This window comes from Choloepus didactylus, chromosome 1 (genome assembly GCF_015220235.1).
Source record: "Choloepus didactylus isolate mChoDid1 chromosome 1, mChoDid1.pri, whole genome shotgun sequence".
NCBI lineage: Eukaryota > Metazoa > Chordata > Mammalia > Pilosa > Megalonychidae > Choloepus > Choloepus didactylus.
Genome location: NC_051307.1, coordinates 105,738,707 through 106,315,422, shown reverse-complemented (window position 1 = coordinate 106,315,422; position 576,716 = coordinate 105,738,707). Strand labels below are relative to the sequence as shown.

At 41.1% G+C, this 576,716-nt stretch overlaps 5 protein-coding genes and 1 pseudogene across 6 annotated transcripts; 2 read left to right on the top strand and 4 right to left on the bottom strand.

Annotated features, from left to right (window-relative positions):
- Positions 1 to 65,916: 65,916 nt before the first annotated feature.
- Positions 65,917 to 87,937, bottom strand: TRA2B (transformer 2 beta homolog). The gene is made up of 9 exons (XM_037838904.1): positions 87,733 to 87,937; positions 76,138 to 76,271; positions 74,902 to 75,064; positions 73,436 to 73,624; positions 71,584 to 71,699; positions 69,405 to 69,488; positions 68,235 to 68,294; positions 67,405 to 67,478; positions 65,917 to 66,903 (listed from the first exon to the last, which is right to left on the bottom strand). The coding sequence occupies exons 1-9, from the start codon at positions 87,766 to 87,768 to the stop codon at positions 66,893 to 66,895; spliced, it is 867 nt and encodes a 288-aa protein (XP_037694832.1). The 5' UTR covers positions 87,769 to 87,937; the 3' UTR covers positions 65,917 to 66,892.
- A 30,012-nt stretch (positions 87,938 to 117,949) lies between these two features.
- LOC119543594 lies at positions 117,950 to 118,853 on the bottom strand (annotated as a pseudogene).
- Positions 118,854 to 125,771: 6,918 nt separating this feature from the next.
- LOC119543438 (nmrA-like family domain-containing protein 1) lies at positions 125,772 to 143,484 on the top strand. The gene is given in 6 exon segments (XM_037848299.1): positions 125,772 to 125,811; positions 126,045 to 126,283; positions 137,070 to 137,175; positions 137,178 to 137,318; positions 139,111 to 139,301; positions 143,305 to 143,484. Coding segments are annotated over 6 exon segments (897 nt in total).
- An 83,201-nt stretch (positions 143,485 to 226,685) lies between these two features.
- Positions 226,686 to 284,159, bottom strand: ETV5 (ETS variant transcription factor 5). 2 transcript variants are annotated; one of them, XM_037838893.1, is made up of 13 exons: positions 284,015 to 284,159; positions 280,770 to 280,887; positions 280,546 to 280,633; positions 280,353 to 280,400; positions 280,199 to 280,249; positions 258,897 to 259,026; positions 257,676 to 257,966; positions 246,132 to 246,391; positions 244,149 to 244,208; positions 237,501 to 237,569; positions 237,191 to 237,360; positions 232,696 to 232,797; positions 226,686 to 229,191 (listed from the first exon to the last, which is right to left on the bottom strand). In XM_037838893.1, the coding sequence occupies exons 2-13, from the start codon at positions 280,812 to 280,814 to the stop codon at positions 228,970 to 228,972; spliced, it is 1,536 nt and encodes a 511-aa protein (XP_037694821.1). In that variant the 5' UTR covers positions 280,815 to 280,887; positions 284,015 to 284,159; the 3' UTR covers positions 226,686 to 228,969. The 2 variants fall into 2 exon arrangements, with proteins under 2 accessions (XP_037694821.1, XP_037694813.1); XM_037838885.1 differs by lacking the exon at positions 244,149 to 244,208 and having other exon boundaries at positions 284,015 to 284,147.
- A 20,819-nt stretch (positions 284,160 to 304,978) lies between these two features.
- Positions 304,979 to 509,005, bottom strand: DGKG (diacylglycerol kinase gamma). Its single transcript, XM_037838860.1, has 27 exons — positions 508,865 to 509,005; positions 479,674 to 479,989; positions 464,160 to 464,236; positions 455,794 to 455,959; positions 455,139 to 455,201; positions 442,526 to 442,696; positions 438,596 to 438,645; positions 434,977 to 435,051; positions 434,282 to 434,404; positions 429,927 to 430,044; positions 428,266 to 428,354; positions 425,376 to 425,492; positions 424,247 to 424,339; positions 422,682 to 422,741; positions 420,376 to 420,455; positions 419,203 to 419,277; positions 416,621 to 416,706; positions 412,001 to 412,090; positions 409,754 to 409,914; positions 396,044 to 396,108; positions 369,786 to 369,876; positions 348,732 to 348,909; positions 329,386 to 329,506; positions 327,057 to 327,117; positions 316,016 to 318,150; positions 306,063 to 306,214; positions 304,979 to 305,964 (listed from the first exon to the last, which is right to left on the bottom strand). The coding sequence occupies exons 2-25, from the start codon at positions 479,738 to 479,740 to the stop codon at positions 318,052 to 318,054; spliced, it is 2,376 nt and encodes a 791-aa protein (XP_037694788.1). The 5' UTR covers positions 479,741 to 479,989; positions 508,865 to 509,005; the 3' UTR covers positions 304,979 to 305,964; positions 306,063 to 306,214; positions 316,016 to 318,051.
- Positions 461,497 to 461,941, top strand: LOC119536172 (40S ribosomal protein S27-like). Its single transcript, XM_037838875.1, has one exon. It carries the CDS (start codon positions 461,522 to 461,524, stop codon positions 461,774 to 461,776), a length of 255 nt encoding a protein of 84 aa, XP_037694803.1. The 5' UTR covers positions 461,497 to 461,521; the 3' UTR covers positions 461,777 to 461,941.
- Positions 509,006 to 576,716: the final 67,711 nt, after the last annotated feature.

Below are 576,716 nucleotides of genomic sequence, written 5' to 3'. Positions count from 1 at the left end.
AGACTGTCTTCCAGAGTGGCTGTACCATTATACCATCTCACCAACAATGAATAAGAGTTCCAATATCTCCATATCCTCTCCAGCATTTGTAGATTCCTGTTTGTTTAATGGTAGCCAATCTAAGTGGTGTGAGATGGTATCTCCACGTGCTCTTAATTTCCATCTCCCTAATAGCTAGTGAAGATAAACATTTTTTAAATGTGTTTTTTTGCCATTTGTATTTCCTCTTCAGAGAATTGTCTTTTCATATCTTTTGCCCATTTTATAATTGGGCTGTCTGTACTATTGTTGTTGAGTTGTAGGATTTCTTTATATAAGCAAGATATCAGTCTTTTGTCAGATACCTGGTTTCCAAATATTTTTTCCCATTGAGCTGGCTGCCTCTTCAACTTTTTGACAGATTCCTTTGAGGTACAGAAACTTTTAAGTCTGAGGAGTTTCCATTTATCTATTTTTTCTTTTGTTGCTTGTGCTTTGGGAGTAAGGTCTGAGAAGTGACCTCGTAACTTGAAGATGTTTCCCTACATTATCTACTATGAGTTTTATGGTACTGTCTCCTATATTGGGGTCTTTAATGAATTTGAGTTAATTTTTGTGTAGGGTGTCAGGTATGGGTCCTCTTTCATTCTTCTGGATATGGATATCCTGCTCTCCTAGCCCCATTTGTTGACTAGACTGTTGTGTCCCAGTTCACTGGTTTTGGGGGCCTTATCAAAGATCAGTCGACTGTAGATCTGGGGATATCTCTGAAATCTCTGTTTGATTCCATTGATCAAAATGTCTATAATTTTTGACTACATAAAGGTGGGGGAATGGAGCATAGGGACATAGTTTATGTGTCCTATTGAAGTTAAGTTGGTATCAAAGAAAACAAGATTGTTATAGACTTAAGATGTTAAATTTAAGCCCCATGGTAAACACAAAGAAAGTATCAGAGAATATGATCATAAAGATGAAAAGTAGAGTATGGGTTATGAGAAGTGGGGGAAGGGACAATGGGGAGTTAATAAGAAATGAGTGTAGGGTTTCTGTTTGGGGTGAAGGGAAATTTGTAGTAATGGATGGTGGGAAGGTGATGGCAATGCAACATTGTGAATGTGATTAATCCCACTAAATGGAGTGTTTGGGAGGGGTTGGAATAGGAAGATCTATGCTGTAGATATGTTTCCACAATTGAAAAAAAAGAAAGTCTAAACAGATAATGACAATTAAATGCCACAGATGATCCTGGACAAGATAGAGGAGAAAAGGCTCAAAAGGACACAATTGGGACATAAGGAAAAAAATGAAATATAGAATGTAAGCTTTGTATCAATGTTAAATTTCTTGAACTTCTTAACTACACTTAATATGATTACATAAATGAATATTCTTGTTCATAGGAAATGTGTATGTGAATTATATTATTTGTTCAAGGATAGGTGCGACTTGCTCTCATATGTACAGAAGACAGAGCAATATATGATGGATGATAGGGAAGGAGAGAAAGAAAGAAATGGTAAAGTGACAAAATACTAAAGTTGGTAGATCAGGGTATCGGTGGAGGGGGGTTGGGGTAAGCTGGAGTTCTGTGTATGGGTTTGTATTATTTTTGCAACTGTTCCTGTAAGTTTGAATTTATTTCAAAACTAAAAAAAAAAATGCATGAAAAAAATGTCTATTGTTGTGCCAGTACCACACTGTTTTGACTACTGTGGCTTTATAATAAGCTTCAAAGTCAGGGAGTGTAAGTCCTCCCACTTCGTTTTTCTTTCTTAGAACGTTTTTAGCAATTTGAGGCATCTTTCCCTTCCAAATAAATTTGATAACTAGCTTTTCCAAGTCTGCAAGTTAGGTTGTTGGAATTTTGATTGGAATTGCGTTGAATTTGTAGATGAGTTGGGGTAGAATTGACATCTTAATGACATTTAGCCTTCCTATCCATGAACATGGAATATTTTTCCATCTTTTTAGGTCCCCTTCTATTTCTTTTAGTAAAGTCATATAGTTTTCTATGTATCATTCTTTCACATCCTTGGTTTAGTTTATTCCAAGGTACCTGATTTTTGTAGTTGCTATTGAGAATGGAATATTTTTCTTGAGTGTCTCTTCAGTTAGATCATTTCTGGTGTATAGGAACATTACTGACTTATGTGCATTAATCCTGTATCCCGCTACTTTGCTAAATTTGTTTATTAGCTCAAGTAGCTATGTTGTCAATTTCTCAGGTTTCTCCAGATATAAAATCATGTCTTCTGCAAATAATGACAGTTTTACTTCTTCTTTTCCAATTTGGAGCCTTTTATTTCTTTGTCTTGCCAGATTGCCCTGGCTAGGACTTCCAGCACAATGTTGAATAACAGTGGTGACAGCGGGCATCTTGGTCTCATTCCTGATCTTAGAGGGAAAGCTTTCAGTCTCTCACCATTGAGTACTATGCTGGCTGTGGGTTTTTCATATATGCCCTTTATCATATTGAGGAAATTTCCTTCAATTCCTACCTTTTGAAGTGTTTTTGTTTTTGTTTTTTTTTTATCAAAAAAGGATGTTGAATTTTGTCAAATGCATTTTCAGCATCTATTAAGATGATCATTTGATTTTTCCCTTTTGATTTGTTAATGTGTTGTATTACATTGATTTTCTTCTGGTGTAACATCCTTGCATGCCTGGAATGAACCCCACTTGGTCATGGTGTGTGATTTTTTTGAATGTGTCTTCAGATTTGATTTGCAAGTATTTTTTTTGAGAATTTTTGCATCTATATTCATGAGGGAGATTGGCCTGTCATTTTCCTTTCCTGTAGAATCTTTACCTGGTTTTGGTATTAGAGTGATGTTAGCTTCATAAAATGAGTTAGATAGTGTTCCATTTTCTTCATGTTTTGAAAGAGTTTAAGTAAGATTGATGTCAGTTCTTTTTGGAAAGTTTGGTAGAATTCCCCTGTGAAGCCATCTGGCCCTTGGCATTTATTTGTGGGAAGCTTTTTGATGACTGATTGGATCTCTTTGCTTGTGATTGGTTTGTTGAGGTCTTCTGTTTCTTCTCTGGTCAGTCTAGGCTGTTCATGTGTTTCCAGGAAATTGCCCATTTCCTCTACTTTATCTAGTTTGTTGGTGTATAGTTGTCCATAGTATCCATTTATAATTTTTTTAATTTCTTCAGGATCTGCAGCAATGCCCCCTCTCTCATTTATTGTTTTATTTGGATCTTCTCTCTTTTTGATTTTTTTTAGTCTATCTAAGGGCTTGTCAATCTTGTTGATCTTCTCAAAGAATCAGCTTTTGGTTTTATTCATTCTCTCTATTGTTTTTTTTTTGTTGTTGTTCTCTATGTCATTTATTTCTGCTTTAATCCTTGTTATTTCTTTTCTTCAACTTGGTTTAGGATTAGTTTGCTGTCCATTTTCTAGCTTCTTCAGTTGTTCCATCAGTTATCTGATTTTAGCTCTTTCTTCCTTTTTAATGTATGCATTTAGAGCTATAAATTTCCCTCTTGTCTTAGGGTAGGGTAGGAACATGTTGGAAGCAATGTAGTTATTTTAGGTCATTTGTTTTTTTCTTATTCCTTTGTTTTGGTTTTGTTTGAAATGTTTTTTTTTTTCTTTTTATTGTTTGTTTTTTAATTTTTTGATAAAGTTAAAAAAACAGCGAATGAGTGTGGAAAAAAGTAAATGAACAATGGGGAGAGGAAGGGAATGGAATGTTTTGGATGTTCTTTTTAATTATAATTTTTAATTTTTTTTTTGAGTAATGAAAATGTTCAGAGATTGTAGTGATCAATGCACAACTATGAACAACTGATTGTGCACTTTGAAGGATTATATGTTGTGTGACTATATCTCAATAAAATTGCATTAAAAATTTCCCCTCAATACCACCTTCACTTCATCCCATAAGTTTTGATATGTTGTGCTCTCATTTTCATTCATCTCTATATATTTAGAAATTTCTCTTCCTCCCTTCTTTAACCCACTAATTGTTTAGGAGTGTGTTGTTTAACCTCCAGATACTTGTGAGTATTCTAAATCTTTGATGGTTACTGACTTCTAATTGTATTCCATTGTGATCAGAGAATGTGTTTTGAATAATTTCAATTTTTTTTAATTTATTGATGCTTGTTTTATGGCCTAGCATCTGATCTATTCTGGAGAAAGTTCTGTGAGCACTAGAGAAGAACGTGTATCCTGGTGACTTGGGAAGTAATGTTCTATATATGTCTTTTAAGTCAAATTCATTTATAACATTGTTTAGGTTTTCAATTTCCTTATTGGTCCTCTGTCTTGTTGATCTATCTGTAAGAGAGAATGATGTATTCAACTCCTCCACAATTATTGTGGAAACATCTATTGCTTCCTTCAGTTTTGTCAATGTTTGTCTCATGTACTTTGGTGCACCTTGATTGGGTGCAGAGATTTATGCTTGTTATTTCTTCTTGTTGAATTGTCCCTTTAATTAGTATATGGTGACCTTTTTTGTCTCATAAGATCTTTGCATTTAAAGTCTGTTTTATCTGAGATTAATATTGCTACTCCTGCTTTCTTTTGGCTGTAGCTTGCATGGAATATTTTTTTCCATCCTTTCACTTTCAATTTCTTTGTGCCTCTGTGTCTAAGATGAGTCTCTTGTAAGCAACATATTGATGGTTTATATTTTTTAGTCCATTCTGCCAATCTATAATTTTTAATTGGGGAGTTTAATCCATTCACATTCAATGTTATTACTGTGAAGGCATTTCTTGAATCATCCATCATATCCTTTGGTTTTTATTTGTTAGATATATTTTCCCTCTATTTCCTTTAATGTGTCCTTACTAAAACTCTTTAGTTCTGAGCCCTTCTCTACACCTCTCTCTCCTTTCTTTTTCTGTCTGCTGGTAGGTCTTCCTTTAGTATCTCTTGTAGGGCATGTCACTTTTTACCAAATTCTCTCAGCATTTGTTTGTCCATGAAGATTTTAAGCTCTCCCTCAAATCTGAAGGAGAGCTTTGCTGGATAAAGAACTCTTATTTGGCAGTTTCTCTCTTTCTGCATTTTAAATATGTCATACCACTGCCTTCTTGCCTCCATGGTGGCCTCTGAGTAGTCACTGCTTAGTCTTATGTTGTTTTCCTTGAATGTGGTGAATTGCTTCTCTCTTGCTGCTTTCAGAACTTGCTCCTTCTCCAGCATTTGACTATCTGATCAGAATATGTCTTGGAGTGGGTTTATTTGGATTTATTCTGTTTGGAGTTCATTGGGTGTCTATGATTTGTGTATTTATGTCATTTAGAAGGGTTGGGAAGTTTTCCCCAGCAATGTCTTTGAATACTCTTCCTAGTCCTTTACTCTTCTCTTCCCCTTCTGGAACACCAGTTATTCTTATATTTGTGTGCTTCATGTTTCCCATCATATCTCTGAGATCCATTTCAAATTTTCTGACTTTTTTTCTCCATTTGTTCTTTTATACTTTCACTCTCCAAAACATTTTCTTCCAGTTTGCTTACTTTTTCTTCAAGTTCATCTAATCTGCTGCTATGAGTTTCCAGGATCTTTTTTATTTGATTAGCAGTTTCTTTTATTTCCATAAACTCATCTTTTTTTTTTTTTTTTAATTTACTCTTGTAAATTCTTCCTTATGCTCTTCTAGGGTCTTCTTGATGTCCTTTATATCCTGAGCCATGATCTTGCTGTTTATGATTACTTCTTTGATTAATTTCTCCAGGTTCTGTGTCTTCTCTGGTTTTTTAATTTGGGTGTTTGGGTTATCTATATCTTCTGGTTTCTTCATATGCTTTAAAATTTTCTGTTGTTTTTGGCCTCTTGGCATTTGCTTATCTTGATAGGGTTTTTTTAGGATATGCAGACTTATTTGAACAGTTGTCTATAATTTGACAGCTACAGCTTGGTGGATGCACTTTCCCTGGCCTATCAGCAGATGGTGCTCCCTGGCCACCTATTACCCTCAAGCCAGTTCTCCCCAGCTTCATCTATACAGCAAGTGGGGATCCAAAACTATGGAGGTCCATTCAGTGCACCAATTTTCCATCTGCAGTTGGAATCGCTGGCTCTGAGTGTGGGGGATGTACCCTGTGCAATTAGACAGGGAAGATGGCTTTAAGACCCAGAATTCCCAGCTGTTCCTGGGGCTGTGACTGTAATACCCTGGGGCTGTTGCATGAGTCCAACACTTCAGCTCAGATTCCCTGTAGTCCCTCTCTGCTGTGGACCCGCAAGTTCCTGGGATTGGTGTAGGACTCTTTGCACTCTCATGTGGGACCCCGCCTCTAAGATGTGCACTCTGTGGGTCTCCATGGAGGAATTCTGCACAATGTCACAGGTGAGTGGAATCCCCAAGGGGAGCTTTCAGTCATGGTGCTGCAAAGGGGTATCTCCTAGCCCGCTGAAAGGATGGCTGAACTGGATATGGTAACTTCCCACTTCCGCGGTCCTCCCTCTGCTACACTGGCCCATTCCTGGCTCCAGGACAATTAGCTGTGGGTGTGCGAAAGGCTATCACCCATGCCAGATACTAAGACGGGTGCCCAGGGCATGGAAGGCACTCCTCACTGCACTTGGCTATGTGGCTCTCACTGCCAGATCTGCAGCCATCCTCCGGGTTTTCAAACTAACCCACCTCCAAACACCAACCACAGGTTTCTACCCACCATGGTCGCCAAGTGCCATCTCCCCAGCAGCTCAAACACTCACTTAATTCTGAGTGCAGTCTTTCAATTTCACCAAGTGCACAGTCACTGTGGATGTAGTGGACACTGTCCAGCCAGTAGAACTCTGAAACTGCTATTCTGGAGCACTTTCTGTTTTTTATCTAGTGTTTTTTATTCCATCCCTCCTAATCCACCATCTTGGATATCCCCTCCCCATCTCATTTCTGATTCTGTTTATTTGGGTCTTCTTTCTTTTTTACTTTGTCAGTCTGGCTGAGTGTCTGTCAATCTTGTTGATCTCAAAGAACCAACTTTTGGTTTTATTTATTCTATTGTTTTTGTTGTTGTTGTTCTCCAGCTCATTTATTTTTGCTTTAATCTTTGTTATTTCTTTTCATCTACTTTCTCTAGGGTTAGTTTGCTAATCATTCTCTAGCCTCTTCAGTTGTTCAGTTAGGTCTTTAGTTTTAGCTCTTTCTTTCTTTTTGATATGCATTTAGAGCTATAAATTTCCCTCTCAGCACTGTCTTTGCTGCATCCCATAGGTTTTAATATGTTGTGTTCTTATTTTCATTTGTCTCTAGATATTTACCAATTTCTCTTGCAATTTCCTCTTTGACCCACTGGTTGTTTAGGAGTGTATTGTTTAACCTCCATATATTTATGAAAGATCTGGTTCTTTGGTGGTTGTTGATTTCTAGTTGCAATCCATTGTGGTCATAGAATATGCCTTGAATAATTTCAATCTTTTTAAATTTATTAAGACTTGTTTTGTGCCCCAGCATATGATCTATCCTGGAAAATGTTCCATGGGCACTAGAGAAGAATGTATATCCTGATACTTTGGGATGTAATGATCTGTATATGTCTGTTAAGTCTAATTCATCTATCATATTGTTTAGGTTCTCAATTTCCTTATTGTTCCTCTGTCTAGTTCTATCTATAGAAAAGAGTGATGTATTGAAGTCTCCCACTATAATTGTAGACATGTCAATTGCTCCATTCAATTTATGCAATGTTTGTCTTATGTATTTTGGAGCTCCTTGATTGGGTGCCTAAACATTCATTTTTGTTATTTCTTCTTGGTGAATTATTCTTTTTATTAATATATAATGTTCTTCTTTATCTCTTATGACATCTTTGCATTTAAAGTCTATTTTGTCCAATATTAGTATAACTACTTCAGCTTTCTTTTGATTGCAATTTGTGTGGAATTTTCTTTTCCATCTTTCACTTTCAGTTTCTTTGTTTCACAGGCTCTAAGAAGAGTCTCTTGTAACCAACATATCACTGGGTCATATTTTTTAGTTCATTCTACCAGTTTGTATCTTTTAATTGGAGAGTTTAATCCATTCACAATCAAAGTTATTACTGTGAAGTGAGTTTTTGAACCAGCCATCTTATCCTTTGGTTTTTAGCTATTATATCTATTTTCTTCCCCATCTCTTTTTTTCCTTCAAGTTACCCTTACTAATAAGTCTTCATTTCTGTGCTCTTCTCCATACTTGTCTCTCCTTTCTTTTTTTCTCAGCTCATAGATCTCCCTTTAGCATTTCTTGCAGGGCAGGTCTCTTGTTAACAAATTCTCTGTTTGTCTGTGAAAATTTTAACTCTCCTTCAATTTTGAAGTAGAGCTTTGCTGGATAAAGAATTCTTGGCTAGCAATTTTTCTCTTTCAGAATCTGAAATATGTCATATCACTGCCTTCTTTCCTCCGTGGTGACCACTGAGTAGTCAGTACTTAGTCTTATGTTGTTTCCCTTGAATGTAGTAAATTGCTTTTCTCTTGCTGCTTTAAGAAGTCCTTCTTCTCTTTTGCATTTGACAATGTAATCAGTATATGTCTCAGAGTAGGTTTATTCGAATTTATTCTCTTTGGAGTTCATTGGGCAGCTTTAATTTGGATATTTATGTCATTTAGAAGGGTTGGGAAGTCTTCCCCAACAATTTTTTTGCATGCTCTTCCCAGGCCTTTTCTCTTCCCCTCCTGGAACACCAATGATTCTTATATTTGTGCACTTCATGTTGTCCATCATATCCCTGAGATCCATTTAAAATTTTTTTATTTTTCACCATTCATTCTTTTGTGCTTTCACTTTCCATCACCTTATCTTTGAAGTTGCTAATTTGTTGCTCTACGTCTTCAAACCTGGTGTAATGTGTCTCAAGAATATTTTTAATTTGATCAACAGTATTTTTATTTCTATAAGATACGCTATTTTTAAATTTACTCTTGCAAGTTCTTCTTTATGCTCTTCTAAGATCTTCTTCATGTCCTTTATATCCTGAGCCATAATATTGATGTTTGTGTGTACCTCTTTGATTAATTGCTCCAAATTTTCTGTCTCTTGTGGCTTTTTAATTTGTTTGTTTGGCTTGTCCATGTCTTCTATATCCGTTAAGTGCTTTGTAATTTTCTGCTGGCTTTGGGGCATTTGGTTGTCATGATAGGTTTATTTGGGGAAGTGCAGAATTAATTGAGCATTTATATATAATTTGGTTTGTTGGTGTGCAGTTTCCCAATTCTACCAGTAGGTGGTGCTCCCGAGGTACAGTTTGCTGGTGTGCAGTTTCCCTAACTTACCAGCAGGTGGAGTTCTCAAGTAGGTCTTCCCTGAACTCCTCCTGTGGGGTGGGCGAAGTCCAAACTGGATGGGGAACCAATCAGTGTATGGGATTGCTGTGTATTCTGGGGAATACTGGTCCTGGGGCTGCAATGTGGGCCTCAAGCAGGTAGACATGGAGCATTATCAAGGGCACCCCACAGGCAGGACATGGGCCCTGCTTGCTGGTTTTCTGCCTGCCTTGTGCCCCAAGTCTCTGGGATGTGGGAGGGGCTCTGGATCACTGGTATGATGCCTCTCCCTTCCCCCACTTCTCACCACTGCAACCCCCTGGACTTCCATGGGGGAAGAGCAATTGCAGCCTGCTGGGGTCCCTCACAGGAGCTCCCTGCTATCTGGCTGTGGAGGATCACCCTCCTCCTCCCAGCAAACTGAATGTAGGTGGATGGGATTGGAGAGCCACTACTCACTCCATTGTGGGGGGTTGGTTTTGCAGCTGCCAGCCTGGGGGTTGTCTGTCCAGGGAACACAGTCACCGTGTCCCTCCAGCCACTGTCTCTCCTCCATTTTTGTTGAGTGTCCCCTCCACATACTGTGGGGGACCCTCTATGGCTGGTCACACCCCAAACCATGGTCCTGGGTATCCTCTGGCCCCTTTCTAGTTACTCTGATGGAGGAGAAGCCCATCCACCTCACCGACTCTTCTGTTTTCCCAGGAGTCTCCTCTGGGTTTTCTTTTTAATGGAAATATATTTTCATTATGAATTGAATTTCTTTAATAATGGCTTTTAAAGAATTGATCCATTTTATCTAGTTAGTGAAATTTCTTGGCACAAAGTTGTTCAAAATATTCCTTTATCACACTTTTAATGTCTGGTGGCTCTGTAGTGATTTATCTTCATTTATTACTTGTATTATGTGTTTTCTCTTTTTTCTTGGTCAGTTTAGATAAGTTTTAACAAATGTTCTCAAATAAAACAAACTGAGTTTAATTTATTTTCTAACCTGATTTTTGTTTCACTGATTTTTCTGCTTTTGAATTTTTCCTTTCTTCTACTTACTTTTTGGTTTTAAATGTTACTTTTTAAAATAAGCATTTAGAATTATAAATTTCCCATTAAGCACTGTTTTAAATGAATTCCACAAATTTTGATATGTGTCTTCAATATCATTCACTTAGAAATATTTTCTAATTTCCCTTGCAAAATTTCTATTTGATCCATGGGTTATTTTAAAATACTGTTTAATTTCCAAGTACTCAGAGAATTTCATGACATCTTTGTATCATTTAATTCTATTTCAATTAAGTTTTGGTCAGAGAATATGCTATATATTATTTCAATCCTTTTAAATGTATTGAGACTTTCTCTTTAGGGCAGTCTTTTTTTTTAAATTTTATTTCAAAATAACTTCAAAGTTACAGGCAAAAACAAAACAAACCCCATACACAGAACTCCAACATACCCTGACCCCCCTGCCCCTGATACCCCGATCCACCAACTTTAACATGCTGTCACACTGCCATTTCTCTTTCCCTCCCTCCCTCCCTCCCTATCATCCTTCATCTATTTCTCTGTCTTCTGAACATATGAGAGAAAGCTGCACACATCCTTGAACAAACACTATAATTCACATTTACAATTTCCATGAACAAGAACATTCTTTTATGCAATCCCATTAAGCGCAGCTAAGAAGTTCAAGAAATTCAACATTGATACAAAGCTTACACTCTATATTTCCTTTTTTTTTTTCCTTATGTCTCAACTATGTCCCTTTGAGCCTCCTGTCCTCCATCCTCAGATCCCATTGAGGATCATCCTTGGCATTCAATTGTCATTTAGACTGTCTTTTTTATTTCAATTGTGGAAACATATTACAGCCTAAATCTTCCCATTCCGCCCCTTCCCATTCCACCCCTTCCCTAGCATTCCATCACTAGGATTAATCACATTTAGAATGTTGTAATGCTATCACCTTCCCACCACCCATTACTAGAAATTTCCCTTCACCTCAAACAGCAACCCTACACTCATTTCTTAACTCCCCATTACCCCTTCCCCCACTTCTCTTAACCCACACTCTACTTTTCATCTCTATGGTCATATTCTCTGATAATTTCCTTGTGTTTACTGTGGGGATTAAAACTCAACCTTTTAAATCCTTAATAATCTTGTTTTTCTTTGATACCAACTTAACTTCAATATGACACATAAACTATGTTCCTATACTCCTCCATTCCCCCACCTTTATACAGTTCTTTTCAAAAATTACATATTTTACATTGAGTCCAAAACCACCAATTTGTCATTAGAGTTTGTGTATTTTATAACATGTAGGAAGTAAATAGTGGAGTTACAAATCAAAAATTATTGACTTCTAGTTGTATTCCATTGTGATCAGAAAATGTGCTTTGAATATATTCAATTTTTTTTTAAATTTATTGAGGCTTGTTTTATGTCCCAGCATGTGGTCTATTCTGGAGAAAGATCCATGATCACTAGAGAAAAATGTGTGTCCTGGTGATTTGGGATGTAAGGTTCTATATATGTCTGTTAAAATTCTCTATATCTCTCTCTCCTTTGTTTCTCTGTCAGTAGAGCTTCCTTTAGTATCTGAAGTAGGGCAGGTCTTTTATTGGCAAAATCTCTCAGCATTTGTTTGTCTGTGAAAAATTTAAGCTCTCCTTCAAATTTGAAGGAGAGTTTTGCTGGATAAAGTATTCTTGGTTGGAAATTTTTCTCTCTCAGAATTTTAAATATGTCATGCCACTGCCTTCTTGCCTCCATGGTGGCCACTGAGTAGTCACTACTTAGTCTTATGTTGTTTCCTTTGTGTGTGGTGAATTGATTTTCTCTTGCTGCTTTCAGAACTTGCTCCTTCTCTTCAGTATTTGACAGTCTGATCAGAATATGTCTCGGAGTGGGTTTATTTGTATTTATTCTATTTGGAGTTCTCTGGGCATTTATGCTTTGTGTATTTATATTGTATAGAAGGTTTGGGAAGTTTTTGCCAACAATTTCTTTGAATACTCTTTCTAGACCTTTACCCTTCTCTTCCCCTTCTGGGACACCAATGAGTCTTAACTTTGGGCATTTTTTTTTTTTTTTATCTATCATATCCCTGAGATCCATTTCGATTTTTTCAATTTTCTTCTCCATTCTTTCTTTTGTTCTTTCATTTTCTGTTCTGTGGTCCTCTAGGACACTGAGTCATTGTTCAACTTCCTCTAATCTTGTATTATGAGTATCCAGAGTCTTTTTTATTTGGCCAACAGTTTCTTTTATTTCCATAAGATCTTCTATTTTTTAATTTACTCTTGCAATTTCTTCTTTATGCTCTTCTAGGGTCTTCTTTATGTCCTTTATATCCTGTGCCATGTTCTTCTTCATGTCCTTTATATCCTGTGCCATGCTCTCATTCTTTGATTGTAGTCCTTTGACTAATTGTGCCAAGTACCGTGTCTCTTCTGAAATTTTGATTTGGGTGTTTGGGATTGGGTTCTCCAAATCGTCTGGTTTTAGCATATGCTTTATGATTTTCTGTTGTTTTTGGCCTCTTGGCATTTGCTTTGCTTGATAGGGTTCTTTCAAGTTGTAAAAAATACCAATCTAATTTTTCAGATCTACAACTTGGTGGCGTACACTTTCTCTGACTAACCAGCAGATGGCGTTTGCGAGTCACCTATTCCCCTCAAGTCAGTTCTCCTCAACTTTGTCTTTGTGGTGTGTGGGGAAATGATTCTTGTGGGGTTCAATTGGTGAACTCAGTTTGGGTGTGTTTTTGGTGCTGTCCACCTTGAATGTGGGGCATGTGTCTGGGTGGTTAGGGAGGCAGGGCAGCTTTAATAATCAAACCTCCAAGGTGTTCCCAGAGATTCAAGGCTGTTGCAAGAGTCTAAGCCTTCATTTCAGTTTTGCCCCAGATTTTCTCTGTCGCTGACCCAAAAGTCCCCAGCATTGACTTAGTGACCCTGGGTTTTCCGAGCGGGCCCCCCTTCTCAGCTGTGATCTTCCAGGACCTCTGCTGGAGGAAGGCTGTGCTACGTCACAAGTGCATGCCATCCATCAAGGGAAGTCCCCGGCCGCTGGGCTGTGCAGGGGTGCTCCCAGCCTGATGCAAAGATGACTGAATGGGTTGTCTCAACCCCCCGCTTTTTGCACAGCTCCGCCTTCCCAGCTCCGGGACAACTAGCTGTGGTTGCACCCAAGGCCACCATCCATAGCTGATATTGTGGCATGTGCATGGTGCCATGGGATATAGTCTCCATCACACTGGGTTTCCTGGCATGGCTCTGGGCTGTGGGTACAGCCCCGGACAGGAGTGTCTCCAGCCCACCAGGGAGCCAGCTGCAAGCAGTGCAGTTTCTTTCTCCTTTCGGCTCTCCTGTCTAACCCCTGGCCCTGAGGGAATCAGCAGCGGTCTATCCTCCATGCCCGACACCGAGAGCTTGGCACAGCCCACTCCTGCTGTGCTTCACTGCGTGGTTCTCACCATCATAACTGCAGCCTCTCCTGGGTTTTTGGTTTTTTTTAAGGAACTAGTCCGTCTCCAAATGCCAACCCCCAGTTTCCCCACACCATCGCGTGGCTGCGGGACTTTCAGCTGGCTTACTCACTTGTTTCAGAATGCAGATTCCTGGTTTCACCAAGTGCATGGTCCTTGTGGTTTTAGCATACCTTGTCCAGCTGGTGCATCGTTGAAACTGGTGTTCTGGGTCACTTTCTGCTTTTTGTCTAGTGTTTTTCACAGAGGTGTTTTTTTGCCCTGTCTCACCTAGCTGCCATCTTAGGTTCCTCACTCTAGGGCATTCTTGATGAATGTTCCATATGCACTTGAAAAGAAAATGTATTCTGCATTTTTCAATGTATTGTTCTATAAATGTTATTAGATTGAATTTATTGATAGTATTGTTCAATTCTTCTGTATTCTACTGGTTTTCTCTCTAGTTTTTCTGTAAGTTATTGAGAGAAAAATTTTGAAATCTCCAACTATAATTGTGGATTTCTATTTCTCTTTTCATTTCTGTCAGTTTTACTTTGTGTATATTGATTTCTCTGTTATTAGGTACATACAAATTTAAGATTATGTGTATTCTTGATGAACTATTTCATCATCATAAAATGTGCTTCTTTATCTATGGTAATGTCCTTGTCCTGAAGTATGTTGTCTGATATTAAGATAGACACTTCAACTTTGCTTATGATGAGTGTTGGCATGGTGTATCTTTTTCCTTCCTTATACCATTAACTTATCTATGTCCTTTATTTAATGGGCATCTCTTTAACTGCTTATATCTAGGTCTTGTTTTCTTAAAATGCAGTTTGAGGATTGGTCCTAAGATGGTGGCACAGAGAAGAGTGGAAGCTCGTTAGTCCCCCTGGAACAACTAATAAACAACCAGGAACAACTAGCAAATACTCTGGAATAACTGTGGGGGGACAAACGTGACTGTCCACTCATCATACACCAACCTGAATTGGGAGGAATGCCCGAGATCGCAGCATAAAATCTGTAAGTAAAAACTGTGGATTCAAGCCAGGATCCCCCTCCCCCCATGACCCGAGCTGCAAAGCCTCATGATGCTAGAGAGCAGCTCTCTCAGAGCAAGTGAATACAGCTCAGCTGAGCTCCACCTTGGGTTTTAATTAACAAAAGTGGACTGCTCAGTACAAGCTACGAATCTCTAGCAAGCAGACAGAGGCTTTGGGTGACAACTGACCTTGGAGAGCTGGAGGGTGGCTGTGGACTGGCCCTGAAGGGGGCTTTCTGTCCCTGTTTTGGCTCAGTGGAGAAAGCCTCAACCATTTTCAGTTCCCAGCACTCTGACCCAGGCAAGGGTGGAGATAGCACAGGCATAGAGAGACCACTGAAATGCTAATGACCTCTCCCTAGGGGATCTATCTTCCCTAAGAGGAAAGAGGTGAGGCCCAGCTCTACTACCTGTTTTCCATTCAGAACCAGACCTCAGAGCCTGGGGGAAAACAGCCATGGGCCACACCTCCTTACACCAGCCTGGAGTTACAGGCTGACAGGTGCCACCTGCTAGGCAGAAAAAGACAGTGACCTGAGGCCTCACAGGGTGTACAAATTTTCTAAGACACACCCTCAGGGAAACCAGATACTGAATACTTCATCCGTCTGGGACCAGAGCCCATTTTGGTCTGGAAAGACCTGACTGGGGTAACGAAGGAAACCATGCCTAGACAACAGGACTCTACAACCTACACTAAGGAAAATGAAGTTATGGCCCAGTCAAAGGAACAAACTTGCACTTCAAATGAGATACAGGAATTTAAACAACTAATACTAAATCAATTAAAAAAGTTTAGAAAAGATATGGCAAAAGAGATGAATAATTTAATGAAAACACTGGGCATACATAAGGTAGAAACTGAAAGTTCAGAAAACCAACTGGGAGAATCTATGGAAATGAAAGGCACAACATGAGATGAAAGACACAATGGAAACATACAACAGCAGATCTCAAGAGGCAGAAGAAAACACTCAGGAAAACTGGAGAACAAGGCACCTGAAAGCCTACCCACAAGAGAACAGAAAGAGAAAAGAGTGAAAAAATATAAGCAATGTCTCTGGAAAATTAAGGACAAAACAAAAAGCAGGATTGTACATGTCATTGGTGTCCCAGAAGGAGAAGAGAAGGGAACAGGGGCAGACGCAATAATAAAATTGGTTGATGAAGAAATCTTGAGGGCACTATATTGAATGCAATAAGACAGACACATAAAGACAAATATTTCAGGGTCTCACTGATATGAACTAACTATAATATGTAAACTCATAGACATGAAATATAAGTTACCAGGATATAGAATGAGGCTAAAGAATGAGGAGCAGTTGCTTATTATGAGCAGAATGTTCAACTAGGGTGAACTTAAACATTTGGAAATGGACAGGGGTGATGGTAGCACATTGTGAGAATAACTAACAATGCTGAAATGTGTGTGAAGGTGGTAGAAAGGGGAAGCTCAGAGTCATGTATGTCGCCAGAAGGAAAGTTGGAGATTACAAGATGGGAATGTACAAAACAGTGAATCTCGTGGTTGACAATGTCCATGATTAACTGTACAAATATTAGAACTCTCTCTCATGAACTAGAACAAATGTATGGCACTATAACTAGAAGTTAATAATAGAGAGGCATATAGGAAAATATATATATACCTATTGTAAACTATATACTACATTAGTAGTATTTTAGCATTTTTTCATCAACAGTAACAAATGTGCTATAACAAAACTATAAATCAGTAATGGAGGGGGTGGTTAGGGGTACGGGAGGATTTAAGTTTCCTTTTTTTGTCTTCATTTCTTTTCTGGAGTAATATGTACTAAATTTGAAAAAAAAATTAATTGTAGTGATGGGTGCACAGCTGTATGATGGTACCATAGGCAACTGATTGTATACTTTGGATCTTTGGATAGTTGTATGGTATGTGAACAATCTCAATTAAAAAAAAAATCCAGTTTGACCCCTTCTGGCTTTTATTTAGAATGTATAATCAATTGACACTTAATGTAATGTTTGATATAGTTAGTTTGAAGCATACCATCTTGCTATTTGTTTTCTATTTCTTCCATAGGTTCTTTGTTCTTTACCTCCTCCTCCTCCATTTGGATTATTTGAGTTTCTCACTACTCCACTTTATCTTCACTATTGGCTTATTAGTTGTACCACTTTGTTGTATTTTTATTAGTGGTTGCCTATGGTTTACAATATTCATATTTAACTTTTCACACTCCAACTTCAAATAATACAAATTCACAGGTATTTAAGAACCTTATTATTGTGTATTTTCATGTCCCACTCCTGTTCTTTGTTTTATTGTACTTTAGTTCTACATTCATTATAAACCCTGTGATACATTGTTAGTTTTTCCTTAGTTTTCTAAAGAAGATAAAAAGAGGAAAATAGGCTTTTATATTTTCTTCCAAATTTACCATTTCTAGTTATTTTTATTCCTTATTCCTTCATTTATTCATTCATGTTTCCATCTTTCAGTCAGACAGAAGAACTTTCTTTAATATTTCTTAAAGTGCATATTTGCTGGCAACAAACAAAGCCCTGAAAGAAATGGCTTCTCTTTACCTCTCTAAGTCATATGCCTCACTACTCTTACAGAACCAAACCCTGTAAGGAAAATGTTCAAAAATAGATTGGGGTGATGAATGCACAAATATAATGGTACTGTGAACAGTTGATTGTACACCATGGATGATTGTATGGTATGTGACTATATCTCAATAAAGTTGAATTTAATTTAAAAAAAGTATCCTCAAGATATTTTTACTTGTTCTATTTTTTAAAATGAAGATTAAAAAATTCTCTTTTCTATCTACTCTTCTATCTACTGTTTCATTACCTACTTTTCAAGAATTTCATGGAGGCATATTTTCTAAATATGATAAAAGGAAGTTAATCCTTAATTGTCAGCATGTTAGCTGAATGTTACTTTAATTAAATTACTAAATTAAATTCAGAAGTGTCTTTAAGATAATAAATTTTTCCTCGTGAAAACTTCAACAACCCTATCCCTGTATCTCATTTATGCACCACTTAAACTCTACATCAAGCCACACAAACTATTTCCTAGTTACCTGAATACAAGGTGCCCTCTCTTCTCTGGCCTTAGTACAAGCTCCCGCTGCCTGGATTACTTTGCCCATCCCCTCTTTTCTCCCCCTCTCCCCCACTCAGCTGTTTAATTCCTTGTCCATTATATGTCAGTTTTTTTTATGTCATCTTCTGAAGAAAGTCTCCTTTACACCTTTTATCAAGTCTAGAACTAGGTTTTCTTTGATGTGTTCCCACAGTATTCCTGAATTTCCCCCCATCCGACCATGTATTGTAGTGTATTACAAGAATGTAAGTATCCTACGGGTAAGGGCAATGCCTGTCTTGTCCCTTATTGTACCCCTAGTACCTAGCATAAAGGCTGCCACGTACCAAATAGCTAATGTTTATTAAATAAATTGATGTTCCAAATGTGAAGACAGTTTTAAAAAATAAGGTTATCCTCTTATAAGAAGTGTTACATAATATTAGAAGCAGAAAATAAAATTTGCAAATTTGTACATTTTTAGAATAGGATAATATTTCCAAATGAAAGGAAATAAGCAAGAAAACGACTTGATAAATAACTATCCCACAGTCTTCCTTACTTGGAAAATCATGTTTGACATAAAAATAGAGGTTAAATAAAATAATATTTTATTTCTCCAGTTGATAGTAACAGGAGACACCAATGGTAGCAAGGCACAGACTCTGAAAAAGTGAAAGATGGCAAAAGTAAATGATCATAAAATCAGATGCAATTTAAAAAAAGAGTTTTACTGAAAATAAGTCAGAAAGCAGTATTATACACACTATCAAACACTTAAAAAATCTAATTATGCATACTAAGCATATCTTGGTTTCTAAGTATTGAACACATAATTGTTCAATATCAATCCCCTTATAGCTTTACAACATACAAAGCAGTCAAGTATTAATGGGTGTTCTGAACAAAAACATTTAGAAAAACAATTCTTTCACTTAATTACTAAATTTGTGTCCTTAAGTTAGTCCCTATAACTATAAGCTTTCAAGTAACAAACTAGAAGCTTAACCACAACTATGAAGTCCTAGAGAAAAGAAGGGTTCTTTTGTTCTCAAGGCTATGTAAATGAACTATAGTTAAAAATCTTAAAATACAGAAGTCTTTACATTAATATTGACTTAATGAACTGAACAGAAAAGCCAGGTGATAGGTGTTTTGTAGATGAGAAGAATATCTTACCTGGAACACTACCCTTTGAGATGATAGCTGTATCCAAATTGTAGGTGTCCTGAAGATGCAACAGAGCTTTAGCTGCCCCAACCTGATCATTAGGGTAGAACTGTCTCTGAATAGTTAAGTTAGAGATGAAGCTATCCGACATGTCCTTAAGGACCAGATTCTCCAACTCACCCCATTCAGAGTTCAGCTGTTTCATTAACTTGAATGCATTTACAGGGTGTCCAACAAATTCCTCTGGATCTTTTTGTCGCTGTGCTGGTTAGCTGATCTAACTTCTTAGCCCATTATTTTTATTTGTTCTAGCTTTCCTCTTCTGCCTTAATATAGCCTTTCAAAGAAGTCACCAGATCTTACTCAATGTGGATCAAATCAGTCATCTGACCAATTGAGGTTAAAAAGCCTAGATAGGCCAAAGACCAGGGAAGTAGAATCCCTACAATTGAAGTACACCAGATCATCTTGGAAGACATAAATTTACAGGTTCACACACCTGGGAAGTGGGACAATGAGGTGGCACATTCTCCAATATCCTATTGCCTGTATTTAGGCCAGGTACCCACTTCCTTCCCTTAGCCTGCTGGTGGTACAACTGACCAACCCCTATATCTTATGTTTGGTGTTTTAAATTTTTTTTCATTATCAAGGAAATATGAAAATATGTAACAATATATAGCTTGCATTGTACAATTAATTGCTGTTTGGACTTACATGTAGACACTTTTTTTGACACAAAAATGTAAAGCTTTTCCTTTGACACTATGCTCACTATTTTTATGGTGGGAAAAGACTGTGCCTGGTACATAGTAAGTGCTCAATAAATATTTGAATGTATTAATGAATTGATGAACAAAAAAATCTAATCCTGGTTGATAATTACATCATTTCCATCATTTGGGGGTGTGTTTCTATTAACTAAGTTTTCACATGGTTATGGATCATATTTTCCTGTTTTGTTATATATCTAGTAATTTTTATTACTTGCTGGACATTATGGATATGTCATTGTCGACTGTATACATTAAAAAAAAAATTTCCTCAGTCGAATTTTGGGTTTTATACTAAGAAGCAGTTAACTTATTCTGAGACTTGTTTTTAAGCTTCATTAGAGTAGATCTAGTAAAGCATTTACTCTAAGCTGGATTAGAGTTTTACCTAAGATGGGGTGCTTCTGAGGTCTCTACTGAATGCCTCATAGTTTTTGTTAGTTATTTCCACTCTGGTTGAAACTTGAACATTTCTCAGCCCAGCATGGGATTCAGTATTTCTTTCTCTCACAGTCAACTGATAGTCGTTCTTTCCCTGATAATTGTTCTTTGTTCAGCATCATGGAATCCTGTCCTGTGCATATAAAGTTTAATATTTGGCCAAAGACTCAGGGCAGTTATCTGTTCATATTTCTGGAGCTCCTTCTTGGCATTGCTCCTTTCTATTTGGTACTCTACTTCAAAAATGCCAGGCCTTAAGTAGCCCTGAACTCTGATTTATGTCTTCTTAAGTTAGTGAGGAAGCTATGTGCTCTTTGGGCTACTTCTCTATACACCACATTCCAGAAATTGACTCCAGGTAGACAGCTGGGGAATGTAGGGCTCACCTCATTTGTTTCCATTCTCTCAGGGATCACAGTCTTATGTTGCCCATTGTCCAACATCTGAAAACAATTATTTCATGTATCTTAAACAGTTTTATATTTGTTTACAGTGTGAGGGCTGCTTGAGTATCAGTTTCTCCATCATAGCTAGAAGCACAAATCCTTTCTTCAGCTGATTTTATATTTTTAATTTTGAGGGGGCAATGGAACTGTTCTATAACATGATTTTAGTGGTGGTTACATGTCTGTACATTTGTCAAATGCAAAGAAAAATATACTTTAGGCATGCAAGTAAATGTAGAGAATAGTATGCAAAACATCTGTATGGTTATAACTCAGATTACAAAATAAAACAATACAAATACAACCATAAGCTCCCTGTGTATCCCCTTTATGCCCTGCAGAAGTCACCACTTGTGGTGGTTTGAAACTGTATGTACCCCCAAAAAGCATGTTCTTAAACTTAATCCATTCCTATGGGTTTTGGCCCATTGTAAGTAGGACCTTTTGATGAGGCTATTTCAGTTAAGGTATAATCCACCTCATTCAGAATGGGCCTAAATCCTATTACTGGAATCCTTTATAATAGAATGAAATTCAGACAAAGAGAGAGAAATCCATGGAAGCAAGATGCTGAAAGCAAGGAAACCTGGAAGGGAAGGGAGAGACCAGCAGATGCTGCCATGTGCCTTGCCATGTGGCAGGGGAGTCAAGGATCACCAGCAGCTGATCTTCAGAAACAAAGTCTCGCCTTGATGATGCTTTGATTTGGACATTTTCTCAGCCTCAAATTGTAAGCTAATAAATTCCCATTGCTTTAAGCCAACCTATTTCACAGGATCTGCTTTAAGCAGCCTAGGAAACTAAAACACCACTATCTTGAACTTTGTGTTTATTATTCCTGTGCTTGTTTTTATCATCTTACATCCCATGTATATATCTCAAAAATATATGGTATTGTTTTTCCTGTTTTAAAACTTTACATAAATATTTTCATCCATTCAGCTGTTTCTAAGACATGTGACTTATAGGCAAACCCATAACATAATTATATTTATATCACTCCTACCCTTGGGCCTGTATAGAAATGCACAAAGCTTACCAGACTCTACATTTTGAACCAACTGTTCTTCTCTCAGGAGGGAAAGCCAAGGAAATCATTGTCATTTATTCCTCTGCTTGGGGGGAGAAAAACAGTGTACACTCGCTCTTGGCAAGTAGCATGAAAGGCAATTTGCAAGCCTGGCTTTACATCAACAGCTGCAGCAAAGACTCCTGCACTGAGGGGTGACAAGGATTTGGATGCTCCCATTGCTGAGTCAGCATGCCTAGTGATGCCTGGTGTCAGCAGTTTCCGGTTAGAGAGTGACTTGCTGGACACTCTCCTTTCTGCTGGATGGAAGTGAGTGTCTCAAGAAAATTGATTTCCTCCCCCAGCTCCAGGTTGGACCATTAACCCTGTAAATCTTGTTGATACCTCAGTGAGAGTTGGAATCATCTGCAATTCCTTTCCCATGTGACTTCATTTTATGAGGTCCAGACCAAATGCCTTACCAGTCCTCCAGCGCACAACTCAAATGGCGTCTGTGTCCTGACACCAGCCCTGATTTCCACCCAGCTCAAAATGATGGCTGCCTCTTCTGGCTTTTATGTGTGCCTCTTTTACCATTTTCTGCAGTGTGCTATTTTTATTTCAGGACTTGTCCTGTTTGCTCTAAAAGAAAGGAAAAATGCCTTGAAATCATGGGCCTGCACATGCCAATTTCTCTTTGTATCATCCTATTCTCATCTTTTATCCCTCACTTTCAGCACCAAGTAAAATGTCTAACACATAATGGGTGCTTAATAACTGTTTATTGAATAAATGAATGAGTGACTTTAAAAGACATTTTTTGCTTAACTTTATCACATCAAATTTATAACAATGGACAGACTTTGCTCATAAAACTATTCTGTGTACAGCATAAAATTTGTATTCTCTAGTTTGGTCTACAGTTCCACACTTCAGGTCTGCAACTTTTGGTTAATGTAAATCCTTAAGAACAAGCCAATCATGGCAAACACTAGCAAGACCACAGCACATAAAACTTATGGATCCTTCAGAATGAGTATTATTTTCTTATATCCTTTGCTCATTCCAAATTATATCCTTTGCTCATTCATTTATTTCCCACTGTTTTTTTTGGGGGGGAGGGGCTGTAGCAATGCCCCTCCTCTGTCCACTTCTTGATTTCTCAACAGGTCAGTTTTCTTCACCAGTAGGGTGGTTACGTTTCCTGAAATACCACAAAGCTGGGCAAAAGACACCTTAAGTTCTCATAGAGACATGAGGGACATCAAACAGAAGAGACTGTTTTCAAAGTTCCCAGACCACATGAAATTCAGAAGCAATAACTAACCACTTTGAGGGTTAAAGAAAAATTCACTACAGAAAAAAGTGGTAAAAAGCATGCCAACATTCGTGTATATATGTGTGCAAAGGCACATGCACACGTGCTTTTTTGCACATTTATCTTTCTTTTTACTTGTTTTTTTTCTGCCTGCCTCCCCAAGAACTTAGGCTCCATAAGGGTAGACACATGTCTGTCTTGACATTGTTGAACTCTCAATTCCTGCTATGGCATCTGGTGCATAGTAGGTGCTCAGTAAATGGTTTATTAAATTACTGAAAAAACAAATGACAATCTTAAGAATGATCCCTGATTGTGAGAAGAGAGCAGAGTAGGAAGCTTCAGGAACCAGTCCCTACACCAGAACAACTATTAAACAGGTAGGAACAGTCTGAATCAACTATTTCAAAACTCTGGAGTCCATAAAACACTGTACAGCATCCAGGGAGGAGTGGGAGGAAGAAGCTGATAAATTATGGTAAATACTAGCAAATTGCTCTCTCTGCATGGTGGTTACTGGTGCCCATCCACCATTCTCATGGCAGGCAGCAGTGGGGTCCAACTGCTGGCATAGCTTGCTGGTGCCAGAGAGGGACATAAAACTCCACTTCTCTAAGATGGTGGGCATGGGTCAATTGCTGATAACAAATTTTGATTATCTGAGGGCAGCCACTGCTCCAACATGCCCTGGACAAAGGTGGTGGGAGAGACTTAAAGACAGTTGCTTCTTCAGAGCTGCGGACACAGTTAAAGGGCTGCATTTTCTGGGAGTGCAAGAAAGAGCAGCTTTGGGGAGCCATGGAAGAAGCTCCTACTGCCCCACTTGAACCTCTCTATAAGGAAAGCAGGGTAAGAAACAGTTGAAGCAGATAGTCTGGGACAAAGCTTATCTGCTTTAAGTCTGGAGTAGAGTAACTGGTAGAGGAAAAATTCTCTCCTTTGAGTAGAGGGGCATTCAAACTACTGTAAACTGGGGAACTCTAAGCCACTAGCAGGTACAACCTTGAGGCAAGATACAGGCCCAGAAATACAGGAAGGACTCTGCAATCTGCACTTGCCTTGGGCAGACCTTCCTGAATGTAGGACTGACACTCAAAAAAACCCCTGCGTATAACCAGCTGGTTACATGGTCAAGATACAGACATCTTAGGGAATAAATCTCAGAGAAAACATCTTAAAGTATTAAAATGTTCAGTGTGCAACAAAAGATTATATGGCAAACAAAAACGAGGAAATGATGGCCCTTCCAAAGCAAGAGGATAAAAATCCAGAAACATCAGTGAAGAAGAGCAGACTGTAGACATACAGGATAAAGACTTTGAAATAAATGATCTCCAATATGCTCAAAGAGATAAAGGAACATACAGAGAAAGAGCTAAAGGATATCAGGAAAACAATGAATGAACAATATGAAAATCTAAGTAAAGAGACAGAAATTTTAAAAAGAATCCAAACAGAACTACTGGATTTGAAGACCACAATAACAGAAATAAAAAATTCTCAGGAATGTCTCGGCTGTCAGCATTACCCCAAACAGCAAATGTTAAAGAAGCTGAAAAAGAGATGAGACTTCAATTAGAGATATGAACAACATGGAATTGATTAGGACTAAGATAAATCAGACTAAAGAGTGAAGGATGATATTGACTGTGTTTTAAAACTTCAAATTCTGTGTGAGACCAAAGGAAAAGATGTTTAGTTGGTGGAAAATCTATGTTTTCTGTAGCACGCTATATATGTTAACTTACATGATCAGATTATTCAACCACCATAACTACATGGAAACTTGAATAGCAAGTGAGATCTGGTTGGTTTGTACAGGTTTGTGTGAAGCCCCAGTACATCCCAGAGTAATTTGGGCAGAGAATAGAAAAGTATTTACATAGCCCCCTTGATGGACTGGGGAAAAAATGTGGAAATATTAAACTTACCCACCTGGGAATTCCTTATATTCTCACAAGCATTGGGGACTACCAATTTAGTAGGCCAAGTCCTCGATCTTGGGGCTTCTCCTTATGAAGCTTGTTGCTGCAAAGGAGAAGCTAAGCCTACTTATTGTTGTGCCTGAGAGTCACCCCCAGAGAACCTCTTTTGTTGCTCAGCTGTGGCCTCTCTCTCTAAGCTATCTCAGCAGGCAAACTCACTGCCCTCTTCCCTATGAGGGACATGACTCCCAAGGGTGTAAATCTCCCTGACAACACAGGATATGACTCCCAGGGATCAATCTGGACCCAGCATCATGGGATTGAGAAAGCCTTCTTGACCAAAAAGGGGAAGAGTAATGAAACAAAATAAAGTTTCAGTGGCTGAGAGATTTCAAATGGAGTCGAGAGGTCATTCTGGAGGTTATTCTTACGCATTATATAAATATCTCTTTCTAGTCTTTAGTGTATTAGAATAGTTAGAAGGAAATACCTGAAACTGTTGAACAGCAATCCAGTAGCCTTCATTCATGAAGATGATTGTATAACTATATAGCTTATATGGTGTGACTGTGTGATTGTGAAAAACTTGTGGCTCATACTCCCTTTATTCAATGAATGGATAGATATGTAGAAAAATGGGGACAAAAAGTAAATGAATAATAGGAGGGGATGGGGGGTATGGGATGTTTGGGGTGTTATTTTTACTTTATTTTTGTTCTCTTTTTTTCTTTGGAGTAATGAATGTGTTCAAGGCCTGATTGTGGTTTTGAATGCACAACTATATGATGATACTGTGAACAATTGATTGCACACTGTGGATGATTGTATGGTATGTGAATATAGCTCAATAAAATTGCAGGGAAAAACAAAACAAAACAAAATTCCCAGGAGGGTTTCAGTAGCAAATAGGAGCTGGCAGAAGAAAAAATCAGTGAATTTGAAGACAGAACAATTGAAATGAGTCAGATTGAGAACCAGAAAAGAAAATAATTATAAAAAGTGAAAATAGCCTAAAAGACCTCAGGGACACCATCAAGCATATTAATATATGCATTATGGGAGTCCCAGAAGGAGAAAAAAGAAAGGAGCAGAAGGAATATTCAAGGAAATAATGACAGAAGACTTCCCAAACTTAGCAAAAGGCATAAATATGCATATCCAAGAAGGCTGGAGAACACCAAACAGGATACCTCTAGAGAAAAACATGCCCCACTACATATGGATCAAACTGACAAATGCAAAATACAAGGAGAGAGAGTTTTGAAAGCTGTAAGAGAAAAGCAACACCTTACGTATAAGGAATTACCAGTTAGATTAAGTGCTGATTTCTCATCAGAAACCATGGAGGCAAGAGGGTTGTGGGATGAAATATTTAAAGTGCTGAAAGAAAATAATTGCCAACCAAGAATCTTATATCCAGTGAGACTTCCTTTCCAAAATGAGGGAGAGAATGGAAGAGAATAAGGCATTCCCAGATAAACAAAAGCTGAAGGAGTTCATCATACTAGACTTCCCATACAAGCAATGCTAAAGAAGTTCTTCAGATTGAAAGGAAAGGACATTAGACAGTGGTTCAAAGTGGCATAAAGAAATAAAGTCCTGTGGTAAAGGTAACCATTTAGGAAACTACAAATGCCAGTACTACTGTATTGTGTTTTTTTGGTATGTAACACCACTTATTACTTCCTACAGGTGCTAAAATGCACAAGCATAAAGAGGAATGCTAAATCTATGTTTTGGACATACAATGCACACAGATAACTTGTAACAAGTACAAAAATGGTGGGGGACAGAGGGCGAAGCAAGATGGCAGAGTGGTGAAGTGTGGGTTTTAGTTACTCCTCCGGGGCATTAGGTAGAAAGCAAGGAACTGCGTGGACTGGACACCGCAGGGCAATTTGACTTTGGGCATACTTCATACAACACTCATGAACACGTGGAACTGCTGAGATCAGTGAAATCTGTAAGTTTTTGCAGCCAGGGGCCCACGCCCCTCCCTACCAGGCTCAGTCCCATAGGAGGAGGGGCTGTCAGCACTCGGAAGGAGAAGGGAGAACTGCAGTGGTGGCTCTTATTGGAAACTCAGACTGCTGATCAAAAACATCAAACATAGATAGAGACCAGACACCAGAGAATCTGGGAACAGTCAGCCTGGCAGAGAGAAGATAGGGTTAGCAAAAACAGCAAAAAATAAAAAATAAAAAAAAATAAAAACAGAGACTTTTTAGAGTTCATAAAATGGAGAAGGGCAGGGCTCAAACAGAATCAGGTGCACAAGCAATTCCAGAGGGCGAGGACCCTTGTCTGCTTCCTTGATTGTTCCTTAATGGCCCTAAACTCCTTGTCTCTTAGCATTTCAATAGCCCATTAGATCTGCAAGTAGGGCCCTTCTTTTTCTTTTACTTTTTTTTTTCTATCTTTTTCTAAAACAATTACCCTAATAAGCCCATTACAGAAAATCTCAAAGACTTGCAATTTGGGCCTAGGCAAGAGCAGAGCTAAGATAGCTCTGAGGGACAAAGCAATAAGTCTAGTGGCTGAGAAAATTCACTAAACACCATAATTTCCTGTTCCAGTTTGCTAACATTGCCAGAATGCAAAACACTAGAAATGGATCAGCTTTTATAAAGGGAGTTTATTTGGTTACAAAGTTACAGTCTTAAGTCCATAAAGTGTCCAAGGTAAGTCATCAACAATCAGGTACCTTCACGGAGGATGGCCAATGGTGTCTGGAAAACCTCTCTTAGCTGGGAAGGCATGTGGTTGGCATCTGCTCCAGAGTTCTGGTTTCAAAATGGCTTTCTCCCAGGACATTACTCTCTAGGCTGCAGTTCCTCAAAAATGTCACTTTTAGTTGCTCTTGGGACATTTGTCCTCTCTTAGCTTCTCTGGAGCAAGAGTCTGCTTTCAATGGCCATTTTCAAACTGTCTCTCATCTGCAGCTACTCTCTCAACTTCTGTGCATTCTTCAAAGTGTCCCTCTTGACTGTAGCTCCTCTTCAAAATGTCACTCTCAGCTGCACTGTGTTCCTTCTGTTTGTCAGCTCATTTATATGGCTCCAGTGATTTAATGTAGACCCACCCTGAATGGGTGGCATAACACCTCCATGGAAATTATCTAATCAGAGTCATCATCCACAGTTGGGTGGGATGCATCTACACAGAAACACTCAAAGAATTACAATCTAATCAACACTGATACATCTACCCACACAAGATTACATCAAAGATCATGGCATTTTGGGAGACAATACATTCAAACTGGCACACTCCCCAACAAAAGTGGGGCATCCCCTTATCGCCATCTTCCCAATGGACTGGGAATGCTCCTGCCTGGTGCCAGTGCCACAGCCCAGAGCTGCCCCAAACAACCTAGTGTGGCAGGAAGTGTTTCTAGCAACACACGCACATGCCACAATATCTGGCATGGAAAATAGCCTTTCACCCACCCACAGCTAATTGTCCCAGAGTTGGGAAGGTGGAGCTGTGTGAATAGGAGGAAATTGACATGCCCCATTCAGCCATCCTTTCAGCAGGCTGGGAACACCCCTACACGGCCCTGTGGCCCAAAACTTCCCTTGGGGGATAGCACTCACCTGCGACATAGCACAGTCTTCCCTCAGCAGAGGCCTTAGGAGGGCATGGCTTGGAAGAGGGATCCACTCACAAGTCCCAGGGACCATATGCCAATACCAAGGTCAGCGGCAGAGACAAACCATGGTGACACTTAAATGAAGGATTAGACTACTGCAACAGCTCTAAATCTCCAGAAACACCTGGGAGATTTGATTATTAAAGACACCCTCCCTCCCTAACCACTCAGACACACACCCCACATTCAGGGCAGGCAGCACCAATGACACAGGTAAACTTGGTGCACCAATCAGACCCCCACAAGACTCAGAGCCCCACTCACCACAAAGACAAAGTTGGGAAAATTGGCTTGAGGGGAATAGCTGGCTCGCAGAAGCCACCTGCTGGTTAGTTAGAAAAAGTGTATTCCACCAAGTTGTAGATCTGACAAATTAGAGATAAGTGTTTGAATCAGCCTACATATCCTAAAAGAACCCTATCAAGTTAAACAAATGCCAAGAGGCCAAAAACAACAGAAAATTTTAAAGCATATGAAAAAAACAGATGATATGGATAATTCAAACTGAAACACCCAAATCAAAACAGAGAAGATACAGCACGTGGAGCAATTAATCAAAGAAATAAAGACAAACAATGAGAGCATGGTACAGGATATAAAGGACATGAAGACCCTAGAAGAGCATAAAGAAGAAATTGCAAGAGTAAATTAAAAAAAAAAAAAAAGACAATCTTATGGAAATAAAAATAACTGTCCAAATTTAAAAGATTCTGGATACTCATAGTACAACACTAGAGGAAACTGAACAGCAAATCAATGACCTTGAGGATCAGAGAATGGAAAATGAAAGAACAAAAGAAAGAATAAGGAAAAAATTTTTAAAAAATCAAAATGGACTTCAGGGATATGATAGATAATATAAAACATCCAAATATAAGAGTCATTGGTGTTCCAGAAGGGGAAGAGAAGGGTAAAGGTCTAGGAATGGTACTCAAAGAAATTTTGGGAGAAAACTTCCCAAAGCTCTAAACAACATAAATACAAAAATCATAAATGCCCAGTGAACTCAAAATACAATAAAACCAAATTAACACACTCTGAGACATATTCTGATCAGATTGTCAAATACTGAAGAGAAGGAGCAAGTTCCAAAAGCAGCAAGAGAAAAGCAATTCACCACTTTCAATGGAACCAGCATAAGACTAATTAGTGACTACTCAGTGGCCACTATGGAAGTGAGAAGGCACTGGCATGACATATTTAAAATTCTGAGAGAGAAAAATGGCCAACCAAGAATTCTTTATCCAGCAAAGCTCTCCTTCAAATTTGAGGGAGAGCTTAAATTTTTCACAGACAGGCAAATGCTGAGAGAATTTGCTAACAAGAGACCTGCCCTACTTGAGATACTAAAGGGAGCCCTACTGACAGAGAAACAAAGAAAGGAGAGAGGGGTATGGAGAAAGGTTCAGTACTAAAGAGATTCAGTATGAGTATGTTTAAGGACATTGAGAGACAGAGAGAAAAAATATATCTGACAAACATAAACCAAAGGATAGGATGCCTGATTCAAGAAATGCCTTCACAGAATTAACATTGAAAGTAAATGGATTAAACTCCCCAATTAAAAGATATAGATTGCCAGAATGGATAAAAAATATGAACCATCAATATGTTGCATACAAGAGACTCATCTGAGACACAGGGACACAAAGAAATTGAAAGTGAAAGGAAGGAAAAAATATTTCATGCAAACTACAGTCAAAAGAAAGCAGGAGTAGCAATATTAATCTCAGATAAAATAAGACTTACAATGCAAGGATGTTTTGAGAGACAAAGAAGGCCACTACATACTAATAAAAGGGGCAATTCAACAAGAAGAAATAACAATCATAAATGTCTATGCACCCAATCAAGGTGCCACAAAATACATGAGAGAAACACTGGCAAAACTAAAGCAAGCAATTGATGTTTCCACAATAATTGTGGGAGACTTCAACACATCACTCTCTCCTATAGATAGATCAACCAGACAGAAGACCAATAAGGAAATCGAAAACCTAAACAATCTGATAAATGAATTGCATTTAACAAACATATACAGGACATTACATCCCAAATCACCAGGATACACATTCTTTTCTAGTGCTCACAGAACTTTCTCCAGAATAGATCATATGCTGGGACATAAAACAAGCCTCAATAAATTTAAAAAGATTGAAATTATTCAAAGCACATTCTCTGACCACAATGGAATACAATTAGAAGTCAATAACCATCAGAGACTTAGAAAATTCACAAATACCTGGAGGTTAAACAACACACTCCTAAACAATCAGTGGGTTAAAGAAGAAATAGCAAGAGAAATTGCTAAATATATAGAGACGAATGAAAATGAGAACACAACATAGCAAAACCTATGGGATGCAGCAAAAGCAGTGCTGAGGGGGAAATTTATAGCACTAAACGCATATATTAAAAAGGAAGAAAGAGCCAAAACCAAAGAACTAATGGATCAACTGAAGAAGCTAGAAAATGAACAGCAAACCAATCCTAAACCAAGTAGAAGAAAAGAAATAACAAGGATTAAAGCAGAAATAAATGACATAGAGAACAAAAAAACAATAGAGAGGATAAATATCACCAAAAGTTGGTTCTTTGAGAAGATCAACAAGATCGACAAGCCCCTAGCTAGACTGACAAAATCAAAAAGAGAGAAGACCCATATAAACAAAATAATGAATGAAAAAGGTGACATAACTGCAGATCCTGAAGAAATTAAAAAAATTATCAGAGGATACTATGAACAACTGTATGGCAACAAACTGGATAATGTAGAGGAAATAGACAATTTCCTGGAAACATATGAACAACCTAGACTGACCAGAGAAGAAAGAGAAGACCTCAATCAACCCATCACAAGCAAAGAGATCCAATCAGTCATCAAAAAGCTTCCCACAAATAAATGCCCAGGGCCGGATGGCTTCACAGGGGAATTCTACCAAACTTTCCAGAAAGAACTGACACCAATCTTACTCAAACTCTTTCAAAACACTGAAGAAAATGGAACACTACCTAACTCATTTGATGAAGCTAACATCAATCTAATACCAAAACCAGGCAAAGATGCTACAAAAAAGGAAAACTACCGGCCAATCTCCCTAATGAATATAGATGCAAAAATCCTCAACAAAATACTTGCAAATTGAATCCAAAGACACATTAAAAAACTCATACACCATGACAAAGTGGGGTTCATTCCAGGCATGCAAGGATGGTTCAACATAAGAAAATCAATCAATGTATTACAACACATTAAAAATTCAAAAGGGAAAAATCAATTGATCATCTCAATAGATGCTGAAAAAGCATTTGACAAAATCCAACATCCCTTTTTGATAAAAACACTTCAAAAGGTAGGAATTGAAGGAAACTTCCTCAACATGATAAAGAGCATATATGAAAAACCCACAGCCAGCATAGTACTCAATGGTGAGAGACTGAAAGCCTTCCCTCTAAGATCAGGAACAAGACAAGGATGCCCGCTGTCACCACTGTTATTCAACATTGTGCTGGAAGTGCTAGCCAGGGCAATCTGGCAAGACAAAGAAATAAAAGGCATCCAAATTGGAAAAGAAGAAGTAAAACTGTCATTGTTTGCAGATGATATGATCTTATATCTAGAAAACCCTGAGAAATCGACGCTACAGCTACTAGAGCTAATAAACAAATTTAGCAAAGTAGCGGGATACAAGATTAATGCACATAAGTCAGTAATGTTTCTATATGCTAGAAATGAACAAACTGAAGAGACACTCAAGTAAAAGATACCATTTTCAATAGCAACTAAAAAAATCAAGTACCTAGGAATAAACTTAACCAAAGATGTAAAAGACCTATACAAAGAAAACTACATAACTCTACTAAAAGAAATAGAAGGGGACTTTAAAAGATGGAAAAATATTCCATGTTCATTGATAGGAAGACTAAATGTCATTACGATGTCAATTCTACCCAAACTCATCTACAGATTCAATGCAATCCCAATCAAAATTCCAACAACCTACTTTGCAGACTTGGAAAAGCTAGTTATCAAATTTATTTGGAAAGGGAAGATGCCTCGAATTGCTAAAGACACTCTAAAAAAGAAAAACGAAGTGGGAGGACTTACACTGCCTGACTTTGAAGCTTATTATAAAGCCACAGTTGCCAAAACAGCATGGTACTGGCACAAAGATAGACATATAGATCAATGGAATCGAATTGAGAATTCGGAGATAGACCCTCAGATCTATGGCCGACTGATCTCTGATAAGGCCCCCAAAGTCACTGAACTGAGTCATAATGGTCTTTTCAACAAATGGGGCTGGGAGAGTTGGATATCCATATCCAAAAGAATGAAAGAGGACCCCTACCTCACCCCCTGCACAAAAATTAACTCAAAATGGACCAAAGATCTCAATATAAAAGAAAGTACCATAAAACTCCTAGAAGATAATGTAGGAAAACATCTTCAAGACCTTGTATTAGGCGGCCACTTCCTAGACTTTACACCCAAAGCACAAGCAACAAAAGAGAAAATAGATAAATGGGAACTCCTCAAGCTTAGAAGTTTCTGCACCTCAAAGGAATTTCTCAAAAAGGTAAAGAGGCAGCCAACTCAATGGGAAAAAATTTTTGGAAACCATGTATCTGACAAAAGACTGATATCTTGCATATATAAAGAAATCCTACAACTCAATGACAATAGTACAGTCGGCCCAATTATAAAATGGGCAAAAGATATGAAAAGACAGTTCTCTGAAGAGGAAATACAAATGGCCAAGAAACACATGAAAAAATGTTCAGCTTCACTAGCTATTAGAGAGATGCAAATTAAGACCACAATGAGATACCATCTAACACCGGTTAGAATGGCTGCCATTAAACAAACAGGAAACTACAAATGCTGGAGGGGATGTGGAGAAATTGGAACTCTTATTCACTGTGGGTGGGACTGTATAATGGTTCAGCCACTCTGGAAGTCAGTCTGGCAGTTCCTTAGAAAACTAGATATAGAGTTACCATTCGATCCAGCGATTGCACTTCTCGGTATATACCCGGAAGATCGGAAAGCAGTGACACGAACAGATATCTGCACGCCAATGTTCATAGCAGCATTATTCACAATTGCCAATAGATGGAAACAACCCAAATGTCCTTCAACAGATGAGTGGATAAATAAAATGTGGTATATACACACGATGGAGTACTACGCGGCAGTAAGAAGGAACGATCTCGTGAAACATATGACAACATGGATGAACCTTGAAGACATAATGCTGAGCGAAATAAGCCAGGCACAAAAAGAGAAATATTATATGCTACCACTAATGTGAACTTTGAAAAATGTAAAACCAATGGCTTATAATGTAGAATGTAGGGGAACTAGCAATAGAGAGCAATTAAGGAAGGGGGAACAATAATCCAAGAAGAACAGATAAGCTATTTAACGTTCTGGGGATGCCCAGGAATGACTATGGTCTGTTAATTTCTGATGGATATAGTAGGAGCACGTTCACAGAAATGTTGCTATATTAGGTAACTTTCTTGGGGTAAAGTAGGAACATGTTGGAAGTTTAGCAGTTATCTTAGGTTAGTTGTCTTTTTCTTACTCCCTTGTTATGGTCTCTTTGAAATGTTCTTTTATTGTATGTTTGTTTTCTTTTTAACTTTTTTTTCATACAGTTGATTTAAAAAAGAAGGGAAAGTTAAAAAAAAAAGAAGAAATAGCAAGAGAAATTGCTAAATATATAGAGATGAATGAAAATGAGAACACAACATATCAAAACCTATGCAATGCAGCAAAAGCGGTACTGAGGGGGAAATTTATAGCACTAAATGCATACATCAAAAAGGAAGAAAGAGCTAAAATCAAAGAACTAATGGATCAACTGAAGAAGCTAGAAAATGAACAGCAAACCAATCCTAAACCAAATAGAAGAAAAGAAATTACAAGGATTAAAGCAGAAATAAATGACAAAGAGAACAACAACAACAAAACAATAGAGAGACTAAATAACACCAAAAATTGGTTCTTTGAGAAGATCAACAAGATTGACAAGCCCCTATCTAGACTGAGAAAATAAAAAAAGAGAGGACCCTTGTAAACAAAATAAGGAATGAGAAAGGTGACATGACTGTGGATCCTGAAGAAAGTAAAAAAAACTATGAACAACTGTATGCCAACAAACTGGATAATGTAGATGAAATGGACAATTTCCTGGAAACATATGAACAACCTAGACTGAGTAGAGAAGAAATAGAAGACCTCAACCAACCAATCACAAGCAAAGAGATCCAATCAGTCATCAAAAAGCTTCCCACAAATAAATGCTCAGGGCCAGATGGCTTCACAGCAGAATTCTACCAAATTTTCCAAAAAAGAACTGACACCAATCTTAATTAAACTCTTTCAAAACATCGAAGAGAATGGAATACTACTTAACACATTTTATGAAGCTAACATCAATATAATACCAAAACCAGGCAAAGATGCTACAAAAAAGGAAAATTACAGGCCAATCTCCCTAATGAATATAGATGCAAAAATTCTTAACAAAATGCTTGCAAATTGAATCCAAACACACATAAAAAAAATCATACACCATGACCAAGTGGGGTTCATTCCAGGCACGCAAGGATGGTTCAACATAAGAAAAGCAATCAATGTATTACAAAACATTAACAAATCAAAAGAGAAAAATCAAATGATGATCTCAATAGATGCTGAAAAAGCATTTGACAAAATCCAACATCCTTTTTGATAAAAACACTTCAAAAGGTAGGAATTAAAGGAAACTTCCTCAATATGATAAAGAGCATATATGAAAAACCCACAGCCAGCATAGTACCCAATGGTAAGAGACTGAAAGCCTTCCCCCTAAGATAAGGAATGAGACAAGGATGCCTGCTTTCACCACTGTTATTCAACATTGTGCTAGAAGTGCTAGCCAGGGCAATCCAGCAAGACAAAGAAATAAAGGGAATCCAAATTGGAAAGAAAGAAGTAAAACTGTCATTATTTGCCGATGATATGATCTTTTTTTTTTATTTTGAAATAAATTCAAAGTTATAGGAGCAGTTGCAAAAACAATACAAACCCCATACACAGAACTCCAGCATACCCTGACCCCCCTCCCCCAATACCCCGATCCACCAACTTTAACATGCTGTCAAACCATCATTTCTCTTTCCCTCCCTCCCTCCCTCCCTATCATACATCATCTATTGCTCTGTCTTCTGAACATATGAGAGCAAGCTGCACACATCCTTGAACAAACACTATAATTCATATACAATTCCCATGAACAAGAACATTCTTTTATGCATTCCCATTAAGCACAGCTAAGATGTTCAAGAAATTCAACATTGATACAAAGCTTACATTTTATATTTCCTTTCTTTTTTTTTTTTCTTATGTCCCAACTGTGTCTCTTTGAGTCTCCTGTCCTCCATCCTCAGATTCCATCCAAGATCATCCTTGGCATTTAATTGTCATTGTCTATTTAGACTGTCTTTTTTTTTTCACTTGTGGAAACACATATACAGCCTAAATCTTCCCATTCCACCCCCTCCCTAGCATTCCATTACTGGGATTAATCACATTTAGAATGCTGTAATGCAATCACCTTCCCACCTTCCATTACTAGAAATTTCCCTTCACCTCAAACAGAAACCCTACACTCATTTCTTAACCCCCCATTGCCCCTTTCCCTGCTTCTCATAACCCATACTCTACTTTTCATCTCTATGGTCACATTCTCTGACAATTTCTTTGTGTTTACTGTGGAGCTTAAAATTAACCTCTTAAATCCATAACAATCTTGTTTTTCTTTGATACCAGCTTAACTTCAATAGGACATGTAAACTATTTTCCTATACTCCTCCATTCCCCCACCTTTATATAGTTCTTTTCAAAAATTACATATTTTACATTGAGTCCAGAACCACTGATTTGTCTTTAGAGTTTGTATATTTTATTTCATGTAGGAAGTAAATAGTGGAGTTACAAATAAAAAATTATTGACTTCTAGTTGTATTCCATTGTGGTCAGAGAATGTGCTTTGAATATATTCATTTTTTTTTTTAATTTATTGAGGCTTGTTTTATGTCCCAGCATATGGTCTATTCTGGAGAAAGATCCATGATCACTAGAGAAAAATGTGTGTCCTGGTGATTTGGGATGTAAGGTTCTATATATGTCCATTAAAATTCTCTCTATCTCTCTCTCCTTTCTTTGTTTCTCTGTCGGTAGGGCTCCCTTTAGTATCTGAAGTAGGGCAGGTCTTTTATTGGCAAACTCTCTCAGCATTTGTCTGTCTGTGAAAAATTTAGACTCTCCCTCATATCTGAAGGAGAGTTTTTCTGGATAAAGTATTCTTGGTTGGAAATTTTTCTCTCTCAGAATTTTAAATATGTCATGCCACTGCCTTCTTGCCTCCATGGTGGCCGCTGAGTAGTCACTACTTAGTCTTATGTTGTTTCCTTTGTATGTGGTGAATTGTTTTTCTCTTGTTGCTTTTGGAACTTACTCCTTCTCTTCAGTATTTGACAGTCTGATCAGAATATGTCTCGGAGTGAGTTTATTTGGATTTATTCTATTTGGAGTTATCTGGGCATTTATGCTTTGTGTATTTATATTGTGTAGAAGGTTTGGGAAGTTTTCCCCAACAATTTCTTTGACTATTCTTTCTAGACCTTTACCCTTTTCTTCCCCTTCTGGGACACCAATGAGTCTTAACTTTGGACATTTTGTTTTATCTATCGTATCCCTGAGATCCATTTCGATTTTTTCAATTTTCTTCTCCATTCTTTCTTTTGTTCTTTCATTTTCTGTTCTGTGGTCCTCTAGGACACTGAGTCATTGTTCAACTTCTTCTAATCTTGTATTATGAGTATCCAGAGTCTTTTTTATTTGGCCAACAGTTTCTTTTATTTCCATAAGATCTTCTCTTTTTTAATTTACTCTTGCAATTTCTTCTTTATGCTCTTCTAAGGTCTTATTTATGTCCTTTATATTCTGTGCCATGTTCTTCTTCATGTCCTTTATATCCTGTGCCATGCTCTCATTCTTTGATTGTAGTCCTTTGATTAATTGGGCCAAGTACTGTGTCTCTTCTGATATTTTGATTTGGGTGTTTGGGATTGGGTTCTCCATATTGTCTGGCTTTATCATATGCTTTATGATTTTCTGTTGTTTTTGGCCTCTTGGCATTTGCTTTGCTTGATATAGTTCTTTCAAGTTATAAAAAATACCAATCTAATTTTTCAGATCTACAACTTGGTGGCATACAGTTTCTCTAACTAACCAGCAGATGGCGTCTGCAAGTCACCTATTCCCCTCAAGTCAGTTCTCCTCAACTTTTGTGATGTGTGGGGAAATGATTCTTGTGGGGTTCAATTGGTGAACTCAGTTTGGGTGTGTTGTTGGTGCCATCCGCCTTGAATGTGGGGCATGTGTCTGGGTGGTTAGGGAGGCCAGGGCAGCTTTAATAATCAAACCTCCCAGGTGTTCCCAGAGATTCAAGGCTGTTGCAAGAGTCTAAGCCTTCATTTCAGTTTTGCCCCAGATTTTCTCTGCCACTGACCCACAAGTCCCCGACATTGACGTAACGTCCCTGAGTTTTCCGAGTGGGTCCCCTTTCTCAGCTGTGATCCTCCAGGACCGCTGCTGAGGGAAGGCTGTGCTACATCACAAGTGTGTCCCATCCCTCAAGGGAAGCCCCGGGCCACTGGGCCCTGCAGGGGTACTTCCAGCCTGATGCAAAGATGGCTGAATGGGGCATCTTAACTCCCCCCCCCCTCCTTTTCGCACAGCTCTGCCTTCCCAGCTCCAGGACAACTAGCTGTGTATGCACCCAAAGCCACTGTCCACAGCCAATATTGTGGTGTGTGCATGGTGCTGTGGGATACACTCCCCGTCACACTGGGTTTCCTGGCGTGGCTCTGAGCTGTGGGTCTGGCCCCAGGCAGGAGTGTCTCCAGCCCGCTGGGGAGCAGGCTGCAAGCAGTGCAGTTTCTTTCTCCTTTTGGCTCTCCCCTGTGCCCACCTGACCCTGAGGGAATCAGCAGTGGTCTCTCCTCCATGCCAGACACAGAGAGGTTGGCACAGCCCGCTCCTGCCGTGCTTCACTGTGAGGTTCTCACCATCGTAACTGCAGCTGCTCCTGCGTTTTTTTTTTTTTTTTTAAGAACTATTCTGTCTCCACATGCCAATCCCTGCTTTCCCCACACTGCAGCATGGCCACAGGACTTTCAGCTGGCTTACTCACTCGTTTCAGAATGCAAACTCCTGGTTTCACCAAGTGCACGGTCCCTGTGGTTTTAGCTGACCTTGTCGAGCTGGTGCATCACTGAAACTGCTGTTCTGGGTCACTTTCTGGTTTTTAATCTAGTATTTTTCATGGAGGTGTTTTTTTGCCCTGTCTCATCTAGTGGCCATCTTAGGTTCTCCCCCGACGATATGATCTTATATCTGGAAAACCCTGAGAAATTGACGATACAGCTACTACAGCTGATAAACAAATTTAGCAAAGTAGAGGGATACAAGAATAATGCATGTAAGTCAGTAATGTTTCTATATGCTAGAAATGGACAAAGTGAGAGACACTCAAGAAAAAGATACCGTTTTCAATAGCAACTAAAAAAATTAAGGAATAAACTTAACCAAAGATGTAAAAGACCTATACAAAGAAAACTACATAACTCTACTAAAATAAATAGAAAAGGACCTTAAAAGATGGAAAAATATTCCATGTTCATGGATAGGAAGGCTAAATGTCATTAAGATGTCAATTCTACCCAAACTCATCTACAGATTCAATGCAATCCCAATCAAAATTCCAACAACCTACTTTGCAGACTTGGAAAAGCTAGTTATCAAATTTATTTGGAAAGGGAAGATGCCTTGAATTGCTAAAGACACTCTAAAAAAGAAAATAAAGTGGGAGGACTTACACTCCCTGACTTTGAAGTTTATTATAAAGCCACAGTAGTCAAAACAGCATGGTACTGGCACACAGATAGACATATCGATCAATGGAATCGAATTGAGAATTCAGAGATAGACCCCCCATATCTACAGCCAACTGATCTTTGATAAAGCCTCCAAAGCCACTGAACTGGGACATAACAGTCTTTTCAACAAATAGGGCTGGGAGAGTTGGATATCCATATCCAAAAGAATGAAAGAGGACCCCTACCTCACATCCTACACAAAAATTAACTCAAAGTGCATCAAAGACCTCAATATAAAAGACAGTGCCATAAAACTCCTAGAAGATAATGTAGGAAAACATCTTCAAGACCTTGTATTAGGCGGCCACTTCCTAGACTTTACACCCAAAGCACAAGCAACAAAAGAAAAAATAGATAAATGGGAACTCCTCAAGCTTAGAAGTTTCTGTACCTCAAAGGAATTTGTCCAAAAGGTGAAGAGGCAGCCAACTCAATGGGAAAAAATTTTTGGAAACCATGTATCTGACAAAAGACTGATATCTTGTATATATAAAGAAATCCTACAACTCAATGACAATAGTACAGACAGCCCAATTATAAAATTGGCAAAAGATATGAAAAGACAGTTCTCTGAAGAGGAAATACAAATGGCCAAGAAACACATGAAAAAATTTTCATCTTCACTAGCTATTAGGGAAATGCAAATTAAGACCACAATGAGATACCATCTCACACCAATAGGAATGGCTACCATTAAACAAACAGGAAACTTCAAATACTGGAGAGGATGTGGAGAAATTGGAACTCTTATTCATTGTTGGTGGGACTGTATAATGGCCCAGCCACTCTGGAAGTCAGTGTGGCAGTTCCTTAGAAAACTAGATATAGAGTTACCCTTCAATCAAGCAATTGCACTTCTCGGCACATACTCGGAAGATCGGAAGGCAGTGACGTGAACAGATAGCTGCATGCTAATGTTCATAGCAGCATTATTCACAATTGCCAAGAGATGGAAACAACCCAAATGTCGTTCAGCAGATGAGTGGATAAATAAAGTGTGGTATATACACATGATGGAATACTATGCGGCAGTAAGAAGGAACGAGGTCGTGAAACATATGACAACATGGATGAACCTTGAAGATATAATGCTGAGCAAAATAAGCCAGGCATAAAAAGAAATATTATATGCTACCACTAATGTAAACATTGAAAAATGTAAAAAGTTTATGATGTAGAATGTAGGGGAGCTACTGATAGCAATTAATGAAGGGGGAATGATAACCCAATAAGAACAGATAAGCAATTGTGGGTAATCTTAAATTCTGGGAATGCCCAGGAATGACTATGGTTTGTTAACTTCTGGTGGGTATGGTAGGAACAAGTTCACAGAAATGTTGCTGTATTAGGTTATTTTCTTGGCGTAGAGTAGGAACATGTTGGAAGTAAAGTAGTTATTTTAGGTTAGTTGTCTTTTTCTTACTCCCTTGTTATAGTTTGTTTGAAATCTTTTTTTATTGTATGTATTTTATATATCTATATCTATATCTATATCTATATATTTGATGTAGTTAATAGTTAATTTTTAAAAAGAGAGTTAATTAAAAAAAAGTGAAAAAAATATGCAGAACCCCCTGAGGAGCTGGTGGAGAATGCAGGGGTGTTGGGCTTCCCCACCTCGATGATTGCTGATGTGCTCACAGACAAAAGGAACTGGGGGTTTGATGGGCTGAGTCCTCTACCATGGGACTTGCCCTTGAGAAGACTGTTGCTGCAAAGGAGAGGCTAGGCCTGCCTATAATTCTCCTCCTGAATGCCTCTTTGTTGCTCAGATGTGGCCCTCTCTCTCTAGCTAAGCCAACTTGGCAGGTGAAATCACTGCCCTCCCCCCTACATGGGATCTGACACCCAGGGGAGTGAATCTCCCTGGCAATGTGGAATATGACTCCTGGGGAGGAATCTAGACCCAGCATCGTGGAATGGAGAACGTCTTCTTGACCAAAAGGGGGATGTGAAAGGAAATGAAATAAGCTTCAGTGGCAGAGAGATTCCAAAAGGAGCCAAGATGCTACTCTGGTGGGCACTCTTACGCACAATACAGACAACCCTTTTTAGGTTCTAATGATTTGGAATAGCCAGCAGTAAATACCTGAAACTATCAAACTACAACCCAGAACAATTGAAGACGATTGTATAAAAATGTAGCTTATGAGGGGTGACAATGTGATTGGGAAAACCATATGGACCATACTCCCCTTCCCTTTGTCCAGTGTATGGATGGATGAGTAGAAAAATGGGGGTGGGGGGGAGGCACCCAGTGTACTTTTTTACTTTAATTGTTCTTTTTCACTTTAATTTTTATTCTTATTATTTTTGTGTGTGTGGTAATGAAAATGTTCAAAAATTAATTTTGGTGATGAATGTACAACTATATAATGGTACTATGAACAACAGAATGTACACTTTGTATGACTGCATAGTATGTGAATATATCTCAATAAAATTGAATTTTAAAAAAATGGTGGGGGATGGAGGGATTTAGGAACAGTGTATGTGTATGCAATTGAAGTCAAGTTGGTATCAAATCAAATCAGATTGATATATATTTAGGATTTAAAATTTTAACTTCATGCTAACTACAAGGAAAATATATGAAAAATATATCAAGATAGAAATAAGAAGGGATTCAATATGGTTCAATTTAAAAAAATCAAATAATTATGAAAACAGGCATTAATGGAAGATTAGAGGCACCAAAAGTATGACTTCCAACACTAAAAGGCAAAATGGCCAAAGAAAATCCCACATTATAGGAGGTGGCTTTAAATGCAAATGGATTAAACGCTCCAGTCTAAAAGGCAGCAATTGGCAGAATGGATAAAAAAGCATGACCAGACTATCTGCTGTCTACAAGAGAGTCATCTTATATTCAAAACACAAGAGGGTTGAAAGTGAAAGGATGGTAACATACATACCATGTAAGTAGTAACCAGAAGAGAGCTGGCATAGCTATAGCAATATCAGGTAAAATAGGCCTTAGGTCAAAAACAGTATGAGAGACAAAGACAATCATATACTGATAAATGGGGTCAATTCAACAAGATGATGTAACAATTATAAATATATAATTTGTATGTATGTGTATAGATATGTATATGTATATATATATACACACACACACATACATACACACACATCTAACTGCAGAGTTGTTAAACATATGAAGCAAATAGTGACAGATTTGGAGGGGGAAATTGATGGTTCTACATTAATAGTAGGACACTTTCATAAACACTTTCAATAATGGATAAAGCATCTAGACAAAAGATCAACAAGGAAACACAAGACTTGAACAATACTCTAAACCAACTAGACCTAGCAGACATAAATGGACCATTCACCCAGAAACAACAGAATACACATTATTCTCCAGGGTAGACCTTATCATAGGTCACAAAACAAGTCTCAAATACAAAAATATTGAAATAATACAATGTATACTCTCCAGCCACAATGGAATGATGCTAGAAATCAATAACAGAGGGAGAACTGGAAAATTCACAAACATGCAAATTAAACAACACACACTTAACAATGATCAAAGGAAAAATCAAAAGGGGAATTAGGAAATACCTTGAAGCAAATGAGAATGAAAATACAACTGGTCAAAACTTATTGGATGCAGCAAAGGCAGTGCTGGGAGGGAAATTTACAGCTCTAAATGCTTACCTTAGAAAAGAACAAAGACTTCAAATCAGACACACAACCTCAAAAATGGAAGAACCAGAAAAATGAAGAGCAAACTAAACCCAAAACTAGCAGAAGGAAGGAAAGAACAAAGATTAGAGCAGAGATAAATGAAATATAGTATTTAAAAAAAAAAAAAAACCACTAGAGAGAATCAACAAAACCAAAGGTTGGTTTTTTGAAAACATTAATAAAATTGACAAACCTTTATCTAAACAGAAAAAAAAAGGACAGAAATGACTGAATAAGAAATGAAAACAGGTACATTACCACCAACCCCACTGAAATAAAAAGTTCTACAAGAGGGTACTATGAACAACTTTACAAATTAGACAACATAGAAGAAATGGACAAAGTCCTAGAAAAACAAAAATGACCCACGTTGACTCAAGAAGAAATAGGAGGGCTCAACAAACCAATAACTCATAAAGAGACTGAATCAGTAATCAAAAACCTCCAAACACCACCACCAACAACAAAAACAAACAAAAAACTCCAAAGAAAAGCTGAGGAGTAAATGATGTTATAGGGGAATTCTACCAGTCATTCAAAGAAGAATTAATACCAGTTCTGCTTAAACTCTTCCAAAATGTTGAAGGGGAGGGAACACTACCTAACTCATCCTATGAAGCCAATATCATATTTATAACAAAGCCACGTAAAAATACTACAAGAAAAGAAAATCATAGGCCAATTTCTGTAAGGAATATAGATGCAGAAATTCTTAACAAAATCCTTGTAAAATGAATGCAACAGCACATTAAAAGAATGATACACCATGATCAAGTGGGTTTTATCCCAAGTATGCAAGGGTGACTTAACACAAGAACATCAGTTAATGTAACACACTGCATTAACAAATCAAAGGGGGAAAACCACATGATCATCTTGAGTGATGCAGAAAAGGCATTCAACAAAATCCAGCATCCTTTCTTGATAAAAACATATCAAAAGATAGGAATAGAAGGGAACTTCCTCAACATGATAGAAGACATATATGAAAAACACATGGTTAACATTATACTCAATGGTGAAATACTGAAAACTTTCCCTCTAAGATCTGGAACAACACAAGAATGACCACTGTCACCACTGCTATTTGACAATATGCTAGACGTTCTAGCTAGAGCAGTAGGCAAGAAAAAAAACAGTATCCAAATTAGAAAGGAAGAAGTAAAACTTTCACTTTTTGCACATGGCATGAACCTATATTTAGAAAATCCTGAAAATCTACAACAAAGCTACTAGAGCTAATAAATGAGTTCAGCAAACCGGTGGGATACAAGATCAACAGGCAAAATCAGTAGTGTTTCTGTACACTAGTACTGGGAAATATGAGGAGGAAATAAAAAAAAATTCCATTTACAATACTAACAAAGAATCTAATATCTAGAAATAAATTCCTTTTTACAGCTGAATAATATTCCATTTTATGTACATACCACATTTTATCCATTCATCAGTTGATGGACACTTGGATTGCTTCAATCTTTTGGCAGTTGTGAAAGAACATCTGTGTACAAATATCTGAGTCCCTGCTTTCAATTTTACATTCCCACCAACAGTGAATGAGTGTTCCTATTTCTCCATGTCCTCTTCAACATTTATAGTTTTTTAATAGTGGCCACTCTAGTGGATGTCAAATAATATCTCATTATGGTTTTGATTTGCATTTCCCTAACAGCAAGTGATGTTGAGCATCTTTTCAGGTGCTTTTCAGCTATTTGTATGTCCCCTTTGGAGAAATGTTTATTCAATTCTTTGCCCGTTTTAAAATTGGGTTGTCTTTTTATTAATGAGGTGTATGATTTCTTTATATGTTCTGGCTATTAAACCCTTATCAGATATGTGGTTTCCAAATAATTTCTCCCATTGAGTAGGTTGCCTTTTCACTTTCATGACAAAGTCCTTTTGATGCCCGAAAGTAACTTTGAAGAGGTACCATTTAACTTTTCTTTCATTGCTTGTACTTTGTGTGTAAAGAAGAAACCATTGCCTAACACAAATCCTGAGAATCCTTCCCTAAATTTTCTTTTAGGAGTTTTATAGTCTTGGCTTTTATATATTGATCCATTTGGAGTTATTTTTTTTTAATAAGGGGTGAGATAGCGGTCCTCTTTTATTCTTTTGCATATGGATATCCAGTTCTCCCAGGACCATTTGTTGAAGAGCCTATTCTTTCCCAAATTGAGTGGTCGTGGAAGCCTTGTCGAAACTATTGGTCACAGGCTTGAGTCTATTTCTGAAATCTCAATTCAATTCATTGGTTGATATATCTATCCTTGTGCCAATACCTTGCTGTTTTGACAACTGTAGCTCTGTAATATGCTTTCAAGTCAGGAATTGTGAGCCCTCCAACTTTGTTCTTCTTTTTCTAGATGTTTTTGGCTGTACTGGGTCCCTTAGCCTTCCATATAAATTTGAAAATTGGTTTTTCCATTTCTGCAAAGTAGGCTGTTGGAATTTTGATTTGGATTACATTGAATCTGTAAATCATTTTGAGTAAAATTGACATCTTAATGGTATTTAGTCATCCAATCCCTGAACATGGAATGCCCTTTCGTTTATTTAAGTCTTCTTTGATTTCTTTTAGCAATGTTTTGTAGTTTTCTGTGTACAAGTCCTTTACATCTTTGGTTAGATTTATTCCTAGATATTTGATTCTTTCAATTGCTATTGTGAATGGATTTTTTTTCTTGATTTCTTTAACTGATTGTTCATTGCTTTGTATAGAAACCCTACAGATTTTAGGGTTTTGATCCTGTGTCTTGCTGAATTTTACTGAATTATTAGGTCTAGAAGCTTGGTTGTGGGTTAAGGATTTTCTATATATAGGATCATAACTTCTGGAAATATTCTACCTTTCCTATTTGGATGCATTTTATTTCTTTTTCTTGCCTAAATGCTCTGGCAAGAATTTCCAGTACAGTGTTGAATTACAGTGGTGACAGTGGGCACCTTGTCTTGTTCCTGATCTTAGAGGGAAAGCTTTGAGTCTTTCACCACTAAGCAGGATGTCAGCTTGTGCACTTTTCACATATGCCCTTAACATGTTGAGGAAGTTTCCTTCTATTCCTAGTGCTCTGAGTGTTTTTATTAAGAAAGGGTGCTTTATTTTGTCAAACATCTTTTCTGTATCAATTGAGATCATCCAGTATTTTTTCCTTCATTCTCTGTGGTATATTATTTGAGTTGATTTTCTCATGTTGAAACAACTTTGCATACCAACATCAATCCCACTTGATCATAGCATTTATTTTTTTAAATATGTTGTTGGGTTTGGTTTCCTAGTATTGTGCTGAGGATTTTTGCATCTATATCCATAACAGATATTGGTCTGTAACTTCCTTTTCTTGTGGTATTTTTATCTGGCCTTGGTATGATGGTGATAGAATGAGTAGGGAGTGTTTCCACCTGTTTTAGTTTGCTAAAACCAATGGAATGCAATATACCAGAAATGGGTTGGCTGTTACAATGGGGATTTATTAACTTAATAGTTTACGGTTCTGAGGCCATGGAAATATCCAAATCAAGGCATCAACAGGATGATACCTTTTTCCTGAAGCAAGTTTGCTGGCAATCTAGGACTCCTCTGTCACATGGGAAGGCACATGGCAGCATCTGCTGGTCTTTCTCTCCTGGGTTTCATTGCTTTCAGCTTCTGGCTGCTCTCTAAGCTTCTCTGGCTTTTCTCTATCAGCTTCTCTGTGACTCTTTTTATGTCTGTTTTCTGTCTGTCCTTTTCTCTCTACCTCTCTCTTGATATTCATCTCATTTATAAAAGACATCTTAAGATCCTATTTACCCTAAGATCCTAATTAAAATGGGCCCAAACCCATGGGGATGGATTAGCTTTAAGAACATGATCTTTTCTGGGGTACATACAGCTTCAAAGCATCACACCACTTCTTCAATTTTTTGGAAGATTTTGAGCAGAATTGGAGCTAAGTCTTTTTGGAATGTTTGGCAGAATTCCACTGTGAATTCATCTGGTCTTGAGCCTTTCTTTGTTGGGAGGTTTTTAATTATTGATTCATTCTATTTACTAGTAATTACTTTGTTAAAATCTTCTATTCTTGAGTTAATGTCAGTGGTGCTTCTAAGAATTTGTCCATTTCATTTAGGTTATCTAATTTATTGACATACAGTTGTTCATAGTATCCTTTTTTAGTCCTTTTTATTTCAGCAGGTTCAGTAGTAATGTCCCCCTTTTCATTTCTGATTTTAGTTATTTGTATACTCTCTTTATTCTTTGCCAGTCTAGCTAAAGCTTTGTCAATTTTATTACTCTTTTCAAAGAACCAATTTTTGGTTTTGTTGAGTCTCTCCATTGTTTTTTATTTTCTATTTCATTTACATTTTGGGGGGGGGCAGTGCTGCAGTTTTGTGTTTTTTTTTTCATTTTTATTGAGATTGTTCAGATACCATACAATTATCCAAAGATCCAAAGTGTACAATCACTTGCCCCTGGGTACCCTCATACAGCTGTGCATCCATCACACTTAATTTTTATTCAATTTTTAGAAACTTCATTACTCCAGACAAGAAATAAAGTGAAAGATGAAAAAAAAAAAAAAAAAAAAAAGACAAGGAAACTCTAATCCTCCCCTATCCCTAACCAACCCCCCTCAATTGTTGACTTGTAGTATTGATATAGTACATTTGTTACTGTTTATGAAAAAATGTTGAAATACTACTAACTGTAGCACAGTTACTAACTGTAGCATATAGTTTGTAACAGGTATATAGTTCTTCCCTATATATGAACCATCAATATGTTGCATACAAGAGACTCATCTTAGACACAGGGACACAAAGAAACTGAAAGTGAAAGGATGGAAAAAAATATTTCATGCAAGCCACAGCCAAAAGAAAGCAGGTGTAGCAATATTAATCTCAGATAAAATAGACTTCAAATGCAGGGATGTTTTGAGAGACAAAGAAGGCCACTACATACTAATAAAAGGAGCAATTCAGTAAGAAGAAATAACAATCGTAAATGTCTATGCACCCAATCAAGGTGCCACAAAATACATGAGAGAAACACTGGCAAAACTAAAGGAAGCAATTGATGTTTCCACAATAATTGTGGGAGACTTCAACACATCACTCTCTCCTATAGATAGATCAACCAGACAGAAGACCAATAAGGAAATTGAAAACCTAAACAATCTGATAAATGAATTAGATTTAACAGACATATACAGGACATTACATCCCAAATCACCAGGATACACATACTTTTCTAGTGCTCACGGAACTTTCTCCAGAATAGATCATATGCTGGGACATAAAACAAGCCTCAATAAATTTAAAAAGATTGAAATTATTCAAAGTACATTCTCTGACCACAATGGAATACAATTAGAAGTCAATAACCATCAGAGACTTAGAAAATTCACAAATACCTGGAGGTTAAACAACACACTCCTAAACAATCAATGGGTTAAAGAAGAAATAGCAAGAGAAATTGCTAAATATATAGAGACGAATGAAAATGAGAACACAACATACCAAAACCTATGGGATGCAGCAAAAGCAGTGCTGAGGGGGAAATTTATAGCACTAAACGCATATATTAAAAAGGAAGAAAGAGCCAAAATCAAAGAACTAATGGATCAACTGAAGAAGCTAGAAAATGAACAGCAAACCAATCCCAAACCAAGTAGAAGAAAAGAAATAACAAGGATTAAAGCAGAAATAAATGACATAGAGAACAAAAAAACAATAGAGAGGATAAATATCACCAAAAGTTGGTTCTTTGAGAAGATCAACAAGATTGACAAGCCCCTAGCTAGACTGACAAAATCAAAAAGAGAGAAGACCCATATAAACAAAATAATGAATGAAAAAGGTGACATAACTGCAGATCCTGAAGAAATTAAAAAAATTATAAGAGGATATTATGAACAACTGTATGGCAACAAACTGGATAACGTAGAAGAAATGGACAATTTCCTGGAAACATATGAACAACCTAGACTGACCAGAGAAGAAATAGAAGACCTCAATCAACCCATCACAAGCAAAGAGATCCAATCAGTCATCAAAAATCTTCCCACAAATAAATGCCCAGGGCCAGATGGCTTCACAGGGGAATTCTACCAAACTTTCCAGAAAGAACTGACACCAATCTTACTCACACTCTTTCAAAACATTGAAAAAAATGGAACACTACCTAACTCATTTTATGAAGCTAACATCAATCTAATACCAAAACCAGGCAAAGATGCTACAAAAAAGGAAAACTACCGGCCAATCTCCCTAATGAATATAGATGCAAAAATCCTCAACAAAATACTTGCAAATCGAATCCAAAGACACATTAAAAAAATCATACACCATGACCAAGTGGGGTTCATTCCAGGCATGCAAGGATGGTTCAACATAAGAAAAACAATCAATGTATTACAACACATTAACAAGTCAAAAGGGAAAAATCAATTGATCATCTCAATAGATGCTGAAAAAGCATTTGACAAAATCCAACATCCCTTTTTGATAAAAACACTTCAAAAGGTAGGAATTGAAGGAAACTTCCTCAACATGATAAAGAGCATATATGAAAAACCCACAGCCAGCATAGTACTCAATGGTGAGAGACTGAAAGCCTTCCCTCTAAGATCAGGAACAAGACAAGGATGCCCGCTGTCACCACTGTTATTCAACATTGTGCTGGAAGTGCTAGCCAGGGCAATCCGGCAAGACGAAGAAATAAAAGGCATCCAAATTGGAAAAGAAGAAGTAAAACTGTCATTGTTTGCAGATGATATGATGTTATATCTAGAAAACCCTGAGAAATCGACGATACACCTACTAGAGCTAATAAACAAATTTAGCAAAGTAGCGGGATACAAGATTAATACACATAAGTCAGTAATGTTTCTATATGCTAGAAATGAACAAACTGAAGTGACACTCAAGAGAAAGATACCATTTTCAATAGCAACTAAAAAAATCAAGTACCTAGGAATAAACTTAACCAAAGATGTAAAAGACCTATACAAAGAAAACTACATAACTCTACTAAAAGAAATAGAAGGGGACCTTAAAAGATGGAAAAATATTCCATGTTCATGGATAGGAAGGCTAAATGTCATTAAGATGTCAATTCTACCCAAACTCATCTACAGATTCAATGCAATCCCAATCAAAATTCCAACAACCTACTTTGCAGACTTGGAAAAGCTAGTTATCAAATTTATTTGGAAAGGGAAGATGCCTCGAATTGCTAAAGACACTCTAAAAAAGAAAAACGAAGTGGGAGGACTTACACTCCCTGACTTTGAAGCTTATTATAAAGCCACAGTTGCCAAAACAGCATGGTACTGGCACAAAGATAGACATATAGATCAATGGAATCGAATTGAGAATTCAGAGATAGACCCTCAGATCTATGGCCGACTGATCTTTGATAAGGCCCCCAAAGTCACCGAACTGAGCCATAATGGTCTTTTCAACAAATGGGGCTGGGAGAGTTGGATATCCATATCCAAAAGAATGAAAGAGGACCCCTACCACACCCCCTACACAAAAATTAACTCAAAATGGACCAAAGATCTCAATATAAAAGAAAGTACCATAAAACTCCTAGAAGATAATGTAGGAAAACATCTTCAAGACCTTGTATTAGGAGGCCACTTCCTAGACTTTACACCCAAAACACAAGCAACAAAAGAGAAAATAGATAAATGGGAACTCCTCAAGCTTAGAAGTTTCTGCACCTCAAAGGAATTTCTCAAAAAGGTAAAGAGGCAGCCAACTCAAAGGGAAAAAATTTTTGGAAACCATGTATCTGACAAAAGACTGATATCTTGCATATACAAAGAAATCCTACAACTCAATGACAATAGTACAGACAGCCCAATTATAAAATGGGCAAAAGATATGAAAAGACAGTTCTCTGAAGAGGAAATACAAATGGCCAAGAAACACATGAAAAAATGTTCAGCTTCACTAGCTATTAGAGAGATGCAAATTAAGACCACAATGAGATACCATCTAACACCGGTTAGAATGGCTGCCATTAAACAAACAGGAAACTACAAATGCTGGAGGGGATGTGGAGAAATTGGAACACTTATTCATTGTTGGTGGGACTGTATAATGGTTCAGCCACTCTGGAAGTCAGTCTGGCAGTTCCTTAGAAAACTAGATATAGAGCTACCATTCGATCCAGCGATTGCAATTCTCGGTATATACCCGGAAGATCGGAAAGCAGTGACACGAACAGATATCTGCACGCCAATGTTCATAGCAGCATTATTCACAATTGCCAAGAGATGGAAACAACCCAAATGTCCTTCAACAGATGAGTGGATAAATAAAATGTGGTATATACACACGATGGAATACTACGCGGCAGTAAGAAGGAACGATCTGGTGAAACATATGACAACATGGATGAACCTTGAAGACATAATGCTGAGCGAAATAAGCCAGGCACAAAAAGAGAAATATTATATGCTACCACTAATGTGAACTTTGAAAAATGTAAAACAAATGGTTTATAATGTAGAATGTAGGGGAACTAGCAGTAGAGAGCAATTAAGGAAGGGGGAACAATAATCCAAGAAGAACAGATAAGCTATTTAACGTTCTGGGGATGCCCAGAAATGACTATGGTCTGTTAATTTCTGATGGATGTAGCAGGAACAAGTTCACTGAAATGTTGCTATATTATGTAACTTTCTTGGGGTAAAGTAGGAACATGTTGGAAGTTAAGCAGTTATCTTAGGTTAGTTGTCTTTTTCTTACTCCCTTGTTATGGTCTCTTTGAAATGTTCTTTTATTGTATGTTTGTTTTCTTTTTAACTTTTTTTTTCATACAGTTGATTTAAAAAAGAAGGGAAAGTTAAAAAAAAAAAGAAAAAAGGAAAAAGACAAACAAGGAAAAAAAAAAAAAAAGATGTAGTGCCCCCTTGAGGAGCCTGTGGAGAATGCAGGGGTATTCGCCTACCCCACCTCCATGGTTGCTAACATGACCACAGACATAGGGGACTGGTGGTTTGATGGGTTGAGCCCTCTACCATAAGTTTTACCCTTGGGAAGACGGTTGCTGCAAAGGAGAGGCTAGGCCTCCCTGTATTTGTGCCTAAGAGTCTCCTCCTGAATGCCTCTTTGTTGCTCAGATGTGGCCCTCTCTCTCTGGCTAAGCCAACTTGAAAGGTGAAATCACTGCCCTCCCCCCTACGTGGGACCAGACACCCAGGGGAGTGAATCTCCCTGGCAACGTGGAATATGACTCCCGGAGAGGAATGTAGACCCGGCATCGTGGGATGGAGAACATCTTCTTGACCAAAAGGGGGATGTGAAAGGAAATGAAATAAGCTTCAGTGGCAGAGAGATTCCAAAACGAGCCGAGAGATCACTCTGGTGGGCACTCTTATGCACACTTTAGACAACCTTTTTTAGGTTCTAAAGAATTGGGGTAGCTGGTGGTGGATACCTGAAACTATCAAACTACAACCCAGAACCCATGAATCTCGAAGACAGTTGTATAAAAATGTAGCTTATGAGGGGTGACAATGGGATTGGCAATGCCATAAGGACCAAACTCCACTTTGTCTAGTTTATGGATGGATGTGTAGAAAAGTAGGGGAAGGAAACAAACAGACAAAGGTACCCAGTGTTCTTTTTTACTTCAATTGCTCTTTTTCACTCTAATTATTATTCTTGTTATTTTTGTGTGTGTGCTAATGAAGGTGTAAGGGATTGATTTAGGTGATGAATGTACAACTATGTAATGGTACTGTAAACAATCGAAAGTACAATTTGTTTTGTATGAGTGCGTGGTATGTGAATATATCTCAATAAAATGATGATTAAAAAAAAACATAAAAAAAAAAAAAGAGTACGTTGTTTAACTTCCACATATTTGTGAGTTTTCCCTTTCTCCATCTGTTATTGATTTTTAGCTTCATTCTGTTTTGGTTGGAGAAGATACATTGTATAATTTCAATATTTTTTCATTTATTGAGACTTATTTTGAGACCCAACATATGTTCTATCCTGGAGAAAGATCCATGTGCACTTGAGAAGAATGTGTATTCTGTTTTTGTTGGGTGAAGTGTTCTATATATGTCTGTTAGGTCTATTTGGCTTAGAGTATCATTCAAGTCTTGTTTTTTCATTTTGATCTTCTGGCTAGATTTTCTATCCATCACTGAGAGTGGCATATTAACATCTCCTACTATTAATGTAGAAGTATCAATTTCTGCCTTCAAATCTGTCAGTGTTTGCTTCATATATTTTGAGGCTCTTTTGTTATGTGCACATATATTTATAATTGTTACATCCTCCTGTTGAATGGCCCCCTTTATCAGTGTATAATGACCATCTTTGTCCCTCATAACTGTTTTTTGACAAAGTCTATTTTATTTGATATTACTGTAGCCACTCTAGTTCTCTTTTGATTGCTACCAATGGTATGTATATATATACATACATATATTATATATATATAGTATACATATAAAATATATACACACACACATAAACATATATACATATATATATACACATATATTCCATATTTTCACCGTCAAACTATTTGTGTCTTTGAATTTACAGTGAATCTTTTGCAGATAACATATAGTATATGGTTTGGTCATGCTTATTTTTTAAACCTATTCCACCAGTCTCTGACTTCTGACTGGAAAGTTTAATCCATTAACATTTAAAGTCATTACTGATAATGCAGGTATTTCTTCTGCCATTTTGCTACTTATCCTTTGTAAGTCTTATACCATTTTTGTCCCTCACTTCTGCTAATGTCTACTTTTATATTCATTTGATTTTTTGTGTGGTATCATAATAAGTGCCTTCTCATATCTATCTGGATATATCTTTCACCTATTTTCCTTGGAGTCACTATGCAGTTAATTTTTACATCCAAAATATATAATAGATACATTTGGTTTGATACCAACTTATTTTCAATAACATGCACATTTATTTTTCTTATAGCCCTTTGTCCCCACCACCACCATTTTTTGTACTTGTTACCACTTATATCTTTGTACATTGTATGTCCAAAAACAGATTTATCATTACTTTTTTTTTTGCATTTGCATTTTAGCCCCTGTAGGAAGAAGTATATTTACATACCAAACAATACCTTACAATAATATTGGATATTTACAATTACCCAAATGTTTACCTTTACCACAGTTTTTATTTCTGTTTCCTTTGAGCCATTATCTGGTGTTCTTTCCTTTCCGTCTGAAGATCTCTCTTTAGCATTGCTTCTAGTGCAGATCTTGTAGTGATGAACTCCCTCACCTTTTGCTTACCTGAGAATGTCTTAATCTCTCCCTCATTTTTGAGAATCTCACTGGATATAAAATTCTTGTTTGGCAGTTGTTTTCTTTCAGCACTTTAAGTATTTCAACCTACTTCCTTCTTGTATCCATGGTTTCTGATGAGAAATAGGCACTCAATCTAATTGGGATTCCCTTGTACATAACTTGTTGTTTTGATCTTGCAGCTTTCAGAACTCTCTCCTTGTCCTTTGCATTCAATAGTGTGATCAGTACATGACAGGGTGTATTTTTCATAATGTTTATCCTGTTTGGTGTTCTTTAGGCTTCTTGGATGTACATATTTATGTCTTTTGCTAAATTTGTGAAGTTCTCTGTCATTATTTCTCTGAATATTCCTTCTGCTCCTTTTTCTCTTTCTTCTCCTTCTTGGACTCTGTGCCAGTTTAGATGTATTATATATACATCCCCCCAAATGCTATTATCTTTGATGCAATCTTGTGGGGGCATATGTGTTGGTGTTGATTAGATTGGAATTCTTTGATTGTTTCCATGGAGATGTGACTCAATCAACTGTGGGCAAGACCTTTCACTGGGTTATTTCCATAGAGGTGTGGTCCCATCCATTCAGGGTGGGTCTTAATTGGATCACTGGAATACACATGCTTGCTGCAGATGAGCAACAGCTTGAAGACAGCCGTTGAAAGCAGACTTTTGCTCCAGAGAAGCTAAGAGAGGAACATCCTTGGAGAAAGCCATTTTGAAACCAGAATTCTGGAGCAGACACCAGCCATGTGCCTTCCCAGCTAACAGAGGTTTTCTGGACACCATTGGCCATTCTCCAATGAAAGTACCCAATTGTTGATGACTTATCTTGGACAGTTTATGGCCTTAAGGCTGTAGCTTTGTAACCAAATAAACCCCCTCTATAAAAGCTGATCCATTTCTGGTGTTTTGCATCCCAGCAGCATTAGCAAACTGAAACAGACTCCGTTAATGCATATATTGGTTTGCTTGATGGTGTCCCAGATCTCTCAGGGTATTTTTGCTTTTGTGCTTTTTTCTTTCTGCTCCTCAACCTGACTCATTTTAAGTGTCTTCAGGTTTACTTATTCTTTCTTCTGCCAGCTCCATTCTGCTCTTGAAATCCTCCTGGGCAGTTTTCATTTCAGTTATTGTGGTCTTCAACTCTGAACTACTTATCTCTTTAGTAAGATTCTCATATTGCTCATTCATTGTTTTCCTGATATCCTTTATTTCTTTCTCTGTATTTTCTTTCTTCTCCTTGAGCATTTTTAAGATCATTTTTTTAAAACGCCTTGTTCAGTATATCCACATTTGCATCTTCTTCATTAGTGCTCACTGGGCTTTTATCCTCTGCCTTTGGATGGGCCATAATTTCGTTTGTTTGTTTGTTTTGTACTCTTGTTGCACACTGTTCACCTTAGTATTTTAAAATGTTAACCTTTGGGATTTATTCTCAGAGATGTCCATTTCTTAGTTTTGTAATCAGCTGGTGATAATACAGATTTTCTTGAGGTTTAGCCCTCCAGTCAGGAAGGTCAACCCATGGCAAATGAAGTGTGCAGGGATTTCCCTGTCTTTCTGTGCCACCCTCTTGTCCTGGGCTTTTGCTTTTATGTTTTGGAGCTCCCCTCTTTTGCAGGAGTTTGGTTGTCCCTACTATTTCCTAGGAGAGAGTGCCCCTCTCCCTTTGTCCTAGACTGTCTGCCTTTATAGTTTTTTTTACATTCTCTTCGTTGTCTCAAGCTGCTTTTGCTTGGAGGGCAAATTCTGGGAGGAGGGCACACTATAGAGGGCTTTCCAAGTCAGTCTTTGTCAGCCCAAACAGGGACCAGGACACACAAAGGGGGGCAACAGACTGGCTCCAAAGTGCACTGGGGACCAGTTCAGGAAGTGCACCAAGAGCTCTGACAGCTCCCCAAAGCTGATCCTTCCTGGCCAGCCCAGTAAATGTAGCCCTTCACTGTCTCCTGCAGCCCTGGAAGCATGATGTCTTTTGGTCTCCACTGCCTCTGCCCCCTCTTCTCTCTGGAGCAGGTTGAAACAAAGCTGCCACTGACTTTGTCTATAGTGGATTGAAACAATAGCTGCCCTCAGAGTCAGGCCGTGATCAGTGATCAGCCATGTCCACCCTTGTTCTTGGGGAAGAGGATTTTTATGTCCCTTTCTGTCACCAGCAAGTTAATCAGGGGCTGGACCTCAAGGTGTCCTGTGGCGAGAGTGGGGGATGGGGGCCAGCAGCCTCCACACAGAGCAATTTACTGTTCTTTATTCTAATTTATCAGCCTCTTCCTCCCACTCTTCCCTGGATGCTGTACAGTGTTCTTCTGGCCTCCAGAATTTAAAAATAGTTGTTTCAGACAGTTTCTCCTTGTTTAATAGTTATTTTGATGGAAGGACTGAGTCCTGGAGCTCCCCAACCCACCATCTTCCCACAATCCTTTCCACATTCATTCTTTTGTATGTGGATTTCTGGTTGTCCTAGCATTTGTTGATGGGACTAGTCTTTCCCCACTGAATGGACTTAGCAACCCTGTCAAAAATAAGTGGCCACCAACTTGAAAGGTGAAATCACTGCCCTCTCCCCAACGTGGGATCAGACACCCAGGGGAGTGAATCTCCCTGGCAACGTGGAATATGACTCCCGGGGAGAAATGTAGACCTGGCATCGTGGGACGGAGAACATCTTCTTGACCAAAAGGGGGATGAGAAAGGAAATGAAATAAGCTTCAGTGGCAGAGAGAATCCAAAAGGAGCCAAGAGGTCACTCTGGTGGGCACTCTTACGCACCCTTTAGACAACCCTTTTTAGGTTCTAAAGAATTGGGGTAGCTGGTGGTGGATACCTGAAACTATCAAACTACAACCCAGAACCCATGAATCTCGAAGACAGTTGTATAAAAATGTAGCTTATGAGGGGTGACAAGGAGATTGGGAAAGCCATAAGGACCACACTCCACTTTGTCTAGTTTATGGATGGATGAGTAGAAAAATAGGGGAAGGAAACAAACAGACAAAGGTACCCAGTGTTCTTTTTTACTTCAATTGCTCTTTTTCACTCTAATTATTATTCTTGTTATTCTTGTGTGTGTGCTAATGAAGGTGTCAGGGATTGATTTGGGTGATGAATGTACCACTATGTAATGGTACTGTGAACAATCGAAAGTACGATTTGTTTTGTATGACTGCATGGTATATGAATATATCTCAATAAAATGAAGATTTAAAAAAAAAAAAAATGTAAGGGACCTAGAGATAGGTAGCAACTAGTGAAGGGGAATGATAATCTAATAAGAACAGATAAGCTATTGAGGGCAATCTCAATGATACAGGAATTCTCAGGAATGATTATGGTTTTCAAATTTTCTTGGATTTGGTAGGAACATATTGGGAGCAATGTAGTTATCTTAGGTTATTTGTTTTTCTTATTCCTTTGTTTGGTTATGGTATGTTAATTTTCTTGGGGTATGGTGGGAACATGTTGGAAGTAATGTAGTTGTTTAAAGTTATTTGTTTTTCTTAATCTTTTGCTTTGTTTTGTTTGAAATGTTGGGGTTCTTTTGTTGTCTGTTTTTCAATTTTTCAATAAAGTTAAAAAATAAATAAAAAAAAAAAGTGGCCACATACATGTAGATTTAACTCTGTACTCTCAATTCTATTCCATTTGTCTGTATGTCTACCCTTATGCCATACCACACTCGTTCCATTACTGTATCTTTGTAGTAAATCAGGAAGTGTGAGTCCTCCAATCTTGTTCTTTTTCAAAATTGTTTTGGCTATTCAGGGCCCCTTGCAATTCTGTATGAATTTGAGGATCAGTTTTTCCATTTCTGCAATAAATAAATAAATAAATAAATAAATAAATAAGGCTGGTTAAATATTGATAAGGGTTGCATTGAATTTGTAGATAGCTTTAGGCAGTATGACATCTTAACAATATTGTTTTTCCAATACATGAAAACAAGATGTTTTTCCTTTTATTGAGGCTTATATTTCTTTCAGTAGTTTTGTAATTTTTCAGTACTCAAGTCTTTAACATTGTTGGTTAAATTTATTCCTCTGTTTGTTCCTTTAGATGTTATTACAAATGGAATTTTAAAAAAAATTCCTTTTCAGATTGTTCACTGTTGGTGTATAGAATGCAGACTGACTTCTGAGTGTTTATCTTGTATCCTGCACCTTTGTTGAATTCATTTACTAGTTCTAAATAACTTTCTTATGGATTCTTTTGGATTTTTTATATATAGGATTATGTCATCTGCAAATAGGGATAATTTGACTTCTTCCTTTCCGATTTGGATGCCTTTTATTTCTTACCTGATTGCTCTGGCTAGAACTCTCAGTACAGTGTTTGATAATAGTGATGACAGTGGGCATCTCTTACTCCTGATCTTAGGGAAAGATTTCAGACTTTTACCATCTAGTATGTCTCTTGTGGATTTTTCATAAATGCCTTTTTATCATTTTGAGAATGTTTCCTTCTATTCCTAATTTTTAGTTTTTTTTTCATCATGAGATGTTGGATTTTGTCAAATGCCTTTTTTGTATCAATTGACATGATCATGTGTTTTTTTCCCCTTCATTCTATTAATGTGATTACATTGTTTGATATTCTTATGTTGTACCATTCTTGCATTCCTGGAATAGATCTCACTTGGTCATGGTGTATAACCCTTTTAATACACTGTTGGAGTCAAGTTTGCCAGCATTTTGTTAAGGAGCTATTTATTCGACAGATACAAAAACACCTGTCCACCAAAAGATCTGTATAAGACTGTTCATAGCAGCTTTAGTCATCATACCTAAAAACTAGAAACAGCCTAGGTGTCTATCAACAGGAGAATGGATAAAAACATGATGATGTATTCATACAATGAATTGTTACTTGGCAATTAAAAGCAACAAACCACTAATGTATACAAACTGTCACGAAAAATATCATGCCGAGTAAAAGAAGCCAGATTCAAGTGTACACACTGGAGGATTTTTTAGATAAAGATTTACAACAGACAAAACTAATTATGATAAAATCTGTGGTTCTTCTAGGGATAGGAACTGACTGGAAAGGACATAAGGGTATTTTCTGAGGTAATGGAAATGTTCTAGGTCTTGTTATGGTTTTGGGCTACATGGGCGTATCCATTTTTCAAAACTGATCAAATTGTATACAAATTTTCTGCGGTTCATCATAATATATTTCAATAAACATGCGAAAAAAGTGCTTGCAAACACTTAAGGAAGCGCAAATCTATCTAGATGGATGTTTACTGTAAGATGCCAATGGTTTGAGTGGCACCATTTCTTTGAGAACTTTTTCATTCATGTTAACACATTTAACACTGAGGCAGTGTGATCAGAATATACAAATACAGTTGTAATTTTCTATACTGCCTAGAGACAATTATTTTTGGGGACAGGGAAAAAGAAAAATAGTATTTGTCCTATGAGTGTGGTAAACTTTTTAATTTAATAAAAATTATATTGAGAAAATAAGTCAATTTAAACATAACGTAATCAAGACTATAAGCCTTACTAAATTCAAGAAATCAAATTTTTAACTCAGGTTGCCTACATTTTTTAAAAAATTCAGTTTTATTGAGATATATTTACATACCATACAGTCATCCATGGTGTACAATCAACTGTTCACAGTACCATCATACAGCTGTGCATTCATCACCCCAATCTATTTTTGAACATTTTCCTTACACTAGAATCAGACTCAGAATAAAAAATAAAAATAAAAATAAAAATAAAAATGAACACCCAAATCACCCCACCCCACCCTATTTTTCATTTAGGTTTTGTCCCCATTTTTCTACTCAACCATTCATACACTGGATAAAGGGAGTGAGATCCACAAGGTTTTCACAATCATACTGTCACCCCTTGTAAGCTACATTGTTTTACAATCGTCAAGAGTCAAGGCTACGGGGTTGGAGTTGGATAGTTTCAGTATTTACTTCTAGCTATTACAACATATTAAAACCTAAAGTGTTATTTATATGTAAGAATGTCCACCAGAGTGATGTATCGACTCCATTTGAAATCTCTTAGCCACTGGAGCATTATTTCATTTTGCATCCCTCTTTTGGTCAAGAAAATGTTCTCAATTCCATGATGCTGGGTCCAGATACATCCCCCAGTCATATCCTGGCTTGCCTACATTTTAAAGACTATTTTAAAAAGTCAAGCATGAAGTAAGTAAAATAAGGATTAGGAAATTGGTCCCAAGCCTGAAAAACAGCCCAGTGAAGCACCTGATTCCAAGTTCTCTATTTCCACCTTGCCTCTTTTCTCTCGTTCTCTTCCCCAAGTGGCTTCTTGCTGGAGCTCGTACTCCCAGTAATTAAAGTCAAGGACGCTCCTGCTTCCAGTAGTCAAAAGGAAATGCAAGGCAAAGTTGGAGGGGATGTGGGGGGCTAGAACAAGAAGGTTCTTGGAGTCCACCAAAAAGCTTGAATCTAAGTGCGCTGAAGGATTTGAAAACAGAAGTGATATAATCTGATTTACCTTTTCTGACATTCACTTTCACAGCTAAGCGTAGAATGGATTGGGAACATGAATGGAAACTGGAGAGATGGCTTATGGTTGATTAGTATTCTTATCATTAGAATTCTTGATAGTGAACAAAAAAACCAATGCCAGCTTATTTAAGCAGAAAAGGAATTTATTAGAGTATTGGGTAGTTCACAGACAGCAAAAAGAGGGAGAGAACCAAGCTTAGAAAACAGCCTTGTAACAAAGTTTAACAGCCAGTCACACCAGTTTGTTAAGTAAGGTCACTGCCGCTGCCAAACCCTGGACACAACTTGCCCCACCAATGCCACCAGCACTGGACAAGGAACTGGCTACTGAAGCTGGAATCATCACCCCTCCCCCACGATTTTGCTGCCATCTCTGAGGCACCCCTACCATCCCCATCCCACCACTCGAATAGGTCTTCCACTATCCTTACTTCATGGGTCACTGGTTACTGCTTTAAAGTTTGGACACATCTGACTGACCAAGGGTAAGGTCACATGCATATGCTCTGGATACAACGGCAAATGAACTAAAAAGAATCTGGATCTTCAGTATCTATGGTGGGAGGTAGGCTGTGCCACAAAGACCCATTCAATGGGGAATTTCCTGGAGACAATTCTGAATGCTGGGCAGTTGAAAAAGTATCAGCTCAGGAAACTTACTGTGGTACATTGAATTACTGATCCTTCTCTGCACCTCTGTTTGCCATGTAACACTGCTATCTCACCCACTAAAAGTAGTATATTTCCTCATCCCTTGACTCCTACCTCGCCCATGTTACTTTTTTCCCTATGGGAATTTATTATACATAATACAAACATAGGCTTGAAATACATTTGTGTGGCTGGACAAGGTCTTGAGCTTTTGCCATAATCATGAGAGGAACATGAGATGGCTTGAGCTGGCAAGGATGATGAAAGAATGTGAAGCAAAGCTCTTAGGCACTGCAGCCTTTTATCAGCCAACCCCTAGCTGTACTGCAGGTGAGAGCCTGACTTGAGAGCAGCAGAACCATTCTAGCTGATCTGTCTCATGAGTTAAATAAATAATTACCATTGTATGCCTGAAATATTAGTTATTATACAGCAATAGCTGATCACATATATGTGGAGTACTTTGAAGAGGTCTAAGATGATAAAAAGGGCTGGCAAATAAAACCTGTTAGAAAGCATTAAATATGGGAACAAGGACTTTTTACAGAGTGTGGATGGTAACTAAGGGGACTTCTCTGTCTCAGATTCTGAGAATGCAGGGATGGTCGTCAAAATTCTTATTTATTTGCAGTTCTACAGCTTACAAAGCACTTTTGCAAACATGATTTCAAACCTAGTGGTTCTGCTGTCTTCTCCAAAAAGCCTTGCCCATGTTGCATCCTGCGGGGTCTCTCACAGCACCCCCACGACTACTCTTGCAACAGATTTCACTGTGTGAGAATGAAATCACATCTCGATATAGCCATCTTTCCCACTATATTGAGAGCTCATCCTTGTATTCATAACACATTGTCATTCAATAGTTGACCTTTCTGTAATTCAGATCATGCCACTTTGCCCCAAATCCCTAATTGTTCCCCCCACATCACAAATAAAAGCCAGTCATTTCCTTACATTTGCACCATCAGATCACACTAGCCATCTGACCTTTTTCCTACTTCTTTTCACTGACACTGGCCTCCCTGGTGTGCCTTAAATTTGAAGAGGTGAAAGAACTCACCGTTCCCTTTGTTTTCAAATTTTCCTTCCCTAGATATCCATATGGCTCATGCGTTCACCCGTCTATTCAAGTGTCATATTAAATATGGCCTTCCCTGACCATATTATTTAAACCATTTTTTATTTTTCTCCATGGAACTTGGCAATATCTGACATGCTTTGTGTTTTCTGTGTATCGTCTTTCTCATCGACAAAAGGAAAGCCCCTTGAGGAAAAGGATTTTTGTCTTGTACATCCATTGCTGTAACCCTAGAACCTAAAACAGTGCAAGTAACATAGCTCATAAATGCTTAATGTGTGCACAAAAGATCGGATGCATGTTGACTTGATGTAGTTACACTTTCATTCCAATCAAGAATTTTCCCATGAATGTCAGTCACCTGAGGGTCCCCAAAAGCTTTTCATGGGTACCACACATGGGTACAGCACAATAGACTAAAAATTTCTCTATCCCAAAATATGAAATTTTCCTATTACTTTTCAGTCCAACTCACCTAAGTTCCAAATTTCCCTCAACATGTTGCCTGTAACACTCTTGACAGCAACTTCCGGAATTTGCCAAGTCTTCCAAATCCAAGCATCAGAAAATGCAATAACAGCTTTATTGGCAGGATGATGCATCATTCGCAGAAGTGAAGAGCTAACGAGGATTATGTCAGTGGTTATTAATAGCTAAGTCACACACCATTATTCAGTTATCTTCTAACCACTTTCTGTCCCAGAATCTCTATGCAATAAAATCAAATTTCTGGGACAAAAATTTGAGTGGGGGTATTAATTAGCAGTTAAGTTCCTTAAAGGAGAGGGATGTTGGTCACCACAAACTGTAGTATTGATGGGGAAATTACTCAGCTTATGACCACTAAATCTGTAAGCCACTTCACCCAACTCGGTCATTTCTTAATATTCCATCTATGGTGAAATTCACATTCACTGCATACCTTTGCATTCTGGGTGAAAAGGTACATGTCACCCTTAATCCTTGTACTTCCAGATTAAACCTATTAGAGAGAAAAACCAAAATTGTCCTTATTGTAGAATCCTGCCATTCACTGAGAATTCGACTAGAAGAACCATGTAAAACTGGGAATACTGCTTACAAAACTCATTTCATGCCCCTGTATCCCCAACACCTAAAAATTGTCTGACATACAGTCCATATTTAATAAATGTTGATAAATTCAGATATGGATGTGGTTTGCATAAGCAACTTAACTCCTTGCAACTGGGTACTACGTCTGCCTAGTTTATGTCCACTTCCATTTACACTTATAAACCAGTACCAAGTATCTATCAGAATCATCACAAGAGGCCTAAAAACCTCATCTGACAAGAAAGTTTGTTGTATGTTCACAGGTAAATTTTATCCAAAAACAAAGGATAAGTTCTTCAAGAGTAGGGAGTGATACTGGCAAAAGCAGCTTATCATACTATTTAAGAACTCAACCTACCGGGTAAGTGTCAATCCTCAGATTTTGTAGAAATTAGATGAAATAAGATCTATAAAGCATTTACCTTAAACACAGTGCCTAGGAAAACAGCTCAAATGTAGTCACTATTATTGCCTGTCCTATTTAGATTTATGAAACTCCAAGGGACATACAGAACCAGGATTTTGGAAAATATAGGGGTGAAAATGAAGTCTGAGAAATGCAACAGCCTAAGTGGGATCTGCAACTTACTGGAACGGTTCCAACACCTTTCAAGGATACATAATTAGGCATGGTTCCTTTCCAAAGGTGCTCCAGACCCTGGTCTTCTGTTAGGACAGCAATGACACTGCACTAGATGCTGACTTGCTCCCACCCCCAATGCCTTGGTGCTGGCCTAGCTGTTTTCTCTAGTAAGAACTATAGTTCCCCAATACACACTTATCATTACACAAACTAGGCTTTCTAAACCTTTACTGTCCCTCTATAATCCAACCTCTTCTTGATCACATCCTAAAACTCTACTGGTACAAAAATTTCAGTTGTCTCTTATTCCAAAACTGGCCAAGAATGGATATGAAATAATCTATCAGGAACTGAGTAAAGAAGTGAGCTCTAGATGCTCAATGGAAAAACAAAATTCCATGCCTCACAGTCATCAAAAGGTCTGAGGCCAGCATTAGAAACACCTTGCCCAGTAGTTACAGATTAAGATCTAATACTGTCTATACTCCATTATCAATTGCCATGACTTGGAGTTATATAACCAAGAAAATCAAGTTCTTTATTTTAATCCATTCCCGGGGGTGACCCATTGTAAACAGAATCTTTTGATGAGGTTACTTCAGTTAGAGTGTGGCCCAACTGAATCAGAATGGATCTTAATCCTATTACTGGAGGCCTTATAGAAAGAGAAGCCACAAGCTGGAAGTCAATAGAACCTAGAAGAGAAAGAAGATGCTGCCTTGTGCACTGCCAACTTGATGGAAAAGCTAAGGAACCCCAAAGATTGCTGGCCAGTCAGAAGATACCAACCAACCCCAGGAGGAAGCCTCTTAACCCATGAGCCAGCAAATTCCTATTAAGCCAACCCATTGCACGGTGTTTTAGCAGCTAGGAAATTAAAACCCCAAAATTTATTGGTTTCTGGTTACTAAAATTAGGGGCACTGTACCACCATGATTCAGAATTAAAGTGTACAGACTCTACACTGAGACTGCCTAGGTTCAAATACTAGCATTGCCACTTTATAGCTGTTCAATCTAATGTGAGATACTCTAAACCAAAGGATTGTTGAACACTAAATGAATCAATGTAAGGTTTTTACAAAGTATCTGGAGCATACTAAGTGGTATCTAAGCACCATAAAGAGCAGTAGACTAATCTGAAAGGAGCAATTTCCCTAGAATTGGCTGTGAAAATAACCTGAATTCAAAATGATACTGAGAACATGGATTTCAACAAACAAGTGTTCTCACAGCATGTTTGGAGCCCAGAGAATTATTTAATATAATCCTACCCTGAAAAGGAGATGGTGACTCCAAAATCTAGTTATCCATTCAATGTATTTTCCAGTAATATAATTTACCTATTTAAAAACAAAACAATACATCTCAGTCCAATGTACACTGTATTAGAGACTAAACTACAAAAGGATCTCAATGAGATGAAATTAAATGCAATGTAACCAAGTTTAAAAACAAAACAAAGGAAAACTTATTTGTAAATGGAGAGCTGCACCAAGAATTTTTCTCTTTTCATTTGAGTTTATTTAAACACAGTTCTCAAAACATTTGAGTGAAATAGGGCCTCCTTTGGTAAGCAAAGGACCTGAAAATACTATTTAAAAAATGAACAGGCAAATTCTTCAGTTCATCCATGACACAGGTGTAGTGTTCCCTTCTTATCCTGTACTTTGAAACACCCAGTTTTTTCATATAGCCTAAAAGCTAGAAGAACAAGAGTACATTTGTGGTGGAATGTATTGTCACTTGCTGATAATTAATAGTTGTTACCTTTGTAACAAGCTTTAGCCTTTTGTAGGCACCGTGTAACTCTTTTCTTTACTTTTACTCTCTGCTATATATAATACAGAATACACAAAGGCTGACAAATCCACATTTAGATAAGCATTAAGCATTTGCTGTATTGAAATCTTTAGTTCTAATACTAGCAGTACAGAGTTACAGAGCGTAATTTTAACACTTATTTGCAGATATATTTAAGTATGGTATTTTTCATGGACTAGAGGAAAAAGGGCATTTTTGTCTTTAAATTTACTATCGACAACTTAGAACAGTTCTGCTAAGCATTGGTATGTTAGAAAGAAAAGTAGAAATCAAAGTGTTTATTGTTGCTTTTTGCCATTTGGTAGCATTTTACACACAGGCTTCGATCTTCAGAATACCCTGGATTCAGTAGAAAAACCTTTTAAATGAAGTTTGTACAATAGAAACTTCTCAGCAGTCAAAATTTAGACTGTAAAAAAATACATGCAAAACATACTTTTCTGAAAACACTTAACTTTGAACAAAGCACCAAACTACACAAATGCAGAATGAAAACAGCATTTCAACTCCACCAAAAGTAGTCATCATAAAAGGTGTAAAGTCACCTAACTTCACTAGGCACTGTTCACTTTTTAAACAGGAGACAATAAAAAATATTGTCCACAAACATCCCAACTCTAGGGCCGGTTTCAGAAAGTCTTCAACTTCATGCTTTAATAGCGCCCTGAGGAAGAAAAGGAGGAATAAATATGCTTTAATACTGACAAAACTGATTACCTAGTAAACCTCGATGCTGAGAATGCTAGACTATTCTGTCACCAGGAAATCCTTATGCCCCCGATTCCCTTGGTGAAAACAGAGGAAGGCTGTCAGCTAAGGGTTATACTAGAAGCAAGATACATTACTGTTAAACAGGTGGGAAGTTTAAGTCAGAGAGCTAAGTAAGGTTTTAAGCCACTCAGATGTTTAAGTTGGCCAAAAATTGCAAGGACTCCTAAACCAAAAAAGCTACTAATGACAATATACTATAAATTTACTATTTCAATTAAGAAAAAGAATAGGATTTCAAGGTTTGTTTTTTTTTTAAATACTCCCCTGAACCCTAACCCTACCAAACATTTGAGGGATGTGGGTAGATGTAAATAATTGCTGTGGTTTTAGCAAAGTTGGGGCAAGCCATATTATTACAATATACTGACAAAGTCCAATCAAAATAATAACTTACGAGGTGAGTATGAGCGAGATCTGGAACGTGATCTGTATCCTCCACGACTGTAGTAAGGAGAAGGTGACCGCCTTCTGTAAACAAATGCCAAGAATGTCTATCTCCAAAGATCACAACTGAACTAAATGACATACAAAGATTATACACGATCCCTATTCTCTAAACCCTCACTAATTTTCTATTAGCCATGGGGCTTGGCTTCAAGATCTGTTTTAAGTCATGAGAATGAAGCACATTTTCAGGCCTAGTACCAAATAATCATCCTCTTAAAACTATCAGGTCAAATACTCCTTGCTGTATTTGATCCATCAAAAATCCGCAGACCTGAATTTTGAGAAGAATACATCAGAAAAGGAAAGGAAAAAAACTTATGATCAATTCCACAGACTAACATCCAAAACAAATTTCACTAAGTGTTTCAAAGTAGGTTTAGTTTTGTGTAAGAAAAACTGGAATATTCCTGTTTATTTCTCAGGGAAATGCTTATAAAAAGCAAACCACAAAAATTTAAGAATACAACACGGCAATCATGTAGTAAATAAATTCTGTCTAAAAATGTATTATCAGAGTTCTTAAACCAATGCTTAAAATTATACCTGACCATATCAAGATATAAAATCTCTAGTATGAGCCCAATTATTTTTGCAATCCCACATTAAGCCTTTTAAATTGTTACTTGGCTTCGAGTTAGACATTTTTATGAAATTCATGCAATTAAATTTTGGGTGATCCTCCTTATAAATAATTTTACTACCAAAATATTAATAGGTAAACATTTTTGTGTGAATCTTTCCACCACTGCCCAGATTTTAAATCCTCTCCTGGCATACCTGTAAATCTGATCCCTGTCTTGAGCAGCTCTCCATCCTCCACCTCCTCCGCCTCCTCCTCTGTGAAGGCAGAAAAACAACATATATTCAGTTTTGTAAGGTTTTGAAAGAATATGCATACAATATATATTTTTCAATTCATGCAACCAAACAATAAAAGCTCCCACATTGTGTAAGTGAAGGCTAGTTTCTTGAAGGTAAACAGATTAAAGAGCCATTTTTGACACCCTTTTTAGAAACTGGCAAAGGGCTCTCTGGTGGCTAAAATGAGCGTAATTCAGAACACCAAACATTTCTAACAATTTTTTACACCCCAAGTTTAGAAAATGGGTTACCTCTTCATTAAGGTACCCAAAGTTATCATTAAAGTTCCTCCAATTGTATAATACTGAACAGAAATCCAAATAAATACCCAAGTTAAATTAAAAAAAAAAACTGATAACCTTAAAACCTGGTTTAACAAAAGGGGGATGTGAAAGGAAATGAAATAAGCTACAGTGGCAGAGAGATTCCAAAAGGAGCCAACAGGTCACTCTGGTGGGCACTCTTACGCACAATATAGACAACCCTTTTTAGGTTCTAGTGAACTGGAGTAGCTAGCAGTAAATACCTGCAACTATCAAACTACAACCCAGAACCCATCAAGACTGTATAAAAATGTACCTTATGAAGGGTGACAATGTGATTGGGAAAGCCATATGGACCACACTCCCCTTTGTCTAGTTTATGGATGGATGAGTAGGAAAATGGGGGAAGGAAAACAAACAAACAAAGGCACCCAGTGTTTTTTTACTTTAATTGCTCTTTCTCAATTTTTTATTCTTGTTATTTTTGTGTGTGTGGTAATGAAGGTGTCAGGGATTGATTTTGCTGATGAATGCACAACTATGTAATGGTACCGTGAACAAGTGAATGTACGCTTTGTTTTGTATGACTGCATGGTATGTGAATATATCTCAATAAAGTGAATTAAAAAAAACAGAAGAAAAACCTGGTTTAAACCTAAGCTTTGCATTTCTTAGCAAATTAAATATAAGTAACGCTTTTATTAAAGGCTTAAAACTTAGGAATAACAACAATGATGCCTCAAATTAAACTAGAACTCAGATTTAAGGGAAGAGATGAAACATCCTTCATGTTTCTGACAACTTGAACCTCAGATTATCTTACCTGTATGATCTGCTATAGTAGTCCCGATCATCATAGCCTCTATCATATCCTCTGTCATAGTAATCCCGGCGGCGAGAGCTGCCACTACAAATAACAATATGTCTTTTGTAAATATCAAGCAGTCTTTCCTGGACTTGACTTCCACTGTTAAAAACTGTTTCAGAAGCTCTTTACTGCAAAGGAGAGGCTGAACTTGCATATAATTGTGCCTAAGAGTCTCCCCGAATACCTCTGTTACTCAGATGTGGCCCCCTCTCTCTCTAACTGAGCCATCTCGACAGGTGAACTCGCTGCCCTCCCCCCTACATGGGACCCGACTCCCAGGGTTGTAAATCTCCCTGGCAATGCAGAATATGACTCCCGGGGATGAATGTGGACCGGCATCGTGGACTGAAAGTATCTTCTTGACCAAAAGGGGGATGCAAAATGAGACGAAATAGTTTCAGTGGCTGAGAGATTTCAAATGGAGTCGAGAGGTCACTCTGGTGGACTTTCTTATGCACTATATAGATAACATGTCTTAGGTTTTAACGCACTGGAATAGCTCGAAGTAAATACCTGAAACTACCAAACTCCAACCCAGCAGTCTGGACTCCTGAAGACAATCATATAATAATGCAGATTACAAGGTGTGACAGTGTGATTGTGAAGACCTTGTGGATCACACCCCGTTTATCTAGTGTATGGATGAGTAGAAAAAATGGGGATAAAAACTAAAGGACAAATGGGGTGGGATGGGGGGGATGATTGGGTGTTCTTTTTTCACCTTTATTTTTTTATTCTTGTTCTGGTTCTTTCTGATGTAAGGAAAATGTTCAGAGATACACTGTGGTGATGAATGCATAACTATGTTATCATACTGTGGACAATGGATTGTATACCATGGATGATTGTATGGTGTGTGAATGTATTTCAATAAAACTGAATTTAATAAAAAAAAAAATAATGGCTGCTTCTAGAAGGTGATAAAGCAGAACTCAGCTTTGGCACTTTAGATAAACACAGTTCACTGACATTATTTGGAAATTATTTTTAAATGTATAACTTCTTTCGGTTTTGTAGTTACTGGATTTCAGTGCCCCAAATATTAAATATAATGATAATAGTAATAACAATTGGTTTTTTGAGTGCTTAAAATGTGCAAGGTTCTGATGAGGTGTTTTGCAAATAAAATCTCTAATAACCTTTAAAAAAAAAAACAAAAAAAAAACTGTTTCAGATATTTATCCGTATCAGCAGCAACAGCAAAAATCCACAGCATGTCTCACTTGGGTCTTGGGGGTACTACCATACAATCCCATAGCCATGCTCTATGGAAATGTCTGGATAACTGTTTCAAATGTAGTTGCATTTTATTCTCTTTGCCAGGGCAAAAATGGGGATATCTACTCTAATCACGAGTTTATAGAACGGGTTTTCCTGAGGGATAACGTTAACTAGCAAATATTTCTCTTAGGATAATTCTCACAGGTATTAGATAAGTAGTGTCTTTTCTCTTTACTTTTTACAATTACATACAACAAAAAAAATCTTTTGGTTAAGGAGGCACAAAAATCCTATCGGTTTGCTTTCAACTGTGAGTCACTGAACTTGTGAATCCCTTACTTTTCCCTAGAGTAAGGGAAAAGGTTCAGCAATAGTCCTGAAGAGAACATGACAATTAATTACATTTCTCTGCTCTATCTGTAAGAGCATACTTAAATTCAAAAACAAAATCAATTTGTATCTTTTTGTTAGTAAGATAACACACTGAAAAGAGTGACATCAGAATACAGAAATATTCTACCACAGTTGGGATACAGTAAATGAAGTCAGTGTTTTTCACTCTGTTTAAGGAAGCAAAAGCTAAAAAATGCATTTTACTAAAATTATTGATTATGGGAAGAACGCTCTTTGTCAGGAAATTTAATTCCCTAACAAAATCAAATATATGGCATTTCTTTCCTATGATGAAGGATGTGATCTATTGAAGGCATCAATTCAAAATCTGTAACACAAAACAGAATGTTTCCATTGAATATATCCTACTGACTGTATTTTTAGTCAGTTAAAAAAATTTATAGGATAAATGACTTAAATTGTGTCATAATTAGATGAAGTACCAAAGATTTTTCCCAGTATATGTGATCCTTGGAGACAGCTGAACTGAACCATAAATCAATTTTTTACTTTCACTTACTAGGTAGGTCTCCCCATGTAAATTCCTGGTGTTGGGGTATGCGGTCTTTTAGTTATAGAGAAATCAACTCTGATCCTACGACCATCAAGCTCCATTCCATTGGCACGCTCTTTAGCCTACAAAAAATAAACAAATTGTTAATACACATCCTGAATGAAGCCATTATTTTAATGTTGGCCAGAAGAGGGTCTACAACTTACAAGTTGTTCCCCTACTAAATAATCATTTGTAAAAGCTAGGCATAAAAACTTTGTTTTACCAAAAAGCCCACAAAAGGTCAATCTAACCCATCAAATACTTGAATCATTGTATCCAACTACAAATTTGAGTGCTTCCAGAAGCTCTAAAGGAAAAACGGATAAACTATGGCCTGTAGGCCAAATCTGGCCAGCTGCCCATATTTGTATGGCCCAAGAGCTAAGAATTTAAATGGTTTTTTGGGGTGCAGTGGGGATGGTTAGCATTCAGATGTGAAAATTAGATGAAATTAAAATTTCAGTGTTCATAAATAAAGTTTTATTGGAACACAACCACACTTATTTACATAGTGTCTATGGTGCCCTTTCATTACATCAGCAGAGTTGAGTAGTTGTGACAGAGACTGAACTGGGCTCACAAAGCCCAAATTCATTATATCTAGCTCCCTACAGAAGTTTGTAAACGCCTGCTATGGAAACCAAGAAACAAAAACAAAAACAAAAAAAAAAACCTGGGATAAAGAGAAGAAATAAAGAGGGCCTGAGTTACATATACAGTTCAGTCATCAGGAGCATACAAATACCTGCAACAGTATGTAGTTAAAAATACACATATATCTTATTCCAAAGACTTAGAAGTTTGTTCTCAATTTATTGGTGTAAACACCCCTCCACCTAAAAATAAATTTGAAGTTTCCAATTACACTGTTATGTAGCTTTTAGTTCAGATGTTCAAGTTTGTGTGTGTGTGTGTGTGTGTGTGTGTGTGTGTCTTTCAGACAGTGACCTTGGACAAACCCCACTTACAGCTTTCAACATTTCAACTTTTTTATTTCTAAAAGGAAGTCAATGACAAAATCCCACAAATCATCCATTAGTAATTAACTGCATTCAGTTTTAACTCAAGTCGATCAAGTTATTCCTTTTGAAAATTAGTTTGATTTTCAAAAATTAGCATAACTTTCATAAAAAAGGATTTTACCTAGAGCTGAATACCTAATCTCAACATTCACCTCAATACCATAAGATGGACTGTCTTTAAACTTTCCCAGAGCCTTTTCTCTTCCATCTATTTCCTTTAGACATGACTGAAGTCTAAATTTCCTAAGTGGGGACCACATTCATGTTCAGGAACCAACTTTTTAAACTTTATGTTCCGCTTCAAGTCAAATTAATATCCAAATGTGAAATCACCTGTTTGCCAACATATACTCAAAATCAGTTCCCTTTTCCTCCCAAACCATGTTATCACTTTCTTGTTATCTTCTCTTCTAGAAAAGCCCAGTACAAACACTGACTAGATATCTTAAGGAATTACTAATATTCTTACCATTTAGATACAGATACACACACACACACACACACACTGAAATAGTCATGTATGAAGTGTTATGTCAGGATTTGCTCCAATATAATGTACTTGGAGGGGTAGCCAGTTTGGGTAAAGCTGGCCACAAATTAATGATTAGTGAAGCAAAGTGACCTGTATATTTGCCCCAAGCCATGCTTCCTGTCATTCTATACCTGTTTCAATAGTGTATCCTATTTACACCATAAAAAGAAAAATTGTCCTTATTCAAGCACCTGGTCATTAGTATTTGGGAGGTAACAACAGAACTGATGTTTTACAAAGGTACACATAGACTTTTACTTACTTCCTTGGCATCATCTACATTTTCAAAATATACAAAGGCAAATCCTCTTGAACGTCTAGACTGCTGGTCATATACAATAGACACATCAGCAATGGGGCCATATTTAGAGAACACTTCTCTTAAATCTCTTTCTGTGGTGTACAAGCTCAACCCAAATACTCCAAGACAACAGTTGGGATCAGGATTCGCCTAGAAATAGATAAATGGGTTTTAAACTTTGAAAACAAACTTTTAAAAAGAACATAAATGGGCCCAAAATTTCATTAATAAAATCAGATTAACGATTAAACCAAACACTACTGAAAAATTACAAATTTGTTACAGCAGGCACTGCAGGCCAAGTTTAAGAATGGGCAGAAAAGACTGCAAAAGAATAATTTCAAACTCAAAAGTAACGGGATAACAAGAGCTTCTACTGTTAAAGAACTGACATCTTTCTGGAGGGCAATTTGGCTAAGGGATTTCTCTTTTAGGAATTTAATCTAAAGAAATATTCACACATCTGCACTATGCAGACATAAAGATAACTAGAATAACACTGTTTCTACCAGCCAAAGAAACTGCCAACTTAAAATGTTGAATTAAAATATACCATCCATACAATGAAATGCTCTGAATTGACAAAGATATAGAAGAGCCTCTATAGTTTGTTTGCATTTTTGTGAAAGTGTTCATATATGCCCACTAAACGAAGCCCATGGAAATATACCCATTTTAAAGTTATTAGCATTTGCGATCATTACCACAAAGAAAAAAACAGAATGAACCACATACTGTTGATATTCCTGTTGCCATAATTAATTTACCCAAATGTTCCACTTATTTCATATATTAAGAATTTACTAAGGAGAATTTCCAACTCATTATCAACCACTAACCACCTCTTCCCCACAAAACCACTTAGATTAAGACGATGTCACTATATTAAATACACTAAATGCCACTTCATTTGGAACCACTCATGGAATCTAAGAAAAGCCTTAATAAAAACTTAAAGAAACAAGGTTAGAACTAAGGAGAACATCTTAGAAGAAGTATATGAAATAAACTCAGAAACCCGAACATAAGCGTGAACTATGTATATTGTAACATCTAATGTACCAATATTGTAATAGCAAAGCAGAATGGATTTCTCTCCCCACCATGGGCTGAGTTACAACAGCCTGTCAATATTTTGCTTAAATCCAGAGCATTAAGCAGGAAATACTATTTTAAAAAGGAGGATTTTTTTCTATGATAGTGATCATTAAGGCTGAATTTCCCAGCCCCTTCCTTAATTCTAAAGTTGTAATTACTTAAATATTTAGGGTCTTCTTAAAGAATTATATCAACACCAAAAGGCCTCTACAGACAACTCACGCCTTCACTGCTAATGCTCTGCAGTCAGTTCTAATTAAAAACGAGTGTGTTACAAAGTGGTTTTAGGCAGTCCACTGCTTCGAAAACACAGCAGACCTTCATCTTACCCGATTTCCAACATGACGCCTTCGAGTAGACATGGGAGAATGACTGTGGCTATGCCGTCTGCGATAATCTCGGCTGTAAGACCTGCTACGGGATCGTCTATGAGAGCGGGATCGAGACCGTGACCTTGTATAATGCCTCCGAGAACTTCTTCTGGATCTAGACCTGCAAGACAAAGGCTTCAAGGTTATGACAAAACTAACAGATAGGCTTTCAACTGTTACATCACTATCTAGAGTAAATTCCAAAAGAAGGAACACATTCCAGGAATATGGCGACATGGTACCCATTAACTGGGATCAATACTTAATTTACTTCCCTATTAGCTAGTCATTTCAACTTTGCTAGTTAAGAGTCCCAAAGCCAAAAGCTCTCCTCCAACATTTCTTGAAATTATGAAAAGATGAAGAGAGAATAAAATTAACACTCAATAGCTCCTGGAAAATCCTAAAACATGCAGCCCTTTCCTACCTTGATTTGTGCCCATCTTTCCCCTTCAAAATACCACTCTTTTTCTGCTTCTTCCATTATGCACACCATTCACTACACAAGATATTAAATCACCATCCTAGGTATTTTTCTCCGAGTTATAAAAACAAACCAACAACAAAAAAAACAAACACTAAGTGGCTCTTTAGTCTAGAGTGACCACATCATTTGTCATCTAAACCAGGACACAGTCTAGGAGCGTAAAGGGGTACTATTAATTATGCCTGACAACAGGCATAGACTGGGACTGTCCTGGGCAAACCAGGATGTTATACCTTACTCCTGAACAACATTTGGAAAAGAAAAAAGTGCACTGTTATTTTTTCTTTACAACTGTATGCAATATAGTAGACTACACCTATCATGAATTGCAGTTACTAAAAGCCACTATTTTGCAGTTTGCCATACTAATAAGCACTTTACTTACACTCATAGTGAATCCTTACAACAACTCTGACTGGTACTATTACTAACTCTCCTTTTACAGAGAAGGAAACTAAGGTTGAAAAAGGTTAAGTAATTTGTCCAAGCCAACAAAAATAGTTAAGATTTGAACCCTGACTCCAAAGCCCAGGCTGAGAAGCACTTAAGTCTTCTGCCTCCCAGAACTTACAATTAAGTTCATTGCTAATACCAATATTACATAGGCCAACAAATGATCTAATCCTCTCTACCTTCCTGGTTTACAAGCGCACACCAATTTCAGAGCTAAGAGTAACAGGAGAAAATCCCAAGACAGTCTTTCTTACCTAGATTCAGATCTGGACCTGGACTTTGATCTGGAACGCCTGGAATCTTCCTTGGAGCGAGACCTTGCAGGGGTATGCCTTGCAGATTTCCCAGATCCATGAGCACTTCCACTTCTGGAAGCAGAACGGGATTCCTACACGTAGATTTCAAAAGTTTAATTTGTATACTTTCTGGGCAACTTTAAAAACAAATAAGCTGGTGTGAGATAAATGGTGAGGGAAAGCAATCCCCTTCCAAGATAAGAAATCATAGGTAAGGGCAGGAACTGAGTATACCTGTTGTAATAGTTTCATTACTCCAACTGACATAAGTCAGCCTGTCCTTTCTTCCACCTTTTTAGAGCAGGGTAAGAGTTATCTGACCCCACTCGCCTTTCAGAAAGGGGTGCCAAAGTCAACAGGTAAGGAACCTGTCAAAGGACTGCTTTGGGAATGTTATTCCATAAAGACTAGGGTGAGAAAGAACCTTATTAACTATGACATCTATGCTTCATACCTAATTTGCAGTCAAGTTACAATCAATAAAACAGACCCTACAAAATTCGTAAAATTTAATTTAAAATTCTTTGATTTTTTCATAAGATCTGAACTTTTCAAGTTATATATTTATAGTTGAGTGGGAAAAGAGACAAGGACCATCTCAGTTTTAGTCCCTAGAGGAAGACAGTAACCTACTGGAAAAAACCAGCTCAAGGACACTAGACTCCATAGATCCTCTTCCATTTTAACCATGGTGAGAGGTTTAAGAATCTCAAATCAGCCAGATGGAAATAGAATAGAAAGGTAGTGAACTGGACAGAGATAAGAACAGAGAGGATGCTTAGAGATCCATAGCTTCCTCAGCCAAATGCAGATGAGTCGGGGCCAACTTAAAGGGAACTGGGAGTAAGCAAGCTAGTAAAGTCACATGAAGGACACACTGAAACCATGGACAGCTTAGATCAGGGGATTCTCATCTATAGGGCCCAGGACGGGAGGGAGTTTTAGGTTCTGTATGCAAAAACCAAAGCCTGAGCATATACTATATATTCATAGCTTTCCCAATCAAAACTTGAACCAGAAGCCAAGGTAAAGGGCACAAAAAGGAATATCTCTAAACAAGAGAGAAAAGGAATGACTAAACAAGATAACCAGTTCATCAACAAGCCAAAGGCATATGGTTAATCAATAAGCAGAAAAGCACATATATACACTAAGTAATGGAGCCAGGATAAAAATTCTGCCAATGCATCAAAACTGAAAACAATGATGAAGAGGAGGAAGGGACAGAATCTGTCTTCATTTTGACACTCCACACTAAGATATCCTGTACCAATGCAAGAAAGCCTTTCTTTCAAGTCATCAAACTTAAGCAAGTTAAAAGACATACAAAGTCTCTAGTGAGTCTTTCCACCCAAGATAGAGAGCAGAAACAGCCAGATTCAAAAGGAAGCAGCAACACAGTAGAAGTTACAATGAGACCTCCCTATGTAGTATATCTTCAGTATATTCTGGGCACTGGAGAAAAAATTTACATACAACAGAGACAAATTAAAATTCAAAGTGTAAAACAGAAAAGAGTAACTCAGCCAGTAGTCTCTAGGAACCCAGCAATTCTAGAACTTTCAATTGAGATCTCAGAGTCAATAAAAACATGGTGCAAAGTGACATGAAACACGATAGTCCAACCCTGCAATGAGTGACCATAGAGAGATTCAAAGAAAAGAAAAAGATAATACCCTACTATTAGTGAGAACAGCTGCCTTTGAACACTAGTAGAATGGTTAAGAGATGTACCACTACTCTGAGGACCCCCATTAACAAGCACCTGACTTCTCTAACACATATTCTGAGCACTGAGACATTTAGAAGAACAATTCACATTCCTTCTCTTCTTGGACAAAGAATAATACCTCAAAAATAGGGATCTAGCTCCTGCCACCTTCATCACAGACAAAAGTTAATCTAGAACAGAAAATCTAAACAGGAGACCCAAGTTACTAAATATCCTTTGTTTATCCAATGCTAGAAAGATTACTTCACCAAAATGATTATAACCTTTAATGGAAACGAAAGAAAATAAATTTGCTCAGAAAAGCAAAAAAGAATTTGGAAGCTCCACAATGAGTTAAAAGAAACCAAGAAAGTAACTGTAGTTAACGTAACACCATTTAGCCTAGGGATCTTAGTATAAAGGAAGAGTGGGTAAAAAGTCAAGATCCCCCTTAAGCCTCTGGTTTAACAGAAATGCCTTAACCCACACTGAGATGGCTTCACCAGACAGTCCATCCATTACTAAGAAGGAAGAAACAAATACTCCTGCTCCTGCCTAGAACTGAAGCCTTAATGAGATTTCCTCATGAAATTCTAGCAGATCAAAAGCCAAAGACATCGCAACATCTGTAGAATAATCATAAGAATTTTCATGCAGCCTCCAAAACGAACTGGCCATGCAGATATATTTTGGGAACAACCATTTCTTAGACCAAGAATACAGAAGCATCAGAATGTAGATCATCCTTTCTGTACTGATCTTGGTTAAGGCTAACCCTTAAACAATGCCTGCTGCTGGCCTTTGTTAAAGTCCTCTGCAGTTTTGTTGGCCATTACCTGGTTGGGAAAACATATGCAAGGAAATGTAGCTTGTGCAGGAAGAAACGAGATCTACAACTACTAGCTAAATCTAGAAGCATAAAGGAAAGTTAGCTTTAAACCTTAACCCATGGGCAAATCTAGAAAACCAGGTGGGAAGGCCTCTACACATAAGAAAACTCAAACTCCACTCTCAGGGCCGACAAAGCTACACAAGTGTCAACACTTTAAAATCCTACTGCAATTAAGTACTATTGGGGACACATCATACCTCAAAGAAAAGGATCATGGACCTCAAGTTAGCATCAATAAAATAGACAAGAAGTCCCTTAAAAATGTCCAGAAGTACTTATAAACTAGATTTTAATCCTCTACTAATATACAACCTGCAGGAAAACACATTAGGAAAAAACAAAATCAGCCTAACAAGATAATCTGCATCTCTGTAGTCCAGGAATGATAATATCTTAGAAAAACTTGAACAATCACCCAAACCCTAGATTTCTCCTGTTATCTTCCAAATTGGGTGCAGTATATTAGACTTAGAGCAGTGACTCTTAAACAGGAATGCTGTACAGCATTTAGAAGTAGAGGGTCCTAACCTGGAGTGTGTTTTTAGTAGGTCTTGAGTTGGGTGCCTACATTTCTTAAATGCACCAAACGCCAAATCCATCTCTGATGCTGGCTAACAGTCCTACCCACTTAGTGAATTATGTTAAGCGTTTCCTACCTATCTGACTTTTTTTCTTGGCAAAAACATCTTCTTGGCACCTTGTCTGTTATTTCTTTATCTGCCCCTGGCATTAATTGGCCCTCCTGGGATGTGCGTGCCACTGTTTGTATGTCCACAGGCTTGCCTGCTTCACCCTTCCCCCACTGACCCCAGGTAGAATCCCTCAGACCCAAAGATGCTTTAGCCAAGGGGGGGAGGGGTGGGGGAAAGGATCAGATGGTCCACAAGCACAAATGCAATTTTCATCTAAAATCTATCCAGCTTGGGCCATAAGGTCAGATTCCAAGCCGCTTTCTTTCCCTCAGGGGGGTAAATAGGTAGGTTTTGTTTGTTTTTTTTTTTTTTTGATCTCAAGGACTGTCGGAACACCTAACAAAAGAACCCATGGGCTTGAATACAAATACCATAACTATTAACATCATTTCTACTTCAGCTATTTGCCTGCCCTTTAAGTAATTCAGAATGCAGATTAACATTATGTCAAACTGGATTCTGTGGACAAACGATTACGTTAAAATACTGCACAGACACAGCAGGCCAAAGGTACATAGGTAATCCTTAAAAGAATGATTGATTGCATCCTGGGAATAAATAACTTACCCCATATCTGTATTCAATTTGAAAACCTGGTTTCACCTTTGAGCTAGTTAAAAACAAAGTCAACCTGGATACTCAACTGTCAGGTGTATGACAGTAGCCTCACATATATTTTCCAAAGCAGTAATTAAGGCAAAGCAAATGCAGAAAATTATCTTCTATAAACATGGATAATTTTCTCATTGCAAGATAAATAATAAAAAGCACAAGTTTCATACTGCAACAATAGGCTCTAAAGCCTCAGAAATGGATCCTTTAAGAATTGCCATGTAAGTCACTTTTCCCAACAGCTTTAGGACTTTAACTCTCAGAGAAAGTTTTAAGTTGTCTTCATTTCAGGAAGGAGAAGAGTATTAAGATGATACCCTTGACCTTTCCCAATAAGGTAGTAGAGAGCTGCTGGTTGGCTACTACTGGGTATTATTTTAGTATGTGTGAATAACCCATTTAACTAATGCTAACACCATTTCACCAATCATTTATCTGACTTTTAGTCAGCTAAAACAAACTACAGGATTTCAGAACTTTTTTTCTTACTGGGGTCACTTTCCCCAGTAACAGACTTGATGGTGGGGAGAGTGTGGAACTAGAACAAAACTACTTCATAATCTGTATTCATCACATCATTATAATAGTTAAGTGTTGATAACCAGATAAGGGAGTAAAGCCGATTTCTGAATACAACACCTGCTACTATTGCCTCTTTAAATTAGATATTCTCTTTACCTGTGTGACCTACTTCCTTCTAAGAGAAGCTATAATATTTTAGAGTCATTTTACTCAGTTGGGACAGGCATTATAAACAGCAGCATAATTTTAAGAATCTTCCTTTTAATTTAGCACAACATGCACCTTAAACTGGGGCCTGAACAGTCATAGCTCCCCAGTGAGAGCACTTGAAAAGAAAATAATGCCTTCATAAATGCCCAAAGGAACTATACCCTGTTCAATACTTTGTTAGGATTTTGGAATTTGGGTCCATAACTATCCTGAGTGAGGTTCTTTTGAAAAACTGACAAGTTCAGAAAGCATTATTTTACTATACATTGTTCAGTACTGAAAAAGGGGTCAGTGCAGTTAATAGTCCAAGGTAAGTGTGGTGGGGGCACAAGACCACTAGCTCCCACTCTGGAGGTACTTACTCAGGCCCCAGGATAGTGTTCGACAAAAAATCCAAAGGGAAGAACATGAAACCAACTGTCACCCATGCTCTTGGAGAGCCCATTCCTGCCTGGTGTTTGACTACAAAGGATTATTTTTGTTTTAAAATTGCATTTCAATCATTTTATGACTAAGCAGTTAAAATTAGAATTACCTAATTTAAACGTTTCCCCTGGAAGGCACTTCTTTACCCTGTATATATTTTCTTCTATTAAACAAATAATGCATGCATGTTTAGCAAAATATACAGGGACACATAAACAGACTAGTAATTACTTAGCGTAGTGCTTTCTGATTCCAGATTACTTCTTATCTTAACTTCATTTTTATTTCTTTTCTTCATTCTTCCGTTTCAAATTCTGACTTCTTTCATCTTCCCCACTTCACACAAATTGCTCAATATTCTACAAGTGGGACTTCTGGTCTGATAATTAGCATGCATTCTTTCTTTTATTTTTTCAAATTTCAGCTTCACTTATTCCTGAGCTTCAAATACTCATTTATAAAACTTGTCAAATGACGACTTCCGCATTTTCCTTCTTCAACATTAACCTTAATAGAAAAAGAACAGGATGAAGAATATTTTAAAACTCCAGGATAAAATCCAGTGCCAAAACTGAAACTAGAAAAAAAAATCCCTTTTGTTGTTTTGGATTTTTAAAAAACCTAGAATATGCAGCTCAAAAAACAGAAACTACATAGTTTTCTGTTGGTTCTAGAATATATATGGTAATCAATCTCATCTGTCTACTCCAAATAATTTATCATGCTTAAGTTAAAAGTGAAGTGCGCAACTGAACATTTACTGTTCATTTAACATTTTAAAAACTTAATTACAATCCACACTTCTTACGTATTATATTCTTCGCTAGAAAATATTTAAGTGTCAAAAGCATATCTCTCTAGTCAAAATGACACATTAATACAAAAGTGCAAGAAAGGAAAGCACGGACAATTCATTTGTGTAATAATGACAAACGCTCAGGCTGAAGAGGTTTACGTTATGACCTGTCTAGATAGGGTCAAGGAATGTATTTAATGTCAGACATTTTTGCACTGCATATTTAAAAGAGCTCTGCAGAAAGACACTGTCAGGGAATCTGAAAATTTGGAGCTTTAGTTTTCAACCCACCCCTAGAGAAAGCTATTCTAGAGAATTTATAGTATGATCTGTCTAGCTACTAAATTTAGAACTAAAAACATAAAAGAAAAAATTAAGTATCAAGTCAACCAATTATTTTATGTGACTAGCAAGGAAGGAAAGCAAAACAAACTTTAATCCAACAGTGGAGTATTTTAAAGGAATTCTTTAAAAATTTTTTCCCCTCATTGAATAAAATATTAAAGGCTTAAAATGTCCCTTAGAGAAAATCTGTTTTAAAGGGTGGTGATTTTGTAAGAAAATTATAGCTCACCTCTTGAAATAATTATTCAAAGTCTCAGCGCCAATTTAGTTTAACAGTGTATACTGAACACTAAACAAAACATTGCCTTCATAAGGTATCCTAGTTGTCCTTGTTAGCCTGTGTTTCTCTATATGAGCTTTCACCTGCCTGTCAATGATTTCCTCACCTAATTTTATTTCTGAAGAAATAAAGTCTTTTCTTAAAAGACCAACCTTTATACTCATCTGGGCACAAAGACAATTATGGCTCTATCATGGAAGCATCATGATGTCTTTTCTAACAAAGTAAACATAAATTTTCTATATGTCTTTAAAGATAGATAATTATTGTTTAACTTTATTTAATCCAGGAAGTTTTTTAAATGGACTTTTATTTAAGGGAGTAATTGGTTCTCTTTTAATATCCATCACTCAAGTGTAATGGGAACTGTTTGCTGGCAACACAAATGTAATCGTGGAATCAGAATGCCCAAGCAGATTTCCTTAGAGCCTCCTAACGATTATGTACAGATATACAGGGCTTAGATGTACAAGACATAAAATACTGGAATGGAGGCCAAAGCTCGAGATATCACAACTGTTTTTAATATGGACAACTCCCCAACCGTTATTTCATTATCCCTTCCAAACTTCTTCCATATTCGAAGAAAACACACTACTGCATAATGTAAACATCAGGTTTATTTCGACTCAGCTAGTTCAAGTGGCCACTTTATAAAACCAAGACCAACCATGAAGGCTAAAGTTATTATGCACATTTAGTTCAGAGACCCTACTTAGAAATAAACAGAAACTTGTCCCATCAACAAATTTTTGATGATTCTAGGGGCGAGACCTGGAATCCATTTAGCATTAAGCACACTCAAATTCAATATGGTGATTGAAGAATATTTTAAAAATTGAGAAGTGCGAAGAAAACCTCATCCATCCTCATATAGGTTAATGCTCACAAACATTAAAAGAACTTTTTTCCCTTCAACTACAACTGTCCACCAGAAGGTTGGACAGAAAGCACTTCATGATTGAGCAGAATATTCTCTGAAAAAAACAAAACCTGATGTGCCTAACCTGTTCTAAGTCTGTGCAAAAACAGAGACCCTTAAATGAACATTTACAATCATAAAACATGCAGCACTTTCCAGCAAAATCAAGTATTTTTTTTTCATTTTTTCAGATGTTTACCTAATTTTTGACTTATCTAAGCACAAAAATCAAAAGGGCTGTCATTACACCATAAACAAGCTATAATGATCTCACAATAACCTCCAAAACCCAATCCAAAACAAAGAATGTTGGGAATCTCAAGACTAATTTCCTTAACATGTTTTTCTGGCTTAAGGCTTAAGAACAAGAGCAAACAATGACAATACATAATTCTATGTGACCTATAATCCAAAAAAACTAATCTGGATAAAAACATGTGAATTTCCTGAACAGCAGTCACCATACCATCACTATGTAATTATATATAAAAATAGATCAACAGAAAACATAATGCTAAGGTTGAAAAGATAACACACAATTGTAGCTCTGTCCTTGGTCTTAGGAAAAATGTGAACTCGACTATGAAAGCATTAATGTTTATCACCCAGGTTTGGGTTTTTTCCCCAGGAGTAAGGGTAAAAGGGTTGTAACACATCTCTTCATCTGAATTCTTTAATCTTTTGACAAAACTGGTAGTACTTACCTTATAATCACTTGTAATTTCGTTTTGAATGTCACTTAGTTCCAGACAACGTCCACGAGATTAAAGCATTCTTAATTAAAATCAAGTAAACATGTTTCAAACTGGCTTCTTCAAGGAACTATAGACTACTCACAGCTAACCCAATACAAAACAACGCACAGTATTTTCTCCCACGTAACACTAATTCAATCCTTTATTAAAGGAATTTGATGAGATGGCTACATTCTTTAAAATAATTTCAGAGAAGCTTTCAATATTGAAAATGAGAATTTAGAGTTCAGGGCTAAAACCAAGGAACACAAAAAGAACTAAAGAGTAAGCAGAAGAGGAAAACTGCAGAATTTGAAAGGCAGTTTGATGGGATGTGTAACCAGATGCTACTCAACTCTACTGAGACTATGACTAGGGACAATGTATCTAAATTGCAAGTGTACTGCTTTTACAAAAACAGCCAACATTCTGTTAGATTTGCTGGGTCAAAATAGATGTCTGAAATGGCTTGCTACTGCAATTTTCATAGTTCAACAGAAATCAAAACTACCTGGTCCGTACAATAGTGTTCTTCCTTAGTTTCTGGATTCTTTGGGTAAAATTCATTTGTAGAAACTAAAGAAATTACTCTTTAGAAGGGCAGAAAATTAAACTGAATACAAGACCAGGTAACAAGTAAACCTTACATGCCCTATTACCCTATATTGTGACCATAACTCATCCTTAAAAATTTTATTACAAATATTACACTCCCAATATTACCTTGCAACCTCTAGACTTGCTGCCAAGTTTATTCTTCCAAAATGACAGAAACTAAGTGCTAAGAGTGCTTCTTTTGTTCAAAGAAAAGTAGTCAATCAATCCCCTTACAAAATGATTGCCAAGAAACCTTTGGAAAGTAATGAATATTTAAGTTTTAAGATGAAAATGATTTACTTTGTATTTGATTAGGCTATAACAGAGAAGCCTACTCTGACTAGATCCTCAGAAACAGATTTTAACTTAAATATATCACCTTTGAGATGCAAAACCAAACCAAGGACCAAAAACCAAAAACCATCGTATCCCACAGGTAAAAAGACTGCCACGACTAAAGTGTGACACAAACCACAAAAATTCAAGAACACATCGTAGCTGTGCATTTCAAACAACGGACACACTGAACCACAACTCCAAGAGTCAATTTAAGGATACTTGATTTCACACCCAACCTTAGTCTCGAGTTAAATGAAACTCATTTTTCCGGCTCCAGAGAAGCTATTTACAGTAGGCATGTCAGTAATTATCGCCTCGAACACATCTTTTTCATTAACATATTTTCCAATGTTTTTAGGCACTCTTAAAAGGGAGTTTAACCAATCGACTTATTTTTTATAGTATTTCAACCTCTTCCAACAAGCTTTATCGATGTGCCAATAATTTTTAGGACTTCAAAGATTTGTTTTTGTTTTAGTTCTATTCTAATCACTTCGTATATCAATACTTCAACTGGAAAACAAACATAAACCACCAAGCAAAACAATGTGGAAATATTCCACAACTTCCAGGTTTAGAAATTTCTCCCCAAAATTCACTACCATGTAAGAAAAATAAGCAACTTCTGACACTTTAACTTTTCTCTTCTTCCATATACCAATTTTATATAACAGGGTTGTAAAAACACAAGAGTTTGGTTTCTACTAACAAAGAAAATAGAACCAATTCGAAAACTTCTGATTAGTCTAAGGACAATAATGTCTCTTCAGCTGTGTACCAAACCAAGACCTCATGTAAAACACACTGGTTTAAGTATTCTTTGGCCAAGTTTCCCCAATTTTTCATCTTCACAAACACATCCTCATATGTAACTTTGTTCGCTTTTATCAAATAGGGAACTTCCTAGGTACAAACCAGTCATTTTGCCACTTCTTAAATAGTCCAAAAGTACCAAATAATTGATGTTTAAAAACTAACAACTTAAAAATCACTTGCTTTCCCTTTCAAGCCTGATGACTTGTTTCAACAGTATATTCAACAGGAACCAGAAGCCTCAGCCTTAACAACTTGTGGCTCAATCCAAACTTAAGAAAGCCAAGACCTTAAATAATCACACACACTGGTGACCCTAAAGTTAAATCTGTTTAGGGTGGAAAAAAAAACCCCAAACCAACCCAATCAATACACATCTGAAATCTGAAGGCAGGCCTGATTAGTTCGAACTAAACCCAATTTGGCTCCTCCCCAGTAAATTTAGTCAAGTACCAGGAACTTAGGGAAGTTTCTTCCTAAAAATACCCTTTCTAATGAAATATCCAACACTGAGTGGACTTCTCTACCTGACAGAAGGCATTCAAATCTAAAGTAACAGTAGGGGGGGACGCTTAACAGGTAACATTGTAAAAACCATACAACTATATGCCAGTCTCCTAAATCAAGTTCAAGAAATATATTACCCTTTAACAAATTCTAACCTCCCAAACTAGAAATTTTTGCATCTTCACGAGACGCTTTCCGAATCTAATATCCTCGGCCTCACAGTCACACTTTACAATATCGTTTTAAGCCTCAGAACTGTTTCCTGCATTTAATCTCAACTCACTGAACTTGTCCACAGGCGATAACTTGGGTGGGGGGACAGGTAAAGCGCGTGTGCCAACACAAAATATGATTCTCAATAAAACCCCTCAAAACAAAGGAAGTAACGGCGCCATTATTGTTGCCCAATTTTCTCCTACAGAATTCCGTGGGGTGGGGGGAACCCACGACTCCATTAAATAAGAGCCTTGATTTCGTAGTCTGCTCTACTCTTCCCTTCAAAGTTCTCTCGGTATCAGAGAAAAGCACCCCATCTAGGCCAACAGCAAAGCCAGTGCGCAATCCCGTCAAACTAATGGGCCCCAAATTTAACTCTACCTCAGATTATTTCCTAAGAGGCCCCGAGGACACCCTAGATTCTGCCCTTTTCGAGGCCGGTAAGAATGCCGTTCGTTAACCTAGACACCAAGCGAAAAAGCCCAAAAAACGTTATCTTTTTTCTTAAAACCCACCACGCTGCCCCGTGAGGCGCCGACCCGCGTCGCCGCGCGGCTCCTCCGCCATTTTGTGCCTCTGGCTGCGCGCCCAGTTATTCAGCCCAAGATGGCTGCGGCGAGGATTCGCAGGAGAGCAACGGCGAAATACGATGCCGCTCCCCTCCCCCAACACCGATGGGACGCAGCAGCCATTTTAAATCTCTCCCCCTCCCCTTATAACGGAAAAAAACCGCCGTCTCGGGTATGTGGCCACATAAAGCCCTTGGTGATCTCCTTCAAGACTAAAGACACTATCCACAGGTCTCTTTAACCCTTTCTCCCATCCCTCCGGGATCCAGATTTTGGAGACCAAATCGGCCCTGACTTTACGGTCAGAGACCGACGGGCCTCCAAAGAAATGTGGGACCACACAGCCGCCCCCTGCACCGCCTCTACGTACCCGCTCGCCGTAGTTCTGCTCGCCGCTGTCGCTCATGACTCCCGGCTGCTGTCGTCGCTCGATGTGCTTAACAGAAGCTACCAACCTCTGGCGCCTTCTTTATCGAGGCTCCGCCGCAGCCTCTCAGAAAACACTGGCTTTACAACCGCTCAGAGCCTAAACGCTCCGCACCGCCTCCGCACGGACTCTAACTATAGCGGATGTGACGCGATGCTCCTTAAACCCTCTCCTCCCCCGCCCAGAACGCGCGTTTTCTTGGTCCCGCCCCGCTCGGCTTTCCCTCTCTTGCAGTGGTATGGCCAAAGCGGAAGTGACGTAAGCCCCGCCTCTCGCGTGGGCCCACCCCCTCCTCTTCCCGGCCTCTCTGAGGCGGGAAAAGTCTGCGCGTCGGGTGGTCTCTGTGGTGGTCGCCACGGGATGCGGTGATGTCACCGGCCGCGCCTGAATCCTTTCTGGAATTTTCCAGAGCAGCCGTCGGGGGTGAGGGGAAGGAAAAGATGCCCTCCGTTTCTCCCATCCCTTATTCCTTCCGCATTTTGAGTTTCGGCCTCTTCTTGTGCCTTCCCATGGCTGGGGGTGGCAGAAATCCATATACTGCGTTCCTACTTTATTTTGCATTTATTTAGCCTCAGCTACATTTCTTTCCTTCCTGAATAAACCTTCGCTTGAGCGTCTTCTGAATGTTTTTAGCAGACCTTGATAGACATGACTCAGACACAATCTCTATTCTCAAGAAGCCCATAAGTCTAATAAGGGAGAGCCATCAAAAGCTATTAATTGTAAACTATGATTTTTAAGTAATAGAAGCATATAAAATGACAGTAGTGTCACAGAAAGAATGATTAATTCTGCCACTACCCAACAGCATGGTTTAGGGGAAAGAGCTAAAACTCGGAAGTCAGGAGATTTTACAACTCTGCACCTCTGTTTCCCCATCCGTAAAAAGGGGGTGGTACCGCTATTGCGGTATTTTGATACCTTTAAAGGGCAATTTGATTATTTTTAACAGGTTTATTGAGATATAATTCACATTCTATGTAATTCTTCCACTTAGAAGGTACAATTGAAATGGTTTTTAGTATATTCACAGAGTTGTGCAACTATCACCACAATCAATTTTAGAACAATTTCATCACCCCAAAAGAAACCCCACACCCATTAGCAGCCATTTTGAATCTGCATCCTACCCCCCAACTCTCCAAGCTCTAGACAACCACAAATCTACTTTCTGTTTATAGATCCGCCTATTGTGGACATTTCATATAAATGGAATGATACAATATATAGTCCTCTGTGACTGGCTTCTTTTGTATAGCATATTTTCAAGAAAATCCATATTGTAGCATTTATCAGTACTTCATTCTTTTTTAAGGACAAATATTCTACTGAATGGATGTATATCACAGTTTGTTTTTCCATTCATCAATTAGATACTTGGGGGGTTAATGCTTTTTAGCTATTATGAATAATACTGCTATGAACGTATGTATTCAATTGTATGAACATATGTTTTGAATTCTTGGGGGGTGGGTGTGTATACCTAGGTGTGGAATTGCTGGGTTAAATCTATGGAGCAAGTTGGCACAACAGTGTGTCATGGTGATACTGGTTCAGGGCACAACAGAAACTTTCAGCAAAGATCTCTTTATTACCTGCACAATATAAAGAGTCCAAAAAGGGCAAATAATTTCTTTGTTACTTATACAGTACAAAGAATCCAAAAGAGCAGGCAGAGAAGTCCCATTATGGCTGGTCTCCCAGGGTGGCCAAAACTGCTCTGGGTCGGGGTTGACAGATGGCAGCAAAATGTTAATTGTAGGATCTATGTGAAAGGTATATGGGTATTAGTTGTATAATTCTTTCCACTATGTTTGAAAATTTTCATAATAAAATGTTGGGAGAAAGAAACAAAAGTCAGGTCACAGTACCGCTTGCTCTGAAACCGTCAATGGCTCCCTAAAACTTTCAGGGCAAAGTCCAAAAACCTTAATATGGCTGGCAAGCCTCTGCATGTTCTGTTCCTTAACTGACACTCTCCCCTTTGTCCACTATGCTCTAAGCATACAGTTCCTCAAACTCCATATAGCTTCAACCCTGGGCCTTTTCATGAACCATTGCCTGGGCCTGGGTCACTCACCAACTACCCCTTCCTCCAAAACATACCTAAACCTGGATTAGCCCTACAAAATCAGATTTTAGACCTTGCCTTGCTTCCTAGTTTAGATTAGATTACACTTATATAAGCATCCCTCAATACTCATAAATTTCATAACGATTGTGATTAAACAATAGTAGTTATATAATTATTTCTGTGATTAGGTCTTTTATGCCTGTCTTTCCTAGTTACTGGTTCTGGTGTGTTGGCTCCACAGGTTCCTGTAACATATGAGGCTTCTCCAGTGACCGGCTCAGGTCTCTCCAGCATAGGCTTTGCAGTGTGCTGGCTGCTTCTCCAGTTCCCAGCTCTTTCAAGCAGCTAGCAGCTTCCCCCGGCACCTTGCCTCTATCCCCAAGACCCCTTCATTGGTTCATCCTACGCATTCTTCACCCTTTAGCTTCAATGACGCTGCCTCAATGAAGCCTTTTCTGACCACCCTCCTCTCTGCCTCCAGCTAAAAATTTAATATATAACATTCTAGAACTTCAATAGATAGAAAGAGACATAGAGAGATAGGTAGAATTCAAATTTTTTTGAAACAAACATATGGAATCATGCTATACGTATTTTTTTCTTTATCATTTATTATTTTTATTTGGACAACATGTATACATATGTACAAAGTACCTGCTATACATATTATTTTAACATGCTTTTCTTCAAATTGCTTTTTTCACTTAGCAAAATAAAATACATGGAATATCTTTCCACATCAGTACATATAGATTTATCTTATATTTAAAATAGCTGCCTGGTATTCCATTGTAAATATGTGCCATGGTATATTTTACCATTCAGCTATATATGAAGACCTAGAAGATGAAATGAAGTCAGCTATTTAAAAAGAAGGGAAAACATTGTTCCTGTTGTTAAATAGGCAGTCAGATACACGAGGTTGGATGTGCATTAAAATCTTATTATCCACCTGGAATTTATAAAATATAAAAAATTCTAAAGGTGGAATCATATTTGTTTTTGTTTGTGAATTGTCATTCAGCAATAAATCTATTGCATAAATCTATCTCTGAGTTTTAATTTTTTCGCTTAGATTAGAGTCCTAGGAAAAGAAATACTTTGTCAACAAGTATGATCCTTGTTAGGACTTTTGAAACATATTGTTAACTTACTTTACATAATAGTTGTATTAATTTTTAATTTACACTGCTGGTAGTAATCCATCAATGTTCACCATACCAGCGATATCATAATTTAAAGCTTCATTAACCTAGCAGGTGAAAAACGACTAGGAGTTGTAATTTGGATTTCTTTGACAACCGATGACAAAGTTTATCTCTGCTAATCTCCAGTTGCTTTTACAACTGACTGATTGCTGTTGTCCTGCTTGCAATCCTGCCGCTATCCCCACGACCCCTTCATTGGTTCATCCTAGGCATTCTTCACCCTTCATCTCCAGTGACATCGCCTCAATGAAGCCTTTCCTGACCACCCTCCTCTCTGCCTCCAGTATAGATCTGGTTTCTTTGATACATGTTTTTATAGACTAATGTTCTTCTCCTTCAGAGTATTTATTTCTAATTATATATATATTAGTGGGTATTTTGGTTTGCTAAAGCTGATGACATGCAATATACCAGAAATCGACTGACTTTTAGCAATGGGGATTTATTAGCTTACAAATTTACAGTTCTAAGCTATGAAAATGTCCAAATTAAGGCATCAACAGGATGATACCTTCTCCCTGAAGACTGGTTACTAGTGAGCTTAGGCTCCTCTGTCAGATAGCAAGGCACATGGTGATGTCTGCTGGTCCTTTTCTCCCAGATTTTGTTGCTTCCAGTTTCTGGCTTCGGTGGCTTCCTCTGTTTTCTGTGGGTCCTCTCTCAGCTTCTCTGTTTTTTAGCCTCTTATAAGGTACTCCAGTAAGAGGATTAAGACCCACTTTAATGAGATGAAATGAGATGCTGTATTTATAATGTTCTGTTTCTTAAATTAGCTTAAAAACACAGTATTTGGTATATGTTCTTTCTACTGTATGTCTGAAATAATAAGAAAATATTTTTGAAAGATTGGACAAAACAAAGTGTGTAGTACACTTTTCTCACATTGCAGCCCTTTGCTCCATTCTCTGCCTATTGACCTATCCGGCAGGGCATGGTATGAAGACCTCCTCATGTAGCAATGTTTTTCACCACCAGCTTCATCTGTTTTTAGCCTCTTATTTAGCACCACTTTCCATGCTGCTTGTGACAGTGTCTCCTTCTTCTTTCTTTGGAGTTTCCTAGTAGAGGCTGCCCTGAGGGAGAAGGGAGGGAAGACAAATGACATACTAGGGATCCCATTTAGAATCATCTTTAGAACTTTTCCAAATAACACATATCCCTACCCCATCCCCCACCCCTTCCTGGTCATTCCCTCCTCTAGGGTGAGGATTGGAGGAGACATGCCAGCCCTGACTTAGGTATTATGCTCTGTTTTTATGATAATAAAAACAGAGATAGGTGTGTACTTGCTACCCAGAATAACTATTTTGGGGAACTTCGTGTGTAGAAGGTCAGCTACTGCTCAGTTCATGGCCTATTTTCACCATTGGTCTATGTAAGGTCCTTCTAGTTATATTTATTTATTCCACCACTCCCTCCCCAACTATTCAATTGTGTTTAATGTGTTTCTTTTTGTTTCTATGTTGTTCTTGTATTTTAAGCTCATGTGAATTCTATTGTGCTAAATATCTCATTCTGTTTCTTACTTTTTTCACTCAACGCCATATTTTAAGGTTCATCCATGCTGCTCCATGTTGTTTCTAGCTATTCCACACTATTCTGTGGTGTACAATCTAAATTACCTCCAACTCCCCACCACCCTAAACAATGCTGTGATGAAGATCTTCATGCATGTTGCCTTATGAACATGTGTGAAAATTTGATTTGATGAGTCAATGGGTATTTACTTTGACTAAGGACTGTCAGATGGCTTGTCTCTTATCTCTTCAGAGTTGCTGTTCATTACTCTTGCACCAGCAAAGTGAGAGGTGTCCTACAGTGTCATATCCCTCTAAATCTTGGCATTATCCAGCTTCCTATTCTTGCCAGTCTAATGTCTTATTGCTGTTTTATTTCAACTTCTCTTATTATTATGAATTTGAGTATCTGTTTTCTACTTTTAGATTTAGATTTTAGATTTCCTCCTCTATAAATCACCTGTTCATAACCTTTGTTTTATTTTGGTTGGGTTCCTGCCTTTTTCTTGTTGATTTTCATGAGTTCCTTGTATATTCTAGCTATTATCCCTTGTCAGTTTTAGACACAACAAAATATCTTTTCGTGTTCTATCATCTATTAATTTTGTCTGTAGTCTTTCATTAAATAAAATTATTTAAATTTGCTGTAAAGTTTTGTTGTATGGTTTCTGCAAGAAATTTTGTTTACGAAGTCTTTCCTTGCCCCTAAGTTACAGAGATATTCTATACTTTCTTCTATTTATTGTTTTTATCCATCACATTTAGGTTAAATTCCATTTAGAGTCCACTTTTGTGTGTGATGTGAGATAGGGATCATTTTATTTTTCTCTATTGACATCACCAGTTCTCATAACACTATACATTAACTAATCTTACCTTTCCTTTGTTGTGCCACTTGTATTGTATATTAGGTTCCCATATATACACAGGTCTATTTCCAAACTATCTATTCATTTCATGGGTCTCTCTGACTGTGCTTACAACAATACATTTTTTATTACTAAGTCTTTATAGAACCATCTTATAACTGGTAGGACAGGTACCCCTTGTGATATATGTATATCTTTACTTGTCATCTTGGGTAGGTTACAGTTCCCAGTTATTCAATCAAAACTAAGCTAGGGAGAGGCGGGGCAAGATTGCAGAATAGGAAGGTGTGGAATTTAGTTAGTCCCCTAGAGAAACTAGTAAATAGCCAGGAACAACTAGAAAATAGTCTGGAACAACTGATGGGGGGACATCTGTGATCAGACAACATCATACACCAGTCAGAAATGGGTGGAACAGCTGACATCACAGCCTAAAACTGTAAGCAAAGCTCCCAAACTGCAGAGCTGTCCCCCTTCCCCACCAGCATGGTATGCTGAGTTGGAAAACTTCACTGTGGGGAAAAAAAAGCAGTCCCTGCAAGGAACAAGGGAATGTAGCTCAACCAAACTCCAGTTGCAGTTTTAATTAACAAATTTGGACTTCTGACTATAGTCTGTGAGCACAGATAAACCCAGAATAAGCAGGAAAGGAACCCAGGGGTTTACCCTAACAGAGAGGAGGCAGGGCTGATGGGAAAAAAATACTTAAATAAATAAAAGCAGAGGCTTTTGGAGTCTGCTGAGCTCAGAACACTGGAAAAGGGCTGTGTCCCAAGAAAAGGGGCACACAGAACCAGGTACCAACTCTTGTCTGTTGATCTGAAGAGCCAGGGATTAGCTTTGAAAAGGGGACTTCTTGCTTTTTCCCTGTTTTTTTTTTTTCTCTCATTCTAAGTAACTCATTAGAGAAAGCTTTAGGCTGTTTCAATCATCAGCACTGACCCAAGCAAGGGTGGAGTTAAGATAGTTGGAGAGTCAAAGGAAAAACTCAAATGTAGGAGACAATTCCCTAAAGGGCTTATCTTCCCTGAGAAAGGAGAGGAGGGGCAGGAACCAGCTCAAGTGGTGATCTTCCCTCACAAAAGTCAGACCCCAGGGACTGGGGGAAAAAAAAACAACAACAAACAAACAGAAACAGCCTAAGTTGGGCTTCTGACACCCTCGGTCCCTGGCCTGGACAGGGTCCACTGAGAATGAAATATACCACACCTCTTTACACCAGTGGGCAGCTGCAGGCTGACAAGTACCACCTGCTTGGCAGGATAGGAAAAACACAGTATCTAGAGGCCTCAGAGGAAAGTCTGACAAGCATCTGGGTCTAACCCTCAGGGAAACCTGAAACTGAATACAGCCTCCTCCTGAGACCTGGGCCCATCTGGTCTGAGAAAATCTGATTGGGGTTGTATTAGTTAGGGTTCTCTAGGGAAACAGAATCAATGAGAGACGTCTATAGATATAAGATTTATAAAAGTGTCTCACACAACTGTGGGTATGCATGAGTCCAAATTCCTTAGGGCAGGCAGCAAGCTGGCAACTCCAATGAAAATGTTCAATGAACTCCTCAGGAAACAAACTGGCAACTTTGACAAGCTACTCAGGAAACACTTTGCTGGTCAGCTGAAGAAGTGAAGGTCCTCTATCTGTCTCATTTAAAAGTCTTCAACTGATTTAATTAAATCCAGCTGACTGCATTCCCTCATTATGGAAGATACACCCTATGTTGACATCATCAGTCATAGCTGCAGCCAATTGACTGATGATTTAATAAACCAGCTTGTTGGTTTATTAAGCAGCCACGAACATCCTTGCAGCAACAGTTAGGCCAGTGCTTGCTTGACCAGACAGCTGGGTACCATCACCTTGCCAAATTGTCACATGAACCTAACCATCATGGGGTGATCAGGGAAACCAGATGCCTAAGCAACAAACAATTACAAATCACACTAGGAAAAATGAAGATATGGCCCAGTCAAAGGAACAAACTGTGAAAGAAGGGAGCCCACTCCGTCCTCTGTGTTCCTGCAAAAGAAAGTTTTATTCTGCTCATTTCTACAGGTTTTTATAGCATATAAGGTAGTCTCCTACGTGACTGTTTTCAGATATTTTAGGGAGGGTACATTTTTTTCTAAAGCCATAAGGTGTGTTCACATGTCTTTAATCTCAAGGGACAATTTCTTTGGGGCTAGACGGGAAACAGCAGGAGCAGGAGACAGGAGCATGGAAGGACCCCAGCAAGGAGCCCTTATCTAAATCGCTGCTTTAGCCTTTTCCCAGCATGGTGCCCACCTTCAGGCATCTGGACCTTGGGAGCGGCCTCCCTGTATAAGTTATCCAGCCAGGGAACTTTCTGTGTCTCCACATCTCCCCCCTTTTTATTATGATTACAATTTGATGTAGTGACATAAAACTCATTCATAGGGATATCATGGGGTTTCTGGGAATGGGTGCCATGTTTTCCTAGGCTGGTCCATCTGCACTGGAGCTAGCTTTGGGAGGTATCTTCTTTGTACAGTTGTCATAGCACAGCATCACTGGTTCTCTGGGAAACAGGACGGTGGGCTCCAGGGTTCCATTGGGCTGTTTTGTGACAGATAACCTTTAAAAAGTAACTGAGATTATAATAAGCAGTATTACATTGTTGTTTGATGTTATGCACATTAGTAACCAAAAGAAGGCTAGATGTTTTTAATTTTTATAGCATTGTCTAAATATTTTTCTGCAACTTATAACATATTACATGAATTTAATCATTTTTAGAAGTTTATTTATTTATTTATTTGTAATTAAAGTTAAGGAAAAGACTTAGCTTTTTTCAAAGTGAGAAGACAATATTTTTAAACAACTAAGGACATGATAAACTTAACATATGTTGAGTGCAAGAAGTTATTTTGATAAAAGAGACTTTTTGCATTCTACACTGATTATTCAGAAAAACACTTTTACAACCTTTTAACAAGAAATAATACCTCAATAATTTAAGGAAACCTTTCCTTAATAAAAACAGCAGGAGACCTTAATGTGAGGAGCTTGCAGTATGGTGAGGAATGTTTTATATTTTGTGAATTATTAGGCATATACTTACAACATTGAATATTAATTACTGCTTTGGGTGGTGGTTAAAATATTTAATGCTATTTTGTTTTATAAAACCACCTTTTTTCTTTAAGTTGTGAGGTTCTATTGTTAAGCAGTGTTATTACTAGTTTTTACCATTTTTTTTAACTTTGACCACAGAAATAATTGTTTTCACAAACTTTCTACAGCTTTTTGTATTTATCTAGGCTTCATCCCACATTTCTTATCTATCCAGGCTTCATTCCACATTTCTCAGTTATTTGGGACAAAGCTACTTTCCTTTTCTCCTTAATTAGAAAACATTCTTTATACCTTCTATACAACATGCTATTACCACCAGAATTAAACTTGTTAGAATGATGCTAAATATTTAAAACAAAACATTCTTTACAGAGAGAGGGAGTCAAAGTTCTCATTATTAGATTCCTTAGTAGAGATATTATTTTATGGCACTGGTTTTTTACACAAATGCAAACTGTGCAAACTGCACAAAATTTAAAAGGAGAACTGCAAATTTGGGGTTACTGTTAGTGGGGCTTAAATCCACTGAGTTTGCATGCATGAACCTTGGATCAACTTAATTAGCTTTACTACACAATAGACTAATTGAAACAAAAGAAAGCAAAGTGAAGACCATAAACAAAAAATTATACACTTACTCAGCACAGGGAAAGTTTGAATTGCAAAGCTACCTTAACTCAGATGCCTTTGGTGTTTGTCTGTGGCAGGCACTTTTATCTGGACTTCCCAGTCCTGGTACTCTAGGAAAAATTTCTGGGCAACTGGTTAAGCACAATGGGGCAAACAAAATCTCCGGCTAATGCTGCCTTGTGAAGACAGCGTTGCAAAACTGGTGCGGCACCTTTAGGGAGGGAAGGCAGCGGTGGTGGCAATAAAGGAGGAAAGGGAGGGAGTGAGGCTATAGTCATTTCCCCACCACCTTTATCGGCTGGCGGTATGGGCGCCAAGGGTTTGGGGGGTGGGAGGCATTCATCAGAGAAAGCAGCGGTTTCTTTTTTAGGGAACTCAGTTTCAGAACTCTCAGTCTCGGCAATATGAAGAGGGGCCAGGGCAGTACGAACAAGAGCCCACATAGTAAATGTTTTAGAGGAAACTTTTTGTCCTCGCTCAAAGTGGCACTTTAAATTTTCTCCAATGCGCTCCCACACATCTAAGGCTAACGTGCCTTCCTCAGGAAACCAAGTGTTATGCTGAACCACATCATGCAGTAAAGAATACAAATTATCTTCTGAAACAGAAGCTCCAGTAGCCTGCAGCAGCCGTTGTAAAATTAACACATACCAGCGCTGGGGAACACTGAGAGACTGACCCATATCATTGAGTGGCTGAAACTTCTGACCCACGTGAGACAACTTGCTTGTACTTACGGCACAACTTCCAAACGTTGTGGTCAGGATTGGTGAGCCCCATGTTGGGCGCCAATTGTGAAAGAAGGGAGCCCACTCCATCCACTGTGTTAAAAAGAAAGTTTTATTCTACTCATTTCTACAGGTTTTTATAGCATATAAGGTAGTCTCCTACATGACTGTTTTCAGGTATTTTAGGGAGGGTACATTTTTTCTAAAGCCATAAGGTGTGTTTACATGTCTTTAATCTCAAGGGACAATTTTTGGGGGGCTAGATGGGAAACAGCAGGAGCAGGAGACAGGAGCATGGAAGGAGCCCAGCAAGGAGCCCTTACCTAAATCGCTGCCTGCCTTCAGGCAGGCAATGCTTTGGCCTTTTCCTAGCATGGTGCCCACCTTCGGGCATCCGGACCTTGGGAGCAGCCTCCCTGTATAAGTTATTCAGCCAGGGAACTTTCCGTGTCTCCACAGCAAACTTACACTTCAACTGAGATACAGAATTGAAACAACTAATTATTAATCAAACAAATTTCCTAAATTAATTCAAAAATCAAATCAATGAGTTGAGGAAAGATATGGCAAAAGAGATGAAAGACATAAAGAAAAATTGGGCAAACATAAGGAAAAACTTGAAAGTTTGAAAAAAAATTGGCAGAATTTAGGGAATGAAAGGCTTAATACAGGAGATGAAAAACACAATGGAGGGATACAACAGGAGATTTGAAGAGGCAGAAGAAAGGATTCATGAATTGGGGGACAGAACAGCTGAAATCCTACACACAAAAGAGCAGATAGGGAAAAGAATGGAAAAATGTGAGCAGAGTCTCAGGGAACTGAATGACAACATCATGCACATGAATATATGTGTAATGGATATCTCAGAAGGAGAAGAGAAAAGTGGCAGAAACAATAATGGAGGAAATAGTCACTGAAAATTCCCATCTGCTATGAAAGACATAAAATTACAGATCCAAAAAGTGCAGCATACCCCAAACAGAATACATCCAAGTGGACTGACTCAAGACACTTAATAATCAGATTATCAAATGTCAAAGACAAAGAGAGAATCCTGAAAGCAGCAAGAGAAAAGCAATCCACCACATACAAAGGAAACTTGATAAGACTATGTGCAGATTTCTCAGCAGAAACCACAGAGGCAAGAAGACAATGGTATGGTATATTCAAGATACTGAAAGAGAAAAACTGCCAACCAAGAATTCTATATCCAGCAAAACTGTCCTTCAAAAATGAGGGAGAGTTTAAAATATGTTCAGGCAAGCAGACAACGAGAAAGTTTGTGAACAAGATACCTGCTCTACAAGAAATACTAAAGGGAGCACTACAGACAGATAGGAAAAGACAGGAGAGAGAGGTTTGGAGAAGAGTGTAGAAGTGAAGACTACCAGTAAGGGTAAAAAGAGAGAGAGAGGAAAAAATTAAAATAAGATAAGACATGACATAAAATCCAAAAGACAAAATGGTAGACAGTCGATTCACATTGAGTGAAATTAGCCAGAAACAAAAGGACAGAAACTGTATGGTCCCACTAATATGGACTAACATAGATGAGCAAAATTTGAGAGTTGAGAACACAGGTTATGGTTGAAGATCAGGCATTTGATGCTGAAGGAGTACAGAAAGTTCAACAGGATTGATTGTATAGATCCAGGAATGGAATGGATAGCATAATAGTGTGTGATGGTAACACAATATTGTATGTACTCTGAAAAAAGATGAGTGTGAGTATGGTTGAAAGAGGAAGGCTAAGGGCCTGTATGAAACCAGAAGGAAATATAGAAGATAAACACTGGGATTGTATAACTTAGACAAACCTAGAGTGGTCGGTGATGATGATTAAATGTACAAATATAAGAATGTTTTTCAATGAGGGGAACAAATAATGTCAACATTGCAAAGCATTGAAAATTGGCTGGTATGGGGTAAAAATATAATCAATGCGAACTAGAGTCTATAGTTAACGGTAAAATTGTAAGATGCTTCCATTAATTGTAACAAAGGCAATATACCAAAGCACAATGTCTATAAGAGGGGAATATAAGGGAGTGACATGAGATTCTTGACGGTGATGATGTTGTCTGACTTTTTCATTGTATTTTATTTTTATTTTTATTCTATCTTTGTAGTTTCATTTTTCTCCTCCTTTTCCTCTTTCTTTGGGAAAGAGATGGAAATGTCCTCATATAGATTGTGGTGGTGAATGCATAATTATATGATTATACTGGGAATCATTGATTGTTTACTTAGGGTGGTGTGATGGTTGGGTTCATGTGTCAACTTGGCCAGGTGATAGTACCTAGGTGTCTGGTCAAGCAAGCACTGGCCTAGCCATTACTGCAAGGAAATTTGTGGCTGGTTAATAAACCAGAAGGCTGGTTTATTAAATCATCAGTCAATTGACTGTACCTGTGACTGATGACATCAACGAAGGGCATGTCATCTGCAATAAGAGAATTCAATCAGCTTGATTTAATCCAATCAGTTGAAGACTTTTATGGGAAAAGAGAGAGAACCTTCACTTCTTTGTCTAGCCAGTGTCTCCTGGGGAGTTCATCAAACACCTTCATCAGAGCTCCCAGTTTGCTGCCTGCCCTACAGAATTTGGACTTGTGCATCTCCACAGTTTTGTGGGACACTTATAAAACCTCATATTTACAGCTATCTCCTGTTGGTTCTGTTTCCCTAGAGAACCCTGATACAGATGATATTGACTATTTTAAAATCTCAACTTCTGTGTGTGACCAAAGGAAGAGATGTTTATTTGGTGCAAAATCTGTACTTTCTGTAGCACACTATATAAGTTAATTTGTATGGTCAGTTTATTCAAACACCATAATTACATGCAACCTTGAATAGGGGGTGGGATCTGTTCGGTTTGTACAGGTTAGCATGAAGTTCTGATACAGCCCAGGGTAATTTGGGCAGAGATTAAAAAGTATTTGCAAAGCCCCCTTGAGGGCCTGGGGAAAAAATGTGGAAACATTAAACTTCCCTACCTGGGGAATTCCTGATACTCTCACAAGCAGTGGGGACTACCATTGTGGTAGGCCAAGTCCTTGATCTTGGGGCTTGCCCTTATGAAGCTTGTTACTGAAAAGGAGAGGCTAAGCCTATTTATAATGGTACCTGAGTCACACCCAGAGAACCTCTTTTGTTGCTCAGATGTGGCTTGTCTCTCTCTAAAGCCCACTTGACTGGTAAACTTACTGCCTTCCTCGCTACATGGGACATGACTCCCGGGGGTTTAAATCTCCCTGGCAATATGAGACATGACTTCCAGGGATGAGCCTTGACCCAGCATCATGGGATTGAGAAAGCCTTCCTGACCAAAAGGGGGAAGAGAAATTACACAAAATAAAGTTTCAGTGGCTGAGAGATCTCAAATGGAGTTGAGAGGTCATTCTGGAGGTTTTTCTTATGCATTATACAGATATCCCTTTTTAGTTTTTAGTGTACTAGAATAGCTAGAAGGAAATATCTGAAACTGTTGAACTGCAATGTAGTATCCTTGATTCTTGAAGACAATCATGTAGCTATATAGCTTACATGGTGTGACTGTGTAATTGCGAAAACCTTTTGACTCACACTCCCTTTTTCAAGTGTATGGACAAACAAGTGAAAAAAGGGGGACAAAAAGTAAATGAATAATAGGGGGAAAAAGGAGTATGAGATGTTTTGGGTGTTATTTTTTACTTCATTTTTATTTTTATTCTTATGCTTATTTTTTGGAGTAATGAATATGTTCAAAAAATTGATTGTGGTGATGAGTGCACAACTATGTGATGATACTGTGAACAATTGATTGTACACTTCGGATGATTGTATGTTATATGAATATATCCCAATAAAATTGCATTATATATCTCAATAACATTGACTTATTTAAAAAATTGCATTAAAAAAACTAAGCTAGGTGTGAAGTTATTTCATAGATGTGATTAAAGTCCATAATCAAATGATTTTTAAGTAAGAGTGATTATCCTATATAATCCGGGTGGGCCTGTTTCAGTTGCAAAGCTTTGAGAGCAGAGCTGAGGCTTCCCTGGAAAAGAAATTTGCCTGTAAACAGTAACTTCAGCCTTGCCTGAGATTTCCTGCCTGCCCTTCCTGTTGGCCTGCTCCCAAAGTTTGGACATACTCAATCAGACCCCACAATCACAGAAAACAATTCCTTGCAATAAATCTCTTTAATGTATATTTTCAACTGATTCTCTTTCTTTTCTTGAACCCTGATATACTACTCTTTATGCTTTTTTAAAGGATTGGCTTACTTATTTCTGAACATTTATTCTTCTAAACAAATTATAGAGATCTTTATTAAGTTCCTCAAAAACTCCATGTGAAATTTTTATTTTTTATTGCATTGAACTTATTAGTTAACTTGGAGAGAACTGGCATCTTTATAATATTAAGTCATTCCATGCAAGAGAATGACTGTCTCTGCATGTATTCAGATCACGTTCTATGTCCTTCATAAGAGTTTTAAGGTATTTTTTCCTGTGACATCTTATGTATTCTTCTTCAATTCCTGTATACTTTCTATTTTGTTGATATTGTGAATAGTATTTTATTTTAATTATATTTTCTAGTTGGTTATTGATGGTGTGAGAAATGCTATTGGTTTTTGTAGGTTGATCTTACAAGTAGCAAACTTGCTGTACTTTCTATTAGCTCTAATTGTTTGTTTGTAGATTCCACTGCTTTTTCTAGGTTGATGATAATTTCAACCTCAAATAATGATAGTTTTATCTTTTACTATTCCATCCTTACACCTCTTGTTTCTTGACTTTATTTGATATAAGACAGGAGGAGGAATGTAAAGATTTAAGGCAATGGGAATATTGCAGTGGATTTCTCTTATGCAATCTACTCACCCACCCTCCAGCTATATAATAGAAGAACCCAGAAAATACTTCTCCCATGAAAGCACTGAGATACTTTCATGAAGTGAGTATCAACTTCTTTGAATAGTGTTACAATGAGTGTTCTCTGTAAGTAGAGGGCTTCTGTAGATAATCTGAGGGCAAGAATGATCCAATATTTTTAGTTTCGACCAATAAAACAAGTGCTAACTTGTTAAGATTTTCCTAGAGTCATTGTAGCTGTTCTGGAAGTTCCAGCTATCAGCTGGTGTCAGAATCACCCCACTCAATGCTTAAGGCAAAATAGATTATCTCCACTAGGTGGTGCCAAACCTCAACCAGAACTCATAGGATTGAAAAGGAAATCTGGATAGTTGCAACTAAGCCACCTCCTTGTGAAGGTTTAGCCCAATCATTTCATTAACCCTCAATAAACATGTCCCTGTATTTTTGGCAAATGACCATTTTGGACCCCACTTACCGCTTTTTTGTTGGAGTTTTGCCATCAGAATTTTACCATCTTTAGCAAGTGGCATAATACCCATATTGGCTTTTTCACTATAGAGTAAGAGTTATTATTATTATGGTAGGAAGGACCAAGTGGAAGTCCCTGAAACTCTCTCTTCCTACTAAAATAGTGAAATTGTGACACAGAAATTAGTGTCAATTATCATAGGATAATATCTCTACTAAGGAATCTGATAATGAGAATGCTGACTCCTTCTCTCTATGCTGCTCTCATATACCACTTGATGTTTTCTGTTCTGATAGTGAAGAACCAGTTATTCCTTCTGATGTAGAAGCATATTTAACAGAACTTTTACCAAAAAAACACTCAAGTACAATTTCCAAATAGTAAAAAGTGGAAAGGCCTTACTATAATAACTGGCACAGATGATTCATATCCTTCAAGTCCTATATTAGAAAATTATACTGAAGGAAAAGCTAGACAGTTAAAAAGAACTCAATATTTTCAAGAAAGCAGAAAGGCCTCTCAGCCTTCTTAGAAATAGATAACACGTTGCCTAGTCTTCTGTGAAAATAGGATGGGGCTACAGCTGTTACTTTAACCATAAATGAGTCATAAATAATGTAGCAAGGTTGAATACAGTCCTAATCAAATGTATGTTTAGCAATATGATGTAATGGCTAAATTAATCATAGAACAAAATGAAAAAACTTTATTAACAAGTTAGAGACAAGTAATAATAATCTCTTTTCTGATTTTTAGACTCTGTATAAGTGGAAGTATGTTATATTGCTCTTACAGAAATCATAGTTTAATTAGTTAAAAATTCCTAGTAGAGTTTTACAGGCATTTAAGGCTAAGTCTTAGATAACGCTGTGGATACCCTTCTTTGATCTTGAACCACTCATATTCATGATGCATCATTTACACTCATGGTTTAAATGTAAAAATAGAATATGATTTAATTGAATATAAATCAAGATACTATAAGTTCTATGTAATGCCAACAAAAGGAGCTCTCTGATCTCATGTCCAGCTGCGTCTGAAGAAGTGGGGCTCCCCGGCTTGGTAATGTATCAATTAATTTTCACATTGTAAAATTGTTCCTTTTACCTTAAGTGCTCCTTTAGTAAAAATGTGTTAAAGGTGAATTCTTGTCTTGAGTGCTCTTTACTTTTAAACTATTATCTGTTCCTATACTCTCAATTGAGTGAGAGTTTACTTAATGAAGCCTAAACTCATCGAATCACAACTTGATTAGGCTCAGGCCTTTTCTAACCGAGATGACAGGTTTGAGGTGTGAAGAGACTAACCTGTAACACAATCTAAAAACCTTCTAAGATGCAAAGGTGGTGATGCCTACCACAGACTCATTTGATTCAACAGCTGGTCAGTGCAAAAGGCAGATGAGTCTTAGAGGATGACAAGTGGCCTTCCTTAAACTTAGGTAATGACTCCAGTTGCGTTTGCTACTCCAGACGGGGTTTCCTTTTTTGGTGAAATCAGCGCAAGTCCTGGTCACTGACATGTAGCTATTGATCTAAAAATTATATTTGTTCTTGATTCCAATAAACAGAGTATACATTTCTATTGGCAGGCACAGCAACACACCTTTATTGTCTTCCATCAAGCTGTGTTAATTCTCTGGCTCTGTTTCAGGAACCTTTTTTGTTTCATCAATCCACAGGCTATCACACACTAGTCCATTACATTGTTGCCATTATGCTGGACCTAGAGAACTGGAAGCGGTTACCCTAGATGCCTTAGTTAAAAAACAGATATGCCAGGGGGCAGGAGAATCCCATGAAATTAAAAGGACATGCTATCTCAGTGAATATTCTGGTTTGCTAATGCTTCTGTTATGCAAAATACCAGAGATGGATTGGCTTTTATAAAGGGAGTTTATTTGGCTACAAATTTACAGTTCTACAGCCATAAAAGTGTCCAAACTAAGGCATCAACAAGATGATACCTTCACTGAAGAATGGCTGATGGCATCCAGAACACCTCTGTCAGCTGGAAAGGCACGTGGCTGTTGTCTGCTTGTCCTTTTTTCCCGGATTGTGTTTCAGCTCCTCTCTCTCAGCTCCTGTGCATCCTTGCTTCTCTCTCCCAGGGCATTTCTCTCTAAGCCTCTGGGGGTCCTCTCTAGATTCTCTGAGGCAAACTCTGGGCTTCATCTCTCAGCATAGCATCTCCAAGCATCCCTAAACACTAGCAAGCATCTGGGTCTGTGTTGGCTCTTAGCTTCTCTCTTAAATACTCCAGTGAACTAATCAAGACCCACCCTTAGTGGGCAGGGTCCACACCTCCATGGAAATAATTCAGGCAGAGGTTCCACCATAGGCAACAGACTATTTAGTCTGTCCCTACCTACAAAATTGCATTAAAGAATTTGGCTTTTCTGGGGGGCATAATAGATCCAAACCAGTACAGTGACGTTTCTGGGGCCTGTTAGTTTCTCTCCAAAAGCAAGGACTAATTGTCGCATTTTCTTCCTACCACTAACAAAGAGGCATAATTCTTGGTAGGGTGAAAGTTCATGGAAGACTCCAGTAACCCTACATAGGCATGACCACAAAGAATTCAAATCCTTTGGCAATAAGGATTTGGTCAGCTAAGATGCTGGCCACAGACAAAAATAGCAATGGGTAATTGGGAAGTGAAATTATAAATTCTTGGATTCAGTTACAGAAAATGAGAACTTTAGCATCTACTGGCATTCCATGAAGAAAAGTATAAGTTTTAAACTAATATACCTCTTTGTACACCCTGTCCCCTGGTATTTTATATAGTAAAGATGCTTGTTGATCTTATAATTTAAAGAATAGTTTATACATTTTCAAGACAGAATCTAAGAGAACTAGAGGAGGAATGGGCATCATCCAGAGATCCTGGATCCTGGGTGCAACAATTTATGAGATTTTTGAGTTAACCACTTTTAGTAGAGATTAAGGATATGGATATTTGGTAAGGTCAGGATCTTAGATGTTATTTTTTTTTTTTTTTTTTTTTTTTTTTTTTTTTTTCTTTTACCTTTACTTTATTTTTTATTTTTTTTATTTTTTTTTACAAAACAAATTGTACTTTCGATTGTTTACAGTACCATTACATAGTTGTACATTCATCACCTAAATCAATCCCTGACACCTTCATTAGCACACACACAAAAATAACAAGAATAATAATTAGAGTGAAAAAGAGCAATTGAAGTAAAAAAGAACACTGGGTACCTTTGTCTGTCTGTTTCCCTCCCCTACTTTTCTACACATCCATCCATAAACTAGACAAAGTGGTGTTTGGTCCTTATGGCTTTCCCAATCCCATTGTCACCCCTCATAAGCTACATTTTTATACAACTGTCTTCGAGATTCATGGGTTCTGGGTTGTAGTTTGATAGTTTCAGGTATCCACCACCAGCTACCCCAATTCTTTAGAACCTAAAAAGGGTTGTCTAAAGTGTGCATAAGAGTGCCCACCAGAGTGACCTCTCGGCTCCTTTTGGAATCTCTCTGCCACTGAAGCTTATTTCATTTCCTTTCACATCCCCCTTTTGGTCAAGAAGATGTTCTCCGTCCCACGGTGCCAGGTCTACATTCCTCCCTGGGAGTCATATTCCACGTTGCCAGGGAGATTCACTTCCCTGGGTGTCTGATCCCACGTAGGGGGGAGGGCAGTGATTTCACCTTTCAAGTTGGCTTAGCCAGAGAGAGAGGGCCACATCTGAGCAACAAAGAGGCATTCAGGAGGAGACTCTTAGGCACAAATACAGGGAGGCCTAGCCTCTCCTTTGCAGCAACCGTCTTCCCAAGGGTAAAACTTATGGTAGAGGGCTCAACCCATCAAACCACCAGTCCCCTATGTCTGTGGTCATGTTAGCAACCATGGAGGTGGGGTAGGCGAATACCCCTGCATTCTCCACAGGCTCCTCAAGGGGGCACTACACCCTTTTTTTTTTTTTTTTTTTCCCCTTGTTTTTCTTTTTTCTCTTTTTTTTTTTTTTTTTTTTAACTTTCCCTTCTTTTTTCAAATCACCTGTATGAAAAAAAAAGTTAAAAAGAAAACAATCATACAATAAAAGAGCATTTCAAAGAGACCATAGCAAGGGAGTAAGAAAAAGACAACTAAACTAAGATAACTGCTTAACTTCCAACATGTTCCTACTTTACCCCAAGAAAGTTACATAATATAGCAACATTTCAGTGAACTTGTTCCTACTACAACCATCAGAAATTAACAGACCATAGTCATTTCTGGGCATCCCCAGAACGTTAAATAGCTTATCTGTTCTTCCTGGATTATTGTTCCCCCTTCCTTAATTGCTCTCTACTGCTAGTTCCCCTACATTCTACATTATAAACCATTTGTTTTACATTTTTCAAAGTTCACATTAGTGGTAGCATATAATATTTCTCTTTTTGTGCCTGGCTTATTTCGCTCAGCATTATGTCTTCAAGGTTCATCCATGTTGTCATATGTTTCACCAGATCGTTCCTTCTTACTGCCGCGTAGTATTCCATCGTGTGTATATACCACATTTTATTTATCCACTCATCTGTTGAAGGACATTGGGTTGTTTCCATCTCTTGGCAATTGTGAATAATGCTGCTATGAACATTGGCGTGCAGATATCTGTTCGTGTCACTGCTTTCCGATCTTCCGGGTATATACCGAGGAGTGCAATCGCTGGATCGAATGGTAGCTCTATATCTAGTTTTCTAAGGAACTGCCAGACTGACTTCCAGAGTGGCTGAACCATTATACAGTCCCACCAACAATGAATAAGAGTTCCAATTTCTCCACATCCCCTCCAGCATTTGTAGTTTCCTGTTTGTTTAATGGCAGCCATTCTAACCGGTGTTAGATGGTATCTCATTGTGGTCTTAATTTGCATCTCTCTAATAGCTAGTGAAGCTGAACATTTTTTCATGTGTTTCTTGGTCATTTGTATTTCCTCTTCAGAGAACTGTCTTTTCATATCTTTTGCCCATTTTATAATTGGGCTGTCTGTACTATTGTCATTGAGTTGTAGGATTTCTTTGTATATGCAAGATATCAGTCTTTTGTCAGATACATGGTTTCCAAAAATTTTTTCCCATTGAGTTGGCTGCCTCTTTACCTTTTTGAGAAATTCCTTTGAGGTGCAGAAACTTCTAAGCTTGAGGAGTTCCCATTTATCTATTTTCTCTTTTGTTGCTTGTGCTTTGGGTGTAAAGTCTAGGAAGTGGCCTCCTAATACAAGGTCTTGAAGATGTTTTCCTACATTATCTTCTAGGAGTTTTATGGTACTTTCTTTTATATTGAGATCTTTGGTCCATTTTGAGTTAATTTTTGTGTAGGGGGTGAGGTAGGGGTCCTCTTTCATTCTTTTGGATATGGATATCCAACTCTCCCAGCCCCATTTGTTGAAAAGACCATTATGGCTCAGTTCGGTGACTTTGGGGGCCTTATCAAAGATCAGTCGGCCATAGATCTGAGGGTCTATCTCTGAATTCTCAATTCGATTCCATTGATCTATATGTCTATCTTTGTGCCAGTACCATGCTGTCTTGGCAACTGTGGCTTTATAATAAGCTTCAAAGTCAGGGAGTGTAAGTCCTCCCACTTCGTTTTTCTTTTTTAGAGTGTCTTTAGCAATTCGAGGCATCTTCCCTTTCCAAATAAATTTGATAACTAGCTTTTCCAAGTCTGCAAAGTAGGTTGTTGGAATTTTGATTGGGATTGCATTGAATCTGTAGATGAGTTTGGGTAGAATTGACATCTTAATGACATTTAGCCTTCCTATCCATGAACATGGAATATTTTTCCATCTTTTAAGGTCCCCTTCTATTTCTTTTAGTAGAGTTATGTAGTTTTCTTTGTATAGGTCTTTTACATCTTTGGTTAAGTTGATTCCTAGGTACTTGATTTTTTTAGTTGCTATTGAAAATGGTATCTTTTTCTTGAGTGTCTCTTCAGTTTGTTCATTTCTAGCATATAGAAACATTACTGACTTATGTGCATTAATCTTGTATCCCGCTACTTTGCTAAATTTGTTTATTAGCTCTAGTAGGTGTATCGTTGATTTCTCAGGGTTTTCTAGATATAAGATCATATCATCTGCAAACAATGACAGTTTTACTTCTTCTTTTCCAATTTGGATGCCTTTTATTTCTTTGTCTTGCCGGATTGCCCTGGCTAGCACTTCCAGCACAATGTTGAATAACAGTGGTGACAGCGGGCATCCTTGTCTTGTTCCTGATCTTAGAGGGAAGGCTTTCAGTCTCTCACCATTGAGTACTATGCTGGCTGTGGGTTTTTCATATATGCTCTTTATCATGTTGAGGAAGTTTCCTTCAATTCCTACCTTTGAAGTGTTTTATCAAAAAGGGATGTTGGATTTTGTCAAATGCTTTTTCAGCATCTATTGAGATGATCAATTGATTTTTCCCTTTCGAGTTTTTAATGTGTTGTAATACATTGATTGTTTTTCTGATGTTGAACCATCCTTGCATGCCTGGAATGAACCCCACTTGGTCATGGTGTATGATTTTTTTAATGTGTCTTTGGATTCGATTTGCAAGTATTTTGTTGAGGATTTTTGCATCTATATTCATTAGGGAGATTGGCCGGTAGTTTTCCTTTTTTGTAGCATCTTTGCCTGGTTTTGGTATTAGATTGATGTTAGCTTCATAAAATGAGTTAGGTAGTGTTCCATTTTTTTCAATGTTTTGAAAGAGTTTGAATAAGATTGGTGTCAGTTCTTTCTGGAAAGTTTGGTAGAATTCCCCTGTGAAGCCATCTGGCCCTGGGCATTTATTTGTGGGAAGATTTTTGATGACTGATTGGATCTCTTTGCTTGTGATGGGTTGGTTGAGGTCTTCTATTTCTTCTCTGGTCAGTCTAGGTTGTTCATATGTTTCCAGGAAATTGTCCATTTCTTCTACATTATCCAGTTTGTTGCCATACAGTTGTTCATAATATCCTCTTATAATTTTTTTAATTTCTTCAGGATCTGCAGTTATGTCACCTTTTTCATTCATTATTTTGTTTATATGGGTCTTCTCTCTTTTTGATTTTGTCAGTCTAGCTAGGGGCTTGTCAATCTTGTTGATCTTCTCAAAGAACCAACTTTTGGTGATATTTATCCTTTCTATTGTTTTTTTGTTCTCTATGTCATTTATTTCTGCTTTAATCCTTGTTATTTCTTTTCTTGTACTTGGTTTAGGATTGGTTTGCTGTTCATTTTCTAGCTTCTTCAGTTGATCCATTAGTTCTTTGATTTTGGCTCTTTCTTCCTTTTTAATATATGCGTTTAGTGCTATAAATTTCCCCCTTAGCACTGCTTTTGCTGCATCCCATAGGTTTTGGTATGTTGTGTTCTCATTTTCATTCGTCTCTATATATTTAGCAATTTCTCTTGCTATTTCTTCTTTAACCCACTGATTGTTTAGGAGTGTGTTGTTTAACCTCCAGGTATTTGTGAATTTTCTAAGTCTCTGATGGTTATTGACTTCTAATTGTATTCCATTGTGGTCAGAGAATGTGCTTTGAATGATTTCAATCTTTTTAAATTTATTGAGGCTTGTTTTATGTCCCAGCATATGATCTATTCTGGAGAAAGTTCCGTGAGCACTAGAAAAGTATGTGTATCCTGGTGATTTGGGATGTAATGTCCTGTAGATGTCTGTTAAATCTAATTCATTTATCAGATTGTTTAGGTTTTCAATTTCCTTATTGGTCTTCTGTCTGGTTGATCTATCTATAGGAGAGAGTGATGTGTTGAAGTCTCCCACAATTATTGTGGAAACATCAATTGCTTCCTTTAGTTTTGCCAATGTTTCTCTCATGTATTTTGTGGCACCTTGATTGGGTGCATAGACATTTACGATTGTTATTTCTTCTTGCTGAATTGCCCCTTTTATTAGTATGTAGTGGCCTTCTTTGTCTCTCAAAACATCCCTGCATTTGAAGTCTATTTTATCTGAGATTAATATTGCTACACCTGCTTTCTTTTGGCTGTAGCTTGCATGAAATATTTTTTTCCATCCTTTCACTTTCAATTTCTTTGTGTCCCTGTGTCTAAGATGAGTCTCTTGTATGCAACATATTGATGGTTCATTTTTTTTGATCCATTCTGCGAATCTATATCTTTTAATTGGGGAGTTTAATCCATTTACATTCAACGTTAAAACCGTGAAGGCATTTCTTGAATCGGCCATCTTATCCTTTGGATTATGTTTGCCATATTTTTCCCTCTCTCTATTAATATCCTTTATTGTACCCATACCGAATCTCTTTAGTACTGAACCTTTCTCCAAGTCTCTCTGTCCTGTCTTTGTTTCTCTGTCTGTAGGGCTCCCTTTAGTATCTCCAGTAGGGCAGGTCTCTTGTTAGCAAATTCTCTCAGCATTTCTTTGTCTGTGAAAAATTTAAGCTCTCCTTCAAATTTGAAGGAGAGCTTTGCTGGATAAAGTATTCTTGGCTGGAAATTCCTCTCTCTCAGAATTTTAAATATATCGTGCCATTGCCTTCTCGCCTCCATGGTGGCTGCTGAGTAGTCACTACTTAGTCTTATGCTGTTTCCTTTGTATGTGGTGAATTGCTTTTCTCTTGCTGCTTTCAGAACTTGCTCCTTCTCTTCTATGTTTGACAGTGTGATCAGTATATGTCTCGGAGTGGGTTTTTTTGGATTCATTCTATTTGGAGTTCGCTGAGCATTTATGATTTGTGTATTTATGTTGTTTAGAAGATTTGGGAAGTTTTCCCCAACAATTTCTTTGAATACTCTTCCTAGACCTTTACCCTTTTCTTCCCCTTCTGGGACACCAATGAGTCTTATATTTGGACGCTTCATATTATCTATCATATCCCTGAGGTCCATTTCGAGTTTTTCAATTTTTTTCCCCATTCTTTCTTTTATGCTTTCATTTTCCATTCTGTCATCTTCCAGGTCACTGATTCGTTGTTCAACTTCCTCTAGTCTTGTACTATGAGTGTCCAGAATCTTTTTAATTTGGTCAACAGTTTCTTTAATTTCCATAAGATCATCCATTTTTTTATTTAGTCTTGCAATGTCTTCTTTATGCTCTTCTAGGGTCTTCTTGATTTCCTTCATATCCCGTACTAGGGTCTCATTGTTCATCTTTAGTTCTTTGAGTAGCTGCTCTAGGTGTGTCTCTTCTGGTCTTTTGATTTGGGTGCTTGGGCTTGGGTTATCCATATCGTCTGGTTTTTTCATATGCTTTATAATTTTCTGTTGTTTTTGGCCTCGTGGCATTTGCTGTCCTTGATAGGGTTCTTTTAGGGTTTGCAGACCAGTTGAAGTCCTTATCTCTAATTTATCAGATCTACAGCTTCGTGGAGTACACTTTCTCTAACTAACCAGCAGGTGGCGTCCACGAGCCACCTGTTCTCCACAAGCCAGATCTCCCCTGCTTAGCCTTTTTGGTGAGTGGGGGAGTGAGTCTTGTGGGGCCCAATTGGTGTCCCAAGCTTGCGTGTGTAGTTGGTGTTGCCTGCCCTGTATGTGGGGCGTGTTTCTGGGCAGTCGGGGAGAGGGGGTGGCCCTAACAATCAAATCTCCCTGATGATCCTAGAGTTTTAAAGCTATTGCAATAGTCTAATCCTTCAGTTCAGTCCTGCCACAGTTTGTCTCTGCCACTGACCCACAAGTCTTTGGTATTGGCGTATGGCTCCTGAGACTTGCAAGTGGGCCCCTCTTCCAGGCTGTGCACCCCGGGTCCTCTGTTGAGGGATGACTGTGCTATGTCACAGGTGAGTGCCGTCCCCCCAGGGCAGTTCTGGGCTGCTGGGCTGTGTTGGGAGGCTCCCAGTCTGCTCAAATGATGGCTGAATGGGGCTCTGTTAATTCACACTGCTCCCCCTTCCCAGCTCTGGGACATTCAGCTGAGGTTGCAGGGAAGGCTAATGTCCACGCCCAGTTTTGTGGTGTGTGCCTGTTATTTGAAGCACTTCCGTCACACTGGGTTGTCTGGGGCAGCTCTGGGCTATGGGGCTGGCGATGGGCAGGAGTGTTTCCTGTCCACCAGGATGGTGGCTGTGAGCGGACACCCCCCTTTTCCCGGGAAGTTGTGTTGTTTAGTGAATTTTCTCAGCCACTGGATCATTGCCTTTTGTCTCAGAGCTCTCTTATTTCTGCTCTTGACTCGACGTGCCCAAATTTCAACTCTTCGAAGCTTTCTGTATTGAGCTTCTTAGAGTAATTGTTTTAGAAAAAGCAAAAAGGATTTAAAAAAAAAAAAAAAAAAAAAAAAGAAAAAAAAAACGGCCCTCCTCAGAGATCTAATGGGTTATTGAAATGCTAATAGACAAAGCAACCAGGGCCATTAAGGAAAGGTGCCCTGGGCAGAGAGATCAGCCTTGCTTCGGGATTTGCATATGCGCCTCAAGGCCTGATCTCCGCCCTTCCCCTTTCTGTGTTCACCAGAACTCCAAAAATCCTCTGCTTTTACTTTGGAGCTTCTCGTGTTGTTTTCCTTCTATGCCCGTCTCCTCTCTGCTGGGCTGGCTGCTTTCAGAGTCTCTGGTGTCTGGCCTCAGTCTATCTATGGTTGGAGTCTGAATCAGTAGAATGAGTTTCCGATGAGAGCAGCCACTGCAATTCTCCCTTCTCCTTCCTGGAGCTGACAGCCCCTCCTCCCCCGGGACTGAGCCTGGCAGGGAGGGGCGCGGGTCCCCTGGCCGCAAAAACTTACAGATTTCGGTGATCTCAGCAGTTCCACGTTTTCATGAGTGTTGTATGAAGTATGCCCAAAGACAGATTGCTCTGTGGTGTCCAGTCCACGCAGTTCCTGGCTTTTTACCTACTTTCCTGGAGGAGTAACTAAAACATACAGCTCACCAGTCTGCCATCTTCTAGAATCGACCTTAGATGTTATTTTATCTAAAAACATGCAAATGTGGTAAGAGGAGTGTATGTTGATGTCAAGAAGCCAAAGAAATAGACTGTGTTAGACATTTGTCTCTCTTCATAGTCACTTATCATCTGAATTCCTTCCCGGTATTTGCGGGAATCTCTGCTTTATGCATCAGGGCCTGCCTCCCATTATAAAAACTACCCCAGATACTTGCTCCCCCCCCGCACCTTTCCCTGTAGCTAGGTACCACTCTAGTCTTTGAAGCAGAAATTGGTGATGTAAAGAAACAGAGATTCCACAGAATACAGTTTGGACATGGATAGTGGTGGCAACAGCAGCTACATGCGGTTACCAGAGGGAACAGGGTAGCAGTTTTAGCTATAGGAGTCCAGTATCCAGGGTCAGTGATATTGGCAGTTATAAGCTATGATGGTTGGTCTCAGTGGCAGCAACAGTGGTATCTTTGCAAGACCAATTCTATGGTGTGGTTTTGAGTTATGTCCTGGTTGCTCAGCCTCTAAATTTTGTTTGCAGCATTTCTGAAGATTCTAAAAATGACCCAATATCTTTTGAATAATTTCCATAGTAAATGTCTGTTGCTTAGAGATAAGAATCCTAAATAGTAAAAGCTTGAACATACTAATATGTTTTATTATCAGTTTTATTCATCTTTATTTTACTCCTCAATAGATACCAAATTGTATGTAGAGAATTATCACCAGGATGCAAGGAAAACAATGCATAGAAATCATGGGATAAAATATGATGTGTGGTTCCTTCAGGGTGGTGAAATATTATGCAAAAAAAGTTCATAATTCTTTCCACTTACCAGAACTTTCCAAATTTTCTTCACTGGAATGCATTATTTGATCAATAAGAAAAATCAATTAAAATCTGAGAAGCAAAAAAACAAAAGCAAAGAACTTCATCTAAACTCTTTTATGTTTAAAGCAGCCAGTGGCTTGTAAAGCTTTTTCCTTTGCCAGAAGTATCTTTCTTATCCTCTCTCCAATCTCAACTTCTATATAAGCTAGAATACCAAGACTTTTATAAACACTTCCCTCGATTTTGTCCCTTCCCTCAGCTTCTTCAAGTGATATGTGGTTTTTCATTTTCAGAACACCAACAATTTAGCTTAAATCTATTATAATACTATTGAGATATTATTGAACAGCTGCTATATATCTCAGACAAAGAGAAGGCAGTGTGCTTATCAGAAAGAGCATGGGGTTTTGTAGCTAGATAGAAAGAACTAGATTCTAATCCTAGCTCTGCCGCTTACTACCTGAGTGGATTTAAATAAATCCACTTGCTCTCTCTGTAACTCAATTTCCTCATCTGAAAATTGAAGGTGATGATACCTAAATTACAGGGTTTTGGTAAGAGTTAGACATTTTGTTAAGCCCCTAATGTACAGGCATACATAATTTATTGTGCTTTGTTGTATTGTGCTGGGCAGAAATTGTGTTTTCTACAAATGGAAGGTTTGTGGCAACCCTGCTTTGGTGGTTTGGAGCTGTGTATACCCAAGAAAAACATGTTCTTAAACTTAATCCATTCCTGTGGGTGTGAACCCATTGTAAGTGGGACCTTTTGATGAGGTTAAGGTGTGGCCTACTTCTGTTAGGATGGGTCTTAATCCTATTGCTGGAGACCTTTATAAGCAGAATGAAATTCAGACAGTGAGAAAAAACCATGGTGGGATGTACCTCAGAAAATATTATATTCTTTTAATCCATTCTTGTGGGGGCAGACCTATTGTGGTTAGGCTATTTCAATTGAGATGTGACCCAGCCCATTCAAGGTGGGTCTTAATCCCCTTGCAGGAGTCCCTTATGAGAGGATAAAAGACAGATGACCCTCAGAGAGCTCAGCGAAGCTAACAGAGAAATGTCCAGAGACATTTGAAGACAGCCACTGAAACCAGAAGCTAAACCCGGGAAAGAAGGATCAGCAGACAACAGCCCGGTGCCTTCCATGTGACAGTGGAACCCCAGATGCTGTTAGCTTTTCTTCAGAGAAGGTGTCTGGAAAAAAAAAAAAGAGGGAGAGAAAGAGAACAGAGAGATACTAACGCATCCTGTTGATGCCTTAATTGGGACATTTTCACAGCCTTAGAATTGTAACTTGTAACTTAATAAATCCCATTGTTAAAAGCCAACCCATTTCTGGAATATTGCATTCTGGCAGCCACAAATTTGCTAAACTGAAACATATGGGAAACAAGAAGCTGAAGATCAATGGAATGCAGAAGAGAAGGAAGAGGTCAGGAGAGGGCACCACTTGCTTCAGAGATTAAGTGGTTTTATTTTCATTTAATCTTGGCTACACCTATATAAGAAAGATACTATTATTATCCCCCATTTTATAGATGAGGAAATTGAAGATTAGAGAAATTTTAAAACTTGCCAAAGTTTACACAGGTAGCGAATGGTTAACCTGATTGTTCTACTCCAACGTTTATTACATTATACAGCCTTCCAGTTGAGAGTGGACTAAGTTGAGTTAATTACACTTGGAAGTAAGAGGGCAGCTAATGAACAAAACAGTGCACAGATGAATGTTAGGAACTGAGAATCCTGCCCACTCTCTTCATTGGATGGACTAAAAAATCAGACTCCTTTCATCAACGGGACCCTAAACAAATGATTTGATATCAGCTCAAGATACCTTCAAGCTTAAAAAAAAATAAAAAGTCATTATTGTTCTCCTTGAGCACATTCCTTGAGTCTTAATGGGTTGCTACTTGTCCTGACATACATTAGCCTAGTTAAAAAGCTTTTTGTCTCCACCAAATGTAAATATTTACAGGCTGCTACCTGCCCATTTTAGCTTTTACTTATCAGTCACTTATACTTCTTGTTTTTCCTTAAAGATTATTTTTTAAAAATATTTAGTGAATTTACTCAAATGAAGGAAGCTTAAATGATACAGAATTGAAAATATTAGAAATCTATATACAATAAAAAGTGACCATAAATTAGCCAACTTCATGGAAATTTCCAGTTAAGCATTCATACAAATATGTATTCACCTTTTAAAATTTTATATAGGCATAACACATACATACACAACATGATGATTCTAACAACAACAACAAAAAAAAGAGATACTAAAAATGTTTTTAAGTTTAAAAAGTGGCATGGAATAGGTTTCAAACATCAACATTCTATGTGAATGTAAACCCCTGATTTAATCCCATGATTTTATCATGCCAGAAACATGGTTGGTATAAAATCTTTTAACAGGTATTGGTATCACAACACATGGGCTTATTAATAATTAAGGCATTTTGCAAACATAGTATCTCAGCATGGACAAAATTATTTAATATTGATTATATGCTATGTTTTAATCTTTCAGTCTTTTCAACATAAGAAAACAGCTGCACACATCTAAGCGTTTTCTCATAAAACATAATCTTAAAAAATTAATGATGATTGGTCTTTTTGGTTCCTAGTGATAAGTCCTGTCATTTTTTTTCACATAGTATAAATTATTCTTATGCAATATGCAGGACTGAATTAAGACCCAGTAGTTCTTAAACAATGTTACCGAATATATGGTTATTTAAATCCCAAATGCAGCAAAGGCAAACAATCTTCTTACTGCACTTTCACCTCATTGAAGTTGAAGCTGCTCCTTTTGGATATTTTCCACTTCAATGCAAAGTAGATTGTTACATTTCATTAGTGGTTTGATTATGAGGCTTCTTAAAACAAAAAAAAATGGTTTTGATTTCTTTCACAATTCATAGTTCTCAGAGGAGACATTATTTTTTGGAAACCAGATAGTCCAGGGATATTCTGAATAACCAAGCACTCTTCAGTAGATGAAACCTGTCAATACAATTGTAATAAATAAGCATTTACATCCTTAGCTATAGTGCCAGTATATCCTGGAACCGAAGTGAGATGGTTTCCTGTTCCCACAATCCACTTAATTGTTCTTTTAAAATTTGAATATTTCCATCATTTGTAACTTCTGTTTTGGATGATAATTCTGACCACCACCTTTTTATGACTGCTTGAAGCCAGTTAAACCAACTATTACATATTCTTCAAATTTGCTTTTAAGTAGTGATTTTACTAGAGGCAACAAGTCTACACAGCAGCCAAGTGAGATGTATTGTTTTTCTTCCTGTGAACTATTGGTGAGCACAGGAAGGCAATCCACCACAATGCCAAGATCTTCAATCCTCAGCAAACAGGCTCCAAGTTCACTTATACTTCTCTTCCTCCAGAAAGTGAAGCTACATTCAATCTTAAATTCTGGCTGAACAAAACTTGTGCCATTGTTTCACAGTCCTGAGAAAGCTCAGAAAAAAATCCACTATATTTTGATGATGATCTTTCCCTCTGCGAAGAACCAGAATCACTGGAGTTAACCAAATATGTTCAACTATCAAGGCGTAATGTTTCAGGCAGGTGGCGGGTACAAACCACTTCATTTTCTTTATTTGCCATGTCACATCTCCCACTTCTCAGGGACTGTTTTTTCTATAACAAGGATTTGGAAAAGGTGAACTTTCTTTCTGAGGTAGATAACCTTATATAGTTTATCTGGGCTTTTCACAGCTTGTCCAATTCTATTTACGTAAGCAGGCAACTGTTTTGGAGATTTCTCAACCTCCTTCATGTTCTTATTAGTGAAATTAGAGATCCTTTTTCTAGGAAGATCAACGGAATGATCCTCAATATTATTACACAAGTTCCGTTTTTTAATATTGTTGGTTTCAGATGCCATAATCTCTTAAACACCGGCGCCCCGTCGTACCGCGGCGCCTCACTTCAGCCCTCGTGCTGATGATGAACCGCGCCTGGTAGCCTAAAGCGTCCCAGGGATACCCGGCCCGGCCTCACTTAGAGCCGTTCAAACGCGGCCCCACGTGTAGAGGGTGCCTCCTAAAGATTATTTTTAAAGTTAACTTTTAATTGAAATATAAGATGCATATGGAAAATTATGCAACTCTTAACTGTACAGCTTGATAAATTTTCACAAATTGAACTTGTCCATGCAATCAACACTCAGATCAAGAAATAGATTACCAGCTCCTCAGAAACTCTCCTTAGGCTCCTTCCAAACACTACTTCCAAAATTAATGATTCTTCTGTCTTCTGTTATGATAGATGATTTCTTTCTGCCTTTGAATTTATAAAAATATATCATAAGCTAGGTATTCCTTTTTACTTTTCCTCAACATTGTTTATGAGACACTTTCAGCTTGTTGCATGTTGCAATAGTCCATTCATTCTCATTGCTGTACAGTACACCACTGTATGAATATGCCACACTGTATTTATTCTTTTACCCTTGATGGATATCTGGGTTCTTTCCAATTTTTTGGTCATGTTAGACTTAAATATTTTTTTGATTAGACACTTTCAAATGTACTTTTCATAGTACTAAACTGTAATCAAAACGCAAGAGTAATAATACCATGTCATGCTCAATCCTCGTCTCTACCACCAATGTATTTCATAAAATCAGTCTGATGAGTCTCTATTTCCTATAAATTTTATGTATACATAATTTTTTTTTTTTTTTTTTTTACAATTTTTGATAACACTCTGAAAAGAAATAAAACAAAATGGAGCTACTATGGCTAAGAGATTTAAAATGGTGTTGAAGGGTCATTCAGGAAGTGACTCTTAAGCAAATCTCAGCCAGTTATCACAAATGGCCAAAGTATGCAAAGCCTCAAGCAGTAATGCTCCTCAAAACCCTAAGGACATCTAGACACTAAAAACAAACTGCCAGATAAGAAATCAGTACACTGTCTAAACAAGATAAAGCAATCAGTAAACTATCTAAACTGAAGGACATTTGGAGCACCCAGAATATCCACCAATTGCAAACAATTTATGGAATCTTCTTTTTCTTTAAAATCCTTTACCTAGAAGTGCCAAGATGGGACAAAATTCAGCTTGCTACCTGTGTTGGTTTGGAGCAGTTATGCACCCCAGAAAAGATCGTGTTCTTTTAATCCATTCCTGTGAGTGTAGACCTATCGTGGGTGGGACCTTCAGATTAGGTTATTTCAGTTGGAATGTTACCCACCTCATTCAAAAGAGCCTTAATGCTTTTACTGGAGTCCTTTATAAGAGGATAAAGGACACAAGGAAAAAGCTCCAGAGAAGCTCAGAGAAGCCCCAGAGAAGTTGAAAGAAAAATCCACTGATGGAGAAGCCAGAAGCTGAAGCAATGAAACCCAGGAGAGAAGGACAAGCAGATGCCAGCAATGTGCCTTCCCATGTGACAAAGGAGTCCAAATACCATCTGATGATGCCTTGATTTGACATTTTTCACGGCCCTTGAACTGTAAGCTTATAAGTCAATACAACCCTATTGTAAAAGTGAAACCATTTCTGGTATATATTGCATTCCGTCAGCTTTAGCAAACCCAAATACTACCTGAATCTGTGCTCTCCAAATTGAAATTTTAAGACCCCAAATAAAATACTTTGTTGCCTTGCAGCTCAGTTTGTTATTTCTTGGTTGACATTAGATGGTGTCAGAAACGGGATCTGAAGGGACCACCGACCTGACTCTGGAGCTGCTGTTGGATTCGAGCATGTAACTGCAAGAGCCCCTTGCACTCTGTCATCTCCCTGACAGTCCCAGATTCCTGTTGGTGAGTCCTCCTGGTTCCAAAACACCCACTTTTTGGTTGAGGCTCTGGCCTTTCCTTGGGTGTCTTCTGGTAAAGGGCATTTGAACTTTTGTTCTTGTTTGGGCTGGTGTCAGCAGTCCTTTTGTTGGCCCTTTTTGTCATACAAGGAAACTTTCCTTGTCTGGTGATACTCAAGTGGGACTTTAAATTAGACTCCCACTTTGGTATTGACCTCTTTTCAGTGGAGGAACACCTCCTTAACCATCAATATGACCTATGTTCTGATTGTGAGAAATTAAATATTGCTTTAGTGGGCACAGGATGGGCACTTAAATGCCATTAGCACACCTGCCACCATTTGAAGAGAAGACTCAGCTTCCAAAGACCGAAAATCCCATGAAAGGATAAGGTGGTCACAGATGGGCTATATGGACACAAGTTTGCCCACCACCCTCAAGACAATTCTGTACAACTAGGGACCCCTGGTCAAGGGGTCAGACAACAAGAACACAGGCTGTATACTAGGTAAAACAAGAATCTCATGAAAGGCACATTGTAAAATATCACACTTGCCCAAAACCCAGACAATTTCTCTTAGGTTTAGGACTTAGAATTGTTCACCATTAGGACTAACTGGAAAAGAACAGGTTCCAACGCATCTAAGAACTCTAATGGTTCACCACCACCTGGCACACCAGCTGGTTTTATGTACAAAAATTATGGTCTTGCATCATGTAAAATCTTATCCTGCTGGACCTGGTGCACTAGAGAAAATCTCAAATTATAATGACCACAGTGGATCTTTTGATAGGCCTAAATTGGTATATTTGTGAGCGCAACTGGAAAATAGAGGCTCTAAAACTAAGCAAGCCTAATGGGATACTTATTTTAATTGGAACTTGGAAACTTCTAAACATATAACTAATTCTAAAATTGCCTCTCTTCAAAGAACCATATACTAAATTAAGAAAGACTTATCTAGGTGTATTACCAAGCTTGAAAAATTATCCGGAACTCCTGACTCTGACTATTCTAACCCTCCTTTAAACCTCTTCTGTCCTCTTCCTCTATGTCCTAGCTTAGCCCAACTCCCCTTCTATAGTGATATCTTCCTGAATCCTACTGAAGACCCAGTTGATTTTTCATAAGAATTTAATCTTATCATTCAGCTTTGTGGACTGGATACTCAGACCTTTACCAGTTAATTCACATAACTCCTGGAGAAGGTCATGTCAAAATCTGGATAGACAAAGCTAATTGGAAAGATCCCTTAAATGACTTTTCAAAACTGAAGAGCTACTGAAAACTGAAGCATTAAGCTAGCTAAGGAACTTCATAAGGTCATACCTGAAGTTTTTCCCCAAATTACTGATAGGATAAAAATCCAACAATGTACCCAGAAACCTGAAAAGCCCATGTAAGAATATTATAACAGGCTTGATAAAACCTTTAAACAATTCTCAGGTCTTTACCATAGTGACTATGAAACCTCTACCCTGTTTAATTCTACTTTTGTTAACAGCCTTTCAGAGAATTAAGCACTATCCTAAAGTGTAAACAACTAAATTGGACCACAATGGAATCTAATGATTTAGTAAATCTTACAGATCAATTAGACCTTAACTTTAAAAAGGCTGGGGAAAAAAATCCTCCCAAGCTAAGACAGTGCAAATATGATTAGCACAAACCTTGAGTTTCCAATTATAGCAGCTAAATACACCTTCAAGTAAAATCTTTAGGCATCAGGGTTCAGGGCATGGGTATTTATAATTATTGTAAACACTCTGGAAATTGGAAAAGAAACTGCCCCAAACTAAAAAATCCAAATAAAAAAAAACAGCAGAAACCCCATGAATGTTTTCTTTGCCCTCTAAGAAAGCAACCCTTGTTAGTTGCTTTAATGCAACTACTAGGGCTGCTCTGGGGACACAGGAGAAGTTTTTCCAACTGTCCATATCATGTCTTTAGGCAAAATAGATCTGATAATCAGAAATGAGGATTTTGGGTTCTAATAGGTATTAAGGCCATCTTCTCTGTCTTAAATCCAATGCCCTCATTAACCCTTCTCCCTGGAGTACAGAAACAATTCAAATGGTAGGACTCTCCAACAAACCCATGATCATCTTTAATTCTCCCCAATTCCCTTTCAGGTAGGACATTTACAAGGCATCCATCAATTTTTATTAGTCCCTGTGGTGGTTTGAAACTGGGAAAAGCATGTTTTTTTAAGTTAATCCCTTCCTGAGGGTGCGTTTGCATTGTAAGTAGGATCTTGTAATGAGGGTACTTTAGTTAAGGTGTGACCCACCTCATTCAGGCTGGGTCTTAATCCTTTTACTGGAGTCCTTTATAAATGTGATGAATACAGAGAGAAAAAGCCATGGAAGCAAGAAGCTGAAAGCAATGAAACCTGGAAGAGAATGGAGAAACCAGCAGACACCACTAGTTGTCTTACCATGTGGCAGAGGACTCAAGGGTCACTGGTAGCCAGTCTTCGGACAGCAAGCATCACCTTGATTTGGACATTTTTCTCAGACTTAAAACTGTAAGCTAATAAATTCCTATTGTTAAGCCAACCCGTTTCATGGTATATTGCTTTAAGCAGCCTAGGAAGCTAAAGTAATCCCCTCTACCCCAATTTACCTTCTTGGAAGGGATTTCCTTGGATCATCCCAAACACAATATGTTTCTCCCAATGGGGGGAAATTTATTTGGAACCCTCAGAAGGAGATTCAACAGATCTGGATAAGGAATTATGTCCCATACATATTCCTGCCCTTTGAAATACATAAAATTTAAACACCATCCCGCTTATGGTCCACTGATATTGGCCACATTTTCTCTGCCCCACTTATCTCTGGCCCCAAGGCCTCCTCCACCAAACGTTGATTGAGAGGATTTTTGTCCTTGCAGGATGTCCTAATTTTTCTTTGATGGCTCAACCTTTATATGCCTTGATTAAAGCTGAACAAATTGAGCCCCTTATTAGGGATGAAACTAGTCAAAATTTCTTTAAGGGAATAAAGCATAGTTTGCTCAGTACGCCCACTCTGGGACACCCTAATTATAAATTACCCCTTTTCCTCTGTCCACGAACAAGAAGGGAACATCTTAGGTGGCCTTACTCAAAAGCATAGAGACCAACGTAGACCTCTAGGATATTATATCCAGCAATTGGATGCCATAGCCAAGGGACGTATGTTCACCTTGCATTCACTTTGCTGTGACTACAAAACTTTTAGAATCAATTGAAGAACTAATTATGGAATCTCCCTTAACTATTTATGTCCCTCATTCTGTTGAAGTCCTTTCTACCAATAGATTAACTTCTTATGAAATTCTCTTACCTTCCTCTCCCAATGTCTCCTTTGTCTGTCGTCACAACCTTGTTTGGCTCAGCTGCCGCACTTCTATTCTCAAGAAATGGACAGATGTGCAAGACCAGTTCTTCCAATCTTTACAAATCTACAGAGTTTACTTCTCCATTTCATTGTGTGTTACATTTTGGAGTGGGACAATTAGGACAATTAGGAGAGGGGAGTGAAAGGAAAGAGGCAGAGGTACTGCAGATCCACGATCCGTCCCCTCTTTTGTATCCATCTGAATAGCTAATTGGCAGAGGGACTCAGGTGTTACTTTGGTAGCTGCTGTTTTCAGCACCTCTCCATCTGTGCTGCAGAGTCCGTGCCCTCCAGCCTTCACAAGAACCTAACTCCATCAATTATGCATTGATTCATTCAACAAATATTTACTGTGTACCTACTATGTACCAGCTACAGCTATAGACACTGAAAATATACGTAAATGACTAAAACAAAGCCCCTGCTCTCATGGAGCACACAACCTAGTTGGGGGTGGTGGTGCAGCAAGTAAACATATGAGCAGGTAAACATGCACTTAACATGTCAGGTCGTAAGTGTTACGAAGAAAAATAAAGCAGAGTATGGGGGATGAAGGAAGCCACCTTTAACCTACAAAGGTGGTCAAGTCTTTCCTATGAAAAATGTTTCATTTTCTCTTGTAACCACAGTTCACTCTCACTTTCGTCAGAGCAAGTTTCCTTAAAGAGACTACACTTGCTTTCTTCACGTTCTCACCTCCCAATCACTCATCAACAAGCTGCAGCCTCAAATCCAACTGGTCCAACTCTGAGCCCCTGTGAGCCCCACTTTCGTTCCTCAATTCCCTGCTCAGTATGTGGAGTCATTTTTTCAATCCTTTCTCTTCCTCGCTCTCCCTTCGTCCACAACCAATTAATCACAAAGTCCTCAGTTTACCCCCTAAATACCTTTCAATTCACCTTCATTGTCACCGTCTCTGTTCAAGCCTTCGTTATTTCTCATCTGTATTTCTTCAGCCTCCATAGGAGTATCCTGCTTCCAGTCTTGTCTTTTTTCAACCAGCCTCTACTCTGTCACTGGAGGATCACATAAAACCTTTTGTCCCTGTCAGGATGACTCCAAGTTCCTTGCCATGTCTACAAGGCCCTTCATGGCCTGGCTTCTGCCTTCCTTCCCAGTATTACTTCCCGCCTCTCACATAGCATTGCTACAGCCATCAGGCACCACGCGTCACGATGGCCCTGCCTTTGAACTTGGCTACATGTATTCCTCCACCTGGAGTGGACTCTCCCCCTACTCTCCCATCCCTCTGATTGAATAATTCATATATAGTCCTTGGGCCAGCTCTAAGACCCAGGGCCCTCAGCTTCCCTCTACCACTCCTTCATACCATGCTTTTTACTTACTAGTTTATCTCCCTTATAAGATCCATATCACCAGAGCCTTTAGTCCCATGCCTGGTGTAATAAAGGCATGCAATACACATTTGCTGTACAGTGAGTGAGTGAATCCTAATTTCAAAAATTGCAGTGTCAGAGTGAGTAGGCTGGCTGGTAACGATTCAGAATTTACAAGTAGGGGCAGGATAAGGGGTGTGATAATCAGATTTGCTTTATAATTCATGCTTGAGGAAAGAGACTGCATTTCAGCTGCTATCACTGCTCTGAAGAAAGTTCTGCAACTCCACCAACTCTTTCTTTGTCCTGTAACATGACCAGCAAGAAAATAATTGTAGTATTTGGAGCAACAGGTAAAAAATACTTCTTTATTTTGAAGTGCATGCTGACTTTGCTTGCTGTCCTTTCTTCCCGTTTTTAACTTCAGGTCATGTAACTGTGTTTGAAAGTCACTGTTGTAATCAATGGGGATACCTCCTGGAGTAGTTACTACAGCAGTTCTCTGAATAATGGAACTTCCTGACCTAATCTCTCAGTGAACATCTTCCCGATCCTTCCTGTGTTTCTTCTTCCCCCAAACTTGCAGGAGCTCAGGGTGGCTCTGTGGCCAGGGCCATTTTGAAGAGCAAAAATTTTGCTGTGAGAACAGTGACCAGGGATGTGACTCGACCAAATGCCCTGGTGCTCCGGAACCTTGGTGCTGAACTGGTAAAAGGCGATCTGAATGATGAAGCCTCGGTGGAGCCCATCTTAAAAGGTGCCTATGGGGCCGTCGTGGTGACCAACTTCTGGGACCATCTCAGCAAAGAGAAGGAAGTGTATCAGGTGGAAACCAAATCTTTTCCCTTTGAGCCCTTTCCTCTTACCCTCCCTGGTTGCTTCTCTCCTCCCTGGAAGGGAATCAGCCTTCAATCTGGTCAAAAATATAAGCCTCAGTCCACCACATCTTTCTGGTATTCATGAAATGCATGTACTTTAAATACTTACTGGAGGTGTCTTTGACTTTAAAATGAGTGTTATGCAGCACTCATCCACATCTCAAGACCTTGGATATTCAAGAGTGATTGTTTAATGGACCCAGTCATTAGATGCTCCAATTCTCACTGTTTTGTTTGTAGATGGCATTTGGGGGAGGCACCAAAGATCTGGATACCCCTCAAATTAAGGTTGCTCTGAGGGTGAAATGGGGAGAATAAACATGTAATGGCATATGTATACTTCTGGCAGAGAATTTAGTGATGGATTAATGATAAGTACATAGACTAAAAAGTAAGCAGATAAGCAAACTCAAAATTCTTAACTCCAGCAAAATGAAACTTTGTACAAAAAGTAAATATAACCATAGAACATCACATCACTTAGCTGAAAATTGACCTAGCCCAAAATTATGATATTGGGAGGATGAGAAAAAGAGAATTCTATCTATGTGTGATGGTGAGGGGTGGTGGTGGGCTCTGTGTGTGTGTGTGTGTGTGTGTGTATGAGAGAAAGAGAAAAAGAGAGAGAATGTGCTGTATCTTTATCTTTTATGGTAGGAACTTAGTGGGTGATATCTCAAGCTGAAAAATCAAGAATTTGCAGTGTAAACATGTTATTTAGAAATAAAGAAACAGCTAAAAGATGAAAGTGGTTCGTTCTGGAGAACAGTAATCAGTAGGGGGAGGGGGACAGGGAACTTCTTCATTATCGGGTCTACTTTTTTTCCCTATGACAGTACTATTTGAAAATTTAAACTATGCATAGGTATACATTTGGAAAGAAAATGAAAGTTAAATTTAAAAAACGTAATGGGTGAGAACAACTACTTGCAGAAATGGCAGAATTCAAAAAGTTAAGAATGGAAATGAACTATTTCAGGAATACCCAGAATCCAGACAGAGTGACTTGGCTGTAATTCCTAGAACAACAGAGATAATAATGGTATGTGGTTAAATAAACCCTCTTTGTTAATCCAAGGCATGACTGAATAGCACTTATAAAAGGGGAGAGAGCAAGAAAGGCCCTTCTATCTCAGTGGTATTTTATTTTTATCTTAATTGCTAAGATTATTCCATTTACTAGCAGTGTGACCACATTGCCTAAATTACCCAAACCTCAGTTTCTCATGTACAAAATATGGATAATACCTGGACTTACCTCTTAATGTTATTGGGAAGTGCCTATCCTAGTCCCTGGCATACAAAGTGATGTTAAAAAATGACTGTGACGCAGGATTGCTCAGTTTCTTGATTTGACATCCCAAGATGGTCCCACATCTCTAGGTTCTTCCCGGCCTTCCATATTACTTTTTTTCTGTCTGATGCAAGCACTATTTTGCTGCTAGGAGGACTGAGGTCAGCTATTCTTGGCTTCCGTGCCTTGGCTTATGTTGGCCTCAACTCATGCTATGCTCTTGGTCCCCTTTGCCTAATAAGTGGTGTCACCTCCTCCAGGGAGCCCAACCTGACTTCTCTTTCCTCCTTCACCTGGGTTATAGTTCCTCCTCATTTTTACTTCTATAATAACCCATATATACATTCTCATATGGTTTTGAAATAATCTGTTTATAAATCTGCCTTCTCAGGAGGCGGGGCAAGATGGCAGACTGGTGAGCTGTATGTTTTAGTTACTCCTCCAGGAAAGTAGGTAGAAAGCCAGGAACTTCGTGGACTGGACACCACAGAGCAATCTGACTTTGGGCATACTTCATACAACACTCATGAAAACGTGGAACTGCTGAGATCAGCGAAATCTGTAAGTTTTTGTGGCCAGGGGACCCGCGCCCCTCCCTGCCAGGCTCAGTCCTGTGGGAGGAGGGGCTGTCAGCTCCGGGAAGGAGAAGGGAGAACTGCAGTGGCAGCCCTTATCGGAAACTCATTCTGCTGATCCAAACTCCAACCATAGATAGACGGAGACCAGACACCAGAGAATCTGAGAGCAGCCAGCCCAGCAGAGAGGAGACAGGCATAGAAAAAAAACAACATGAAAAACTCCAAAATAAAAGCGGAGGATTTTTGGAGTTCTGGTGAACATAGAAAGGGGAAGGGCAGAGCTCAGGCCCAAGCTCAGGCCCTGAGGCACATATGCAAATCATGAAGAAAAGCTGATCTCTCTGCCCTGTGGACCTTTCCTTAATGGCCCTGGTTGCTTTGTCTCTTAGCATTTCAATAACCCATTAGATCTCTGAGGAGGGCCCTTTTTTTTTTTTTTTTTTTTTTTTTTAATCCTTTTTTCTTTTTCTAAAACAATTACTCTAAGAAGCCCAATATAGAAAGCGTCAAAGACTTGCAATTTGGGCAGGTCAAGTCAAGAGCAGAACTAGGAGAGCTCTGAGACAAAACGCAATAATCCAGTGGCTGAGAAAATTCACTAAACACCACAACTTCCCAAGAAAAGGGGGGTGTCCACTCACAGCCATCATCCTGGTGGACAGGAAACACTCTTGCCCATCGCCAGCCCCATAGCCCAGAACTGCCCCAGACAACCCAGTGTGACGGAAGTGCTTCAAATAACAGGCACACACCACAAAACTGGGCGTGGACATTAGCCTTCCCTGCAACCTCAGCTGATTGTCCCAGAGTTGGGAAGGTAGAGCAGTGTGAATTAACAAAGCCCCATTCAGCCATCATTTCAGCAGACTGGGAGCCTCCCTACACAGCCCAGCAGCCCAGAACTGCCCTGGGGGGACAGCACTCACCTGTGACATAGCACAGTCATCACTCAACAGAGGACCCGGGGTGCACAGCCTGGAAGAGGGGCCCACTTGCAAGTCTCAGGAGCCATACGCCAATACCAAGGACTTGTGGGTCAGTGGCAGAGACAAACTATGGCAGGACTGAACTGAAGGATTAGACTATTGCAGCAGCTTTAAAACTCTAGGATCACCAGGGAGATTTGATTGTTAGAGCCACCCGCCCCCCTCCCTGACTGCCCAGAAACACGCCCCATATACAGGGCAGGCAACACCAACTACACACGCAAGCTTGGTACACCAATTGGACCCCACAAGACTCACTCCCCCACTCACCAAAAAGGCTAAGCAGGGGAGAACTGGCTTGTGGAGAACAGGTGGCTCGTGGACGCCACCTGCTGGTTAGTTAGAGAAAGTGTACTCCACGAAGCTGTAGATCTGATAAATTAGAGATAAGGACTTCAATTGGTCTACAAATCCTAAAAGAACCCTATCAAGTTCAGCAAATGCCACGAGGCCAAAAACAACAGAAAATTATAAAGCATATGAAAAAACCAGACGATATGGATAACCCAAGCCCAAGCACCCAAATCAAAAGACCAGAAGAGACACAGCACCTAGAGCAGCTACTCAAAGAACTAAAGATGAACAATGAGACCATAGTACGGGAGACAAAGGAAATCAAGAAGACCCTAGAAGAGCATAAAGAAGACATTGCAAGACTAAATAAAAAAATGGATGATCTTATGGAAATTAAAGAAACTGTTGACCAAATTAAAAAGATTCTGGACACTCATAGTACAAGACTAGAGGAAGTTGAACAACGAATCAGTGACCTCGAAGATGACAGAATGGAAAATGAAAGCATAAAAGAAAGAATGGGGAAAAAATTGAAAAAATCGAAATGGACCTCAGGGATATGATAGATAATATGAAACGTCCAAATATAAGACTCATTGGTGTCACAGAAGGGGAAGAAAAGGGTAAAGGTCTAGGAAGAGTATTCAAAGAAATTGTTGGGGAAAACTTCCCAAATCTTCTAAACAACATAAATACACAAATCATAAATGCTCAGCGAACCCCAAATAGAATAAATCCAAATAAACCCACTCCGAGACATATACTGATCACACTGTCAAACACAGAAGAGAAGGAGCAAGTTCTGAAAGCAGCAAGAGAAAAGCAATTCACCACATACAAAGGAAACAGCATAAGACTAAGTAGTGACTACTCAGCAGCCACCATGGAGGCAAGAAGGCAGTGGCACGATATATTTAAAATTCTGAGTGAGAAAAATTTCCAGCTAAGAATACTTTATCCAGCAAAGCTCTCCTTCAAATTTGAGGGAGAGCTTAAATTTTTCACAGACAAAGAAATGCTGAGAGAATTTGCTAACAAGAGACCTGCCCTACTGGAGATACTCAAGGGAGCCCTACAGACAGAGAAACAAAGAAAGGACAGAGAGACTTGGAGAAAGGTTCAATACTAAAGAGATTCGGTATGGGTACAATAAAGGATATTAATAGACAGAGGGGAAAAATATGACAAACATAAACCAAAGGATAAGACGGCTGATTCAAGAAATGCCTTCACGGTTATAACGTTGAATGTAAATGGATTAAACTCCCCAATTAAAAGATATAGATTCGCAGAATGGATCAAAAAAAATGAACCATCAATATGTTGCATACAAGAGACTCATCTTAGACACAGGGACACAAAGAAACTGAAAGTGAAAGGATGGAAAAAAATATTTCATGCAAGCTACAGCCAAAAGAAAGCAGGTGTAGCAATATTAATCTCAGATAAAATAGACTTCAAATGCAGGGATGTTTTGAGAGAGAAAGAAGGCCACTACATACTAATAAAAGGGGCAATTCAGCAAGAAGAAATAACAATCGTAAATGTCTATGCACCCAATCAAGGTGCCACAAAATACATGAGAGAAACACTGGCAAAACTAAAGGAAGCAATTGATGTTTCCACAATAATTGTGGGAGACTTCAACACATCACTCTCTCCTATAGATAGATCAACCAGACAGAAGACCAATAAGGAAATTGAAAACCTAAACAATCTGATAAATGAATTAGATTTAACAGACATATACAGGACATTACATCCCAAATCACCAGGATACACATACTTTTCTAGTGCTCAGGGAACTTTCTCCAGAATAGATCATATGCTGGGACATAAAACAAGCCTCAATAAATTTAAAAAGATTGAAATTATTCAAAGCACATTCTCTGACCACAATGGAATACAATTAGAAGTCAATAACCATCAGAGACTTAGAAAATTCACAAATACCTGGAGGTTAAACAACACACTCCTAAACAATCAGTGGGTTAAAGAAGAAATAGCAAGAGAAATTGCTAAATATATAGAGACGAATGAAAATGAGAACACAACATACCAAAACCTATGGGATGCAGCAAAAGCAGTGCTAAGGGGGAAATTTATAGCACTAAACGCTTATATTAAAAAGGAAGAAAGAGCCAAAATCAAAGAACTAATGGATCAACTGAAGAAGCTAGAAAATGAACAGCAAACCGATCCTAAACCAAGTAGAAGAAAAGAAATAACAAGGATTAAAGCAGAAATAAATGACATAGAGAACAAAAAAACAATAGAGAGGATAAATATCACCAAAAGTTGGTTGTTTGAGAAGATCAACAAGATTGACAAGCCCCTAGCTAGACTGACAAAATCAAAAAGAGAGAAGACCCATGTAAACAAAATAATGAATGAAAAAGGTGACATAACTGCAGATCCTGAAGAAATTAAAAAAATTATAAGAGGATACTATGAACAACTGTATGGCAACAAACTGGATAATGTAGAGGAAATGGACAATTTCCTGGAAACATATGAACAACCTAGACTGACCAGAGAAGAAATAGAAGACCTCAACCAACCCATCACAAGCAAAGAGATCCAATCAGTCATCAAAAATCTTCCCACAAATAAATGCCCAGGGCCAGATGGCTTCACAGGGGAATTCTACCAAACTTTTCAGAAAGAACTGACACCAATCTTACTCAAACTCTTTCAAAACATTGAAGAAAATGGAACACTACCTAACTCATTTTATGAAGCTAACATCAATCTAATACCAAAACCAGGCAAAGATGCTACAAAAAAGGAAAACTACCGGCCAATCTCCCTAATGAATATAGATGCAAAAATCCTCAACAAAATACTTGCAAATCGAATCCAAAGACACATTAAAAAAATCATACACCATGACCAAGTGGGGTTTATTCCAGGCATGCAAGGATGGTTCAACATAAGAAAATCAATCAATGTATTACAACACATTAACAAGTCAAAAGGGAAAAATCAATTGATCATCTCAATAGATGCTGAAAAAGCATTTGACAAAATCCAACATCCGTTTTTGATAAAAACACTTCAAAAGGTAGGAATTGAAGGAAACTTCCTCAACATGATAAAGAGCATATATGAAAAACCCACAGCCAGCATAGTACTCAATGGTGAGAGACTGAAAGCCTTCCCTCTAAGATCAGGAACAAGACAAGGATGCCCGCTGTCACCACTGTGATTCAACATTGTGCTGGAAGTGCTAGCCAGGGCAATCCGGCAAGACAAAGAAATAAAAGGCATCCAAATTGGAAAAGAAGAAGTAAAACTGTCATTGTTTGCAGATGATATGTTCTTATATCTAGAAAACCCTGAGAAATCGACGCTATAGCTACTAGAGCTAATAAACAAATTTAGCAAAGTAGCGGGATACAAGATTAATGCACATAAGTCAGTAATGTTTCTATATGCTAGAAATGAACAAACTGAAGAGACACTCAAGAAAAAGATACCATTTTCAATAGCAACTAAAAAAATCAAGTACCTAGCAATAAACTTAACCAAAGATGTAAAAGACCTATACAAAGAAAACTACATAACTCTATTAAAAGAAATAGAAGGGGACCTTAAAAGATGGAAAAATATTCCATGTTCATGGATAGGAAGACTAAATGTCATTAAGATGTCAATTCTACCCAAACTCATCTACAGATTCAATGCAATCCCAATCAAAATTCCAACAACCTACTTTGCAGACTTGAAAAAGCTAGTTATCAAATTTATTTGGAAAGGGAAGATGCCTCGAATTGCTAAAGACACTCTAAAAAAGAAAAACGAAGTGGGAGGACTTACACTCCCTGACTTTGAAGCTTATTATAAAGCCACAGTTGCCAAAACAGCATGGTACTGGCACAAAGATAGACATATAGATCAATGGAATCAAATTGAGAATTCAGAGATAGCCCCTCAGATCTATGGCCGACTGACCTTTGATAAGGCCCCCAAAGTCACTGAACTGAGTCATAATGGTCTTTTCAACAAATGGGGCTGGGAGAGTTGGATATCCATATCCAAAAGAATGAAAGAGGACCCCTACCTCACCCCCTACACAAAAATTAACTCAAAATGGACCAAAGATCTCAATATAAAAGAAAGTACCATAAAACTCCTAGAAGATAATGTAGGAAAACATCTTCAAGACCTTGTATTAGGCGGCCACTTCCTAGACTTTACACCCAAAGCACAAGCAACAAAAGAGAAAATAGATAAATGGGAACTCCTCAAGCTTAGAAGTTTCTGCACCTCAAAGGAATTTCTCAAAAAGGTAAAGAGGCAGCCAACTCAATGGGAAAAAATTTTTGGAAACCATGTATCTGACAAAAGACTGATATCTTGCATATATAAAGAAATCCTACAACTCAATGACAATAGTACAGTCAGCCCAATTATAAAATGGGCAAAAGATATGAAAAGACAGTTCTCTGAAGAGGAAATACAAATGGCCAAGAAACACATGAAAAAATGTTCAGCTTCACTAGCTATTAGAGAGATGCAAATTAAGACCACAATGAGATACTATCTAACACTGGTTAGAATGGCTGCCATTAAACAAACAGGAAACTACAAATGCTGGAGGGGATGTGGAGAAATTGGAACGTTTATTCATTGTTGGTGGGACTGTATAATGGTTCAGCCACTCTGGAAGTCAGTCTGGCAGTTCCTTAAAAAACTAGAAATAGAGTTACCATTCGATCCAGCGATTGCACTTCTCGGTATATACCCGGAAGATCGGAAAGCAGTGACACGAACAGATATCTGCACGCCAATGTTCATAGCAGCATTATTCACAATTGCCAAGAGATGGAAACAACCCAAATGTCCTTCAACAGATGAGTGGATAAATAAAATGTGGTATATACACACGATGGAATACTACGCGGCAGTAAGAAGGAACGATCTCGTGAAACATATGACAACATGGATGAACCTTGAAGACATAATGCTGAGCGAAATAAGCCAGGCACAGAAAGAGAAATATTATATGCTACCACTAATGTGAACTTTGAAAAATGTAAAAGAAATGGTTTATAATGTAGAATGTAGGGGAACTAGCAATAGAGAGCAATTAAGGAAGGGGGAACAATAATCCAAGAAGAACAGATAAGCTATTTAACGTTCTGGGGATGCCCAGGAATGACTATGGTCTGTTAATTTCTGATGGATATAGTAGGAGCAAGTTCACAGAAATGTTGCTATATTAGGTAACTTTCTTGGGGTAAAGTAGGAACATGTTGGAAGTTTAGCAGTTATCTTAGGTTAGTTGTCTTTTTCTTACTCCCTTGTTATGGTCTCTTTGAAATGTTCTTTTATTGTATGTTTGTTTTCTTTTTAACTTTTTTTTCATACAGTTGATTTAAAAAAGAAGGGAAAGTTAAAAAAAAAAAAAAAAAGAAAAACAAGTTAAAAAAAAAGATGTAGTGCCCCTTGAGGAGCCTGTGGAGAATGCAGGGGTATTCGCCTACCCCACCTCCATGATTGCTAACATGACCACAGACATAGGGGACTGGTGGTTTGATGGGTTGAGCCCTCTACCACAGGTTTTACCCTTGGGAAGACAGTTGCTGCAAAGGAGGCTAGGCCTCCCTATGGTTGTGCCTAAGAGCCTCCTCCCGAATGCCTCTTTGTTGCTCAGATGTGGCCCTGTCTCTCTAGCTAAGCCAACTTGAAAGGTGAAATCACTGCCCTCCCCCCTACGTGGGATCAGACACCCAGGGGAGTGAATCTCCCTGGCAACGTGGAATATGACTCCCGGGGAGGAATGTAGACCTGGCATCGTGGGACGGAGAACATCTTCTTGACCAAAAGGGGGATGTGAAAGGAAATGAAATAAGCTTCAGTGGCAGAGAGATTCCAAAAGGAGCCAAGAGGTCACTCTGGTGGACACTCTTATGCACACTTTAGACAACCCTTTTTAGGTTCTAAAGAATTGGGGTAGATGGTGGTGGATACCTGAAACTATCAAACTACAACCCAGAACCCATGAATCTCGAAGACAGTTGTATAAAAATGTAGCTTATGAGGGGTGACAATGGGATTGGGAAAGACATAAGGACCACACTCCACTTTGTCTAGTTTATGGATGGATGAGCAGAAAAATAGGGGAAGGAAACAAACAGACAAAGGTACCCAGTGTTCTTTTTTACTTCAATTGCTCTTTTTCACTCTAATTATTATTCTTGTTATTTTTGTGTGTGTGCTAATGAAGGTGTCAGGGATTCATTTGGGTGATGAATGTACCACTATGTAATGGTACTGTAAACAATCGAAAGTACGATTTGTTTTGTATGACTGCATGGTATGTGAATATATCTCAATAAAATGAAGATTAAAAAAAAAATCTGCCTTCTCTTGAGAGCAGCAACTATATCTACTACATTTCTGTGTCTATACAACCTTGAACAGACTGTCTGGTCAATAGGGCTCCATAAATGACTCTTGAATTAATTATACTATTTAGAGCCTGTCTTTTGGCCATTAACTCTGGAAAGGTTTATTTTAGGAGGTGGGTTCTAATCTGATGTTCACTCACTATGGAGCCTAGGGATACAGGTACCTCCTGATTCACTTTCTCCATCTGTTAAGCCAGACTAATTATGTCTCCCTCTCCTGCAGCATGGGGTTTTGAAAGGAAAAGAAAGAAAGAAAGAAAACAGTGAGAAGGAAGAAGAAAAGGAAAGAAAAAAAGAAAGAAAGGAAGAAAGAGAAAGGAGGGAGGAAGGGATGGGTGGAGGGAAAGAAAGAAGGAAGAAAGGAAGGGACATGAGGATGCTTTGGAAAATTTAGAAACTAAAAACACCAAAAAAAGAGAATATGTGTGTGTGCACCCAAACATAAACATACACACACATATGTGAGTAGGATTTATGTCAGGGAGAGGTAGAGTGGTTGGAGGATAGCTCAGATGGAATAATTGGTGAGATTGGAAAACGTAAACATGTTTAGGAATCAGCAAATAATTCAGTTTGGCTGTAAGTATAAGGTAAAGGAATAATAGGGGGTGATTTAGAGGCTGAGTTATGGAGGATCATGAACACTTGACAGCCATAGCTATTAATGGTTTTGGGACAGGGAAGTGATGTGAATTTAGCTCATCTCAAAGGACGTAGCAAAATGTAATCACTACTTCAGATTCACACATCCTAGGTTAATATAAATAGCTCAAACATTTGACCCTACCCCAACTGGATCTCCCCTTTCATTTGAAAGAAATGAATTCATTGTGTTAATCTTTTAATGTTAGAATATTTCTGTGTCTCTCTGCTCCCTCTCTGTCATAGCCCATAATTTTGAACAGGAATATTATCATACTTTCAGATATTTTATGTTCTTCTTAATACTTAAAAATCTTTACATTAGAAAAAGAGAGGAGCTGGGTGGCCTCTCATAACATAACTTGAATATATTTTGATGCTGGAAGACCCCCTCTCTATAAGGGATAAGGACAATAAAGAAAAGGAGGGGGTGGCAGGGACACAGCACCTGCCCTCTAATATGTATGCAAATACATATGCATACATGCAAATTCTCTATAAAGAATTTGTTCTTGGCCTTTAGGGAAAGATAGTGGCAGATGCGGCCAAGCGCCTGGGTCTGAAGCACGTGGTGTACAGCGGCTTGGAGAACGTGAAGCGGCTGACTGGCGGCAAGCTGGAGGTGCCGCACTTGATGGGAAGGGAGAGGTGGAGGAGTACTTCTGGTCCACGGGTGTTCCCACGACCAGCGTCCGCCTGGCAGCTTACTTCGGAAACCTTCTCACGACGTGGAAACCCATGAAAGCCCCTGATGGAGATTACTACACCTTGGGTAAATGGAGGGTTGTAAGTGCAAGTTAACCAGACACCTCCCTATCCTACCGTCCCTATCCCCTTCCCTCCCTCCCTCCCTTCAGGACACCTTTATTATTTGAATGACTACTACGAGCTTAGCTTCGTGGGAGGCTGAGAGGGACATCAAACTGTCCTAGATTTTCCAGGGGCAGTTACATTATAGAGGGCTGGGAACTGGATCTTAGACAAAAACACGAGGGATTACACTTCCAATCTTAACATACTAGCTCTCGTTTTGTAAGTACTTAGCTATGTGCCCTCGAATCTCAGTTTCCTCACCTATAATGGGGAAGTTGGACAAGATGACTTCAAAGGTCCCTTCTAGCTCATCCATTTGAACTTCTGTGGCAACAGGGGAGGGATCTGGGTCCCCTGGTCAGAATTAGAGGTCTAGGTTTGCAGGTCAAACAGCTAGAGGTAGGATTGAAACCAGCCACCTAATTGGTGACAGAAGAGTTCGTTTGTTGAGGCCAAGTGGGCCACTTAAAATGGAAAGTAAGTTCAAAACTGTGCATACGAGTGCTGTAAACAGCTGTGACACCCCCTCCCCACTCCCATCCCGTTTCTCTATCCTTCTTACCCCAACTCAGCTGCTTTTAGGAGAGAAGCCTCCCTGCTGCTCAGCCCACCTTGCAGACTGTCTTCCTCCACACTGCCCTGCATGTCCTCAGCTCCCAGCTGAGGAGATGTTTGTCTCTTGACAGCTGCTGTTGTGCCTGTGTTGATTTTTGTTTTTGTTTGGTTTCTTTAAAAAAAGCATCTAATGGAGTTTGGGTAAAACTTGGAGGGAGGAGAGGAGAAAAATTAAAGTAACCTTGTGAGTGAGGCTTGGCTGAGTCATCGTATATACTGTTACAAAAAATGTGCAATTGCAGTTGAAATGTGTTGCCTGTTTGAATTGTGAATGTTCATAAAGTTCTACCATAAATTAAAAAAAAAAAAAATTAGAGTTCAGAGGAACTCTGATCCACTGGGAGATGGGTTCCCAGGCCCTCCCTGATTCCACAGGTCTGGTTTGGTGCCTGGGAGCCTGTAGTTTTAACAATGACTCCCAGATCATTCCAATGCTGCCAGTCCACTGGCTGGCATTTCCCTGCCCTTTGGGGACATTTCCTTTGGCCATAGTCACAGGAGGCCTCTGTGGAGTGGAGGGAATATGGGAGTATCAATGGCAGTAACTCAGTCTTTCTTCCTTGACATGTAATTAAGACTCGTCAGGGGCACAACTGGTGGTGGTCAGAGTAGACCCCATCTAGAGCCAGGTGCGTCTGTCATACAACACAGGCTATTTGGATGGTATTTCAACAGCTGACTAAATAAATGAACAAATGTGATGCATCTCTTCATGACACCCACCCCCTTCCTTGTTCCTATCAGCTTTCGGAAGCCAGCTCACTGACATTTCATAAGTTCTGAACTAGGGGATTTGGAATGTTGAGTTTAAACACGTCTTTTAAACATTCAGGTAAGGATGTTGAGTAGGAAATTGGACATATGAGCCTGGAATTCAGCAGAGATGTCTGAGATGGAGATACAGTTGATCACATCTTGCACACAGCACTTGCTTAGTAAATGGCTACTCTTTTTATCAAGTACCAGCACTATGGTATTTTCTCAAATGAAACCTTATACTTGTGCATAGATTGTGGCCACTTGGAGTTTCAGGGCTTTTCCACAACTTTTGTTTCAACAGTTGATTAATTTGGGTTGACAGGACCTGTCAAGGACATGAAGTAATTAGCTCTTTTTATCTTTCTCTTTTAAACTAGCCGTGCCCATGGGGGACATACCAATGGATGGCATCTCTGTTGCTGATGTTGGCGCAGTTGTCTCTAGCATTTTTAATTCTCCGGAGGAGTTTTTAGGCAAGGCTGTGGGTCTCAGTGCAGAAGCTCCAACCATACAGCAATATGCTGATGTTTTGTCCAAGAGTTTGGGGAAAGAAGTCCGAGATGCAAAGGTGAGTTCTTTGGAGACATGAATGCTGTCAAAAGAGGCTGCCTCAGATTTGAGCAGGGCTGAACTTGGGAAATCAGAAGAAATTGAGGAGGATTCCAGAACTATCTTCACCTGTTGGTGCCGCCCTTATGGCTTTATTTCTTTGGTGTAAGGTTGATTGGCTTGTTAAGGTAAAATTACTTTTGAATGGAAAGAACTTAGACTCTGAAGACTGAGGTACAACTTCTTCAGATACACTGTACCAACTCCTCCCACAAGCTGATCACTTCAGTCTTCCAGAGCTAGCTGTCGTGGGCCAAGGCATGTAGCCTCTCTGAGCCTCACTTCCTCCTCTGTAAAGTGGGAATGCTAGAATCTACTTTGGGGTGGTACTGTGAAAATTAGAGAGAATATATTTGAAGGGCCTAGCTTAGTGTTTGGAACATAAGATGTATGCGTCCAGTACCCATTATGTACCTGGTGCTATCTTTAAGGAGTTTACAGTGGCATCAAGGTGAAATTGTTGATGCACATGAAGCCACAGAATCAGTACAAGACATAATACTATAGGAACTTAATACCTATATGTACTATAGGTGATCAGACAAGGGCCAGAGAAGGAAGTGGGCTTGAGGGAGGCACAAGACTATATATAGATGGAAGGGATGGATGGGGCTTCACAATAATCATGAATGAACCAGAGGCAAATCCTGGCTCGGTACTTATCTATATGTGGAATCTTGGAAAATTACTTAACCTCTCTTACTCTCAGTTTCTTCGTATGTTAAAAAGAGAAGTTATTATTCTTTCCTACAGGACTATTGTGACGATGAAATGAGATATGTATGGCAAGTACTTGGCACTTTGTCCGGCATTTAGTGAGCCTCAGTAATTGGTCATGCCACAAATCAGGCAGGAATGATCCAGACTAGAGGATGGCTAGGACAGTCTTTTTACTGAAAAGTGAGAGGAATTGGTGATATTGAGCATTATCAACCATTTTCCCCAAGCAGGTGTTGATAAGAGGAAGGCATAAGAGTACACATTTCTGAGAAGGTGTGTGTTTGTATGTGCCTCCTTTAGGCACAGTCAGAGCTTAAAGGAGGACCCATACATTCTCTCAAGGTGACAGGGCATTAACTAAGATGGCTCTTTGCCTTTCTTGACTGCAGTCCTCCCATCTATGAAGTTAGTGTTGTTTGGATGATTTCTAAAGTCCTGTCTAGCACAAACATCTCTCTAAAGGATGGGTCTGCAAGCTATGGCTTACCGCCTGTTTTTTTTTTTTTTTTTTTTTTTTTTTTTAATCATCATTTTATTGAGATATATTCACATACCACGCAGTCATACAAAACAAATTGTACTTTCGATTGTTTACAGTACCATTACATAGTTGTACATTCATCACCTAAATCAATCCCTGACACCTTCATTAGCACACACACAAAAATAACAAGAATAATAATTAGAGTGAAAAAGAGCAATTGAAGTAAAAAAGAACACTGGGTACCTTTGTCTACCGCCTGTTTTTGTAAATAAAGGTTTATTGGAACACAGCTATTCCATCATTTATGCATTGTCCACGAGTGCTTTCCCCAGCAATGGCAGAGTGGAGTTGTGGTGATAGAGACTATATGGACCGCAAAGCCTAAAATACTTATCATATAGCCCTTTAAGAAAAAGTTTATTGGCCCCTGCTCTAAAGTGTTTCCTAGAGTTAGGGATAGAAGGTTGGTTTGTGTTTTCATCTGCAACCTTGGTCCAGTGAGTCCTGAGGGGGTTTCTAGAATTCCCAATTCAGTCTTAGGTATAGGCGTTGTGAGGCCATAACTAGAAAGCTACTGTAGGTGCCAACCCAGCCCCCAAACCATGAATCCAATGGAGATTCATTAAATCCAGTGGGGATTCATTGAAATCACATAAAATTTCACAAGGAAAATAAATATCCCAACCTCAAGAAAGCAGCCATCCACTCAAAGCTGGGCTCACAAGATAATCTTCAAGGTCCCTTGTACCCAGTTGCAAATTCACTTCTCAGTGACCCCTCTCACAGATGCACTTGCATTTTGGGTCTTATATTCATTGTCTTGTAGGATGTAAATTCTGTGTAAGGAAGAATGGGGGAAAGAGAATATGTATGTGTATTCATTCCCAGAGGATGAGGCAGACATTGTTTTAGAACTTCTCAGCATCTCTCAATCAAATACCTGGTCCCTGACTATTTTTGGTATATAAAGTTGTTTCATAATGCAGCTTAAACTTCTCTGGCACCAAAAGTTCTAGAGCGTTAGAGGCTGGAGGTTCTACAGAATGGTTAACGCTATTCTTAGTAGCTAGTCTAACTTGAAGACGCTGCTCACCAGTATAGAGTGGGAGGGCTAAAGCCTGATGCTGCTCTGGAGATGGATGAATCTGATCACAAGGTGGCGCTCCAGCCTCCATAGTTTAACTTTCACTAGTCTCTGGACCTGAGACTGGTTTGCTTAACTGCTTCAGTGAATGGATTACCCAGAACCAACTCCCATCATGTACTCTAGTCTAGCTGAAGCTGTCTATCCCTCAAAGGAGCATGGTTCTCTCAGAAAGTGAGACACACAGAGCAAATCTCTTTCCTTCAAAAATCTGCAGAAAGGAATCCCTTATTTTACTAAGGGATATTAGTCATTTTGTCAAAGTAACAGGATGAGAGAGTGACTCAAGTAGACAGACATTTTAGAAGTCATCTTCCATGCTTCTCATACAGAGCCTTCTATTTCTAAACTCACTTAAAAATTTAATTTCTGATTTCAAAAAAATAACTATTGCTTATTGTAGAAAACTACAGAAAGTGAAAAAAGGAAATAAAAAATAACATGTACTCCAGTCTCTCAGAGATAGCTACTGTTAGATTTGATATATTTTCTTCCAGTCTTTTTCCAGTAAATATAAATATATATTTTAAAACTAAAACTAAAATAATATATATGGCATTTTGTATATGGCTTTTTCATTTAACATTATGTTGTGAGCCTTCTATTTTATTAAATTTTTTTCAAAACAGTACTTTAACAGCATAATTTTTTTAGAATGGATGTACCACCATTTACTGTATGATTTTTCTATTGTTGAGTACATAGGTTGTTGATTTTTCTTTTTTATAAATGGCATTGTGACAATCGTTGTTTTACATAAGTCACTTGTGTCTATGACATTTTTCTAAAGCCAAGTGGAATCGCTAGGTCCAGAGTTTATCTCTGGCAGCTAAAGACAGATTACATTGGACCAGATGGATAGAAATGATCTTTGCTAATTCACTAGGGGGAGCTATTGATCTAGTTAGCAACAGAATTGATTCAAGTTGTGGATTTTGTAGATGACAGAAGGTGGCTCAAGAGGTACAGTATAGGCTGCATTTCTGTTTGGGCCTGACCTTGCCAGAGGCTGGGGTGGTTGAAGACAAAATGCTCCTTTCTAACCATGGAGAGAAGTATGCTAGAAAGAACATCAGCCATGTGGGAAGGATAGAAAGCCTAGTGCCAGGCTTGGTGGGCCTTGATGCTGCATGGAGGGCCTGATGGATACTTTTCTGAGGGCTGCTGGGAGAATACCATGAGCAAATGTATATGAAAACACTATGAAGTGCTAAACAGGATCCACAGTACCCCATCCAAAACCCTTGGGGTCTGAATCAATTCAGATTTCAGAATCTTACAGCTTTTTTGGTAGGTTATGGTAGGTTATATATTACACAACAAGACTGACGGGGTTGGACAAGAACCTCTAATCAAACGCATCAGTATCGCTACAAAAAATATATGAATATTTGTACTAAGTCGGATAATTAAAGACTACGAATAGAGTCACATCAGTTCAGGTCGGGTTTAGCCACCAAATTAATCCAGTAAGTCAGAGTTTGCTCCCAAATGAATTTTGGAGTTGAGCTAAAGAATTGTAGACCTGTCTCATCGTTAAGGTGAATGGTTTCTTTTCAAACTGTTTTAAATGTGGGCTATAACATTTCCTGCCTTTTTATTTGTTCTTAAAAGATCACCCTGGACGCTTATAAGAAGCTGGGATTCTCTGCAGCAGAGGAAATAGCCAACGTGTGTTGTTTCTATCATGTGAGGCCAGACCGTGATGTCAAGCTCACCCACCGACTAAACCCCAAAGTCAGAAGCTTCAGCCAGTTTATCTCAGAGAACCAAGGAGCCTTTAAGGGTCTGTAAAAACTCGGCCATTAAGTTCAGCCCATCACCACACAACCTCCTTTCTCCCTGATCCTGCTCCTCTTTACAGCATAATATCTACATTTACAGAACCGACATGTTCCAATGCAGTTATTTGCAAGAGTAAATGTTTCTCTGCAGTCCATTTTTCAGTAGGAAATACTCCATTGGTGGTTTGACACAATAATTTGCTTAACATGTAACTTTCCAGCAAGTGATAAGGGAGGTACCCCTATTTGGTTATATAAGAAGCCCCAAACTTACATCACCTTTTGTAGATCTCTGTCTCCAACAGCCAACTCACCTCAAAAGGGTCTGGCCTGAGCAACTGGGGAGCTTCCTTCCTAACATGAACTGGGGGGCCACTCAGCTTCCACTTAGGCAAGTCATTTTGAACTTGGACTCTGAAACTCCTCTAGGTGATCCCAGTTTTCTCAAGTGCATTAAATTCTGAGCGAACTTCTAAGTAAGTTTAATTCGTTAAATAAAAATGTTTCAAGAACTTTCTGAGGAACTTGGTCTTTAAAAAACAAGCATGGGAGTTGGAAACTGAAATTCAGTTTTGCTTTAAGAGTTGCAACTTCATTTCTAATTCATGTATCAAATCATCTATTAGTCCATCATTCAGTTATTCATCTATGCATATCATTCATTCATCTATCCTTCATTTATCTAGTCCACAAACTTTTTTTTAGCACCAGCACTTGTGGTACATTTGTGGACTTCCCCTCTGCTCCTCTACGTGTTTTCTTACTGGAGTTGTTCACTCTTCAGAGGCCATGTACTCTTTTCTAGGGCTGCCATAATAAATTACCACTAACTTGGTGGCTTAAAAAACAGAAATTAATTCTCTCATAGTACTGGAGGTCAGAAATCAAGGTTTTGGCAAGCCACGCCCCCTCTGAAGGTTCTGGGGAAGGATCCTTCCTTGCTTCCTCTAGCTTCCGATGGCACCCAGCAGTCCTTGGTGTTCCTTGGTTTACAGCTGCATCACTCCAGGCCTGCTTCTCTCCTCTTCTTATAAGGATACCAGTCATTGGCTTTAGGGTCTACCCTAGTCCAGTATGGCTTTATATTAACTACATCTGGAAAAACTCCAAATAAGGTCACATTCTGAGGTTCTGGGTGGACATGAATTTTAGGGGTACACTGTGTTCTGGTTTGCTAATTCTGATGTTATGCAAAATACCAGAAATGGATTGGCTTTTATAAAGGGGGTTTATTAGGTTACAAATTTACAGTTCCAAGGCCATAAAAGTGTCCAAGCTAAGGCATCAACAAGAGGATACCTTCACTGAAGGATGGCCAATGCGTCCGGAAAACCTCTGCTGTTGGGAAGGCATGTGGCTGGTGTCTGCTGATCCCAGGTTGTGTTTCAGCTCCTCTCTCAGCTTCTGTGCATCCTTTGTTCTTTCTTCCAGGATGTTTCTCTCTAAGCACCTGGGGGTCCTTTTGTAGCATAGCCTGGGGAAAATTCTGGGCTTCATCTCTTAGTTTAACGTCTCCAAATGGCCTTCTGTGTGCATCTCCAAGCATCCTCAAGTGTCAGCCTCAGCAATGTCTGGGCCTGTGTGGCTGTTTTTAAAGGGCTCAAGTGAACTAATCAAGACACACGCTGTATGGGCGGGGCCACACCTCCACGGAAATAATTCAATCAGAGTTACCATCTACAATTGGGTGAATCACATCTCCAAGGAAACAACCTAATCCAAATATCCCACAAGATTGGATTAAAGATCATGGCTTTTTTGGGGGGACATTGTATATCCAAACTGGCACACACTATTTGACCCATACTTGCTGTCATGGCTACTATTTCAGTTTGTGGTTGGATTTGTGTTATTCCAGGGGAGGGGAGTCCATCCAACCATTTAGCCACAGGTTTAACCAGGAGGATCTGAAGTGGGTGAAGGCCAGGAAGCTTGAGACAAGGGCTGGGGAAGTATAGGGAGGTGGAAGGAAGGGCCCCACAAGCATCCTTTTTACATCTCTGGCTTACCATTTTCTATACTGTCCTAGTTTGCTAATGCCGCAGAATGCAAAACACCAGAGATGGACAGGCTTTTATAAAACGGGGGTTTATTTCACTACACAGTTACAGTCTTAAGGCCACAAAGCATCCAAGGTAACACCTCAGCAATCGGGTACCTTCACCGGCGGATGGCCAATGGCGTCCGGAAAACCTCTGCTAGCTTGGAAGGCAGCTGGCATCTGCTCCAAAGCTCCGGCCTCAAAACGGCTTTCTCCCAGGACGTTCCTTTCTAGCAAGCTTGCTTCTCTTCAAAACATCACTCCCAGCTGCACTCAGTTTTCTCCCCCCAAGTCAGCTCATTTATATAGCTCCACCGATCAAGGCCCACCCCAAATGTGCGGGGCCACGCCTCCATGGGAACATCTCATCAGAATCATCTCCCACAGCTGGGTGGGGCACATTCCAAGCAAATCCAACCATCACCAAAACGCCTGCCCCACACAAGACCACAAAGATAATGGCATTTGGGGGACACAATACACTCAAACCGGCACATATACCATACTGTAATTGTCTTATTTAGTAGTCTTCCTCCTGTCTATGAGTGATTTGAACTCTCCTTATAACAGTGCCTGGCACATAATTTGTTATCAATAGTGTTGAATAACTAAATGAGTGAATAAAGTTAATTGATCACATGAATATAACAAAAGGGAAATAAGCATGCACATGGGCTGGGAAGTTTTAAGAAATGTAAACTGATATTTTAAGGGTGAGAAGTTGCCCACTTCTGGGAGAGGACATGAACTCCATTACCCCGAGGCAGGCAGGGTGTGAACAAGGAGGATGATGGGGTGGTGGTGCCTGGTGATGCTAAACATCAGCGATTTTTGTCTTTTATGGCATAGAGTAAGTATGTGTTGAATGAATGATGTCGAAGTTATTGCAGACAAATTTTGATTCTTGGGAGTTTGTGACAGTCCAAAGTGCATTTGAGGACTATTCTCTTCAAAGTGCAAAGCTCTTTAGCAATAGGCTTCATGCAACTTAAGCTCTCAACACTGAGAAATGGGTCTGGATAAATTTCTAAAAGCGGAAAAGAAAAACAAAACCTTGAACTAAAAATAAGTGGTTTACTACTCATTTGGGTAGACCAGGCAGGAAGAAGGGCTGCTGCTCCGTAAATTAACCTCAGGGTTCCCTCAAGGGAGAGCAGCCAGGGCTCTTGGGCCCTCTGGTTGTGTTGATTGTTTGCTGGGGTAGCAGATTGGTTTCTTTAGTCTCTGGGACAAAGCTGGAGTAGTCCTGGGCCAGACAGGGCCATTGTTTCTGGCACCCATGAGAAGCCCTTTCTGGGTTCAGAAGCAGACTACGGTGGCCTTTTAGGAGCCTAGTTCATCTTTCCAGTTCAAACAGCCAATAGTGAAAAGAGCTTTGAAGGTTAGTCTAAAACATCTTAATATTTTTTGACAGTGCACAAAGGACATCTGCCTCACCACTTTCTCCATCCAGGGCAAGGGAGAGAACAGCTTCCCTTTGGAATTGCTTTGGATAGAGACTTGAAGACCCAGGAGAAGCATAGAAGGTGAAAATGGGGCTGTGCATTGCAGTGAATAAACCTACCCTCTGTGGTCCAGGGAATGGGTGGGATGAGGGGTGGGGAGATAGGGTGGAAGGAGCAAAAGGGATGCAGAAGATTTCTCTCTGTGATTCTAGAAAGGTTTCTAGAAACTCAAGCTATGAAGTCAGATAGTCCCGGATTTGATTCCTGCCTCTGCCACTGACTAGTTGTGTAAATTTGGGCAAGTTACTTGACTTCTCTGAGCTTTGGTTTTTCTCATCTGCATAAAGGGCTGATCGAAAGTGCGAAAGCACTTAGTGAGGTCTTTGGCAGATAGTAAGTGCTAAATAAACAGTAGCTGTAATAATTGTTGAGAGTAATTCCTTCCTTGCCTCTGCATTGCACCCAAATTCCTGCGTGCCCACCTCCAGGTCTCCCCCATCTAGACCTGTCCATCCAGCCAGACAGTGGGTTCGTCATGCCTTGTCACCCCTTTCCATTTTCCTTCACCTGCCACTAGAGGGCAGGACGAGTCCAGCATGAGAAATGTCCCAAAGGATCATTGTGTTTTTCCAACCTCTTCCCAATCTTCAGGGGCTTGCATTGGGGATGAGGCCAAAGGGGACAGTTATAGGGCGAATATTACAGCCCTTCGGTCTTTCAGTCTCTCTCAGTCACCCTCCATGGTCATTTCAATAAATGTGTGCTAGTCATCTTCTCTGTGCCTGCTAAATATACAGCATTAAAAGAATGAATAATTATTGGAAAGTTTGAAAATTCCTTTATTTTTTTAATTTCAATTTTTTTATTAGAGCAATTAAGAGTTTTACAGAAAAATCAAGCAGAAAATACAGAGTTTCTGTATACTCTGCTTCACTCACATGGTTTCTCTATTATTAACAATTTGCATTAGTGTGTTACCTTTGTTAAATTAGTGAAAAAGTATTATTGTAGTTATGCTATTAATTATAGTCCATGGTTTACATTACGGTTCACTGTTTGTGGTGTGCAGTCCTATGGTTTTCTTAAATTTTTACCTTAGTGACATTTACAACCTAAAATTTTCCCTTTTAACCACATTCAAATATATAATTCAGTGGTGTTAATTACATGCACAATGTTTTGCTGCTATCACCACTATCCATTACCAAAATTTTTCCATCACCTGAAACAGAAACTCTGTATCAATTAGCATTAACTCCCTGTTCCCTACTGACACCTTGGCCCCTGGTAACCTGTATTCTAGTTTCTTTCTTTTTTTTTTTTTTAAGAGAAGTTGTAGGTTTACAGAAAAATATGCAGAAAATATAGAATTCCCATATGTATTCTAGTTTCTGGCTCTATGAATGTGCTTATTTGAATTATTTCATATCAATGAGATCATACAATATTTGTACTATTGTGTCTGTCTCATTACAATCAACATAATGTCCACAAAGTTCATCTATATTGTTGCATGTATCAGAACTTAATTCCTTTTTATGACTAAATAATATTACCTTGTATGTAGACAACACATTTTGTTTATCCATTCATCTGCTGATGGACAGTTGGGTTACTTTCATCTTTTGGAAGTTGTGAATAATGCTGCTATGAACATCAGTGTGCCGGTTTGGATGTATTATGTCCCCCCAAATGCCATGTTCTTTGATGCGTTCTTGTGGGGCCAGTCATATTAGTGTTGATTAGGTTGGAACCTTTGAATTAGGTTGTTTCCATGGAGATGTGACCCACCCAACTGTAGGTGATGACTCTGATTAGATAATTTCCATGGAGGTGTAGCCCTGCCCATTCAGTGTGGGCTTTGATTAGTTTACTAGAGCACTCTATAAGAGCTCAGACAGAAGGAGCTTGCTGCTGCAGCTGAGACAGACATTTTGAAGACGGCTGTTGGAAGCTGATGCAGACATTTTGGAGAAACATCATTTTGAAACACAACCTGGGAGCAAGCAGATGCCAGCCACATGCCTTCCCAGCTAATAGATTTTCTGGATGCCAATGGCTTTTCTCCAGTGAAGGTACCCTATTGTTGATGCCTTACCTTGGACACTTTACGGCCTTAAGACTGTAACTTTGTAACCAAATAAACCCCGTTCATAAAAGCCAATCCATTTCTGGTGTTTGGCAAAATGGCAGCATTAGCAAACCAGAACAATCAGCATGCAGATATCTGCTCAAGTCCATGCTTTCAATTCTTTTGGGTATATACCTAGAAGTAGGATTGCCAAGTCATATGATAATTCTGTACTTAACTGTCTTCTACAGTGACTGCACTGGTGTGGAATGTTTGTTACGATTGTTCATAGCACTTTTTTTAATGCAATTTTATTGAGATATATTCACATACCAGATAATCATCCAAGGTATACAATCAATGGTTCATGGTATTATCCTATAGTTGTGCATTCATCACCACAATTGCTTTTTGAACATTTTCATTACTCCAAAAATAAGAATAAGAATAAAAATAAAAATAAAAATAAAAGAGAACACCCCAAACATCTCATTTTCCTTATCCCCTCATAGCATTTTTAAATAATTTTAGTATTTTTTAACAGTAGTTACATTTGTTACAATTGATGAAAGATTTAAAAAAATAGTATTAATTGTCATCCACAGTTTACATTAGGTTTATTTTTTCCCATATACCTCCCTGTTACTAATACCTTGTATTACTGTTGTATGTTTGTTATAATTCATGAAAGAACAGTCTTATACTGTACTAATAACTATAGTCTTTCATCTATAATACAGTTCACTGTATTGTATAGTCCTATGTTTTATCCTTCCATTTTTAATCTAGTAACATATACATCCTCAAGTTTCCCATTTTAACTACATTCACCTATACAGTTCAGTGCTGTTGACTATATTCACAATAATATGCTACCATCAACACCATCCATTTCCAAACCTTTACTATCAGCCTATATAGAGAATCTGTACAAGCTATGCATCAACTCCCCATTCCCTAACCCCAATCTATCTACTGTATTCTAAATTCTAATTCCTTGAATTTGCCAGTTATAATTAGTTCATAACAGTGAAACTATACAATATTTGTCCTTTTTTGTTTGGCTTATTTTACTCAACATACTTTCCTCAAGGCTCATCCATGTTATCACACGGATCAGGACTTCATTCCTTTAAATGGCTGAATAATGTTCCGTTGCATGTATATACCATTTTGTTTATCCATTCATTGGTTGATGGACACTTGGCTGCTTCTATTGTTTGGAAATTGTGAATAATGCTTCTATGAACGTTAGTGTGCAAATACTGTTTCAGTCTCTGCTTTCAGTTTTTCTGGGTATATACCTATAGTGAGATAGCCAAATCATATGGTGATTCTATACTTGGCTTCCTAAGGAGCTTACAATCTGTCTTCCATAGCGGCTGCACCATTTTACATTCCCACCAGCAGTGAATGAGTGTTCCTGTTACTCCAACACTTTTAGTTTTCTTTTTTTTTAAAAAAGTGTCCATTTTTTTCTTATTTCCTCCTCAGATTGCTCCTTACTAGTGTATAGAAACACTACTGATTTCTGCATGTTGATCTTGTATCCTGCTACTTTGCTGAACTAGTTCTTCAGTTGTAGTAGCTTTGCTGTAGATTTCTCAGCACTTTCTATTTATAGGATCATGTAATTTGCAAGTAGTGAAAGTTTGACTTTTTTCTTTCCAATTCAGATGCTTTTTATTTCTTTTTCTTGCCCAACTGTTCTGGTTAGAACCTCTAGCATAATGTTGAATAACCATGGTGTCAGTGGGCATTCTTCTCTTGTTCTGGATCCTAGAATAAAGCTTTCAGTATTTCACCATTGCATTTGATGTTAGCTGCAGGTTTTTAATATATGTCCTTTATCATGCTGAGGAAGTTTCCTTCTATTCCTATCTTTTGAGGTGTTTTTATCAAGAAGGGATGCTGGATTTTGTCAAATTTCTTTTTGGCATCAATCGAGATGATCATGTGGTTTTCCCCCCATGATTTGTTAAAGCGGTGTATTACAGTAGTTGATTTTCTTGTGTTGAACCACCTTGCCAGTTTTAATGTATTTTGTCCCCCCAAACACCATTATCTTTGATGTAATCTTGTATGGGAAGACATATTTTTGTTGATTAGATTGTAATTCTTTGATTGAGTGTTTCTGTGGAGATGCGACCCACCCAACTGTGGGCGATAACTCTGACTGGATAATTTCCATGGAGGCGTGGCCCCAGCCATCCAGTATGGGCCTTGATTAGTTCACTGGAGCCCTATAAAAGCTCAGACAGAAGGAGTGAGCTTGCTACAGCCAAGAGGGACACTTCAAAGAATGCACAGGAACTGAGAGAGGAGCTGCAAATGAGAGACAGTTTGAAGACAGCCGTTGAAAGGCGACTTTTGCTCTGGAGAAGCTAAGAGAGGACAAACACCCCAAGAACAAGTGAGAGTGACATTTTGGAGGAGCTGCAGCTTACAGACACATTTTGGAGAGAACAACCCAGGAGCAAGCAGACGCCTAGAGAGGAACGTCATGGGAGAAAGCCATTTTGAAACCAGAAATCCAGAGCAGACTCTGGCCACATGCCTTCCCAGCTAACAGAGGTTGTCCGGACGCTATTGGCCATCCTCCAGTGAGGGTGCCCTATTGATTATTGATGCCTTACCTTGGACACTTTATGGCCTTAAGACTGTAGCTGTGTAACCAAATAAACCCCCTGTATAAAAGCCAATCCATTTCTGGTATTTTGCAAAAAGGCAGCATTAACAAACTAGAATACCACCCTTGCATACCTGGGATAAAACCCACTTGAACATGGTGTATACTTCTTTTAGTATGCTGTTGGATTTGACATGAAAGTATTTTGTTGAGGATTTTTGCATCTATGTTCGTTAGAGAAATTTGTAATTTTGTTTTCCTGTAGTATCTTTATCTGGCTTTGCAATTAGTGTGATGTTGGCCTCATAGAATGAGTTAATTAGCATTCCTTTCTCTTTGATTTTTTGGAAGAATTAGAGTAGAATTGGTTTGAATTCTTGGAATGTTTGGTAGAATTCACCTGTGAAGATATCTGGTTCTGGGCTTTTCTTTTTTGAGAGGTTTTTTGATGAATAAGTCAATCTCTTTACTTGTGGTTGGTCTGTTGAGGTCTTTTATTTCTTCTAGAGTCAGTGTAAGCTGTTCATGTGTTTCTAGGAATTTGTTCATTTCATTTAAGTTGTCAAATTTGTCACCACACATTCAATTATAATATCTTCTTATAATCTTTATTTCTGTGGGGTCAGTAGTAATGTCCCCCCTCTTGTTTCTGATTTTGTTTGCGTCTTCTCTCTTTTTTTCTTTGTCAGTCTAGCTCAGGGTTTGTCAATTATAGTGATTCTCTCAAAGAACCAACTTTTTGTTTTGTTAATTCTCACTATTGTTTTTTTATTCTCAATTTCATTTATTTCTGTTCTAATCTTAGTTATTTCTTTCTTTCTGCTTGCTTTCAGATTGTTCTTTTTCTAGTTCCTCCAGGTGTGGAAGAGCTTTGATTTTAGATCTTTCTTCTTTTTTAATGTAGGTGTTTAGGGCTATAAAGTTCCGTCTCAGCATCGCCTTTGCTTTAATCTATAACTTTCGATATGCTGTGTTCTTGTTTTCATTCATCTCGAGATATTAACTGATTTCTCTTGCAATTTCTTCTTTGACCCATTGATTGTTTAAGTATGTGTTGTTTAACTTCCATATATTTGTGAATTTTCCAGTTCTTCGCCTGTTGTTGATTTCCAGTTTTATTCCATTATAGTCAGAGAAAGTGCTTTGCATAATTTCAATTGATTTAAATTTATTGAGATTTGTTTGTGACCTAACATGTTCTAACCTGGAGATTGATCCTTGAGCACTTGAGAAGGATGTATATCCTGCTGGTTTTTTGTGGTGTATATGTCTGTTAGGTCTAGTTTAGTTATTGTATTATTCAAGTTCTCTGTTTTGTTATTGAACCTCTGTCTACATGTTCTATCTGTTGATGAGAGTGATGTATTGAAGTCTCCAACTATTACTGTAGAGACGTCTATTTCTCCCTTCAGTTTTGCCAGTGTTTGCCTCATGTATTTTGGGACACCATGGTTAGGTGCAAAAATATTTGTGATTGTTATTTCTTTTTGGTAGATTGCTCATTTTATTATCATATAGTGTCCTTCTTTTTTCCTCATAACAGTTTTGCATTTAAAGTCTATTCTTTTTTTTTTTTTTTCATTTTTATTGAGATTGTTCAGATATCATACAATTATCCAAAGATCCAAAGTGTACAATCACTTGCCCCTGGGTACCCTCATACAGCTGTGCATCCATCACACTTAATTTTGTTCAATTTTTCGAAACTTTTCATTACTCCAGACAAGAAATAAAGTGAAAGATGAAAAAAGAAAAAAAGAAAAGGAAACTCTAATCTTCCACTATCCCTGACCAACCCCCCTCAATTGTTGACTTGTAGTATTGATATAGTACATTTGTTACTGTTTATGAAAAAATGTTAAAATACTACTAACTGTAGTATATAGTTTGTAATAGGTATATAGTTCTTCCCTATATGCCCCTCTATTATTAACTTCTAATTGTATTGTCATACATTTGTTCTGGTTCATGGAAGTGGTTTCTAGTATTTGTACAGTTGATCATGGACATTGCCCACCGTAGGATTCAGTTTTATACATTCCCATCTTTTGACCTCCAACTTTCCTTCTGGTGACATATGACTCTGAGCTTCCCCTTTCCTCCTCATTCACACACCGTTCGGCACTGTTAGTTATTCTCACATCTTGCTACCAACACCCCTGTTCATTTCCAAACATTTGAGTTCATCCTAATTCAACATTCTCCTCATATTAAGCAACCACTCCCCATTCTTAAGCCTTGTCCTTTATCTTGGTACCTTATATTTCATGTCTATGAGTTTACATATTATAATTAGTTCCTGTCAGTGAGACCCTGTAATAATTGTCCTAATGTGTCTGGCTTATTTCACTCAGTATATTGCCCTCGAGGTTTTGTCATCAACCCATTTTTTTTTTTAATATGGTTTTGTTCACTCACCATGCATTCCATCCCAAGTAAATAATCGATGGTTTTCTGCATGGTCATACATTTATGTGTTCACCACCTTCACCACTATCTATATAAGAGCATCTGCATTTCTTCCACAAGGCAGGAGGGAGAGTCAAAGAAGGTAGAGAGGCAAAAGAAAGAGGAAAAAAAAATGACAGCTAGGAAGCAGCAAAAGGAAAAATAACTTTAAATCAAAGTAGAATAAAGAATCAGACAATACCACCAATGTCAAGTGTCTAACATGTCTCCCCTATCCCCCCCTCTTATCTGCATTCACCTTGGTATATCACCTTTGTTACATTAAAGGAAGCATAATACAATGATTCTATTAGTTACAGTCTCTAGTTTATGCTGATTGCATCCCTCCCCCAATGCCTCCCCATTTTTAACACTTTGCAAGGTTGACATTTGCTTGTTCTCCCTCGTAAAAGAACATATTTGTACATTTTATCACAATTCTTGAATACTCTAGATTTCACCAAGTTACACACTCCCAGTCTTTATCTTTCCTCCTTTCTTGTGGTGTCTCACATGCTCCCTACCTTCCTCTCTCAACCGTATTCATAGTTACCTTTGTTCAGTGTACTTACATTGTTGTGCTACCATCTCCCAAAATTGTGTTCCAAACCACGCACTCTTGTCTTCTATCACCCTGTAGTGCTCCCTTTAGTATTTCCTGTAGGACAGGTGTCTTGTTCACAAAGTCTCTCATTGTCTGTTTGTCAGAAAATATTTTGAGATCTCCCTCATATTTGAAGTACAGCTTTGCTGGATACAGGATTCTTGGTTGGCAGTTTTTCTCTTTCAGTATCTTAAATATATCACACCACTTCCTTCTTGCCTCCATGGTTTCTGCTGAGAGATCTGCACATAGTCTTATGAAGCTTCCTTTGTATGTAATGGATCGCTTTTCTCTTGCTGCTTTCAGGATTCTCTCTTTGTCTTTGACATTTGATAGTCTGATTATTAAGTGTCTTGGCGTAGGCCTATTCATATCTCTTCTGTTTGGAGTACGCTGCGCTTCTTGGATCTGTAATTTTATGTCTTTCATAAGAGATGGGAAATTTTCATGAATTATTTCCTCTATTATTGCTTCTGCCCCCTTTCCCTTCTCTTCTCCTTCTGGGACACCAATGATACGTACATTATTGTACTTTGTTTCATCCTTGAGTTCCCGGAGATGTTGCTCATATTTTTTCATTCTTTTCTCCATCTGCTCCTTTGCGTGTAGGCTTTCAGGTGGTTTGTTCTCCAGTTCCTGGGTGTTTTCTTCTGCCTCTTGAGATCTGCTGTTGCATGTTTCCATTGTGTCTTTCATCTCTTGTGTTGTGCCTTTCATTTCCATAGATTCTTCTAGTTGTTTTTTTGAACTTTTGATTTCTGCCGTATACATGCCCAGTGCTTCCTTTACAGCCTCTATCTCTTTTGCAAATATCTTCTCTAAACTTTTTGAATTGATTTAGCATTAGTTGTTTAAATTCCTGTATCTCAGTTGAAGTGTACGTTTGTTCCTTTGACTGGGCCATAACTTTGTTTTTCTTAGTGTAGGTTGTAATTTTCTGTTGTCTAGGCATGGTTTCCTTGGTTATCCAAATCAGGTTTTCCCAGACCAGAACAGGCTCAGGTCCCAGAGGGAAGAAATATTCAGTATCTGGTTTCCCTGCGGGTGTGTCTTAGAAAATTGTTCCACCCTTTGATGCCTTGGGTCACTGTGCTTTTCTGCCCAGCAGGTGGCGCCTGTCAGCCTATAATTCTTGACTGGTGTGAGGCGGTATGGCCATGTTCCCCCAGGCTCTGTGGTCTGGTTCTGAATGGAAAGGGCCCCACCCCTTTCCTCCTAGAGAAGATAGACCCCCCAGGTGGAGGTCATTAGCATTTCAATGGTCTTGCTCTCTGCTTGTGCTGTGTCCGCCCTTCCTCAAGTCACAGCCCTGGAAACTGAAAATGACTGGGGTTTTCTCCACTGAGCCAAAAAAGAAACAGTCCCCTTCAGACCCAGTCCAAGGTGACCCTCCGGCTCTCCCAGGTCAGTCGTCACCCAAAGCCTCTGTCTGTTTTTGGGGATGCGTTCCTGTAGTGAGCAGTTCACACTCGCTACTTAAAACCCCAGTTGGAGCTCAGCTGAGCTATATTCGCTTGCTGGGAGAGAGCTTCTCTCTGGCACCACGAGGCTTTGCGGCTCGGGCTATGGGGGAGCTGGTCTCACGACTTGGTTCCGCAGGTTTTACTTACAGATTTTATGCTGTGTTCTCGGGCATTCCTCCCAATTCAGGTTGGTGTATGATGAGTGGATGGTCTCGTTTGTCCTTCCACAGTTATTCTGGATTATTTACTAGTTGTTTCTGGTTTTTTGTAGTTGTTCCAGGGGGACTACTTAGCTTCCACTCCTCTCTATGCCACCATCTTGCCCGAGTCTAAAGTCTATTCTTTTTGATATTAGTAAAGCCACCCCAGCTCTTTATTGTTACTGTTTTTGGGAATATCTTTTTCCAGTCTTTCACTTTCTACCCATTTGTGTGTTTGGGTCTAAGGTGAGTCTCTTAGAAAGAGAACATAGTTGGATCATACATTTTATGTATTCTGCCAATCTATGTCTTTTGATTGGCAAGTTTAATCCATTAACATTTGTTCTAGTTTGCTAATGCTGCCTCCTCGCAAAACACAAGAAATGGATCGGCTTTTATAAAGGGGGTTTATTTGGTTATACAGTTACAGTCTTAAGACCATAAAGTGTCCAAGGTAATGCATCAACAATTGGGTACTTTCACTGGAGGGGGCCAATAGTGTCTGGGAAACCTCTGTTAACTGGGAAGGCATGTGGCTGGTGTCTGCTCCGGAGTTCTGGTTTTGGAATGGCTTTCTCCCAGGACATTCCTCTCTAGGCTGCAGTTCCTCAAAAATGTCACTCTTAGTTGCTCTTGGAGCATTTTTCCTCTCTTATCTTCTCCAGAGCAAAAGTCTGCTTTCAACAGCCGTCTTTAAACTATCTCATCTGCAGCTACTCTCTCCGCTTCTGTGTGTTCTTCAAAGTGTCCCTCTTGGCTGTAGCAAGTTTGCTTCTTCTGTCCGAGCTCATATAATGCGCTAGTAAACTAATCAAAGCCCATGCTGAATGGGTGGGGCCACACATCCATGGGAATTATCCAATCAGAGTTATCACCTACAGTTGGGTGGGTCGCATCTCCATGGAAATGCTCAATCAAAGAATCAGAATCTAATCAACACAAAATACCTCTACCCACACAAGATTACATCAAAGATAATGGCATTTTGGGGGACATAATACATTCAAACTGGCACAACATTCAATGCTATTATTGTAAAGACAGTATTTGCTTCAGCCATTTTATCCTTTTTATGTCATATCTTTTATTTTTTTCAGTCTCTCTTTTTACCCTTTTAGTGACTGTTACTGATAATCTTCATTTCTGCCTTCTACTAAAAGCCTCTCTCTCCTGACTTTTCCTCTCAGCCTGCAGAACACCCTTCAGTATTTCTTGTAGGGCAGATCTCTTGTTGACAAACTCTCTCAGTTTCTGTTTATCTGTGAATATTTTAAACTCTCCCACATTTTTTAAGGACAGTTTTGCCAGATAAAGAATTCTAGGCTGGCATTTATGATATACATGTTAAGTATGTCATATCACTGCCTTCTTGCCCCCATGGTTTCTGATGAGAAATTGGCACTTAGTCTTATTGCAGTTCCCTTATATGTGATGAATTGCGTTTCTCTTGGTGCTTTTGGGATTCTCTCCTTATCTTTGGCATTTGCTGTTTTGATTAGTATGTGTCTCAGAGTAGGTCTGTTAGGGTTAATTCTCTGTGGAGTATGTTGCCCTGCTTGGACATGTATATTTGTCTTCCATAAGAGTTGGTAAAATTTTGGCCATTATTTCCTCAAATATTCTTTCTGCCCCTTTTCCCTTCTCTTCTCCTTCTGGGACACCCATGACACATCTGTTTGTGCACTTTGTGCTGTCATTCAAATCCCTGAGACCCTGTGCAATTTTCCCCATTCTATTCTCTATCTGTTATTCTGTCTGGAAGATTTCAATTGTCCTATCTTCTAGTTCACTGATTCTTTTTTATGCCTGTTTAGATTTGCTGTTGTATGCCTCCAGTGTATTTTTAATCTCTTCTATTGTGCCTTCTCTTTATCTCTCTAGCCATATTTTATATCACCTCCTTGAACTGATTTAGGAGATTTATTTAAACATCTTTGATTAGTTCTAAATTCTGTGTCTCTTCCGATGTTTTGATTTTTTTCCTTTGGGCCATATCTTCTTGTTTCTTAGTCTGGCTTGTAATTTTTTGCTTATGTCTATTCATCTGATTAGTTTGATGAGTTTATTCTGGAGGTCAGTTTCTCCCGCTTACCTAGGGTTTTATTGTTGGTTGGCTTTGTGTTAAGACTCTTCTTTGACACTTGGTTCAACTTATTCTAGACCTTTAGAATAGCCTGTGTTTAGCTATTCAATTTTTTTTTCAGCTGTTCTTCATCTGATTCTTGCCTTGGGTGTACAGTACAATTTTTGAGATTGCACTATTTCTGCAATTGTTTCACCCCCTCAGGGAGAAAGCTTCCTTTCCTCTCTTCCCTTTTTAGGAATGTTGGTCTTTTCTGTTTGTGTTTTATTTGACTCTATAACGTTTAACACTACTTTTGATGTCTCTGGAGGGCAAATTCTGGGAGGAGTGTTACCCCAGAGAGGACTTTCCCAAGTCAGTATTTCTCAGACAAAACAGGGCCAGGGACCCACAAATGGGTAGTAGACAGGTCCCAAAATGCCCTAAGGAGGAATTCAGGAAGGATGACAAACTTCTCTTTGATGGCTCCCTGAATCTATGTTTCCCTGGATTGCCCAGAAGATGGCACTATTCTCTGCAGTCCTAAGGAGTTACTGTGCTTTTAAGTCTCCACCAACTCTGCCCCCATTGGGGATGGGTTGAAATAGCAGCTGCCAGCTGCTTTTGTCCATGGTGGGTTGAAACAATAGCTTCACTCAGAGCTAGGACCCAGTTATCCAAGTTTGCTATTCAAAAGCTGTGATCAGTGCTTGGTCATGCCCTCCCCCTATTCTCAGCAAAGAGGACTTTTAGTCCCTTTCTGACAGCAGTAGCCAGCCAGGGACTGGGTCCCAAGCAGCCTGCCATAAGAGTGGGGGAAAAGCAACAGCTGCTTCCACTTGGAGAGAGCTACCCATGATTCTTCACTGCTGTTCATTGGTCTCTTCCTCCCACTTTTTCTGGATGCTGTATAGTGTTCTTCTGGCCTTTGGGTACCCAGAACAATTGTTTCAGACAGTTCCTGTCCATTTACTAACTGCCCTGGAGAACAAACTTAGTCCTGGAGCTCCTTACTCTGCCATCTTTCCTGGAAGTGCTCCTCTCCCTCGTTTTTAAAAGAAAGTTTTTTGGATATAAAATTCCTGGTTGGCAGTTGTTCTCTGCCAGTACCACTGCCTTATTGGTTTCTGATGAGAAATCAACACTTAATCTTATTAGGACTCCCTTGTACATAGCATATTGCTTTTTTCTTGTAGCTTTCAGAACTCTCTTTTTGTCTTTGGCATTCAAAAGTTTGTCTATTGTGTGTCTGGGTATGATTTCCTATTTAGGTGCATTGGGCTTCTTGAGTGAGCATATTCATGTCTTTTGTTAAATTTGGGAGGTTTTCTGTAATTATTTCTTTAAATATTCCTTCCGCTACTTTCTCTCTTCTCCTTCTGGGATCTCCATAATGTGTATATTGGTATGCTTGATGGTGTCTGTGCCAGTTTGAATGTATTATGTCCCCCAAAACACCATTATCTTTGATGCAATCTTGTGTGAGCAGATGTACTAGTGTTGATTAGATTGTAGTTCTTTCATTGAGTGTTTCCATGGAGATGTGACCCACCCAACTGTAGGTGATGACTCTGATTAGATAATTTCCATGGGGACATGGCCCCATCCATTCAGCTTGGGCCTTGATTAGTTCACTGGAGCCCTATAAAAGGTCAGACAGAAGGAGCAAACTTTCTACAGCCAAGAGGGACACTTTGAAGAACACACAGGAGCTGAGAGAGGAACTGCAGATAAGAGACAGTTTGAAGATGGCCGTTGAAAGCAGACTTTTGCTCCAGAGAAGAGAGGACAAATGCTCCAAGAGCAACTGAGAGTGACATTTTGAAGAGGAGCTGTGGCTTAGAGAGGAATGTCCTGAGAGAAAGCCATTTTGAAATCAGAACTTGGAGCAGATGCCAGCCACGTGCCTTCCAAGCTAACAGAGGTTTTCTGGATGCCATTGGCCATCCTTTGGTGAAGGTACCTGATTGTTGATGCATTACCTTGGAAATTTTATGGCCTTAAGACTGTAACTATGTAACCAAATAACCCCCCTTTATAAAAGTCAGTCCATTTCTGGTGTTTTGCATCATGGCAGCATTAGCAAACTGGAACAGTGTCCTATGGGTCTCTTAGACCCTGTTTACTCTTTTTCCTTCTTGCTCCTCAGCCAGAATCATTTCAATTGTTTTTCCTTTGTGCTCACTAATTCTTTCTTCTGATAGCTCCAATCTGCTGTTGAAAGCCCATGGGGAATTTTCATGTCAGTTATTGTGGTCTTCAACTTTAGCATTTCTGTTTGGTTCCTTTTTAGAATTTCTGTGTGCTCTTTATTGAGATTTTCATATTGGTCATTCATTGCTTTCCTGATATCCTGTAGTTCTTTCTCTGTGTTTTCCTTTATCTCCTCAAGCATATCAAGGATCATTTTTTTAAAGTGTTTGTCCAGTATGTCCAATGTCTGATCTTCTTTGTTGATGTTCTCAGGATTTTTATCTTCTTTCTTTGGATGGGTCATCATTTCCTGTTTTTGTAGCTGTCTTGTAACCTCTTTTTTGCATACTTTACATTTTAATAGTTTAAAGTATTAACTCTGTGGTTTAGTCCCTGAGCAGTCAGTTCCTTAAGTTTGTATTCAGCTAGTGGTAGGACAGAGATTTCCTTGAGTGCCAGGAGCTAACAAAAACAAACAAACCAATGCAGAAAACTCCTTTCACAATCTTTGCAAATTGTCTCTGCATTGGCTGGTGCTGTCTTTCAGAGTTAACTCTTCTATTAAGACGATCAGCCCAAGGCAAATGTGGATTGTCTTTTCTTAGCCTGTGTCTTGTCCTGGGCTTGTGCTTGCTCCTGGCCTCAGAAATTCCCGTTTAGGGAATATGAGTGCTCCCTGTACTACCTATGTAATAGATTTTTTTCTCCTCCATTGATGTTCTATTGTGTGACTTAAAGCCAGTAATCCCTTGCCCCAGGCCACTTTGACTTAACTGTTTCTTACTCTGCTTTAGCTGTTACAAACAGCTTCTGTCCGTAGGGCAAGTTCTTAGTGGGCAGGCCAGAGAAGAGTGACCTGGCTCAATCTTCAGGCTGATGCTGGATTGATTAGCACAAACATATAGGCCCCCCAGTATGGTATAGAGTTACTCTTCTCCCTCTGGTACAGATCCAGGAACCCACATTGGGAGTGTAGGCTGGTTCCGTACCATGCCGGGAAGGAAAAAGAGGGAGGCCAGCAAGAACTCCATGAACTTTTCCAACCACTTTTAAAACTGTTTTCTTGATTTGGCACTCATACACTAATCACAACCCTTTAACTGTTTTCCAGAGTTTTGAGGAAGATGGCTTTGCCACTTGTTGCCTGTTGTTCAAATATTCTGTGTGGGGATGATACGTTGGAGCATCTTACTCTGTCATCTTGGTTGACTCCTTTAAATGTCAAATTCTTTAAAACTAACATTTGTAAAGCATTTTTTACCAAAGAGAAAAAACATATTCTAGGTGAAAAATGCTGGATGTAAAACAATATTATATCTAGCATAATTCCAATTGTGCAAATTATGCATGTATGTAGTAATGAGAGGAAAAACACTGAAATGTTAATAGTGGTTTTCGTTGAGAAGGGAGATTTTGGATGAATTTTATTTTATTCTTTTAAGTTTCCCCTTCCCAGTTTTCCACAATGAACATATTTTACTTTTTGTTGAATTTTTTGTTAAAAAAGAGTTATTTTTAAAAATTTTGTAAATATCACAGACTGCCCTAATTCTTCCTTAAGGTAAATATAGTAATTGTTATTTATGAGTGTTTGCCATGTACCAGTCACCATAATAGAAACTGCATATAGAAATACTTTCATTAAATCTTTGTACCAATACTCTAAGCAAGACTATTTCCCCATAACATAAACATAATTCAGAGAGTTTAGGTAACTTACGCAAAGTCACACAGCTAGTTGTTGGCAAAGGCAGGATTTAAATCTAAGACTGTCTGTGTCTAATGACCATGAACTTTCCACCACATCAGAGCCCTGATCAAGGCAACTCTCAGATTACGAAAGGATTGGGTCACAAATTCATTCACAGTTCAATCATTTGGAATTTGGGACATGTTTTCTCTTAGAAACACAGTTTAAATACTAATCTGCAGCACTGCTTAAAGGCCAAAACTCCAAAATCTCTTTAAGCCACATTTACTCAAACACTGTGAAACCACAACTTTCATAATGTAATGCTTGCTAACTCTCTCTCCCAGCTTCTCATACAAGAGAATAACAAAACTAATGTTGGGTGAGGACAAGTCAGTACTTGGGGGAGTTTATGGGGAGTCACAAAAGCCATGTATGCATACGAAAAAAGAAAGGAGAGCCAAGGTGTGCATGAGTGTGGGCAAAAGTCATGAAGTATATGACTGGCAGCCTGGGACAGTGTCCAAGATTAGGGTTGCAGGGTTGAGCGTGGAACCCTATGAGGAAACCTAGGGAGCCCCCAGGAAGTCTTGAGGGTCCTGACCCAAATGTTTCCAAGAGCCAGGCAGGTAAATGAATGAAGCAGGACAGGTATAAGACAATAGGAGTGGTGGAGACTATGGCAATGGAAGACTGCATGACTCACCTAAAATATTAAAAATAAATTTTAACAAAAATGCAGTGATGGTGAAATATATCTTGTCTTAGCTTTTCTTAAAATGGTAGTTCTCTGATCCTAGGGTCTAAATATCTGAACCTACTGATATTGTGGAAGGCAAGGAACCTGGGGAAGCTGTACAGATTGTGGGTAGAGGGCTTGATCATGAGGGGGAAGAGCAAGAATGAACCTCCAGTGTCCCCTGCTTTGGTGATGGGGAAACTGCTAGGCAAGGACTCTGGCGGTTGAGGAGCTTGTCGGCAGCAGCTGCCCCTATTTGTGGGCATTAAAAATGAAGCATTACTTCATCGCTTCTAGCAAAAGTTTTGCCATGGGCGGGGAGGGGGAGAGAGACAAAAGAAAGGAACCACATTTGTTGAAAACTGCACTGTTTTAAAGTCACCAGTTCATTTAAGCTTTACACTCTCCTCGAAAAGTTGACGCATGTGGCAAAGACTAGCTAGATGTTTACTAAACGTGTTTCCTTGGCTTCTTTGGCACACAGCTGCACCTCATTTCCCAGTTTTTCTTGCAATTAATTGAAGCCACATGATGGTGTCCCAGACAGTAGCATGTGAGTACAAGTGATGTGTGCTACCTCTTGGCCTGGCAGACTCTTCCACTAGCCACAGTCCTCCATCATCCTCCCCCTACCTTTGGATTGATTCCTACAAGCCTCATGACCTTGAAAGCCATGTTTGGAAAATGATGGCACCAGACAAAGAAAGGAGCTCAGGTGCCTAATCCCCTCTTGGAGGAGAGCAGCCTACAGATTAATTAGGAACACTTGTTTTGGACTTCGTGCGGATAAGAAATCAACTCCCACATTGGAGCCAATTTACGTATTTTTGTGTTTATTTATTGTAGCAGCTACCACTGCCTTAACCGATACTGTATGTATTTTAGTGCCTATTTTATATAGGAGGAAACTGAGACTCAGAGACATCAAGTAATTTGCTGAAGGTCACACAGCTGAAAAATAATTCATTTGAACCCAGGTTTATCCAGCTTGCAAGCCCAGGCTCTTTCCACAGCAACATACTACTAAGGTAACCAAGAAATATGATAGTGCCTAATTTGTGAGTTTTCATCCTATTGTAACTGCCCTCTACCCCAATCTGGTGGAAGCCTCCAAAAATGCAAGGGAGAGAGAGAGCTGGAGAAATCACTCTGATATCAAGTTGTGTGAGTGTGGGTGCAAAGGATGCTGGGCAGGCAGCTCCGGGTCCCTTTCCTGAGAGCCAGGTGCGACTGCTGGCAGAACAGAATAGGGCTGTCAGCGCCCAGCCTGCCAGCAGGGGTCTGAAAACCCTGGGGATGTTTTTCTATTCCCAGTGGCACCCTCGATGGTCCCCTTGTTCATTAACATCTGCGTTCCTCCAATCTGGGCTCTGGCTTGAACTCTGTGAACTGCTCAGAGGGGCTCTTGCTACCTCTTTGTTCAGGCAGACAATGGCTGCAGTAACAAAGAGGAAAATCAGATGCAGGTGAAAATTTATTTTTAACGTTTCCAAGGCCAAATGGGGATTGAATATGAAAATCAGAGCCCTCACTTCCGCCTGCTCTGTCCAAAAGTGGGTAGGGTGCTTTCGGCTGGTCAGGACTATTTCCCCAACACACTTGGACCCCTTCCAAGCAAGTGTATCACTTGATGAGGTAGACAGTTCAAAGTCTTTCTGGGGCCTTCTTTTGGCAAGAAATAGTCCTTTTGTTTGGGGATGGGGTGACACGTGGGCCCACAGAATGTGCCCAGCTTAGGAAGCCCATGCTGCTCTGGCACCCCAAATAGTTTCTTTACATTTCAATCAGACAAGGCTGAAGCCTGGACAAATGTGGAATAAAGTGAAAATTCTTTGAAATCATTTGGCTGAAAACTCTTTTGGGGCCGGGCCCCTGGCACCCCCTCCTCTGCAGCTCTCCACAGAGGCCAGCAGATAGCAGAGGCAAAGACCACCAGGAACTGTTATTTATGGAGTGTCTGCATGTGCAATGTACTTTACCACCTTTATCTCATCTCATTATGACAACTGTGTCCTGAGGTAAGTTTTCATCAGCTGTGTCTTAGTGAGGCAACCGGCTCAGAAAAGGAATGTCTCAGCCCCTTAGTCGCAGAACACACCCAAGATTGTCTGACTCCAAAAGCCAATTTTCTTTCCATTATACCACAGTGTAGATGAACATTAGCTTTCTTTTCCATGATTTTCCCCCTACCAGGGGAGGCAGAAACATGCAGAGATGGCTCTGTGTTTTCTCTATCTTGAGAACCCCAGAAGCTGCCCAGTTTACTCCTATAGAAACCAAGAAATGAGAAGTTATAGGTTTGCAGTAGCTACCGTGGTAAGAGAATATTTCAAGAAAATAAAACAAAAACGTTAAGTGATTTACTCTTCTTTTTGTGCTAAACTTTAAGCTAATTGGAGCTCGGATATTAAACGCCTGTCCTTTCAGTTTCACTTCTTCCATTGGCAGGTATTGGGCAGGGAAAAGGGATGGGGAGAAAGTTGTTCCAAGAGCTGCCACTCTTCTTTTATGACACCTTATGAACATGCCCTCTTCTTGTATTTTATTATATTATTAGAGAAAAGTGGGGTATCACTGAAGGGAAAGGAAGAGCATGGAAAGGCAGGGTGAGGAGATAGAGTCAAAGAAGATGTCTGAGCAGGGCCAAGAGTTGACTTTAAAGCCAGCTCTGCCAAATGGGATGGGCTGACTGCGGCAAAACAGCCAGGAGCAATATGATGGTCTTACTATTCCATCCAAGTCCCCTTCTTGCCCATCTACCTGCTTCCTCTCTGTTCCAAGGCTACTCCCTGGGTCCTCTGACTGGTCCTCTGGCTGCTTGCCCCTTTCCCAGAAGAAGAATCACCCATTGAAGTTTACTGAATTGGTTCTTCCCAAATACCCTTTGCCGGCCAGGACCTCTCACTCCATCCTGCCCTGCATTCCCCCATTTTCATCACCAGCTACTTCTATCAAGCTCAACAAAGGCAAAGTCAAGGCCATATCTTCTCTCTCAAACCAACGTTTCCTTTCTTCCTGTTTGTTCAACAGAGCCATTGCCAATGTCCAGGAGCCCAGGCTTGGAATCAACATTGACTCTTGCTTCCCCATGAACTCCTGTATTCTGTCATTCACAAAGTCCTCTTTGTAGTTTGTTCCAAATCTATTGCATTTCTTACTTCCCTCCTGCTCCCTCTGCTCCCACCCTAGCATAGGGCCTTGCATCTGACTCTTGGCTGGTCTCCCTATGGACTGTTTCACTCCATTTACTTATTCATCAGGAAAATATCAACTGAGCACCCACTAGGTACTAGATACCAAACTAGATATTAGATGCACTAGTGAGTGACAGACGTGGTCCAGTTTGGGAGTCCAGTAATTAACAGGCAATTACAGTGCTGCAGGATGAGTGTGCTAATGTAGGAAGAGTGGGCTGTGAGGGGAGCCCTCGAGTGTGGCCCTGATTCAGATGTGGGGCAAGATGCGAGGAGAGGCCTGCCTATTCCTGCCAGATTCAGCCTCATAAAGTCACACTTCTTTCCTGTTTCAACCAAAATTGGCCTCATTACTTTCCCTCCTTCCAGTTCAAACTTTACCACCTGGGATTCCAAGCCCTCCCTCCTCATCCCCAGGACTCTCCTGTATAGTAAAATTAGAAGTAGTACTAGAAATAATAATGCTGCTAGTAACAATAGTAGCAAAACTTCATTAAGATTATGTATGCCCAGGTCCTCTTCTAAGTGATTTTCTTGTATTAACTCCTCACAACATTCTCTGTGGAGGAGGTACAATTGGTATCACCATTTACAAATGAGGAACCTGAGGCACAGGTGAGCTAAATGGCAGATGCTGGGTTCAAACCCAGGCGGCCTGGCCTGGCCCCAGGCCTGGCACACGTGACCACAACCCATTGTGCCTCTGTGTAACCAGTCCTGTGGATCTCAGTTTCCACCATTCACTCTAAATTCTCCCTGTGGGCCTTTCCTCCTGGTCCTCTCTCTCCTGGGAATGCCATTCTTGTTCTTATCAAACCCTACCTCTTTTACAGAGCTTTCTCTGTGGAAAAGGAGCTGGGTCTGGACTCATTTATAAGCTAAAGTCCCAGTTCCCAGCTGACAAGTCCCTTCTTTTCCCTGACTCTCAGTTTCCCCATCTCTAAGTGGGAATATTACCACCCTCCTCACAGGGCCAGCCTGAAAACAATGTGAGATAACGTATGTGAACCCTGCTTTGCAAACTCTAGAGTCCTAAGGGAGTCATCATCATTTACTCCCTCAGTTTCCCCAAATAAGACTATTTCTATACAGTCTGTACTTCATTCTGGAGAAGTTTGCTTACACATTCCCTTGGACTCATGACTTCATCTTTCCTTATCTGTGAAATGGGGATGATACATCTACCTTACAGGATGACTGTCGGGATTAAATGGAATGATGTCTTTAAAGGATTAGACACATGACAGACACTCAAGGTTGCTGCCCACCCCTCCCAACCTTGACTTTTCTTTAGCTGCTGGAGAGAAATAATTTTTGTCTCTCATTAGAAGAGGGCAGTTCAGAATCATGTCATTTTCTCTTCCTCCATTCTTTTAATGAATGCATGGCATCTGTCTTCTTGAGCTTCTGATTTAATTCAGTATCAACACTGGAATATTTGTTTACCAAAGAAAAATATTTTCCGTACTCCTTTTGACCATGTCATCCCAGTGCACTGCCACCAGCAGCCCAAAGCTGGTTCTATAGCAGTAGAATGTTTTGCAAGCGCAGCACTACTCTGTGACCCTTGGAGTGCTTGTTCAGCTGAAATTACTTGTGTCTGGCACAGACCTCCTCTTTTGACTTTGGCAGAACTTCAGGGAGTGAAAAAGCTGGGTTAGTGTTAGGGCTGGGATAGAATTTGGGACTCAACAGATCATACTGTTAACACTTCTCCTCTTTGCTAACTTTATGAAGTTCAAGAAAAGCTTTCTGGGGAATGGCACTGTTTTATTTGCCAAAAGTTGAGATGGGCCAAGGAAGATGTAGTCAGCATTTGGAAATGCTTTGCCTTAGAATTTAACAGCCAAGGAAGAAGGATATGCTAGAGAGCTGGGGAGTGAGGGCGGGGGGGGCGGGCAGGTGTGTAAAAAAGATCTGGAAGGATTCAGGAGGCTGAACAGGCTTGGCTTTTTCTGATTCCACCCCCACAGCATCTCTCAAGCCATTCCTTCCTCAACTTCTCTAGCCCAGCACCCTGTTCTGGCCCTCAGCATCTTTACCAACTATAGTGATACTTTCTGGTAACTCTTCTTGCCTCTCTTGTTCATCCCAAGCACTGCTGCTAGTTTTTATTCCTCTGCTTAAAAACTTGCAGGCTCCCCAGTGCTTATCCCCACCTTTTAGTACAGGGTTCAAGGCCCCCTGGAAGCAGGCCCCAAGCTTCCCCTCTCTCCCCATCTCATCCTTCGCCCGCCACAAAGCCCCTAACACCAGTCAGCTAGATATATGCCATCCCAGACATGCCGTATACATTCCAGGCTGTGAACCTTTGCCCAGGCTGGTACCTCTGCCTGGGTGCTCTCCCCCAGTCCCCATCTTTGCTGCTAAATTCCTCTTCATGCTCCAGGGCCTCATTCAGATATTACTCATCTTGTGAGGCCTTTCTCAACTCCTCCAGACCAAGCTGATGCCACCTCCTTTCTACTCCAAGGGACTTGTATCCTGCACTAGTTTGTGTGTTCTGCTAGGTGACCTTGGGGACAAGACTATGTCTTATTTATAATGAAGCACCTGCCACCTTATACCCACTGCCTTGTGCAGCATATATTTATTTGTCATTGAAAGCTTATGGAACAAACTCCCCTGGTACCAGGGAGGAGTCAAAACCATAGACTGAGTTATCGGCTCGGTCATGTTCACTGATCTGCTTTCCCTACTCTCCAGGAAAGTGTAGTGTACTAGGTACTGGGCCATGGGTAGTTGCCTCCTTGTTTACCATGGGTAACTACTCCCTGCTTACATGTCTGTATCCAAGAAAGTGTCCCAAGTGGCAGGAGCTTCAGCCTAACTGAGCTTCCCAACAGTTATCCTCACTATGTGGCCAACCCTGTGTTGGATTCTGGGTACATAGACAAGACTGTGACATTGTCCCTGACCTTTGTGGAGGAGACTTGCATACACATATGACCTCAAGGCAAGGCGTGGAGCTGGAAGGGATGCTCAGCCGAGCATGAGAGCATCAGAGCAGGCTTCTTGGAGGAGGTAATACCTGAGCTGAACATTAAAGGATGTCCAGGCGTCAGGCAGTACAACTTAATACAGCCTCAAGCTACCACAAGGATTCAGAGCTAAAAGATTATTGGTGAGATGAGGGGTAGGGGATTGTGGTGAGATGAAGAAAGATAGAGATAGTGATAGAGAAGATGGTGGCATTTGAGCTGGGCTTTGAAGGATAGAAGGATTTTGGATAGATAGAGGTAGAAATAGGATATGGGTTGAAGAACAATCCAGGCAGAGAAATAGTGTAAGCAGAGGCATGGGGAATGATGCAGCTGGTTACAAGTGATCAACCCCAAGAAGTTTGTCACTGGACTAAGAGTTGGGAGATGAGAGATGGGGATGGAGAGAGGCAAGGGCCCCGATCCTGGAGGGCCTGAATGCCATGCTGAGGTGTTTGGGCTTTATCAACAGGTATATGGGGAGTTACATGGTGAGATTCATGTTTTGGCTGGATTATGATAATCCCCTACTACCAATGGGGTCTGCAGAATCGGGAGACAGGGAGCTGGTGGTCACCTTTGATATCTATTAACAAAATTTCAGCAGGCTAATCACTTCTTTCATCTTCTCGGTTCCCACATTGGTATGATCAAGCTGACCCACCCTCTAGCAGCAGAGGTAGGAATGAAGCAGCCCAGGGCCCCATAGTGCTGAGATGCTGTCCAGAGACAAAGCAGGCACCTCTCTCTCTGGAAAAACAATTGCCTAAACCTCCCTCCCATGAAAGAACAGCTAGAGCACTCTCTTCTAGGCTATTGTGTTCTTAGAAAGGTATGTTCTCCAGGTGTTGGATGTTTCAAATGGCTTAGGGACGTGTTGGAAATTGAGAGGTCCCTAGCTTCCTGCAAACAGGCTGGAGGAGTCTTAGGTCAGAGTCAAAAGAAGTGGGCTATGCAATTGTTTATCAGCCTCCATGAGAGCTCAAGCTTGTTGCACTTTGCTCTTAGCCCCAGGCTCTGCCACAAATGTCTCTGTTGGAACATGGCAATTCTGACAGGTTCTGAGGAATAATGGGAGTCTGGCTAAATGGAAAAACCTTCTTTCTCTACATGTAGAGCAGCCAGAGATCTGGCATCCTTGACCTTGGGTTTATTATTGGGCTCCTATGCAAAATATATAAGAAGGGTCTCCTGCTTAGGTGGAAAATAAAGAGCTCTCCTTGACTCTTTTGCTATATTTCAGGGTCTATTTTGGGTGGAGTGGGCAATGAGATGGGTGAATCTGGCCTCCATAGTTCCATCTGGAACCTTCCAGTTGGCCACTCAATCATAACCCACCCCGCAGCTTCTCTTGTGACCAAAACCTGTGGATCTCTGCTGATTACCTAGGATGTCCTGCATCAGTAACTGCCTGGAGAAGAGATAAAGGCTCTCCTAGCTACCCAGGCCTGGGACCCAATTAGAAATGTTTTGTAGAGGCAACCTCAAGCCCATCCAGGAAATACAGCTTCAGCACCTACTGTGTGCCAGGTACCATCAACACAACTGCAGTTGCAGTAGAAGGGGCGGGGAATAAGACACATCAGTTAGGGCCCTTTGGTTTGTAAATGTTGCTTCCATCCAACTTAAGCAAAGGAAGAGAATAGGCACAGCAGGGGCCCTCAGGACCCTGTTTTTCTCTTTCTGAGTCAACTCCATCCTCAGTGATGCTCTTCCCTTGTGGTTGCAAGATGGTTCCCAGCAGCTAATGGGGCTATCCATTTGGCTTATGTATAATGGGAAGTAGGGAAAATTTCTTTCCCAGAATCTCTGGCAAAATCTTCATCATGTATCACTTACTCTTAACAGGTTACATGCCCATTTCCGAACAATGATTATAGTGTGGAGGGCAGAGGGAGATGATGTATGATAAACCTAGGCCTAGGATACCTACTACATCTCTGAATCAGGGGTTGGACCTCACCTGAAGCACATAGGCTGAAGGCTGGGGAGGGAAATAGGATAGTGGTTACCTGAAGGGTTAATGGAAATGGGTCACAAAAAATTAGGTACTCCAAGGTAGATAAGGTAAATAGGGTTCTTATAGCAGTGAATGGCAACTCAAAGCAAGTAAAGCAAAAAAGAAAAAACAAAAACAACTTATTGAAAGGACATTGGGTAGGGTGACAGGATCAAATGAAGAGTTGAGCAACCAATTTTCCAGAAGGGCAGAAACTAGGGCAGCTCCTGGATTCTGCCGAGATCTTTGTGAATGACTCCCTAACATCTGTTCTGTTCCAGTGCTTCGACTAAGCCAGTCATGGTATGCAAGAAGTAAGAGCAGAGTGATGGAAAAAACCTGGGTCTTTATTGACATTGTTGCTCTACTTTATCAGTCAACCCTGGAGCCCACCTTATCTCAAGTTATGAGACAATTAATTTAAAAACTTTTTTTATTTTCATTTTGTTCATGGCTTGAGTTCAGTGTCTGCTACTTTCACCTAAAAGCATTGAAATTAGTATAGTCAAACACCTTCATCACTCTTAATATTAGGGTTTCTCTCTAAACACTGGCTTCATTCTACTGCAGCAAGGCTCCTCTACATGGCAGGCTCTGCACATATATCCTAATGGCTGTGTGTGTGAAAGCTTGTGGGGAAGGACTATGACTGATCTGGCATGGATCCTGATTGCCCTTTCATGTCCCCAGGGGCATGATATATTCTGATTGACACAGCTTGGTTAATTCTCTGTACTCTTGGATTAGTCAGTCATGGACAAGTGTTGAGGGAGGAATTGTTACAAATGCAAATTCTTGGACTCCACCCCAGCAATCACTTCCTGGTGTTCTGATGCATACTAAAGTTCAAGAACCCTTGAATCATGATCATAAAACCAAATGCTTTGGTGGTTCAAAGAAGACACAATAATATTTGGTCAGAAGATGATGAAAGCCCTATAGAAAGAAGAGGTCTTTGAGATGGGTTTTGAAGATTGGGTAGATTACTTGAAATGAATATGATTTCATGAATAATATTGGAATGATAATAAAGGAACTTTTAAAAATCCTCCACCCTAACAAATTGTTTCCTTTTACCTATGGTCTTTTCCATTCTTGGTCTAGGAGTAATCATATATATTTATCTGTAAATAACATACATTAAATTTTCCATTTTACTTTTTTCACAGGTTTCTTTGTAATATGTTTGTGTTTTATATGAGCATTTTTTAAATTAAATTCAGTTTTATTGAGATATATTCACATACCTTACAATCATCCATGGTGTACAATCAACTGTTCACAGTACCATCATATAGTTGTGCCTTCATCATCCCAATCTATTTTTGAACATTTTCCTTACATCAGAAAGAATTAGAATAAGAATAAAAAATAAAAGTAAAAAAGAACACCCAAATCATTCCCCCCCCATCCTATTTTTCTCCTCATCCATCCGTACACTGGATAAAGGGAATGTGATCCACAAGGTTTTCACAATCGTACCGTTCACCCCTTGTAAGCTACATTGTTATACAATCGTCTTCAAGAGTCAAGGCTACTGGGTTGCAGTTTGATAGTTTCAGGTATTTAACTTCTAACTATTCTAATGCATTAAAACCTAAAAAGTGTTATCTATATAGTGAGTAAGAATGTCTACCAGAGTGACCTCTCGACTCCATTTGAAATCTCTCAGCCACTGAAGCTTTATTTCATTTCATTTCACATCCCCCTTTTGGTCAAGAATACATTCTCAATCCCATGATGCCAGGTCCAGATTCATCCCTGGGAGTCATATCTTGCATTGCCAGGGAGATTTACCCTTGGGAGTCAGGTCCCACATAGCGGAGAGGGCAGTGAGTTCACCTGCCGGGTTGGCTTAGCTAGAGAGAGAGGGTCACATCTGAGCAACAGAGAGATACTCAGGGGGAGACTCTTAGGCACAATTATAAGCAGGTTTAGTGTCTACTTTGCAGTAACGAGCCTCACAAGGGCAAGCCCCAAGATAGAGGGCTCGGCATACCAAACCATCAGTCTTCAATGTTTGTGAGAATATCAGCAACAATCCAGGTGAGGAAGTCCAACACTTTCTCATTTCCCCCTAGCTCCTCAGGGGGGCCCTGCATATATATTTTTATTCTCTGCCTAAATTACTTTGGGATATGTCACTATTTCACTCCAACCCATACCAATCTACCATATCTCACTTCCTATTCAAAGTTCCATGTAATTGTGGTGTTTGAACCAACTGACTGTAGAAATTATATTGTTTAGGAAATATAGATCCTGCATCAAATAAACATGGTCTCACATGGAAGTTGAAGTTTTAAAACACAGTTTCAACCTTTACCCTTTGGCCCGAGTTGTTCTGGTCTTAACCAGATCTGCTTCACTCATGTCTCCGGTTGAAATCTGGACTCTTTTTCAGCCTTTTTTTTTTTTTTTTAACAGTTGCTGTATGCACTAATATTGACATTCATATCTGCCAAGCACTAGCTCTGAGTTTCAGGTGTCACACACGTACCCAATGTTCCAGAGACCAACCAGGTTATACACAAAGGGATCAGCATTACAATTCAGGAATAGATTTGACTGCTGTAAGAGCTTACAATCTAGAGACCATTACACTAATCGTTCCCCTGAAAGGTTGTGCTCTTAGATTCAATTTTGAGTTTACACATTGTAGTTAGTCCACATTGGTGAGGCATTATAGTGTTTGCCTTTGTCTGGTGTACTTCACTAAAAATGCTGTCTACAGGATCCATTCACCTTGTTGCGTGTCTCACAGCTTCACTCCTTCTTGTTGTTGCTCAATATTCCATTGAGTGCATACACCACAGTTCACCATTCTGTTCCTCAGTCGATGTGCCCTTCGGCCACCTGCACCCATTTGCAAATCATGAATACTGCCTCCATAAACACCAGTGTGCAAATGTCCATTCATGTCTCTGCTCTCAGATCTTCCACATACGTACCCCATAATGAGGTTGCAGGACCTTATGGCCCCCACATACTTAGCTTCTTGTGGAACCACCACACTGACCTCTAGAAAGGCTACACCCTTCTGCCTCCTCATTAACAGTAAATAGGTACATCCCTCTCTCCATGTTTTCTCCAGCACTTTTATCCCCATTTTTATTTTTCCTACAATTTTATAGAGATATATTCACATACTATATATACAGTTATCCATAGTGTACAATCAGTTGTTCACGGTATCATTATGTAGTTGTACATTAATCACCCTGGTCGGCACTTGAACATATTGATTAGCATGAGAAAAAGTTTTTTTAGTACATAATAAAAAAGATAACAAAAAGAAAAATAAAATGTCATATAATACAACATAATAGTAAGGACAGATAACAACACCACTACCATGAATCCCGTATCCCTCCCTTATATCCCACTCTCATACACATTTAGCTTTGGTATATTGCCTTTGTTACATTTAATGGAAGGATATTACAATGTTACTGTTGACCATAGACTCTAGTTTGCTTTGATTACGTTTTTTCCCCAGTACCATCCCTTTTTCAACACTCTGCATGGTTGACATTCATTTGTTCTCCCATGTGTAAAAACATTTTTATATTTGTACATTTAGTAAAAGTCATTGGCCACTCCAGTTTTGCTAAGTTATACAGTCCCAGTCTTTATCATCTACTTTCCTTCTGGTGTCATACATTCTACTATCCCACCTCTTTCAGCTTTACTCACAGATATCTTTGTTCAGTGTACTTACCATATTGTGCTACTATCACAAAGTATTATGCTCTCTATCCCTGGATCTATACAATCAATCATATCTTATTTTTTCCTCTCTCTCCTTTTACCCTTCCTGATAATCTTCATTTCTATACTCTTCTCCAAACCTCTCTCTCCTGTCTTTTCCTAACAGCCTGTAGCACTCCCTTTAGTATTTCTTGTAGTGCTGGTCTCTTATTCACAAACTCAGTGTCTGTTTGTCTGAAAATATTTTAATCTCTCTCTCAGTTTTGAAGGATAGTTTTGCCAGATATAGAATTCTTGGTTGGCAGTTTTTGTCTTTCAGTATCTTAAATATATCATACCACTGTCTTCTCGCCTCCATGGTTTCTGCAGAGAAATCTGTACATAGTCTTATCAAGCTTCTCTTGTATGATGGATTGCTTTTCTCTTGCTGCTTTCAGAATTCTCTCTTTGTCTTTGACATCGGGCAATCTGATCAGTAAGTGTCTTGGAGTAGGTCTGCTGGAATCTAGTCTGTTTGAGGTATGCTGTACTTCTTGAATCTGTAATTTTCTGTCTTTCATAAGAGTTGGGAAATTTTCAGTGAATATTCTTCTGTTATTCTTTCTTCCCCTTTTCCTCTCTTTCCTTCTTCTGGGATACCTATAACATGTATATTCATGTGCTTCATATTGTCACTTAGCTCCCTAAGACCATACTAGTATTTTTCCATTCTTTTCAACATCTGTTCTTTTGTGTGTATGAATTCAAATGTATTGTCTTCCAGTTCACTGATCCTTTCTTCTGCTGGTTCAAATCTACTGTTGTATCCCTCCATTGTGTTTTTTATCTCCTCCATTGTGCCCATTATTCCCATAAGTTCTGCCATTTGTTTTTTCAAGTTGACGAATTCTTTTTTATGGTCATCCAGTGTCTCCTTTATATCCTTCATCTCTTTTTCCATATCTTCCCTCAGCTCACTGGATTGATTTAGCATTAGTTACCTCAACTCCTGTATCTTGGTTGAACTGTTAGTTTGTTCCTTTGGCTGGTCCTTATTTTCATGTTTCCTAGGATGGCTCATTATCTTAAGTTGTCTAGGCATCTGGTTTCCTCGATTAATTTATTCTGGAGCTTGTTTTCACTCTTTTACCTAGAGGTTTCTTGTTGGTTGGCTTTGTTCTCTAAACTTTGGTGTTCAGTTCAACTTATTCTAGACCTCTAACTTAAGTTCTATTTAGTTGATCAGAATTTTTCACCTCTTGTTTTTCTGTTTCTTGCCCTGCCTCTATGTAGCCTTTTTGTGAGAGGGTCTCCTCAGATATGGTCAATCTAAGTCAGGTTTTCCCGGTCTAGAGAGGCCCAAGTCTCAGGAGGAGGATTTGGAGTTTCCCTGAGAATGAGACCTCCTGTGAGGCCTCTAGACTCAGAGCTTTTCCTATCCTATCCAGCAGGTGGCGCTTGCCAGTCCGCAGCTCCCCCACCAGGGTAAGGAGGCATGGAGCCTTTAGTTCTCCTGGTGACTCTGATCCTGTCCGGGGCATGGCTGACTGAAGCCAGAATCTGAATTCCAGCCCCTGGGGTCTGAGTTCCCAGAAGGAGGACTGCCAGTTGAGCTGGACCTCCCTCCACTCTCCCAATCCTAGGAACTCCAGCTGTCTCCTAGGAGCACGATTCCTTTCTCCCCTCTCCTCTTTGGGGCAACTCCAGCTTAATTCCTTGGTCAGCCTGAGTTATGAATTAAAGACTGGGGTGGAGACTTTCTTCAGAAGTGAATCTGGAATTCAAAGAAGTTCTGGGGTATTCCATCTCCCCCCAAGACTAGCCTAGACCTTCAACTTGGGCTGTCTGATAGAAAATGACCACATATGTTACTTTAAATTTTTGAGCCACATATGTTACTTTTAAATAAAAAAAAAAAAGGAAAAAAAGAAAAAAAAGAAAAAAAAAAAGAGAAGACCCTTTTTAAAGCCTTTCCCCAGCCTGGAAGTTTTGTCAGCGTCAAAATACAGTATCTAAAGATGTGCTTTGGCTATTATCTGGTTAATTACTCTCTAAAAGCTTTAATTCTGCCCTTGTGTGTGTAGGGGGGGGGGTTGGGGGTTGGGGGGTAGCAGGTGGGGGGAGCCTATTGAAGTGAAAAAAGATAAGGATTCAGTGAGAAAGGAGAAGGGACAAAATGTAGGAAAAAACAAACAAACAAGGATTTTTGGAGCCAAGGAAAGGGTGCCTGCTTTTATGTGCCCCCCTTCCTGGAGCCCAGCCCTTCTCTAGCACCCCCAGCTCCAAAAGTTAATTAATTAGTTTGTTAATTAATTCTGCAGTTGAGGCTGGGTTGAACCCCTCTTCTTGCTGCCAGCAGATTGTTGCTTTTTTTCCTTTCAAAGTGCCGGCTGCAAGATCGTCTGTGGGGTCTGGGTGGGGAGGGGCACCTGACCCTGGTCAGGGGAACTTACAGATTTCGCTGCGATCTCAGCTTTTCTGCCCATTCCAAACTTGTGTACGATGTGTGACTGGTCACTGGACACCCCAAAAACACTGTTTCATACAGTTCCTGGGTAATTACCAGCTGCCCTAGAGGAGAGACTAACTTCCACGCCTTACCACTCCACCATCTTGCCCCCTATATGAGCATTTTAATCATTTATAATACATTTGAGAAAATTCATGGAAGAAAATTTTAGAAGTTACCCTATGGATAGTTATTTTCATTTCCTTCTAGTCTTTTTTTGGTGTGGAAGTTATTTACATAATTGAGATAATAGTAGATGTGTATTATACATATATTATAACATTATAACACAGGCATTCCTCTTCATTACTGCAAAGTTTTCATAGCAATAATTTGCATGACTGCACAAGAGACCAGAAAATACACCTATCATGATTTAGTTAGCCAATCTCCTATTATTGAATCTTTGGGTTGTTTCCAATTTCTGCGGTGATAAGCATTTTTGTGTATGAAGTGATTTTTCTCACATTTAAAATTATTTCTTTTGAGTGGATTTCCAGAAGTGGAAAAACAGGGCCACAGGATATGAACTTTTCTGTGGTTCTTGATACATTTTGCCAGACTTCTTCCAAAATGTTTGTACCAATTTACACTGCCACCAGCAATGTGTGAGAGTGCCAGTTTTCCCACATTCTTGGCAGTTTGGGATATTTTAATGAAAAAAAAATTTTTTTTGTCAATTTAATAGGGGAAGAACTTTACCTCATTTTAATTTTCATTTTTATTACTTTACCTAATTTTACTTAATAAATGTTTTCCCATGTCACTTCAAAGTCTTCTTAATAAGCCCTGTTATGGTTGCAAAGCCCTTTTATGGTTGAACTTTCATGAATGAAGATAAAGGTAGGGCAATCCAGTTTAGAGAGCACTGTGAGTGACAGCACAGGGTCAGGGTCAGGAAAGTTCAAACTTAGTCTACCCAGAACCGAACTCATTGTTTTCAGTGTCCTCCTCCCCCTGGGTTCCCTTAGTAAATGGAAATGTCAGCCAGCTAGTCATTCGAGCCCAAAACTGGGTGTCTTGGTTGACACCTCCCTGCCCTTCAACACCTATATTCAATCAATAATCAAGTGCCTAAATTGCTCTTGAAACCTTTTCTCCATCCCTACCAATACTACCTGAGCCCATTATCATCTCTTCCTGAAACGACTGCAAAAGCTTTCTAAAGAGGTTTGTTCCCCTTCATACCATGCTCCACCTTGCAGGCAGAGCTATCTTTCTTAGACCCAAACATGATTCAAGTCTTTCAGCAATTTCTCATTGCTCTCAGGAGGAAGTCCCAAAATTCCTTGGTCCTCCATAATCTGAACTCTGCCTTACTCTTTTCCAAGTGGTACAATCAGGAGAGTGTGTTCTCTTTTCCCATGAGCCATATAGAGACCCAGGTCTTTGGGGACGACAATTATATTTTCAAAATGGTTGTCTAGGGCTGGGATTTAAGGATGGGAAACATTGCCTGGTTCTAATGAGCAGAATACTTGCCCTATATCCAGACTGACCAACTGGATGGTGCTTTACCGCAGGGCTCCTCAAAGCAATTCCAGGCTTGCTCCATGAAATTTTTGTTACTGGTTCACGAAGAAAATGAGTACCAGAAATAGAGTAGGCATTTAGAAACTGCTATAACAATTTGAGAGAGTAGTTTTATATTTAGAGTCTAATAATAAAAAATTACTGTATTTTGAGTGTCTTTTTCATTTCCTTTTCCTAGTAAATTGATTTTATATCATTTTACAAAAGCATTGGCCTGCAATACCTTGGGATTTTTTTTTTTTTTTTTTTTTTTTTTTTTTGTCTTTTAAAGAAGCTCTTTGACCATAGATAGTTTGACTTGAATTGTCCTCAATTTGAGGCAAACAACCTTCTCATGAAGTTTGTAAATGCACTTTCTGGAGTAAAGAGATGTTTGAATACCAAGCTGAGAGTGTGTGTTTCAAAGATTGAAGAAAATCACAAAGAGAAAGAGAGCACAACTTTATATCTAACTGCTCAGTTTTCATGAAGAAGCTGGTTAAAATAGAAAGTTCTGGTTTCTGATCATCAAGTCCAGATGTAACAGCATTCGATATATTGAACAGGACTGTAACTTGGAACACTTAAGAGGGTAATTGGTTTCATACACTCCGTGTGTTCTTGGTCTGTAAAATGAGGGGGTGGGATAAAACAACAACAACAGTAACTTTCTATGTTTCTTTCAGCTCTAAAACCATGTAGGTTTCATAATTCTATGCTTCACTAGTTAGTTAAAAACTTTTTCTAATAAAGGTATCTGCTGGTATATGACATGGAAAAACGAGAGTGCTTGAAAAAAGAAGTAGATGGATAATGATTATTCTTATTTATTTATTTTTACTTTCTACAAATTCATCAATTCTTTTAATGGAAGAAACTGCCAAACACAATTTTTCAGAGCCCTAGGTTCTCCACTGCTGACTAACTGTGTGAGTGAGGACAGGTGACTTCATTTGTTTGTGCTATTTCATAATTAGGAGATTGGACTGTGTTACCAGCATCCCTAGGAGTGTCAAGGGGTCCCACAGGGGTCGCAGGGGAGAGGGAAGGGGAGTAGAAGGAGCCAAACAGCTTGGGCAGCTACTCTTTTGTGTTTCGAGATCAGGCCTTTGTGTAGGAATTTATTAGAAGTTCTTTACTGCTACAGAAAGATTGGGAAAACCATCAGGTGATGTGATTGCCAATGTCCCTTCTAGATCTATGCCTTCCTATTGGCATTGGATCATTTAGTGGAAGATGCCTGAATTGCAGGAATAATATCTAGAGTGGAAGTGAAGATCGAAAACCCAATTTTATGGAAGACAAGCAAGCTATAGCCCTTCAGACTCATCATGCCTCACAATGAAAAAATGTGTGTGTCCAACACTATTGAACATGTGGACGTGCTTGCTCTGGGTATGTCTTAAAGTCAGACCTATTCCAGTGATAATAAAACCACATAGTCACACTTGGACAGGTTTCTTGTCTGGGGCTTTGACTTAAGGAGAGATCTTTCTCACTCACATGATTATTGTAGCTTTAAAAGAAGTTCTCATGTCTATAGAAACAGTCCCCCTTCCTTATTCTTTTTAGAAAATGTCTTGACTGTCTTTCAAGTTTATAAATTTATTTTTACAGATATAGCTATTTACTAATATGGGATGCAAAGACCCAGAGCCTGATAGCAGATACCACAGTGAAATCCTGTCCGGCAATTGGCTTTACCTTAAACAAACGAACATAAAAGGAAATTTAAAAATATGTATATTCTTAATGCCACAAGCCTAACAAAACTTTGTTATTTCTCCGCATTCCCTCTCATACATATTTTTATTCTGTCAAATTAAACAAATCATGACATTGTGAAACTTGTTAGAGGCTGCTAACGTGGTTACAAATAGTTACAAAAATGAGTAGGACATAGTTTCTCCCTTCATAGGAGGGATACAGAGAGGTAAATAAGATTATTAAAATGGAACGAATACAGCAGAGAATGACAAGTGTGAAGGAGGGGAGGTTGGTAGCAGGTGGTGGCTAGGAAGGAGGAAAAGGGGGATGGCTGATTAACTCTGGGTTTGGAATTATCTAGCCTAGTGGTTCCATATTGGGCTACTATGAAATCTGTTCTAGCTGACATTCTGATGCAGGATTCCTAAGTGGGTCTGGGAGCTAGAGTTATATTTAATATGTGTGTACGATTATGAGTTTTCCTTTTAAAAATGTTTATAGTAAGAAGTAAACCTTTTCTTCTGTTGCTACGGAGCCTTTATGATTATTTTGTAATCTACTGAAACATTCTTCTTTTATTAGGTATGTATATTATATTTTGTTTTTCACTAATACAAATAACACTGTGCAAACATCTTTATACACATATTTTTTTCCTCCTTCATTTCAGTTATTTCCTCAGGATAAATTCTGTGGAATTGAGAATGTTGGGTTTAAAGATTTAATTATTATTTTGACTTGTGTCATATTGCCCAGTTGTCTTCCTAGAGATTTGAACAAATATCCAGTGCTACCAGAAATTAAGTGGAGTTTCAAGTCTTGGGGCAATTTCCCATAATTGGATTTTATAAATTTTTGTTTGTAGTGTTTTAATTTTTGTGTCTCTGAAGACTAAGATAGAAGATCTTTTAAAACTGCTTGTTCATTCTTTTTATTTTTTCTTGTGTTAATTGCCCATTTGTGTCTTTTGCCATTTGCCTAATGGGGTTGAGGTGGTCTGCACATATATGTATCCTTATATGGTATAAAAAATAACTCTTTGACACTTTATTTTTTTTTACAAATAGTTATACTGGTCAGCTGTTCCTTTTTTTAAACCTTAGTTTAATTAAATTTGTGCTAAATAAACTATGGGCTCCCAAGTACTTCCTTCATATCTCAATTTGGTGCACATGTTATCTTGTACATTTTGGTTTGTCTCTCTCCTACTGAACTATGAGCTCCTTTCTATGTCCCTAACACCTTGCATAGAATCTGGGACATAATATTTACTCAAAATTGCTTGGGTTTTTGAAAAAAATTGTTTTTGAGTGAAAGAATGAGATGAAGGAATGTGTTATAGCAACACCACCATTTTGAATTTTTACAACTACGGCAAGACCTGAATTTTCTTCCTTCAGTCAGGAAAACAGAGGGAAACCTCTGGCTGACCCACGAGGAGGATTAGTGGTTGGAGAGCAGGCCTTCCTCTCTCCCCTGGGGCCTCACTCAGGACTCTGAGGTGCTGCTGGGACAGCCCTGGGGGTCCGGGTGGGCAGCTGCTTTCCTTTGGCGCCACTTTCTGGGCAAAAGATTCCAGTGTTTGGTTTTATTAGCCAATAAAATTAAGGGGAAAATGCTGGAAAATAACTCACAGCGCACTGTTGTTACTCTTATGAATGAATAATACAACTTGCAACTAGATGATTAATGTCTAAATGGATTTTCTGTTCTCGAAGCCAAAACACATTTCATAAAGTTACACAGAGATGGAAGATATCCCAGTTAATAAAAACAGTTGTGGGTGAAGGCTGCTGTGGTCTAACAGGAGGGAGCTGATTGATGCAAGGTTGCTGCGATTGTTGCATTTCACTGATTTTATTTTTAAATAAAAATATAAATTTTATTACATAGATGACTTAAACTTCATCACCAAACCCTAAATGTAAAAAGTATATTTATTGAGCAAGCTTTTGGAGATACACAGAGGTAAATGGAATTTTGGAGAATCTTGGAACATTTTCAACACTGTATTATCAATCACAGTTTAATGCGATCTGTATGGCCCCAGTCTTAGGTAGGGATGTTTCTTTTTAAATTACATTTAATTTATTTGTTGGAGTAATACTACTTCCAGAATTGATGTACAACATTTAAAAAAAACAAAATGAAACTCTCCAGATTCAGATAGTGGTAGGTAACTTAGCTCAAAGAATCATTTCCATGATCACCTTCCCTCACAATGTATTGTTATGATAATATACTTCAGAGTTTAACTTCTTTAGAGCCATGATACTGAGCCAAAGAAGAAAAGAAAGAACGCAAGAAAAGAAAGAAGTACTGAAAGCCTGAAAGAGCCAGGCCTTTTTTTTTTTTAAATCTGATAAAGGTAACTTTTCATTCTATTCTTAGAGTCTTCCCTATTCCAATAGATTTCTTTAGTGAGGATCAGTGGCTGGTGGCTGGATATTACTTGAAATTGCAAGTAATACCTCCTCTTCCAACAAGGCTATTTGTAACAACTGCCAGGCAAATCCATGAGCTGGGACACAGACTGCCTAAACAAAGTAGTTAAAATCCTACATATAATTCATATAGTTTTTCTTTTATCATTCCAATAACAAAGGCATAATGTAGAAAAATGCTAAAAGACAAAAAATAAAGTCAATGAATATATGGAAATGTGCCAAATATGAACAGTGGGTAACTTCTGGGTAGTGGATTAGGAGTGATTTATATTTACACTTACTTATTTATTGCTTTTTTTTTTTTTTTTTCTGCAATAAGCATGCACTCCTTGTGTTAGTTAAGAAGAAGCCACTTTTCCTTAAAATACGTACATATTTTTTATGTTGGAAATTTTTAAGCAAACCTAAGAATAGCAAGACTAGACTAATGCACTCCCGTATATTCATCACCTAATCTTGCATGTGTGCTACAGTGTTGATATATTATGTACATTATAAAATACACACAAAAATAAATATTGAAAAAATGTATAAAGACGAAATAACCAATATTTTAAAAATAATCCTATCATGTTTATTTATGGTCTCCAAAAGAGTTTGAGAGCAATGATATTGAAAATACCATTTTAAAATAATCACTTTACATTTACAGAAAAGCTTCAGAGATAGTGTAGAGAGTTCTTCAGAACCGTTCCTGGTTGGGGGAGTGGGGACGGTAGATGGTCTCCCGGATCAACAGGCCACTGTGGTCCAGAGGAGAGAGATGCTGGACTTAGAGCAGTGTTTTAGAGCCCAGCTCTGCCACCCCCAGCTGCAGGAACTGGACATCTCTTCATCTTCCTACCTTAGTCTCCTCATATGAAAACAGGGGTAGTAACACCTACCTGCTAAAGTCATGGAGAGAAAGTAAATCCTAGCGCTGTCCCATATTAGCTAAATGACCCTGGAGAAGACATTCAATTTTTTAAGGCATAGTTTCTTCCATAGAGAGGGGAGAGTAATACCTTCTCTACAAGGTTATAAGGAAGGGAAAGTGTCCAACTTCAGGCCATCAGATCATCTATCTGTTCTTCTCTTTTTTTAAGCTCTCAGACATGTTTTCCAGGCTTCTCCCTAAGCTGAGCTCAAACAAGTGTTTGTAAAAATGCCAAAGAGCAGAGCAAATATCCACATTTTGTGTTCAGACACACCACAAAAACTAGCTCTGAAACATACAACTCGTGGCACTAACAGAAGTTCAGCGCATGCACATGCGTGAGCTTGGGTGTGTGTGTGCATGTGTGTGAGAAAGAGATGATAGATAGATAGATAGACAGATAGATGATAAATAGATGATAGACAGATAGATATTGGTGACCCTTATGGTCCTTCCAGTCTTGAGATTCTGTGAATCAATATAAGGAGAATCTAGGCTTGATGCTTTTATGCTGGGATTAGTCCTCATCTCTGTCTGGAAAATTCCAGGAGCAGGCTTCTTTGGTACATATGTCTGAGAAGAGCTGATTTGTTCTAAAACGAGCAAGTGTGTGGGCTGCAGGCACCACTGCTCTGCAGCACCCTCCCCTCGCCCCCACTTCTGCAAATGCCAGCCTTGCCTTTGGCTGAGGAACCTCTGCCGCCACTGCTCCTTCCTCTCCAGGCTCCCTCAGGGAAGGGACACTCCCCAGGGTCCTTAGCCCCTTTCTCCTCCTTTTCCATGATGTCAAGGATCACAGAACACCCACTGTAGAACACAGAATCATCTAGTCCAGTGTTTTGCAATCCTGGCCACACTTTAGAATCATTTGGAGAGCTTGCAAACCAGTTCCTGGGCTCCACCCTCAGAGATTCTGGTTTAATTGGCCTGGGGAGGCCCAGGCATTGGTCTTTAAAAAAATTCTCCAGATGATTCTAAAGCCTGACCAGGACTGAGAATCCCTGCCGGGGTCCAGGGTTTCCAAGGCCATCTCTTAAAGGAAGCAGAGACTTTGTCTGGCTTGGTCGCCACTGTAATCCCCAGCTATTGGCACCACATATGTTTGTTGAATGAATGATCAAGTTTACTCCCCTGAGCCCTGGGGAGTCCCTTGGGTGCCACGGAGGGTTGCGGAGGGGAGGGCCAATTTGCTAGGGCTCCAGGCCCTCATCCCCAATTCAACTGGAGCAGCTTGCTTTTATCTGTTTCATTTTAAAAATGCTTCCAGGTAAGATATGCACAACAGTCATTGATCTAGTCAAAACCCCTCATTTACTAATAAGGACATTTGGGGTCAAATAGATTGAGGTCCAGGGCACAAGAGCAACCCCTAGTTAGAATAACCCCTAACCCGGACTTCAAGTCCAGGTTCTAGACACTGTGTGACTTTCCTCCCAAACACCATCTCTTCCACTCCCCAGGCTGTCTGCAGCTGGCATCCAAATCTACATTTTCAGCCTTGTCCTCTCTCCTGAGATTAGACTCCAAAATTCTAACTCTCATTGGGTATTTCTATGTGAATGTTGCACCTCAATTTCAACCTGTTTAAAATCAAATCCATCCTCTTCTCCCCTAAACTAGTGTTTTACACCCACTTTCTGTCTCCTCATTAGTGGCAGAATGATGCTAATACTCCCCCAGGCTCTGAGTCAAAGCTGCCTTTTCCCTTCCAGACAAAATCAGGTGCCAAGTCCTATTGATTTCTTCTTTCATACCCATCTTTAATAATGTTCTTTTCTTTCCAATCCTCTGTAATAATCCTACATGATATTATTACTACTTGTGATCTAAGCTATTACAACAACCTCCTAGCCCATCAGATCATTTCAGTTTAATTAACAAATACATTTTAAGGCCTATTTTGTGCCAGGCACTGTGCTTTGCTTTGGGGATACAAGATAAACATGACTGTTAATGGTGTCTCCCTTCAAAGAGCCTGTGATGTGGTGGAGGAAGACAGAAAGTTGAACATGGAGTTGGAGCCCCACGTGATAAGTGCTGTGCTTGGTTTGTTATCCAAAGCCCTCCATATTATCTGGATTAGAAGTATAGACTTAATCCTGAGAGAAATGGGGACTCCAAAAAGTTCTAAGCAGGATCAAGACATGATCAGAACTGTCTTTTCAAAAGGTCATTCTGGCTGTAGAGCATTGGCCAGGAAAAGACAGGACAGGAAGTGAGACAATTAGAAGTTTCCTCCAAGAGCCCAGTCCAGAGAGATGGGAGCAGAGATGGGAGAATGGAGAGATGGTTGTGAGAGGTATTTCAGGTCTTGGCAATCAGCTAGTGTGTTCCTGGAGACCACGTGAATTGTATGGGATTCCAGAGATAATGCAGTCCAACTACCTCTTGCACCATTTTCTATGGGACGAAAGGGAAATGAATTACCCATGGTCATTCAGTGAGTTAGTGGCTCTGTCAGCCTTAGGATCTGGGAGTCCTGGCTCTTCATCCAAACTGTCATTCCATTGCACCTGCCTCTGGGGGCAGGCTCCTGACTGCCTGTGTGGGCTCTGCTGCCGGGTATGTGCTCAGACGTTGTCAGAGGGCGGGTGTACCGGGAAGCTAATGAGGTGGAAACTGCAGAACCTCTCACTTGCCCAGGCCCCTTCCTAGCCCCTGGATGACCCTTAGTCATATAGTCCCGTGGCCAAATGTTTTTTTTTTTTTTTTTTTTAAAGTAGGTGATTTCAACTGCAACTGGCTACGGCCACTGTCTTCTTCCAGTCCACCTTCTTTCTATCATACACTTCCTTTTGTGTAGAGCATTGGTGTAGGAGTGGCTGTGGGCATTTTGACATAATGTAAGTGAATCAGTCTTTTGCATGTATAGTGGAGCTATTGCTAGTTGGAATGTCTTTGAGAAATACTTCTGTCACCCGCTGGCTCATCAAGAAGCTCCAGGTCTAGAGACCATATTGTAAGAAGAGTGTGTCCTATGGTGCCTGGTTCCAGAAGTATGAAGATAGTGGAGAAGAAACAGGGTTGGAGATAGATAGAGCCAGAAACTGACCTATGGAAAATCTTCCGTTCCTTTGAGTATAAAATAGTAAGCAGAGGTTTCGGTTCTAATCTATGCCTAGTCAAGATCACACAGCTGGTTGTGGCTGAGCCAGAACTCATCCACCAGCCTCTGATCTCCAAGGGCCAGAGATAATCTTAGGGTGCAAAAGACAGAAACAAACAAACAAAATACAAAACCCAGCCATGTTAGTATTCTAGGGCTTTTTCATGACATCACAGCCTTTGAAAATGATACCGTGGAAGAATATTTTATGATATGCAAAGATGTTCATAAAAATTTCTTAAGTGAAAAAAAAGCAAGCTATAAAAATACGATCACATTTTTGTGAAAACTAAGATGTTTGCAGAAGCACCAAAAAATCTGAAATAGGATATATTATCATGTGCAAAAATCTAGATGTAGGAACAGTTTATATGGTACACAATCTTTTGTAGTAAGAAAGATGGGAAATAAGAATATGTGTTTGTGCTTGTATTTTCATTAAGAAATGTTTGAAAGATACACAAATAACTAGTAAAGCGTTCACCTATTAGTGATGGAGGGAGTGGGAGTGGGGGTGTGTGTGATGGATGGTGCTGGGGATGGGGCAACTTCCCAAGGGACATCTTTTTAACACCACTTGGATTTTGAACAATTCAAAATGCTAAAATTAAATTTTAAAAAATCTGGAAGATATACCAAAATGCTTATTTTTGGGAGGTGGGAAAACAGGTAACATTTATTTTTTTCTTTTGGCTCATCTGTATTTTCTCAATGCTTTACATATGTAAAAAAAGGAGATATTTTGAAATTTTTTCTCTAACTTATTAAAAATCTTTCTTCCCATGGTTGAAAAGAAGAATTGAATGAGTTTTCTAAAGAGTATCAGAAAACACGGTATTCTGTGGGGTGCTATAAACATGAATCCTCTTTTCACCTAAAACTGTTTATGATTCCAACCTGCAGGAATGTATCTGCAAAGACCCATTCTGAACCTGGATTCAATGTTAAGAAAAGCATTCATCTCCAGAATTCCCTCTGGAATTGCCTCCAGGATACTTCTCTGGCTACAAGATGAAATGCAGATTTCCCACTGCAAGGACAGTCTTCTCCCCGCTAAATGTTGATTCAGATAGCTTAAAAAAGATTGCCACACCACCTACTTTCAGGGAAATGGAAGAAGCCTAGTCCAAAGATACTCTCTGGGCCTTTAGCATTTTTTGATTGATTGTGAATTCAATGTATTTTTAACTCAATTCAAGTGCTTCTCTCTCAAGAGACTGGCCGCGCCTCTCTGTTTCTCTCTGCGTTGCCTGGGTTGTAGTCAGTGGAGAATGGCTGGGTGTTTGTTGACACATTTTCTGGGCAAGGCTATTTGAGAAGTACTGACATTTCCCCTAACTTCCTCTCTAGGCATCAACCCAATTTGTCTCTCCCTCCCTGTTGGGTCTCCAGTCTCTTGGAATAAAAGAATCTGCTTTAGTCTTCACAAGCACTTCCAGATTTTCTTCTCTTAATTTCCTTCTTCAGACTTGTCTCTATTTCATAGCCTGGGCCTCTGCCCAGCCTGCTTCCAAGCCATGATTTCTCCCTAAGTGAGTCCTCTTCTCTCAAATTTAGAAGGCATCTTAGAGACCTTTTTGGTTCTCAAATCAGGAATTTCCTCTACCACACCTTTGCCAGATGGTCACCCAATGTCTTCTTAAACACTCTAGTGACAGAGAGTTCACTGCCTTTCAAATTAGTTGGCCTTCCATTGTCGGTGGTGGCTAGTGGATAGAAAGTTGATCTGAGAGCAATCTGTGAGGTGTCCTTACTTGCTCTTTAGATAGTTTCTGATCCAAGTGTAAAGAGTGGCCTGAGAGAAGGAGAATGGGGAAGAGAGGGGATCACTGCCCCGCCCAGATCAAAGGGAGCAGATCCAAGCCTGACATTTGCGCTGAGGGCAATGGGGTGGGCTGGAAAGAAAGTCCTGCATTTGGCCTTAGAATACAGAGCTTCATCTCTGCTCCATCTTTCAATTACTGGCCCAGTATTCTTTACTGAAACACCCCAGGAGAACCAAGCAGAGAGCTGAGAGAAGCTAAGAGAGACAGAAGCCCGGAGACATTTTGGAGAAAGCCATTTTGAAACACAACTGGGGAGCAAAGAACCAGCAGATGCCGCCAGCCATGTGCCTTCAGCCCAGCCGATAGAGGTGATCCAGATGGCATCGGCCACTCTTCAGAGAAGGTATCCTCTTATTGATGCCTTAGTTTGGACACTTTTATGGCCTTAGAACTGTGAATTTGTAATCTACTAAATTCCCTTCATAAAAGCCAATCCATTTCTGGTATTTTGCATCACGGCAGCTCTAGCAAATGGAAACACCATTTAAAGTAACATATTCATGGATTTTAGAGATTAATGTGTGAATCTTTGGGAAGGCCATTATTTTGCCTACCACATCCCCCGCTTTAAAAATAAGATTGGCCAAATTTTTATCTATTTATTATTTGTCCTTAATTTATTCATTATGTTTTGATTTATTCATCATTTCTACCATTTTTCCCTATTTTCTGACATTAATTTATGCTTTTAAAAAAATCTTTCTACTTTATTTTATTGCTTTTTCTAATTGTGGAGTCAGGTGCTTAATTTGTTTTTCTACCTTTTTCTTTATTGATACAAGTAATTTAAGCTCTGGAATTTCCTCTGAACACTGTTTTAGCTCTGTTCCACAGGTTCTGATAGGCTGTTTTTATTATCATTGTTTCTAGATGGTCTATAACATTGTCATTTTCCCTTAAACCCAAAAGTTGTTTAAGACAATTTTAACATTTTCAGGTGGAAGGGTCTTTTATTTTCTGATTTTCTTATTATAACTGGTTTTATTTTTATATTGGTCTGAGAATATTTTCTTATGGCCTAAGAGTTGGTCAAGTTTCATGAATGTTTCACAGGCCCTTGGGGGAAAAGTATATTCTTTATTTTTGGGGTACAGTGTTCAAATTCTATGTATCAGTACTTCCTTATTGATAATTTTATATATGCGGTCTTGTATGTAATTGCTTATTTGTTTGTCCCTACCTGTCATAGACTAAGAAGTAAATTAAAGCCTTCTACTAATGTGTTTCTATTTCTTCTTGTATCTGGTATAGTTTATGCAATGTGATAGTTATATTGTTATATTACTCGGTATATGGATTTTTATAAGATTATATCTGCATTGTGGATCTTTATTATCTCAAGATGGTATTTTTGATGTACAAAATGTTTAAGGTTCATGTGGTCAAATTTTATCGATATTATCCTTTATGGTTTCTGTGTTTCGTGTCATGCTTTAAGAGGCTTTCTGTAATCCAAGATTTTAAAATTATTCAGTCATGCTTTTCTTCAGTACTCTGTGACTTTATTTTTAACACATAAATTTTAATTCAACTGGGATTAATTTTGATGTAAAAAGTGAGTAGTTGCCTAGCTTCACTCCCACTTCTCAATCCTGGTTTTCTCAAATGGCTTCTGATAAAGATGTCTACACATCTTTCTTGAGTAATCAGTCATCATAGACATCTGTTGTTTTTGCCTCTTGCCCAGCTTTCTTTGCCTCTTCTTTTAATAACAACCTCTCTGTTTTCCTTGGGGAGCCATCATCTCTCAGTCCATATAGTTTGTTTGAAACTGACACTAGCTCCTGCTCAAGAGTTGGGTATGTAAATCAACCTTGGCCACGTCTTCCTGGCCACAGTGATCGGTTCAGCAATGGCACAAGACCCAAGCCAAGCCAGAGTCAAGGAGACTCAACTCTAGCACTTCTACTGGTATCTATTCAGAAGAGACAGTCTTCTTCTGTTGGACTTGAAGCTATAAAATCCTAGGCTTTCTGGGACCATGACCATGTAGCCCAAGGATGAAACCCAAAAAGACTAGGAACTAGTGAAATCATTTGAACCTCTGGATTCAACTATACTGTACTCCTGGACTTTTCAGTTATGTGAGTTATATGAGTCTGTACCTATACACATATATATTTTTTCTGGGGGTTGGGAGTGGGGGTTGGGGTTGTCACATGTTATCAAAAGAGCCCTGACTAAAATATCTACTGATGTGAAGTAATGCTTTTATCCTGTGAGATTCTGCTATGAATTGTCCTTCAAATCTGACCCATTTATCTATTGCAAGGGTCCTAAACAAGAGAAACTTGGTGTTCAGGTGTCTTTTGTTTAAAAACACTTTGAATTTGAATGCTGCTGTGAGTTGTAAGTGTTGGCTGATAGTTCTCATCTGCCCCTTCTTGAGAGAACTGCTCTTGGTCAAAGAGGAGTCCTCCCACTGGGGCTGGTATGCCCCGTGGCTACCTCCAGACTCTGCTAATGACTGACTGGCATGGGGTTGAAAGGACAACCCTCTTGCCTCAAGGTGGGACTTTCTGTTCCAGAGCATTTTTGCTGAGTTTTCCCTCCTTGCCCTATCCTGTTACCTTTACGTTGTTCCCGATATATCACTTGAGCAAGAATCCTGATCAGAGGCTCTACCTCTAGGGAAAATGACCTAAGAGAGTGTCACAGCCCAAGAGGACTTTTGTAGCCAAAGTACTAATTTATATTGATAGATTGCCACTTGTAGATAATAGCATCTCAGGGAGCAAGTAGTTTCAGATATAGATTACATTTAGCACCTGATTTTACAAGGAGTATAGGTCAAACCGTAACTGACCTAGGTCACACAAGCTGCTGTGTGCAGTCTTCAAGGCCCTTGGGGAATGCTCTGGGCCAGGGGCTCCCACATTCCACCCCCATGCAGCAATTTGTGTTGACCATAGGACAGACATTGCATCCATAACCCACAACAATACAGTGAACAGCAGAGTACAAGGAAACCAGTACATATGGACAGTAATCCTATTAACAAGTGGCACCATGGCCAAGTTAAAGAATTAAACCATTTGGACAAAGGATTATCAGATATATGTTCAATATTTTGTTTATGATCTTGCATGTGATGAAGAACTTGTATTACATTTTGTGAGTTATCGGGTACATATATACAACATTGAATATTAATTAAAGCACAGGTACACCTGGGGCTAAAATAGCTAAAGGATAAAACTACCAGGCAGTTTGCTTTATTTTATTTTAGTTTTTGCCATTTCCTAAATTTGATCACAAAAATAAATTTCCCTTTCCACAAACTTTCTGAAACTTTTTATATCCATACAGATGTGGTCCTACATCTTCTCTCTCTCTTTTTTTTATTCTGAAATTATCAGTCATGTAGGACAAAACTTCTTTCCTTTTCCTTTTAATACAGAGCATCCGAAGAGGATCTAAGATGGCAGCATAGAGAGGAATGGAAGCTAAGTAGTCCCCCTGGAACAACTAAAAAAAAGCCAGAAACAACTAGTAAATAATCCGGAATAACTGCAGGGGGACAGATGTGACCGTCCACTTATCATACACCAACCTGAATTGGGAGGAATGCCCGAGATCACAGCATAAAATCTGTAAGTAAGAACTGTGGATCCAAATCGGGAGACCCCTCCCCCACAGCCCGAGCTACAAAGCCTCATGGTGTCAGAGAGAAGCTTTCTCCCAGCAAGCGAATATAGCTCAGCTGAGCTCCAGCTGGGGTTTTAATTAGTGAGTGTGAACTGCTCACTATGAGGTATGAATCCCCAACAAGTAGACAGAGGCTTTGGGTGACAACTGACCTTGGAGAGCTGGAGGGTCACCTGGGACTAGCTCTGTTCCTTTTTTGACTCAGTGGAGAAAGCCTCAGCCATTTTCAGTTCCTAGTTCTGTGACCCAGACAGGGGTGTGGCACAGGCAGAGAGAGACCATTGAAATGTTAATGATCTCCCTCTAGGGCGTCTATCTTCTCTAAGAGGAAAGGGGTGGGGCCCAGCTCTGCTACCTGCCTTTCATTCAGAACTTACACCAGTTGAGAATTATAGGCTAATCTTTGCATCAGGCAGAGAGTGCCCCTGCACGGCCCGGAGGCTCAGGGCTTCCCTTGAGGGATGATGTGCACTAGTGACGTAGCACAGCCTTCCCTCAGCAGAGGTCCTGGAAGATCACAGCTGAGAAGGGGGGGCCCGCTTGGAAAACCCAGGGACACTATGTCAATGCTGGTGTTTTGTGGGTCAGCGACAGAGAAAAGCTGGGGCAAAACTGAAATGAAGGCTTAGACTCCTGCAACAGCCTTGAATCTCCAGGAACACCTGGGAGGTTTGAATATTAAAGTGGCCCTGCCTTCCTGACCACCCAGACACACACACTACATTCAGGGTGGACAGCTCCAACAACAAACCCAAACTGAGTTCACCAACTGAACCCCACAAAAATCATTTCCTCACACATCACAGAGACAGAGTTGGGGACAACTGACTTGAGGGATATAGGTGACTCACAGACACCATCTGCTGGTTAGTTAGAGAAAGTGTATGCCACCAACTTGTATTTCTGAAAAATTAGATTGGTATTTTTTTTTTTTTTACAACTTCAAAGAACCCTATCAAGCAAAGCAAATGCCAAGAGGCCAAAAACAACAGAAAATCTTACTGCATATGATAAAACCAGATGATATGGAGAACCAGATCCCAAACACCCAAATCAAAATATCAGAAGAGACACAGTACTTGGCACAATTAATCAAACAATCACAATCAAGGAATGAAAACATGGCACAGGATAAAAGACATGAAGAAGACCATGGAACAGGATAAAAGGGACATAAAGAAGATCCTAGAAGAGCATAAAGAAGAAATTGTAAAAAAAAGAAGATATCATGGAAAAAAAAGAAATTGTTGGCCAAATTAAAAAGACTCTGGATACTCACAATACAAGATTAGAGGAAGGTGAACAATGACTCAGTGTCCTAGAGGTCCACAGAATAGGAAGTGAAAGAACAAAAGAAAGAATGGAGAAAAAACTTGAAAAAATCAAAAAGGATCTCAGAGATACAATAGATAAAATAAAACGTCCAAATTTAAGACTCATTGGTGTCCCAGAAGGGGAAGAGAAAGGTAAAGGTCTAGAAAGAGTATTCAAAGAAATTGTTGGGGAAAAACTTCTCAAACCTTCTACACAATATAAATACACAAAGCATAAATGCCCAGTGAACCCCAAATAGAATAAAGCCAAATAAACCCACTCTGAGACATATTCTGATCAGACTGTCAAATACTGAAGAGAAGGAGCAAGTTCTGAAAGCATCAAGAGAAAAGCAATTCACCACATACAAAGGAAACAACATAAGACTAAGTTGTGACTGCTCAGTGGCCACCATGGAGGTGAGAAGGCAGTGGCATGACATATTTAAAATTCTGAGAGAGAAAAATTTCCAACCAAGAATACTTTATCCATTAAAACTCTCCTTCAAATTTGAAGGAGAGCTTAAATTTTTCAGACAAACAAATGCTGAGACATTTTGCCAGTAAAAGACCTGCCCTACTTCAGATACTAAAGGGAGCCCTACCGACAGAGAAACAAAGAAAGGAGAGAGAGATACAGAGAATTTTGACAGACATATATAGAACATTACATCCCAAATCACCAGGACACCCATTTTTCTCTAGTAATCATGGATCTTTCTCCAGAATGGACCATATGCTAGGACATAAAACAAGCCTCAATAAATTAAAAAACAAACAAACAAACAAACAATTGAACATATTCAAAGCACAATCTCTGACCACAATGGAATACAAATAGAAGTCAATAATTTTTGAATTGTAACTCCACTATTTACTTCCTACATGATATAAAATACACAAACTCTAATGTCAAATTGGTGGTTTTGAACTCAATGTAAAATATGTAATTTTTGACAACAACTATATAAAGGTGGGGGAATGGAGGAGTGTAGGTACATAGTTTATGTGTCCTATTGAAATTAAGTTGGTATCAAAGAAAAACAAGATTGTTATGGATTTAAGAGTTTAATTTTAAGCCCCACAGTAAACACAAAGAAATTATCAGAGAATATGACCATAGAGATGAAAAGTAGAGTATGGGTTAAGAGAAATGGGGGAAGGGGCAATGGGGAGTTAAGAAATGAGTGTAGGGTTTCTGTTTGAGGTGAAGGGAAATTTCTAGTAATGGATGGTGGGAAGGTGATAGCATTACAACATTCTAAATGTGATTAATCCAACTAATGGAATGCTAGGGAGGGGGTGGAATGGGAAGATTTAGGCTGTATATATGTTTCCACAATTGAGGAAAAAGAAAGAAAAAAAAGACAGTCTAAATAGATGACAATTGAATGCCAAGGATGGTCCTGGATGGGATCTGAGGATGGAGGACAGGAGGCTCAAAGGGAAACAGTTGAGACATAAGGAAAAGGAAATATAGAATGTAAGCTTTGTATCATTGTTGAATCTCTTGTACTTCTTAGCTGTGCTTAATGGGATTGCATAAAAGAATGTTCTTGTTCATGGGAATTGTATATGTGAATTATAGTGTTTGTTCAAGGATGTGTACAGCTAGCTCTCATATGTTCAGAAGACAGAGCAATAGATGATGGATGATAGATAGGGAGAGAGGGAAGGAGGGAAAGAAATAGTGGTGTGACAACATGTTAAAGTTAGTGGATCAGGGTATCGGGGGGGGTCAGGGAACGCTGGAGTTCTGTGTATGGGGTTTGTATTGTTTTTGCAACTGTTCCTATAACTTTGAATTTATTTCAAAATAAAATGTAAAAAAAAAAAAAATACAAAGCATCCTTTATACCTCTTATAGTTAAGTTACCAAAATAATTTTGGAAACCATTTTCAAGCAAACATTCTACAGCGTACAATCACCATTAAAATTAAAACTTGTTAAAATAATGCTAAATATTTAAAACACTTTAGTTAATTCATTATTGAAACAGTAATATGCAATTAGAATTAATAGCACAATGTAGGAACAATATATAAGCTGAGTTTTCATTAGCAGATAGGACAGTTCCAGGTGAGGGGGTTTTTAAATGCCATATTTTCTTCCCCTGTGGGAGCCCTTCAGGGTCAGATCTACAGTTAGTTTGGGGTTGCAAAGTTGCTCATACAGTTTCCAGGGGGATGGGGGTCCCAAATGGGAAATACAAATAACTTTTGGCAAAATACCCCATGGGCTGAAGATTCTCAACCAGTGTGGCTGCATAGGCCAGAACCAGAGCCAGTTGACCTTATTTTCCCCAATTTCTAGTGTTTGTGGCACAGGCAAGAGCAGATTATTATCGCTGCCTCGCTGCAGCTTGAAGGCAGGGTCCTCCTTATTTGAATTCGTAAGGCCTGCATGGGCCCCGCGGTTACCAATTCCACAGGCTCGGGAGCCGCTGCTTTGGGTCTGGAGTTAATGCTGGTACAGTCATCAAATCTGTTGCTGTAAGGAGTTTCTATTATCCTTTAGGTGTTCCTTTAAAAGGCCATTCATTCTTTCAATTAACCCAGCTGCTTTGGGATTATAGGGCAAGCAAATGTCCAAAGGACATTATGTTCTATAGCCCAGGCCTGGGTTAATTGCCTGGTGAAGAGGATCCCCCTATCACTGTCCACGTGTGTGTCGACCCCGAAAAAGGCACTTAATTTTTCTAAGCTATGTATGGTAGCTCGTTAGTTGGCCTTGCCCACTGGGAAAGCCAAGAGCAGTCTTGTAGCCATATCTATGATGGTGAAGGTATATTTTGCCCCTTTGGACAGAGGAAGGGGCCCAATATAGTCTACTTGCCACCAGGTGAAAGGAATCTGGTCTCAGCCAATGGGTCCAAGTTGGTGAGGAAGCATTCTGGGCTGTCACAGCAAGCAGGAGGGGCTAGCGTCCTCTACTCCTTTTAACTCTTGTTGGGTGATAGGCAGCTGAGACTGCTATGCCAGCTTCCACAGGGTCTGGTACCCTTGGTGCCCAGTTTTCTGATGCAGCCATTCAGTCACCTTATGCATCGTTGGTGTTAGGCTGCAGAATTTTGCTAGGGCATTCGCTTCTACATTACTGGGCAGTGAGTTAATTTTATGGGCAGAAATATGGAAAGCAGTTACCTTACATTTCTGGCAGGCTGTCCAGATGTCTTCCCACACAGTTCCCTCCCCCATAGGGGGTGGTTGACCATCATCCATTCCTCCTGCTTCCACTTGGCCATCCATACTGTTAGGCCTTGATATATAGCCCAATTATCTGTGCAGACAGTCAAGGTGTCTCCTGGTTCATGGACAATGACCATCCATACAGCCCGCAGCTCAGCCCACTGGAAAATTTCATGCCATCTCTGCATTCAAAGAGCTGTTGTCAAAAATGCTGCACTGTAGGAGGTAGGATTTCCATTTTGTTAGTGTGCTCACATAAGCACTCCCCATATGGGGCTTGTTTACAGTGTTCTGTATCCATACCTGTATGGGGATGGTCACTGGGCAACTTTGAGTTAAACCTTCCGCTTGTAACAGCATAAGCTGTGCACAATTGCTTTTCCAAAGGGCTATATCTGAGTTCTGTGCCCTTCCAAAGTTGGGACCAGAATTGAATAGTTACACATTTAGCCTGTTGCCTTTTCCACAAACCCCACTCAAAGCCAATATTGGCACTGGCTACATCCAATTCACAGGGTATATCGGGGTCCACCCCCCTTAAAGCCTGTGCTTGAACAATAGTTGGCTTAGCTTTTATAAACACAGCCTGCTGTGGAAAATCATGTTCCCATGCTTTTCCTTTTCTAATTAGGGTATACAAAGGTTTTTAAATCTTTAAATAGAGTATAAACAGTTTCCAATAACCTAATAAACCAAGAAAAGCTATTAATTGTTTAGGAGTTAGTAGTGTAGGATAACTTTGTACTTTAACAACAAAAGCTAAAGGAATAGCTTTAGTTTTACCCAACCAGACAGTACCCAAGAACTTGATAGAATGTCCAGGTACTTGTAATTTGCTTTGATTTATCGCCCATCCTCACCTTGCAAGGTGGGACACCACTGTGCTAGTGGCAATTTCTAGTTCTGGAAAAGAATTACTGGTTAGCATGATTATCATCATTATAGTGAAACATAGGGCTGTCCTTTCCTTAAATCTTTTGCTACCAATCCGTGGCAGATGGTGGAACTGTGGAGGTATCCTTGTGGAAGCACAGAAAATGTCCATTGTTGGTTTTCCCACATGAAGGTGGACACAGTCTGACTGGAGGGATCTAAAATACTAAAATAAGCTTTAGCAAGGTGTTCTAGTTTGCTAATGCTGCTGGAATGGAAAACACCAGAAATGGACTGGTTTTTATAAAGGGGATTTATTTGGTTACAAAGTTACAATCTTAAGGCCATAAAGTGTCCAAGGTAATGCATCAACAATCGGGTACCTTTACTGGAGGATGGCCAATGGTGTCTGGAAACCTCTGTTAGCTGGGAAAGCACATGGCTGGCGTCTGCTCCAAAGTTCTGGTTTCAAAATGGCTTTCTCCCAGGATGTTCCTTTCTAGGCTGCAGTTCCTCAAAAATGTCACTCTTAGTTGTTTTTCCTCTCTTAGCTTCTCTGGAGCAAAACTCTGCTTTCAATGGCCATCTTCAAACTGTCTCTCATTTGCAGCTCCTCTCTCAGCTCCTGTGCATTCTTCAAAGTGTCCCTCTTGGCTGTAGCTAGCTCGCTTCTTCTGTCTGAGCTTATATAGTGCTCTAGTAAACTAATCAAGGCCCATGCTGAATGGGTGGCGCCACATCTCCACTGAAACTATCCAATCAGAGTTATCACCCACAGTTGGGTGGGTTGCATCTCCATGGAAAAACTCAAAGAATTGCAATCTAATCAACACTAATACATCTGCCCACACAAGATTGCATCAAAGATAATGGCATTTTGGGGTACATAATACATTCAAACCGGCACACAAGGTTTAACACAAAATGAAAATTGGCTTAATTGAGTACTCATATCCTACAACAAGGTAGCTGCTTTTGACACAGCTTCAAACAAAGGAGTTACTAAATTAAGTTCAATATACTTAATAGTTTTTTGCCAGGAACTATTAGTTTTTCTCATTGGCCAGACAGGGCAATGAAATGACCCCAGTAATTTATATTGATATATTGCCATAGTACATCTGTGGGAAGGTAACTTTTGTTGGACCAGAGGACGTGCATGCTTACTTTCCTCAGTTTTAATTTCCCAGACAGGGGCTCATAATCTTTTGATGAGGTATCAATAGGGTATCACACTTTAGGGTCCCAGTCAGAGGAAGCTAGGGTATGCCTAACTTGCCCTTTGGGCAGCTTATGCCTTCTTACTCTAGTGTACTGGCATTCCAGTATTTCTCAACTTTTATCCAGAGAGTCTTTCAATTCTGCTTGGGTCAATTGCATATCCCTTTCTAACTTCAATTCTTCTTCTAAGCAGCAGACAGCTATATTGGCCTTTAAGGCCTTTTCTGTAGCTGCACACACAGCATCCAAGAATGGCCAGGCTACTGCTGCAGCAGCCTAGCAGGTTTCCTTTTTCTCATGAAATCCTACTAGTCCTGCAGCCTGTTGCAGGAGGACTATTAATCCAGCTGGGGAGTTATATGCATCTCCATACTCACTCAGTGGACCCCATTTATCTAGGAGGATAACCACCCCTCCCCACATAGATGTTGCAGGCCATCCCAGTATCCCACCCAGGGACTTCCCCTATGCCTTCCCCAAGTTCATGTCATCAGTGATTGGGATTTCTTTAGTCTTCAGGCTGGCACAGCAACTATCATGCCCCAAGAGGGCTTTCATAGTGAAAGGACTAAAGAAAGCACAGGACACATTCTGAGACATGAGCTTTTGTTATGGGGCTTACTACAGCGTGGGAAGTTGAGTCATGTTGCCCTGAATTCAGGAGCCTCTCTGAATGGATTCAGGAGCTGCTCTGAATGGCAGTGGTTTCAGAGCTCAGTGTGAAGATACTCTGCCCTTTGTGGGGGGCTGAATAAGCTGGTTATAAGGGCTTGGCATTCCAATGGATATGAGAGCAGAAGGTGGGAGTGGGGGGTGGGTCTTGCAACATGGGGAAGGATTGATTGTAATCAACAGGGAGGAGGGGAGGATTATAGATTATCTTATAGATAACAGTATCTCAGGGAGTCTCAGGGAGGAGGTAGTTTTGGGTATAGATTACAGTTAGCACCTGATTTTACAAGGAGAATAGGTCAAACCTTAACTGACCTAGGTCATGCAAGCTGCTGTGTGCAGTCTTCAAGGCCCTTGAATGCCCTGGGCCTGTGGTTCCCACAGGGAGAAAGTAATTCTTTTCAGCTATTCCCAATATCCATGTCTAGGTGCTGACACTAACGGGAAGGAGTAGACCCTATAACAATGGAAGGAATGGCAGATTAGGGATGTTGATTCTTTTAAATGTATTTTCAAAGTTTTCTGGATCTACCAAAGTGTCAAGATACATCAGATAATTAACATTGGGCAATCAGAAATGTTAATGTGATTCAGGCAAGATCTCTAGAGGATGATAAAACCATTGGGTGAAAATTAGTTGGGGAACAGATTACTTTTTAATTACAAGGAGGAAAAGGTACTTTCCTAATGTAAAGAACTGACATCACCATCTAACCAAGTGATCAAACTCAGCATCACTGATAAGTGGGCAAAGTAACATCACGTGCCTCCTGAAGTGATGTGATAGGAAGTATACAATAACATATACACAGTACTCCTGCTGAAAATGTTTAATCTAATTCCAATCATGAAAAATTATCAGACAAATCCAGCTTGTGGGACATTCTGGTACACAATGACCCAGAGAATGTTCTTGCACTTAGGAGCTGAAGTTCATTAAAACATGTTCAGACAGAAAGATAGAGGACAATAAGTAAAGTGTTTACATGTGTTTGTTACACTGTTTTTTCAATTTTTGATAGATTTGAAAATTTTTAAAATAACAAATTTGAAAAACAAGTGTCCTTCAGATAAACACATGAACTATATGCTATATAAAAAATCTCATGTGCTTTCAAGTTTGGTGTGTATCATTCAATGAAATTGTTATCTATTTTAGCAAATCATATTGTGACGTGTATTACAATAGTCGATACTCATCTTATTTCATCTTATAATCATCTTATAATAAGATTTCCTAACTCTTATTAACAAAAAATAAAATGATATGCTAGCTGCTGGACCAATTCATTTTAGCAGTATATATCTTTCTTTTTCATTAAATACATAGGAAATTTAATCATAATACCTAATGAAGTTAATGGAGCTATTTTGGACTTTTTATTGCATTATGCCCAAAAGTTGTCCACCAGGGTCTAATACCCACATGGACACACATGTACCTTCCCTTCAGTCATACTCATCACATCAATAATAATTGATAACTTCAGCCGCATGTCAAATTGGATAATTATAAAATAATGAGGAATATCATTAACATACTGTTTGGTAACTTGGATATGATTAATTATATTAGATATTCATTAGTTTAATCTTGACCTGACTGCTTTTCGTAATCTTTCTTACAATGTATAACAAAATATGTTACTCCAAGTTTCTATATTATTCGTTAAAATGTGTATTAACACACTTATTTGACTTGAAAAATTGATGTATACATCAGATTCCTTCTGACAGAAAGTAAGTCTAATTTGGCTGATTGGTGTGACAAATAAGGTCTGGCTTTGCCAGAAAGTTTTTAATAAACATTTTCCAGAATGTTTATTATTGAATGATCTAAATTGAGCCTCTGAGTTTTTTGACAAAATATATTTTAAGCATGTGATAAGATGTAGGCTTTTGAACAAAATATATTGGATGAGGTGGCCCCATGATCCACAGCTGCAGGTAATCTTACCTGTGTGTAATCCCCACCCCTTGAGTGTGGGTAGGCCCCATGACTTGCTTCTAACCGATAGAATACAGCAAAGATGATGGGATGCATGTGATTATGTGTACATGATTATGTTACATAAACATTAATACCCTTGTCAGGAGAGACTTTCCTTTGCTGGCTGTGCTGGTTTGAATGTATTATGTCCCCCAGAAAAAGCCATATTCTTTGATGCAATCTTGTGGGGCAGACATATTAATGGGGATTAAGTTGGAACATTTGAATTAGGTTGTTTGCATGGAAATGTGCCCCACCCAACTGTAGGTGATAACTCTGATGAGATAATTTCCATGGAGGCATGGCCCCACCCATTCAGGGTGGGCCTTAATCAGTGGAGCCATATAAATGAGCTGGAAAACAGAAGGTACCCAGAGCAGCTGTGAGTGACATTTTGAAGAGGAGCTACAGCCAAGAGGGACACTGAAGAAAGCACAGGAGCTGCAGATGAGAAGCAGTTTGAAGACAGCCATTGAAAGCAGAGTCTTGCTCCAGAGAAGCTGAGAGAGGACAAATATCCCAAGTGCAACTAAGGGTGACATTTTTGAGGATCTGCAGCCTAGAGAGGAACATCCTGGGAGAAAGCCATTTTGAAACCAGAACTTTGGGGCAGACACCAGCCACGTGCCTTCCCAGCTAACAGAGGTTTTCCGGACACCATTGGCCATCCTCCAATGAAGGTACCCGATTGCTGATGTGTTACCTTGGACACTTTATGGCCTTAAGACTGTAACTGTGTAACCAAATAAACCCCTTTTATAAAAGCCAATCCATCTCTGGTGTTTTGCATTCTTCAGCATTAACAAACTAGAACACTGGCTTTGATAAAGCGAGTGGCCCGTTTGATAAATAGCTGAGGTTGGCCTCTGGCTGATAGCTACCGAGGAACTGAAGGCTGCTAACATCCACATGAGCTTACAGGTGGATCTCCCCTAGTCATGCCTCAGACGAGACCACTGTCCTGGCTGAACTCTGGATTGTGGCCTTGTGAGACCTTGAAGCAGAGGCCCCAGCAAAGTTATACCTGGACTCCTGACCCACAGAAACTGTCAGAGAACACACGTGTTGTTTTAAATCTCAAGTTTGTGGTAATATTGTTAGGCAGCAATAGTTCACTAATACAAATGCCAAAGGTAGGTTGAAATTAATATTTCAATTTTTGAATACTTTTGCAATTGATCAGATTCAATAAAGCTCCTCTAAGTGAAAAAGTTACCAATATAATATAGAGCAGTTATTCTCAAACTCTAGCATGCATCAGAATACATGGATTCTTGGATTGTTGGTGAAACAGGTTGCTGGGTCCCATCCCCAGAGTGTCTTATTCAGTAGATTTAAGTGAGTTCCAAGAATTTGCATTTCTAACAAGTTTCCAGGTGATGCTGATGCTGCTTGTCTGGGATTCACACTTTAAGAACCACCAATGTAGAATCATTTGGTAGCTAACTCGTAAACTTTTTTGGTACACTTCTCAGAAATAGGGGAAATGAATAGCTTCTAGTGACTGGCAACAAACCCCTTTGCAATTTAAGTTGTTTCCAGTTCTTTTATTTTCACAAATATGAAGGAGGACCTAATAGAGTTGTCAAATGATAGATCATTAAAAATAATTTCTGATGAAAGATCAGTATGTGAATTGTGGCATATAACTTGGAAGGACTTCTAAGAACTGAGTGAAATTTTTTTATTAAAACACACACACACACACACACACACAACTCCTTCCATTCTTAAGTATTTGTTTTAAGTGAATAAGGTGCAGTAGATAGGGTAGGTTAAACAGCTGTTACAAATAGACCCAAATATGTAATGGTTCAAACATAGTAGAAACCTATTTCCCAACTGGTGCTCTCCTGCATGTGGAGAATCAGAGACCCAGGTTCTCTCCGTCTTGTGGCTCTGCTATCCCCCGGAGACCAGTCATCATCCACATCCAACTGGAAGAGCACATGCAAGAGGCACACCTGCTCTCTTAATAACACTGGCCCCTAAATAACACACATTGTTTCTTTTTACCTTTTTTTGTAGAGAACGAAGTAATACGATCACTAAGTAATATGACCCACAATATATCCCTCAGGGTGCAGTCAGGAGAGAGAAAACATAATTGGAACAGGGAATGTTTAATATGAAGAAATATTAACTGTAACGGGATTGGAGTAACAAAGGATTGGCAGTTAAGAAGCAAATGGATATAGAAAGAGGGTAGAGATTGGACATTTGATGCTGAAGGACTACAGAATGTTTAGCAGGATTGATTGTATAGATCCAGTAATAGCATAATACTGTGTGATGGTAGCACTATATTGTAAGTACACTGAACAAAGATGTCTGTGAGTAAAGCTGAGAGAGGTGGGATAGGGGAATGTATGACACCAGAGGTAAAGATAGATGATAAAGACTGAGACTGTATAACTTGGCAAAAACTGGAGTGGCTAATGACTGTTACTAAATTTACAAATATAAAAATATAAATATAAAATATAAAAATGTTTTTATATGTGGGAGAACAAATGAATGTCAACCATGCAGAGTATTGAAAAAGGGATTGTATTGGGGAAAAAACATAATCAAAGCAAACTGGAGTCTATGGTCAACAGTAACATTGTAATATGCTTCCATTAAATGTAACAAAGGCAATATGCCAATGCTAAAGTGTATGAGAGGGGGATACAAGGGAGAGATATGGGATTCTTCATCTCTAGAAGCTGTGATGTATGTGAAACAGCACTGTTATTCTTAACACTAGTGTGTAAAATAAGGGTTAGTACAATATGTCTCATTACTTTTAATTCAGGGCATCCTGAGTAAAAACAAATAATAAAAAAAAATCCCTAACTCTGAGCTCTATCTCTGATTCCTCTTCCTTCTTCCCTTCTTCTCTCCTCCTGTTTTTTTTTTTTTTTTCTTTCTGAGACATGAGCTTTTATTATAGGGCTTACCTACAGGGTGGGGAAGTTGAGTCACATTGCCCTGAAATCAGGAGCTTCTCTGAATAGGTTCAGGAGCTGCTCTGAATGGAGGCCAGTTCAGAGCACAACATGGAAATAGTCTGCCCTTTGGGGGCTGAATAAGCTGATTATAAGGGCTGGTTATAAGGGACATTCCAATGGGTATGAGAGCATAAGGCAGGGAGTGGGGTCCTGCAATGTAGGGAGTGGTTGATTGTCAACAGGGAGGAGAAGAGGATTATAGAGATAACTATCTCAGTGAGCATCAGGGAGGAGGCAGTTTTGGGTATAGATTACAGTTAGCATCTGATATTACAGGGAGAATAGGTCCTAGGTCAAGCAAACTGCTGTGTGCAGTTTTCAAGACACTCGGGGGCCAGGGGCTCCCACATTCCACCCCCCACGCAGCAATTTGCATTGATGATAGGATAGACATTGCATCCATAATTCACAACAACAATACAGTGAACAGCAGAGTATAGGTAAACAAGTACATATGGACATTAATCCCCATGGCATCATGGCCAAGTTAGAGAATTATACCATTTGGACAAAGGATTATCAGATAACTGTTCAATATGATCTGGCATGTGATTAAGAGCTTGTGTTACATTTTGTGAGTTATCAGGTACATATACACAACACTGAATATTAATTAAAGCACAGGTACACCTGAGACTAAATAGCTAAAGGATAAACTACCAGGCAGTCTGCTTTATTCTAGATCTAGCTTTTTTTTTTTTTTTTTTTTTTTGCCATTTCTTAACTTTGCCCACAGGCCTAAATTTCCCTTTCCACAAAACTTTCGCAACTTTCTATAACCATCCAGGTTTTTGTCCTACATTTTCTCTTTTCCATTCTGAAACAACCAGCCATTTAGGACAAAACTACTTTCCTTATCCTTTTCATACAAAACATTCTTTATACCTATTATACTTAAGTTACCAAAATAACTTTGAAAACCGTTTTCAAGCAGACATTCTACAGCATACAATTACCACTAAAATTAACTTGTTGGAATAATGCTAAATACAGCACTTTAGTCAATGTATTATTGAAACAGTAATATACAATTTTTTAACAAGAATTAATAGCACACATAGGCACAATATATATACTGAATTTTCATTAGTGTATAGAAGAGTTTCCGGTGAGGGTTTTGTTTTTTTTTAAATGCCATATTTTCTGCCCCTGCAGGGAGCCCTTCAGGGTCAGATCTACAGTTAGTTTGGGGTTGCAAAGTTACACACACAGTTCCCTGGGAGATAGGGACCCCAGTTGGGGAACACAAATAACCTTTGGCACAGTAAATACCCCGTGGGCTTATGATTCTCAACCAGCTTGGCTGCATGGGCCAGAACCAGAGCCAATTGACCTTTCCCCCCCAATTTCTAGTGTTTGTGGTACAAGCAAGAGCAGATTATTATCGCTGCCTCGCTGCGGCTTGAAGGCAGGGCCCCCTTATTTGAATTTGTAAGGCCTGCATGGGCCCCGCGGTTACCATTTCCACAGGCTCGGGAGCCGCTGCTTTAGGTCTGGAGTTAATGCTGGTACAGTCGTCAAGTCCATTGTTGTAAGGAGTTTCTATTATCCTTTAAGTGTTCCTTTAAAAGTCCATACATTCTTCCAATTAACTCAGTTGCTGTGGGTTTATAGGGCAAGTGAAAAGTCCAAAGGACATTATGTTCTGTAGCCCAGGCCTGGGTTAAGTACCCGGTGAAGGGGGTCCCCCTATAGCTGTCCATGTGTGTGGGGACCCCGGAAAAGGCACTTAATTTTTTTTTTTAAGCTACGTAGGGTAGCTCACTAGTTGGCCTTGACCCCTGGGAAGGCCAGCAGCAGGCCCGTAGCTGTATCTGCAGTGGTGAAGGTGTATTTTGCCCCTTTGGACAGAGGAAGGGGCCAATATAGTCTACTTACCACCAGGTGAGAGGAATCTGGTCTCGGCTGATGGGTCCAAGCCGGTGAGGAAGCATTCTGGGCTGTCACAGCGAGCAGGAGGGGCTAGTGTCCTCTACTCCTTTTAGCTCTTGTTGGGTGATAGCAGCTGAAACTGCTGCACCAGCTTCCACAGGGTCCGGTATCCTCGGTGCTCAGTTTTCTGATGCAGCTATTTGGTCGCCTCATGCATCATTGCTGTTAGGTTGTGGAATTTCTCTAGGGCATCTGCAGCTGCATTACCTGGCAATGAGTTAACATTATGGGCAGAAATATGGAAAGCAGTTACCTTACATTTCTGGCAGGCCATCCAGATGTCTTCCCACAGTTTCTTTCCCCATAGGGGGTGGCTGACCACCATCCATTGCTCCTGCTTCCACATGGCCATCCATACTGTTAGGCCCCACTATATGGCCCAATTATCTGGGAAGACAGTCAAGGTGTCTCCTGGTTCATGGACAATTACCATCTGTACAGCCCGCAGTGGCTGCTTTGCAAAGTTCCAGTATCCCACCAGATGATGTCAGTACTTAGCTAGACAGTCACAGCATCCAGGTATCATGTTGCCCAAGTGCCAATCCATGCAGAGTCAGGTATACTCAATGGTGGGGCATGGGAGGAGCCACCTCAGGAGGATCAACAGGAGGCAGGGCATGCTGCTCTTCCACATGGGAGACACTTCCTAAAATTTCATGCATCTCTGCACTCACAGGGCTATTGTTAAAAATTCAGCATTGTAGGATGTAGGCTTTCCATTTTGTCAGCGTGCTTAGCTGAGCACTCCCTGAATGGGGCTTATTTATAGTCGCCTGTGTCCACTCCTGTATGAGTGTGGCTACTGGACAACTTTGAGTTAAACTTTTCACTTTTAACAGAGCATTGTAAGCTGCATACAATTGTTTTTCCAATGGGCTATATCTGAGTTCTGTGCCCTTGCAAAGTTGGGACCAGAATCTAATGCATACACATTTAGCCTGTTGCCTTTGCCATAAATCCCACCCAAAGCCAATATTGGCACTGGCCACATCCAATTCACAGGCTATATTGGGGTCTACCCGCCTTAAAGCCTGTGCTTGTACTTTTATAAACACAGCCTGCTGTGGAAAATCCCATCCCCATGCTTTTCCTTTTCTAATTAGGGTGTACAAAAGTTTTAAAATTTTTAAATAGATTATAAACAGTTTCCAATAACCTAATAAACCAAGAAAAGCTATTAATTGTTTAGAAGTTAGCAGTATTTTAACAACAACAGCTAAAGGAATAGCTTTAGTTTTACCCAACCAGAAATACCCAAGAACATGATAGAATGTCCAGGCTCTTGTAATTCGCTTTGATTTATCACCCATCCTCAACTTTCAAGGTGGGTCACCACTGTGCTAGCAGCAGTTTCTAGTTCTGGAAAAGAATTACTGGTTAGCATGATATCATCATTATAGTGAAACATAGGGGGTGTTCTTTTCTTCAAATCTTGTGCTACCAGTCCATGGCAGATGGTGGGACTGTGGAGGTATCCTTGTGGAAGCACAGAAAATGTCCATTGTTGGTTTTCCCACGTGAAGGTGGATGCAGTCTGGCTGGAGGGATTTAAATACTACAGAGTGGGGAAGTCAAGCCACGTTGCCCTGAAATCAGGAGCTTCTCTGAATAGGTTCAGGAGCTGCTCTGAATGACGGCCAGTTTGGAGCACAACGTGGAAATAGTTCGCCTCTCCTCCTGTTTTGCTACATGCTCCTCAGTGGCAAAAAAAGTTTCACTCTACCTCTGACAGCATGTATATTGCACCAGTAGCTAACAAAAACTGGTCTAGTCAAACCAAATGAGCATAAAAGAACCAGGATACCAAAAGTTAAGCTCATACAGCTGCAAACCATATCACTTCTTGGTAACAATGCAGACCTCATAAACCTAAAGAAGAGAAAGAAAAGAAAACTTTTGTTACTTTCCTTTTTGCTTGTCACTTATATACAGGCTATGTGAGAGTATAATTTGTAGGTATAACACATTTTTAAAAAGTTATCTTCATTGGATAGAATTGAATGGTGGTCGCTGATAGGAATAGGGCATCCTCTATCTCTTCTCTCTGTCCCTTACTCTTTTCTCTTTCCCTTTTTTCTATGTCATGAGACTGTGTGTGACAGGGCCACCTGTCTTTTTTATTTCTTTCCTAACTTTATTTGGTATGTATGTGCAGGTGCATGTCTTGGGGATTTAAAAATTTCAAGGCTGGTTTACTTATGCAAAGCATGCCTGCGTCTGGAATACTTAGGGAAAGAAAGTGACTCCATGTCGTACAAATTCCTCAAGGGACAGAAAAAAAAATTGGAGACTGTTGAAATGCAGAGTGGAAGTAATTTTTTTAAAATATTATTTTGGGTTCTGCAACATTATTGTGAAAAATTAAAGTTCTTGTGCAATACTTAATTCAGACATGTACCACAAGCTAATGGTAAACTAACACTAGGGGGTGGGGTCTAGGTGTCATGCTTTTGTCAGCATACTCTTGAGCTTTTAAGTCTACTATGTCTGAACTGTGGTTTCTTGTTTATCCTTTTTTCCTTAGCTGGACTGTAATGTATGATCTGTCAACCTGTGACTCTTTAAAGTATGATTCAGGTATTGTATGTACTGTGTAATAAAAAAAAAAGTTAAAAAAAAACCATTGTATTATATGACATTTTATTTTTCTTTTTATTATCTTTTTTATTATTCACTTAAAAAAACTTTTTCATAGTAATCAATATGTTCAATTGCTGACTGTGGTGATAAAGGCACAACTGTATGATGATACTGTGAACAACTGTACACTGTGGATAATTGTATGGTATGTGAATATATCACTATAAAATTGCAGGAAAAAATATAAATAGGGGTAAAAGTGCTGGAGAAAAAATGGAGAGAGGGATGTACCTATTCACTGTTGATGAGGATGCAGAATGGTGTAGGCTTTCTGGAGGTCAGTGTGGTGGTTCCACAAGTAGCTGAGTATGTGGGGGCCATAAGGTCCTATAGCCTCATGATGGGGTATGTACATGGAAGATCTGAGAGCAGAGACATGAATGGTCATTTGCACAGTGGTGTTTATGGAGGCAGTATTCATGATTTGCAGTGGGTTGAGGTGGCCTAAGGGTACACTGACTGAGGAACAGAATGGTGAACTGTGGTGTATGCATTCAATGGAATACTGAGCAACTACGAGAAGGAGTGAAGCTGTGAGACATGCAAGAAGGTGAATGGATCCTGTAGATAGCATTTCGAGTGAAGTACACCAGAAACAAAGGCAAACACTATAATGCCTCACCAATGTGAACTGACTACTATGTGTAAACTTGGAATTGAATCTTAAAGCACAGCCTAACAGGGGAATGATTATTGTAAGCTCTTACAGCAGTCAAATCTATTCCTGAATTGTAATGGCTATCTCCAAACTCTGAGATGCTGATCCCTTTGTGTATAACCTGATTGGTCTCTGGAACATTGGGTATCTGTGTGACACCTGAAACTCAGAGCTAGAGCTCAGCAGATATGAATGTCAGTATTAGTGCATACAGCAACTTTAAAAAAAAAAAAGCTGAAAAAGAGCCCACACTTCAATTAGAGATATGCATGAAGCAGATCTAGTTAAGCTTAGGGCAAATCAGGCCAAAGGGTAAAGGTTGAAACTGTGTGTTAAAATTTCAGTTTCCATGTGAGACCAAGGGAAGAGATGTTCATTTGGTGCAGGATCTATATTTTCTAAACAGTATAACTTCTACAGTCAGTTTGTTCAAACACCACAATTACATGGAACTTTGACTAGGAAGTGAGATATGGTAGGTTTGTATAGGTTAGAGTGAAACAGCGACACATCCCAAAGTTATTTGGGCAGAGAATAAAAATATTTATGCAGGAACCCCCTGACGAGCTGGTGGAAAATGCGAAAGCGTTGAACTTACTCACCTGGATTGTTGCTGATTTCTTGCAAACATTGAGGACTGACGGCTTGGTATGCCAAGCCCTCTATCTTGGGGCTTGCCCTGGCAAGGCTCATCCCTGCAAAGGAGAGGCTAAACCTGCTTATAATTGTGCCTAAGAGTCTCTCCCTGAGTGTCTCTTTGTTGCTCAGATGTGGCCCTCTCTCTCTAACTAAGCCACTTGGCGGGTGACCTTACTCCCCTCCCCCCTACATGGGACCTGACTCCCAGGGGTGTAAATCTCCCTGGCAACTCAGGATATGACTCCCGGGAATGAATCTGGACCCAGCATCATGGGATTGAGAACATCTTCTTGACCAAAAGGGGGATGTGAAATGAAACAAAATAAAGCTTCAGTGGCTGAGAGATTCCAAATGGAGTCAAGAGGTCACTCTGGTGGACATTCTTAGGCACTATATAGATAACACTTTTTAGATTTTAATGTATTTGACTAGCTAGAAGTAAATACCTAAAACTATCAAACTCCAATCCAGTAGCCTTGACTCTTGAAGACCTTTGCTTACAAAGGGTGACAGTGAGATTGTGAAAACCTTGTGTATTACACTCCCTTTATCCAGTGTATGGATGGATTAGTAGAAAAATGGGGACAAAAACTAAATGAAAAATAGGGTGGGAGGGGGAGGAATGATTTGGGTGTTCTTTTTCACTTTTATTTTTTATTCTTATTCTGATTCTTTCTGGTGTAGGGAAAATGTTCAAAAATAGATTGGGGTGATGAATACACAACTATATGATGGTACTGTGAACAGTTGATTGTACACCACGGATGATTGTATGGTATGTGTGTATACCTCAATAAAACTGAATTTGATTAAACAAACAAACAAACAAAAAGAAACAAAAGGATAGCAGATATAAAGAACAAGGTTCTAGGTTGAACTGCCAAGGGCTGAGAAAGAAGTGCAAGGAGAAGCCCCTCCCACACCCTCCCCTCTTAGGGCTAAGATTTAGATCTTGTTGGAGAGGCAGAACTGTGGCTCACTGAAGAGCAGAGAAGTCACTGAGGTGCCTTGCTGGTGGGACTTGCTGGAAATCTGCCCTCAAGCATGCTGGGGAAAGCTGTTCAAGACGCTCAGCTACAAAATGGCTTGGGAGGTTATGGTGTCAAGGGAAGCACTGGCTGCTGGGTGCTGCAGGCTATCGTGCACTACAGGAGCCAGGCTCTGGAGTAGCTGTGAGCACTCAGGAGTTAGAAGCACTCTGCTACAAAACTGCTCAAGGAGGGGGGCTGGTGCCAGAGGAAGCGGCTGGAAGCTGGTTGCTATGCACAGCAGTAGGTGGGCACTGGAGAAGCTGTGCTCACTCAACTAGGAAGTAAACCCCTTTCTCCTGCACTGTCTCTCCAGCACCGTCTCCTGACAAAGCTCAGTGCCGTCTGGTAAAGGAAAAATGTTCAAAAGGCCCAGATCCATTCCACAGAACAGACAAAAAGTACTAATTTGAACTGAGAGGCAATATATTGATAACTGGCAATAGCCACACTGCAAGGGATTCTGGGAGATACAGTCCAGCCACACATCTGACTACAATCTACAATCTTATTACCAAGGGAGAAGAACAAAAATGATTTTGGTGGACAGCTAGTGCTCTTTGCCACACTTCTTAGCACTTACTCTGTAAAATTTAAAAATAGGAATAGAACTGATGTGAAACCCTGTATCATTCTTTCAGTGAACTAATTAAAAAAAACCACTCTCATCTGTCTCACTGAGATTCATTTCTGATAAGTTTTTATCTTTTATGTTTAATTATATGTCATATTTGGTTACATATTTATGTTGCTTTAATCAATTATGAACTAGTAATGATTATAATAATGACTCAATACAGAATAATATTTAACCTGCAGACCCTATTTTCAAAGGGAAATTAAACAATAATTTGTTTTATATAAGTATGATAGGGTAAGATTAAAAAATGGATATAAGACTTCCATGCATAAAAATATATCAGGATAAAACTCTTTTGGGGAAGTACATGGAAATATGAGTTTAAGGATAAAAAGAAATGGCATACAATTTCTGTTAAAGAAGAGATTGTGCATTTTGGTGATAATGGTGGTAATTTGGTAATGGTGGTATTGCTATCTATATAGAATTGTAAAAACTGGAATGATTTTATTTTAAAATGTCATAATGTATAATATATTGGAAATAATATTAATTTCAACTTTACCTATTATGATAGAAAATATTAAATGTCGGAGGCGGGGCAAGATGGCAGACTGGTGAGCTGTAAGTTTTAGTTACTCCTCCAGGAAAGTAGGTAAAAAGCCAGGAACTGCGTGGACTGGACACCACAGAGCAATCTGACTTTGGGCATACTTCATACAACACTCATGAAAACGTGGAACTGCTGAGATCAGCGAAATCTGTAAGTTTTTGCGGCCAGGGGACCCGCGCCCCTCCCTGCCAGGCTCAGTCCCGGAGGAGGAGGGGCTGTCAGCTCCGGGAAGGAGAAGGGAGAACTGCAGTGGCTGCTCTTAGCGAAAACTCATTCTACTGATTCAAACTCCAACCATAGATAGACTGAGACCAGACACCAGAGACTCTGAGAGCAGCCAGCCCAGCAGAGAGGAGACAGGCATAGAAAAAAAACAACACGAAAAACTCCAAAATAAAAGCAGAGGATTTTTGGAGTTCTGGTGAACACAGAAAGGGGAAGGGAGGAGCTCAGGCCTTGAGGCGCATATGCAAATCCCGAAGCAAAGCTGATCTCTCTGCCCTGTGCACCTTTCCTTAATGGCCCTGGTTGCTTTGTCTATTAGCATTTCAATAACCCATTAGATCTCTGAGGAGGGCCGTTTTTTTTTTTTTTTTTTTTTTTTTAAATCCTTTTTGCTTTTTCTAAAACAATTACTCTAAGAAGCTCAATACAGAAAGCTTCAAAGAATTGAAATTTGGGCACGTCAAGTCAAGAGCAGAACTAAGAGAGCTCTGAGACAAAAGGCAATAATCCAGTGGCTGAGAAAATTCACTAAACAACACAACTTCCCAAGAAAAGGGGGGTGTCCGCTCACAGCCACCATCCTGGTGGACAGGAAACACTCCTGCCCATCGCCAGCCCCATAGCCCAGAGCTGCCCCAGACAACCCAGTGTGACGGAAGTGCTTCAAATAACAGGCACACACCACAAAACTGGGCGTGGACATTAGCCTTCCCTGCAACCTCAGCTGAATGTCCCAGAGCTGGGAAGGTGGAGCAGTGTGAATTAACAAAGCCCCATTCAGCCATCATTTGAGCAGACTGGGAGCCTCCCTACACAGCCCAGCAGCCCAGAACTGCCCTGGGGGGACGGCACTCACCTGTGACATAGCACAGTCATCCCTCAACAGAGGACCTGGGGTGCACAGCCTGGAAGAGGGGCCCACTTGCAAGTCTCAGGAACCATACGCCAATACCAAAGACTTGTGGGTCAGTGGCAGAGACAAACTGTGGCAGGACTGAACTGAAGGATTAGACTATTGCAGCAGCTTTAAAACTCTAGGATCATCAGGGAGATTTGATTGTTAGGGCCACCCCCCCTCCCCGACTGCCCAGAAACACGCCCCACATACAGGGCAGGCAACACCAACTACACACGCAAGCTTGGTACACCAATTGGGCCCCACAAGACTCACTCCCCCACTCACCAAAAAGGCTAAGCAGGGGAGATCTGGCTTGTGGAGAACAGGTGGCTCGTGGACGCCACCTGCTGGTTAGTTGGAGAAAGTGTACTCCACGAAGCTGTAGATCTGATAAATTAGAGATAAGGACTTCAATAGGTCTACAAACCCTAAAAGAACCCTATCAAGTTCAGCAAATGCCACAAGGCCAAAAACAACAGAAAATTATAAAGCATATGAAAAAACCAGACGATATGGATAACCCAAGCCCAAGCACCCAAATCAAAAGACCAGAAGAGACACAGCACCTAGAGCAGCTACTCAAAGAACTAAAGATGAACAATGAGACCATAGTACGGGATATGAAGGAAATCAAGAAGACCCTAGAAGAGCATAAAGAAGACATTGCAAGACTAAATAAAAAAATGGATGATCTTATGGAAATTAAAGAAACTGTTGACCAAATTAAAAAGATTCTGGACACTCATAGTACAAGACTAGAGGAAGTTGAACAACGAATCAGTGACTTGGAAGATGACAGAATGGAAAATGAAAGCATAAAAGAAAGAATGGGGAAAAAAATTGAAAAACTCGAAATGGACCTCAGGGATATGATAGATAATATGAAACGTCCGAATATAAGACTCATTGGTGTCCCAGAAGGGGAAGAAAAGGGTAAAGGTCTAGGAAGAGTATTCAAAGAAATTGTTGGGGAAAACTTCCCAAATCTTCTAAACAACATAAATACACAAATCATAAATGCTCAGCGAACTCCAAATAGAATAAATCCAAAAAAACCCACTCCGAGACATATACTGATCACACTGTCAAACATAGAAGAGAAGGAGCAAGTTCTGAAAGCAGCAAGAGAAAAGCAATTCACCACATACAAAGGAAACAGCATAAGACTAAGTAGTGACTACTCAGCAGCTACCATGGAGGCAAGAAGGCAGTGGCACGATATATTTAAAATTCTGAGTGAGAGGAATTTCCAGCCAAGAATACTTTATCCAGCAAAGCTCTCCTTCAAATTTGAGGGAGAGCTTAAATTTTTCACAGACAAACAAATGCTGAGAGAATTTGCTAACAAGAGACCTGCCCTACTGGAGATACTCAAGGGAGCCCTACAGACAGAGAAACAAAGACAGGACAGAGAGACTTGGAGAAAGGTTCAGTACTAAAGAGATTCGGTATGGGTACAATAAAGGATATTAATAGAGAGAGGGAAAAATATGGCAAACATAATCCAAAGGATAAGATGGCCGATTCAAGAAATGCCTTCACGGTTTTAACGTTGAATGTAAATGGATTAAACTCCCCAATTAAAAGATATAGATTCGCAGAATGGATCAAAAAAAATGAACCATCAATATGTTGCATACAAGAGACTCATCTTAGACACAGGGACACAAAGAAACTGAAAGTGAAAGGATGGAAAAAAATATTTCATGCAAGCTACAGCCAAAAGAAAGCAGGTGTAGCAATATTAATCTCAGATAAAATAGACTTCAAATGCAGGGATGTTTTGAGAGACAAAGAAGGCCACTACATACTAATAAAAGGGGCAATTCAGCAAGAAGAAATAACAATCGTAAATGTCTATGCACCCAACCAAGGTGCCACAAAATACATGAGAGAAACACTGGCAAAACTAAAGGAAGCAATTGATGTTTCCACAATAATTGTGGGAGACTTCAACACATCACTCTCTCCTATAGATAGATCAACCAGACAGAAGACCAATAAGGAAATTGAAAACCTAAACAATCTGATAAATGAATTAGATTTAACAGACATCTACAGGACATTACATCCCAAATCACCAGGATACACATACTTTTCTAGTGCTCACGGAACTTTCTCCAGAATAGATCATATGCTGGGACATAAAACAAGCCTCAATAAATTTAAAGAGATTGAAATTATTCAAAGCACATTCTCTGACCACAATGGAATACAATTAGAAGTCAATAACCATCAGAGACTTAGAAAATTCACAAATACCTGGAGGTTAAACAACACACTCCTAAACAATCAGTGGGTTAAAGAAGAAATAGCAAGAGAAATTGCTAAATATATAGAGACGAATGAAAATGAGAACACAACATACCAAAACCTATGGGATGCAGCAAAAGCAGTGCTAAGGGGGAAATTTATAGCACTAAACGCATATATTAAAAAGGAAGAAAGAGCCAAAATCAAAGAACTAATGGATCAACTGAAGAAGCTAGAAAATGAACAACAAACCAATCCTAAACCAAGTACAAGAAAAGAAATAACAAGGATTAAAGCAGAAATAAATGACATAGAGAACAAAAAAACAATAGAGAGGATAAATATCACCAAAAGTTGGTTCTTTGAGAAGATCAACAAGATTGACAAGCCCCTAGCTAGACTGACAAAATCAAAAAGAGAGAAGACCCATATAAACAAAATAATGAATGAAAAAGGTGACATAACTGCAGATCCTGAAGAAATTAAAAAAATTATCAGAGGATACTATGAACAACTGTATGGCAACAAACTGGATAATGTAGAAGAAATGGACAATTTCCTGGAAACATATGAACAACCTAGACTGACCAGAGAAGAAATAGAAGACCTCAACCAACCCATCACAAGCAAAGAGATCCAATCAGTCATCAAAAATCTTCCCACAAATAAATGCCCAGGGCCAGATGGCTTCACAGGGGAATTCTACCAAACTTTCCAGAAAGAACTGACACCAATCTTACTCAAACTCTTTCAAAACATTGAAAAAAATGGAACACTACCTAACTCATTTTATGAAGCTAACATCAATCTAATACCAAAACCAGGCAAAGATGCTACAAAAAAGGAAAACTACCGGCCAATCTCCCTAATGAATATAGATGCAAAAATCCTCAACAAAATACTGGCAAATCGAATCCAAAGACACATTAAAAAAATCATACACCATGACAAAGTGGGGTTTATTCCAGGCATGCAAGGATGGTTCAACATAAGAAAAACAATCAATGTATTACAACACATTAAAAACTCGAAAGGGAAAAATCAATTGATCATCTCAATAGATGCTGAAAAAGCATTTGACAAAATCCAACATCCCTTTTTGATAAAAACACTTCAAAAGGTAGGAATTGAAGGAAACTTCCTCAACATGATAAGGAGCATATATGAAAAACCCACAGCCAGCATAGTACTCAATGGTGAGAGACTGAAAGCCTTCCCTCTAAGATCAGGAACAAGACAAGGATGCCCGCTGTCACCACTGTTATTCAACATTGTGCTGGAAGTGCTAGCCAGGGCAATCCGGCAAGACAAAGAAATAAAAGGCATCCAAATTGGAAAAGAAGAAGTAAAACTGTCATTGTTTGCAGATGATATGATCTTATATCTAGAAAACCCTGAGAAATCGACGATACAGCTACTAGAGCTAATAAACAAATTTAGCAAAGTAGCGGGATACAAGATTAATGCACATAAGTCAGTAATGTTTCTATATGCTAGAAATGAACAAACTGAAGAGACACTCAAGAAAAAGATACCATTTTCAATAGCAACTAAAAAAATCAAGTACCTAGGAATAAATTTAACCAAAGATGTAAAAGACCTATACAAAGAAAACTACATAACTCTACTAAAAGAAATAGAAGGGGACCTTAAAAGATGGAAAAATATTCCATGTTCATGGATAGGAAGGCTAAATGTCATTAAGATGTCAATTCTACCCAAACTCATCTACAGATTCAATGCAATCCCAATCAAAATTCCAACAACCTACTTTGCAGACTTGGAAAAGCTAGTTATCAAATTTATTTGGAAAGGGAAGATGCCTCGAATTGCTAAAGACACTCTAAAAAAGAAAAACGAAGTGGGAGGACTTACACTCCCTGACTTTGAAGCTTATTATAAAGCCACAGTTGCCAAAACAGCATGGTACTGGCACAAAGATAGAGATATAGATCAATGGAATCGAATTGAGAATTCGGAGATAGACCCTCAGATCTATGGCCGACTGATCTTTGATAAGGCCCCCAAAGTCACCGAACTGAGCCATAATGGTCTTTTCAACAAATGGGGCTGGGAGAGTTGGATATCCATATCCAAAAGAATGAAAGAGGACCCCTACCTCACCCCCTACACAAAAATTAACTCAAAATGGACCAAAGATGTCAATATAAAAGAAAGTACCATTAAACTCCTAGAAGATAATGTAGGAAAACATCTTCAAGACCTTGTATTAGGAGGCCACTTCCTAGACTTTACACCCAAAGCACAAGCAACAAAAGAGAAAATAGATAAATGGGAACTCCTCAAGCTTAGAAGTTTCTGCACCTCAAAGGAATTTCTCAAAAAGGTAAAGAGGCAGCCAACTCAATGGGAAAAAATTTTTGGAAACCATGTATCTGACAAAAGACTGATATCTTGCATATACAAAGAAATCCTATAACTCAATGACAATAGTACAGACAGCCCAATTATAAAATGGGCAAAAGATATGAAAAGACAGTTCTCTGAAGAGGAAATACAAATGGCCAAGAAACACATGAAAAAATGTTCAGCTTCACTAGCTATTAGAGAGATGCCAATTAAGACCACAATGAGATACCATCTAACACCGGTTAGAATGGCTGCCATTAAACAAACAGGAAACTACAAATGCTGGAGTGGATGTGGAGAAATTGGAACTCTTATTCATTGTTGGTGGGACTGTATAATGGTTCAGCCACTCTGGAAGTCAGTCTGGCAGTTCCTTAGAAAACTAGATATAGAGCTACCATTCGATCCAGCGATTGCACTTCTCGGTATATACCCGGAAGATCGGAAAGCAGTGACACGAACAGATATCTGCACGCCAATGTTCATAGCAGCATTATTCACAATTGCCAAGAGATGGAAACAACCCAAATGTCCTTCAACAGATGAGTGGATAAATAAAATGTGGTATATACACACGATGGAATACTACGCGGTAGTAAGAAGGAACGATCTGGTGAAACATATGACAACATGGATGAACCTTGAAGACATAATGCTGAGCGAAATAAGCCAGGCACAAAAAGAGAAATATTATATGCTACCACTAATGTGAACTTTGAAAAATGTAAAACAAATGGTTTATAATGTAGAATGTAGGGGAACTAGCAGTAGAGAGCAATTAAGGAAGGGGGAACAATAATCCAAGAAGAACAGATAAGCTATTTAACGTTCTGGGGATGCCCAGAAATGACTATGGTCTGTTAATTTCTGATGGATGTAGTAGGAACAAGTTCACTGAAATGTTGCTATATTATGTAACTTTCTTGGGGTAAAGTAGGAACATGTTGGAAGTTAAGCAGTTATCTTAGGTTAGTTGTCTTTTTCTTACTCCCTTGTTATGGTCTCTTTGAAATGTTCTTTTATTGTATGTTTGTTTTCTTTTTAACTTTTTTTTTCATACAGTTGATTTAAAAAAGAAGGGAAAGTTAAAAAAAAAAAGAAAAAAGAAAAAAGACAAACAAGGAAAAAAAAAAAAAAAAGATGTAGTGCCCCCTTGAGGAGCCTGTGGAGTATGCAGGGGTATTCGCCTACCCCACCTCCATGGTTGCTAACATGACCACAGACATAGGGGACTGGTGGTTTGATGGGTTGAGCCCTCTACCATAAGTTTTACCCTTGGGAAGACGGTTGCTGCAAAGGAGAGGCTAGGCCTCCCTGTATTTGTGCCTAAGAGTCTCCTCCTGAATGCCTCTTTGTTGCTCAGATGTGGCCCTCTCTCTCCGGCTAAGCCAACTTGAAAGGTGAAATCACTGCCCTCCCCCTTACATGGGATCAGACACCCAGGGAAGTGAATCTCCCTGGGAACGTGGAATATGACTCCCGGGGAGGAATGTAGACCCGGCATCGTGGGATGGAGAACATCTTCTTGACCAAAAGGGGGATGTGAAAGGAAATGAAATAAGCTTCAGTGGCAGAGAGATTCCAAAACCAGCCGAGAGATCACTCTGGTGGGCACTCTTACGCACACTTTAGACAACCTTTTTTAGGTTCTAAAGAATTGGGGTAGCTGGTGGTGGATACCTGAAACTATTAAACTACAACCCAGAACCCATGAATCTCGAAGACAGTTGTATAAAAATGTAGCTTATGAGGGGTGACAGTGGGATTGGGAATGCCATAAGGACCAAACTCCACTTTGTCTAGTTTATGGATGGAGGTGTAGAAAAGTAGGGGAAGGAAACAAACAGACAAAGGTACCCAGTGTTCTTTTTTACTTCAATTGCTCTTTTTCACTCTAATTATTATTCTTGTTATTTTTGTGTGTGTGCTAATGAAGGTGTCAGGGATTGATTTAGGTGATGAATGTACAACTATGTAATGGTACTGTAAACAATCGAAAGTACGATTTGTTTTGTATGACTGCGTAGTATGTGAATATATCTCAATAAAATGATGATAAAAAAATAAAAAATAAAAAAAAATAAAAAAAAAAAGGATTATGAAAAAAAAAAAAAAAGAAAATATTAAATGTCAATTTAAAATAGTCCCAAGAGATACCTAGCTTTTTGAAATTATTTTAGAGGTTTTGTGAGCAAAAACAAATGTGCATCTAGCTTGGTACGTGGTACAAAATAGTTGCTCAATAAGTGCTATTTGAATACATAAATTAAAGATAAGCAGGAATGAACAGCAAATATAGTTATGAATATAAACAATACCCAGTGTAGAAAAGGTTGTAAGAACCAATCTCCTATTGGTACAGATATAAATTAATGCAATCTTTTGCTATTCGTATAAATGCCTTTAAAACATGCCTAACCTTTGACAAAGCAATCTGCCTTCCAGGAATTTATCCCCAAAGTCATAAATCAACAGCGATGCTCACTATTGTATTCACTTATTCCACAGGTATTTCTTAGCACCTACTCTGCATTGGGTATAAACAGTTAGCAAAAATAGATAGGCCCTCTCTCCATATAGCCTGCAGTCATTTGGGGAAAAAAATGAACTAATCTTACAAATAAATGAATAATTAAAAATTGTGATAGGTGCTTTGAAAAAAAGATAGTGGTGCTGAAAAAGTACATAATGGGAAACAGGGAACTCTAGGAGGACCAGGAAAGGCTTCTCTGGGAGACCCTTGAATTGAGATTAAAGGATTTGTGAAGGTTAAACTGATTGTAGGGACAGGATGGACTCAGAAGTGGTGTACCATTTCAGGTCCAGGAAATAGTTTATGCTAAGACTAAAACAGGAAGGCAAAAGATAAAGTTGAGACACTGGAAGTAAGCTAGGGGCACCCAGACATATAAAACAAGGGAGAGAATGGTGCAAGAGGCAGGCAGGTACTCACTTTGTACGATTAAGGATTTTGGTTTTATAACAAGAAATGATTATAAATAGACTTTGGAGTTATAATTCACATAAAATAAAATGCACAGACCTCAGGTGTTCAGTTTGACAAGTTTTAGCAAACATACATACCCACGTAACAGCCACCCAAAACAAGATGTAGAACATTTCCATCACTAAGAATGTCCTCTCTGCCCCTCTATCACAATGGAATAGTTTCGCCTATTCCAGGATTTCATATAAATGGAATCATACAGTATATATTCTGTTGTGTCTGCCTTGTTTTGTTTCAACATAATGTTTTTGAGATTCATCCATGGTGCTGTGTAGTTCATTCTTTTTTATTGCTGAGTAGTATTCTGTGGTATGAATACCACAGCTTGTTTATCTGATCTGTTTGATGGACATTTGGGTTGTTTTTAGTGGCTATTGTGAAATATTCTTGCACAGGTCTTTTTGTTAACACATGTTTATATCTCTCTTGGGTAAACACTTAAGATTGGAATTGCTGGGTCCTAGGGTCGAGTTATGTTTGCTTTTATGAGAAACTGCCAAACAGTTTTCCAAAGTGATTAAACCATTTTACACTCCCACCAGCATTGTATCCTCGCCATTTGGTGGTGTTAGTCTTTAATTTTAGCCTTTCTAATGGGTATGATTGAAAAGTCTTAAGTGGGAAAACGACATTATCCATCTGCGGCTTTAAAAAAAAAATCACTGAAGACTACAGTATGGAGGGTTTGGAGTGGGCCAGAATGCATGTGGGGAGACCCATTAGGTGATTGTAACAAGTCAGGTGAGAGAGACGGTGTTTTGGATTATGGTAGTGTTGATGGAGATGGATTTGAGAGATATTTAGAAGGTAAAATTAATAGGACTTGCTTACTGATAGGGAATACGTAAAAAAGGTCCAAATGATTTTTGTTTGTTTTTAAGGGTGGAGATCGCTTGGTTTGGTTATGGATGTATCATATTTGTGGTGCCTGAGTCTCCAGCAAAGGGGACTGCTTAAATAAATTGTGCTACTTATGTGCTGTGGAATACCTTGCAGTCATTACACATGATGTTGCAGAATAATAATTCTTGATATGGAAAGATGTTCAAAATACATTGTTTTAAAAAAATAAGTTACAAACTATTACAATGTATAGTATTATCACATGTTTATATTTTAAAAACAATATAGAGAAAAGCCACTTGGAGATGATGTACAGAAAAGTGTTAACTGGGATCTCTGGATCAAATTTTCAGAAGAGTGCTTAATTGGGTTATGGCTTTCTCCTCTTTTTTTCCTACAAAGAACATGTTAATTGTGAAATATGAAAAAAAAAACAATTAAAAATGTTTACTATTTGAAAAATAGAAATCTATTTTAAGAGCAGAAAACACTAATAGAGTACTGGGGATGGGAAAGGTGTTGGTGATAACTAAAACAGTATCTTAAGCCCTCCTCCTTCATCCTCGAATGGCTCTTTCCCACCCAGTGCCTTTTGGACAGGACACCTGGCAGAGATTTCAAGTCCTTTTTCAGAGAAGAGGATTTTCAGAGTCTGGGAAGGTTAGAGGCTTGGCCGAATCCAAACTCAGGATTTTGGTATCCATGGAGTCTTCTCTGATCCTGCCCAAGCTGAAAGTCAACTCAAACCTCCTTTGGATTCCAGTAGTATTGATCAGTTCTATTATCTCTACTCCATGGAAATGGCTCTTGCAAGTCAACTATGACCTTCACATTGCAAATCCAATTGTCAGGACCCACTTTTCCTTCCTTCCAGAAGCACCCTCCTGGTTACCTCGACTTCACTGGCCACTCTTTTTCAGTCTGCTGGTTCCTCTTCATTTTCCCAGCATTTTAATCTTGGCATGCCCCAGGACTCAGTCCTTGGAACTTTTCTTTATTCTATTTATACTTATTTCCTTGGTGAGCTCATCTAGTCTCAGCTTTAAATACATTTTTACACACTAACAACTCCTAATTTTCTATTTTCAGCCTGGAACTCTCCCTTGAACTCCAAATCAGCAGTCCTATCTGGATTTCTATATAGGCAGCTCAGGCTTAATATATCCCAAACAGGGCACTCCTGCTAATGGCTAAAGGTAGGTAAAGCAGACATCATTGGTGACTGTTCCACGTCCTTTCAGCCCACCTGAGTTCACTGTCTGCAGATAGTTTCAGCACCTGCATCTACCCTCCTCTTCCCAAGTGTGATGTACATGGAAGAGTTAAGATCCCAGGGGACAGCCCCCAACCAATCATGGTGGGATTTGGTGAATGCCCCAGCCCCCTCAGCCTCTGGTGGTGGTAATTCTGAGGTGAGTTTCACATAGTATATCTTATGGTCCCTCCAGGATCAAGCCCTTAGTGCCACCACTGTTCATTTATGCAACATGTTTTGGCTCTTCTCCTCCTCCGGCTCCCTTTTCCCACTTCATTTGTGCTTTCTGGGTTACCGTTTAAATAACCTTATCTGAACTCAAATCCCGGACTTAGGGTAGACCAAGCTAGCTGGCGGGTCACTTTTCCATTTCCAGAAGAAGAGCTAAGATTTCCAACAGGATGACGGAGCTCCTCAAGAACAACTTTAGCTGAGGATCCAGGGGTGTATGTTGGGGGTGGGGAGGATCTGGGGTAAAAGCATTAAACATAAGGATATTGAAAAGGCGAGGGTCTGGGGCTTCAATGTGGTTGGAATGGGATGGTGTGAGTAGTGTTTAAGAATGAGCTGGTATGAGACAGCGACTAGAATACTTAAACACATGTATTACTGTGCCACAAATATGGCTTTGGTTTCAAAATGCCACCTTAAATCATTTGTTTTCGGCAACCAGCAGTGCCTGGCATTTAGTAGCTGCTCAGTGGATGCTTGGAAAATGAATGAACATATGCCTTTAATGGTGGGACTGAGCAATCTTCAGAGACTGCTTAAAGACGTGACTTAAGAATGATGTTCTTAACTGTTAAACTTGCCCCCAACTGTTAAACTTGCCCTCCTCCCACCTTGAGTTTCCAGGGAAACTCTTTTCTCTTTTACCTATTAAGAGATAAGGGAAGTCGCAGTTGATCTGAGCTCTTACTGGCCTAGGAGGTTAGACTCCAATGGCCCTCTGAGACCATCTAGTCAAAGCCAACCAGTCCCAGAGTGGGGCTAGAACCCAAATATCCTGCCTCCAACATCTAGTCCTTTATCCACATCCCAGGGAAGAAAGTAATTTTGGAGGCTAACAGCCCTGAGCATTTTCAGATTCAATTTCAACAAAGTATTACCATTTAAGAAAGCCTGCCAAAAAGATAATGGGGATGAAAAAGTGCTCTGTAAACTGTGAAGTGCTATCCAAAGGTTAGCTATCTGTGGTTCACTGCCAAGGTCAATAAACCCAGGCCTGGGTGTACAGCCAGCTCCTAAATTGAAGGAGCTAAGGAAAGTCTGGTCATTCAAAGAGCCCCATCTAAATGGGACACCAGTGTATCTGCTGGGTTCAGCCCCTATGCCCCTACTTAAGTACAAAACATTTATACTGAATAGAATCAATGCTCACATTATATATTTGTGTTAAAGCTGATTATTTTCTGGCCTATTTCCTTTCACTTGTGTTTCAAAGGCCACACACAGAGCTCCAGCCACCTGCACCAGCAGGCAACGGGCTGTCTCTCCAAAGTTTCCAACCGTCTGGGCCCATTAGTGTTTTTCTTCCACATTAGTTTACATTTGTCCCAGCTGCATTAGAATTTAGATTCTGCACATAATCTGGCTCTCAAAACCACATTCTTTTGCCTCACACTAACTCTTTGTCATCTAACAACTGAATAAGCATTGTTTCCCTGGCTTGGCTGGTGAAAGGGGATCCTGACGAAGAGTAAACGTCTCATTTGTTGGGCTTCCTTATCCTAGCACCCATAACTAGAAGGGTGGTAGTGTATTTGGTGACCTCCTTACAGTGGGTTAACGATTTGGGTCTGGGCCCAGGCTGGATAATGAGCCCGTGAATAATGGGGAGCCCATTGTTAAAGCCTTATCATGGTGAAGTTGAGATGCAGAGCTCCTTTTGTCCTGCACTCCCCGGTCCTTCTCCCCAAGCATCTTTTCTTAATCCGTCAAAGCTAATGGGTTTATGTGGAGACATTCATTCTTCACAAGCTCTGATTCTAGCAGCCGTGCATGGATTCAGTCTCGGATGTTTCTACACTTAAGGGCTTGTAAAACAGTGAAAGAAAGATAGTAGATAATCTTACAGAAAGCCATCTGTTCTAGGCTTGAAAAAACACTCTGCTTTTTTCTCTACTGTAATAGGAGTCTTGAAAAGCCCAAACTAAAGGTGTAGAAAAAGGGTGAAATAAGAACACTAAAAAGCATAATAAAACTGTACACAACCCTGCAAACTTTATTTTCTTCCACACATTTCCCAAGTGATTTATACCCATGAGAAGGAGACAAACTTGGAGGAAAGATTTTTTCTGTTGCGTGGATGGAAAAACAAAATAGGCAAAACCTTCTAATTAATTTATTTTCCTAGGAACTAACCATTAGTAAAATTTTTACTTGTTAAGATCAGAACTTGTTGGGGAAAATGAGGACATGAAAGGTCTAACTTCTAACTGGTTTTAAAGCATCCATCAAAGGGGCTGAGCTAGAATAATTCTGGGACTCAAAATCATAGAATTGTTAGTAATCTTTTCACACAACCCAGGGTCCCAGCACTAGCTATGCTTCTTTAAGGAATAGTTGGCGAGACAGTGGGCTCAAAGGGATGGAGGGGTGTTCTCAGCTCACCATTGGCCAAGAAGAGTATCTCTCTTTACCTTCTACCCCTTTGGATAAATTTTTTAACCAGGGTTCAAGAGGTGAGATCAAATAGCAGCTGTGCAATTCTATTCCAGGTAACAATTTCCTCAACCCCATCATCCGCTGGTGAGGCTAAACAGTTTAGGGAGAGAGATGAAGACAGGTGGTTTTGAATGCTTTAAAATAAAATTTAAAATAAAATTTAAAAATTAATTTTAAAATTAGTGCTTTAAAATTAAAGCATTAGGGGCAAGAAAGAGGCGGGTTTCAGGCATGTGGTAAACAGAAAGCAAACTTCTTTATTGTACACAGTACAGAATATAACGCAGCTTGGCAGGATGCATATGGCCCTGCGCAGGGGGAAAGTATTTCAAATCAACTGGCAGGTTAAAGCTTTTCTGCACTGTAGACTTTCCTCACTCTGGAAAAGAAGCAAAAAAAAAAACAAAAAACAAAAACCAAAACCACCCGGGAGGTGCATGAGTCCGATGGGAGTGCAATGGTGATGCCACCATCCTATGTCCCGTGACAGCACAGGCCACGTCGTTACAGCAGGGGAGGGGCAGGTAGCTCGGGCCACAGAGGATTATTTGCATACTTGCTAAAACAGCATAAATCCATCCAAAAATAAAAAATCCCAAACCAGGATAAGTAAAGATAAGAAAAACAAATCCTATACAGCATTTACAACAAATAAATCTCTAGCCAGCTGGAGGTAAAATACGCACATATGTATAGACTATGGGTAGGTTAGAAAGCTATAAATATAGTCTGGAAAGAGTCCTTTGATTAGAGTACGATGCTAATTAAAGCCCAAGCTATAGGTTCAATACCTTTGTGGGTCAGTTAGTTTCCAACAGAGGAAAATCTTACACTTCCATAGCTATAAATGCACCCCTTACCCCTGTGAGCCACTTCACAAGTGTGCTGTTGGTCATAAGGGGGACTGTTTAAGACTACGGAGACAGAAAAACAATGCACAGCGTGTGTCATACACTCACTGAGGCAGCACCGTCACCTTCAGGTATGAATAGCAGTCACACTCAACGTGCATAGTGGCTCGGGGAGCATGGAATTCTATCCAAAGAGCAGGCAGCGAGGCACTACCACTTTCTAATAGCTTTTCCTCTACTTTGAGCTCAACTTTCACATAGCTTTAGTTTGGCTGCTTAAAACTTCTTCAATTTATAATACAGCAATCAGAATAAAACGTTTTAAAAGAAAAACGTGGCTGGAGACTAAAATGCTAGCACTGTCTTACCTGTCAGTGGCACACATCAGGCCCAAACCCTACTGAATCATATGCAGGGTCCAAGATAGAAAGAAAAAGGAAAACAAAACAAACCAATAAAATGAAAATTGTCATAAGTCAAGCCCAGAGTAGAATCCCTAGGGGTCCCACAGGCAACCAGGTTTTAATGGACATGACGTGTATTATGTACACATGCTTTCCAGAGAGGGCATGACAGTGAATGTGGGGAACTATACACATAGACTCTAAGCTGTGTGTCCAGGTGGTCCTGCACACTTCAAAAATATACAACTCAGGTGCAAATATTCCATCAGGTTGTCTGGTGCAGAAAGCACAAAGCAGGCAACAAAGCGGGCTTTTCCATGGCTAAGGGGAAGCCTCCAGCAAAGCCCCTTTCAAGCTGCAGCGTCTTCGTAAGTCGGCATGGTCCTGTCTAAAGGACACAGTGCACAGTTACCAAAAGATTTGTTTTTTGCTTTAAATACCAAAACTACAAAAATCAGTTTATAAACTGTTTTTCCAAAACAACCACCAAAACAAAACAATCCCCCAAATCAAAGCAAAACAAAATACTGTCAAAAATGTTAATCACCCTTCTCCTAAAATTACAGCCATCCATCCGTAGCCATGTGACTGGGGAGAGAAAGGGAGCCTGCTCTGCTTGGTGACCACCTGGCCAGAAGGTTCCCAAGAGCGGTGATGGTTTATTGTTTGAGAACCATGGGGCCCAGTAACAGCTGTTCTTTCCCCTCCTCTTCTTTTTTGGACCAAGAGGAAGCAAGTTCAGACTGAGCTCTTCTCTCTCTCCTAATCCCAAGATATATTTTTAACGCTTCATATGATTTGAGCCTCCCCAACTTGGCCTACTGTTCGGTGGGACTGTGGTTTCTTTTTCAATATATTGTGCAAATCAGAGCCCTTCTATGTAAAGGCATTTAGTAGTCCATGAACAGCGTGGATTGTCACACACTCCATCCCAGTTTGCGGGTACTAACCTCAACAAGATATTGCTGTGCGTGTGTTGTCCATGGTAAGGAGCCTCCATTTCAATCTCTTACCAGAAACCTCATCAGAATCAGAGCCAAGGCACCAGTTCTTGGTGGTTTTTTGCCCCTCCCTGTTCCCACTCCCCAGCCAAGGTATCTGTCTTTTAGGGTGCCAATCCAGAGATGGCTTCAGTTCTCCAGAAAATACTCAAGGGCAAGCTTTAGGAACAGCCAGAAACACAAACAAACAAAACCATTGCCCTCACTGCCTGAATGGGAACTGCTAGCTCTAGGGTTTGGCCACTCAGCCACCCAGAAACTTAGTAAGCGAAGCCTTCAGCATAGGGGAGGCTGCTGCAGCGATCCACATCCAGGAGGTAAGCAGGGTTGTCTTCAAAGTGGGTCAGTGGCAGGGTTTCCTCCTCATTGAGATGGCACTCGGACTCCGCTTTCAGGAACGGACGCTGATTATCAGGGAAGGCCATGGAGAAAAGGGCATCTGGGTCACAGACAAATTTGTAGACGTATCGTTCTCCTGCCACCTGAGAGAGAGAGAAAACATACCATAAGGATCGGCTGGAACAGGGCTTGGGGTTTAAGGAAAGAGTAATGAGGTATTTCTAAGTCACCAAGCTCTCAGGGACCCAAGGACCAAAGAAAGCTCATTAGTTAGCTGACTATTCAAATAATCCAGATTTGTTTTGATAAATCTTGGGGATCTATTAACTGCCAAGTGTTTTGTTAACATCAAAGATCAGCAGCTGAAAGAAAAGATATTTGAATTTCAAACTCATAGTAGATAGGCTCTTTTAACAGAAAACCCTCACTTTCTTATACTTACAGTTTAGAAAGCTTAGAAAGCTTAGAAAGCATGGTTACGCTGAGACTAGGGCTTGGGGTTACAAGATTTAAGGACTGAAATGTGCAATGCAGATGTCAGACCACATTTTCAGCTCCCTCCAAAGTTTACGGTCTTCACAGCAAGGCTTTACAATTTTGAAGGGATAGGAATTTGATTCGAGAGTCTATGTGGAAATTTTCAGTATGTTGCAAAGCCAAATAGAATTGCTTTTTGGCTTACCTGCAGTTTTACATTACTTATGCCACAGTTCTTCTACACTGATGGAAGATAAATATTACTGCCTTTATGTGGATTTTATGAGTTATAATATTATCAGAACCAAAAAGGTCTTGATTATTCAAGGGCCTGATGGTGTAGCTAATAAGCCATGATACAGGTCAATGGGATCACCCACTCTCTGCTGCTGGTTGTTTCGCAATGTTTAGCAACAGTACAAGAGGGCACGCACACTGAAGATCAAACCCAATAATTGGCTTTGGTTGGGTAACGCAGAGGGACAAGGCAAAGTGGCTGAAATTACTGGCAAAATAAACATTTTACATTTTAGATTAAAAACTTTATAAACTGTTGAGTTTAATCCTGCCCTTCATTCACAGCAAACCAAAAGCCAATGATCTTTAATCACTCTGTTGTGATTCTAAAATCTCTTTTGAATTGAAATACGGCTTTGCTTGTAAATCTTGGTTTAAGAAGTCTGTTGCTATAGTAAGTGACTATAACCCAATAGGTCATAAACTTATTTTATGGTGACACTTCTATATCCAGCTACCAGAATATGGGTTCTGCACCAACATTCCTTGGAACTCCAACACTGAGGAATCAGGAGCTATGTGTATAAAACTGGACAATTAGCATCTTCACCAAAGGAAGTCTTCAGGGTGGCAGATCTATCAACCAATCCTACTAGATTTTTGGGGAACCACAGCTTTATCTTAACCTATGGGTTCCCAAACCCCAAAGTCAGCACATATATGTGGAAAAGTGAGCCAGGAGGGCAGAGTGGAGTTAATATTAGGTGGTTTCTAGTCCAATTTCAGTCACTAACAAGTCTTCACCTCTGTGAACCTCAATTTTCCCTTTCAAAATTGAAGGTATAGGACTACAGCTTTTCTAAAGTCTGTCCCCACTTGGGCATGTTATCATTCATCTCTTAAATAGTTCCCATTTACTCAAGGTCATATAGTAAATATAATAACAATCCCTTTCATAGAACAGCACATTATTATTTTTGGAACATTTTCACACATATTACCCTAAGAGATTAGGGGAGGGATTATTACCTACATTTTTATTGGAAAAAGAGGCTTTGGGAAGTTAAATAACTTGCCCCAAAGCATACAGCTAATAAATGGTAGTGTTAGGGTCTGAACCGACCCAAGTCTCATTCCCGGGCCTTCTCATAGAGAATGTTCTCTTCTACTTCCTTAAAAACCGAGGAACCGGTCAGAGGGACAACTCTCTTCCATTAGTTTGAGTTACTGTGTCTTGGCTACGTGGCCTCATATTGGATCTGGAGTTGGGAACAGCAAAGGAATAATGGTTCTCCCTCTGGAACTTAAGATTTGACCTGACAATATTAACACTAAAAGGCAAGTAGGAGGGTTGGGAAGTGACTGCTAATGGTGATGGGTTTTTTTTTGGGGAGCTGATGAAAATATCCTAAAACTGACTGTGGTGATAGTTGCAAATTCTGTGAATATATGAAAAACCTTTGAATTATATACTTTAAAAGAGCAAATTATAAGGTATGTGAATTTTATCTAAATAAAGCTGTTAAATAAATAAATATAAATTTAAAAAGAGGGGCTGGGGTAGGATGAACACCCATCCTACAGCATCTACTAACTGTGCTAGGCACTGAAGTCAGACCCTCAATTCCTACTCCAAAGGAGCTTACACTCCTGTGGGGGATATCAACAAGCCAAGGAGCAAATTTACAACACAGAGAGAAGGGTAGTGATGGAGATAAGCACAGATGCTATTAGAAGCAGAAAAGGGGACACCTAACCCAGGCTGAGGACTTCAGATTCTGGAGGAGCAAACAGATGATAGATATCGAGGGAGAAAAGAAGTAGGGACTGGCCAGGTAAAGAAACTACTGGGTATGTTCTAGTTCTTAAGTAGTAGTTTAATAGGCAGTTTTTCATTTTATCCTATACTCAATAACTTACATACATGAAACATGTATTCTTTAGTAAACAAATACTTCATAAAAACATAATTAAGAGGGAAAAGTGGTTGTGCCAGAGAAATTAATCAAGTACAAGTGAGCAAATGGGAGGAGTTAGATGGCAACCAGACTGGGAACCACTTCAGATCTTGTATGCAGTGTTAAAAAGTCTGGATTTTACCCAGAAGACCATGTTTAATATTTTTTAAGGTGGTACAAGGAATTTAGGGGTCAAATTATCATTATGCCTACGAAAACGATGGATCTGGCTTCAGTGTGAACAAGTTCTCAGCAGCACTGCCCATACAATTCTGCCAAAGGCATCATGTTGGCTACTACCATATAGACTCCTAAATGTGTAAATGCTAAATTCTGGGGAACACTACAGTATAAAACTTGGTGGCCAAGAAAGACCAACCAACTTGCCATTCTTTCCTCTGTCTATCCATGGAATTTTAAGACTGTGGTCCCTTACCAGCCATCCCAATAAGAATTTTGTACTGGCTTCCTCCAAAAATGCTTCATCCTCTGTCCACAAAGAGCAAACTGCTCCCAATTGATTCTGCTGCCATTTTATAAACCTTGGGTTTTTAACTTGAATTGCAGTTTCCATCACTTTTGAGATTCTCAAACCAAGAGCTTTGGAGGTCTAGGTGTTTTAACAACTAAAGACTTCAACAAGCTCTCATGGGAGTAGAGACCTTCAAGCTCATTCCCTCATGTGCTTCTTTATGGTTGACTTTCTGGATATCATTGTGTAAGTAAAGCAGAAGAGCCGAATTTTCCTACACACACATCCTCTGGTTTCCATGTACTCAAGAGCATTAAAGGCCTCATAATATCTCATTTGACTCTTGTTTTAAGTTTGTTTTTCTACGACTTTTTCCTATCACAGAATCACTTACGAGGCCAACATTCTTTCCTACTCATTATAAACAGTCTTATGAGAAATGCCCTTGACGTTTTATTTCAAAGTAGTCAGGGTGGTCTATGTGTCCCTTATAATTGCCACACCTTTTGCATGATTCCCTTTTCATAGTAATAGCGCAGAGAACGGCTGAGTTTGTCATAGTTCATGGCTGGTCGGTTCTTCTGGATGCCCCAACGCCGAGCAACCTGAAGAGAAAAGAAAGCAGAGAACAATGGAAAACACGTTCCCTGGGCCTGGAGGTTTTCTCCCAATCCCAGAAGAGCCTGTTTTCTAACCCAATCATGTTGTTTAATGACCCATTTCCCTGACCTGAGAGGGGAAGGGTTTAATTCCCTGAAGACCAAACGAACAACAAAGATGATGATGATTCAGTCACAACTGCTAGGAGGTGAGACCTAGGGGCAGAAAAATCCTGGTGCTTTAAGATTGCAAAGGGCTTGGCTAAAGCCCCCAAGGAAGGCAGTTCCCTACCATTTTTCCATATATGAATTATTGACCAATACCCACAGCCCATTAACATGTTGCCATTAAGTGCTATGGTTTCTGTAGCAGTCAATAAGGAATAATTAGAATGGTCATTCCTGAAACATTAGAAACACACTAGTGAGTTGCTAATGGGCCAACAAGAGCAAAAGTTCAATTCTAATAAGATTGGAGAGGGGCTGGGAGATGTTTACTTATTGCAGCTTGCAACATAAGGGGGAATCAGATCATTTCAGCCTGCTACCATCCAATCCCCTGCTCCCAGCAGATGTGCAGAATGGACACTAAAGCATATAGCACCATTATCCACTTAATGAAAAATTAACAGGGTTTCCCAAACAGTTCTGCAGTGCATTATATCCAACCCAGTCCACCTGAGGTGCAGTGATGGGGAGAAGTAATTGGAGCTTTGGGGAGAGAAGCCTTATAGCAGAAAATCTTCCTAGTGGAGTTACTGGATTGCCAGAGCAGTCAAGCAATTTCTGTTCTCAAGTATCTCAACATCCAAAGTCATATATATAAGGATGACTGTCAAGGAAGGAGAATAACAACCCTGGAAATGTGAGTCTTCTCATGAAATCTTTAAATTTATGCAAATCGTGGGCCATGTTTTACACATTTTAGGTCAGTTTTTGGAAACTTCTTTTTAAAAAAGCAAAATAACTACATCCTTTTCATCTTTTAAAAACCTGTTAAATGTGGATTGGGAAGAAGGGAGACTGCCAGCAATTCACTTCAGTATTTCCTTAACATATTTGGGCAGAATGAAAGTAACGTATCTCCCAAATTCAGGCTTCTAAAATGACCTTTAATAAATACCAGAAATGATCAGATGAGCAAGGAAGAATACATCTGTCCTGATTGCATTAGAATAATTCAATAGCCATGATTCACTCTGCTTTGCAAGAAACCCTGTGAAAGTTAAATTTCCATTCATTTGCTTCATGCTCTTATGGGACACACGATGGCTTGGGTCTCCTCTTTTCTCCTCTTGTACCCATTCAACTCTACCTTCAAAATAGCCAAAAAGGCAAAATTCACCAAAAATCAAATCCTGGTTACAGAAAATAAACATTTTAAAACCAATGGAAAATAGTGGTAAGAAGGGAAAACTGCTAACCAATACGTGTCCTTCTATCCAGTTTAAAAGAAATGACACTCCATGAAACTATTTTAACTGCTGTTGGCCGCAATGTAGGGAAATTTGAAAGAAGCCCAGCCTAATCGTTTACTACATTCAGAGGTGGAAAACAATTCTTGAAAAATCGTTTACTACATTCAGAGGTGGAAAACAATTCGTGAATATTCTTAACTTCAGCCACGACCTTTCTCTGCTGGCACTTGCATATGCAAGAGCTTACTGGAGAGAGGTTTTGTATATGCAGATTTCAAAGCAGCTCTGGTAGTCATAGTTACTGACTCATCCTCTAGGGCCAGAGCCCTGTGATTCAGTAGCCCTTGCCAGGGCTGCTCCTTCTATAGTAAAGCATGATGCAGCACAGCTCTGGAATAGCTGAAAATTAGGGCCCATCTTTTTTTGGAGGGGAGGGAGCGGGTGAGGAGCAGGCAATAGCTTTCCCATTAATTACTTTGATAGCACACATCTTGAGGACTTAGGCTGAAGGAGGTAAAACATCCATAGAGCTCCTTCTCCCCATTAAAGATGTCTCGACAGCAAGCCACAGCACAGGGAACGGCTCTTTCTAGCAGCCCATCCTTTTAAACCTTCCCATGGCATCAGTTATCTACCACATGTTCAACAAACAACCCTACCCCCCAAAATATTCATTAATGCAGATTCACAGTTAGAATGGCTCCAGATTAAAGCCGAGTCAGTCATAATTGAGAGGGTGCTAAGCTGGATGACTATCAAAAGACATTTGATTAGGGGGCCTGCCAAAACGCAGTTCTAAAACCACAATTTCCATGCACAGTGTAATGGATATTATGGATAATTACCCAGAGTGCACTACTCAGCCACACAGCTGCCTACAATTACGTCCCAAACAGCTTCCTCCTCCACTTCACCCTTCAAGTTCCCCACGTGTCGACTCCTTACAGTTTTTCTAAGGGGTTGGTATCATCCCGAGATTAGCAAGAATAGGATGCCCAAACTTGGATACAAAGAGTAGGAGGGAAAAGACTCAACCAATGGTGTTTGTCACAAGGTCAAAGTGCACAAGTGGAAACAAATCAATCCTGGGTTAAGAGAAGGAAAGATTCAGAACTTATGGAATGCTGCGGGACTTCAAGTGGGGTAGGGTAGGGGGTGGGGTGGGGGGTGTGGAGAAGCACTTCCTGGAGAAACAAAGGGGCTCAATCAGCCAAGGTGGACTCAAGGCTACAACAGACCTCTTACATGGCTTGGATACTTGGCATTTATGAGCATTCTGGATTAATATTAGTTTCTTTATTAAGTAAGAAAGCAGGGGCTCTTTGCCATCTGTTCATCATTTTCTTTACCACTGGTAGGAGAGCAGAAGATTCAATAACAGCTTTACAAAGGGTCATAACCAGGTTTACCTGCAGCTGTACAGCCTGTGCTTAGGCCCGAGGCAGTGGCAATAAAGCAATAAAAGCTCCTGTTTGTGAAATGAGATAAATCAATAAAGGCTGCCCACACAACAGACCTACTTTCAAAAAGCCTCAGTGGGTCTAAGTGACATGCTTTCCTCAAGCCTTATATAAAACCAGGCCATCTTATTAGGAATGCAGAGAGGAGAAGAATGGGACTACCAGGCCATCTTATTAGGAATGCAGAGAGGAGAAGAATGGGACTATATGTGACAGATGGCCCTCTAGCACAGCTGGAAGCCTAAAACATGGCTTAGCCAACAAGAAATGCTTAGAGAAACACAGAAGCACCAAACTCTGGCTTAGAAAGTAGACTGAACCTTAACAGAAATATTTACAACACGAGATGTTGATATATTTCCCTTTCAAAACAATTCAGGACACGGAACACCATAAACATATGCCACTTTTACAAATGCCTTTAATGAACCTTTCCTTTTTCTCCTACCATTCGGGGTTCTTCATACGTTTCTAGTCCATACTTTCTCCTCCTTTTCCTATCTTAACCTTCAGATTGTTTCCTCCTGCTGTTATCCTCTTGTTGTGCTAAAGTGAACCCTGGAGTTAAATGAATGCCACCCAAAAGTTGCTGTTCTTGCTCAAATGCCTTCCAAGAGCGTTGTTTCCATTTCACTCATACTTGGCCCAATGATACCCTTGGCCCTGCTGTTTTAATATACAATGCCTAAGTACCTGCTACCAAAAGAAGCACACTGTTGATTAGGGGGGGCAGTTATTTCTTTTCTATTTATATTTGCTCTAGATTCTAAATCAAATAGAAATGAAAATCAGCCTCTAAGCTGACAGCCTGATTTAATTTACTTTGTTATATGATATTTAGGAAAAGGGCTCTATGGTGTCTTCTCCGACATTGAAGAAATGCTACTGGTTCTGTCCAGAAGCTTTTCTGCCAATAGTTTTGGGTAAACAGATAGTAACAATGTTTCTTTTTCTATTAACAAAATAATGGAAGTTTGTGTCATCATTGTTCTACTGTGATGCCACATAACACACTCTGAAAATCTCAGCTGGTAAGATTGACCAATTTCTGATAATTTTTTTCTCCAGGTTAGAGCCATTTGAGACATGCAGTGGGGTACTTGTATCCTGAAATACCTTACCCAAATGTCAGATAACATGTTCACATATCCTCAGCTGTATACTATGACATATGAGTGTGGAGGCCAAAATAAGTCTATATTACTGAAAAAACAAAAATAAAAATAAAAAGACTTTCCAAGAGGGAAGCTTATCCTATTTGAATATGGATTTTGCAGAAGTGTTACAAATACTTTTTCTGTATTCTACAGTGAAGAATTCTGCCTGTCCGTGTATTGTAAACTGTCCTATTAATAGGAAGGGAACTGCCAAGCCCACTGGCCAGGTGAGAATGTGAATGCGAAGGGAGAACATGTTTAATACAGTAAAAATCTGTATATCTGTATATCTGAAAAACAATCATCATCATCATCATCAACAGCAACAAATCCAAAACCGTCTAAGTCTGGCATCGGTCCTTACCTCCTCCGGCTCTATCAGCTTGAACTCCATACCCCGGCCTGTCCAGGCAATAAAGTGGGCATTGGCTGGGTCATCAAGAAGCGTAACCAGGAACTGCCAGAGCTGAAGGGAACCTCGCCTCTGATAAGGGGGCCCCTCCCGGTACATGGTGGGCTCCTGCTTGACTTTGCCTGTTTGGGGCAAAGATACATAAACAATATTTCAGTCTCTGGTTTCTTCAGTGATGTGGGGAAAAAAGGAATTATTGACGACAATTCAGTCATTCTTCAACCCTCCATTGTAACAGCAAACTTCAGGTGAGGCTACTTACCTTCCAGTCTCTCAGGCACAACACAAGTGTCATCGAAATACAACCGGGGATCTTTTTCATATGGAAAACCTAAAGGGGAATTAAAAAAGAAAACAAAAAAGGGGGGAAAAAGAAAGAAGATGCTGCTCAACAATTTATATTTGTGTTGTACTAAAATTACAGATTTCAGGACTAAAATGGGATTCTACCATGTCAGGCCCTAAGGCCTACTGCTGTATCTATGCCAAACTGAACTCTCAGGGATTTACAGGGGGCTTAGGCATTGCTGTTCTGATGTCATCACCTGAGCCTTGGCCCAGCACAGCATCGATTCTGTTATTAGAGTTGACTGAGTCACCAGTATGGTCCTGCACATCTTGTGTTGCTGTGATTAAGACTTTTATATCTGAAAAGACATCTCATCTATTTTAGTTGCCCTAGCTAGATGGATTTGGTTCATTTGTGTATAGTCCTGCCATTTTCCTTTCAGCTAATATTAATTCCAACCTTTCCTACAACTTGTCCAGACTACCTACATACCTTATTCAATTATGAATGAGCTTGGATGGTGGAGAACCCTCCAAAATGAAGAAAGACTTGGGCCAGAGGAGGATTGCTAAGAGCAGTAAGTTTAAAAGCAAGTTGGAGCTGTTGTTATCACCCAACATGGTGGAAGGAATCGCAAGAGATTTTCTACTAATAAAACTTCTTTATTTTATACATGACAAAACAGAGGTCAAGAATGGAGAGCAGACTGGCCTAACAACACACACAAGTGGAAAGGAAAGGAAGGTAGAGCAAAACGTTAAAGGAGTCAAGGAGAAGGAAGGACAGGATTCTCAATCTACAAACCCGTTTTAACTCGCATTCGGTGTTGACCACCATGTCACCGAGCACCCTGACAAGGTCCGTGGTTCAAATCAAAGCCAGTTAACAGACAGCCTCCATGGGGACCACATGCTTCCCTGTGGTCTATCCCGTTTCAGAGGTGTGAGACCTTCAGTGTCACTCTCCTCTGTCAACATCTCTTCTCAGGAGAAATCCCCAGGAGCTCCTGTTTGGTAAACGATGCCTCCCTGTGCTCGGCTTGGCTTTCTGATAGATTCATCTGGCTGCACAATACAGGTGTGTGGGTGTCGGGGGCGCAATGGGGACAGGCAAGGCAAGATGCTCTGCAATGAAGAGCTTTTGTTGGAATTTGACAGGGAGTCACTGTAACCTGAATAATCCCATGGGTAAAGGTGTCAAAAAATAATCTGTTTTCTTTCTTTCTCCCCAGTCAGCCCAGGTTAAGTAGCTGCTTCTTGGTAGGCCCAGCACCATTTTAAGAGGCCCAGAACTGGGAGAAAAATGCCCAAGTTGGCAGAAACTGAGATTGTTTTGAGGTCTGTCTTCCTCATTTTTGTTTCTTCATCCCCAAGCATGACTTCTCTGTTGCTCAACTACATCAAAGGCTGTATATTTTATTGACATTTATTTATTATTTAATCTAATAAATATTTATGCCAGGCACTGTGCTAGAAGGGGACAGTGAGGAGAACAACATAGACTCAGTCCTTCCTCTCATGGAACTTACATGTCACCTGGGGGAGACAGACAATAAAATAGAAAAAGAAATGAATGAGATGAGGTGTATATGGTGTGGAAGATAAAGAGTGTAGGCCTTGAAGCTAGATGGTTCTACTCTGCTGGCTGTGTGACCTTGAAAAGTTAATCTCTGTGCTCTGGGGAAAATAATAATTCCTATCTTAAAGGGATGTTGTGAGGATTGAATGAGTTAATGTATCTAAAGTGCCAAGAATAGCTCCTGGTACATAAGTGTGCAATAAATAATAAAGAAACACAGTAGTTGCTCATTGTAAGAAGTACTATAAAGAAAACTCACCGAAAAAAATGGGAGAACCATATCTTATATCCCATCATGGATTCTAAATTCTTTTAGGATAAAGACCAGGTGCTGAATATCTAAGTATCCTCACAGTAGTTTGCATATAATAAGTGCTGAATAAATAAATAAATGTGGGAGTGTCTACATGCTCCCTTAAAAAAAAATTAAGAATACAATGTTACCTTTTAAGTCATGGATTCAGTGACTTCTGTGATAAATTTATTTTCCAATTTGGTACTAGGAAACAGTTTAACTTTTATGACAAATTGGTATTCTTTATTTCATCAACAAGAATTACATATATAATCCATCATGCTTCATGCTTTTTCCTTGGCTGTCAGGAAACTATATATTTCCCAACCCTCTATATAGATTTTGGTAGTTCGGTGATGTTTTAATGGCCTTATTATAAAGTCATTATAAGTGAACTACTTCAAAGGTTACACACCTGTCAAACTTGTCATGTTATTTTTAGAGCTTTTCTTTCTCTGAGGTAAGGATAATATAGTCACAGTAAATAGGGAAAAAAAGTAGATCTAGATTAAATTCTAGGTATAGATTTCAAAGCTAATCAGATGAAGGGTGATTGCCTACAAGGAGCATCATTTTGGTGTATTTTGTGGTTTCCAGTCATTGCCACATATGGTTCTCTAAAACATCTGGAAGATGTTGTTGGTTTAAGTGAAATGTCAGTTGAATTTGCACCAGCAGCTGCATCAGTTGTGGCCACAACCATCGTATCTCTCAAATAAAGGTGGCAGGAAGGAAGAACCTGTTTGAGGGGCAAAGTGGAAATGAAAGATTCGAAACAGTAGGCAAGGACTCCAGGTGAACGCTTATAAGGCAGGATGGCTATCTTAGCAATCACAGATGCCAATCAGAAACACTTGTTTCACTAAATGTTTTAAGGGCATCTGTGGTCAAGCCTGTAAAAAAAGGATAGAAAAACCTTCTCAGGGTAATTTAGAGCAATTATGAACGCTGGCCTTTCAAACTAACTTCTTCTGATGTGTGTGGGGGCAAGGAAAGGAGTAGGAAAGAGTAGGGAAAAAAAAAAAATCACACAAAGCCATCAGTTATTCTGTGTGTAGAAAGCAACCCAATGCCTTACTAAAAATATTTCCTTTAAGAGTATGTGCTTTCATAAATGTTGTAATTATGAAAAATACTTTCCTCCATCTTATACTTCTCCCCGCCCCCCGGCTGCCTTGGCCTGCTGCAGACATCAATTGCTGCTGCAGAAACATTCAAGAACCTGGAAGAAGCTCTCTACACAGCTGTGCCTATCACAGTCAGTGGTCCAGTAGACAGCCCTTCCTTTCCAGGACTGGGCTCACGCATGATGTCACAGGTGCCCTGTGCAATAACACTCAGTCTTCCGTCTAACCAAGTCAGTAGGAAGCAGCTACCCATTGAAGCCATTGCTGTGAACTAATGCACACTGGAAATCACCTGGGAAACCTGAAAAATAACTGAAGCTTGGGTCCCATCTCAGAATTTCTGATATAATTATTCTGGGGAGAAGTCTGGACATCAGGATTTTAAAAGGCCTCCCTGATGATTTTAATGTGTAACCAAAGATGAGAATCAGTACTCTGGAGTGGTAGTTCTCAAACTCAAGTGTGCAATGGAATCTCCTGCTTGTCCCACCCTCACAGTTTCTGATTCGGGGGTAGGGCCAGAGAAGTCCCAGAGGAAGCTGGTTTGGGAAATCACTGCTCTAGATGGTAATGGAGAAATGTATAGGACAGAAGACAAGAGATACCTCTGGAGAAACTTGTTCTAAAGAAAAAAAATCTTCCCTATTTCAAAGTTCAGAAGGGCAGTCCCAATTTTTCCATTTAAGGTTGTACCTTTGCCATAAGAGTAACTCTGTATGTCTGAGCCTCTTTCTCAAGGCCTTTCATACTTCCCAAACTTCACCTCAGTCCCCAAGAGGGCTCCTGTCCACCAACTGAACGAAGCCATTTGCTACTGTCATCCACTTGTGCAGGAGCTACTCAGTAAATGCTCCTTCCAGCTCTGGAAGCTCAATTATCCTCCCCTCGCAAAATGCCTCCTCTTTCTTTTGATTAGCATCTAATTACTTCTTTAAAGTAATCTTAAATTTTCAAAATCTGTGATGTACTAAAAACAAACCACTACCAACAAAAACACAGGCCCTCACAGAAACTGGCAGCAGAAGCCTTACAAATGTCATACCCCTTAAGCCAGAAATTTCCCTTTCAGGAATTTATCCTCAAGAATGAATCAAGGTATTCTCACAAGCATTACGGATTCCCAATTTAGTAAGTCAAGCCCTCGATCTTGGGGCTTGCCCTTATGAAATGTATTCTTGCAAAGGCGAAGCTAAGCCTACTTATAATTATGCCTAAGAGTCACCCCCAGAGGACCTCTTTTGTTGCTCAGATATGGTCTCTCTCAAAGCCAACTCTGCAAGTAAACTCACTGCCCTCCACCCTATGTGGGACATGATTCCCAGGGATGTAAGTCTCCCTGGCAATGTGGGACATGATTCCCGGTAATGAGCCTGGCCGTGGCATCATGGGATTGAGAAAGGCTTCTTGAACAAAAGGGGAAGAGAAATTAAACAAAATAGAGTTCAGCGGCTGAGAGATTTCAGAGTTGAGAGGTCATTCTGCAGATTATTCTTATGCATTATATAGATAGCCCTTTGTAGTTTTTAGTGTATTGGAATAGCTAGAAGGAAATAACTAAAACTGCTGAATTGTAATCCAGTAGCCTTGATTCTTGAAGATGATTGTATAACTATATAGCTCTTAAGGCATGACTGTATAATTGCGAAAACCTTGTGACTGACACTTTATTCAGTGTAGGGGCAGATGAGTAATAAAATAAAGACAAAAATGTTTATAAATAATAGGGGGGAAAAGGGGTATGGGATGTTTTGGGTCTTTTCAATTTTTTTCTTTATGATTGTGGTGATGAATGCACAACTGTATGATGATACTGTGAGCCATTAATTGTATACTTAGTATGGATTATATGATATGTGAATATATCCCAATAAAATTGCTTTAAAAAAAGTGATCAACAACAAAAAGAAGAATGAATCAAAGGAGTGTGAAAAGATTTAGCTAGAAGGTTATTCACCTCAGTTTGGTTTAGTTTGGGAATAATATGTAAATGTTTACATTTCCAGTAACAGGTGACCAAAAATATGCATACCTGTGCAGTGAGTACTGTAAACAGGAAATTATACAAGAATGTGTGATGCGTTAGAAAGAACATCAGCTACAGAGTGTGGAGGGAGATGAAGAGGGTGGACAAAGGGGCTCACACGATGTGGCTCGGGATTCTGGCCTCACTTCACTGGCTGTGTGACCTTGAGCAAACCTTTTAAACCTCTGAGCCTCAGTTTCATCATTATAACATATGCATAGTGGGAATATCCCTTGTATAGGACTGCTCCGAGGATTAAATGATTTAAATAATCTGAGTGCATGTAAAGTACTCAGAACAGTGTTTAACACACAGTAAGGGCTCAATATGTGCTAATGACTATTACTAAAAGAAAAAATAGACTATGAAACAATGGGTCCTGTATGAGTCTATATTTAGTATGTAGGGAAAGACCAGAAGACTATACAGTAAAACGTTAATGATGATCTCTGGATATTGAGGTTTAATTTTCATCTTTTTGCTTGCCTGTACTATCTAAATATTATATATCCACTATTTATTTGCGATAAGAATAAGCTACAAAAGTTAATAATTTAAACAAAATGAGTTTGAAAGTAAGTTCTTCAAAGAAACTTTGAGACTCTAGCTCCATTCTGACTTCCTTAAGGCCATCTCCTGGACAAAATTTATGCATCTTATTTGTTTGAAATTACTTTCGCCCCAATTAGGAGGTCAGTTCTAATGAAGGCAGTCACAGGTTTAATCTTGGCCGCTGCTCCTTCTCCTAATTACAGTCAGATTATCTCAGAGACTTGCTGAATTAGTTGGTCCCAAAGGAACAGGGCCTAAGAACTTGAATAAATATCTTACCCCTGACATGAAACTACACATACAAATAATTGTCAGGACATGTGATGATCCTGGCTTCTGGGTAAACTGCTTCATATCTGTTCTCATGTTTCTCCTTTGAATTTTTTTTTTTAAGTCTATCCAATTAGACAACATTTCTTTTGGGTTCTTCTACAGAGCATTTTGTACATAATATTCCCCTTTAGAGTCTCATCAGCCTCTCCCCTTCCCCCAGCCCACCTCCTCACCAGCCCTCTCAAGGTCAGCACAAGAACACAGAACAAAAGGCACATCTCAGATTTCCCTATTTTAAAAGCAGTAATCATATATCATATAATAATAATTACAATTAAGTGCTACCTACCTAAGCACCCAAAGTAAGTAAAAACTAGAAAAGCAGTGTCAAACTCTTTCCCAACACCTTGATCCATATAAAACCCTCAATGACATATTCCCAAATTCCACTTGAGGCTGACAGTGTTATATACAGCTACATAATCCCCTGTATGAAAATAAGGAAAACAGGTTGGTTCATTTTTACTTCATACTATCCCAATGAACTCTTGAAGGCTAGGGTCATTGCCATTCAAAATGATGGCAGCCCCCATAGTGCTTAGGACTGTGCCTCAAATGCTGTGTGCAAAATAATAAGATTACGATCAAGAAGCTCTCTTATCAATGAGCTAAGGAGGGTTTAACCTGTAATCTCAAATCTTAGCCAGGAAATAGAGCAATTTTAAGATTCCTTGGGTGGTTTTTTTTTCTTTTTTTTTTTTAAAGCTCCTTACCCTCATGGCTGCTGGAGAAATATCCCCCTCTCATGTAGGACAACTGGCAGTTAGGCACTTCTGAAAGGGAAGCACAGACGTACACACCCCTGTCAATAGTTCTGCAGTAGCATTAGCACATTGGTTCTACTGCAGCTCTGCAGCAAAGTCCCTAAAGCTTTGCCTGGTTCCAGGGTCTGTCTTTTCAACCTTGTCCTGGGAAAGAATACACCACCCTAATAACCATCAGGGAAAACACACTAAAGCCAACCATCTGAAAGGAAGGTACCCAATCAAGGAGGAAAAAGTAATATCTTGCTGATACCTCACTTATGTTAGACATTAGTTAATACCAAATCTGGGGGGAGTTAACGGTAGTAAAAGATATTGGCTTTTAAAAGGCCAAGGCTGGCCTCCTGCCTACCTTTGACTCAGGGGCTCTGGGGATTTGAAGGGGGAGGAGGCTTGCTTTTAGATCTTTCCCTATCTGTTCGCCTTTATGTTGATGGTCACGTCCAATTCTGCTCCAAATGGCCTGGGTATTTTTAGGCCAAAGGATTAGGGGATTTGAAACTATGAAGCCTGAACAGAGCTGGCAGGGCTGGGGGATTTGCAGTTTGGCAAGTACATTTTAGCCATGCTGAAACTGTTAAACCAAAACCAACCACACTCCAGTGATCTCTTCTTCAGGCTTCAGGAATGCTACTCTGATCAAAGAATTACAGATATGGTAACATCTGCCAAGTGTCTTACTTTAATGGAGTAGGTCAGCACAGATTAAAATGTCAATCCTTAAAGAAAAATATTGCTGGTCATGCCAGCTCCTGAGAAAAACACATCAAAACCTTAATGAGGAATGCCAGTGGAAATTTTATAAGATATCAATTGGTAATTTTTCTGTCACAAAGCAACAGATGTCTCCATTCTTCTACCTACCTTTCCAAACTTTCCCATTTCTGCCCATTTTCAGCCTGAATGGAGCAATCTATGTACTATCTCAGAGAAGGCCAAGAGCAAATTCTATATCACATTCCACTTGCAAAAATGTCATTCATATACATATAGCCCAATCTCTCCTCAGGATCATCAAGAAAACTTACACATGCAGGGAAAGGTGGAAAACCACCATCAAATTCCCTTAGCCTCAACTGCAAGAGAAGAGTGAAAAGGCAAAATCAATTCTGAAAGGGAAGGGGGAAATAAAGAGAAGCTGCAAAATTCCAACTCTTCTTTTCCCTAATGGTTTCATTTAATGTCTAGCAGTGTGTGTGTGTGTGTGTGTGTGTGTAGGTCCTGTAAGTACAGCTTAAACTTCCTAGACAAGAGATATCCCATAACTAAACAATAGGTACCTAAACAATAGGTACAACGTTATACCTCCCCCTGTGTATAACAGGAGCTGCTGAAAGACAAAAGAACTTTCCCTGACAAAAGAATTAAAATACAGCAGTGAGTCCCATCAAGCAAAGAACAGGACAATCTTTTCCATGGTATACCCAGTGCCCGATAAAGCCATGAAATATCAGAACACCATTCATTTCAAGAATAGAAAGAATCATGTTCTACATGTCCACTATCTTCCTGATACTCATATTGGGAGTTCAATGGGTTTGGTGTACTCCAAAAGGAAGCCAACGAACTATGGACAGGACTGAAATGCAGAAATGATATACCCTGTGTCCAGTGACCTTGAAGTTAAAAGAGCTTTAAAAAGGTACCACCAAGAATGTACCCCAGCAATCTTCAGGCTAGGGCTAAGAGGTATACTTTGAGCCACTTTTGAATGCCTACCACATTTGCTACCATTTGCATGGCTCTTCCTTTTTGCTTTGTATTCAGTTATGCCTAAACATGTCTGCTTTACTAGACCTCAAGTTCTTCAAAGACAATTTTTATAAAACAAGGCCTTGTTTTATAAAAGGCCTTGCACAGAGGACACCCAATAACTATGCGACAGATGAACAACACAATGAAGAAACGAATGGCATGATTTTTTATGCTAACCTGAATCAATGCAGTAATCCCGGGGCTCCTGTTTGATTCCCATTGGTGACTGGAACCCATGTGCTGGGGGACCCGGCAAACCTGGAACCCCATGTTCATAGAGTGGGTCATGGTATTCTTGTTTGAATCCCTGAGGAGGTGGAGGAGCTGCAGGGACAATAGGTTCTGACATTTGCCTGTGGTAACTGGGGCGATTATCTCCAGGAACTCCTGGCTGAGGAGGGAAGGTGTGGCAGGGTTCAGACAGTTGTCTCTGAAATCTGTAAAGGAAGACAGAAGTTATACTGTTTAATCAGCAATATGATGAATACCTACTATGATTTAGCACAGGGACTAAAGTTCAGATTAGTGAAATTATTTGCAACGTAGTACTTAATGCTTATTTCTGGACATTTTAGCCTTTTCCTCAAATTACATAGCACATTATAAACCTATGTTGGGGGTAGTAAAAACAACAACAACAACAAAAAACAACCAACAATCAAAGCAATGATGTAGTGGCCTCTCATCTTCAATGAATGTTTATTTCATGCAGTCTATTTCTACAGTTGCCTTACATTAAGCATCTGAATGTATAAGACCAATTATGTGCAAGTAGCAGTAAATCTGCATATACGTTTGTTCACTAGTTCATTGATTCTTTCACCTGTAGACAGAATGAACTTTTAAAGATGGAAGAGTATAAATCAAACAGTTAGGAAAAAAAAAAAAAAAAAAAAAAAAGGCCATTCATAATAGCAATGAAAACCATAAAATCCCTAGGAATAACCAGGAATTATATAAGAATAAAATCTTAATACTGTTCTTTGAGGAACAGAAGGATCTGAGTAAAGAGAAAAACAGCAAATCACGAATATTTAAAACAACTTTGAAGTTGTTGATTTTCTGGCAATTATTCTATAAAAGCAAAGTATTCCCAACCAACTTGAAAGGATGATTCCAAATTTTATTTAAAACATCAAATAATCTTTGAAAAGAAATAATGCCCTAACAGACACTGATACTTATTATAAAACTACTCCAATTAAAACAGTAATACAAGGCACGTAAGATAGGCAAATCAAAGGAACCAAATGGAAATGCATCAAATTTAATGTTTGTTAAGCTTAGCATTTCAAATCAGTAGGGGGAAGAAAGCTAGACCCTGTTTTACATCACATGCCAAAAGAAATTTCATATGGATTAAAATTTACATGTGAAAAGTGAATCCATAATATTAAAGTAAATATATGTGTGATAACTTACATTATCTTGGAGTTACAAAAATCTAAGCATCACAACAGCAATCATCAAGAAAAATATGGATATACCTTACCGTGTAAGTTTGAACTTTCTATTCATCAAAAAATACCCGAAACAAAACCAAAAGAAAAACAAACTGGGGGAAAATCTCTAACAGATACATCAATGTTAATACTGTTGACATAATGAGTTTTAAAAATCACTACAAGATGAATATACCAATGGAAAAAATGGGTTAAGAATGTAAACAGGAAAATCACGAAAGAAGAAATAGTAATGGCCATAAACAAAAAGTTTAGCTTCATCAATAACCAAACAGTACAAAGTAGACAAGAGAAATATTTTTTCCTGATAACTTGGAGTATTAGTAGGCAGTTAATAATTCTGTGTCCGGCTCATAAAAAGCACTTATATCATGGATATAATTAGTTGTAGCTACAAAGATGGTCCTCAACTCAAATGGCTAACAAGGGAACTGGCTAAAGTACACTGTAATAGAGTCATTTAGTTGAATTCAACCATTAAACACGATAGATGTGCAAATACATAAGGTCCTGGACAGGTATTTTTGATACATTAAGAAAGGCAGGTTGCTAAGCAGTACATGTGGGAGGGGGAGCATTTATAGCATCACATAAAATCCAGCAAAGATTTAAGCTATATATATTAATGTTCATCTTTGGGTGGTTATGATTTTAGGTGATCTTTCTTTCTTGCTCATAATACATAATAAATATGCATTTTTATAAGACAGAATAAAAGTTTTTCATTACTATTATTAACCCATGAGTATCATTAACATCCTTTAGCTGTCAAAGAAATCCAGATGGATGCCAACTGCCCTTTCCTTGTTAGGCAGGCAGTGTGGCAGAAAGGAGAGCCTGAGGTCCTGACAGAGGGCACATTTTCTTGGCTTCAGTTCCCTCATCTGTAACATGCAGCTATGATATTTCTTCAAAATGCTATTGGAATGATGAAATGAAATCATGTCTATAAAGCATGGTTTCCGCCACAGCTGGGATTGTTTGCAGACAAAGGCTGTAATTATAGACTGTGGGGTTGACCTCAGAAGGGTGGATGTAGAGGTTAGAGATGAGTGACCCCTCCTCCAAGACTGTATGGCCTAAATCTATGAAATACTTGAGTGCCTACTATGCATTAGGCACTAGTCCATGTGAATATTTAAAAAAAGCACTTGTGAATGTATACCATCAAGTAGAAAGTAGGAGCCATGGTTCCTAGAGAAGTAAAGGATTTCTAAATCCAACTAGCTTTGTTGATGTTTTAAAAAAAACCAATTTAATTCTCTAATACTATACTCTTACCTTCTAATTTTAGTGTGACTTCTATTAATACTTTAAATCAAATAACTTGAATTTGATTTTAATCAATCTGTGGCAACAGGTGGCCAACAGATTTCTAAAACATCAAGATTTAAAATCTTAAACTGAAGAGATTTTATGTGCAGATAAAGCACCATTGAGATCAGGGTATAGCATGGTATGATGTCTTCTGTGTGAGCCTTTACTACCAAAAGCAGCATGGTAAGATCATTTTATAGCATGAAGATCACTGAACATTTTTACATACAGTCATCTGTTTATCCCAGACACCAAAAGTGTCAGAATCTGTCTGGGTCACCATCTTAAACAGGTTTTACAACCTATATAAGGTTCAGTGAGGTTGAGAGCCTTTCACTGGGATTCTGAATACACTACAGTGTAATTTCATCAGGAATACAATTTTCAAGGTTGCTGTTTTTTAAGGAAATCCTTCAATGGTCTTTGAAGAAGTGTAAATTTGAAACTCAGGTTTAGGCTTGACATTTAGAATGTGGGCACCAGCAGCACACTGCAAACCTGAAGGGAATTCTGAAGCTGTGGGCAGAGAATAAAGACAAGATGTTCTTAAAGCCTTATTTTTACAAAGTGCCCAAACCATATGCTACTTGAAGGAAAAATAACAAGGGCACACATCCTCCATTTTCTTTCTCCTTTCCCCTCTGCCATAAATCAGTTGCTTTGATGGCCCAGAGACTGCATGTCCCTCTCGGTTCTGTAACTGGAGCCTCTGCAGCTGACAGGCCCAATCATTCCACTTCCGCTCAGTGTTCATCTTACCTTCTAGAATGAAATCTCACCTGGTGTGGCCTCTTCCGGAAAGGGTGCTCTATATGGGCAACCGCCAGCAACCCCCAGCCCTCCCCACAAGCATAATTTTAAAGATGCCTGTGATTCACAGGAGGGATCCTATAATTTGGGATTGTTCAGTACTTGTTTGTTTTGAGGGAGTGGGAGTAGCAAAGGGGATCATAAGGGTAGATCGCAAAACCAATATATTTGGAAGAAAGATTCTCTCAGAGCTTGCTGCTGGTAATGGCCTTTATTTGCAGAGATTAGTAAAGTAATTCAGTTCTTGTCCTCAAAATACATTATGTGAACTTTATTCACTGACCTTCATTTGAACCCCTTCTCCTCTCCACATCCTTCTGAAGTTATCTAAGAATGTCTTGTATAGGTAACACAGCTATGACAAAGATTGCTCTTATTTACCGAGGCAGGCAATCATTTTCAACTGCAGAGCAGCTCTATTCCTAACAGATCTTTTCTTCTTCCCTCTAAAAGCCCTCCCTAGACGGTTGCTGCAAAGGAGAGGCTAGGCCTCCCTGTATTTGTGCCTAAGAGTCTCCTCCTGAATGCCTCTTTGTTGCTCAGATGTGGCCCTCTCTCTCTGGCTAAGCCAACTTGAAAGGTGAAATCACTGCCCTCCCCCCTACGTGGGATCAGACACCCAGGGAAGTGAATCTCCCTGGCAACGTGGAATATGACTCCCAGGGAGGAATGTAGACCTGGCACCGTGGGACGGAGAACATCTTCTTGACCAAAAGGGGGATGTGAAAGGAAATGAAATAAGCTTCAGTGGCAGAGAGATTCCAAAAGGAGCCGAGAGGTCACTCTGGTGGGCACTCTTATGCACACTTTAGACAACCCTTTTTAGGTTCTAAAGAATTGGGGTAGCTGGTGGTGGATACCTGAAACTATCAAACTACAACCCAGAACCCATGAATCTCGAAGACAGTTGTATAAAAATGTAGCTTATGAGGGGTGACAATGGGATTGGGAAAGCCATAAGGACCAAACACCACTTTGTCTAGTTTATGGATGGATGTGTAGAAAAGTAGGGGAGGGAAACAGACAGACAAAGGTACCCAGTGTTCTTTTTTACTTCAATTGCTCTTTTTCACTCTAATTATTATTCTTGTTATTTTTGTGTGTGTGCTAATGAAGGTGTCAGGGATTGATTTAGGTGATGAATGTACAACTATGTAATGGTACTGTAAACAATCGAAAGTACAATTTGTTTTGTATGACTGCGTGGTATGTGAATATATCTCAATAAAATGATGATTTAAAAAAAAAAAAAAAAAAAAAAAAAAAAAAAAAAAAAAAAAAAAAAAAAAAAAAATAAAAGCCCTCCCTTTCTTCTGGAATCTCCCCCCAATGATCCCAACAGAGATCATGCCTTAATAAACTCACATTTCGTGAGCAGAAGGACACTTCTGACTGCCGAGTAGGCCTAAATTCAATAGGTTACAGATTAAGGCTTTTTCAGCTCCAGTTTATTTAAAGAAACATTTATTTATTTATTTGTCAGGTTTTTATAGTGCCTTGCTCCAAAGAGCCCACCCACGCTACCAACATTTTGGTTTACATTATGAAAACCGTTAGATGCTTTTTCTGCATTTCCTTTTCAGTTTCTGCTGCCAACACACAGAGTAAACACAATGCTTACAGAAAAAGAAAGGAGGAAAGTGTGAATCTGATGAAGGCTACACAGTGGCTATGGGTGCCAGGTGAAGTAAAGACAGTTCTGAGGCCCGCAGTGAGGTAAGACACAAAATCTGTGAAGAGACTGACACCATGTACTTCATGTTTCTGTTAAGGCTAAGAGAAGATGGAAAATAGGGAAGGAGAAAAGACGGCTAAAAGGCTCTAGCTGTGGGGTCAGAACATCCTGGGCTGAAATCCAACTTTCACCATTTATTACTAGCTCTTGAGACCTTGAAAAAGTTATAAAACTGCTATTATACTCAGTTTCCTCATTAGTAAAATGAGGACAACCAGAATATCTGTCCCAAAGGTTTGCTGTAAAAATTACATAAGATAATTCATGTAAAGGAGCCCAGTTCATTGGTAGGTTTGACATACATTACCTTCCAACTCCACCATCAACTGCCTTCCCATCCCCAATACACTAAACTCAGAAGCTATGCAAATATAAGAGATCTTAAGAAACTGGGAGTAGACTATCACATAGACACAAACCACACACAAATCAAAATAAAAGAGCCCACTGGTTGTCTACCCAATATCCATTCTCCTTTCTCAGTAAGAGAATGCTGATTTTTTTATACAGGGTGGTAATGTGCCACCCAATTTTACTTTATTATTTATTTTCCATGTAACCAAGGGTCAGACACTGCTGAAAATTAAAACCAAATCCTGCTCCTAAAAACACATCAAAGTACTCTAAAACAACTCCAAAAGCTTGATAAGGCCTGATAAGGCCTGTCAGTGCTGCTTGGGCTCAAATTGACTGATCTAAGCTGTGATAAAACATTGAAAGGTGAGGTACAAAATATTTCGTTTCAAGGCCTAGATGTCTCATTTCTCAAGATCAAATACGGGAAAAGGAAGGTGCAAAATATAACATGTCCCCAGAATATTATATGGTGAAAGTATTAGTTTCATATATAAAGTATTAATAAGTCTGATGATGAAGAGAAAAGATTAGGGATATAGCAGAACTTTAAATTTCAAAATTTAACATTCAACAATGAAGCAACTGAAGCGTCTACGTTTGTGATACATCATTTTAGAGGATTCCTTTACTATAGTTTTCTTATGAAAAATTAAAGTGATCTTTAAAATGTAATACTGTTATAGAAGCTAATATTTACTGAGCACTTCCTCTAAGCAAATATTATTTCATTTAATCCACTCAATGATTCTCTGTGGTATCTGTCCCATTCTCAGATGAAGAAACCAAAGCTTAGAGAAGTGAAGTACCTGACCGAGGTTACACAGATAGTAAGTAGCAGAGATGGGATTCAACCCCAGGTTGTTAGTCTGTCCAACTCTAGAGACACTGGACTGTACTGTTTCTAAAATAGTTTCTATAATTGTTTTAACATACTCTCTTGATGACCTTTAAATAAAAATCATATAGACAACTAGACAATCAGAAAATCCCCATACATTTGGAAATTAAGAAACATACTTCAAAAGAACTCAAGATCAAAAGAAATCATAATAGAAAACATTCAGAACTAAATTTTAAAAATACCACAAATCAGAACTTACAGGACACAGCTAACAAAGGACTTAGATAGAGACCAAATAATTGATGGTCCAAACCAGGATACTTTGGGGAGTGAAAGGGGGAAATTATTGGCCATTATTTCCATACAAGGTATAAACCGTAAGTGACATGGGCAAACCAGAATGTATGGTCATGCCAGCCTCAGAAGAAATTTTATTTGGTTATATGCATATACTATAAAGAAAAAAACAGCTGAAAATTAAGAAGCTAATCACCTAACTAAAGAAGTTAGAAAAAGAAAAACAGAAAGAATAAAATATTTTAGTGAAGAGCAAAAATCAAAAAAACAGGAAACATATAATAGAGAGAATGAACAAGGCCAAAACTTGATTTGTTGAAAAGACAAATAAGATTGTCTGGCAAGACTAACAGTGCAAAAAATCTAGATAAATAACATGAAAAATGAAAAAGGGACAACTACAGATGCTGTGGAGATTTTTAAAAGGACATTATGAGCAACTTTATTCCATTAACTTAAAACTGTCACAGAATGAAGAAATACTTAGAAAAAAATAATTTATTCAACTTCACTCAACTAAATAGAAATCCAGAACAAGACTATAAAAGGTAAAGATATTGAACCAGTAATTAAAAATCTTCCCAGAAAGATAATATCAGCCCCAAATGGTTTTACTGATGTATTCTTCTAAAAATTCAAGGAATAAAAGATTTCATGCAAACCATTCCAGGATATGAAAAAGAAGAAATACTGCCCACTCATTTGATGAGGCTAGCTAGTTATAACCTCGATGTTAAAACAGAACAAGTACAATATAAAAACTATACATTGTTTTCAGTTATCAATACAGATGCAAAAATCCTAAATATATATTGGAATACTAAGTTCAGTGATATCCAAAACATAATACATAACAAACATGTTGAGTTTATCACAAGAACGCAAGGTTGGGTTCACATCAATTATGTACTTACCACATTAAGAAATTAAAGGAGAAAAATCATCGGTCATCTCAATAGAGGCAGAAAAAGAATTTTATAAAATTCAACCTCCATTCAGGTTAAAAATTCTCAATAAGCTAGGAATAAAAGGAAAGTTCCTTTAACTTGATAAAAGCTAAAAATCCATAGTAACATGGTGAAATGCTGAAAACAAGCCCTATAAGAGTCAGAATTTTAAAAACTCCCACTCTGATTATTGAGTCAAAGAAGGGTCCATTAAGCATCCATGAAATTCAGTTTTAGATCCCAAAGTAAATTTGTGCTGCCATATATAACATGCTGTTAAAAGGGGTGTGTGGAGAGGAGATGCGTCAGACATATTCATTTCATTTCAGGCTAGGCTACAAGTGTGACTCAGTCAAGCTTTTCCCTCTCTAAAAACTACAAAATTTGAAGGACAGAAACGAACAGAAATTTATTAGGGATGGAGAATATGATGGGAAATAGAAACAAAAGAGAAACCTGAAGATATTAAATCTCTCAATTTATCTGGCATCTTCAGGCATGAGCAGTTTTCTATATAGCAAAATTCCAGAAAACTTAAGCTCATAAATTATAGCTTTGAAGCCTTGATCACAACCACCGAGAGAGAAACCTTTCTCTAACGGGTTATATAGTATATGCAACAATTCCTCTTTCAGAAGACACTATATATAACATAAACATTGCCTTTTCATGTTCTTTTTGTTCATGCCTTTTCTTGAGTTTTTGCTTCTTCCCTTGATGCCAAGCAAAAAGCAGTATATTACAAAATTCTTAGATTATAAGTTTCTTGGTGGAGCCTCTTCAGTTGAAGTGTGGGATTGTGGTGGGGTCTCCCTCAACTTGAGATGCGATGGGAAAATGGTACAATAAAAATATCTATGTTCAGTACTATAGGCTTAAAATATGAATATTTTCTAAGTTCTTCAACCAGTACATGTAAACACTAAACAGCACGATGAAAAAATATACAAGACTTGGATGACTGAATGAAAAGCAGTTCTCTTCAAGGAGCAGCTGGTCTTTAAGGGTAAATGGAACATGTCTGAACATGCCAAATTACATGTGTTTTTTTTCTTCCCTGGGGGGAGGAAATCAGCAATATAAATCACTGCTTTCAAGCATAGTATTTATCTTCTAAAAATAAATTCTGAGTTGTGAAGAATTATATACTAAGATTATAAAAATACATTAAGAATGTACTTTTGACTAGATCGTATTTTAATTGTTTAAAGTGTAATCGTAGCAAACTATGATCACTATTAAACATGTATTGAGGACAAGTAAGATGTTCTGCTAAATGCGGTCTAAAGACAGGAGTCTAAATTGTACTTTTCACCCTCAAAGAGATTACTCTATTCAGCTGAAGATACAAGGCATACTGTGAGCAAAATGAAAAAGATACGTGTTACAAGATGGGATTAGATAAATGAGATGTAGGAATTTAGGATTTTGGAGCTTAAGAAATGAATAAAGTCCTGTTATGGGTCAAGGTGGAAACAGATTTCTCAGGATCACTTATTTAGCTTTTAGTAGTCCTCAGTGAATGTCAGCAACCCAAGGAAAATTAAAACCAAAACAAATGGTTTTGTTACAAGTTTATATTTTGGTTTCCAAATGTAGGACTCAGAATTTGGCTATGAGACACTGAGGAAGCCCCTTAGCTGTATTTTACACCATTTCTCTTACAGTGTTTTCTACTCTACTTTGGTCCCAGAACTGTGAAAAGACTCAAATAAGACCATATTTCTTTCTAATCTGTAAAATACAATGTATTTTTGTTAGGAGGTTGATATTCCCTCTGGTTTTAATAAAAAGTTACGAGTAAAGAACAGACTATAGTACTAAACAAAAGTAATCTATCCCACTTTAGGGCAGACATAAAAGTTATTAAGTTCGCAAGTATTAAACTTGATGTCATACACAGAAAGTGTTTAGTTGGTCTCATTTTTCTGTGTTACCCAGTATCTATCAACAAAATCAATGCCATGTTTTTGATGTATTTTGCATCACAGATATCACATGGATATCTTCATTAATCACAAGGCAGATGCTTCAGATTCAGGGAAAATCATCCCCTCCCCCCATAAAAGATACACCAACTTTCTGATTCTGGTCTCTGTACCTTGGACATGTGAGGGCAGACACTTACGTTATCTCAGGAATCCAAATCTCCCCCTTTCATGAGGAGGCTGAGTAGCCTGGAGACAAACCTACTTCATTAAGTAGACTAAGTCACCCTGTCTGCCAGGTCTGTAGGAGGAGAAATAATCTCCAGTGGAATTAAGGTATTTCTCTCCCAACTCAATTAACTATAATCTGTTCATATGAACCCCCCGGATAAGAAACAAGAATTAAAGGGGAAATGTTAGCAAGAGGTTTAACACAAAGTAATTTTTCTTTAAACATGGTATACCAAACAAAAAGGTTGCTGAGTATTTCAAATACTGAATGTACACACCACCTCTCCTTCTCAATTAATAACCCCTGAAGAAAATCAGGATACTGCTGCTTAAAATCATAAAACCAAGAAACTATTGAGATGAAAATGGTATCTAGACCTGAGTTCACAAACTGGCAGGCCTCCAAGGTGATTTCACCCACACAGAGAGGTTTTGTTTAGTCTGCAAAGTGTTGGTGGTGTTTTTAGTTTGAATTAGTTGCCAACTTAAAAAAAAAATCTGGAACTTTTACATAAAAATCCATATTTCCAAATTATCTCGAAAAAGGGCAAGATTGTTAAGGCAGGGTAACAAATGGTAAAAGCTTAGTGGCAGCTGTCTCCGATAGATGAGCTCAGACATGAGAGAACCCCAATAGTGAACCAACAAACCCCCATTCAACACTTACCCTTTGGCCCCATACTATATGGCTTTAGTGTTCATGGTCCTTTACCTAAGCAGGGAGATATCCGGTAACCGGCAATCTTATGCAGTTTTTTATGGTGACTTTCACAGCAAGGGGGAAGAAGGAGCAGAACTAGACAAGACGCCTACTTTTTTCTATGTTTCATCTAGAAATACAGTGACTTCCAAGCAAATCCTGGTAGGTGTCTTGGTTGGACCAGGTATGGGAAAGGTATACTCATATATTCTCTCCACTCTCCTATGCCTCTTTTTACACCCATTCAGTGCTGAGCAAGAAAGATAGGAATGAAATACCACAGCCACCATCTTGCAGCATTGGTAACATTACTGACAAAAATATCACAACTACCTGCTGACAGTATCTCCACATCCCAGAGAGACTTTTTGACTGGCACCTGAAACTGTAGAATACCTTAGATAACAGACTTAGAAGGTTGGGACTTAAGTTTGATGTTTGCAGAGTAGGCCTCATTTACACCTTAGCTTGTTTTGGTGAACTGAACAACACTGGACATGTTACTCCTGATGCTTCAATATCCTTATTAGGAATGTAGAACTACCTGGAGTGTAACCAGGAGATTTCTATCTCAAAAGCAGGTAATTGTAAGTAAGGCCCTTATCTAATCTTCTACTGTTAAAATGTGTTCAAATCAAATGAGTAATAACATTTGCTATCAACTCAGCAATCTCCCCTAATATAAAAGTAAAATGGTAATAAAGTAATTATGGGTAGCATAAACCAAGGTTCAATTCTAGTAAGGAGCATCCAACATGGAGCCAGGAAATCTGCCCTTGGAGAAACTCAACAGATCATGGCTCCCAGGCAAGTCACTCTTCTTCTAGCTCTGTAATGGGGAGATAGTGCTAATTATCTCTCCTTTACCTACTTCATAAGGTTTTGTAATGTCTATAAACCACTTGGAGCACCTCAAGAACAGGATGGTATGTAAACAGGTCACATTATTCATATTATTTTAATCTTACCTCACAAGACACCTCGATGGAATGAGAACTTGATAGGTACCTGCTAAACATGACTAACTGTTACCTTCTTCCACTGAGGAAAAGGAGGGATGAGTAAGACAGTTAAGAAGCCCAAATCAGCACTAACCTCTGTTCTGACGGATACTGGTTTTCTGGCATCATCTTTGGCATCTGCATGGGCTGATGTGGTGGTCGGGGGACTGCAAAGGTTTGTGGCTGTGGTCCAGGTTCTTGAAGCGAATGAGGGGTGGGGGCAGGACCGACACCTTGTACAGGGCCAGCTGTAGGGGCATGCTGCACTGAGGGGGGCAGAGCTGCCTGAGGCGGGGGTAGCAGGGAATTCTGATGACTGGGTGATAGGGGGGTGGTAGGAGGGGTTAATGGCTTGAACCCAGAGGGAGGCTTCCTATCGTAGGCACTGTGAAGAGAAAAAAGAGAGAAGGAACCACTGAGTTGTGATCAAGCCATTAGCATGGTTACCTGGTCCTGCAGAACTCTAGTAGGCCGCACACGGTTGCCAGGAAATGGCAGAATTAACATAGTTAAATTGCTAGCAGCCCGGAGGGAATATTTGTACCTCTGAAAAGTGACAAACACACTGCGTCACAGGGACTTGTTTAACACTTCTAGTGATTTTTCTCAAAGATAATTTTAGCCTCTGCTTCCGGTTTCCTTTTTCCCCCCTTCTAAAAGAATTCTCTATGTGTGCATGTGCAGGGGCGGATGGGTGAGGGGAGAATCTAAGTCACGGGCGGTGTTCTCTGACCCCCTCTCAAATATTCCAGGGTTCTCTGAATTAGCCAGAATCTCTGGTGAAGAATAAATATCTGCTGTAACATCACTTGAATTAACAACCACTCCTCCTCCCGTTTTCAGGCAGATCTTTGTTTATCTTCTAGAGCAAAGAATGATTTAAAATTAAAGCTTCATTCCTGGGGCCTGGATATTCTTAAGTAAAGGGCACAAGCATCAGGACTTTTCATATATTTTGATTTGCAGATTACTTCTTTGGTGCTTAAAGTTCACATTAACATATGATAGACATGAAGAAGTGTATATTCCCTCCCTTGAAGCCACAGATCAAATATCCCAGTATTTGAGGCTCATTCCCCTAGGAGGGCTTGCTACCACATGAACCTTGTTCCCCGCAGTCACAATGCTTCAAAAGTTCTGCATTTCATGTGCAGCACAATGGCCCCAAGTGGACTGGTCTGCACCAGGAAGGTTACATTGCCACGAAAGGCAGAGGTGCTCTACCCCTGAGTGTCTGCTGGATAATACTCGGCACAGTCAGCATGACAGCTACTTCCAGAGCCTTTCTGGGCACCCATTTTTCAGCTCCACTTACCAATAGTTGTAGAGGCACTTTTCTCCATAGTTAGCACCAAGAGCCTGCTCATGGCTACAGGATGACAGCTCAGAGGAGGGACTGTGCAGCTCCCGTTTGATCTTGGTTGGAGGTGGGGCGTGAAGCACCACTGAAATCAGAAGAGGGATGAGGGAGGAACAGCGAGAGGGCAGCTGATTAACATGCTTCCTTCTGCACACCTTGTAACCAGCCAATTGTTCTTGGAACTCATGTCAAATCACATGCCAGAGAAAGCAAAACACTTAAACACAGAACCTTTCCATGTAAAACCAATTAAAAGTTCTTTAAAGTCAGAAATCATCATCTAACACTTTAAATCAGCCAAGTCTTTTTTTTCCCCAAAATTTCCTTGGTCATGGGTCTGCTTCCCAGAGGCTCCAAAACCCTTAAAAATCCTGCAGATGATGAGTCTTCAAGAAAAATGTAGGTGGTGATAGAATACCAGGGTTGCAGACATGAAGAATTCTGCTTCCAAAAAGGACAGAACAGCCAAAAAAAATGCTGGTAGGCACTGCATTTCTTGAAACTGCTCTGGCAAATATATTTCTTATTCAGAGGCATATTTACAAATTAAATATATTGTTTTAAAAAATCCTTAAGTAGCTCTAAATACCAGATCTGAGTAAGAAATACTGAATTCTGGGGACATTACAAAAACAAAGGAATAAAACAACTGAACAAGCTACTACCCAGGAAAGGTTAACCGCATATAGATGTAGTCCTGGAAACCTTTGTGTTTATAATGCTTTCTCCATGCCTTTCCCAGTGACCAGCCAGGAAAGGCAGGTTTCCATAGTCAATCCTTTTGTAGATAGTGCCAATTCCTTTTCCGGAATTGATGAAGTAAGTACACAGAGGTGCTGCTTCATGTTGGGAAGCCAACTGCATATTCTCCGTTTGATTCTGAGAGGGCAAAGTAAACAGGAGTTTTTCAAATCAAGATGACTTACATTGGCCCAACAAACCAAACAAATCCAGGTTTGCCTTTTCTGTCTTATCTAGGAGCTAACTTATTACAAAGAGGGCATTTTATCAAAGTAGCAGGACAAACTCTAAAGATGCTACACTATGAGCGCTGTCTTTTTCTAGTTATGGGTTATAATGGCTACTCCTTGTCTAGCTACTTTGGGGGATGGGGGAGGGGAATGAGTTCAGCTTTTTTGCCACCTGCCTTTTCACTGTATCAAAGGTGTCATTACATAGCCAACCATGGCCAGGGCCTTAGTAAACCACTACCATTTTCTTGGACTCAGTGTTTACTTCTAGAACATTTTCAGGAGTTTGGTTAGTTCTTAATGATTCTACTAAGTAGAATTAGCTAAACGATCATCCCTTTCCTGTCTGATAACAATCTTCTCGCCAACTGGTTTCTCAGGTGCCTCCTACAACCTCAAATTCTGGACTCAGGAGTGAACACATGAGTTGGATAACGATCAAAAAACAACAAAGTTCATAAAGCAACGTTGCCACAAAGTCCTACCAGTGACTGACAGGAAAGGACAGGTTTTCAATTCCTTTTTTACATGATGCCAACTGCTTTTCTTGAATAGATGAAATAACTACAGAACAGGTAGGTTATATTTAGAAGTCATTAGAGTTCTCTCATGATTTTTTTGATGGTGACATCATGGCAGCCATGCTCAATTGCTATCAAATGTTTTCAGACATTCAGATACAGAAAATTGCTAAGCTTATTGTTGTTTGGATGTTTGTAGTAAATGATAAGGCAGAATCAGAATATCCAATGCAGTGGATATTCTGGAGATTCTCATCACTGCTCCTTGGTCATTGCCCCCTTTCTCCCCAGTCCTCTGCCATAAAAGTTTTGGCAAAATAATGGGCGGGTGATGATGTCCCAGTTTAAACAAAAGTTACATGTCCTTAAAAAGTCCACTTTTCTTACTTTAAAGAAAATCATTTACAATGGGTGCTTCACCTAAACTTGGGAGGTAAAAAATAATGGTATTAATTTTCTCATTTGAGGTTTTAAAAATGTCTAGACATCTTCACATTATTATAAAAGGTACCCGAGGGTAAACCAAACACTAGATGGTAAATCAAAGTTGCCCAGAAAGAAAACTGTATAATGGTTTTAGGAACAACATCTATCCATTTGGAAATAGAACCTAAACTATCAGCTAATTCTGAAGTCTTGAGATCTTCAAAGCTATGAAGCACTCAGTGCATACCACACCATTTTGGGGCTAAATTATACAGTATCTTCATCTACCCTAAACTGTCTCATATGTGCAATTTTGTATTCTCTACACCAGGAATATTTGAGCAAATGCATTGAGTGGATTATATTTTCAACTTCTTAACCTACAGTGACCACATCTCCCCATAAGACTAGGCACAATGACAGCCATAAATATTTTTTCCTCAGGAATCAACCATTTGAAGGAGAGAAGAGATTGGAACAAGGCAGGAATGATAATGGAAAGTTTCTCAGATCTACTATGACAGGAAAGCCTACTGGGGCCCTGCAAGTGGCGAGCAAGGTTTAGCTCTCCAAAGCAACTGCTGGGTCACAGACAATGTGTGAAGGGGCCTGATAACGGCATATCTCAGTCAGAGGTAGTGGTGCATTTAAAGCAGAAACTCAGAAGCTCAAGGAGTGCTCCTTGCTTTGCCTCTGTTTCCTTATTTGCAAAATGAGGTACGCGATACTGCCTTAAGAAGTAAAGAAAATGGTACAGCATTTTGTAGATGGTGATATGATGTGTAATTATATGCTGTGCTTTAAAAAATAGCATATTTACTTCTGTACATTGGACTTGCTCAATGCTGACAGAGACCTAGCACTATAAAAGATAGCAATGAATTGCAATTGAAAAAAGATCATGAACTCTTGAGGAAGTTTGACAAGAAATACTAAAGAAGTTAACCATTTGAGCCGATAACCATCTACAACTAGATATTTTGAGTTATAGAAGATGGGCCCATAAAGCCATTGGGGTTCTGACAGCAATTCCTGGTGAATACTGGCCACCTTACTTGTCATAAAAGATTCATTCATTCATTCATCTGTTCATTGGACATCTTCTGTGGTCAGGCATTCTAGAGGTGCTGAGAATACGATGGTAAGAAAAACAGACAGGGTTCTTTCCTCATGACACACATAATTTAGTTAGCGATCTGACTGAACATCTCACAGACGCAGTTAGAGATACAAAAGGATTCTACAGTACACTTAAATCAGGCCCTTACATTCACAGAGAAAGACCGTGAGGCCCAAAGGAGTTAAAGGAATTGCTCAAGGTCTTGGATTTGTTGCTATTAAAAGGGAGAGGAAGCAAGAGCTCCCCACTGTCATTTTAATACTTTTCTATCACACTGACAGAAATGGAAAATATTCCACTCATCTATTTTATACATTAAACAAAGAGAACATAAAGCCCTTTTTACTAAAACAAACGAAAATATCACAATACATCTGGTTGAGTCTCAAGGATAAAGGAAAAATGGATGAAAAGAACCATACCACTGGAAAAGAACAAGGACAACAGACTAAGGCAGAGGCGGCCAGATTCCTTAGCATTTACTATGTGCCAAGTTGCTCTTACACTATTTTCATCTGATCTTCACAACACAGTGAGACAATTACTACCTTCAGCTCCATTTTATAGGTAAGAGAACCAAAGTATAGACAGAAGGGGAACTTGCCACAGACTCACGGCCAGTAAGTGGTCAGGATTCCTACCTAAGCAGTTCTTAGTCATTCTGCTATATTGCCCCCCAGAGGGAATCTGAGAGAAAAAGATTAAAACAAAAAGGGACTCAAAGAAATAGGAAAAGAGATGGAGAAGAAGATCAAAAACACCTGAGAAAAGCAAGGAAGACTGCTTTTTTGCCAACTCCCAGGGTCTGTATCCTCAAGTTAACTTTGTACTCTCCATCTAGAGGCACACCTGATAAACCCAAGTCCACTCAAGGACTTAAACTGACACCTCCCACTGTCCCTAGGCCACTAAAACTCCCGCCATCCCTTTCCTCACCCCCTCACCAGCAACGAGCATCTCTGGTTCCAGCAGCCTTTTTATCTTTAATCCTTGCCTCCCATTCTAACACTAGAATGGGAGAACAGACCATCTAAAAGGACTTCTTCTCTCTTCTACGCTCCAGCTGACCAAAATCTTAGTTGCAGGCCCTTTGCCAGACCTGCTTTCTTCAACAGCCACTCACTGATCAGCCAGGATCAACACTGCTACCACAGATACCATCTCTCTCTCCAAATGCCCTGCCCCTCCCACTAAATGATATTGCTTCTGGACAATTCTTTCTTAATGCCACCTCTGAGGCAAGGAGACTTCGTGTGACTTTTGAGTCAGCAACTATTGTTCAGGCTAAACACAGTGCAACATATACCAGGAGCCAGCTCACTTGAGACAGGACATGTTGCTTAAACCTCAGGACAAAAGGAAGAAAAAAAGGGAAGCATCCCCCAAATTGGGGGGCCAGAGGCTGCTCATGTCAACACAGAAGCAATAAAAAGTAGAAATTATTATTTAATGAAATATAAGATCAATGCCAAAAAAAAAAAAAAAAAAAAAAGTCAAGATGGAGGTTACCCTGGGGTAAGGTGTAGCAACTGTTAAGGGGATACAAGGAATCTTCTTGTATTCTGTTAAGTTCTATTTCCTGATCTCAGTGCTTGTTACTATGGGTGTGTTCAGTTTGTGAAAATTCATTGAGCTCTACCCTTAAGATTTCTATATGGTATTTCAACTAAAAGTTCCTATTTTTTAAAGTAGCCGGCCTCAGCACCACTGAGTTAATATTAAGATTTTTCAAATTTTAGAAAATATTTCTTCTCTGATGGTATAACAGCAGTCTTCCAGGGAAATAACATGACTGTTTTAAAATAGAAAAAACAGACAAGCTGGTCCATTCAAGAGAAATAATAATTCCCTCAGCTGACAAAATCTGTTTCCTGCCCACAAGTACAGGCCTGTGGACTCTGTCCAAGGCAGCTCCCCCATGCCAGTGCTGGCAGTGAACTTCACCATTACAGCTCTGAGGACCAAATCAAGGGGAAACACTTTTGTTGAATGTTATGATGAACCACAGTTCAAAAGTTTTTTTTTGTTTTTTTTTTTGTTTTTCTTTTTTTAGAAAGACAAAACCCACCTTGTCCAATAAGGCTTTCCTTTGAGGTCTCATAACCATCAAAGTTTTAATTTGTCACACTTTGTTGTGAATACACGCAACATTTATGTAGCCACTGAGCATTACAGAAACTGTCAATCAGTTATACTATGGTCTGAGGGGGGGAGAACAACTGAGCCTAGCCTTATTTTGCCTTCTTCACACACACAGGTGTTGCTTGGCTTCCACCAGTTGTGCTCCTTCAGGTTTTGTTTTGGGGTTTTCCTCCTCCCTTCTTCAGTTTCATTACCTTCATCTGGGGCAGACTCATCTTTCCCAAATCAGCTGTGCAGGCCTGACTTCAGGAGAAGACCCTATTTTGGTCACACTCAACAGCCTTGATCCTCTTACTCTGCACAGAGAGCTGTCTCATGGCGCAAGTTGACCAGAACACCAACACCTGCCTCCAACTGGCATACTGTCCATCAGGCTGTGTCTCAGGTGGCCAGCCTAGGTCTCCAGGGCCTCCAGTACCACTTCTGAACAAACATGATGTGGAAGGGATACAAATAGTAATGGCCAGATACTTCTCAGGATTCCAAAGCTGCAGTCCTAAAGTGAAGGCCAATTCCTAAGCCTACTACAGGTTGGTTTGGGTTACTGCCCCTCTCTTAGACCATTACGACCCCCCATCTCATTCCCCTCCAGAGGAAGAATTACGTCCTGTTTAGTTCAAGATGGAGGGGCAAGGGGACAAAGCTAGAGACATCTGTCCACAGTGTTCTTTAGTTGCTGGCAGTGGAACATCGAGGAAAGGCAGAAAAAAAGACTATCAAGCAGAGGAAGTTTCCCATCTTACTGTGCCACATGGGAAGAGGAACAGTACAGATGTGTGAATAAAAAATGGCACTGGCAAGAGAGAACTGAAGGATCCCACCAGGGAGGAACAGGTGTGGCTTCTTCTCCCTTGATGTACCCTTAACTTGTCTGAGGTACCCGCTGGCAAAGACTAGAAGGCTCTGAGTCACCACAGGCAGTGCTCCCTAGGTTCTGTGGTTTGATAGCAAAATGAACCCCAAAAATCTACTTTCCAACATACTGCTGCCTTTCCTCAGCTTGACTTCCGTCTTCTAGCGACACACAGCTCAAACAGCTAGTTGGTAGGAAAAAAAGAGGTAGATAGAATGAGGCTTAGTTCTTAAATTCTACCAGATTACCAGAAAGGGTCAGAAATATTTCCTTACTTTAGGGCTGAGTGGATTAGAAACTCATTTCAGGCACAAAACATTAATTTCAATATTCTTCATAATTTCTATAGCAGCACTAGTGAGTGACAATGATAATAGATAGTACCCTGTTCTGGGAACAAGGAGCTTAAAGGAGATAAGGTAAGTGGCGCTTAAAACAAAGTACCTGGAAAAGAAGATGCCTTTTGGATTTCCAAACCAAATAAGAGGCATGCTCAAGCTTGTCTGTATGGTTAACATAGATTCTGCCTGGCAACAATTTCCAAAAATAAAATATTGAACTGTCACTAAATTTAGTCAGGGGGCACAAGTTCTAAAAGCAGAATGGGAACAGGTATGGGGAAATGTGCAGTTTTCTTTAATATCTGACACAGCTAACCTTTTTAAGCATAAATTCTCAAATTTAATGTAGCATCTATAAATAGTAAAATCAACTACTTAGCAAGCTGTACTAAACAATTTTAATGAGACCCCTAAAAATCCTCTTCTTAAACATGTACAAACTTTCTCCAAACCAATTACCTCCGTCTGACTGGCTCAGTTCTTCTACCAGCATTTTAAGGTCAACACAATTACATAGAAGTGAGAGGTGAGAGATATCACAGTGGAGACTTCAAGCCTCAGATCAGCATTTCTGTATATGGAATATTATGTTTGTATTTCTGCATATCCTATAAAATGTACTCATAAAAAAGGCAACAGCTACAAACAACAGGCCAGGACTCTTCAAAGAGGTCAGTGTTATAGAGGATTAAAAAAAAAAGGTAGGAAGATTATTCCTGATTAAAGATGTCAAAAGAGACATAACAATAAATGCAATGTGATTCTTAACTGAATCCTAGCTAAAAAAAATTAATAGCATCAGCTATAAAAGACATTTAGGGGACAGTTGGGGAATTCTGAATATAGAATATATGCTAGAATAAAAGCTCATTTTCTTAGGCTATGTAGAAGTATGTCCTTAACCTTTGGAGATGTACACTAAAGTATTTTGGGTGAAATGTCATAATGTGTTACAACTTGCTTTCAAAATGGTTCAGAAAGAAAACATAAATACACAGAGAGAGAGATGAAGCAAATGTAGCAATATGGTTTAAAAATAAACCTATAAAACAGGTATCATATCCCCTTTCCTCTGAGATACTTGGTGGGAAAACAGCTTGTATCTCGAATATAATGTAACATGTCAAAAGTAGATGTGCTGAGAAGTTCAACATCATGCATTCACACATGCAGAAGGCCACCCCTGGCCTATTACCAAACTGGAAGGATGCTGCCCTGTTTATTCTGTCCTTTACCATATTTGAATAAAATAGCCCTGGGAATCGCAAGTTACAGAAGGATAAATGTTGGTCATACTCGAACACCTAACTCAGTGGTTCTCAAATAGTTGGGGTTTTTTTGTTTGTTTGTTTTGTTTTGGCTCTGGTCTACTTAGAAAGGACAAGGGAACACCCAGAGAGGGCAAAATGAAAACTACTACCACTATCTCCACAACTACTGCCACCACTGCCACCACTACCACCAAGTGGGGAAAAAAAGCAGCTATTACACAATTCCTGAATTCTACACACACATTAACAGACATGTAACAGAAACTAAAATGTATGCCCAACTCAAGACCATAAAGCATCCAGGGGGAAAAAAAGTGGTAATTTCCATTCCCTTTGAGTATATATGTACAACAAGTTTAGAACATTACCAGACCAGCTGGACAACTAACTAGATTTCATCCCCCAGAGTTCTAAAGAAAACATAATGCAGCCATTACCAACCTGTGAGAGTTGGCAGAATCAAAGTTCTTTTCCTTGTGGTCCTTCTCATTCTCTTCCTTCCCAAGCAGCTGGTTTGGCCCCTTCTGCCCAGTAAAGGCAAAGGAGAGCCAGGACTAGGGCTAGGAGAGGAAGATGGAAATGTATGGCCTAAACTTTTGCTAGTCTGAGACTTAGGATAAAAAGGCACAAGAATTTCTGGAGGTTGCAACTTGTCCGACATAGATTACCAGGCTAGGAGATCAGAAAGGAATGTGGAGCTGAAGACTTTAATTTGTGTTAAAGAAAGTACATTGGCTTGGAGGATCCTCTGTGCATTTAGTGTCAGAAACCAAGGAGGATGACTCCACCAGTAGGACTCTGCTGTGAGATCAAGTCCCGCCACACAACTCATGAGAGGCATGACAAACATCCGGTGCTGCCAACACTTAGGTGAGCACACCAGGTTCTGAGCTTACGGGGCAGGCTCATTCTGCAATATCAAATTTCAAGAACAGCTGCACTTGTCCTGGGCAAAGCCCTACATGAAAAAAGCAAGGCTTTTGCTCTGGCATAGGATTTGATACCAGTGGGTATAGGGAAAGATTGCTTCAGGTATGGCATAGCTGCAGTCTTCAGGATTTTAGATTGGTGGTCAGTTATGATGGTAGTGGTAGTGGGTTTATGGTGTTCATTATTTCAGCTTATTCCTCCCCTCCCCCCATCTGTCTTGTTTCTCAGACAGGTCTAAAGGACTGACTGTCACCCTGGTGGTATGTTGTGGGGTCCCAGGGTATAGGATCAACCACAGGGTGGCAGAATTCATCAATGAACAATTATAGAACAGAAGCTGTTCCTATTTGACCAATATCATCTTCTATACAGTAAATAACGCAAGAGCCAAATTAGGAGCTGATAAAGCCAGTTCCCGGAACATCTGACTCCAGGAATCAAATTTCTCCTAGGCAGTGGGAAAGAAGTTCAGTCAGCAGAGGAGAGGCTTCAGGAATTGGTGTGTGGACAGAAAAACAAAAAACAAACAAAAAACCCCACTACTGTTCGTCATTTAGAACTCAGAAACTTGGGGTAATATGATCAACTTAAGAAAAGAGGCTTTGAACTTATAATTATGACATGGACTGTAGCAGAAAACAGTCAGATCCAGCAAACAGGTTAGGGTTACACTAGTATAGAAATAGGACCAACCTAAGAGGCAGATTCAAGTCCTGATGACCTTGCATGAAAATGGCTAGGGAATACAAAGCAAAATTAATAACCAACAAAATTAGAGCCAGCTCTTGCTACAGTGGAAATAGAAGTGAGTGAAGGAGCCACCTTTCTTGCCCATAAGAATAGATGAAATTATACCAAGTGTTTGGACATTCAAGGTCCAGGTACCTTTTGGGGGAGGATTTCTGGGATGCAAGCCCAGGAATTTGGTTGGTGAGCTCCCATTAAAAATCCTTGCTTGAAAGATAAAAGTAGAGACTGTCTCCAGAGAGCCCACACAAGTGGATGGCAGAAACATTGGGTCAACAGGGACAATGAAGTTGACTTTAGAAATCTGAAAAGGGAAACTCAGAGGCCTTGAATAGAAGTGTTAAAAACTAAAGGGAGGAAAAGGAGCTTAGTAAAGAACTGGGCCAACTTTATAAACATATACATAGCATTAGAAGACAGAGAGGGGTATCTGAAACATCTCTAAGAGGACTCTTGCAAGATTAGTAAAAATTTCCCCAGGATACAGGAATTACAGTTATTGAGAGAATTCCCCCACCTGGGCTTTAGATTACAACAGAATTGATACAGTGAAGAAGTTAAAACCACAAAGCCATTCTCTATAAGCCTTTCTTCCATTTTGTCTGTTTACTTCAGATAAACCTAAATTTCCACTACAGATTCAAGCTGACAACAGCAATATGGGTCTAGATTGTGACAAGTATAACGTATTGGGCTGGGAAAAGTTTGCTTTCTCTGGGGAGAAGCTGGCAGTATATAGTATTGGTGCTTACATGACAAACTGCTGCAGTGTTCACATTGGTTCTGGAGATTGAGGTGTTTCTAAATTTTGTTCTATAGGGCTGGTATACTGTATTTTGTGCCCTCACTGTTCCCTGGAATGTGGAAGAGATGAGATACAAGACAGATTCAACAGTGGAGAAATCCAACTCTGAAGGTGCTAAAGCATGAAAGCAGTTCCAGCTTAAGGGTCCCCAGGCTGTAGCTTCTATTAGACTCTAGAACAAAGTCCTTCCAGCCAGAGTAAAGGCAGGAAAACATAAAAAATGGTGGTTTTACATGTAGAAGGAGATTTTAATTTCTTTGTGGGAAAAGAGGATTGACTTGATAAGGGAGTCACACATTATAGGAAAGGGCTTTAGTTGGTGAGATTCTTAAACTGTTGGAATCACTTTATTTGAACTACAATGACTGTATTATCTGATGACTTCATGTAACATGGTGGGGGGGGGTTGGAGGCTTGCTTCTGCTAGGTCCAACTCAATGATTGCAACAGACAGCAAAAAAAAAAAAAAAAAAAAAAAAAAAAAAAAAATTCCTGCCCTTCCATGAGGCCAGGCCTCTTCTTGCAATGGCACCAGCTGGCCAGCAGAGCCAACACATATCTCAAAATCAAATCATCAACTGAAACATTGTTGGTCAGAAGATTAAAAAATAAAATGTTGCTCCTGAAAGTCATTTTGGGAGTGTTACTGTATTATGTACAACAGATGGGACAGTACCATTCAGGTTGACCAGAGATGTGGCTGATAAACCTACTGGGTTAAACTGAGCAAAAGGTCAAAATGTGGGGGGTGCTCTAAACTCCAGGGGGAGTTCAAGGCTTGCTCTACCTTTTCACTTCCCCTCCAAAGAGAAGACATTATGATTTGGGTCTAGGATAACTCTCAGGTCCTAAAGCACAGACGGACAGTTAGTTTTGGCTAGGAAGAACCTATTTGTCCCTCCTGTTGTATGCAGCTGGAAGTGGCACCTGCCCTACAAAAGCTGAGAGAGAGCCCTGGCAGGAGCTCTGGGAGGCAAGGACTGGCCTGCTGTAGGCCTTAGGAGCAAGAGTCCTCAATAACATATGGTCCAGTGGCAAGTTTACCAGGCTAGAGAAGGTGGCTGGGCAAGTGTCTGGGAATCCAGAAACAGGAGCAAGCGGTTGGAATTGGGGATATGGATTTGTCCTTTTCTCACTGCTATCATTACTAACAATAATGACACAAGTGATTTTCAAAAGTTTCTATTCTAAGTATGGCTAAAATAGAAGAATAAAAGAGATTTGTGTATTAGTTCTTCCTTTCTTCTCCTCCCCAAAGAAGTGATCATTTAAGAGGAGCCCCCCGCCTTGGATGTATACTAAATCAGAAATGTCTTGGCTCACTGAAGCTGAACTGCAGGCAAGTGGACTATCACTGAACAGCTGCTCCTCATTCTTGGTACAAAATTGCATCTTTCAAATAGTCATTTCCAAACAGAAAACCTCTTATCAAATAAGGAAACTAATTTACTGCCCATGGTAGTAGAGATTTTTTTTTTGACCCAGATGAACTAGTTTCAGATTTACTTCCACTAAGTTTACACTCTCTCTACCCTTTAGGCATTATTCTTGAAACAGTTTGGATTTGTGCCACTTCCTTTTCTTCAAAGGAATCATTTATCCTAACATTGGTGATTGAGGTAAGCCTCTGCATATTAATAGATATGGGGCTATTCCACAAAAAAAGTATTTTGTACAGAATATTCCTCATTGTATTAAAAGTGTCACATCCCAGAACTAGTAAGCTCTCTTTCCAATCATTCTCACCACTTTGAACCAATTTTCACATGGAGTAAGCAAAGCACTGAACAGTCAATAAAAGGCTCTGGAGAGAGTCAAGATAAAAATAAGTTGGTTCCTCTAGCATTTAATACACTGTCTCCCTTTTGACTACCATGGTGTTTATCTTCTCAGACCTACAGCCCACGGAGCCAGCGTACACCTGGGTAATTGGGTTACTTTCATGCTTAAGAGCCAGAAAAGGTAATTTATTGGCCTGATTACACCAAAAGGAGGATCTGAGTATTATCTGGACCAACATTTTACTATTTCCTGGGGCAGCCGTTCAAAGAATTTTAATATTATTCAATCTTTACCAACATAACTTTTTTTTTTCATTTTCAAGATTGAAAAAGAGGTCTGCAGAGACCCTTGTTCCCCCAACTCCAGTGTCGGAGATGACAGGATGACTTCCTCCACTGTGGGTTTTACATTATGCACAGATTTTACCAGGAAGTACTGCTCTCAGTGGAACATACACGGAAAGGGAAAAAAATGCACACTTAAGCCTTAAGCTTTAACATCCCTCCTGTAATTTACTCCCAATTTTTAAAATTATCATCTAAATTGGCACTAAAGTGAAGTGTTAAAGATATTTGAAATAGATTTTAAGCACTCTGCAAAATTTTATCTCCAACTTCAAATTTAAAATTGATCCTTAAAATCTGACAGGAGAAAATCCAAACCCTAGGGAAATTGGCTTCTCGGCCACAACCATTCCCTTCTATCTATAGTCCCACTTCTCCTAAAAGCAGAAATTCAGCAAGCACATCAAGGGCGCCTAAACTGTGACTTGTTCTCTAGCACATGCAGTCTTACTGGGAAACACAGCATTAGTTGCATAAAGTCTAAATGCAGCCTAGGAAGACTTGGCTAGTGTAGGTGTTTAAAAGAGGAAACAGAAAATGAGGAACACCTCTATTTTTTTTTCTATTTATTTCTAAAGTCATGTCAAGGACTCCTGGAACTCGGGTTTTGAGACCTTTACTGAGTTACTTCCCTACCAGCTAGAGGCTGGTGCCTGGGGCTGTCGAAAGATGGGGTGGGAGGGAATGTAATAGAGAAGGTGGTGGTATGCAAAATTCATTCACCAAGTATTTACTTAATATTCACTGTGCAGTAAAGGGTGCTGTGGCTGAGGTGGATACAAAGATATATAGATGGCAAGGATTCTTAGTGTTTAGAGACAACTTAGAGCCTAAGAGAAACGGCTTCCTATTTCAACAGTAAGGGAAATTGGGAAGCAGGGACTAAAGTTTAACATTCATCAAAATACAGAATACACCAAAAACCCTATGCTGTTTTCTCCTTATTCTTCAAGAAACGAGATACCATGGCTGGTGGGGAAGGAAAGGAAGGAAAAGCAAGTTGAAGAGGGGCAGAAAATTTCTGACTCAAGATACCCCTCAGCACCGTCAACACACCACCACTAAATTATTCTCTATTAAAATTCAGATTAGAAAACATGGGGTAGGCATTCTAGGATCTGGTCTTTACTTTGGGTGACCCTGTGGAGGAGACAGTCGAGCTCTTCTATTCTCCCTTTTCTATGGAAGAAGTATAAAAGACCCTCATTAAGTGCCCTTTCAGGCGATTACAAAGCATTTCCAGGCACTCAGCTGGAAAGTGTTTATGTAAGCTTAAGTCCTCCTTAGCCCCTCTGGAAATGCACAAATATCAGCATCCTCTTACACAGCTGATATCTAGGGTTACCTCCTGAGAGGTTTCAAACTCTCTCACAAAAGGACAATCTGCCCGGGCCTGTTCTTTTTTTAATAGGGAAGGAAAGACATTCTCACTCAAGACCAATTTACAGCAAAGGAAACACTTCAGAAAAAAATCCTTATGGCAAAACACAAATGCAAATAGCCTTAATATGGTTGTGAGGATGAGGAGTAAGACCCAAAAAAGCCCTTAAAAATCCCAGAGGAAATTGCTCTGTATCATTACTTTGTATTTGTTGGTTTGTTTTTAACTGATTGTCCTTATGCTTATCATAGAGCCCTGGTCTAGCCCATGCAGCCATTTGGGGATGTGTCTGTGAGTTGTCAGTCAAGATGTAGGACGATGTTCAGGTCAGGGTGAGTGCTGTAGAAACAGTATACCCCTAGAACCTGGCCTCCGTCCAGGGTGAGGAGGCCACTTTGGTTTTAGGGTTGCCCAGAGGCTGGGTTCTTTCTGTTACTTCCTGGGACTGTCATTTTGGGAGGCAAAGCATTTGATGAGTACAGAATGGAAGGCAACTTAGGAAGTGTCAATTTAAAATGACACTTAACTGACCACAGTGGGAAAATTCAGCAAGAGAGAGAAGCCAAGAAGGAGGGAATTAGGCTTTGTTACCCCCATGTGAAAATGTAAGCCTAAGCAAAAAATATCTGTGTTGTGAGAGGCAAACACCCAAGTTTTTCAGGCCTGGAATAAAGATGGGAGGTCAGAGAAGAAAAGCAGGCAGGAATCTTCAGTGGGGAGCTAAAGCCAGCAGCCCATAATAGCAGCAGATAAAAGGGTAATATCCTCAGATCAAGTCCCAACACTTCTCTCCAGGGAAACCCAAACCACCCACTCTTCTATTATCACTTCTTTCAGATAGGTAAACTCTAAAAAAGGAGACAAGGGAGGTGGGTAGGGGGAGGACTTCGCTGGCCTCATCCCTCAGGAGCAGCCTTCCCCACAAGCCCAGGCCATCGGCCTGGCAGTGTGAGGGTTAACGTCAGCACTTAAAACTCAACCCCATTAAGCCCAGGCTTGAAGAATGGGGAGCAGCAGGGAAGCCAAAGGAAACTAATTTTGGAGGCTCTCCAAGCTGCCAATCACAAGCATATTTCCAACAGTCCCCATGTTGTTTGAGTTGGTTGTTTTTCCACAGGCTGCACAATGGGGTCTGGTTATTCATTGAAAAAGTCTGCAAGTGTGCCCCGCCCTCCATTCACAACCAATTTGGAATGCTCCATTCATGCAAGAGGGGGAATCTACAGCTCCACTGGCTGGGGCAGACGTAACAGAGCCCAGCTGTCACCGCAGGGACGCTTGCTTACCCAGTGCGCAGTGTTTATGTAAGAAATTCAGACACTGCAGGGGCGGCTAGCCTGCCTGCTCTGCACCCTCCCAAGGATTCAACTGGCCAACTCTTGCTGAAATATGCAAGGGTGTGCAAGTCAGCTAGAAGTGAGGTCTGGAACTGCTGCCTGGCATAAGGGGAAAGGCAAAAGAAAAACTACCTTGTGCTGGTCTGTTCAGAATCTGACTGTTGTTACCAGCAGAGAGAAACAGACTTCTAGTGGTATTTCTCCTTCCCCCGGGGAGAGCTGGTTTGCATTAGGGGATGGCTCTTTACAGAAGGCAGCCTCTCCAGACTGGATTTTCCTTTATCACCTACAGCTACAATGGGAGCCACTTGGCCTCCTCCCCAGGGGAGAAGGTCTCTGGGGGCAGCAGAGGAGGGAAGGTACCTGTCTATTATAAACAGTCTTCAGAGTTCCTTTTCCTGGCTTTGGATCTGGCCTGGCCTGAAGGGTTTAGGCTGAGATTGGAGGGTGAAATCTGCTCCAAGGACATCTCAAAGCACAAGGCTAAAAACTGGTTTGATGTCTTAGGGATTTTTTTCAAAGCTTCAATAATCACCCTGAGGGAGAGTTGATGGAGCCCATTGGACAAACAGACTTTTTATTTCAAGGAAAAGAATACTACTTTATAAAATCAAATACAACAGACAAATTTTAGCCATGTTTTTTTTTTTCCCCCATATTTGGACATTTTCAAATTCCTTGTGTTTATCTCTTTTCACTGCCCACTCCTCTCCCCCTGACCACACCAGATGGCATTACTCAGGAGTCTTTCTGACCACAGCATCACCGTTCAATGCCTTGGCTGTCCTGCAGATCAGCCTCGATCTCCTGGCTTCTTAAACCTAGATCTTATCCTGTTCCCAGGAATCTTGCATGCTCTGCTACAATTTTCCCTTATATACTTCTTCTTTGTAGATAGGGGTGCCTCCTTTATTTGGAATGGAGGACTCTTTAGGGAGGACTCTTCTCCCTTTAACGTCTGAGTTGCTAGTTCACTGTCATCTACCTGCCAGGCCTAAAGGTGTTACACACATATACTAGGGACCTAAAACCTTGCCCCTTCTTTAAGCTGAGCCTCTTAGAGGGATGGGACAATGACAGAAACCGATGACCAGAGACTTTGTTAAATGAGCTTGATGAGTTCACAAAATGAATTTTTAAAAAAGCAACCTAATCCGGTTCTGCCATCAGCATGCTTGGCACTTATCCAACAGCTGGGAGCTGCAACATGACAAGACGCTGAGCTCCTTAGATTCCAAGTGGAGAAGTATGGTGTGCCAGGGCACAGATGGGGCTCAAGTTGCCTCAAGGGCAGCCATCCGCCTGCAAGGGGGCTGTCAGCTTCTGAGCCTGGATGTACTCGACCATTATTAAAACCCAAGAAATGTGTGGAGAGAGGAGTCTCTTGGTAGGGAATAATCCCCCCCCACCCCCTCACCAGTAACACTTTTTTCTGGTACTGAAATTAAGACATTGACACTACAAGATGGTAGAAACGGCAGACAGTACAAATTCTCATCTTTATTATTCTATCCACCCCTTACAAATTGAAGGACCCTGAAGAGCAAGGGATAAAGAGTAATTTCCTGATTGATGCCAGGATTTTGTTACTTCTGACACCTATGTAAGTGATCTGCCTGGCAGACACAGATATGAAATTCTGTATCTCAAGTCTCTCTCACCAAGTACAAAGGACTGGAAAGGCTGCTAGATTTTACTAAAGGACTAAGAGCAAAGAGACATAAGAGCGTCAGAGAAAAAGCCACTGTTTTTAATAAGCCTAACAGAATTAAAGTGAGATAAAAACAGATTTTGTCAAACACATGGCTCTTTCAGATAAATGGGAACTTCAAGTCTTGGGCTCTTAAGAATCCTAGATGTCTGAGGATCCTAGAGGCTATCCAAAGAGGAAGGATTTCAAGTTGTTCAATACCTTCTTGGGTAAGGTAGTAAGTGGGCTGGAGACAAATAACTTCTCCCCTTCATATTTTCCTTGTGCTTTTCTTTAGCATTCTTCTCTCTCTTTTCCCTCATTTCCCCTCTATGTTAGTATCTGCTGGTTCTTAAAAGGATAAACTACCTTTTAACAACCTTGACTCTCCCAAGTCTCTTATTTTTAAAGTGTCTATAATTTTCTTTCTTACCTTCCATAACAACAGGAACTTAGGATGGTCCTTTCACACAGACATGGCCTCAGGACCACGGTTTTGCTATTCCCCACATAAGTCCAAATGATGAGCTCTCTCGAAAGGGTAAGTGCTGCTTTTCTATTATACAAACTTCATAAGTATTACAGAAAAAAAAAAAAAATCCAGCTGAATAATCTCAAATTGAAACAGGATTAAGATCAAAATGTTTTAGGTTCAAAGGCTGTTGCTGTCATAACAGTTAATCCTGCTTCCCCAGCCATCTACTACAATGTATTTATGAAAAGTCGATTCTATCAAGCTAATTAACTGGTCCTTAGGAAATTATGCATACTTTCTCCTGTCATTCCATTCTTTTTGAAACACAGCTCTAAACAGAACACTTCAAGGGGAAAGAGGGGTCATTTGAATTTCAAAACAATTCTCTAAATTATATTTGGTATGGAAGCCATGATTTTAAAATAAGATTTTATCATGCCCTCTTCCTAGTTTAAAATATTTTAGATGATGCTGAAGAATCTGAATGACATGTAAACATTCACAACATTACAACTGAAACAAATGAATGAGATTAAAAAAAACTCAAATATGTGTTTAAAAGACTATTTATATATGCTAAAATCTAATAATGCCCTCAAGTACACAAGAAGTCTATTCAGAAAAATGAATGTAACCCCCTCTCCCCACATAAATCTAAGCACTCTTGAGTTCCAATCTCAGCCATGGCCTTGATTTGTAGTTGATTCTGGGAAAATGTATAGTAAAGATGTGTACACATCTATGTGCTAACCCAGATTCCCTGGTTTGATAGCTCTATATGTTAATATAAATATTTAAATATACAATTATTTATATAGTTATATACACATACACACATATTTATAAAGTACAGTATACAAATATATGTAAAGATATATTTAAACATACATACAAATATGTCTTCTAGGAAACATGTCAAAATTTATAATTTTTCTGTTTGAGCATCTCTCTCTTTCAAATCCTAGATGGAAAAAATTTCTCAGGATCACAGAGGGACGAGAACTGAGGTCTTGGCCAACCGTCTCTCCTAAGGCTGAAGGCTTTCCTGAGGTGTGTCTCTAGGTATTTGAAATAATGAGGGAAAGGCCTGAATATACCTGAAAATGCTGGCACTCCCAGGTTTTGCAGCTTTGTGAGAGCTTCTTTAAGAATATTCTTTCCTCCCCACCCCCTTATTTCACTATCTCCTCCCATTTGGCTCAAAACCTCTGGTCAGTCTCTTCAGAGATCTGGACCTCATATTCTCCCTTCTGTAAAATGAGGGGGTTGGGGAAGACTATCTCTAAAAGGGAATTCCAGCTCAAACAATCTGGGATCTTCAGAGTTGCTTCTCAGGACCAAGGGACAAACATCCCTCACCCGCTCCATCCCAGCAACTGGCAGACTCCTTTATGAGCTACAGGCAACACATTTTATTTCCTTGAACTTGACCTCAAAGTCTCTAGGTTGGTGATACTTTAATAAAATCTACATTCCTGAGGTAGAGGTGAATGCCGTACAGCTAGAAGTAAGCTGGGCATTTCTAATAAGGATTTATAATGACAGTGGTTTCATGTATTCAAATCACACTTACGGATGGATATGTATGGGCAGGAAACACAAATCTGGAAAACTCCAAAATGTAAGCTCCTTAGAAGTTGAACTATAGTATTTACAAATAAGTAAGCCATATAACTGTTCTTCCAAAATAAAAATGATTTCCCACATTACTTAATATAGTATTTCTCTCTCTCATATGCACACACAGTCACATACACACAAAGGAAAATTAATCAAATCATTGTTAATGGGAAAGGTTGTCTATTATCAGTGGCAGGCCACACAGGAGAATATTTGTTAAAAATATTTCTGCTACTGAGCTTGCAGAACCAACAAGTTTAGCAATAATATCTGCTTTACTGGGTAAATGGAGGTTTGGTTTTTTAGGACATTGCTTGAGTGGTTCAAACCAACTCATAAAGTTTCATTAAATTTGAATAGATTTTTCCCCCTCCTCTGGAGAAATCATGGGCTCTTCCAGAAGACTGGAGTGGAAACTGATCTTTAACACAACCTCTATAAAATGTGCTCATAGAGAAGCAGGAGACTGCTACCCAGAAGCAGGCCCAGCAAGCTCCTGAGCTTTTGCACTGACAGTCTGAACTGCACTCAAACATAAAAGCAAGAACTAATGGCTCAAGAATATACCACCCCACACTTCTTGCCTAAACTCTAAGCAAGTCAGTCTATTTTAATTTATCCTTCTTCAAGCACCACCTCCAGAAATAAGTCAGGGAGGGAGAATTATAAAAGGCTACTCAGCCATCTCTTTTATACTTAAAACATAGGTAAACTCACCTTAAGAATTAAAGCAAAAAGCAAAGTAAAAAAAAAAAAACAACAACATCATATTTGGGAAGCAGAGACATTTCCGAAAGCACCTCCATTTTAGGTATGGTATTTTAATTTAAAAACTTAGCACATTCTATTTGCTGAGTAGGCATTATTCCTAAAGAGCCAAAACACATTTATTAATTCCTTCACTTTAGCCTATTCCTGCAGATAAATACCTCTCCAAATATAAATCCTGTTTGTCAACATCTTTCTCTAAAGAACATCTTTGCTTCAGCATATGAAATCAATTTCAATGCAGCTGTCTTGCCTCCCTTTTAACTCTTTGGGTTATGGTGAAACAAAAGTGTCATAAAAGCATTTGAAAGAGTATCTGCCAAGAAAGCCATCTCCAAAAAAGACTGCAGTTTATGTTGCTCCAAGGGAGAACTGGAAAGGCTGCACCAAAGTATCAACACAGACCCAAGGTGGATTACAAATCTGCTGTCTTTCATCTTGCGAAAGGACACACACAATTTAGGTTGTCTTTATTTAGCCTTTCAGTGGCAAGCTTCCCAATCACTTGAAAGCAATCAAAGGGCAATAATTAACACGCATTTACTTTCCTAGAGAAAACTTTCATGGCAAGCCGTGACAAAGCTAAGGTAACCATGCATTTGTGGGTTACAGTCGATTCCCTCTTAAAGTTTCATGGCATTGTGCCTTGAAAATGACGTCTGTCATTAAAGAATGTTTAGCTAGTACCTCCCTTCTTTCATTTAATGATTTAGAATACCTAGTTTTTATTTAGACCCAAAGATACCCTCTCTCCCAGTGACATTTTGTACATACACATACACACATACACAGATAAAACAAAACTGGGAAGAATTTCTTGGGTGCAAAATGAGAAATCAAATCCTTGCCTGGCTCAGGTGCTTGCTATTATAAACTATGACTAAGAGACAAGAATTTCTCTATGATGCAACTCTCAAGAGAGGCAGCATTTTCTCTAGGCCTCTCTTAAACCTGCTCATTCGCCAGTGACTAATGCTCTCTAGAGCTGCCCTGTGCTGCTCAAATTTCATCAGCCAGCTTTGTCCTTGATAGCTCAGTTTGGACCATAAAAGCTCCCAAACCTGTTGAGGAGCCCTGAAAATTCAGTGCAAAGCCAGTCATGCCCTTGCCAGCACTGAGAGCCATCTTTTGTACTCCTCACTGCATTATGCTATCTCAAGTAATGAACACTTAATGACCATTTAACAAAAAATGTTTTTACTCTTCTCTGAAGAGTATGCAACAACTACATGAAAAATAAGAGTAAATTAGGATCATGCTGTGACCACCCTTTATTAGCTCAGAAGTCAAAATAAAATTGACAATACTTTGGGTGTAACCACAATTAGCTGGAATCTTCCATTAACTATTTTCTGCACCTTTAAAAAAAAGAAAAATGTCAGGCTCATGATTCACCCCAAGGACTTAATCTACAAATCAAACAAAAAATGCTTAAGAGAATGATCAATGGACCTTAGTCCAACACCTTATACATAATGTCAATTAATTTTTAAGTTTGATCTTGAAATCTTGCAATATTCTTAGGAAAAAGAAATAAAAGAAGCAATTCAGAAACGATTTCAATAAGGAATGACTAAAATTTTTAGGGGTAACTCTGAATTATTTAAAAACAAAAACACACAACTCTAAATGCATTCTGCCTCCCAGACCTGCTAGTTGTAACTTTCTGAACACGGATGATCCAAGACCAAACAATTTCATAAAAAATGTGCCGCTACCCAAAAGGTACTTACAGTTATCAGACTGAAAATCTGGGACAAATTGTTCATCATCAGGAACTTGTGCTGGAAAAGAGATTTTTATTTTAGGTCTTTAAGTTTCACTAAAAAGCACAGTAAAAAATAAATTTTTTTTTTAATGAAAAAATAGGACAGCCAAGAAACTTGCCTTCAGCTAACCAAGCCTCTTGAAGTTGACTGAGATCCTGAAACAACTCTGGAATTGAAAATATAAGGGAAAGAATGAGGAGCTTTCCTCTGGTAGGAAGAGGGAAGAAGAGTCTACATGTTGCTTATGGGGTTGGGGGTGGGGACGGGATTTGAAGAAGACACGACATAAGAGTTGGGCAAAGCTTCACTACCTTCAGAATCATGAGCCAGATCTGTGTCCAAAAACTTCCTCTTTCTGTCAATCACAGGTCGCCCTCTACATTCCTCGGATCGAGATTTCTGCAAGAGGCCAACAGATGGAGAAGACTCATGTGTTACAAAAGGGTCCAAAGGGAGTTGTACCATGAAACCAATAAAGAAAAGATGCATATTTGAAGAAAGAGAACAAAACAAATCAAAAGCCACGTAAACTTACCCCTGGGACCATAAAAGGGACTTGCTGATCATAAAACCCATCCATGGTGCTTCCAACGTCTCTAATGTCACTTTGAGAGGTTTCAGCATTGAGTAATTTCTGGGGGAAAAGGGTCCTCCTGTAACATGAATTTCGGAGATTTTAAATGAGGGAGGGGGAAGAGAAACAAAGTAATTTTATACTGCTCTTTCTTTAGGACCTGTGCAAAATCATTCATCACCTTTCTCTGAAGTAATTAAAGCTCACTGCTCAAGGTGTGAGCTTTACAGACTAACATGGGTCTTGATTATCAGCATCAAATGTGCTCAATGTACTTACAAATCCATTTACTGAGTCATCTTTTCTTTACTTTGGATCAATTATGATTATAGGTTTGCTTCTGTGCACCCCTCCCGCCATGCCCCCGCCCCCCGCCGCAGCTTATTTTCATTATAAAAGGGAGATTTCAGGATTCCTTCATATAGAAGAACCCTCAGGATATTTGTAATGTTAGTTTTTTTTTTTTTTTAAAGAGATAATTAAATTCTTGAGAGTACAGTGTCAGGAAGTAGAGAAACTGGATTTAAATATTCCAAATCATGGGCAATTAGGAATCTGACATACATACCGTTTCTAAAAGTATTTTGTAGGGCAATGGTAAAACACTATATTTGGTTCCAGGAATGCATCAGAGGCACACTTATCTTCACACAACTATTTAAAACCTAAGCTTCTGTTGAAACACAGGTATAATGTCTGTAATGGTACAACTGTCTCCATGGCAACTTACAGAGATATCTCTGATATCTCTAACTTCTAAAAGAATAAAACATCTATGAAAAGTAATGGATAAAGTAAACTAAATTCCACAGCACATATTTTAAATGCATTTTAATCACAGGTTTTAAAAAAAGCATTAAAAAACAAAAAAACCATGGAAAGAAAATTGTGTTGTTTCTTATAGTAAAGTCAACTTTCCCAGGCATATCAAACAAAATTAAACTTTCAACAATAGCAAGTATTGGGGTTGGGAAGAGAGGTTGCAATCAAAAGAGAAAGGAGAGAACTTTTTCCAATTTGGGAGCAACAAAGTAACACTTTCAGGAATTTACCATCTTCCTGACCACTATGTTTTATTCTCCAAATAAAAAGACTAAGTCAACAAATGGGGGAAAACATTAATTTCACTCTTCTCAGCTCTAAGCAATGCAAAATGTTTAAAGGATAGTTTATTTTGTTTAACTTGTATACAAATTTTAAATAGGGAACTTTTCCCCAGGGGGCATTTCTATCCAATTGTATTTTTCACACTGTAGAACATATCAAATTTTCATAAGTGAGCAGGATACAAGGAAACCCTTCATGGCCCCGTCTCCTCTCAGCACTTTGACCCAAATAATCAGATATTTTCAAAGTCAAAGAGAAAGGGGGAGAGGAGCGAAATAGCCTACAGTTCATCAAACAGCACACAAATCATAACTTCCTATTAAAACACTCCCGCCAGCCTGCTTGAGATCCTTCCAAACAGCGCTGAAACGTCTAGAATAAAGCCCCTCTCTCCAATGTCACCAACTCGCGTTGCAAAATCTGAGAAACCTCGGCAGTGAGTTGAGGGGCATAAACACGATTCCGCTGTAGCCTTCAAAAAAAATCGCGGCCTTAAAAATATTCTGTAAATGTCTGTTGGGGAGAAGGGGGGACAACGGGTAGGAGACTGGAGCGGGAGATATTTTCAGAATCTCATGATGAAAAAGTTGCAAAATACTTCACCAGGAAGAGCAAAAATATCCAAATAAATAAATAAAATAAACTGCCGTAAACGAACCCAAAAGAAGGATCGAGGATCTTTTAAGCAGCCCTCAGAGTTCAAGGGCTAGAAAAATTGTGTTCCAAGTATAATTTTTTTTTTTTTTTTAAGCCTGAAGGGTAGACTCAAATTCATCCAGGAGTTTAAACCACTTCCTCTGTGGCCCCCCTTCCCGGAGCCCTCAGGAAAACTTTTAACACTGCCGAGCTGCGAGATCGAGGCCCCTCCCCCGCGGAGCGCAGCGGGCCCGGATTTATGAATGGGCGAGCGAGCAGCGGCCGCCACCTCAGGTAGAGGCTGTAACTGGATCCCTCGCACTGGGCCCCATTCACAAAACAAGACACACTTCCACCCAATTCCCAGCCTTCCCCATTCATGAAAACTCCTTCAGATGCGCCCCCGCCCCCACTCTCAACGCACGCCCTGCCTCCGACGCAGGCCCCTCACCCCAGCGTTTTAGGAGGAAAGCTCAATGCTTCATTCACAAAAAGGAAAGAAAAAAAAAAGCCGCAGGGAGCCGCGAGCCAACGAAAGGAACCCGCTTCATTCACAAAGTCACCCACATTCATTAAACCGAGCTGCAGCGCGGGTGCTACCATTTCCCCCACCTCCAGCAAAAAAGAAAAAGAAAAAAAAAACAACCGCTCCTTGGCACCCTCTCCTCGAACAGAAGTTCAGTTCCACCTAGAATCCGGAAATGCGGCCAAGACCCCTAATACAGCCTCGGGCTCCAGCATCTCTCCGCCCCCCCCCCTTTTAATCCCACCATCCTCAGGCCGCTGCTCTAATGCTCCCCGATTTCTCGAGAGTCGCCGCGCAGCCCGACGCCCTCAGTCTGCTGAGGAGTTGTGTGTGTGTGTAAGGGGGGAGAATTGGGTGTCCACTTTGCACAACCTGGAACTTGCGAGGCCTGCATAAGTTCCTGGCCGACCCCCAATCCCTCAGGCTGCACATGCCTGTCAGTTAACCCTTCCCGGTGCTCGCAGCGGGGGTGGAAATCACACTCATGTACCCCGCCCCCCCCCGCCAAGCTGCTTCCCACCCCCTCCTCCTAATTGCAAAGCTCCACCGAGTATCTCTTCTCGCGAGCCTCCAAGTCTCCTCGGGGTTCTCAGATCTCCAGAAACTGTAAAGCCCCTCAACTCCGCGCCCTCCCCGCCAACCCAGGAACCCCCGCACCTCGCGCTCGGGCGCGCCTCCCCCGCGACGTGCGGAAACCAGTTCTCGGCACGCTCCGGAACCGTTAGCTGCCCCCTCCCGACGCCTCCCAGGAACCGAACCGGACCGGACCGGACCGCAGGAGGAGGGGACGCTCAGCCCTGGGGAGCTCACCCCAGAGAACGTGCACCCCGACTCTGAGGATTCTGAGACAGCCGGTGAACTCTTGCCGGCTGGGCCCTTCTGACCCATTCCTGGACGCCCCCTCCGGAAACGTTCTGCCCCCGCGACGCCCTCTCACCTGAGGCCGCGGCTCTCCACCCCTTGCAGCGGCCCGGGCGGCGCAGGCGCACTCACGCACGCGCGCACCGGGCCTGGGCTCCTATGAGAATAGCTCTGAACAGCTCCGAGGACCGTGAACCGCTCCGCGCACCAGCGGCTGGACTCTGCGCTGCAGCTGCCAACCAGGCTGGAGCGCTAGCCCGGCCCCTCGCGGCCCCCGCTCCGCCCGTCGCCATTGGCCCAGGACCTTGGCCCATCCTCATTCCCATTGGCCCGAGGCCGCTCCCGCAGCTGTCCATCACCTGTTGTTTACCCTGTCTTCGGGCAAATCCAGCCGGGCCGCCCCATCAACTCCGGACCTCATTGGCCTACGAAGCGTCCCTCCCTACCCTCTCAGGGACATGTTTTACATAATTTATGCACCGGGGGATATTGGCCAATCAGCACAGACTTGTTTATATAATGAATGTAAGAACGTTTTTCATTCATAAAAAACGCGACCTGAGGGGGAAGCTTAGCTGAGTCAGTGAAGCACTTAAAGGGGCCGAAGCCGAGAGAAGCTGCCGTTACTTTCCTCCTCGCCAGTTCTCCCGGCTTTTCCCCGAGGCATGGCTCTTTATCCTTCCCCGCTCACCCCCACCTTTTCCCCCAGCGTCCCCTCAGCCAGGATGGGACCACTTGGCGCTAGACGTTCTCAACTGCAGCACGAAGCATAGTTATCATTTTCGAATTCAGGAGAAAGGAATTCGTCATTCCACCCAGAAAGAAACTCGCTGACCCACCTGGGCGTTCGGCCCACAGAAACAAAACGGAAACCGAGTCCTCTAATCTTAGTTACCTTTAATTTCGTTTAGAGGCCTTAATTTCGTTTAACCAGATTTCCAGTGGGGAAGAATAAGCAGTATGTCCCTTTTTAAAATTCAAGCTCATAAACAGATTTCGGTTCCTATTTCACTGGCAAGGCCTAAGGCCCAACCAAATCCCGTTTTGTCCCCGTGTTTAATTGCAGTCCTTAACCTCCCCCAGAGTAGGTTTCTGATCCGAGGCAAGAGAGGGTCTGGGCTCAAGAAATCCTCTCCGGGGACGGTACCAGCCAGTCAACCGATCTGGAAACATAAATCCCTCTGAAACGGGCTTGTAAGAGTTAGACCGCCTGCCTGTCTCCCCGGGCTGCTTGTTTTCCTTTTAAGTGTTGAATGCAAGATGGTGCATTTGCGAATTCGATCCCGTGCAGCTGGGAAGGAAGAGAAGCAACTCTGCTTGCCAAACGATCGGGCACTAGCTGCAATTGCTGAGATTCTTAACAGGGTGTTCCAGGAAACAAATAAACAAGCAATCCTCTCCCCCCTCTGCCCCCTCTGTCTCCTCCTGAGAAGGCTATGGGGCTCTCTCCTGTCCCTCAGGATGCTGGGAACTCTTGAGGGAGCTCTTCTGTTCTCATTCTATTGGTGTGCCCTGTCATTCACCCTGTGTGCCACCAAGGAGGAGGGAAGATGCCACATGTTAGGAGAGAGCCCCTAGCAAAGGGGCTCCATGGTAGCAAACTCTCCAGCTGCCCCTCCTCCCCACACTGTGGGGAATGCAGTGTGGATTTTTAGAAATAATTTTTTAAAAAGGAAATATTTGCCTACCTTCTTTTATTTTCCAAGAGCTGGAGCTTGATCTGTCATTTAGTCTGTCATTTGTAGCTCAAGAAATATTTGAATGCAGGAAGATTCAAGTGCACTTAAGGAAACTGGACCACTCAGGGTTCAGTTCTTGGCCCAGCACTGACCAGTGAAAAGTTACTGGCCTTGCAAGAGACTGGATGGACATGAGGTAAGGAGTGAGAAAGTACTCTGAACCTTCAAAAGGAGTTCCTGGATATTTAATTTCCTGGTTGAGCCTTTTCTTCTGACCCCAGCTCTAATAAAGCTTTTCCTTAGTTTCTCTCTTCATTCTCCAGATAGGACCATTTTTGTTTGGAGGTTTTACACTAGTCCAGTTGTGCTCCCAGCTTCTTGCAATATCCCTGTGGTTGCTCATTCAGAGGACACTATCTCCCCAGCTGGACGCTGGGCCCACGTTAGCTCCTTACTCCTTCTCCCCTCAAGCTTTATCTGCCTCCACCCCTATCACACCCTTCTCCCCATCTCATCTTGCTCTCTCATCTGCTTTCTCCAGAAGAGCTTTCCTACTCTTCTTTGCTTAAGTGCGTCATGGAGCCACCAGTTCTCATCATATAAGCCATAGCACATCAATCACATTTTATAACTTTGGCTGCAGAAAACCAGTGCCAGACATGTCGTAGCTACTTCCTTCTCGGGGTCAGACTCCATGCCTGGAGTGTGGCTCTTGTGGTCTTTGTTTCAAGCCCAGGCTCTCCATCCCACCTCAGGAAGAGAATTTGGGTATTTAGGATGAAGTAGTGATAAGTAGTGGCTAAATTAGGGGCAGGGGAGGAGTTGGGGAGGATGAGTTTTTATAGGAAGATTGTCACAGATACAAGATTGTGTGCAGGGATTTAGCACAGGAAGAGAGCTATTGTCAATTATTTAATCATTGGGTAAATACTCATTTTGCACAAAATATTCGGCCCAACCCTGAGCTAGGCAAAAATCCTACAGAGCTAAATAAGATCCAGTCTTTGCCTTGGAGGAGCCCACAGTCCATGGCACAATTTCAGTAGCTGAGGTGTACTGAGTGCTTAATACATGACCTGCAGTATACAATTCTCCACAGACTATCTAATTTAATCCTTGTAATAACCTGAAGAGGTCGGTACTATTATTATCTCCATTCTATAGATAGGAAACTGAGGCACAGAGAGGTTTAGTAACTTGCCTGTGGTCACAAAGCTAGGAGGTTGCTAAGCCTGAATAAAAACCAGAGTGGATATATGGGAGACCCAGCATGTGTCTCTGTTGCTTGGCAAACTGCCAGGGAAAATCGTTCAAACCCAGAGATGTAGAGGATAGAACTGGCTGAAATTATAGGGAGGCAGATTTTAACTCAGTAGAGTGTTAGGAAGGACTTTGAAATGTTTGGAGTGATCTGACAGAGAGCTACTACAGCTGCTAATGAATCTCCTGTCACAGGAGGCATTTACACATTTAGGGACAGTGTGGAGAGATTTCTGTGCCGGGTGGGAAAGATAAACCCTAAGGATTGTTCTAGGTCAAAGATTCTACGACTCTGGGAATTTGGAGTTTTGTGCTGGGTAGGGTAGGTCAGGCATGGAGTGGCTTGTGAAGAACTTGCCAGGCCAACTCTTGGGTCCAGGGTGGGTTTCTTATTGTTAAATGTTTACTGATGTTTTCTCTCTGCTCTTCTTCCTCTTTTCTTCTAATCCTCCTTCTTAGTGACTTACTTCCCCCACCAACATCCCCCTCCCCCCACTCTCCTTCTCTTGTTATAAGAGTTAGGGGTCAGTATTTAGAAGTTCTTTGTCCAGTACATTGAGTCTTTCCTCCTAAGAACATTACTTACATTAGAGCTTTTGTCAAGCATGTGTTCTAATATACCACTCCCTCTCTTCCAGGAGAGAAATAGGATAGGAAAAGAAAACAAAAAGGGAGACCAGTCCTCTGGAACATTCATCTAGTGTCAATCTAGCCTTTGTCCTCTGCCAGTAGCAAAACTCAGTTAATCACAATAGGATAACCAGACTCTTGTTCTTTAAACTCAGTTTGCAGTGCTTCTCTTCAGAGAAGCCACGGTGGAAGGGTAGAAAAACAAACACCTTGCCTCAAGCCTGAAAGCTTTTGTTTCCCTTTAGAGGACAGCTCTTAAAATTTTCCTCTAAAATGTCAAAAGCAAGTCAAAGGGTAAGACAGGCAACCAATAGTATGAGCTGATCAACAAATTGGTGGTGGGAAATGTGGAGACTTCATGATCTCGATCCCTCACAGGGGAAAATGCCTCCTCTCCCTGTGTTAGAAATGCTATGGTGAGTGTAGTCCTGTCTAGAGGCTGGGGTTTGGGCTACCTGGTCCCTAGGGGCCCTTTCCTATCTTTGTGTAGTGTAAAGGAGGTTCCTTGGGAACAGGGTCAAAAAAGATGGAAACATTGGCACGTGTTCTCTTCTAAAATTCAGTAATGAGTGTCCAAAAAACCAAGAGGAAAAAAGAGAATCTTTTTAGAGCCAATGTCTCTTTAAATAAATAGGAGCCATTTTGCCTCCAGGGTTCCTTATAGCCAGGGAATGATAATAGCTAACATTTACTGAGTAGTTTACAGGAGCCAAATACTGTTCTAAACACTTCACGTATATTAACACCTTTAATCCCAACAATAACCCTATGTGGGAGGTACTGTAATAATCACATGCCCTTTTCACAGATGAGGAAGCTTAGGTACAGAAAGGCTAAATACATTTCTCCCTGTCATGTAACTAGTGAGGCGCAGGAGGGGGAGGTGTACCCAGGTGGGCTTCTCCAGAGCCGGCCCATTCAGCCCTCTGCTGTGGAAACTGTGTGTACTTCATGACAACAACCAACACTGCAAAAGTACCTACTCTGCACCGTGCCCTGGTCCGGGGCTCTGCTTATATTAGCCCACTTAATCCTCCTAACAACACTGTGATGTAGGTACCATTATTATCCCCACTTTATAGATGAGGAAAGCGGGGCAAAGAGAGGTTAGGTGACTTGCCCAAGGTCACATCGTTGAAGACGGGAGCTGAGCCCTGATCTTGAACAGTCTTTGCTCTTAAATACTTTACTATGCAGCCTTAGTTCCTGCAATCTCCCACTCCAACGATTGCCTTCATCTTCCCTTTGGGACTTGAGGAACTCCCAGGAGAATTCCTGTGCTTCCTTGAGAACTTGCTCTAGCAGCACCAGCCAGACTCCAGAAACATTGTCCTGGACCACAAGGATTTGTCTTCATTAACGTCACTTTAGAAAGAGAATGGCAATTACATTTGTTAAGCATCCCCAAAATGCCAAGGTCTGTGCTAGACCCTTCACATACATTATCTTAATTACTACTCCCAAGCTCTCTCAGAGGTAGTAATATTTATCCAACGTGCAGATAGTAAAACTGAGGTTCAAAGTGAGAGGTTAAAAAACACGTCTGAGGTTTCACGGTTAGGAAGCAGCCAGCCAGGTCTCTGACCAGTTGCATATTCTTATCTACTGGGCCAGGCAGGGCCTTATTCTTCTCATGACTCATTTCTTGAGCTTAGGACATCCTCTCTCCTCTCTCCTTCTAACTCTAAATTCTTAGTGATTATAAAATATCCACTATTAAGAAAAACTGGAAAGCATGTCGTATTTAGATTTCTGATGGCTGAAGTGTTTCTTCCTTAAGCTCAAAACCTTAAAGAAATCATTAGGTTCAAGTCTCTGAAAACTTCCCACAGTGTCCTGTTGCCTTCAGAACTGAGTCTAGCTCCTCGGCAGGATCTTCGCAGCACCTGGGGACCCTGCCATCCGTCTTTCCCAAGCCTCCTGGACTCCGTGGTCTGGGGTACAGGAGAGGGAAAGTGCCTGTTCCCTGAGCTAGTGATGGGCCAGCATCCTGTTCTTCCTCTGATTTCCACTGGCTGTGAAGACTTCCTGTCCCTACATAAAGGAGCCTCAGACTTCTGGGATTTGGGGGAACTCGTGTTTGATCTTTAAAGTGTTCTGCATTCTCAATGTTAGATTGCCAATCAGAATGTTTCAGTGCATTAAGCACATATTCTCCAGCAGCCTCTTATCTGCCATGGGTTTGAAAACCAGCAAACAGAGTGAATTTGAAATGTTTGTAGAGAGAGTACATAGTTCCAAGTGAACCCCAAAAGGCCTCCTCTGATGAGGAAGTGGATGAGCTTGAATGTGTGGACTTGGCAAAATCTATTTTGGCTTTTCTGAGGCCTCTTTCTGCTTCCCTTTATGCCCATAGTTGTGAGTTTCAGAGGGCCAAGGGTTAACCCTTGCTGTGACATCCTCAGATGTCAGCCCCCAAAGCAGGAGTGGGCTAATCAGAACTTGCCCACGTTGGGCTGTGAAAGTCTTTGCTTTAGCATCACCCCACTGGCAGAGCACGCTAAGGGGACGGTAGGGCTGGAATTCTCATTCTCTCACTGGCCTGCGTCAGTGTGGCAGCTGGAGAGCGGGTGATCAGGCGGACAGTTCTTTTAGCTCTTGGCTTGGTCTGCAAGTGCCCAGCCTCCACTTCGACTCTTCTGGCCTGTGAAGGAGGCTGTATTTATTTTGAGGTGGACAAAGGGAAGATCAACCATGCCCAACTGGTAGTAGAGCCCCCAGATGAAAGACCCCATCAGTGGATTCAATCACTTGGCTTCAAATGGGGCATCTGGCCTGCCCTTTTAACACGAAGTAGTCTTCCCATCTACTGCTTGACTCGAAACCAAACAACGACAGCAAACGTTTACAAACAAGGATACATCTTCTTGTGCTCCCTCTCCCATATTTCTTGCTGATAGTCTGTATGTCTGCCCCTGGCTCCTGGGGCAGAAAGCAGTTTTGATTTAAACCAGAACCCATCTCAAAGTCTCTCCTCATTCCTGCTCCTTGCCCTTCTCAGCACTCTTACCCATTAAGAAACCAAACTACAAGCCTAAAAGTGCAACATATGAGAACAATATCCCATCCCAAGACAGCCCTGACTTCTCAGCACCCTGAGGGGCTCAGGCCCCCTGTCTGTTGCTCCCTGCCTTGGGGCAGGACACAGGGCACTCATGAAACCTTTAGGGACCACTGTTTAGCCCCCTCCTCCATGTCGTCCCACTGCTGGGTGTCTAGGAGCCTGGAAGGCCGGCCCCTGATTCTCAAGTGGGATTACCAGCTCCATGTAAGGGAATGCTCAGGCATCTCGATATGTTTACTTTTCTATGGATATATACATACAGGAAAGTGTGCGAATCACAAGTGTGGAGCATGGTGAATTTTTACAAAGTGAACGCTGCTGTGCATCCAGTACCCAGATTAGAAAAGAGAACACTACCAGCCCCCTTCCAGAAGTCCTCCTCGTATTCTCTTTCAGTCACTAAAACCCCCTCCCCTCTACATGCATAAGGGCAGCCACCATTCTGGCTTCTAACATCACAAGTCAGTTTTTCTCTGATTTTTTTTTTCTTTGTATAAATGGAATACTGGAGTGCACACTCTTTTGCGCCTGGCTTCTTTTCCTCACCATTAGGTTTGGAAGATTCATCCATTTTGTAGTGTGTAGTTGTATTTCACTTGTGCTCTTAGTTGTATAGTATCCCATTGTATGAATATATTTCAACTGATTTATCCATTTTACTATTAACGGTCATTTGGGTTGTCTCTAGTTTTTGCTATTACTAATGACACTGCTATGAATGTTCTAGTGAGACTCCAGTACATACATGCCTTTTGGTAAATATCAATCTAATTTTACTGGTTTTTTCAAGATGAAGTCACAGGATTCATTTGAATGTGTTATTTCTTTGAAAACTGACATAGATTTATGGCAAAATTTCCAACTCACAGTAGGTATAGAATGGAAAAGAAAAGCCCCTACATCATCTCCTAACCTGTACCCATTCTCCAGAGTCAGGTACTTTTACAGTTTCTTGGGTATCATTCTAGATATTTTCTATTGCATAAAAAGATATATCTAAGAATATACATTCAAGACTTGTTTTTTTTTAACTGGTTGTTACTACACTGTATTTCTGCACTCTATTCCCCCCACCCACCCCCCACCCCCCTGCCTCCTCCCCTAGCACTATAGAGTCCCGGTAGTGAGTAGATGAGGGTTTCTGGTCAGGAAAGGTGAATGGTCCTTTGCACCTATTGGATGAGGCCATTCTATCACTTTTAGTAGACCCTTGTTTACATAAGATACACAGGCGTTTACACAGCAGCAAACTTCATTTCTACTTCCATAAACATTTGTTGAGTGGCTGGTGTCTGTGCAGCTTGGGGCTTGTCCAAGAAGAGCTCACAATCTTGTGGGAAGAGGGAGAAAAGCATAGGAACAAACAGCCATTATATGATGTTTACAAGTATCCTAATAAAGACCTGTAAATGGGCTTTGGGAGTACAAATGAAGGAACAATGGGTGCTTCCTGTGAGGATCAAGGAAGGCTCCAGAGGTGACATTTGGGCCTGCCCTTGGATGATTAATTACCAGGACTTTGCTGGGCAGAGCAAGGAGGGAAGGGATTTCCAGGCAGAAGGAACAGCACACACAAACACTCGGAGGCTTTGCAGTAACTGGCATGTCCAGGGACTATCAGTCGCTCATGTGTGCCTAAACTGCAGGATGTCAGGGCAGGGAAGGGCCACGACTGAGAGGAGGCTAGGGTGGGTATTTTGAGCACAGGATGTTAGGGGTCTTATGAAAACATTAGAGGGATGATCATTCACATTTTGAATCCGGGGATGCATCTCATAGGTACTTAAAAACAGTCAACCAAGACACAAAAATACTGCTTCAAGCATCATATCCTCTGCGACACCCTCCATGAAAGCACCTATCACATTGTTCTTGTGTCTTTGTTGCCCACTAGACAAACTCGTCTGAGTTCCCCAGCCCCAGCCACAGCACCATGTAGCATCTTAGTTGGAAGAATTTCACCCGCCCTTTGACTTGAACCAACTTTGAAATCTTTCCTCACTCTCATCGCTCCTTGTTCCATAATCTAATTGCTTTGTATATTTAACTGGGTTTCATCTGGACATTCCCGCTTAGGAATGCTCATTTTTAACCTGGAAACTGACCTCAGGGCCTGCTCTGACTGGGTCTGTGTCAGCCACTAGCTGAATTTAAAAGCTAAATATGGTCTTTACCTTCCTCCCTATATGTTAAACTGACTTCAGTGCCAAGATGTAATGTTTCATTACAGGATGCAAGTTTACCCTTTCCAACCCACACATTCCCAACTGGAATGTGGGTAGCATTCATTTACAATGTGTATACCTTGCAAATGTAAATGGTAACGAGGTAATCCATATGGTAATATGGCAAGAGCTCCACAGTCTCACGTCTGGAAGAAGCTTTTTATTTATTCAAAGACCTTCAGTGGGTTGAACTATCTTCCTTTGTTTCCCAGATTCATTGCTTTCCCTCACAGTTATTAAATTATACCTGAGTTTTCCTGTGGCAGCTGGGTGTGACGAGAGGAGCATGGACTGGAAGTTCAAAACCCCATTTCTATCTCAACTCCTTCACTACTATGTGACCATTGGTGCAAGCCATTTTGCTTCTCTGCACATCAGTCTCCCACCTTTAAAATAAGAATATCAAGAGCTGCCTCACAAAGTTGTTTGACTATTCAGCGAGCCGGTGTGTGTGAAGCTGTCTGGTGTCTAATAGGTATGGGCAGCAGAATGGGGTTTCAATCATGGCATCACTTGCTAACTGGATGAATTTGGACAAGTAATTTAATCTTTCTGAGATTCAGTTTTATCAGTTGTAAAATGGCAATCACAAGGAAAACCTTAAGGTTTCTGAAGAGGAATGAATAGAATATTCAAAAGCCATCCAGCAGAGTACCTGGCATGAAGTAGAGATGTAATACATCTTGCTCCCTTCCCTCTTTTTCTGCATGAATTCGAACGCTGAACTTTCATAACACTACTGACCTTATCAGTAAGATCTACAATAATGTTCCCTGGAATAAATTAAAGAGTACCCAATATCTTTCTTCTGATGTGATATTTTTATTTGTAGATTTCACTTAGTGTTTTCTTCTTAATTATCTCTCTCTGATATCTGGTGCTTCTCTCTTCCTCATTCATAAGTTCCTTTGGAGCTCAGGAAGGAGGGGAAGAAAGTCTTCATGGAGAATATGCTATTTGACTGGGATGTTGCGGAATGCCTAGGTATTCTTTGGCAGAGAAGGGGGATTAGAGATCATAGAGCAGCATGATTAAGGCACACGTGTGTGAGTGTGTGCTGTGTTGGGGGAAGAGGAGTGTAATGAGTCTTAAGCAATGGTTTGCAAAATCACCTAGGTGTCCTGGCTCATGGAAATCATAATTTTCTTAGTAGAACACAATGATTTTTTTTTGAAGACTATCACAAATCATGTAGCATATAAACCTATCACATGAAACAAGAAAACACATTTATTAGCAAAAATTGAGAACTTATTTTGTGTGTACATATAAACCCAGAACCATGAGCATGTGTCTGTGAAATAACAAGCTGTTGAAGGACATGTGATGGGCTGTTCTTGAGGCTTTTCCATAATTCACTAGGGACTTGATCCTTGGCTTTGCCATCTGTGCACTCACGCTAGAGATAGGCAGAGCTGCTAGTGCCAAAGGTTGAACAAAAGTTGATGGGAGAAAACAACACAGAGAAAATTGCATCTTTGAGTGTAATTTGGGAAAGACTCCACTATTCTATTTTAGTGAAGGAATATTGCTTTGCAACTGATAGGACTAATGAGAGCCATTGAAGGGCACCCTACAGGACAAAGAGGGCTGGGCTGGAGCAGAGGGGGCTGACAGAGAGCAGAGGAAGGCAAGTTCACAGGCAACTGGGTAGGAACTGGATATTGGAGATCTGAAAAATATGAATCTGACTCCTTGAGCAGGAGCCACAGTGAGTTCTGGAGTAGAGGAGTGACAGTGGAAGTGGGAAATCTGGGAAAGACAGAACCCAGATGAAGAGAGACGGGGGTGGATCAGAAGACTCATTCATCAAACACTGCCTTTTTCTGGTCCAGAACATCCAAAAGTGCAGATGAACAGGACCAGGTTCCCAGGAAGAAGGGAGAAGGCTGGCTGTGGGCTACCTGCGCTCCGAGTGTCTCAGAATGAATGGAAGCAAACCAGCATGCCCTCCTGCTGCTGCTAGCTTGGATAGAGGAAGGAGAATAGCCAGTTTTACATTCCTTCTGTGAATGACTAAGCTCTCCACACCTGGCATGGGAGGAGTCTCTTATTTGGGCTCCTCTTATTTGGGTATGCAATAGATTGGGGGGAGGGGCTCATTACCCCCTCCCTTCGCCCAGCCCCCACCAGGGATGTCTTCCCAGTGCACTTCATCAGGGCTAATCATGAAAGGCAGAGGTCGATTCGAGCCATACTGAGCTCAAGTCTAGAGATGACTTGCAACAGAATCCTCCAGGCTGTTAGATTTGTGATTTTAAGACTTAGTACATTATTTGTAAGGGAGTGGGGGCAGAAGTAAAAATCGTTCTTTCGACTGGAGAGCATGCATATCTACCAAGATGCTTCAAAATTTTAAAAATTTAGAGCCCAATTCCGGAGAGGTTTCAAATATTAATGATCTCATTTTTTGTGTGTGTAGTTTCTCCAAAATTGTTTGTTTTTGTTATTTTCTTAAATTAGTCTTCTTAATTCATTCAAACTAGGAATTTAGTTTTAGAAAAGTTTTTAAAACATTTCAAATTGCAAAATTATTATATCCCCATTGTGTACAAGGAGGAAAATACCAAAAAAAAAAAAAAAAAAAATGAAAAATAAACTATTAGACAGCCATAAATCCAGAAAGGAATACCGTTAACATTTCAACATATTTCCTCCCAGTTTTTTTTCTTGGCTGTTTTACATAATGGAGTTGTTTTTTCTTAATGTATAACTTTGCGTTTTGCTTGTTTTGCTTAGCATTATAGCATAGGCATGTCCCCAGGGCACTCACCACTCTTCATAAACACTATTTTAAAGGTTTACCTAATAGACCTTCTTAAAGCTCTAACATCATTTACTTAATTATTTTTCTAAGTTTGGGTATTGGTTCATTTCCAGTTTTTTGAGGTTAAAAACAGCAGTATCATGAACATCTTTTTTGTGTTAATCTCAGATTTTTTTTTTTTTTTAATGTAGGTATGACTGTCGGCCAGACCCTGTAACCTATTTCAGATGAGGATTGGCCCACCCTCTTGTCATTGTGAATGACAGCTGTCAGCCGAAGGGAGGGCTGCACCAGATTCTTTCATTCTGGCTCCAGGGAGAGGGAATAACACTCAGCACAGGGACGCTGTGAACACACCAGAGAGATATTGCAAATTCCGCTTTTTAATGGAGGAAACTAAAAGACCTTACATTAATCCAATCCTTACATATTAATACAAAACACTAATATGTTTCAAAGGAAACATAGAGGTTTTGAAACAATTCTGTTAGGATTGTGTGGCTTTCAAAGTATACGTATTTTTAAAAAACAGGGCATCTAATGAGGTAGAGAACAGAAGTTGCTTCGAATGAATAACAAACTAGTAGGAATAAGCAGACATTGGCTTTGTGAAGTTCAGTGCAGACTGGCTTGCTTGATGAAGCAGACCCTCATCAGGAGGAATTCTGGAGTCAGCAAATCAGAGTCCTACCCTTGCTGGGCCATCTTGGGCACATTGCTTAGCCTCTCTGAGCCTCAGGTTCCTCACTTACAAAAAGAGGCAGAAGATGACATTAATATTTCTTACCTGGAGTTTGTTGAGAGGCTTCAAACACCCAACAGAGGCCAGTAAATGGTAGCTGCTTTGACCGTGCCCTAAGGGCTGCCAAGCCTTGTTCTGAAGCCGGAATTCTAAATAGGTTGGCCTGACTGCCGGCCAGCTCGACAAAGACTCACACTTACAGGACACGGAAAGGAAGGGGGAGAATCCTGGGTTATGTTTTCAGAATCCATTGCAGGAATCTTAAGCCATCTTCTTCAGGCACTTAATAAGTGGTTTAATTTGCGCACATTGGTTTTCCATAAATGACTGGTTCAGCGCTATGGTTTTTTGCCCCAGTCTGTAAGAAGGGATGTGGCTGGGCTAAGAGAAGGCTGAAACATTGCATTTCTCTGCCAGACACTTAAAAACCCTGCAGTCAAAATGAGGCTGTATTCGGAAACAACTGTATCCGATGACAGCTTATTACAGAAGGTTCTGAACTTCTAAGAATTCCTTAGTAGGAAACAAACAAAATATGAAGATCTCTTCCTAGTTTTCTGCCTCCAGGAACTTTATTTTTAATTCTTGATTTTTCCACCCATTCTGTGAGTTTGTTAAAACGTAGGCACCCAGGATCCTTGGCATATGATGTTGGGTGTGGGCCAGGGAGGGGGACCAGGTTCTGGGAGCTGAACTTCCCCCTCATCAGTTCAACATGGATGTTAAGTGACGATTTCTGGTGTGAGTGTCTGTGTGTTTTCAATCGCTGGTTCGGCACTCCTGCGTCTGTAGAATGATAGGAAAGAGAACCCATGATTTCCTATCACCCCTGGGGGCCCGAGAGGCCCACAAGAGGTTTTATTTAGAAATGTTCGAGGGGAAATTTGTCATCCAGTCTTCCTTTGCTCTTCTTTCTGGGAAGGAAAGAGTTACATTTTTCCTGCCCCCGTAGCGGACATTTTATTTTAGCAGTTCTTTGAAGTGCCTTCAGGGATCTAAGCACCAGGCTGGAGGCAGCTCTGTGTATCTTTGCAACAGATTAGAACATATTCACATTTTATTTGCTCACAGTACAAATATTTCCTTTGGAATGAAACCGAGGCAGCGGAGCAGGATCAGGCAGGACCAGCCACCCCAGGCACGACCAGCCCCCCAGGCTGGCTCAGGACTAGTGTCCCCACTCGCCTCACTGAGGCCCTAGAGACCCTACTGATTGATTCATTGAGTCCTTTATCCATTCAGAAATATTTACTGAGCCTCCACCATGTACCAAGCACAGTGCAGGTTATAGGGATAAAAAGAGCAACAGATTCTATCTTCAAGGGGCTAATAATCAGGTAGGGGAGATAGAGATTTGTATATTAATGACTCTAATTAAAGGGGAAAAGGTAAGTGTCTTCAGAACTTACAAAGTGTTTTGAGGTAGGTGATTCTCTTTTCGTGTGGGGTCTATGTAGGGAGCAGCGGGTGTAGAGTATGCGGGATGTGCAGGGTGGTGGTGGTATGTATGTGCCTGCGTGTGTGCTTGTGTGGTATGTGTTTGTGGGGTGTGTGTGTAAGTATGTGTGTGGGACTGGTGTGTATATGTGTAAGAGATGTAGTAAGTGGTGGTGGTCTTGTGTATGTGTATAACTGTGTAATAGTGGTGGCATGTTTGTGTGTGTGTATGTGTTTGTGTATATATATGTGTGTGTATTTGAGGTATGGAGAGTATGTGTGTTGTGCAAGGTGGTATGTTTGTGTACGTATTTGTGTGTGTTTGGTGTATGTATGTGCTATGCAGGGTGGTATGTTTGTGTGTGTGTGGGGAGTGTGTGCGCGGGGTGGTATGCTTTTGTGCGTACGTGTTTGTGGGTATATCTGTGTGTGGTGTACATGTGTGTTTTGTGAGATGGTATGTTTGTGTGTGTTCACGCATGTTTGTGGTATATGTGTGTGTTCTGCAGGGTGGTATGTTTGTGTGTGTGTGTGTGTGTCTGCACAAGGTGGAATGCTTGTGTGCGTACATGTTTGTGGGTATATGTGTGTATGGTGTATGTGTGTGTTGTGTGAAGTGGTATGTTTGTGTGTATGTATTTGTGTGTGTGTGCGTGTGTGTGGTGTATGTGTGTGTTCTTCAGGGTGGTATGTTTGTATGTGTGTGCATGCGTGTGTGGTGTGTGTTGCACAGGGTGGTATGTTTGTGTGTATGTGATTGCATGTGCACGCGCACTTGTAAGTGGTGTATGTTTGTGTTGTGCAGACTGGAATGTTTGTGTGTGTTTGCATGTGTGTGTGTGGTGTGTGTGTGTTGTTCAAGGTGGTATGTTTGTGTGTATGTGTGTGTGTGTGGTGTATGTGTGTGTTGTGCAGGGTGGTATTTTTGTATGGATGTGTTTGCATGTGTATGTGTGTGTTGTGTGTGTATTGTGCAGGGTGGTATGTGTTTGTATGTGTTTGTGTGTGTTGTGTGTGTGTTATGCAGGGTGGTATGTGTGTGTCTACATGTTTGTGTGTGTGGTGTGTGTGTGGTGTGCAGGGTGGTATGTGTGTGTCTATGTGTTTGTGTGTGGTGTGTGTGTGTGGTGTGCAGGGTGGTATGTTTGTGTGTGTGGGGGGGAGTGTCTGCATGAGGTGGTATGCTTGTGTGCGTACATGTTTGTGGGTATATATGTGTATGGTGTATGTGTGTGTGTATGTATTTGTGTGTGTGTGTGTGTGTGGTGTATGTATGTGTTCTTTAGGGTGGTATGTTTGTATGTGTGTGCATGCGTGTGTGGTGTGTGTTGCACAGGGTGGTATGTTTGTGTGTATGTGATTGCATGTGTGCGCGCACTTATAAGTGGTATACGTGTTGTGCAGGCTGGAATGTTTGTGTGTGTGTGTGTGTTGTGTGTGTGTTGTTCAGGGTGGTATGTGTGTATGTGTTTGTGTGTGTGTGGTGTATGTGTGTGTTGTGCAGGGTGGTATGTTTGTGTGTATGTGTTTGCATGTGTATGTGTGTATTGTGTGTGTATTGTGCAGGGTGGTATGTGTTTGTATGTGTTTGTGTGTGTTGTGTGTGTGTGGTGTGCAGGGTGGTATGTGTGTGTCTACGTGTTTGTGTGTGTGGTGTGTGTGTGGTGTGCAGGGTGGTATGTGTGTGTCTATGTGTTTATGTGTGTGGTGTGTGTGTGGTGTGCAGGGTGGTATGTTGTATGTATGTGTTTGTGTGTGTGGTGTGCAGGGTGGTGTGTGTGTGTGTGTGGTGTGCAGGGTGGTGTGTTTTTGTTTGTTGGTGTGTATGTGTGTTGTGTGTTGCGCAGGGTGGTATGTTTGTGCGTGTGCATGTATGTTGGTCATGTTGATGGTAGAAGTAAGGCTTACTGGCAAAGGAGGATGGGTGGGAGTGGGACTGAGGGTGCCTGGGTAGGAGGAAGGCCCAGCAGACAGAGGAAAGTGTCAGCAAAGGCAGGGGTGGGGGAAAGCTCTGGAGGGCATGCGCCAGGGGGAGGTGAGTGGTTGGAAATCAGCTAGAAAGGAGTATTTATTTTGGACAAATTCTGATCCACATAGTGGCAGTTTTGCACCCCTCAGCTGCCCTTCTTCCTGAATTCATGTGGGGATCTTGGGTCAAAGGAGGTATTTCCTACTCTGGGAGGAAATAAAATCCTAGCTAGGACTGAGGCTTTCACTTTGGGAAGGCCACGTGACAGAATCTCTGCGCCTTTCCTGGGCTCCTTCTCCACCTGGGCTAGTGCACCAGGGATGGAACTTGGAGCTTCCAGCCTCCTGAGCTCTCAGAATAGCAAAAGTAAACTCTACTGAGCTTGGGGCAGAGGAGGTTTAAATGCTACAATCCCTGAGGCAAATGTTAGAACAAAGTACAGTGTGCATCTACACTGGCAAAGCAAGGAAATCTCTAGCTTCCTCCTCATGCCCTGGCTAGATCTGCATTTTCTCAAAAACAAACAAGGAGGCAGATGGTAGGAGCTGGCTCCCTTTCTCAAATTCTGGTTCACTCTTCATTACAGGTCAAAGCTGCTGCCTGGTTAAACCTTGGCCAGATAAGAATTATTATTTCCATTTTATTAGGCAGGGGAAGGAAACTACCATTTATCGAGAGTCTAATGTTTGCAATATCCTTTACTAGTCAGATTACCTCGTGTCATCTTCATGGTTACCTGTGAGGTAGTTATCATCACCCCCATTTTACAGACAAGGAAATTGGAGTTAAGAGGTCCTAGTAAAATAGCACAAAATCACTCTAATAACCTCTGTAGTGAGTTCTCCATCACTGGTCATTTTAGAGCTGGAATTTGAACTCAACTCTGTTTGGCACTAAAGATCATGCTTTTGTCATACTGCTTCCTGACATTAAGGAGGCAGAGTGATATACTGAAAGGATGATAGGTTTTATCATCAGATAGACATTGGTTTACACCGAAGCTCTCCCTTGCACTGCTTATGCCTGTGACCTTGGGCAATTACTTGAATCTTTGTTTCTCTCTTTCCCTTTCTTCCTCCCTTCTTCCCTTCCTTGTCAAGTTTTCACTGAAGTCCTAATACATCCATGCCAAGCCCTGAGCTGAGTTCTGGGAGTATACCAGTTCACTCTCAGTCCCTGCGCCCCCAGAGCTCCCAGCCTGATGGATGATGCAGATGCAATGGGAGAATCTGGAGCTTCTCTGTCCAGGATGGCTGTAACGCTTGACATGTGGCTGATCCAAACTGAGATGTGGTATAAGTATAAAACACATACCGGATTTTGAAGACCTAGTACAAAAAAAATGAATGTAACATACCTCATTAACAATTTTTTATATTGATTGTATGTTGAAATCTTGATATTTGGATGTTGAGATAGATAAAATATTTTATTGAAATTAATTTCACCTGTTTCTCTTTACCTTTTTAATGTGACTATTAGATAATTTAAACTTACATATGTGGCTCACATTATGTTTCCCTTGGACAGTGCTTCTCTAGAAGAATAAAAACATGGTCTGATATTTTCTATCTTGGGGGATTAGTTCAAGAACCAAGGGACACTGCTCATGTGACATACCCAGGAACACACACAAGAGATGCTTAACAGGGAGGGTTTCTCTCCCTCCCCAGGTCGTTGAAGTGGCCGCTGAAGGGAGGGCTGTTCACTGTGGGACTCTCCGTCTGTCCTCTGACAATGTGGAGAGGGTATCAGGTGTTGTGGCTGCAGGGTTTCTTGTTCAGCCCCCCTTCAGGATTCCTTTGTCTTTGGGTTCCACGTCTTGAGGGGTAGAGGTGGCTTTTGCAATCCTTCCTGTGCCCTCCCAAAAAAACAGAGCTGCAATAAGATGAAATCAGTGTTGCTTATTGCCTTGGCCACTAGTCTTCTTTGTTTTTCCTTATTTTAGAAAAGAAAGTCCTTTTAAATATTTTGAGGGAAGTGTGATTTTCAATTATCTTCATTGAATTCAATTCATTGAATTAGTGGTAAGGCCTTTTTTACCTATTAGATTCATAAAACTGGGAAAGGTCTTGGGAATTGATTAGTCCCACTCAGAGGCCCCTCTTCAGGAGGTGAGGCTCGGAGAGGTTAAGGGTCACAGAGATAGCCAAGGTGGGCTGGGACTGGAAGCCAGTCTGCTGATCTTCCCATTCAATCCACACCTGCCCCACCACGCTGCCTATTCTTTTTTGAGGTGCTCCCTTCCCCTCCCCTCTCTCCCAAAGCCTCCTCCTGTTTGGTACCTCATCCTCGTCTACTGCCATCTCTTCTTGATGTAGCATCTTCCCTGTGATGTAACAGGTGACAGAATCGGGAGTCAAAGGGCAGGTAATTTAAAGGATGGGTGGAAACTAATAAGATAAAATGGAAAAGAAAATAAAATAGATTTCAAATTGTGGGTTCTAAACACTAGCACACTGAAGCCAGAGAGAACTTCCTTGGCCTTAACAGCAGCTCCTGGGAAAAAAACAACATGGTGAGTTTGGAGGAGCGGATGGGTCTGGCATCACTGGCTCAGGGCTTGAGGCCTGGCTGTATGGCCCTGGGAAAATCTTAGCTTCCTCATCTGTGCTTAACCCCACTGGGTGGTTGTGGGGAGCAAACGAGACCATGTGTATCATCAAACTTTGTAAGAGGCTAGGATATCTTGCAGACTGTGAGAACAGGCTGAATTAGTGATATGGCTGCCAAAGAAAACTAAAGTGGTGTCCAGAGCAGGGGCTGCTACTTTGCACTCGCAGAGCCTTTTCAGGGGGGCACTTCCCCTCTCTCCCAAAGGCTCCTCCTGTTTGGTACCTCATCCTCGTCTACTGCCATCTCTTCTTGATGTAGCATCTTCCCTGTATTCAGTTCTGCGAATCACAGATTAAGAGGGAATTTAGCAAACTGTTGCTGGTTCAGGGAAAGTTGCAGGGATTTGGAGGATGTTTAATCCGGAGAAAAATGAAATAAAGACTAAGCTAGTATCAGGTAGCAGTTCTCAAATATCTAAAAGCAGTCCTGAGGATGGGAAGTGAGATTTATTCTGCATTCTTAGTGGCCCAGCCAGGGCCAGGAATGGGAGTTAGTGGGAGGCAAATTTGGGGCACAATAGGAGCCACAGGCAGCTGCTCCTAAATGGACCCCTTGGGAAGGGAGTGAGTTGCCCTTAAGTGGGAGTCTTCAAGCAGAGGTGGCTGCCCACGTGACAGGATACTGTGTAATAGGGGAGCCCTGCTCTGGCTGGGAAGTAGGACCAAATGCTCCCTGGGATCCCTCTACTTCTGAGACCACAATTCTTTCCTTCTGATCTTTCTATTCTTTCTTTCTGATCTGCTTCTCTCACTACTTTTGGTTAAGTTTCTGCTCATTCGGTGAATGGCTTTAGTGCTCAAGATTTCGAATATTTTCTGTAATAATTAACAGTCTAGCTTAACAGAAAGCAGGAGGGATGGACATTTAAAAACAAAGGCAGTTTGTTACTCTCCAGGATTCCCAGTAATCCATTAAGGGGGTGGGGTGGGGGGAAGGAACAGGAACGTGGTCATATGTGTTAAAGAACCTTGTAAATGCTACAGCAAATGCATAGACGTCCCTGGTTTCTTAAGTCGTTGTTTAAAATGCAAACACAATTGCTAAAGGCCTTAGTTCTGGACCCGCGTTTTCAGTGTTTACCTAATTCTTTTGTCCGTTACAGAGAGTCAAGAAAATTCTCACTATGAGAGTTCCATATCATAAACTGCTTTCCAGATCCATAATTCAAGTGCTTTGCTGATTTGGTTGTATCAAATTCTGTACAGCAGGTGTTTTCTTGAATTCTTGACTCCAGGAAAGCCAGTTTCTAGAGGAAAATACTTTTTCGTGCATAAGTTAGTGTTGCAGCTGGGAGGGTGAGAGGATAGCCAGATCTCCGCAGTTGAGTGGGCAGCGGAGCTATTTACAGTTTTTTGTTCTGTCCCCAAGTAGCAATTATGCATCTGCCTCACCGTGCCCCACCCCAGACATCCCAACTGTCATTTCAGAAAATGCCACTTAGACTCTGAGGCACAAAATAGAATTCAGCAGCTTCAGGTGGAAGGAGGAGGGATTGGGTAAGAGTGAATAACATTTTGGTTAGGTTCCCTGAGCCCAGAGGCAGCAGCTGAGAATGACAGCAGGGATGTGGAGAAGCCTGAGGGTGCAGGGGGTGAGTCCCAGGGTTTTTGAGCCTTGTTGGTCAATTGTGGCAGGAAGGGCCAGCCAGGCAAAGAGGGAGAAGGCTGAAAAGGTAGCAGAAGTCCCCAGGCAGCTGCAAAATACCCGTGGCCTCATCCTCTGAGGCTCCTGCCCCATTGCAGGCCTGCTGACCCTTCACCCCCAGTACCTGAGGCTGTTGTGTAGAGACCACCCTCCTACCCAGGTGTGTCCATAAACCTTTGGCTCAGGACAGTGCCAGCCAGGGGACCGACTGTTCCTGGGTCTAAACTCGAGGGAGGGGGGCCACAGTCAACTGTGGTGTGAAGTCCACGGCCTTGTCTCCTATTTGCTCTTTCATTCCAGACGTGCATCCTCTCCTGGTCTCTTCTGTCGAAGGGTGCTCTCCCACAGGCTCCTGTTTCTGGGTTGTTCTTAAGTCCTGGCTTGTCTCTGTCCTCCCAGAATGTTCCTGCCCTCCCAGCAAGGCGTGGTGCAATGGTTTTCAAACTTTCATGGGCATGAGGATCCACTTCCAGTCTCACTTGTAAAATATCAGATTTAAGGGTCCCACTCTCGGAAATCCTGATTTGGGAGGTCTGGGTGGGGCCCAGGTATCTGAACTTAATTAAGGCCCTCAGGTAATTCTGGTGTAAGTGGTTCATGGGCCACACTTTGAGAAATGCTAAGTTGGAAGGAAAGACAATGAAGTTTGGAGTATGAGAGAGACAGACCTGAGTTACTTATTGTGTTATTAAATTAACGACCATTTCTGAACCTTCATTTCCTCATCTATAAAATGCTAACCATGTCACGGGAGTTTTCAGAGGTCAATAAGATGATATATGTAAAGTATTTAGTAGGGGCTTTAATGGGGTTTTGGCCTCCTCTTTCCCTCTTCAAACACAGGAAGGTGGCAACAGAGAGTTTCCTATTTCTCCCAGTCCTGGCATATTAGTGGCATCTTGCTGGCAGTGGGCAACTGTGGTCACAGAAGTGTCAAGAGGAGCATGCAGGCCCCATGGCTGATCAGATAATCCTGGAACGAAGAGAAACCACTGGGAGGTCAGAAGTTAGCCATCTGCCATCATTTTTATTTGCAATAAACCAGAGTCAGGACATACGTATACACAGTGCTTTACAGAACAAGTCCACGGCACTGTAGGCAGGCAGACGGACAGGCGTGAGCAGGCACCACCAGTACAAAACAACACAGCTATGGGGTTTGGAGGAGGTTGGGGTGGGAGAGGAAGGAGGGAGGCATCAGGACCCTGTCACTGTGCTAATTAGTTTCTGCCTCCATCTTGGCTGGTCAAGTCTACATTCCTGGGCCGCAGTTGAGGTGTGTTAGGACCTACAACTTCAGTTGATGCCCAGGATCACCCCTAAATATTGAGGTTTAGCTGGGTTGCCTCAGAGAGAGAACTGTTTTCCATTGGTAGGACTGAATTCTCTCCGAACACACTGGCAATTAGAAAGGATAAGAGAGGTTGGATACACAGAATGGAAAATGCTTACATTTCAGGGTTGGGTGTGTGTGTATGTGTGTATGTGTATGTGTGAGTGTTTGTATAGGTGGAGAGCTTACCAGTTTCTTTGTAGTGTTTCTTTCACATTGGCCCCCTACATCAGCTGACTTCTGAGCATGAAAAAGCCTCAAGAGGGAAGAAAGGTAGTTTCTCTTCCGATCTCAGCTGAGGGGCTAGGACTAGCCCTCCTGGGTCAGCAGGGTTGGGGGAAGACCCATGGGGACAATGAGCCTGCCTCCCTGGCTATGGCCACAGCATTTACCCAGATGAAAGGAAGATCATCGAATCAGGAAGGTCTTTAGAGCCACTTTGTTTGACGGATGGAGAATGAGAGGTCCCAGCAGGCTAAGGACATGTCCAAGGCCCTGTGGCTGAGACAGCACTGTATCCCGCTCCCTGTGTTCCTCTTCTTTTCCCAGGCAGGGTTTTGTTCCTCATACCAGCGTGGGATTTCGGCTGGCTCCCTTCTACAGCAGCCTCTATGGAACATTCACCAGACTTTCCCAAGATAGATGAGTCTTATGTCTTTTCTGCAGAGAGAGAAAAGCATCCATCAGAACCCCCTTAGCAGATGGCTTCATGGAATTGTGATTACTTGCTTATGATAACACTTCTCTGAGATACCCACCTAGTGTTGAGGATGGTGGCACAGAGAGAGGCACGAAAGGTTACTGGTCATTTCTTTCCATTCTGCAGAAGAGGAGAGCTGTGCTATAAGCCGGGTAAGCAAATTGTTGTAGACGCCTCCTCTCTTTAGTTGGGTCTCCTGCCTTTTGCCATCTGGAAAATAAAGAAATAAAATGCTGCAGGTTTTGAAAGCTGCCCCCTTGTCAGATGACGCACACACTGGACCATATCACCTCTAGCAAGGTGGTAGTCTATCTGGACAGATTAGCCCAGATCAAAACGGGCAACATCTGGAACATCAGCCTGTCTGAGAGTGTAGACCTGGCTTGTCCACTACAAACAGGCCTGGGAAAATGACTTTGGAGAGGGATTTTGTATATATTGATGTTGGAACCAATGCTGAATGACCACCATCTGTTATTCACTTACAACCAGCAGAGCACAGTCATTATACTACACCGGCGGCTGACTCTGTGGAGAAGGTTAGACTAGATGACATCTGAAGAAGAGACTTTCCAACACAAGGAGACTGATTCCAGAACTCTCTGCTCAATGAAACTATCAGAAATTGTGACTCCAGTAGGGTTATGCTTATGGGTTTTGGCTTATTTGTTTTTGTTGATTTTACAGAAGCCAAAGCCACTTAACTGCCTTGGCCTCTATTTGTTCCTGGTTCTGTTGTTTATACACTGAAACCAATGTCCTGTGGTCTGGGATGTTCAATTATGTCATTTTGGGTTAAACTTCCCAACGGTTCTATACTGATGAAAGTACTTTATGTCTATGAAGTAAAAGGTAAAGGGAAAAAGGAGGGAGTATTAATGAACAGAGGTGTTTAAGTTAGACAACTCCTTGATAGGAGAAGTTGTGAGACAATGGGGTGAATCCTGAAATTGGGCTTTGGAGTATGCCTTCTGCTCCTTCCTGGGCTTTTAAGGCACAGGTTTGCCAGGAGATAACAAAGTTGATAGAAGTCTCCTTAACATCTCTTTTAATCTTCTGATTCTTTGTATCAGTACTCTAAAGGTGGGGAGAAAAACAAAGAGAAACATCATGAGAATAAAAGAAGAAAAAAAGTGGTAGAAGCAGGCACTGAGAATGGGTGGAAGTTGAGAAAAGCAGAACATGATGAGAAAAGATGGAGAAAACATAAAAGAGAGAAAGGTTCAAAGATGAGGATACAATGCCTGGCAGATAGACCTTGCTTAAGAAAAAAATATCTATTGATGAGTAAGAGAATAAAAGCACTAATCTTCCTATCCAGCCCCATTTTCCATGGGGGAAACCTGAGATGTGACGTGACTCGCCTGAGTCCCTATTGCTAATTGGCCTGAGTACAGGGGCTGGAGTTGCCTTTACAAGAAAAGCCTGATGCTGAGCAGAGGGAGAAGAGCACGTTTCCAGACCCCAATCCCAGTGCCGTGGGGTTAGGAAGTGCCCTCAGGACTCAGGAAGCTCAGGAAGGAGAAAGAGAACAGGCACAGGCTGAGCCCGGCATCTTTGTCTGTGTTGCTTCTGAGCTGCCCATCTGGAGTAAAAGAGGCTACCGAGTATCACCTAGGTCTCACAGCTCTTCCCACTCCCTTTCCTTTCCTCAGGGACAGGAGGAGAAGAATGGCATGGTGATGTAAAATCTTCCCTTTTCCTCTTGGGAGCCATGTAAAAACTATCTACTGAATTTGGAGGCTGGGCTTGTGGCCTTCCCTTGATTCCTTTCTCTCCTTGCTTCTCTTTGAGTTTCCTGAGTGCAGTTTCCAAAAGTTTCTCTCCTCCCCTCGAGAAAATGGAGTTTGGGGAAAGGTGGGAGAGTTCTCACCAAGTCGATTGGAGGCAACAGTTTCCTGCAGATCACCTGCCTCTGAGAACATCTGACAGATTTCCATAAACGTCCTTTGGTCTCTCCTTCAGGGGGAGATGAGAATTCCCATCTGTTTTGTCTCTCCCTCTGCCCTGGGCACTGCTCACAAACATCTTAGAAAGATGCTCGAGCTGGAGTCCTCTCAGAAGTCAAGGAAGTTGCGGCCTTCATACCCCACTTTATTTCTCTCATTGCTTCTCTGTGGGGACCCAAAGCGGGATGGTCCCATCGTGGAAAAGAGCCAAGAGAAGGAACAGTGCAAGCGGGAAGGGTACTCAACACAGTTAAGTGAATGTTGCCTTTTGAATGCTTAATTTCTTCTTCAGAAACTGCCAATTTTAGTCACTGGGACATCCTAGGAAACGTTGTGTTTCCCGCCTTTTACAAAACAAATGAACAGTAGTACAAAGAGACCTCTCTGTTCCAAGGAAGTACAGAAAAGAAAAATCACATTGCCTTTATGAGGCAAATGGGAGTGTGCAGAGACGAGACCCAGCCCACCATCCGTCTACAGGAAGACCTGCCAAAAGCTCTTATATAAGCTCCAGTGAACTCATGTGCTTTCATGCCCATCAACAGATCATGAGATTCAGTGCCAGGGGTTATGATGGAGGAGGAAGCTTCAGAAGACTGTTCTTCCAAAGAGAGGGAGCTTTGGGAAGAAATCATATTCCTACTCTCAGGATAATGAAACAAATTTTCATCTCCACGTCAGTCAACATAGACTTTCATTTCTCACAGCTGCAAGGTCAGGAAAGGAAAGGGTGATTGTTTTTATGAACCCCATGGTGTGTGGGCACCGGGTGGTGATAGAGGGGTTGCTTGATGAGGCAAAGGCATGCAGATGGGCACTCCAGGTATGGATAAGAAAGCTTTTCCTCCTGACGTGTAGGAAGTCAGGCGGGTGCTGCTAGGTTCACCTTCCACAGGCTGTTGCCATACCCAGGCTGTTGTTGAAAAGGAAACTCATTTCACTCATTGACTGAGACAGGCTGAATATTCTGGAATCTGCTGTCACTCATTTCACCTGCTTGCCTTTCACTGGGCAGAACCACTGAGCATCTAACTAACCAGTTCACTCCACCATCTTGTTCAGAACATCTGTATCAGCCTGCCCAGGACTCAACAGCTAAGCACACAAGTGGAAAGATTCCTGCTCTCCTTATCCTTTGTCTATTGAAAATTATAAGTGAGCCAGTGACTCTAAACCAGGCTTCCAGACATTCTCTTGAGGGTCGACACACTTCCATTTCAGTTTCGTCCCAGCAGAGGGGGAGGCTCTGTCTATACATCTCTGTAGCCTCCCTCCTCCCCCAGACTACTTTCATATTCTTCATATGATGGGTGCAGTAACTGCTACTTAAATGAATACATGATTTTGCAGATATGATGTTCTGTTGTTCTTTCTTGTTCAGAATAATGCCATGCCCAGCCTTTCTGTAACTACTAATGCTTTAAACAATTTTTATTTCAGAAATAAGAACATGCATTGTTCAGGTGAATTTCTAAATCCTCCGAGTGCTTTGCATTTTCTCTCTGTCTTCATCAGTGCTTATAACGCTTCCCAATTTAGTGTCTGCTGGGAATTTAGTTAATGTGCTATTTACTTTCCTCTTCCCAGATCAACCAGGGACGTTTCGAATATAGCTAAGACCTTTGTTGGGTTCCAGCCCAGATTTTCTCCTCATCAGCCATAGAGTGATGTCCTGATTAACTTCTATTTGGGTGACAGCTGGCTTCAGTCAATGGAGAAATGACAGAGCTCATATGCACAACACCACGAAATCCTCTTCCGGCAATGTGGATGCCACATGCAACCTTTAACGCTTAAAAAAGGCTTCCCCATGATGATGCATGCTTGAGGATTTTGGTGTGAGATGTCATGATACCTATAATTAATCTTAAAATACTTCCACAAAGAAAAAGATGAAGTGAATATGGCAAAATGTTAACAATTTTTAAATCTAGGTGATGGGCATACGAATGTTCATTACACTGAGGGCTCTACTCTTGGTATGTTTGAAAATTTTCATAAAGAAAGGAAATTATTCCCAGATGTTCTAATTCTAGGAAGTACGTTTAACCCGGGGAGACTTTAGGGGGCAGATGGGGTGAGGAGTGGGGGGTGTGTGAGGTGGGAATTGCTTAACCCTCTTAGGTTTCTTATCATTGCTCTAATGCCTGGTGGTAGCAGAGTATGGCATTAGCAAACACCAAAGAGCCATTTAATGACAACCTCTGCTATAAACACTCTCCAGGCATGTATGGATCTCCAAGTTAACAGGTCGAGTTCTTAATTCTTTAACTTCTAGGGGAAAGAGGAAATATTCACCAGGAAAACTTTTCTTTTCTGGAAGATCATGCCATTTTCTGGTAACCAACTGATACCAGTTTTCTTTGAAATAAGCAAACAATTTCATTAACTGCTTTGAATGTACTTTGATTTAGTCCTTCAGCAGAAGATGCAGACTTTCTGGAATTTTCTTCTGGATTGATACTTACATCGTGTAGCTGGTACATTATTTCCTTTTGTATTGCCTAAGGTAGAGAGCAATTACCATTTTTATTATCCCTCCCTTTCTATTTCTTGCTAAGATTCCATTTTAAAAAGGAAGTTCAAATTTTTTTTTGCATCATTCTAGAAGCAGTCTTTTTATTTTTAACCCCAAATTAGGATTCACCTTGATTCTAAAATTTATCTCCAACAGATTTTTAAAAGAACACTTCTATTCTCTGTTCCACGTTTAGATACCAGTTACTGAATTCTGATGTTTGACTACCTGACCTCATTCCCCTTGCTCCTGATATTTAATATGGTTTCTGTGTATCTTTTAATATGATCTTTAATATTATGTGTATACTCTGATCTGGCTGAGTTCTTTACCAGGTGTTTGTTGTTGGCTCTCTGTTCTCTAGGAAGTGTCTTAGGATATAGCCCAGCTGGTAGCCTTGGAGAGGGGTCCTAAGAAAAGGGTGGAGGGTAAGGTGGAACAGAGCTTCTGCTTCCCATATCTGCTCCTTCTTCTTGGCTTGCCCCTGCTCTCAGACAAATGAATACCGTTTTCCTCTCCCCCTCTGTGGAAGAGGGGCTTGGGAGAGGGGCAGGGTTTCCAGCTTGAGAAGGAAGTAAAGTCATACACATGGGATTGATCTGGGGGCAATGAATCCCTGTCACCACGCTTGAAGCTCAGAGGAGTCAGTGGTGCCACTGCGGTCACGAACATGGACTTTGAATCTGAGATCTGAATCCAAGATCTGCCACTATGAGACTTGCTCTGTTTTCTCCAGTTGTCAAATGGGGAATCAAGTTCATAAAGCTTTTGTGAAGTTTAAAAGTGGTCATAAAAGTAATAGGCTGTGGACTGGACAATAAATAATAGTGATTATTTAATAACAATTTCATTAATGCTGGAACATTTCCATTTTTGTTTGTATCAGGATTTCTCAGTTCTTCCATTTTGGGACCGTTATGCTCAACATTTCATGTTAACTTCCCTTGCCCAAATAAATCTGCAAAAAAAAAAAAAAAAAAAGAAAAAAGAAAAAAATCCAGTTCTCCACCCCTTTTCATCTCATGAATCCGTATCTTTATTATGCTGATCTGATCCCTTACTGTGCTGTCACTCCATTCTGTGCTGCCCTTTTATTCATTGTCAATTCTGTTCTGGTCTCTAAGAAGTGGAGTGCATATATTTCTGTCTTTCTGGCCAAGCTGAACTTCATGCTTTCTAAATGATGAAGCTGTCCTCCATGTGACCTAGAAAGCCCTTTGATGATCCATATTTAGCTGTAGCCATCATTCAACAGATGTCTGGGTAGTTAAAGGCCCCTATGAGCTCCCTCTACATCCTGGGATTTCGAGTGCCTGAGTTAGTTAAAAAGCTCCCCACCATTTATCCATTCAATAAATATTTACTTACTCATGCTTGATACTGGGTTAGGTGTCATCCTCTTTGCTTTCAAGCTGCATTTTTCTAACTTGACCCATTTAGCATTATCCTCTATATTTTCTGATTATTTCTCTAGAATCTACATTGAGCCTGCAATTAATTGGTTTCTCCTATCTGCAGTGTTTCCTGACTCCTGGGAGACACGGAGGATTACTTTCAACCTCTGGTGCCTTGCTCTCATGCACCTGCCACTGCACACACAGATTTCAGGATAATATGGGTCCATCGTGGGTTCTACTTAAGGGAGTTTCATTAGCAGATGAGGCTGAAGGGCTCTGTTTGCTGTCCTGCACGGTGGACATGAAGAATGAAGTGATAGCAAGGGTGGAATGCCCAGCCAGTTAAGCAGTTAATTTCCCAATCCTCTTGGTTTTCTGTGTCCCAGATGCCCATGAGGAAAGATGCCTCTTGCTTTTTGAGCTCTCTGGATCTTCCCATTAGATAGCATCTCTTGGCATCTGAAAGGCAGCCTGCCATTCTGTTCTCCTGTGGAACACAGATGGCCTAGCCCACGCCTATCACTAATGAGGATCACATGCAGAGCCTCCTTGCTGGAGGCTCTCTTCAACAGCCCCAACCCCCTTCCCCATGCAGGCTGGTCACTGCTGACCATGACATTTGAGTCTGAGAAGACTGCTTGCTGCTCTCCCACTCATACAGATGAACAGAAAGGCATTAGGTAGGCCTGGAAAATGAGTCTCTTTCAGCTAGAACTTGAAGACATTCAGGATTAAGGGATAGTTGCTAATTTGATTGCAAGGGTGAGATTTTGGGGTCCAGCTGTCCCTGGAAGCTGTTGAATTTAAATATGACCAAGCACTGGAAGTTCTTTAGTAGGAACATGATTAGATTGCTCTACAGAGGCTGACCACATAGGAGATCAGTTTGTTGATGTCATGTAATTTCACCTAGAATGATACCAGGGTTGGAAACATTAGATGAGAATGTTAAAGGCACTAAAACATACTGTAAAAAGCATAGATTTTGATGTCAGACAGATCCATGTTAAGTGCTAGCTCTACCACTTGCTATCTGTTTGACTTGAAATAAGTTACTTCATCTTTCTATACCCCAGTTCCTTTATCTGTAAAATAAGTGCAATGTCCATACCATAAGGCCGTTTTGAGGATTAAATGGGATAGGACATGAAAAGAACTTGACACAGCATCTGGAACCCCACAAGCAAAACATGGGAATTCTCTATTTCCCATTCCTGTTCACTCTTCACTGTAGGAAGCTGAAAGATGCACTCTAAGATGGTGGGACATCAAACTGAGCAAAAAACAATGGCTCCCAGTGAAATGCTATACAATTCTGGTATCTCATTTTATCCAAAACTTGAGTGGTATTTGAGATATAGAATAGTTTCCTTTTCCTTGCTATTGTGAGTCTGATGCAACATCTGGTATTTATGACAAGGAAAAGACTTCCAAACTGCTAATATGGATGACCCTCTACAGAAATGCACAATTCCTTTTGGTCTTAATACTATAACTCATTCCTCTAACTCTCAGAGCCACCAAAGAAAGATCACCACCATCACCAGTTGCCTTTGGGTTGTAAGTGGGCCAGCTCAATTCTGTCATGTGTAACTCTGGTCTAACTGGTCAGTACCCACTGTTCTAGAAATCTCTCTGGGAGCCATTTTTTCATTCTTTCAAAAAACAAGGAACACTGAGATATGCTGTTCAAAAGGAAGTGACAGACCATTTGATTTAACACTGATGGCTACAGAAACAAATTCAACAACCTTTTGGAGAAGGTAGATCAATTACTGTTTGTTACTCACCCAAACAGATCAAAGATTTTATTATAAGAACTGGTGGAGATTCGTTCTCTCACAAGGCAGCTCTTTCCACATTAGCTCTTCCCACATCTCCAACAGCAGTCATTAAACTTAATAAAAAGCTACCTCTCTGCAATTGTGCTCTGTTCTCTGGAGCTACTCAGATCAAGTCTGACCCCTGGCAGGTATCATGTCTTCCCTTAATTTTTGCTTTCACTAAGCCTCTCCCCAGTTGCTTCCCCATTCAGGACAGAGTCTAGATTCTTGATCCTTACTTGAAGATGTGTAGAGGGAAACAATAAAAGTAGTCAAACACAGTGTGATTGTGAAGACCTTGTGGATCACACCCCCTTTATCTAGTGTATGGATGAGTGGAGGAATGGGGATAAAAACTAAAGGACAAATGGGGTGGGATGGGGGGATGATTTGGGTGTTTTTTTTCACTTTTATTTTTTATTCTTGTTCTGGTTCTTTCTGATGTAAGGAAAATGTTCAGAGATAGACTGTGGTGATGAACGCATAACTATGTTATCATACTGTGGACAGTGGATTGTATATCATGGATGATTGTATGGTGTGTGAATGTATTTCAATAAAGCTGAATTTAATTAAAAAAAAAAAGTAGTCAAACAATCATGTAGAAGAAACTGCTTGCTGTCATGAATGTTTTAAAAGTGGAGATTCTTTGTCCTGGAAAAGTACTTTTTGGAATATTATTGCAGAGGATGGTTACCTGGCATGTTCCCATCTCCACTGAGAACAAAAAGAAGAAAACGTGGACTTAAAGTAATGTTATCTAATATTGATAGACAAATAAAGGACTCTATGGTTCCTTATTGTGAGTTCTCAGAGTTAAGCTTCTCTATCTCCAAGAAGGATCTAGTACTTGACCACAGAACCTTTTCTTCATGGGGCATTTTATGGATACTAGTGTTTTATGAAACACATTTCAGGAATTTATGCTTCAGTTATGCTGTGGGGACTCAGAATAGACATTTGAATTTATTTCCTCACTGATAATTGTTGGATCCTGGAACTGGTGACCAAGGAAGACTATGAAGTTTAATTTAATTTTAGCATTAGGCACCCACCTGCCTGGGAGTGTTGAGGTGAAGGCCTGTGACATAAGGAACGTGGGGGCCCAGATCCTTCCCATTCCTATGATTTTATACTTCTGGATCCCCATTGTGGTAGCATTCCATGGAAGGCACAACCTAGCTGAAACAGGAGGTAACTGAGAGTTTTGGCCAAGAGGATAGGGGGCTAGAGATGGGAAAAGTTGATGCAATAATTTTTGGAAGGCATTGAAACCAAAGCAGCAGGAGAGAGTAAATTTTAAGACTCTCTGGCAAAGTAACTTCCTAATCTGTCACTGAGTATGTGTAAAAAAAGTGATTAGTGGGTCTCTATATTTATCATGATTACTCACAAATACGTAATTTACATAATATATACAGCACATTAAGTACTATTTCACCTTATATAATGTGCATATGTATAATGTATATGCATGTTATGTAACACCAGTCTGGAGGTTCTTCCAGGTTCTGCCAAGTATTTCCTAATTTTTTTTGGCAATTTTATGTATCTTTTCTGTCTGCGGAAAGAACTCTCTTGAGAAGCGCTGGTCTCCAACCTGAAATATAGACATCTTACTAAGTCTATCTCCTCTTTCAGCTCACTGGGGAACCCAACAAAGACCAAGCATAATGAGACACAACTAACTTGTAGCCTGTCAGTTCAGGGACAATGCAGTATATTGAAGAATCTCTGTTTCATTCTTTATGCTACTAGTGGGAAAGAAGTGTGAGGGCAGGTGAGAACATGTGTGTGGCATGGTTAGAGTCAGAATAAGATGAGAAGTAAGGGATCAGGTCCTCTGACTACCTAAACTGCATGGCTCTGAGAAGTCACTAAACCTCATTAAGCTTTGTTTTCCTCATTTTTAAGACAGGGATTGTATTACTGTATCTGCCTATAAGGATTGCTATTATCAGGCATTCTACAATAAGAAATCACTGTCACAGTAGTTAAAAGATGATTTTCAAGGTAATATTAAGCAATGACACAAGACTTACTAAAGTTATCAAATAGGAAGCTCAATTTCACTGATGTTTTTTATATTCTGTGGTTCTAAGGAGGACTTGGGACATGTCTCTCAAGCAACAATGGAAGTCCTGAGCACTAGGGTAGAGAAGGCAGAATCAGTTCCACTTGTTGATATGCTATGTCTCAACAGCCTCAATCTTGGGGGATCAGGGCTGAAACACATGCAGAAACTTCTGTAAATGTTTTAGAATCAATGATTCCAAACCTGAACCTGCCTCAGTTTCAGAATCACGTGTCTTCCAAGATAGTACCTGTTGTCACTTTGGAGCTTGTTGGTCCCATCGCCAAGGATTCCATAATTAAGGATATTCTTCAGGTGGCCTGGCTTTCCCCCTGCCCAGCGTTCTGCACTGATAGGTTCAGCAGGATGGTTTCAGATCTCAGGAGGAGTGCTTCCCTTAGAGTTAAGCTCAATTTATACATACAATGTTAATTTTCTCTTCTTTGTCCAAGACTCCTGCCCCACTGCAAGGAGATTACAGACAGCTCAGTGGTGTGAACTCAAGTGAGGCCAGATTTCCTCTTGAGAAATCTCTGAGAGGGGGATGGAGTCCCGAATGAGCAAAGGGGTCAAGACAGATGTTTCATTCTGTTCCATTCTACCAATGAAGCTCTGGTCAGACTTGCCCTTGGGAAAAGAGGGCAATGCTGGTATCAGCTGAAGCCCATTGAGCTTTGCAGAGACCTCTCAGTCCTAGCTGCCAGCACCTTGCAAACGGAGCCTCTGTCCTTGTGACTCTCCACTGAGGTTATCCCTGCAGCCATGAGTGTTTTCCAGATGAAAAGATATGATGACCATGATGAGGGTAAGACATGGAGAGTTCAGTTCTTTTCTTTATTAAATGTTTTCTTAGTGGTACCTATGCCCAAAGCACATTTACCAAGATACCATGGACAAGTCTCTTAACTTTTCTGAGTCAGTTTCCTTATCCAACAAAAGGGAGAGTAAATCCTGTCCAGCATATCATTCATGGTTGTTTTGAGGATCCAGAATTAGAAGTTCTCAGTCTCTTCATGATAAGAAGCTACTTTCATTTCCTTAAAACCTTATGATCACCACAGGGAAGTGTGTCTTGACAATGAAATAAGGAGTGGGGGAGTAAGAACCTTCTTTTTCTTTCTCACTTTTTGTTCCTACACTATATATATATGTATTTCAATCAGTAAAAGTCCATCAGGAAATAAATATTTATATATATAAATATATATGCTACATATATACACAAACACATAAAACCATCAAGGGCCTTTGGGTCATATTTTGGGGGGTAGTAGGCACAAAGAAGCAGGAGGGAACCATATGATGGTTTGTCTTTGGTTCTCCCCAGCAAATGGCCCTTCTCTCCCATCTTCTTTGCCTTCAGGAATAGTCTGCCGCCGGGGTTTGGAACTCAAACAGGAAACATGCTTTGGCTTGAAAAAGAAAGAAGCTGGGGGTGTTTTTTTTTTTTTTTTTTTTTCTCTTCCCTTTTTACACAATATTATGACACCACTTTGAAAAATAAATCCCAGATTCTCTGCTTTCCCTCCCAGGTGTTCACAGAACTAAGAAAATAAATACCACATTTAAGGTGTGCTGCGCAGGCAGCTCTGGGGGCTCTTGGAGCCGTCACTAAGCAAACACGCCACCACCAGGAGAAGGCTTCGGGAAAATAACAAGTGCCAGCTGATGGCTCAGAGAACCAGGAAGGGAAACAGCTTTCCACAGCCTTTCTGCCTCCTCAGCAGGTTCAGGAAGAAGCTGTCGTCGAGAGGACAACCAAGAAACCAACGTGAGCTTGCTGAGCCCTGCCAAGGATTTTGCTCAGAGAGTTGGAGGCCGTTTTGTCTCTGTACAGAGGGACCTTTGTGCAAGTTCTCTGGAACCGGGGCTCCTTCTCTCCACCACATCCGAGTTTACCATAGGCAGGAAATCCGAAGCCTGCTCCTTGAGCGCGTCCATGAGGAAACTTGCGGGGCTGGTGGAAAGAAAGGGGGACTTCTTTAGTCCCAGAAAGTCTTACTCAAGGCTGGGAATATGGCAGTTGCTGCACCACACCCTGGTGGACCCTAAGTCCATTCAAAATGTTCTTCTGGCACTGGTTCTGTTAGGGGTGTATCCATTATTGAAGTAGAACGTATGGCAAAGTGAAGATTTTCTTTTTGAAGGGTGGCTTTGCTTCCACTGGTTAGATAAGAATGTGTGTAAAAATGTGTGTGCATGTGTGTATGTGTGTGTGTGTGTGTGTGTATGTGTAGTTACAGTTTCTGCTTTCTCTCTTGGTTTAGCTGGAGTTTGGTACATTGCTTAGTCTTTTGAACGGCTCTTCCTTCTCAGTGAAAAGAAGCTGCTCTTCTGGGGAGGCCCCATCATCATGGGTGCTTGGTTCTTGTGAGTAATTTTAATCTAAAAGCAAAGAGGCAGAAATGAATTAGTGACATGCACATCCTAGTAGCTCAAGAGAGAGGCAGAGTCACAGAGAGTGTAAGGAAGGCCCACTTCAGGCTGGAATGGGCCCTATGCCGAAGGACAACTGCCCTTGAACAGCTTCAGAACTGGCAACCTGACCCTGACAGGGCCTGGAGTTTGGCGTTGCTGGAAGTGGGGGGCGGAAACACTGGGGAGAGACAGGTGTGAGCTTCCCACATGGTGATCAGCTCGCACCTGTCTTGCGTCCTTGCTATTCATAGACTTTCAGAATGTCACAGCCGGAGGGGACCTCAGGGATTGTCTCATTCAACCTCTTTGCAGGACAGATGAAGGAATGGAGGCTCCATTGGCCCTAATTTGGCCTAAGGTCATCCCAAAAGGGGCAGAACAGCCGGATCCCGGTTCTTCAGATTCCCTGCCTCCACTGCTCCTGGCCACTGCTCCCCGGCACAACAGAGATGCCAACCAGTAACTCAAAGTAGACCTAGAGACTTCTGTTTCACTGCTGACCCAAGCAACATCATGGGAAAAGCCCCAAATGTGTCTCTTAGGTGTTTCCTCCTTTCTTGGTCTTCCAGAGAAACCCAATTTTCTTTTAGTAACATATTTTTTTAGAATTTTACGTTTTCTCTTGCAAATATTAAATCATTTGGAAGTGAAAGATACTGGTGAATTCTAAATTTGCCTTTTTTCCCGAACTTATCCTCAGGGCATGGCTTCAAAATGCTTAATCTGTATTTGAATGTGGCCTGGTGCACTTCCCCCTTAATACTCTGCAGCCACAGTCCATCAACAACATTTATCAAGTATGACACACGTTCAGAATAGGAAGATGATGCGGGAACAGGAGGCAATTAGTATTCAAATACCTGGGTGTGGGTCCTGCTCCCACTTCTTTGCTGTGAGCCTCTGGATTAATAATTTAACCTTCAGAGTCTGTGTTCCCTGAACTGCAAAATGTGGATACTAACATTTGTCCTATTTTTCTCACAAAAGTTGTTGTGAAGATCAAATGAGAGAACATCAATGAAAGCCCATTGTCAACTGAAAACTGGAAAGTAACAGTCAGTTAAATTATTGTTTCCTGACATTGGAGGAAAAGGAAAAGAATGTCTGAAGCCATTCTCATGGTGTTTACCGTTTTTACCTTGTTATTGGAAATGATAGTGTGACTGCAAAGAACAACAGAAGCTCTCTTGAAGAAGGAGAACCATCCACAAGTTTAAATTACTGTAGCACAAACGAAGTGGTGTTAAAAGAGGTTGCAGAAGGAATGAGAAGAGTCTGATGGAAGCAGTTAGGGAAGAATGTTATGTTGGTATTTGAAGGATGGGAAGGAGATATGTTGGTGGAAAGAGAAAGGGAAGGGACTGGGTAGAGGAGCCACATATGGACAGGTTGAGTGTGGGGCAAAGGATGGGTGGGTGGGGGCAGCTGGTGTAGGTCCGTAAAGGGGAGGCTGCAGAGATTGGGTCTGATGTGAAGGAATGGGGATCCATGACTGATGGCCTTTTAAACCAGAAAATAACATGAAGGAAAAAAGAGTTTGGCAGAAATTATTCAAATGCTATTGTCAGGATGAGCTGGAGTGGGGGAGAATCTGGCCAAGAGGGTATGATAGTAAGGCAGGTTTAAATTGATAAGTCTTCAGGAAATGGAAATAAAAGGATGGAACAAAAAGGCATTGTGGAGAATCACCATAGCCTGGTGATGGGTTCCACCAGTCTAGAGATTTGGAAGGGGAGTGAACCTTTTCATGTTGCAGCTGCTACCAGAGGAGCAAACTTAGAGAACATTGAATGCCATTTTGTGTCATGTGCCTTATTGTGGACATTATGTTTACTCCAGCATTCGTGGAAATAAAGCACAGACCAGGGACCCTGAGAGCACTTGTACAGGTGGCATGCAGTTAGCACTCTCTGATGGCAGTGATTTGTGGCGCACTCTCTTGTGGTAAGCCTCCTCTCACCCCTGAGCACATGAGCCCTTGAGGGGAAGGACTTTGTCTTATTTGTCTTGGTATTCCCTGAATCAGGGCAATGCCTGGCTCAGAGCATATGCTGTGGAAGTACTGACTGGTTAGCACAACCAAGAAGAAAGAGAAAATGTCGGGGCAGTGGAGACCTCTATGTTTGGGGCGGAGGGTGGCAGCTGGTGCACTGCCTACATTTCCGGCTGATGGAGCCCATTTATTTTAGATGATAGAGGACCCTTACTTCTCCTTTTTCTAGCTCTAGCTGAGCTATTTATTTACTTGTTAGCACCTCCAGGGCAAAGAGGAGGAAGTGAAATTCGAATCCCTCCCATTCGGTATTTCAGCAGTTTTGACAAAATTTTGATAGGGTAGGAGTTTGGAGCTCCTGGGTAACATGGGATTTTGGTCTGGGTTGATAACACCGCAGAGAACTGAGAGTTGATTATATGCACACATACTGAAGGCAAGTAGTGTGAGATCGTTTCCTCATTTAGAGTTGAAGAGATGCCAGTCCCTTATATCACCCCCACTCCACCCACTCTCCCTATTGGAAGGAATTAGTGGGTTAAATAGTTAAGATCCCATTATGGGAAGGTAGGTAGACATGACTAAACCTGCCTTTTCAAACTAACAGAAAGGGAGCATCCCACGTTTCGGTCATAAGAAACCAACCTTCCCTGGTAACTGTGCAGGTCAGGCGATTAACTAAAGTCTCTGTGATTTTCTTAAAAACCTTTCATGACACAAAACCTGACAAGCTCCAAGGAAAGTAGCCCATGTTCTGAGGTGTCTGCTCTATTACTGACAGAATTGATACAGTAGACTGTTGTGCGATAGCTCAAAATTCACACAACTACTGCAGTCTATGGTTTTCCTTTTCAAATGGAGTAAAAATTAAAACTAGTGCACAAGGGTGATTTCATTTTGGGGACCATTTTCCACAAAACAACACATTTTCATTACTTCAAGAGAAGTAATAAACCGAGCGACTCCTTCCCAGACGTTGCCTTTTCAGGCTGCATGATTCCAGTCATGGCTAGTAAAATGGCAAATGACCACATGGATGGACCTTCTGAAATCATCTGGGAAGCCCCAGAAGTCTGCTCTAGTTTCAGCTGGAGAAAAAGGAAATGGAAAAAATGTGAACCTGAAAGATCTCAAGTAGTATCTCTGATATTTGAAGCAGTTAAGGAAATAGTCCTGCTTAAAGGAAGCCTGGGGGAGGAGGGAGGATACTTGCACAGTCTCTCAAGTATGAGCTACTTCTGGGCTCTCCAAGATCTGAGAATGCCCTGCTTCATGGGAGAGTTTCTTGCCATCAAAGATCTTCAAACATAGCTGGACAATCGGGTATTGCAAGGAATGGAGAAGTCTGGGACTTACTGATAAGTCATATTGGTAAGTTGGACTATACTTCTGTCCTCAAAGTGTGGTCCCTAGAGCAGTAGCATCAGCATCTCTTGGGAAATTGTTAGAAATGCAAGTTCTCAGGACCCCAGATCTACTGAATCAGAGTCTCTGGGATGGGGCCTAGCAACCCGTGTTTTAACAAGCCCTCCAGGTTATTCTTTAATGTTTTTTAACTTGTGAGGTTAAATATTATTTCATAGGTTTATTAGTCCATGGCCCTTCTTCTCTGAATTGTCTGTGCATCATTGCATTGCTGGCATTTTTCCCGCTGGTTTCTAAGAGCTCTTTGTACATATGGGAATTAATTTGCTTTTTGAGATAGCTATTCAAGTATCTTGTCCCTTGCCTTTTAAATATCTAATAGAAAGTTCCTACCCACAGTGTGATTATAGTCACCTATTTTCCCCCTAGCTTGTAACATTTAACTCTTTAATTGAATTGGAGTATAATTTGAGGTGAGAAGTGAGCATATAACAGCATTTCCCCAAACAGGCCATTTCTTGGATTCTTTGTGTTAAACAGTCCATTCCTTTCGCATTAGTTTATGATCTTTCTTTTCCCCTTCATTAGTTTTTATGTATACTAGGATTTCTTAAGACTCTTTTCTGCACGACTGATTTCTCTAGCCAATATTGTGTCAGTAGCACATTATTCAAATTAGTGTGACTTTATAATCAATTTAATATCTTGCGGGAAGTCCTTCCTCATAATTCTTGTTTTATAAAATGGCTTAGCTATTGACATTGTATTGTCAAGTTAGAAAAGCACTGTACTGGGATTTCATTGGGGTTCCCTGTTTAGGAACATGGGATGTTTTATATTTAGATCTTCATTTTTTTTTTAATTGGTTCATTTTGATAGTTGTCATCATTCATTTTCCACAAATCAGTTTAGTGTTTTATGTTTTTTTATTGTAGTTGCTATTATGATACCTTTACTTTTCTTTGTTATATTATTCTGCTCAGTTATTGCTGAACAGATGTAGAAAAGTAATTAATTTTTGTGTATTTATGTTTTTATAGAGCTTCATTGAAATAACTCTTCCTTTGAGTTTTTCCATGATTCTATTTGCTTTCTACATACATAATCATATCATCTGCAAATAATGACAGCTTTGACTCCTTTCTAAATAGCTATACTTTTCTGTTTCATACATGTTGAATTGGCTAGAATATCCAACAGTATTAAATATTATTGATGATGGCAAGCATACACGTCTTGCCCATTATTTTAATGAGAATTCCTCTAGTGTTTTACTGTTAAGTTTTACTATTTACTATTAAGTAAAATGTTAATGATAGGTTTTTTAAAAATTAGATTGAGGGAAAATCTTTCTGTTCTTCATTTTCTATGGGTTTATATTTTTTTAAATCCAAGATGGGGTTGAATGTAATGGAACATTTTGGGGGCATCTATTTACACTATCGTGTAACTTTTCTATCTGAACTGGTATTAGAAGACTTTGCAAACCATTGATATATCCTTCTTGAGGAGTGAATGATTCTAATATATTGTTCAATTCTATCTACTAATATTTTAATTAGAATTTTGTATCATATTCATAGTTGAGATTGGTTTGTAGCTTTCTAATTTTAAGTAAAATTTTTGTTAGCTTTCTGTATCTGTCTTATTTTGGTTTTATAAAACAGATTGGGTAGCTTTATATCTTTGTTTATACAATGGAAAAGTTTACATAAATATTTATTACCTAATAGTATGGAAGAACTCATCAGATCATTTTGGATATAATTCTTTGATGGTTATTGGGATTTTCATCCATTTTTCTTGAGATGTCCAAATACATTAATAACAAATTGATTATATATTAGCTTATAATTAAATAAAATATCACATTTATATATTTTACTATACATTTTAAATATTTTAATATCTATAATCTACGTTTCTCATTTTAAAATTAGGTTTTGAATAAAAAAGCTAATTAAATTTGTCACATTTAAAGAATGAGTTCTTAGATTTACTATTTTCCTTTTTCTCAGTATTTAATTTACATTTTTGTATTATTTTCTTCCTTCTGCTTTTCCTAAGTTTGTTTTATTATTGTTTTTCTAATTTGGGGATTTTTCATTGAATTTTTTTCTTTGTAAAAGTCGGAAGTATATGAGATTTTGAATTTACTTCCAAATACTGTTTAGGCTATAGTTTTAAAGTTTTGAACTAGAGCCATCTAATTTTTATACTTTTTAAAATAGTTCATAATGGTGGTTTTGATCTCCTCCTGAATTTATTTAATTTTAATGCAGTTTTATTGAGATATATTCACACACCATACAAACTATCCAAAGTATACAATCACTGGCTTACAGCATCATTATATAGTTGTGCATACAACTCCTGATCAATTTTAGATCATTTCCATTACTCCAGAAGAGGAATTAAAAAAAAAAAAAAGAAAATCTAGATCCTCCCATACCCCTTATCACCCCCCTCCATTATTGACTCATAATATTGGTGTGGTACATTTGTTACTGTTGATGAAAGAATATTAAAATATTATTGTTAACTATAGTCCATAGTTTGCAATAGGTACATTTTCCCCATATACTGCTTTATTATTAACTCCTTGTGATAGTGTCATGCATTTGTTCTAGTTCATGAAAGAGCTTTTTATATTTGTACAGTTAATTGTGAGCATTGTCCACCACAAGATTCACTGTGTTGTACATTCCCATGTTTTATTCTCCAACACTGAATTTATATTTATTGTTATTTAGGGGACTTTAAAAATTTCCAAGTGATTGGGTTTTGCTTTATTCATTAAATAATCTATTATTAACTTCTAGTTTTATTTCCCATCATCAAAGAAAATGACCTTTATAATTTCTGCTTCTGGATTTTATGTAGATTTTTTTTTTTGGGACTACTTTATATTATAAGGATCCTTGAAAAAAGAAGATATCTAATTTGTTTATAGGTTATAGAGTTTAACACATATCTATTAATTTCATCTCATAATTTCATCCAGATTTTATGTCATTTATTTTTTCTACTTGAACTTGAAGATGGAAACAAATATTTTAAAGCCTCTCAATAATGGTCTTTCTGTCAACTTTGTATTTATCTATTGATATCCATGATTATTGACACTATATTTTGTATTCATATTGATGCTGTGCTTTTTCCCAATATTTATTTTGATTTTATGACTATTACATCTTGTAAATGAGACGTTAGTTTGCCTAAAATTAATTGACCTTATCACTTCTTCCTTTTAATATCTCTATGCTTGATAAAGGGTAAAAATGATATACATGCTCTTTTGTTTTAGGTATAGCTCTTATAAGAAGCATAGACTTGGATTTTAATTTTTAACCCAGTATGATAGTATTGGTCTTTTAATAGGCAACTTTAGCCCATTTATGTTTATTGTCAGTACTGTCATATTTAGTCTTAACCTCTTTCATATTACTTCAAAATTTTTAACATGTGTTACATTGATAGGGTTGAAATAAGTTAAATTCTCTCAGATTTGGTAAGTGTATGCCCTGTTTTTAGTTTCAGCAATGATTGCTAGTTATTAAAATTTCCTTCTGATTTTTACTATATAATTATCAAAGGGAAGAGAGAAAAATGAGGAATTTAGCATATTTCTACTATTCCTTCAATAGTGCCTCCCACAGGCTTTCAGTCTTTTTGTTAATATCACCTTAAGTTTGGGATCCAGGTTATTGACATTTACATTACATAATTTCTCTTTCAAAGACTGGTTTTTGCTATTTGCATTCAATGACATAACATATTTATCATGTGTTTTCTTTTCTACTACATTGTAATTTAACTGGTTTCAATTTTTACCAACCAGTTCTTTTGTGTTGTGAGGTCCCATTCTGAAGCCTTTAATTTTAAATCAATTCTTGGTTGTTGTGTGCCTTTAAGAAAATGTTTCAAGAATGGTACATTTGTTTTATCACTTGCAAGTTTAAGAATGACTTTTTGATGCCTTCACCTATGAATTTCCATGGACTTCACACCATATAATCATTGGGTCACAGGTTTTAGTTTTTTTTTTTTTTTTCATGGAGAGGGTGGGGGTGGCATAGGGAGGGGTTTTTGGTTATTTCAAACACAAATGCCTGGATTTAGAGGAATGGCACACACCTATCTTCACATTAATAGAGACAATGTCATTGAACCAAGTGGGAGAGGTTTGATGTCTTTCTGTCTTTCTTTAGGAGATAGGAGGAACTTGCATAGATTTTTCTCAATTCAGCTCCATCAAATGATAAGCAGCAAAAATTCCCTCCATCCTTTCTAATTCCAGCAAGGTAGCTGAGTTATTGTTAGCTTTTGTTATCATGTGTTTTCATTTTTTCTTAGTTTTCACATGAACCAGAAGTTTGAGGGAAGATTTTGCAGAGAAATTTCTGTCTTTGATAACCTTCATAGAAGATGATAGTGCAAGAGTCACTAGGGACCTGTTTCATAATTTATAGAAGTTATTTGGAACAAAAAGTTATAAAAATACACCTAAGTTCGGGCCTAGTAGAAGTCTTGTGAAAACCCTCCCCGCAGTATAACAGTAGAAAATAGCCTGATGTTCTGAAGGATTCAAAATAGCAGATTATCAAGGTATCTGAATAGACCACTAGAGTGAGAAAGGTTAGAGACACAACTTATGCTTTGAGATTTGCACATTTATGATAGTATTGAGGATAGTATTAATGTAATACCTCAGCAGAGGCCATGAAAACCAGGACAATGATTCTCTAGCTGGATTTCTCACTGAGGAAAAATAAGAAGGAGCGATGCATGGCTTCTGTAGTAGTGTTAAGTAGAGAGCTAACATAGGTATGGTAAATAAGGGAATGTGGAGGGTGCCTTTATTTTTGTTTGCCCATTCTGGCATTCATTTGTTCATCATTCAATTACAAACAGGCACTGTGCTAGGGGCTGGGTGAGAGTGCCATTAAAAAAAATAGATCACCCATGTGGTTACCTTTTCAGTGGAGTTGTTATGTAAGTCCTTAGGGCTGTGGGCACACAGATGGTGAAGTATGTCTGTACACTCTGGGGAATTTTCCTCCAGGAACTTAGTGGTCAGAGCAACTAGGTGCAAGTTATACGTAAGAGAGCAGATTTGGCTTTTACATAAGGAAGCACTTTCTAACAACTAGACTTGTTCATCAGCAGTCTTCCTTTTGAGGTAGTATGTTCCAAGCCACTGGAATGATTCAAACTGTCAAGGATACTGTGCATGAAGTTTCAGAATTCACCAGCTACAATTCTCAGCTCCTTGAAGATGGATCTGCATCTCATTCAGTTGTAGCCTAACAGTGCCTGGCACACAGCAAATATTCAATAATAAATTTGGTGGGTAAATGAATGGATGGAAGAATAAAGTAGAAGAGAGGTTGCATGAGGTTGTCTCCCAAGACCCCTGCAAACACTGAGATTCAGTAATTCCATATTTCAGTACCTAAAAGGGACAACCAAATATAAGGCTTGTCATCCTCATTTTAAAGATTGGCAAACTCACCGTGCAAGGAGGCTGCATCCAGGGCTCTCCATCTACTTGCATTGGCAGCAGCTTGTTAGTCCTGGAACCCCCAAAACCAAGAGAGAACACAGTGAGCTCCCTGGAGCTGAAGAATCAGTTGTTCCCACTAGGGAAAACAGAAATGCAAAGACCTTATCTGCACACCTAGGAGTTGTTTTCTAAGACTTTCCTGGGGAGCTTGAGAAAAGTAGATTTCTGAGCCCACCCTAGGGATTCCAACTCAGCAGGTCTGGGGCCAGCCCAGAAATGTGCATTTTAATAAGCAGTATGGCTCATTCTGCTGCTTTTGTCCTCTCACCACATTTTGAGAAATACTGCCCTGGGTGAGCAGTGAAATCCACAGAAGCCTGAGAATTGGTAGTTAACAAGTATGGCAGCACCACTGCTGAGCAGACCTATTAGTTAAACAATTAGCTGGAGGCCCTACAGTTCATGCCAAAAATTCCACTACTAGGCTTATGAAATGGGAAAGTGCCTGGTTTCTATGTTGAATGACAGGTTACATCATATCAATGAGGTAACGTCTCCAATCTATACAAGGTACAGCTCAGGTGTGAGTGTATCTTGCCCTGTATGCGATTCTAACTATCACCTCTTTTACCTCTTGAACAACTATACGCTCTGGGGTTGCATGGACTGTGGATCTGGTTTAGCCGGGAAATATTGTCCTGTGGGTAGGAAGATAGCAGAAAGCATTGGCTTTCTTGCTCAGGGTAAGGCCTCTCTGGCATACGGATTTCTTAAAAAGAGAGAGAAGCAGTCTTTTGACATCTAATGGAGGAGTTGTGAATTTGTACTATTTTGCTTTGAGAGAAAAGGCAGGTTTTTTCAGAGGCCTCTGATCTGGGGGAGCAGGTAACAATTACTACCCACTGAGCAGGAAGCCCTCACCTGGGTTTGACATCTGCTGGTTTTGACGTTATAAAATGCAGGAAGCAAGCTGTGTTTAGATGCAGATGATACTCTGACCCTGAGGATGTTTAATAATAAAAACAAATAAATCTAATAATAAAAACAGGTAAGAGGAGAGAGTAGCATTTTAGTTCTTGGGGCTGAAGAGCTTCTGGGAAATGCCAAGGAACATGGGGCTACAGATTTTCCCTCCTCTGTTTCTGCCTGGAAATAGATCTACTGAATATGAAGAAAAAGTCCTCCCCATTATACAAGGCCTTTTTGATTCCTCAGGGTTTGGATCAGTCTGTTATGTTCTGTGTGGTCTACATAAGTTATGGCTTAGAAGTGCTAACAGACCTGACCTACTTGGTATTGGAGTCAGGGAGAATGGACGGGAAAGGAGCTAGAGAGATTAATCAGGAAAAACAGGGGTCCCAGCATAACAGCTCAGAAATAAAGGGGAGCAAACCTTTGGGGAATAAGAGAAAAGACAGACGAGGGAAAGAGGGGATGAAGGATAGGGGTGAATGTGATAGACCTGCAGCTAAGAGATGTTGGGGAACCAGCTCTGGGGACCTTTCTGAGAGATGCAGCATAGTGCCCAGAGCAGAACTTCTGCAAATGTTCTCTGAGGACACTTGCCCAAAAGAGTCTGGGAGAAAAGGGTTCTGTAATAAATAACTGGGCAATCTTGCATGCTGTGGTCTCTAGAATATCCCCAAGCACACTAATAGATTTGATCTGTAGAAATAGAACGGAAAAAGGAAAGGAATAAAGACTTTTGTAATAATCAGGTAGGGAAGAATCTCAGACAAAATGTGACTAGTTGCATTGATTAAACAGAGGTAACCGACGTCAGAGGATCTTCCTCGTTAGACCCCATCTCTTCCAGGACCTTGCAGTGGCTGGCCTATGAACTCCATACCCTGAGGAGCTGGTATTCGTGTAGTCAAATATGACAGGTTTGCTGATATTTACCTCTAGGAAGGCATACAGGAAATAGCATTTTCCAGGCCAATATGCAAGAAAGAACAGAGCAGAGAACCTGGGTTTTGTTGGAGTGTGCTCTTTGGCATATCTCTAACATTTAAATTTTTTGAAGATAAAAAAGGCAAGAAGTTGGACCTCTGGTTCTCTGGATATCATAATCTTATACTCCTGTTTAGAGAATGTCATTGGTTCATTTTAAGAGAAAGCAAACTGGTTGTGGTGGACCCTATTGTTGATGTTCTGGATGGTTGCAATGTACCTGGTCTGGGAAATGGTCTGCAAAGTTGTTCTTTACAAACATTATCAGGCTTCCATTTCCCACTCTTCCTGACTGGAAATCCAAAGATGGCTTCCTAATTGTTGTCCGGAAGTCTGATGAGGGAGATGGTGGACCAACAGGCTTCTGGGTAATGAGGAAGCATACCTGACCATGACCGAAGAGCACTGAGCCAGCCTCCTGCCCGCACTCTTCAGGCCAGTGTAGATCTGACCCATCTCCATGGCTCCCTCTAGCCCCACCACTTCAAGAAGCTGGTCACCGAGGTCTGCAGAGTGAGACAAGCAAAAGCAGTGCATACACATCGCTCTGTTCCTTTTACTGATTCTGGCTAGAAAGCCTGGTCCCTGAATGGCCAATCCAGATCCATCAATATGCCTTCATCTCCCACTAAACAATTTTTCAATACTCAATCTGCATAGAGCATTTCCCCAAAGGTCCACAAATGTACCTTTTATGAACAGAAGTCCAGTTCTAGTGAAAAAAGGTTTTGATTGAGAATATGGATATGTATCCAATGACACATCAAGAAACTTCTTCAAATGTAGAAAAACATAAATGATGAGCCAGCTATTTCTGAAATAATTTTCACCTGCTTCCCACCCCCCACTGTACAGCTAAAGATACACTTTGGGTTTGGGATTAGGCTAGGAAGGAATGTTGATGAAGATTATTATCCATACCTGGATCAAGTCCCTCTTCTCTGAAAGTTGGAATAACATCTTGGCCCCACTGATGATGACATGGTTAATTTACCTCAAATTTGGCCGGTAGTAAGCCACTGGTGAGCTAACCTTCTTGGACATCCTTGGGGAAATCAGTGACCTCCTTCAGGACACCAGGTGCCTAATCTGAGCCAAGGAAAAGAATATTTCACCTAACACCAGGTTATTCTGGGTCTCCAGTAGAAAAAGAGGGACAGAAACTATGAGTTTTAGGCTCAGAGAGTCACACAGGTCCAAGGGCCTCCCACAGTGGCAGTTACTCTTATTCAGAACCTGGATGGGGTCCTTTCTCACAGTTTCCAAGACTTGAATTATGCCTGCCCAATTTCTTGTGAAAGCAATGGCAGGATTAAGGTTTGATGTCAGGCCAAGGCTCACTTTTATAAAAACACAACTTTTTATTTATATAAACCAGAAGCAAAATAAAGAGGGACATTCTTTAAAAGCTTCCATTCCTTTTTCTACCAAGGCAAATGTACCTTTATCATAGATTGTGGCCATCTAACATCCTACTAATAACAACAAATTAGAATATCGTGTCTATGTTAATGCTTTTGTTTATTTAACAGATGGCTTCTGTCTTCTACAATGCCTCCTGTATAGTGTAATAGTGTTTGTTGAGATTGGCAAAGGTTATATTTGGGTTTGTCTTTACTCTTTCATTTAGAATACTAACTATTGTTTAAAAACACTCTTTTGGTGGATTTTTTTCTAATGAAGACAGTTAAACAGACCACTGGACTGACCGCAAATGTGTCGTCATGCCACAGTCTAACCTAATGATGATCACTGTTGGACATCTGCTGCCAACAGATACACGAATACAAATCAGTGTCTTTCTGTGACAGGCATGTAGATTTTCCCCTCTCTACCCATCGAAACTCTCATTTTCCTTCTCGGATACTACTTTCTTCACCTCTGTGAAAAGTTAACTGTCTCCTTAAACCCTCCATTTCATCTGGATTTGGGACAAGAAGCCATTGTGGGATAATGTTAGTTTAGGAGAATGCTCCAGACTCTCTGAAGGAGTTTATATCCAAAAAAAATGTTGAATGTTTAAACCTCTAGTCACTTAATTAGTTCTCTTCTTACCAAAGAGAGTTGAATAACCATTGGATAATCTTAGCTTACTGTGAGAAACAACCGTGTCATTCTATCAGTGTCTGCGAAAACAGTGTGGACTATGGGAAAGGGGAGGAGGGGAGAGGGAAAAAGAGAGAAGGAGGAGGAGAAGGACAGGAGGAAGAAGAGGAGAAAGGGAAAGAGAATAAGGAAGGAGAAATGAAAGGGAAAGAAAGGAAGGGGAGTGGAGGGGAGGAGATGAGAAAGAGGAAGGGAAAGGAAAGGGGAAGGGAAGAGAGATATGTGTAGAATGTGTTTAGAGGGTGAGGAGGGTGGGCGAGATATGCTGGAGAGAGGATGAGAAAAGGGAAACATAGCTTTTTAGAAGTTTTTCTAGTGGCAGAGAGGCAGATGTCTTGTAAAATGTTGCTCTTTGTTCCAGGCTTTAGTATCTGACAGAGCTGTGATAGCTCAATGTTTTCCCTTCTTGAAACATTCCCTGGTAACAAAATGTTCTAAGAAGTAGGGAACTTAATAGACTCAAGTGTTTCAGCTTTCACCATGCCTTGGTCTTTTAACAAATTTTCCTGTTGAATGGCTTTAACTCTAAAGTTGTTATCACTTCCCACACATTACCTTGCAGCTATCACTTCCCACACATTACCTTGCTTCCTGGCTCTAGAAGAGAAGTAATAAAGGCTGATTTCATTGGCAAGGGGGATGAGTGGGGGGTGGGGGCAAGGGCTGACCCAAATGTGAGACTGAGGAGATAAATGTAGAGGAAGAGGCTACGATCTTGGTACATTTTTTGTCATTCTGCTTTTGAATTTACACTGAATCTTCCCTGGCATAAAGACTAGGATGACTCCTGTTTACTTCTGAGGCAAGGCTTGACTGTCCTTCTACTTGCCTGCCATTGTCTAGCTGATCTTTGTTTCAACTTCCTAGAATGCCTCCCAGGAAGTTATGATAAAGAAATCTATCTAAATTTGTTTCCCAAACTTATTGGACCATAGCACCCTTCTTTTGTGTGATACCTATGGGCAGTTCATGGAGTTAGGTTTCTTTTCTGAACACATTTTAGGCAGTTTTGGCACCACTTTATCCATTTTACTTCCTCTAGTACAGAGATACTTAGGTGCAAATTAATTTGGGAGTTACAATGAAACAAGAATAGAGTGTAAAGCAGTGTCTAGATACACAGAAAAATTGAAGTTCAGAACTCAGAATTCAGGATCAGGACATCTGGTATACCAGGTATTTATTTTACTATAGGCACCAATGAGTCAGAGGGTTGTTTCAGTAATTAATATCTCCATATTGTCTTTACATTCTTTCAACTCATTAGTATTTAATACGGAATGTGCATGCACTATAGTACAACAAAAATTCATTCACTTCCTGTTTCATGTATTTATTCAACAGTTATTGAGTAACAACCAAGTACCATACACTGTTAAGAACAGAGGATACAAAATGTTCTCACTTTTGAAGGACTCTTGACCAAGAGGGAGAAACAGAATTAGATGTAGAAAATGCTATAATTGAACTATAGAAACAAGAACACCTGAGAGATTGATTCTGACTGGGCAAGGAGGGAAGGAAGGCCTCACAAACATTTACAGAAGGCCTTAAAGGATGAATACCAACGTAATTTGCTGGGTTGTGAAGGGGAAGGAGGGAGGACACTCCAGGCTCAGGAATGACCACATATAGGCTTTGATAGCCACAGGATAAAGAAATTCATATAGCAATAAACACACTTGGCGATTTTCTTGGATATTTAAATATTTTTCCCTAAGGAGAATTACTGTCCAGAGAATCTTTTTATTTTTTTTTTTATTTTTTATTTTTGCCAGAGTTATAGGAGAGCCACAGAGCCAGACCTTCAGCACTGTTCTTATTTATTTATTATTTATTACTGTTCTTATTTATTCCTCAGTAACAAAGCATTGTGCAGTGTTTTGCATGCAGCAGACGTTTCATTTGCGCTCACAGGAAAGAAAGAAAGAAGGTAAAGAATGGGAAAATGGAGAGGAGAATGTGGAGGCAAAGGAGGAACAGGGAGGACAATGGTAACTGTTCCAATCTGGCCCACTAGATTCAGCCCTCAGAATGCAATTTAAAAATGCCTATCTGAGCATGTCACCCCCATACCAAAAATTCTTCAGTGGCATCCTGCAGTGATTAACAGTAAGTGCCGAGGAAGAGAAGATGGAATGTGCATTCTCTCACATTGATGATGAAAGAGTGAACTGGGAGAAAACTTTTTGGAAAGAAATTTAGCAAATCATAATGGAAGTCCTACAACGTTCATACGTTTGATCCACTAATTTTCTTCTTTGTATTGAGCACAAAAAAATCATTGACAGAACGATAGTTCATACAAACAAGTTCAATGTGGTGTCATTTATAACGACATCCTCCCTAACTTCTACCTGTATGAGACTAGTTAAATAAATACAGGGTATCAATATGATGGAATTTAAAAAATATTTCTCAGTTATTTTTCTTACAATATTACATGTAAAGGCAGGATATAAACTTGCTTATATAGCATGCTCTTAATTAAGCAAGGATATGAATTTAAAAAAGGACAAATTAAAGAAAAATTTTAACAGTGGTGAATTCTGGGTAATCAGATTCAAGGAGATATTATTTTCTTCTTTATGCTTTTCTGGATGTTTCCTAATTAAGTATGTATTAAAGCTGTACTTGAAAAGTAATTTAAAAAATCTATCAAGTGATCCTCATAGTTGTAAGATGATGTTCAAACTCCCTGGCTTGATACTCAAGGCTCAATCCCATTTGTCAGGGTGCTGCCTCTGCAGCTTTTTTTCCTAACATTTTAGGGCTAGGCACTTGCTCCAGACCTAAAATAACCCATAGTTCCCCAGGTAAACCCTACTGTTTCTTTCATTTGTGCCTTCACATATGGTATACCTCTGTCTGAAATGCCCTCCCCCATTTTCACTAGTCCATCAAAACTCAACTCAAGTGTCATCTACTTCAAGAAGCCTCCCTGGACATCCATGCCTTGACTTCGATACTCCTCATCAAACTTTGCTGGAAAGAAGTGGCAGAAGAAAAAACAAGGGGAAATGATGCTGTTGGCTATAGACAAGAGATGGTTGCAGTAATTACTGTACCACAGGTCTAGGTTGAATCGGGAAGGAGAGAGAGGCCCGAACGAAAAGGAAGAAGGCAAAAAAGAGATCTGATGAGTTCTAAGAAGAGGGGTTCTGAGACAGTGGGAGAGAGATGGTTGGAAAGAGGTGCTGTGAGGAGCTCTGGCTGATGACGAGTTCTACAAATGGCCCCATTGGTGGGCCGCTGAAGTGGAGGGTGGTGATGGGGATTAGAGTCGTGGAGATGTGAGGCTAGGTCGGTGGTTTCCAAACTCTGCTGCATGTCAGAATTAGCTGAGAAGCTTTTAAAAGTAATGATGCCCAGGTTGTCCCCCTATACCAGTTAAATCAGAAGGCATGGGCACGGGAGACAGGCATCAGTATATATATTGTAAAGATAGCCAAGTGATGCCAAAGTGCAGCACCGTTTGGGAACCACTGGGCTAGGTTACTGGGTAGACCATCCCCACAGACCGGTGGTTCTCAAAGTGGTTCTCAGACCAGCAGCATCAGCACCACCCTGGAACTAGTTAAAAATGCAAATTCTCGGTCTCCACCCAGAGGTACTGAGTCAGAAACTCTGGTATGGGGCCCAGCAATCTATATTCTAATAAATTCTCCAGGAGATTTGGAGGCACGCTCAAGTTTGAGAACTTGAGCCCTAGGCAATAAAACTGCCTAAAACTTGCAGGAATTGGAGTGAAGAGCACATAAAGTTACTTCCCAACTGCTTTGATCTAGAGCTTCCTTAGATGAAAATTAGGACAATAATACTGACCTCAGAGTGTGGTTGTGAGAATTAAATGGCCGAGCCTGGAGCAGAGTAGGCCTTCAAATCATATTAGTTTCACTTTCCTTTTCTGCCACATTTACCCTGGTAACTCCCAACCATCCATCCATCCACCTACCTTCTTAGAGTTATGTATAAGAGTCCCTGAACTCTCACTGTTTGGGCTAAAACACTTAAAAAAAAAAAAATCTCCCTTGTTCCTCTTTTTTTCTGTTCCTCATAGTTTTACCCTCCATAAAGAGGCTGGAAATCAGCTGTGCCCCTCAGTCAGTTTTTCCCCCTTAAATTTCTTCCCTGACTTTGCTCCTTTTCCTATTTCCTTTATCTCAACAGTTCCATTGTGTTTTTATTTCTTAGTCCAGGCCACTGCTAGGAGGAGGGGTGGGAGCTCAAGACTGACAACTAAGACCAGCAGAGCACTTGTCCCTAATGGGCACATCAGACCTGCCCAACCCCTTCCCCACCCCAGACTTTTTGGTGGCTCTGGAAGCTGAAGCAACAATATCTACGTTCCTTGGCCAGGCAAGCGAAACCATTCCTTTCTGGCTTTGTTTGCTGCACCAGCATCCCTCTCCCTGAAGAATTCCTGTTTACCCTCCTGGGATCCCCTAGGCACCATGTGTGCTCCTTCTCCGTGCTCTGATAGCATATCTTTCCCAACGACAATTGTTTCTGTACATATCACTCTCCCAACTCTGTTGTGAGTTGAAGGCAGGGACAGGTTCTTGTTTTGTTTATCTTTCCCTAGCAACTGGCCCAGCCCTTGGCATATAGAAGGTTCTTAACAAATGTGTGCTGAATAAACTGAATAAAGTAGATGCTCTAGCGCCAAAAGACCTCCACAGGTTTGGCCTGCAAGAGGAAAAAGACAATGACTAATAATAACGATAACTGCTTGACCAGACCAGACTGTGTCCTGGGCTTTCCATGAATAAATTCACATAGTCTGCGTTAACAGATGATGACAGCCCAGCCTGGTTTTTGCCTGTCTCCCTTCATGTGTAATTTTTAATTTCCTTCTCATCCTGTTTGCTGGTTCACTGTGTTGAAAATCCAGCCATTTTAGGTGCAAGGGAAACTCTGGGGATATGAGTTATTGTGATGAGGTGTCCTCTCTTGTGGTACCCTTGGGAAGCATGGAGAGTTCTTTAGCCTAACAGGGTGCCTGTGCTGTACTCAAGTTTCCCGTCTATCCCATTGCCCCATCCACCAGCACTCCAGGTATGTGGGCTGGAAGGGACCGGAAGAGGGAATCAAGCAACCCTAAATAGAGGTGCTAAAAGCCTGACTATGTGATGAAGCACTAAAGAGTGTCTGAACCATCCCACCGTAGTGGCAAGGAAGCCTGCACCCTACCTAGGGTTTCTGTAATATAATAAAACCTGTGGCTGCTGTCCCTTTACCTGGGTTATAGCAGGTGAACAGAGATGTCAGGTGTCATTCTTTGGGCTGAAATGTTATTGGTTCATTAGCTAACACTAGTTATCTAATGCTGATTGGAAGCTCCTACTAGCAGGGGTATATGTCTGATTACCAGAAATGCAAAAAGGAATTCATCACCACTTAATAAACGGCCTCTGATGGCAAATATGGAGTCACAGAGGCAAAGAAGAAAAGCTGGAAAACACTGAACTAAGTTCTCAAGTTTGGGGCTAAAATCTTAACAGCTGTATCATTTATCCTTTCAGTCTGTTTTCACATCTGTAAAACAGGGACAATAACAAAATCCACTTTGCTGGATTATTTTGAGGACAAAAGAGATGAAGAATGTGAGGGTGCTCTGTAAAATACAATTAGAAATTCCATTATCACAGTGCTGACAGCTGATATGCATTGGTGGTGGGGGTGGGTGGGGTGTGGGACCCTCTTTCTCTCCCAGGAAAGGAAGGCCATGAGCTCAGTTCTGCTCTGCATCGGGCCAGGTTCAGCCCCCACAGTAGATAGTAAGTGGTAGCTGGCAGGCCTCTCTGCAGATTTGGCTCCCCATGGCTGTGGCAGGCATCACCTCCATCTCCTCTCCTGCCTCCAAATTTCCATGGAGATGGGACATGTGCCCTTGGTGGCTCTAGGCCCTGGATGCCCAACAAAGCCCAGCACTAATCAGACATCTGAGCTTTCCCTGGGACTGGCCTGTGGAGATGAAATACTGCTCCCAGTTAAAGAGCTTCAAAGCCCAGTTTAGAAGCATGGCAGCTTGAAAATAGCTGGGGGTGGGGAAGTGGAGACAACCCCCCAAGACTGTTTCCTGATTTGCTGCAGGGGAGGCGGCTTTGGAGTCTTGACCTTGGGCACAAGGGCAGCTAAGGAAGGAAGGCTCTTAACTGGCCAAAAGAAACCTCCTCCACCCCATGTTCCCACCTGGCCTCTAAAAGTGCCAGGCCCTCAGGTATCCAAGTTAATTAATCCTAATTAATTCCTAAAAAATAAGTTCTGATTAATGCTTTCCTTAGAGAGCCTGACTCAGTCACAAGGAGAGAGGTAGAAGGCCCCTTGCCCCTTGCTCATCCCTGGTGTTCTATAAACCCAACATAAAGAATGTGACCCTGCAACATTTTGTGAAGCAAAGAGCAGGAGTTTTGGACAGACTTGGGTTCAAATCCAGCTGCTCAGCCACTCACTAGATTTATGACCATGGGAAAAGTCACTTAATTTCTCTGTCTGTCCTTTATTTGGACAATGTAGATACAAAAATCTGCCCACAGGGTTGCCATGCAGTTTGGAAGTGATGGCATCTAGTGCCCTGCAAGGAGCTGCACATAGAAGGCCCTTAAGATACAGTTGCTGTTGTTGTAATTTTATGTTTCCTTAGAAAGGGATGCCAGGAAGTTCTGTCTTTGCTACATGCAGTGCATGGCCTTCTTCAGATGGCAATGTAACCCAGAGAAGGCAACAGAGGAGGGGAAAGGAATGAGGGAAGAGAAGGATGGGGGGGGTGGGGGGTGGGTAGGAAAAGGAGGAGGAAAAGGGGGCAGGGGCAGGGAGAAACATGCTGAGGAAGAAAAAGCAGAATAAAGCCCCATCAAGGCGTAAATGTGGCATTGAGAGGCCTTTGGCTCTGGGTGATCAGTTGGGAAGGGGTAGGAAGCAGCAGCAGCCAGAAGCCACTGCTTGCTGAAGAGAGAGGCTGCAGGGTTTAAGGCAGGGTGAATGTGTTGGCCAGGTAGGCAGGGACTGGGATTTTGGTCTCTGCTCTGGCTCAGTCTAGTGTGACCTAGAGCAAGCCACTTGCCTCCACAGGGTCCCAGTTTCCCCTGACTGGGGAAAGGCAGTCTATCCACAAGGTCTGTGTGAGCTCTTCCTACGGAAATGGAGGCTGGATTTCCTGAGTGTCTGGAACAAGAGCAGATTGGCAGCAGTCCTCACCTTGCCTCACACTGTGCAGAAGACAGAACGTTCAGCGCAACCCTACACTGTGGCAAGAGAAAGAGCGAGCGCCGGGCTTACAATGGGCATTGTTGTCGTTGGTTCCTGAAAGCCCGCTTGTGTGGTGGGGTGGGGAGGAAGGAATGTTCCCCGGTTCTGTGTGGCTCTCTTCTCTGGGTTTAGCCAGGGCTCTGATGAAGCCTTTGCACACTGGGGAAGGAGGTTTCTAAATGCTTCTGTGCAAAGGACCAGATGCTTCGGAAGGGGGAACAGCAGCGTGCTGCAGAGTTGTGTGGTGGGGAATTTTTCAGGGAGAGAGGATCTACTGGAAATGGCCCTAAAGTGAGGGTCCGACATCTTCATGCCTCTAAGAGATACCAGGGGTGAGAATGTCTGGAAAGGCCTGGGAGGTGGTGGAGCAACAGGGACTTCTCAGCAACACAATCTTATTAAGTGGAATGCTGAATTCCTTAGCTTGAATGTTAAATACTACATGGTGTATTATCTGGCACGACTTTGCATGCTGAATTCAAGAAGCCTCAATTTTAGGTACAGGGTATATAATAAAATAAATCAATTAATGGAGAGATTTTTTAGTCCCCCTCAAACTTGAATCTCAGGCATGATATATATATATGTGATATATATATGTGTGTGCGTGTGTGTGTGTATTACAGAGATCTGCACTGACCAAACTAATCACAGCTCAGAGGAACACAAGCAGGCATCCACTGACCCCCAACAAGGCAAAACAAGAGGAGAGTCCTGATTGGGAGGGATATAGGATTTTTTCTGGTTGTTGGGTCAGAACCAGCCAGTAATAGGGAGGTGCGGTGAGGCAGAGGATGGGTTATACTAGGACTGGGGCTCTAGTTCCAGATCCACCAACTAGCATGACCTTGGACAAGTCAGTTAACCTCCCTGGGCCTTTTTTCGTTAATCTATGAAATGTCTCTTGGGGGGTGCTTTAGGGAATTGAAATGAGATGCTGTATGTAAACTAGTTGCAGCATCCTGTGCTAAGTTCAAGTAGGTGCTTAACAAATGTTGGATGAATTGGCCTGAAATGGGAAAAGAAGGGTGCTGGAGGTGGAGGAGACATAGATGTTTACTTAAGGCACCTATTCTTCTGGTTAGCTTTCCTTCTGTTACCTAATTACTAGACAGAAGCCCCTGGTCATGGGGAGGGATTTGGGCTTGGAGACTGAGCTGGTGTGTGTGTGTGTGTAAAAATCTGGGATCCTGTTGGGTGGTTTGTAGAGAAGGAGGAATCACCATGTGGCAGTGTCTCCCCTACCTGTCCCCCAGGTCCTATGGCTTCTATTTACTCTTTCTTTTGGCCCACTCTCAATGCAAGCCCTTAGAGCTGGAAGCCTAGATTCTCCATTAGCCTCCTAACTGGTCTTCTTGTTGCTAGTTCCTTTCCCTTTCTCTAATCCAAACTGCACACTACTCTCAGATCCTAGCACTCCTGGCTTAAAAACCTTCACCTCTTCCTATCATTCAAAGGATTATGCGCAAACGCCTTGGCATATTACTCAAGTGTCCCTATCTCTCCAGTCTTTGCTTTTGCTACTTTTGTGTGCTAGTGCCCTAGCCCATGTTCCCCTTCTCTCATTCACTACCTTCTCAAATCCTTTCCATCTCCAAGTACTAGTACGTAGTCTATATTTTCATTCATTCATTCATCATTCATTCATTCAATGTATATACATACATCAAATATTTATTGATCATCTCCTAGGTGCATGGCACAGCACTGAGCAGCTGGGGATCAGTTCTGAAGGAGAGCCCTTCCTTTTCTTGCCTCCACATTCCTGTGATACTCATTGTCTCTACTACTCTACAGTGCTTGCCTATTATTGCAGTATTAACATGATTTTTTTAAACATATATTTCTCTTCCTAATGACATTTGGGACTGGGACTACATCATATTCGTATTTTCATCATCTACAGAACTTGGATCCCATTAGGTACTTGAAGGGAGGTTTGAATCCACACTGTATTGTGCATTTTTTGTGTGATCCAGAGCTGGTCACTTAAGCTCACTGAGCCTCAGTGTACTCAATCATAAAATGGATTAAATAACTAAATATGCCACAGGCATGGCTCATAAGTAGGTGCTTAATTATAATCCAATACATGCTTGTTGACTGATCAAGATTAAACATTTCTTGCACAAATTAAAAACAGACCAACAAAAACACCAACGCTCAGGCTGTGCAGAATATGTGGCCAGCATGGAATTTTGCCATGAGTTGGGTCTCAGGAGGGGCCCAATATTAAATGGCTTCAGAGATGCTACAGGGAAACAGCAGCTGGTTTGGGACCATGATGGGGCAAGCAGAAGAAGGAAAAATCTAAGGTGTCTAGTCCTAGTTTAGAAGTTTCTTCTGCATGTGAATAAAATGAAAGTTTCCTTGGCTCAGTGGTTCTATTTTGAGCCTCAAACCTGCTGAGGCAGGAATTAAGTTGGAATGACCCTGGCTTGAACCCCTGTGAGCAAGTTTCTCCTCTGCAGATGTTGAGCAGCCTCCCAAGGCACACTTCTAGCTCACCAGCTACCTCTCTGGTCTTTAGCGGTTAGTGGGGGAAGAGGAGGAGACATAACTGATGTCTGAGAGTCTTCTTGATTCAGGAATCAGCTGGGGAAGAATGAAGGATTACTTCACTTGAGTTTCCAGTGAATTTGAGTTGGTCAGTCCCAGCTAGAAATGGGAAGGAAGAGTAGTGTGGTGTGTGGGGAAAGAATTCTATGCCTGGATATTACGACATGGACTCTAGTCCCAGACCCACCAATTAGTGTGACCTTGGGAAGGTCAATTAACCTTCTTGTGCCTCATTTTGCTAATATGTCTTCTTGGCATTCTTGGGAGAAACAGCAGGATCCTTGAGTACAGTGTGTGAGGATCACTAGGGAATCTTGTTAAAGAACAGAATCTGATTCAACTGGTCAGGCATGGGGCTTGAGATTCTGCATCTTTAACATACTCTTAGGTAATGCCAGTGCTGCTAGTTCATGGACCATATGAGTCTCTAGTGCAGGGTCAGCAAATGATGGCTTGAGGGCCAAATCCAGCCTGCTGCTTGTTTTTGCAAATAAAGTTTTGTTGGAACACAGTCATGCCCATTTGGTTATGCATTGTCTATGGCTGCTTTCATGCTACATTTGCAGAGCTGAGTGGTTGCATCAGAGATCATATAGTTCACAAAGCCTAAAATAGTTACTATTTGGCCCTTTATAGAAAAAGTTTGCTGATCCCTGCTTTAGTGGACTGAGGACTGGTCTGTGTGAGCTGAAAGACTTGGATTTCAATCCAGGGTTGGCTGTGGGCAAGCCTCTTCACCTGGCAGGTTCTTACTTTCCTTATCTAGAGGATAAAAATGATCTTTAATTTCTAAGAGGCTTGATTCTGAGATCTCAATACTTGATAGAAAACATCATAGTTTCTATAGAAACAGGCATCTGAGAACCACCTTGTATGACTTTCATTTGAAAGCTGCATAAAAATACCTGGCCTAACCCTACCAATTCTGGCAAGGCAATCACTGCCAGATGCCATGAGAGGTCTGTGGAAACAGACCTCAGCCACTGCCTAAGGAGAGTCTGCTGGGAATAGAAAGGGGGTCGAGAGAAGGGACATATGAGGACGGGAGGCAGGCCTCCTGGATTCTATACAGGCTGAAGTTGGAACATTGCATTATACACACGAATATCCTTTTGCTGAGCAGCTGACTCAAATATGCTTCCCTAACCCACCGCTCCACATGCTTCTGCCTCTGGGTGCTTTTGGTCATCCAATACCCATAAACTCTTTTGGAGTCTCACAGACTGTGCCAGGCACAGGGATACAGAAGGGACTATAACACGCAGGGCTCCCCGAGGAGCTCTCAGTTTGGTGGGAGAAATGCCATGGAAATAAGTCATTACAGGAGAGTTACAAGAGGCAGCTGTGAGAGGAAATGCAGGAATCTGGGTCTCTAGCTTGGCCAACAGGGGAAGTTATTAACAAGGCAGGGAATGTGGCAGTGGTGGTGGCAGGGAGTGGGTTTTAGAAGAGGAAGGAGGGTGTGTGGAGACAGGGGAAGATAATGACTAGTTTGGGGCATGTTGATTCCAATGTGGGCTGCTTGAAGGATTGCATAACAAAGCTGTGATTAATGGTGAAAAGCAAAGCAGTCTCTCTGTAGGCCTGGAAACATAACAGGAATGCCATGCATGTTGCCATGCTTATTTACCAGAGCAGAGGGGAGTCCTAGTGTCCCCCCCACCACATACCCTGGGCTCTTTATAGCAGCTCCTAGGAGACCTTGGCCAGAAAGACCTCTGTCTCTCAACCTGAATGAGCGGTTAAGACTGTCTTTCTGGTTGTATCTCTACCGAATGGAAAAATTTGGAACCTACAACCCTGGACAGCTCCTGAACCCAAATAGATCCTTCTATTACAGCTTCATACAAGTGAAAAGAAAGTCACGAGAAACAATGCACTGGTGTGCTTGTAATTACTTTGATTTCTCAGCTGGGTGCTAGTTCCTCACCTGGGAGGGCAAATCTAAGAGGTGGCTGGAGGGTGTCCCATTGCCTTACTTTGGGCTTCCTAGAAAATCCACAGGGCACAGTGCATAGGCAGACTAAACCACAACATGCCTGCAGAGTGGTGGAGTCACAGACTTTGAAACTGGAGGGCTTTCTCCTTCCCAGGCAAGCGCTTAGCATCAGGGAGGGCAGCTGCACTCCGCCCGAACAGTGTCTTCGCTCCACTCGGTTGGTGTGAGTACCAACACTGACTGGCTGGCTGTGCTGGAGCCCTGGGTAGCCACAGAACTCTCCTTCTTAGCACTTTCCACCTTTCCTAATTATCTGCCTATCTGTGCGATTATTTTATTGAGGGCTGGCTCCCCCTCTTCCCCAATCTACAGGGACTATGTCTGCTTTTGCTCACCATTGTACTTTGGTGCCTGGCATATGGTAGGTGTTTCATAAGTGTGTGTTGAATACATGACAGAAAGTCTGTTCCCACTGGGGAAAGTTACTCAAAGTGTTTCCTCTACCAACGGTGTCTGGCTCCCTATCTTTGTTAACCAAGAATTGCAAAAATTGTTACCTCATGCAAATCTGGGGGATATTTTGCCCTATCTGCTTAAAACCTTGTCTAGGACATCCCATTTGCAGTTCAAATGGGATTAAAAAGCACTGAGAGGAATGTTGCCTTAATGTCATATAGCCTGAGCAGCCAGGGGTGGGTGACACAGCATCAAGGCTGCTGGCCTATGTCTTGGAAGATAAAAAAGTAAGGACACAGCAGGTTAGGAAGACTGGATTGGGACAGGTGTAGGGACCAAATTTCTGAAGGAGAAGTCAAAAAGACTGAAATCCTAAATTTGGCCCCTTTCTTAGATACTAAGCACCTTCCACTTATAGCCTAACAATAATTCTGACTAATATTGACCAACGACTTGCCATTTTCCTGGAACTCAGCCCTGTGTAGATGATCTCATTTAACCCTCAACAAAATGCTGAGGGAGAGAGACTGTAATTCTTTCTAACATGTAAATTTGAAATGGAGGCTTGAAGAGGTTTGTTGACTCATTCAACATCACGTGGCTGATGGTGGCAAGGCCTGGATCTTCTAAATTCTGGTTCATTATTTAGTTCCTAACTCTACTCTGACTCTCAACTGTGAGTCTGCTAAGCCAAATTTGAATGACTTATTTGAAGATGACTGGGCACATTTTACTTACCAAATGACTTTTTAACGGTTTCATGAAACTAAATTTTCAGTCTCACGAATACATACAACTCTAAGACTTTTTTCTTTTTTTTAACTAAGTGCCTAATTCCTTCCCACTGTGCTAGAAAAATGAAGGCAAGATTCCTTCTCTCTCTCTCCCTCCCTCCAACAAAAATTTCTGGAGAACACATGTGAGCCAGGCAAGGTGTCAGGCTTTGAAGAGACACAAAGATGAAGAAGACATACTTCCTGTTTTCCAGTTACTGGTAGGGGAAAGATATGATGAGGATATAGATGCCTATGAAACAAGTAACCCATAATCAGTGTAGCATTGAGATAGAAGGAAAAATTATGTGCTCTGGGAATTCAGAGGGTGGGCTCATTTCCAGGGGAGCCACCACAAAAGACTTCAGGAAGGAGATGGCTCTTAGGTGGGTCTTGCAGGAGGAGCAGAATTTCAACAGGTAGATGTGGAGCCTTTCCTTGGATTTGGTCATAAATGCCTCCTGGTGTTTGAAGTGCTTGGTTTGTGTGAGATACACAGTAGGTCCTCAAATAAATCTTTAAGCTGGACAACAGCCACTTGGGGCTAGGCCAGGGGACAAGGGCTTGAGTCTTGGTTCTGATGCCACCACTGATATAAATTGTATAAGTCCAGCCCCTTCTCTGGGCCTCTGTTTCCCCCCAACTATGAAACAGAGAGAAAGGAATGGGGAATGGGGGAAGGTAACCTGTTCATGGGTTTCTGCTTGACATTGCATTACGTTAACATAGGCAAGATTATTTGCAAGCCAAAATGAAATATAAACACAAGAGACTATTTATCATTATTGTTATTACAAAAACTAAAAAGAACCAATGCCCATGTGCTTTTCATTCATCCAACACTTTAAATTTTTAATTGTTTTAGTAACTACTCTGGGCCAGGCACTGGAAACACAAAAATGAATAACACCCAACCTCCATCCTTGGACTCTGAAAGGTCTAGAAAAAGACACTGTAGGTAGAAAAACAATTGATGGTATGAGTTCAGGGTGCTAGGACCAAAGATGGCCTGGCGTTTGACAGAAAAGCAGCTTTCTCAGTGATACTGCAGGCCGACGGTATTGCTAAAGGCAAGCATGTTAAAGTCAGAAATTCAACTGCATGCTTTAGCATAAAATAGGATTAAAGATGACGAAATTAAAAAAAGTTTGTATATATACTAAGCTTATACTATGTGCCAGGCACTTTCACAACCTTTATCTTTGTAACAAGCTAGATATTACTATGCCCATTTTACAGATGAGGAAGCTGAGATTCAAGTTTGTAGAACTAGAAAGCGTAAAGCCAAAATCTAAACCTAGGCCTCTGACTGCAAACCTGGTGCTTTTCCCAGTACCCCTTACTACTTTCTCATCAGCCATTGTTCTTATAGAATTCATTCCATGCTAATCTTGAATGAACTTCTTAATTGGATTGCCTTTTTTCCAGGAGAAAGACTAATCTGTGATGAGAGAGATTTGATAGTAACCCCTTCCATTGTCATTTCCTCTTGCACTTCCTGTGATAAATCCCTTCCCTCCCACTACTCTCTCTTGAATTCTCCTTCTCCAATCCCAATGAAACTGCCAAGGAGCAAAGAATCCCAACAAATGAAGAGCCTGTAGAGAGAGCTCCCTGCCTCCTCAGCCACCAGCCTATAAATCCTGGGACAAAGCACACTAAAAGAAGGAAGACACTATATAGTTCTGTCCAAGGAGTCCATGTAGATGCAAACCTGGCTGTGCCTTAATTTTGCAGAGCCAGAATGAACCTCAAAATATGATCATCAGACCTGCCTTTTTTACACATAAGAAAAACTGGGACTCAAGAAGGTGAAAGGACTTGCCCAAGATCACACAACTAGTGAGAGGCTGAGTTTGGACAGGAACCCAGGTTTCCTGACTCCCATGCCCATGGTTTTCTATTAAAATAAGTTGCTTCTTTAGCTTTTCCCATTGACCAATCCAATTTACATAAGATCATAGCTCTTTCAAAAAGAAACCTCAGTGTTGATTCTCTGCAAAGCCCAAAGAGCAGGGCCTCCTCCTCCGCCTTGGTTCCAACTGGCTCATGTTCTTGTCTAAAGAATAGGAAGTAGCTGCATTTTTAGCCCTGAAAGCACATTCTGGGGGTGAGAAAGGGAGATTTGGGGAAGAAGGTTCCTGTACATGATGGTCAAGAGCGATCAGCTGACACTTTACTCTGGGCCAACTACTCTTGCTTAGAGAAAAGGAATATACATACATTGATATTTAAGGGGAAGATGAAGATTTTCTTTGAGTACTAACTAATCAGAAGGGAACCTCAGCAAGAGCTTGCTTCCCCAAGCGCTGGGTGGGGGAAAGGGGAGGACTTTGCCCTGCTGATTTCATTCTCTCTTCTGACCAGGCAGGAAGCTGGAATGGGGTTTGGTGTAGGAGTACCAGGGTGAGAAAGTTTGCAAGGACTTTCTACAACTTCAATGTTTCCCTCACACTCTGCTAGCACCCACAATCCCATGCACAATTTCTCCTGACAAGGGAGGAAGGAGGAACACATTATTCAGTTTAATAATTTATGCAAATTGAAAACTTTACTGTGTGAAATGAAGGGGACTTAAGAGGGCAACAGAGAAATAAAAATTATTGAGTCATCTCTTAAAGGATGGAGGTGTGGTAATGGTAATTCTTGATGACCTGGCCCTGGAGTGTAACAATCTGATTTTCTAATACCTGGGTCTGAAACAAGTAACACCTCCCTTCCATAGTCAGCCTCGTTTTGTCTCATTCAACTTTAGCTCTAACTCCCTGAGGCATAAAAGACTGTAGACTCAGATTCATAGAATGCTAGATTTGGAAGAGACTTTAGACATTTGTCTACACAGTGGTTCTCAAACCTGGAAGCCCATCAGAATCATCTGGAGAGCTCATTAAAAATTTAGATTCCCAGGAAACAACCCAGAGATTGATTCAGCAGATCTGGGCTGAGGCCCAGGAATCTGCATTTTTAACAAGCAGGCTTGGTTTAAGAACCAATGGTCTGGTACAGCCCATCTATCCACTTATCAAAACATTTACACTAGACACTGGTTTTACATCAGAGGAAAATGGAGGTGCCAAGAAGTAGGTTGATGGTGGTGCTTGGACTAGAACCTACCTCCTGGTAGGGTGCCCTTGCCAAGGTCCTCACACCAGGCTTCTCTCCCTTGGCTCACCAGGCTCACCTGAGATCTTCTGAGGACCAGCAAGGCCATTCAACAAAGCCAGGAGTTTTTACTGAGTTCCCATTTGGTTCATTGGTGGAGATGGTTGGTAAGGGGTGGGGGTAAAGGTAGTTTTAAGGGCACTGTCAGAAAGCTGTGCTCTGTATCCTGGTGGGTTAGAAGGCACAGGCCCAGAGGTCTTGAAGGCACACTACCTGGCTGTTCCAAGCAGAAGGTATAGTCTGTTCATGGAATTACCCTGCTGTGTTAGAGGAGCCAGAGTGGCAAAGACAGTGTGAATGAGGGGGAGAGTAGAAGATGAGGTAACAACAGAGGTGAGTAGACAGGGCTCCACAAGTCATGGTAAAATCTTTGGTTTGCTCTGAGCCTCTATAGGATTTTGAGCAGAAGAATGACAAAATCTGGGATGTTTTCACAAGAGTACTGTCTATATGATGGTGAGACTAGACTGTACAGGGCAAGGGCAGAAGCAGAGGAGTTAGGAGGATTTGCAGTGATTCAGGGGACAGATGATGGCAGCTCAGACCAAGGTGGTAGGAATGCAGGTGGAGAAAAGTGTTTGGATCCTGGATATATTCTTAAAGTTGAGCCAACAAATTTATGATGGATTGTAAGTGAGATGTGAGATAAAAAGAGGAGTCAAGACTGGTGCCAAGTGTTTTGGCTCAAGCAACTGGAAAGTTGAAGTTATCAACTGAGATGGAGAAGGCTGTGGGTGGAGAAGGTTTGGGGGAGGGACAACAGGAGTTCAGATTTGGACATGCTGAGTTTGAATGTCTGTTAAACATAGGAGGGGAGTGCTGCACAGGATGTTGAACATGTGAGCCTGGGACACAGAGGGAGGCTGAAGACATGTCTTAGGCATCATCAGCACATGTGTGGCATTTTAATGAAGCCTCGTGACTGGATAAGGTCAGCAAAGGAGTGAGCACAGGCAGAAAAGAGAAGAGGGTCGAGGACTCTGGGAACCCTTCAGCATCAAGAGGTCAGAGAGAAGACGAGGAGTTGGCAAAAGAGACTGAGAAGAAGAGATCAGTGAGGGAGGAGGAAAATCAAGAAAGGGTGGAGTCCTAGATGCCAAGAGAACTGAGTGTTTCCAAGAAGAGGGAGTGCTCAACTGGGTCAAATGCTGCTGACCGGCAAAGCAAGATGAGGGTTGAAAATTGACTATTGGATTTAGTTACTTGGAGGGCATTTGCAACCTTAAAGGGAGCATCATTTGCTCCCTGTCCTCCTGGAGTCCCACAGTTTGACCACTGACTATCATTTAGGGTTCCCCTATTGTTAATTTCTCAATTAGGTTGTAAACTGCAACATTGTGCATAATGAGTTGGTGTACGCCCACAGTGTGGGTTCTTGTCAGCTGTAGGGCTTTATAAAGCCTACTGTAGGCCTTGATACAGTTTGCTAACAGACTCACTTGAGGGCCTTTGACCTACAGCACTCACCGTTAGTGCCAGGCTTACCTTGGATGCAGAGTTTCAGTTCCTTGGGGTCCGTGACAACCTTCCTGCTTTCCCGGATCACAGTCCGGTTCTTCTTGGTTTCCCCCCAGAGGTTGGTGCCTCCATACATGCTGGGGATGTTGAGAATGGCAATGCCTTCAAGGAAGATGTTGCTCAGGTCCACCCCAACCCCGTCGCACTGAGGGGCAGAGAGAAAAGGCCATCTGTTACTGCCCTCAGTATATTCTAACCTAAGGTGCCACGGGTATGGTGGGAGGGCGGCGGGGTGGGTATGGTTCTCATAAGAGATGTGACTGGCTCCCAGCCACAACCCTATCTCCAACAGAAGCTGAGTCTTAGGCAAAGTTACCCAGGTCTCATGTTTTGACCGCTTTGGTGAGATGGTGAGAATCCAGTACTGGCTGGCTCTGGTGAAGACTCCAGGGATCATCTAGAAGTCCAGAACTGCTTTAGGGATGGAGCACAAGACAATTGCAACACTGCCCTCCAGTCTGACCTTATTACCATCAATTCTGCCCCTTCTGAATCATTGTGAAGATTTGGTGGACACTGAGCCCAGAACCAAACACACAGTAGATTATCAACAAATGATAAACAATTTTCATTTTATCCCTTCTGTGAGAAGTACTAGACTTTAAGATATGGAAAGCTTTCAGAATTGGTTTGTCTCCCATATCAGTATAATAAGTACAATTTTGGCATATGTGCTTGCTTGCTGATGTAGCAGTTTCTTTACTCAATATCTCCACCGCCTGCATCCCCCACGAGATACAAAAGGCCAGAGGCTTGAATTTGTCTGTCTCATGGATCTATTAAGTCAGCCCACTTTGGAATGATGGTTACCAATGCAGCATGAAATATATTAGCTCCCATCCTCCTTTCTCGGGATTGTTGCCTTCATTTTACAGAAGAAAAAACTGGACCCAAAGAGGTATGCTAAGTTATCCAAGATCACACCATGGATAAAATAATAGAGCTGGGATTTAGACTTGGGGAATTTGACTACAAAGTCTGTGCTCTTTGTCTTGCTCATTGTGATAAAGGAAAAACCAAAAAGCATGCAATGAAAATCCACTGTCCTTCAAGTTTACCTACATACCTAAACTTCCAACACTTCCCAACATAGGAATAATTAAAAAGTGTTGCCATTCATATAGGCTTACCTCCTGGTATCTTTAAAGCTCATAATTTATGGTGTCTGATCGCCACAACTTTTTTTCCCCAAACTACAAAGTGGGAATAGTGTGTGCGTCTGCACTAACTGTGGGTTCATCTCTTTATTTGGAAGTTATTATTTGAAAGTTCTCGTCATGTGGAACCACATTCTCTCTTTTTCCTCCTTCCACCCACTGGTCCTAATTCTCCCTTCTGAAGTCAGATAAAATGACCATCCTTCCTCCTCCATGAGGCTATGGGGGAGATATGTGATGACAGTCATCACCACCACCACCATCATCATCTTCATCATCATGATGCATATGTGCTAATTACTTGTCATATGCCAAGTAAGCTTTTATACACATTATCTCATTTATTATCTTCATAATAATCTTATGAGATTGTTACAATGAGTATCCCCTCTTGCATTTGGGGAAACCAAGGCACAGAGAAGGTTAAGTAACTTGCCAAGTGTCACACAACTTACAAATGGAAATAGGCAGATTTGAAGGCAGGAAATCAGACCTTAAGTCTGAACTACTCCCTTATTTCTCCTCCCTCTCACACCACAGCTTGGTTGTGCCTATTCTGGGCCAAGGCCCTGCAACCCTTTCCACCCTCTCCTGTGGGACTTGGTTTTCAGACCTTTACCCATCCTGGCTATCCTCTACTGTGCACAATCCCATTTGTTACCCTCCCACTCAATAAGGCCCCCAGCATTGCAAGCAACACCAATGACAGGATCTGACGGGGCGGGGGGCAAATACCCCATCACTTCCTGGGGTGGGATTCTATAACACTGTCATGCTCCAGAAATGAGATAATGTGTGAAGCCCATGTAAGGGCTCAATATATGTTACTCATTAGCATTATCCTTATTGTTAATCATAATTGAAGTTGCCCTAGATTTTTTTTTTTTTTTTTTTTTTTAGCAGCTAGATGACAGCACCCCCTCAGCCTGAATGGATGTGGTCATCTCAATCACTCAGACCCTTATCTACTGCTCAGCCAGCTCTTCCCTATCTCGGACTTTCTGGACTTGTATAGCTGTTTTTGTTTGTTTGTTTGTTTGTTTGTTTGTTTTTAACTTAGCCATATGGCTTTACATTATGTCAATTAATTTCATCTGGCTTTTATTCCTAATCTTTTCTAGCCCATCCAGCTTATTTTAAATCTTGATTTTGTATTGCTTTGTCATAGCTTCCCACAGTTTGGGATTACATCATTAATACATGTTTATAAAGGACAAAATTACAGGGACCAAGACCTCCCCTTTGTCACTTTAACATACTAGACATTGCACAAAAACAACCCTCAGGGTGCTCTGTCATGGCTACATCCTCTGGGCTAGACTGTCAACCAGCCTACTTTTCACTACATGTGGAATCACAGAACTTAGAGATGAGAGGGACCCAAGAGAACATGTTCTGTCTTTCATAAGTCAGGCCCATGGAGATTAAGGAACTTCCCTGTGGTCATCCAACTTCTTAATGATGGCACTAGACTAGCATCCAGCTCTCCAGACCTCAATCCTATGTTCTTTTCATTAAAACATGAGGCATTGTGCTAAAATCAAATAGCATTTCTTAAATGACCACCCTGCAACCTCTATTGGAAAAGAAAGAAAGCTATATTAAGTCACTACTATCTGTGTGTAAAGGGCAAATACTTGGTTAATAATCTGTTCTAGAGTCATCCTAGAGATTGGGATGAAACATACAAGTCTGTGGTTTCCAGAAGGTACTCGTTTCCTAATTTTTTGAAAACTTGGAAAATATTTGTCTGCCTCTCACTGGATGGAACCTACTCAGTTCTCTAGAATTTTTGAAGTGGCCCCTGAATGACATCTGTAGGTTTGCCTAGCAACTTGAACTCAAATATGTGAAGTTTCCAAGATCAATTAGTCCTCTACTGACCTAAGTTGGGCTCTGGTGCGCGCCCTTAGCATCTGTTTCCTCATTTTTAGTTAGGGTCACTGTCTCTGAAAAACATAAAACCTCTTCCAGAATGGCAACGTCATACCAAATGATGCTTTCCATGCTGTTTTTTTGTTTCAAACATTGTTTAAAATTCCAGATTGGTCTTTGGCTCACCTGAAGCCAAGCATACAGTCTGAATTGCTTTTGCTTATACATGTGCCCCTACTCTGCCTTTGTGGGTATATACACCTCTCCATAAAGCATGGGCTCAACCCAGAGCTCCCTGTTGCTGTCACAGTGATTTAAAAACCAAAATTCCAGCTTTATTCATAAATGATCAAAATTGGATGCAACCAAGATGCACTTCCACAGGGGAACTGATAAACTGTGACATATACATACAATTGAATATTATTCAACGATAAAAAGAAATGAGCTATCAAGCCACAAAAAACATGGGGGAATCCTAAATGCATATTGCTAAGTGACAGAAGGCAATCTGAAAAGGCTACATGCTGTGTGATTCCAACTATATGACATTGTGGAAAGGGCAAAACTATAGAAACAGTAAAAAGATCAACAGTTGCCATAAATTTGAGAAGGGGAGAGGGATGAGGGAAGAATAGGTGGAACACAGGGCATTTTTAGGTCAGTGAAACTATTTGGTACGACACTGTATTGGTGGATATAGGACATTACACATTTGTCAAAATCCATAGAACTGTACATACAAAGAGTGAATCCTAATGTAAACTATGGACTTTAGTTACTAAAATGTATCCATATTGGCTCACCAATTGTAACAAATGTACCACTCTAATGCAAGATGTTAATAATAGCGGAAGCTGTGTGTGTGTGTGTTTGTGGGGGGTTGAGGAATATGGGAACTCGGTATTTTATGTGCAATTTTTCTGTAAGCCTAGAACTGCTCTAAAAATCAAGTTTATTATTTAAAAAACAAAAACAAAATTTGCTCCCTTTTCTTCTCAATGGGATTAAGGAATTGTTAGAAATTTATTTTGGAATGTCTTCCATCCTTCATACACTTATTCCTATTTAGAGATCCTAGCCACTGTGGGGTCAAAATTCTCTTTTCTCCAAATTCTCTGAAATGACAATGCTGTATCCAGCATTGTCTTTCCTTGTTATTATCACATCTTAAATAACATGCCCATTTCCCCTTTTGGTTGTAGTCACTTCTGCATTACCTCAATTTATTCACTGTTGGTCAGAACTTCCCCTCCCTTCCGAGCTGACGCAAGGCAAGTGCCTCCTTGGCACAGGCGCTGTTCTGACCCTTCACCTGCATTATCTCTTGTGTTCTCACAAGGATGCAATGAGAGGTTGCCTCCAACTGACAGGTTCCTACAGGGGTTAAGGTGCTTGCTCAGGTTACATACCTTGCCACTCTACAAGGCAGCAGAGCTGGAATGCAAACCAGGCAATCAGATGCCAGATCCTGCTTCAGAGATGAAAGAGTCAATGAGGCAAATTGGGAATTTTGCTGATGCTAGCCTTATAGCAAAATTAAACTTCCAGCTGTTGTTTGAATAATTGAAATCTCCCACCACTACTCTATCTTGTAGAGTGCTTAGAGCAGAGCCTGGTACAGCAACATTGTATATTAGTATTGTAATATCTTGCCTCTGGCCAGCTTTGTAATAAAAACCACATGTACACCACCAGCACAGTCCTTGGCACATTGTGGTCCACAAAGTCACCTGTCTTCCCTACTGTGGTTTTAAGTGTACTTGGTTCCTTTCATCTCTTGCACTAACCAGCTAGGACAGTTAGCTGTTAACTTGGTAAGCCTTTAACCACTCCCTGTAAAGGCAGATAGTCCTTGCTCTGCCCCAGGTTAGCTCTTTGGCTTTGTGATAGATTGTTCCCTTCTCCCATGCTCTCATTCTGTTCTAGGCAGAACCCCGACCGTGCATAGAAGAGGTGGGAGGAGCCTGGAGTCTTGACTTAGATGTCTTCCACCTTGGAACACACCTACTTGAAAATGATGGGCAATGTGGTTACTGGAAAAGACCTGAGTGGATTGGAGACTGGTTTAAATCTTGCCTCTATCACTTGCTTGCTGTGTGATCCTGGGTTAGTTCCTTAACTTCTCTGAGCTTTAATTTGTCCTACTGTGAGGAATAACGTTGCTCTCAAGGGCTTGATAGGGGGCTTGGTCTCCTGAAGGCAGTAGCCTTCCATAAATCTCTGACATTACTTTTGCAGTCGCCCAGCCCCCATGCCGGGAGCCATATTTCTGCCTGAAATTATTCCCCTATTACCTGAGACGTTGCTGGAAGCATCTTAATGGCCTCTTGGACCGACTCTAGCTGTCTAGAGCCTTGCCAGCCCACGCCTACAAGCCCATTCTCCGGAGTTCTCAACCCTCGTACATGATTTCCTTTAGAACTCCACTTCTGCTTAGGTTTCAGGAAAGGCAGAAAGCTGCCGTGCTGGATCTGGGAAAGTGGAGTCGAGAGAGGAAGAGTCATCCTAACTGGAACACCGGCCCGGGGCTCACTCCCCAGAGGGTTTTGAGCTAAATCCTCCAAATGTTCCATGACGTCACCCGGCCCCCTCTCCCTGCTCCTACCCGGGTGGCTTCTGTGGAGAGTACAAGGAGGGCAGCAGCGGTCCCTGAGCGCACCATTAGCCATCCCTAACCCGGGACTGAGTTCTCCTCGAAGCCGATGCCTCGCTACCGTAAAACCCAGCTATTTTAATAGCCTGGCGTGGGGATGAAACAGAGCTCCCGGCCGGAGCAGCGAGCACGCACACGCCCTCTGCGCGCACACGATTAGCGGCAAGATGCGCGATGTCAGGCCGCCTGGGTCCGAGGCAGCGGTACCCGCACGGAGGGCGGGGAGGAGGAGGTGGGGACGTCGAGACCAGCTCGGCTCCAGCCCCCCTGGAAGCGGCTCAGCAATCTCCCTGAGTCCAGGCCGAAGCGGCCGGCGCCCGCCTCCTCCCAGCAGCTGTCGGCAAAGCTCAACATTGGTACCCCTAGCGAAGGAAATATCCCTAGTTCTGGATCCTTTCTGAGGCAGGATGGTTAATAAGTAACCAGAGACTGGGTTAGGAGGCTAAAGCTTATTTATGGGCAAATGAAGTGCACTGGGAATTCGAACTCGCCACCCCCTTCCCCCCACCTTAATCTTTCGGATCCTAGAATCCCCATAATTCTGGGCAGAAATCTCGGAGGGACGGGGCGCGGAGGAGGAGAGGATGGGCGAGCTCTGATGCCTCCCAGCCCTTGCCGCGCGCTGGTTCGCGCCGCTGCTGCCTGCCCGCGGCCGCGGTGACCTGAAAGGGTGGGGGTCTGAACCCCGCCCGGAGCCAGGCCTCCTCCATTTCAGCTCGGTCGATCCTATTTCTGGAGATCCGCAAAGAAGGAGATCCCACAATCTATAGGATGACCTGTTTCACTTTTTAGCAACTAGGAAGTTCTCCCTTCTTCTAGCTCGTTTCACCGTGTCACGGATTCGGTGCGTTTTCTCTGGTTTTTAAAGGCAGATTGTTTCGTAGTCCTGCCACTGGGCTGTGTTTGCTCTCAGGAATGACCCCTTCAGGCCAGGTGAGAGGTGTAACCCCCACCTCACTCGCACTCGTTCTGGAGCACTTGCCCCAGTTTGGCTTGAATTTTTCTCTTTCTTTGGTTGCCAACACTGTTGTCCTGATTCTTTCGTCCCATCTTCCATGACTCCTTCTTGGTCTTTTCGTTTGTTTGCTTTCATAAATAGTTGTATTATGGATATTCCCAAACATATAGGAAACTAAAGAGAATAATAAACCTCCATTTACTCAAAATATAGCTTCAGTAACTAGCAGCTCCTGTCTAATCTTGTTTTAACTTTACCCCACTCCATTTCCCCAACTCCATATGGAACTCTTATAGCAATCCCAGCCTTTATATCATTTCATCCATAAACACTTCTATGTGTCTCTTTAAATGAAAAGGACTCTTAAAAAAAAAAAAAAAAGAATTACCCCAATACTATTAACACTCAAAAAATAACGATAGGTCCTTAATATAAATATCTAGTCATTGTTCAAATTTCCTCCATCATTTTAGTTTTTAAAATAGCTGTCTGGTTGGTTTGAAAGATCTACACATTGCATTTGGCAGATATATCTCTTAGGTTTCTTTTGATCTGTAAAGTTCCCTGCCATTTTTTTTCCTTGCCTTTTATCTATTGAAGGAAATGGGTCATTTGCCTTGGAGAGCATTACTTCTGGAAATTTAATGTGCATACAAATCACTTCAGGGAATTATTAAAATGCAGATTCTGATTCACATCTGAGCTAGGGCCTGAGACTCTATGTTTCTGACATGCTCCCTGATGATGTCATTGCTGCTGGTTTATGGACCACACTTTGAGTAGCAAGGCTGCATTGCATTCCAGATTCTGAATTTTGGTGATTGCATCCCTGGAGTGTCTTTTAACATGTTCCCAGTGTATCCTCTGTATTTTCAGTAAATTGGTACTTTTAGATCTAGAGGTTTGATTAGATTCAGGGCTGATTTTTTTGGCAAGAACACTTCACCAATGGTGCTCTGTATTCCCTATTGTATCTCAATAGGGGGCTCATAGTTTGGTTGTCTTAGCTTGTGTGACATTCAGATTGATCGGTGCATTCAGGTGTTGTCAACCTGAACATTCCATTACAGAGCTCTCCATCAGCCACTGATGATCCTGTCTAGATCCATATGACCCTAATAGTAGGAGACCCTTGCGACTCCCTAGCAACCTCCCTGTGTTTTTCTTCAAAATCTCTACAAGTGCCATTTTCTCCATGAATTCTTCTCTGTCCACTCTCAAAAAGAATTTCTTTCTTCTCTGCATCTTTGTGCTCATGGACATCCAGTCCAATCACCTAATTTTATAGATAAGAGAAAACTGAGGTTAGTGAGGTTAAGGGAATTGTCCAATGCTGCACAGCTAGAGTCAACTGACCTGGAATTAGACCTGAGGTTATTCGGATTGACAACCAAAGAGGTCAAGTGACCTTGTATGACAAATTTTGGCAGTTAGAGAAGGCCAGAGCATAGAATCTTAGAAAGGTAAAGCCAAATGGAACATTGTAGACAATTCCTAATTATCAAAATGGTAACACTGAGGCTAGAGTTGGTAAATGACCTCCCCAGATCATACAGGCATCTCCTGGAAGACTTAGGACTTAACCTGGGACATCAGGGTGAGTAGAGGGGGTGAGGAAGCAGAGTATGAAAAACAGTGGGTTTGGTGGTAAATGGAAGAGGAGAAGGAAGATGGGATCTAAAAGGTCTAAAAGATGATTAAGGAAAAGATTTTTCATGGATATTTGAGGCAGAGAAGATATTCAATGAATATTTTTTTTGGATGAATGCATAGAGGGAAGAAGAAATGGAATGCTTAGGATGGAAAGGAGAGGGAGTGGAAGAGAAGATGCTGAAGATGGGGTTGAACATTGGTCCGGGGATAACATTGGAATCCTTTTCTTTCTCAGTAGTGAGGGAAGAGGGAGGGGTGGCTCTTTTGAAGAAGGAAGTAGGGGAATACTGAGCAAATACAGGAGAAACCATAGTTTAGTTACAATGAGGAAGAAGAGAGAGGCTTGAGGAAGAGGTGGAGGACATCCAAACATACTTGAACAGGGGTTCTGAAGGGCTGATGAGGGGATGGGCAGGAGATAGGGTGGTCTGCCTTCATGCCTGTGATCCAGGGCAGAGCCTCAGATCTGCACTGAAGGGAGATGGAAGGCTGACATACACCTGACCAAGATCCACCACCCCCCCCTTTTTATTTGAGGGAACAGAGTACTGATAGGCATTAGGCAAAGGAAAAGCACCAGGATAGCATTCTATGTAGCCCCAGGACCCTGCAGGGCCCATGGAAGGACAGGGGTGGTAGTGCTCATTTATGGTGGGAGGATTTCTGCATCGGTAGGTGCAGAGGAGTTCTCTCTGTTAACTGGCTTGGCAGACTGGAATGTAAGGTGGGCCATTGGGAGGCCTGGACATTGATTGGTCCAAGGTCGTCCTTTGGTTTGGAAAGAGGAGAGTAGTTGAGGAAGAGGGGTTAGCTGGACCCTAGCAGAGGCCAGTCATGGAAGCCTGACTGGTTTGCATCTAAGCCACAGAGTTGGGGAGGGGCTTGGATTTTGTAAGCCTGGACATTTCTCCAACTTGCTTTTGTTTCTGCTGGATTTATTGCCTAGAATGTCCCTCAGCTCTTTTATGCCTTTTAAATCCTACTCTTCCTGCTCAAAAGCCTGTATGAGGCTTTTCCCAATGCTCTTGATAGAAAATAATCCTTCCCCTCTGTGAATTTTCCCTCTTATATGGAATGGATATTCTGCCATATCTTATGCATATTTATCTTTCCACCAGGAGACCTTAAGCTTCCAGAGTACAGGACCATAGCTCACACAGCTCTGTGTTCTGCTTAGTTCCTGGCATGTCTTACCCACACCAATGTCCAAAATAACTATTTGTTAATTGAAAGAAGGAAACTGTGGAGAAATACAAAAATGAAAACCAAGGTTTTCCTTGAAGAAATCTGACAAGGTTTCTTTCTTTCCGAGGAATTCCCACCATCTCCATGGATGAATATAGTGACTAAGTACATGTCCAGTATAAGGAGAGATATGGAAGGCTAATCCAAGTCTGCAAGAAGTGATCTTTTGCTCAATTTTATGTCTGAACACTTGGTAGCAAGAATAGGGCACATGAGGCACCTTTTATATGAAAGAGACATCAAGAGGCAGAAGGCAAAAGCATTCATTTACCCATCAAGAATGATGAGAGCCTACTTACCCTATGCTAGAGCCTGGGAATGGAGTAGAAATGGGACACAGTCCCTGTCCTCAAGGTGCTCACAGTGGCTCAATGCTAGAGGCAGAGGTGTTCTGCTAAATGACTAACAGATGACTCTACAGGGAAAAAGCTCTGATTTTGGCATTCCATGGTGTTAATATGCCCATGGTGGCCAATTTCAAGCTACCAGCATGACATCACTGAAAGCAGAGTTGGGAAGACATGTGCCAGTGGACTCTTAGGTGCTGCCTCCTGCACACCCCCGGCTGGAGGTAACAAGACAGAGAAGGAAGTATCTCCATATCTGCAGGACCTGTGGCCAGAATAAAGAAATTTATTGGGAGTGAAAGAAGTGCAGCCAGGGCAAACAATGATGTCTACTTCCCCTAGAGGAGAACTATGGAGAATGTTTTCAGTGTCAACAATCTGATGTGTATTCTGAGGGAAGAAAGGAGATAAATTGAGTGGTGTTGATGAGTGGTGATAGCATTATTGAAAGATGGTCCAGTACCATCTACATAAAAACAATTGGCCTGGTATGCAGGTAAATCTTACAGGACAGTGGCTGCTCCTGCATTCAGAGAGGCTGTTTTATATAGTTTTAGGAGCTGACGTCTGTCGTGGGCAGTTAGAAACTAATACTAATACACACATTATTATCGAGTACCTTTATGAGTCAGACATTTTATGTATTCTTATAACCTCACTTCATGTATTCTTTTAAACCCTTCAAGTGTCGGTATTTGTATTCTCATTTTTACAGATGGATAGATATTGACTCAGTGAAACTAAGGAAGGTCCTTCTTTTCAAAACTTATCAAAGTCCATGGTAGGCTTCATGAACCCTCAGCTTCCCTCGTTAGATGCAAACGAGATCAAGAAGACATCTGTAGACACGCACCCAATGCCTGTTAATCCTGTGCTTTGTTACCTATGAGAGCATGTTTGGAGTATTCTAGATACAAGGGATTTGATTCTTCATTTTAAGGAGGACACACACACACACACACACACACACACACACACACACACACACAAAGGAGTCTATCAAGAGTAGTGGTCAGGATAGTTATAGATCTGTAAATCAAGTCATATGAGGAGCTGGGGATTTGTACCTCAGTGAAGATTAATGGGAGACAACGTGGAAGATAGATTTTCAGCCCTATGAATGACAGTAATATACAGGAATGAACAGGCATGTTCAATATGCTCCTAGAGTGTGAAAACAGGCCCAAAAGATGGGGAATTCAGTTATGCATTCCACACACACTTACTGAGCACATATTTTCTTCCAAGAATTGTGTTAAGTACCGACTAGGGAAGGATGTGGTCATGAACAGGACATACAATCCTTTCTGACATACAAAACTTTCTGATAGTCAGAGCTGTCCAGCAATGGAACAGCTTCTTAAAAAGTAATGAGCTCCCTATACTTGAAAATATTCAGGGAGAGATTGGAAGCCCACTTATTAGAATGTGCCAGAATGAATCCTTTTGTTGAGTAGTAAGTGGGACTAAATCCCCTTCCAGTTCAGAGATCTGGAGTCTATATTAGCCTTACTTTGGCAGGCTAGAGTGCTGAAGTGAAAAAGTGACATCGTGACCCAGACTCCCAGCCTTGCCCACCCAGCTGTGTGCTCCGTGTCCTCTGACAGTGAGCTGTGGGGAGCCAGTTAGACTGGAAGGTGGCTGCCATCTGTGACAGGGATGATGGAGTTCTGGCGGGTTTGTGTGGGCTCAAGGAATGTGGCATCAAAGCCATGTACACACAACCTGCTCAAGAACATCCCATGGGCAGAAAATGTTTTCTTCCTCTTTAGCTCTCCTCTGTTGCTATGCCAGGTGGGCACAATGGTGCCTTTGAGAGGGGCAGCTGGAAGGGGGTGTTGGCAGGGAGGCTGGAAGTAGAACATTGCAGCTGGGGGAACCAAATTCATTTCCAGGAGTGAGCCTGCACCATTGCCAGTTTCCAAAACAAAACTGCTGTTTCTCAGAGCTCACGGTGGTGGGTTGCCTCAGAGTTGGACAGAGGGCAAAGCAATTTCATTTCCTATCCACAGCTCCACCCTCCCCAAGTTAAAACAAAACAAAACACACACACACACACACACACACACACACACACACACACAACTGGTATGTTAAGGCATTCTTGCTTTGGGGTGGACGGTGCTTTCTGAGGGGCCAGCGTTTCCTGCAGACAGGGCAGGGCTAATCACTGTGGGGACTGCTATCTGGTAGGGCTCAGAGGCAGGCAGGCTTCTGGGCCACAAGAAAGTATTCAGAATGAAGACCCCCTTCCTCTGCCCTCCAAACCTACAGCCCCCTGGCACCCTTGCTGCCATCTGGGTTCTGCCTACTCACTGTCTTAACTCTTGTTGGTGGGAAAGAAGTGGGAGAACGCTGGCATTTCCTGTCCCTAGTTCACAGTTGTCACAGACCCCCTGCTACTCTCAAAGTTCCCAGCAATAGCTCCGAGATGGGCGTGGGAGGCCTTCCCACTCATTGAACAGTTAGGAGAAAACCTGTGTGCCAGGCTGCAAACTCTGCCATCTCCTCCTCTGGATTATGAATGGAGCAGGGTGGGCCCATTTTATTCCAGCGGCTTCCAACAAAAAGTTATGACTTGAGGCTGGCCAAGTAGTCTTTCTATTCATGTTCACACTAATTGTGGGGCTTTAAAAAGATCTCTTTGGTTCAATTTTACAATCAACAAATACCTAACAAGCAATTACTTTGTTTTAGGCACTGTGCTTGGCCTGGGGATACAGAATGAATAAGATGTAGTTTTTGCTTCAGACCACTGACTGCTCAATAGATATGCCAAGCCCTAAATGGGAACCCCGCTGTCAATTAACCAGACACACATATTAGATGAAAAGTAGAAGTGTAATGCAGAGGCAATCTCCTATGGGGGTGGGGTGGGGGTGGGGGACGACTACACGTGGGCCTGGAATCACTGATCTAGATTTGAAACTCATCTGATTTTGGAGAACTTACTTATCTTTATGAGACTCCAGTTTCTTTGTGTAAATAAAGAGAAGAACACACACCATGCAGAATGGTTGTGAGGATTAAAAAAGATAATGTGTGAAAGCACCAGACAATACTTGCCAAAATGTAAGTGCTCAATAAATGACTGTTGTGTTATTAATTTATCGATCCTGATGGATTTGAAATATAGCATTTAAGTATGCACAGTGGCATTTAACTGATCCCTTGTTAGATTATATGCTCCTAAAAGAGTCAACTCTTCCACCTTCTTAATTCCTCTTCTAGTGCAGATTGAGATGAGTCAGTTAATGATCCCACTAAGAGAGATAAACAAAGAACTATCCACACTATAGTCAACAAGACATACTTGCATATAATATTCTCTGTCTGTTTAATAATCCAATTGTAGAGGAAGAAAAAGATTGGAATGGTTTTCTTCCCCAAGATCCCCAAATCTCCTGAATTTGGCAATGAAGATTCATGTATTCTTTTCAATATTATAGAAAGTCTAAACAATACATTTCCCACTAACAGGGCCTCATAGTCTATTACTACTTAGAAGATGCAATTTGTTTGGTAGACATTGCTTGCAGAAAGTTATTCTTTTACTAAGGGACTTTGGCGGTAGGAAGGTTATGCTTTCTGGTGCGGAGGTTAGCCTAGAAGATCTTCTAGGAACCTGTCATGGGATTGTGTTCTAATTTGACTTGGTGCTGCTGTGACTTGTGATTTCAGCCATGGTTTCCTGAGACCTCCTTGGGCCCTGTCTATCAAATGTGCTCTATCTCACCCAACTAACTTTGTGAAAATGTAAGCATGGGAAGTAATCTTTTAAAGCAATTCCAAAGTCCTTGAAAGACACAAAGTGCGTACAGCCAGGAGTCTAAAGACAAAGAAAAATCAAAGCAATTCACAATTAACAAAGGAGATGGGAAGAAAAAGAAAAAAACAGGAAAATAAGAGTCTATGAATGAATGGAGGCTTGAATTGAAGTGAAATATGGGGTACACATTTGTAGGAAATATAAAAGAGGGTTGTTTAAGAGAGACAAAATGTTATGTGTCAGAAACTGCACGAAAACAATGGAATTTTACAAGGGAAAATTGACAGAAACAATTTCTCCTTAGTAGGCTGAAAGATTCTAAGCATCAGTGAAGGAAACTTACAGTCAGTGCATGGCTGAAAGAGATAGAGAGATGGGGAGGATGGAGCTGCACTGAAAAGTGGGTGAAGATTTAGGAAAGCCAAAAATTCACAAAGATCCTCTAGGGATCTGATGTAAAAGAAAGAGGGGGCAAGCTTTCCTAATATTATTAAGGATTGAAACAAGGCCAACATTTCAACGGTAGTTACACCTGGATAGTTAGATTGAGGGTTACTTTTCTCTTTTTTGCCTCTCCTTATTTTTACATGTTCTACCATTTTGGATTTAACTTGGATTAGTTTTGTGGTCAAGAAAAGAGATTAGCACACATATAAGAGGAAGCAGGAAGAAACTGAGGAAGAAGCATCCGGAATGGTGAGAACTATTGTTGGGCAAGAAGACATCTGAAGTGACAAGAGCTGCCATGGCTGGCTCTTGGAATGAGGATAATGCTGGCACAGAGGCAGGGATGGGGGAGCCCCTGGACCTCCATTGTGTTTTCCTGTTGGATTTGATTAAGGAAGGGAACAGACTAGAAGGAGAATCTCTAAGAACTCTTCTAGCCTTACTTAACTCTAGGGTTTGATGCATAGATTCAATTGGGTGGTGACCTTTATTTTCCAAGAGCTCAAAATCTTCTCATGGTTCACTTATTGGATATGTTTCCAATTCATCCCTCTCAGAATCAGTGCTGCTGGGTTTATGGGCTGAGCATTTGGCCAGTTCCCACCTTGCTTACTCCAAGTTCTGAGAGGATCTATCTGCCCAAGCTGAGAAGGTTCAGATCATGCCAGAGAAGACCAAGCTTGAAGATGTCTTCCTCTCTAATTTAAGAGTGTGCAATTCTGCAGGTGGATGCTAAGGCAGAACAGGATAATGCTTTCAGATGGGACTTAAGAGCCATTTACTGCCTGGGTGAACTTGGGCAAGTTACTTAACCTGTGAAGTCCTTGATTTTTCTCATTTAAAAATTAATAGCATGGGAATGGATTGGAGTAGCTAAAGAAATCCATCCAATTTTAAAGTTATCTAATTCATTATTTATTAAGCTTCTTTACATGCACATGGCTCTGCTAAATGTTAATTTTAGAATTTAGGATTCTCATAGCAGGACCCATATCAAGATAAGAATTACATATCCCTAGCACAATGCCCAGCACACTGCCTTCTTGTTAAAAGAAATCAAGGTGAAATCCACATAATATAAAACTAACCATATCAAAGTGTACATATCAGTGACATTTAGTATATTCACTCACACTGCCTTTTTAAAGTGTTAGATACACAGTCATTCAGGTCAGTTCCATTTTGTTGTAACAAAAAACGTTGCACTGCACCTCTGTGCTTATCCTCTCATGCTCATCCTCTTTTGCTCGTAAGCAGGAGATTCTTTAGGTCAGATTGAGAAGAACCTGATGGGTCATATGGTCTATAAATGCATTTTCAATTTAGTGTATATTGTCAAACTGCTCTCTCCAACATGGTTTATCCACAAAATGGTTTATCACACCAGCAGTGTCTGAGAGATCCCTCTTCTGTCCTGCACACCAGCACTGGGTGGGGTATTCAGGGAGCACTGTAGGGCAGTTAAAGAGAATGAACCACCACATGACCCAGCAATTCCACTCCTGGGTATATACCCAACAAAAATGAGAACATACGTCCACACAAAGACCTGTGCACAGATGTTTACAGCAGCATTACTCATAATTGCCGAAAGGTGGAAACAATCCAAATGTCCATGGATGGATGAATGGATAAGCAAAATGTGGTTTATCCAAATAAATATTTGGCCATAAAAAGGACAAAAAGGAATGAAGTACTGATACGTGCTGCAACTTGAATGAACATTGAAAACATTATGCTAAATGAAAGGAGCCAGTCACAAAAGTCCACATATTATACGATTCCATTCATGTGAAAGTTCAGAGTAGGAAAATCTATAGGACAGAAAGTAGATTAGTGGTTGTTTAGGGCTGGGGGTGGGGTTGGGAGGATGAGGGGATAGGATGGTAGCTAAATGGTGCATGGTTTCTTTTTGAAGTGAGTAAAATGTTCTAAAATTGACTGTGGTGATGGTTGGAGGTATCTGTGAATATACTAAAAACCATTGGATTGTACCCTTTAAATGGGTGAATTGTGTGGCATGTTAATTATATTTAAATAAAGCTGCTTTTTAAAAAACGCATTGAACTAGTTCTTTAAACTTCAACACAGAGAGATCTAAAGAACATAATGATGAGTAAAATAGTCAAGCTACAGAAGGTATTGCAGGGTCTTCAGTTTTATCAGTAATATTTTATTTCTTTGATTAAAAAAAAGGCCTGAAGGAAATAAGTCAAAATGTTGATGAACATCAATTCTGAGTGAGGGGGAAATGGGAATATTTACTATTCTATTCTCAAGACTTTTCTGGATTTCTTTTTTTTTTTTCAATCCTCAGTTAAAAAGGAAAATCAATGATCAGTGATTCCCCAAGCATACTAGATAACAGATTTTTTTTGACCAGCTTCCAAATCTGGACTCACTTTTCCCCATACAGAGGTTCATGTTGGAGCTGGCTAGCCTTTCCTTGTGAACATTGTTTTAAAGATTAGATCAAATATCAAGGGATTTTAGAAGTTCTTATTTCCAGCCAGTAAAATGAAAAATTTCCACGGAATGTAAAATGAGTGCCCCAGTTGAAGCCTGTCTCGTTTGCTCCAACTAACTGCTATCACTTCTGAAAACCTCTGCAAGACTATTCTGGGCCTGGGGTGGGGAAGGTGACTCACTGTCCCCCCCACCCCCCCCACCTGTTTATTCAGGTGAAATTAGGTTTGAATGAGTATCAAGGGATGCTTTGAAGGGGAAGAGACGTCAGAGGGCACCCTGAGAGACTGCCTTGGACCAGGGGAGGTGACAGGTCCAGGTGGGGGTGGAGGTGATGTGCCGGCTTCTTAATTAGAGTCCACAGCAATTATTGAGCACCAGTGTTCCAGGTACAATACTAACTTCCACAGGCCTTCCTTTGTGTTCCCATAGAGGAAACATCTAGACTGAGCATTCTGCAATATATTTTAATGCTCCCTTTTTGATAAGCATAGAAAATCTCATGCCTGCTATTAGTGTTATCTGAAATGTCAAAATAAATAAAAGACTGTGACTAAAAGCTGATTGGATATGCCCTGTACCTGGCTAAGAATCTCTGCTCCAGACAGAGCTTTTCAAAAGCCAGCACTGCTCTGAACCTCCTGGGTTTTGGGCAAATCTGGATTTGAAGATTGACCTCACCACTCATAGGTTCTGGACCTCAGGTGGGCTCCTTGCTTTCTTGGTGGTTATGGCACCTGCTACTTAGGGCTCCTTTGAGGATTTGAAGATTCTGTGAGACCCTTAGCACCACTACCAGTTACATAAAGAGAAGTGAAAACTTTAATTTGAATAAATAACCTTGGGACATAGGCTACTCTCTCACCCCACCATACTCCCATTTTATAGATGAGGATACTGAGGCCCAGACATACTATTCAAAAGTTTCCTACCTGCAGAATGAAGCCAATCCCTGGGCTGTGAGTCCAGGCCATGGCCCTTTCACTGTACCAGCCCTGGCACGTGTCTGCAGGTGAGCAGTAGATCTGGAACCACCTACTCCCCTGCCTGAGTCACTGGGCTCCCCCAAATAGGGTCCGGGGTGACCAGACTCATGTAGCTCCCTAGGACCCCTCTCGTCCAGTTTCCTTCGCACTATTTGAGTGAGTACTGTATTAACGAGCTCTTGTGCGTACTGTAGAGTTGCGGATTTTCTTTCTTGTCAACTGGGCTGTCAGCTTTATTTCAGAGAAGGGACCAGGGCTCCTATTCCTTCTCAATCAGCTACTAGCCTCTGACAAATGAGCTGTTTATCATGTGAGGGACTGCTAACGGAGACCCCTTTCACACAATTTCGTTTTAGCTTTAAATTTCACCATCCAACATTTTACCACAGTGACAAAAAAAAAAAAAAAAGGAGACAAAAACTACGGAAACTGAACAGATTCCACTATTTGTTCAACCAAGTCTCTTTACTGTTGGGCCCTTCCTCAAGCCACTGAACCACACAACCTCTGTTTCCTCACCCACAAAATGAGGACAATAATATTTGCCCTGTATGCTCTGCAGATCAAAATAAAATGAGATAATGTGTGGGAAACTTTTCGTAAACTTTAAGGCAGTTTCCTTCTCTGACTCTCTATTCTACTGTGCAGCTTGAATCCATGTCTCCCTGAAAGGAACAGTAGGATTGTGTCTTCTGTTCTTTGCAGAGCATTTCTCAGGAGAGCTGCCCAGCTGCCCGGGCTGAGAGGGAATCAAATAGTCCCACCTACAGTAAAGGAGGAAGAAACGTCGCATCCATGCTGAAGGATTTACTGAGTTCTTGACACTTGTTAGGTAGAACTCTATTTATTGGTAAACAAGGTAAACTCACTGCAGAAGACGTGGAATCTTCTCTCTTACCAGCTATCAGCAATGAAGCCTTGGTCAAGTTACTTTATGTATCCAAGCCTCCGTTTCCTCATTTTAAAAGTGAGATGGTAATACTTGCCCCACTGGGTTGTTGTTTCAAATGAGGACATGTGATGGTTGGCAGTCAAAGCATGTGACTTTTTCTCTTCCCGTTTCACTTTTCTCTCCCTCTGTCCACCCTTCTAAACCTCTGTGCCTCCACCTGCTTGTCCATAATGTGCCTCCCCATAACAGTGGGGTTAAAAATGCCTGGCCACCTTAGGCTGCAGGGTCGCTGTGTGACTATGGAATAAAGGCTGTAGTGGGGCTTTGAACACAGTGAAATGTAGTGGATGTAACCATGTGGGTTAGTTACTCTTAGGATGGTTGACCTTGAGCTGGTGAGTCACCTGCTGGTCCTCACAGGCCACGGCTGTGTGCAGGGGCCAGGTTTAAAGGCCACTTTACGTAACTTCTCTTACCTGCTCCTCCGGAGGCTCCCTGTTCTCACACCTCCCTGAGGCACTTCGCAGCCTCCATACACCTGTCTCATACAGGTGTCACCCCTTCCTTCTGCCTCTCTCAGTCTCCCCTAGACCACGACATACAGGACCATTTTACCCAATGTTCTCGGGACACAGAGAGGGCATCTGCCCCAATTCTGCGGTCAGTCAGAAGCTGCCTGTCATATGATGGCCCCTGCCCCTCCCCACAGCTTACCCTCATGAATAAATACTCAATAGGCTCATTATGGGGAGATAAGGAAAACAGGAAATGCTCCCGAAAGCCCCCAACAACCCACAGCGCTAAAGACTCCAACCCCTCCAGAGGCTGCCGGCGTCCTTAGCAACGAGGCCCCCAGCCCCCTCTGCGGATGAGGAAGAGCCGCCGCTGGGACCCAGAGGGTCCTGTCGGGCCGGCTGGGCCTGGAGCTGGGAGGGCGGGCTGCAGACGCTGGGAGAAGAGCTGCTGTATTCTGGGCACAATTTCAAGGCCAGCTGCAGGGAGAACAAGCAGTTGCTGTGTGCCTGCAGCTGGCCATGGTGAGGCCAGGGCAGTCCCTCATTTGGGGTATATCTAAAAAGACCTCACCAGACGACTGTGCCAACAGGAAAAATGCACACATACCTCTGAAAAATGGAGAGACACACTTTATCCTCAGGCGAAGGCCTCATCCTTCCCACTGCAGCTCCCAGGCAGTGTATTTACATGCAAATAGAGGAGGACTGTCTCTGCCTCTGACATGTGCATGTGGTCACAGCCACGTACCACCTGGTACCACCTTGGGACATGCACTCTGGGCTCCTGGGCCCCTCTGCCCATTAACGGAGCTGGCCAGAAGTTCAGGGGATTAGATAGGATTCAGGCCTCCCACCCTGGTGTCTCAGTTACCCAGCAACCGAGGGGAGAGGCAGGCAGATGAGTCAAATAGAACAGCACAGAATCTCCGGTTTTGTGTTTTGTTTGTAAAAATTCCCTGTGAGTGCGGGCTCCTTTCTGGCAGGGAGTGGTGGGGCTTTCCCACACTGCTTCAGGCCAAATGCTTCTCCTCAAAGGGATGCCCAGGCTCCCGGCGATTGCTAGTGGTGACTTGGAGACAAAGCTGCTGGGCCAGGGAGAGTCTATCCTGGTCGAACTCTCCAGCTGCCTCTTTCACTTGTTTTTCTCAAATGAAAACAAAGCCATGGGCATGGATCCCATGGAAAATTGGGGTTGGTAGCTAAAATCCTTAGGCAAGGGAAACAAAAGCAGAGACGGAGCTGATCTTTCGGGTTGGGGCTTTGAAGTGGTCAGAGACCAAGGAGAAGTCTCATAGCGATGAGAAGACTTCTTCAGAGCAGCCCAGCAGGAGCCATGTGAGGGGGTGGGAAGTGGGGAGGCCTACAGACAGGCTGCTACAAGTACCGGAAGAGTTAGTGAAGCACGATCGCACGTACTGACTACATAATTTGTATGGCCCAGAGTGAAAATGAAAATGTGGGACCTCTTGTTATAAAATTATCCAGTCTTAAGACGGCGACAGCAGAGCATTAAACCAAGCACGCGGCCCTTCTGAGTGCGGGGCCCTTTGTGACTTACAGGCCTCACGCCTCTGAAGCCGACCCTGTGTCCCTGTGAGCTGGTTCCTTGAAGCAGCTGTGAAAACTGAGGCAGGATGAACTGGGGGATGTCTGGTCTCTTTGGCCTCAATGTGTGTTTCTCCAGGCTTGGGACATTGCCTCCACCTCAACATCAGTGGTGGAAACTAAGCCTTCCCCTCTTCGAAGAGCGGAAATAGCAAGGTCCCAGGGAGGAGTGTTGAGGGAAGGAATGGACTGTGGAGCTGGTCTCTGGGTCCCAGAATCCCAAGGCCTTCCTGGGCAGGTCAAGAAAGGCAGGTGCAGCAATTGGAGCTCTCTGGAAGAGGGGGTGGAGGTTTGGAAATAGGATGTTTGGGAATAGGATGGAGAGACAATGAACAGATTGTGCTCTGGATCACCACTTCAGGACCCAAGGAGACATGTCCTGAGGGTGCATGTGATAATTCAGGAGCAGAACCAAGTTCCTGGAAACCTTATCCCCACTTGGGAACTTACCTCTAACTCTATGTGGTCATGGAGTTTCTTGCAGGTGGCAGCAAAGGTCTCTGAAGTGCCAAATTCAAAGTACCACAGCTTGTTCTTCATCCTGGACCATGAAGCAGAGAGATGGCTCAGTGTCCTTGAAATCGTCATGTAAAGTAGCTATACTGTTTGGACTGGGAGACCCAAGCCTTCCTCCTTCCCCAATCTTACAGTTTCAGCACTCGTTAATTAGATGATCAAGATGTGAATTTTTACCAACTGGTCTTGCTAGGAACTTAGAGAAAACCCCATTCTTTTCACAGACATCATGGCTACTCCGGGTGCACTGCTGATTGCTCTCTAAACTTCCTAGTCACAGGAAGAGAAAGGACTTCTTGCCTCTGGATCTGGATCAAGGTTAGAGTTCCATGAAAACTCAACCAGAGGTGGCAAATGACAGCAAGCTCTGGCGCCGTGTCCTTTTTACTACTGAAGATAACACAGAGGGACTTCAAGCAGAGCCCTGTCTTGGGTATGGTTGGGGCACAAAGGGATGATCACGTAACCTTTTGAAACTGAAGGTATGTATTGTCTAGGGGAGGAGAGATAACCCCATGCTAACTCAGCCACACTCTCTTATAGGAGAGTGGGGTGGTGGTGGTGGGGAGGGGAGTGGGAATTAGACACAGATTGCAGGCAATTTGGAAAGAGAAGAACAAAAAGTGAGTTGTTTGGTGGCAATGTTTTTTTTCTTTTTCTTTTTCAATTGTATTTGCTTAGGCCATGACAATCCTTCATTTAGTGGTGGACCTCGTCATATGTGCTTTAAAGTTAGAGCTCACTATTTTGAACTTAAAAATTTTCAATATTTTCCTTAGCTGAAAAAAATCTATGGGGTTCCCATGTTTCTGGGAGCTTTGCAAGGTCAGATGGTGTGCCCTGACACTTGGTCATTTTGATCAGATGGTCCCACCAGGAGGTGTTTCTGAAGGTATTCCATTCCTTCCAACCCAACTGTCACCCCATTAGCAGGGGCTGGCTACGAGAAGGGACACCTGTCCAGTTTACAAGTAGACAGATTTTGCTGAGGAAGGATTAAGCAAAATCATATTCCTCCTGGAATTCAGGAAAGAGGAAGCCATCTTGCACACTGCTGATCCTCTGTCCCTGGATCTGTGGGCCTAGAGGAAAAGACTACTCCTCACAGAGAAGAGGGCTATATTTTTATTCCTCATTTTCGTTAGGCCATAGCAGATGACTTTTCTTGGCATTTCTCAAAGAGTTTACCTTGAACTTGAATATGAGACACTGTTCTTCTATTGTATGAAGATTTCTAAGACCTATTTGGTTGGGAAGTGGTCTTTCTGATGCAGTATGCAGGGGACAAAGTGATAAACGATGAAGGCAATGAGAATCAGCAAGGTCTAGGGAATTATGCTTTCTGAAGAAAATTAGAAGAACTGGGCATGGACCAGAGCTTCTCAATCAGTGTATCATGGCACAGGTGTGCTTGAGATATCAATCTCCTCGGCTTTCAGGGTATCCAGGTGGGGTCTGAGTCAGGCTGAACCTCCAAAACCACTGCAAGCATTCTCGTCTGTTACTCCAGTGTGCCAAACAAATGTTTTCATGTTTCATGTGTGCCATGATGTGAAAAAAAATGTTGGGAAGTATAGTTCTAGATCAGGGGTTCTCTGTATGGATAGTGACAGGCATACAAATCACCGGTGGTGTTGTTAAAATGCAGATTCTGATTCAGTAGGTTTGGGTTGGGACCCAAGATTCTGCATTTTCTAACAAGTGCAAATGCTGCTGGTTCAGGCACCATGAACCACACCAGTGGTTTTCAGATATTCTTATTCATAAGAATCAACTGGAGAATGTGATTAAAATGCTGCTTCCTGGGCTCCATATGTAGACAGTCTATGTGATCGTTGTGGGATGAGGCCAGGAATAAGCATTTTTATGAGTGTCCAGGTGACCACTATGCATGTGGTCAGTGGGTAGGACTGTGAGAAACATTGCTGCAGATTCTAAGGAAATGACCAAGGGAGGAAAGAGAACTGGTTAAACCTAAAGGAAAGGATTACCCAAGGAGGCAAGAAATGAGGATCAGTGACTTTTAACAGTCAATGATGGCAAAAGACCAAGTAATGGGAAAAACACCAATTGTCATAAATGTCAAGGCTGAGCATTCCTCCCCAGCAGTGAGAGCATCACTGAAGCCAGCAGACCTGTATTGTGATTCTGTTTTCAAATATCACTCTGGGTCTGAATCATGACATTTGAAAGTTATTGCCAGGAGATTTAGAGTTTTAATAAAAAATTCCGGAAGCCACTAGCTGTTTTTTTTTTTTTTTTTTTTTTTTGCCCAGAAATGGCTCTTGTGATGATCTAATAAGGTTCAGAGGTCATGGTTGGGTCAGTAATGCAGAATAACCAAGAGGATCAGACAGAGTTCTTGTCCATTGCTGGTTGTATAACCTTTGGCAAGCCTCAGTTTCCTCATCTGTAAAGTGGAGATTATAAAAAGATCTACTTCAAAGGGCAGTAGGAGGATTAAATGTGATGACTGTAAAGCTCTTCACATAATGCTTGATGCATAGTAAACTCACTAAGAATATTGGCTATTCATTTATTAGCTGTTATTAGTTCAGTGTCTTAAATTGGCATGTTTGGATAACACAGCAAAAGTGGCAGATCTGGTTGTGTAACTATAGACATTACATATTCAGATTTTTGTGGGACAGAAATATGCATAATCATATTTTTAAAATCCTGTGTCTTGACTTTTGGTTAAAAAATGTGTTCCCTGCATGTCTAATCTAATAGATTGTTCATAGACTACACCCTAATTCTTAGTTAATTATCTTGACTGGTCAAGTTATTGGCCAAAGATGTGATGCTGACTGTAAACATGCTTCTGATAAAGCACATATTTGGTGCAAGACAAAAGTATTTATCAATTCAACAAACATTCACAGAGCAGCACTGTGTGCCAGGGACTGGATTGGGGTGGGGGTGGGTGGGGCAGGATTTCTAGGTACAGTGAAGAACAAAACCAGTACTCTATGCAGAAGGCACCCTGGGTAGGACAGACAAGGAAAATGGTCATTGTAGGGTTGATTAAGCATTAGCACTGGGAGCACATAGGAGGAGAGAAACAATTCTTAGTGGCACCAAAGGCAGTCAGAGAAAGCATCCTAGAGGGTGATGACAGGGTTGAGTTCTGAAGGACATGGAAGGGAAAAATAGAAGCGAAGAGCATTCCAGACAGAGGAAGCAGCAGGGCAATGGGACAGGGAAAGAGACGGCATAGCCCTGCTGGAGGAGACACAGAACTCAAGGCAGGGGCTGTCCAGTTAAGGCTGGAGAGGCTGACAGGAGCAAGACTGTGAAGGTTGTGGGTATCCTGCTTAGGAGTTTGGCTTTATTTTAAGGTCTGTAGGGAGTCATGGACAGATCTTAAATGGGATGTGGCCATGGTAACCTGATCAGATTTGTGTTTTTAAAGAGCACGCTGTCGCAAGTGGGGAGAGAGGACTGGAAGGGGCGGATACAGACGGGAAGCTTGGAGATCAGTTTGGAGGTGATGTAGAAACCCAGGAGGGAGCTGGAGAAGACCTGAACAAAGCTAGTGACAGTGGAGTTGAGAAGAACAGAATGGATTCACAAATTAAAATGTAGGAGGTAGAACTGACAGGGCTGATTTGTTGTGGGGAGTAAATGAAAAAGTAGTAAAGGGGACACCCACGTTTTGTCTCGGTCAGCCTGATAAATGAAGGTGCCATTTTCTGGAAGAGGGGTGCCAGAGACCAATTCTCCATTGGTAGTCCTCTTTGTAATTGAAGGACAGCACTTTTGCTTTTTAGTCTGTCCATCTGTCCACCCACCCACCCATCCATCCATCCGTCTGTCCAGCCATCCAGCCATCCATCCCATCTCTCTATCCACTGAGCATTTATGGAACCCTACCATTGGCCAGGCAATGTGTGGGGCCTGGAAATAAGTGATAAATAAGTGAGGCAGGATCTCTGCCCTCACAGAGCTTACACGCTTTCCATGGCTTCACCAAGAGTCTAGCATTCAACCTCTGACCGATAGGAGACTACATATTCAAAATCTGAGAGCTTCTACATCTCCTTTTTAAACGCAGGCAATTTTTGATTAGAAGTGAATGCATTCTATTTCCATGACTTTTTGCTTTTGTATTCTGCTAAACTTTTTACACATATTATCTCTTTCAATTCTCAGAAGAACCCTGTGGAGTAGGTACTATTACTACAAATAAGGAAACCAAGACTTAGTGAGGGTAATTAACTTGCCAAAATTTGCAGAGCTAGTAAGCACAGAGAGGATACACAACTGCCCCTGTATGAGCCCAGAACCTGTGCTTTGCTGCCATGCTGCCCTATCTTGGCATGCTTTGCATTCTGTAGTAATATGTTATATGGTGTGGTGTGTACTTTTTATTATACTTACTAGACTGCTGTGGTACTTTTTTGCCAGAAGTTATTAAATGGAAGGACCTGGAGGCCTGGGGAGTTCATGATTGTATTACATCCTAGGAAATACTGCCTGATGAAGAGTGTCAGCTCTTCCCAGCTCCCAATGGCCAGGAAAGTTCTTGAGGAGTCTGAATCTGATATAGCACAGGAACCTCCTGGTCTAGAATCTACACAGCATCAGACAGTCAGGAGGCCGAAAAAGCATCTGACCCCTGGCAAAGGCAGCAGCCTCCCAGGACACTCTCTGTTCATTTCCCTGTCTCAGCTCACACTGGAATGGGGCAGAAACACTGCTCTTGAACCGTACGCAACACAGAGGGAGGCAGAGAAAGCTATGTACCATTCTCGGGAAACAAACATAAATTGCTTTTCAGACACCTCCAATTTCAGGTTCAACATGGGCCACTCATAATAAGAGAGGGCAAAATCACCCGATGTAATGTAATCAAGGAACCCTGGATTAATATTCTGGCTCCACCCCTTTTGGGTCATGTAACTTTGAGCAAGTAACGATTCTTCTGAGCCTACTTATCTATAAAATGGGCTAATACTTAACTCAAAAGAGTATTAAAAAGATTACATGAGATAACACATTTGTAAAATCAGCCGGAACAGGTCTTGGTCTACAGAAGGCTGTATACTCACTAAGTTTGTCGACTGAATGTTGCTGATGCCTTGCCAATCGCTCCCTAATGAAGGCCACTTATCTGTTACTCAGAAAAATAGCCACTAGCCTTTATTCAATGTAATATAAAAGGGAAGGTTTTTGGTTGCCTCTGTCCTAGCCACCAAAATGGTTGAAAGAACAAAGGCAGGGGCCATAGAGGCAGGGACAGAGAAAGGAAGAGTCTCCTTTTGAGATAAAGGCTGATCCGGTAAAGAGACTCCCAGGGGCCTGCATGGTTGGGGTCAGAGCTGTTAACAGGGGCCCTGAGGTGGAGGCAGGCTTCAGGCCAAGTGACATAAGAAGAGATGGGGCACACCTTCCTTTTTGTGTGTTGGGTGCCCATGTTCAGGACTTCACCGAGCTTGTCTGAGGCTGGGTTCCCTGCAGGCTTCTGGCTGTCCCCTTTCTCTGCTGCTATGGAATCAGCAAATGAATCAAACTCCTGTCCCACTGTCATTGAACACCAAGACACCTTACCTAGGGAGCTGTAACCCAGATTCCTTTGATTCTGTCTATACTGCCAGGAGAGCTCTGTATAGCATGGAGTGATCACAGGTTATTTGGTGATTTGGAAGTAGAAGGCTGTTCTATCATTATCATTTATTTCCCAGATTGAAGTGAATTCTCTTCCTCTATTTCTTTTCCTCTGTTTCCTTCATCAGCACCAGCACCAGCATGATCACCTTTCAAAGCCTTTGGTGAATGTCTATAGACACATCATGCCTACAATTTGAGTTGGGAGACACAGTCTTGGCTGACCAGAGAACCCAAATACCAATTTTCTCCACTTTTGAAGATGCCTCCCCACTTTACTCTTAGCCCTCGTTGGAGGACTTCTGTGGCTGAAAGTGGCACCTGGCTTGTGTCTGTTTCACCTTCTGTGGTGCAAGAACACGGGGTTCAGAACCTGAGGGGCCAGGGTTCCTGCCTGGCTCTGCCACTTACTGGCTGAGAAAGTTCTTTCAGTTCTTTGAAACTTCATTTCCTCTTCTACAAAATGGGAATATTAATCTCTACCCAACAAAGTTGCTGTGCAGCTTATGTGACAAATATAAAGCACCAAGCAGGTGTTTAGTGCATGGTAAGGGCTCAATTACTGTTCTTTCCTGTTGCTAGGAGACACAGTCACTGGAAGACTCATTCTACAAATGGCTGCAGAGTCAGGGGTAGGAGTAGCGTGGGGGTCTATCAGAGGCAGCCAACCCTTTCTGAAGAAAATAAAACTAACAATGTTTTAATGACTTCTGGAATGCTTTTCCTGCGTCAGTCTTCCTGAGTTTTCTTTGGCCCACCATTTCTTTTCCTCTCGTAATCACCTTTCAGCTGGAGATGACTAGTCCTTAACCAGTTGTTCAGGGATGAATTTCCAGGTCCAGGAAACTTGTAGCTTCCCTGTCAGGCTCTAAACTGTCCAGGTGTACCCGTTCTTGAGGCAGAGGGTCCTGACCTGGGCTCCAAAGGACTCTCAGCCACATGGAGAAATGGCATATAACAGTGGTGACACAATGGATTGGCTGCTTTTCTGGTTTTCTTAATTTTTCATCAGTTTATAAGAAAATAATATCAATTGCAGGCTAGTTATTTGAACTTTTTCATTTGACAAATGAGGCGGGAAAAGGAGACTAATTAAAAATGTTCTTTTATATTTGTCAGCAAATTAGGGCTGGAATCCAGTCATCATTCTGACAGATATGAATAGTCTGTTTTGAAGGATGTCCACAAGCAACAGCAAGCTAGCTGCTGGGCATTTTTACCAGCAGAGGCAACTTATTTAACCTTTCCCCATGAGCTTCTGGTGGTCGTTTTCTGAGAATCTAGGAAGTTTAAGAGCAATGGATTTTTTGAAGTCATCAGCACATGAAAACATTTCTTTGGGCTTAGAAGTCTACATAGAGGACACTACAGTTATTTCTGTAAATAGATGCCCTTGAAGGGAAGGTATTCTTTGTGGTCTGGACTTTGATAATCAGGTCCCCTGAGTGGCTCATGCCTCAAATAGTCAGTTAGGCCTTCTGTGTCAGCCAGCATTAGGTTGGGAGGGCCACTGTTTCAGCAAATGAATTTTTTTTTTTGGCATAAATATGGAATCTACATAATACCCAATGAAGACACTTCTTAAGTCATTTGCATGTGTGAAAAAAGTTACCTGTAAAGTCACAGATGACAGATTGGTTGAACTTAAGGGGCCTATGGGGTCCAGGGATTCCCAGCCAGGGGATCACAGGTTCCAAGGAGTCTTATGTTCGGGTTTGCTGGGTTATTGGGGGCATGTGGTGGGTCTATGCTGGACCAGCCGACAGGAGATTTGTCTTCCAGTCCCAGGTCTCACGGACTCAGTTTCCCCATCCATACAATGAAGGCCTTGGACCAGAAGCTTTCTAAGGCTTCTCCAAGTAGCCTGAACAACTTGAGAGAACACCCTACCGGACAAGACAGGAGGGCCTCTGTGGTCCACAATTGCTGCCATGTACGAATGCAGGCCCAGGTGTTGCCAGAGCTGCCATTTTTTAAAAAGAAGCCAGAAATATGAATTTTTATGTAAAATCTCCTGATGTTCCAAGTTGGCAACTAATGCAACTTCTTAAGGGTATACTGTATAGGCCAAAAAATACACATCCAAGGAAAGTATTTTTCCTGAGAGTTATGCCTAGCCAACAGGTTATAAATTTTCATAAAGTTCATCTCAATTAAAAAAAATCACTCCTAATATCCTTTTTGGTTTGCTGGGTTATTGGTGGTGATATCACTACTACAATTGAAAATAGTGGACTAGTGTCAGATTATTCAGGTAAATAACCTAGCAAAATTAAACAGGAGTAACAGAAACCCAGAAAGGGCAAATGCAAATAGAGTTGAATTCTAATTGAATGATGAATGCTAGTTATCAAACTGAGTATATTTTATCTGTTAACATTTTACATAGTTTGAATACTAAGTGCTTTGGAAGTTTCTTAGTAATTGTGCTAAGCAAATTTTAGATCAGTAGCTTAACAAATGCCAAGGCAGGTGGGCTTGGCTCTAAGGCCAGGATGTCAAGCCCTGTATGAGGCCTGTGACCATCAACTCACAGGTGCTGCAGAGGCCATCTGTGTCACCCTCACAGCCAGCTGCCCTGGCCCATCAGAGAGCTTGTCACCACATCTAATCCACCCCACATGCTGTACCCTGTTCTCACTGCTCATTGGAATGGGCACTCTGTGACCAGCAGGCATGGAGCCGCGGACGGATAATCTTTTCCAAGAGGAGGCAGTGGCCTCTTTGGTTCAAGGGAAAGTGAACACCCAGCAATCAGGAAGGAGGCTTTATAAATAGCTGTTTTTGTTCTCTGAATGTGACTCTTGTGCCTGCTGTTCTTGCCAACAGATTTGTCTTGGCTTGGTGTATTTCAGCTTCAAGAGGCAAGGTATTCCCTGGCTTTTTTCCATACTAGGGACAAGCCTGGTGTTTATGGTGCTCAGAAAAATCTAGGGTGGCGAATGATGGGAGGACTGGAGATCAAAGACCAGGATAGAGAGGGGGGGACGAACAGTGGGGAACAAGAAAGAGGGAGAGCTCAAGAAGGCTAAACACACACATGCACACACACACACACACACACACACACATCCAAAAAAGGAGAAAGAAACTTGCCTAGGATGTTTTTTTTTTTTTGGCATAAATATGGAATCTACATAATACCCAATGAAGACACTTCTTAAGTCATTTGCATGTGTGAAAAAAGTTACCTGTAAAGTCACAGATGACAGATTGGTTGAACTTAAGGGGCCTATGGGGTCCAGGGATTCCCAGCCAGGGGATCACAGGTTCCAAGGAGTCTTCCAAAGAAATGGGGTCCATGAATTGCTGTCAGCATTTCCTAATGTGCAATAGTATTTGAGCATTTAATTATAATAAAGATGCATAGGCTAATTAGTGGGTTAATTTTTTTATGTGAAATGGAATTAAATCAATTACAATGGTTACTTCTTGCTGATCAAGGGTGCTGATTGAATGGTGAATAGATATTGAATAACAAAAATGAGGAAGCAAACTATTATGGCTGACAAACTAATTTAAAAAAAAAATCATAATCAATATGGCACCCATGGTTGGGGTGATGGGAAATGAATAAAAAAAAGGTATTTGATAGTAAAAGGGTGAGGAACTGCTGCTTCATACCAGGTATAAATGGAGGTTCGCTGTTAAGCTACAAAAGCGTTCCCATGGTACAGATTAGGAAATTGAGATTAGTCTCTGATGGTGCAGCTGGGAGGCACAGAGCTAGAGTTCAAATTGGTTCCTATGCCTTACCTTTCCACTCTCCCTGTCCCAGAGGCATCTGAGCAAAATGGAGAAATCAGCCAGAACCACAAGAGCCAGTGCCTACAAAGCTGCAGGTCATTCTCATTCATGCTTGTGGGCTGGGATTGCTCATATCTGCTACCCAGGCCAGGGGCATGGTCACAGAACCTCTGCTCTAGGTTGGCTGGCTCTGTGGACACTGTGGCACTCTTATGCCAGTAGACTATGATATAGGCCTCCTTATTGGTCTCTGGTCTCCACCCTTGTCCCAAAGTAACAAAGGACCAAACCCCAAAGCATCATGCCCAGAGCAGCTTCTCCGACCCTTCAAGGGTAAAACTGGGTTCTTAAGAATCTACGCCCTCTGAACAGTGACCCTTCTCTTCCACACAAGGCAGTTTGTTCCTGTGGACTGTGGATACATTCCCCTTTGATAGGCTTGCCCGAATCCTGTCTGGCACTTCCCAAGGCAGGACTCCAGGCAGGAAGCCTGCGAAAGCCTGAAATCAGATGCCTCCCCAGTGCAGCACATTGGGACACATGCCTGGGTGGCAATACATGCAGGCCCAACGTGCTCACAGACACTGGCTGTCTGAGACCACAGGGCCTCTCAGCAGCCCCCCCCGAAGCAGGTTCACATCTTCACCTGTACTGTAATTGCCATGTAGGCTCCAGGAGAGAACAGCGTTGCTCTCAGCTTGCTCCCTCTCCAGCGCCACAGCCCTCAACCTAGCTGTAGAGAATCATCTCAGTTCCTACTTATCAGATGCTTACTATGTACCAGAAACTGCACCAAAGTGTCCCCCTCATTTGATCCTCATGTCTACCTTCTGTGGTAGGTAGGTACTACAGCAGCTATTTTGTAGATGTGTTTGAGACTATTGATGCTTGGCAGATGCAAAGCTAGACTGGAATAAAATCATGTTATGTTAGGGGACCCAGGCTGAATGAGCCTGTTCTCTCTCTTTTACTCTCACTCTCACAAACAGCCTTTCTAAACATGAGACTGTGCCTGATTTACATGTCGATTTACAAAAGCTCCTGGTTAAGCCAGTGATTTCTAACACTGAGCAGTTCCCCATAAAAACAATGGTATGTTGAGATTGAGTTCTCAGGCTAACCCACAAAAGCCAGTTAACCCATTATGTACACAGAGCATAATATCTAGGTTTGGAGATGGCTTGGTGGAGTTGAAACAGCTCTGATTAGAAGCCAGAAAGGTCTGGGTTCAATCCACAATTCAGTAACTTAGTTGCTGTGTGGTTTAGACAAGCCATTTAGTCTCTATCTCTTAGTTTCTTCATCTTTGAATTGGGATAATACCTATCTTGCAGAGGTTGTTGGGAATATTAATCGAGAATGTATACATGGATCACATGATATACACTCAATGGTACAACAGAACTCCATCACCATGTGGCCTCATGAATTCTGAGTTCCAATTTCAAATACAAACAACACATTTTTCCTGCTGAAGTTAGATGGGGAACCTTTGCTTTCCTCAACTTCCTGGGAAAGAAACATGGAGACCCCTCTACCCTAAACACCTTGGTAGTGACCCTGAAGTCCTGGCTAGAGTTCTTATCAGGACGAGTCTTAAGGTGGGCTGGAGATGCCAGAGGGAAAGTGAGAAGTAACAGAGGCAGGCAGTGTAGTAAAGGGCACACAGTTTGTATGCATCATATTTCTTTCTTCTGCTATCATAAAACTCCCAAAATGATCAGGTTACTTCCTCCTAAGTTTCCTGTGCCTTCCACACCATCAACCAGTTAGATGCCTTCTGGTCAGATTTAAGTCCAGAGTACATACTTCTATCCTTGCTTCTCCTACCTTTTAAGCCATGAAATTGTCAGCAAAGCATGTCCAAAATTCATTGGATGGGGGAAATGCCTTGTTAGATATTCCCTTTCTTTCCCTATTGCATTCTTCTCCTGTGCCAGTTTTAAAAATCTTAAATAAGAAAGCATCAGCCAGGGCCCCACTCTGCCTGAGAAGACTGTAGTATACCCAGCCAGCAAGATCCTTCTTTCTACTTCACCCTTTTGCAAATCTCATCCATATGCTGTCTTTTGCTTCCACACTGAGGTTGGTGACATTTTATACTTGTGTATACATTCCTAACACCTATTTCAGTAACTGCGATTCATTTGAACACCATCCCCACCCAGCATCATATTCTGGTTGTGCACCCTATCCCACCTTATCTCAGAGCCTTCTCTGAGGTCATGCTTGTCTTTCTAATGAACATGTCTCATTTAGTTTGCCACTCTCACTGTGCAGTTGGCAAACACATCCCAGCTGTAGGAAGGCCCTAATGTTCCTCCCTGCCAGTTCCTTGGGAGAACTGCTTCTTCCACCCCTGCCATGGCTCTTATTTCCAGCTCACACTTGCCGCCCTGCCATGGGCTGTGATTTTAGAGTTTCATTTGAACATTCTACTTTATCCCCCTTAAATAGCATTTTAAAGCTCCCTTGTTTGGTCTTCAAGTCATTGTCCAAAAATATTCCTCTTGGTTTATGTGACAAGCTCCTGATTGCTTGCCAGAGGCTTCTCATTCCAGCATCAAAAACCATGGTCCAGAAGAACAGGCATTCTCAGCATCAGATACAGAGCAGGTCTGTGCTCTCCAAATGTGCCTGTTTCTTCTAAAACTACACCTCATGGCGGAGAAAAAGAGAAGCATTGCTTCTGCCCCATGACCATTCGTTTCCTACAGAAGACACCAGGGTCACTATCGATACTAACCAGGATTTTTCTGGATGTGTTACTTGCTCCCATGCCCTTAAACAGAAGGCGAGAAAGAGTCCCTGGGTTTCATGAGCAGGTGCACTCCTTTTTGTCTCTGAACCAGGGGTTTTCACCAATATGAATTCATCAAAATATTGGCCTATGTATTCTGGGTGGGGAGATTCTTTAATCAGGTAAATTTGGGAAAGTAAATACTTTATCCTGGATTTGCATGGTCTCAATAAGTTAAACTCTATATTAAAGAAAAGGAATCATACAGAAAAGGAATCTGTTTAACTTGGAACTTCCCAAGTGTATTTGATGATTGACTCCCCCCTCCCTTTTTCTGTGAACTTTAACCAGTGCTACATGCTGCAAGAAATCAACCTGGATAGCCACTTCCACAGGTTCTCATCAAACCTCAGGCTGAATGTTGACTACAGCACTCTCCCTTTTTCAGAAGGTCCAAATCTATCCCCCTTGGGCCGAGCCTCCTACTTTTTTTTTTTTTCCAAACAGGAGTTGGGTATTTCCTCTTTATCTCTATTTTTTAGCAATTTATTTGGCATTCTATGACTTTGCTTTATATAATCTTTGATCTCTTGATTCCCTTTTGTTTCTGAATCATTTCTTTTATGATATCTGGGAACCCTTCATCAATGCAAATACACTGACTTCTTGATTTTTCCTCAAGCCCTTTCATTCTCTCCTTTATTAATACACCAGTTCTGTTTTTGCAGCACCTATAATTGGTGACCACCTCAAGAAGAAAAATAAGTATTTGACCCCATCAGATACTTAAGGCTATATTTCTTTGGTAGCAGGGCAACAATTTGGAGGCCCAAGGATCTTATGGATCTTATTTGACTTGGACAGTATTTTTGAAATTGGAAAAATTTACATACACATCTGGAGCCCAGCTTCTCTTGAGAAATAAGATCTGTCGATACTGGATTGCTTTCCAGTCTGAAAACAATTGGCAGGAGCTGGGTATTGCCTGCTCATGTTAGACAGGGCACATGCTCTCCAGTTTGCTAGAGTCCTCAGGACTCCCTAATGCCTCCCGTCCACCCACTTCTCTCATTTACAGTAACTGTCTTACCTCTGTAGTCATTTGGATCTGTAAGCCCTCATATAGACTTTTGTAGTTTCCTCCTGGGAATTTTCCTGGAAGTTGCCTCAGAACTGTCTCCTCACTTCCTTCCCATTTAAGTGCTGGTACCTTTGGTCATGAGTTCTAATATGTGTCTGATACTTAGGGTTGACCAGCTGCAGCAGGATAAGGTCTGAAGCTGTTGGCATTTTCAAAGATCTTGTGCATAGAAAGACAACATTCCAAGTCTACCTCTTCTAGGAAAAAATACTTCCAGTTGCTCTGTCCAGGCACAAATCAAGGCACATATGGTATATCAACTATTTGACAATCATGGAACAGCAAGTAATGACCTTTTCCTTTAACTACTGGACAAGTAACTTAAGCTAATGTTGATCTGTCCCTGAATTTCTCCACTTTGCACAGAGGGATAGTTATTAGGAATGTTAGCATTTCAATGTCAAGTCTTGGTTATTAAATGAAGAAGTTACCTGGTCAGTGGATTATCCAGTCCCTCACATCTTTTCTTCTTTTCTAACCTATTGACTCCCTGTTGACCATTTCATTTTTCTTTAGTATGCTTTTCACCAGTTAAGCAAGATTTTAAGTACAAAGCATGAACCAGGTTGTTAGCACAGATGCGAGGGCATCCCATTGTGCTATCTTCACCCCTCAATCTGCATGCCTCTGCAGAGACCCTGATGATGAGCAGCCTCCTTCCCTTTTCCTACCCAAGATAAGTGACCAGGCAAGTACAAGGGAGCAAAGTGAGAAACTCACTAATTAGAATGATCTGTACTGGGAGCTCCAATAAAAGTTTCACTAAGACTAACAGTTTGGGATTTTAATTTATCCAAGACCTTCTCACCACCTCTTACCCTATGGTAACCCCAAGATGGAGATTATGGATACACTTTCAGCTTATTGAGTTCAAAGGCTTGGTAAGGCACTTGGCTTGATTGGCACTTTGGAATGCTCTCCACAAAGGGCCACTTCCAAGATTAAAGGGACCCTTCATTCTACAGAATAGAAAATGTCTTGTTACTAGACAGTGAGGAATTTCAATCTAAGAGTAGGTTCAATAAACATGAGTATCCAGTGATTATGTAAGTCTCTGGTGCTTTAGCAATTTGAGGATATAAGTACATTCTTGGAACGAGGAAGCCCTTCTTTTATCGGAGAGCATTAGAAGATTGGGAAAATGTTTTCTTAGTAAAATGTGAAGTGATAAGACCAAAGAAAAAAAAAATTAAACGAAATTAAGCACTTCTACAATCTTCAAAGTAGAGACCTACAATCTTCAAAACAGAGCTGTGATGACCCCCACAATCTTCAAAGTAGAGTTGTGATGACCCCCTGAAAGGCATATTTATAGAAGGGATTCTTAGACTGGGAAGGAGCCTGAATTCTAAAGTTCTGTCCAAAGCTCAGAGTCTATAAATTATTATTACAGATAAGAGTCACAACATCATGCAATTAAATTAGATTCTACAGTGTACTCACAAATATACTGCTGTATGTTCTCCTTAAACATCGCTGTAGTAACCAATAGCATCATACCAACACCTGAAAAATTTCAAATTCACATACTTTATCTACGCTAATTCTCGTAAGTACCTTACGAAATAGTTGTTATTTACATTTATGCACCAGAAATTTAAGAATCAGAGAAATGAGTTACTTTCCCAAGGGCACACAGTAAGTAAGAGGCAGGGTGGGGGCTGAAACTCAGTTCATGTGATGTTGAAAGCAAGGAAATCTACCCACTGGCATCTACAATTTGCACAAGGGTGGCTTGACACATGGCATTGCAAAGCCACTTGCCAGAGTAATTGAGAGATTATTCACTTATGTCACTAAAGGGAGTTACTGAGTTTCCTGATAAGTACAGCAAAATGTTGCTTTCAAAATTTCCTTTGGCCAAATGATAAGCATATTATACTTTTCTTTAATAAATGCTTATCTAAATAGGAATTAAAACTAATCACTTGAATCTTTAAGAATATTATTTTCACCTTGTTTTTCAATGCCTTTTTAATAAAACGTGCAATATATTTTAAGAAAATACATTGGAATGAATAAGCTCATCACATCAACTCTAAATATAAATATGGATTCTATTATAAAAATGCCCCTATGCAAAAGGACAGTAATTCTCCTAAGCTCTAACTAAGAAAGTATAATAGAAGGCTAACAAACTCAGGTATTCTCTTCTCATGAGCTAAAAACAAAACAGAATAAAAGAAAATCCTGTGTTAAGATGAGTTTAAGATGATTTTTGCATGAGAGATTCTGAAATAGTAGTGACGAGGAAGGGAGAATATATGTGGATTTTCTTTCAATTGGATGTCTACTGCCACAACCAAACAGTATGCTTTAAGGTTCAGGGCTTGTAAGAAAGCCCTGTGGTTGGTTTCCACAGTTTTTCTGACCTGACATGTACTAATTCCTCAGGTCAGGAGGGCTGACTCCCCCTGTCCCTCTCCTCATATCCTCTCTTCTTTCTCCCTCCAGGAGTTACCTTCTTCTTACTCCCCGGGTCTCTGTTCAATCAGAAACCCTACACTGTTGTTACACTTCATCAAGGCCCAGTATTTAGAAGTTCTTTCTAGGAGCCTTGAAAGTTTTGTTCTGGAAATTCTTTGAGAGGTAATTCATTCATTCATTTATGCATTCAAAAAACATTTACTGACTGACTGCCCTCGCCATCCATTCACTTACCTACAGGAGAAAGTGCAAACTCCTGTGCAGAGTCCCGAGATCTTGCCTTAGGTGCCTCCCACCTGCCTTTCCACCTCATTTGGAAGCTCTCGCCTTTCCTCTCAAGGCTCCCACACCTCTGCCCTTTGCTCGGCTGCTGCCCTCCTCCTAGGGTACACCAGGTTCCTTCTCCCCTTGGTGAACTCCCCATTGATCGCTCAAGCTCTCACGCAAATGTTACTGTTTTTCTGAAGTCTAAGCTCACTTTCTCAGTTAGGGGCTCCCACAACATGTTCATTATTCATGGCTCCTCTTTAAAATACGGCTCACCAAATTATATTGTGTTTTCTCCTTTTGTGAGGGTTTGGAGGAGGATTGGTAATAGCTTCTGTTGCCAGCTTCCCAGGGAGACCCATGAACCCCCGGAGACTGGAGGCAGTGGTAATCCATCTTGCTCTTCAGCCCTAGCATGGGGCTAACACAAAATAGATGCTCAACACACACCAACTGAAGGAACATGTTCAGCACTACGTTTCTGGTTTCAGTCAGTGGATCCCAACAAGGATTCAAACCCTTCTCTGGGTGAGATAGCTTACAGCTGGGGAGATAACAGTTAAGCACTCAAACTATGAGTTATAGAAAACAAAGAGGATAACCAAAAGTAGGAGAAAATGTGTCAAAAACCTTATAGGTAGATTTTAAGAGAAAGTCGAGACAAAAGCAGAGCCCAGGGCTGGGGGCACTCAGGAAGGGGGTGGTCAGAATATTTTGGGCTGAATTTTTAAACAAGTAATAGTGCCACAGAGGGAGATGCCATATTAGACTGAAGAATTAAGGGCATGAGGACAGGTGTGAGGGGAAGGCAAGAGGAGCAGGGCAAGCAAAAGATAAGATTGGATTGTGTTTGAGGAGGAGAATTTTATAAAGGGCCATGAATGCAAAGCAGGGGAGTTTAATTTCATTAAATGGGACATGGGTTGTTGCAGCAGGCTCTTGGGTAGCAGTGGCAGGACAGAAAACATGTTTCAGGGAGACTGATGGGCTGCTCCATGTAGGGTGGACCTGAGTGGGGGTAGAGGGTGGTGAGGAAATCTTAGGCTGGGACATCTTGGGAACCAACTGGGAATTGAGGAACAAAGGAGGTAAGGAGGTAAGGAGTCTTTTAGGTGACAGGACACCTCAGTCAGTTCTGAAGGAGGAGGGAGAGAACTCCCATTTGGAGTGGGGGAATGGTGGGTACAATGGCCTCAGAGAAGATGATGTGTTTGTCATTGTAGATGAATAAGGCTTCCTTCCGTTTTTAGAAACCTTTGCAGGAGATTCCACAACTTTTCTCAGTAACTCATTTCAGCCTTTAATATGTCTCCAGAAGATTCCTTCTCCCATCCAAAATGGCAATTCCTCACTGTTTTAGTTTCCTAGCTTCTGAAACATATGATACAATGGATTGGCTTAATAATGGGAATTTATTGGCTCACAGTTTCAGAGGCTAGAAGGCTTGCTTCCTCCTGGGGTTGGTGTCTTCTGGCCGGCCAGCAATCTTTGGGGTTTCTTGTTTTTTTTGTTAGATGTCAATGCTCATGACAGCATCTTCACCCTTCTCTTCCAGGTTCTGTTGACTTCCAGCTTATGGCTGTTCCCACGGCCTCTCTCTCCATGGCCTTCTCTAGAAGGCCTTTGCCATAAAGTATTGAGGCCCATCCTGACTCATTTGGGCGACACCTTAACTAAAGTAACCGTATCATAAGGTCCTCTTTACAATGGGTTCATACCCACAGGAATGGATTAAGATTAATAATGTTTTTTTCTGGGGTACATAGCTCCAAACCACCACACACATTTTAAGCACATTTTTTTTTCTCCTTTTTTCCTGAGCCCAAATGAAGAGTAAGGAAGTATGGTCACTATTTCCTATTGTGGATCCTTCACACACTGGAGACCCATTCCCAATACATTCTCTGCCTTCTCCTTTTCAGGACAAATGATTTTGGTTATTTAAGGGGTCTGACTTTTACTCCCTGTAATCATCTCTGTGGCTCTTCTCTAGTCTCTTTCTTAGGTTCTTTGGTTTTGGGGCACCAAACTGGGCATAGAGAGGCAGGGCAGTATAGGAGCATAAGTAGAGGCTTTGGAATTAGGGACATAGGTTTGAGTACCAGCTCCCCTGTTAACTGGTTGTGTGGTCTTGAGCAAGTTGCATAATGTCTCTGACGCTCAATGTTCTCATCTGTAAAATGGATCAATAGTACTTATCTTATTCTTGGAGAGTTGTGCCTATTAAAAATAGTGTATGTGAAATGCTTGAAAGCACTCAATAAATGATGGCTACTATTTGTTAGTATGGATTTGAGCAGTGCATGTTACATTGGGAATGCATTGTTTCACTGAATTCTCAAAGTAATCCTACAAGGTAAGTTATCTGTGGTCAGTGGAATAATGTCTCTTTGCCCCAAAGGCACCCCAGAATCTGTGACTATATCAGATTACATGGCAAAGGGGAATTAAGGTTGCAGATAGAATTAAATTTGCTAATCAGTTGATCTTGAGATGGGAAGATTATCCTGTATTATCTAGGTGAGCCCAATGTAATCACAAAGGTCCTTGTAAGTGGAAGCGGGAGGCAGAAGACAATGTCAGAGTGATGCAATATGAGAAAGACTTGGCTGGCCATTGCTGACTTTGAAGTTGGAAGGGACCATTAGCAAAGGAATGTGGGCAGCCTCTAGAAGCTGGAAAAGGCAAGGGAACACCTTCTCCCCTAGAGCATCCAGGAAGGAATGCAGCCCTGCTGACACCTTAATTCTAGCCCAGTGTGACCCATTTCAGACTCCTGACCTCTAGAACTTTAATATAATAAATTTGTGTAGTTTTAAGCCACCAAGTTTGTGTAATTTGTTGCAGTACCTATTTACCAGGTGAGCAGATTGAGGTTTAGAAAGAGTAACTTGATCTGGGTCAAACATATGCAGTAAATGACAGCTCTAGGATTTGAGTCTGGGTTGTCTGATGATAGAACCTGCACTCTTGGGCATTTGGCTCCGTTGGAGCTCCAAAGTGACTGTCCAGCACCAGGTAAATATAAAATTGAAAACTCACCACCAATAGTCCACTGCAATCAGCACTGGCTGTAACTGTTAGAATTTATGTCTTTTTTGGGGCTTACATTGGTCTGTCCAGTTACTTTTCCCATTGTTTTATCATACAAAATAATCTAATTACTCCTTTACAAGCAAAGCCTTTGACATACTTGAGGTCAATAATCACTTCTCCCTAAGTCTTCTCTTCTTTCAGTGAAATAACCTCAATTGCGTCAGCTCTTTCTTATAAGATATGATTTTAAGTTCTGGCACATTCTGACCCCTCCCTTCTGGAAAACATCCAGACTGTCAACACTCACTCGAGGACCCAGCCAATTCCTACCTTGCTTTGAATTTGTGTACTTTGATTTTCTTCCATGAGGTTATCACGCTGACCTTAACCCTTCTGATCTTCATTATATACTACATCTTGAGCTCTTTGATGGAAGTATTTCCAGAAATCAAGAAATAAATAAATATTGATACTAATGGATTATCTGGCCGAAAGGTTTGAAAACATAGCTTGCTTTCAAGTTCCTTCTGATATTATCACAAACTAATTCCATTCTTTGTTGACATGAATAATACTTTTCTTACAATAGCCTGGCAGGTGCTAGAAAAATAGGCCTGCTAAGCTAAAATAAAGCTGCTCTGGTGAACCTGCAACTTTATAGGGCGCCTTGAGGTATCATAGGCTGCTCTTGTGTATCAGTCTGAGAGGTTGTGCTGTCGGAATGGACAGCACAATCTACTGGAGCAAGGAGGAAGATGAAAGAAATGTTAGGAGAGTTCATTATACTATTTAAAAAATGGAGAATCTTTAAGACAGAGAGACCAGCTCACAATTAATAACAGCCTCCTAAAATCTGTGATCGACCAGGCTTTGAAGGATCCATGCTGCCACTCCCTTGTTTCTGCGAGTAATCAAGAGCCGACTGTAGACAAATAGTCCAGCCAATAAAAACCTGGTCTTTCATAACTTGCAAAATGATGAATGCCCGGTGAGAAAAAACATTGACCCATATTTCATTCGTTTTACTTTTTGTGTTTCTCCCAGGGAGAGTTGGGGAGGATGGTGGATAAAACATTTTTGAGGGTTAGTACATAAACAGTAATTGAGTAAGTTGCTCTGTCAGAATTGACTTGAAGAGTCAAAACAATTTAACACAAAGCAAAAGTTTGCATTTCCTTTATAAACATCTATGGGGATAAGGAAAAAAAAGAAAATTCCACAGTCAACTTCGTTTGGGGATTTTCTGAATCACAAATATTTGAAAAAGTGGTTTGATATATTGAGGAGAAAAGGTGCAGACAATTAGAACCTTTGGGTTTCTAGGGCAGGTCTCTTTTGGGATGTCGGGAATTATACGAAGAGATGCAAAACCCAATTCAGGGCACAGAATGAAGACTCCATTGTCATGGAATTTTAACCCTGCTGTATTTGCTGCTGTTATATCTTCATGCTTTAGAGAAGCTAAATATCTTGGTGATAACATTGGAGTACCTCACAGATTTCCTGGAAAGAATAACTTTGAATAGCTTTATTTTTAGATGAAAAAAGGAAATCTTATCTAATTTCTTTTGCTTGTGACAGCAGAGCATACCACAGGTATTCAAGAGTGGAGGCCCTTTTCTTTACAGACTTGCAGGATTTGAGCTTTGCTGGTGTCTATTTTGCCTCAAAAAGAATATCTCTGTGTTCATCTAAAGTGAGGGAAGACGTGTATAGTGGGTGAGGGAAGAGTAGACATTAAGGAAGGAAGGATGGTCACATCTAGGATTATCCAGGTGACTGCCATGGCCCACCTACCCATCAATTGTGCTTTGCAAGGCTCGGGCTGGTAAACCATGAGCATCCATGATGCACAGAGCACCTGTCCTGCAATTCCTCCTTACTCACTCCTGCCCTGCTCCTCCTGATATCATTTCAGCGAGGCTCTGTGATCCCTTACTCGATCCTGCCTCTAGCCTGAACTTGGCATTGGGATTTAGAATCTCTGTTATGCAGGCCCCAAACCTCTGCCCTTGGACCTTCATGGAGACAATGAAGAGACTCTCCTCTACAGCTCCAGTCCTATAGAATCCAACCCAACCCTAAAAAGTTGGTGTGCATATTGGTGCATAATCCCATTCCCTAAGAGAGGGATTTGGACAGACATGATGTGTTGCTGCTGGGGTCTCTTTAGTGTAGTGGTCCTCCAACTTTTCAGTTTAGGGGCTATGTCAGTGAAGCAAAGACCCTGTGATAATTGACTCCCACTTATCACTCCATCAAAAAAGCCTTTTATTCGCACCAAGCAATGTTTTCCTCATAGATTTCATTCAACAATTCTAAAAAACAAATGTTTGTTGAGAACGTACTATTGCCATGAACCTACATATTACCTCATTAAATACTTACAGCACACTTTCAAGATTTTCAGATAAGGAAGCAGAGGCTTAGGGACATTACACCCAGTAAGTGACAGAGCTGGTAAATGGCAGAGCCAGGTTTCGATGGCAACTTGGTCTATCCCCTGCTGCCTCCTTCTGTAAACATCTACTAAGTGCTTAGTTATTTGCAAGATATATTTCCAATCTCTTAAGGACTCAACCTACATTAGGGCCGCTGAGGAACCCCTCATCAACTACCTCACGGGCCTGACTCCAAGAAAGCTAACACTCCAGAGTCTGTTAATTCTGCAAGGGCTTCGGAGAAAGGTGGTCAGCTTCTGGTAGGAGTGAAGCATGGCTGCGGTCTCTTTGAAAGGCTTACAAGAAGTATCTTGCCTCAACTAAACTGTTGAGAGACATGTTCAAGTGGATGACACTCAACAGGTTTGGAATAACAACATTCCACAAGTGCTCTGGGTTTCTGACCAATAATGAAAAAATTCCACAGTCAGACTTCTCTTTCTGGATGCTAGCTGACAGGGACATTGGAATTAATAGCTTTTATGTATATGTTCCATCTGTACAAAACCTTTCACAGGACTTAATCCAGACACTTCATAGAGGACTTGTTCTCGGGTATCTGGAGGCCTTTGGTGGCATCCTCAGCTTCTCTGCTAGTTATGATTTCTGCCTGCCTCTCCTCCCCTTGTTGAAACCCTCTTTCTTCCACTTTTTGGCCTCTATTACAAATGTCCCACTCTGTAAGCCCTGGAAAAAGTGTCATTTTTAAAAATTTAAATTAAGTGCTTTCTCCTTGTCAGGGCTGGCTCATGGTCATGACACTTGCTGAGTCAAACAGGGTCCAGTATTTAGAACAGCCCTGGGCTTGGTTTAGTGCTCTGCTGTCACCGTCTTGAAATTCTTAATAGTATTTGAACAAGGGACCCCACATTTTCATCTTGTCCTGGGCCCCACAAATCAAGTAGGCAGGTCTGCTGCTTGCACTGGGAGAAGAGTCTTGCTACACGGGGTAAGGGAGGTGGTCTACCCTGTGGCTTCCTCTTTGGAACTCAGCAGACATTTTCTCACAGAGACAATCTAGTAAGGTGGATGGAGCTGATGGTAGCTCAATCTTGCTTTGCCTCATCTCTAAAATGGGGACAGTAGCACCTACCCTTGCAGGTTATTGTATTAAGTGGGATCATATATAAAGTACCTATCAGAGAGTCTGGTATACTCTGGTGTTTGCTAAATGAAATCCATGAGAGATAGCAGGTGCAGCAAACAGAACTTGGACTCTGGTTTTAGAAGCTAGATTAGAATCAAATCAGCCTTACCATTTAGTAAGATCTATGATCTCAGTTAGGTGACTTAGCTACCCCAGCCCCTCAGTTCCTTTATGTGTAAAATGGGAATACTAATATTTATCTTGTAAGTTTGTTTTGGGATTTAAACAAGCTAATGTATTTGGAGAACCTAGTTGATTGCCGGCATCCAGAAAGAGTTCAAAAAATAAAGCTTCTTAGTTTATATATAATTTATATAACTCTTCTTATAACACTATTTCTGCAGTCTGAACAATTAATTTACAAATGATTTTTGGGATATGACCATTAATATGTTCTCATATACTATACAGCTTCCTATATACTATGTGACATATGTAACCTCCTTGTATGTTAAAATAATTTTGTAAAACACATTCGAGGATTGTTTTTCCTTCTTTCCTAGACTATGAATTCCTTAAAGGCAGTGATCATGTCTTTTTTACCTTTGTATCCTAGCACACTTTCTAACACGTTAGGAACTCAGTCGAATTAAATCTTTTTTCTGTTGTTTATATCAACAATGAGATGATAAAGTTCATAACAGTCCTAATCAGCAATGACTAGAAAGTAAAAACTCCAGGTTAAGAATTCTTATTAGAATTACTCAGAAAACTAAACGAGCTCCCTTGATCCCAGGTTTAGAATTCTTGTTGAAATAGCCCAGAAAACTCAATGAACAATGCGGAAGATTTAAGTTTTTTGATAAGTTCTAGCCCTGGCTAGTCATACTCCTCTGCTGAAAATAAAACAAAACAAAACAATTATAGCTCCCTAGATTTGACTGCAGGGTTATCCCTGAGGGTTCAGCCCTGGGCTTTGAATGGTAAGCAGCCAAGCAGTGGCCACTCTTTGGTGAACCTAAGTTCAGGCAAGTTAAAATGAAGCCTTGTTTGATAGTATCGTTTACATTTCCAAATCCTGGGTATCAGGCTTTCTTCCTATCCCTGTGGCCCTTCCTAAGTTTAGCCGCTGGTGTAAAGGGGTAACCATGGCAACAACCACCTGCGTATTTAAAACCATCTCCAATGCTAAATAAGGAAGCCTGGAGAAAATGGCTGCTTGTCTGCCTCTCAGCGGACAAACTGGGCACTCCTAGGTATTTTCCAACGTGGGAAAGGCAGGGTGGAAGCAGCAGGGGCACAAAGTTCTTAACGGAAAGTGTTCTGTGACCTTGTGATGCCACCTCCATCCCACCGTGTCTTCACGTATTGGGCAAGCACAAGGACTAACATGCAAATCCACATGCCAGTTATCACAGGTGACCACACTACCTTGACCTCAACCAGGTGAAGGGTGAGGCACCAAACTAACCACAAAGAATAGTTTGTTAATGGGGATGGGGAGGTGGGAAGGAAAAACAACAATCCCCATCACAGAGAATTGGTTCATACTTTGCATTGAAATGCACGCTACACCTTTTTTTCTGACAGGTGTATCGTTCTAATTGCATTTAATTCTGACATATTAAAACACACATGGGAGAAAGGTGTGAAGAGAAAAACGAATACCCTAAATGCCTTATTTAGATCAGTTTGCATAATTCCACACGTGGATATGTGATGATTATTCTATTTATGCCATTATGGTGACCTATCTTTTGGATTTTGGAATATGGAGAAATTCCTCCTTTTCTCTGCTCCTTTGCTCTCTACAAACTATGAAAGTTTTCCTCCTTTCCTGTGCCAGGAGATCATATAACTGACCACACACGGAGCAGCTTGCCCCTCCCCAAGCCTGCTATGCTCTCTCACTCCTTTCTGTCTTTTTGTATATTTAATTCCTTCTGCCTGGGTTGCCCTTCTCCTTTTTTCAACCTGGCAAATGTCTGTTTCTTTTCTGTTTCTCAGTTTAAGGATCTCCATCTTTGGAAAACCCTCCAGGGCAAGTTCCATATTCTTGCTTTGTATTCCCATAGCTTACCTCTGTTCATTTAACACAACAGTCATTGTACATATTTGCTTTCCAGTCTGCTTCCACTCCCAGGATACTCATCTCTATCTAAAACACCTACAGAGCTGTGCCTGGCCTGTAGTATGTTTTCAAAACATGCTGCTGAATGAATGAATGAACATAACCCCATGGATTTCACAAGCATATGGCACCTTAACTGGCAATGAGTATGTACATGGCTACCTTGAAAGTCTGTGGAATGGGTGGAAGAGTGGGAGTATAAAAAAGTGGTCATATGTGTATTTGAGAATGAAAAAGATAGTGAGAAAGGGAACATTTGATTTGTAAGTTTGTGAATATAGTAGGAGTCGGGCTGAAAGTATATGTGTTAATAGCAGTCAGTGAGTGGGTGTGGTCTCTGCGTGTGAGAGAGCAAGAAGGAATGTGCCTGTGATGGAAACTGAACGCAAATCCTCATAAGGTTAGTTCAGCAGCTATTAGACCCCACAGCTCATTCTCCCTGAAGCTGGAGTAGCTTCATTTTGTTCAGTGTCCGATCCCCAAAATGTCTTTCTTCTTTTCCGTTAACCTGCCAGGTGTGGGGTCAGGGAAAAGAAGCAGGAAAGAAAAGGAGGGAGCTCTTTGGGGGTGCTGGCTTTAAATGAATGTCTTCAGATAACTTCCTGGCCTCTGTTTTGAAGATAATCTTATGGCTAAATAAAAGTTAAAGGTTTCAGGCTCAAAGACCAAGTCCAATTTATTTTCCACTCTCCTACCTCCCCGCCTGAGAGGGGTCCCGTGGTCATCTTGAAATGGTACAACAAAGAGGAAGGAGAAAGGATAGAAATTAACCAATGAGAAGAAAAAGAAAAGGGAGAAGGAGAAAGGCAATTGAACAAGCCTAGGGGAGAGATATGCCTGTCACACCTCAGTTCTCACAATTTCCCACCTGCAAGCAAGAAGTCTTTTGTTTTGTTTGCAAATGACTTGGCTTTCTCTTTCCTTTCATTTTTGGACCTAATACGCAGACTTCACACAGAGTGCCTAGGCGGAAGCTGGGACCTGGTGGGCTCTGGGTCTCCCCGCCCTTGCAGGGGCCGCCACAGGCCTCTCTGCTGCTGCCCTCTGCTGTCTGGGGATGCAGCGATGATGCACCCCCCTGGTCCCCGCACACCCACTCACCCCCGGCTTAGCCCAGAGCTGCTGTCTCCCCCTCTTTGGGACACTGAGAAGCAAAGGGGCTCTGGGAATGCCCTTCTACCCTTTCTGCCCCCCTTCCCAGAAGAATTGCAAGGGGCTGCAGGTGGGGTCGCTGTATGTTCCGAGAAAGCAGCCGAGCCTTGGAGAAGTTCCAGTTAACCAAGAGCAAAACCGTTCCCAGGCGGGCGCCCCCCTCCACCCTCCCTCTGCAAGGGGACAGGCGGCCAGGCTGCAGCAGGTTTCTGACATTTCTTTCTTTTTGGAAATGGAACCCCCTCTTCCGGCAACTTGGCAGGAAAGTGAAGTTCCTTGGAAGCCCCGGTCAAGAATATTTATTTCCCTGCGAGCAGGTGGGAGGCCTGGGTCTGGGCAGCCATGCCTGGGGGGAAGGAGGAAGGGGACGGAGGGCAGAGCAGTCGGGTCTACAGGGGTGATGGTCTTCTTACCTGCTGTTGAATTTTTCTGGGTGTTTCTCTCTCATCACGTGGAATCTATGTGCAATGGAGGCATCCTAAAAGGGAAAGAGTCAAAAGCAGATTCCTGGTTAGTGGTCATGACTGGCATGTGGCGGAATAAAAGCTCATATGATCTCATTGAATCCCCCCAGAATCCTGAGACTCCATCTCACAGGAGAGATCCTGAGGCTCAGACAGCGACTGAGCAATAGAGTCCAAGGTTGCAAGCTAGTGCCATGAATACTTATAGAGTTCCTGCTTCAGCTGACTTCACTCTATACCTGACCGCTGAGAGACAGACAGTTCAGTGGTGGGTTAAGGGATGGCTAGGGCCCTTTGAGGAGAGAGAGGGTGTCTGTGTCACTGAGCAGAGTGTAGAAGCCTTGCCGTGGGGCTCAGTGTGAGTCTTGGAAATGCTATGCATATTAATGCTTTTCTTTTTTTTAAATACTTTTTATTTTGAAATATTTTAAGACTCACAAGAAGTTGCAAAAATAGTACAGTGAGTTCCTGTGTACCTTCACCCACTTCCCCAATGATAACATCTTATATAACCATAGTACATTGTCAAAACCAGGAAGCTGACATTGGTAGATATCATTATATATTAACTCATAATCATCCATATCAGTAGAAAGAGTCACACTGGATAAGCTGCCTAGTAGATTACCATATAATTTCTGGCTTCTCACTCCACTGAAACAACTCTCTCCAAGGTCAGTGAGAACCTTTGCTCACCTATTATTAGTGCCTCCGTTTGCGGCACTGTTGACCACCTGCTCCTTAGAACTCACAGTTAGGATGGCTCCCTTGGCACCATGCTTCCCAGCTCTCTACTCTCTGACCAGAACTTCTTGAAACTGTGTGTTCCCCTGAGTTTCTATCTGTGGCCCTCACTCAACTTCGCGGGCCATCTCGTTAACTCTCACGGCTGTCACTAGCATCTAGATGCTGATGCCTCCACACTGCCTATCTCCATAACCAGTCCTGAGCTTCAAACTTCAACTTTCCTCCTCAAGTGTGTAAATGGCCTTGTTTTAGAGCAAAAGCATATGTATTGCCGTTTGCTGTTCAGGCCCAGTGGCCAGCACTTTCGGTACAGTTGCTGGGCTTTAGGAATAAAAAGGCCAATTGGACTGAAAGCAGGAGGTAACACAGAAACAAGGCAACTGATCCAGACTTAAAAAAAAAAAAAAAAAGCACAACTAGAGAAACTCATTTACTGTAATACTTGGCTAAAAGAGACCTGGAATTCCATATGGTGACTTTTCAGCTAATGCACATTAAATCCATTCCTTGATATGGAAACTCGACCAAAGAAAATTTCTGAATTTTTTTTTTTTAGCATCAGAAGGTATATGTTCAATGAAGAAACATCTTTGAGCATCCATTGTGTGTAGTGAGTGAAATACAGACTGATGGTGGGGGACAGAAGGTCTAGAAGCAAGTTAGGAGGCAAAGAAAAACTAACAGTAGGATTTGGCATACATGTAATCTCAGCCAGCAGTCCACTCTGGAAAGGTAGGGAGAAAAAGTCAAGAAGGTGGGTTTATTTTGTGGTTGGCAAAGACCATTGCAGAAGTAATGTCTTGAGAATTTAACATCTAAACCTTAGCTTTTGATTTAAAAAAAAAAAGTTTTAAGTTTTAGTTTAAGATACACCAGAAGTTGAAGGTCTTGGCAAGGCATGCTGTGGACGAGCGGCGGGAGGGGTGGGGGGGGGTGTCTGCTCCCTGGACCCCAGCCAGCCTGCAGGGCTTCTCCAGGCAGTAGGGCCTCATTCTCCTAGACTGGGCCCACCTACCTCTCCCTGAGCAAGTTTCAGTGAACATTCTGAATGAGATTCATGTGACATTTGTCAAATGCTTCTCTAGAATTCAAGAAAACATTCCATCTACTTGAGTTCCTTTGACATTAATTTCCTTCTGTCAGGAAGAAAAAAAAAAGCAATCACATGTTGCCAGGCACTATTTGTGCTTCCCTACCTCCTATCCCCAATACTGCTGTGACTGGCTCCTGGGTTTTTGTTTTGTTTTGTTTTGTTGTTTTGTTCTCTGGGATATGTGCACAGGCCTCCTCCCTGTTTGTAGCTGTTCTGATTGTCCTCGGCTTTTTCGTAATCAGGTATTGCAAAGCTTCTTTTCACAAAGACCAGCCTTTACTATATTATTAGTTAAGCGTGTGGCTCCTGATTTGACAATGTAGTCCCCTGAGCTCCTTTGCTGTTAAGACTTGCAAAGACAACGATGATAAAGACTCTGACCATGTATTTCTACTAAAGGATTAAAAAGAGAGTCGAGATTCACCTTTACCCTCTGTTGAGCTTCTCCATGTCAGCCACTGAACTGGGTCCATTTCCATTCAGTAGTGATTTAATTTAAATTTTGGAGACCAGAGCTACGATGGTCCAAAGACTTTCTTGGTCATAATGACAGAAAAATGAGACTTCTCTTGTGAAGGGGGAAGATAGGAATTGCAAATCCTTGGAAGAGAGGAAAGCATTTCTGATGTCCCCACTGCCTGGGGTCTTTTCTGTGAGGTGCTGGGTGAAGAGGAGACAATGAGAGACGTAGACACAGGGCTACTCTTTCCTGAACTAAAACTCCAGCACATGGTTGGACAAAGGATTTTTGTGTTCCTTCCAAATCCAAGCAGCAATTTGGACTCTGAAATACTGCAATGTCTGGGTCAGAAATATAATGTACACCACATTTGTAATTAAAAATTTTCTGGTAGCCACATTAAAAAAGTAAAAAGAAACTGATAAAATTAATTTTAATAATATGTTTTAATTGACCCAGGATACCCCAGATGTTATCATTACAACATGTAATTGATATAAAAATTATTAATATGATATATGGTAAACCCTAGATCAACAACTAATAGCTAAAAACTGTATAATGAAAAAATCAAAAAAAGAATTAAAATATTACACTATTAAGTAAAAAAAGTTATTAATATGATATTTTACATTCTTTTTCATACAAATTTTTGAAATGTGATGTATATTTTACACTTACAGCACATCTTAATTTGGACAGGTCACATTTCAAGTACACAATAGCCACATGTGACCAGTGGCTACCATATTGGCAATGGGATATAGTATAAAGACAGAAAGGAGATAATAGGACAGATTATTTGAAATGGGGATTGTTCTGAGTTATGGAGGATTTGGGAATAGAAAACAATGTCCTAGGTAAGAAAGGACCCCTTGCCTAGGACATGTCTCAGTGAATCCCATTGTCTTAGTAGCTTCATGGCTCTCACAGATGATAGACAAGAACCTGGTGCTGAAGGAATTCAAAAGTTTGCAGGAAAAAAATCATGTCTTGCATGTCTTGTTGACCAATTCCCTCATGTGGAAACCTGGCTGGTGAAGTCTATTAAGTGCGATCTGTAAGGTGGAAAATGCTGTGTGGATTAGTGGGATAGGCTGTGACCTCTCCTTGGCTCACAGGTTTCCCTAGCATCAAAAATAGATTTCATTGAATCAAGGGATTAGCTGTTCACTCATCTTGTTAAGGCTTGGTGAAAGCAGAGCCTTTGAGGAGTTGAGAGTTACACATAGTTCAGGAACTATTTTGTAGCCCCAAACTTCCTGTCACTGATACCTGGCCATGCTGACATTTCTGCAAATCCAAAAATAAAGAGTGGGGAAGAGGAGGTCAGAGAAGTCAGAGGAAGTGGTGACTGAATGACTATGTTTAAAATCTCCTGCCAGTGGATAATATCAGTTAAAAGGACTGATAAGGTCAATTCTTCACTGGTGGGAAACTGGTATGTTCCCACTTGATCAGAATTGGAATATGGTGGTTATGAGGTCAAGGCCATAGTCACTGCCTGGATAGGCCATTCGAATCTGGACCCGCTGACTTGTTTGTCCTTCCTTCTATTAAGTGGGCTCCACTGGCACCAAAGTGATGGATGAACTCATCAGGGAAAATTCTTTACCACCCAGCCAAACCACAGTAGTGGCTATCGTCATCACCTTTATAAATGCAAGACAGCAGACATTTGATATCAATAAGATATTCCAGGTCCTTCAAATGAGGCAAAGACTTTGCATTGCTCTCTTTGCCAAGAAAGCCTGACTCTATTTAATCATGATAAGGAAGAAAAACTGTGGGTTGGTTTACATATCTACTTCTCCTCTTAAAATGTTTGGAAAGTCAAATAGGGAGCAAGACTTTCTGCAAATGTCAGCCCCAGACTTTGTTAGGGTTGCATCTTGGTTACTTGTTTTCTCAAGAATTTCTCTTCCAGCTTTTAAAGAGCGAGCACACAAACCCTGCAAACATTTTATTGAGAGAAGGCTAAGGGTACAACAAAGAGATAAAAACAGTCCTGGTACCTTACTCCTCCACAATAAAATATTAAACATGAACAAACTAAAGGAGTATGAGGAAAAAAATCTTAAGGAAGATATTGTGAAGTTCTTCATAATTTAAAAGATGAACAGAATGGATTATTATAAATCAGACCATGGCAAATAAATATCTTGACCACTGGGTGATGGAGAATCTGTGTATGCATTTTCTTGGGAGATAATTAGCTGGCCGTTTCTGCCTTCCTCCCTCCCTCCCTTTCTTCCATTTGCAAAGATGAATTAAAACCATGGTTACCAAACAGTCTTATCTCTTGAGTTTTTAGGGGTTAGTTACCCAGTTGAGAAAAGATTGTCATTTCTTTTTGGTGTGTTCATTCATTTGGTCAGCAAATATTGAATACCATTTTTTGCACACAGCCCTGTGTAAACAGAGGCAAGTAAGCTTTCAGGAATCATGTTGCTCCCAGCTATCATACATAACTGGGTATGTCAAAAAAGGGAAGTTTTGGGGCTGAAGACTCTGAAGGCAGCGGTGATAGTAATTTACCTTCTAGGCACAGCATCCGTCCTGCAGTTCAGCTCTCTCTAAAGCCTGGTTGCTTCCCTTCTTTCTAGGTTCCCTCTCCATCATCCTTCTCAGTTCTGATTCCTGCTTTTGTGAAGAACCACTTCCTTTGCCCATTCTTCCCTGCTCTCAGGTGCATCTGCATCAGAATGATCTCAGAAGTTTGTTAAAAATGCAGATTCCTGGACCATGCCCAGACCTACTGAATCAGAACATGAATCAGAATCCACCCTGAGGGTGGAATCTGCATTTCTGACAAGGGGCCCTGGTGAGCCATAACAGACTCAATTTTAAGACTCCCTAATGAGGATGGAGGGGCTGAGCAGAGTCCACATGGTTCAGCTGTCCACAACTCAGCCCAGCTCTGGAACTAGACTAGTGATTCCTGTCTCCACCACGCACCAGCTTGACTTGTTTCTTTATCTCTTTAAGCTACAGTTCCTTTTTTTTTAAATTCAAAATTTTTTATTCAAGAAGTTGTGGGGTTTCAAAACAATCATGCATAAAACACAGGAGTCCCATATGCCACCCCACCACCAATACCTTGCATTGGTATGGAACATTTGTTACAATTGATGACAGCACTTTTTTATAATTGTACTATTTTTTGACAGTAGTATTATCTATTGTCCATAATTTACATTAGGTGTATTTTTCCATATACTACTGTATTAATAACACCTTGTATTAGTAGCATACATTTGCTATAATTCATGAAAGAACATTCTTACACTTGTACTATCAACTATAGTCCATCATCTGCAATAGGGTTCTTTGTGTTGTACAGTCCTATGCTGTATCTTTTAATTTTTATTTTAGTAATATATACATCCTAAGTTTCCTCTTATAACTACCTTCACCTCTATAATTCAGTGCTGTTGATTACACTCACAATAATGTGCTACTATCACTGCCATCCATTTCCAAAGATTTGCCATTAACCTAAACAGGAATTTCGTACAAGTTAAGAATCAACTCCCCATTTTCTAATCCCAATCTATCTCCTGGTAACCTATGATCTAGATTCTAACTCTGAGTTTGCTTATCGTAATTAGTTCATATTGATGAGATCACACAATATTTGTCATTTTGTGTCTCGCTAATTTCACTCAATATAATGCCCTCAGGGTTCATCCATGTTGTTGCATGCATCAGGACTTCATTCCTTCTTACGGCTGAATAATGTTACATCGTATGTATAATACCACAGTTTGTTTACGCATCCATCAGTTGATGGAAACTTGGTTTGCTTCCATCTTTCGGAAATTGTGAATAATGCTGTAATGAACACTGGTGTGCAAATATCTGTTCGAGTCCCTGTTTTCAATTCTTTTAGGAATGTACCTAGTAGTGGGATTGCCGGATCATATGGTAATTCTACACTTAGCTTCCTGAGGAACCGCCAAACTGCCTTCCACAGCAGCGACACCATTTTACATTCCCACCAGCAATGAATGAGTGTTCCTATTTCTCCACATCCTCTCTAACACTTGTAGTTTTCTGTTTTTTCAATAGTGGCCATTCTAGTGGGTATGAAATGATATCTCATTGTAGTTTTGATTTGCATTTCCCTACTAGCTAGTGATGCTGAGCATCTTTTTGTGTGCTTTTTAGCCATTTGTATTTCTTCCTTGGAGAAATGTCTATTCGTCTTTTGGCTATTTTAAAATGGAGTTGTTTATCTTTTTATTGTTGACTTGTAGGATTTCTATATTCTTGATATTAAATCCTTATCAGATACGTGGTTTACAAACATTTTCTCCCATTGAGTAGGCTATCTTTTCACTTTCGTGACAAGGTCCTTTGGTGAACAAAAGCTTTAATTTTGACAAGGTACCATTTAGCTTTTTTTTCTTTCATTTCTTGTGCTTTGGGTGTAAAGTCTAAGAAACCACTGCCTACAACAAGATCTTGAAGATGCTTCCCTATGTTTGCTTCTAGAAGTTTTATAGTCCTGGTTCTTTTATTTGGGCCTTTGATTCATTCTGAGTTAATTTTCGTATATTGTATGAGCTATGATTCCTCTTTCATTCTTTTTGTATTTGGATATCCAGTTCTCCAAATACCATTTGTTAAAGAGACTATTCTTTCCCAGTTGAGTTGACTGGACAGCCTTGTCAAAAATCTATTGGCCATATATTTCTGAACTCTCAGTTGATCCTATTGGTCAATATATCTATCTTTATGCCAGTACCATGCTGTTTTGACCACTATAGCTTTTTAATATGCTTTAAAGTCAGGATGTATAAGTCCTCCAACTTCATTCTTTTCTTTGAACGTGTTTGTTGCTCTATGGGGCCCCTTATCCTTCCAAATAAATTTGAAAATTGGCTTTTCCATTTCTGCAAAGTAGGCTGTTGGAAATTTGACTGGGACTGTGCTGAATCTGTAAATCAATTTGGGCAGAATTGACATCTTAATGATATTTAGTCTTCCAATCCATAAACACAGAATGTTCTTCTATTTATTTAGGTCTTCTTTGATTTCTTTTATCAATGTTTTGTAGTTCTCTGTGTACAAGCCCTTTATATGCTTGGTTAAATTTATTTCTAGATATTTGATTCTTTTAGTTGCCTCTGTAAATGGAATTTTTCCCTTGATTTTCTCCTCAGATTGCTCATTACTAATGTATAGAAACATAACTGATTTTTGCATGTTGATCTTGTATCCTGTCACTTTGCTGAACTCATTTATTCACTCTAGTAATTTTGTTGTAGACTTTTTGGGACTTTCTAAATATAAGATCATGTCATCCACAAATGTGACAGTTTCACTTCTTCCATTCCAATTTGGATGTGTTTTATTTCTTTTTCTTGCCTAACTGCTCTAGCTAGAACTTCAAGCACAAGGTTGAATAACAGTGGTGACAGTGGGCATCTTTGTCTTGTTCTAGATCTTAGAGGGAGAACTTTCAGGCTTTCACCATTGAGCACAAGGTCACCTGTGGGTTTTTCATATATGCCCTTCATCATATTCAGGAAGTTTCCTTTTATTCCTATTTTTCAAACTTTTTATCAAGAAAAGATGCTGAATTTTGTCAAATGCCTTTTCTCCATCAATAGAGATGATCAGGAGGTTTTTACCTTTGGATTTATTGATGTGGTATATTACACCAATTGATTTTCTTATGTTGAACCACCTTTGTATACTGGGATAAACCCCACTTAATCATGGTGTTTAATTCTTTTAATGTGCTGCTGGATTTGATTTGCAAATATCTTATTGAGGATTTTTGCATTTATATTCATAAGAAAAATTGGTCTGAAATTCTCTTTGCTTGTAGTATCTTTACTTGGCTTAATTTTAGGGTGATGGTGGTCTCATGGAATGAGTTAGATTGTGTTCCCTCCTCTTCATTTTTTGGAAGAGTTTGAGCAGGATTGATATTAATTCTTGAAATGATTGGTAGAATTCATTTGTGAAGTCATCAAGTCCTGGGCTTTTTTTGTTGGCAGATTTTTGATAACTGATTCAATCTCTTTACTTATAATTTGTCTGTTGAGGTCTTCTTTTTCTCCTAGAGTCAGTATTGGTTGTTCGTGTGCTTCTGGGAATGTGTCCATTTTATCTAGGTTGTTTAATTTGTTGGCATCCATTTGTTCATAGTATCCTCTTATAATCTTTTTTATTTCCCTGGGATCAGTAGCAATGTCCCCCCCTCCCCCCCGATTTCTGATTTTATTTAATTGCATCTTCTCTCTTCTTTGTCAGTCTAGGTAAGGGTTTGCCAATTTTATTGTTCTTCTCAAAGAAACTACTTTTGATTTAGTTGATTCTTTCTATTGTTTTTTAAATTCTCAATTTCATTTATTTCTGTTCTAATCTTTGTTATTTCTTTCCTTCTGCTTGCTTTGGTATTGATTTGCTGTTCTTTTTCTATTTTCTCCAGGTGTGCAGTTAGGTCTTTGATTTTAGCTCTTTCTTCTTTTTTACTGTAAGCATTTAGGGCTATAAATTTCCCTCCCGGCACTGCCTTTGCTGCTTCCCATCAGTTTTGACAAGTTGTGTTCTCATTTTCATTAGTGCTGAGATATTTACTGATTTCCCTTGCAATTTCTTCTTTGACCTACTGATTGTTTATGAGTGTGTTGTTTAATTTCCATTTATTGGTGAGTTTTCCAGTTCTCTGCCTGTTATTGGTTACCATCTTCATTCCATCATAATCAGAGAAGGGACTTTGTACAATTTCAATATTTTTAAATTTATTGAGATCTGTTTTGTGACCCAATGTGTGATCTATCCTGGAGAATGATCCATGAGCACTTAAGAATGCATGTCTTTCTGTTTTGGGGTGCAATGTTATGTATATGCCTGTTAGGTCTGGTTCATTTATCATATTATTCAAGTTCTCTATTTCCTTATTGATCTTGTCTACATGTTCTATATATTGATGAGAGTGGTCTACTGAAGTCTCTAATTTTTTCTCAGGAAAAGTCTGTTAGGATTTATTCTGTTTGAAGTCTGTTGTGCTTCTCTATTATTATAGAGACTTCTATTTCTCCCCTCAGTTTTGCCAGTGTTTGCCTCATGTATTTTGAGGAAACATGGTTAGGTGCATAAATATTTATGATTATTATTTCTTCTTGGTGGATTGCCCCTTTCATTAACATATAGTGTCCTTCTTTGTATCTTATAACATTACTGCATTTAAAGTCTACTTTGTCTGATATTAGAAGTGCTACCCCAGTTAATTTTTGGTTACTATTTTCATGGATTATCTTTTCCCAACCTTTCACTTTCAACCTATTTGTGTCTTTGGGTCTAAGATGAGTCTCTTGTAAACAACATATAGTTGGATCATTTTTTAAATCCATTCTGCCAATTTGTGTCTTATGATTGGGGAATTTAATCTATTAACATTCAGTGTTATTACTGTAAAGATAGTACTTATTTCAGCTATTTTAGCCTTTGAATGTTATATGCCATATTTTTTTGTTGTTTCTTTTTTTACCTTTTTAGTTACCCTTACTGATAATTTTCATTTCTACACTCTACTCCTGTCTTTTCTTTCCAACCTTAGAACTAATTCCCTTTAGTATTTCTTGTAGGACAGATCTCTTGTTCACGAACTTGCTGTTTCTGATTATCTGTGAATATTTTAAACTCTCCCTCATTTTTGAAGGACAGTTTTGCCAGATAAAGAATTTTTGCCTGGTACTCTTTAAGTACCTTAAATATATCACACCACTGTCTTTTTGCCTACACGGTTTCTGATGGGAAATCAGCATATTGTCTTATTGCGGATCCCTTGTATGTGACGAATCACCATTCTTTTACTGATTTTAGAATTCTCTCTTTATCTCCGGCATTTGACAGTCTGATTAGTATTTTGTTTCAGGATACGTCTGTTAGGATTTATTCTGTTTGGAGTATGTTGTGCTTCTTGGACTTGTATATTTATGTCTTTCATAAGAGTTGGGAAATTTTCAGACATCATTTCTTCAAATATTCTTTCTTACTTTTTTCCCCTTCCATTCTTCTTCTGGGACATTCATCACATTTATGTTTGTGTGCTTTTCACTGTCACTCAAATCCCTGAGACATTGCTCAAGTTTTTCAATTCTTTTCTCTATCTGTTCTTCTGTGTGTAAGACTTTGATTGTCCTGTTTTTTTACTCAGTGATTCATTATTCTGCTGATTCAAATCTGTTGTTGTATGTCTCTAGTCTGTTTTTAAAATCTTTTATTGTGCTTTTCACCCCTATAATTTCTGTTATTTTTCTTTTTATACTTTCAAATTCTTCTTTATGCTCACAAAATATTTTCCTAATATCCTTTATCTCTTTGGCCATATTTTCCTTCATCTCCTTGAATTGATTTAGGAGATTTGTTTGAACTTCGATAAGTTGTTCTAAATCCTATGTTTCCTCTGAAGTTTTAATTTGTTCCCTTGACTTGGCTGTATCTTCATGTTTCTTAACATGGCTTGTAATTTTTTGCTGATGTATAGGCATCTGATTTCTTGATGAGTTTACTCTGAAGTTCAGCTTCTCTCTCTTGCCTAGGGTTTTATTGTTGTTTGGCTTTGTGTTAAGTTTCTTTGATGCTTAGTCTGCTTTATTCTAGACCTTTAGAATACCTCATGTCAAATACTCCGATTTTTTTTCAGCTCTTATTCATCTGATGCTTTCCCTGGATATGTGGTACAATTTTTGAGATAGCACTTTATGTGCAATTGTTTAACCTCCAGGAGAAAACATCCTTCCTCTGTTCCTTCTCTGGGAATCTTGATATGTTCTATTTGTTTTTGTGCAGAATTTTCTCCCCAGCTCCCATGATTTGTTTAAATTCTTTCCCTCATTCAGTTTCCTGTTTTCCTTTCACTTTTAGTTCTGGGAACCTCCTGTCATACAACGGTTCAATTTACCACCCCCCCCCCCTTTTATTTTTCTCTTTTCGGCCTTCAGTTTCTTCTCTGTTAGGTATCCTGCCCTGGGGAGACAGATGGAGTCAATCCAGAGAGGTGGGCACTCCAGAAAGTCCATTTTGCATTTAGGTGGTCCAGCTAATAGATACTGGATTGAATGGGTGCACCTGATTCCAGCCACAGCTTCCTTTATCCCCCTCAACCCCCTGGGAGCCCTTATGCATGGGCACACCCAAGCAGCTTATGTTCCACCCTGGGTCTCTGCAGACTTGGGATCTGGTGCCTAGATATGCATGGGTTCTAACATGCTCCTGCGAGCGGCCATGGTGGGAGGGAGGGACCTCAGCCTCTGTCTCTGAGAGATTCCCAAGCTGTGCAGGACTGAATGAGGGGAGGGAGTAGGACTGGTGTTCTGGGATGGCAATTTCCTACCTGGTGTTTTTCTTTTACTTCACTTCAGCATTTGTGGAGTCCTTCTCCAGTCTCCACTGTCCTCCAGAGTTTTAAATGAGTGGGGTTTGTCTTTTATATACTGAGTCTCTGGGGAGGCTTTTTCAGGGGATGCCTTATGTTGTTATGCTGATGATGTCTCTCCACTACAGTTCCTTATTACACAGAAGGATAATGACTATACCCACTTCATAGGGAAACTGTGCCTGGTGTAGGTACTCAGTAAGTGTTAGCAAGTTATGCAACGGTTACCATAAGAAAACACACTTCAGTTCTGGTAAAACTGCAATGATGGGAAGCCCATGATCCGGAAGTCCCCTGAACTCCAGCCCTGGTAGTGGTGTCTGATGTGCGGGAGCTGAAGACAGCACGTGTTCCTGCTGGGAGGAAGTGGTTTCTCAGCAGGTGGTCCAAAAGGGAAAGAACAGGTCCAAGAGAGGCTGGACAATCAGGGAGCCTGTCTGTCTAGGTCACTGAAGGAGGGATCTGGAAGATGCTTAGGAAAGATATCTTCCCCAAATGAGGCTAGGGGAAAGGGGGCCTGGGGAGATCAACCAAACTGGGGCACAAGAGGCCATGCATTGCTCTCTGTTCCCTGCCTCCATCCTCTCAGGACTTGATCATGGGTCTATCTATTCCTCTTCTATTTTAGTAATAGAAGGAGCACTAGATTAGGAGACAGAAAATGAAGGCAGATCACTTAATCTCTCTGAGTCTCTGTTTCTTCACCCATAAAATGGAGATTATAATGTCCTACAGTGTAGTTATAAGAATCCAGAAAATATGGTGAATTTTAAATCCTTCTGTAAATATAAGATATTATTTTAAATCCTTTCCTTTTCTACTCTTCTATGTTTTTATGTTTAGTCTTCTTGTTAAAAACAAAACCCTTTCCTTAAGGGTTGGTCTGGAGGGACTCATATGCATATGAAACTGAGAAGCATAATTCCAAAGATAGGGAAGAACCTGGCTTCACATTAAGGCGCAGCCATGTGAGCCTAGTCCCCTCTCAGTCAACTGTCCTGAGGTCTCATCTGTAAAATGGGCACAGTGATACCAACCTTGCAGACTGCTAAGAGGACTATAATATGTAAAGCCTAACACAGCGGTGCACACACAGTAGGTGCTTGATAAATGCAAGTGTCTTTGCTGCACCCACTTTCCAAACCCCAACTCGACTTATGAAGTCATTAATTGCCCTTCTCTCCACCACCTCCACCTCCACCCCCACCCCAATTGCCTGGGAAGCAATGTCCACCCCAGTCTTCTATGGACCAGAAGCTGAGTTCAGTTATTCAAACTAACTAGTTATACTAGATGTGCTGGGGGCCAGGGGAAGAAAGATGAATGTGGCGCTGTCCTTGCCTCTGTCTACGTGTTGGGGGTGGGGACAAGACAGGCACATTAAACAAGTCCCTCAGTGTAATGGAGAGAGTGCACTGATGGGGTGAGAACCGAGGACTGTGGGAGCAATATGAGGAGCATGGAGCTCAGCCTGAAGGGTCAACCCAGAGGAGATGCCCCTAAAAGTTTGTGAAGGGCACAGACCTTGTGGGATGGGGTTGAGATGAGGAAAGAGAACAGGAGAGAAAGAATTCTGCAAGCTGACAGTCAAACCAGCTTGGAATCCTTAGTTGAGGATCAGAATTCCCACTATGGAATTATTTTCCCTTTGGTTATTTCTTGGTGTTTTTTTAAACTGCTTCAAATTACCCAAATGGTAAGTATGTTTGACAAATTCCTATCCTTTGTGTTAGTTAAAATTAGAGGGGAAGGAATTGCCTCATAATCAGAGATGGGGGGTTGGGACAGACAGTCAGGGTGTCCACTCCCAAGCCAGATGCAAGGATGAGTGGACCCATGTCAGGGCTGGAGGCAGCTGGAACAGCTAAAGAGTAGGGACCCAGAGGAAACAACTGAAGACTGACATCCTGTCAGCCTTGGCATTTCTCTTCCAGATAGAAAGGTGATTCCTGGACAACTCACCACGCCAATGGAGAAATAGTTGTTCATGATGTTGTACGGGACCTGATCCCCATTCTCCACCTCCTCTCTGGGGATGACTTCCAGATGCCAGCGGTCCAGCATTACCAAGGGACTCTGCTCGATGTCCTTCAGGATTTTCGTCAAGCTGCCCCCCTCGTAACCTGTGGAGCACCACACTGCATTTGCCACCAGAGCAGAAAGGCTAGGTCATTGCTGATGCATGGGGAGCTGTCAGGGCAGGGAATCCCATGGGCATCTGTAACTAGAAGACTCCTCAGTGTGTCTCTGGGCCAGAGACATTTATGTTCTCTGAGTCACAGAGAAGGGAAGGGCAACAGGAGTAATTAGAAAGAGGCCAGGTTGATTTGGAAGCCAGAGGAGTTCGGGATGGGGGTTGTTGGTCACAAGTGGAAAGGGCTGTGTAGCAAAGCAAGCCTGAGAGAATTCTGGTGGGCTGGATGGCTGGGAAGCTGGGAAAGGGAGGACAGCAGATCCATTCTAGTACCATGTCATGTCAGAGATGGACAGTGTGGCAGGCAGAATTTTAGGATGGTTCCTGCTCCCCTTGGTGTGTACACCCTGTACAATCCCTGGGACTTAAGAATAAGATGGAATAGTCGCTCCCAAGATTAGGTTATGTTTTATGTCACTGTTGATTTTAAGAAAGGGAGATTATCCTAGGTGGACCTGACCTAATAAGGGGAACATTTAAAAGGGACTGGGCATTTTCTTAAGAAAGTTTGAGAAATTTGAAACTTCAAGAGGGATTTGACATGAGGGACTTTCTGTTGTCAGCATTGAAGAGGGAGGGATCTATGTGGCAAGGAATTCAGAGGCCTCTAGAAGCTACAAGTGGTCTCAGCTAACAATCAGCCAAGAAACAGGGACCTAGGTCCTACAACCACCATGCCCTGAATTCAGTCAACAACCTGAATAAGCTTTGAAGCAAATTCTTCCCCAGACCCTCCAAAAAAGAGCACAGTCTGACCAACACCCTGACTTCAGCCTGTGAGACCTCGAGCAGGGAAACCAGCCATGCCATGCCAAGACATCTGACGTACAGAACTGACCTAACAAATGGGTGTTGTTTTAAGCTGCTAAATTTATGGTAATTTGTTATGCAGCAATAGAAAACTAATACAGACAGTGAATCATAAGTGATGAGAGTTTAGTAGGAGAAACAGTCTTTTTTTTTTTTTTAAATAATATTCCTCACCTTTTGGGCAAACTCAGGGTATTTTAAAACTATCAGGGCTTTGGTTAACTCCTTATGGGAGTTCTCACAAGATAGGGTCTATCTATCAGGATCTTGGGCTACGTGAGGGCATACTGGGTATCCTGTGCAAAATCTGTGTGTAGCTATGCTGCCTAGATGCCCACAGTGTAGGACCAAGGGTGACAGTTCTTCTTGAACAGAGACCCTGAGAGCATTTCCCATGCATTTCAGTTTCCTTCTAGGTCTGGCTTCTGCTTGCCCCACCTCTGCCCACCAAGCATGGCCTGATCTCTGAACATAGCCTGCTGCCCTGCTTGGTCTCGAGTTGCTCTCAGAATTGATCAGCCAGCTGGAGTCACCCTCCCCTCTTCTTACTGTCAGTCTGATCTGTCTGCTCCGTGTGCTGCCCTGAGCTTCTCCACTCTCTGGAGCATGTCCAGCTCCATGAGGGCTGCTGCAGCTGAGGAAGTTCTTCTTAGCCTCTGCCCCTTGCCCTGTAAGCTCATTCTCACTCCCTGTTCCCCCTCAGCCAGGCGGAAATTTCAAAATGGAGGGGCCTAGAATAATCTGGATGCCCCTAGTGACTCTAAGCAACTGGCGATGAGGCTTTTGGGTCCGAATTCTGTGTCACAATTCAGAAGAAGATAAGTAGTTTGGGGGAGGGGCAATAGACAGAACACACCTAAGTGAGTGCCTGTTGGGATGACAGGCCTGTAGGGAGAACAGTGAAACTTGGGCTCTACTCTGAAGTTTACCATCTTCTACTGAGCGAGGTGTTCTAAGCTGATAGCTTCAGGATGATAGCAAACATGGTGAGCGAGTTAAGCACAGGGACTCCAGAACCCAGAATAGAGGCTCCTACCCCAGCTTGGAATGAAGGGCAGGGAAAGGATCATGGAGCAGATGACTCCAGAGTTGAGTATCGCTCTGTGAATGTGATCCTTGAAAGGGTTAGTTCATCTAGTGCTACAGAACATCCCTGTAAATTGGCACAACTGCCCCAGGGTAGGGCTCCCAGCACATAGACCTACCTCCTCCCCAGCGGAGACAGCGGGCAAGGTCATTTCCTGTTCCAAGAGGGAGGACAGCCACCGGCGGATGCTTTGCGAAGTTAGCCTTATCTGCAACCCAGGCAGAGGAAGAGAGAAACATAGGACATGGGCTATAAATTATAGATTTTTTTGAGTTATTTTATCCTGATGTGATGCTTAAACCCCTCCATAACATTCCTTATTTGAATACCTCCCATGATGGGGAACACACTAGTTCCTAAAGTCATATATTCCAACTGGAGTCTGTTAAATCACTACCAAGGATGCTTTGATATTGAGCCAAGTCTGTCTTCTCATAACTTGCACCTGTTTATCCTAATGTCATCCTAATTCTATCCTTTGGAATGACAGCATATACTTAAAAAGCATTAGTTTACACAGTTTTAATTCTTACTGATAACCAGAACTTACTCTACTTACCCCTCGGACTCAACCCTGCAAGGTATTGTCACCCTCCTCTAATAGATGAAGAAATTGGGGTTCAGAGAGGGAAATTAATTCCAAACCCGGGTGTGGCTCCAAGCTCCTCCCTCCTTTCTTTAGGAGCTAGGCAGGTAAGACATTAGGGAATGGTGGAGCATTTGGGAAACTGAAGATGCCTAACAAAACCATTCCAGAGTCCAAAGCCTAAAAATAACATTGCATCAACCAAACAATGTGTTATTTGGCCCCTAGGTTCTAGTTTGCCACTTCTACCACAACCCAGACTTGCAAATATACAGATTCCTCCTCTTATCTCCCATGATGGTTGTGAAGAAGCATCCAATCCAAGGCTTTAGAGAAAGCCCAGCAGAATAGTTGTGTTTTCATCTGGCCACAGAGTTGCGATCTACAGCAGCATGTTCACTGGGCTGGGAAAGTTGATGAGGGAGGCAAGGCAACTATTGTACTCTAGGGGGCGCCATTTACCTAAACCCCAGTGTGCACGATGCCTCTGGAGATGAGTAATGTAGGAGGACAATGCAGAAATCCGCCGGTGAGGCTTATGCCAGGGCTACCACCATAAAGCAGGAGTGCATAGGTCACCCAGGACGTCTGACTCCTGCTGGGCATGGCTGAGCCAGGGCTGAGATCACCATCTGGAGGACTGAGATGCAGGATGGAGCGGGGCAGTGGACTTTCTCATTGTTCCAGGAACACCTGGTCTGTGTTCATGCCTCTGTGCACAGTTCTCTTTGCGTGGAATGCCCTTGTTCCCTTATGCCTGCCCTTTCTTCTGTGTCCCCCATGCCAGCAGCCTCCTCAGAGTATTGAGGCTAAAACCTAGATGTCATCCTACATTTCTCTCTCTCTCCCTCAACCCACATCTATTCACACTTCAGTTTCTATGTGCTGTCTCCTTAATAGATCGCCAAGCAATCACTTGTCATCATCCCCACGGCCACCCCTAAGTTCAGATCTGATTCCTTCCACTGGAATTGCTGCAACAGCCTTTTCTCAGCTCTCTCAGCTTCCAGGTCTACCCCCGTAATGTGTTCTCCACGCTTCCTCCTAGGTGGCCAACCCTTCTTAAGCCACAAGCTTGATCGCATCTGTTCTCAACTTTAACTTCTGCTATGGCTCCCCAGTACCCCTAAGCATGGCATAATAGATGTCGGGATCCAGGCTCTGCCTTTCTCTCTAGCCTCATCCTTCTGCATGTCCTACCTCCCACAACCATGCTGAAGTGTTTTTGGTAGTTCCAAATCACAAAGCTCTCTGTTGCTCAGATGCCACCTCTGGGAGGCCCTCCCTGATTGCCCCAGTCTGGACCAGGTGCCTCTCCAGAGTGTTTCCTTAGCACCAGGGATGACCTCACCACATTCTCTTATCATCTACCTGTTTGTTTCCTGAATACACAATAAGCTTCCTGGGTGGAATTGTGTCTCATTCACCGTAGTATCTTCACTGCCTAAGGCAGTGCCTGACTCTCTTTCCTTTTCATTCATTTATTCAACCCATATTCATTGAAGGCCTACTATGTGCCAGATGTCGTTCTAGGTGCTGAGCTCCAATAATGGGCAAAAAAGCTGTAGCCCAGGCTCTCAAGTTGCTAAAGTCTAGTGGGAGAGACAAATATTAATGATATCTTCATGGAAAGAATGTATAATTTCAAATTCATACTGGAAAGGAAAAAGCACAGTCCTATGATGAGGTGACTGAGGCTGGCACTGAGTCAGGGAAGGTTCCCCTGGGGGAGGCATGCTTTAGCTGAGATCTGAAATAGACGCTGGCAAAGCAGTCTGGGGGAGCATTCCAGACAGAACAACTTGTGCAAAGGCCCTGTGGTGGAAGGGAGACAGGTCTGTTCAAGGGTCTGAGATGGAGTCAGCGTGGCTGGATTTCAGAGGGAGAGGGGTGGAGATATGAAACAAGGCTGGAAAGGTGGGCAGTGCTAGACCACCCAGGGCCCTACAGATCATTTGAATGATTTTTGTCTTTATCCTGAGAATAATGGGAAACCACTGATGTGCTTTCTGCATATCGTGAACCCCTTGACCTTTAGGAGAGATCACTCTGGCTATCGGGGGACCAGAGTGGGATGGTGGAGAGGACTGAGCAAGTGCTTAAATATTTTTTGAATGAATGAATGGACATTATGCAGTTAGTCCTTTCACAGCTGTTTTCCCCTTTACGCTATTAACCTGTGAAAAAGCGACCATTTCTTCTCTCTCACCTGACCTTCTTTCTTTCTGTTTTGAGTAGCTTCTATCACTGTGTCCTCTGCAGATGCATTTTATAAAACTTTTCACCAAAGCTACTTTTTTTCTTTCCTGGCCTTCATGGTGGAGACAGAATGGTGCGGGTAGTTCCCAATATCACAACCATCCCCCTCTGTGGATCAGCTTTTCCTTCCTCGGCTCCCAGCGGACTCCTCCCTCCTCCTACAAACAACTTCAGAGCCCGAGGTGACAGGGAGTGTGTGGGTGGCTGCTCAGCAGGGCTGTGGCCATGGAAACCAAAGCGCCTGTGGGGGAAGAGAAGGAGGCAGGTGTGCCGGGCCCTGCTGCCTTCTCACCCCCACAGGTGTGTCCCAACAACCCCCGGAGTCCCGGCACTGCTCTGCTCTGCTTAGGGTCCAGTCCTGGCCCATCCTTCACTCCCCTCTTCCTCTAATCAACCACCTCCAGTCTTTCAGCCAATTTTCTTGGCACAAACTTCAAAAGATGGCCAGAATCTGACCACTTATCACCACCTCTTTTTCTTCCACCACGGTGCAAGCCACCTAACTCATCTCCCTGCTGCTGTCCTTTTCTCTCTAAGCTGTCATATTCCTCCTTTGCTCAAAACCATCCAATGTGTTAGGGATCTCCCACTGTAAAAAGCCAACCTCCTTGTAATGTCCTTCCTGTCCTGATGACCTGGTCCCTCATTACCTCTGGCTTCCTTCTCTGCCATCTCCCCTCACTCACTCTGACCTGGCTCCAACAGCCTTCTTGCTGCCTTCAAAAGGCCAGGCCTGCCACTACCTTAGAGCTTTTGTATCTGCTGTGCCTTCTTCCTGGAACACTCTTCCCTCAGATATCCACATGACTCTCTCCTCTTTAAGGTCTTTATGCAAATATTATCTTCTCTGTGTGTTTTTTCCTGACCACTTTGGTTTAGATTGTATCCTCGCCCCATCCCTGGAGCTCACCTGCCTTTAGCCTGCTGTTTTTATTATCCTCTGACATACCATGGACTTTACTTATTGCTTTGGTTATTGCCAGTCTGTAGAAGGTAAGCTCCATGAGGGCAGGACTTTTGTCTAGTTTATTCATTGCTGTATCTCCAGAGGTCTCGAAGACAGCTTGGCCCATAGAGATGCTCAGGCAGCATTTGTGGAATGAATGAGTGAATAAATTAATCAAAGACTGAAGCAGCCCAGTCTATGGCTCTGGACCCAGTCTCTGAGTTTGGTAATGACTCTCCTCAGGTCTTCCCTTGGCTGCTTTCCTGTCCTGATGTTCCATGTCCCCAGGTTTATCTGGGTTCTTCAGGATTAGATCTTGTATATGTCCTCTCCCCCAATCCCAGAATTTCACAGACACAATTTCCATCATTTAAAGGGGAGAGACATGTCCAAGGATCCACAGATCTAGCAGAACTGGCCTGGAATCAGGTCTACTGATTCCCAGCCTGCACCCTACCCACTGCTCTTTTGTTCTAGGCTAATGAGATACAAGCCCAATGTGGTCTTTCTTTTCTTGTATTGACCAGAATTTTCTAGAAGTCTTTCTGGAATCAGGCTCCAGGAGTTCATTTCAAAATGATTTGCGTCGGGCTGTGCATCTATGCTTAGCTCTCTGACCTTTATCCAATGCCATGAATCTGCCTGGAATCCCAGTCCTTGTCTCCCCCATCTGACCCAAACCCTGGTTGTGACAGGTACATATCTGAGGCAAGGCCTAAAACAAAACTGTTACATCTGCCCTGTAGGAATCTTTCTGTGGTTTTCTTTCCTTTTCTTTCTTTTTTTTTTTTTAAACAAAAGCACAAATTTAGCCAAACATTGGTCCAAAGATGGATACAGGAATGAATAAGACATGGTTCCATTCCTCTCTGTTTTTATTGTCCTCAGCTGACTTGTACTATACTTACTATAAATAAACCACAAAGGCCTTCCCAGCACTTTCTTACCAATGCAATCCAAAATCCAGCCAACCGTCCCATCTCCTCCGCAGGCCAAAACACGGAAGTCTGGAGTATCCCGGAAGAAGTTCAATCTGGGAAGTAGAAGAAAGTCCAGAATGCTCTTGTTTACCAGGCTGTGGCTGACATTTAATACTCATTGAACCGGAGTCTCCTTTGTTCCCGGGGAGTGTGTTAAGACCTTGGTTCCTTTCAAGGTTGAATGGGACACTTAATGTTCAGGAACCAGAACTTACTAAGCAGTGCCAGTGAGTATGGAGAAAAAGCCTCAGGAGCAATCCTGAATAAGCAGAACATGACTCAACATGCAACACAAACAGAAAATGGTTTTCCAGCAATTCTCTACTATTTGTGCAGAAGAATCTGTAGTTGGCACACTTTGGCACCAAGACAACTAACCCCCAACGTTTTGACTCCTCGCCAATGCCCATGCATCACAGTCCTCTGTCCTCACAATCTCCCCTGTGAGACGCACTGAACTGGCTGAATCCATCTCGCCCCTCTGTGTACAGCAAGAACCCTTCTTCCTCTGGGGTCTTAGCCCTTTAGATCAGGGTCCACGGCCCTCCAAGGGCTTCTGTGGATAGAATTTAGAAGGCCATGAATTTGGAGGGGAAAAAGTATTACATTCTTACTTTTCCTAAGTTCTAACTGAAATTTAGCATTTCCTTTAATTATGAATGTAGGCAAAAAATCAGAGTTATTAATAGCTGTGACTTTGTCAGCAGTCGAAATCAAGATATTTTAATACAGTTGTGGCAGATATCACATAGAATTGTTTTTGTTTCTTTTTTTTCACATAGAATTGTTTATGCTTATCACTACTTTGAAATGGGTTATTAGACTCATTTCTGGACATTGTTGTTTCAAAACACTTTTGATAAGTGTTTTTAGTATAATCAGTTACCTTGGTAATCCTATATATTTCATTTATGCTTTAAAAAATATAACTCCAAGAAGGAGTCCATAGGCTTCCCCAAACTGCCAAAGGGGCTCTCGGGACACAAGAGGATAAGAGCCTCTGCTTCAGAACAGATGTGACCTGTGAGCGCCTGGGGCCGGACGAGGGCAGCTGAAGCTCGTGCTTCCTCTCTGCCCATCCTGGTGCTCTGACAAGACACTGGGGCTTTCTGAGTCACTGATGCACAGGTGGGCAAATCAACGTCCCCTCTCTTCTCATCTCATGCTGAGCTCTGCTCTTCTATAGGAGGTGAATTCCGAATGGAGCTCCGTTCAGGTGGGCAGCCTGTCTGATTACAGACAGACACTCATGTCAAAGATCCTTAGGGCACCTCTGTCCTGGAAGTAGCCACCTGGCTTGACATCCAGGGCAAAACCAATTTAGGATGGATGAGATTAAGCTGGAGAACTGCATTCAAGTATTGAAATGTCCTAGAAAAGAGTGGGCTGGTAAAAGAATGAAAGTATTTGCAGGCTGCTTCTCAGTCACAAGGCTGTGTTATACAGCAGTAATTGGCAACCATGGTGACAACTACAGCAGTATAAGTGGGCTCTATTTTGAAATTAGTTTTACTGGTAAATCATGGCAGGGATGGAAAATCTGCACTCATGTTTCTTTCTCTCTTTAGCTGGGTCTTGCCCAGCCATTGCCGTAAATTATCAGCTTTGTGTCAGAAAACTGAGGACAGGGAGAGATTCCCTTTTTAGAGTCCTTACTTTCGCTATTCTCAGGGGTCCTGCTGAACCCAGAGTAGAAATGACAGGTTAGGAGGCTGTACAAAGCAGCTGTGTGCTGGCCAAGCCCAGCCCAGTGTGGGCAGATCCCAAGACAAGACACCGGGACAGTGCTGGGGCTCTAGTGCAATGGCCTTTGACTGGTAAGGAGCCCTATCTTCCATACCTTCCAGCCCTGATGTTGGAGGACGTCTGATTACAGAGACTCAGGATTTATCACGTTGGCTGCTAACACAAGGACCAGCTTTTCCCACCAGCCTTTGACAAGAACTGCAGTCAAGTTGCAAAGGGGGTGCCTTGTCCCCTCATTGCTCTCTCTCTCTTCAAATAGTAGGCAAATGGCAGGGGGAGAAGGGCCAAAGGGAGCCTAACAACTTCCACATTGGATAATGTGGAAAAGAATAAAAGTAATTTCATTGAATATAAGATTGTCTTGATGTCCAAATGCCTTCCCCACCACAAGACAACACACAGCAGAACTCTGTATAGATTTCTGAACTGCTGACTGACAGTGATAAGAAAACTCCTTCTTCTTCTTCCCTGATTCATTATGAAGATACCAGCTAACACAGCCTCACAAATAATTAAAACAACTTACCAGCCTGCATTCCTGTCAATCAAATGAATGACATATGCAGTTTTTCCCCCTTACAAGATCAACAACTTTTTCTGGGACAAAGTACAAAGGCCACTTCCCAGAGTTACCATAATGGGTGTTCCTGAGTATCTCCAGGAGGAAATACATGTAGGATATGAGAAAAAGGAGAGAAAAGGAGTGAAATAGCAGAAGAGAGATGAAAGAGACAAAATTAGGTAGCTTCTTCAGAGATAAAATGGAAAAAAAGAGGTAGGAAGTAAAGATTGTATCTCCATACCCTGAAGTAGGCCCCCCATTGTCCAGGTTGAAAACTTGTCTGGGGTTGAGCAGATAGTGGAATTTCCGAAGAATTCTATGGGAAAAAAAAGAGAGAGAGACAGAGAGAAGGAGAATGTCATCATGAGAACTCACAGTAAGGCTAACACCTTTGAAGCCCATTGATGGTGGGAACAAGAGTCCATTCTGACCAGAAAGGGGAGAAGACTGCAGGCAGGCTCAGCAGACCCTCAAGACCCAAGCTCACCTGGGTCATCCATGTCCTCACCCCCTGGTTCAAGGCTGCCCCACCGCAAGGCTTTAGCCCTCAACCCCAAGAACCAGGGCAGAGAAACTGGGAGAACAGAACTTCCATTCTTCTAAAGCTTTCCCTCTATGGAGACCTCTCAAATGTCCCTTATATTGTAGGTAGTACAATTCTCCCCTTTGTGCACTGTACAAGGGACCCCCTAGAGGTTCTGGGATCAGAAGGAAATGCCGGAGATGGGGTTGGGGCAAAGGAGAGCTGAGGGATAGTGACCACATCTAGGCTTGGTTTCAAGACTCTTGCTTGAGACTAATTAGGTCAGATAAGGAGGGTGTCCTACTGCTTGGACTGGAGTAGGGTCCTTCTTGTTTTAACTTGACTTATTTTTTAACTTGAATTTCAGATCACTACCCCAGAGCTGAACAGGAATGGAAGCAGAAGTTGCTTTGCCACATTCTCTGTCCTCCCAGTCTGCTCAACAGCCTTTATCCACTGACGAGGTGGCTGCTGTACCTTCTCAGGGGTGGGGATGGCCCAGAAGGTCCCAAACAGGTGAGTCCTGCCACATCTCTCAAATCAAGAAAAGACTTGGGAGACTAGGAAGGAAACAGACATCTTAGAACTGGGTGTGATCCTGGGAGCCTTAATCCTGGTTTATGTGACAGGCACTGGCCTAAGCACTTTATCTCTTTCAGTCCTTAAAACAACATGATGAGAGTGGAGATTATTATTATCTCCGTTTTACAGAGAAGGGAACTGAGACACGAGGAGGTCAAGTCACTTGTTACATAAAGTGGTAAGAGGCAGGGATGGGATTTGAACTCCTGTCTGCCTGCCTCCATAGTCCGCTGTGCCATGGTTGAGGGGAGGGAAGGGCCCCTGTGAGGCTGTCCTAGCCTTTCCACTTTGAAAAAGAAGAGAACATACCTTTCTCCTTGTCTCCCTCCACTCTTGGGGTTCACCAAGACCAGCAGAGGATGGGTACCTGGGGTGGGGATGATCTTATACTTGAAAGGTGAAAGAAAGAAAAATTAGCTCTGTTTTGTTCAATAGGGGGGCGAGATGAGAGTTGAGGCTAAGACAGCTTTCAGGAGGGGTGGATGGAAAGCACCCCAGCCTGGAGGAGGGAAGGTGGGGGAGGTAGGCCTTTGTCCACTGGCTGATTTTTCTGAGGGCCTTTTAAGTTGTGTTAATGGTGACAAGACTTTGAGGTCAGGATCAGAGATTGGGCAATGGTGCCAAAGCTTTAACTCATTCAACATTGGTGTGGAGTTGTGTGCACAGCACAATATCAGATTTTGTGACGCATACAGCTGAATAAGATCTTAGAAGGTATGACCGTCTGATTATACACATAAATAAAAAAACCTCATGGAGTTAACCATCACTTCCACTCTGGTACCTTCTAAATCTATATTTCCAGGTGAAATTTTCCTCCTGAGTCCTGGTCCCACGTTTCTTTACTGCCCGGTGGGTACCTTCAACTGGATGTCTCCCCATCAGCACAAATTCAATATGCCCCAAACCTGAGCTGCCCTATTTTCCCATAAAACTGGCCCTGAAATGTCCCTTTCTCACTGGCAGCCTCTCTCTCCACCTGCACAGTCCCCAGCTGCTCGGGCCTTCCCCCTGAGATCAGGCCTGTACGCTGCCCCCACATAGTTCCTTCCCATGATGACACACTAGTCATGCCACTCCTGCTCAGAACCTTTAATGACACCTTTTTGCCCAGAGGATAAAATCTACCTCTCTTCACGTGGCATTCAAGGCCCTGCCAGTCCAGCCCCACCCACTGTTATCGCTCCCTTATCCTAGTGCCTAGCTGCAGTTCCAGCCAGGCCACACTCTTCATCTTTCTATAAGTCTGTCTCAGGCATTTCCTCCCTGTGCCTCTGCTCGCACTGTTTTCTTCTCCTGCTCAATGACCCGACATGCCCACTTCCTTCTTTACAACCTCTTCAAATACTTCTTGTCCTTCAAAGCCCAGTTTAAGAGCCACTTCCTCTGCGAAGTTTTCCTTGATGACTGTATTTTGTTTGTTTTGCTTTCTTAGGTAAATGTCTCAAAACCTCAACTGATTTTAAACGCCACAGGAGGAGGATGGGAGTGTGTAGGACCCCGTAGCACCAGACACAGGCATTGGTGTTCAGTGTCTGTGGATTTGGCTGAAGAACATACTGAATATGAAGTGGAGCGGATCTCTGTATTAGTGTATCTGCATTTCCAGATCGCACACGAAAAATCCAACAGACACAGTGCTACCTTGTTTGAAAAGGACAGCAGCCTTCCTTAGGATTTTCTAAGAATTCTCTTTTATTTGCCCAGGTCTACGTGACACCCAGAGCATTTTGGAGCCTGAGGAGTAATCCCTTACCTCTAGAGTGATACTCAAAATATTGAACAGCTGGTACAGCATGGGCATGATCCAATCAGAATAGATGCCAGGACAATTAGATGGATGCCCACTGGAAGCAACTGGTATACCTCGAAGGTATATTCACTGCTTTTCTGTACTTCTAGGTATCTAGAGCTTTCCCACTTATTAAGGCTTTCCCCATTATTATCTCGTATGTTAAAGTTCAAAGCAAACTAGCCTGTGTGCTCTCATTTAATCTTACAGTTGGGCAGTGTAGGGATTGTTAGGCCCCTTTTCAAACAATGAAACTTAAAGCTAAGAGGCAGTGGGGAAGAGGCCCTCCTTTTCTAGTTCCTTTTCCAGCACTCTTTTACCTCACCAGGCCTTCTTTCGGGCGTTCCCTGTCACTTTGTGGAAGGCATTGGTGAACCCAAGTGAAAAATGAACTGATGGGTTCTTAAATCTAAATTTAAAGATTAAGAGGGACTTCTGTATCTGGTTAGCTTCACTTTGGCAGATCATGTTCTGGAGACAGTTTGGCAGTCTTGGAAAACCCATCTTCTATTTTTAGGCCACACTTTTTTTTTTATTATTTAAGAGGTTTGCACATGGAAGTTTTATGTGACTGTTCTTAAGGAAGGTGACAAAGCTAATTAGGTTGGCAGTGGGATCAGTCTCCCTTCTCACAACTGTTTCCAGCATGGCTGTCAAAGGTAATTCCAGAGGCCAGAAATAAAGTGTCCTCTTGTGGCGTATAATTGATCAGATAAGAAAGCAAAGGATGAGACACATTTTTCTGGAACCCAGACTCTGTCTTTCCTGCAACAGCCTTGGACCAACTTATAATGAGTGATTCAGACTCAGGTATACGAAGTACCTGCATGACAATTTCGCCCTTGGCTGCCACGTTTCCATCTGACTTCCCACCTTGTCTGTCCTGTGAGAAGAGAGGAAAGACAAGCATCTTTTGAAAAACAAATCGCTAATGAAAAAGAAATCAGAAGCAAAAATAGAAAGCCGGTATAGTGTGGGTAGGAACTTTTCCAAGTGGGGCCTTTGCACCTAAAAAAAAAAAAAAGGAATGCTCCTCTGGGGGTTTTTCCAGGGCCTCTGCCACACTTATTCTCACTTTCAATCTGAAATTCTGGCCGGGGACACAAGGGAGTAAACACTGAGATCCGCCGAAATCTAGTTTGTTGATTTAGAAGCTTAAACTCCAAGAAGGAAGGTCTTAGGCCTGGGTTCTCTGCTTTGCACTTTCTAATGTGATATTGAGCAAGTCATTTTTCTTAGTTTTTTTTTTTTTCAACGTTTACTATTTATCTTATTGAGATTTATCTCACATGCAGTAAAATGCTCAAGGGTACAGCTAGATGAAGTTTTGTATGTGTTTATGACCTTGTAACTATGACCCCTTCAAATGTAAACCTGTTCTGACTCCTGGCACTATATGGATTTTGCCTGCTTTTTGAATTTCATGTAAGTAGAAGCATAGAGCATGTCTCTTTTTCAGAATAGATTCTTTTGTTCAATACCGTGACTTTGAGATTCTCTGTTTTTGCATTTAGCAGGGTTTGTTCTTTTGCAGTGCAATCTTGTATCCCCTTATATGAATATACTTCAATTTATTTATCCATTCTTTTGTTAATGGACATTTAGCTTGCTTCCAGTTTTGGGCTATTATGAATAATGCTGCTATGACTAGTCTTGTGTATATCTTTTGGTGGGATAAATACATCTCTCAGGGAGAGACATAGGAAGGGAATCACTGGGTCATAGAGTTTGTGTATTTTCAACTTAGTGGATACTGCCAAATGGTTTTTCAAAGTGGTGATTTTTCTTAGGTTTTTCATGAGAATGGAGTAGCTGGTCAAATCAATGGGGACATGTGAGGAATCAGTGAGACCAAGCAATATCTTTAAGATGGAAAGAAGAGAAAAGTTAAAATGTCTGCTTCTTGGTTTGAAAGAACAGTTTTCAACCCAGTAGCCTAGAGAAAGTTTCAGGTGGGAATAAAAGGAGTTTAACTTTGCTATGTTTTCATTTCCAAATGGGGCTAAGACACACAAGTGGAAATCCTCAAGGCAGAGGAAAATCCGTGACTGCCCAAAGGAGAGTTTGGCAAGGGAGGAGGGGGCCTGGGAGGCCTATCCATGTGCAGGTGGAGACTGAGATCTTGAGCCATGTTCTACCCACAAGGTGCTTAGAAAGCACAGGCTTTCCTTACTAGGTCTTTCCGAGCATTCTGGTGCCAGCACCAGGAGCCAGTTCAGTCGAAGGGATTATCTCTCACCCTTGGCTGGTAAGACCTCTTCTAAACTTGTACTGAACCCACAAACCCTAAGAGCTGTCTAGGGAAGCCCCCAAGGGAAGCGAATGTCTGAATGCTGCCTACATCCAAAATGGGAGCTTGGAGAAGCCTGCAGGGGCAGGAGCACTTACCCGGGTGACGGGGCATATTGAAGTGGGCAGTAAAATATGGTCTCTGAGTTCCCCACCATCACACAATGTTGATAATTCACATTTTCGGTGAAACTGGAGGAAAAAGTGAAGATGAGAGTGAGTGAAAGTGATCAAGGAAACATCAAGCATGAGTTTAGAGGTTTACTTGGGAGGCCAGCTGTCTAGTACTCTCCCAAATCCTGAGGCACTGCGGGCTTTGGTAGTATAATTGTGTGTGTGTGTGCACGCGTGTGTGTGTGTGTGCGCGCATGTGTGGTGTGTATGTGGTCATGGGTGCCAAGCTGGCTGTGGGCAGAGAAAGGAGACCAAAGTGCTGCCCGGGTGAAACAGCGGCCATGAGCAGGTCTGCGGCCCTTCAGCTTGGCACTACCACGTGGATTTTGGAGCCCCCTTTGGATATGTGCCCCCAGGCTCTGAGATTCAGGGAGGAAGGAGGCCTCCTTGAACAAACTCTTGAGAGGCTGGAAGTAAACCCCATGACTTAACTTCTGCATTTTGAGAGATCTGCAGTGGTTTGGAGAAATCTCCCTTCTGAGGCTCACTATTCAAAGGGACAAGACATGGCACTGAGTTTGCTTTGCAGGCAGGTGGGGCAGCTCAGTGACTGTTAGTGGGGCTCCAGGTTCCCTGGGGAGATGTGGACTCTAGCATTTGCTGTGGCTAGAGGCTGCAGGTACAGGACTCTCGCCAACGCAGTGGGGCTACTGTGAGAAATGTGCCTTCGGGCAGACGCCCCTTCCTCTGACGCCTTGTACATCAGGGATTCTGGTGCTTAATTCCTCTCCCACTCTGTCAGTGCCCCCAGCCTCAGATGATACCCAGATGAAGGAAGTTCATGGCTCAGCCACAGACAGTGGACTGGCCAGCTTCTTCCTAAGCTTCCCTTTCTCCTCTGGTTGAGCGGGTGCCCTCTCTTTGGGCTTCTTGGTCGGGTTTTCAGAGGCACTGTTAGACTCAGGACATTGAATGGATCTCAGGGGCCCTCCCCAGCCTCGCTCGTGTGGCTCTGCTCATACTCTCTGGTGGGATGCCCACTGCTTTCATGCCACAGCTGGAGCAGAAAAAATCACACTGAGAAGAACCAGGGCCACCCTGGGCTCCAACCCACCGTCATTCGGCACCACACACAATGCCGCGCAGTGACACTCTGGTAGCACTTGATACTTTTATGGCACCGGTCACACTTGACGGAGGAGTTCCCTTCCACCCATGCGTGCTGCATCACCTGCAGGAGGGAAGCGAAGGATACCAGGGGAGGCCGGAGAACCATGCCCCAGGGCCCTGGCCAGGGGAGGAGGGTCTGGGAGCAGCACAGGGAGGGGGCTGTTTCTGGTGTCCCGGATGCTGGGTTGCTTTGCTGAATTAAACTGATATGATCCCTCCCTGCCTAACCATGCACTAATCATGCAAAGTAGTATATGAGAAACCATTTTGCTTGTGCTCCAAACAGCTTGATCACCTTGGCAATCAAGCTTCTGTGAAGCATCTTGTCAGGTAGTCCATCTGTCTGTCTTCTGGAAGGCAGTGCGGTGCAGGGAAACACAGGAGGGCTGGGGCTGCAGACCAAACTGGTTGGGGTCACTGACCTTCCACTTTGCAGTGGGGTGACCTTTGGCCAGTTACTGAATCTCTATGAGTCTCAGGCCCTTCATCTGTAAAAACTGGAGTGATAAATCTCACCTCCAGGGTTGTGGGGAAGATTAAATGAGATCTCACACTTGGGAGAGCCTCCCGGGCACAGTCCCTGGCCCCGTGGTGCTGCCCAATGAAAGCTAACTCCCTTTGCCCTCCCATCTTCTATAGGCCAGTGGCTCCCAGCCTTGGCTGCCCAGTAGAACCATCTGGGGAGGGACTCATCATTAAAAGGTTTTAGAGTGCCCGGGTTGAGAAGCACTATAGGAGAAAGTTAGACAAAAAGTCCAAAGGAAATTAGTGAGGATCAGTCCATGACTTTCCCACCTGTTCCCTGTGGAGCTGGCTGTACCTGAACCGTGGCCAAAATAACGGCAACCTAAGTGACGGTGACTGACCTATGGTACCAATATCTGGGGGCCTGAGCCCTCAGTGCTCCCCTCCCAGAATTCTACAGAACTTCTCCTAACTTTCCACCAGGACACTCTCACAGAAGAAGGAAGTAGATATGGACTCTGGGGAGCCTGGACAAGTAATATGGACAAGTAATATTTAAATATAATATTAAAAATGCAAAAAAAAAGCATGAAATATTTGCATGATACTACTTTTACATTATTAGAAATTAAGATACTTAACACCCTCCCCCCGCGATGTTTTTGGTAAAGTTGTCCCTCTAGAAGTGTCATGACTAATCTGTCGCTTCTCATTTTCTGCTATGCATCCCTGAGGGTCTAAATAAGCCAGTTTGCTAATCAATTTCCCATCTTCATGGTCAGATTGAATTTGCTCCAAATTATTATTTCTCTTTTGCAGAGAAAAAATAAACTGAGGCTTTGGAGGGGTTAAGTGAGTGGCCCAAGGTTTGGTGGCTGGTAAGTGGCTTGGCAAGGACTCATAGCCAGGTTTCCTCACTCCACGTCCAGGGTGGTTTCCCTGATACCACGATGCCTTCGCTATTTTCTTCTGGGATCTGAGGAGATGGTGAAGGACTTGGGTTATCCCTGCGGGTTCAGAAGGTTGTGACTGTGCCCGGCTGGACCCTCAGCCACCTTTTCCAGCGTATAGGGTTAGGGCCTGGGCCCCAGATTGTGCATTGTGTGTCCAGGTGAGAGGCATGGACATGGAAGGGAGGGTGTATGGGTGTGGTGTGGAGGAGTGCACAGGAGGCCATGCACTGTCTCGAGGGGCATGTATGCAGGTCCTTGGAGATGCCCTTCTCTCTTAGGAGCCCTTTTGGGGAGGGCTGGGTACTACTTCCATCCACTAACCATCTCCTGACTCATTCTTTGATGGAATCCTCCCTCTGCAGGAACTCAGAGTGCCCTTCCACTGCTAATTTTCAGGAGAATCTATTTCCAGACTCAGTGAATGGCATAACCCAAAGCCAAGTTGGAAACCTGGGAGCCATTCCTGACTTCTTCCCCACTCTCATTGCCTATATCCCTGGTGGAGCTACCTCCAAATTCTCTCTCACAGTCTCCCTTCACTTCTTAATCCTTAGTCTGAGTGATAGTCAAAATACTTAACCAGAATGGCCTGACATCACATTCAGCCACAGGTGGGCCACAACTTGTGCTACAGCAGACCTCTCGGACCACAGTGGGTGTATGTCAGCCCTGCCCCGGTCTGGCCCTCGGCACTGCACTATCTTTTCCCTGAACTGTTGGAAGAGCTCATTTCTCTTGGGTCTCTCTCCTGCACCAGGTCAGAGTGGCTACCTAGTCTGCAAACCCAATCATGCTATTCATGCACTCAAGGCTCTCAGTGACCCCCTAGCTGTATAGGAAACTCCTTTCCAACTCCTCAGCTGGCCTCACAAGACCCTTCCCAGGCTGTGTCTGAGCTCATGTCCTACCACTTCCCTTTGAGAATCTTCTGTTCCAGCCACACCAACACATGGTTCCTTCTGCCTGGAATGCCTTGTCCTCCACAACACCTGGTCAAGTTCTCCAGATTTTGGTTCAAGATTCAACTCAAATGCCAACTTCTTTGTGAAACCTTTCCTGACTTCTTCCTTTGTGCCTCAACCATGCATTCTACATAGTCCTATTAGAGTATATATCTCACTACTTTGTTCTTTGTTTGCAAATCTTTATCTCCCACTAGACATCACAGTTCTTGAGCAGGCTAGGGATCATGTCTTATCATCTGTGTACCTCCGAGCACAGTGCCTGGCTCACAGAAGGCCCTGGGGAGATGCTGAATAGATGGATGGATGAATGGGGTGGTTTAAGAGTGGTCCTCAAGGCTGAGAAGAGACTGGATAAAGCTCTCAAAGCCCCCTTCTGGCCAGGAGTCTGTGGTGATGGTCATGTTGCCGGGGCCTTGGCATGCAGCAGAACAAGGCAATAGGTGATACTAACCTCACCGCCCTTTTTGGTTTTTGAGTATGTTTTCACACACCCAGGAATGTTTTTGGATACACAGCGCTCGTGGACAGTGTATTTACAGTCTGAAAAGAAAAAAATAAGGATAACACTTATAAATGACCACCTAAGAAATGTCCAGTCCCTCTCCCGACCCAGCAAAGGCCTTTGCCTCCCTCTGGGTGGCCAGTCAGGGGCAGGGGACATATGGAGCTGGCCTTGCCTGGTGGAATTCAAAACAGCCTCCCGTTCATTGGGAAGAGAGCACACGGTTATGTTGCAGATGTCCTGCTCACCTCCGTCCCTCATTGCACTGCCTTCCATTGTGGATGTGAAGGCATCAGGAGGAATGTCCAGGAAAATGGGGCTTGAGAAGAGCCAGTGTCACAGTGTGTTATGTCAGCATGCTGGTGAGTGGATAGGAGGGGCAGGGGTCCTTGCAGGTAGGTAGGTCTTGGCCTGAATTTTGGCTCTGCCATTTCTAACTACCCACAAGATCTTGGGTAAATTGCTTTGTCTCTCTGAAATTCAGGGTTTTCTATAAGATGGGAATAAAATTGCCTCTCTCTGTAAGGCTTTTGAAGGGTTAAATGAAATAATTTGTGTAAAGTACCATGTGTTTTGGTCAGAGTAGCTATTCCATAAATTATCATTGATATTACTACTACTATGATGACGATGACAACTACTACTTACCAATATGCAAACAGCAGAGGCCTGTGGGCCTAGAACATAATAGAAATGAGAGTGGGTCTATTGATAATTGGGAGAGAGCTGGATTTGAATGGATGCTGGAAAGACTGGCAGACCCCTTTCTTTGGTAGACACTGGGTTCAGCTGTGCTAAGAAGAACTTTGTGGCCAAGGTTGCTTGCTGCCTTCCTCACATGGGCATTTTAGTGAAACACTTTGGTTGCCTGGACTAAAAGCAGGGGCCTCCCTGGAGCAGCAGCTCCCCCGTCTCTGGTGGGTCTGGACTGAGTGTTTGCTGTCTGTACTGTGAGGCAGCTGGCAGAACTCTGCACACCTGCATACCCTGGCCCTGCAAGCCTTCCTGCTGTAGCATCTCTCCCCTCTCCCCTTGATCTCTGTTCCCAGCTTCTTTCCTTTATCACCCCATTCTTTTCCTTTCCCTTCTGTTTTTTCCTCCCTGTTCTCTTTTGCAGTCTCCCTCTCTCCTTTTTCTCCTATCTCTCACTTGTGTGTTTTTGTTTTTTCCCTTTCCTCTCTCTGACTTTCCCACATGGATTATAAAGCAAAATAAATGTAGTTTTAGTTTCCACTGTAGTTACAGAATATAGTTTTTTATGTTGCTTATTAATTAAAAAAAAACAGATTCCTCTGACCATACCCAAAATAAACATTCGCTAGGAAAACCCAACTAAAGTTATTATGAGATATTTTTTAATTGCATGTGGACCTCAACACCTTTTCTCCCCCTAGGGGTTGGTGTCCCATGACAGAACTCAACAATAGGACAATACTTGTCAGTTGACTTTGGTGCAGCAAAATCTGGACACACAGGTCTTGCTTTATTCCCTGCATTGGAGTGATATGGGAAGTTCCCCAAGATAGTAGGCAGAAATACTATGATTTACTCTGGAATGTGCAGAGTAAGAGAGCTCCTGGGGGAAAAGGGTTTGAGAGAAGTTTACTCACAAACACAACACAGGCCTTGCTTCCGAACGCCCATCAGCATAATGTGGCAGAAGTTGCAGTAGGTGGGTTTCTTGAAATGCTTCAAGGTCCAGGCATGCCTCCCATCCCCTTTGGAGGCCTGCAGGGGGAGCAGATGGGTGACCCCTTGAGCAGGCAGCCCCAAGCTAGAGGAAGCCAGGGCTCAGCTCTTGTCCATTCTTCTGTTTTCTAAGTAGGATGCTCTTCTTATATTTGGAAGACAAGACATTCATTTATTTTACTGTTTTAAGGACTCCCTTAAGAGAAATACAAATTAAAACAAAATTCTTGTGGGTGTTTTCTAAAATTAGCCAATATTAAAAACCAAGAATACCTGACTGGGTGTGTGTATGTGTGGGTGGAGTTGGGGATGGGAGATGATAAAATAAGCCCTCTCCTACACTGCTAGTGGAAATGTAAATCCAAATAAACTTTCTTCTATCATCTCTCTCTCTATCTACCTACCTGCTTACCTACCTACCTAATCTATCTGAGATATTTTAAATGTTTATACCATTTGTCTTACAAATTTCCCTTCTTGGTTTCATTTCCAATTATCCTAAAGAAATAAATTTAAAAAGCAGATTAACATTTTTATGCTGTCAGATCTTCAACCCAGCATTATTAAAAATAACAAAAGAGCTGGAAATATACCAAATCTCAAAATTTCCAAAGCAGTAATTTTGATTTAATGATTTAATATTAGGCAACAATCAATAAGATATTTATAAGAATATCTAATGACATGGAAATGTCCTCATGATACAATGCTAAAATGAAAAAAGCAGAATTCAAATCTGATGATATTTTTATGATCTAAGTTTTATATAATAAAATATTTGATGGGAAGAAATTTTGACAAACTATTAACAGAGATTAGTTATAGCTGGCAGCACTGAGGATATATTTTACTCTTGAATCTCTACTTTCTTCTGTATTTGTCAATCTTTCTACAATGAACATGTACTAGTTTTATAATCAAGCAAAAATAGGTTAGTAAAAACAATGTTCTTTTCTGACCAACTTTCTGTAAAAAGGTAAAATAGTAAGGAGACAGAGTCAGAGAGACAGCTAAACCATATCTCTTGGCCTGGCTCAGAACTTTGTGCATCCTTATGCATTAGAAAGCAAAGCCCCACACAATCACAGGCCTTCCAAGGAGCAACACATCTCCCACTTTCCAGCACCTGGGAGCACAGCCTGTTGAGGTCATGGCTTCACTAACATCCTCCCCACACATACTGTCCTTGACCCTTCCTCAAAGGCTCCATCACAAGAGTAACACTCTCAGACTGGTCCTAAGAGCAGTAAAAACTACTGTAGTAGGGCAGTGAGGGTTGACAGTACAGAGTCCAACATGGTGGACTTCAAACCCAATTCTTAATCCAGGGTACCTCTGAGTTTGGGTTGGTCACTGCAGCCAGACCTATCTGTGCCCAGACTTTTCTGCTTATAGTCTCTAGAGAAGCCCATGTTCTCCAACTCACCTCCTTTGGGCCAGGTTTTTCTCACTACCTCAAAAGCCTGCTTCTTCCCACACATGAGCTTTGTGAAATTAAAGCCCTGTTATCTAATGCTCTCCATTCTAGTAACTGGATTTACTAATGGATTAACTGCTTCATCATCCAATCAATTCATTCATCCATTTGACAAACATCAATCTCAAGGGCTTTTTGTAAGAATTAAATGAAATGATGTAAGTAAGCTGTTAGACCAGTGCCTGACACTTTGTCAATTAAAGCTTATTAAATTCCTACTCAGTGCCAGACACTGGGAAACACAAAAATAACTAGGGTGTTTTCTTCTCACATGTAAAGAGATAGATTTACTCCTGTTCTAGAAATGAAGAAAAGGAGATGCAGGGGAGTTATATAATTACAGAAATAGCCCAAGATAATAAAAGACTGAGTCAGTTGTCAAACTGGAGTCTCTTGCTGGCCTCAGAGTCCTTGCTCTGCCAACTTCCTACATCCATTTACCAGGGTTTGCTTTCATGGACTGTCTTGGGCTGAAGGGAAATCACTGCATTCTTCAGTAGATTCGATTTCTTCATGTAGCCCAAAGGACTGTCATTTTAGCAGAAAATACTTTTTTAGCAAAGTGAACCAGTTAGCTGACTCCCCCTTTCTCGGCTACTGTTTTCCCTGGCTTGGGCTAAAGTAACATTTCTGCTTGGGTTGTAGCACCATCATGTGGCTTTTCATTTCTGCACACCAGAGGCTGGAAAACATGGGTATAACCACCCTTCCTTGCACACACCCAGTTTTATGTCATTGTTGGAATTTCACCAGGAGACAGTTTTTTTTTCCTGTGTATCCATTTCAGAGATCCCCAGATTTTTCAGTGGCTTTATGTGGGCTTTCGAAAAGCCAAACAAGCAATAAGACTTTTAAGACATTGAGGGCTGCTTTTTCTAGAATCCCAAATATTAAACATAAAAAATTTGACAGTTTAGTATATAAAAATAAGTGTACAAAACTTTTGATTAAAACAAGGTAAATTTGAATTTGCTTTGTGTTTGCCACTTTCCTGATGCGAATTATAACTTTTGCAAAGCTAACTTAGTACTGAGGAGCGAAACCAGGGACAATGCTGAATAGCCTGACCCTCCCATCCCAGCCATAGGATTATGGCTCCTCTCCATGCAAGGAGTTGATAGCAGTTTGGACTTCAGCATAGAAAGTAGAAAATGGGTCCTTGTGATTAGAATGCACCAAATCTATTCCTATATTCTGAGAAAAAACAGGTATATTGAAAAGTCATCTAAGCAGAACTTCCATCTTTTATCCAAATATAATCCTGAGTGAGTATTGATAGCAGAAATGATATCTTATTTATCTTTGCGCTCCCAGGTCCCAGCCTATGTGTGTGCATAGTAGGTTCTTCATAATGAATTGTTGAATGAGAAGTCTGATGTTACTGAATATGGGGGATGGCCTCTGGAATTAACTAGGTGTGCATCCCTGGCCAAGTCCCTTTATCTCTCTGGGCATCAATTTGTAAAATGAAGGAGATAGGACTGGAGGATCACAAAGGTTTCTTCCAGCTCTAACTTCCTAGGGTTCTAAGTAGTAAGAAGGGAGTTGTGTGGATCCTGGTTCTTCAACTTCTACTCAGTACTTGGAAAGAACCAGACATCAGTGTCAGAAAGGAAAGCTCAGGTTTAGTCCTAAACTGCAGAACTGTCAGATGGAGACATTAACGGCTGTCTGTCCTGTTCTGTTCCTCTCTGACACTCCAGTAATCTCAAAGAGATTATATTGTCACACGACCTGGCAACTGTCCAGTCCAGTGCACAATGCCGCCATTTGTGCTTTTAGTTCTATTCTTCCCCAACTCATGTATGGAAGTGAGTTCACCTGGCATATAAGCAGAAAATGTAGTAACTGACTAGGCCAGATACTAGCCATATATAACCACTGATTCCACCTTAAGCCTCTACATGTATCCCCTGTTCTGATCAAACTGGGAGATTTCCCTAACACACCCCGAACTCTCCTTCATTTGGGGGTCTTTGATCACGTTCTTCTCCTGGCCACACAATTCTCTCTTCTACCATCTTCTACCGGCCAATCATACCCATCCTTGAGAGCCACCTCAAATGTCCTCCTAGGTTCCTGCCACCTGATCTTTATTCTCAAGAATGGGAAATCAAAATCCCATGCATCCTTCAGGGTCAGGTCAAACACCTTCTAAGTTTCCTTCCCGCTGGTCTTCACTCCCAAGTGTGGGATGTTAGAAAGTGCAGGATCGTTGGAGTTAGGCCCAAACCCCGTCTCCTCCTTTTGCTCCTCAGGGTCAGAACCTCAGTTTCCATCTGCACAAATTGGGAATAAAAATGCCTACCTTATCTGGTTGTTTTGATTATTAAATAAGATACCATGCATGAAAGCCCCTCCCCAAAAGATCACAATTCCTTGTTTCTTTCCACCTTCCCTTTCTCTCTCTTTCCATCTATCCCTCCCTCCCTCCTTCCTTCCTTTCTCAACTTTCTTAGCATTTTTAAACCTTATCTGTGGGAAAGAGGGAATTCTTTGAAGTTTTGTGCCCTGTGCCTGGTTGAGTATAAGCTTTTTGAGGATAAATACTATCTCTCTGTGTCTCTTTCATTTAGTAATAATTTAGTAAATGTCTGTTGGATGAACTGATATATTTCAGGCACCAAGAGGTAACAAAGCATGAGAACAGAGAGGACTTTTAGGTTGCCCTAGTGTGCATAAGGTGATTATTGGGAAGTCTGGGGCAGAAACCAAGGCTATATGTAGACAGTAACTTCTGCATGGAGTCTAATCTTACTGAAAAATAAGAGGTCTTTAAACTTGAGCTTACTGACTTACAGAGTCATCCATCCCCAGGAGAACCAGCAGTGGGATGGTGGTCATTCCTCCATGCACCCATTCCTTTAGAGACACAAAGCCGTCCTGGTCATAGTCCATTCCTTGCAACATCTCCTTCAATATCTGTGAAATTCAAAGAGCAACAGTTGTCCATTTTTATCCTCAACTTTTCTTCTTCCTTTCTGACCTCTGTTTTCTCTCTCATCCTGGCTCTGTCCCAACCCAACCCTGTAGCCTTGGATAAGCCACCTCAATTCTCTGGGTTCTGGGTTTCTCATCTATCAAATGGAAATAATATTGCTCTATTTGTAGGACTATAAAGAAAATGTATACAAAGTTTCTAATAATACCTGACACATAGGAGTACCAAAATGTAATTATTAGTTGTATCTGGTGGTTAAGCAAAATCTCTAGTTCATTCTAGCTCTAACTTATTTGATCTTTAAACTTCTATTATAAAAATTTAGCTCTGGTGAAATGGTTAGGAGGAATTATTTCAATTATGTCCATACTTTTCCCTGCTGCCTACAAGGTTTCCTATCAGAGAAGTAGGAGGTCAGGATGTAGGATCCCAGAGAAGCTGCCAAAGAATGAGTCTGGGAGAGCCAGTAAACATTTACATCCAAGTCCTGAGTGTGTCCCAACCTCATCTTGGAAGTGCACTCGGAAGTCATGCCATGCTTATGGAAACTCACAGGCCTTAGCTCTGTGGGATCCCACTCCAGGTACTGAGCAATGTGCAGCATTTGGTTGACAATGCAATCCATCTCCTGGAAAAAAAAAAAAACAGGGAGAAATCAACTGAATATATATTTGCAAGAGCAAGACTCAAAATCAAACCTAGTGGGAGAACGGGTAGAGCAGAGTGTGAGAAGTAGCTGGTGCACTTCACGAGAAGCTGGCTCTCTGTTTTTACTGCTGCCTTTGCTTCTGCCTTGACCACAACGCTCAGTGGAGAGTAGATGCTCACAGGAAGCACAGAGCATGGATTAACCAGAGGTATGCAGAAAGCTCCCTGAACTCCTCATGGACTCACCTTCCTTGCTACTGACTTGGTGAGCACAGAAAAAGGACGACTCTTTTCTCCTTCACTGTGGTCATAGTTTCCTCAAATATTTACAAACCAAGAAAAGTCTCTCCTCCTTCTTATCACTCCCCATCCACAGCTTTAGCAACTTGGGATCCATTTATACTCAGCAAGAACCATTTTCAGTTGGATGGATGGCTACTGTGTTGGTCCTAGCTCAGTTACTATGATTTAGATTCCTTTTGGCAACTCCTCTGTTCCCTGAGAACCGTGGTCCAGCCCTGGGTCCATGGCTCCATGAGCAGAAAATTCACGAGGAGTGTGTTTGCCTGATGAGGGGGCCTTTTGATACCAAATCCAGGCTTCATCTAAAACCCCAAAGAATTGTTGGTTGTTAATGAATCAATGTGCTAAGGGAGCTCCTGAAACACACCTACACTGAGAAAGCATTTGAAGTCAAAATTTGAATCACCAGGGAACCATCAAAGATGTTTATGATAAGATTGCTATGGTAACACATTGGTGAACTGAAACGAGGTTCAAAAGTGTTACCTCCATCAGGTAAAATGCTGGATCGAAACAAGCAAGGTGAAATCTAACAGATTTAAAAAACCATTTCATGCAAATTAGAAAATAGTCCACTGAAAAATTGCAGAATGGAACAGTAGATGGGAGCAAAGAGATGAGCAGAAAAGTGGGAATGGGGCTTGGCAGAAGTTTCAATGGAAAAAGAGCTGGTAAATTTGGTTGGAATCAAGATTCATTGAGAGAATAATGGTATTCTGGAACTGAGAAATTAGAGTCAGTCTTGGGCTATGAAAATAGAAGGAGAGTAGGCAGATTTTAGGAACAACTAGTTCCCCAGATGTCTACTCTGGTCAGGCCACATTTGGACATGTAAAGAGTCATGGAGGGTTGGGTTCCATTTGGTTCCATATTTTAAAAATTGCATTGACAAACTGGAGCTTGTTCAGAGTGGATATTTATACCATGCCTCTTGAGAAACAGTGTAGGAATTGGTAAATTTTAGCTTGGAGGGAAATTTAGGGAACATAAGATAAACCTTCAAGTATTTGATGGCCTATAATATAGAATCAATATTCAACTTAGGCTGGTCATTTATAGAGGGCGGAACTATGTACGGGATGGAAGGAAGGAAAGAGCTGAAGGTTGGCCTATTTTGGTCTCCATACTGGGTTGGGGGTGGGGGAGGAGAGGGCAGAAGCAGGTTTTGTGTTGAAAACTGTCCCTGGTGCCAGGGCCATTGCCAGCAGAGGGATAGCTGTCTTCAGGTAGTGACTGAGCATCCTAATCACTGGAAGTGTTCAAAAATAGGCTGGAAGTCTGTTTGCTAGGGATTTTGGGTGGGAAGCTGAATTAGATAACTCTTTTGAGCCTCACTACAGTCCACTCATGTTACCTTCAAAATATATCCAGAATTTAACTACTTCTTATCACCTCCAGTGCCTCCACCAAGTTACCATCATAGCTTGGCTTAATTATTTCCACAGACTCCTAACTGGTATCCCTGCTGGCATCTCTAGTCTATTTTCAACACAGCAGCTAGAGCTATCCTGTTAACATAAGTAAGTCAATCGTATCACTCTTCTAGTCTACGTCTCCAGTGGTTCCCCACCTTTCCAGAGTAAAAGACAAACCCTTTCAACCATCTATAAGACCTGACATGTTTTGCAAACTCCTCCCTCCTCTTCATCACCATTATTCTCTGATCACCTCTGATTACTCACTCTGACCTTATCTGTTCATTCATTCTGCTATCCTAGTTAATCTTCTAATCTTCCAGGCGCTCCTCAGGACTTTTGTGCCTGCTGTTTCATCTGCCTGGAAGACTCTCCCTCTGCATATCCCCATGAGTCACTCCCTCACCTCCTTCAAACATCAGTTTAGATGTCCTCAGGGAGACCTTCCTTGGCTACCCTCCAATGCTTCCTTTCCTTTCTTTATTTTCTTCTTAGCACACACCTCTACCTAACATGCATTTTACCATGTTGTTTAGTGTCTGTGCTTGCACTAGAATGAAAACTGCATGAGGGCATGGAACTTTTTTTAAACTTTTTGTTTGGAAATAATTTCAAACTTTCAGAAGAGTGGCAAAAATAAAATAGCACAAATGACATTCATATATATCCTTATCCAGATTCACCTATTAACCTTTTACTTCATTTACTTATCTTTTTCTCTGTCTCTCTGTATGTGTTTATAAATGTGTGTGTGAGCATGTACACACACACACACACGCACACATGCATACTTACACTTGTGATCTTCCCTGAACATTTGCATGTCAGTTACATACATAATAAGTGCATGGAATTTTGTCAGTTGGCTTCTCTCTTGTATCCCCAGTGCTTAGAATAGTGCTTGATGTAAGGTAGATACTCAATAAATATGTGTTGACCAAATACTTGAGAGTGTAGGATTCTCTGGTTGTTCCCTAGCATGACCCAACCCTCAGCATTGCAATGTGGTTGTAGGGATCCCATAGAGGCACCTTATCTTTAGAGGGCCTTGGCATGGTCATCAGGTGGGCGTGTTCCTCCCTCCCTCCCTCCCTCCTTCCTTCCCTCCTTTTCTTCCTTCCTCCAGGCTGACTCAGCTGCATTCACCTCAACCTCAGAGCCTTCCTTTAAGTGAACCCACCTATAATATTGTCAGCCATGAGGGCAGGGCATGGCTTCCTGTTTGTCTTCTCTCTCTGCCTTCTTCCTTTTATATCACTCCTTTTATTTCATGATCCCTGACCTATCCCTGCCTACTCCTGGGGAGAGGAAGGGTGTCTCAGGCTTTCCCAGGTACAATAGGAAGGGATCATGTGCTCAGAGCAGAGAGAACCAGACTACACTACTAGAGCTAGTGCTCTGGAGTCTGAGAGGAAGCCAAGGGTGGTGCCATAACACCCACCTTTCTATTACCACTTGCCCTGGTCTTGCTGATTCCACTGCCCACCTCCCTGTGTCTCTGAGCCCCAACAGGAAATCGCAGAGGTAATTTCTAAACTGCCTTGGGAAGTTAAACTAGATGAGATACTAAAATATCTCCCTACTCTGAGATTATACAGACCAGGGCTTCTCGAATGAAAAGGTATGTTGGAGTTCACTCTTTCAAAGTAGAAGGTAGGGGAGGGTCTACTCAGATTTCTGCAGGCTTTATTGGGACATTGCTATTCTTATAAAGATGGAACCAAGAGTATTCAGACTCTTCCTCTACCTGCTCTTCCCTCCCCCAGCCTTTCTCAGGCACAGGAGGGATAGATGAAGGGAACTTACCATTTGGTCCAGGAGACCATTCTCATCTCTGTCATAGAGTCGAAACATGACTGCAAAAAAATACAGAGGTGAGGCTTGAGGTGACCTCTAGGAACCAGGGACGGGCTGAGGTTTTGATGCTGCCGTGTGCTTAGATCAGTTTTGGTCATTACTGGGGCAAAGGCTGTTGCAGCCAGTTCACCACCATCCAAGGTGTGGAGTCTGACTTCCTTAAGGAGAGGGTGGAAAGAGGGAGCAGAACAAAGTCACCTGGCTTAGGACTGTCTAAGCAATAACTGGCTGGCGAGATCTAGATCACAAGTGGGATTCCTGTAGAGCATGCACACCTCTCAGGATTACTAGACCATAACTCAGAGCAAATGCCCAGGTGACGATGGGGCAGCACACCAAAATTGTAGATGGGCTGCTGCTTCTATTATATATAGAAAGGGTGCAGGCTACAGAGGTAGGCAGATCTGGCTTTTTAAAATCCTGGCCTTGATGCTTACTACCTCTGTGGTATCAAACAAGTCATTTAACTCTTCAAGCTCAGTTTCCTCATCTATAAAATGGATTATTATGAGACTAATATGCAAATGACCTGCCATGTTTGCAGTGCTTGGAAAGCAGAAAGCACTCAACAGAGGTTATTTTTTTCTATTTTCTTTTATTAACAAATATTTATACGTAGCATTTAATATGTAAAAGTTACTACCCTAAGCACTTTCTCATTTTCATTGACTTAATCCTCAACAATGCTATAAGGTAGTTACTATTCTAGGAGCTATCATATCTCTTTTCCTAAAATGTCAATATGTTATTTAGAAACACCCTCTGTCATGTTATAGCTGCAGGGAGGAGATGCAGAATGACAAAGGTCAGAGAAAGAAATTTGAGTAAAGGAGTAAATGTTCATTTATGAAATCTTGAATCCTGCATTTTTTTCAATGACCTCCTGTCTGGTCTCAGAACTAAGCAGGGTGGAGACAGTGATGAACATTTTTTCATTTTCCTCCCATCTTTTAAAATCTTCATCATGCTTGATTTCTCTCTGGAGTCTCCCTTGATTGATCCTTCCTTGATAAAACCACCCTGCATCTCTCAGCACATAGAGCCATACTATTCCTGCTAGGTTGCCCTTGTGTCTTCCTTTCCTTCTAGACACTTTGATGCTTCTGTACCTTGTGCTTGTTAAGTGGTATATCCCTGGTTGGAGTATAAGCTCTTTAAAAGTAGGTTCATGTCTTTAGATTCTTTGTGACTTCTCAAAATATCTGGGTCAAGGCACTCAACCCAACAGATGGCTAAATGATGTGAAAAAGGACAGACCTTCCCAACTAGCATGACTCTAGGACTCTGGGCCTAGGAATCTGTAACTCTGAGATTCCTTTGGTTCTAACTTACCTACAGAGCAGAACTAGAAAGGCCTGACCTAGCATCCCATTTTTTTAGTGGCATGGCATTGGGCAAGCCATTTAACCTTTCTGAACTCTGTTTCCTTCCATGTAAAATGAGATTAATGAGATCATCTTTCTAGGGTGGTTGTGAGGTTACAATGGGACAATGCATGCAAAATGCTTAGCATTTATAAGGTGTTCATTGGTGAGAGCTATTACTTTTATTATTGCATTGGTGATAGGTGGGATTTCAGGCTATTATTTCCCAAAAGATACATGTTTGGTTATGAAGGAAAAAGTATTAACTTATTTTCAATTATTAAAATCAGAGAGGGATTTGAATTGATTTGATTTAATAAAAAGCAAACCAAAACAAAAACTCTATAGAACAAATGACCATATTTCTGCAATAAAAAATTGCAAGAAAAGAAGTAAGCAAAAGATGGAAGGGAAACCAATGTATTAAAATAGACTGAAGAGCTTAATAACCAATGGCAATGTGTGGTCCTTACTTGGATATGGAGTCAAACAACCAGTTAAAATATATATAAAGTAATTGGGAAAATGTGAATACTGACTAATATTTGATAATAGTAAGGAATAATTTTTAAAAGATGTGATAATGGTGTTGTGATTATGTTTAAGAAAAAGGGTCTGTATATTTTAGCAAACATACTGAAATAGTTACAGATGAAATTATATGGTACCTGGAATTTGCTTCAAAACAATCTGGGTCAGAGGGAATGGGTGGGAGATATAAATAAAATAAGATTGACCATGAGTTGATAATTGTTGAAGCTAGGTGATAGGCACATTGGGGTTTAAAATACTATTCTCTTGACATTTGTATTTGTTTTATAATTTCCATAATAAAAAAGTTAAAAAAATAGTTTCTTTTTATTGCCATACAAGATTAGTCTCTGAGCCACTGATATGAAGAATCTGCAACATTCTTTCTGATAGTTATTAACAAATATAATGCCTAAAGCTCAAATTCTGGCTAAATGTTAGAAATAACTTGACATTTTACTTTTAACATTAACCAGACGAAACAGAAATCTGCTACATTTGCCACCAAATTGCTAGACTTACAATTGTTAACCCTCAACTTTATAAGTGAAACATTAAGCTCAGCTAATGAGAAAACTGTTTCATTCTGGTTTTGCCAAGAGTTAACCTTTGCCAAGCTTTCCTTGTTAATGTTTATGTTCTTGACTAGTTTTATTATTACTTGGAATTTTGAATTTTGCTATAATATGAATTTTTTTTTCTTTAATGTCTACTTAAGTTCCCAAGAGAAGCAAAGAGAGTATATCTTGCTTAACAAGGATCCTATCATCTCCTGTTGTAAAGTTTGCCTGTAGCCTCACAGAGTTCAGCTAAACCATCCCTGGGTGAGTTATCTACAAGACTGCTGTCTCTTTTAGTCACTGTGAACTTTCCTTTCTGCCACCAGCTGATACTCTTCCCCTGAAGATATGTTTTTGAAACCAGTTGTAGAAGCCTCATGAAACCAAGATCAACTCCCTTAATTAGGTAATTAGTCCTCTTTTTCTAGAGGCTTGGGATGGTATGTTAGTTTGAAGCTGTTAAGCACTCCAGAAAAGGCCATGTTCTTTTAATTCATTCCTATGGGTGCAACCTTGTTGTAGGTGGGACATTTTGGTTAGGTTATTTCAAATGAGATGTGAACCACCCCATTCAAAGTGGGTCTTAATCCTTTCGCTGGAGTTCATTAAGGGAGATGACATTAAGAGAAGCTCATACAGAAGAAGTCCCCAGAGGAGCTAAGAGAGGGAGCCACTGAAGCCAGAAGCTGAAAGCAATGAAACCCAAGAGAGAAGGACCAGCAGACACTGGCTATGTGCCTTCCCATGTGACAGAGGTGTCCCAGATGCCAGAAGCCTTTCTTCAGAGAAGGTATCATTCTGTTGATGCCTTAATTTGGACATTTTCACAGACTTAGAACTTAATTTGTAAGCTAATAAATCCCCATTGTAAAAGCTAACCCATTTCTTGTATATTGCATTCCGGCAGCTTTAGCAAACAGAAATGGGGGTGGGATGGGGTGGAGAAATAGGAATAAACTTTAACAAGATAGATGTTGATTTGATTTTAAGAAAGACTAATTCCTCTTATTTCAAGAGTTGTTTGTATACTGAATATCACTGACTATTCACAGATGCTGAAAATCTTTCATTGGAAAATCTACTAAGTGAAGACAGCAGCTTTCTGAATGGAGGCTTTGGGGAAGTCCTTCCAGCAAAGATAAGGCAGTCTTCATCCCTTACTGAGAAACTCCCAGACTCTGGACTCAATATGAAGATCTCAGATGCCCTTCCCATTTTATGCACAACAGCTACTGTGTCCCAGCATGTATTCTGGGAAATGTTGCTCATGTCATTGCTGGCAACCAAACTAGACAATCTCCCCCAAGGAAGCAGGTCAACACTCATGATCTCATATCAATGACAGCATGTTGAGGAATGATGGACAGGAAACTAGATCTTCCAATAGGAAAAAGGTGGAGCCTCTTGACAGGGCGTGTACTTACACTCCAATTTATCCTGAGGTCTCCCCGTCTCCAGCAGGGACAGGTAACAGATGACATCCTTCAGGTACACTATGGGGGACACGGAGCCTGGAGACTGAGCAGCGGGAGCTCTTAGTGGGGACACAGCCACCCGGACTTTAGTTGGTGCTTGCTTCTTGATGGTCTTTGATTCTGTGGTAGGCAAAAGGGAAGCATCCAAGGTTACTTGCTGAATAGTAAACATGAAAGCTCCTTTGTTACCCTTCCTCTTCATGGCTGAGTCAGGAATTTTATACCAGTATCTTCAACAGCTTTGGCTACATACAGATGATCAAATCAGTAATCCTAAAAATCTGGTTGTATAGTTTATAATTTCTGAATAGACCCCAATCTGACCCTTTTAAGATCTGTTTCCCTATAGGAAATTCACCTGTACTCTGAATTTTCAGAAACAACAGTGATTCTTAATATCAATCATCAACTAGTAAATGTCATTTGACCTATTTTTTTGGAGCACACCTGATTTGTAGAAGTAATTTTAGCTGGGATATCAAAATGGTAAATAACCAGCAGTTTATGACATACCCTCTTACAGCTTTCTTACATTTACTGACAAATAAAAAGATATATATTCAAAACAGAAAACAGGATTGACAATCAACTAATATCCAGAAATTAAGAAGAATTTTGACAAACTGTGACACTAACAATTGTATTTATAAAATGCAGAAAAGTGGAGACACAAATTGTACACCAGTCTGGAATGAGTGGAAGGGAAGAGATCTTTGTGCAGAACTTTAAGTAAGTCTCCCAAGCTGTGGAGGCTGGCACCCCTCCCCTACTGGCATGGATGGCTGTCTTGGAGTCTCTCCCTTATGGGAAAAAAGAAGCAGTCTATTCTAGGAGCAAGGGAAGGCAGCTCAACCACACTCCAATTGCAGAATTAATTAACAAATCTGGACTGCTGACTACAAGCTCCAAGAACAGATAGACCTGAAATAAGCACAAAAGGAACTGGGAGGTTGCTCCCCAGCAGAGAGGAGGTGGGTCTGATGAAAAAAACAAAAAACAAAAAACAAAAAAAGCCCCAGAAGATTTTGGAATTGACTGAGCTCAGGATATGGGAAAAGAGTTGTGCCTCAAAAGAAGGGGCACATAGATCCAGGTACGAACTCTGGTTCTTTACTGGCAAACCCAGGGAGCTGGGGATTGGCTCCGTAAAGGATTTTTTCCCTTTTTTAAAAAAATTAGCAGCCATTAAAGAAAGCTGCAGGCATTCTCAGGTTTCAACATTGCCCCAGGTAATGGTGGAATTACAATATATCTGAAAAACAAAGTAACTAGTCAGGTGAAGGCAACTAGTTCCCCAAGAAAAGTGGGGAGCAGGGCCCAGCATAAGTGGTGGCTCTCATGCAGAGAACTCAGACCCCAGGGGCTGGGAAACAGAAACAATTTAGGCCCACCTTCTGCCTCAGCCTCTGCCTCAACCACACCCTTGGCAGAGACAGGGTCTGCTGAGAATTAAAGGTATTGTACCATTTTTTGCTAGTGGGATTAGTGGACTGACAAGTGCCATCTGCTGAGCAGGACAAGGAAAGCACAGGAAAGACTGGCACCCTGCTAGATCTCATCCCCAGACACTGATTACACCCTTTTTTTGAGTCCTATGCCTCTATTGTTTGGGAACATCTGATGGGGATGATCTTATCTGGGAAGAAACTATTCCAAAAGCTTCCATATAGGCAGGGCAATACCAGAAAAACAAGAGCAGAGAAATCCTGATAAGTTAAACAGAAGCTATGCTAGAGGTCTAGAATAAGTTGAACTGGATGTCAAAGAACAGATAAAGAACAAAGACAACCAACAAGAAAACCCTAGGTAAAAGACAGAAAACAATATCCAGAATAAACTAATCAAGGAAATCAGATGCCTAGACATCAGCAAAAAATCATGAGTCATACCAGGAAGCATGAAGATATGCCCCAGTCAAAGGAACAACCTAACACTTCAAATTAGATACAGGAGTTGAAACAACCAATTTAAAGCTGTTCAAACAAATCTTCTAAGTCAAATCAATGAGGTGAAGGAAAATATGACAAAAGAAATGAAGGATATAAAGAAGACACTGAATGACCATACAGAAGAACTAGAAAGCTTCAAAAAAACAAATGGCAGAACTTATGGGAATGAAAGGAACAACAGAAGAGATGTGTTTTTCATCTGTTTACGGATACATAAACAGGAGACTTGAAGAGTCAGAAGAAAGGATTAGTGAACTAGAGGATCTGTCCTCTATATACAAAATAACAGATAGAAAAAGAATGTAAAAATATGAACAGAGTCTCAGGGAATTGAATGACAACATGAAGCACATGAATATATGTGTATGGGTGTCCCAGAAGGAAAAGAGAAGGGAAAAGAGGGCAGCAAGAATAATGGAGGAAATAATCACTGAAAAGTTCCCAACTGTTATGAAAGACATAAAATTATAGATCCAAGAAGTGCCAAGAATAGATCTGACTAGACCTACTCCAAGACACTTATTAATCAGATTGTCAAATGTCAGAGACAAAGAGAATTCTAAAAGTAGCAAGAGAAAAGCAACCCATCACATACAAGGGAAGCTTGATAAGACTATGTGTGGATTTCTCAGCAGAAACCATGGAAGCAAGAAGACAGTAGTATAATATATTTAAGATACTGAAATAGAAAAACTGCCATCCAAGAATTCTATATCTGGAAAAATTGTCCTTCAAAAAAATGAAGGAGCGTTCAAAATATTTTCAGACAGACACTGAGAGTTTATGAACAAGTGACCTGCTCTACAAGAACTACTAAAGGGAGCACTACAGGCAGAAAGGAAAAGACAGGAGACAGAGGTTTGGAGAAGAGTGTAGAAATTAAGATTATTAGTAAGGGTAAAGAGAGAGAGAGAAAAAAAGATATGACACATAAAATCTAAAAGACAAAATGGTACATGAAAGTAGTGCCTTTAGGTAATAACATTAAATGTTAATGGATTAAACTCCCCAATCAAAAGACATAGACTTGCAGTATGGATTAAAAAACAGGACACATCTATATGCTGCCTACAAGAAATTCTCTTTAGACCCAAGGACAAAAATACGTTGAAAATGAAAGGTTGGGAAAAGATATTTCATGAAAACAACAACCAGAAAAGAGTGGGGGTAGCTATACTAACATAAGACAAACTAGACTTCAAATGTAAAGCAATTAAAAGAGACAAAGAAGGACATTATGTATTAATAAATGGACAATTCATCAAGAAGAAATCACAATAAAAAATATTTATGCACTGAGCCAGATGGCCCAAAATACATGAAGCAAACACTGACAACATTGAAGGGAGAAGCAGACACCTCTACAATAATAGTTGGAGACTTCAACACACCACTTTCATCAATGGATAGTACAGCTAGACAAAGGATCAATAAGGAAACAGAGATTCTGAATAGTATAACAAATGAACTAGACTTACCAGAGATTTACAGAACACTGCACATCACAACAGCAGTATACACATTTTCTCAAGTGCTCATGGATCATTCTCCAGGATAGACTATATGTTAAGTCACAAATCAAGTCTCAATAAATTTTAAAAGATCCAAATTATACAAAACACTTTCTTAATGGAATCATAATGGAATGAGGTTGGAAATCAATAACAGGCAGAAGGCTAGAAAATTCACAAATATATGGAGGCTAAACAACACAGTCTTAAACAACCAGTGCATCAAGGAAGGAACTGCAAGAGAAATCACTAAACATCTTGAGAATGCAGAATGGTGCAACTGCTCTGGAAGGCAGTTTGGTGGTAGCAAAGCTAAGTATAGAATTGTTGTATGATCCAGCAATCTCATTACTAGGTATATACTTGGAGGAACTGAATGCAGGGACATGAACAGGCATTTGTACATCAACATTTATAGTGGCATTATTCACAATTGCCAAGACATGGAAAAAGCCCAAATGTCCATCAATGGATGAGTGGATAAACAAACTATGGTATATACATATGATGGAATATTATGCAGCTGTAAGACAGAATAAAGTCATGACGCATGTGGCAATGTGGATGAACCTTGAGGACATTACACTGAGTGAAATTAGCAAGAAAAGAAAGGACAAATACCATATGGTCTCACTAATATGAAGGAAGTATAATGAGTAAACTCTGAGAGTTAAAGTTAAGAACACAGGTTATCAGTAGATGATGGTAGCACAATATTGTAAGTATAATGAACAAAGCTAAGTGTGAATACTGTTGAAAGAGGAAGGCTAGGGGCATGTATGACACCAGAAGGAAAGACAGACGATAAAAATTGGGGCTGTATAACATAGAGCAACATAGAGTGGACAATGATGATGATTAAATGTGTAAATACAAGAAAGTTTTTACATGAAAGAGAACAAATGAATGTTCTCTTCAACACCATTGCAAGGTGTTGAAATTGGGATGGTATATGGAAAAAACACAATCAATGCAAACTAGGGTCTATAATTAACAGTAATATTGTAATGTTCTTCCATTAATTGTAACAAAGGCAATATACCAAAGCTAAATATCAATAAGAATATAAGGGAGGGGTATGGGATTCTTGTTGTTTCTCCATTTTATTATTTTATTCTTTATTTTAAAATTTTTTATTAATTTTTTTTCTTTACCTCTTCTTTCTTTGTGGAAGTAATGGAAATGTTCTCATATAAATTGGGGTGGTGAATGCATAACTTTGTGATTTTACCTGGAGCCATTGATTGTTCACTTAGGATGCATTGTACGGTGTGTGAGTAAAACTGTTTTAAAAATAAACAGAAAGATACAAGTACTGGAAAGATGTGGAGGGAGAGATGTACCTATTCACTGATGGTAGGGAAGTAGAATGGTGCAGCCCCTCTGGAGGGCAGTGTGGTGGCTCCACAGGAAGCTAGGGTTTCAATGTGATCCTGCAACCCTGTTATTTGGTATACATTTGGAAGAATTGAAAGCAAGGACACAAATAGACATTTGCATTCTGGTGCTTATGGCAGCAGTATTCATGATTTGCAGTGGATGTAGGTGGCCTAAGGGTACATCAACAGATGAACAGAAGGGCACACTTTGGTGTATACATACAACAGAATATTGAGTGGCTGCAAGTAGGAAGGAAGTTGTAAATGACAAATATTGTAATGCCTCACTAATATAAACTACCTAAAATGAGCAAATGCTGAAAACTGAATCCTATAGCACTTTATTTAAACAACATAATTGAACATTTATTTAAATTACAATGATGTATACTTATTTAAATTACAATAATTACATATTTAGAATATTTATGGGATATTCTATAATAGGGTATAGGGAATGAGATACTGTTGTTCTGTTCAAGTTAATGTAATACCCTGATATATCACAGAGTATTCTGGACAGAAAATAAAAAAGTATTTGCAAAATCCACTTGAGTGACTGGGGGAAAATGTGGAAATATTAAACGTTCCCACCAAGGGAATTTCTGATATTCTCACAAGCATTAGTGACTCTGAATTTAGTAAGTCAAGCCCTTGATCTTGGGGCCTGCTCTTATGAAACTTATTCCTGCAAAGGAGAAGCTAAGCCTACTTATAATTATGCCTATAAGCCACCCCACAGAGAACTGCTTTTGTTGCTCAGATGTGGCCTCTCTCTCAGCCAATTCGCAAACAAACTCACTACCCTCCCCAGTACATGGGGCATGACTCCCAGGGGTGTAAATCTCCCTGACAACATGGGACAGGACTCCCAGAGATGAGCCTGGACCTGCCATTGTGGGATTGAGAAAGACTTCTTGACCAAAAAGGGGAAAAGAAATGAAACAAAATAATGTTTCAGTGGTTAAGAGACTTCAAATAGAGTTGAGAGGTCATTCTGGAGGTTATTCTTATGCATTATATAGATATTCCTTTTTAGTTTCTAGTGTATTAGAATAGCTAGAAGGAAACACTTGAAACTGTTGAACTGTAATCTAGTAGACTGGATTCTTGATGACGATTGTATAACTATACAGCTTTTATTGTGTGCTTGTGTGATTGTGAAAACCTTGTGACTGACCCTCCCCCCCTTATCCAGTGTAGGGGCAGATGAGTTATAAAAATAAGACAAATTAATAAATAATTGGTTGAGGTGTGTGTGGATAAGTGATATTGGGTGTTTTGGATGTTCTTTTTTTATTTTTATTTTTATTTTTTCTTGGAATAATGAAAATGTTCTAAAATTGATTGTGGTGATGAATGCACAACTATATGATGATACTGTGAGCCACTGATTGTATACTCTGGACTAATTATGTGGTGTGTGAATATATCCCAATAAAATTGTATTAAAAATTCAGAAAGTAGCTTATGCCATAGGAAAAGAGTACATTTTCTCTTTGAAGTGCTCCCTTGAATAGGCAGGAAAACACTCGCTTCCACACTGTTTATCCTCTGATTCAGAAACATAAGGTCTATACTAACCAAAAAAATGGGCACCTATAACTTTACTGTGTGGATTCTTTTTGAGGCACTTTGAGTGCTCTCTCTCTTCTCCCAGCCTCTCTACCTCCACATCTATGATAAGTGATCTCTTAAGATCCAGTAAGGGCATGCAACAGAAACAACTAGCCTAGTAGTTACAGGAAGACTGGCAGGGAAAATCTAACTTAGGTATTGTACCTTCAATAGAGTGCAGAGGAGGCATAGGCAGAGTTAGAGACAGTCCTGATAGTATTGCCTGCTGGGTAAGTAATGTTAGCAAAATACTCTATTTAAAATACTAAAGAGCGAACAAGTAGACATAAACATTGCCTCTCAGGCCAGCAGAGCTGTGCCAGGTAAAAGCCTGCCAGGTCCTGGGGTTGGGCTGTGGACATGAGAAGGAGTTAACCAATTCAGATGGTGTGGGAGAGACCAAAGGCTACTGATGCACTCTGTATGTTGGGAATGGCCCTGTGAAAAGACCAAGATGGAGCCTAAGAAAGAGAGCTGCAGAACAGGGAAAGGAAGCTTCATCCTGAAGTCTCAGAGGAATGGATCTTTGAACATAATTTCCTACTGGAGTAAGATCATCAGGAGGTGGCAAGAAGATATAACCTCTATCAAACAAGAGCCAAAAGCCTCAGGGATGAGTAACTTGAGATGAAAATACAATAGGATAAGATAAAAACAAGAGCTGGTGAAATAGGGGAGGATTGCAGTGAAACTACATATGCAACAGAAATATTAAAATCCCCGCTGGAGAAAAAGCTAAGGAAAAACAAATTAATGACATAGGAGACACACAAGAGAGGTCCTTTGTACTGGGTAGTCCATTGTACCCCAAGTTACTGCTGCTATATGCTCATATAATTCACCCATGAAAACACTATTACAGAGACTTCTGCTTTGACTAAAAGGGAATAAAAGGGACCAAGTTCATCCTCTTACCTGAAACAACTGAAAAACTGGTAAAGAAAATGAAATAATTGTTCACAAGACATTGAATGGCATGCAGCACCAATCTGTGATCCCTGAGAGATGGGCAACAGATAGAGTGATGCTGCAATTGCCATGTTTTACATGTTGGCAAGAGTTTCTAGGTTTTGACACAGGGAGGGGAGCCCAGGCAGAGCCTGGCAGCCTATCTGCATTTAGAAGATGGAGTTCAGTGTCTGAGGAATAGCTAGAGTTCACAAAGCAGAGTACCAGAGGGGAGGGAGCTGCACACAGAGAGAACTCCAGAGATCTGCAGAAGGGCCTCTTTGAATAATCCTTAGAGGGTTCCCCTCAGGTGTTCAGCTGAGTAGTGATCACATGTGTGAGGAACGTACCTGAGGCTGTGGAGAGAGCCAGGGTTAGAGAGAACTATACCTGAATACACACAGGATACAGAATAGTGCCCATTACCACCAGCCAGAGTGGAAAAACCTCACAGTTCATGAATCATCTGGTAGACTACACAGAAGAGTTTTGCCTTGGTAGTGGACAAAATTAATCCTAGAATAAATGCTTCTTTGGTCCTGCCTAGCAAAGCAGGACCCAAAAGGATCAAATTATTTCCAACCAACCTAGATGCGTCCCAGAATAAAGCTCAAGAAAATTTATAGGAATGCAGAAATATCTAGTACTCAACAATATAAAATTCCCAGTTTCTGGTATCCAATAAACAATTGCTGGGTATGTAAAGAAGTGAGAAAATGTGGCCAATAATAATAAGAAAAATCAATTGAAATGGACCCAGAAATGGCAAAGGAGATATAAAATAGACAAAAACATTAAAACATTTATAATTGTATTCCACATGTTCAAAAAGCTAGGGGAAAGATCAGACATGTTAAGTAAAGATACAAAAGATAAAAAATACCCACATTAAACATCTAGAGATGATATGTGAAAAGAAAATTGCACTGGATTGGGTAAACAGATTAGACATTGCAAAAGAAAAGATTAGTGAACTAGAAGCATGGCAATAGAAACTATCCAAAATGAAATATACATGGAAAAAACAGAGTATCAGTGAACTGTGGGACAACTTCAAGCAGTCAAATAAACATGTAATTGGATTACCTGAAGGAGAAGAGAAAGAGTCTGGAAAAGAAAAAAAAATTCAAAGAAATAATAGCTAAAAAATTTCCAAATTTGATGAAATTTGATAAAAATTTTATAGAAAAGAAACCTGCAAAGATATATGCAAAACCATTAAGAGTATTTGCATTGGTGGGATTACGGGGATTTTGTTGTTACTTTTTGCTACTTTTGTACCCCTCAAAATTTCTACATTGTGAATATAAGTTTTATAATTGGGAAAACTAAGGAAAAAAAACTCCAGTGTCCAATGTTGAGACTCCAATGTCCTGAGTTGCTGAAACAGCTCACCTGCCTGTGGCACTAAAAGTCAGGAGACTGAAGTTCTCATTGCTTATCCATTTAGTCCTGGGCATTCAGGGTGAATTCAGCCTTTCCTGAACTGATCTCCTGACAATGTCAGAGTGCTCAGGCTCTGAGCTGATGTCTGGACTCAGTGAAAGCTCCTCTCTGCTGTGCTTATAAACACAATCATGTACACACCTGGCTCTGTGAATGAATAACTCAAAGTGGGTTGTGCTAGATCTGAGCTTGTCGACTGATCTGATAGGTCCTAAATAGGCCACATGGAATGAAAATTTAGTTCTTCCAAAGGCCTTCTGCTTGGGTAACAGGAAAGGGTTGGAAATTTCAACAGATGGTCTGCTCTAAGGTGATTCCAGGTCTTGGCTCTCTCTTGCTGGCAAAAGTCCATCTCTGTGGTATTAGCCTGGCCCTACAGTCTTGTTTCTGGTGAACAGGTACATTTAATTAAGACATCTGTAGAAGGAGGCCTACAGTCTTGTTTCTGGTGAACAGGTACATTTAATTAAGACATCTGTAGAAGGAGGCCTAGCAGGAAAAGGAGTTTTCCTTTTAAATTTCAGGTCACAAAAGAAGATAAAAAGATGCTACACATGTCCCTGTGACAGCTGATTGCCATGCTTCTCCATGGTTCCTAGGCAGTCAGATAATTGACATTTCATGATCTGACCACAGGGGAGTGATTTATCCAATAGACAAGGAAACTGATTCTCCAGGAGGAAACCTCTGGAAGTTGCTTTCTTACATCCAGAACTTTCTAAGTGTTGTGAATAAGCATGGTGTCATAGTAGCCAACCAGCTTTCATTGTCATCACTGATGATCTTTTCTTAAATACCATATAATGACAGCAACCCCAACAAATCCTTCCTTGGAACCTCTGAAACTTCAGCCACTAAGAAAACTCTATCTAGACAATTTGGAATCTTAGAGAATGAAGTGTGATTTCTTCAAGTTGCCCTTTGAAATTCCAGATACCTGGACCAAGTATCTGGGTAAAGAATTTGGGATCCAGATCCTTTAAACTGTTGATTTTTCTTAATGGGAGTTTAAAATGTCACAGCTGCTAGTTTCACCCTTTCCTTTCTATCATGAGAATGATTTCTTTCAGGATGCCCCTCCTTGATTATGTTGTTATTCCTTAAATCCATCTATGAAACCAATGGGCCATGGATTTAGCATGGTTGGGTGGGACTGCTGGGCAGGGGGTTGGATAAGCTCACACTCCTGTCAAGTCTTGCCGTGCTGCTGTCCCTGAGGGCATGAGGAAAGCAGCGATGCTCTTAATCCTTGTTTTCTGGAGCTCCACGAGCAGCCAGAATTTGATGAACTAAAGTTGAGAGGTTACTCTCCTTTCTGAACTATTGTCTGATTTCCATCCATAGTGAATTTTGGGTCTCATCAGTCGTATAGATTGCACAGTGTCCCCCCAAAGATATGTCCAAGTCCTAATGCCTGTTACCTGTGAATGTGGACTTATTTGGAAATAGGGCCTTTGCAGGTGTAATTAAATTAAGGATTTTGGGATGGGATCATCCTACATCATTTTGGATTCAGGATAGATGCTAAATATGACAACTACACATGCAATAAGAGAAAAGAGAGGGAGATTGGAGACATAGACACATAGAGTAGACGGACATATGCAGATGGGGGCAGAGATTGGAGTTCTGCAGTTAAAAGTTAAAGAACACCAGGAATTGCCAGCAGTTACCAGAAACTAGGAGAGGGGCATGGAATGGATTTTCCCTTATATCCTCCAGAAGGAACCAACCCTGCCAACACCCTGAGTTCAGACTTCTGGCCCCCAAAACTGTGAGAGAATAAATTTCTGTTGTTTTAAGCTACAAAGTTTGTGGTAATTTGTTACAGCAGCCCCAGGAAACTAATATTCCAGTCCTTTAGTTTAACAATGAAAACACGTTCCCCCTTCTATTTGCCTTTTTCTGCTGTGACTGGCAAAAGACTAGAACTACAGCTAGTGCCCACATGAAGCAACGCTGTCATCCTAGGTCCCTGTTACACTTAGTTTTCTTTCTCCTTCATTTGTATTATATCTTTTATCTATTCTGTAATATATATATTCAAAAAATACTAAAACTTGAGTCTTGGGAGGTAGGTAGTAAACAAATCAATGATTAATCAGTGTGATCAGCTGCACTTCTATTCACTGGGCACATCTCAAGAGTTGGAATTCACCTCTGTGTACCTAAAATCTTTTCCAGACCATGACAATGCATAGGCAATAAGGTCTAACTCTCTGAGCCTTTGTATTTGAAGCTTCAGGAGCAACCTGGGTGAGAGACCATGAGAGTAGGAAACCCAAATGACACACTGGAGACCGAGGGTGCAGAAAGGACCTGATGGAGATCTCAGCAGACCATGGCAAGTTAAGAATAGAGCATATTTCTGGAAGGAGGTCTGAATAATACTTGCTACTATTTATTGAGCATTTCCTATGTGCCAACCACTGTTCTGAGCATATTATACATATCACTCACTAAACCTTCCCATCAACACTATGATATCATTACGATTACATTTTACAGATGAGAGAACTGAAGCACAGAGATATTATTCAAACATGCTCAAAGTAACAGAGACAGGTAGTGGCAGAATTGGGAATAAAACCAGGCAGTCTGGCTCTGAGGCCAGACTATCTCTTAACCAAAATGCCCTTATTGCTTAACCCACACAATAATGCCCAGAAAATTTGTATTGGACATTAGAACAGGGGCCAAGGAGAACAGCCTTTGCTCTTTTTTGTTTTCCTAGGGGTTTATGGCCTTGGGCCTGGGCCTGTCAATGGCACAAGGAGTGGCTTCCTATTGATAAATGTACCAAGAAAGAATCCACATGATTCATGGCCTAGGAATGGACCTACAGACACCCAGGCACTGCTGCAGCGGCCCCACCAGAATATAGACTTGGCCATTCCAACAGGAACTAACCAAACTGGTGATTTTACATGGAGGCAAAACACGAGGCACCTCAAGAGACACTACTGCTTCCCCTCTTGGTAGAGTAAAGAGAGCACGAGTTTTGAGACTGGAAAATTTTGGGTTGACTCCCTGGCTTCACCAGATCACACCAGCAGTAATAGTCTCTTAAAGCCCCAGCTTCTCATGTAGAAAGTGGCGGGACTGTGAAGGTTCAATGAAATACGAAATAAGCAGGTACCTGGCAAATAGCAGAGCTTCTCAATAAGTTTAGCTGGCTTCCCCTTTCTCCTCCTCTCACCTTATTCAAACCAGTGTATGTGTGTGTTGTTGGAAGTCAACCAGAGCACACTCTTTCGCTGTCACCCTACCCCTCTCCAGCCATCCACGAGGAGAGTCATCTGTGCCTCAGCCCTAAGACCACCTCTTTACACACACAAGCACACACACACACACACACTCAAACATGCTTACACACACATACACACATGAAAACACACATGCATGTGTGCACACACTTTCTCCTGAGAAGGCTCCCTGCTCTGGGCAGGCAGGTCTGTCAGAGGCAAACATCTCATGGGAAGTCCTGCCCTGCCCTGTTTCAAGGCAAGTGAAGTATGAGAATCTTCACCCAACCTCAGAATCCCAGCACATTCCAGAGGCAGGGGCCCAGAGATGGAGGCTTTGAAAAGCCACAGAAGGACAAGATCTGCTCAAGGATGCATAACCATATGGAGACAAAACTGCCGGTGAGGTATTCCCAATCCTCCCCAAGGAAGCAGGCCTGTTGGAGTCTTATATTCAAAAGACTTACCCACATCAGGGGCACAGGCCTCATCTGCTTTGGCAGCATTGTCTGCATTCTGTACATTGGAATCTGAGGAAAAAAAAGAAGATTTACAGACCAGCCCATGTCCTCTGACTTTTTAGAGGGGCATGTAAGGGATCTCCCCATGTGTTCTGAATCACTTGCTTTGTGTCTACATCTTTGGGTCCCTGTTGGTCACGTTCCTGCTCACTTGTTGGGGTTCGCTGTATCTTCCCCATTACAGCTCAAGCTCCAGGTAGACAATGGCTGTGACTTCCCCTTCCTCTTCCCTTTCTCCTCCCTCTGACTTTCCCAGGCCTGTCCCAGGCTGGGCACACTAGGTCAATGTGCTCCCTCTTTTGCTGAAGTCTCCCTTCCCCCTGCCATACCTTAGCTTGTGCCTGCCCATTCCTCCATCCTACACTCTGATCTTTAGTGACAGGAATTATGCCCCTCCTTATTCTTTTTACCGAGAGATTCCTCAGATAGGGCTTCCTGTGAGGCCCGGTGAAGAAAGAAGTCTCTTGGTCCCCATTGTCACTCTTATAGCAAGGGGAGTTATTATGCTCAGGGGACCTCTGGGAATGCAGCCTGTACCTGTGGCAAGTGGGTCTGAACTGCACAGTTCCCCTTCCCTCTTGAGGACAGCCGGTCTGTGTACCTGGGCTGTTGGCCTCGCTGTTGCTGGTGCCTTCCCTTGGATGGTCAGGGGTTTCCTGTCTGGGCTTCTGGCTGAAGGCCAAGAAGAGGTGTGTGCTCAGAGGCTGGGGAAGGTCCACCTCCAGGTATGCCCTGATGAAAAGCTTGAAGACATCATAGCTAATAGGCTGACAAGGGACAAAAAGGGAAAAGTCAGTGAAGGGAGGTAAAGGGACAGAGAAGAGGGAAGGAAGGAAAAGGAATCAGGGAGACTACAGGTGAGAGAAAAGGAAAGGGAAGAAGAAGGAGGTGGAGGAATTGATGGGGGCAGGAAATAAAAGGTGAGAATGGTAAACACCGAGAGCCTCGGAAGGGATATAAGAAAGAGAAAACACTCATGGTTACGCATTGGGGTTTGGAAGACAGAATTAGAGAGAGCTTTTGCAATAAGAAAAGATATGGTCTAAAATTTAGGTAGAAAGGGAGTAAAAAGGGACCTGCATGGATAGAGAGTGCTGGGGTTAGGGTTCAGGGTGGAGGGCTCTGTCTGAGTCTAGGTCCATTTGAGGGACTTGGCTCTAATAAGCAGGGACTACGTCAACACCCTGGAATCTTAATTAAGATAACAAAGGATGTACTTGAAAATGTGGTGAAAATAAATAGCTCTTCTGTGATATCTTGTTTTTTCTCTTGTGCTGTGAGGGATGTGATTTCTGAGTATTCAGGTCTCAGAAAATAGGAAAGAACTGGAAGAGAAAAAGACAGGCTCCATTCCTCATTACTTTCACAACTCTGATCTTCCCTGGACAAACCCCAAGATAACAGGAGAGTGTGTGTGTCTGGCTTAGCTGCTTCTCAAAACATGTCCCTGTGAAGGCTTTAGGCACCAAGAGAAGAGCAGGAAGCCAAGGACAGAAGGTAGAAGCAAGGGATATGCCCAAAACTAGAACCTCCCCCTGCTGTGTCTCCCCCAGCACGTCTGGCTTCTGGTACTAGGTTGGGAGCAACCATGCCAGAAAAGCTGCTGCACTCAGCAAACACTCAACAACAACAGTTTGGACTGAGTCAGCACTGGCTAGCGCTTTGATGGCATTGCATTCTTCCTCCAATCAGCAGATGCTTCTGGTAAGCGTTTGAGGAAGCACTGCCTCAGGGTCTGCTGTGCAGGCTTTTGTGGATAACAGCAGCCATGAGAATAAAATCCCACTGGGGGAGGCTCCTTGGCTCTTCCTCCAAAATGTTCAGTATATCTAACCCCTTGTCTATTCTGAGAGATCTGGGAGCCTTCCCACAACCCGAGCTGGGTTGCATGTGTATCTTCAGGATGGGGATGCAAAGTCTTGGCCCTAAAATAAAGTGATGCCCCTCCCACCCCAACAGGAGCTCACAAAGCAATTTCTACTTAGCCCTGGGCTGGACTGTTCAGAGCATCTTCTTTGCAGAGTGAGGAAGCCTGAGTCAGTTGGACAGAGGATAATGAAGGTTCTTACCAAATTAAGGAATCTCTGAGTAAATGATGGGCTCACATTTCTTACGCAGCTGTCCACTTCTCTGTCTCTCTCTGTTGCTTCTCTCTCCGAGTCTCTATATCTCCCTATTTCCCATCTTTCTATCCCTCTCTGTCTCCACAGCCCCATCACCTCGAATGTCCCTTCCTCACCTATCCTCTTGCCTTTTGCCAGTAGACAAAAGCAAAGCTGTTTCTTTCTGCTTTCCAAGTACAAGCCACCCACTCTGACCTCTGATTCCACACTTCCTGTCTCTGACTTCATCCCCTATGGTCTCTTTTCCTCCTGAAAATGTGCTCAAGAAATTGCTGGCCTATTGAGCTACTAGGCTGTCCTTCTTCACTTATCCTTCAAATTCTTCCAAATAGGTCATATTAGCCCCTTGTCTTCTCCTTAATCCCATCTAGTTTGGAGTCGAGACCATCACTGCTGAAACTGCCCTCTTAAAGATAACAAGTTCGATTACCTCTTTTTGGACTTTCTCATCTTTGGCTTCTCTGCAGCATTTTGTCCTTTCTTCTTGAAACTCTATTTTCCATAGCATTGTGCTATTTTGGTTCTCTTCCTTCTCTACTTCGATTTGACTGAATATTTGCTGATTGCATTGCTAGTCAGTAAATTATTTCAAAGGGGTCTTTTTGCATTGTCTTTTCCTTTGCACTGTTTTAATGGACAGGTACTGCTTTACAATGTGATTTTGAGCTCCAAAATGTACTGTTAACCTTTTTGTTTTGTTAGTATTGAATTGATAACTATCAGAATACAATATTTCTTTAAATCAGACTGTACTAAATGATTGAAAAAGAAAGTTCAGTTAAATAAAGTATAATAGAAGGCTCTAAAAAACCAAAGCAGAAGAATCATCCAACAAGATCTGAGTAAGACTCAGGAGAGCTGGAGACTTGTCCCAGCTCCACCACATTGCTCCCCCTTTTGAACCTTGGTTTCTTCTTCAGCAAATTGTAAATGTTGGGTTAGAAGATCCTGAGTTCTAAACTTCGATTAGCTTCTTCCCTAAACCAGCTCCTCTACCTTACTCTATTATTCTCCCATCTGAGACTAGTCTTTGCCTCTTCCTTCTGTCCATTGTTCCTTTGCAACATCTCTCACATCCAGACCTTCCTTTCTCTGTCCATTATCCTTGCTGCCTTCATCCTGAACTGGGGGATATTGAAAGCCTCAAAGTTCCTAACTTCTTCAGACTTCTGGTTCATGCAACTCATCTGGACCATCACAATAACTCTCAAACATTTTCTCACTTCCCTCCTCTCTCTGCTGGTCTTCCAATTCATTGTACTCATCCTTGGCAGCTTAAGCAAAACTCTGATCAGACTGTTTCCCTATTCAGAAACTTTCAATGGCTTCTAATTGCCCATGGGAGAGTTGAGATCAGTTGTCTCTAAACTTTAAAAGGCATGCATTCCATCTATAACATTTTCAAGCATGCATTCCCAATACATTTACCTTTAATTATTTATAAATTGTGCACATGTACTACTGTGTTCCTATATCATACATGATAAAATACATATGAAATAGAAATTAGAAGATGAGAAAAATAAATGTAAAAACAAGTTCTAATAAGTAGAGTTCCACAGACCAGTGGATCATTCTGTGTATTCCCCGAAAACTTTGGGATTCATAGGCCCCCCCATAATCCTACTCCAATCTAGATTTGTAGCTGCTTTGAGCTCTAAGACCAATCTGGTCTTTTCTCCCATTACTCTCTATGTGCACCTATACGCTTTGTCCACAGTGATCTCTGTGTGTTCTTTCCTGACCAAGCCTCCTTGCTCTTTACTCCACATGAACTGCTACCTTGTCTACTTGTTAAATGTCTAGTCATCCTTTAAGGCCCGTCTTGGATGCACCTCCTCCAGGAAGTGGTCTCCTGGCATGGTCTCCTTTACTTGAATTTCTCTAAATATTTTTTACCTTGGTTCCTATCTTGTAACATGTATATCTGCTGCCCTGAACTATATATAGTTGTTTGTGACTTACCTTAGTTCCTCTACTAGATTCAGAGCTCCTGGAAGGTTGTGAGAATCTCTTATTTCATCTTTGTATCTTTTTATCCCCTACACCACCTATCACGGTTGCTTGATAGTTATTTGAATGGATGCTGGGTTCCTAATTGGTATGCTTCAGAAAGGGCTTGGTGTCTGGTCCTGGCTGTTGTTAATTACTGAGGGGTCCATTCAGTCAACATGTATGTACTGAGCCTCCTAAGTACAAGGCACAGTACTAGGAACCACTGGGGAAAACACCAATGAATTAGGCATAGGTCCATACCTTCAAGAGATTCAGTGTTATATATGGAGGGAAAGATATTGAAATAAGTACAATACAGGGTCAACAGTAGTGAGTGCCATAAGAAAATAACTGATAAACTCTTATGAGAATTTAGAAAAAATGACAATGGAATACAGGTTCTGAGGGAATAGGGATGGCATATTATGAACCCAGAGATACTGAGCATTCAAACCAGAAGAGGCGTCTGGGTCTCTTCATGTCCCTGAGGCTCAGGAGGTTCAGTGATTTGCCTCAGGTCACACAGCTGATCAGCAGATGAGTAAAACCAGAAGCCAAATGCTCTGACCCCTAGCTCGGTGCTCTTACTGCTGCATGGATCCCGGGTCCCAGTGCTGAATAGGTATTGACATGGTGCTCCCTGCTACTCCCTCCAAGTAGCCCAAACTCAGTAGGCAAAACAATGTGACTGTGAAGCCACTCGCAAGGAGACAACTGGGCTATGAGAGAATGAGTTTTTTTATAGGCATAGGCCAGGCACAGAGTAGCTGCTCAATAAATGTGTGATGAGTGAGAGGGTAGCAAGTGGCTGGGTGCTTTGCCACAGACAACCAATCACTATGAGGCAAGTTGCCAATTCTCTGAACTCTGGAGTAACATCATAGGCAACTCTGTTATTCAGATCAAAAGAATCCCATTTTTGCTGAGCAAATGCAACTTTCATGCAACAACTAGCTGGGCAATGCTGCTGCTACAACCTGTTTAAGAAGAGTGTTAATTCTTACACAGGCCAGGAGGGGAGGAGTACTAGATAGAGACTGATTTCTGTGCATTAGGCACTTACATAAATGCTTTCACTGAATTCTCAAAACTGTGTGAGGTGGGACTATTTCTGCCATTTTGTGGCTGAAACAAGTTCTGAGAATGTAAATAACTTACTCAAGGTCAAAAAACAAGTAGCAGAGTTGGGATTTGCAGTCAGGTGCGTCTGAGTCCAGGTTCACAGTGCCACTAAGCCACCTGCCTCTTCTGCTCTGCTGTGTTTTTATTCTCTCTTTGGCTGTCTTCAGCCATAGCCCATTCTCCAGAGAATCACTCAGTGCTGATGGGCACATTCGGCTTGGTTAGCACAACCCAGCTACTCTGCAAACTTATTCCTGTTCTAGTTTTCCAAGCAACCTGCCCCTTCCATGTGCTAACTTGTTTCTTGTTGAGACATTTTAGCAGCAGTGAGCCATCAAGCTCAAGAGAAATTGTTCCCCCAACCCCATGCAGTGATATTACACCTACTAGAAGTCAACCTCACTGTGCAAGAGAATGAAACAAGAGTGAAAGAGCTCCCCTGGGATGCAGCGGTGCCAGACATACAAAGAGTGGGGACAGCCCTGTGGGAGGAGTGGGCGGTGGCGTGCTCAGAGCAGCCGGGCTTCTCCTTGCTTCCGAAAGCACCCGTGGCCTTCACACCCTGGTGGGCCTGACCAGATTGTTTCCCTCCCACTCATCAGCCCCAGGGTGGACAGGATGATTAGTGACCCCAGGCTGAATTTGTTCCTGTGTTTTTGGAGCTGGGGGTGGGAAGTGGGGGGTGGGGGTGGGGTGGGCATCAAGTTCTTTGCTGGCTCTGCCATCTTCTCTACATGGTTTCTCCTCAGGAATGTTCTTTGAAATGGGACATTCTAAACCTCTCCCCTTTCCGGCAACCTCCCTTCTGTTTCATCCTTTCAATGATTGATCCGTTATTTTCTCAGAGGCCTTCTGGAGGGCATGGGCTCTGTTGATTCATTCCCAGTGCCCAGCAGAGAAGGTATTGACTCAAGGCTTATTGAATGGATGACAACGTGAATAAACTTGTGAGCTGCTTCTCTCCAAGTTAGTCCTGCTGATCAGTCACTTTCAGGCCATTAGCCCTCATAAAAGGAGGAGGGAAAAGGGAATTCAGTTTAAGACTCTCTGGGAGAGATCTGAAAGGGCTGGGCTTGAGAGAGGATCAACATGCCTTTGGCTAGAGATTTACTACATCCGTCCTTGGAAGAGGAAAAGAAAAAACATAAAAAGAAATGGCTAGTTCAAAGTCCAAATTCTTATTTTATGGATGTAAAATGTCCAGGTTGCTACAAGATTACTACGGTTTTCAGCCATGCTCAGACAGTGGTTCTTTGTGTAGGCTGTTCAACCATGTTGTGCCAGCCTACAGGAGGAAAGGCCAGACTCACAGAAGGATGTTCATTTAGAAGAAAACAACACTAATGATCCATACAACTTCCTGAATTTGTGTTACATCGCAGAATGCCTTAACAATTCAGTAATTTTAGTTAACCTACCAAGACAATGGAATTACGTTTGATTTTGTGAGGTATACAGCAGTGATTTCCTATTTTGGTGTCAGTTTTTCAATAAAGTTTTGATTACGCGCAAAAAAAAAAAAAGACTCTCTGGGAAAAGGGGACAGAAGGGAAATAATAACAGGTACCATTTTTTTAAGTGTCCTGTAAAGTGTTAGGCACTTTGCAAAAATTACCTCATTTAATCCACTCACCCACAAACTTCAAGGGTTTTTTGTTATCCTCAGATCACAGGTGAGGAAGTTGAGGCTCAGAGAGGTGAAATATCATTCAAGGCCACATTGCTGGTTGGTGGCAGAGGTAGGGTTCTAACCAAGAACTGTGTGACTCCAGGATCGTGGCTGTGAACTTGATCCTGCCAGTAGGAAGTAAATTCCTTGAGGGCAGGGACTGTGCTTCCTCATTTTTATATCTTCTACAATGCCCAGCACAGTACCTAGGTACCCAAGAAATGCTAAATGAGTTGAATTTGAAGTGGGAGGAGATCTTGCATTCATTTATTCACTCAACAAATATTTATTGAGTGCCTGATACGAGCCAGACACTGTTCTGGGCATTGGGGATACACCAGGGAACAATAATATTCTAGTGGGGAGAAAGACAATTAAAAATGAAAATTGCATACCATGATAGATAGAGAGAAGTACTAAGGAGGAAAATAGGGCAGAGCAAGGAGAAAGGAAGTATCAGGAAAGGGGGCTTAATAGTTTAGATAGAGAATGTGACGTTCACTGAGAAGGTGGTATTTGCGCAGTCGCAATAAATAAGGGAATGAACGAGGACGGTAATTGGTGGAAGAGCATTACAGGAAGAGGGCCAGGCAAGTGCAAAGGTGCTGAAGTTAGGGCCAAAATGGCTTGAAAGGAATGAGGAGGGGAGTATCAATAGCTGAGGTCAGAGTCGGGGCAAGGCAGATTGTAATGACCTTGTCTTTTATTCTGATGGGGGTGGTGGAAGTGACCATGGGAGATTGTTTACCCGAGTAGTGACATGATCTGGCTTAAGTTTTAACAGATAACCCAGGACACATGTGGGGAATAGAGAGCAGAGGCAGAAGTAGGTAGACCATCAGGAGGCTATTGCAACAATCCAGGCAAAATATGGTGATGCCTCAGGTCAGGGTGGTAGCAGTGCACATGGTGAGATGTGGCTCAATTTTACATATCTTGAAGGTAGAAGTGACAGGTCTTGCCAGTGAACTGGATGTGGGATGTGAGAGAAAAGGATAAGTCAAACATGACTCCAAAGTTTAAGGTGGAATAACTTGAAGAAGGGAGTTGTCATTTACTGAAATGGGAAAGATGGCAGGGAAAGCAGATTTTGTATGGGAAGATCAGGAGCTCAGTTTAGCTCATGTTAAGTTTGAGGTGTCTATTTCATTTTTAAGTGGAAATGTCAAGTAGAGAGGCAAGAAGAGACCCAGGAGAGAGAGAGTGTGTGTAATCTCCTGAAAACCAAGTGAAGAAAGTGTTTAAAGGAGGAGTGTCCAGTGCATCCAACTGTGTCCAATGCTGCCGAGTAAACTTGGGATTAAACACATGGAGGTGCCTGGCTATCTTGACAAGTGGTTTCAGTGGAGGAATGGGGGTTACAGACTGACTGAAGGGCTTTCAAGAAAGTAGAAAGTAGAGAAATTGGAGGCAGAATAGAGAAATCTTTTGCAAAGTTTTTCTTAGAAAAGGAGAGAAATGGGGTGGGAACTGGAGGGGGAAGTGGAGTCAAGGGAGAACTTTTTTAATATGGAAGAAATAACAGCATATTTATATGTTGATGGGGAAAATCTATGATACAGGAGAAGGTTGATGAGAAGGTTGATGATGGAGAAAGACGGTTGTGGGAGAGGGAGAGAGAGGAGTAAACTGCTCAAGCAATGTCCTTCAACAATGCAAGAGAGGATGGGATTGAGTGCACTTGTGGAGGGGATGGGCTTCAGTAGGAGTATGGACAGTTTCTCCTTAGTTACACGAGAAGAGGTTCAGGTGGGGGAGCAGATAAGGTGAGGAAACTTATGGAAGATCTCTTCTGATTGCTTCTGTTTTGTCAGTGAAGTAGAAAACAAGGTTGTTAATGGAGAGTTAGAATTTGGGAGGAGGAGGGAGAGATTTGAGGAGAGAGGAGAAGGCATGCTATAATCTTCTAGAAGAATGGGAGCACTAATGGCTCACTTGAGACTTTGGAGAAAATATGTTGAGAAGTAAGATCTTCAAGGTGAGCTAAGCCTCTGAGAGAAATTGTAGAAAGACCAGGAAAGGATTTTTTAAAAAGGCTTGAAATGGAAATTTTCTTACCTCATGTGGGTCGTATTGTGCAAGGCTCCCACCTTCATTAAATTCAGTCAAGACATCCTTTATCTTCTTGGAGGAATCTGGAGAGGCACAATCCACATGTGAAACACTGATGAACTGCTATTGGGAACTGAGCCAAGTAAACTCTCCTCTTTCCACCATGCTATGATGGAGCAGCCCTTCCTCAGTTTTCCCAGGGTGAAGCCTAACCCCCTTAGCTTGGTACACAAGCAAGCCCTTGGTGATCTGGCCTAGACTATTCCTTATATCTTACATTAACCTTCAATTCACCCCATTTTCAGCCACATAAAACTGCTTTTCCAGAATTACCTGAATACACTGTGTAGCCTTTCCTTGGGTCACTCTCTGTCTAGCAAACTTCATTTAATCCTTAATATCCCACTCAAATGTCACCTCCTTTGTAAAGCCTTCCTTGACAGCACCAGGCAAAGTTAATCTTTACCTCCCCTCCCACACGATATACACATAACTCTGTAATAGCACTCTTCATATAGTGTTATAATTATTTATTAACTTGCTTATCTTGTTCATCTCCTGCCCAAGTTCTATTATAGGCTGCCTGAGAGTTGTAACTGCCTGGTAAGTCTTTGTTATCTATGTCTTGCACATTGCCAGTGTTTGGTTAAAAAATGTATTAGATGAGTAAATAAATTTTAAAATATATTTTAAATACTTAAGATGAATATATTTAAAACTTGTTAATTATATAGGGATAGGTGGACATTAAGCATCATTGGCTCTGTCCTTGGTCCTGAAACATGGCTGTACACTAGGGCAGGGTGGTGTTTTCTAACTCTAGGATTCTGACAACTCTACACCATTTTTCTTAATTTTTATTTTCCATCCCAATGGGGAAAAATAAGATATTCATAGTGATACATGGCTGATTTCAGTTTCTTATGGCAGTTATATAATATTTCTGAGAGCCAGAACATTTTCCTTTGGAAATGGAGACAACCCTACTCCCATGCTTTCCACTCAATGTTCTCCGTATGTTACATTTATATTGGAAGGGGGCAAAGAAAGACTTAGAAGATTTATGAAGCATGGCATTCAAGAAAATTCTGCTTTCCATAGGAAATAATTTACAAACTGCTGAAGACAATAGTTGCTTCTTCTTTTGGGGTTTTTTTATAATAAGGGAATTGGGAATCAAGAAAAGGCAGTCAATCATTGTTATTAAATACACCTGCTGAGTGCACACTGTGCAGTTATCACCACTCTAGACATCAAAGAAAACCAGGGTTTCTGTGATCTGTGTGCTCCCTGTCTCTCAGTGTTGTCAATAATTAAGAGTTTCTCAAGCTCCATTATTGCCATTATTTAAATATCTGAGTAAAGGGCAATGTTATTAAAATCCGATGCAGGGTTTTGTGGTGTTTGGGCTCTTTGAATAGATGATTATACTCTCTTTGGCCTAGTAAAGTGGATGTGTGATGGGTTGGGCTGTTCTCTGTTGTTTTGCTGACCTGGGTTCATCAAGCAAAAGTTATAAACATTTCAGGATTGAGACATTGAAATGCCACAGGAAAATGCTGGCTGCTGTTGCCTAAAAATGGAAATTTCTTTCTGAAATTCAAAACAGATGTTGAAAAACTGAGATCCAGGCAGCAGATGCCAACAATTTGGGCTGTTGCCATTCAATTCAGAAAGTAATGTGTAGGGTAAGATATTGCAAGGTAGTGTTAATGAACTTGTGGGGGAGATGATATGAATAACTGTGGTAATAATAGCTATCAAATATTGGGAAACTTTACCTGAATATTCTCATTTACTTTCCCCCACAAATCTATGCAAGTTTGGTAATATTTTTTTTCTATTTTCAGAGGAAGAAACTGCAATTCATAAAAATTATGTGACTTGCCTGAAATCTAGAGATTGAACCCAGGTCTAGCCTTGCTCTAAAGTCTTATTCTTTCCTCTTATGAACTATTCACTATCACTTCCTGAACATTTACTAACACAAGGAAAAATTTAATGCTGTATCAGTGATATGAAGCTCTATGAAGCACAGAATGGGGAAGAAGTAAAATTAAGATAAGAGTGAAATTGGGATAGGAACTGGGATGCCCTATGAAGGAGGTAGAATTTGAGCTGGGATGTAAAGAATGGGTAAAGTTTTGAAAGGCAGACTTGATGTGGAGAGGGACAGAAGGGGCAAGGTGGGCAAATGATGCAGGATGGGTCCCACAGAGTATTCAGGAAAATTTGAAACCAGAGAGTAGTGTGGGGCCAGATTTTTGAGTGGTCTTGAATGCTGAGTTAAGGACTTTGATTCAAAATCATCAAAGATTTTTTGAATGGTGTAATAACATCAAGACTCTGTGTTCTTAAGGCCACTTTGGCAACAGAATGAAGGAGAGTTTAGAATTAGGCAAGAGCCCAATTAATGTTGCACATAACTTATGCTTAAATTACTCTACAAGCTGCTTAATTACTTACAGAAAAGTCCTACATTTTAGATTCTACTTTAATGGGAGGTTTTCAGCTCATCCAAAGTGGCCAACTAAAAAGTGCAGCTTTGGAGACATGGGTACCACTGGTGTGGCTAGTGTAAGAGGAGTGTAGAGTTAGCATTTTGATTAAGAATCAAGGGAGTGATTTTGTTTGAATTTATAGTAAGGTTTGAAATTATTGTCACATTCTGGAGATTCCATGGTTCAATCTTGCTGAAATCCTTTGGTTCTAAAGTGCTGTTGATACATTAGTAAAATCCTTCTTTATATTTATATGTATGTACTGTAATATTGATTCTCTTTTGGGCACTGATTTTATGTGTGTTTATGTATATGCATATATATTAATCATATATTCACATTCAAGTAAACAGGATTCTTAAAAAAAATAGAGAAGCCATTCATTAAAAAACCTCTGATTGAAGGAAATACCTGAAATTGTTGAACTGTAATCCAGTAGCCTGATCTTTGAAAATGATTGCATAACTATATAGCTTTTATCTTGTGACCGTATTCTTGTGACTGTATGATCGTAAAAATGTTGTGACTGACACCTCCTTTATCCAATGAATGGTTAGATGAGTAATAAAATAAAGACATGCATAAAAAATAATATATAACAGTCTGGGAATATGGGGAAAATACCCCTACATAAACTATGGATGATAGTTAATAGCACTACTTTAATAATCTTTCATCAATTGAACAAACGTAACCATTGTCAAAGAATAGTAGAAGTACAAAAAAGTGCTATCATCAGTTGTCACAAATTTTCCACAACAATGCAAGTATTGGTGGTGGGGTGGTGTATGGGAATCCTGTATTTTGCTCATGATTGTTCTGTAAACCCACAACTTCTCTAAGTAAAACAAAGCAAAACAAAACAAAAAGAAACCTCTGATTAATCAACTAGAATTAAATGGAAAAAACAATCCAAGAGATGGCTGACTCCTAGCTTGGGATTGCTCCTGACTGAACTTTTACTTCAATTTGTTTATGGGCTCATAGCATCAACCCCTTTTCAAAAAAGGGAAACAACCTGTTTCTCAATTCTGAAACCCATTACTTTCTCTTTGGATGTCCTTTGATGCTTGATAATAGTTTACTCTCAACTGAATGCTAGACTGGGTGTCTCTTTACTGGGGAGTAAGTGGGTATTATGTACAACTAGTCCACTATGCATTGCTCCATTTTCTTTTGCCTTAAAACAGTTAAGAGCAATGAAGGACTTCTTCAGAGCATTCCCTGATTTCCCTTCAGGTACCATCTTTGGGCCCAACAGCACAACCTCAGTAGAGAACTACTTTGCATCCTAACACCACCACCAGACTCAGAGTAGACCAAGCTCCATTTCTGAGTGTACAAAATAGGGCTATGTCCACATTTCTTTGAACAACTCCTATTTTATCAAGGGCTTATTACATGCTAGCTACTGCCCTAATCACCTTATAAACTATATTTAAATCTTTGCACCTATTCTTTAAGGTAGAAATAATTATCCCTATTTTAGAGAAGAGGAAACTGAGGTGTATGGAATTTAAGTGATTCTTTAAAGGGCACAAAGCTAGTGAGTCAGTTGCTCTTATTTTTAACATATTAAATAATGTGACTCAGCTATTAGATTCAGTGGCTGCATAAACACCTGTAAGTCAGAAGATGAAGTTCTTCCTCTAATACAATGGCTCTCAACCCTGGCTGCACATTAGAATCACCAGGAGGAACCCTATAAACATTGAAATCCAGACTTCACCTCAGACTAATTAAGTTAACATCTCTTGGGGGACCCAGGAATTGGTATATTTTAAAGCTTTCTGGGGATTCAAATATGCAGGTAATGTTGAGATTCACTGTTCTGTGATGCGATTTTATTATTAGAAAAGTACCCCCCTGTCTTAAGAAATAGCTAAACTTGTGGATAATTATTGCATGAGGGAAAAAAAGCAACTACAAAATCTAAAATTGCTGAGCTTGACAGACATTTTCCATTGTTTAACAGGATAATGCAAAATAATTCCATCCGGCAGGTCAACTTATTCAGCTGCTTGGCAAGTAGGGGTCCGTTTCACAGTTACACTCTGGCAGGACCCTCAGCACTTAGCTTTAACACAAAACAGGTATTTAGAAGGCTTTTCTCTGTGATCCAGGTTACTAGCGGTAACAACTGTCCTAAGAAATTTCAATCCAAAGTTGTCACTTTCATGCTTTATATGGGACTCTGGGATCTTAACCTAGCACCTGTTCCTAGAGTTTGATCAAATTCAAAGCCTTTTTAATGGGAAAATTTGGCTCTACTCACAAGCACCTTTGGTGCCATGTTGGTTGGACTAGGGATGCCCTCCATCGGAACAAGCAGACAAATTGGGAACTTCCAGTTTAGAGCAAAGTATCAGTTGTTCTGCCTGCAGAACCAGATCCTAACATGTGTGGACTGTCTTCTAGTTAACAACACTGAGTATGTGAGGCACTAGTCAGACTGTTAAACTTGGAATTAACTGTAAATCAGCACTTTCAAAAGTGAAACTGAGAACACATGTGAGAGTAAATTTCTAAGGTACATGATAACACCCCATTCCTGGATGTCTTCTAAGAGCTTCTCAAACTGTAATGTGTGTGAGAATCACCTGGGGATCTGGTTGAACTACAGATCCTGATTCAGTAGGTCTGGGCCAGGGCCTGAGATTTCGCATCTCTAATAAGATCCTAGGTGGTGCTGATTCTGCCAGTCAATGGACCTCACTTTTGCTGAGCAGGCCCTAAGCAACATTCCTGCATATCTGTGACTGACTGGTGTTGCTGTCACAACACAGAAGGAACCATGATGCTGAGGGTAGAGGAATATATTCCACATATTAGAAAGTGCATGTCTCTTAACCCAGGAAAGAAAAAGAGAGAAGGTGAAGGAAAAGTTAGCACATGAGAAAAAAATCTAGATTTTCCTTCTTCCAATGAAGCTGTAAAATATGAATAAGTTTTCTAAGTACTTCAGGGAATCAAAAACATGGTGAGATGCATAAAAACAAGAGCAAAGTTTCTTGAGGGTTCTGGAAAAATGGAGCATGATGTCAAATCAGAGAAGCCAGGGTCAGGAGCACTTCTTCAAAAGGCTGCACCTCTTCAGCCATGCGAAATGAGGCCCCAAACAAGTTGCATGTGGGATCCACAAGATAACTTCATCTTCTATAAGTAGTGACTAACTTGTTATGCACAAATTCTACCAAACTTCTTTTCCTGTTCTCTGTAATAGCCCAGCATGCAGCACATTGCCTGGCATAAAATAGAAGCTCAATAAAGATTTATTGAAAAATGAAGGCTAGGAAAAGGATTGGGTTGCCACCTTGTCCAAGTTCTTGACCTTGGATGCACAAGGGAATCACCTGGGAAGCTTTAAAAATTACTGATGCCTGGATCCCATCTCTACAGGTAATGATCAAATGGTCCGGGGTGTGGGCTGGGCAATGAAGGGTTGCAAAATCTCCCAGGTGATTCCAGTATGCAGCCAAGGCTGAGGACTACTGAAGGAGAACAAGCTAACCACCTGGGGGAGCCTGTGATGTGATGGCTCTGCCACAGATGTTACAAATAGAATAGGAGGAAAAGACTTTCCATTGAAGCAAAGGCAATTTGACTGATACAAGAAAACATTCTTTAGGATACTAACATTTTCTGATTCATCATAGATGATCTGAATGATTGGCATGACATTTACATAAGCAAAATCTTTATTGCTAGCAGAATTCCCATCCTTCTTCCTGATAATTTGGCTCATCAGGAAGAGGAAGCATCTCCATCTTCTTAAACCTGAAAGTGAAATCCCTGGACAGCAGCGTCAGCATTGCCTGGGAGCTTGTTAGAAATGCAGAACCTCAGCCCTATCCCCCAAAATCCTGATTCCTATTTGTGTTTTAAGATGATCCCCAGAAGATTCATGTGTTTAGTAAAGTTTGAGAGGCACTGGTCTATAGAGCTCTCTCTCTACATACAGATTTTGTGATTGCTTATGGGCAGGGTCCTAGTCATCCCTGATGGGAAAGAAAATCAGTTTTTCTGAAAGATATGTGGGTGGGAAGGAGTTGTGGCTTTCTCTTCCAAGATGGAAGAAACTGGATATGACCCTTTAGGGGCCCAGGACGCCATGAACATTTGATTAGGTCTTACTCTACTGGACAAAATGGGTACCAAATTTTCAATGAAGCTCACTCAGAGCTTCAAGTTCCTCTACAAATCAGCCCTAAACATATTTTCTGACTCCCATATTAACACTGACAGGTTTGAATCTTGGGCTGTAAATTACCAACTTATCAAAGTCAGAAACTTTGCCTTGATCTGATTCTAACAAAATATTATTTCCTGATAGCACACTTTACTAAATCATTCTTTTAAAATGTACTTTAAAATTTTGCTCTACTATAAATTGCCATGTTTTTTTTTAACCAATGTATGGTTGAAGGTTGAGCACCAATAGGTATTCTATGTTTAATTTGTTGGAACTGAATTTAAACACATTGAATTTGCACCAGAATGGAGAGACTTTTGGTTCCAACTCCTGCTCTGCCACTGTATGACCTTTGGGCTATTCCCTGCACTCTTCTAGACTCAGTGTTCTCATCTGTAAAATGGGGAGCATTTGGAACTGATGATGGCTAAGAGATTACTCAACTTCAAAAATTCTACAAAATCAAGCAATCACTGGCTGAGGTAGCAAATGTTTGAGAGAGAATTAAAAGCCAAAATTGAAGCTCTATCAGTTTATTTTTTCCTTCTAAATTAACTGGCAGTGTCTGTCCTTGATAAGTCATAGAACTTTTAAAAAATTAACAACAACAATAAAACCTGAAAAAAAAATCTCCACCCATATATCAAGATTTGGAAGGGCAATAAGCCAATTATATCTCTTTGAAGTTGTTAGGAGAGGGTGGGGAGTGGCCATCCCCACAAGCTCATGCTGTCTGGGGTAGAAAAGAAACCTATTTAAACATAGAAATAAGTATTAGAAGGTATGACAAAGGCATTCTAATTAATCAGACATCTGATGCTCTAATCTCCCCTCTAATGTTTTAGCCAACTTTCTGTCTAGACAGTTCCAAGAAAAGGAATCTCAGCAGCTTTTAAGTCAATCCTATTCCAGTTTAGACAGGTTTAACCACTAGGAATTTTTTTTTTTTTAAGAAAACATATGTCTTTTATAAGAGTAAATGCTTCGACTCAACAAGGAATGATTGTACAAAGAAAGCATACAGACTGATTCCAAACATGGTGAATTCAAAGACACGTATTAAAAAATGGATCTTAATTGACTCTTCAAGTTTTGAGAGTCTATGAATACATTTCATGAATATAGTACAAGAAACAATCCTGTACAGACTTTCCAATTTGCTAATTCCTTAATTCTGCTCACACATTTTCTAAGCATAATTTCCTCGGTTAAAGATTGGTTGATATGTTTTAACCTCAAAGATATTTAAATAGCAATCTTCAGAAAGCAATTTTATTTTGCTAAGAAACTTCTAGCAATATACCACAAGCTAGAGCAAGTGGCATTTCCTATGGTGAAAGGCAAGCAAACAAACAAAGCACAACCTAGTCATTTTTTTTTGTAACCACTAGGAATTAATGTACTCCTTTTTTTAAACTAAAACTTTTCTTCCTATGATTTCCTCCCATCAGTCCTTGTGCTGCCTCCTGAAGTCATTTGAAGTCAATTTAACACATCCTCCCCATGCCAGCACTGTAGCTATTTTAATACAACTAGCTTTCCCTTACCTTTCTCCAGGAAATATGCAACCATTCCTCCATGACCAGGCTGTAGAACCCTCACCATGTTGGTGGTACTTCTCAAACAAATTCCAGTTTTCCATACTCATTGTAAACTGTGGTTCCCAGAAAAAAATACAGTTCTTTAGGGAGGTCTAATCAGGGTAGGTAGACTATGGATATCAATTCGTCTGACTAGACACTATGCATCTATTAATCCATCTTAAGATCAAAACCACTGGTTTGGTTAAATAAAATAATGCATATCTATTCAAAAGAAATCTCTACAGCCCATTAAATCATGCTTTTGAAGACTCTTTAATGATCGGGGAACACCTCATGATAGATTGTGGCGCTAGACTAGATTGGGAGCTGGTCGCCAAAGATGGCTGCCATCAATCCTTTCCTTTCCTGTGTGCGCCACTCTCCCAGCTAGAAGTGGAGTCGATTCCTTCTACTCTACTGGATCCGGGCCAAGCTTGTGACTTCTTTGGCCAATGGGATGTTTAGGGAGTTCCATTCTAGGACCTCTGAGCCCAGGTGCTTAAAAAGGCTGGGCAGCTGCTGCTTGTATGCTCTTAGACCCCTCAGCCACCAAGTAAGAAGTCCAGACTACCCTGCTGGAAAGCAGGCCCTGGAGGCTGAGAAGGCATTGGAGAAACAGGCCTCATAGAGGGACACTGAGGCACAGCCAGGCTACCTGGAACACTGGAACACAGGTAACCAGTGAATAAGCCATCTTGGTGGTCTAGTCCCCAGCTGTTTGAGGCATTCTGCCTGAAAGCCGAAACTGTGAAGCAGGGGCTAGTCAACCCCACAGTGCCCTGTCCAAATTCTTGACCCACAGAATCCTGGGGAAAAACCAAAATGGTTGTTGTTTTAACCCACCAAGTTTTGAAGTAGTTTCGATGTAGCAATTGATAACTGTAACATATTGCTAAAGTGAAGAAAACAGCATTCAAAATAGTATATCATGTATATGCTCAAGTTGTTTATATATATAATGATAGTAGTGGGAATAACTGGGAGGTAAGATCATGGGTAGCTTTAATTTTCATTATTATCTCTGTTTTTCCAATATTTTACATTTTGTTTCAAATATTTTACACTTTGTTTTTGTTTTATAATAAAATTTCTTACCATCACATTAGCTTTTTTGATAAGCACTTTACACTGTTGATTCATAGTAAGCATCTATCGATATAAATCTATCCATCTATCAATCTATTCGATCTCTATCTCTATCTATCATCTATCTATCTACCTACCTACCTACTGATCTCCAAGGAAATTTCAAGATGGCTGCCCTTGGTAAAAGGCAACCAGAAAAGGTACAGGTTTTATGCTACGTAACCATAACATACCAACAGCCTCTTGTCTTGAAATTCTTGGTGTCTCCTGCCTGGTAATCCTATTGGAGAAAGTTCTCAGTTTTCAGGCTGTGCACTTCAGTTATTCTGATGTTGTAAAGCTCCTGTTTATGTGCTTATGGAAGAGCGGTTGCTATGGCAATGCAATCTGACTGAACACCAGAAAGTGTCTAAAATTGGTAGAAGTGACTTTTTCAGGGTTTCCTCTGAGGATTAATCATTTTCCATGAATTGTATTTTTTTCTTTCCTCTCCTGTTAGAACAACTAAAAGGGCCAGAGCACCTTACTCAGTCCTGGGATATGGACAACATGAGGAATGGTCAGAGAAGGACAAAGATGATGACTGAAAAAAGGTCCAAACCACAAAAGAGCCCCTTCCAACTGATACTCTGGTTTCTTTTCAACCTTCTGCCTCCTCCACTGCTTTGCCACATTTGTAATCTCTCCTTCCCCTAGCTCCCTCGACCCTGTACTCTTTTTTTCCCTATCTGCCTTTCTGGTTCTTCTGTCTGTCTTCTACTGATTCCTTTCCTTCCTTGACCCCCAATTATGTGAAAACTCTAAGTCCCATTCTCCATCCTCTCCTCTTTTCTTCTAATATTCTTAATCTTGAAGTGCCTTTATTATTATTTTTTCTTTCCTTGCTGTTTTTACACAATGATTCCTAAGTCAGAGCTCTCCTCCAACCACTCGTTCACATTCACGGGACATCTCTCTTGGAAAGCAAGGACTCCAGGATGAGGTCCTACTCACCCTTCTAATTATTCTCCCAGTTTCTCCCATGCCACCCATGAACATGTGCTCCAGGCCCCCAGCCTGTGAACGGTTTGCAGTTCTCAGAAGCTACCAAGATTTTTTATTCCCTTTGCTCGGAAGACCCTCTCCCACTCTTCCCTCATGCTTTACTCGTGCTTGTATTTCTGGAACCTGGAAACAACACCTACATCCCTATAGATCTGGCTCATACCTAATAGGTCTGGCTCATACCCAGTAGGTCTTCCTACATATTCAGTTGGTCTGGCTCAGCCCCCTCCTCAGAGCTCCCCACTTCTTAGCACATATTGCACTGTAACATCATTGTTTGAGTACTGTCTGTCTACTCCCACAGGCTGTGAACTCTTCGAGGGGAGGAACTGTGTCATTCATTGCTGTTTCCACATGGCACATGGTGAATGAAGAAGTGCATGTGTTATCACCATGCCTAAATCAACCTTCCAAAACCATCCTCACCAGCTCTGCACCCTAATGTTACCATTTTCCCCAGATTTATAGTATTTGAATTATCTTTGATGGTTTCCTTTTGTTCTAAAAGGTTTGATGATACTTCCATCACAATTTCCCACAAATTAGCCATTTGTTCATTGGCTCACTCGCCACCCTAGCCACATTCCCCAGCTCAGACTCATCTGACGGAACCCTGCTTTATCCCCTGAACCTGGCAGCTTCCTGACCCACACTGCACACAGTCACCGGATTTACGGCACTAAATTTTACCACCTTGGTCTAAAGCCCACACCTTGACACCGAAGGCCCACCCCTTCTTATGTCCTCCTCTTCCTCCCTCTTTTTTCCTTTCTAGCCCAGATGTTCTCCTTACCACTCCATTCACAGTCTCTTCTTTTGTGTCCTTTGACATTTGTTTCCATTGTCTCTCTTCCCCTCTCATCTACTACCCACGTTATGCACTTCTTTCTTTCATAAAGCTTATCCAATGCAACCCTCTCATCCCAGTTTCCCCTGTTTTAAAATTCCCTTCTTATTCATGCATTCAGTTTAGCCACCTACACCAGAACTTGTTCACCTGTTGTCTTAGAGCTGTCCTTTACTTGTGTCATGAGCACATTTCTGATTCCCTAATTAGATTCTGATTCCTCCAGGGCAGGGCTTTACTTTGTGCTTTTTTTTCATTCCTGACAGAGCCTGGTATTTTGCTGACCTACAGAACAGTCTGAATGAAATTGAATTTACCCTGGAGGGTGATTCCTTGCTTCTTGTCAATACATTACAGATCTAAATCCATCAAGGTCAGACTAGAGGCCATGGGCTACAGGGTCCCAGGAGGAGACTGATTAGTAATCCTACAGGGATCCTGTTGACCTTGGGAAGCATAAGGGTGGAAGGGACCATAGGAGAGAATGCTGAGACTCAGGGAAGTTAAGGGCTGTCACATCACAGAGAGCAAGAGGCAAGGCTGGTATGAGAATTAGACACCTTGATTCCCAGACCAGTGCTATGGATAACAGCTGCCTGCCTTGTGGGAAGGTGGGAGGGGCTGCCAAAAGGGCAATGGGAAGGGGCCTATGAGCACTCTGTTGGGCAGTTTGAGACCTTCAACCTGCTTTAGGCCTAGTGATTTATGAAAGCGCCAGAAGGATTAACATGAAAGGAGAAGGCGATTAGAACAAAGGGGTGGGGCATGTAGCAAGGCTGAGAACTCTGCACCACAAAGGGCTCTGATAAAAGTCATATCTCTGCACAGTAAAAGATGGTCATTCTGTGTACAGAGTGCGTTGGTCAGCTTGGGTCCTGCCCCAGCTCGGGCAGATTCCTGTCCCCTTTCAGGGTTAAGAGTGGCCTGTGAGGAAACAGCTGTGTGCCTTTGTGTGCAGGGGATTTCACCACCACTGTGTCTCGAGTACTGAAATGGTTCCTGGGTACAACTAATGGGAAACCAAGAAGCCTAATTGAATGCCTAGAACAAAATCAAGAAAGCAATGCACATTAGAACTCAGTTTCTAATGGATACTGAAAGAAGTCATTGGGGGAGATATCGAGAGAGGATTGTGAGAAGATGGCAGAGTAGTACATTTCTTGAGTAAGTCCCTCCACCAGAACAACTATTAAACAGGCAGGAACTATCTGAATCAACTCTTTCAAAACTCTGGAGTCCAGTAGAATACTGTACAGCATCCAGGGAAGAGAAGAAGGGAGAGGTTGGTAAATTACGGTAAAGACTAGTAAATTGTTCTCTCCATGGGGCAGTTACCTGAGCTCATCCCTGACTCTCTTGGCAGGCTGCAGTGGGCTCCACCCCTGGCATAGCTTGCTGATGCCAGAAAGGGACATAAAAATCCACTTCCCCAAGATCTGGGGTAAGCATGGGCTGATTACTGATCACAGCTTTTGATTAGCTGGGTCTCTGCTTTCAGGGCAGCCATTGTTTCAACCCACAGGAGAAAAAGGTGATGGAGGAGACTTAGAGACACTATGTGTGCATCCTCAGAACTGTGGGATAAGGTTGAAGGGCTGCATTTGGGCAGGTCAAGCAAGCACAGCTTTGGGGAGCCATAGAAGAAGTATCTGGTGCCTTTCCTGGCCCCTCCCTCATCACCCCTCCAGGGCAAATTGGGTCCTTTGTGAGCCCCTGGCCATGTTAGGGCTGGGAAAGACTGACTTGGAAATTACTCTCTGACATGCTGCCCACCTCACACACCCCCCTCTGGAATTTGCCCTCCAGGTAAAAGCATCTTGAGACAATGAAAGCAGGGTAAGAAACAATTGAGATGGAAGGCCTGGGGCAATGGCTTACCTGCTGTAAACAGCTGGGAGAGGGAGAAGGTCTATCTCCTGGGAAGTAGAAGGGGTATTTAAACTTGAAACAGGGGAAATCCTAAGCAACTAGAAAGCACAAGCCCAGGACAAGACACAGGCCCTGAAAAGACGGGAAGGACCCGCACTTTGCATTCACCTTGGGGTGGACCTTCCTGATAGGAGGACTGACACCCAAGAAAGTCTCCATCATATCGATAAGTCTTAAGAAACAGACTTATCGAGGAATAAATCCCAGAGTTAATACTTAAAAATCTTAAATGTACAGAGTGCAACAAAAGATTAGAAGACAAAGAAACCAAAAATCATGGCCCGTCCGAAGGAGGATAAAAATCCAGAAATCACCAATGAAGACCGGACTGCATACATACCAGACAAAGACTTTAAAAAATAATCTTCAGTATGCTCAAGGACGTGAAGGGAAACACAGAGAAAGAACTAAAAGATATCAGGAAAACAATGAATGAGCAAAATGAGACTCTTAGGGAAGACAGAAATTTTAAAAAGGGACCAATCAGAACTACTAGAGTTGAAGACCACAATAACTCAAATTTAAAATTCCCAGGGGGATTTCAACAGCAGATTGGAGCTGGCAAAAGAAAGAATCAGTGAACGGGGAGAAAAATACAATCAAAATGAGTCAGACTGAGGAGCAGAAAGTAAACAGAATTACAAAAAGCAAAAATAGCCTAAGAGACCTCTGGGACACAGTCAAGTGTGCCAATACATATTATGAGAGTCTCAGAAGGAGAAGACAGACAGAAAGGGATGGAAGGAATATTCAAAGAAATAATGACAGAAAACTTTCTAAAATTAACAAGAGATGTGAATATACTCATCCAAGAAGCCCAGAGAACACCAAACAGGATAAACATGAAGAAAAATACACCTCATCACCTATTGTTCAAACTCTCTAATGCAAAGAACAAGGAGAGAATCCTGAAAGCTACAAAAGAAAAAGCAACATGTTATGTACAAGGGAGTTCCAAATAGATTGAGTCCAATTTCTCATCAGAAATCATGGAGGTGAGAAGGCAGTGGGTTGAAACACTTAAAGTGCTGAAAGAAAACTTCCAACCAAGAATTTTATATCCAGCGAGACTTCCTTTCAAACATGAGGGAGAGATTAAGACATTCTCAGATAAACAAAAGCTGAGGGAGTTCATCACCACCAGACTTGCCCTACGAGCAATGCTAAAGGAGTTCTTCACACCAAAAGGAAAGGACACTAGATAGTGGGCTCAAAGTGGCATAAAGAAATAAAGACCTCCAATAAAGGTAAACATTTGGGTAATTATAAACACCAGTACTATTGTATTGTATTTTTTGGCACATAACTCCACTTCTTACTTCTTACAGTGCTAAAATGCCAATGCATAAAAAGTAGTGGTGAATCTATGGTTTGGGACATAGAATGTATAAAGATACAATTGGTAACAAGTACCAAAAAACGTGGGGGGGTGGTGGAGGGATATAGGAAAACATATGTGTATGCCTCTGAAATGAAGTCGGTATAAAACCAAATATGATTATCTATTTAGGATGTTAAATTTAAACCCCAAGGTAACCACAAGGAAAATATATAAAAAATATATCCAGAAAGAAATGAGAAGGCATTAAATATGGCACAACACAAAAAATCAACTAAATATAAAAGTAGGCATTAATGAAAGAATTGAGTGACAAAAAAGATACAAGACTTAAAAAACTAAATCGCAAAATGGTAGAAGAAAGTCCTGCATTAACTGTCAGTAGTGAGTGTAAGTGAAAATGGATTAAACTCTCCAATGAAAAGGCAGAAATTGGAGTGATGGATAAAAAAGCTTGAGCAAACTATATGTTGTCTGCAAGAGACCCACTTTAAATTCAAAGAAGTCATTGGACCAAAACACCAGAATATATTAAATGATTGAGTAGCACTGTAACCACAGTGTGTAGCCCTTCAGAAAGTATGCTAAGAAGATTTTCAATGGCCAGAGGAAAAAACTGATGATATTACATTAGATGGAAAATGCAGGCAAAAAACAAAAAGGTACATCTGGTGTGAATTCAACCACGTTGAACAGTATACACAGGAGGAGAGTGCTCCAATATATTACTAGAGTTTATTTATGGTTTTTAAGCTACTTTTTATTTCCCCCTCTGTGTATTTGAAATTTATATGGTAAACAAATATTATTGATAGAACCTAAAAATAATTGTGTTTTTATGTTTAAAATCACTAATTCAGTGTTTATAAGGAAATACAAGCTGCCAGACCCGACCTTGTTCTCTGTGGCTTTGCAATAATTTTACGTCACCATTCTCCAGAAATGATCGCCTCAATCGAAAGGACATGCCACCCCAGATAGGATAATCCATGTACTCACATTCTGAATATTTCTGGAGTTGGTCAAATTCTTCCGGAGTAAGGGAGACCCACTGTTCCTCGCTCATCTTTAAACCAGGTGTGAGCACCTGGAGGACAGGGACGGCGTTTTGTTCACCACAGTGAAGCCGGGGCCCAGCTCAGGGCCTCCTCACTGCAGGCATGCAGCAGACAAGCCCTTCCGGAGCCTTCTTGAAGGACTCGAGGGTCTGTGGTGGCAGTGGGCACCCCTCAGCGGGTGAGAAAAGACCTCCGCTGTTCCTCAGACAACCTCCTCCTGTCTGAAGTCAAGGTAAATTCAGAAATCCTGGTTCCTCCTGGGTAGAAGCAGAAAAGAGATTGAGAATGAGAGTGTTAGGATATATGCTGTTTTTGTTATACACACAGAAAAATCCCAAGCATTATTTTCTGACCGATTTACAGGCAGAAATGGTTCTCAAGGAAGGGATCTCTACCTGAAGAAGGCACAGAGATCAGACCAGGCAGTTGTCTGGCTGGGGGTGGAGGTCAGGGGGCAAAGTGTACGTACTGTAATACACCTAAGCTCTGGGGCATTTTAAAGGTCTCACATGAGAGGTAGTATTAGAATAAGCCCTCATGGGATGAAAATGCCTCAGTCTACAGAATCCTCATGAGTCCTCAGAATCCTCATGAGTCCGCAGAGGAACAGCAGCCTGTGTGGAGTGATTTGAAAGGTGAGTTGTTCTCTCCTTCACTGGTGTCAAAATCTCACATTTTAGCTGCTTATCTTCCTCTGGTGTACCACTTTGAAAATTCAAATACTCCCCAGGGCTGGCTAACATCCTAATGAATGAATTCGGTTCTCTTTCCTCTCTGATCAATAAAAGAGCAGTTAGACTGAATGCAAGCTGGGCCTAGCCTAAGGAGCCTGAGAGAGGGGAAGGGGGATCCGTTCAGACAAACACTTAATATCTTTTCCTTTGAGCCTCTCCTAGCACAGTGTGTTTCACACTACTGGTCATTAAACCAGTTTAGTGGGTTTTGAAATTAAAGTAGTGTGTGAGGACCAACATTTGAAAACATTAAATAGAATAGGATAGAATGGAATGGAATTGAAAATACTAGAGTGTACTTCCCATAGTAAGGCCAAGTTTGTTTCATGACACTTTCTTTTCATTTATATGTGTGAGTATACACAATGTAAAAGGTATTTCTTACACTGGAATAAGGTGATGTGGAAAGCCACTGGTTTAAAGGAAGAGAAATAAAGACTGGCTGAAACATAAGCTCCGATGTTACCAAAGAACAACCTGGTTTTCATAAAACAGGATCTATCCTGGGGGCTCGAAACTCAAGGCAAGACTGGGGAGTCGGGAGCACATGAGGAATGGTTGGAGGGGCTGGCAGAGATGACGCAGTGAAGATGCATGCTTGGACAGTTCTGTGGAGTCTATAAAGTTGGTTGTTGTGGACCTGGAGGGCTGAACTCGATCTGAGAGAGGATGCTGAAAGGAGAGAGATTCTGGCTCTGTAATGAAGTTCCACCCATCAGGGCTCTCCAACAGTAGGCCAAATGCATGTTAAGGCCTAATCCCTGGGAGCATTCAAGTCTAGCTTCTCTTCTTAAAAAGTCTAACTCTCTCCTTAATCTACTGGCCATTTGGATTCTGCTCTTCTGCACATGTTTTTGCCAAGTTCATCAGTTACCTAATTGCCAAATCCAATGGGCACCTTTCAGTTCTCTCTTGCTGGCTTCATTTGCTCTCTCTGCAGCCTCTGACATGGCAGGAAACTCCCACCTTGAAACTCCTCACCCTCTCTTATCTTTCAGAGTGGTCCCCCTAAGTCTCCTTGCAGTCTTGTCTTTTGCCATCCAGGCATGTTGTTCCAGCCCTGAACTCTCTCCTCAGTCCAGATCTCAAAACTCAACTGTCCACTGTAATTTCTCGTATGTCCCAAACCAAACTGTTACCTTCCTGTGCCCCCAATCTGTTCCTCCTCTGCAATATGGTCATGCAAGGCCTGAGGGTCAGCATAAGCCTCTCCCCCTTTCTCTCCTGTCAAACCCAGGCACCAGTCCCAGGGATTTGACTGTCTACAGTGTATTCCCTCCTCTCCATCATACCTGCCATTTCATCAACTCAGACCTCCATCATCTCTTGCCTGGTCTTTGACAACAACCTCCTGAATGGTCTCCCTGGATTTGGTTTTCTCTCCTCTCGTTTGTCCACCCTCTAAATTGCCAATAAGAGCACATCTCTCTCAGTAATAAAATTATTCAGTGGTTATCATCCTATTGCAAACAGAACACTTAGAAATATGGCTCAAACTATCAGCTCGTGGCAGTTGAGTTGAGAAGTCTGTAATGTTTACCACAGATTTCTGAGCTTAGCCTTATCCTGCTCCAGGTTATTGTAATTTTGTAATTTGTAATCACATTTTTATTTATTAGTTTTAGCATCCAGTGATGATTCTTGCTTGGATCAATTATTACTATGATGGTGACTTTCTAATTCCATCTTCCTTCCATATTATTAGCTGGGATTTTACTGTAAGGAAGAACATTCCCTTCCCCTTCATTTATTTATGTCAGTTTATTTATATAGACTTATCTTTATATATTTATATTTGTGTAAGTAAAAATTTATGTATATTATATATAACATATGTATTTATATATGAATTCTTATTTTATTCAATGGGTTACAATCCATTGCTACCATTATTTGTTTTGATTCTCAAATTGTCCCAGATTTGGCCAGTGGAAGCTCATTAAAGGTGGCTCCTTGTCTTTTGGACATGTTGCCATCATTCTTTGAGCACATCCTTAATTTCTAAAACTACAAAATGTTTCAGGCTCATCTTGGACTTTCTCAGTCCCGTTTTTCCAAGAACCCCTGATTCCTTTCAGTGGAGAATGGTATTTGAAACCAAGATTTGGGCACAGGGTGTGCTCATTTCTACTGGGACGTAATTGTTTCTAGGCCCCCTCAGTGACAGAGTTAAGAAATACAAATGTGTACACACTTCTGTGTCTGTCTGTCTATCTGTCTATCTATCTATCTATCTATCTATCTATCTATCTATCTATCATCATCATCATCACCATTTCTATCTATTTTAGAAACTCTGAGTTCATTCTGATACCTCTAACTCCTGTCCAACATTACAGGGCTAATTACAGTCTTCTCATTCCATATTTTTAAACTCCCTTCTCCAACAGCGAGAAACTTTGCATTCATTATCTACAAAATACTTATTTGCTCAATCCTAAAATGCACGGAAAGTAGTTTCAGAATTGCTAACCCATACCTCTGAGAAAAACAAACTAGGGTTCAATATTTTTACAGTTTAAAGTTCTTTTGACTTTAGCCTGAGAGCATATCCTCAAAACACATGTTCAAAAGTTACTTAGGTTAGTTCTTTCCCACTCCCATTTGTTTCTGTTTATATTATACTTTAGGGTTTTTTTCCCCATCATCATTGGTTCTTTTTAAGAATGGTTTTATAAGTCAGAACTATCAAAAGCTCAGTCACTTTCCCCATTCCTTTTATTCTTTCCCTCCACCTCCTTTCCACCTCATTCCCACCCATGCTTTATTGTCTCCAATCTCATTCGTCTGTAGTTTATCCTTCTTATGTTTATTTTTGCACAAATCAGCAGATACACAGATATTTTCTTATTTCCACTCTTTATTACACAAAGGTAGCACTTTAGTTTTTTTGCACATTGTTTTTTTATCCACCTAATATATCTCATGAATCACTTCATACCTGTTCATAGAGATCTTCCTCAGTTAGAACCAAATTTGACTCCAACACTCACCTGCTTTAAACCCTTCACAGGTCTCTCTAGGCCTCCAGGATAATGGGCTGACTCCTTAGCCAGTGCCAGAAGGTCTTTTGCTTGCTGTAGCAGCTCACCTCCTCAGTCTAACCCCAATTACCTTCTGCCCCACACATCTGCATTCCAGTCAAGCCAATCCACTGCCGACTTTCTGAACACTGCATTCCTAGTACCTCGCAAAGTGCCTGGCATGGAATGGGACCTCAACATCTATTAGTTAATGGACTGACAAATACGCCATGTCTTTAATCTACCTGGAATGTCCTTCAATCCTCCTTCCCATAGTAAACTACTACTCAACTATCTGGTTCCAGATAAAAATGTCACTTCTTTTTCATAGCTTATTTGAACTCTTTGAGCAGACTTACATGTTCTCCCAGCTGTGTTTCCTTAGAGCTCTCTAGATTTCTCTATCATGGGAGACAGGTACCCAAACAGAAGAGTAGTAATAAAGTTATAAAAAGAGAATTATGGGGCCATCTAATGTATCTGAAGCAGGCACAGGGGATCAGGAAAAGTTTCCCGAAGGAGCTGATGCCCACCGATGCTGAGTAATGGTAATGAGGTGAAGAGGTATGAGGTCTAATAACTCAATAAATAGTCATATTATTACCACTGATGTTCCATTGTAAATCAGCACTTGGCCTCACAGTGGAAGGAGCTGCACCATTCTTCATTTCTATCAGGAAAATAAACATTGCCTGACTCCAGATGGTATCTGCTGAGTATACCTCCACATAGCATCTTACCTCTGATTTCCTGCCCTTTGATAAAAATGACAGCTAACACACAAGATATCTTGCTCGAGCCAACACCACTTGGCATTTCCCTTTCAGGAGCCTGCCCAATCACTCCCCTCCTAGAGGCTCTTTATAGAATGAACAATCTTTTTACCACCCCAAGCATCTTTCCTGACAGAAAAACTTTAATAGGGTTTTCTAAATAAAACTCAGATTGGATATTGTCTGGCTTGGATGGGAGAGGAATATTTTATATCACTACAGCTATGTCACTCTGAGCAATTGCTTCAGCCCCCTGGGCCTCAGTTTCCTTGTCTATAAAATGAGGGGGTTGGAATAATGGTTTCTAACACATTTTCTAGCTCTGCAATTTCATATACTGGATCAGACTCTATTTGTTCTGTACAGATGTCAGCTTAGAAATCACAAGTCTGAAGGAAGCCAGCAAATTCAATGACTATTGAATTGCACCCCAGGTCTCTCTATTCATTCGAATGAATCAGCTATAGCCAATTATCCAGGAACAAACACCTCTTCATCTCCTTTTTGCTCTCATAAAAACATTAATTCATGACTATGACATCAGATCAGGGGAGCTTATTTATGTGCAGTCAAAGATTTATAATAATTCCATAATAAGTACATTTTTAAAGGGAAGAGTGACTAAAAGCTAGTTAGATAAGAATCCCTTTCTTTCCTCAGACTTGTAACAAGTCATGTCTTCGTAACTGCCCCATCTCTGGGCGTTCTCCCCTGCTATCCCTTCTGCAACCCAGTAACTCCTACATAGTGTTCAAAGTTCAGTTCAAGTGTCACCTATTCCAAGAAGCTCTCTTTAATTGCCCAGACAGGGTTGGGTAGATCTTCTCTGCTCTTCAGTAATAACATGGGCTTTTCTCCATCATAGCACTCATCACACTGTGGTGTACTTGCCAACTCTATTCTCTGCTAGACTCTCTCTGAGCTCCTTCAGGGCAGAAACAGTGCCTTGTTCACTCTATAGCTCTAGCTACTACAAATTTCTAAGGTTTCATTTCTTGACCACAAGAAAAGTGATCCTCAAACTTTTTTGACCAAGACTCATGTGGGTGGAGCAAAAGAACCTACCACACCTATTTGCACTTCCTACTAGAAAAACAACTGGGTGTGAACAAAGAATTGGAAAGGAACAAAAGAAATAAGTTGGAGTAAAATTATTGATAATATCATGTATCACTTACCTTATAACGAAAAAAACATATGAATCAATGCACGTATTTTAATATTAAAATAATGACCTATAAACTTATAACTTACCTAATCACTTTATTATTCATAACTTGATACTGTGTTACAAATTATTTAAATTGCTTGAATTCATCAATGAGCCGTCACTATAGTGGTAGTCTCTTACATTTGTGGTCCCAAAATACCATGCCTCCTGAGAGTCATGCCCTTTTTGGTCCCTTCCTCTTGAATCTGGGCTAGGCTGGTAATTAGCTTTAACTAAGAGAATGTGGTTAGAGTGATGCTGTGCCAGTTTCAGGCCTAAGTCTTAAGAAGGCTTAAGAAGTTCTTACACAGAACTGCTGTGTAAGAAGCTCAACTGCATTGCAGGTGAGACTACAGAGACCACATGGAGAGGTCACAAGGAGAGAGGAAGGCTTAACATTACATGGAGGAGAACTAAGCTACCCCACCACTAATGCAACTGAAGCCCCGGATAGGAGACCCCAGCCTGCCACTCCAGCCAGCCCTCACTCATTCACGCCCTCTGAGCTGCGGCACTGGACATGCAAAACAAGAGTCCATTTTGGACTCACCAGCCTCAGCAAACATAACGTGGAATAGAAATAAGCCATCCCTGCTGGACCCTGTGTGAATTCCTGATGCACAGAATCACACAGAATAATAAAACGATTGTTGAGCCACTAAGTTTTGAGGTAGTTTACACAGTACTAGATAACCAAACCAACTACATGTTTTGTAAAAAGAGGTGGATGATTCAGTCTTGAACTACAAGTTGTTCATGTCTTAACATCTAGTTATCGGAAAATTATAGGCTGAAGACACCTTTGATGCAAATATGTTATCACTACATGCTGTAGGGTTAACTAAATATTCTCCACCAGTTACTATGATGATGACGAAGTTCAATGAACAAAACTTTCTAATTAAAAAGCAGGAATAGCAGTAGCTGAAAAACATGACCAACTCGAAGACAAGTCGGACTTTGCGATGATAACAAAGTGACCTTCCCTCAGGTCTCAGGAGTCTAACCATTTGCCTGAGTGTGGGGGTAGTAGCAGCTCCGCAGTGTTGCTAAGCATGTAGTGTTGCTGAGAATTTCGATGCAGCCTGACTTCGCAGACATGAACTTTAGCCCTCAGGAAATTTGGTAATGAGCTAATTTGAGTTTATGAATAGCAAATGTGAGTAATCCTTAAAAACTCGTTTAGTAGACTATCAGCACATAGTCCTTGAACAAACATAAAAATAAGTCTTGGAATTGCATGCTACCCATAAGAATTCAGAGAGGACTTGCAGTCAAGGAGCATTTTGCAGTCCATTGGTGGCCTCGGAGTGAGCATGAGAATATCTGCTCTAAAAGAGGTGTGAAAGTGTCAGGCTAAACAGAACTGCCCCAGTGCAGAGGGGAGCCTGTGCCCAGGAGAGGTTTGTGGGGAAGGGAGAAGCTGAGCTCTGCCACTCAAGGGGCTGCCTTTGGCACAGGCAGTGTGAGGCCAAGGAGTGTTTACAGCCCAGGAGTGTCACAGCTTGAGAGTGGGTTATTCATTCATTTATTTATTGACTCATTCAAAAGATCACTGTAATAACAGGCAATGGCAGCAACTTCCTTTTATAGACTCTAATATATCTGGTGCTTTCCACACTTCATCTGTAATATTCACCAAACCCTGTGAGGAAGGTACTTCTGATGCACATTTTACAGCTGTAAAAACAAGCCCAGAGTGATTTTCCTAAGTTCACTCACTCCCTAGTAAAAGACAGAGCTGGTATTTGAACCCAAGTCTGTTTAATTCCAATGCCCACGGTCTTTCCTTTTCACCATTAACACCTCTGAGTGTATAAGGATTGAGTATCCAAATGCCAGGCCCTGTTCTAGGTGCTGATTCCATCAATAAGCCAACTGTGGAGAATCCTACATCTTTGATCCTGGAAGCTGGAGAAAAAAACATGGCATGGTCCTGGAAAGCCACTGTTATTTGAGGAAAAAAACCACCAATTTACATTATATTAAACTTGGACACAGAATGGAACATGATGCAAAATATGCAGGAATTTTGGAGACAAAACATGAGACTGCAAAAAAATCTTGCCCTTGGACCGAGGCCACCTCTAACTGTTCGCCCAAACCTGGGAGAACATTCACTCAGCTTTACCTCTATGGGTGCTACAGTAGAAGTGTAAAGAGTTGGGGTGTAAATAGTGATGCCACTGTCTGATTGTGGACTCCAGAGCTTGGGGGCTGGCTCCAGGGAAGGATGGAGAGATCTCATGGCCTCCTGCATGAGAATGCTACTTGGGGAACATGTGTCCCCTGACTCATACCCAGTGTTGAGGACTGAATCACGCCCCCCAACAAAAGGCAAGTTCTGGTTCCAAGCCCTGGTCCTGCGGGTGTGAACCCATTTATAAACAGGACCTTTGGAGATGTTACTAGTGAAGGTGTGCCCAAGCTGAATGAGGTGGGCCTTAACCCAAGGCTGGAATCCTTGTAAGCAAAGGAAATCGGACACAGAAAAGGAAGCCACAGAGAGAAGTCAGAAGGTGGATGTTAACAGTACAAGGAAGAAAAAAGAGAAGATGCTGCCATGTGCATTGCCATTGGACAAAAAAGCCAAAGAAGCCCAAAGATTGCTGGCTAGTCATAAGATACCAATTCCTGGAGGAAGCAAGCCTTCTAGCCTCTGGAACCATGGCCAATAAATTCCTGTTGTTAAGCCAAGCCATTGCATGGTATTTGTTCTAACAGCTAGGAGACTAATACACCCAATATCAGGGAGTCTCTGTCCAAAGCATCATGCACAAACCTGGCCTTGAAATTAGAGAGACCAGAATTCAAATCTTGGCTCTGCTACTTACAACTGCATGACATTAAACAAGTTGTTCTGCATCTATAAATGGGAATAATAATATCAATAAATGTTCCTCAAGGTTTGTTCTGAGGGTTTTTTTTACACTGTTTATGAGAGTCATAGCAAGTAAAACTTTCTATTGGTGGTTCTCAAAGTGTGGTCCCCACACAAGCAGTATCAGCATCACCTGGGAACATGTTAGAAATGCAAATTCTTGGGCATCCTCCAGATCAACAGAAATTGGTGGCCCAGCAATCTGTGTTTAATGAGCCCTGAAGATTCTGCTGCACACCCAGTGTTTTGGAACTGCTGCTCTATATCAACGTAAGGGACAGAACTAAGAGGAGAAGTTTAGAGTACCTGGAGCTATCTTTGCTCCTTAGGGAGGCCCTCAGGCAGACAGATGCCAGGTTTTTCAAGTCAGTTCCACTCTCCAGAGGCAGGAGGACATTACAAGGAAGCAAGGGATACAGGACTGCCAGAGCCTGTCATCCTGTCTAGCTCCTAACATTTTCATGTTATGTCTTATATTCCCTATACAATTTTCCTTTCTTTCCAATCTAGATCTGTTTTTCTTACCCTTCCTGAGACATTCTGCACCAAATATGTAATCTAGAGAGGGCACAGAACAGATAACAAGAGTTTCCCACCATGAAGTGGAGGGATGGAAAACAACAACAAACAAACCTGAGAAGGCGAGAAAATGACAGCTCCATTAACACCAGCAGCTCATCCCGATGTCAGAAATGGAACTGTCAGGGAAAAGGTGCTGAGTACAGAATTGTTCTCTGTCAGGGCTTGGGGAAGTCTAGAAAGGGACAGCACTGTAAAAATACCAGGAATTCTGGTGGTAGTGGGTGGTGTGTACTTGTGTGTGCCTGGGTGTTGTTGCTTTTGACAACAAACTTAAAAAATTCTACACCAGAGAGACAGCCATCTACTTTGGAACCTTGTGTGAAATACGCTCAGCTTGGCCAGCCATGGGCCAGAAGGAAATCGTGATCAGATGGCTTGTCACCACTTTCCACCATTTCCACATGAACCTCTTGTGTTCCTCCTCCCCTCCTTCCTTCATCACCCCCTGATCTCCCATTCTCTAATTTTTGGCTTTTCCTTCCTCCCACTTCCTGCTTCCCATAAAATATAAACAAAACCTGCCATTTATTGAGAGTCTACCAGTTCTACGTTATGTAATCCTCACAGTGATCTTGCAGGTAGGTATTATTTCCCCATCTTAAAGGTGAAGAGACAATTTTGGACCCTGAACCTAGGATCAGACTCCCTGTAGGCTGCTGAGCTGTCATTCAAGCCCAAGTCTGCCTGAATGCCAAGCCTTACTCCCCCAGCATCTGTACTGGTCCTCAGACTTAGGGAGGTTGTTAATGTCATCTCTACATCATAAACTGCCAGAGGATGGATTTTTCCAGCTTGTTCCAGAAACCCAGGATTTAGTTTACAGAAGGCTCCATGTGGGCAAGTGCCTCTTTCTCAGCCACCCCACAGAAACAACATGTCCTAAAGGTCAAGTGTGCAACAATGATTCAGTGCCATGGATAACGCATCCAGGGATGCTTACATCTCACAGTATGTCTCTGGATGCCCCTCTCCAGGCCTCAGTTTGTAAAATATATCATTAATAATAGCTAATCTTTACTGGGTGCCAAATTGCCTAAGTAATTTATGTGAATTATCTGTTGATTCCTCATAAAAACTCTATAAGGTAGATACAAATGTTATGGACCATTCTGAAGATGAGGAAGCTGAAGCACAGAGGTTCAGTAACTTGCCCTAGGTCGTGTAGCTATTAACTGATGGAGCCAGGATTCAAATCTGGATACTCTGACTCTGAGGCTGTTCTTCCCTATTATGCTATGTGACACAAAGATAACAGGGGCACTGAAATGAAGTGGCAGTACTTGTCATACGATAGTCATCAAGAAAAGGCAAATGTATATGTAATAATTTTTTAATATTCTGATTGTAATGATAATGAAGCACAGAATCTAACACATTTCATAGGGGGCCAATGAATCCCAGTTTCATAAACACCACAGAATATCTCAATGGGGTTTTGGAAACTGGGAAGAAGAACAAATTTGGCACACAAGAAAATCAGAGAAATTGGGGTGGGGTGGCCTGGAGCCTCTGGGTCTAATCCTGGTTCTGATATTTAATAGTTAAGTGACTTTGAGCAAGTCACTTCAACTCTCTAGACCTTAAGTTCCTTATCTGATAATTGTGAAGAGTGGAATTAATAATTAATATTTCATCTAATGGTAAGATCCCATTTTCCTTCCAGAAATGTTTGGCATCAACTTTTTGCTCCTCCTGCATAAGATTTGATGCCATTATTTTAGGCTAGGAATGTCCATTTCTTAAATATTCATTTAAACCACACCTCATTGGATAGAAATTGCAGCAAGAAACTACTGTCACCTATCAAAGTATTAAAAAATTAAAAATAGGTAATACTCTTGTTGGCAAGAAAGCAAGGAAACAGAAACTATTGAACACTCCTGGTGTCAAAGTAAATTATTCCAAATAGCACTATTTATCAACAGCCTCAAAATGTACGTTTTCCATGAAATTTTACTTCTGTAAGCTTATCTTAATAAAATAACTATAGGCAATAATAATAGCACTACTTCTGTGACTAGAATATTTGGGGCAACATTGTTTAGAATAGCAAAAAAATCCAAACATTTTAAATTGTTACATACTTCTAGTTAAATATGCTGAAGCCACTAAAAATCATGCTGTAAAAATTATTCAAATCCATGGGGAAATGCTTTATTCAGATTAAAAGTCAACAACCAAAAAAGGTAGTTAAAATATTAAATTGTAAATATTTGTAGTAGATACTGAACTGTACCAACTGGATCCCCCTTTGGAAATGAAGGATTTATTTCCCAAGCTGCTCAGGGTGCTGCTAGCAGACAGTTTGCAGCTGTCAACCCTTCTTAGAAATTGCCTTAGCTGAAAAGAGCTGCCTTGTCCAAGATCATGCCCCCTTCCTGAGCAGTCCACATCCAGTGACTGATTGATACAAAGGGTTGGCTATACAGGTCCAGCCCCCTCACCCCACTGGGAGCAGCTCTGCAAGGCCATCCAAGCTCCCTGTGTGGTGATCTGATGCCTTTGATGACACTGCATCATAGGCCAACTTCTCTGGTCAAATCCTGCTTCTGTCCCTACCCTTCCACAAGTAGTGATCCCAAGATTATCACTACCTAATAAAATGCCTGCACTATCATCCCTGTCTGAGAATCTGTTTCACAGGAAATCTGACCTGTAGCATTATGGGGAGAAAAAACTATATACATTTTTAAGTAACTTTTTGTTTAAAGAGAAAATGAAAACATGGAAGTGTTGCATTATTGATTTAGTAGAAGGGCAATTTGGTTATAACAATGCTTAAAGGACACTTTGTAGCCTTTAATGAATTTCTTAAAAATTCAAAAAGATGAAAAGAAAGAACCAAAATATTCAAAAGCAAGGACTGGAACAGATATTTGCACACTGATGTTCACAGCAGCAGTATTCACAATTGTCAAAAGGTAGAAGCAACCTAAGTATCCATCAACTAATGAATGGATAAATAAAATGTGGTGTATACATACAATGTTATTCAGCCATAAAAAGGAATGAAGTTCTGATACATATGACAACAAGGATGAAACTTGAAGACATCATTGTGCCCATATGGATATATTATGTCCCCCCAAATGCCATATTCTTTAATGCAATATTGTGGGGGCAGATTTATTAATTTTTCTGGTTTCTTGATTGAATGTTTCCATGGAGATTTGACCCTGCCCATTCAGGGTAGGTCTTAGTTAGTTTACCGGAGTCCTTTAAAGGGAGCTCACACAGAGAGCAGAGTGAGGAAAATACACCAGGATATGCTAAGCTAAGAGCTAGACGCTTGCTGATGCTCTGAGATGCTAGCCCAGAGTTTGTTCAGGAGAAGCTAAGAGAGGACAAAACGCCCCAAGAGGTGCTTGCTGATGCTTAGAGATGCTTGGAGACGCAGAAAGGAGGACATTAGGAGATGCTAAGCTAAGAGAAACCCAGATACATTTTGGAGAAAGCCATTTTGAAATGCAATCCGGGAGCAAAGGAAGAGCAGACGCCAGACACGTGCCTTCCCAGCTGACAGAGGTGTTCCAGACCCCATTGGCAGTTCTTTAGTGAAGGTATCCTCTTGTTGATGCCTTAGTTTGGACACTTTTATGGCCTCAGGACTGTAAATTTGTAATCAAATGAACCCCCTTTATAAAAGCCTATCCGTTTCTGGTATTTTGCATAATGGCGGCATTAGTAAACTGGAACAATCACGTTTAGTGAAATAAGCCAGACACAAAAGGACAAATATTGTACGATGATCTCACTGATATGAAATAATTAGAATAAGCAAACTCATAGAGTCAGAATCTAGAATACAGGTAACTGGGGGCTGGGTGGTGTTAGGGAATAGAGAGTTATGATATCTACTATTTGATAATCTACTAGAGGCCTTAGCCACTGCAATGAAATAAGAACAAGAAATGAGAGGTACATATATTGGAAAGGAAAAGATGAAACTGTCACAGGTTTTTAATTATATGATAGTTTAGCTAGAAAACTGAGTCAAATAAATAAAAATTATTAACAGATTTCAGCAAAGTGGCTGTATATAAAACCAATATTACAAAATGAATGTGCTTTTCTTTATACCAGCAATAGCCAATTAGGAAATATAGCATAATAGAAAAGGATCCCTTTCAAAATTTAAATGAAAGGTAGAATATACCCTAGAATAAATCTAACAAGAAATGTGCAAGACTTTTATGGATAAATCCATAAAAGTTTACTGTAAGGCATAAAAGAAAACCTGAATAAATGGAGATATATCTTATTTATGGATAGGAAGGCTCAGCTGAGCTCTAGTACTTACTTACTAGCTATGTGACCTTGGGAAAAAATTTAAATCTTAATCTAGCTGAGCCCTAGCTTCCTCAGTTGTAAAATAAGAATAATGGACTCCCTATTATAGAGTTATTGTGACACTAGTAGAACTTAATTTCAGTTTTCAAAATCTCAGAATTACATGCAATCTTTCTTAATTGTACTAGTATATGTGTGCAACTGAAAAGAAAAGAGATATGAAAGAATGAACACCAAACATAATAGTAGTTACCTCCAAAGAAAACAGAGATTAGAAGTTAAGCATCTAATTATCTGTATAATTGAAAAATAATTTAAAGGAAATTCCTTACCTCCACCTCTTGGTCTGCTGCATTTTTTTTTCTGGTACGCCCAAATCAATCTTAAATTTATCCACATTATCCACATTGGCTAGAGATTGAGCCTTACAGAACAATCTGCCTTGAAGGTAGATATCCAAGCAGTTATTGTGTGGAGCATAAATCCATGGAACATGGGTATTTGACTGGGCTTACAGTATGAACAATGTGCATATGCCTTTTTGCAATTTATGAGTACTACATAAGTTTATGTGAATTCTTGTATTTATGGACTCTGCATAAATGTGCACCATGGTTAGATAAATGAATTACTTTCACCTGAAATTCTACATCACAATTGTTATTGTATATCATAGCTGACTTTTTCTAACCTAAAATCCTGTCCTATTTTCTATTTATCCCATCCTTTCCAAAAGGTTTTGTTAAAATGATGTTCAAAAGGTGGTTATGCCTGCAAATTTACCAAGCGCTTAGTATGTATAAAATATTCTGCTAGGAGTTATGGGAGGTGCAGAGATGAATTACGACTGCTCTCAGCCCTCCTTGAACTGACATTTCATTGGAGGAGACTACAGAGCTTCCACATTAACCGTAGTACTGGGTTGTGTGTGCTAAGGGCAACTGAGATCAGAGAAAGGTGAACTCAGTGCACAAGGAGGTTGATATGGCTGACTGAGAAGAGAGGGCAGAGAAAAGACTTGTGTTTATCAATTACACCCTATGTGCTTATTACGGTGGAGTGAAGAACTGCTGAAGTCAGAACTTCAAGACTCCTAAAAGTGGATCTAATCTGAAGAATTTCTTCATGCTATGGTATTATTTCATGTATTTTCAATTTCAGTCAAAAATATAGCTTAATGGTTTCCTCAGTTCAAACTAATTAGGAATGTGACATATTTTCCCTTAACTCTTCCCAGTTAACTCTTCCCAGTTTACTCAAGCATGTGTGTGGGTCAGGGGGTGGGTGAGATGTCAAGAGGCTTGTACATTGGGGGCCATGAGATGGAAAGGGCTTCTCTTCACCTGCTCCTTTGTGCCACTGATTTCTGATGTGGAGAACAATATGCCAACAGTATCCTATACCTGGAAATCGATACCTGTCAGACAACAGAAAGGAGGATAATCCTGGAGTCCAACAAACCTGGGTCTATGTCTCATTCATGACATTTCCTTGATTTGTGGTCTTGAGCACACAACTTGCTACTCAATCTCTCTGAGCCTAAATTTCCTCATCTAGAATATGGGAATAGTGATATCACCTTTCAGAGTAAGTTAAATGAATACAGATTTCCTAGCAAGTTGCTGACACATGGATGTGCCTGGCGCATAGAACTCAATAGATGCTAATTCCTTTTCCTTCTTCTTTACCAGTAAAATGTAAATGTGCCAAGATTCCATGATATCTTGGGTGCCCTCATTTAGTGGGGAAGTAGTTTAAGGTAAGAGAAGCTATAATTTATGGACGAAATATCTTAGACTTCAATTTAAAGCAGATGGTGGAGAGGAAAGAGGATGCTTTTCAGTACCATCTGTAAAAGATGGAAGAGTGTAAATTTTTGCCTTCACCCCTAGAAGCAATGAATGAGTAAAGCAGAAAGCTATGACACAGGAACTTTGTGGTGACATCTGCTTGCAGGGGTTAGAAGTATTTGGATGCATGGGCTAGATTAAGATACTGGAGGGCTTGGGAGATGAGCAGAGAGTTAGTCATTTGGCTGAATCTGTTTAATAAATTATCATCTAATTGGAGGGATTGGCTTCCCTGTGTGAATCACTTTGAACAAAGCAAAAATAGCCCACAGAAACCAGCCCCCCTAAAGAAGAAAGAAAAGAAAAAATCATTTTATTTGATTGATTGACATCATTTTGATCAGGGAGTGAAATCACATGCTGAGTTTAGTTTGGTCCTGTTGCTGATGGAATCGCATGTACTTATTCATTCCTCCTACCATTTACTAGGTGTGACTTTTAAATATATAAATAGATCTACTTTCAAACTTCTCTTACTTCCACCTCCACCTCAAAAATTAAATAACTTACCAATCTTCCTCACTTTTTCAATGGAAATGCCATTCTCCACATTCACTGGGCTCAATACTTTGGTTTTATTTACCTTTGACCGCCTCCCTCTCCAAAAATTTCAAGACAAAATCAGAAACCAATCAACCAAATTTTGTTTCATATTATCTCTCAAATCTGTTACTTTCTCTTCATTTCATACCTTGTGACAGCCCATCAATTTCTGGTAACAGCCCCAACATCTGAGTTTAGTCGCCATTAATTGCCCTATTTCAATTCAGCCTGCACTGCACATGAGTACTTTACCAAAGCCACCAGTTTCAATTATTTTCTGACAATTGCTCCTCATTGGCTATCAGCCTGTGGCCAATTCCTTTTCCAGGCATTCAAGGCCCATCAGCATCTAGTCTGACCTCATCTCCCATTAGTCCTGGGAAAGACAGTGAAGGACTTGGGAAAACAGATGTTGATGTCATCCATTATTTCTGCTGGCAGTTGGGATTCTGGGATAAAAAAGAAACAATTGGCTAAAGAGTATCAATAAACTGGCTGTAGATTTCTGGGCCATGATTTACCATATGTTGGAAGGGTAAGTTCATGTCCAGTGATGCAGGGCTTGCATCTCATGAGTATGGGGGGCATGTATTTGCCCAAAAGCGACAAGAAAGAATCAAAGCACTGGAATAATACTATGAATCAATGCACTGTGTAGAACTGCTGGCAAAATAGATGAACAAGAGTGGGGAGGTGCCTAGTGACATGTAAACACGCACACACAATTACAAAAGAGTACAAGAAACTTCATTACAGGCTGACATGTCTACATGGCTGCATGGCCTTGGACCCAATGTTGGTTTATGAAGGGAATTCATGACCCTTAGAATAGAGTACTTAGAATATCACGAGTGAGCAGAAAAGAGTGAGAAACACGTGCGATGCCATTTGCGAGCATATTCTACAGGCCATTTGGCCAGAAGAAGGAAATGGAGAATTCTTTCCTAGCCACTACCATTCTGGCACAAGAGCAGTTAGAACAGTGAAAGGGGACTTTTACAGGCCAAACTTTTGCTGAAAGCCACATTTGGCTAAAAGTAGAGCATCAGACAAGTCTTTTTATTTCCCTTGAATACATGGAGTAAAGAAGCTTAGCTGGAGGAACTCCTCTGGACCTAATTCTAACCTACAGAGAGACCTTGCTTGGTGAAGCAAGCGTAAGAGACATCTTAGGAGAGGGAAGGCAAGACAACTTGGAGATCAATGATTGTCAAGAAGGAGAAGACTGACTAATAAATAATCAGGAACTCTAGATTTAGGCAGACATATTTCCAAAAAGTTTTTTTTTCTAAAAAGATAGTTATGATTCTATAAGAATCTAGAAGAGAGGCAGACTGGAGTTCTCTTAAATAGAGAAACATTAAAAAAAAATAATTTCAGTAAGAGGAAAAAGAAATGCCTTAACAAAAAGCATCTTCAGAATCAGATTTGAAAGGATATTCAGAAAAAAAGGAAAAGAAAGGAAAAGATAGGAAGATAGCACAAACTTCTAGGAATTACATCATGAAAACATAGCCCAAAATGATCTGAAAATACTAAATAACAAAGACAATAAAAAAACTGCTATGGGTAAAAAGGTCGGAGGAAGTTTGGGAAGTGGGCTAGTTAATTTTAGAGTAAGAAGAATAGCAAAGAACAGCTTTATTCACTGCTTGGGAGCAAGGATGCCAGGGGAACTTCAGAGTGGGGTTGATCTTTTAGAAGTTTGAAAAAGAACAACAACAAAATGTCAAAGGACTCGAACCAAGAAAATTTAATCTTGTTTTAATTATCAAAAAAATAGAAGAGGATAGATTCTACAAACTCTAAACAGTTTAAGCACAATATTAATCTTAGCTAAGAATATGTCATATTTTAAAATGATTTAAAATAAAAATCACATATAATCCTATCACCCAACTATAGCTACCATTAATAGTTTGCTGTAAATTCTTTCTAGAATGTTCCCATTTTCCTATGCATACTTTTTTTTTTAATTTGAATATCTTTTTAGTTATTTTTGACTTTTTTCATTCAACAGTGTATGGAACCATTATTTGGTGTTATCAAGTATTGTTCTACATAAAATATTGTTTTCTATGGCTACATAGTATTTTATTGTATGAATGGACTATAATTTATTAATAGTCCCCTATATTGTTGCTTATTTTGCTTAATCATTTCTTATGGCTAGAGACTATGACCTTTACTATTTCTGCTTTGAGGAATTTGCTGAGGTTTTATTTATAGTCTAACATATAATTAATTTTTTAAATATTCCATGAGCCCTGGAAAAGGAATTTCATTCTTTGTATTTTGAGTATTATACAGTATATACATTTTCAATTGTATTCATTATATTACACAACTCTTACATTTATATTATTTTTTGTTTGTTTACTTAATAGATGAAAGTCCAAAAGTGGCATCTTGAAATCTTCCACTGCTATTGTTTTTCTATTGGTTTTTGGTGTAATATTAATTGATTCATATATTTCCATGACAGTGAAGTTACATCTTCACTGTGAATTGGACACTTCATTTATATGAAACAACCCTCCTCATCTCATTAAATGATATTTGCTTGAATTGCATTTTGTCTAATATTAATATCAAGACTTCTGCTTTAGTTTTTCTTGCACCTATCTGCTGTACCATTTCTCAGAATTTTACTTTGAATCTTTGCACATCACATCATGTTAGGGGTATCTATGGTGAAAACATATGGTTGAATTTTGGTTTTGACCTGATTTGAAGGTTTTTATTTAAAATGGATCATTTAGTTCGTTGATGTGAATTGTTATAACTGAGGCATTTGAACTCTATCATTTGCCATAAGGTTTCTTAGACTCCTTGATTTGGAAGATACGTTACTGAAAAATAAGTTCTATAAGTATTATTTCACTAAATTTAAATGTCAAGAATGAAATGATGCTCTCATTGTTGAACCAGGGAATTCAGAACAGTTTATTTTTACTGTCTGGCCTTTCCTGTTGACTTCAAGCCAACACCAATCTTTTCAGGCTGTAAAAAATGTAATTGTGGGTTTTAGATCCAGATTTTTTGTTTCATTTTTTAAAAAAAGAAAAACAATGCATATCTTCTCTTTGAAGATATTTTACTTCAGCATAAAGTTTTAAAACTGGATTTAAAATAATTATTTACACATCTCTCTTTTTAAATTGGCTTCAGTGCTAACTGCTCCACATACTTGAATTGATTTTTCTATAGAATAAACTCTGCTCATAAGTTCCAGTTAATGGACTTCAATTCTGCTATTGGGCTTTGGTCCTTGCAGTCCTTCCTTTCTCATCCATCTCTCTGCATACCATATTTCATTTTCATCTCAGCCTATTCTCTCTGTCTTCTGATTTGTGGAGGCCATGTCCTCTTACATTTCCGTAAGGATTCTAGTCTCCTTTTAGGTCTGGCTGGAGTAGCTTGTTTCATTCTGATGCTATTCTGCACCCCCTTATTTTGTAGTATTTTCCTTAGTTCCTATCTGTTTTTCTCATTAGTCATTCTTAAAGGAAGCATTCTACAGACTTGGTGTTTGTCAAATAACAGGTCTTTAGTCTCCTTCTCACTAAATGCTGAATCATTGGTGGCAGATGAATGTGTTTAGGTTCCAAGTCAACATCAAGTTTCTAGAATATATTAACATAGGGTAAGTCTTCTCTACTTCATTTTTATTTTTCCCTAGCTGGTAGAAAAATTGCTACTTTTTGGAAAATCATGATTTTCTTTACAATGGGATAAAAATTTCTCAATGCCTCCTAAGGATTTTAATTAATAATTAAAATTTATTACTTTTGAGTGTGAAGTCCAGTATATGTCCATTGTGTTGTGTTCTTTACATCCTTAAAATTCTTTATATACATATTTGTTTTTTTATTCAATCAGAGATTTATAGAACTGTGTTAACGTCTCCCTCCATAATTGTGTTTTGACAATTTCATTTTATATATTTTGATATTTATGCTATTCAGAATAAAAGTAGTCATAGATGTTATGTCTTCTAACAGATGATATCTTTTAGCCACATTTATTGCATCATTTACTGTTTTCTGCTTAAATTCTACATTGTCTAATATTAATATTGGCCTTTCCCTTTTTTTCTCCTTTCTGTCCCATTTTCTTTAAAATAGCATATATTTAGAATTGTTTTTCACCCAATCTGTGTCTCTTTGTCTTTTAATAGAAACCTTCAAACCATTCACACTTAATGTGATAACTAATATGTTTGACCTCACTTCTATCATCTTGTTTTATACTTTCTATTTTTATGTTTCCTTGTTACTTCTCTTTTTGTTTTTAATCTTGGCTGTAATGTTCCAAATCTTCCTCTTAATTCTGAAGTTAAACATGACACTTCTAGTTCTGTATTCATCTTCTCTCTTTCTTATTTAAACTGATTATTTAAACCATATAATCTATGTTGTCAATGAAACAATATTCAGTGTCTCCCATAGTACATGATAAATTTAGCAACTCAAGAGGTTTTTTTCCTGGAGTAATCTGAGTTTTTAGATCCAGATTCTTATCATTAATTTTTTTAAATATTATATTCTTTCTTTGTTAAGAATTAGTTTTGCCCAGTGCATTTTTTCATAACCATATTAATAACACAAATATTAACTCTATGTTTGACTGATTTTATTGCTCACTCATATATTTTATGTCACACCTTTTCAAGTGCCCAATTTTAATATTTATTAATTTTCCCATTTATCAGAATATTTTGAGTATGTTTTTTGCAGTAAAGGATTTCAGTGCTCTACTTTCGGGATAAAGTAAATATTTCCTTTCTCTTCACATATTGCTGAATACAGGATTCTGAGTCATAATCTTACTACCTCAAAATTCTATAGCCACATCTCTATTGTCTTATTTTTTTCTATGAAAATAAAATACTGTTTAATTGATTGTATGCCAATAGATTTTTTGTTCTTATAATTAATAGTTTTCACCACAATATACTTTTAATCTCCCTGGTACAGATGAACAATTCTCAACTCAAGAAAGGGAAAATATTTTTCCATATTTTTTATTACAATTTATCTTCCATTTCCTCTTCACTCTTCTGAAAAAGTCTGTATATTTAATGTTTCATTATATCCTCCATTTTTTTCACTCATTATTTAATTTCTTTATGTGTTTTCTATTAATGTTGTGATAGTTTAACCACATCAGTTTTCTGCATCATCCAATGTTCATGTATCCATTGCATGATTTTTAATTCTGCAAAACATTGTTCATTTGAAAGCCTGAAAAGTTTCCTGATCTCAGATTGTTCCTTTTTGATAGTTTCTGCTATATCCTCTTAAATTGTTCCTTTTTGATAGTTTCTGCTATATCCTCTTAAATCTCTATAAATACAACTTACATATTCTAATTTTTTCTCCTTTTTTAAACAGTATCTATTTTATAGGGGCACACTGGTTTTGCATCCTTAGATGTCTCCCTTCTTCTGAACTGCTAAATATTTTTTTCATTAAGCTTCTATCATGTGATGACTGAGAGTGAGTCCTCTGGCTCACTGCCACATGTGCTGGCACAAGGCATGTCCAAGGAGGTGCTAATATGATTGAGCTGTGTTTCTCATCATCTAACTTCACCCCTATAGCCCCTGCCATCTTAGTCTTGGAGATGCTAGCGGAATTCTTCTAGGATTCCCTTCCGTTTAATCCCCAGGCGAACTTTCCCTTCCCTTCTGGTGACTTATGGGTTGTTTGGCCTTTCCCTGAATTTACTCTTGCTCACGCTCTTTATCTTGGAATGCTGTCAAAGTTTCTTGTGTGTTGGGTGGTGTTGGTATCCTTTTCTGGTTGTCAGTAGTATAATAAATACCCCCAGATATTTATATATTAATTTGGCTATTTCAATAAAAATTAGGGGAAGTGAGTATGAATTAAATGTGTATGCTTTATTTCTCACTTTTAAGGCAGGACTTTTCAAAGGTAGGGTATATCTGCATCAGAATCACCCTGGGTGTTGGTTTTAAAAATGCTGGTTCTGGGTCCCTATCCCACATCTCTGAATCAGAATCTCTGAGGTCAGGGCCTGAGAATCATGTTTGTTTGTTTTTTGACAGGTCTCCAGACAGTTCTAACACAATTGAAATTTGGGATTTGAGAGCACTTAAGACGAGAAAGCAATGATCTCATGGAACAGTGAAGGTTCACCAAGAAGAAATCATGGCAGGTGATTCTTACCTTTTTTTTGACAAGTACATTAGTTATGTAACTCAGAGAAATGTAGTAGACAGTGGATCTAAGCATCTCATATCTGACAAAGTGTCCCATGAGCCTTGCAGGCGTGAAGGAGAAATACCTGTTGAATGCAAAGTCAGGGATGCTGCACACACAAGGCCACGGCTGGAGCTCAGGGTCCAGTTTAGGTTATCGCACTTTAAAATGGTTTCTGGAGATGTTATAATGCATTCATGGGAGATTTTTCAGACGAGTTAAGTAATTTGAAACCTTGCCATTTGAGGAATCACTGAAGAAATTTACAACATTCTCATTTAGCAAGGAATCTTAAATTTCTTGAACATTGATGTCACCTGGGGACCTTTAAAAAAATACTCGGGTCTAGTCCCCAACCTCAGACCAATTTAAATTAGCACATCTGGGGGTGGGACCCACAGTTGGTATTTTTCAAAGCTCCTCAGGTGTTTTGAATGTTTAATCAGATATGAGAACCACTGCCTAAAGAGAAGCACTGTGCTTCCAAATTTGTGAAGCTCTAATGTGTTAAGAGGAATACACGTTTCTTTAAAACCCTATGTGCTAGCTGTCTGATGGTACTGGGGGCAATTGATTGCACACTTTGGATCTTTGGATAATTGTATGGTATGTGAACAATCTCAATTAAAAAAAAAACAACAAAAACCTATGTGCTGTGCTTGACCATTCACCTGGCAGAAGTGGACGCTGGACTAGCTGAGTCAGCAAAAGGCTTCTGGCATTGCTCACCTCTCAGCGCTGTGAGTTCCCTCTCTTTTATCAAAGAAGTGTCTATCTTGTTGACATGGATCATTCAGATATTGGCAATATATTTATCAAGATAAATGAAACCTGACTCTCCCATGAGCTCATCAACTTTTGTGGTTTCACCTACCACTTACACTGGTGACTCCCTAATCTGGGACTGTGGCCACAGAGGTCATCTATCCAACTATATATCGTTCTGAAGTTCTCACTGACACCTCAAATATAACATGCCCTGAACTGAATTCATTAATTCATTATCTAACCCACTCCTATTCCCTGATTCTCTAGCTTGGTGGAACCACTATCTTCCCAGGCCTACAAGATAGAAGCCTGGCAGCCACCCTTGGTTTCTCTTCCTCCCTCACTCCCCTCACATCCACTCAATTACAAGTTCTTTCCTGATTCAGTCCCTCCCTCCATCTGTACTGCCATGTGTTCAGGCCCTCATGTTACATGAACTCCCACAACAGCCTCCCAGTGGACAGCCATGCTTTCTGTCTTCCCTTCCATCTTCTAAACTGCAGCCAGAGGGACTGCTCTCATGTTAAAATCTGACCATGTCAGACCCCCACCTAAAACTTCTCAGTGCCTACCCCACCCCCTCGACTAACTACAAGAAAAAATCCACACTCTTCAATTTAACAGACAAGATACTCTACGGTGTGCCGCCTGCCCACACCTCCAGACTTACCTCTCATCACTTCTGACTTAGATTTCTTGCTCCAGCAACACTGAACTGTAGACAACAAGCTGTTCTTGCCTCTGACCTTTGCTCACATTGAGTGCATTACCCGCACTCACCTCTCCACTTAAATTTCAGCTCAATCTCATCTCCTCCAGGGGGTATTACCTAACGTCCCTGGTCCAATCCCTTCCAGGCTGGTTAGGTGACCTGCCTCTGACTTTCATCTAAGGATGGTGCTACATCACATCTGTTTCTGGCTCTGTTCTGCTCAGCTCCTGGGAACCCAGTTGGTCCTATTTTGAGAAACTAGCACTATGCCAAACATAGAATGGGTGCTCATTAAGTATTTGCTGAATTATGTTGACCAGATGATTAAGTGAGCCTCCTCAGGAATGCACTTGCCGTCATCTGCATGATTTAGAAAATAGCGGCAGTGTGGGCTTTTAAGCAGGATGGGATTTTCCCCAGCCATAGGAACATATGACTACTGACTTTCTAATCATTGGGAAAGATCACTTTGAGATTAACCAAAGCCTACTGGACATCCTGGCATGAGAAAAGGGAGAAGACTGACTTCCCAAAGGTAAGTCCTGGGGTAAGGTTCTGGGATCATAGATATCCTTGGTGATGAGCCCCTGGAATCAGGTGTGGAGGGGACTGGATGAAGAGCACCCACTTTATGTGACTCCCAGGGCCTCTGGAAGGGATTCCCTGGCCTCTGGGAGATTGAGGATCTTCCTCTAGCTCATTCACTTTAACTGAAAGGCAACTGGTGAAGAAGTACTGTGGGCTGCTCTCCCAGAGCAGAGGGGTAGAGAAATGCAGCAGGGAATGAAAACATTTGGGTCAAAACATTTCAAGCATTTCAGTATCTAAGGGTCAAAGTGTCTTCCCTGACCTCTGGCTACTTGGAACTTTCACACCAGATTAGCCACCAGGAAAGTAAAAAAAAATCAGTTCCTGTGTAGATAACACAATACAGACCACACAGAAAAGTGTAGTTATTATTTCTATGACATTTACTACCAGCATTCCTCCTCCATCCTTCTCTGGACCCAGCACCGTGCTGGTTGCAGGGAAACAGTGGAAAACAAGATGGACACAGACACACTCCCTGCCTGCATCAAGCTTACACTCTAGATCAACACTGTCCGGTTGAGCTCTCTGCAGCAATGAAAATGTTCTATATTTGCATTCTCACCATGGTAGCCAGAAGCCATAGGTGATAATTAAGTGCTTGAAAGATGAGTGTCACTAGCGTGACTGAGGAAATAAATTTTTAATTTAATTTAATTTTAATAAATTAAACCACAATGAAAATAGCCACATGTGGCTAGTGGCTGCTGTATTAGCACAGCTCTAGACACCTTTCAGGTACATTTCTGAGACTGGCCTTGGCAGAATAAAGATGCACTAAAATAGAAATGTACATACATTAAGGGGTAGGGGGATATAGAACAGGATGGGGTAAGATCTCTGGTGGATATAAAACTTCATTTGAATCCCACTTTGTGAGTGCCATTAGAAAAGGAGGGGGGAGTGGTAGGGTTAGGAATGTAGCATTGTAGATAAATGGCAAAAGAAGGGAAAAAATAAAATAAGTTAAAAAATGTGTATAAAGCACCCAATATAATACCATGAAAATTCTCTAATCTGTTCATTCATCACATTGAACTGAGCGTCTCCTCTGCATAGGTACTATCTCAGGTGCTGGGGATCCAGTAAAGAAATCAGGCATGGTCTCTGCCCTCAGAGAGCCCATGGGTTAGTGGGGGATATGCAGATAAGTGAAATCACCATAGCGAGATAAGTGTATGCTGTGGGTGCAGCCAAGAGATCAATGAACCAGGTGAAAAGTTGGGGAGGGTTTCTCAGAAGGACATTTTAAGACCTGAGCTGAGTCTTGAGTAAGTCTTGGTGAGGGCTCAATTGTATGTATTCATTTACAACAACTGGTTTTATTTTAGGGTTACTAAGCCCGCTGGCAACAACCGATTTTATTCTAGGGTTACTAAGCCCGCTGGCGGTGGCAGAGGTGGCTACGAGGGGAACACAGCCCTAGGAAAAATTCATAGCTAGGTCCAATTTGCTCTCTTCTAAAGTTGCCCCTTCATGTCTTTTTGAATTGCCTAATTCAATTTCTATTCTGCTGCCACTTTCTCTTCCATCCAAGACATTTTTTGATGATGTGTAAAACCTTATTGTTTTAATAGTGGTCATTTACCTTGAGAGAGTTCTTTTTTCTTTTGTTGTTGGTGGGGGACAGATACACTCTGTTACTTATAAGGTGATACCTACTCCTACTATCACTTGGTTGTGGAATTCTGATACTTAGTGTAAGCAAACAGCTCTGTGAACATGGCCAGTGTATGGAGAAGCTGCTATTGGTGGGTTGAGCTTGCTGAATCTGGCTGGTCCTGACAATGATGCACATTCATAAGAGTAAGGGTTGTTATGATTACTTCCATGAAGAAGTAAGATGTTAAACACATTTATACATTTACAAAATAGTTTGACTTGTTCAAAGTTAACATGTGGCAATGTCTACCTAGAGACTTTCGTAGCTGAAACTTGCTCCCATAAAAATAGGTGTGGCTTTATACTGCATAGTTTCCATAGTCACACGTATGTGTATAAGCAGGATGATCTGTGTGCTTCCTTCTCCCTTGAGCCAGGAGGTCTATTTGTATGAGGCTGTGGTGAATTTGAGCCGCTAAGGACCTGGTTTGTCTTAAGGCAGAGTTGTCACTGGTGGATGGAAGTGTAAATTCTTGTAGCCCCTTTTATAAGTGGCTTGTTATATGTATCAGGAGCCTTAAAACATCCATGCCCCTTTGGTCCAGTGATTCTACTTGTGGAAATCTATCCAAAGGAAGTAATTGGAAATGTGTGCAGTGAAATCCTTATCCAGGGATGTTATTGAAGAGTTATTTGTGCTTGCTAAAGACTGGTAACAATTTAAATGACTAATGGTATAATAATACACAGGCTTGAAAATGATGTTCTCGATTGATTTTGCTACAACACTAATCAAGAAAAAAGGAGAGAAGTAATACCATGGTGGTTAAGCAAATACAATTTCGAGTCAAACAGCCTGGGTTTGCATCCTGATTCTTGTGACTTGGCAAAGTCACCTGAACTCTGTACAAACCCAGAAAAACAGGGCTGATAATAACACCTGCTTTAGAGGCGACTGTGAGGATTAAAATGAGATATTAAATATAAAATGCTTAATAGTGTAAAGCACATTTATTGGGTACCTAATGTATGTTGGCTCTCTATGGATTGTATGATGTCAAGGCATAAAAACACATGGAAAAGAAAATGCCATTATATTAACAGTAGGATCTGGGTGGTAGAATCATGGGTGATTTGTTTGATTCTTTGCATACTTTTCAACTTCCCAAATGTTATGCAATGGATATGAACTGCTTTTATACTAAAAAGGTATATTATAATGATGTAGTACAGTAAGATATTTTTAAAAGGGTTTTACCACAACGAAACAGTAGTTCCCTTTCCTCTTCCCACTCCCCTTTCAGGGAAGGAGCTGTGGGCCAGCATCACAGCAGATTCCTCCACTTGGGATCATTAGGAAAGGGAAGGGCTGATGCTTTCTGGATTTTCCCCTAGCAGAGTGCCTCACATGTGCACAGTCTAGGCCTCTGGGAGTGTAGGGTTGTTGAGGTCAGTGGCCACCTGTTGATGGTGTTGTGCTTGGAATTGGGGAAGGGCGGACTTGTAACAGATGACCTCAGTAGTTTCTTCCATCTTTGAGAGTTTAGATTCCAAGATGCTCTGGTACTTATCATTTTCTCCTCCTGTCTTTGTTTAACTGAATCAAACACTGACGTAAAATTGTAAAGTGGAAGAGACTCGTGGGCTCTTTCCTCACCCCAGACAACCCCCCCCCCCCCCCCCCCCCCCCCCCCCCCCCCCCCCCCCCCGCCAATACCTATAATACTGCATACAGTGCTGGACATAAACGTTAAGCATAGTTAGCAAAGAAAAGACCTAGCTCGGGGAGAAGGGTGCACAACAGGGAAGTTAGCTTAGTTGCAGTCACTTTCTTTAATGAGAATAATTTGTATTCAGAGCAGAATCTCTGGCAAATACAGCCCTTTTTAACAGAAAAAAATGGTGTCCTTTCCACCTCAGGACATTTAACTGGGAAGAGAGAGGCAAAAAAGTATGTATGTATGTGTGTGTGTGTACGTTACCAAACCTCGACATTTGTCCCCTATGGTCTAATGTCCTTCGTTGATAACAGGGGTGCTCTATGCTACAGCAAGTGGCTTTGCGGGCTTCGTTTTATAGACAGAGAATCCCAAGCATGGAAATAACGAAGCAGTTTCCCCATCTGAAACCGAGGGGCAGCTTTCCAGCCCTGTGTCCTGACCTCTGGCCCCTCACCAGTCACTTCCCTTGGTCCACACCTCCAGACTCAGGGTAGGTCCATCAAGCCCTCCGAAATGTATCTATCCTCCCAGACCGTCCTCCGGACCGCGAGGTCATCGTATGCTAATGAAGCCCCGGGAGACCGCCGAGCTAGGTCTGCGAGAGCGAGCGCGCCCGCGAGTTTGCAGCGCTCCCGCGCGCCACTGCAGCGCAGCCACAAATCGCGCGGTGCCGCAGACCCTCCTGCAGGTGGGGGCGGCCGAGGGTGGGGTCTTGCCCGCCACCCTGAGTTCCGCAGCTGGATAGTTCACATCTGAGAGATGTTTCCTCGCCCCGGTCCCAAGCTTGTCTCCACTGTAGTGATTGGGTGGGGGCGAGGGAGCGGGAAGAGGGGAGCGTATCAGAATCACCTGTAGGGCTTTTTTGAACTCCACACCCCCCTTCCCTAAATTCTAGTCCACTGGTCTGGAGGGAGCGAATCTCAGACTACGCGGGGTGTAGTGGTCGGATGGAGTTTCGGAAAGCCCCACAGGTGATTGTGGATGCGCGTGCCTCAAGATACAGACACACACAGACGTACACACTTCTTTTGACTCCGACACCAAACAGGTCAGACTTAGAATCGCTCCCTGACTGAACCTGCCTTCCCTTTTTCATATTTGCCAAGGTTTTCGTCAGCTTCCCTTTAAGCCCCCAAGCCCAGGGGCTTTGCGGAGCGTCGCAGAGTCCCGGAACCCCGCGGGACGGTCAGAGGCTTTGGCCGTCAGATAAGAGGAAACGCGTCCTCCACTCCCCGCCGCCCTGTTCGCGTCCTAGAGCGCGAACTGGATCGCAAGAACCGAAGGTAAGTCCAGAAGGGGAGCAGTCGGACCAGTTGCTTCAGCAAACTGCCCGGAGCAGGGCCACCTCCCACCGCACACCTTTGAGGTTTGGGACGGCCTTCCAGTCCCAGAGGGAGCTGGCGCCCCATCTCGTGACCCTACCCGTGCCCGCATCTCTCAGGCGGGGGATCCCATCCTGCGGGGACTTTGCCGCAGGTGACACTGTCAGGGTGGGCGCAGTTGCCTCGGCCCCAGCCCCTTCCTTGGCCACGCGACCGGTTCTCGCTTTGCCCTGCCTTTTCGAAGTTGCTGCAGCCCACGCCCCTGGAACCCGAGACCCCCTTGGCCGCGCGGGCCGCCGTCTTTACCTCAGGGTGCAATACTTGGTTGTTCGGTTGCCGGGAGCGCTCCTTCCTCGGGGCTTATTCCCTTACTTGGGAGGAAAGAGGAACCGAGAGACAGAAAGGGGACCGAAGCTGGCGTCTGGGCGTCTTCCCGCCCGCGCAGCCCTCTCGGGCAGGGGGATGGCAGCCCGGGCTGGCGCCTCGGGGCTCGGGCGGTCCGGCTGGGGATAAGCAGCGCCGGGGTCCTTCGCTGGCTCGGGGATCCGCAGCTCGAAAGCAGCCTGTCTCGACTGCCCGCTACTACGGCACTGCGGCTCAGCTCCTGGCCCCTCGCAGCCTGGCAAGTCCAGCTGCCACTCTCACGGCGGAGCCCTGCCCCTGGGCGCAGAGTCCGCCCTCGCCACACTCCCGCGCGCGCGCATTTACACGCGCGCACATACACACACATGCACGCGCGCATACACGCACACACATGGATGCGGATCCTCTCGGTGGGAACCCACGCCTCTTTGGTGCAACTTGCGCGCGAGCTCCTTAGGGCGCTTCTCACTTACAGGCCTTGGGATTAGAAGGAGGAGTTGGGGGCTCCGGTGGGCCAGTTCAGGAAGGATGCTGCCATGGTGTGCTCCTCAGGGACGCGGAGGCAGTCCTCCGAGATCAAGTGTTTTACAGATTAAATACTCGCCTAGCGTTTCTGCATATCAACCCGGGTCTAGGCTGCCTTAAAATCCTCACCCAATCAGAGAAAAAAATAAAAAATCAACAAGTTCTCCCCGTTTCCCAGGAACTCAATGTCTCAGGCCGACAAATCACTAATCGAAACACATTTCTGACATCCCTGGCCCGGGTGGTAGGGGATTGGTTCGATCCCAAAAGATTTCCCGCTCTGAAAATATAATGGGGATGACCTCTGGGGTCAGGTCTCAGGACTGAGAATGGTTAATGTCCTTTTTCCTATGCTTTTAGGTCAGCATGGATTGGTTTCCTGCAGAGCAAATAGACCAATTCCTTTAACGGAAATGCAGAAAAGCACAGAAAAAGGGCTGGGGGTGTGGGAGGAAGGACAGGAGCTGGGTGGGGGTGAGGGATAGGGGTAGCACTAGCCCAGGCACTGTGCCTTGTTCTTTTTTCCATGACGTGTCTGACCACATGGAGGGTGGTGGTGGTGGTGACACTACTTCAGCATGACTTCTGTCCATTTCGTGTCACATTTAGAGTCATCTGAAGTGTGGACTCTCATCTGTAAAATATGTGGAGTTTACCATTTTCCACAGTGGAGAATTCTTTTCCTTCAGCGGGCAGTGAAGGTCCCCAGGCCAGGACTGCTGCCAAGAAAAGCTTTCTGCAGAGTGTAGAGGCGCCGAGGGGCCCTGGTGTCTGGGCATTTGGGGAAGAAGCCTCAAACAGGAATGTCAAACAGCCCTGAGAACCCTGATGGCCAGTGTCCATCCTGGGCCATCTGCAAGCAAGCTCCTGTGACAGATAAAGAGCTGAGGCTCAGAGACCTCCCCAAGTTTCCACATGGCCATGAAGGTAGACCTGATTCCAGCACCGTGTTCACGTTTCATGGCACCATTCACCATTTAGGTTTCATTCTATCACTCTGGGTTGGTTCTCCAAATTCCCTTTAGCTGGACTGAAGTAATCCAGTGAAGGTGCTTTTGAAGTTCTTTTATCTTTTCTTGTTTCCCTTTCACTCACTGGCTCACTCATTCCAAAAGTATTTATTAAGCACCCACTATGTCCTCTGTCAGTTTCCTTTAACTCCAGTCCTGAGCCTTACTTAGGAAGGAAGAGGAACTGAAAGACAGAAAGGGTTTAGAGCTGTTCCTGCCCCCACTGAGGAGAATCGTGGGAACGGTATATATTTTCACTGTGCTAGGTTGTATAGATGTGGAAGAAAGACACAGCCCTTGCCTTCTGAACCTCATCATCTATGGAGGAAAACAGACTCACATACCTGCTACCAGAGAAACACTCTTGCTATGTCCATTTCTGACCCTTTCCTTCTAAGGAAGTCTAGGCCAAGGGAGAGCCTGTGTTTGACTGAGCATCATGATGGATTTGGGGGTGCATGTTTGCCGATAGGGGCAACATTGAATTGTTCTTCCTATTCGAAAGGGGAGGAAACTGAAGTTGGATGGGAGTAATGAGGAAGAAACCCAGAGGCAGAGCTTGGAGACAACATACATGGCTGGGAGGATGGGTAATGGTAGGGAAACTCCCAGCTTTGGGCTGCCAGGCAAGGATTTGGAGAATGAGAATGCTTGCAAAGACTGGAAAATAGTTTGCTGTGGGGTGGCCTATGAAAGCCCCTGCTCTCCACCCTTCCTATGAAATAAATCATTTCTAAAGTCTAAACTGATCATCAATTCTTTGATGAGTAAATTCCCTTGGGGGAACCCAGGGTGGTGCTGTGTTGCACATCTCAGATGATGAGAGTGAGTACAGAGAAGTCTGTGTGGACAGAGGGCCTGAGGCTGAAAGACGGCTGACCTCTGGGTTACAGACTAGTAAAATATGGGGAAAGGGTTGCAACAGAGGTAGGAGAAGTGTGGGAGAACCAAGAATAACAGTTAGTACTGACAGAGGCATTATGAAAAAGGTAGGATTTGTGATGGGGTTTGAAAGGGGAATAGGGATTTGATACAAAGATCATCAGGATAAGGGATATTCTAGGTTGAGGGAAAGCAAAAGCACAGAAGTAGGAAAACCCATGGTGAGTTCTGGGCCTTTCCAGTAGAGACCATATTGTAGAAGGCCCCCAAAGGCCCTTCCAGGATGTGGACCTCAGGCTCTGAGTAACAAGGAGCTTTTGAGGGTGTGAGGTTTCTGATGTTTTGTTCTTATTTGTTTTTGATAGGGAAGGAGCTGGAATACAAGTTAGGAAGAGTAGTCTTATGCCAGCTTTCCAAAGCTAGTAGAAAGGAGAGCTAGGAGAGCCATGGAGAAAGTGATCTTCTCCTGTCCTCATCAGGAGCCAGAACCCCGCAAAGGGCCACAGCTGCTCACAGACCTGCTCAGGTGGCGCCTGTCCTCACTGCACCAGGCTGCCAGTTGAGGGCCTGAAATCTAGTGCATACTCCAGTTGCCCAGCCTTGTGCCCTAACTGGACAGAGTCTGCCTGGGGGGAGGGGTTTCTGTTTTCTAATTTGCACAAAGGCTTGACATGGGCTGGCAGAGGTCCTGGCTGCTGAACTTTCTTGGTAAAGGCTGGAGCCACACTGAGACAAGTGAGGCTTTATTGGGCATCTGCTCTATGTCCAAACACAAGTTGAAGTGAGAAGAGTCTTGGAGTCAGGACTGGGTATGTGACCCTGCTCTTTTGTGACACCCTGAGATGGATGGAGGGGTTTAGGGGAGAAAGCTTAGCTCCTCCCTTCTGAGCATTTGCAATCCATTTCAGCCATAAAACAAACACTTATAAAGGCTAAGAAGCAAGAAAAGATGGTATAAAACCAACTGTCAAATTATATAGCGCAGATTTTTAGGACGTAAGACGGGATCCTGCCCCCTAGACTGGAAGAGTCAAGGAAGGGAGCAGGAGATCCTGTTGGAGGTGTGAAGTGTGTGTTGGGTGTAGGTTGGAGGAAAGAGTGTGAGCAAAAGGTTGGAGGCAGGGAAGCTGGAGGCTTCTGATTGTGGGTTTTTAGCCCCTGTGGCCTCTCTAATGCCATTCCCAGCCATAGCCCAAGTGTTCTGGTGATTCACCCTCGTTTCTGATAGGGCATTTTTGGATGTTTAATTGGCTCAACACTTTACATTCCCTGAGTCTTCAATGTTGGCAGCTCACATTCACCATGTTGCTCTGGGAACACATCATCCAAGCCAGCAGCTGATGACTGATCTCCATTGCCAAGGGAAAGCAAGGGCTGAGTCAGTTACCTGTGTCTGGAAATTTTTAAGTCTGACTATCTCTGACAAGCTGGGTGAACATCTCCCGATGCTGAGATAAGGGTTCCTAAACCCAGAGGCGGAGGTCAGTGACTGGGAACCAGACACCTGGTTCAAGCCTGGCTTGGGGGAACTCTGTTTGCCTTTCTAGGCCTCTCTTCTCTCACAGATGAAAACCAAAGGATGATACCAGATTATCCATAGACCCCCATCCACCTAACATTTCATGATTTCATAATTAATGAGCTCTGTCCTTTCTATCAGACAAATACAGGATGGGGGCCAAAATTAGCCAAGTCCTAAGCTTAGCTGTCCTTTTTGCTTTGATTGCGAAGTTGGTGATTGACAGAAATTGTGCTATGGTGGGACAGGAAAGGAGAACGAGGAGGCTCAGCTTGTGGCCACAACGTAACCATGAATGGCATTAGTGGAGCTGGCCCTGAGAATACAGGGAGGTTAGCCCCCTCTCTGGGACTCAGTTTTCTTATTACTGGTAAAATAAGGAGTTTAGAAACAATCTATACAGTTCCTTCTGACTCAGATACTCTCTTTTCAAAGTTTTTATTAGTGCTAGTGTATGGAGGAATTTTATTTGTATTGTTTGTTTTAGGCTTCACTCAACTTGCTATTTGAGAAAAAGTTAGATTATATCTACAAAGCGAAATAGGAAAGAAGTTAAGAGTATATCTTTCAAAATGAATCTGAACAACTTTTAAGTACTGCCCCATTAACAGGGTGGAACCACTCCACAAGGCAAGGTGGGAAAATTTCCACAGTGCCAATTGATAAGCTTTCAAAGAAGCTCAAAAGAGAAGCTGTGGGGCTAAGAGTAACAACTAGACTACTTAGATGGAATTGAAAGAGCTGAGTCTGTGTCTCTAAGCCTTAGTTTCCTCTTCTGTACAATGGGGATGGGATTATGATTAAAATGCAGACACATGTAGAAGTGCTTTGTAAATTTAGAAGTACTAGGGCAAACTTGTGAAGTCTAGTTATTAAAGATAGTCTGTTCCTCTAAGAGAGTCTATTAAAAAAACAGTCTAATTATTGTGTTACTTGCCCACTTGTCTGCCTCCTAAAAAAACAACAATTTGGGTCAGCAACTCTATCTCTGTGCTCCTAAGGATATTAACATGAAAACTTAATAAACTAGCTGGCAGACTTCAGGACTAACAGGCTGCAAATCTGCCCCCTGCTTGGAATTCTGCAATGTCACTGGAGTGGCTCACAGTGGATTTCTCAGGAGCTTTGGTCGAGTTTGCTTGAAAAGGAAGGAGTCATCTGAGATTATTGCCTATCAGGAGAGGGATGGGTGAGAGAAGGGAAGGGAGGTGTGAGTAAGTAAGGAGGAAAAGAAAGTGAAAAACATTTTGTCTTCCTGTTATACTTTGGGCAGTGGATGCAAAGCCTTATGCTTTTATGAGCTTGTAAAACGCTAATTTTGGTTCACTAGCATTACTCTGGGTCTGTTTCCTGCTGTGCCTGGTCAGAAGACACTGCTGGGGAATTCCTCACTGTTGTCCTTGGAGGGGGAAGCTCTGGGAAGAACCTCAGGGAGGAAAATGTTCTGCTTCCATAAATGACCATACCCTTCAAAACTTGCCCAACCCACCATACTTTTGAGATATCTTTAGAAATATTGGTTACTTCTTCACTCTTGATAGCCAGTTTGGAGGGACAAAACATCCCAATATCTTAGAAATTGGCAGAACCCCTGAGGGTTGGACTTTTCTCATCCTTGTTCCCATTTGCTGCTGCAAAGTTATTTTCTGAAAGTATAGACCCCAGAGCACTCTGTTTTCTCAAAAGCCTTCAATGCTTTGTCCATAAAATGGACATAATAATACCTTTTGTATTAGTTTGCCTGAGCTGCTACCACAAATACCACAAAAACTGGTTTTGGCTTAAACAACAAGTACTTATTAGCTTATGGTTTTGAGGCTAGAAGTCCAAAGTCAGGATTGCAGAAAGTCTTGCTGTCTCCCCAAGGACTGTAGCATTCTGATGCTGACTGCCAGTGATCCTTGGGGTTCCTTTGCTCGGAGCTCCCATGGCAACATCCTCTCCTTCCTGGCTCTGTGACTTCTGGTTTGTCTTATAAGGCCTCCATTAATTCAGATTAAGGCCCACCCTGGTTCAGTTCACCATCTTAACTAAAATAACATCTTTCAGAGGTCGTCTTTACAATGGGTTCATGCCCACATGGATGCAGATTAACTTTAAGAACATGTGTTTGTTGGGGGTACATAATTCAACCTACCACACCTGTCATGCTTCGGTTTTGCAGATTTAGGGAGAAATATTTATAGAAAGTCTCACACAGTGGTGGTCCTATAATAGGTGCTCAATAACTGGAATCGTTATTACTGTCTTTTGAATAAACTTGCTGTTCCTTAAAATGGCTTTCAAGGCCCTCCACAAAGTGGCCCCAGCTTACCCATCCAACTACACTCATGGTAAACCTGCCAAGAACTCCGTGCGTTTTCCAGCCACACCTTGTGCCTATTCCCCTCTGTATCCTACTCAAGCTGCCCCCACAGCTGGGAGAGCTGCCTTTTTCCTCTCGTTTACCCTTTCTGCAGTACTGCCTCTTAAATCCACCCAGCTGAAGTTAATTACTCTCTCTACTATACTCCCATTGAAATTTGTTTATAATTTATTCTGCTACTTACTACAGGCTGCCTTGTATTATGGTTACTTGTGTTAGGTTTCACACCCTCTGCCCTCCCCCATCTATGGGACAAGGATTTATCTTCCTGAGACCACATCTTAATCATCTTCCTATTACCCACAGAGTATTGCATATAGTAGGGGATCGATAATATTGAATTGAATGTGAAGAAGACAAAATGTGCCTTTCAGCTCTGAGAGTCTACAGTTGAGGGAAGGTTTATTTTCACTTTTAAATCTTGCTGAAGAGCTACTACTTACTGAGTGCCTACCCTGTGCCTGAATTTTAGCCTACCAGGAGCCCTGTGAGGAGAGTACCATCAGCTTCACTTTGCACAGAGGTTGGTTGCTCAAGGACTCCCAGTGAGTAGGTGGTGGAGCAGGTATTAGAAGCCAGAAGTCTAAGTGTACACAGTCTCCACTGAGATTCTCCCACACTGAGCACTTGTGAACAAATTGAACTGTATTATATAAAACTGATTTATTACTGCCTGGCTATATTTTTAATATGTCTTTGTCTTGATTCTCCAAGTAGATTTTAATATCATTGTACAGCAATGTAATAATGGAAATAAATGACCATTTATTGTGCGCTTATGTATTTAGCACTTTACGTGAGGACCTATAATTGGGGACTTACTGATAGACAGAAGCTAGTGAGATTCAAAGGTATGGGAATGGATAGCGGTGATGATTTATAAGTATCAGAGCTGTATTGAAGGCAAATAGGATGGAAAGGGGTTGTTTAAAGGCACATATCCCACAGATCAGCACTATAAATATAGACAGGTGCTTGCATGATATACTTCTAAGGTATGACACTAGCACAGAGAGTTGACAACAGAACAATATATGGGAAAATCTACCTGTTGCATACTAGGGACTATAATTAATACAAGTACGTTACTAGTACCATCCAAATACTGGGGACAAACAATTAAGGGCTGAAAAGAGCTATGAGGTGTGTTGGGTTATGAGAATTGTTTAAAATGGAGAGAGATGAGGATTGTACAACTAAATGATGATAATGTGAGACATTATTATCGTGGACATCACATATAACATACGCTTTGTAAACTTAGGAACCCCCTACTTAAAAAATAACAAAACCAAAAAGTTGTTTTGTTGTTTTACTCACCAAGACTGCTGTGCTGGTGCATACCAGCTGACTCTTGTCCTCAAAATTTGCTGAATGAGTGATGGAGCCTCTTTCTTCTCTCTGATTTGTGCTCTTAACCCTAAATCTCTGATCTGTATTCTGTGAAGTAACAGGTAGTCACTTTCCTTCTCCCACCACCGAGAGGAGACAGGAGGAGTAAAGGACGTGGGTGACCATGGCTCTAGACCAGACACACAGAGGAGGTCTCAAAAGAAGAGATTTCAGCCCAGATTGAGTGATGTGACTTCTCTGGGCCAGTGGTTCTCTAGGTGTGGTCCTTGAATCACCTGGGATAGACTGTCCCAAACACTTATTAAAAGACACATTCCAGGGTTCTCTGAATCAGCCTTCCTGGAATAAAAGGCCAGAAATCTGCATTTTAAACAACCCATGTAGGTGACTTATATGTGGCATCTGAGCACCTCAGCCTGTGCTAAGCTTCCCTGTGGAAATCCCTTTTAACCTCTGCAACTGTTCCAAATGGAACTTGCTTTTCCCCCTCAAGTATCAGCATTCATCATAAATAAAAAAAAACAATTCAAAATTTTATTTTATTTCTTCCTCTTGTCCAGGGGCTATTGTGTAGTTCGACATATTCCAGATGTCTATTTTATGACATTTAAAAAAAATTAACTCCACAGTATAACTTTATTGCTTCCAATTATTTCCCTTTGCAAATGTCTAGCATTAGAGGCACGTTACTGATTAACCTCAATATGGTTCTATAAGAAAATATATTCTGAATTTCAAACAGCAATTTCATAAACAGACTTTCAGAATACAATGTGTTCCTAATGAGGGAACTGTTTGTATTTTAAAATTTTTGTAATTATTTGTCTCTGAGAAAGGATTTTTATAATTGGCCCTGGAAGGCTGTAGACTGGGAATCTCTGAGTTTCCCCAGTCGCCTTCTCACAGATCTCTGGCTAGCTTTGTGGCTTTCTTTATTCTGCATGTTGTTTCTGGGTATTCCTGGGAGTTTTGCCAATTTGGGGCATATAAATTAGAGGCGTAGGAAGTGGCCTTTTCTTTTTTTTCCATTCGTGATTTTGTTCATTTAACAAATGCTTCTCTGGCACCTCCGATGTACACATGCTGTGCAAGGCACTGGACAGTCAGACAGGAGTCTCACTTGCTGCCCCAGAGGGTCTCACAGTCTAGGGAGCAGAGCAAAATTACAGAGACCACACTGGGAAGGAGTTGACTGTGAGAAGGGTGGTGTGGGCTGAGGTCTAAAGGGGAGAGAGTCAAGCAGTAATTGAAGGAAAGATGAGAAAGACGTCACAAGCGTCCACCAGGAGTGCTTTTTATTCATTTACATCCTGGGAGGAGATCCCAGGACTCTGACCGCCGTCACTTTGAGTGACCGCAACCTCTGCCAGTTCAGGTCCACACACCAGCAGATGCTCCCTCAATATTTGTGGCAATAGCAAAAATCTCCATTCCCTGTGCTGGGTTATGGAAGCAGGGCTGGGGGCATGGGTAACAGATTCGGGCCATTTTTCACGTGGGTGAGGGACAGGAGCTGATGGGGGCCGGGGGTGGGGAGATAGGGAGGACCCTGCATTCTATAGTTTTGTAGGGGCTGGAACTTAATTTATTTTTTCAAAGAGACCCTAAGCCTGCTTCCCTGCTACTTCCACTTGTTGGTCCTGGTTTCCACTGCTGTCCAAAAGAATAAATCACATCCGTGTATTACAAGACATCTCTCCACAGCTTCGGCGTTCCTCCCCCTCCCCTACCCCAGAGCCTCCACTCCTCATTCATTCCGATGTTCATTCAATCAACGCTAATGTGCCAAACCTTCTTTGAGGGCCTGCTTTTCCCAGGCACTCTGCTAGGTGCTGAAGTTAGGGAAATGAGGACAGAGCCCGTGTTAAGTGGGAGGACTGGCGAGTGAACAGAGGATGACATTGCGGCCTTTCAAGTGCTCAGGGAGAAAGATGCACAGGGCTCTGTGAAAGCATCGAGGATCCAGCTGGGTGGGGAGAGTGGAGTTGGGGAGAGCCTTCTCAGAGGCAGGTGACGATGCCTTGTCTGAGTATGGAAGGCTAGTCAGGACCTGCCACCTGCCCTTCTGTGACGTGATGGGATTCTATGGGCAACCGCAGGCAGGTGGTCCTGGGGTCTTCCCCGTTGGGGTGCCAGAGGCAATTGTGTGCCTCTTTTCCAAGTTCCGCACTCAGTGACATCGTGTAGGTAGTTGGAAGTCAGCCACGGTGGGAGTATTTACACCATAGACATCTGCAAATGCTATAATACAGGGCTCTCCCTGCCCCACCTCCCACCAGAGCTGGTCGTTAAGAATTTACTAGCACAGTGTTGATCCCACCACACTACTCCATCCCTCATGCTGTTGGTAGAAACTAACACAGGGACAAGGAAGAGATACAACTTCTCTTCTGGTTCTAACATGTGAATGTCTTCCCAGGCTTTTGGGTGATTGCTGCCTGGGGACCCTGGGAGTGACCCCTGCCCTTCACTGGTGTCTGGATAGAGGTCTGACCAGGTGTCTCTGAGTGTGCCCCTGTGTTGAGGGTCACAGTGAAGTCTTTACTGACTGGAGGGTCTCCGAAGGGTGATGAGACACTGCTGCCCACTTGGCTTTTCCCAAACGTTTCCCCCAAAATATCACTGTCAGTGGGGAGTAAACTTGTGTCTCCCTCTCCAGGTCTTGGGGCAAAGCTTGAAGCATATCACTGCAGGCTTTAGACTTCTTTACTGCTCCATGTTTTATCATTAAAGTTTATGGAAATGTGGACTCCAACTCCATGATCTTTCCATGTTGGTTTTACTACAGAAAAAAAAGGGGTTTTCCTCCAAATATTCCATCAAAACAAATGTGGTGCAAAATATGCTACATGCATCTTCTCACTTTGGGTGAAGTATGGGGATGGAGAAGAATGGCTGTGTGAACCTCAAATTGAGCCCCCAAATCTGAGTTGATGTATAACAAAGCATCATCAGGCTGCTTTGTTCTAGATGAGTGTCTGCTTCTCATATTTGAAAGGGTTAAGCTCAAAACATAAATATATTGAGATGTTTTCTTCCTCAGCCTGGGTATTGGTGGTTACCTCATCCCTGCAGCATTAAAAAAAGGGAAGAATAGGAACTCAGCCAATGTGCCATCAATCCACAAAGTCAGAATCAGCTTATTTTGTTGGATTCAGGATGCTTGTTTTTCTGATCTCTTCTGCTAACAATTACATTTAATAGTAATTTTAAAAGTTGATTTATATCACTTAGCCCTATACATTTATAATCTTCTTTGGAATCTCAAAGATATTGAGAAGAAAGGAAGGGAAAGAAGGAAAACATGTATCATGCGCCTGCTGTGTGCCAGGTGCTCTTTTGTGGGGTAAGTCATTCATTCTCACAATAGCCTTTCGAGGGAGAGACAGGGGCCCTAAAGCTCAGGAAGTAGGTGCCTTTCCTAAGGTCATGTGGCCAGGGTCCTGGGGGCAGGAGGCAGACACATCTCTGTCTGACACCAACACCCAGGCTCTTTCCACCTCGTTGCTAGTCATAGTCACCAGCTGCTTTCAAATTCCAAAGAAGCTGATGCCAGCCCCCATTGTTTTGTAAACCAAAGGGGAACCCCAAAGTCCCTTGGGTGGGAAGATGTGCCCAGGGGATGTCTTGCAGTCTCTATCACCCTGAAACTGTGGGCTTTTGGCCGGAGAGTGTCCCTCAGGTCTGGGCTCCTGCAGGGATGCAAGGAAGATTGTTCCTGTGCATGTGAAGCAGAGAGAATTGGCCCAAGGCAGCTGGAAAATAGAGGCAATAATAGCAGTAACAACTATTGAAAGTAACCCATCATCTCCTCTGTGCTGGCCTCCCTTGCTGCACCAAGTCTCACCCTAGCCTTGCAAAGAAGGTATTATTATGAACATTTGCAATGGAAGAAACTGAATCTCAGGGCACTGACGTGACCTGGCCTAGGTCCCACAGCCAGGCATATACCTGGGATGTAACCCAAGACTGAGGGCTCTAAACCCTGTGTTCTTTCCACTGTGCCAAGCCATCTTCTGCAGGCCACTTTGAAGTCCATTTTATTTTTCTTTCCCTTTGTAGAGCAACTTAGGGTTTTGTCATGTTTTCTTCTTCTTCTTCTTTTTTAAATCATCCCTGCCCGCCACTTGTTCTTATACATTTTCATGAAATTCTCCCCACCATTGTGACTTTCCCCTAAGTAGCAACAGTCATCTGGGGGCATCTTTTTCCTCTTTCTGCAGGTGCACAAATGTGCTGCTGTTCCTTCCTGTTGAAGCTGCTGCCCTCCTATGTCTTAAACAGAGATGTATTTGCAGAGGTATATTTGCAGCAAGTATACCTGGAGTGTGAGGGTAAAATGCGAAATGGTAGGTTTGGACATTCTACACAGCAAGTGAGATTTCTTACTAGAAAATTTAGAAGCATTTCTTCTATAGCTTCCCAAAGACTTCCCAGAGAAACTTTCAGTCTGGAAGAATAAACAAAGATTGGTCTTGGCTAGTTTGGCTGCTCATTGGCCTAGAAATAGGGCCCGGGGAGGTGACCTCTTAGACAAGGTCTGTTTAGTTTTGTACCCTTAATCAGATTTGATTCAATGCCATTAAATGGAAAATTTGAAAATAGTACCCCAAACTCAACATGTCCCCGGCTCAACTTCTCTCCTTGTGTCCCCACAAGTTTGCTTCTCTTCTTGTGTTTCTTTTCTTGGAGAATGACTCCCACTCTCTGCAAAGTCACCCCAGCCAAAAAACCTGGGGGTCAATCTCGACTTCCCCTCTCCTGTGCCCCTATCCATCTTCAGCCCCTCAGCAATGACAATTTGTTTGGCTTTCTTGCTGGTTTCCAAATCTGCAGCAAGAGAAGCAGATTCCTCACTGCTACTCTTTCTGCCTTCAGGTAGTCTCTGGTCAACTCTTCCCCAGATGATGGGGGTGGCCCCCTGGTTGTTCTCCCTCCACCAGCCTAGTGTCCATCCAGTCTGTACCTCTGCCCTGCAGCCATGTGAGCTCTCCAAAATGCAGATCTGCTCATATCACCCTTCTGAAAATTTAAGTTCTTAAAATTGCCCCAATACTTTCAATAAAGAATCTGAAATTCTTTTGGTTGATGTGTAAGACCCTTTGTGAGTTAGCCCCTGTTTACCTTGTTCTGACTTGTTTCTCTTATCTCCCCACTCCTGCCTACACTCCAGACATCCTGAATGACTGCATTTAAAACTTTAAGTAGTTATTAGTCCTTGTGACTTCCTTAAAAATAAGTATCTCATTCCACTCCCCATCCCTGTCAGGTGAGGAATCCAAGTCTCAAGTCACACAGCTGATAAGTGGCAAAACTTGAATTTAGAGATAAGTATCCCTGACTCTGAAGACTGAGGTCTTTCTGACAGTCTCTGGGGGAACCTGGTGTACTTTTGGGGTAGGCCATGCCTACAGTGAAGGAGAAAGTGGGGACCAAACCGCTTCTACTCAGACAGGCCTGACATCACTTTCACTGTTGCCCTGTACTTTCTCTCTGACCCACATGATGTGAGGGGTGACTGAGCCCCAAGATTAATAATCACTGCAAGACTCACTGTGGCCAAGGAGAAGGCACACTGTTCATCATATGAACTGTGCTCAGATCCCATTGCTCGAGTTTAATCAGGCTAATGAACAAGCTGGCTTCCTTTTTAAAGTGATTTCTGCTGTTTCCATTTCTGAATAACAGCACAGCAGGATTTGAAAGGGAGGGAGAAAATTTGGCGGGGGAGAAAGGACATCCTCCAACTTAGCCAGCTGATGGGTCGGTTGTGCTAGCGGATGTGGGCGAGTGGCTGGAGAATGGCGGAGGAGCCATGTGGGATGACTTCAGTGGCAGCTCCTTCCTCAGCTCCATCCAATTCAGGCCTATCACCTATAGGCAAATGTTTCCAAAGAATGGAGGGGGTTTTCAAAGTGTAGATGAAGACAGCATCAGGTGACTTACAGGCAAGTGCCTTCAGAAGAGAGCAGCCTGGGTGGTGAAGATCTTGAACCCAATAGTGCATTCATTCCATCTAACACTAACTGATGCCTCTGTATGCCATGGTCTATTCTGAACACTGAAGATACAACAATGAACCCAACATGGTCTCTTTCAAACATTTTTAAACCATAAAATCCTTTGTCCAAACTAAGCTTTATAGACAAGCCCAGGACTAAAACAAAGGCAAAGTTTGTGGGCAAGTTTATAGACAAGCCCAGGTAAAACAAAGGCAAAGTTTGTGGGCCTCATCTGTGGCTCCTGATGAGGCTGCTCTGAACCCTGGGGCTACAGAGAGTCCACTGGTCCACCGTGCAGAGAAGGGGAGACTCAGGAGCAGGGGACCCAAGAGCTGTCTTCAAACATTTGATTGGGGATCTAGGAAGGAGGGGACTGACCTATCCATTTTGGTACCATGTTAGCCAAGGCTCTATTAAGAAATAGCAGAAAATCAACACAAACCTCTGAATGGCCAAACTGCAGAACAAGCAGGAAACAGATGGGCCCCATGAACAATTGGAAGCCGGGAGATTGGGTGTCACCAGATGTTGCTCTCCCTCCCGCCGTCTCTCCTCTCTTTCTCTCACCCCCCAAACCCAATCTCATTTCTGCTTCTTTCTGATTTTTAGCTTCTTCCTCTCATATCCCACTCTGTCTTTCTCTAGGTGGCAGAAAACAATGACACTCTGGTTTCAATTTTTTAAATTCCAGGAAGGACTCTGATTGGCCTGAGTCAGGCGCCCATCCTAGGACTGCTGAGCTGTGGCCTAAGTGGAGGATGGGACCATAGAAACTCCTGCTGGATTCAAGGGGTTGGAAAACAATGACAAGTTCCATCGAACCCCCTTAGAGGGCCCAAGAGGTAGAAGCAGGGGCAGCAGGCAAAATTAAAGGAAATGCACTGTGGTTCAATGTAAGAAAAAACTTTCTAATGGTCAGAAATAACAAAAACAGAATGAGCTTCCTCAGAAGGTAGCGCGTTCCCTAGTTAGTGCAGAGGCCGGACTGCCCTTGGATGGCCGTGTTATAGGGGACCCTTCCACCTTGAATCATCTACGATTCTGTGTTTCCCATATCAAGTCACACAATATGGAAATGCTTCTCCTCCTGCTTCTTGATGATCTTAATAAATTTCTCATGTGATTCCCTCGTCTGTCTTACCCAGAGCATTTATTTGGGGGGAATCATTTGTAGGTTTTGTTTGGAAGCAATGTGGGAGGTGTGATACACAGGCCTTTGGGAATGCATACCTATGTCATAGTCTTATGTTGGGCTGAATGTCCCCTTACTCCATAGTCATAATAATGATGGTGACTATTGTATGTCATGTTAGCAATTTTATACCTTATCTTACTTATTCTTTGCAAAACCCCCTTAGGGTAAGTTTTATCCCCTTTTACAGATGAAGAAATCAAAAGTGAGAGGAATTAGGTAACTTGTTCAAGGTTACCCTGTTAATAAGTGGTGGTGCTGGAATTTGGATCTGACTTCAAAATCTGTACCATTAACCACTGCTCTATATCACTTCCCAGGCATGTTCTCCAAGACCAATCCTGTCTCTTTTCTTGGTCAGGGATAGTGTCTGCTTGACATTCTATTGGTCCTGGGGTTTCTGAAATCCGGTCTTGCCATAAAAAGTGTTAGCAGTGAAGGGCGAATGAATGAGTAGGAGATGTTGGGGTGGGGGGATGGCTTGGGAGCAGAGGACAAATTTATGCCTCCACTCATTCCACAAATATTTGCTGAATTCCTAATACTCTAGAGATATTTCACAGTACCTGTTTTTCTATACCCCCTTCTAGGGGAGTCCCCACCCATGGGTCCTGCTTCTGTAAGCGACCATGGGGCAGCCCACCCTGCACACCTGATTGGTCCATCTTGGTCACCTGACACAGGGCAGCCAGCCAATCTGGAGGCTGGCCAGGGGCTGTAACTTGGGTTTGCCTCGAAAAGATGAGCTGGAATAAAAGGAGTCTATCTCTGAAAACCTGAACCAAGAGACATGGAGCAAAGTTGCCAGTTAGTTCTGGGGAAGAGAGAAAAATTCATAGATGTGGAGGCTGGAGTGGCCATTTTGGATTGAGTCTGGGTTTATCCCAACCTAATTATTATTAGGGCTTTCTTTCATGCTCAAAAGTGTCCTGGCTTGGATGATAAATTGTCCAGTCATCTTAATTATGGATGATCATGGGATGTGGAGTGGACAAAGGGAAGGGATGCAAGGGAAGGGGTCAGGTTTTGTAAAGCCTTGTGGGTCAGGCTAAGGAGTTTTGACTTTATCCTGAAGGCAGTGAGGATTTCAAGCTTGAGAAGGACATGATCAGATTTTGCTTTTAGGGAGATCACTGATAATACTGCGGACAGCAGATCAGAGAAATACAGAAGTGGAGGCAGGTCCAGTTAGGAGACTGGCTGGGATGCAGATTAAACAACACAAGAAATAGATAAGGGTGGCCTGAACTATGCCAAGAGAACACAGGGATTAAAAAAGCAGTTGTGTTCAAGGAATAGTCGGGAGGAATATTTGAAAAGATTTTGGAGACATTAAATTTGAGAAGTGAGGGAGACGGAGATGTTAACAGTGACTCCTGAGTTACTTGTTTGGCCAACTGGTGAACAGTGTTGCATTTCACTTAGAGGATTTTGCAAATACCAGGAAAATAATGAGTGTAGCTTCACACGTGTTGGTTTTGAAGGCCATTCAAGGGCTACTGAGCGATTGGGGACTGACACGGGAGAGAAGCCTAAGCTGAAGGCCCTGAATGGTGAGTGGTTGGCAGAGAACGTAGTTTCATTTGTGGGAATGAAAAGATCACTCAGAAAAGATGGATAGGGTCAGGGAAAGAGGGCTGAATAGATGACAGGTGATGACAACACTTACAGATCTTTGTACTTCAGCATCACATACCCAGTCTTGCATCCTAGTTACATTTCTTTTCATCATTCCCTACCACAGACTGCAATCTGCTTGAAGCCCAGCACCTTTGTAATTCTCGAATCACCTAGTACTGTGCTTTCACACTGCAGATTGTCAGTATATATTTGGAACTGAATGACAGAAAATTTTAAATGCCCATGAGTTGACCACCAGGAGATCACTGATAACCTTGGTGAGAACATTTTCCATGGTGTGTTTGGGCCGAGGCCAGGAAGCAATGGTACATGGAATAGGAGGTGAAGGAAAAACAAACCCGTAGTACAAGCTATACTCTGGGCTGTCTCATTTTTTACTAGCCTATTCTCTTCCTTCCCACCCATATTTTGAAGGGGGTATTATTTTTAATTATTCTTGAAATGATTGAGATACTTAGTCACTTGAGAAGGGGCAAGTGCAAATGGGGATCAGGGTGTCTTATGACTTGCATATCTGTTTTATGTTTTGTTTTGTTTTTGCCCCTTAAACCTATGGCCCCTAAGAAAATGAGAGTACCATGGTATAATGGGACATGCTGAACTGTGTTTGAATCCCAGCTCTGTGATGTGGGATTCACCATTTAGAGAACTCAGTATAATGGGAGAACTTCAGAATGGGCTCTGAAGTCAGATCAACCTGGGGCGAAAATCTGACTGTATTTTTGCTTACCTAATAGTTTTGTGAACAGTGTAAAGTTTCAGTATTTTTTTGAATCTCAGTTTACTCATCTGGAAAATGGAGATAATGACTCTCTTTCAGTTTGCATAGTTCATCCATTGGTGGTGGAAACTGAAGTTTACAGATGTTACGTACATACCCAAGTCATTTGATTAGAAAGTGACAGAACTGAGATTCCAACTGAGGCCTCATCAGGTTTGATGCTTTTGTGCTTTTTAGGCCACTCTGCTGCCTGGCACGTGGATGACTTGTAGATGCCCTTACCTCCTCTTTGGCATGAGGCAAGGTGTAAACTAATTAGACAAACGACTAGATAAAGGGTATGCAGAGTTCCTTTCCTTACCCCATTTTCCCTGGGATCTTAGGAAACCCCCTCTCATGTCTGAGGTTTCCTATCTATAAAGGGGTAGGAAAGACCAAAACCTAGGGAATGGGCTTATGGCAAGGGTTAAATGAGGTAATGTTGGCAAACATATCGGTCACATAATAGATGCTAATTAAATGGTAACTAAAGTTGATTGTAACTTTGGGGTTTGGTGTTAACTCTTCTGGTAAGATTTTCTAATAATGGTGGTGGTAGTTGTAGTAGGAGCAGCATTAGCTAACATTTGTAAAACATGGGAAAGTCTGTAAGTGCCAGGAAATAGCTAATGACAGAAATGACAGAAATGAGATACCTGAATAATCTCATTTAAATTCACAACCTTTTTAAACAGGAATCATTATTTATTCCTATTTTCTAGATTAAGACAGTGAGGCATAAAGAGGATAAATAACTTGTCCAAGATCACTCAGCTAGTAAGTGGTAGAATCAAACTCAGGGCTCATGGTATTAGTGAAGTTTCCATCCCCAGTGGATACCAACACATGAACCTCAAGGACTGGTCATAATTTGTTCCAATAGACTGAGTCTTGTGCGTTTAAAAGGAAATAAACAGGCACCTTACAAGAAGTAGCACAGCTGTTGAACAGACTCAGTGGGCCCCCTGGCTCTGACTCCAGGTCCTAATCCTGGGCTTTTGAGTTAGTGCTGGCAGCCGGGACAGAGGTTGGTCATTGTCAGGAAGCATTGTCTCTAACTGGCTCCCCTGCCTCAGCCTCTGCTTCGATGGCCACCTGGCCAGCCAGTCTCCGCCAGCAGTCCCTGCGAACCTTGCTGAGGCCAATGGGATGGAGAGAAAGACATGGGCTGAAAGGACTCTTACCCAGAGTCAGAGGAGAGCAGAGCAAGGAAACTTGCTGAGAGGGTTTCAGGGAGCCCACCAGCCTGCTCATCTGTATGCTCCGAGGGTGAGGGCTACAGCGGAAGCCACTGTCTGAGCAGAGTCATTTGGATGTGGGCCATGAATCAACCAAGCCTCAAGTGCGCCCATTCTGGACTTCTGGGGCTTCTGATCCCACTCCCTGCTTTTCCTGTCTTCTGCCCAAATAACTGGACTGGTGTGTGTGTGTGTGGGGGGCGGGGGGGAGGTATGAATTCCCACACTAAAGGGGCACAAAAGATTAAAACCCTGGAATACGTACCCATCTGGGAAGTCAGTCCCAGGGCTGTGTCCTCTTGCTCTCCCCCAGTAGCTGCTCTGAACTCCTCTCCCCCAGATTGCTGGCAAAGATGCACAGCTTCTGATTCAGTGACATTTTCCAAGATCACTGTGTTCTTTCTTCAGAGACATTTGAGATAGAACTGGGAACAGGAAGCCCACTGTCTCAGAGGATTGGATCAAGAATGGTGGACATCTCACACACCTCAAGCAATGGAAAGCCGCAGGGTCTCAGAGCAGTCCGGGGCAGGAGGTAAGGAACAAACACCCCTTGTGTTCCAGGCCTTGCATCAGGTATTTTCACTTATCGTCCTCTCATTTAATCCCCTCAATAATACTAGGAAGCTGGTAGCATTTGCAGGTAGAGAAAATTGAGGTTGAGAGAAAGTGACTTACATAAGGTAATTCAGTCAGTAAGTGGCCTAAAAGATCTTTAAAACCAGTTGTGGCATCCCGTGACCTGAGCAAAACAGGCCTGCAGATCTTTGGTGCACAGCAGTCTGCATGACCTAGGCAGCTAAATGTTTAACCTATTGTCTTTCTAAGCCAGTAGAGAAAAAATGGGTAAATTGACCTTAAAATGTAACTTTATGCAAGCAGGCAGGAATTGAGAGGCTCTTAGTCTCACAAAAAGAGCAAAATATAATTGTTCAAGTGTTACTTTAGTCCTTCCTGCACCATCCCCCAGGTCAAAGTAACCTGTTCCTGCATCTATGCTCCCCCCACCCTTAGGAAAGCCTTTGTCTTAAACCCTTATAAAAGGCTTTCTGCCCTTTTTGCATCGCTTGGTCATCTTCCCTGCGAATGCGATGCCTGCTGGGCCTGAGAGAGATGTCATGATCTCTCCACTACTTCTCACCCTGTAAGTAAGCCCTGAATAAAAGTTCATGTATCAGAAAATGCTCGTTGTCTTCTTTGGCCTCTGGACTGGCATGGCCCTTTTGGGCTGTGACACCAGTCTTCTCTAATTCTCCATCATCACCTCTTCCTTTATATCATGCAATCCCCAAACCGTGCCAAAAGCCAGAATTCTTGGGACACGTCACTGTTTTATAATGTGATGTTGAATGGTGGAATCTTGGAGGAGCTAACATATGCACGATGGGTCACTGCATCTCATCTCCTTCACAGGCTCCAAATCAAGGTTCTGTCAGAAATGCTCATGGAAAGGCAGATCAGAATCCCATACTGAATTGGCCACCTCTATGCATGTGTGCACACATATACTCAGACACAAACATCCACCCCTACCAAAGAATCTTGGAGCTCAAAGAGACTTTATAGGGTATTTAATCCAAATCCCTGATTCATGGATTGAAGTTCCAATAGCTAAGCTAAACAGTTCTGTAGTCTGTGCTTGGAGATTTATAGACTGCAAGGATTTTTACAAAGGGAGGAACTGCTATCAGAACTAGAAAAACATCAGGTGTGACCCCAACCATACACAGGCTTATACTATAGACATCCAGAATTATGCAGTGGTGGTTTTGGTGGTGGTTGTAGAGGTGGTGGGGTGTTGGTTCTAATAGTGGTAGTAGTGGTGATGGTGATCTTAATGGAGTTGAGGGGTAGGAGAGTGGTGATGATAGTGGTGGAGGAGATGGCACTGGTGATGGTGGCAGTGGAGACAGTGGCAGTGGCACTGGTGGTGGTGGGAGTGGTAGAAGTGGGGCTGATCATGGCAGTGGAGATGGTAGTGGTAAGAGTGGTACTGGAAGAGATGGCAGAGTTGCTGATGGTGGCAATAATGGTAGAAGTGGTTGTAATGCTGGCTGGAGATGATGACTGGGGTAGAGGAGGAGGTGGAGGTGACAGGTTGGTGGTAGTGGTAGAGATTAGGTTCGTGATTACAGATGGAGGCAGAGGTGATACTGAAGAGGATGTAGGGATAAAGGTGGGAGTGATAGTAGGAGTGCCTTGGAGGGGATGGTGTTTTACCTTCAAGGATTTAGAGTGAGTTAGACTCCCCCAAACCTAAAGAGCCAGTTCACGTGTGAAAGTCCCATGCCCAGTACTGGCAGAGGGTAAGTTCTTCCTCCTTCCTAGGACACCAAACAATTGCCCTTACCACTGTAGAGTAGCTCAGCCCTGTAAGGAGGATGAAGGAATCCATAGCTTTCTCCTGGCCTACCCAGCTCAGGGTGCTGCTTGGTTTGGTGGCTGCCCAGGCTGGAATCCTGCCTGACAGCCAGTGTCCTCCATTCCCAAGTGGCCAGAAAACAAGGTCCTGAGGATGGGCGGAGTTTTCTAAGTTTCTGTGGAAATATTTATGATGGAAACATAGTCAGGTCCACACACTAACACATTTCCTCTAACACATATATACGTACTGACACGCACTTCACCACATGCGTGTGCGTACACACACACACACACACACACACACCCAGAATTTCTGCAGAAGCTCCTGCTATTTGTCTTTAAAAGCAACATAGGATGGAGTGTCTGCTTCCCATGCCACATGCCCTCCTCCGCCAGCCTGATCCTGGCTAGTTACACAGTACTGGCAGCTTTGCTGCTGACTCAGTCACTGAGACACCACTAGTGAAGAAAATCAATATGTTGTTTATTTACCTCTCTGGAGTGTGAGAACACCAGATGAAGAGTCACAAAGGGTGGTCTTCACAGCAGCTTTCAGTGCTCCCCCAATCAATACCAGACTTGGCGTCTGTTTAGTTTTAGCAGCCCTCTCACCTGTCAGTACTGATATATGGCATGCTTCATGAAGAAAACCCCCATTTTGTGCTATCTAATATTAACTGGCATGACTTATTGGCTTCCCTTGGTGCGTGGCTATTTGTGAGGCAGTTTAGTGTAGCTTTGACCTATAATGATTCCTGCACCACAGTACTCCTTCCCCACACAAGCATCTGTGGGTCATATTCCAGGCACCCATCCATCTACCACTCCAAATGCTCCTAGCAGTACCACTAAAATCATAGATTCACTATAACACACTAACGCATCTGCCTTTTTTTTTTTAATCTTCATTTTATTGAGATATATTCACATACCATGCAGTCATACAAAACAAATCGTACATTCGATTGTTCACAGTACCATTACGTAGTTGTACATTCATCACCTAAATCAATCCCTGACACCTTCATTAGCACACACACAAAAATAATAATAATTAAAGTGAAAAAGAGCAATTGAAGTAAAAAAGAACACTGGGTACCTTTGTCTGTTTGTTTGTTTCCTTCCCCTATTTTTCTACTCATCCATCCATAAATTAGACAAAGGGGAGTGTGGTCCTTATGGTTTTCCCAATCCCATTGTCACCCCTCATAAGCTACATTTTTATACAATTGTCTTCAAGATTCATGGGTTCTGGGTTGTAGTTTGATAGTTTCAGGTATCCACCACCACCTACCCCAATTCTTTAGAACCTAAAAAGGGTTGTCTAAAGTGTGCGTAAGAGTGCCCACCAGAGTGACCTCTCAGCTCCTTTTGGAATCTCTCTGCTACTGAAGCTTATTTCATTTCCTTTCACATCCCCCTTTTGGTCAAGAAGATGTTCTCAGTCCCACGATGCCAGGTCTACATTCCTCCCCGGGAGTCATATTCCATGTTGCCAGGGAGATTCACTCCCCTGGGTGTCTGATCCCACGTAGGGGGGCAGGGCAGTGATTTCACCTTTCAAGTTGGCTTAGCCAGAGAGAGAGGGCCACATCTGAGCAACAAAGAGGGATTCGGGAGGAGGCTCTTAGGCACAATTATAGGGAGGCCTAGCCTCTCCTTTGCAGCAACCGTCTTCCCAAGGGTAAAACCTGTGGTAGAGGGCTCAACCCATCAAACCACCAGTTCCCTATGTCTGTGGTCAAGTTAGCAACCATTGAGGTGGGGTAGCGCATCTGCCTTTAATAGGATCACTTACGTCCTCACATGGGCTGAGGGCAAGAAGGTAGAAAAGCATGCAGAGAACCTTCCTCGTTTGGTGCCTGGTGCTTAAGAGATGCTTAAAAAATGTGTGTTCAGTGAAGGGAATGAGGACTGGGAGATATCGATGCGGAAGCTCTTCAGGTTTTTCAAGGCCACATTAACCACAGTACAGGGAAAGAGTCAACTCAAAGCTTGGACAACCTCCAGGAAGCAGCAGGCCTGACTCAGTGTTGCCAGACCACAAATCCACTTCCTATGACCACAGGCTGTGAACACAGCCATCAGGCAAAGTCCCCACCTGGACAGGTTTGCACCAGCCAATGGCACATGTTGGAACCTAGCAGTTCTCCAGAGACTCCATTTGAAAGGTTTCTTCTAAATCCTGGTTGTCCATGAGGACAGGGTCAGCCTTTGGCAGCTACAACTCCCTGAAATCCTGGACAGTGACTCAGACATTGGCCACAATCAACACCAAGTCATCTGTGGGCACAAGGTGTAGGCACTGTGTGTACCTGGCAACCATGTTTCTGCCATCCTGGCTGGCTCTGAGCCAAGATACCAGGAGACGTCCCAAGCTCCAGCCAACCACGGAAGCAAAGGGCTGGTTCTAAGGAAATTGCTACTTTCCTTGATAAAATAACACCCAGACTCCCTGAAACAGATTCTGTTGGCTCCCTACCTAGTATCCATTTCTCCCTCCCTCCTTCTCAGTTGAGCCCTGATTTTATTCAGGCAACCACCCATTACCAGCTTGCAGCACTCCCCTGGCGTCTGTCACTGGTCCAGGTGTGGGAGTGTGTATCGGTGGTTCATTCTGACTAAGAAATTACAGTCCATGCATGAAGAAGCATCTTGCTTTTTATTGATGTGAACAAAAAGCACATATCCCAGATTGCCATTAGCAGCCATCTTGAAACCACAAGGGGCACCACCAGCTTTGGGGTGAAGCCGATACTGAGGGCAGCTGAGTAGAGAGTCAGAAAGAGCTGTTGCACTTGATGCCGTCAGTGATATGTGGATTGCACCATGCCTGGGCCTGCCCTACCCCAGGGCTTCCAGTTATGTCAGATAATAAACATTCTTATTGTTAAAGTGAGTTTGATGTGGCACGTCCTGTTCCTGGCAGCTAAAAGGATCCTAAGTGATACTCTCTGCAAAACTAACCAAAGGGGAAGACTCTCCATGAGGAGAGAGGCAGCAAAACAATGTAGCCCCAACTGTTGTTTCCAGAGGTTAACCTTCTGTGGTGACCTTGGAGGGCATTACTCCTCTTTAATGCTCTAACCACAGTCCTTCTCCAAAAACTCCCCTATTGCAGAGGGTAGGCTGGGACATTTAAACAAAGCTCAATGCAATGTTCAGGGACAGCAACAGGAAAATAAGCGTAGAGAGTAATTTGCAACTAAGGAATCTGGTTCTCAAGACATGAGTTAGTCTTCTTTAGATTATAATTCTGGCCTTCATTCCATGATGATATGGTGGGCAGTATCTAGCCTCCAAGAATCACACCTTAAAGATCTATGTTCTTTGACATCTAGTCTGGGAATGAGGGAGAGACCCCAAGAAGAGCAGCAAGTCCTCTAACCCCCCTTTTCAGTTTCCTGTATCAGGTCCTGCCTCTTCTTCCAGGGATTGACTCAGGAAAAGCCATGTTTCCTAACCATAAGGAAGAGGTCCTACTTCAGGCCACACTAGCTCCCATGAATATTTGTTGAACAACGAATGAGTAGGAAACCCTATCCCGTACAATGTGATAGCACCAAAACTGATACAAGAGCCAGAAATATCCTAACAAGTAGGATAAAAGGATTATTTCTTTATAAGATATGCAGTGGGCCATTCTTCTCCACCTAGCATGGACCCCCAAATCAGCTGGGTCTATATTTCTACAGCCTGTGCTGAAAACAGCATAAAAGGGGTGGTCCCAGCACATACCTTCTGTTCGCATATTGGCAGTGGAATGTAATACGGGCATACGGGGGGCCTACTGCTTGGATTTGAACCCCATTTCTGTGACTTGCCTGTTGCATGAACTGAAGCATTTACTTAGTCCCTTGAGACAGTTTCTCCTTGTGAAAGCCTACTACATAGGTTGTCATGATGATTTAAAAGATACAATATCTAATTGTGTCTGGTACATTAGTGGTTTCTCAGTTAAATAAATGATAATTGTTTTTAGGTATTGGTAACTATTAAGCCAGTTTCTCGCTTTTTGCCATGACCTGTCCATTTTAGAGATTCCTATGTCTTTGCAGCTCATTCTTCTTTGGGGCCTCAACATCACCCTCCAATTCGACCTACAGCTTATTCTTTCCCAAGTTACAGCACTGGTATTACTCCATCCTGACAATATCCCACAGACTTTCTTGGAGAATGGCCTTTGGTACTTCCAGGCCCAGGAATCTTCCTGTCTGGGGTGTACTCACCCCCCATCACATCTAGACATGACCAACCCCAAAGCTTTTGAAAGACTTTGGTTATAGTCAAAGAAGATGATCCACAGGGAACATAAGCCATGGGGCAGCCCCTTGGAAAAGTTGGAGAAGTATATACTTAACGAGATGATTGCATTGAGTGGCAAACCGTGCCAGCTTGGGGAGGGAAGCAAGTCTGGGGACTGCCAGCATGATAAACAGTTTGATCTCTCTTAATAGGGTCTGTCTGCCTGGGGTGGACTAGAGCCGGCACAATCTCCCGGGATGACTACAGCCAGATGCTTTTCATCTTTTGCCATCCATCTTAATAAACGCAAGCAGTCAGCAACTGGCATGATAAATCAAAAATAGTACCAGCCCCAGAGGCTTATGTTCAGAAATCCCACCATTTCAAATCAGTTCAACCAATATTTACAGGGCAGCTTCCGTGAGCCAGGCACTGTGCTAGGCACTGGGATTACAGATGTCAGTAAGGCATGTTCTCTGTTCTGGAGAGGCTTAGAATCAGGACAGAGGGCGGTGGGCATATGAAGACTGGTAAGAATCATAAAGTTTTATAAGTTCTAGTACAGGGACATAAATAGGGTGCAAAGGGTGCACAAAGAAAAGAGGGGTCAGTTCTTTTGTGTGTAAGAGATCAGAAAAGTCTTCATAGAGGAAGTAACCCAGATATCAGTTCCACAATTATTTATTGACTGTCAACTGGCACTAACTTCTGTGCCAGAGGAATTCACAGGTGTTATCTCATTTATACTTCTCAAAAGCCTTATGAGGTAGATATCATTATCCCTGTGATTTTCAACAATGAGGAAACTTAAGTCCAAAGGTCACATGACTGATAAATGATACTGGAGCTTTGGTAGAATTTTAACTCTCAAACAGTCTGACCCTCAAAGGAATGGACATGCTAATTTTGGTGGCCTATTTGGCTCATGCACACGAATTTTAACCTAATAATTTTATGAGTGGATGCCTAGATGCCTACTCATCATTCTGGTGACAGGAAAGTTCATGCAAATGAAACCCACAAACAGAGAAGCCAAGGTAAACCCCTCTCCCCCACATTCCTATTTCCTTCCTCATTATCTCTTTCAGTTTTAGAAGCCTTATACTTGGGAGGAAAAGAAAAATAATTCTTTGCCTCCAAAAGCTGCCATTCTTCTCTAGTCCATCACTTTGGCCTTGAAATGGGAGCAGGAGTGGGGTGGGCTGAGAAGGAAGGCGTGAGGGGAGGGAGGAGGGCGATGGGGGTGAGAGGAGGAAGTCCTGCCCGGGATATGAGACTCCAGGGCTAAGGGAAAGGAAGAGAGTGCGGGTGTAGGGCAGACACATAGTCAAATGGGGAGAAAAAGACGTGGGAGAGTGAAAAGGAGGAGCCTGGAAACCCAGGGAGGATGAGCAGGAAGAGCCAGGGACAGGCCCCAAAAAAGGCATAAAAGGAGGGAATACAGGACTATGTCCTCTCTCCCAAGATGATTTCCACATACTCAGTCAACCCTGGTTACTCCCGCCTTGATTCTTGCGTCCTGGGCCTGAAAGCCTCTTTGGGGGATGCTGTGCTGGCCCCTTAAAAATACGGGCTCAAGTATTTGAAGTAATGATTCTTGGAGGGAGGGAGCTGAGTACACCTGGTATCACTCAGACCTCAGGCTCTCCATCGTAAAGGAGGGAGTGGGGATTGGCCGAGGCCATCTCTAGGGACTTTCTAGTGCTGATATTCCAGAATTGTTGGGCCAGCCCATCTTCCCTGGATTTGGGTGGAAGGAAAGGAGATTAAGAGCCTGAATACTTGAGCCAACTCTACAGGTACATGGGGAGAGGTGGCAGATTTAGGACACAATCAATAAACAAACTGCCTCCAGGCTAGAATTGCCAAACATGCTATTTAGTAAAAGCTGTCTTAGTCCTACCCTCTTTCACATGGTTTTCTTGGTACCATTTCATATTTCCTTTTTCCTGTGTAGATTCAACCTTGATTAAGCAGTTACCGAGGGGCAGAAGAGGTCACTTTAACATGCAAGCCCCTGGCCCAGTGTAAGAGGCTGAATAATGTCTCTCAAAGGTATCACATCCTAAATCTGGAAGCTGGGACTGTTACCTTATTTGGAAAAAGGGTCTTTGTGATTAAGTTAAAGATTTTGAGATGAGATTATCCTAGATTATCTGGACAGGTTCTAAATGCAATCAATGTATCCTTATAAGTAGGAGGCAGAGATTTGACACACCCCAAAGAGAAGGTCATGTGAAGATGAAGTAGAGGGAGATCTGAAGATGGTTGCTCTTGAAGACTGGAGTGATGTGGCCACAAACCAAGGAATGCCAGCAGCCACCAGAAGCTGGAAGAGGCTAGAGCCTCTGGAGGGAATGTGGCTTTATTGACACCTTGATTTCAGCTCAGTGATACCGATTTAGGACTTATGGCCTCCAAGAGTGTGACAGAATAAAAATTTCTGTTGTTTTAAGCCACCAAGTTTGTACAAATTTGTTACAGCAGCCACGGGAAACTATTACACCCAGCCTCATCCTACCTACATAGTGTTATTCCAAGTATGTCCTGGACCTGCTGTTTCACTGGGATTGATGAGTGACCATCCTGACTCCCTGCATGGGTTATCATGGAAAACCCGTAACTTGGAGGTATGAAGAGGGCCTGAGTTGGAGATTTGGTTTGCTACTTATTAGTAGTTGCAAAGGACTTACCTTTCCAAGTCTGTTTCCGCATTTGCAAAATGGGAGTAGTAGTCCCTGACTAGCTCACTGACCCTATGTTAGGACTGCATGATAAAGTGGATTTAAAGGCAGTTTGTCATCTTTAAAGCTCTGTGCACATGTCAAGGACCACTTTTTTTTTTTTTTTCATTAAATTGTAGTATCAACATGCACTTCTTAGCAAATGCAAGTAAGATGAAAAGTAGAGCCAGATTGGGAGAACTTTCTACATCTCTTCTTAGCTCCAGCATTTCCCAATGAGTCTTTTCCCTGATTCTGTGTGACAGGGAGCAGTAGACAAGATGTGAATGATCCAAGGGGAGACTTATAGATGCAAACCCTTTCCCAGCTGTGCCAAGCTGAAGTCATTGACATGCTTTATCTACAGACTTGGTCAAGACTACAAAAATCCTAAGTGTATCCATAATCTTACCCCACCAAGGTGAAAGGACCTGACATTAGTCTTGCTGCTATTCCTGAGTCCTTGTGGGACATCTTATTTGCTTTGTGTCTCTGGTGCCTAGCATAGAAGACCCAATAAATGTTTGTTGGATGAATGAAGGAATGGGTGGGTGGATGAATAAATGAATGAATGAGTGAATGGATGAATGAAAAGGAACAGGCTACATTATCTCTAACTCATAACCTTCTCATATCTTTCAATGTTGTGCCTGCCTATACAATTGGATTTGAACCTCAATTTCCTATTTCTTGCTGTCCTGGATTCTGAGCTTGTCTGGGACAAATTCTTGCAAGTCTCCATCACAGAACCACTTCCAACACCCATAAGCACTGTCTGTCGCATTCCCTGGAATCTACTCATTACCTATAGTCACCATCCATATGAGTTTCCAACTAATTTGGAAATAATATTCCCTAATTATCCAAGAGCAGTACACTTTCTGTCCCATATTCTTTTAATCAGCCTATATGCGCTTCAGGACCAGCAGCTCCAGGAGAATTAGGCTTCCCGAACTTACTTCCCACCAAGCTCATCGTCTCTTCTTTCACCCAGGTTTCTGGAGTCCTAGCATGTCGCCCCTAGGTTCCATTAGAGACATACTTGGGAGAGTGAGTAGAACCAAACATTTCTTTAAGTCAAATGGAATTTTTGAGAAGCCTGGTTTTCTTTCTTTTGTTTTGGTGTTAAAGTAGTACATGTTTATTGTGTAGAGCTTGGAAAGTACATAAAAGCACAAAGTGTTAGAAAAAAAATCATTCTGACATTCTGCTACATTTCCTTCCAGTCATTTTCTATAATTTTTACAAAGTTGAGATCATAGAGTATATACAATTTATACCTTGTTTTCTAATTTTAACAATTAGCATAAACTATTTCTCATATTACCAAAATTTTTCCATAAATGTAATTTTTAATGCTACACAATATTCCTTAATTTAATATTAATAAAGATTTACAAATGTAAATATGTTGGTTTTCCCTCTGTCCTCTAGCTCTGTCCTATTTTCTTTGATACAATGTCCTATTTTCTCTGTACAATCCATTTGTGGAACACAGCATTTCTTTGAATTCTTTAAGAAGAATTAATTCATTCCAAATCAACAATGAGCAATGCAGACTTTTACAGAAGATTTCACAGGGGTGATGGGAGAAAGATTTTACATTGTATATCCTAAAGCAAACAGCTTTGAACACATCTCTTAACCATTTCTGATTTATATTAAGCCCTTATGTACTGGAGTGCAGCCAGAGAGGGTTTTTTTTTGATTATTGTTGTTTGTTTTCCTTTCCCTGGTTTTCTTTCCTTCTTCCTAGATACCCACCCCCTTCATATTTTTAAACTTCTATTATAAGAGCAGTTTAGCTCTGCTGCAGCTCTAGTTTCACATACTTACACTCATCCTGAGAATTCAGGAAAACGAAAGTCCTCTAACCGCCTGGACCGACCTACCTTCCTTAGAAGGCAATTAAGTGGCAATCATTTGATACTTGAGTAGACCTCTATTTTTTTTTAGTATCCACTCCCCCACCCTCAGTGACCTCATCTCTCACCTGACTCATCGAAGTGTTTCTTCCAGACACATAAAATGCTTCCCCTAAGAGTAAATGACTCTCTCAATTTCATTAATTTGGTATTTAATAAAATCTGCTTGATTTTGTTTTACACAGGATCGATGCTCTCTGATTCAGATCTGAATAGGGAAAACTTGTTAGAAGAAGAAAATGGAAAACTGTTGATGAAAATTTGGAACCTGTAAATGTGAATGCCATAGCTATCCAGAAAAGGGTCAGTCATATCCATTGACTCTAATCAAAGGACATTTGATTGGGAGGGAGGGGGCAGCGATAATTTAAAGGAAATAATTCCGGTTCATTGATACTCTGTGAAAGAGTTGAACAGGGAAGGGAGCCTAAACCCAACGGCCAGGAAGTGGTATTTTGTCTTCCGGGAAGGCCACAGTAGACCTATGAACAGAAGACCTGTCCCTACAAACCCAGGGGTCCTGCCTGGAAAGCTGGGCACACACCTTGTAACCAAAGAACTAATTGGAGTGTTCAAAGGGAATCTACAACGACCATTGGAAAAGGATGCAATCAAGTCCTGAGACATGGGAACACTGGCTCCATGTTAAGCAGCTGGAGGAGTAGTAGAGGGGTGACACCCACTTACGACTAGGGAAAGAGGGGACTGACCTGGAGAACCCTGAGAGGCTCTAAGTAATAGGAGAGGGCAGGAGGTCCCAGAGAAGAAATGCTCCAACGCTGGAGATGAAAGCAACCCCTCCCTGCTGTCAACTGAGCAACAGCATTCCTGCTCACAGCTTTTATTTGTTTGTGCCCAAGAAAAGAAAGCAGTCTACGGGAAGTGGTGTAGCTAAAAGAACACACTGAGAAGACTCTCCTCCCCAGCAGGTGTCTGGGCTAAGAAGCTGGGTGAGGAACTGCCAGGGAGGACAAGAGGCTACAGAGGGTGGAAGCTATGGGGCCTGCTCCCTTCTTGGAATACAGGGGATGCCACAGAGGCTGGGAGACAGTTCCCTGCCTTTTGCCCCATCCACCCTGAACTGTCCCCTCCATTATCCCAGCCTTTCAGAGTAAGTGGCTGAGGTTGGGGGAGGGGTAACGTTCCAAGACCTAGTGAAACACTAAACAAAACAACAACCAGAAAAAAGGAAAACAGGTTGTCCAATTAAATCTGCATTTCAGATAAACAACAAATAATTTTTTAGTGTAAGTATGACCTAAATATTGCATGACAACCCTAGGGTGATGACAAAACTAGTGACTGCTCAAGTTTTCCATCAACAGAGAGAAAGAGGAAGTTAGAGAAATAGGAAACAGGTTGTTGGAGAACAAGCATGTGTATGGTTTGTGTGTGTGTGTGTGTGTGTGTGTGGTGTGTGTGTGTGTGTGATAGAGATAGAGAGAGAGAAAAGGGGGAGAAGAGAGAAAGATTAAACTGTCAGTACTGTTGCTGGTTGTAGACAAATGCTGCCAGAGCTACAAGAAGATAAAAATGATAAAAACTTGGTTCCATTGTAAACAGAAAACTTAGTCATTTGTGCGAATTGTCCACCATTTCTGGTTTTTTAAGATTCTACCATCTCTTGTTCCAAAATAAAGACCCTTTGTACCTACACCATCAGAAATATATTTTGAGAGCCTGCCAACTCCTTTCAGCCTCCCTCTAGTCATGAAATCACACCTATTCTTTGCAAATGCTCTGAAATCTGCCTGTTACAGGTGCAAGGTGAATCTTTGACAATGCTCAGCTGTCCCCTCCGCTGTGATCCTGAAATGTGAGAAGCTTTTTCCCAGACATGTCTCCCCCCACGTCACCATTGCAGTTTCCTTGTTGGTCAGAATTCGCTCTAAAAAAGGAGTTTATCTGGTACTTCCTCTACTCCCTGGGTGATTAAAATAGTCAGCAAGGCAAATTATGAATGTGTTGGATGCTCTGCTTGTAGTCAATTGATGTTTCCAGCAGATCTGGATATACAGTTCTCACCTTATTATCCTCTCTTGGGCCAGTTTTATGATCTGTATCAGAAATACATTCTCTATTTCCTCTCTCTGACCATGTTCTGTCTCTGCACCTCTCTTTGATTGTTCTGCATATTGCTACCCTTGGGAGCAATGTAAATTTCCATGAAGCCCTAAATCTTGACTCTCGTTCTTCTCTGCCCTCTTGGTAATGGTTATGTTCCTTATGAATAGCTCCTATTTTCCAATAGTCCCATTCCAGCCTTGAGACCCATATCACTGTGATTCAGAGAGTCATAAGAGAACATACAGGCTGCCCTATGTGTAACCTGTTTCACTTTCCTCGCCATCCCTGCTCTATATATCTTGTTGATAGACTTCTTAGATATCTCTAATCAGAAATATTGTTGCAGGCACCTGATGAAGGCACCTTAGATTCTCTTACTCATCCTGTGGTGCACATCTGCTGCTTTGGTCTGCCCAGGATTCCTTCCCTTCACATGCTTTTAGTGATAACAACCTCCTCTTATTGTGGGCACTGCCCGCCCCTCCCCCACCTCCCCATGGGTCTGCTGGGGACATCAATTTTAGAGTCCCATTAGCTGGCCAAAGGGGAGGATGTGCAACCCGGTCGGTTTCATCCCAGCTTCAGTCACAGAGACAGGCTCCTGGGAGAGCACATCTACCAATCCGGGTCTGAGTCCTCCCTGGGAGCATCTCTGATGTCACTAGTGGGGTGGTGTAGACCCAGCACTGTGGGTGACACTGCTTCCCTCTCCTCTTGCTGTGTAAGAGAGCCCCATCCTGAAAGGGGAGTAGAGCTGTGGGGTGGAAGGAGAGACTGAGAGACCAGGTGACATCATTTGAGTCTTGCATCGTTATGCCCAGGGCTTGAGCTGGTCTGAATTGGGCTTATCATTTGCAGTTAGAGTGTCCTGACAAATACACACTTTGTGTCTACTGTTCTTCCCGGATTTAACTGATGCCTAGAGAGTACCTACTTCGTGCCAGCAAATGCATTCTCTCCCACAATTCTCTCAACATCTGTCCGATCAACAAGGCTGATCGCCCCATCGTACACATAAAGGAAATGAGGTCAAAAGAGTACATAGCTAGTAAATAACTCTGCTGGAATCTAAGCACAAATTTTCTGGCTCCAAATCCAATAGTTTTTTCAAATTTATTTTTTACTGTAACTCATAGAAATAAATGTGCTTCTTTGGAGTTTCTTATCCCACTCTCTTTCATTTCAGTTTAAATCTCCTTGTGGTGAACCTTCAGACCCAATGTCCTTGTCTGTCCTCATTTCAGCCAGAGCTCATCGACCTCAGGCCCAAGGACTGGTTTCTCTTCAGGGGTATCTAAAGGGGGCTGCTCCTCGGTCACATCTGGGCTATGGGGGCTGGTGAGCCCACCACCAGGACCACCCCAACTAAATTAAAGGATCACAGATGGGGGTATTGCTATTAGCCATAATAAAAACGGTGGTTCATAATAAATATTGTTATCACGAGCATATCACCTTTAGCCCAAAATGAGATCCGAATTAATCCGAGTGTGTCCAGATAACTTGCAGATGGTCCCTGGAAAAGTTAAATTTTGTGATTTGCTTGCCTGAGGACTTTCAGTTTTGGCTGGGTGAGGAGGCAGGCTTGTGCTGAAGGCCCTAAAGGGGGAGAGAATTGATGAAAAGGGCAGATGGGCTTCAGTCCCCTGCCTGGCCTGTGGGACTGGTGTCTGAGCCCCCGGGAGAGAGAGGGTACTAGAGCTGTCCCTCTGCAGGGCCTTGTTGGCACCCTAGAGCTGATACGGGATGCAGGAGGGGTGGTGAGGAGGGTGCAGCACCACCTGGCATGAGGACGACTGCAGCTTTGGCAGCAGGCCTGTGGGGGCAGCTCCAGAGCCGGGGAGGACTGGGGATGCCCAGCAGAAACTGAGGGGCCTGTGGATTCAGCTGTTGGTGGGGAGCCTGCCACACACCCAGCAAGTGTGAGAAGTGCTTAAACAGCTCCTTACCAGCACCAGGGCCCAGCACAAGGAGTAAACATGGAGAGACACCACCAATAGTACCTCACCAGCTGGTAAGTCTGGGGAAATTCAGGTGACATTAAGCAAGGACAATCGCATTACAGAATATCATGTTTGCAGAGTACATTACACAAATCACTTTCATGTTTTGCCAAGCTCACTGCATCACAATCAGGTGGGCAGGGAGGGCACAAGATCCCTATTTTTCTGGAAGCAAAGAATACGGAGGGAAGGTAGTGGGCATTCAATAGCATGCCCAAGGTCATATGGCCAGAAAACAGCAGAGGCAGGATCCAAACTCAAGTCTTCAGACCACTTATTTCTGTTTTCCTTCCTCCCCATCCCCCACATGCAGGATGTTTCCATGACAATTCTATCAAACTGCCCAAATGGTGGCGAGCAAGAAGGAAAGAAAACCAGGAGGGAGAAAGGCAGACATCAATTTCCCCAACCTCTCCCCTGTCTCCCAAGTGCCCGCAGGCCCAGTGCAGTGAGTCATCAAACAGAGCTCGCCTTCTTTTTGCTCACGGCTGCCTCCGACACCCGTGCTCGGAGCCCTGCTGTCCCTCTTCAAATGGACTGCAAAAGCCAGACTAGTGGGTGCCTCCCAGGTGGGACAAGGGAGGCTGCTGCAGCCTTGCTCCTGGTAGCTGTCCTGCCCATCACCCCTCCCTGGAACCACCCACCAGCAATCAACTTGAGGGTAGATGGCATGGATCTTTAGAATGCAAATCACTGAGGGCAGCTACTGAGTCTCCACTTCCCTTAGGAAGGCTGATGGCACCCAGGTAAAGCTGCTCTTGGACTGTTGGAGAGAGTAATGATGAAAGCCTCCATGTTTTGAGCACCTACTATGTGCCAGGCCTTGTGCTGGGCACTTCATATGCATTATCTTATTTGATTCTTACAACATTCTCACAATATTCAGACACTAACTTGCCCAGTGATGCACAGGTGGTAATAAGCAAAGCCTGGAGTGGGATCAGAAGTCTTGTCCCCTTATCTGGAGATCTTTCAACATGATACATTGCTTGGGGGGCTCACTTTGCCCACTTGGATGGCAGGGGCTTGGGAGTGTGGGAAATGAAGCAATGAAAACCACTGAGCAGAACTCCTGCAGATGAACAGAGCTGGCTCTTAAAATGTGAACTGGTCGGTAAATTTCTACCCAAGTGGCTTTGCAGGACCCCACCACTCCTCCACGACCTCCCCACTATCAAGCAACTAAAGGGCCTGGGGGTTGGGGCCTCAGGGCCTCTGTCCACCACTACTGGCCAGTGCCTATGCTGTACCAGTTGGTATATATTTTGGCACCATTCCTGCCTGAACTAATGAAAGCCGTGAATGGAGGCTCTTGGAAGCTGAGCGGTATCTGAAATACTCAGCTGGGTTCTGGCACAAAAAAAAGCATCCTACTTTCAGGATGTCTTTCCAGAGTTGAGGCATAGTGAGCACCTGCAAAGGCTTGCTAAGGATCCATCCCTACACAAAGAGATGTGGCCATATGGTGATAGTCTTCAAATGAACCCTGTTTTCTTATTGATGCCCATAATCGCAATCAGAATTACTCCCACTGCCAGTTCACTGTCAGCAGACAGAGGGGCGTGTTTATGATCAGGCAGAGCTTGAGATGGTGGCTGTACCTGAAGCATGCTGGCTGTTGACACATGAGATCGCTTTTGCAGAACTTTATGAGCTAGCGACACTTTTCTGCCCCTCGGATCTTCCATCTGTTGCCACCTCTCAGCCCTTCTCAGAGCAGAGGAAATTCTCTAATCCCCGAGGATGCTGACTCCACACTTACAACTTCTGGAGTTTGTCTCCTTTCCCTCCATGTCTGCTGAGAAATAATCATAATATCTCTCAATTAACGAACAACTCTGACAGGCCAGGCACTGTGCTAGTGATTAACATACTTGATCTCATTTACTACTCACCATCATTCTATTAGGTCTATTTTATGTATGAGGAGACTAGGCTCAGAGAAGTTTTTAAAAATTACCCATGTCAGCCCAGGTAGTAAGTGATGGAGCCAAACTCAAGTCTGTCAGACTCCAAATCCCATGTTCACGCCACTCTGCACACTGTCTGGTAATCTGGGTGGTCAGGGCATCGGAAGCTCGGAGGCCCTTGCATGGTCTGGCTGTTGCTTCCCACTCTAACCTCATCCTGTGCTCCACTCTCCCCCTTACTGTGCTCCAGCCACACAGACCTTCTTTCTGTTCCTCAAATGTGCCCAGCTCGTTTCTGATGCTGTACTTTTGCACTTGTCTGCCTTGAATACGAGGGACTTTTCAGGTACTGGGGATATAAAGATAAAGAAGACACAGCATCTGCCCTTAAGAAATCTATAATCTAGTGATGGATGGCAGACCCACAAATAGATAATTATAAGGCAATTGGTTAAATTCAATAAACACAAAACAGAAATACAGAGAAGCGAAACAAACCACACATATGTGAGTGTGCATGTGTGTGTGTAGGTGTGTATGAATGCATGTGTATGTGTGTGTGCACGTGTGCAGGGGGAGGAATAGTCAGGAAAGACTTTATGGAAGAATGATGCTGAGTTGAGTCTTAAAAAACAAGCAAGAGCCCAGACTCACAGCCCTGGAAACTGAAAATGACTGGGGCTTTCTCCACTGAGCCAAAAAAGAAACAGATAGTCCCCTTCAGACCCAGTCCAAGGCAACCCTCCGGCTCTCCCAGACAGCAGGAGTATTACAGGAAACCCCAATTCATGGGAATGATTTGGTCCCATCAACTCTGTAAATGAAAGACCAAGATTCAGAGGAGAGTGTGACTCAGCATTGGAAATCTCAATAAATGTTGGCAACATTTCAGATGACATTTTTGGTGCTTCAAACCAAAAAGTTGGTGAGGAATGCAAGAGCCATGCTCTGGAAGCCTTTTGGAGTGGCCTTTGTGCCACTCACGAGTCCTTCTTCAGAAACTTCAACTCCCAGCTGGCCAGTTGATTTCTGACAAGGCTGCCAAGTCCACTCAACTGGGAAAGAACAGTCTCTTCAACACATGGTGCTGGAAAACTGGACATCCGTATACCAAAGAATGACAGAAGACCCATATCTCACACCATGTACAAAAATTAACTCAAAATGAATCAAAGACCAAAACACAAGAATCAGGAAAATAAAACTCCTAGAAGAAAATGTAGGGAAGCATCTTCAGGAACTTGCAGGAGGCAATGGTTTCTTAGACTTTATATCCAGCCACAAGCTACAAAAGAAAAAATAGCTAAATAGCAAGTCATCACAATTAAAAACTTCTGTGTATCAAACGACTTTACCATGAAAGTGAAAAGACAACCTACTCCATTGGAGAAAATATGTGGAAGCCACATGTATGATAAGAGTTTAATATCCAGAATATATAAGGAAATACTACAACTCAACAATAAAAAACAAACAACCCAATTAAAAAAAATGGGTGAAAGTTTTCAATAAACATTTTTCTAAAGAGGACATACAAATGACTAAAAAGCACATGCAAAGGTGCTTAACATCACTATCTATTAGGGAAATACAAATAAAATCACAATGTGAAATCATTTTACACCCACTAGAATGAAAAAAAGAATTACAAGTGTTGGAGAGGATGGGAGAAATAGGAGTACTCATTCATTGCTGGGGGGAATGTAAAATTGTGCAGCTGCACTGGAAAAGAGTGTAGCAGTTCCTCAGGAAGCTAACTATAGAATTACCATATGATCCAACAATCATCATACTAGGTCTTTACCCAGAAGAGCTGAAAGCAAGGACTCAAACAGATATTTGCATACTGATGTTCATAGTGGCATATTCACAATTGCCAAAAGATGAAAGCAACCCAAGTGTCCAACATCCAATGAATGGATAACAAAATGTGGTATATACCTAAAATGGAATATTATTCCTCCATCAAAAGGAGTGAAGTTTGATACAAGCAACAACATGGATGAACTTTGAAGATATTATGCTGAGTGAATGAAATATACCAGACACAGTAGGACAAATATTGAATATTGTATGATCTCACTGTCCACATTCTATCATTACAGTCTGGTTCAGAGTCCAGCAGTTTAGTTCATTTGCTCACAGGCTGATTGAGGCTTTTACATGCTGGTCACTTCTCTGTCTATGCTTCTAATTAAGGCAGCATTGTGGGGACAGAGGAGGTATTTGCTAGTGGAAGAGATAGTGAGAATGGGAGTGAGGAGGGACATCTGGGAGAGGAATTAATACAGAAGAGGCAGTGGTGACAGAAAAGGAAAAGGCAGTTTGCAAGCAGCAAGGCTATCACATATTCCCCACTGTTCCTGGATGAAGCACGAATGAACTAGACCTTATGTGGTCCTCTTCTGGTCTCTGAATAATCTCTCAGGCTAATTTGTATAAAATTTTCCTTAATTTCTCTAGTGGATTAAAAAATAGATTGAGTTCAAATGCAGATGAGATGTATGTGTTTGTGTAGGGAAATAAATATAACTTTGAATTTTATTGAAAGGGCATAGTTATTTACAACCCTTGACTTCTATGTTCTGTACCTAGAAATAGTGTAGGGTGGTGCTTAGAGCGCAGGCTCTGTGGTAGGGCTGCTGGAATTCAAATCTTGCTCCACTGCTGTGTAACCTTAGGCAACATCATTCACTTCTCTGTGCTTCTCTTTCCTCCTATATAAAACAGGAGAGATAATGATAAGATCACAGGTTTGTTGCGAAATTAAGTGAAATAATGCATGTAAAGCACTTATACAGTGCATGGAATAGTACATACTTTGAAATAAATGTTATTATTAATAACCAAAATGTTTGAGCATTTGATGCTGAGGAGCACAGTATGTCCAATAGGCTGGATTGTAAAGATCCAGAAATGGATAGCACAATACTACTTGATGGTAGCACAATATTTTAAGGAAACTGAACAAAGCTGACCATGAGTATGGTTGAAAGATGAAGACTAGGAGCATATATGACATTAGAAGGAAAGATAGAAGATAAGAATTGGGACTGTATAACTTAGTGAAACCTAGAGAGGACAATGATAGTGATTAAATGTACAAATATAAGAATGTTTTTACATGAAGGAGAACAAATGAATGTCAACATTGCAAGGAGTTGAAAATTGGATGGTATATAGAGAAATATAATCAATGGAAATGAGATTCTACAGTTAATAGTAACATTGTAATATACTTCCATGAAATGCAACAAAGGCAATATACAAAAGCTAAATTTTACTTAGGGGGGATATAAGAGAGGGGTATGGATCCATAGAATTATTGTTGCTTCTCCTTTTTAATTTATTTTATTTCTTATTTTTTATTCTTCATTTTTTCCCTCATCTTCTGTCTTGGTGGAAGAAATGGAAATGTCTTCATAAAGATTTTGGTGATGAATGCATAACCCTGTGATTGTACCAGTAACCATTGATTGTTTAACCAGGAAGGATTGTATGGTGTGTGAATAAAACTGTTAAAAAAATAAACAGAAAGATACAAATGCTGGAGAGAATGTGAGAGAGGGATGTACCTATTCACTGTTGGTAGGGAAGTAGAATGCTGCAGCCCTTCTGGAGGGCAGTGTAGTGCTTCCACAGGAGGCTAAGTATAGGGATGCCATATGATCCAACAACCCTGTTATTGGGTGTATACTTGGAAGAAGTGAAAGCAGAGACATGAATAACATTTGCACACTCCTGTTTATGGAGGCAATATTCACCCACCTGCAATGGATGGAGGTGGGCTAAGGATACATTGATGAACTGAAGGGCAAACTGTGGTGTACACATACAATGGAATACTGAGTGACTGCAAGAAGAAATGAACTTGTGAGGCATGCAAGTTCAATAAGAAGTTTGGAGGCCAGTGTTTCAAGGGTTGGTTTGTGAATTCTCTGATGCTAGCCCATTGGGTTGCTGCCTCTTCAATTCTCTTACTCTCCACTCATGGCTTCAAGATGGACACAGCATCTCCAGGCATCATATCCTCACATAAGGGAAGGGTATGACTCTCTTGTTATTTGGGGAAATATTTCCCCAGAAACTCCCCATAACAATTCCTGTCATTCTTATTCTTATTGGCCACAATGAGGTCAGTATCAGGAAGGAGGAAGGAGGAAAAAGCTGCATGTCATTTCCTTTCAAGTTGCAAGGGAGCTGGGTGTGCCAGTTTGAATGTATTATGTCCCCCAATACACCATTATCTTTGGTGCAATCTTGTGTGGGCAGATGTGTTAGTGTTGATTAGATTGTTAATCTTTGATTGAGCGTTTCCATGGAGATGTGACCCACCCATCTGTAGCTGATATCTCTGATTAGATAATTTCCATGGAGGTGTGTCTCTGCCCATTCAGTGTGGGCCTTGATTAGTTTACTAGTGCACTATATAAGCTTAGACAAAAGGAGCAAGCTTTCTACAGCCAAGAGGAACACTTTGAAGAACACCCAGGAGCTGCGAGAAGAGCTGCAGCTTACAGAGCAACATTGTGGAGATGGCCTTTGAAAGCAAAGTTTTGCTCTAGAGAAGCTAAGAGAGGATAAATGTCCCAAGAACAACTAAGAGTGACATTTTTGAGGAACTGCAGCCTAGAGAGGAACATCCTAGAAGGAAACCATTTTGAAACCAGTACTCTGGAGCCGTTGCCAGCCATGTGCCTTCCCAGCTAACAGGTTTTCCAGATGCCAGTGGCCATCCTCCAGTGAAGGTACCTGATTGTTGATAACTTACCTTGGACACTTTATGGCCTTAAGATAGTAACTTTGTAACCAAATAAACCCTCTTTATAAAACTTATCCATTTCTGGTGATTTGCAAAAAGGCAGAATTAGCAAACTGGAACACTGGGTAATGTAATTTTTGTTCCAGATGAAAGTAAGGAGAAAACAAGTGTTGGGGAACACCAGGGATCTTGGCACCAGTAAATAAAGCACCTATGCTGGACACCATTTTGGGTATTCTGAGCACTTTTAGGTAAGGTGCTCACTTCTTTGTGGCTTCCCACCCCAACTAGGTGTTGTTTTGTAATGTAGGTATGGTTTACAGTCACTGAAATGCACAGACCTTCAGTGTATTATCCAATGAATTTTGACAAATGTATACTTCTGTATAACCAACAGTCCAACCAAGATGTAGAGTATTTCAATCACCCTAGAAACTTCACTCATGATCCCTTCCAGGCAATCCTCTCTCCCAGCAGTCAATCACAGATATTACTTCTATCATCATCAATTAGTTTAGCCTTCTCTTGAACTTCTATAAATGGAATTATGGAACATGAACCCTTCGTGTCTGGCTTCTTTTGTTCAGCATAATGTTTTGAAGATTCATCCATGTTTCAGGTTGCAATAGTTTGTTCCTTTTATTTGCCAAGTAGTATTCTACTGTAATGAATATACCACAATTGCTTTTTATCCATTGTTTTGTTGATGGCCATTCCTGTTTATATCTGTCATGGATAAAAGCTTCTATGAGCATTCTTATACATTAATATTTGTTAAAGTATAAATTGATAGTCACTTGTTTATTTTACATGCAAAATAAATTCATGAAGAATGTGAAAAAAAAAAAAAAAAACAAAAAAAAAAACAAGCAAGAGTGAACAAGATGGAGTATGTGTGAGAGGGAAGGTCACGGCCCATTTCGGGCAGAGGAGAAAATCTGAGGAAAAGCCCAAAGGTGGGAATTGGTTACGTATGTAAGGTGGATGGTCTGCAGTTTGGTGTTACTGGAACATAATGTGGGAAGAGAGGAACCTGGAGAGTTTGTCAAGAGTCTGATTGTGGAAGGTGCTATGGTTAGGAAGGCCAAATAATTTAATGTCCAAACCAGGATGCTTTGAGAGTGAGTGAGTGAGGGCATTAGCAGGCCGGACGACAGGAATAAACTAAACTGTCCTGGGGAAACTGGGAGGTCTAGTCACTCTTGCCTAGAGTTCACACTGAGGAACTTGGACTTCAATCTATGCACAATTGGGTGACAGGGAAAGGTTTTAAATTGGGGAGGGGATAGTGGCAAATTAGTCTTGCTTTGTTGAAGGGTCATTGAGACCCCAGTGTGGAGGATGGATGTCAGGGGGTCCAGGCTGGAGGCAGAAGGAGTGTTTAGGAGGGTGTTGCAATAGCATGAGAGAGATGCAATGGGTGGAGGCGACGGTGGTGAAAGATAAAAAGGGGAAGAAGAAAACATCAAATGGTGAAGGATTACTGAGGAGGTAAGATCTTCAGGATCTTATGATTGATGGAGAGGGGGGGATGGAATTAAAAATGACTTCTCCCAAGTTCCTTGTTAGGAACTGGGTAGATGGCAGTGCCATGCATAATAACATAGAGCAGGTTTTGGAGACATGTACTGAGTTTACCTTTGGACAGGTTGAATCTGAAGTGTCTGTGGGTTATCTCAGGAGAAGTGTCTGGTAGACTGTTTGCAGTGAGACTGAAGCATGGAGAAAGGGGTGGAGACTTCCCTGGAGCTCGTTAGAATGTCGGAGGAAATCAAAAGAGTTAAAAAAAAATTCTCACAGAGAGAATGTTCAGTGAGAAGGGTGGGCTAGCACTATGCCCCATTCTCCTCTTGGCAATTTCCTTTGAAATAATAAACTTTATTTCAATAACAGGATATTTAATTAACACTCTAATAAGTTGTGAAAATTAATGAGTTCATGATTTTCCCTTGCAAAAACCTGCCTGAAGTTCCTTACATTCTTAATTATGTTATTATTTTCCACCAACTCAATTTATTTCTGTTAGTTATATGTGGTATGGCTCATTGCCCATTGTTTGCGGAGGTTAGCATTTTCACTCCCTAGACTGCCACTGGAGACTGGCAATGATGACTGGACTGCGGGGAATTAATCTGGGCTGGGGCTTCTATGTTTTTAACTTCCTAATTTACTTCTCTTTTAATTTTATTTTTGAGTACATAATGCATCCACATGGTTTATAAATAAATAATATGTAAGTGTATACAGCAAAAAGCCTCTCTCCCACCCCTACTCCTCACTCGCACAGTTCTCGGCTCTAGGTAATGACTGTCATCAGTTTCTTGCGTGGCCTTCCATGGTTTCCTTAGCATAGATAGACGAGGAAATACAGATATAGATTCTATTTTTTCCCCTCATTTCTGCATAAAAGGCTTGGGAGTGTACTTATAGCTCTGACCTTGTTGTTTTCACCTTGTGTTGGGACTGAATCATGTACCCCCAAAATATACGTTCTTAATCTTGATCTGAGTTCCTGTGGGTGTGAACCCATTTGTAAATAGGTGCTTTTGAAGATATCATTTGTTAAGATATGGCCAGACTGAATCAGGATGGGTTTTAATCCATATTTCTGTAGCCTTTTAAAGTGAGGAAATTCAGACACAGTCAGATAAGCCAGAAGACGGAGAAGCCAGAAGTCAGAGAAAGACAGGGGAGGAGGCCGAGGACATCATCCTGTCATCATATGATGGAGGATTGCCATCACCAGAACCTACGGACTCTGGCAGAAGGCACTGCCATGCCAATCTCTTGATTTTGGACATCTAGCCTCTAAACGTGAGCAAATCAATTGTCGTTTAAGCCAACCAGTGTGTGGTATTTGTCATAGCAGCTCTGGCAAACAAAGACACCTAGTACAACTTGGATCTCTTTCCATATCAGATCCTAGAGCAGTGCATCATCCTTTTCAAACTATAATTTATTTAGCTAGACCCCAATTGATGGACATCTGAGTTATTTCCAAAAATTTTCTATTTTAAACACCAATGCATACCTGTTATTTTATACTTGTGTAAGTATACCCATAAGACAAATTTCTACATGTGGAATTGCTGGCTCCAATTTTTTATTTTGGTAGATATTGCCAAATGTCCTCTACAGTGTTAATACTAACTTCCATTCCTATCATCAGAGTGTGAGAGTTCCTCTTTCCCCACAACCTTGCCTATGAATACAATATCAAACTGATTAGGTGGAAAATAGTATCTCAGGGTAGTTTCAACTTGTGTTTCTCTTAGTTTGAGCAAAGGTGAGCATATTTTCATTGGTTCCTGCTATGTAAGCTATTTGTCCGAAACCTTTGCCTATTTTTCAATTGGATTGTTGGCCTTTTTATTGATTTCTAGGAGTGTTATACCTTTGTCCCAGATGACTAGACCTTTGTCTGTAATCTTAGTCACAATTACTTTTTCCAGTTTACCATTTAATAACATAGCCTTTGGTGTTTTTTGACATGCAGAGTTTTCTTTATCTATTTTTTTAAGGTAACTGAATGCATCATTCTATTCTCTTAAGTCTTCTGGATAATTGTAAAGGCTTTCATCACTCCAAAGTTCTAAAGGAATTTCTCCAGACTTTCTTCTAGAATTTGAATGATTTCAATTTTTAAATTTAAGTCCATTTAGAATCCATTTAGAATTTATCTTGGTATATATTTTATAAGATGAACTCAACTTTATTTTTTTCCTAGGTGACTAACCAGTAGTCCCAACAAATTTATTTAATAGTTCCTATTTTCCCAACTAATTGAGAGGCTAATTTCATTACTTTCCAAATTCCCATATATATTTGGGTATATATTTTGTATCCTTTCTGTTGGTTTATGAAATAGTATTGTACTGTTTTAATTATTGATATTTTATAGTGTATTTTAACATTTGACAGGCTAGTTCCTCCTTTTTGTTGCCCGTCCTCTCCCCACCCCCAGATATTCTTATGTTTAATTTCTTTATTTCTTTCCATTTGAACTTTACAATCATCTTTCTACATTAAAAAAAAAGGTATTTGTAGTGAGATCAAGAATTGACATCTTTAAGCTATTGAGGCTTTCTACCAAAAACTTAAATTATCTTTTCAATTTTATGACTTTCAGGGATGTTTTAAAGTCTGTTTTTTTTTTTAAATCTTGCATATGTCTTATTAGGATTATTCCTAAATACTTTATCTTTTTAGTTGCTTTTATACATTGGGTCTTTCCTTTCATTACATTTTTCAGTAGGTTGTTATTTTTGTTACCTACTTATTAATGGAACACTCTTATTATTTTCAGTAGTTTTTCTTTTGATTTTCTTGCTTTTCTGGGTATAAAATCATATTATCTATAAGTGGTGAGACTTTTTTCCCCATCCTTTTCCAATTTTCATAGCTTTAACTTCTATTTTCTCTTTTCCTTGAGTATTACAATATTTTAAAAATAATAGTGAAATTGGACATTCTTCTCTTCTTCTTAACTTTAAGGGGGAAATGTCTGGTATTTGCCCTTAAAGCATGAAGCTGGCTCTTGGGCTGTGATAAATGTGTTTTATCATATTAAGGAGGTATACTGTAATTCAAATTTTACTGCATGCTTTAAATCAATATATTCTAAAGATACTATGGAGGGATCTCTAGGATATAGTAAGTAAAAAAAAGCAAGGTAGAGAAAAGTATGCATCACAGACTATCATTTATTTAAAAAGGGAGGATGGATGTGAATTATTAGATTGATTCAAATGAAATTGCCTATATTTGACCATTTTTGACTTACAAAAATAACATCATATATTTCAACCCAATATATACATACTTGGTTATGTTTTAAAAATTTATGGATAAACCATAAAATAATAATAATAATAATAATATAATAAAGCTGCTCTCTGGTATGAGGGAAGGAACAGAAATAGAAGCTACATTTCTCTGAATATATCTTGTTTTGCAAATTTTATTTTGGAACTATACAAATATTTTACACAGCTATATAATAAAATAAAAATGTGGAAGTGTATCCTAAAAATCAAAAGCAAAATGAAACAAATGTATGTCAAGTTGGTGGCATAAACACACAAAGGAAATATTTCAAGTGACTAAAATAGGGTCATTTGATGGTACATCCCTAGTAGGAGACAATAAGGACAAATGAACCACACACAGAGAAAACTTAAACTGCTTTCAGGAACCGTATTGTTGGTAGTAGTGATAGTATTGTTATTTTAAGATTGTTTTGTGCATGAGATAATGAAAATAAGTGATGATGCTGGTGTTGTTGAGACTTGGGAATTTTGACATGGGAGAAAAGAGTACAGATATAAAAGTGATGATCTTAAGTAAAAACCCTACAGTCCTCAATTTCAATTGCAGTATCAGTATGACTTTGTGATCTATTTTATCACAATAAAAGTATGTATTTCCCAGTCGCCTGAAAGGACTAGCAACAGAGACCAACTGGTAGCAGTGAGCACCGCAGTGCTCAGATTGTGGCTCCTAATTCCATTCCCCATGAAAAGGAAACAGGGTTCCTCAGAGAAATGACTAATTACAGGTCTGTGGAAGGAAATAGACAAAATAAGTCTAGAACTTCTTGTTATACAGAGAAAAAAGATGCTATTAAAGACTACCGGGGTGGTGTCAAAAGGACTTAGGAGCCAAACTGTAAAGACTCCCACAACCAAAGATGGAACCAATTTGAACTCAATAAGGACACTAACTGCAGTAGATTAAAGTTCAGTGTCATGACACCACAGGCATATGGTCAGCAAATTCCAGATTTGTCAACAAATAAATTGATGCAAGATAGGAAGAGGGAGAGAAATTTATAAATTAAGGAATTTAAGGATAATATCATCTAGTTGCCATGTTAGGACTTTATTTGGATCCTGATGCAAATAAACAAAATGTACCAATAAGTGTAAATTGCGTATTATTTGATAAGGAAAGCAAAGAATAAGCTCACTTATTTACCGAACGTAAGTCAATAAATGGGAGAAAGGAGTGCATGTATAAGAGCAGCCTAGAACTGAAACCAGACCCTAGGACTCCCATCCCAGTAGCCAACAATTCAAACTCTTGGCTCAAAGAGGGAGAATAGTAACATATTCAGCAATAAAATTTCTATCAACTCAAAGCATTTGCTTGTTTAAACCACAAGTCTGTCACTGGTGATAGCTTCAGTGGCTATGCTGGCATGGGCTCTGGGATCTGCTGCATGTGGGCACAAGTTCACGTCAGTCTCAGCTATGTGTCTTTGGGCAAGGCACTTAACCTCTTTAGGCCTTAGTTTCTCAGCCATAAAAAGGGGATAATAATCTCATAGGATTGTTGTGGGCACTAAATGAGATACTGTAGATAAGCATTCTAAAAGTGTTAACTATTATCATTTTTTGGTGGTCCCAGAGTCAGAGGACAACCCAAGGAAACAAATACCAGACCTTTGAGAGAGCACAGAGTTCTGCCCACATGCTTTTCACGGGTGGAGAACCCTCCTCTCCCAATCTGTCACTAGGACCGCAACAGTAAGAGGTAAACAGGCCCTTTAAATCATGGCAGTCTCCAGGTTCATCTGCTTTAAAGCCCGTGGCCCCTTTCAGGCGAGTTCTGGGGTGATATGCTTGTGTCGTGGCATCTGAGTAAGGGTGGAGTTCCCATGCCACATATAAGAAAAGTTAGATACAAGTCTCCCCTTCTACCCTGCTAAAGAGGATGATCTCTTCTGAGACAAGACTAGGAAGGGCCTGAGTTGGGATTAGTGTTTTTCCATAGGAAAGCATCCCCCTCCAGATAAACAGTCTGCTTTCCCCATGACTGCATGTGGTAGATGATGTAAGGAGAATCAAACTTGTTCCCCTGCCTCTCGCTGATAACTGAGGCCTGTCTATCTTTCTTATTTAACCAAAAACAGTTAATCGTGTCTCCCCATAGTAGGTGCAATTGCATACACATATATCAAAGTGATATATGGTAATAGTGATTATATCTGGGCACTGGGGTTGGGGTTATTTTAGATCTCTTTACAATGTATGTAAACTATTTCTGTACTTGCATCAAAAAGCCACTTCTATTTTGGAAAAGAAAAATAAACCCTCTTTATATAGCAAGAAATATTGTCCTCTTTGGCCAAATACTCAGCATTTCTGAGTAACTCTGATCTGTGTCCCCACATTTATTCTCAGAAATATCTAACCCCTAACTTCAGCTTCTGACTGGAAATTGAGAATCAGGACTTCACCATTCTTAAGGCTCTTTCTGGTAGTAAGGGAGACTAGGTGATAAGAAACCAGGTATCTCCATAGTCCTTTTGGTTCAGACCTTGCATCGTTCCTGATCACCATCTCCTCACCCTCCCATCCCCAGAATCTCATCCCTGCCAAGGCTTGGCCTTCCTGGCCTAGATCTCAGCTCTCCCAGGTCTGGTCCCTGGGCTGGACTTCCATTCCCTTTGTTTGTATTTGTTCCCCTCGTTGTTCCTGGTGACCCATCTCAAGACCAAAGTGACTTCTTCTACTTGAATTTAAAAGCATGCAGGACTTTCTGGGTGTGTAATTGGGAACAGGGATCCCTGATCAGGCAACATTCTCAAATAATTTCAGTTCTTAGGTTAACAAGGATTCTTAGGTTAACAAATAATGAATGATTCTTCATCATGACTCATTATACAGACTCATTCATTCACTAAAAATTGGTGTTTTCTAATGTGGCTGAAGCCCAGAGAGGCAGACAGTAGCCCTGATTGCAAAGTGCTCCCCAACGTGTAAAAGTTCCTGAGCTCCTGTAGGCAGCAGGGCCTCTGAGCAAGCAACCAGAATGGAACAGAGGTTAGAACGCAAGGCCCAACTCCTTGCCATTAAAAACAGTGAGAAGGACCAGGAGCCTTTGCCATATGCCAGGGGATTTCTCTGTGAAAAAGCAAAAGGTTGGCTGCCCACCAAGACACAAAGTTCCCAAATAGAGCCTGAGTCCTGGAGGGAGAGGAGATCCAGCTAAAAATAGCTGTGACGTACTAACATTGATTTTCTCCTGTCCTTTTTTTTTTTTTTAAGTGAGTTCACCTAAAATAGCCTAGTAATAGGTTTTTACCCTTTAAGTGGAAAAAAGAAAACAGTCAGAGAGGTCAAGAACTGAAGTTAAACGTTTAAGAAGTCTGAAGTTTCTGCCCAAACTGGTGAGGTCTCTCTCTGAGGTGATGGCCGGGTCTTCTCCCAAATGGAGGCTGCCTCCTTGAAGAGAAGGGCCACAGTCTGGGTTTTTCAGGGAGCAGCATGGGCTCCCCGGCCTTGCAGATATGTGGGCAGGTGACCAGAGGCTGGACAGGCATCCAGGGCATTGGAGGGTGGACTGGCCCCAAGTTGGGAGAAGGTGCCAGGCTCTGAGATCCAGCGCTGAGCCTGTGGCTCGGGAAACCTAAGGATGGCTTCAAAATGTTGGGGAAGCAACAGCCCAGGCCCTCGTCTTCAGCCAGAAATCTCAGCAAGTCAGAGATACTGTCACTTGGAAAAAAGAACAAAACCTACCCCAGGGACGTGGGGCTTACCGGGGACTAGGGTCAGGTGAGGGAGAGGCCCTGCAGGGTTTCAATTTCTTAACCTTCTCATGGGGTGGATCTCGGTTCCTTCTGGCCTCCCAGTCACAGGCCTCTGGCGGTCCTGGCCTCCGTGAAGCAGCCAGGCTCAGACCCCTCCTGGAGTCCTCGTTGAGACAGGGGCTCCACTCAAAGACAAACCCTGAGTCAGAACTCAGAGCACAAGGAAAAAAAGAGGTGGTGCTGTCATCTGGAATGAAAACAATCACAAGGACAACTCAAGACTGTATAATTATAATCCCTTAAAGACAGGGTTTTGTCTTTTGTACAGTGTTGCCCTCTATACTATTTGATCTCTTTAACAACTGGAGAGAGGTAGGATGGAAGGTTCTTTATTCATTGAACAAATATTGCTGTATCTATCAACTGAATAAACTGAGGCTCAAAAAAGCTGGATGATTTGCTGAAAGCCGTACAGTTACCAAGTTTTAGAAAGAAAGGTTAAACTCAGGTCCCGGTCTCCCAGTTCAGTGTGCCGCCATTCCCCTGAAGAGATTTTAATGGGGGCCCAGGTTGCAGAAGAGGTTCCCTGGGTGGAATTCAGTTCAGATGGTGAGAAGTGCTGTGCTGAGCAGTTCGATGTGTGAGTCTGTATTCCTACTGCTTGCACTCAAGTATGGCTGCTTATTAGTGCATGACCTTGGGCAAGAACTTGATCCCTCAGAGGGGGTAATCTTAAGACACGACTCACACAGTTGCCAGGATTACATCAGGTGATACATGTTAAGCCTGTAGCACAGTGGCTGATATAGAATAAGCAATTGATAGCTATTTTATTGCTATTTATTTTCATAATGTTCATGGTCCAGAGCCTGGTATCTGTCTGGCAGGCTCGGAAGCCTGGCTGTGCCAAAATACTGAGAATGAATTTGTCTCCTAGATTTATGTTTAAAGTCAGAATACAGGTGTTCACTTTAGAAGCAATGTATGGCTGTCCTTGAAGATTGGATCTGTGTTCTGCACAAAGCAGTATCTCTCCATCAGGCAGGATGGCAGATCGAAAGGATCTTGTGAGCCCGGCGGCCAAGCAGGCTCCTTGTCTGAATCCAAAGGTTAATGACATCAGGCTAAGGAGGTCTGAGTCAACTGTCTTCACAATATGGATAAATGCCACCTTTCACCCCCTTGGTCACCCACTCATTCATTCCACAAGTATTTTTTGAGCTCCTACTACATGCTAGGCACTGCTCTGGGGGTATGGCCGGAAATAAGAGAGACAGGCTCCTGCTGTCATAGACCTTTAGTTCTAGGACCAAACAGGTCATGTCCTCCTTGCTGGTGTTGAGAAGGAGCAGAGCTGGCATTTGCTTCTCTCACTCTCCTTTGCCTATGCCCAGCAGCCTCCTTCTGGTGACACAGATTTTTTTTTCTTTGGATATGTTAATGAAGCATTTCCCTAAGGATGAAACAGAGACGTCAAACACATCATCTTCTCCAGGCCACCTGCAGCACTACTGGCTCCAGTCCAGTCCCAGGAAGACAACCCCTGCAGCCCATTGTTGTGAGGACACACAATTTGTACTTGCTGCCCGATGCCTCACCTGCTGTCCATGACCCCACTCACTTTACCCTGCTGTGTCCTTCACCCAGCTCTCATCTCTGCATCCTCCTACCTAAGCCTCCCTTTCTTTACTTTCCCTACTCGTATCCCATCCCAGGCCTCAATGTCCCCCTGGACTCCATCTTATTCCTTCCCTGCCCTAAACCCCCCACCTGCTTAGGTTTCAGTCCCAGCCCTCTGCCTTCTTTGGCCTTGGTTGTCCTGCAGCAGGCCCCCTCTTCTCCCAGTCCCATGGTTCTCCCAGTGCCCAGGGCTCCTTTCCCAGGGGCAGCTTGCTGGTCTGTAACCTTTCAGGCTTGTTCCTTCTGTGAGCCCCAGGTGCCTCATCTGTCTTCCTCCATCACTTCCCACCAAGCTTTCCCTCCCCTGGCAGAGTTCTTTCTTTCTCTCTAGGCCTGACTATCTCCCCTCAACTGTTCCCTCTCTCCTTTAGGACCACCAGTTCCAGGCCCTCCCTGCCTTTGATCTTTATGATGTCTGCCCTCTCTGGAGATACCACTTTCTTTTTGGGTCCAGGGCCCTTGCTGATTTAGTCCCCTTCATATAGGAGTTTCCTCTTCCAGTATCTTAATTTAAAAAAAAAGGGATTCAATTGAAAGAGAAATATTAAGTAAATAATGGCACATGGAAGTAGGCAGATATTTTAGGAACTTAGCTGGTGGGACAAGGGCAGAAGCCTGGGGAATAGTGAATAAAGCCAGTTGGATACTAGTCAAATCTTCCAGACCTGAGACATGGGCTGTCTCTTAAAAGCAGATTTTCCTTTCGCCCGTCTAGTCACCCATCATATGCTGATTTAAGATGAACACTCAGAGGTCCTCTTATTTGACTTCTTTCAGAGTCTTGGGGGAAGCCTCACACTAGTCCCTAGTCACCAGTAAGTACACTTCTCCATTGGTGGAGCCAGTTTCTCCTTAAGAGTGGGTTTTGTTTCTAAAGTTAGCTTGTAGTTAAATTGTTTGGAACCCATTTTCCCATAGAAACACTTAAATACATGGTAATTAAATTCCAGACCAGTACACATAATAGCAAATCACCCATAAAGTAGTTGCCCAGAATCCTAATGGAAGTCTAAGGCCCCTGGGCTCCTGGCTTGCAGGCAGGAGACAGAGAACCAGGGCTTGGAGGTGGCACTGAGACACGTTTATCCAAGTGTGGGGCTGTACGTGAGCCACTTGCCTCCAGACCGCGGGAAGACATTAAAAATGTGGATGTCTGGACCTCACAGGAAACTTGATAATTTAGAATCTGGGGATTGGGGTGCTCAGGAATCAGGTTTTTAACAAGGTTCCAGGTGATTTTTATGCATCCTGGAATCTGAAGACCATTGCACTAGTGACTCGGCACACCCCAGAGCAGCAAAGTGGTAGGAAGCGGAGCGGCCAGTATGTGGTTAGCAGAGGCCACTAAGCCATTACTAAGCCAAGTGCTTGTAATGTACAAATCTGATCCACCTATGAACACCACTGTCTCCTTCTCATTCCGCATATATCCTGTAGGTTGCTATTTATAATTTTTCCTCTTTAAAACTGCCCTTGGTATTTGATGGAATGTAATTTAGTTCACTCCTATGTGTGTGTTGGGGAAGGAAGGGGGGGGTGCACATCTTGGTAGCTCACAGAAGAGAAGAATATGTAGATCAACCATTATGATACGTTTTCCTAAAGGAAAGCCCCAAAGGAAACTATTATACCAGCGTCCATAACAGAGAAACCCCCCAAATTCAGTGACTTAACACAGTGGAAGTTTCTTTCTCTCACATAACAGTTCACTGTGAGTGCATGTGTGTGTTGGGGTTGAGAGGAACTCTGTTCCTCAGTGGCTCTGCCATCTTCAACATGCGGCCCTAAGCTTGCTCTGGGCAAGAGGCACCCAACCAGCAGATGTGGAAAGAGTGCACATAGGAGGTTTCAATGAGCCAGCCTTGGACAGGATCTTCAAGCTTTCCACTAATATTCTAATATTCCATTAGCTAGAACCCAGTCACCTGACCACACCAACCTGCAAGGGAGGCTGGGAAATGTTCAGCTGTGTGCACAGGTAAAAGAGGAAACAGGTTTGGAGAGCCACTATTTGACCCTTTCCCATAGACTCTTAGTTCAAAATTGGTGGGGGGAGACTTCCTGGAGAAGGTAGTCTGGCTGGTTCAGAACAGCAGCTCTGCAGTTGGATAGACCTAGGATTTGCTGCCTGTATAACTGTGAATAAATTATTTACTCTCTCTGAGCCTTGTTTTCATCACCTATAAAATGGGCATCAATAAGAGTCCTATCTTGTAGGATTGTTGTGAGAATTAATAGAAGTAGTGCAGGTAAAGTGAGTCACAAAAGTCCCCTGGCTAATAGCAGGTTCTCAATAAATGTTTGCTAAATGTGAATGCAAGTTAGGTGGACAAAGAAGAGAGAAAAGTGAGTTCTAGGCAGAGGGAGCAGCAGGCAGGGCTAAAACATCATTGTCCACGCAGAGAGGTCAAAGAGGTTGGAGATGACTAGGATGAGGGGTGGTGCTAGGAGTGGTAGAGCGAGAGGAAGCCGATAAGCTAGGGCCAGGCCAGGGCTGTGGGTGAGAGGGTAAGGGGGTCTGGAGTTGAGCTGATCTTTGCGTCCATGTTCAGCTTCTGGGGAGCTTCCTGTTGGCCAGTTGCCCATGCTTCTGGCTTTGGAGGAATGATTTTATGGTGCCTGAAGGAATCTCCTGGCCTGGGCAATGACTCCCTCCCCCAAGTTGCATGGAAACAGTGGTGCCATTGGATTTTCCAGGCCCAAGGAGCCACAAGGGCCCAGGCAATGGGCATGTCTGCAGGAACTCCTGAAGAATCCACAGGCCTTTGCTGTAGATTCCTGCAGTGGGGCTTGGGTGGTGAGAGGAGAGTCCCAATAAAAACTGAAAGTTAATTTCTGCAAACCAGCAGAATGGGTCTCCAAGTCAGATTTCAGTTTGATTTAGAAGAAAAGAAACCTGACTTCCTTTTTTCTCAAACTTGTAAACGCTCGCTTTTATGACTAAAAATACTAGATGCCATTTGTTGTTTATTTACTATCTGCCAGGCAGGACAGCTGATTTAGACGCACTGTCTCATTCAATCCTTGAAACAACCTTATGAGGAAGATTCTGTCATTAACCCTGTTTTATAGATGAGGAAACTGAGGTCTGGAGAGATTAAATGTCACCTCTACGTGGTATAAAGTAAGATTTGAACTCAAGTCTGTCTGATTCTGAAAACCCATGCTCCTAACTACTATACTTTGTTTTACCATTAATTGAGTTCCTTCTAGGTGCCAAAATACAGCATAAAACTGTAGCAGCTGAGATCATCCCTAGGGGCTTTGGACACAAGGAAAATACCCTTCCTCATCCTCAGCCCCTGGAGGTGCCCTTGACCTTGCCTATCCTTGGGCTATACTGGAAAGACCTGGGAACATCCTTCCCCTGCTCCACATCTTTCAGGGCAAATGATGAGTAATAAATAACCACATCAGCATGTTTTATTCATCTTTGAATTCCAAGCATCTAGCATAGTACCAACAGTATTTTCTATAGTAAATTTTATGTAGCACCAGGAGGTGTTCAAAAAATATTAGATGGATAGTTGACAGATGTTCTGTCACCTGGGTTCACCGTGCCTTAAGGGCAGGGAATGTCCTCAGGGAGAAGGACCTGCACTTTGGGGAATGGCACTTATCATGACAGCAGGGCGAGATTGCTAATTTAGAGCACATTGGTGTGACATTACATTTTTTTTTTTTTTTTTGAAATGCGGCTCAAAATCTACTTCCTCCAAGAGGAATGCCAAGTGGTGTCCCAGAACAGGACAAGTTGTACCTTCGCAGGAGACCAGGAAGCTAGAGGGTGGAAATGCCATCATTAATCCACCAGGCAGCAGGGGGTGGGGGCCTTGCCTAGAAACAGACTTGGTAGGAAAAATAAACAGTGCTTGGGTTAGACGCCTTTGCTATGTCCCCAGGACTGTGAAGGGTTAAGAAAGCAGCAGAAACGGTTCTGTTCATTTACAAGCCTCAGGTTATTTTTAGCCCTGGGGGACCTTGCAGGGCTCATGGTTTGAGGCAAAAGCTGGGGAAAGCTTCATATTTTCTTTTCACCAAACAGGTACGCCTGTTCACCACGCACATCCTGCCTCTGAGGTCTAACTGCTTTTCACAGGGCAGGGAGGAGAAAAGAGAGATGGAGGGGAAGGGATTGAAGGGAGAAAGGCAGGCTGAGAAGTGGAGGGAGGCAGTGAAGCCATGCGCCAGTGGCCAAATTGGGTCAGAAAGAGCAATCTTTAAATGCAAATCAGGAAATGTGAATAACTGCATCAGCCAAGTCGGAGACAAGTGGGCATTTCCCCAACCTTTGCAAGGAACAGGTGACTGCACCTGCTGCCCACTCTTGAGAACCAGAGACTGATGACCATCTCAGAGTCCTCTGGACTTTCTTCTTTCCCTGTGCTCTGTGTCATTTTATGTCTTCTTATCACCCCCTCGTAACAGCAATAAGAGAAAAAGAGGAAGGGGAAGGAGCTCAAATTAAGGCAGTTTTCTTCTCATCATCTTTCATTGAAAGGCAAATCTACAAGGTGAAAGAGATGAACACTATTGCAGAAAAAGAAATCACCTGTGGATTTTGTGAATAATTGATGGATTTGATTATCCCAACTCTGTTTCTGATGAGCACAGATAATCAAAAGTTGGCTCTTTATGATGGATTGTGTGGTGTGTGACTGAAACTGCTTTAGAAAAAATAAAATAGATGAAAGACATCTGCTAAAAACAAAAAGTTGGCTATTTACAAAAAAATTACCTCTGCAGTTCTGGGAGAAAGGGAAAATTGTTTTCTGCCCCGCCCCTCTCAAGTGTAGGCTGGTTAATGTAAGACACTTTGCAAAATTGTCATTGTTCCAATGATTTCTAAGCAAATAGGTGAGTCACGGTAGTAAGTCAGTACGTGTATATCTTGATTTATGTTACCAAGAAGTTGTGTGTAAATTGAATTTTTTGCATTTTTGTTAATCAAATCATATTTTAAATGTCCAGGGCAGCTTAAGAGTTATAGGAATCTTCTAGTGAATCCTGTGGAGCAAATTCCTCTTACCTGAATTGCTCAGCAGTATTGGATGCAGTTGGCCATGGCCTCCTCCTGAAACAGTGTGATGCCTTGACCCATCCTCCCCTGGCTTCCTTCATGATGGCTGGCTGTGCCTTCTCCACCTCTGCTGTCTTCCTTGCCTCCACCAGCTCTCCATGTGTTAGAGGGACCTTGGAGTCCCCCTGTGGTCCTCCTGTCTTCATTTCCCTCTTCCTACATCATCTGGAAGATGCTCCATCTTTGCACTCTGCTGACTTCCAAATTTCTATCTCTACCTGAACCTTTCCATGAGTTCCAGATGTGCAGACACTACCGCCAGCTTGCCACTTCCACCTGCGCTTCTCACAGACATGGGCAACTGAACTGTTGCTATTTTCCCTCAAAATGCACTTCTTCCCGAATGTCCCCCATCTCAGTATATGTGGCACCACTGACCCAGTTGCTAAAGCAAAAAACCTGGGATCATCCTTGATTCATTCCTCTTTCCCTCATTACCGCATGTCCAATTTGTATATCTTGCTGGCTCTAATCCAATGTATAATCAGATTCTGGGCACTTCTCAACATCTCTGTGTCTCCGATTTTGCACAGCATCATCTTTCACTGGACAATCTCAACAGCTTCTCCCTGGTCCCTGCTTCCACGCTTGCCTCCCCAGTCCATCATCCAAAGAATAGAGCCATCCTTTTAAAGTATAAATCAGGTCATATGGCTCCCCGGCTTAAAACCCACACTTAGAATAAAAGTCCAAGCTCTCATTCAGGCCTTCAAGACTCTCAATCAAGGTATGACAAGCTGCGACCCTTGGGCCACGTCTGGCTCGCCCTCGTTTTTGTAAATGAAATTTTACTGGAACATACCCATGCCCCTTCATATATGATTGTTTATGGTGGCTCATGCTATGTGGGCAGAACTGAGTAGTTGTGACACAGACTGTATGGCCCACAAAACTTAAAATACTTACTATCTGGGCCCTTTAGGGAAGATGTTTGCCAAATCCTGCTCTAAGTGATCTGGCTCCTGCCTGCCTCTCTGATCTTGCATCCTCTTGTTCCCCTCCTCACCCACAATGTTCCAGGCACCCTGGCCTGCTTTTGCTTCCTTGCCCAGGCTGAGCTGGGCCCTGCTGTAGCATCTTTGCACTTGTGGTTCTTGCATGGTTTGCCCTTGCATCCCCCACCCCAGATTGCCACATGGCTCCTTCCTCCCCAGGTGGGTCTCAGCTCAAACGTCATCTCCTCAGAGGTTCCACTCTAGTGAAAATATCCCCACACTAGTTACTCTTCAACAGATTGTCCTATTTTATCTTCTTCATGGTACCCATCACCAGAGGAGAAAATATCTATATCTATCTCTGTAACTATACCTATACGTATGGCTATAAGTATGATGCTCCAGTGTTCAGTATCTGTCTTTTCCACTAACTGTAAAGATCTTGAGGGCAAACACTGTGACTGTTCACCTCTCTATACCCCAGACTTATTACTGGGCCTGGCACAGAGTAGACACCCAATAGAGATTTGTTGACCAACTGATTGAATATCTTTGCAATGCAAATTATTCTATATAGTATAAATAATTAAGCCTTCCTTTGTTATTCAAATTCAGATGTTCATATATAAAATTTTCTTGATGTGGTTTGGGTTTATACCCTTCTACTTCTCTGCTGGCTAAAATTATTCTGAAAACTGTGTGTTGTTATTTTTGTTGTTTTATATAATTAATATCTACCATTAATTGACTGCTTGGCATCAGCTAAACATTTTACGGATATTATCCCATTCTAATAAAAATAACAGATCTGTAAGGGAGGGGTAGCTAGCTCCTTTTTTAGGTGAGAAAACTAGGGCACAGAGTTGGTAAGTAATTTGCCCTGTATCACACAGCTAGTAATTTATAGAACCAGAATTTTAACCCATGGCTGTGTGACTCCAAACCCTATGTTGTTACTCTTACACCTAGCTGGGGCGTGTCCCTCCCTAATGCTTTTCCTCCATGTACTAGTTTGAATTATGTACCACAATTTGTGTATGTTCTTTATCTCAATCTGCTTTCATGTGGATGTGAGCCCATTGTAAATAAGACCTGTTGAAGATGTGATTTTAGCTAAGGTGTGACCCAATGGTATGAGGGTGGTTCTTAATCCAGATTACTAGAACTCTTTATAAACAGAAGAAATTCACACATAGTCATAGAAAACCCCAGGGAGGAGCTGGAAGCTGGAAATCAATGGAACCTGGAGGAGAAAGGAGAGGACATCACCATGTAACACAAGGCAGGGATACAAGCCAAGGAACCCCAAGGATGGCCAGCAGCCAGCACCAGAACATTACAGACTTTGGGAAGAAAACATTGCCTTTGGACTTCTCCTAGCCTCGAAAATGTGGGCCAACAAATGGGTTTAAGTCAACCCATGTGTGGCATTTGTCATAGCAGCCTGGAAAACTAAGATACCCCATAATCAGCAAATCTTAATGCAATGATTGGTTTGGTTATACCATCCTATCAGACTGCAGGACAAATTAAGAGTTCTTTACATCCATATCTCCAAAGGTCCAAGGTGTTCACATTTTCTTCAGAACCCTTCTCAACCAGGGAGTAGACTGCACGGAAAGTTTTGAGAAACCCAAAACGTCTCCTCCACCATGGTATTCTGCCATTACTGACTATTTGGGGGCTTGTGAAGATGATTCTGCTTTTAAGAGATTACTGTAAAAGATAAACACCCCTTAGCAGAGTAGCACTTAATCAGAGATTGGTTGACAGCTGTCTGAGTGTGGGACCCTGGGGAGAAGGACCCAGACAGACAAAGTAAAGAAGAGGGATGTTGAAGAGCTGAAGGCAATGCTCATCTGTTTTGTCCATCTTCTGCAAGGTAGAATATTTAATAACAGAAGAGGGTTTTCTCACTATAATTAAATAAAAGCAGGTTGTAACATGGTATGTACAGTGTCAGCCATTTTTCCATATGAACAGGAAAATTAGAAGCCTCTATACCTATTAACAGTGCTTAAGTCCAAGTAATGGAATCATTAATAATTTCCTTTTTCCATTTTTGCTTTTATACAGTTCCTAGATTTCCTTCTATAAACACATATTGCATTTTTAATAATACAAAAACAGTAAAAGGAATTTCTAAAGTTTTTGTCCATCTTGTTCAGGAAAGGAAATTCCTTCCAGAAGCCCTGTTCTCTCTCTCCCCAGACCACCTCCATGGTATTGTATAACGGCACAGTTATAGTGGCTGCCTGAGGGTGCCCTTCCCCAAAGCCCTCATGGCTCCAGTGTGTCCTGCGCACAGTTGCCAGGTTAAAATAGCCCAAATCACGTGCCTGCTTCAAGGGCTGTCTGAGCATGTAACTGCTCACACCAGCCCCTAACCAAGCAGTTACTCTTCTTGGCCACAATTCTAAGCACAGTTCTCAGGTGGGAGAGTTCAAGGCCAGGTATGTGAATGCTGGGTGGCTTCTATAGTCACTTCCTAGTAGCCGAAAGACACAAGTTTGCAGCTGGGACCGAGCTAGCTGAGGCCCAAGGCGCGTGGCAGCCTGGGTTAGCTGTGGTGGGCTGGCAACTTTATGTATAGCCCTCTTTGGCCTATAGCCAGACAAGCCAAACACATCACCCTGGGCCCCGGGAGTGAGTTACAGGTCTGGAAGAGAATAGCCCTCTGAGCACGTCACGACAGTGAGCTTCCCCAGTGGTTCCCATGGGACTTGAAGCCTTTCAGCTCCTGGGTTTCCACAAGAAGCAGAGAAGTGATGGAAAGGTAAGTCAGGGGCTGTATAGAGGAAAGAGCCACCCCCTATAGCCACCTCACACATACCCACAAGCCTCTGGGAAGTTTGATGATACTCTGGGAAAACGCTGGGGAGGAGGAGGCATTTATCTCTATTACACAGTTTTCCTGCATTAGCTAGAAAACTTTCACTGGAAAAAGACAGTCTGCTTAGCTGCAAGCTGCTTATCAAATCAGGTTGCAGCAGTAAACATTAGTCTCCCAAAGCTGTGTCCATTTCAGCAGGTGCAGACTGGGAGGCATCTGGGGTAATGAAATATCATTAAGTGGAAAAGAGCTTGTTGCAAATTAGGATGATTCCATGTTTGTCAAAGAATGTGAATAATATTTATACACTATTGCATTTTTAAAAAAGAGGAACTCGGTGCAACAAATGTTTAAAGCCATGATATTTATTTATTTGTATATGTGTGTGCCCACAAGTGCTTTGCAGTATTTTCAAATGTTTTCTATGACAAATGTGTATTATTTTTGGAAATACATAAAACAGTTATGTTTTTAGAAATTAAAGGTAACGGGGCACCAAAACAAAAATTTTATGATTTCTGCGGGTTCATTATACAATTTTCTCTTTAATGTATATTTATATTACATTTTTACAAGTTTGAAAATTAATCCATATTTCTGTCACTGACATATGCATTATTAAGATTTTTAATGTTGCTCATATTATTTTTCCCATCCATATGTTGGCATAAATTCATACTGTATTTTAAAGGCTTATTGGACAAATATGAGTTATCTGTATCTTTGTATATATTTTGTTCATAAACAGTAACAGATAGTACCTTTAATAGATTTGCTTTGAGAGCTAGGCACAACCTGTGGTGTGAAATTGTTTTAGGGTCTTGTGCACCCAAAATACACATTTTTTTTAAATGTATATTCTTGGTACAAGATTTGACCTTATCCAAACCAAAAACAGTTTCTGGGTGTTAATTATTTAACAGACATTTGAATAACTCTGAGCCTGGAAGACTCAGTAAAGGGTCTTGCAAAAGTCCAAAGACCAATGGTCAGTTGTGGAGTGGAAGGGCTCTATCCCATTCTGAGTCTCCTGTTTTAATTACATGTAAATGAGCTCAAAATTTAGGAACCTGGAAAAAAGAAAAAACCAAAACCACTGTTTTTAAAGTCAAGTTGATTGAAATATAATTTATATATAATAAAACTTGCCTTTTTAGTGTACACTTCTATGAATTTTGACAAACCACATACAGCTGTGTAATCACCACCACAATCAAGACTCATAACATTTCCATCTTCCCAAAAAATGTCCTCTTGTCCCTTTGTAATCAGCCTATCCCTCCATTCTCTATCCTTGTCAACCAGTGATCCATTTTCTGTCTCTACAGTTTTGCCTTTTACTTAATGTCATATAATGTGTAACCTTTTAAGTTTGGATTCTTTCACTTACCATAATGAATTTGCTATTCATCCCTGTTATTGTGTGCATCAAGAGTTCATATATTTTTATTACTGATGAGTATTTCATTGTGTGGATGTACCACAGTTTGTTTATCCATTCACTGGTTGAAGAATATTTGAGTTGTTTCCAATCTGTGGCGATTATTAATAAAGCCACTGTAAACATTTGAGTGCAAGTTATTGTGTGAACATAAGTTTTCATTTTTCTTGGGTAGATTCCTGGGAGTGGAAATTCTGGGTCATGCAGTAAGTGTCTGTTTAACTATAAAAACTGTCAAATGGTTTTCAAAAGTAGCTGAACCGTTTTGTATTCCCACCAGCAATGTATGAGAATTACAGTTGCTTAACATCTTTGCCAGCATTTGGTATTTTTAAGCCATTTTAGTAGGTGTGTAGTGGTATTTCATTTGTATTTCCCTCATAAACAATGACATTGAGCATGTTTTCATCTATTTATTTGCTATCTATATGCCTTCTTTGACGAAAAGCCTATTCAAATCTTCCGGCAACTTTTAAAATTGAGTTGTTTGTTTTCTTACTGTTGAGTTTGTAAAGTTCTTTATATATTCTAGAATCAATAACTAGAATGTGATAAATGTGTTTTGCAAACATTTTCTCCCAGTCTGTGACTTATATTTTGATTCTCTTAACAGTGTCTTTTGAAGAGTAGATGTTTTCATTTTAATGAAGTCCAATTTATCATGTTTTTCTTTTGTGGATCATGCTTTTGATGTCATATCTAAGAAATCTTATCTAACCTAAATCCACAAAGATTGTCTTACATATTTTCTTCCAGGAGTCTTATAGTTTTAGCTTTTTACATTTAGGTCTGTGATCCATTTTGGCTTAATTTTGTATACTATGCAAGGCATAAATCTAGGTTCTCTTTTCTACATTTGGATGTTCAATTGTCAAAAACACTTTGAGTGTCCTATGCATAGGTTTACTCAATAGCTAAACACACACGTAGTTAATTACAATGCCTTTACCTGTGTCCTTACTATGTCTCTCAGTCATTCAGTTGTTCAAGCATTTCTCAAACACCCTACAATCCAAGATACTAATCATGAATGACCATTGTCCTTAAGATGTTTACCATCTAGTATAGGAGAAATAAGTGTCAATAGAGGCTATGATATGATACCTAGAGAGACAAGCTGCATATCATCAGCCCGAGCACAAAATATGAATCATTTAACCATTCATGCCAACAGCCTGCTAGAATATCCAGGAAGAAGCTACATGACAGACCAAGAATGGGGATGACAAGCTGACCCATCCCTTTGGATGACTGGTCAGTAAGGGACATGGAAGAAATGCCAAGTCAGAATGTTTAAATGCTTCCTTACAAATGACAGGTCTAAATAGGCAAGCTGAAATGCTGGAGAGCCAGTGGGAACTAGCTCATTTTGTGGCTTTAACCAAATCACTTCAGCATTCTGGGCCTCAGTTTCTATATCTATTAACAAGAAACTTGAACCAGATATGCTATAATGTTCCTTTCAGGAATAAAAGTGCAAAAATTTGGAAGTTTGGTGCTAGAACACTGACACACAGACTGCTATAGTTCCATTAGATGAATTAGATGCTAGACTGAACAGTATAATTATTGAAGCTATAGACAAACATAGTCTATGGGTGGTAAAGGAATAAAAGGATATTTCTCAAAAAGTAAAATTAAACCAAACTTGTTCACCATATTTGTTGAGGGTAAAGAGCATTCACATGACAATAAATTAGTGGATATTGCTGATATTTTCAAAAAGCCTGTAACAAGATGCCACACAAAAGATATTATACTATTCCCCCATTTCCCATTAATGATAATTCAATTTCCCCCATTATGCCCAGGGACATGCCTAAAAGGCAGGATGTAAAAGGTACGAAATAAAAGGATACTTTCCTGAATGATGAACTTTACAGAGCAAGGATCCACATAAGTGATTGGCCCTAGTTAATATTTTTGTGTCAGGTGGAAAAGAATGAAACTGATATGAAACTGACATTAAACCTCTGATTGGTAGATGTCTGATGGGAACAAACTCTTGTATAATCTTATGAAGCTGTGTGTTCTAAGTGAGACAAATTATATTTATAAGGTGATGGGCAGGCAAGGGACTAATTAAAGTCAAGGACAGTGACTTTGGGAATCACTGTATATCCAAAGGAGCATAATCTCTAGACTCCAACAAGCTAATATAGCCCCAAAGAGTAAAAAGAGACTGGGCTGCATCAATTGTGGATCACCCCCTAATGGGAAGCATCAGAAACCTTATCCACTTGATTATAAAAATCATGGGGTCCTCCAAACCAGGAAACCATGAGCCAAATCCTGGTTGCTGAATATTAAGGAAGACATAATTGAGCTAAATGACTTGCACAAGGGGTAGAAATGCTGCTGCCTGAAGTCAGATGAGGGGGAAAAATGGCTAACTCTAGAAAATAAAAAGATTTGACATAGAAAATGATTCGCTGTAAAATTATTAACATTCTAGAGAGAACGAACATACGCTTGTTTGCAAAATGCCAGAATCTAGAGGAAGACCCAGTGAGTGCATATATAATAGATCCTAAAGTTACAAGTCCCATTACCCCAAGAAGAAATAAAGAATGATAATGTAAACAATTTTATGTAAGAATCAGCTAATAAGCTTTTGGATTCAATTATCCATTGATTTAAAGGAATCAGATGTTTTCAGGATGATATCATGGAAGGGATGTTTGCTGTCTTTGTCTCAGGAAGCTAAGAGCCAAATAAATTTTCTTTCACATTCTACCAGACAATAGAAAATAGTAACTTTTATGTTGAGTTCTGAAAAATCACATACGGTCAGAGCAGATAGAATTTGTCAAATCTAACATTTACATTCAGAGGAAACGGCTTTCGGCAGATTTACTTTTCCCATGCCAACCTCTTAACGAATCAGCTCCCACAGTGGTGCCCACCCCTTGCGGTGGTGGTTCTGGCTGTCTATCCAGAGAAAGCACATTTAAAATGCCCTATTGGTTGGTTGACATCCTGGTGTAAATCACTCTCTTAGCCCTGGTGAAATATTTAGATAGTTACAACTGTCTCAATAGTTACACCCAAGTGAATTATTACAACCCCACTCAGAATCTAAAAAGAATATCATATTCAGGTGATTAACCATAAAAGTAAAATTTGAAAATGTCACTTTTTAAAAACACTGAGAGGGAATCATGAGGCTACATGAACTGTAGAAAACCCCAGATGCAAACAGTTTGATGGTATAATCACATGAAATGTGTAACAAAGTTAGCCTGATATCTACCAGGCGATTGCCTGGTATTCTATTGTAATTATTCTATTGTAATTAGAATAACTAGACTCACTGAATGTGTAGTAAAAAAAATTAAGTGTTCCAAACAAGTACTTTCAGGATACTTAAAATGCCCTGTTGGTCCCAGAAGGGCTTAAAGGAGAGGTGGGCAGACAGTGTTTGGTCAGTGGTGGCAGAGGCAGCACTCGCAGGTGGGTCACTTCTCTGAGGCTCTGCTCAACTGGCTTCATGTAGTGCTATACCTGGACACAGCTGCCTGCGAGCTGTCGCTGTGCAATTTCTCCCTCTAAAAACGACGTTTCTGAGAGCAAACTGTTTCCTGGCTGCGCTGAACTGTTTTGAAGCAAGGAGAAATGTACATGAGACTGCTTCTAACTTGCTCACAATCTGCTTCGACCCAGCAAACCATCTGAGTAAATTACTTTTGCTTGTTCTCACTCCAGGAATATCCTGTAAGAATTCCAGGCTTTATTTTTCAGCAGGGCTGGTATTCAGCCAATACCAAGCCAAAACTGCCTCAGTTGTTTAAAATGTTGGAATATTTCTGTATCATTTGGAAAAGAACTGCTGGCCCGAGGCACCTCAGTTGCGCCAGCATCTCCACTGGGACCCTCCAGACCTCTGTTCAATCCAGCAAAGAAAGGGTGAATGCCTGGCCCTGAAGGACCTTGCCCCAGACCTGCAGCATCCATTCTGACTGATCAGTGCACTGTACTGATTGTTAAATATTTTGATTATCCTGTCTGTTCTCAGGCAATGGCTTAAGTGACACTGGTGGTTTGGTCCAACAAGAAATTATAAAGAGCAGCCTAAGTGCAGGGTGACAAGGGAGACACACAGAGATGGAAGAAGAGACTAGCCCAAGTTTGTCTGAGGGTGGGGGAGCGGCGTTCTGGATGGAGAGCTGGGGGGTTCTTAGTTCTGAAGGCTCTTGGGCAGATTCTATGAAGAAGGCTTTGTCCTAGATCCTGAGCGGATGGGAGTACTCATTTACTGCCCCTAGGAGATCATAGCCGAGAGGCAATAGAAAGCTCAGAGGGGAAAAGTCCTAAGTAAATATGCAAGAGAATTAAAAATAGAAGAAGAGCAAATTAATCCAAATTTCAAATGTATTTTCAGGCTGCCAAAAGTCCCAAACTCCTGCTTCTTGTGCACTTAGACGTGAATGGTGCTCTTACCAAGTTCAGAGAGACTTTAGCTCAACTGTGGGTCATGCATATACAGGAGGTTAAGGGAACAGCTCCAGGTGGGGCAGTATAAAACTGCAGAAAGAACATATAGTTCCTTTAAAGAGTAAATGCCACCAAAGGCCCCCATTCAGTGCACTAGTGTGTGCTCTCAGAGCTCACTACACTTACAAAATGTCCCTTCAGGGTGTGGCAGGAAAGTTGGCAAAAAGATTTCATTCCTTTAGCAAATTTTTATTGTGTTTACAAATTTGGTCTCGGTGGGGTAGGTAGGCTCCAGGCAAAACTTCCAAGCAAATGAAAATTTACTGTAACCACTTCTTACACCCCTCTTTCCACATCTCTTTGCTCCCCTGTGGCCAGTCTCACTCCTTCTGAATGGCTGGGGCCCTTTGGCTTAAGTCATATTTACTTTCACTGAGGAATTGTGAAGTTTCAATTCTGTTCAGGACCCAAAGGAGTCAGTCTAAACCTACAGGCTTTTGGGCACCATTATGAGGCGGTAGAGAGAGCCCTTTGGGAGGTTGGCTCCTGGGCTTGGAGGGGAGGGCTCCTCGGACAATGGGTTGTGGTTGTCCAGGCAGCCAGGAGGTCTCGTACTCATGGTCAAGCACCAACATAAGCAACTGTTAGTCTTTGAGCTGAGGAGTGTCACAGCATTCCAGGTGCTTGGCATTGGGTGCCAGGTCATTCCAGGGAATGAGTGAAGGGGGTGTCCTGGTGGAAGGCGAGTCACTGAAGCAGCGGTGTGCACGGTGGGAGACTGGAAGAGGCAGCAGGAGAGTATTTTATCACTGGCAAGACAATTGCCACCGCATGGTGATAACAAAAACCAAACCAGCTTTAAGTCGGTTTCATCACTGATTTTAAATTCTCTACAATATATAGCTTTATTTTACTGCAACCAGGGTAGACCACTCCCACAGCCAACACCGTGTCCCCCATCCCCCTGCACCCCCTCCTCAGCACACCAAGACACCAGAGGAGACAGTTCTATCTCAAGTTTCTGAAAACCTATCACACTTGTTCCTGGGAGCTAAAGTCTAAGAAGTTTTCTCAGAATAAATTGATAACGGCCAAGATAGGAATGAAGGCAGAGGGAGGGCAGGGAATGTAGGTCTTCAGGCATCATCTCAGCCAGGAGGGGAGAGAGCCTTGAGGAGGGAGGGAGCGGGCAGCACTCCTGGCTGGGCAGCCTCAGCTCCACCCCTGCCCTCCTGCCCAGCTCTGGTGACTGCAACGTTGCAGGAGGCCGGTGCCTGTGTCCTCCGGTTGCTAGGGTGATTTAAAAATAGCTTCTGCAGCCAGAGAAGGGGAGGGGCGTGGGGGGGTGCGTGGAGAAGGGAAGATGAGTGGCCTTTTGCAGGAAAACTGCAGGCGGTGAGTCCTGCCTTGTCTGCATCTGGGGTGGGCGAGTCTCTTGTGTTTACTGAGAGGGGTTTAAGTTTCTGGCCTCCAGGGCCACCTTTCGGCCTTGGGTCTGTTGCAGGGCTCTTTCTGGGAAGGACCTGAGGCCACTGGAGAAGGCCCTATTTACTCTTTTGCCCAGCAGCCGGGAGATCACGGCTGTCTCTGCACAGGAAGAAGAAATACTTCATGTTCAGATTGATAATTGCTATTGTGCATGTACAAAGATGCTGGGTTTGCAAATCTGGCCTTCTTACAGCAGTCCTATAGGTAGAAGCTGTGCAGGGGGAGAAAATGGGATGTGACTGCACTCAGGGCCAGCAACGTCCTCTTCAACTTTCCACATCAGTAATTCCCACTTTTTGTATTGCGGTAAACAGGCCTCATAGAGAGTAATGTTGGGGTATCTCACACCAGGAGGCCAGAGCCCCAGGCGGATGCCACCCCAATTTTAGGACATTTTCCTGGTGCTTTGTGAGAGCCTGAGAACATGTATTTTAATAAGCCGACCAGCTGATTTTGAGAATTACTTCGTGGGTGTTCCAGGTAGCTGCTATGGACTAAATCTTCACCTCTCCCCTCTCTGTGTAAGAGACTCTGCCACCATTACCAGGCTTTAGAGAAATCAAAAGCAGTACTTTTTAAAGGAAAAGATTCAAGACCCTTACACAAACCTGGATGAGAAACGTCCTTGCTAAGAAGTTTTTGGCCCCTCAGACAAGCCACCAAAATAATTTTGGAACTCTAGTTCATGGAATAGTGTAAAGCCATAAAAGAGAACAATTAAAGACATGTAAAAATGTTCCCAATGAAGAGAAAACTAGGTTATCAAAGAGCGTATACATAATCTCCATTTTTAAAATTTTGAAATGTATGTATATACATGATATTATAAATTATTATGTATTATACATATTCAGTCATTCTGTGTGTACATATATAACTGTATGT

Excerpts from the sequence above, each read along its gene's own strand:
- LOC119536172 (XM_037838875.1), top strand. The coding sequence starts at position 461,522 with ATGCCTTTGGCTAGAGATTTACTACATCCGTCCTTGGAAGAGGAAAAG.
- TRA2B (XM_037838904.1), bottom strand. The coding sequence starts at position 87,768 with ATGAGCGACAGCGGCGAGCAGAACTACGGCGAGCGG. Across the intron at positions 75,065-76,137 it reads AGGTCCAGATCTGAATCTAG|GTCTAGATCCAGAAGAAGTT; the intron begins GTAAGAAAGACT and ends TTTGTCTTGCAG. Across the intron at positions 67,479-68,234 it reads GACAGGGATCAGATTTACAG|AAGGCGGTCACCTTCTCCTT; the intron begins GTATGCCAGGAG and ends ATTTGTTTACAG.
- ETV5 (XM_037838893.1), bottom strand. The coding sequence starts at position 280,814 with ATGGATGGGTTTTATGATCAGCAAGTCCCTTTTATGGTCCCAGGG. Across the intron at positions 259,027-280,198 it reads AGATTTTCAGTCTGATAACT|TGGTGCTTCACGCCCCACCT; the intron begins GTAAGTACCTTT and ends TTCTGATTTCAG. Across the intron at positions 257,967-258,896 it reads AAGTGCCTCTACAACTATTG|TGCCTACGATAGGAAGCCTC; the intron begins GTAAGTGGAGCT and ends TTCTCTTCACAG.
- DGKG (XM_037838860.1), bottom strand. The coding sequence starts at position 479,740 with ATGAGCGAGGAACAGTGGGTCTCCCTTACTCCGGAAGAATTTGACCAA. Across the intron at positions 428,355-429,926 it reads GCAAGGCCTGTGTTGTGTTT|ACTGTAAATACACTGTCCAC; the intron begins GTGAGTAAACTT and ends TTTTCTTTTCAG. Across the intron at positions 424,340-425,375 it reads GTGTGTGGTGCCGAATGACG|TTTCACCGAAAATGTGAATT; the intron begins GTGGGTTGGAGC and ends TTTTTCCTCCAG.